Source organism: Diceros bicornis, chromosome 6 (genome assembly GCF_020826845.1).
Source record: "Diceros bicornis minor isolate mBicDic1 chromosome 6, mDicBic1.mat.cur, whole genome shotgun sequence".
NCBI lineage: Eukaryota > Metazoa > Chordata > Mammalia > Perissodactyla > Rhinocerotidae > Diceros > Diceros bicornis.
Genome location: NC_080745.1, coordinates 27,708,838 through 28,277,308, shown reverse-complemented (window position 1 = coordinate 28,277,308; position 568,471 = coordinate 27,708,838). Strand labels below are relative to the sequence as shown.

Here is a 568,471-nt window from a genome sequence, read left to right as displayed (position 1 = left end):
CTATTGAGACTTCTCCTTCCACCAAGCCTGCAGATATGCTTAGGGCTCTCCCACCGACAGAAACTTCCCCTGACCCTCGCTGCCCCGGGGGCCTTTTCCACCCTTTCTCTTGCCAAAGGTGCTGCTGCAGCCAACAGTTACCCACACTCTCAATCTTGCAGCCAGTCCCCACTGGGCCTGCAGGATATCACTCTCTCTGCGCAGCCTCCCACCTCTCTGTCATCCTTAATCTCCTGTGGGGCTCTGCCTTCCTCCGCCCGCCCCCTAAAAGTCAAGGTCCACCGGGAGGGACCGCTCCTCCCTCTCCACCGCCTTGCTGCCACCTCACCGCCCCTCTGGTTGCCACCACTGCCATAGGCTCATCATTTCCACATCTGCATTTCCAGCTCAGGCTTCTCTCCTAACCTCCAGACCCTGGGCCTCCGGCTGCCTCCTGGGCTTCTGTCACCCCCTTCACACCTCATGGGCACCTAAGACTCCCCATGTCTCAACCTGAGATCAGCCTTGTCTTTAGGACCACCTCCCTGCCCCCTGGATTCCTTGTGGTGGGGCTGCGACGCTGCTCAGCCCCTGACCAGGCCAACCTTGACCCCGCCCTCTCCCTCATCTCCCACATCCCATCAGTCACTCTGGCCTGACAACTGGCAGTCCTGGATGTTTCTCAGCTCGTTCCAGTCCCCTCCCTCCCCATTACCGCAGCCCAAGGTCAAGCCCTTATCCTCTCTTCCTGGCTCATTGCAACAGCCTCCCCACCTCCTGCCTCTGCTCCCTGAGTCAGCCACCTCACTGCTGCCAGGGCCAGCGTGGAAAACGCAAATCCAAACAAGCCACCCTCCAGCTTAACAAACCTGCAGGATGAACGCAGACTGCTAAGGGTGACGAGTCAGGCCGCGGACCTGGTCGCCCCCCTGCCCCCAGCCCTCCCCTGTCCTCTCCCTCCACGCTTGAGCTGGGGCGTGTGTTACCACAGCATAAAGCAGGAATCACTTTACACAGCTTCGTGCCTCCCTGGTTTTGTTCACGCTGTTTCATCTGCTGATGGCACCCTGCCCCTTTTTCACTTTGCTTAATTCTCCCTTGTCTTTTGTGACTTATCTCAGGCGCCTCCTCTTCCAGGAAGGCTTCAATGACTACCCCTCCTCCCATCCAAGGTCAGATGCTCTGCTCTGGGTGTAGAATTATTCTGTTAAAAGTGCTTGTTTAGCCGGCCCTCTCCTCCATAAGTTATAAGAGTCTTTCTTGATACCTGCATCCTCAGCACCCAGAGCCTAAAAGGGGCTCACAGAGGTTAGATGGAGGTGAGAAGCGTGCTGGGCACACAGCACGTGCCCAGCTAATGCCCAGCTCTCCTCCTCAGGCCCTGCCCCGAGCAGAGGCTAAGGGGAGCTCCTCCCTCTACCCTTTGAAAGTATTGAAGGTGCTATATAGTCTTTCTTAGTTTGGCCACCCTTTCCAGTGGGTAGTGGGGGGTGAGTTGGGGGACGCCACCGCAGCTTTTGAAACACGAGTAATTACAATTTTTGGCCACATCTAAGCCAGATCCTCCACCTGACGCTCAGTCCCAGCTTTCCACTGGTATCTTGCTGCCTCTCCCCTTCTTCCTCCTCCATCCTCAGCTCCGGCAACTCCCCCGAGCTCTCCCTAACTCGGTTTAGTCTCCTTGCATAGAAGCAGCCTGGGACCAGGAAAAATGCCCCACCAGGGAGCAGGAAGCCGTGTTCTACCCCTGGTTCTGCCACAGCCCCCTGGTATGATCCTAGCTGGTGCCTCTCCTCTCTGGGCCTCAGTTTCCCCCTCATAGAGTGAAGGATAGGACCAGAGGACCCCTCAGGCCTTCAAGCTCTGCATATAGAATTCCTGGAGGCTGTGAATGAAGGTGGGACCTGGATGTCACCAAGGGACTCATGCAAAGTCTGTGTCCCCGTCCACGGGGCCCCCAAAGACACACCACCTCTCTGCCCTCCTCTTTATGCGTCTTGCGCTTCACCTCTGGCCACAAGACATCTCTAGCTGTTAAAAATATAAACAAGCCAGAGCTGCCAGGTCCAGCTACGACGGCTCTTCTGATGCGAGGGAGGAGGGGGGCTATTTTTGTTGCAGTCACTAAGCTTGAGTCTAATCCAGGAAAATCAAATAGAGACATGACTTGGCCCATCTGAGCGGGTCTGACCCCAGAGATGCGGGTCAATGCTTGTTGTGGTGGCATTTGAGGGTTTCATGCCAGCATCACAGAGCGAGAGCCGGCACACGGGTTGTGTGTGCTCAGCCGGTCGGCCGGATTTGGTGGAGGACGAGAGGTGCAGCCTGCACAGAGCTGCGGGGCGGCCCCAGGGAGAATAGGACAGCCACCGCGCTGGGGAGGCAGCCGCACCTGTGCCCTGCCGCCATTGCCTTCCTGAGGGCGGGGACTGGGGGCACTTGGGAAAAGCTCCATAGAGGAGGCAGGATTTGAAGATGTGGTGAGGAGCAGACAGGGTCAAGAAGAGCCAAGGCACGCTTTTGATCAAGTCACTCCCCTGCTGAAAGCCTTCCTTGGCTCCTGCTGTCGAGGGGATAAAGTCCAGACTCCTCGGCTGGCGTACATAGGCCTTCTCATGCTGACCCCAGGGTGACCCCTCCACACCGGCATCCCTGGGCTGCCCGCCCTGTCCCACCCTCCCTCACACATCCTAGGTGTCAGCCTCCTGGACTGCTCGCAGCTCCACAAATGTGCCAGGTTCTCTCACTCCTCAGTGGCTTTGCAAATGCCATTCCAGGTACCTGAGACACCCTTCCCACCCCTCCCCAACCCACCTTTATCTCTTCTCTGTGGAAAACGCCTTCTTGATCTTTCAGGCCTGCCTCCAAGTTCCCTTTCTCATGCGCCTGCCCCAAGCCCCCGGCTGGGGTGGAACCATTTGTCCTCCAATTCTGAAGAGCAGCGCTTTAGATTCGAAACAAATAAACAAAGCTGTGCTCCAACAGAGACAAAAATAATCCCTGTCAGCTAGGAAATGTGTTGCCACCTGCGTCACAAGTGCTCTCTCACCTGATTCTCACGGTCCGTAGAGGAGAAAGGGACAAGTAACATAGTCAACGAGCAGGCACCCGAGGCGCAGAAACCTCAAGGAGCTTGCCCACGGCCACTAGGTCATTCTCCAGGCACGTCCCGCACAATGTTGGCTGTAGATTCCAGACCCGAGAGGGTAGACTCAGGTCTGACTCAGTTTGCCCATCTTTCTTTTCTCCTCAGGTGATCCACTCGCTCTTTGAGGGCAGGGGCCTCGCCCAGGTCACATGGTGTCCCCTAGAGTGTCCAGCTCGGTCTGATGATTTCTGACAGAGGGGTGGAGTCTGAGCAGTGCATGGGCAGAGAGAAGGGGTCCCCGCTGTGCTGACCAGAGCAGTGTGTCTGGGGCAAGTGGGAGAAAGGGCAGTGGGCCGGCTGGGGTGGGCAGGGCGAGGCCAGCAGGCTGAGCATGCAGATGCATGGGCAATGGGGAGCCGCTAGAGGATGTGGCTGCTTTGGAGGGACTCCTAGCCAGAGCCCCAGTGGAGGAGCTGTCACTGTAAGAGGGACTTCCCGGCTCAGGCCAGAACCAGCCCCCCGCTGCCCCCAGCTCGGCTGCAGCCCTATGTGCAGACTCAGGAGAGGCTGCTCCCTCCCCAGATGAGAGACCTTTGAGGTGGTTGTTGTGAGAATCCAGGATCCACAGGGGGACCCAGGCGTCCACTCTCCTGAGGAGAGGCTGGGCAAGAGTAGCAGACCCCAGAGTGGCAACCTGAGTGTGCCACCTCAGGGGCTTCCTGCAGCCCAGGGTTGGAAAGGCTCGGCTCCCTGGGAGACTAGGAATATAAGGTCCTCACAGAGCAGAGGGAGAAAGAGTGGGGAGCTGGTCCTCCCCTTCCCTGGCCCTGCAAGTCCCCCATCCCACCAGCCCCCGCGGGAGGGAGGAGTAGCTCTCTCTGCTGCCTTGGCCCAGCCCTGCTCAGGAGAGCTCTCCACGCCCAGGCAGACAGCTCCCCAGACTGAGCCGGCGCACCAGCACTTCTGAAGACGTGGAGGAGAGGTCTGGATTTACCGAGATAACAGTCTGCGAGGAGAGCCAGTGGGACGGGGAAGGAGATGCCTCTGAGGGGCCTGCTGGGGCCGCAGACTGGGCGCCCAGCCACGCAGGGAGCTCTGAGCAGGCTGCATTCCTCCCATGCCTCAGGGAGATGCCCTGTCGGGGGCAGCTGGACCCTGCACTTGCCCCTCCCCGGTCACCAGCACCACAGATAGACTGGGGCCCCAGCAGGGGGCCCCGGTCCAGCTGATGCCAAGACACCTGCCAAGAGCACATACACCAGTTCCATCGTGGGTCCAGCACAGGCTCTCCACAGCCAGCATCACAGCCAGCTCCCTGGCCGGGCTCCCAGAGGCCCCGCACTTCTGACCCCACGGCCACTCTCCCCATTCTCTCTCAGGCTGTCGTCTTCCTGGATCCCCACCTCCAGGTGCTTGCACCGGCCTTTCCCCTGCGCTTGGATGAGGGTGGCCAGGTAAAACACAGGATGCCTAGTTACATTCAAATTTCAGATTAACAATGAATGAGCGTTTAGTATAATATGATCCGTGCAATGCTTGAATTCAACTGGGCATCCTGTATTTTTATTGCTAAATTTGGCAACCCTAACTCAATCCCACCTGTAGTGACAGGTGCTCTTCCTCACATCTAGTGACTGGGCCCTCCTTGCTTTGCCTCCTAAGGGCCTCTGTCTTCCATCCTGTTCCAGTTTATCAGTTACTATGTAATTAACTACTCCAAAACTTAGGGTCTTAAAACAAAAACTATTTTACTGCACTTCACGATTGTGTAGGTCAGGAATTCAGGGCTCCGCTGGGCAGGTCTTCTAGCCCACGTGGTGTGGGTGGAGGGCTCTCAAGTGGTATTCAGCTGGTGGACGGCCCAGCCGAAGGTTCATGTTGGCCTCATTCACACGTCTGGTGCCCTGGTAGGGATGCCTGGAAGGCAGAACTCAGCCGGGATTGTCCCCCAGAGCCACTGCTTGTGGCCTCTGTAGCATGGAGGCCTTGGGCTAGTTAGACTTCTTCCATGGCAGCTCAAGGTTCCCCCATGGAGTGTCCTAAGGGGCCCAGACCAGCCTCAAGGTTTCTTATGACCCAGCCTCAAAAGTTGCAAACATCACTTCTGCCACATTCTATTGGTCAAGCAAGTCACTAAGACCAGCTCAGATTCAAGGGTCAAAACTTAGACTGCACGAAACTGGTGCAGTCTCTATGGAAAACAGTATGGAGATACCTCAAAAAATTAAAAATAGAAATACCTATGATCCAGCTATCCCACTTCTGGGTATTTATCAAAAGAACTTGAAATTAACAATCCAAAGAGGCTTATGCACCCCTATGTTCATTGCAGCATTATTCACTATAGACGTGGAAGCAACCTAAGTGTCCATCAACAGATGATTGGATAAAGATGTGGTGTGTATTTTTATACATATATATAATATGTATATATATATATATATATATACACACACATACACACAAAGGAGTACTACTCAGCCATAAAAAATGACAAAATCATCCCATTTGCAACAACATGGATGGACCTGGAGGGTATTATGTTAAGTGAAATAAGCCAGACAGAGGAAGACAAACACTGTATGACCTCTCTCATATGTGGAATATAAACTAACACACGGACAGAGAGAACAGTTTGGTGGTTATCAGGGGGAAGGGAGTTGGGGGGTGGGCACAAGGGGTGAAGGGGCGCATTTCTATGGTGACTGACAAATAAGAATGTACAACTGGAATCTCACAATGTTATAAACTATTACGACACCAATAAAAAAAATTAGACTGCACGTCTTGATGGGAGGACTAGCAAAGAATGCACAGCCGTCTTTAGTCTGTCACACATCGCCCCCTCTCCATCCCCTCCACGTGGCCCTGGCTCAGACCCTCATCACTGGCCTGTACTCTTTCTGGTCTCCTTCTGCCCAGTCTCTCTGCTTTTGCCTTCTGATCCATCCTCCCATTTCAGCGACCACAATACTTCATTTGTCTAAGATCCCAGGCTGACCATGTCACTTATTGCTTAAGCATTTTTAGTGGGTTCCTTGTAGACTCTAAGCTCCACAAAAGTAAGGACCAGCCCTTTTTTTTCCACTGGGGTATGCCCAGCACCTAGCACAGAGCCTGATACGGAGTAAGTGCTCAGTAAATGTTAGTGCAGTAAATGCCTGAATGGATGAGCCCCAGGATAATGTCCAGATTCCATAGCCTGATAGTCACAAGTGTTTGTAATGTGCCCCCACCCGTCTTTGCACCCCGCATACTTCTTGCCTGGTGACTTCTTATTGGCTGTTCCCTCGGCACAGGCTGTCTTGCTTGTAAACTCCTATGCGTCCTTTATACCCCTGCACAAGTGTCACCTCCTATCTGAAGCCCTTCCCAAGCTTCCTGCCCCAGTTCCCATAGCTTTTCCCATGTCAAGCAATAATTTATTGATTAATTTATAACTTATTTGTCTCAAACATAAATTCCCTCTGGGGTTTAGGGGGCTCCCTAAATACACAGCATGGATGAAGGGCTTCCTGAGATGGACAGCCTACCACTAAGTCAAGCACGTTAATAAACATTTTTGGAAAGCAATTAAAATGCCTCTCCCTTCTCTCTGCCTGTGCAGCATCCTCCAAGGCCGTGACTAAGCCTCACCTCTTGTGGCAGACATTTCCTGATCACCACTCCCCACAAATGTGCACAGTGGGGTACCTGGCCCTGACTCTCCATTGCAGTAAACCTTGTTTGACGTTTACTGTATACCAACAGGCAGCACCATTCAGTCACTCAACTAATATTCCCGGGAAACCACTAGCAAGCAGGGCCTGCAGTGGGTGCCGGGGACTGTCCCCTCTGCACGGAAGCCATAGTCTGGTGGGGAAGACAGCCACGTGAACAGCAATGGCAATGCAGAGCCTGATGGTGTTTGTCAGGGGCACCCCCAGGAGGGACCTCTGATCCTGTCTTGGGTAGGAGAAGGTTGCCAGAGAAATGAGGTCTAAATTGAGACTCGAAGGAAAATAGACATTGGCAAGAGTGCTTCAGCATAGGCAAAGGTCTGGAAATAAGAATCCAGTTCAGGAAACAGTTTAAAGATATATTTTGGCTGGAACATCAAGCAGAAAGAGGGAGAGAGTTAAGGCAAGAGAGGAAACCAAGGGCCAGATAATGAAGCACCTTCCACGTCCAATAGGACGTTGGGGCTCTTTCACAGAAGACAATGATACTAATAATTAGTTACAGCTGACCTACATTGACCAAGCGCTGTGACCAGAGAGCTTGCCTACAGTCACTCCTCCCGACTGTGCTCTTAGGTGGCAGCTATGATGATCACTCCCTATTTCCACAGAGGCAGCCAAGACCCAAAGCTACTCAACCTTCATCTGAGGTCCATGCCTGGTGAGAGATGAGCCAGGGCTTCATCCCAGGCTGCCTGACCCCAGAGCCTACACCCACAAGTGCCCTGTTACTGATGGGGTAAGCTCAGTGGATGGATAGGGAATGGTCTCATTAGCACATTCATGGCCCTTCATCTGGGCAGGATGCAGCACCACCGTCATTAGAGCCAAAGAAGCCCTGAGACTCCCCGAGTTCTTCCTGTGCTGCCTCAGTCTCCTCATCTGTAAGATGAGGGGTACGGGCAACTTGAGCTGATGCAGGGAGGGGCCCTCTCCAAACCTCCCTCCACTTCAGCCTGCCAGCCCCTCGGGGGCCGTGTCCAGACTTGCCTTTCACTGGGCTCCCCCAGGGCCCCCAGAATAGGGCCAGGCCTCTGCCTCAAGAATACTAGGCCTGTTTCTGCTTCATCAGAGCAAGCTCAAAGAACCCATCCTCCGTTTCTTATTGGGTACCCCTTAGCAAGCAGATGCTCCTCACCCCACAGCTCCCTGCAGGGGTTCAGACAGAGAGGAGGGATGAGGTTACCCAGCAAACACCACCATGCTAGGCCCAGAATGGCCCACCAGCTGGGCATTGTGATGGTGCACATGGCACACTCTGCTGCCTTGGGACCAGGCCCAGGTCACATTACCTGGCCTCCCCAAGGAGGAGGCAGAGGTCCCAAGGAAGGGAGGGGCTGGCCCAGCTCACGGCAGGTCCGTGGCAGGTCGGGTCTGGATGTAGGCCGGCCCCTGCCCCGACAGCTAGCAGTCTCCTCTGTTCTCACGTCATGATGTGCTGACTGGGAGGCTGACTATGGTCATCTGTTCACCTGGTCATCCTCCAAGGCGCTGCAGTTGCCTCTCCAGTCATTCAGGGAGAGGGAGCCAGCACCCCGTGAGTCTGGTGTCTACAAAGCTCCCTGCCAAGGGCTCCAGGCTACCCTTGATGAAGGCAGGAAACGGCCATAGCCAAAAGCCCCTCAGCATAGTGAGGGTGGAGGGAAGAAAGGCATGCAGCCAGAGGGGTCTGGGTTCAAATCCTGCTCTGCACTCCTAGCTGGCACCTGGGCCAAGGGACAGAACCTCTCTGGGTCTGTTTCCTCATTTCAGAATGGGAATTCCTGCTTATTTCACTAGCTGTGATAATGGCCTTGTGGTTATGGAAGACAGTGTCCCCAGATCAGAGATGCACACTGCCAGTAACGTGCCTCGCGCGAAGTCTGGGGTTTGCTCTGTCCCAGAGCTGCTCAGACGCTACTGTGCACTCGACTCCCTTGAGGCTCTAGTTAAAAGGCAGATTCTGATTTGGTAGGTCTGGGATGGGGCCTGAGATTCTGCGTTTCTAACTACCAGGTGACACCCAGGCTGCTGGTCCACGGACCACCCTTGGAGTAGCATAGGTTTAAGATTCTTCAGCAACCGCGCCAACAAAAGAGATAAAAGCAGGATGGAACTTGATAACGATGGAAGTTGGGGAGCAGGATAAAAGGAGTTCATTATGCCCTCATTACTTTTTTGACATGTCAGTTGCAGGGCATGGGGAGGGAATGAGGAGTGACTGCTAATGGGCACAAGGTTTCTGTGGGGGATGATAAAACGTCCTAAAATTAGATTATGGTGATGCTTGCACAACTCTGCAAATATACTAAAAACCACTGAACTGTACACTTTAAATGGGTGAACTTTAAACAATAAAGCTGTTAAAAAAAATAAAAGAACAGTAGCTTCTTCATGGGTTCTTGTGAGGAAGAAATGAGTGTATGTCAAATGCCTATTTCCCTGGGGGGATTCAATAAATGAAATTCCCTTCCTCTGGAAGTTTGGATTTTCATAGACTGGAGTCTTTGAAGGAGGACCCACATGTATCTAAAGCGAAGACAGCAAGTCCCTAGAGTTCATGGCCAAGGCATGATGGGTTTCAGATACAGACGAGTGTTGGGAGGCTCCAGGAAAATGTTAGGGAAGGACTAGAGGAATGACTCTCCTCATGTTCTGGGCCTCCTACAGGGATGGCTAGACCCCCACCCCACCCCCAGGGTCTGAGCCCTTCCTCCATCCTAGTGATGGAATCCAGCTGAATCCAGGGTTCTGATGACTCTGTTAGGTATCTTATCCCTCAGCCCAAGAAGAGCTTCTCCCCTCAACCTTCCAGGCCCAGTGCCAAGGCCACCTCCTTCAAGAAGCCTTCCCTGACCTTCCATATCCCCAGATTTGCCTCTCCCTTAGAGAAGGGTCCATTCTCCCCAGCCTGAGCTATTAGGTTACACAGACTGGCTCTGGAGGACTCAGCAGGCAGCTGGCACTTACAGAGCCCCTGCAGGTGCCTGCTCTGGTACTAGGCCCCCACTGTTGGGCATACATCGGGGAATCATTCATTCACTCATGCATTCATTTGTCTTTGGCTAGGCCTGAATCTCAAAGATCGCCTGCCAGGCAGTTTGGTCTCATACTGCTCACCTATAGTGTGCCAGCCTCCTTGACTTCTCACCCTGACTCGGGCAGGGGAGACTGTAGAAGCTGCCTGGTGTCATGGGTACCCTGGATGGAGATCAGGGCCGGAAGCCAGGAAGTCTGGGTCTTCTTCGACAGGATGACCACAGGCAACAGGCTTCACCTCCCTGGGCCTCAGTTTTTTCATCAGTGGAATGGGGATAAAAGCCACACTTGCTGCTCTCCTCCTAGGACTGCTGGGAAATAAGAAATAATAGCTTCATCTGGGAGCCCACCCAGCCTTTAGAAATGCTCTCCCGCCTATGAGGTCAAGCAGCTGAAGGGCAGAGAAAAGGGCCTGGACTGGAACAAGCCAGCCCCACTTCCTTCCCCTGCAGAGCCTCAGTTTCCCCTTTGTCATAAGAAGATGACAAGTCCTCCTCACAGGACTTCTGGGAGGGGCGAGGCCTGCCAGGACCTGCCAAGTCCAGTGGAGCCAGAGCTCTCAGCCAGGAGAGGAGGAGAACAAGGAGGAAGCGGGGAGGAAGCTCCACGCATGTTTTCTGGAGAGAGCAATGGGCCCCGATGGGGCAGATCAGGGCCAGGAGGCAGGTGGGCATCACTCCTTCAGAGGACTGAGAGCTATGCCTCTGGTACCCGACTCCCTGGGTTCAAGTCCCGGCCTCACCACTTACAGGCTGTAGGACACAGGTGTTTTGTCGTTGGTTCTTCATCTGTAAAGTGAAGATCATAATAGCAACACTTCATAGGTTGTTAAGAGGATTTGTTCAGTTAATATAGGTAGTTTAGAACAGGGCCTAGTGCCTATAAATACTAGGCCAGTATTAGCTCCTCCTGTTCATTCATTTATCGGGCTCCTACCACACCAGGAGCTGGGAGCACGGCCCAGAACAAGGCCAAAGTGGCCCCACCCACACAGAGCCAACAGTCCAGCAGGACAGACAGCCCAGACCGAGGACTCCTGAACCAACAGACAGTGAGAGACTGTGGTAGTGCCAAGGAGGAAACAAGCAGGAGGGTGAGCTGTCAAGGAAGAGAGAGGGAATGTATCTTGTGGCAGGGCCTCTCTGAGGAGGTGTCCTTTTGGCTGAGAACTGAAGGACATAGAAGAGCCAGGCATGAAAACAGCAAAAAGAAAGGGAGTCCAAGCTATTGGGACGGCTTGCAAAGATCAGCACACCAAGAAGAGAGCAGCAGCAGAGGGGCCAAGCCACCCCGCAGCACATGCCAGCCAGGCCCAGCTGCCACCTGTCAGTCCTGCCTGCCTCCACCTTGCCCCCTCTCACTCGGGGCTTTGCTCTCCAGACAACTCCAAACAAACAGGTCTGACCTTGGACCATGTGACCACTGATTGGTCTCTGGAGGACAGGGCAGCACAGGAGCCCTGGGCTCTGGACAGGCCAGGAAAGAGAAAGACTATGCCAAGAGGGGAGGCTGGGGGCAGGGAGCACCCAGAGAAGCCCACCAAGCCGGCTGCATCCCTCAGGGCAGAGCCCGGAGAATTCCGATCTGGCGTCACCGTCCCCACAGCAGCCTCTTGGGGCTGGGAGGGAGTTCCAAGAATCATCTAGTCCAACCTTCACAGGGCACCCACACTCCATCACGGTGGGCCCGGCAGGGGGCTCTTCAGCTCCCTCACGCACCTCCAGCGATGAGCGCTCATGGGGCCTCATCTTGAGCCTGGAATCAGCCTCCTCTGGCCGAAGAGGCCCCATCTCCCACCTCTGTCCCGGGACAGCCCCTCCCACTCCCCGCCAGAGCCCTCTCTCCCAGACCAACAGCTAGGCTCAGCCAGTGGCTCCCTCCTGGTGGAATGCAGCATGGCCTCTGCTCTGCCTCGCCTCCTCCTCAACAGGGCCAGTCCCTAGCCAGGGGGAAGCACAGGGGGCCATTCTTCCTCAGCTGTGCCCTGTGCTGCCCCGTGCCCTGGGCCCATCTTCCTACTCAAGTGAAAGTCTAGTCTCAAGAAAGCCGCACACCTGGGGTGATGGAAACGGACTGTATCACGACAGCGTCAATGTCAATGTCCGGTTGTGAGATTGTGCTGTGGTTTTACAAGGTGTTACCACTGGGGCAAATTGTAAAGGGACATGGGACACCCATCTGTATGATTTCTTAAAACTGCATGTAAATTTATAATTACTTCAAAATAAAAGGTTTAATTAGAAATAATGTGTAAAAGAAAGAAGCGTAACAATATGCAGTATTTTTATAATTATTATGACTCTTCCTGGTTTTCTTCCTTGTCTTCCCTCTCTTCCTCCTCCTCCCTCAGGCACATGGATTTGCAAAGATGCCCTCAGACTCCTAAAGTAACTGAGAGTCCATGGCCACAGATGCCCCTCAAGGGCAGCCCCAAGCACTGGGCAGTTCCAGACACAACACCCCCTTCAGCTTCAGCCCAGGCGCCCTCGCGTGGCTCAGCCTTTCTCCTGTATCACAGCAGAGAGAATCAAGTGCCCCCATTGTACAGATGGGGAAACTGAGGCCCCGAGGGGAGGAACAGACTTCCTGCAGTCAGGCACACACAGTGTCTTTGTGGCAGGGCCACTGTGTTTGTGAGCTGGTCTAACTCTAATGATCAAGGCACATGTCTAGCACAGAGCAGGCCCTCAGCTCATCGCTCATCTTCATCTCATCCTTCCTTTCTTCTTCCTGCCTGCCTTCTTTCGTTCAACCTTCCTTCCCTCTGCCTTTCCCCTTTATTTTTTTGCTTCTCATCTGAGTACTTAATCAGACGCAGAAGGCAATGTTCCAGTTATCCAGTTCTGTGAAACAAACCACCCCAAAAACCTAGCGGCTCGAAGCTACATGGCCATTTACTTTGCTCACGAATCTGCGTTTAAGGCAAAGCCAGGCAGGGAAGGCTCATCTCTGCTCCACGCAGCACCAGCTAAAGCAGTTCACCTGGAGGCTGGAGGATGCACTTCCCAGATGGCTCCCTCCCATGGCTGGCAAGTCGGCGCTGCTGGGGGCTGGAGGCCTCGGTTCTTCCCTACACAGACCTCCACATGGGCCCTTCACGGGCTGCCCGGGCTTCTTCACAGAGACAGGAGCGCAAGCTGCTGGTTTCAAAAGACCTGGAAACTGGCACAGCATCACTTCTGCCTTATTTTATTGGCCAAGAACTTCCAGAGCCAGACTCAAAGGTAGGAGCATGGGTCCCATCTCTCAATGCGAGGAGTATCAAGACATTTTGGTTTTAAAACCTCCACAGCATGTAAGATGGATATAGAAAAATCAGTTGTACTTTTATCTACTACCAATGAACAATCTGAAAATAAAATTTAAAAAAACAGTTCATTCACAATAGCATCAAAACGAAAAAAGTATTTTGGAATAAATTTAAGAAAAGAAATAAAAGAATTGTACACAAAACTATAAAATACTGTTAAAAGAAACGAAAGAAGACCTGAATAAATGGAGATCTAAGTAAATGTTCATGAACTGGAAGATTCAAAATTGTTAAGATGGCAAGTTTCCCCAAATTGCCATCAGAATCCCCATCAAATCTCTATCAAAATCTCAGCAGGCTTTGTTTTGTAGAAATTGACAAGCTGATCCTAAAATTTATATGGAAATGAAAATAACCTAGAATAGCCAAAACAATTTTGAAAAACAGAACAAAGTTGGAGGACTTATACTACTAGATTTCAAATTTCACTGTGAAGCTATAGTAATCAAGAAAGCATTGTATGTGTTAGAATAAAGATAGACGTATAGATCAATGCTACAGTATAGAAAATCGAGAAATAAACCCACATATGTATGGTCGATTGATTTTTGACAAAGTGCCAAGACAATTCAATGAGGAAAGGAGAGTCTTTTCAACAAATGATGCTGGGACAATTGAATACTCATAGGCAAAAAAAAATCTTAGATTCTTACCTTACACCATACACAAAATTAACTCAAAATAGATCATAGATCTAAATATAAGAGCTAAAACTATACAACTTATAGGAGAAAATCTTTGTGACTTCAGGTTAAGCAAAAATTTCTTAGATATGACACCAAAACATGATCCATAACAGAAAAAATTGATAAATTGGACTTCATCTAAATTTAAAACTTTCACACTTAAAAAGGCTGTTAAGAATATGAAAAGGCAAGCCACAGACTGGCAGAAAGTGCTTGCAAATTATATATCTGATCAAGGACTTACATTGAGAATATAAATGAAGAAATTTTACAAATCAATAATAAAACAAACAGCCCAATTAAAAGAAAAAGATTTGAATAAACGCTTCACCAAAGATATAGGAATGACTAATAGGCTCATGAAAAGGAATTCAGTATCATTAGTCATTAAAGAAGTGCAAACTGGAGACACTCCTACATACCCGCTTGAATGGCTCTAATAAAAAAGACGGACACTAACAAGTGTCAGAGAGGAAGTGGAGAAACTGAAACCTCTATATGTTGCTGGTGAGACTATCAAATGGTACAGCCACTTTGGCAAACAGTTTGGCAGTTTCTTAAAAAGTGACGCATACCCTCAGCATATGACTCCTAGGTATCTACCCAAGAGAAATGAAAACTTATATCCACGTAAAGACTTATCCGCAAATGTTCATAGCAGCATTATTTGAAACTACCCAAACTAGGAACCGACGCTAATGTCCACGGTCTGGTGAATGGATAAATGAAATGTGGGATAGCCATACATTAGGCTACTACTTGGCAATAAAAAGGAATGAAGTCCTGACACCTGAAATAAAATGGATGAACCTAAAAAACATTATGTTAAGTTACAGAAGCCAGGCACAACAGATTATTTATTGCATGATTGCATTTGCATGAAATTTCTGGAAAAGGCAAAACTATAGAGAAAGAATGTGGATCAGTAGTTTCCTGGGGCTGAGGGCAGGAGCAGGGATGGACTGCAAGCAGGCCTGAGGGAACTTTGTGGAGTGATGAAAATGTTCTAGAACTGGATGGGTGACACCTGCACGCTATAAATTTACTAAAACTCATCCTACTACACTTCCAATGGATGACTTTTATGGTATGCAAATTATACTTCAATACAGCTGGTTTTTCTGGGAAAAAAAAAAAAAAAAGCCCCAGCAAAGAGCAAGCCTATGGAAGGGACTCTAGGAGACCCTGGGGTCGGACTGGCTATTGAGAGGCAGAGTGCTGGACGCAGACTCCAGAACACAGACAGACTCCAGAACACAGCCCCACGAAGTCCCTTAATCAAGCCTGCCCCCTAGATCCTCTAGAGCCCCAGGGCCGTGGACAATTCAGAGACCTCTTTACCAGGCTCCCTACAAGTTCATCATTCACAGATGTCTTGGTGAGGAAGGAAAATCTTTGGAGACCCCCTGTCCAACCTCCATCTCATTCAGGGTCCCCTCTAGCACAAATGGGGCTTGGGCCCCTCCAGCACCAGGAGGCTCAACTACTTTTCTAGGCAGCCCTTGCCTCTCGGAACAACTCCAAATGTTCAAAAAGCACTGCCCACCCTTGGACAGGACATCTCCTGTGACCTCCTCCAGCAACGTGGGGCCGGGAGCACTGGGGTATATCTGACTCCCCAGCCCGTAGCACTGGTCTGACAATTCGGATTCTAGGTTTGGGCTGAGGCCCTAGCACATGTATTTTGAAAAAGTCCCCCAGATATATACAAGGCAGGCACACAGAGACTGAGGAGCACTTTCTAGGACAATAAGTCTCATAGTATGATCCCCGGACCAGCAGCATCAGGAAGTTGTGAGAGATGCAGATAATGGCCCCACCCCAGACCCACTAAATGGAAACTTTGACCCCAGGGACCTCCCAAGCCCTGGCTTAACCAGCCCTCCAGGTGATTCTATGTATGCTGAAGTATGAGAATCAACGTTGTCCTAGAAAGCCTGATTTGAAAAACAGACTGGACTGAGCCTGGGATGGGAGGTCCCGAATGTCTCACTGAGCCTCGCAGTTCCACTCAGCAGCTCTTGGTTTGAAAGACACCAATCATGATGCTTTGGGGACCATTTCAGTTTCCCCATAAAGAAAAAGCATATGATTAAACAAAAACCCGACCTGAAGCTTTCCCTCCGTGAGAGAGGTGATGGCGGGTGATGGCAGCCCATCAGTCCCTGGGTGACAAGCACAGTGACAAAACATCAAGGCAGGCCAGGCAGGCCGAGTGTTTGCCCCTACACCTGTCAGGCCCTGCCCAGCACGCCAGCAGTGCCCAGGGCCAGGCCGCCAAGGCAGTGGGGGTGGTGAGTGGCCGTTGTTCCCGTCCAGGCTCCAGCAGGCACAGCAGTCCCGACTAATGACACCGAGGTCTGACAGCCTTCGAGGAACCTCTTTGTCTTGCAGCCCCGGCCAATGTCCATAATTGATATGGATGGCAAGACTGCCACCCTCCCCCTGGCTGGCAATTAGCGCCCGCGTTACCGGCTGTCAAGAATTCCTGTTGCTTGGGGGGAGTGAAGGCTTGTTAGGTTGCCGGGCCCATGTGGCTCATTATGCCAGGGGCACGGGATCCCCCGCCCCCAGGCTCCTTTGATCACTGTGGGGTGGGGAGGGCAGGTGAGCCGTCTTGTCACTTCCACTCACTTTTCAAGAAGGTGGACGGAGGCTGCTGCTGATAGCTTCCTCGTCCCCTTCTCCTCTGGGTTCCTGAGTCCTGCACAGAGTGACCAACGGGGAGGGCTCTGGAGGGGCTCAGACTGAGCCAGAGAGAGGAGCAGCCGTGAAGGCCAGATGGCCTGGGAGGTTGTGGGCTTGGATGCCCCCAGCCTGGTCAGTCCTGTGTAGCCTTTGGCAAGTGTCCTGTCAGAAAACAAGAGATGGACCAGATCAGAATTATCCAAACTACTGGTCACACTCATTAGTGGACCATAGAACTAATTTCATGGATCAAGACAGCATTTTTAAAGCCGAGAAAAGAATGGAACAGAATAGAGTAGAATAGAATGTCAAACAGTCATTAAGAGTAAATATTGTTTCCTAAAAATTTTGTTACGATTATGTAGGTATAACAGGTATGTGTATACCACTGGGGTGCAATGTAAAAAGTTTTCTTATTGTGGGTAAATAAAGTTTGAAAGCTGCCACATTGGATCAGCCCCTAGTTTCTAGAATGCAGCTGAACACTCCTGTGTTCCAGAGTGCGTGGACCCTCAGTCTATAGGAGAAAAGCCAGGAGGAGACCAGGAATGGAGGAGGCCCAGACCGTGACTTCCGGGACCTTCCACTCTCATTGGAGTAAAAGGTAAATGGACCAGAGAGAAGGCCTTGTGAGACCCAAAGGGCCAGGCAGGGTCTCATTCATTTCCTGGCTCCCACCTGCCCCTCCTTGCCCAGGTCCTGGCACAGCGGGCCCCCTGAACACTCCTAAAAGTGTTTTCCAAACTGGACCAATGTAGGGGGAGGAACAGCCTTCACTGGCTGTTTTGTGTGTGTTGGCCTCCCAGCTGGCTCCCCCTGGAACCCATCCGGCTGGAGTAAGTGATGTGGGGCCTCTTTCCTGGATCTACGCACTTGAGGAGGAACATGCACAAATGGAGTGCACCGCTGTGACCTCTATGCTGCAGTTTGTGTGCACAGAACTTTACAGTGCACTTTATCAGCATCGTGCTGTTTGACCCACAGGCAACACACCAAAAAATCCGACCCTGTGCGGTAAAAACTGTAGGAACCCTTACCAGCTGGGGCCACGTTCAAGAATGATCATCAACTGACCACTCCCTTGCCCTCTGTGGTTTACAAAGCTCTTTCTCATGCATTCCTCCCTGTGACATCAGGGTCCCCATCCCCAGTTTACAGCTGAGGAAATGGAAGCTCAGAGAAGTGCAGCAGCCTGCCCAAGGTCACACAGCCAAAAAAGCAGTCAAGCTGGGAGGCTGCCCAGCCCTGCCCGGTCTGTCCACTGGCCTCTCCCCTCTCCCTCCCCCCATCTGCCAAACTTCCCACTCCCGGGTCAGTGTGATCTGACAGCCTGTGCCATCCCTCCCCTTACAGACAAGCATAGCTATTTTGGAAAATCCCTGTTGAGCTAAGTCAGGTTCAACAGGCTCCAATAAAGGCTCTATATTTTTCTCTCTGCTATTAAACTATATTTTATTTACAAGGCTAAAGCCCCACAAATCACCACTCAAGCAGCCCGCCCCACACTGGCGAGGCCTGTATCCACCAGCATTCCTCCACTGGAATATGAGATGCCCACCCCCTCCCCCTGCTAGATATAGTGAGGATATGTCGGAGCTTATGACTATTATATTGTATCTGTCTTAAAAGCCAGCCCCTCTTTGCAGACACAGACACTCCCCAGCTCACATTTATCAGTTTTATTCCTTTAATGATTCAAACTTGTGCTGTGATGTGCTACTCGGAACGGAGGATTTTATGGATTTAACAGTTTTATTAATTTAAGAGGTTTCCACTGAGCGCCAGAATGGCTCAGTGTGACAAAGAAGGTATCATAAATGAATTGATTTGTCACGTATCAGAATGCGATCCAGCAGTGATTTCATTATTGGAGTTATTTTCCTCCAATTATCTGCAAACTTAAAATGCTAAAGAGCAGCCCCCTCGCCCCCCACCCCCAGCAGCAGCCATCCTGGATCATTTGAGCAGGAAATAAACGCAAGGCGATGGCCCAAATTTGCCACCGTATGTGGAGGCCACCCAGGCATCCTTCCTCGCTCAGCCCCGCCCGCTGTGGGATGTAGGGCTTCTGCGTGAGGCTGCGGGCACAGGCCGTCTGCAACCCCACTGTGCTGCGTCCAGGGGACCAGATCACATCCTCAGTGGGTGCCAGGGCCTGGAGGAGCCTTGGTATCCCGTTCCCTCACGTGGTCCATAGACAGGCCAGGAGAATGGCATCTGGCCACAGCCTCTCCTGGCTGTCCAGGCTGTTACACTTGGGTAGGGTACACAGTGGAGTAAGCACTGGACAAGGAGCCTGGCTGGACGGGGTCTAGTCCTGGCTCTAGTCCTGGCTCTGTCCTCGCCTCACCCTGTGGCCCAGGCAGTTCCAGACCCTAATAAACTTTCCACAGTATCCCACTGTGGCTGCACACTCTCACATCGGGGCTGCCCCATGCTCCTTCTTCTCGGTCTAGAAGACGCTTCTCCCATCCCCACCCCTCCCTTGGCCTCCCACCCCTCAGCCCAGCTACCTGCTGCTCTTCTCCTCCATGCTAAAGCCCGGGCCGCGCTCACCCAGACCTTGAGCTCCTGGCTCTGAGCCCTTTTCTGCCAGCCTGGCCCGGAGTCCTCTGCCTGCCTGGAGACTTCTCCTCCCAAGCCTCAGTTTCCTCGTAAGAGAACTCTAAGTTCCCAGCCAGGACTAACTCCCCTGGCTCTGCAAGGTCCCCGAGACCCTCATCCACTGCTGAATTTATTTGTTTGTCTATACCACAAACAGTAACCATGTGTCAGGCACCCATCAGGGGTCAGGGAGAGAAAGTGATATATCAGGTGGCTCCTTGTCCAGACAGGGGGATACGACATGGGGCCCAAAGCCAAGAGTGACGAGTGCCCTCACTGGGCCACTCAAGTCCTGGAGAAATTCTGACAGGGCGGGACTGGGGAGCTCTGATCCTCCATGCTCGTCCACCCTGGCTCTGTGCTCTCCCGCCTCGGTCTCTCTCTGATCAATATGGGGCCATTCAGGCTTGCCACGGGGCCCAGGCAGGGAGGGAACAATAGGGCTCAAGATGACAGAGTGAGGGGCAAGCAAGGTGCCACACCAGAATTCTCACAGGCACGGTGACTCCTGCCTACTGCCCTGGCACAGAAGACCCAAGCATATTCCACTCCACTCAGTTTTAAAGAGAAGGGAAGGAGCAAGAACCACTTTACGTGACACACCTACTAAGCTCCAGGAACGTGCCCGGGCCCTTCTCATTTCCTCCTGATTTTACAGGTGAAGAGAGGAAGGCCCAGAAAGATGGACTGACCTGCCCAAGGTCACACAGCTGAACCCAGCCCAGGCCTGGAGGGGCGACTCCAAAGCCCTCCAGAGAGACGTCTCCCTGCCCCTCCATGCTGCCCACTTAGCTCACACCCCCTTCAGCATCTGCCCAGAGAAGCATCCAGAGGTTGCAGGAGAAGCAGAAGGAGAGGAACAGTGCGGTAGAGGTAACACTGTGGGCGCACAGGGGCCCTAGAGCAGACCCAGCTCTGTCCCTCGCTCATCACGTGCCCCTAAGGGGGTCACCACTCTCTCCTCATGTGTCCAATGGGCTGAGGCTGCTGCCAGGACTCTGCGAGTTCTGGAACATGTGGAGGAGAAAGTCCTTGGTAGACTGTAAAGAGCTGTGCCCATGAAGCCAGGGTGACTATGGGGGCCAGCAACCCCAGGGGCCAGAAGGAGCTCTTCTTCCAGGTCACCAGAGTGCACCCCGGGAGTACACTCGCCTCCGCTCCTGGCCTCCGGTGAGTCAGGGAGCCCAGGCCTCTCCGAGTCGCTCCACGCCCTGAGGAGGTTGGAGAAGAATCCCCACATCTGCTTGTTTATCAGGGAAGCTGTGATCCTCACAGCCTCAGCCTCTTTCCCAAGAGCCAAGAGGAAATCAGAGAGTGGCAAAGCAGGGGGCAGGTGGGGCCTCAAAAGGCACAACACAGGCTTTCCTGAAGCGTCTAGCTAAGCTGACAGCCCCAGCTCCGGGAGATGAGCAGAGACCCGAGAGCAGGGCTGAGCGTCCCAGCCTGGGGGAACCAGGGCCCCCAGAGCTGGCCTGCGGGACTCCAGAGCTATCCCAGGACCTGCTAGTCCTCCACAGCCCTACAAAGACGGCCCAAATGGAACCTCCATGGTTTCTTGGGACGCAGCTTGTGGTCTCCGGTCTAAAGCCCCCTGGCAGTGAGAGCCAGGGCCACTAGGCAATGCTTGAGTTGTGAGTAGGAGCCAGGTCTCCTGGATCCCAGTCCAGAGATCCAGAATCCTGGGATCTCAAGGCTGAATCCATCACTGCCTTCTGCAGTGTCCCTCTTCCCTTACAAGAGCCCCTCCGAAGAGGCCTGCTGCCCAGGGTCTCAATGAGCACCTCAAATGACAGGGAGCCCGCTACTCCACAGATAGCCCATTCCGTCTTCCTCCAGCTCAGTTAGAAAGTTCTTTGCACATGCGCATATGCATGGAAACCCACTCACTCTTCACATACACACATGCGTACATTCACTCCTAGACACACAAACACATGCAGGCACACTGGTGTGAACATACAGATGAGATTGCACCATACACATAAACACACACTTTAACACCACACTCCTACACAATTAGCCCCAATGTGCACCCAACTCAGATCAGCCATGCAGACCCTCCTTCTGCCTGCCCACCCCTGTTCTGGAGTGCCTGAGACTCCATCAGGCTGTGGGCAGCGCCTGACAGATGAGCTGACACTGTTGAGATACGGAGAAATGACTAGACTCAAGGTGAAGTGCGATTTCTGCCTTACACCTCAAGTACTTCATTACCCCCCTGACCTCTGATGGCTAATAAAGGGTCTAATTCCTGTGGCACTAAAATAGCCTCCTAATGTGCACCAGGACTATCTCCTAAAATTAATGCCATGACAAGTAATGAGGGTCTCCATTAGCTGATATCTGCATGTGGACATTCTCATTTTCCCAGAGTGGGCTAGAGTCTCAGAAAGCCCCCCTTCAGGGATCCTCCCTTCCCAGGTTCCAGACGTGGAGCAGATTAGAAGGCACTAGAACTTGTCACCAGACCACCACAGACAAACAACTGCTAGCCAGTCACTCAGGATAACAACTTTGACCAAAGACCACCAGTGACTCCGCCCCAGAGATGGCAGGACAGGCCGGAGGGCCCACGGTGTCCCTGAGCTAACTCGGGTGAGAGCATACAAATGTGTCCGCATTGGGACTCCTGATGTGAGTCCTGGGTGTCCCCAGGAGGTCGTAACTCACTCAGCCCAGGGGAAGTCCATGAAGGCTTCTCAGAGGCAGCGGTAGTTCAGCATCATCCTTGGTCCCTTTGGTGTTTGCATGAATCAGATTGGTAAATTGAGTGCAGAGATGATGAGGGCCTCCATCTTTGCATTCTTTGACAGTGGTACTAATTTCTAGTTCCTCCTAAGATTCATTATTTCATCTGATTTACTATTTGGGACACAGACAAGCCCTCCAGGCCAGAGCCATTTACTCTCCACCATGCAGACACACATTACTTGTCAAGTTCTGACTCTCACCAGCTCCTACCAGACTGCCAACAGGCAATGCCTGAAAGATGCTGAACTAGCAAGAGCCATCCAGGTGACCTCCTTCCACTTTCTCCGTGACCTCCACCCTGAAAATTCTCCCTTCCCACCTTCTTACTTCCTTCAGGTGTCAGATCAGAAGTCTTCTCCTCTGGGAAGACTTTCCTGATTGAGGTACTCCTGCTGTATGCTCTCACAGCCCCTGAACAGCCCCGTTAGTGTACCTTCCACGTGGGATTTTCTAGTCAAACTACTTATTTCCCTCCCTACCAGACCGTGAGCTGCATGAGGCGGGACTCAAGTCTTCCTCTCGTCTCCCACACTCACAACAAAGGCTGTGCATAGCTCACCTGAGTAGCTCTGTCTCCGTTATTCTATTTGATCTTCCAACTGTCTTAGGAGGCAGAAAGGTTATTCCTAAGATTCTCATTTCACAGATGGGAAGACTGAGGTTCTCAAAAGGGTAAGCAGCTGCCCAGCCTCACATGTCAGTAGCAACTAGTACCTGGAGGGCTGTGACAGAGGCATCTTCATCAATGCCAAGTCTGGTTCTCTCCTGGGTCCCTGGCACCCCTCGAGTCAACGGCTGAGTTTGAGACAAATTGCTGTGTAAGAGGGATTGGTTCATCTCAACCGTTACGCTGCATCAGTCCTGTTTTCTGAACAAATGCTGAGCTGAGGTGGCCCAGCTACCCAGGCCTGGCACGTCCCCTGCCCAGCCCTGCGTTTGCAGCCGGAGGGTGAGCCCCCGCAAGCTCAAACACAGATGGCTTTTAAAACAGAGAGCAGACCCCTCCTCTCTCGGAGGACCCATCCAGGGATCTCCTTGTGCCCCCTGAGGAGAGAATCCTGGTCCCTTCTCAGCCCTGCAGGATGCTCTCTTGCTCCCCAAGAGCCAGCCCACCACTGCCATTTTATCTGCTGTCTGTGTGCGACAGTTTCCTTCAGGACCTGCCCGGTCCCAAACGCACGCTATCACCGGTGCACACGAGGACCTGAGCACGGGGGCTTCCTCTCTGGGGCATTCCGGGGCCGCTTATCTGGGCTCAGCAAATCCAACCCTGCGTCCCCCTTCCTGTGTGGACGCCAGCCCACCGACCAGCGGTATTTCCCAGAATGCCCACACTGCACGACCAGCGGCACAGCCCCACAGTTCTGCTTCCTTTCGGAAATCCTAAGGCACAGGGAGATTGAGGGGGTGGGGGGCACCTCGAGGAAACTCCTCCGCTGCTGATGTCCCAGAGCACCTTTCCTGTGTGATCGATGGCGTGGGCTCTCAATCATCCTTTAGCCCCCAACCTAGTTGTCACTTCCTGATGTCCACAGGAAGCCTTCTCTGATTACCAGCACGGCCCCCAGTCAGAGGAGTGTTCTAGTTCAGTGACACGGCTCAGGATTTGTGTCCAGGGTGGCCAGGCACAAAAGGCTCCATTAGACATGCTCAGGGATTCGGACGTGATCTGGAGCTCCACAGAAGCCACTGAGGAATTGTAAGCAAGGAAGGAGGATTCGCTCAATTGTGCCTGCAGAAGATCCCTCTGTCTGAAAGGTGGGGAAGTGGTCAGAGGGAAGGGCAAGTGGGTGGAGGACAGGCAGCCGGGAGATGATGACAGTGACCAGGCAGGTCGGAGGTGGTGGCAAGCTGTGGGAAGGGGCAGTGGAGTGGGAAGGAAGCAGGCAGAAGCAAGGGGCCGTAGGACGCAGGACCTCCCGGTCGCTGATGAGATGAGGGAGCTTGGGGGACAGAAAGAGTTCAGTGGGCCCTCCAGGATCTTGTCTGGGGGACTGTGTGGGTGGTGGGGCATCACTAAACTGGCACGCCCAGGGTGAGGTGAGAATTCCCTGAGATGGCTGTGAAAACTACATGTAAACCATACCGTCCTTCTCAAACAGCATTTTCTTGGCATTTTAATAAAAATTTCCACTGTGTGCAAAGTTTAGCCAGGAATTCCCAAGTCAGCTTCCAGAGGCCCTGTGCACAGGGTCCCTCTGATGACCTCCCTCATCCTGCCTGGCTCTGAGTCCCGGCTTCTCTGCTCCTCCTCCAGGAAGGAGGTTGACCTCCCACCTCTCGGGGCCTCTTCCTTCTGCCTCCCACCAGACCCCCTGTGGGTTCAGAGCTACAGAGGTCACCAAGTCCTTTCTGATCCAGGGGTCCTCTCAGCTGCACAGTCGCCCTGCAGGGAACACCACACCCATTTCACCCCCCCGGAGAGGAGAGGGCTTGGCCCAGGGCATGGCCTGGACTGACACCTAGCTCTGCAGACAGCTGCTTCAGAGCTCTCCCTGTGGCCAGGTGGCACAGGGCTAAAAAGGAGGCTCGAGTCTGGGCCATGGAGGCTCGAACCTGGCTTTGTGACTCACTGGCTGATGCCGTGAATGATTTGCTTAACTCTCTGTGCCTCAGTTTCCTCATCTTTGAGAAGGGGATGTTGACACTGGGGAGTCTGAGGATCAAATGAGTGGCTACAGGTAAGTGCTTAGCCCAGTACCTGGCCTAGGGTAGATGTTCAGGGAATTGCAACAGTGGTTGCTGCTGTAATTTCTGTGCCCAGGGTCCTTCCCTGGCCTGGGTGAGGGGAAATAGCCTTCACTAAGTCTGGCCCACATTCAAGGGGAGGGGGATGAGGCTGCACCTTTGAAGGGAGGGGTGTTGAAGAATATGTGGGTACGTTTTAAAAGGCTCACATTTGGCACCTACATGTGATGAAATGTGACCTAATCGTTATTAGCCGTGGTCGCAGCTGAGCTGAGCATGCAAGCTGGCCTCACCCCAAAATCTTTGCTCATAAGCACCATCTCAAGGCCCATGCGAGGCCACACCTTCTGTCTTGCAGAGCAGCAGCGGGAACCTCTGTTATTCCAGCACCCCTGTGCCCTGACCTCGAGGGAACCAAATCTGCCTCCTCCAGCGCCTGCTAAGGGCTGCCCCCACTGTCTGCTTGCAGAGTACCCCCACTCAGTCTGAGAGGCGACCTTGCCCACTGGCTGCCCAGTGACGCTGAAGAATGACACGCTCCCTGTTCAAGGGTGCGCGCGGGCCCTCATCACAGAAGAGTAGTGTCTGCAGCACCCCGTCACAGATCCTGCATGCAGGGTCAGCACTCTGCAGAGCGCAGGGAGGCCACAAGAGACAGAAACTGCACTTGACAAACTCTCCAGGCAGCCAGGCAGGAGCAGAATGAAATCAGAAGGGAGGGAGATGGGCCCGGCTTCCTCACCAGGTGCTGAGTGGATGCACCAGGCTTCAGGAGAGGGAATCTAAGCGGGAGAAAATTGGTGGCCTTGGTCATAAAGGGGATTGATTGGCCGGGGACCCGTTACGCCCGCCACGGTCGGTGGAGTGGCCTTGGCTGGCCTTGCTTCCTGGAGGAAGGGCGCCTTTGGAGACTTCAATTCACCAGGGTTCAATTAGCTAATAAGTTGTGGTGGGGCTGGAGGGGGCCTGTGGAGGTTTTCCAATTATGAGCACAAGAGAGAAGGCTTCGGGGACACAAAAAAGCCTGAACCTGACCCTTGTCCATGGGAGGGAGAGAGAGCTGGAGAAGAATATGCCTTGGCTTTGGACTCAGATGGAGCTGAGTTTCACTGACCTTCTTAGGGGATCTGCTTCCCCCCGAGACTGCTTCCCCATCTGTCAAACAGGAGTGACAATCCCGTTTGTTGAGAACCTATGTCCCGGGCACTGTGCTACCTACCTCACTCAATCAGAGCCGTCACCTTAGGAGGCAGCAACTGTTGTTATCATCAGCATTTACAGGTGAGGAAACTCAGGCCCAGGGAATTAAGTAAATTTCCCTGGGTCCCACTGTGAGTTGCATACCAGGAATCAAATGCAGGTGGCCAGCTCGTACCTAAACCCTCGGCCACGCCATTCTCTGCCTCTTGCCCTGCCACACATGTCCATTACTCAGGGTTTGTAAGGATTCAAGGAAATGTACTAATAACAGCAAACTAGCAGCACTGTCTATGTGCTGAAAACATAGCAAGAATGTTCCACATGGTAACTCATTTAATCCTCACAAGAAACCTGGGAGATAAGTACTAGTGTGACCTCCATTTACAGATGGGAAACCGAGGAACAGAGGTGGAGTTACTCGTCAAGTCGCCAAGCTTAGAAGCAGCAGAGACAGGAGTTGGGTCCAGGCAGTCTGGCTCCAGAGGCCTGACCTTGACCCTGTGCAAAGGCGAGACAGGGCCTCGCTCGGTGCCTGGCACGTGGCACATAGCCGGGCACAGTGAGGGGCAGCCCTTCTCCCTAAGAGAAAGCCGAATGCAGGGAACGCTGAGGAAGTTTCCCCCACGTGCCCGCTGCAAGCCAGGCTCCAGGAGGGTTCAGAGATGTGCCCTGCAGCCCCAGGCCTCCAGGGGCTCCCAGCCCGAGCCTGGACTCAGACTCAGAAATGCCTCTGGTTCTGGGAAGACAGAGGGAGAGCTGAGAGAGGAGACCATGCAGCGTGTGGGGGCTTCTTCGCAGAGGTGGGCTAACGGGCAGGTGGGAGGAAGGCAGGTGGAGATATATCCCGAGAAAGGGAGATCGTGCTCCTGGTGACCTGCCAGGCTTGGATAGGAGCGAAGAGGTGAGAGACTCTCAGACAAGCAAGGCTAAGGCGGCAGACAGAAGGGAAGTTCTGTCCAGATCTCCCACTCCAGAAAGTCCCGCAGTGCCTGGCCAGGGACGTGGGTCACAGGGAGCAGCCAGCAGGTGGACAGCTTCGGAGAGCAAGGGGAAGGAGCAGCCAGCTCCACCCCAGCCCGACGCTCAGGCTCAGGCCAGCCCCTACCGCTGCCCAGGCAGGGGCCCTGGGCCTTACTCCTGAGGGGTGCCAGCTCCTCCCAGTCGTTTTTGCTCTCATCCTGCAGCCGCCTGGGACCCTACCCCTTAAATCATTACCCCAGATCATTAAACTGGAAGTCCGTAATGCTGACACTCCCTCGGAGAGCATTTATCTGCTAAGTCATAAAATCACCCCAGACAGGAATTAACGATTGGAGATGCCTATCCCTCAGCCTGCTCTGGCCTGTGGGCATCCATCGTGGGGACAGAGGCCAGCTTCTCTCCCCAGAGTGGAAGTGGCTGGCTGCCGCTGCCAGGTGCTTGCCATCAGAGCTGTGACAACTGTGGAGGTAAAGGTCAACCCCTGCAGCGCCTCCCTGGGGTCCCAAGTGGCTCAGCAGGCCACCATCCCAACAAAGCCGTCCAGGACTATCTCCTCACACCTGACCATGCCGACCTCCATTCCTTTGTATGAGCTGTGCCCCTCACCAGGATACCATCCTGTCTACCCGTCAAGGCTCGGCCATCTCCAGGGAGCCCTCCCTGACCATTCTGGGTACAGAGCTACTCCCTCTCTGACCCTCGGGACTCCCCCTTCCTCTGACATTCACGTGGACATCTCAGTGCATCCCGTGGCTGCATCGTGATCACTCAGCCAGACTGGATGCTCCCAGTGGGTGCAAATGCACTTGCTTCCCGTCCCCTGCCCCTTCACGCTCCCACACCTAGCACAGGTCTATGTACCCAGTAGGTCCTCAAAAAGGGACCATGGCACTAGATTGTTCGAGCTGCATGAGGGCAGCCCTCAGTCCCTACAACACCCTGCATGCATGAACGGTTGTACGCAGCCCTGAGGAGCCGGCCCAGGCTCCTTCTCAAAGGGGCTCTTGACCCAGACAAGGCTAAGGACCAGTGCAAGCCAACGCGGACAATGGAGACCTGGGCCAGAAGTTAGAGGCTTTCTTAGGAGCTAACAGTACCTTGGGTGGCAAAGTCTTCAGGCACACACCTCTGGCTCCCTAGAAAGAATGGTGATCCACCTGAAGTCACCTGGAGAAGGCTGGACAGGACCGTGGATCCCAGAATGTGGTCTGGGTCTACCACCAACTCTCTGTGTCACCCCAGGCATGTCCCTGACCCCCTTGGTCCCAGGGTGAAGATGATGAGCAGTGTATAAATCCGCCGGTGCACAGGCAAGCTCTGAGTAGAGTACCCAGGCCAAAGTGTCCATCTAACCTAAAACCAGAAGTATCTGGGTTGGGAGAGGGCTCTGAGGGCCCAGGGGGCCTCTCAATCCTCCTCGGACACAGGAGCTAACACATGTGTTGCCCCTCGTCGTCCAGCCTGCCCGGCTCCCTGCAGGCTGTGGCTGCCCACGCACTCTCAGGGAGGAGGCAAAGGCCAGGCCAGCTTGCCAGACCCCTAACGCCCTGGTTCTGGCGTTCACCCCCCCGGGCCCAGTGCTTCCGTAGACCGAGCCAACTCCCAGGGCAGCAGCCAGTTTGGCTCACAAGCGCTCTTATCTGTTCCGAGCAGCCGGCACCCACCCACCCACCACCACGTAGAGCTTCCCCTCGACCTGTGAGTCACTGAGGTCTGCGTGCTAGGTCATCTGGTCCAGCCTTGCCCGGAACTTTGCCCCAAGATGCTCTGTGGGGATGAAAAGAGCCCAGTACTCGGCAAAGCTACACAGCGCAGCTGGCCTTGGAGATCCAGAGCCCATCGCAGGTTACAGGCTCAGACAAGGATTCCAGGAGAAAACAGGACAAGACTCTTAAACACCCTATGTGTGTGCATGTGTGCGTGCGTGCGTGTGTGTTTTATGAGCACGGAGAGAGATGTGTGAAGACACAGCCCAGGCCATTAGCCTCGCTTGCTCTGCAAATTACAGAGGTGGCGGCTACTGGCATTTGCTTTATACGACTCTCCACTCCTCACTGGTTACAGTGAGCATGCACTTCCTTTGAAATTAAATCAATTATTTAAACAAGGAAGAGTTAGGAAAAGAAAACTGTTTAACTTTGTTTAACCAGCATTTCCCAAACTTATTTAATGATGAATGGTTGTTTTCTGTAACGCCTAGAAGCATCCACTGGCACTGGGGATGTGCATGGAATATACTTCGGAGAAAGATAAACTTGTCTAGTTTTTAATAGGGAAAACCATGGTCTCTTTCGCCTCTGAGAGCCAGAAAGAGGAAGGGGCTTGCAGAGTCCAGACGCCTGTCAATATCAGAGCAAGCCTGGAGCCTGCAGCTCCCTAAACCCCAGTCCAGGCCCCACTGCCCTACACTGTTTCCTCTTTGAGTTGGGGTGAGCTGTGGGCAGGGGCATTGATGAGGATGCAGCATGACAGGAGAAACACCTGTAGAGAGACAGTGACGTGGCCACAGAGGAGTGAGACAGAGCCAGTGCTGAGGGGCGGGGGCCACAAGCCCTCCTGGGAAGGAGAACTGAAACTCAGGTGGTAGTGTAAAGCCATGACATCCCGTGGTCGAGGACTAAATCCCCACTCCAGCCCCTTCCAGCTCTGTGACCTGGCAGATTGTTTAATCCCTCAAGGCATGAAATAGGGGCTGGGTGGGAGGATCTCTAAAAGTCCCTCCAGCCCAAAATTCTAGGATTCTGAGCTTCACAATGATCACTGTAGGGACAGTCCTGTGAATTACTACCTCCACTTTACAAATCATGTAACTGAGACTTGGAAAGAGTAATTGACTTCTTCCAGGCCAAGAGAGACAAAGCAGAGTCCAGGGCTGCTGTCCTGCCACTGGCCTCGCCACGGGGACTTCTCTGCTTCGTGGCCTCAGGAACTGCTGCTTGTGTCAGGCCACCTGGGTTTCAAGTACTGGCTCCACCTCTTAGTAGCTGTAGGTTTGGACCAGTCAATTAACCACTCGGAGCTTCAGTTTTCTCCTCTGCAACTGGGAATACTCCTTACTGGTTATGTGGCATAGTCCATCATGTCAAATTTACCACAAGGCCCAGCACACTTAGGTCTTTGGAAAATGAGAACTATTATTGTTACTAAAACTGTATAAAGTATCCCACGGTTGAGAGGAAAAGGAGAGGCAGGGATTGAACTCAGGGTACACTGGCCTGGGGGTCCGGAAACCTAGGGCCCCAGACAGATCCCAGGACTGTCTTCCACAGACTGAGCCAACCCCCAGGGCAACAGCCAGTCTGCTGCCCATGTGAGGCTCCTGTTTGAAGCCTCAGTTTCCCTTTCTGTAACAGGAGGGGCTGGACTGGACAACCTCCAAGAGGCCCCAGATCTATCATCTGGATGGAATAAGGTCCCCATGAGACGCCCTTTCCCACCCTGGGCTGGAGATGTTTGCCTCCAGCGGCCTATGATCTTTTTCTGGGAGGTGGGTGTGTGGATGGTGCATCAGGAGAGGAGGACAGGGCAGGGAGAGGAGTAAAGAGAACATGAATGGGGCACTTCTTGGATGCCAGGCACTGTTCCAGGAGCTTTCCACAGATGAACTCATTCCGTCCTCAGTACGAGCCTATGAGGTCCAAACTAGCTGACCCATTTTACAGACAAGAACACTGACGTCCAAAGAGATTCAGTAACATGCCCACGGTCACAGAGCTGGTGAAGCAGGATTTGAACCCAGACCTCCCAGATCTTCGTAGCTCCCAAGACCATGCTCTGGGCCACTGAGTGGTGGTGACACTGGGTCTCCATGCAAAACAGGGACACACAGGGAGATGGGAGGAGGAAAAGACGGAGCGAGTGGAGCAGTGCACAGGAGAGCAGGTGCAGCGTCCCAGGGCATGTTTTCAGGGAGAGGAGTGGGAATCCCATCTGGGTGCCTATCACTGGCCTCCACTCGGGGCCTGCTGAGTTGCAGGGTCATTGTACCGGGGCAGGAAATGCAGAGCCCTCTCCCTGTGGGGCTGCTGCCCCGTGTCACCAGGAAGGAGGAGACACTTGCTGGCCTGAGAGAACAGCTGGGCCTAAACTGCACTGTCTAGTGGCCATTGGGTGGGGAGATGCTCTGCCCGCCACTGCCCCAATCACTCCAGTCCAGCAGCCCTGCTACAGCCACGCATTCTGTGTGGTTTGCTCCCAGTTGCCATGTGCGGAATGTTTGTCAGCTCTCGACACTAATATTATTTCAGGCCCAAAGTCTAATGTAAGGCTTCCTTTTAGCAAGATTGTCTCATTTAGTAAAACTCCCTGTCTCTGTTCTCTCAAGGTAATCACGTTGATGATAACACATTCCCCGTGCTGTGATTTGATCTGGGAATAGAATTAGCACACAGCCTTGCTTCATCGTCAGATTTATATTTTTATTTTTTCCCCCTAGAATAAACAGACAGGAAGCCAACCAGGTGAAAGGCAGTCCTCTACTCCCCTGGGGCTTTCAGTCCCTGGCATCCTTACTGAGTCACTCCCTGTCCTCAGGAGTCATTCATTCACTCATTCATTCATTTACTCTTTCATTGATTCAATCAACAAACATTTCCCCAGTGTCACACCCTAGGCTGTACCCAGGCTCTAAACTGGGGAGTTGGGGACTAGGACAGAAAAGCTCTGTCCTCGAGGAACACACAACTTAGTGGGATGGCCCTGCACCCCTCATCTTCCTGCGAGTGCTCCCCACCCTGAGTTGGCACCAGTACGCCAGCTGGGAGGAAATGTGAACACTTACTCACATGGAGGTGATGCTGAGAAAGGAGACCTGGGCTCAACGGAGGTCCCTGCCCCTGGACCACTGTGGTCTCAGGCAAGTCACCTAATCCTTTGAGTCTGTTTATCATGGGCGGGAAGGACACAGTGAGCACGTGGCTTAGAGTCAAACAGAGCCCGGTTCAAATCCCAGCTCTGCCTCCCACTAATCGTGAGACCTGGAGAAGTCACTTCACCCCACGGCGTGGTGCCATCGTCTGAGACGTGACCTGCTTCACAGAGGTGTTAGAGGCAGGGCCGGGAGGAGAGGCACGGACGTCAGAGAGGAGCTCACCCCCGGAGCCCCCTGCACCGGCACGGCCCAAGAGGGCAGGCCTCCCGACACCCCGTGCACTCTGAGGAAGGAGGAGGATGAAACGAGATGACGCAGGTCAAGCGCCCGGCTCACGGTAAGCAGGGGGTGTGCTGTCGCTGTCATCGTCCTCTCTGCTGTCACCCACCAAGCGAGAAAGGAGAGCAGTTTAAAAACTCGAGGGGCCGAGACTGGTGGGTGTGCAGACTGATGCTTGGCTGGGGATTCTCGTCTCACGGGCTGTGTGACCCAGGCGAGTCTCTTCACCTCTCTGGCCCAGGTGTCCAGCTGTGGAGCAATATCATTCCTAAACCTGACGACCCAGTGCGTGTGAGCAGGTGGGAGGGCACGTCACTCACGCCTCTGTGCCGTCTGTCACATAGCTAGTGGACTCAGGGATGGCTGGGGCCTCGTGGGCCTTGGGGAGCCTCCCAGCCTGGGGACGCCACAAACAAAGTCACACAAGACCAGGAGCTGAGCCCAAAGGCAAAGGGGGGTGCTCGAGGGCTCCAGGGGAACCGGGCTCCGGGCTCGGCTGGCCCTGCCGCACAGATGAGCTCCCGACCACACATCACTAGAGAGGCCCTGGAAAAGGTCGCAGGACATGGAGCCAGGAGTCCTGGGTTCAAATCCTGCCTCCTCCAGGCACTCGCTTTGGGACTTGGGGCACTCTGAGCCTCAGGTTCTTCCTGTGACGTATGGCATGTCAGTGACGGTCCCCGCAGGAAATGGTCATTCGGGAGGGTGACTGAAGATAGTTTAAGGAAGGGACTTCTAAGAAGCATGCAAGCTGCTACCACCTCTAGGGCCAAAAATGGCAGGGGAAGGAATGACCCCAGAAACCCCTGTGAGCTGACACCTGCCGTGGAGAAGACAACAACCCAACAGGAGCTGTGGCGTTGGGTAGAGGAACATGGTTATTACTGACCCACGGTCCAGCAGGGAGAAAGTGTGGAATGTTTGTTGATTGAACCAGTAAACGAGTAAGTGGATAAATGACTCTGATGTCCTGCTGATTCATCCCGTGGCAGGTCACATTTTCTAAATGGCTGTTTCGGTATCTCTCTTCAACATCCCATTCTTCTTACAACGGGTCTTGAACGCTCCTTGAATCTGAGCACAGTTGTGATTACAGCAGAAGTGACACTGATGTCTGTTAGGTCATAAAAAGCAACACAGCTTCCACCTGGCCCTCTTTAGGATGCTCACTCTTTGAAGCCAGCCACCATGCCGTGAGGAAGCTCAAGCAGCCACATGGAGAGGCCACATACAGGTGTTCCAGTGGACTACCACACCTGAGGTCCCAACCCACGGTCAGCATCAGTTGTCACAAATGTGAGTGAGTGAGCCTTCCGATGATTCCATCCCCCAGCCTTTGAGGCTTCCAGCCTGAGGTCCCAGACACCAAGGGGCAGAGACAAGCTGTCTCTGTCTTGTACTTTCCAAATTCCTGACCCATGGAATCGATAAACATAATCAAACGGTGGGCGTTTTAGGCAACAGTGTTTGGGGTAATTAGTTATACAAATTGTTTGCTTCAGTCCCTAGGGGCCATCCTCTCAGAGCACAGGGCAGGGTGGAGAAAGGTAGAGAATGAATATGAATGGAAAACAGAGAAAATTCTGCACACGGATGGAACATTCAGGGTGTTAGGATCCAGGACCTGATGGGTGCTCCACCCAGCCTGGCAGAATGTGAAAACCCATTCTTATGTGGAAGGTTAGTCCCGCTAAGCTGCACTATTGCCCCAGCTGTCTAAAATTTTATATCTCCCGCCTGTCTTCCCCATGCCCTGCCTGACCCAGCCCTGCCCACACTGCCAGAGAACCGGCACACCCGTCTTACCGGGTCACTCCCTGACTTCTTCTTTGATTTTTTTTTTTTTTTTTGGTGAGGAAGATCAGCCCTGAGCTAACATCCATGCCAATCCTCCTCTTTTTGCTGAGGAAGACTGGCCCTGGGCTAACATCAGTGCCCATCTTCCTCCACTTTATATGGGACGCCGCCACAGCGTGGCCTGACAAGCAGTGCCTCGGTGCGCACCCAGGATCCAAACCCGAGCCACCAGCAGCGGAGCACACGAACTTAACTGCTACGCCACAGGACCAGCCCCAAGTCACTCCCTGACTTCTGATCCGGGCTGCCCTGCATCGCCAGGGCACCCCAACACAAACTCCTGGACCAGTGGGAGCTCTGCACACTCTGGCCTGGCACGTGAAAGAACAAGGGGTGGGGGGCACTTGGAGGGACAGATCTTCTCACTCTGCCCTACACACACCAGGCACATGCACACCCTTTGTCATCCTCTCACCTGGAATTCCCTCCCTGCCACTCATCCATGCTACCCCTATCACAGGACCTTCAAAGAATTAGCCCACTGCTATGGACTGCGTGTTTGTGGCCCCCTAAAATGCTTATGTTGAAGCTCTAATCCTCAATGGGATGGTATTTGGAGGTGGGGTTTTGGGAAGGTAATTAGGTCATGAGGGTGGAGCCCTCATGAAAGGGACTAGTGCTGTTACAAGAGGAGACACAAGAGAGACGATAACTCTCTCCACCATGTGAGGAGGCAGCAACACGGCGGCCGTCTGGAGGCCAGGACGAGGGCCCTCACCAGACATTGACTCAGCCAGCACCCTGATCTTGCACCTCCAGACTCCAGAACTGTGAGAAATAAATGTTTGATTGTTTAAGCCACCCAGTCTGTGGTATTTGTTATAGCCACCCTGGCTGACTAAGACACCCACCACCTACTACCCTCCCTCTTCCAGGAACCCCATCCAAAGACACACATGGTTGTAATTTCCCTGAAAATGCCAGCGGGAGACTTTGAGGGCAGCATCTGAGTAAGAGAGCTAGCGAATACAAGACTTGTCTCCCCAGAAATCTAGAAGGGTCTTCTCTAAATCCACTGTGACTTCCATCGGCTTCCTGGGCAGGGCTCACAGCTGTGTGCTAGGAAGTCACCCGCAATGCCACCAAGCACCCCCCACACCATGCCTCCACAGCATCTTATATATGCTCCCCAGCCCAAAGCTCCCGGTATCATAACGAACAGCTTCCTGCACCACGACTGCCCCTGGAGCAGGGCCCATGGCTTCCTATCATTCGGAATAAAACAAAAACCACACGTGGTATTGCAGTCACTGTTAATAAAAACATTGCGTTTCCTCGTTTGATCCCCACAGCAAGGCCATGAGGAAGGTGCTAGTGTTACCATTTCACACATAGGACAAGCTCAGAGAGGGGAGGTGGCTTGCCCAAGGTCCCCGAGGCAGTGGGGACCAGAGCTGGGACTCAGAGCCAGGACTCAGAGCCAGGTCTGCTGACTCCAAGGCCAGTGCTCCCCCCAAGTGATGGCTCCTCAGCTCTTCATCTCCAGCACTGAGCACAGGGCTGAGCACAGCCCACAGTCACTCGATAAATATCTGTGGAACGGAACAAAACCTTAACAAATTCTCGTTCATGAATAAAGCTCTGATACGGAATAGAAACCAAACCACCTCCGTGATTTCCAATTCAAACACCACCGTCCGCTCCGCGCATTCTGATGCGCTGATGTCTTTTATGTTTTGGAGGGGTTTTGTTTCCTTCAGCAACATGAGTCGGCGGCAAGGAGGTGCACAGAGGCCCCTGGGGAACAGTTTCTGCAGTGTTTCAGATGTGAGGTGGGGAAACGTTCTAGAACAAATAGGTTCTGGTTATCACAACAGCACTGAAAGGGAGGTGGGCAGGGACTCGGGCCCCCAGAGTCAAGGGACATGTTTGAGGTCACTCAGAGAGAGGGGGCCCACACCAGCTGTCTGGCTACCCAGGCAGGGGGCTGCCATTCCCCGGCTCCCACCACTTCCAAAGTGACCAGCTCTGAACACTGCAGTCTCATAGGAAGGACAGAGGATGCGACTCTAGGGAAACCATGTGGCAGCCTCACTTGATCAGAGGGCCAACCTCTGAATTCTGGCAGAGACCAAAAAGAAGCTTCCTCGTGGCAGAGGCCTCGTCATCCCCGCTTACCCCCTCCCACCTCCCCTTCCCCATTTCTCCCTGCAGCAGGCAGATAATCAGAGCATGTGGATGGAATCTCCTAAAACCATGCAGCTTTGCAAAGGGAAGGGAGGGAACCTGGCAGGCCGTACATCCTCTTGGCAACTGATGACTCGACCTGGGCATGGGATTCTCAGAAGGCTGTGGCCCTCAGGTGGTCCTTCTGGCCAGAGAGTGAGTGACTGGAGACCCCCTCACCCCAGTCTCCATCGGAGAGTTAGGCCCCCACCTCTGGGATGGAAGGAAGTGTCGTAGAGTGGACCCAGCCCCAGGCTGGAAAGCAAAGGCTCTCTCATCGTTTGACTTCCTGTGTGGCTTTAGGTAAATTGCCTGTTTTTGAACCTCAGTTTCCCCATTCATCAAATGGAGCTCATGCTGCCCACCATCACCATCTCTTGGGGTAAATGTCCATTTCCAGAGATAAAATGATGACACTTAACATTATACCTACTTTACTATTAGCTCCTCAACCCCTGCTCCTGACTCCAGCTGTCCAGGCCTGTCCTCAGGGCCTGGAGCTCAGCCACCCCAGCCTGGGCCAGCAAAAGGCCCAGGATGGCCAACTGTGGTTACCCAGGGCGACTAGAATCAGACTGCATCCAAGGGACAAGTCTGTCTTAGCCGAGCCAGTTTCTCAGGACAGCATTAAGCATCGACGCAGAAGGGCGGTGAGGCGGGGGGTCAAGAACCACAGAGACAAGGCTGGTCAGGAAGCCCGCAGCAGGGCAGCAAGGCCAACAGCTCGGGAAGATGGCCATGAAGAAGACCAGTCTTGTCAGGGAATGGCCACCCAGTTCAAGGCCTGGCAGGCCACAGCCCACAGAACCAGGACCAGGCTGCCAGGGGTCTGTGTGGCCAAGAGCAGACCTGGCCTCAGCACCCTCCAGCCTCTTGGAGGAGAAAAAGAGAAGGAGTCCATATCTGAGACCTCGGGCACGGGCCACATCTCCCAGAGCTGCATTTCCTCATCTGTTCAATGGTGATAATACTGACCTGCCCCACAGGGTTGCTGGAGGACTACAGAGTGCCTTGTAAACTGTAAAGTCCTGAGCACGTGAAGATGACACAAGGGGCCAGAAAGAGGGTGTGAATAATGGGCCACACTGATCAGAGCGCTTACTGTGTGTGAGGCACTTTTTTGACCACAACCCTCTGACATGGGTGTTTATCATCCCCATCTTACAGACTAAAGAAACTGAGTTAAGTAACTTGCCCAACATCTCAGAGCTAAGAAGAGGTGGAGCGGGATCAGGACTCTTCATCATACATGAGAGGGCCTGAGGCAGACTCAGATTTGGGGAGCTCATCTCTGAGAAGAGAGTAGACAGAGGAAGCTAAGCAGATAGAACCCCCAGGGTGAGAGCCCCCCAATCTCTCATCTACCCCTTGGAGCAATGCTTTGCTCTGAGGGTGTGTGCCCAGCCAGCCACCCAGGGGCTGTGGGGGAAAGATGCTCTAGGTGGAACCCCTGAGATGACCGTATGGTGCGTCACAGCTGGCATAGTTGTCCTGATGATCTATTGCTGCATAACAAATGACCCAGAAACTTAATGGCACAAAACAATTTTACTCTGCCCCTTGTGAGTCAGGGGTCAGAGAGAGCAGAGCAGGGATGATTTGTCTCTGCCCCGCTATGTCTGGGGCCACAGCTGGGAAAACCCAAAAACTGTGGAGGCTAGATGGCAGGGCTCAGTTGGGACTGTTGACCAGAGTGCCTAGACACGGCCTCTCCATGCAGCTTGGGCTTCCTTACAACATGGTGGCCTCAGGCTAGTGCTTCTTACTTCTTACCTGGGGCCTCAGGGCTCCAAGAGCCAGTGTTCCAGCCAACTAAATGGAAGTTGCATGGTCTTCATTCTCTGTGGTGTGAAACGGTCACAAATCTGCCCAGATTAAAGGGGTGGGGATGTGAACCCCATCTCTCAACAGGAGGAGTGTTAAAGAATTTGTGGTCATGTTTTTAAACTACCACGATTGCCATGAGTGGCCCAACAGGCTGGTAGGGGAGCACAGCAGGGAGCCATCCCTCCAAGGCAAATTCACAGAGGCTGAAGGAAGTCATGGTCAGTCAGGCCAGACCCAGGACAAGCCAGGCCCATCTAGGCCTCCCCTACCTGTGCTATTGGCCTCTTGAACCCCACCTTTGACTCGGACACCCTCCCATAGAGTGATCAGGAGGTTAGACCAGGCACTCACAAAGGCAGGGCCTCAAATCTCACCTCCACCACAGTAGGATGACCTTGAGTGACCACGCAACATCTCGGGGCCTCAAGCTCTTCACCCTCCATAATGGTGGATGCTTCCTCCCTGTCAGGGCTCTGGGGAGGAACAGAAGAGAGAACATATGTCAAACCCAGACCCTCAGTAGGCTCCTAGTGAATGCTGGTTTCCTTCTAGGGGGAATGGGGTGGGGCAGGGGCGCCACATGCAGGGAGAGGATCTGAGGACCTGACTCACCGGGGACTTAACCAGAGCAGCGTGTCTGCACTTGAAGCTGTGGCAGGCACCTCTCAGGCCTGTGACTCCCGGCTCTAATTACAGCTCTCTGGACACGTTTCCTGTTTGGGAGCTGGCAGGGTCCCCTCAGAGGAGCGCAGATAATGAGCAGCTGGCTGTAGAGCCTCCATCCACCCGAGCACTGACCCCGAAGCAGGCCCGAGCAGGCCCACCTAGAAGGGCAGAGGGCCCTCGAAGTCTCAGTCCTGCCCAACACACACACACACACACAGGACCACCACCATGGCCACAGGATTTCCCAGTCTCTGCTTGCACAGCTCCGGTGACGGGGAGCTCACCACCTCACAGGCAGCCTGCTAACCTCCAGATAGTACAGGTGGTTACAAACACGTCCCAAATCAGCCTGCCGTTCCACTTCTAGTCATGGATCCCCAGGTCCACCAAGAACAAGGCAACATGGAACAGAAGAAAGGGCATGGCCTCTGGGGGCAGGAGGAGCTGGGTTCAAATTCTCACGCTACCATTTGCAGGTTCTGCAGTCTTGGTCAAGTCCCTCCACCTCTTTGAGCCTTAGTTTCCTCATCTATAAAGTGAGAATAATACTACCCAGTATGAGGAAGGCTGGCAAGGAGAAATGCCACAGCATGGGTGAAAAGGCCTGAAACACAGTAGATGCCAAATAAATGTTTCCCCCCCTTCCCTCTTGGACTCTTTGCATTAGAGTGGCTTCCTCAGGCTTAGAGACCAGAGGCATGCTCAGATTAAAGCAAGTGACTGTCCTGTAGGACCACTGGAATGCCTGGGGAATCAAGGAGACAGAAGGCCGTCTCGTCAGCTACACAGCAGAGCCTCAGGGCAAGCGGAGGGGCTGGGGGCATTAGTGGGGGCAAGCTTTCCCATTTTATCTTGTAGGTGCAAGTGAATGTCTACCGGATGAAGAATGGGAGGATGGATGGATGGATGGATGGGTGGATGGATGGATGGGTGGATGGATGGATGGGTGGGTGGATGGGTGGGTGGGTGGGTGGATGGACGGATGGGTGGATGGGTGAACAACCTGACAGTTTAAACCGGTTTCTTAGTCTAGCCAGGAAACATCCACCTTCTTTTAATTCCAGCCTTCCTGAATGTCATATTTTTGTTGAGAAATTGTGTAAAGCAGTAATCCTTAAACTTTTATAAGCATCAGAAGAGGGCTTGTGAAATACAGATTCCTGGGTCCCACCTCCAAAGGTTTGGCAGGGGGCGGGGGGAGCTAGAGTTTGCATTTCTAACCAGCTCCCAGTAGGTGCTGCTGACACTGCTCCACAGACCACCCTTCGAGAGGTTCTGGAGTAAAGCAGAACAGCTCACTTACCACACTCTTTGGAAAACAAGCTCATGGCAAAGATGGGGTCACCTGGCCTGGGGAACTTCAGCAGGAGGGAGAAGGAAGGTGCCTCTCCCACCCCTGGGACACAAAGGGTGATATGACACCATCCCCACCTCCCACCTCCTCAAATCTGCTGCTCCTCATCCCCCTCTCACACTTGGAACAGCCAGCCCAGGCTCTCTTAGAAGCTGTGATGGCTTCATTGCAGACGAGGCTTAGGTCCAGAAGAGTAAACCTCCCTACAGGGGGTTCAGGCTGCACAGAAATCCCAATAAATAGGTACAGGGACCAGACAGGCCAGCCACCCACAATAGGCATTCCAGCAGGAGGGAGGAGCCCTGGAAAGAAGAGAATCTAGTCTCTGGTTTCCCAGACACACGCACACATGTGCATGCATGCACACACATGCACGTATACACACGCAACAGAGAAAGGCCAGCCCCTCCCCCAGACACCCTTCCTCGCTGCGGGTCCTGTGCCCGAGGGTAGCAGAATGAGCCCATTCAGCTCAGGCACTGACTTGCTGCATGGCCTTAAACAAGTCCATTCCCCTCTCTGGGTCTCAGTTTCCCCTCCTGAGGTGGTTGGACTAGGCCTTCCTAGGGAAGGAACCAGCATTACCTGTGGCACTGATGTGTTCATTTATTAACTCTTTCATTCAACAGATATTTACCCAGCAATCCCTGTGAACCCAGATCTGATCTACAGCACGGGACAACAGTGAAGCGAAGCTCGTGCCTCACGGAGCTTGACCAGTTCTTTGTACCAGATGCTTCATCCCTTTATCTCACTTCTCCTTCACCTTCTCAGGTCACCTCCAGACAGCTGTGTGAGCCGGACATCCTCCTCTCTGCTTTACAGATGAGGAAACTGAGGCACAGAGTAGGTGGCAGAGCTGGGGTTCAGACAGTCAGTGGGTCCATGGACCATCTCACAGCCCTAAGACTTCTGCCCCTGACCAACCCCCACGTCCTCTAGCAGTCTGCTGGGGTGGGGGTTGTTCCCTCCAGAGTGCTCCTCCCACCACCCTCTGAGGCTCACTGCCCCACAAGGAAGTGGAAAGAGCAATGGCCGTTAGGGAGACTGTTCCATCCACCCCAGATCGGGGGACCACAGGCTGGGTCGGGGCTTCTACCCACTCCACCCAGGAGGGCAATTCCAGGCCATGCTGCTCAGACTCTCCCTCGGCAGGGAGACCCTGAATTGCCAGGTGTTCTAGGTGATTCAGGTCCTTCCCAGCCCCCAGCCCCACCCCCCCTGCTCATCACTTACCCTGAGTGCCCACGCATGACCAAAGAGGCAGAGCAAGCCCACGCCGCAGGCGCTAACTCAACATGGCACCAAAAATGAGACGCATTCTGCTTCTGTGCACTTATCCTCAGTTTTGCAGCCCAGAAACTAGCAGCAGGCTATTTTACCTTCAACATACAAGGAAGCTCAGTGTCACTACGGAAAATAAACTTTATCCTGAGTTACACAGGGTGGGAGCGAGCACCTGATCTTCTCAGTGCTCGGGGCCCTAAAGTTCTCGGCCAGCCTCGGCCCCATGCCTCCCCTCCCCAGTTGAAGATGTGCCCAATCATTTCCCACGGTCTGCAAGACTCTCCCTCTCCTCTCTGCCTCTCCAAATCCGCCTGTCTGTCTCGGCTTCTTTCACCTCACATGTCCTCCAGGAAGCTGCCCTCCCATTCCCCCCGCGCCGCTCCAAGGATGCTGCGCTCTCGGACCCGGTGTCCTGCCTTCGGCTGTTTGCTAGGTTCCCATGGCATTCGTCAGGTCGCAGCACAATGGGGAGTCCCCGTAGGGACCACATCAGGGACCATCTAAGACACCGATTCTGTCAGAGGCTCTGCCAGGATAGAAGGCGTTATTTGCCTCATATATGCTCTTTCCTTCGCAAGCACACAGCGGGGTTTTCCAGAAGCTGCAATGGATTGAATGCAGAAGCAGACGTGAGAACTCAACTGTCTTCTCTTAAGTGAATCATTCAAAAGACTTGCAAGAAATGTAAAGTGACGCCACTCGAGTTTTTTTCGTTTTAGAAAATAATTATTTTTCAGGAAAAATATGTTAATATGTAATGATTTATTCTTGTTCTTAGAGTATAAATATTTTAGGATTTCTCAGTTTTAATTTCTAATATGGTAAATATCAATAGATATAACCACATAAACAAAAGTTTTTCGGGTCCTCAACAATTTTTAAGAGTGTATCAGGGTCCTGAGAGCAAGTTTAAGAACAGCTGGGTGAAGAGAAAGTGCCCGGTCCACTGCAGCTGACTGCCCGAGGGGTGGGGCCTGACCAAGGGCAGCCAATCCAGAGGCAGACAGGGCAGGGGACCTGGCAGGGCCTGGAAAGATGACCTGGCTGTGGACCTTGAACTAGGAAATAAGAAGTGATCTGGGCAGGCAGCCAGGGGAGAGGACCTGAAAGGAGACCTGGACAAAGGCCGAGGGGAGAGTTGGGGTGGGCAGGGAGCCACATCTATGACGAGCAGGGGCTGGGGTCCAGAATACACATCCAGAGAGGAAGAAGGGATCACGTGAGTTGACACAGGACAGAAAAAAGCAGAGCGGCCGGGATGAGGAGGCCCCTGGGGATGACACCGGCACTGAAGCCCGAGGGCCTTTCTGCTGCTGCCCCGGGGTCCAGCCTGGATCCTCCCTCCCTTCCACACTGCAGTCCAGCCCCGTCTGTAGCCCAGGGTGTTGGCTCACCCCAGGTCCCCACGATGTTTCTCTTCTCACTCAGCCCTCCCTTACTTGAGGTCAGCTGAGTACCTCTGTTCCTTGCCATCCTCGGAGCCCAACCAAAATAGCCCAGAGCTCTGTCCTATCTCTGGGACCCTGGGCAAGTACAGAGCATCCGTCGGCACGTTGTCAACACGGAGACGATGAGTCCAGCTCACCGAGCAGGGGAGGACTCACGGGGACTGACATCACAACATATGTAGAGGGCCTGGCACGTGCCGGGCCCTCAACAGGTGCAGCTAATATTAGCATGCTTGCTCCTGCCTCGACGGCTGCTGTTATTATTAGTGGTGGTATTAATATCCCAGCAGGAAATGATCTTCAAGGTCACAGAGCTCCCGATGTTACTGAGGGACAAACAGGAAGGCCAGGAGCGGTCAGAAGCAGAGCTGGAGTCAGAACCCGCTCTTCTATCCCACCCAACATGTCCCAGTGAGACTGTAAGCTCCCTGGGGCTGCGGACATGCCAGCAACGTCCACACTCACAACACCCCCGTTCCTTCTCTCAGCAGGTGTTGTTCTGGACGCATCTCATGGGCAAGACACTAGGCCCAGTGCTGTCTGCTCACAGCAGGGCTTGGCCCAAAACTGATTCAATCAATGTTTGTAGATCAATCCTTGGCCTCTCCCCTCTGTCTGGCCCCTGGGAATCTAGGCCAGGGGTGGGGTTTGGAAAGGGTTCTATGAGCCATCCTCCTGACCACCAACAATAAAAACACAGCTGTTACTCCAAGCAGCAATCACATCTGCCACCCGATCTTGGTCCCTCCTGGGTGAGCAAGGCCTGAATCCTCATCCCCTTAGCAGGGGAGGAAAGAAGGCCCAGAGAGGTTTAGTGCCTATCTCAGGACACACAGCCAGGGCTGAGAACACAGGCCTCTCAATGCAGGTTCCAGATTCCACTGTGGCCAGGGATGGCCATGGAGAGCTCAGGCAAGTGGACACGGGTCAGGACGTGCCTGAGAGTGGAGAGCAGAGAGCAGTGTCTCGAGGGTCTTCATGGGCAGAAGGGATGGTCCAGGAGGGGGCATCTGTTAGTACAGGCATCAAAAAACCAATCCCCTGGAACAGCCACTTCTCCTACCCTCTGCTCAACAGAGCAGCTCCAGCCTCAACTACTTCACGCCCAAATGGCGGGGCGTCCCTGCTGGACAAAGCCGACTGTCCCGACGAGGAAGGAAGATGGAGCTGCAGAGCGTGCAGCGCGGGAGGTCAGGGTCAGGGCGGGGTCAGGGGGAGGCTGGGTTTGGTGTGGCGCCCAGTACACCTTCTCTTCCCACCCTGCACCTCTCAGTCCCAGCTGGAGTCGTGGCATGTCTTCCGCTGGACGCGAAGCTCCTGAAGGCGGGCCCAGGTCCTCTTGCTCACTGCTGCGTCCAGGGCCTGGCCCAGAACAAGTGCTCAGTAGCTCTGCTGAGCGGGTGCCTGCAAGGCTGACCACCAGGGCCAGGAACACTCGGGAAACAGAGCTGGGCGTCCAGAAGAGTCACCATTTCTGTGCAACGACAAGCTTTACCCTTGTTTCCTGATTTGTTTGGGGTGTTGTCACCCAACGGAAAAGGCGGTGGCGGAGAGAGGAGGACCTGGAGTGGGGGATGACCCCACAGCCAAGGGGTCATCAAGACCCTGGCAGAGGTCAGGCCCTACAGCAGCGGCTCTGAGGCAGGGCTCCCAGGCCCAGGACCCCGGACACCCCCACTATGGGGCCGAGGCCAAGAGGCTGATCTTTAGCCCCTACTTGAGTCTGAAGCTGATCTGGGCCAGCTTGGCAGAGAGCAGGGTGTGGGGCAGACACTCCTCACCAGGCTATAGGAAGGAGCGACGCTGTGGCCAGGCCTAATGTGCACACAGGGAGGCAGGATGCGGGACCAGCACTGCCCAGCAACAGCTCCTCTTGTACGTATCCCTGAACAGATTATGCAGGGAGGAAAGGGCGGCTTTGCTCAAAGAGCCTCTGGGGTCGGGGTGGGGGCAGGAGGGAGTGGGCATGGGAAATGTCCGCCTTGGTCAGCACCAGGGAGGCCTGAGTCTTGGTCCAGCCCCGCCTCAGCTCCCTGGGTGTCCTTCGCCATGTTGGTGACTCACAGCCTCTGAAGTCCCTAAGGGGGCTCTGCCATCAGGTGAGGCCCACAACTAGGTCTGTACCCCCAATCACACACGCGCATGTGCACGCACACACACACACACACACACACACACACACGTGCCCAGCATGGGCTCGTGAAGCCCCCCAGCCTGCAGGGGACGGGATGCAAGGCGGCCCAGGCAGCAGGCCCACAGCAGGGCCCCTAACAAAGGCGGTGGGAGGGGGAAGGTTGGCAGCAAAGAGGAGTGGGGGAGGGCTGCTCGGGCTGGGGAGGCATGTGGCTCGAAGCCTAACAGGCCACCAGCAGCCGCAGCATCTGCTTTTTCTCACCTCTAAAGGGAATCGATTTGTCTCTGACTGATTTCCCTGACGTCTAGTTTTCTTCTCCGCCCGGCTGTCAGCCCAGCCACTGTGCATGGGGAGGCGGAGGCTGCGCCCTGGCCGCCTACCTGCCGCGCCACTCTCCCCCCACCTCCTACCACCCCGCACACTCACACTCACACGCCCAACAAAGAAACCCACACCTGCACCACAGCCACCCTCCCAGACCCCACACTCCACCCAGACAGACACGCCCACACCTAGACTGACAGACACCACACACACACACACACACACACACTCGGACAACCAGACTGAGACACGTCACACAACACATACACACACACACTCAGACAACCAGACTGAGACACCCCACACAACACATACACACACACACACTCCCACCCAGACACAGCACACACATGCCTCCACACTCACATTCCCCGACACCACAGACACACTACCACAACCCACACACACCACATACTCACAAGGTCACACTCAACCATCACACATGCATACATACAACATCGCCACTCACAGACACCAAAATGAACATCCACACACACAGCACACTCACCCACACAGTCCCACTCTCCCAGACAGCACAGACATGCCCCACTCCATGTATTCACACTACACACAGGCTACATTCCTACGCACACAGACCCACACACCCCTTACACACTCACACTCCCTGACACCCGCCAACGCTCTCACGCCCACATGGACCCCCCACAGTCACGTTCACTGACACCCAAGGGCACACATATCTACATGCTCCCACACCACGTACGCAACCACACCACCGTCTCCCACTTTGGCCCACTGAGCTGCTGTGAACCACAGCTCCTCAGAGCTGCCCAGGCCCCCTGTGCAATGAGGGTGCCCTCCTGCTGCTGACACTGTGCTCAGCAGGAGAGTCTGGTGGGGAACACGTCCTGAATGGAGACTTGCACCCAAAGTCTTGGGCCTGGACCGAGGAGGTGGTGAGGAGGTGGCTGAGGGCGGCTGAGGGCACAACCGGGCTCTTTGGCCTGGACAGGCTAATGCAGAGCAGCCGAGGCAAGGAGCCAGATCCTGGCAGGCTGCCAGTGACTTGGGGTAGGGGATCGGGGGTGGAGGGTGTTGAACCCTCAAGGTTACAGGGATCGGGATGGATCTTCCTGGTCACAAGCACACCGGCAGGGCTTCCCAGGATTCCAAACGACCCTGGCTCATCAACAATGATGGCAGCAAACAGAACAATAATAATACCAACTGACCCTCTCTGTGCTCACCAAACATTTTCACTTCCACAATAGCATTTGATTGGATCCTGGAAAACCCCACTGGGCTTGGCATTATTGCCATCTCACAGATGAGGAAACTGAGGTCTGGATTGGAAAACAGACTCATCCAGGGGCCCACAAGGGTAGTGAATTTAGGAGCTCTGACTTGAATCCAGGTCTCCTATTCCACGACCAAAAATTCAGACGAAACCAACCGGCTCCAGATAAGGATCCATCGAGTCCTTTAATCAAGCCAGTCCATGCTGGCACCTCTCTCCACCTTCGGGAACACAGAGGAAGTCCTCAGGATGGGCGCTGGACAGGCGTGTGTGTGGAGGATGTGTGTACGGGCAGGTGTACGTGTTGGCGATATGCAGAGGTGTTTGTGATTGTCAAAGTGTGGGACAAGTGTGTGGAGGTGGCCAGGGCGTGTGGGGGCAGGCTCTGAGGGCAGAGGTTGGGAGAGGGTGTGTCTACACAGGGCGCATGTCACCATGTGGGTGTGGGAAGCTGTGTGTGTAGGGGACATGCCGCAGGGAGATGTGTGTAGGAGGGGCTGTGTGAGGGTGTAGGGCCATGTGTATGCATGAGAGAGGCAATGGGTATGCCCAAAGATGTACACATTGGGGTGTGAGTGTGGGCGTGCACGCCCATCACAGTGAGTGCCTACGAGGCGAGGGGGCGGGCTCCGCTCATGCACCCCGTCTGTTTCCTGGTCCCCTGCCCCTCCCTTGGGCTTTATCTGGCCAGGCAGCCCTGCTCCCAGCACAGGCAGCAGATAATTGATTAATAGAACTGGTTCTTGGCTCTTCCAGGTCTGGCCAGAGCTAAGAGGAGACGCAAGTACCAGCACAGAGTGGGTGCTGAGGATTCAAGGACCACAGACGTCCCCATCCTGAGCCTTTGCCCTCCTCCCTCTGCTGTCTGTGATCCACACACCCACCACAGTGGCACATGAAAGTCAAAGCCACCCAGTGAGCATGTGGAGGGCAGGGGCGGAGGCAGGAGCCCGCCTCCCACAGGGTCTGACACAGGAATGGTGCTGAGCGATGGTTGCTGAGTGAATTACTTCCCAGCTGAGCACCCACTCATGCATTCATTCCTTCACACATCCATTCATCCCAACACCTGACCTAGCACCTCCTAAGTACCCAGCTGGGGTCGCTCCTAGAGCCGGGGAGGCCAATCAGACACAGGCCCTGCCTCGGGAACGTCACAGTCTGTGTGGCCTCTGAGGGCCCACTCCAGGCCAGAAAGACAGACAGGGAGACAGTCACATAAACCCCAAAGGCCCCATCACATAAGGAGAAGCCACAGAGCTGAGAGCTGCTGTTATTTCAGGCCAGGGGTTCCTGGCAGATGTCACAAGGGAAGGGGTATTTGAGAATGAATGAACACGGCCTGCCCGGGGACAGCACTGACAGGAATGCCACCACCCACCACTTATGTTAGCGTGATCGTCACTCTACTTGTCCAAAGCCCTGTGAGGTAAGTCCTCTTGTTATCTGAGCTGAGGACCTTATCCGCAGGCTTGGAGAGAAATGAGGGAGATGGACAGAGGGCCCAGCCTTCAGCAAGAGAAAGAAGCCGTGATTGTCAGCCAGGAACACCAGCCTCTTGCACAGTTCCTTCTAGGACCCTCCACAAAACTCTCCCAGGACCAGATCCCCAGGATGGTCACAGCTCCTGGGGATGAAGGCAAGAAGGCCAAGCTGGTGGGGAGGATGGGACGCCTGCCCTTAACTCGGGTGGAGGAGGGCACACTCACAGGCTCTTGCCGGTGGAGCCTAGGCATGTGTCTGGAGCCTCCAGAGACCAGGGACCACTGGGCTCCATGGTCCTCCCTTCTCAGAGCAACAATGGCCATTTGCCAGCTGGGGGAGGGTGCTGCCTCCACCCTACCAGGCAGCCCTTCTGGAACAACCCCACCATCATGGCCTGGTGCCAACCTGGAGCCCCCGTGGCCTCTCTCAACGCTGCCCACTCCAGAGAGGTCATTTGGAGAACTATCAAAGGCCGGGACCAGAGGGACATCATTTTACCAATGGAGAAACCAAAGCCAGCGAGAGCAGGCAGCAGACTGGCTTCTGGTCTCATAGCAGGACTGGGATCTAAGTTCGTCTCCTAATGGTCGGCCCGACCTCGTACTGAGTGTAGGGGCTGAGGCCATCTGACATGGGAGGTGATACAATTTTCCATCCTCCTCCTTTTTCTTCTGCTACTTCTCCTTCTGACCCATTTTTCTCTCCTTCTGTCCTGCCCCCAAGCCATGCCTCCTCTTCTCTTTCTCCTTTTTCCTCTTCCTCATGCCTCATCCTGCTTAGATGAAGCAATAAAATGTCCTCCGGTTCCAGATTAGAAAATCTCTCTGTGTGAGGCAGGCAGAGAGGCCTTCCGCCCCATTCGTGGTAGGCAGAACAATAGCCACCCTCAGAGATGTCCACACTATCTTAGCTCGTGATCCTAGTCCCCAGGACCTAAGAACATGTTAGGTTACAAAGAAAGGGGAATTAAGGTTGCAGATGGAATTAAGGTTGCTGATAAGCTGACCTTAAGATGAGGAGATGTTCCTGGACTATCCAAGTGGGCCTGGTATAATCAAAAGGGTACATACAGTGGAAGAGGGAGGCAAAAGAGAGATGGCAACATGAGAGGAACACAGCCTGACAGTGCTGACTTTGAAGATGGAGGAACAGGCTATGAGTCAAGGAAAGCAGGCAGCCTCTAGAGGCTGGAAAAGGCAAAGAACTGGCTTGTCCCCTGGAGTCTCCAAAGAACGCAGACCTTCCAATGCCTTGATTTTAGCCCAGTAAGACCCCTTCTGGAGTTCTGACCTCCTTAACTGTAAGATGATACATTTGTGTTGTTCTAAGCCACGACTTTTGTGGCCATTTGTTACAGTAGCAATGGGAAACTAATACACCGTTCCATGGTTCTTCGTCCCCCCAAGCCCTGCGGTTGAGTTCCTCCAGTGACAGGGAACTCCCTCTAACCTCAGCCAGCTTTCACCGTTACCAAATCCCTCTTCATGGGCTCCAAATTGTCCGCCTGGGACTGTTTCCCAAGGTGCCAGCTCTGTCCCCCTGGGCCCCCAAAACAAGCCTCTCTCTGCCCTTCTGATGTTTAAAGACAGGGAACATGGGATTAATCCTCCACCATTCTTTCCTCCTCTTTGTCCAGCATCCCCAGAATTCTTTTCTGATTGCCCCACTAGAAACTCCTTTCAAAGAAATCTTATTCCGTTCTTAGCTTTCTTCTGAGTTCTGGGGGTCACTCACGACCAGGCCAAAGTTCTCAGGAGCATGGACTCAGCCTGCCTACCAAGGAGGCATTGGGGTGGGATGGAGGTCACGGTTTCTACTGGCTGTGTGGCCTTAGAAACCCATGCCCTCTCTGGACCTCTGATGTCCCATTTATACAGTGGAATGACACCCCAAGAGCTCCATGGAGGGCTGCGGGTCACATTGGGTCTTACCTGCCCTCATTCCTTTGCCAACATGACTCTTAAGAACCTTTCATCACTCGACGTTGCTTGTCATTAATAGCAGAGGGGAGGACAAAGGAGGGGAGGGGAAGGAGAGAAGAGAGAAAAGGAGAGAAGAAGGAGAAGGGAGACGTATGTCCCTATAGAAATTGTATTCAAATGTTTTATTATGTGCTCTGGCTCAGGCAGCACCTTAGTTAATGGTGTGTCAGATGATGGTACAAATTTATAGCTGAACGTTTACATCACAGACAGCTGGAATGAATGACAATAAATTAATTTAAAGTGCTACCAAAGTGTTCCCCAAAGTATATGTGCTTATGAGCTCTGGGCTAATAATTTATAAATGCATGCCTTTGATAATCCCAGTCTTAAGTCTTGAAAGCAGCTAGTTAAAAAGCAGTCACATGACATAAATTATTTTTATTAATATCATGAGTGCATGATTAGGGTGGCGGGAATGGTGGTCACCAGTCCATGGTTTCTGCAGCCAAGCATCTCTTCCTTCCTCCCCATCCTCTCATCCTGAGGGACTTGGACCCTTCCAGCCCAGGACCCCCTCAGGCTGCCAGGGCCTGAGCTGATGCCCCACTCCCTGACGCCCCTCTCCTGGGGTGAGAATTTCACTTAATGTCCATTATAGGTCCCCTTCTCTAAGAAGATATTATGACACCTAGATGCTCCCCAGATAGGAGATAGCAAACATCTTTTATGTGCAATCAACACAGACATTCACACAAACTCAGAGAGAGAGACTTGCTGAGCCTCAGTTGCTTCACCTGTAAAATGGGCATCACAAAATTGACCTCAATTGACCACAGAGGGCCATTGGGAGAACTGATTCAGGCCACACACTCATACTCAGTAATGCACACTGTTCTTGAGAGGCTCTGTACCACCCATCCTACCCAGGGAGGGGAAAGTTCAAAGTGGTTTACACAACTCGGAACTTTGTGGTTGGTTGATCTGCTGAGATCTTGATAAAATATAAGATGACCCTACCCTCCTGGACCCCCATTCCAAGCCCTTCTCTCTAAAGCCAGTCCCGTTACATGCGCCCTGGGCCCCAAACCCCGCCATTTTCTCGATGTATCCATCAATTATTCTCTTGTAGGTTCACCTTCTCCTATGTTACATTAAAGATGGCCCAAAATCTTCACTGTTCCTCCCATCAAGAGATGGAGTCTATTGCCCTACCCCTTGAATCAGGCTGACCTGTGACTTGCTTTGACCTATAGAAGCTGGTGGAAGTGACACTGTGTAACTTCCAAGACTGGGTCTTAAGGTATCTGCAGCTTCTCCTTCGGAGGGCTTGTAACACTCGTTCCTGGAATCCAGCTATTATGCTGTGAGAAGCCCAGTCAAGGTGGAAAGGCCGCATGGAGGAGAACCAAGACATCCTGGTCGACAGCCCCAGTCGAGCTCCCCGCCTTCGGCCAGCACCAGCTGCCGGTCATGTGATGGGCCATCTTGAAGTTCCAGTCAGACCTTCATGTGACGGCAGCCCCCTGTGAGCCAGCTGAGCCCAGTCAACCCAAGAATTGTGAGAGAGAATAAGTGGTTGTTGTTCTAAGGCATTGAGTTTTGGGTGGTTTGTTACACAGCAATAGATAACCAGAGCACCCCTCTCCTGGCTGTTTCGCATCCGCACTTAAACATGCCCAATCCTCTCTCATCTAGAATCCTCCCTTGAGTCCATGTCCCCAGCCAGCTGCAGCCTTAGCCCCCCACCTCTCCCGCTGTTCACAAACCAAACTTGGACGCACAAGAGAAGCGCATCCAAACCATCCCCCCGCCCCCACTCCTCACAGTCAGCGCTCTGGATTCACTCCTCCCCTCACTCCGTGGGGGTCATCTCAGGTCACCAGGGACTGGCCGTCCTGGGGTCCTGCAGGTTATCTGACTTGACTCTTGGTCCCCACTGTCTCTCCTTTCAGCACCCTCCCCCTCAGCTCCTCCACACCCTCCTTGGTCTACACCTCTGTTCTCCACGCCGTTTCCTTCCCTCTCGCTCGTACATCTCTTCTCCCCTCTTGACTCTTGGTGTTGCTCAGGCCTCCGTGTGGAGCCCTCAGCCCTCCACACTCTTTGCTCACTTCCAGGCAAGCTCATCCACTCCCTCCTCCATGCCAACACCTCCCAATCTGTATGTGCGGCCAGGATTCCCTCTTCAGGCCAAAATCTCCAACTGCCCCCAGGACTTTCCATGTGGACGTCTTGCAGACACTTGAACCTCAACAATTCCCATGTTTACTCATCGTCTCTTACCTCCTGCTCCCCCCTTACTTGCTCCTCTTCCAGGGATTGGCGCTACCATCTATTCGGTTGTCCAAGTCCCAAATCTGGACCTAGTCTTATTTCGCTCTGCCCTCTCCTCACATAAGATCCTGGGAAGGCTACCTCAAAGTTAGTCTAAAATCCGTTCTCCCCACTGCCCTTGCCCAGGTCACCACCACCCCTTGCCTGGGGTCCTTGCAACATCCCCCACTGGTCTTCCTACCTGCACTGAGACACTCAATCCTTTCTCCACTCTGAAGTAGACAGACCCTAATTACATCACTTTGCAACTTACAGTCCTTCAATGGATCCTCATTCTCTTTAGAATAAAAGCCAAACTCAGTGAGACTTGTGGCCCCTTCCCACTGGCCCTAGGACCACCTCTCCAGCCTCAAATCTGACCACTCTCCACATTTACACTGGCCTCACTGCTCCAACCTGCTCGCACAGGGGCCTTCACACTGCTGTTCCTTCTGCCAGGCACACCCTTCCCTCCTCCACAGTCCAGCAAACACCTCTTTCAGGCCTTGACTTCCTCAGGGAAGCCTTGTCTGTCTCACCGCACCCCATCCTGCTGTCTACTCCACTGCACCCTTGCCCTGCCCTCCCCATCTCCCACCCTCACCCTGCCCTGCCTCTCTCTCCCCTTGCCCTGCTTTTCCTTTCTCCCCACACCGATCTCCCATGATGTTAACTGCTTGGTGAGTTATTTGTCTTCTCAGCTCAGCCGTCAGCTCTGGAGGGGGCAGGAACCATTTATTATGACCTAGCACAACCATTGGCATGGAGTAGATACTCAATAAATATTTGTGAATTAATGAATGATAAATGGGTCTTGGGAAAATGTCATCACCTTGCCTCCTCCAACTCCCATCAAAGCCTGGCTTTAGCACATTTGCAGAGGAGTCCCACCTTCACCCTCCATTCACCCGTATGGCCACTCAACACCCACTTATCGAGCATCCGTCGTGTGCCCAGCCCTGGGATGGACAAATGAATATCAAATGTGTGGATTAACAAAATGCCTCAGAAATAAAAATGGCCAACCTGCAGATACACACAGCAACATGGTTGAATCTCAAAAGCAATACGCTAAGTAAAAAAAGTCAGACAACAGGCTATATACTGGATGATCTCATTTATATAACATTCTAGAAAAGGCAAAACTATAGGGACGGAAGACTCCCAAGACGTGTCAGAAGGGAACGAATCAGGTGGAAGCAGAATTGTCTTTTTAAAATCAGCTTCAAAAGTCACTCAGCATCATTTCTGCCACATTCTATTCATTGGAAGCAAGTCACTAAATCTGGTCCATAATGAAGGGGGGGGGATTATAGTCCACCTTTTGATGGGAAGAGTGTCAGTGAATTTGAGGACTTTTTTATTTCTTTTGGTGAGGAAGATCAGCCCTGAGCTAACATCCAATGCCAATCCTCCTCATTTTTTTTTTGCTGAGGAAGACTGGTCCTGGGCTAACATCTGTGCCCATCTTCCTCTACTTTATATGGGACGCCGCCACAGCATGGCTTGACAAGCGGTGCATCAGTGCACGCCCGGGATCCAAACCTGTGAACTCCGGGCCACCGAAGCAGAGCACAGGCACTTAACCACTGTACCACCCGGCCAGCCCCTTGAGGACGTTTTTAAACCATCATAGATACCACTTGGCTACTGGGCAACGCCATATCCACGGGGCCCGGCAGCCACATGCTGATAGGCAGCATCTGCAGGCAATGGAGTACAACGGACACCTGTTGGCCCAAAGGCAGCTCTTTCTCGTTGCAAGAACATTATTATAATAATGTTAAAAGAGTATTTTGGGAGAAAAGAAAATCACCCCTCATTGCTACTTATTCTCTGTGTGACCATTAGTCATTTATCCTCTCTGTGCCTCCGTTTCCTGATCTATAAAATAGGCGTAGTTATAGTCACCATCCATAGTGGATTAAATGAGATCATCGTGAGATCATCGTGCAACGTGTTTAGAAAAACACATGGCACATGGGAGTACCTAATAACATTGTAGTCTTTCATCAGCTGGCTGGAGGAGTAAACGAGATGATCCGTAGAAAGAGCTTTGAGCCGTACCTGCCTGGCACATGAAAACAAATCAGTTACACGTTGTTGTTATTATAGTTATAATAACAATTACTAGCTATAGCCTCCTCAAGACCTCCAGGATAATGTGCAGACTCCTAGGTTGCCATTCAAGGTCCTGTGCAAATACATTTCTGCCTCTCCCTCTGGCTCACCTCTAACCCTCCCGACACACACACCACACACACCATCCCTGAACGTGCCTCAAACCCATGACTTTCCCCTATGCAGCCCCTTCTCCTAAGATGCCCTCCTCCACACTTCTTGCTGGTGAACTTCTACTCATCGTGAACGTTGCACAGGGAGTCAATGAGTTCCACTTCCAGGCTTGACAGAGTCACTGGCAATCAGACCAGCCCTCTCACAATAAAAAACGGAAAACTGGAGCCAGCCCTGATGGCCTAATGGTTAGGGTTCAGCGTGCTACTCTTCGGCGGCCCGGGTTTGGTTCCCGGGCACAGAGCCACACCACTCGTCTGTCAGTGGCCATGCTGTGGCAGCAGCTCACATAGAACAACTAGAAGGACTTACAACTAGAATATACAACTATATACTAGGGCTTTGGGGAGGCAAAAAAAAGAGAGAGAGAGGAAGACTGGCAACAGAAGTTAGCTCAGGGTGAATCTTTATCAGGAAAAAAAAAAAAAAGGAAACTGAACCAACATAGAAACATCCATTTTCACATAGAAGCACAGGTCCGTGCTTCCTGAGAGAAGGGAAACAGACGAGGTAAGCTCTGTGATTGTCTCGGTTTTCTAATTGGAGACATGTTCCAGGCCACTGAACAAAGAGAGAGAATCCAAGTGGAGCACAGCAGTCTCACTGAGCTGATGAGATGGAGATTGTAGCACAGGGGGGCTCAGTCCACTAGAGGTTGTGGGCAGAGTACCAGGAAGGAGGGAGCAAGGCAGAGAAAGCTCCAGAATTCTGCATCAGGGTCCTCTTGAGTTTAGAATGAATCATAAGCTGCACATGTCTAGGGTGAGACTCAATTGAACCAGGCAAATACCAACTATCAGAGAAAACACTACTACTAGGGAGCCATGAGTTTAACAACTACCAAAGCTCACACAGAGATGGCAGACTGCGTTCCAACCCATCAGACCAGAGAGGCCTCACTGATCAACTTAACAAGGGATAAAAATAAGCCTCAAAAGGAGCAACTTGATCCAAAGCAAACTAACTACCTGCCAAAGCAATATCTTTCATACTCTTTAAAGAAGACAACAAAACCAAAACACTCAGCAATGGAACATCACAACATCCAGCATCTAAACAAAAACTCCTAGACATGCCAAAGCAGGAAAGTGCAACCCACAACTAGAAGAAACATAATTCAATAGAAGCATATCTAGATAACAGAAATCATGGGATTGGCAAAGATATTAAAATAATTATTATAAAAATATTCAAGATTTTAAAAGAAAATATAATGATGAGATAAATGGAAACCATAAAAAAAAGAAACAAATAGAACTTCTATAGCTGAAAAATACAATATATGAAATGAAAATTTCACAGGAAGGAATTAAAAACAGATACGACACTGCAGACAAAAAGATCCACGAAGTTGAAGAGAGGGCCACAGAAATCACAAGGGAAATTAGAAAATATGTTGAACTGAATGAAAAAATAAAAGCACAATATAGCAACATTTGCAGTGTGCAGCTAAAGGAGTGTCTAGAGGGAAATGTATAGCTTTAGATGTTTACATTAGACAAAATAAAAGTTTTTAAACATTTGTGCAGAAAAGATTTAACAGAGCAAGCCTGAGACTTCTATCCTTTGAAAGGTCTGCTTACAAGTTTGATCCTTGACTGGCATCTGGGGACTTACATTTCAGGAGGGCTCCCATCATTCCTTGATAAAAGTGGCGTACTGTACCTAAACTGTTTATGTAAACAATATGGTTTATACTGAACACTGCTTTCTTTCTGGTAGTCCAGAATGTTCATATGTGCCAGGCAGAAGATGCCTATGTGATGAGCCCCCAGTAAAAACCCTGAGTGCTGAGTCTCTAATGAACTTCTTTGGTAGACAACATCTCACATGTGCTGTCACAACTCCTTTCTGGAGAATCAAGTACATCCTGTGTAACTCCACTATGAGCAGACTCCAGGAAGCTTGTGCCTGGTTTCCTTTGATCTTCACATCATGTGCCTTTTCCCTTTGCAATTTTGCTTTATATCTTTTGTTGTAATAAATCTTAGCAATGAGTATGACTGTATGCTGAGTCCTGTAAGTCCCCTAGATCACTGAACCTGGTGGTGGTCTTGGGGACTCCCAACACACCGTGGATTCACCTAAGGAAGTTTGACAAAAGAAGACTAAATTAAAACCAAATAAGTAGAAGGAAGGAAATAATAAAGAGCAAAAATCAATGAACTAAAAAATGGACATATACTAAAGAAACTCAATGAAAATAATAGCTATGCTTTTGAAAATATCAATAAAAATCAATTAACTTCTAGCTAGATCGATGAAGAAAAAAGATATAAAACAAGTTATCAATATCAAGAATCAACATGGGTTCATCACTACAGATCTTACAGCTGTTAAAAAGATAATAAAAGATTGTGAACAACTTTAAGATAATAACTTTGGCAAATTAAATAAAAAGATGAAATTCCTTGAAAAACAAAAATTACCAAAATTGACACAAGAAGAAACAGAAAACATAAATAGCCCCATATTTATTACGGAAATTTAATTCATAAAACCTTCCCACAAAGGAAATTCCAGGCCCATATAGCTTCATAGAGAATTTAATCAAACATTTAAATAAGAAATAGTACCAATTAAATGCAAACTCTTCCAAAATCTAGAGGAGGATGGAACACTTCCCAACTTTTTCATAAGGTCAGCATTACTCTGATATCAACACCACAGAAAAATATTACAAGAAAACTACAAACCAATGAAAAATTAGAGCAGACTTTTTAAAAATAGAAATTGAAAAGCTGATTCTAAAATTTATATAGAAATGAAAAGGACTTACAACACCCAAAACAAATTTGAAAAAGAAGAGCAAATTTGGAGGACTTACACTGCTTGATTTCAAGACTTACTACACAGTTACAGTAATCGATAGAGTGTGGTATTGGTATAAGAAAACACATATGGATCAATGGAACAGAATAAAATCTCAAAATAGGCCTGCACACCTATGATCAATTCACTTTTTTTTTTTTACAACAGTGACAAGGTTATTCAGTGGACAGAGGATTATATCTGTAAAAAAAGGTGTTAAAACAAATGGATATCAGACCTCCAGCTTCCAGCCTGGTATGTAAGGAGCTTGGAAGTCATCACTCCCATCTTCATAACAGGAAAAAACTAAACAAACTGAAAATCAACAACTCTTCTTAGATCCGTCAGAGAATTGAGGTCATAGGGCAAACCACTGCCTCAAAAATTGAAGAGATAGACAGGCAGATAAGCCAGTTACAGAGAATCAGAACTTACCAGAGCAGAAACTCATGAGCAGAAACCTCTATGGGAACCAGAACCACATTCCTTTAACCTACTACATCAAGTCTGGCTTACCATGAAGAAAATTACAAGCTATAATAAAAGGGGGGAAAAACAGTTTAAAGAAACAGAGCAAGCATTAGAATTAGTCTCAGATATGGCAGTAATATTGGAATTATCAGACCAGGAGTTTAAAACAACTATGATTTATATGCTAAGGGCTCTAAAGGAAACAGTAGGCAACATGCAAGAACAGATGGGTCATATAAGTAGAGAGATGGAAATTCTAGAACAGATTCAAAAAGAAATGCTAGACACCAAAAGCACTGTAACAGAAACAAAGAACGTCTCTGATGGGCTCATCAGTAGACTGGACACAGCTGAGGAAAGAATCTCCAATCTTGAGGTGATCTCAATAGGCACCTCCCAAACTGAAAAGTAAAGAGAAAAAGACTGTAAAAAACAGAATATCCAAGAACCATAGGACAACTACAAAAAGTGTGTAATGGGAACACCAGAAGGAGAAGAAAGAAAGGAACAGAAGAAACATTTGAAGCAATAATGACTGAAAATTTCCAAAAATTAATGTCAGACACCAAACCACATATTCCAGGAAGCTCAGAGAACACCAAGTAGGAAAATGCCAAAAAGCTACACCCAGGCATATCATATTCACACTGCAAAATATCAGAGGTAAAACATCTTGAAAGAAGCAGTGGGGGGGTGGGGAACAACACTTATGTATAGAGGAGCAAGGGTAAGAATTACATCAGACTTCTCAGAAACTGTTCAAGTGAGAAGGGAGGGGAGTGAAATATTTAAAGTGTTGAGAGAAAAAACAAGTCACCAACCTAGAATTCTACATCCTGCCAAATTATCCTTCAAAAGCCAAAGAGAAAGACTTTCTCAGACAAAAAATAATTGAGGAAATTTGTTGCCAGTAGAGTTGCCTTGCAAGAAATGTTAAAAGAAGTTCTTCAGAGAGAAGGCAAATGATATAGATCACAAATTCAGATCTACATAAAGAAAGGCAGAGCATTAGAGAAGAAGTAAATGAAGGTAAAATAGAAATTTTCATTTTTTTATTCCTAATTGATTTAACAGATAACAGTTTGTTCAGAATAGTAGCAACCACTGTTATAACTTATGGACAGGTAGAACAAATGGCAGCACTGCTGGGAGATAAAAATGGTGCAGACACTTTGGAAAAGAGTTTGGTAGCTTCTTATAAAGTAACACATATACTTACCATACAACCCAACAATTCCACTTCTCAGCATCGATCCAAGAGGAATGAAAAAACATTCACCCAGATTTGCATGCGAGGGTTCATGGCAGCTTCATTCATAAAATCTTAAAATTGGAAAGAACTCAGATGTATATCAACTGATGAACAGATAAACCATATAAGTCCATTCACTGGAATACTACTCAGCAAGAAAAAGGGCCAAACTACCGAAACATGGTGCAACATGGATGGAGCTACACAAAAGAGCACATACTGTTTAATTCCATTTACAGAACGCTCTAGAAGATGCAAAACTCATCTATCGTGATAGAATCAAATCAGTGTTTTGTTTCATGGGAGCAGGAAGAGGGATGGACCGGCAAAGGGCATGAAGAAATTTTGCAGGATGATGGAAACGTGTTTTATCTTGAGGGTGGCAATGTTGATACCACTGTCTCCATCTGTCAAAACTCATTGACCTGTACAGTTAAAATGTGTGCAGTTTGTAAATTCTTCCGCAGTAAAATTGACTTTTTAAGAAAAGGAATGATTGGAAGGAGAAAAGGAATGTAGAGGTAGGAGGAGGAAAGAGTGGAGCCTGGAAGCTTCAGGAGACCCTCTGAAGGCTTGAGCACCATTCCAAGCTGCCCTTGTCCTCCTTCCTTGGCAGAGGCAACCCATGGAATCAGCAAAGCTGGGACAACAGCACCCAAAACCTGATCCCTTTGTGGTTTTTCCCTCCAGTTCAATTCAGCAAATATTTATTGAGCACCGACTGCATACTAGCACCTACTGCATACTATCTCCTATGTGATGGGAGATTTATTCACACTGATCTCTTACAGACTTTGAAGTCAGACACCGGATTCCAACCCAGGTTCATGACTAAATAGCTGGAGACTCTTTCCCCAGTTCTTCAACTTGCCTCAGTTTCCTTCTCTGCAAAGTAGAGATCATAATCGTTTCTCTCGCTGCTGTGCTGTAGGGATGAAATGAGGTTTTCTTGTGAAGTGCCTGGGCTGAGCAAACTACAAAGGCTAGCAATTGTTGTAGCGCCTGTGTTTGCAGCCTCAGAAGCCCCAGTCAGACCGCCAGGCTGCAAACCCTGTCTTCACCTCTCACTGGCTGTGGGGCCTGGAGAGGGTTACTCAGCCCCTCTGTACCTCTGCTTCCCACAAGGTGGGCATCACATCAAGCCTCCCTCACAAGGCAGTTGAGGGTTGAATGAGCTCAGAGAAGTAAAGCACTCGCCTCAGTGCCTGGCATGTTGTGAGTACTTAGGGAATGTTGATTATTCTTACTCTTTGTGTGACTATTGCAGTTTAGTAAAGAAAGCTTAAGCCCAGAAATGCCAGGACAGTTGGCCAAGGTCACACAGCAAGTCAGCCAGGACAAGAATCCTGTCTCCTGGCCCACGTGTGAGCACGTCTGGCCAGGAGGCTGACTGATGTCCCTATTTCTTCCCACCACACCATATGAGGCCTCCTCGGCCTCCCTCCCCAAACACCAAGGAGCCTGAGGGAGGCTCCCGGCACCAGGAGTGTTGGGGCTGACCGCTGTGGCCTGCCTAAGCAAAGCTCAAACTCCCACGCGTGGGGGCCCCAGGAAAACCAAAATGGAGCAGATGCTCCCAGAGGCCAGGACGCTGACCCCTCCTGCCTACAGACAAGGGATTTTACCCTATCTTTCCAGCTCAGCCCAGGTGCCACCTCCTCTGTGAAGCCATCTGTGAATGCACCCCTAGACTCATAGGCCAGGAGGGGCTGCAAAGAGACATCGTACGAAAGACTAAAAATAAAACCTTTCAATTCATTCCCAGCTCAGATTCAAGTCTCATAGCACAGTGCTGAGGAGTCCAGGGCAGAAAACACTTCAGAAGCATCTAGCACAGGGTCGAGCCCCGGGGGTATTCAGTAAATGTTCATTTCCTTAAGACTTGGAAGGAACAGGCTTACTTCTTCCTTTTTACTCAGAGGGAAACTGAGGGGCTCAGGCCTGAGGACATACGGCTCAGAAGCGGAAGAGGTTCTCGTTTCTCCATACCTGCCCACCACCTAGGACCATGACTGCAGGACGGGAAAACTGAGGTCCAGAGAGGGCGAGTGACCGTCCACAAGATGGGCAGAACCCACACTTGACCCTGCATCTCCTGATGCCAAACTTGACCCCACCCATCAAGTCTCAGACCGAGCCGGCGGGCCTCACTCCCCAGGCCCAGACCCCACGGGGAGGAGGAGCCCATGGCAACACTGGGCAGGGCCTGCAACACAGCCTCAGTGAGGCCAGGGCCGGCTCTGGGGCTGAGCAGGGGCTGGGGGAAGCTGGTGAGGTGGCCAGAACGTCTCCACGCTGAGCAGGGGGCCCGGGGGTGGCCCTAGGCTGAAGAGGGAGGGACGCTGGGTGGGCTCTGGACAGCCTGGACCAAGAGGAGGGCAGCTTGGTGTCTAAGCACAGACTGGGAGTCCTCCCTCACTTCCTGGCTGTGCCACTTGCCCAAGTGGGTCTTATTGTCCCATCTGGCCCCCGGTGGGGTGGTCTTGCTGGTCAAGGAGGCAGAAAAAAGACAAAAAGCTGCAGAGGCTTTGACCTCAACAAACCAAGGTCCTGGTCCCTGATCTACCGGTTTCAAGAAAAATGTCTTTGGGCTATCACAGACTCTCTCAGCCTCAGTTTCCTCATCTGTCCAATGAGGCCAATAGTACTATTATTAGGGCATGATGCTAGACCAAAATTTACAGCCGCAAGAAATATCACATTCTGGATTTTTCTTTCAAGAAACTAAATGCTGACCACCTCACCTCCGCCCTCATCAGGTTTCACTCTCAGCCTCGGGAAGCAGGAGGCTCCACTGTGCCCAGGAAGTGGGGCAGGGCCTTAGATCTCCACTCTGTCTTGGCCACTGCGGAGGCCCTCGTGCTCCGAGACCCTGGGGCCCCTGACGTTCTGTGGGGCCCTGCTCTGCCGGGCATGAGGCTGGGCCAGGTGCAGGAGAGGCCTCCCAGGCCTGCCGAGGCCCAGTCACACGCCCAGGTATGGGCTTGAAACCAAACAGAAGGTGCCTGCCTGGTACTGGCCCACAGAAAGGGCTTCCAATCCCATGCGCCCATAGCCTTTGATCGCTACAATCCCATGAAGCAGGCACTGCAGTTGATGTAGGAGAGGCCCGGAGAGGGTAAGAGCCTTGGGGAAAGTCACACAGCAAAGCAGGGTGCCCAGGGCACCCATTGAGCCCTTCCCTGCCCCGAGGCCTCCACCACCAGGAGAGAGGGTGAGGCGGGCCTGTTCCCAAGGTGTCTGGTTGCCAGCCTTGTAGGTGACGTGGATCCTAATGAGAGTTAAAATTAGAAATAATTGGAGAAGTATTTTTATTACAGGGATAAGCATGTGGGCAGCAGAAGAGTCCAGCATCACAGGAGCAGGCGCATAGCTGGCAAGGAGCAGTGTCGCTCCTCTTGTGCAAGAGACTCTGTGCTGCCCAGAAATTGAGGGCAGTGGGAGCGGCAGGGCAGGGCCACCAGCAGAGAGAGAATTTCCCACTTGACCAAAAGCCCAGAGAGTCAGGCAGTGAATATGATGAGCAAGGATGCCTGTGCGCTCACGCCAGGCCTTAGTTTGCTTGTCTGGGAAATGGGTACAGTGGCATCAGAGGGGCTCTGAGACTGAAACACTCTTTTCTCCTGCCATTAAAGAACCTTTGCCAATACAGGGTTGCTATGGTCTGAATGTTTGTTTACCCGGGAAACTCATGTTGAAATCCTAACCCCCAAGGTGATGGTATTAGGAGGTGGGACTTTGGGGAGGTCCTGAGGGTGGAGCTCTCATGAATGGGACTCATGCCCTTATTAAGACAGCTCCCTCGCCCTTCCACCACATGAGGACACAGAGAGAAGACCGCCGTCTATGAACCAGGACGCGGGTCTCACCAGACACTGGTCTGCCAGCGCCTTGATCTCGGACTTCCAGCCTCCAGAACTGAGAAATAATCGTCTGTTGTGTGTAAGCTGCCCAGTCTGTGTATTCTGCTCTAGCAGCCCCAACGGACTGAGACAAGGCAGTCCCCCTCTCCATGCTCTCCGTCTGACTAACCTCGGCAGAAGGGGGAACAGGGAAGTTTCCTCAAGTGTCCTGGCCTCCTCAGCAACTCCGGGTTGCGGCTTCTCCCCAGGGAAAGCAGCACAGGTGGGGAGGATGTTCACCTTTAAGAAGGCCTGGACACGCACGGGGAGACACGTGTCAGGGCAGCTATTCACTTTACAAAAAAAGGTGCTTCCTTCACAAAAAGAGGCGCCCCTCCGAGCTCCCCGGCATCGTGAGCCTCCCCATGGCGTTGCGGGCGTGGGAGAGGCTGCGGTGCAGTGGGGAGTGAGGGCAGCCGCTCCAACCGCGGCCCCGCTCTGAGGGAGCTCCTCCCGGAAAGCCGCGCGTGTGCGGGGAGTGGTCTCAGGGCTCGGGCGCATGGGGGGCGTGAAGCAGGAGCGTTAGAGGCTCTATGGACGGAGGTCAGTGGGAAACGGAAACCACGGTTCTCAGACGGGCCTGGGTTACCGACACTTCTCAGGGGAACCTGGGCTGCTGAGAGGAGGACACCCCCGTCTCACACCTGCCTGCTGGCGTGGGCTGGGTTCAGGACCCCTGAAGACCCCCAGTTCCTCCTCCCACAGAGCATGACAGCCGACGCCGGGAGGAGGCCAAGGGAAGGGAAGCTGTCCTGGGCGGGAGCCTGGTGCTCCATGATGGTCTGGCCTCCATGATTCTTGCTCCTGTGGGGTGGGGTCACCTTATTTTTCTGAAAAGGGACTCAAAGCCCCCTTCAACAGCCTTTGGGCCTCCACCTCGCCCCTCTAGTCCTCCTCCCCTCTGCTGCCTACATGATCCTTCTGGAACATGGTCTTGACCATGGTGCTCCTTTCCTCACTCACCTGCAGTAGTTCCCCATCACCTCAACCAATTTCCCCAACTGGCTGACAACTGAAACCTCCTGAGGCCCTTGTTGAGCAGACAGAGGCTCCTGCCCCCTGCCTGACAGACTTCAGATCCACCAGGCTCTCTCAGGGACTTCTCCAAGTTTCTCATTTGATAGCTAAGCCATCTAATGCTCAGAGAGGCTAAGTGACTTACCAGAGGTCACACAGCAGGACTTGAAATTCTAATCCAGCTTTGGTGCCGTGGATACAGCTCATGCCCTATTCACAGAAGGGCCACGAGCCCAGGACAGAAGCTTCAAGAAGCTGTGTCCTTCAGCTGGAGAGAGCCTGGCCCCTGTGTGGGTGGGGAAAATGGCAGGTAAGGAAGGAGGAGGTTGAATGGCGAGGTCTGGAGGCAGCACTGTGCCACGGGCAGAGCCCAGACCACGAATCCAGAGGCTTGGGCCCCAGCGACCTTCGCTGAACCCCAGTGGCCTCCTGTGGGAAATACACACTGAACTCCCGACCGCACAGGTTCCCCGGGGGGTGTGCATAGGCAGTGGGTGCCGCCCAGCCGCTGGAGCCAGGCGCACAGCAGCTGTTTACCCCCCATCCCTCGCCTTTGCACGGGATCCAGGGGCTCAGGGCTGTGGGTGCAGACTTCGCCGGCCCCAAATCCACCCCGGCCCCCCAGCTGCAGCCCACAGCGGGGCTTCGCGGGCCCAGTAAACAACCCCTCACCCCACCTCACGAAAAGGAGACTTTTTTAAAGCAACAGAAACCAACATCTCCGCCTCATGGCTTCAGAAAGGAAAGGGCTACTGGGAGTGGGGGAGGAGGCCAGGCAGAGGCAGTGAGAGGAGAAGAGAAACGGAGATCTGGTAAGGGAGCTCTGCTCCTCTGGGCCTGGGGAGCCTGCAAGGCCTGGGCACAGGGTGCGAGGGAGCTCAGCCCCTCCTCGGCCCCCTGCAACCGCTGAGCTGGGGGGCAGGGGTCTGAGGTGGCCCTGGGGTGGCACCCAGCCCTGCTGGAGCACTCAGGCCACAGGATTCCAATGCTCAGCGAGGCTCCCCCTCCCTTGGGGCAGGCTATTTCCCTGGACATGGGAATCAACCAGAGGGTCAAATGTTGGTGGTCCCTCTGTGCAGCTCTGCAGCCGACTCATCCACGGCCTTGGGCCACTCTCCACCCTAATGGGCCTCAGTGTCCCCCTCCCCCCAAAGAAGGCGCTGACTGTCTATAGTGACAGCATCAGGGCACAGTGCTGGCCTGGGAATCGGGAGGTTCAGGGTCACGGGCTCGCTGTGGGGCCCTGAGCAAGCGGCTTTAGCTAGGGTGACCGAGACTCCCAGTTTAGCGCTGAAAGTCTGCATCCCAGGAAAGCCCTGGGTCCTGAGGAAACTGTTGGTCACCCTTTACCCCTCTGGGCTGGGATTTCCTCTTCTGAGATTCTGGAGGTCTTTCCCAGCTCCGTGCAGGGCCCTTTCCATCACGGAGGACCCGGCCTGCCCTCTCGGACAGACTCAGCCTGACTGGAGAGACTGGACATGAAGCTGTCCCAGGGAGCCCAGGTGGCCCCTGAGACAGGCAGGCAGAGTGAGCAGAGATCAGGAACCAGAGGGGGAGCCCGGGAGGGGTGGTCTCATAAGCAGAGAAGAGCGGAGAAGGGCATCCCAGAGGGGGAACAGCTCAGGCAAAGGCTGAGAGGGCAGGCAGTGGAATACCGTCCTGAGCACTGGGCTGGATGGTGGGGCCTCAGCCGGCCCTCAAGGGCCCCACAGTGGAATTTCTACATCTCCTGCCTCCACTTGCTGAATTCCCCAGCTTCAGCCACTGCCCAATGATTTGCATGAAAACAAACACATAAAAAAGAAAAATGCAACAGACAACAAAGGTTTGTCTGTTTTTTTAAGGTGAAGATGGGCTTTTCACAGAAATTAAAAGCCCCCAAAGGGGCTTTCAAAGTGGATGCCCACGACCCCCTGTGCTTCCCTGACTCCCTGTGCAGCCCACCACGGTAGAGGCAGACCATCCTAGAGAGACCCACTGGAGGCTGAGTGGAGAGGGCCTGCCTCCAACATCCATGGCCTCACCCACCCCCCAGGGCACAGGGCAGCTCCACCTGGCACTGCCCACCTGCCAACATCCCCCCCCAAAGCAACTCACCAACAGCTTCAGCGGTGGCAGAGGGGTCACTAGTCCATCCCAGTTTCTTGTGCCCAAGAGGCCTCACTTCCTAGCTGGGCTGCCCTGAACAAGTCACTCACCCTCTCTGAGCCTCAGTTACTTCATCTGCTAATGGAGTGCAATAAGACATGCCTTGGAGGGTCTGGAGCATGTGCCAAGCCCAGTGGGGCGAAGGCTTCCAGGAAGTCTAGCAAAAAAACGTTTCTGACCCTCCTCTGGAAACCACGAATCCCCCAAAAGCAGCGAAAGACCGGTGAAATTGTAGGCCCCACTCTCACCTGCTGGGCTGAAAGCTCTGGAGCCCAAAGCCATCCAGAACCCTCCACTGGGAGGAGGAGAGGGGCCGCAGGGCATGTGGGCAGGAGTACTAGAAGTAAATGCTGTCACTGTCACTGTGGCCACCTCAGCTGGCCGGTGGCCTCAGTGGGGGCCAGGGCTGGATCTGCCTTTCCTCTCTCCCCAGGCATTTGCTAAGCACCTCCAGCCTCTCACTAGGCAAAGTCACATGATTCGCACACACACACACACACACACGCACGCACACGCACACACACCCCGTGTGAGTTACATACCCCTCCACTTGCCTGTTCACTCTATGTTCTCAATGACCCGATCTGGAAGGTCTTGGTGCTCCCATGTCCTTCATCAGTAAGCTGAGGCTCAGAGAGGCAGTGCCTTGCCCGGTGTCCCTCTGCACCAGGGGGAGCAAGGATTGGCACCGGGTCTAACAAGAGGTCTGTGTTCTTCCACTGCATGCAAAGCTCCCAAAGCAAAAGGCCTGGCAGGAAAGAGGTCTTTGGGAGCCACCAAGTTTTCTGAGCAGGGGACGGCAGGATTGGGTGGGTCACGGACGCTACACTGAGGGCCCTGAGCGTGGAGACAGCGGGACCAGCAAGGAGGCTACGGTGAAGGTGCAGGCAGCTGGGAGCAGAGGGCAGTGTGGTGCCTGGAGACAGATCCTGGAGGGCAGACCACCATGGCGCCGGGCCTCTGGGACTCACAGGTGGGAAGAGGAGGCACAGAGGAGGAGCGGGTTGGGGTGGGGAGCACTCCACACTCCACACTCTGCGCTGTCTTCCCTTGCTCCAGCGTGCCACGCAGTGGGCCTCGTGGAATCATTCCCCCAGCTCCCCAGACGGGAACAGCGGGGCTGCGGCTCTCCCGGCGCAACTCCATCAGTGCAGTGCGGGGCTGTGCCGGTTTCTGTCACACGACAGGCTCCTGCACCCACTGCTTTTTCCAGACTGATTCCCCATGCCAGATTGATGAACAATGTAATAAAGGGGGCAATCACATTATTCCTGAATGCATTTTAATAAAAATCAAATAAAAGCAATTATGTGCATTTTCAAGAGGATCACCTCTCCTTCTTTCCCCGAGGTAGGAAACGGAACGAATTCAGGAAATCATTAAAATCAGAAACCTGAGCTGTGTGCCACCGCCATGCTGGCGGTTGCCACACAAAGGCAGCAGGGAAACTCAGTCCCCGGCGGCAGCCCGAGCGCCTTTCTTTAGCTCTTTGAGTGGAAATTCCACCTATGGGTGAAGAAGGGTAATTAAGGGCCAGGAGAGATGCTTTGAATTCAGGCTGCCTTTGCCCCTCCAGTATGATCTTCTCAGCTTCAAAGGGGCCTCCGACGCCCAGAGGAAGAGGTCTCCAACCTGGCAGCTGGGGGGCATGCAGGGAGGGCAGTTGCAGGGCTCAGAGAGGGTCCCCAAACAAGCGTGGCTCGTGGGAGATGTGCACCTCTCAGCCCAGCTGGAGGCCAGAACACTGGGTCTGGGTGCAGAAGGAAGGGGTCCCACCAAAGGTCCATGGGTACCTGCTCCTCCCCTCCAGCATCCCCAAAGAGGGATGTGATTTGCAAGGCCCTTCCCATCTGATTGGTCATTCCAGTCCCACGTGACCCTCCGATTAGTGTGCTTATTTAGGGCTGAGTGTGCTGAGGGCAGAGGGGGCCAGTGACACACCCCAGGTCACCCAGCTGGTGGGGCAGTGTCAGGACTGGAGCTCAGTTCTCCTGTGCCTCAAGGCAGGCCCAAGTGCTGTGGTTCGGGTGGTCAGCACAGAACGCAGCCTGGCCGTGCACGGGCGCTTACAAGAACAAGCACTGACCACCTGAACTGCCATTTCCCAGCACTGGCCTGGGTCACCATCTCCAAACACCCGGAAATGAGTGTGTTCATCCTCTTGGTACAGATTCAGGACTGAGCTTCAGCGAGGCGAAGTGACCTGCCCACATCCCCACAGCTAGATGCGAGAAATCCTGGATTTGCCCAGTGCCATCGGAGTACAGAGCCAAAGATTCTGATTGCCAAGCCACAGTGCCATCCTTATCACAGGAAAGAGGCCTTCACTCAGAGCCTTGTGGGTGGCGTTTGGGTGCTGGGGAAGGAAAGACAGTGATCTTCCCTTCCCCTGGCCCCCATATTCATGCTGGATAGCCCCCGTCACCCTCCCACCCGAAGGGTAGGCTGATGGTGCTCCAGAAGGAGCACCTCATCACCACCAAGATCATCTCCCTTAGCCACCAGTGTTTCTGGTCCTTGGATGGAGGCAAGCAGGAAAACTGGCAGCCATAGGTCCCCTTTTAGGACAGCCTGAGTTAAAGGAGCAAAGCTGGCCGGGAGGCAGAGGGCCAGCATTGGCTGTGTGTGACCCTAGGCAACTCCATCACTCTCTGGGCTTGCATGCCTATGTGTGTGCATATGCATGCATCTGTGCACGTGTTTGTGTGAATGTAGGAGGAGGGGTTCCCAGTCCCCAATTCAGACATTTGGTGCTGTCCCACACTGTCCAGTCTGACTCAGCTCCGAGCTACCCCTAATCCCTGCTGCTGCTCACAGCTATGGCGCCCTCCTACAGGATGCTCAGGGAAATGTCATCCCAACAGTGTGGTTTCCACTAGAGGGAAAGGAGAGTGAGGGGGAGGATTCTAGGTGGCCCCTCCCAATGCCAGGTTTCCTTGGGTTTATGGCAGGCCCTATACCATCTGGCACCCAGGACTAAGAATTGAGCCCTGGGGACAGGGCCTCTGGTCTCATCATCCCATCTCCAATGGTGCCCCTCTCTGGCCTCTGGATCTGAAGGGCCTCACAAGGGAAGTGGAGGCAGTGGCACCTGGCTTTTAGGGCTAGTGCACAGGGGAGAGCAGGACAGGAAGACAGTGTGTGAACCCGCTGTCATTCCTGTCCCCTCAGGGACCAGCTGTCCCCCACACTGCTCTGCCCAACCCATCAGGTCTTGCACACAGCAAGCACTCCATAAATGCGTGCTGTGTGATGCTCAGAGAGAAGACAGGCTTGTCCACGAGGGGAAGTTGAAAGGAAAAGGAAGTGCCCTTGCATGCTCTGCAGGGTCTGTGAACTTGGGACCATGTGTTTGCACATGTGTGTGTAAGCACTGTGTGAAGGTGTGCACTCCTGTGACAACACCCATCCACTGGCACACCCACTGGCCTGCACACACACATCTACACAGCAGATAAGTAAACAGTAGCCCCAAGCCCCGCACAGTCTCCTCCCAGCCTTGCCTCCAAATTCCCCGTCTAGACAGGTCATGGAGCAAACTGGCTAGGACCTCAGAGGTCCCAGCCCACAGGGTTCCACAGGACATCCATCTGCTATAACCTTCATCCAGATTCTATCTTGGTCACCCTGGGAGCATCTGCCCAGCTCCGACACCTGGCTGTGCCTGGGATCCAGGCATAAAGACTGCTCTTGGTAGGGCCGGCACCGTGGCTTAGCGGTTAAGTGCGCGCGCTCCGCTGCTGGCGGCCCGGGTTCGGATCCCAGGTGCACACTGACGCACTGCTTCTCTGGCCATGCTGAGGCCGTGTCCCACATACAGCAACTAGAAGGATGTGCAGCTATGACATACAACTATCTACTGGGGCTTTGGGGGGAAAATAAATAAATAAGGTCTTTAAAAAAAAAAAAAAAAAAAGACTGCTCTTGGTAGCTACTAGAACACCTGCCCTGGGATATGGGCTGACAGAGGGATGTCCGAGGACACACATCCACCTCTGCTGAGGGTGAGGCAACGGGGGTTGCAGGGAAGGCCTCCTAACAAATGACACCTTGGAGCTGGACCTAGAAGAAGGACTGGGTTCCCCGAGCAGATGGGAAGGGCGTTCCAGGTGGAGGGACTAGCTCATGCAAAGGCATGGCGGTATGCCTTATTCAGGGAATGCCCAGCTGCCAGGGCACCCGCCCTGCCTCTGCTGGCTGCACCAGGAAGAAGTGTCCTTTTCAGAGCCCTCTCTGGGCTGAAAGGACAAAACAAGGCACCACACTGTCAATAACCCCCGAGTGTGGCAAGTGATGCAGCAGGCAGCCCTGAAGTGGAGGGGCTCGTGGGGGTGCGAGTGGCTCCTCAAAGCTCCCCGTCTGTCCCTTGAAACAAGGCCCTTCCCCTGGGAACGTGCACCGTGTAATTCAGTGTCTCAGAAGTGCAGTTAGCCCAGGGCTCCCACCCGGGTGCTAAAGCCATTTGTTAAAAGAGGAGGGCGTAATTCCCTCTGGGAAGCAAGGGGCAGGGAGGGGGAGAGCTTCACCCATGTCCACAATGCTCTAGTTCTGAAGTACAATGGTCACGAGCGTTCATTTTAATGTGTTTCATAGCTTACAGTCTCTTATGCGCATGAAATATAATAAAAGTTTTAACTGTGTTTATGCCCAAGTTTACAGGGCTGTTTCGAGGCCAGTTGGCTGAGATGCCTCTATGTGATTACTGGAGCTTGGCATCCTCACAGGTGCCTCATCCCCTGCTCTGGGGCAGTGTAGGGGCCTGGATTCTGGTCCCAGCTCCACTGGGGCCATAGAACATTCCAGTCATTTCCGGAACAAGGCCAGGTGTAGCTACAAAGGTAGGGGATGAATGCCTGGCTAACTTCCTGTATGGGCTTGTGCACGTCCCTTCCCATCTCTGGACCTCAATGTCCCCTCTGTACAGTGAGGGACTCTGGCCAGCCTGTGCCCTGGGTTTGAATCCAGACTTCACCACCACAACACAGCAACATGGAGCAGTGTCCCTACGCGTAAAGTAGGACCATAACAGAGCTGCTGCGAGGACTGGACGAGATGATTCCTGGCATGTAGTGAATACTCCATAAATATTGGTTTTTTAAAAAATCACCAGAACAAACAAAGACCCTTAGTGGAAACAGGGTAAGACCGGAGGTTGGAAGATCCGTGCTCCAGGCCTGGAGCCACCACTCACTGGCCCTGGAGCTCTGGAGTCGCTTCACCCCTGGCGTCGCTCTGCCGCTGTGTACAAGGACAAGCCCAGGGCCCTCTCGGAGACGGGAGAAAATGAGAAAGTTCTGGCAAAGGAGAGTGCATTGTAAATGCCAGGGCCAATAACAGAGCTCTAATCCCCAAGACCCCTCCCCGGGGGTAGAAACCCCAATCTGCCGCAGAGGGGTGTACCTGGGCCTCACCCAGGGCAGCCCTAATCTCAGGCCAGGCCCAGCGCCTGCTGCCGCTCAGAGTTAGGGGCCTGGGCTGGATCAAAGGCGGAGGGAATTAGCATCACAGAGCACCCGGGGGAGGGGAGGCCAGGATTAATTCACTCTCCTCTTCCTGCTGTTCCTTCCGCAGCACGGCCCGCGGGGTTGGGGGAAGGGTAACCGTCCCCCCTCAAGCCCCTTCCACACCCCTGAGGCCTGGTTCTACTGCAGGAGGCAGAGCAGGGGCAATGATTCGGGCGGGACCTGAAGTAAAGAGTGGATGCCATCAGCTTGAATGAACGAGAATGAAGATGCCTGGGCCAGAGGCACGTCCTCAGAGGCTGGAGCCTGGACAGGGGGCTGGAGGGATGCTATGAGAGTTCACAGATCCCACTGTGTCATTTCGGGGACACAGGAGCGTGTGTTTGTGTGTGTGTGTGTGCGCGCAGGGAGATCTACGAGTGTGTGTGGGACAGGGACGCTCACATGTGTATCTGTCAGTCCGTGTGGCCACGTGGGTGTGAGTGTGTGTATCTGCAAGGCCCACACTCATGCTGTGTGTGTATCTGTGGCAGGGTGGCACAGTGTCTGCACACGTGTCTGTGAATCTATGATGGTGAACCTCACGTGTGTGTCTGTGTGAGACTGGGTGAGCACAGTGTCAAGTGTGCAGACGTACTGCCACATGTGTGGACAGAGGAGCTGCCTGAGAACCTGGAAATGAGCAGAAGGGAAAAGCGGGCTCAGAATTGTAGTCTTTCTCACAGGAAAACAGCCAGAAGGGGTCCAGACAACCTCCACTGGCCGTCTCCATCCCTCAGGCTTCACCTTCCCTGCCGTGGAACTTTCTGTGCCTCAGTTTCCTCACTTGAGACAAGGGTAATCACAGTGCGGTTGTGAGGATTAAATTAGCTCATATAAGGGAAGCATTTAAAACAGCCCTTGGTACACAATGAATGCTCTCCAAGGACTGTTAGTACAATTGATGCTACCTGGAGGGGGCATGGCAGGGCTGGCCGGAGGAACGGGGGCAGCACAGAGCCTGCCAGGAGCTGTCCTTCCAGAAGCCTGGGGGGGAAGGTTGCTTTGAAGTCAGCAGAGCCGGGCAGCCTTTGGCAGTGCCAGAACACGGAGTGTGTGGCGTCAGGAGAATCACAAGGCACAACCGGAGCCAGCCTAGCAGGCCTGGTGCTCACTGGCTGGGCACGTGGAGCTCCTCCCGCCCCTCCCCTTCCACTTCCCATCCCCCCAAGTACCTCCCACCCACTTTCTGCCCCAGCAGTGTCTGGCACCTCCCCACCACGAGCCCTGTTTCACGCTTCAACTGGCTCGAAACGTCCATGCTTCATGCCCATTCTGCAGATGGGGAAACTGAGGCTTAGAGAAATAGAGGAATGTGACCAAGTTCCTAGAGGGCTGACCACGCGCTTATTTGTACACCTCCACCGCCACCCCACAGGTCAGGGCAAGAATGTCCACAGGCTGGGGTGTGCCTTGAGCACACACACACCCCCACACAGCTCCATAAGCCCCTCCAAGCCCTTGTACCATGGCCACATAACATAGTGTCTAACAGTAAAGGCTCTGGAGTAGATTTTCCTGGATTCAAATCTCAGCTTTCCAAATCACTAGCTGTGCGACCTTGGGCTTGTTATCTGACCTCTCTGTGCCTCAGATTATTCATCTATTAGTGGGACTAATAATAGTTCCAATGCTACAGGTTGTGTGAGAATGAAATGAGTTAAGTTCTTAGAACAATATTCTGTACATAGTAATTGCTACATGAGTGTTTGCCATTGTCGTTAATATTTATACTGTTATTGTTATAACAAGGAGAATACAAAGAGACACTGGACACAATCTCTGTCCCCAAGAGGGTGGAAGTCCAGACAGCAACAGGAAAGGGGGTTTACAGTTCTAATCTCATTTAATGGTCAAACCACCTTGGAAGTAATTATCACCAGCCCCACTTTACAGATAAGGAAACTGAGGCTCCAAAGAGGGGTGTGAGCTCCCCGAGGGCTCATAGCCCTGAGTGGCAGGGCCGGGATTCAGGGCCAGGTCGTGGGGCTCCAAAGTCCACGCTCTTTCAACAAGCCCTCGCTGCCTCTCAGTCTGGCAGCGAGAGAAGCCGTGTACACAAATAGCTGTAATCCGAGGTAGAAAGTGATAAGTGCCAAACAGGGAGCGATAAAGGCTCTGGCCGGCGGGGGGGGGGGGGGGGGGGGGGGTGGAGGGAGGGGGGGTGATGCCCGCCTCTGGAGGGGAAGGGGTGGAGGTCAGGGCAGGCTTCTGAGAGTGGGTGACATCTGAGTGCAGCCTCAGGGTGGTCAGGTCGAGCAGGGAGGCTTTCCAGTTGGAGGGGCCAGTGTGAGCAAAGACACAGGTCTGTGTGTCCAGGGCACCTAGCCGAGTGCCTGACGTGTCACAGAGGCCCAATAAATATTGGTGGAAGAGAGGGAGGGAGGACAGGCAGGGAGGGATGGGGGATGTACCCTGACCCCACTAGGCCCACGAACCTGCCCTCTCACAGGAGATGGGGCCATTCCTCCAGTCCTCTGAAGGGCTTCAGGGGGCCAAGGGTCCCCTGTCCTATCAGCCCAGAGAAGCAGCTCAGGACTTCCAGGCCAGAGTTCCCGACACTTGGATGTTTTGCTCAATAGCAGGAAGAACTTCCCAACAAGTAAAGCTGGAGAGGGCTTCCCCGTGGGGTGGGGCAGCGGTGTGTTGGAGCCGGCTCGGACTGGCTCACAAGAACCTATTGTTAAATTTGCAGGAACTGTGTGAGCTGGTTGATGTTAAGTCGGCAGCTTGAAATTGGCCATGGTGGGTATTTACACCACGGAAATCAGCAAATGCTACAAATCAGGTTTTCTCCACTTTGGAGAGCCAGATGTTAAACACTTACCAGCACACCACGGAGCAGTGTCTGCTATGTGAGGGAGCAAGCTCCCCATTCCTGAAAGGATACAAGCAGACAGTAACCTCCTGGGAAGAATGAGTCCAAGGGGTTCTTGCTTAGTGAGGGGCTCAAATTAGATGACCTCAGAAGTCCCTTTCTGGCCCTGAGAGCCTAGCAAAAGTCAGATTTAAGAAAAAAACTAATCAGGGTAATTATTCATGCCAGGAAATCATTAACCACTCAACTCAGAGGCTGGGAGTAGGGCAGGGACCTGAGGAAACGTGGGAGGAGCCACATGCTTGCAGATTTCACAGGTGGAAAACCTCGCCCATCCGTCACACAGGGAGCTAGAGGGGGTGACACTGGGACTAGAACTCATGCCTCCAGCCCCCCAGCCAGGGCTCCTTCCAGGGCATAGGGGCTGGTGGGGACCGGGAGGTCTTCCTGTTCATTTGTTGTCTATCTCCTCCACCAGAATATAAGATCAGTGACAGCATGGACCTCGTCGTTTTGCTCCCTGTTGGAGTCCCAGTGCCTAGTTTCGTGCCTGGCACATTGCAAGTATTCAATAAATATTTGTTGGATGAATCAATATGTCTGGGATCCCGTCTCCTGGCAGCATTTGGAGAGCTGGGAATGCCATCCTCTGAGAGCATTACCTCTCGGTTCCCACTCCTGCTTAGTGACATGGAATCAAGAGACCAGGGTCCAAATACCAACTCTGCCCCTTCCTGTATGACCTTGGCTAAGCCACTGGGCATCTTGAACCCTCAGTTTATTCCTCTGCAAAGTGGGATGTGCAATCTCTGCCTGCCTCTTGAGGCTGCTGTGGCACTCAGGTGAGACAAAGTGCTCTTTACAAACTCTAAAGTGCTGTCCCCATGGGAGGAAGGGGGGAGCTCAGAAAGCTGGCTTTGATGGCCAGGCCAACCCCAAGGGGTCTCAGTGGACACTGGATGGTGGCCAGGCTACTGCTCCCTTAGGGCTGATGCTTGGGGTCATCGGAGCCAGACCAGCTCATGGGGTGAGGGGGCTGTTGCAAAACAGAGCTCAAGATTCTAAAAGGGCAGGAGGGGAGGATGGAATGAAGATGGCAAGGGAGAGTCTGCGGAACCCTTTTCCTCCTAAGACCAAGTCTCTTGGAGCAGAGGGGACAGGTGAACCAGTGACTTAAAGAAACATTTTTGTGTCTCTGCAGAGCTGTTTGCTGCCACCCCACCCCACAGAGCCCCTCCCAACCCCCAGGCCTTCACTACTGCAAATTTGCCTTAATGGCAGTTTGAGCCTAGACTGGCACCTGCCAAGTCAGGGCGGGGTGGGACGAAAGGTCCTGGTGTGTTCTGAAATCAAACTGGTGTTCCAAGTGATTCCAGAGAGGAAGGACTTCTGCCATTCTCCCAGACAGGCACCTGAAGGCCCCTCCTGGGAGGGTGGAGGGACAGGCCAGCAGGGAGGGAGGCCCAGCTCACCCCAGGCTGTGGGGGGACGGCGGAGGAAAGCAGGGTGGCGGTGCTCCTGCAGCTCTCCCAGGTGGCATCTGATTTTTGCAAAGAGGGCAAGGGCAGCGGGAGGCTCAGAGCTGGGGCCAGGGAGGCAGGTGGAGAGGGTGCCCACAGAGGGGCCGCACCATCCCCAGTGGAAAGCAAAATAGAAAGGCCTTGTGTCAGCAGCCAGGCCCCTGGGCGGCTGGGCTCTCGGCTCCATTCTGTTCGGCGGGATTCTAGTTGGCACCAGCTGCAGTCAGGAACAATGCCTGGATTTCTTTCTTTCTTCCTTTTTTTAAAATTTTAATAGAGGGGAGAGAAGGACGGGAGCCACTCATTGAACAGCTCAGCATCGTGGAGGCGTCTGGAACCATGTGTCCTTGAAAAAGAGCATGGACGCAGGGGCCCCACAGCTGGCTGCAAGGTGCAAGAAGGCACATCACACTGGGAGCCCGGGGTCCCACCCCTGCTGCTGCATCACACTTGCTGTGTGACCGGGCAGGTCCATGCTTCACTTTGGTCTGTTTCCCCATAGCCCCCACCAGAGCTTGCCTTCCAGACGCCACTCGATGCCAACTCCTCTCCTTCCCCCAAACTCTTAGAGTGGATTTGGTGTGGGCAGTCCTTCCTGATAGCCTGTGAGCTCCTGGAGAGCTGGGTCGGGTCCATCCTTGTGTGCCCCCTGCATCTCTCACTGCACTTGACCGCCTCAGGGCTACGCTGGGTAATGGAATAGAGCAGAGAGCCACCCTACGGCCTACAGTCTCAGCAGGCAGTTGGGAAGTGGGGGAGATGGGTGCACACCAAAATAACCTCAGGAGCTGTCAGGATAGAGGTAGGAGGCCTGACCCACCTCTGGTTGCCTGTCCCAGACTTCCCCCAGGAGTGCTGGACACACTAGCTCCCAGATGGCTCTTCTGGCAGCACCAGTACAGGGGAGAGGGCTGGATTAGGAGACCTGGTTCTTGTTCCAGCTCTGACATTTCCCAGCTGTGTGGCCATGAGAAAGCCACCAACTCCCTTTGGGGCTCAGGTTAGTCGCCTGTAAAAAGGCCGTAGTGAGGCTCAGAGCGTGAGAGGTACCCCGTGAAGTCAGCTGTTAAGGTCGTTACCTATTCACAGTCCTGGACACTCATGGTCCTGGACAGCTCCCTCTGTGTACATAGGTTTTCCTGTCCCTACCAGGCCAAAGGGGGCCCTCTGAGAACACTCCCCAAAGCAGAGCCCCCCTCAAACCCTAAACAGCAACATAGCTCAGTCCGAGGGTCGAAGACTCAGACCTATAAAATCACAAAACAATCAGAGGCAAAAGTGCCCTTGGACAGCCCCTGTGTGTCCCATACTCTCTCACTTGGCAGATGGGAAAACAGAGGCAAAGGGAGAGTCAGTGATGTGCTCGAGCCACACAGCAAGTGGGCAGTGGTGGGCCGGGTGTGAAGGAGGCCCAGCTGCCGAGGCAGGCTCTCAGTCTACTCTCTGGGGCCTTCCACCAGAAGAAGGGGGCAGAGCTCCATGATGGAAACTGAGAAGACAGCATGCCTGGTGGAAAGGCCTGGGAGAGCCAAGGCCCGGAGGCTGGAAGGCCTCAGAGAATGGAGGGGCAAGCTGACTGGAACATGGGGAGGAGGCAGACCGGGGAGCCTGATGAGCTGAAGGACACATCTAGTCTCTGCTGGACCTGACCACACACTCCTAGAGCCGCAGGCCTCAGAGCTGGGCAGGGACCGAATGCCCCCCAGATCCACTGAGGTGTGAAGATAAATGTGCTCCATTACCCCACTGCCCCGGGGGGGCCGCGATCATTCCTCAGCAGGTGAGTGAGTCTTTATTCCACCCCAAAGTATGCAGAAGGCCACCCTGTCTGCACCATAGGCTGGTGATGACAAGAAGGCAGGTCCCCATTCTCAACCCTGAGGCCCAGCCCAGGCTGGAGCCCAGTCCCGGCCCTGCCCACCGAAGATCTGTGAGAGCCCCAGCAGGTCACTTCACCTCTCTGAGCCTCTTTCCTCAGAGGGGAGTTGTGGCTTATAGAGAGGATGGAATGAGAGAATATTTCCAAAGTGCTTGGCGTACAGTAAGCACTCAATAAACGTGACTTTCCTCCTGCCACTTTAGTCCCCTGGCTCCCTTTGGGGAGTGAGGGGTGGAGAGTGGAGACAGAGAAGGCAGTCCTGGAGAGGTATGAATCACCCCCACAGGTGCCAGCCCCTGCTCCCCCCACCGAGGGCCCCCTGGCCGAGGAGGCCATACTCACCTCACCCTGCACAGGTCCTCTACTTCACCCCAGGACCTCAGGCCTCCCACCACCGCCTTTCTCCTGGCTCCTGGCTCCCGGCTCCCAAGCCCAGGTCTTCTTTCCCGTTGATGGCTCCCAGAGGGAAAGGAAATTAATAGCACTTGAGTCTGCTCTGAAGGTGGATGTGGGCCGGGCCCAAGCAGCCCGCGCGCAGCCTCCTGATGGGCGCTGAGGCCTCTAGAGCCAGGTGATTTATGGGCCTGCACTGGCTGAGTGGGATCCATCTTCCAGCTCTTAGCAGCTGGGAAGTGAAAGCGCTTCCCTTTCTGCTTTACCCCCAGACCTCCAGGCCCACAGAGGCCAAGGTAAGAGGGCTCAGGACACACAATCCCCAAAGAAGCCTGACCACTGCCAGGAGACCTTGCCCTCGGTTTACAGAAGCCCAGAGAGGGCTAGCAACTCACCTAGGACCACACAGAGAGTCTATGGATGAGGATGCGGAGCTGGGGCTGAGAGGCCAGCAGGAAACTGTTAATGAGAGCCTGCGTTCAAATGCTGATTGACCTTGGGCAAGTCACTCCCAGGGCAGCTTTCTGTGAAGGGGGGATGGTAACAGCACTGAACACCAGGCCATATGAGAATTCAATAAGCCAATGCTAAGAGGCCCTCACCGCAGTACCCAGCACACAGTAGGTACTAAATAAATCATACCCTCTTCCAAGACCCCACAGGGATCCAACCTGTCTTGTTATTTCCCTGAAAGATGAACAGAGACAGCAAGGGCCTGAATCCCAAGGACTGGAGCCCAGGGTCCCCAGGAGGTCCAGGTGAGCTTTCTTGGACTTGCTGCCATCAAGTGCCATGCTTGCCCAGCTGGAAAGAGCTGACATTACCTCTGGCTCCATGCTACAGAGAGTTGGGTCTGCTTTGTGTGCTGGGATTGGCTCCTCTGACCTCTGCAGTAGCTTCCTAGATTTCAGGGAACTGTAAAGGGAACTGGGTGGGGGGGCGTGGGGGAGGCTTCTGGACAGGAGCTTTTGAACATGAGTGGTCACCCCCAAGGTCACCAGCATCCCCTACTTCCTGGAGGTGGCGAGCCCTTGTCACTCACTGAGGGATTCAGACAGAAATGTTGACAGGACTGAGCATCCTGACTTAGGTGGTCATCAAGGCAATAGGAACTGGTCTAGTTCTTGGCTGAGGCTGGATTCTTGCCCTCCAGGTCCTTAAACACCCAGAAACTCTGTCCTGAGGTTTTGGACCTGGGGTGGGGGTGGCTTTCTGGCTGCGGCAATGCTATGGATTGCTGAGGGAGGGGGCAGCTGTGGTTCTAGCTACCATTCAGCAAGCTGAATTCTCCCTTCCAGCCCTGGGTCAGGACTTCAAGGGTTTCTCAGGCAACCCCCATGTCCCTACTTATGAACCTCAGCCACCCAGAGGCTGAGGGGCTTCCTCCCACAGGAATGTGCTGGGAACACATCTCCCTGGTGTCCCTAAAGGTCTGGAAGTGCTTTCATGCCATCCACGCTCCCCAGGGATGCTGGGCTGCCACCTGTGCGGGAGGGAGCAGCAGCATGATAACAGTCCAAGTGACAGGTCAAAAGACTGAGGCCCAGAAAGCAGTGCCACTTAATGGCACAGGGAGGCAGAATTTCCCCTGGGAAAATCAAGGAGGCTGCCGGCATCCCCCTCATGCCCTGTGGACCTGAGCTGCAGCCCTCTGAGCCTTCAGGAATCCAGGCTGAGTTCGCTGCCTGTCAGACCAGCGCAGCCTTGAGAATGAATTCAGGGCTGGCAAACTCATTTTGCCTCCTCTCTCTCCGTGGTGGAAGGAGTGATCTCGCCAGCCCTGAAGGAGTTCAAGTCGAGGTCAGAGAAGCCCTCCGAAGGGTGTTCTAAAATGCAGGTGTGGGGGGGTACTCTGGCCTGCTTCCCGTCTTGGCCCAGGGTCCGCGCTGATCACAGCCCAGGCGGCCGGGGGCGATCCGCGAGTCCGCGTGGCACGTCTGCGCTCCCAAACGGGCCTCGTCAATCAGGCAGCGGCCCTGGCCGGGCCAGGACGTCTTCCGCTAGTCTCAGGCCCCGGGGGAGACCCCCGCCCCGGCTGCCTCCTGGTGCCCGCCCCCCCGGCGGTGTCATTGTTCTCTGACGTCACGCCGCGGCCCCGCCCCTCGACCCCCCCACTCCCTCCCTCCCCACCTCCGGCTCCCGGCGCCCGAGACCCTACCGCCTCCAAAGCCTCGGCCGAGCAGGGCTCCCCCCGCGGCCCGGCTGGGGCTGCGCCCCCTTGTGCTCTCCCCAACTTGCCTTTGTTATTCCAGCTCCCTTCCTCGCCTCGCCTCCGACACCGCGGCGGACTGCAAAACACGGAGCGCGGAGCCGCCGCCACACCTGGAATGCGAAGCGGGCGCCTGGCCGAAGCCTCCCCCGCCTGCGCGGGGAGGAGAGTGCGTGCGTGCCGGCGTGTGTGTGTCCAACCGGGGCTGCGCGGGCGCTGATTGTGATTTGAGACTGAGGGTGCCTCAAATCATGAGTCGGGGTGCTTGAGGAAGGAGTGTGGAAGAAGGGGGAGACGTGTTTGTGTACGTGAACGTGAGGATTTAGTGCACAGGGGAATGTTTCGTGTTTTGTTTTTTGAGTATATGTGGGGTTGTACACCGATGAGTGTGTGTGTGTGCAATTGCGTGTCTGAGTGTGCTTGCTATGGCCGTGCACATGGGCATATTTGTGAGGGAAAGTGCACGTGTGTGGGTGCGTGTGGAAGCGTGTTTGTAACTGTGGCGCGAATGTGTGTGCCGTTTGTGTAGGAGTTTCCGTGTAAGTGGCAGTGGACGTGAGCCAAGGTGGGCGAGCACTTTAGATGCTCTCGGGGGTGGGTCCGCGAGGGGAACCCCGGGAGTGGGCGCATCCAACTGCGCCTTGTGAATGACCTCGCTGGCCGCGGCCCCTGGGAAAGTGCTCAACTCCGGACTAGGGGCTGGGCCCGGGTCTCGCCGCCCCCACCCCAGCCGCGAGCATTGGGCCCGGGGCGCTCTCTGCTGGGCCTCGAGAAATCCACGCGCCTCCGGACCGCGGAGGGTGCCGGGGCCAGACGGTGCGCACCGCTCCTCTCCAGCCATCGGGGGACCGCGCTCCAGCCTTCCTCAGTATAGCCCTTGATTGGGGGCGGGGGGTGGTCCTCTTTTTGCCCCACTGGCCAGTTCCTGGGCTTTGGGAGCAACTCCAAAGCCGCCTCCAGAGGAAGGCTTTGGCGATCTTGTTAGCAACTCGCTCACCCCCAATTTGGGTACCTGACAGCGTTCGTGGCCCCGAGTGCACTCCAGTCGGCGCGTGCGAGTGAAGGGGGAACAGCGGCGAGCCGGGTAATTTTAGCCCCCTTCTCAATGTAGCCCCTTCCTAGGCTCAGCATTTCTCTCCTACTCCAAACTTGCTGGGCGGGGGTGGGGCGAGGGGTCAGGGAGTAAGTGGAGGGAGGGGGAGAGAAAAGAGAGAGATGAGTGGCGGCGGTGCGGGGGGGGAGGTGAGTTTGACGAGCGAAGCACATCAGAGCGTTGCAGAGGGCCAAGACCGAGGAGCGGAGAAGAAGGAGAGCAAAAGAAGGGAAAAGAAAGGTGAGGGAGGGAAAGAGGCGAAAAGGAAAGAAGGAGAGAGCGGCGAGAGCGCAGAGAGAGCGCGAGCCGAGCGGAGCCGAGCGCTGGCGGCGGCGGCGGCGGCGGCGCGGCGCTCCGCTCCGTCCGCGGCTCCGCGCCGGCTTTTGCGGGCGGCCGGCGGCGCGGGGCCCTTTGGAAATAGAATAGCCAATGTAATCTGACACTTCAACTTGCTCGGCTCCGGGCGAGTTGATTCACTTACTCACCCCCTAACGCCGAGTTCCTTTTCACTGTCTGTGGACATTAAAAAAGCGAGCGACGGCGGGCGCCCGGGAGAGCGAGCGGCCGGGCGGCGGGAGGGCGAGCGGCGACCGGGCGGCCGAGCGAGCGAGCAGCGCCGGCGCGGCGCAGTGACCCCAGCCCCGGTCGGCGCGGAGCAGCAGCCGGAGCGGAGCCGATCTCGGCGACCTCGCAGCGCTCCTCCCGGCCCGAGCCGGCCCTGCCCGGCGGCGGCGGCGGCGGCGGCGGCGGCAGCGGCGCGTCCTCCAGCGGCGGCAGCGGCGCTCGCAGCGCTCGCAGCGCTCGGTAAGTTTGGGGCCAGACCCAGGCGCCCACTGGCCCCGGGCCTTCCTCCCGCTCCCCGCGGACTCTTGGGGTGCGAGTGTGGGGCGCTGGGTGCTGGGGCTTTTCCCTTTAAGGGTCCGCCGGGGCCAGACGAGCCGGGCGAGCGGCCGGCGGCCGGGCTCCGCTGCGCTCCTCTTGGCGGCGGGGGACCGAGGCCCAGGCGACCGGCGAACGCCAGGCTGCGGGGAGCCGGCGTGGGCTGCGCGCGGGGACCGGGGCTCGCGGGGTGTGCGGGGCGTGAGTGCGGTTGTGCGCGCGCGGACCTGGTGCCCGCCTCCTGCCGGCGCGCCTCCAGCGCTGTTCAGTACACCCGGGGGCCGGGCAGGACCGAGATTCGGGGAGGGAGGAAGGGAAGGACCGGGGTAGGACCACCTCGGTCTCCCTCGCCTCCTTTGGGGAGACGCGAAGTTGTGCGCTTGTGTGTACGAGAACCGCCAGGGAAGGCGCCGGATTTCGGGGTGGCAAGGAGTGGTGGTGTTAAGTTGTGTATCTGAATTTCTAGGGAAAACACACACTTTTGTAAATGGGAGGTGGGGGCGCGGTTAAGTTGTTTGTGTGTGAATTGCCCGGGGAGACGCGGCGCACGGTACTAGCGGGGAACACCAAGGGGTGTGTGTAGGGGCTTCTTGTGGGTCTTTAAAAGCCAGAGGGGCGTTAAGGCCAACGACTGGACCGGGCTGCCCTGGCCAGGAGGGGAGCCCAGAGGGAAGATGTGCGTGTGTGTGCGCGCGCGTTGCAAATACGAAAGTAATTTCCCCGTGTTCTTTCTTCCTCCGTCTCCGGCGGCGGCGGCGGCCCCGGGGGAGTGGGAGGCCGGCCGGGGCGGAGGTTGGGGGGTCGGGCCAGGGATGGAACTGGGGTGGGGGGCGGGCTCTGGAAGCTTGTTTCACATTCCTGGCGTCTGGCTGGGGAGAAAACAGTGGGGAGCGCGGCCTCGGCGTCTGGGGCGCGGGCAGCGGGCGCGCGTCGCCCCCTCGCCGGGGACATCTGTCCAGGAAGGCAGCCGGGTGGGGAGAGGGCGCGGTGCGGAGGGCAGGCTCCCCGCCCCGGAGCAGCGGGGGCGCGGGCGAGGGGCGGCCGCCTTCCCGGCCATTGTGCGCCAGCAGATTTTCACGGGAGACTGCCCCAGAGCCGCCGGAGAAGGCCGGGAGCCGGCCTCAGCCCCGGGTTTAAAAGACACTCCAGGAATGTAAACAACCTGGGCGGGAGGGCGGGCAAGCAGGAGCGCGCCAAGGCAGCCGGCCCTGGCCCCCCACCCATCCCAGGGGACAGCCCGACGGCAGAGCCGCCCTGCCCTAGCCCTCTACCTGCCGCAAACTTTTTCCTCCTCTGCCTTCCCTTCCCACCTCGCCCCTCCAGCGGGGCACAGAGCGAGGGCCTTTCTCAGGGCGCGGGCAAGGGCGCCTGGCACCCGGTGCCTGACCCTGGAGGCCTGGCGGCTCAGCCCCTGCTTGGGTGTCAGGAGTCCCGTCTGCTCCTGCCTGGGAGCCGCAAGCTTCCTGAGCAGGCAGCGCCCGAGTAACTGGGGCTCTGAGAGCCTGCCCGCCTCCCTCCTTCCCCTATCCCTCCCTCCCGCGGCTCCTTCCCCCGCTCTCCCCCTTCTCCTCTCCCCTGACTGCTTTTCCAATGCCCTGACATGAGGGAGGAAGATTTAACTTGGCAGCCCAAACAAATGTTCTCTCAGAGGTCCTCCAAGAAGCTAGCGGCTGGGCTGGCAGGATGAGGGCACTGCTTGGCCAGCCTTTTCCTCCTCCCTGCCTTGCCTTGGCCATTCGGAGCCTCCTGGGTGGACAGCCCAGGGCATGCGAGAGAGTAGGGCCCAACCCCACAGACTGAAAAGGGCAGTGGGAAGCCGCCTATGGAAGCCTCTGGCTTGCTGCTGGACAGGAGCCACCGGGAGCTGCCTCCTGGTGCCAAGGGTTTTCTGGAGGATTTTCTTGAGCAACAGTTTGTCTCTTTGCTGCAACCTGGGAACAGGGCCTGGTAGACCAGAGGGTTAACCAGTGCTGTCTCCTCCTCTCTCGTGGGTGTGAGGACCGGCTGGTTGCACAGGGCAGGGCAGGAGGCCAGAGGCTGTTCCCAGAGGTGCCTGGGTTTGCTTATTATTGTCTTTTGAAGGTAAAGATAAAGAGGCAGGCGCTGTGGCTGGGAATGGGCAGCTTGGCTGGTGATGAATTCCAACTTGCCTGCACTGGAGTTTGTATGGTCCCGGGAGTTTAAACGTTGGTCGTAAGCTATCAGGGAAGTTTAGATGAGGGAGCAAGCCCCTAACTTTCTCTGGCCTGGCTGCCTTTTGAGGGGTCCAGAGTGGGGGGGAATTCCTGGCCCCTGGCTTGCCTGCTGACTTGTCCTGGTGGTATGGTTTGTGAATGCCCTGGGCCCTGTGCTGACCTTTCTCTCTTCAAGTTGAGGATGTTGAAACACCAGCATCAAACAAAAGACACATTGAAAGCCGTATCTGCCACAGAGCACGTGTGACTTTGGGACCAAGGGAATCCATTTGGAGGGAGATGGTGTTTTCTTCTGAGTTTTATGGTTTCAGTTGGGTTTTGTTTTTCCCCAAAGGACAGAAGCATCTCCTTGTCCCAAGTCACGAGGTTATGAAATGCTGTTTTCACATGTAAATCTGAAAACTTAAGACTTCTGAGAGTTGGTGGCAGTGACTTGGCTGGGAGGGGGGCCAGGCAGAGGCAGTAGGGAGTTTTCAAGAGTTTTAAATGGTTTAGGATTGGGGTTTGGAGGCATTCAGGGTATGGCTCACAGAGAAAAAGAGTCGGGGAAAAGAAAGTGCTGGACTTATGGGAAACTTTGATAACTAGCCCTGTGTATGCTGCTTTGTGGGGACAAAATGTCCCTTTTTCCTCCTAAGGAAAAAGGGGAGGAAGATCCTCGTTCCTTATACAGCCAGGAGTAAAGTGAAGCAAGGTCCAGAGAGTGTGCGGTTTGGCCACAGAACCGTGGTTTCTCTCACACACACCCTCCCCAGCGACAGTAACACAACATTATCTCCATCCCTGGCCGCAAGAGATGTGTCCTGACATAGGAGAGTTGTCCGTGTTCCACTCATCCTGGAAAATTGCAGAGGAAAGGACCCAGCTGAGAAGAGCTGCAGACTCCACTTTTTTCCTGACTGACAGAGATAGGGGGCGGATAAGGAAGGAAGACACTTGGAGGCCTGCTGTGTTCTGAAAGTTTTGTCACAGGAGGACCCATGTGTAAAGCCTCAGATACTGAGTTCTCTGGCCTTGGCCAGGGTCCAACAGCGGCTGTGACCCCAGCCTCAGGGTGAGATGTTGCTGTTAGAAATTTGGGCACCAACAGGTTAATTTCCGGAAGCTTCTCTGGGCACTCTGTCACGGAACCGGGAAGCAGGGCCTGCCAGGTCTTGACTGGGTCCCCTGCGTTTTCATTCATAACTTTGTTCCCGAGGGCCCTTGCCGGCTCCTATCGCCGCCTCATCTTTATGAGGTTCCTTAGGTTTTGTGTGGACAACAAAGGCCGGGCTGCTGTAATTACCCTGAACCCCGCTACAGCCTTGCCTGGTGACTGCTCTGACCTCTCAGCAGGACACAGTGGCCTCTGTCCACGCCCTCCGAGGGGGAGCCTTTTTTCCCTAGAGCCTCTGAGGACGGGGGAAGACAGAGCCTGCCTGGGCTGTAAGCTCCAGGGGTGATTGTGAGGTTGGACCCTGCCCTCGGGGAAGACAAAGAGAGGCTGAGAAAAACCAGTCCCAGGCACAGGCTCCGGGGAAAGAATCCAGAAACCCAATGTGATTATGCGGGTCTTCCCATTACCTGAGGAGGTGGGGGAGAAGTGGCAGGAGGCTGCAGCTGGCTGGCTGCTTTGGGCCAGTAGCTTCATTCTGCTGGGCCTCAGTCTCCTCATCTGTAAAATGGGTCCAAGGGCAGAACCCTTCCTATCCCACTTGGTTGCTGTGAGGATGAGGCAGATGTTGTCACAGGAGCCCTGGGCATGTGTCCCCTGAAGGCCTGGTAGACTCTGGGTGCAGAATGGATTGGAGCACAAAAGAGTTGGATTGGAGGTGCTAGAAGCATTTTCCAGAAGCTGCTCTCCCATCCAGGCCTACCTCCCTGGCAGCTTATTGTCTAGCCTTGGCTTGCATGGCCCCATGATGGGGCGCTCACCACCTATGGGAAGCCTCTGCCTTCAATGGGTAGCACTGGCTGTTAGCATGCTCTGCTGCATGGCATACCTTCTGGAAATTAACCCCTCCTGACCCTCACTCTGGGCTTGAGGTGCTGGGGTTCCTCTAGACCACAGACTTGTTCTTTCCTGAATGATCACAGATTCAAGACCACTGCCCAGGCAGGCCAACTGACGTGGGGTGGGGGGGCACCCTTCAAGTGGCTGCTTCTAGCCCTTATTGGGAGTGACCTGTGGGGAGTGGGAGGGTCTGCCTGAGGGGCTCAGTGTTGTCTGTCTTTCTGTGCCAGTTTTGCCTCTTGGCACCTTCTCTCGTAGATCGGGTATGAGGAGAAGAAAGGAGATTCATGATAGGGGGTGGGGTCAGGTCAGGGGCCCAGCATTGGTGCCACAGAGATTTCCTGAGAGTCCGCAGAGTGAGGACCGTGGCCTGTGAGAGACGCCAAAGTGTGTAAGACAGGTCCTGTTCTGTAGGAGCTTCCAGACCAGTAAGGTCAGGAGGATCAGTCCAAATAAATAATTAACCACCACTAGCTGGCTGCCTGCCACGGGTGCATGACGACAGTGATAGCCACAGCCCCTCGCCTTTGTATGGCACTTGGTGGATTTAGAAGCACTCTTCCGACTTTGTTTAACCCCCTTAACAACAGTGGAACCTAGCTACTGTTTGGAATTACCCCCATTTAACAGAGAGGAAAACCGAGGTTCAGAGAGGTAGAATGATGTGTGGCTAAGCCAGGACTCAACTCCAGGCCTTACAGATGCCAACACTCTGTGCTGCCGCCTTCCCAGTCCACCAACCAGGCAGGGACACGGGTGCAGAAGTTGGAGTGGACCCGGAGAATGGGGGGTGGGGACTGAGATTAAGGACAAAGAGCTGTGCCCAGGAAGGGTCACAGATGCGCCTCCCCTGTTCCCCCACCCCCTGTCTGGCAGTACACGCCCACACCCCCAGCAGCTGTGCCCCTTTCTTTTGGCACAGTGTCTTACAGCCGGAGCATGCTCTGAGCCCCCAATCCTGCCGCGACTGCCTGGGGCACATGTGTCTGTGCATGGGGCTGCAGCCCCATCTCTGGCCCTGGAGCAGGAAGCAGAGATGTTTCCAGCCCCCAGGTCCCTGTGCGGCCCAAGGCTCTTCCCTGGGCTGTGATGGTTTCTATAGATACAGACGTTGACTCAGCCTGCCCCTCCTCTAGCTGAGTCAGTCCCCAGGCCCTGTGGGGTGGCCGCCCTGTGAGGGCCCTTGGGTTCCTTCTGCTCCCTGACACAGCCTGCCTGCTGTCCACACCCCTGTGCCTGGCTTTCTGGAGCCCATCTGAGTGCCACCCCAGGACAACGTTGCAGCTGGTGGGGTCCAGAGCAGGCAGGCTGAACTGGCACCTTCCCAGGAAGCCTGGCCCAGCCTGGCACACCTGCGCAGGTAATGACTGTAGCCCAGGAGGGCCCTGGGCCCCTCCTGTCAGGCCCAGCTGCCGGGGTTACTGCAGGATCGTGCTGGGGGAGGCCGGGGTGTCTGAGCTAATTAGATTTCTTAGATTTCAATGCTCCCCTAATCCTGTTAGCCCAGCTGTAATTGTAACTACTTGAAGGTTTCAGCCGTGGCAGGCTGTTGAGGACAGACGGTGTGGGGACTCCACTCTGCCCCAGCCCCAGCTTAGACAGCCGGCTGGGGACTGGGGACTCCCTTCCCAGTTCTCTGGGGTGGGAACCTGAGTGATAAGTCTTAGCATTGCGGACTGTCAGAGCAGGCAGAACCCTTAGAGATCATCTGGCTCAAACTCTTCAATGTACAGACGGGGAAACCGAGGCCTGCAGAGAGGCAGGGATTTGGGTCTGACTTGGTGATCTTTGTCCCTGGAGACTTCAGGGAAGGTCTGGAATTGCCTGGGGGCTAGTGAATCCTCCAGAGAGGTCTTCCTCTCGAGATAGGGGCTGGAGGGGATTCATTTGTCCTGAAGCCCCTCCCCAGTTGGCATTCCCTATCCTCTCTCTCACACACACACACACACACACACACACACACACACACACACGCACACGCACGCGCGCGCACGTGCCTGTGTTCCTCACAGATATGCTGTTACCTCTGCTGGCCAGGGTTTCTGCTGAGGACTCCGGCCTACCTCTCCTAGGGCTCCCAGACATGGGGGCTTTCTCCCTCCTACCCTACCAGTCTTTCCCAGATTCTTGATCTATTGGAGGGTCCAATTCAATGCAGATTATTGCTTTGCCAGAAAATGGCAAAGCTATTCTGATGGGGGGGTGGGGTGTGTTAAAATACAACCTTTTCGTACTTTCAATGGCTCTTCCAAAATTATTTTTTGATGTCTGGCTTAAACGGAAACGACACCTACTCCCTATCCTTTCTCCTGCCCTACCCCTCTTCTCATTTCCCAACATGCCAGTCATCCACCCACAGAGGTTGGCGCTTGTCGGGGGTGGGGATGTGACGCCTTCAGAACCCCTGCCCAGGAGGTTCCCACCCAGCAGTCACATGCTGTCCTTCTCTGTTCTGGAGCAGCAGGAGAGATGTTGGAAACCTCCTTCTACTGATAAGCATGTAGTATAGAATTGGGGTCCCATAGGCGTTACCTGGTCTGACCGTTCCTTTTCTAGCCCAGGAAACCCAACTGCAGAAAGAAATGATTGGCCGTATCCAAGGGCAGCAGCGAATTAGTGACAGAGCCAGGCCTGGAACCCCATCTCTCTAGCCCATTAGTTCATTAAACATTTATTGAGCACGTACTGTTGGCGAGGCGCAGCCCCGTTAGCCACCTTTCAGAGGTCATAAATAAATACTGTTCCATCTTTGACTTTGAAGGGCCAGCTGAACCTGGGGAGGCCAAGGTTCATTTCTGAGCTCTCAGGATAACGAATAAGGATGGGGTGTTTTCAGCAGTATCCCAGATCCTGCGCAGCTGGGGGAGGATCGGCATTAGAGCCCCAACCTAGCAGCGTATTTCTTGAAAGGTACATAGTAGGTCAGTTGCACTGCAAATTTGAGGGAAGTAAAACAGAAACCATCCAAGGAGGGTGCAGGGTTTCCCATCTGCCCAGACCTGTTTAGCCCAAGAAGATGGGTGGCTTCCTCTGCCAGTCCGCCACCCCCGCCCAGGCCTCCTTGAGCTGACTTTTATTCTTTGCAGGGCTGAGGGCCTGCTGTCTTGTTCCTGCTCTCACTTCCTCTGTGGATGGAGAAGCTGGGAGGGAGCTCTGGCTCCACCCTGGGAGTCACCTGTGTCAGGCCCAGGTGAGAGCACATGAGGAAGAGCATACAGGCTCAGGACGGGCCGAGAGAGAAGATGCCAGGTGCCGGGACCTTGCCCAGTCGACTCCCACCCTGCCCCCTGGTAGACCTTGGCCAAAACCGGGAAACCTAGCGCACAGCTCCAACCAGCCCGCACTCTGGCTGAGGGACAAATGAGGCATGGAGACCTCTGGGGAAGGGTCTTGAAACCGTTACTTGGCATTTGCGAGTGCGAAGGGCCCTTCAAGGGTCTCCCCCCAACCTTCTTGTTTTGCAAATGGAGAAACCCAGAGCCCAGAGTGGTGAAGGGCCTGGCCACAGGTCGCAGAGAGAAGGCTCTTCTGCACCAGAGGTGTCATCGAGGGGCCCTGAATGGTCTGGGTGGGGAGGGGTGGAATTTTCTATCCATGTCATACTTTGTTGCTCCCGCTGTTGCTTACATCTTTAAGGCAACTCACCGAAGTCTACTATAAATATCACAATAGCCAGCATTTCTTGGGCAGTGAATTTGTTTTAGGCTCTTCTTAGATTGCCTAGTGTCGACTCCCAGCTCCATCCTTGAGGGTCTCCATGACTTGGGACGAGTTATGTTTAACTTCTCCAACTTTGCTGTCCACATCTGCAAAACAGGCTTATTAAGAGTATAAAAATAGGGCCGGCCCCGTGGCTTAGCGGTTAAGTGCGTGCGCTCCGCTCCTGGCGGCCCGGGTTCGGATCCCGGGCGTGCACCGACGCACTGCTTCTCCGGCCATGCTGAGGCCGCGTCCCACATGCAACAACTAGAAGGATGTGCAGCTATGACATACAACTATCTACTGGGGCTTTGGGGGGAAAAAATAAATAAATAAAATCTTTAAAAAAAATAAAAAATAAAAAAAGAGTATAAAAATAACCTATGGCCGTCCCTATAGGTTAAGAAGGTGGAGTAGATACAGTGCCTGGCAGACCGTAGGCGGTCTGGAAATGGTAGCCTCAGTCATTGTCGTGAGCAATGCTCCCACGACGCCTGGGGCAGCTGTCACGCCTGGGGCAGCTGTCAGCATTGCGTGACTTACAGATGAGGAGATTCAGATCAGTGGGTTGCCCAAGGTCACGGGGTACCTCTGGACCAACCAAAGCTGGGCCTGGGATGCAGGCTTCCTGACCCTCAGTCCCCTGTGGGTGTCCACAGCCTCCCCTTTGTAGCAGGAAGGGCGGCGGGTCATCTATGAGAGACCCCCCATGATAAATTAAAAGCACATTTTGATTCAGCCCACCAGCCAAGCCTGTTCCACTTGGAGAGGTGTTCAAGGCTGAGATTTGCGTCTGGGTTCCCATCTGAGAGCCTCCTTCTTCTCCCCTGTAAACTGAGGCTAGTGATAACAATTCCTCCTTCTCAGGCTCTTTCCATGTGGAGAGAAGGAGAGCACAGAGGGACTGGGCCTTGTCAACCATCAACTATTGTGCAGAGTCGCTGTGAACGGCCGCTGACTGTGGGCCTTCAGGCCAGTCACAGACCCCTCTGAGCCTCAGTTTCATCATCTGAAAATCATGAGCTGAGACCACATCAAGGTTTCCCAAAGTGGGTTCTCGAGAACACCAGTCCACAAAAGGAAAGAGAACAGAGCATACCTTCTCTCTCCGGGGAGACTGCCAACCCTTTGCCTCACCCAGATTCCCAAACTACAGGACACTCCTCCCACCTCCCTTTTTTATGCAAAATAACTATTGCAGATAGCAGTGGAACTTCTGGGGAAATGCCAGGCTAGAGGGTCCCTACCAGCTCTGGCATCTACGGCTCGGTCCAGGGGATGGTCTCCTGCTAAGAACCATCTCCCAGGGAGACTGCTCAAAGTGGGGAGGACGGGGACAACTTCCCTGTGGACAGAAATCCCTCCCACCTTGCGTTCTTGGCAGTTCTACCTGACTTCTACCCCTCTCAAGCCTGTAGGTCTCTGTCACTTTCCCTCGCCTCCTTTTCTGTTTTTGTTACCAGACCACAAATCTGTTTGTGGTTGGACAGTCCCCAGAGCAAGGCCAGCTTGGCAGAGGGGTGGGACCTCTGCCATGTCCCTGGAGATGGGCCTCAAAGGCTTGCCGGCTGTCAGAGCAGGAAGGGCCTTGGACCGGCCGGCTGGGGCTGTGAGCCCCCGAACCTGCATTCACACCTTTGCAGGCATGTATGTTTCTGGAGAGATGGTCCACGGCTTTATTCAGAGCCGTAAATCAATTTGGACGCCTGAAAGCAGTGTAGGAGCCATGGCCTTCACCCAAGGGTCTGAAATTTCCCTGGCCCTTGAGTGGAACAGAACTGTTGTGCTGTCTTTCCCCACCTCCTGCCCACAAACACTTCCATTCCTACTCATTTGTGTCACCTCCCTAGCCCTGGGGGCATCTGTGTTTACAACCGCTGCTTCCAATCCAGCTTGAGGTTGTGCTGATGAGGAAGCCCAGGCCAAGGGAGGGGAAGGGACCTGACCGAGGTCACTAACAGTGGTAGGCCTCTGGGACATAAGACCTGGCGCAGGACTGGGTGCCCCAGGGGATGGCCTCTGTGCCACTGGCCTCACTTCTGAAACCATTCAGTCTCATTCTCTATGAGGTGTACCAGAGTGCCGGATTCAATGTCCCAAGAAAGAGCTAGGGATTAGGGGGAAGGGAGGAAGTTTCCACCCATTCCCTCTTCTAGGAAGGCTGGGCAGGACTGGTTTAGGGCTTTCCTCCTCTAGGTCAGGAGGCCAGTTTCAACCCTGCTGGCTGCACTGCCTGTTTATCCCGCCCGCTCCCTCCCTCGCTGGCTCGGGTTAGTGTTTCCTGTTCACTGTCGTTTACATACAGAAAAGCACTGGTATCTTCAGAAGGCCTTGCTGGTGTGAATTAGTTGTGAGCCCTTAGCTGAGGGGGTCACACTGCCATCAGGCAGCCCAGGGCCCTAGGGAGAGCTCTGGCAGGCCCACTCTGTGACTGGAGGAGTCACTTTGCCTCCCTGGCTCACAGTCCTCATGTCCCTCACCTTCTGGGATTCAGAGGCTGGCAGGGAGTGGGTCAGGGGACTCCTGGGCTGTCAGCCTCCCTGCCTGGTTTGCTTGGCCCCCCTGGGCTCCAGGACCCCCGTGTGCTTCCGATCCTGGGAAAGGAGAGGAAATCTCAGGTGTGATTTCTTGCCTGGTGTGTGGTGACGGGGCTGTGGCCGTGAAAGGAGCTTCCGTGAAGCTGTGGGTTCAGTATTGATTAATTTCCTGCAAAAGGACAGCTTTCTGATTCCTCCGCCCCAGTCCGGGTTGACACCTTCATTCTCGTTTGTGCTTCATCTGCAGGGCTGATCCCTTTAGCAGAAGGAGGGGAGTTGGTTTAGGGGTTGGAATCCTTGTGGGCCCCAGAATTCCCAGAGCCTTCTGCCTTGTGAATGGCCTCCTTCCTAGCCAGCTCCCTAGAGGTGCCTGGGCCAGCGTGATTGCCCTCCCAAGGGCTCCGGATGCTACTCTTCCTGGTGTTCACGGGACCTTTGATTCTCAAGGGAGACTAGCGGCCACCTCATCTGATGCCTATTACACAGATGACTTCTGCCTTTTCTGTAGCATCCCCACAGAGCACCTTCCGTGGGGGCTTACATGCCCCCAGGGACAGGCTGCTCCCCGCCTCCCAGCAGCTCCCTCCACCTAGGAAGTTCCACCTTATATGGAGCCTGGAAGTATACCTCCCCCTAGTTCTCATCTCAGGACCATACAGAATATGGTGAATTTAGTTCCCAGGAGCTCCATTCCATACTTGACATGAGGGCTATATCCTCAGAGACTTCTCTCTAGGCTGAGTCTAAGGCTGTAGTGGGCAGAGTGGGCTTCCTGGAGGAGGTGGCCTTCTTCTATCCCCTCATTATCTCTGCCTCTGGTAAGAGCTTGGGCAGCTTGGAGACCTCAGGCCTGACCTGGAAACAGTCTAACCTAGGTCCCAAGCCATGGAAGTAGGCTGAGGAGGCCCCAGCAGGGGTCTGAGGGGAAGAAAGTGGCCTGGCATCTGCTTTTAAGGGAGGGTCAGACATGCCAGATGGTTCGAGAAGGCTGTCTATCTTCCTAGCCTCTCCCAGCATGCTCGCCTTCCACTGGAACTGGGGCCCCTTGCTAGAGGCTAGCCAGGGGGCTGTGAGTAGCACTCCCTCCCTGTCTGCCTCCACGGGCCTCCTTGCTGAGCCCCTCCCTGCCTGGCTCTGCTCCCTGCTGCTCTGTCTGGGAACATCCTGCCTAAGTGTCCTGAGGCCCCAGAGACCTGAGGTGTCTGCGAAGAGCACTGGATTTGGATTCAGAACTTCCAGAACTGCCTCCTGTGGACAGCATCCCCGGGGCTGTTGTAGGAGTCAGAGGGGAAGGCCAGCACTTTGCATGCTGTACACTGTCACGGCGTCAGGGAGTGTAATGCTTTATTACCATGTACAGTGATGATAATATCAGCACAGAAAGGCCTTGGAGATCATCCAGGCCAACCCCCTCATTTAGCTGCTGAGTCTGACCCCAGAGGGGACAGAGGCCTCCCCAAGGTCATAGGGCAAGTCCATGGAAGCTGGAGCTAAAATCTAGGTGTCTGGACTATCAGCCAGTGCCCAGCCTCGTCCCTTGACAGAAACCCTTTGCTGGAGTGAGACACAGGGAGAGGTCCCGCTTTGGCTGTGGCGAAATGGCGCCTGGCTCTCCTGGGACTTATCCTCTTCATCTCACAGAGCTCCTGGGCCTTATGCCTCCAGCTGTGCTCACCAGAACCCTGGGGCCTGGGGGCCGGCAGGTGTTCCCCGGGGTCTCCATGAGACAGCTGGCTCCCCCAGCCTGGGCCCCCGTCTGGGGCTGCTGCCCTCCAGCAGGGCCCTCCCCTTCACTTCCTGCTCTGACAGGGCTGCCCTGCACCCTGCCAGCTGTCGCCTTGGGTGGAAACAGGGTCTCCAGGACCCCGCCGGAGACCCCTTGCCCCGGTGTCTGGCCTAGCTGATTGCAAGATGTTAACCTGGCCCGGGACCATGGGGTGAGTTTGTGGCCCTCGTTTCAACCTGGTTTGACACCTCCCAGAGCTCTGAAGACCCGAAGATGCCCAGGCTGCTGGTGCAGGAGGGACCTGGGCAGCCAGCGTATCTTATCCCCTTGTTTTGTCATTTCGAGTTGATTCCGACTCCTAGCGACCCTGTGTACAGCAGAGAGGAACCCTGCCCAGGCTTTTTGCGCCATCCTTTCACCTTCCGGCGCTACATCAGACAACGCTTTGCTGCTATTCATAGGGTTTTTATGGCCAGTTTTTTTGGAAGTGGGTGGCCAGGCCCTTCTTCCTAGTCTGTCTTAGTCTAGAAGCTCCGCTGAAACCTGTCCACCATGGGTGACACTGCTGGTATTTGAAATACCAGTGGCAGAGCTTTCAGCGTCACAGCAACACGCAGTTGCCACAGCGTGACAGTCAACAGCAAGGCGGTGTGGTTCCCTGACCCGGAGATGAACCCGAACAGTGGCGGTGAGAGTGCCAAATCTTAACCGCTAGGCCCCAGGGCTGGCATCTCATCCCCTTCTCATCCCCATTTCCTGGATTAGGGAACTGAGGCCCAGAGAGGGAAAGGAGCTGGTTGGGTGCAGAACCAGCAACATGCTAACTCCTCCTGCCCTAGCCAGCCTGGCCTCCTTCCATCCTCTGCTCCCGTGGCTGGTTCCTTGGGCTCCCCAGGCTTAGTGGGTATGGAATAGGGACATTGGTAATGAATAGCACCTGCCGCCTTTCCTTTAGGGCCCTTTCAGGCTGTCAGGCCAGGCCCTGCTACCCTTCCAGGTCTGGGGAAGGGAGATACACTGGGAGGGCAGCACGCTTCCTGCTGAAGGGTCCTCGTGCCAATCTGAGAACCAGGTCTCCTGGCTGGTCTGGAGCCCCCAGGGTTCTGCCCCTGGGAGAGCAGGGCCTGAGATTCTTCTGTGCCTCTCTTGCCCAGCTCCGCAGTAAAGATGGATGACTTAGTCATTCATCAAGTTTGTTGAGCAACTACTGTGCTCCAGGCACTGTTCCAGGCCCCGAGGATACAGTGATGAACTTGACAGAGGCCCTGCTGCCATTCTCATAGGTGAGGCGGTCAACAAGTCAACAACTTCATGGATGATGTCTTGCTGAGTTATGATAAGTGTTTTGAAGAAAATTCAATCAGGATAAGGTGATATAGGGAGATGGGTGGGGGACTGGGCTTCTTTAGATGGGATGATCAAGGAAAGCTTCTCTGAAGAGGCTGCATTTGAGCAGATACCTCAGGGAGGTCGAAGAGTGAACCCCGTGAGCATTTGGGGAGAAGAGCACTTTAGGCAGAGGGCACAGCATGTGCAAAGGCCTTGTGGCTGAAGTGTGCTTGGCATGTTCTAAGAAAGGCAGGAAGGCCAGTGTGGCTGGATGGAGTGGGAGAGGGAGGGATGTAGGCGAGGAGGTTAGCAAGAGGGTCAGGGACCAGGTCACAGAGGGCCTTGTGGAGCACAGGAAGGGCTTCTGACTTCATGCTCAGCGATTTGGAAGCCTCTGGAGGATTTTAATTATAAGGCCAAGACTACCTGATGTGCCCTTTAAGAAGATCCCTCTGGCTAGTGAGCTGAGAATAGACTAGAGGGGATAAGCATGGAAACAAGGAACCTGCTGGGTGGCTTTTACAGCAACCCAGGTGAGGATGCTGGTGGCATAGACCAGAGTGGGCAGTGGAGGTGGGGAGACAAGGTCAGATCCTGGTTATATTCTGAAGGTTGACAAAGGTTATGCCCAGAAGCCCATTGGGAGTGCCAGCCCACCTCCACAAAGCAGGCTGAGGGATTGGGGCTGGAGAGCTGGTTCAGGTCTCCGAGGCCTGGGGGTCCAAGCACTTTTCCTTTTAGCCTGCCACCCCCTGTGTAGCCATAAGCTATTCTGTCGTAAGGTACCCATCTAACAGTTGGACAAATAGAGGCATGCTGAGGTGTTCCTCGTACCCTAGTCTCCATTTGTAATTGCCATTCTGCATTTGGTCTGCATTGGGATTGTCTCCCACTCATCTCATACACTTTCATATCCTCTGCACTATCATTTTCCAACATGCTATCACCCTCAAGCCCCGGGGCCTTTGCCTATGTCGGCTCCTCCACCCCCACAATTCTATCTGAACTCCTATGCATTCCTCAGAGCCCAGCCCAAAAGCTGCCACCTCTGAACTCCCTTCCCTGACACTCTCAGCCACTGGGGATTTCTTCCTCCACTGAAAATTTTCCCGTTCCTCTCCCTCCTGCACTCCACTGCCTGGAATCAACCGGAACTGAGTCTTGGTCTGTGCCTCCCTGCACACCCACTCTTTCCGCTCTGTGTCCTCACAGCCTGGCCCAGGGCCGGCAGAGAGGAGGGAACAAAAACATTTCAGTGTATTCCTGGAGCAGTAGCTAGTTACTATGGAAACAAGGAAGTGTTGCAACTTCCCTAACTTTTGAGGTTGGGGTCACAGAGGGCAGCTCTGTCTGGGCCCCAGGGGATCAACCCAGCATGACCATCCTAGGGTTCTTATTGATTCAGTCACCTTAGGCAGATCCTTTCCCATCCCTGGGCCTCAGTTTACCTGTCAGTGATATGGGGGCATTGGGATTGTTTGGCCGGCTAAGGTGATTTCCAGCTCTAACATTTCGTATCCCTGGGCCTCCAGTCCTGCCGTGGAACCACAGGCAGGCCTTTTGCCCTCTTTGGGCCTCAGCTTCTCCATTTTGTTCATGTCTTTCCTCCAGGAAGATGCCTACCTGAGTCAGGCAACTCCGGAATCCCGGAGATTCAGCAGCTGGGTGGCCCTTGATAACTAAACGAGGATTCTCGTGACTTGCAGAGGCGTGGAGAGGGAAGTCTTGCTTCCCAGGGTGGAGGCAAGAGGATTGGGAAGGTGGGCTGGGGGAAGAAGCCAGGCCAGCTCACTCTGGCCTGAACCTGCACCAGCCCCTGGGTCTCCTTGCCTCACCTTGAGGGGAGCCGAGCCAGTGTTTGTCGGGTAGGCCTTGCCTCCGCTGGGTGCTACCCGCTCCGCATGCTGGTGCTGAGCAGAGGAGTGGGGCGGCAGTCCAGGGCGGCCCGAGGCTGCCCACGGCGGCGGGGCTGAGTGCGTGGGCAGTGCCTTCTCCCTGTGTCTCTTCTCTCTCCCCTTCAGTGCTCAGAAGCCGGCCGTTAGCGGAGCAGAAAACCGCAGCCTGGCTGCCGGCACCCTCAGCAGTCCTGCAGCACATGGGCAGGGCCGTTCCGGAGGCTCCGCACCAGCCGCGCAGGGCTCAGACCGGTGAGGCCAAGGGTCCGAGATGCCCAGCGGGGGCCGGACCCAGAGCCGAGTCCCTGCCTGCCGTCGGGCTCAGTGGGCAGAGGCCTCAGCCTGGTCACACCCCAGCCCGACTCCTGCCTGGCACTCAGGAGCGGGTTGGCCTTCCCCATCAGGCCCAGCAAGAGAGAGCCCTGGGGTGACAGCGCTCTGGGGCTCTCTGGGCTGCTTGCTCATCTGTGAAATGGGTGGGAGTGCTCCCTGGGCTGCCAGGAGGGGAGGCTGAGGAAGGCGGTTTGTATCCAATAAAAACTCTTGTTAGGGTTGCCAGCTGAAGGCAAGCGTGACCCTCAGCCAGAGGGATGCCCTTGTCAACATCTTTTTTGGGAAACAAAGCTTGAAAGAGCGTTTTAAGAATGGGAGTCTGGTGCTGTGTGTGAGAAGTACCCTCCTCTGTTTCTAAGCAGTTCCCAGCGGCCAGGGACCCATGTGGCCATCTGATGTGCCTTCTCCTGCTGTCCCCGCTCCTGGAGGGTCTAGTGTTGGGCTGAGTAACACTCCCAGGGCAGCACTGGGCACTGGAAGGGGCCCCGGCCAGGACCAGGGGACCCATGTCCCAACTCGACCATGGATCAGCTTTCTGACCTCAGTTGAGGCCCTGGCTCTCTGCCCTGGGTTTCCCCACGTGTGCACTGGGGCCTCTTCTAGCTGGGACTCTCCTGCGCAAGGCTATCTGAGCACTTTTACAGCCGGGCTGGGCGAGGCTCCTTACCCCAGCCCCCGAGATGGACTGTTGTCCATCGCCTCTCCTTGCCTCTCCTCACAGAGTCCTCCCTTCTGTTAACCAGGGCCTTGCTCTCCATCGACAAGGCTTTGGACTTCATCGTGTGGACAGTGACGTCATGAGTCTCCCAGTCCTCCTTACCTGAGGCCTCAGTTTTGTCATTACCTCCTCCCACCGGGCCCCTACCACCTCTGCAGGTGTCCCCCTCTGCGATCTCCCCCCTGGACTGGCCCCTCCGTGAGGGTCCCGGCTGGGTCATGTTCCTGTATGCCCAGACTGCCTGGAGCAGAAAGGTTCAGTAAAGCTCGGACAGCTGAAAGATGAAATGGAAACCCTCAGCCATCCAGAGACTTCCGTTGGCCAGAAAGCCCCATTTTCTCAGCACGTGGGTTTCGCTACGTTCACTTGTTGGAGTTTTGCTCAGTTCATAGGATTTAAAAAAAAAAAATCAACTTTTTTTAGTAAGCTCTAGGACCAGAACTGGTTTTCTATGCTTTTGGCCAATCCTCATCTTTCAAAACTGGTGCTTTCTGACTTGAGTTTTTGCCGTTTCTTTATTTTCCTTGTTTGACGAGCTACTTTTTCTCTTTCGGATTCCATATAGAAAATAATTCCACCTCTCATTTTATTCAGATTTCTCAAGCCAAAAATGCAGGGTGGTTGGTGAACACTCTGCTTTGGTTGTTCTTTGCTTTGTTGTGTTTTTACCTTTGTGTGTTAGATTTTATCTGCCTTTTCTTCCTGCCTGAACCCCGGCCTCCGACCCCCCGTCTTCCCAGTGCTCACTCAGTGGCATTGTGTCCACTAGGACCACCGTGTGTGATAGTGCACATTGCACACTGCACAACTTGGGGGTACTCACACTGTAGTCCCCATAGACTATACATTTATTAAATAAGCTTCTGGTGGATGGTGGTGAAGTGTTTTGAGGAAGGGGAGCCTTGTTCTAATTCTTGTGAAGCCACCATAAGGACTAGGAGTGGGACTGCCACTGGCCCACTGCCCCTGCTGAAACTTGGGAGTCCACCTTGACTCCTCCCCAGGACTGCAGCCTGTGACATTGGGTTTCCGTGTCCCCACTGCCCTCCCCAGAGCCTAGCCTGTGGGATTACTAGTCAGGGCACTGGCGCCTCCAGACTCCACCTTCTGAATGTTTCCGAAGCCATCCCTCTCTCCTCCCCCATGCAGCAGCTTCTCCCTCAGGTGGCTACCTCCAGCTTCCCTTCTCCTATTCTCCCTCCATTGGACCACCAGCATGACCTTAATATAAGGCACCTCTGCCCTCTTACCTCCTCCACTCCATACTCTTGGCTCCCTACCACCTACAGCCTGGCACTCAGGGCCCTTCGTTCTCTGGCCCCATCTGAACTTTCACTTGTGTATGCTTTGCACATTCTCTTCTCCACTCTGTCTGCCTGGTGAACTCCTGGGCATCCTGCAAAGTCCTGTTCAAGCCTTGGCTTGTCCTTGTGCACCAGCCAGATCAAGTAGGTTGATCCCCCACCTTTGCCCCAGTTCCCCAGTGCTGTTTTTTGACAACATTGCAGCCCTCATCTGGCAGGGTCACAGCTACCTTCAGGGTACCCAGCCGCAGGCACGCTCTGACTCCCTGACACCCAGCACCATGCTTGGCTTCTAGCAAACATTCCAAAATGCTTGCTGAATATGTGAATGAATAAATGATGGCTGCACTTTACACAGAGCTGGTAGGCATTGTGGTTTGGAAATACATATATATATTTTCATTCTAGGTGGGTACCTTGGAAGTGACTTGCACACTTTGCTTGAGAAAGCTTGAATAACTTTGGTCCTGGTTAGAGTCACAGCTGCCCCTTGGCCCCTTCTTTTGCCCTCCCCCTCTCCAGTTAGAGCCAGGGAAGTGGCTGGGCCAGGCTGGGCTCCCAGGAGCACCTCCCGGCCCGGGTTGCTTGCCAAAGCTGCCAGGGTCTGAGGCCACCTGGGAGTCAGCTGTGCCTGCGTTGCCGCCCTCCTCGCTCGGCTTCCTGGGAGAATTGGCTCAGTAGCAGCCTGGCCAGGCCACAGGGCCTCTTGGGCAAGACTCCCAGGGCAGGCAAGGGGCTGGAGGCTGGTGCACGGCCTATGCACCAGGCGAGTCTGCGGGCAAATGGGCTGCAGCTTGCCACAGTGCTGGGGAAGGCGGGGGAGGGCCGCCCTTCTGTTGGGTAAACACGGCGTTCAGGCCTGCCTAGGCACATCCCTGCGCTATATCGGTTAGAGGCGCGGGACGGCATTTCGCCGAGCAGGGAGTTGCCAGGTGTCAGCCAGAGGGTGACAGGGCAGGACACTTGAGAGTCTCCACAGACCTTGCCTGGAACTCGGCCCCTCCAGTCTTTGCCAGAAGCAGAGCAGAGGCTGCAGGAGTTGGGGGGGGGGGCGGGGCCCAGGCCAGCCTGACTGCTAGCCCTCTCATCCCTGACAACCTTTTCTCTACCTCAATGTGGGTAGCTCCCCGCGACATGAGAAGGGTGGGCTGGCCATGAGCAGGTGAATTTGCTAAGCCAGGACTGAGATCAGAGCTTCTGTTTAGCTGTCCCCACTGCAAATGCCTTTCAGTCCTCACTCACCGGGGGCAAAGCTCATATCCTTAGGAACGCCCACTGTGCACCAGGCCTGGTTCTTTGGAGTCTCGAGATCGCCACAACAGCCCTCAGAAGTGGATGTGCTGTGCCCGTTGTACCCAGGACAAAGCTGGAGCTCAGAGGGGTGAATTGCCTCAGGTCCCACAGCTACTAAGGGGAATCTGGTGTCTTTCCCCCTACATACGGCCCTCTCTCGATTTTTCTTTTTAAATCCATGCCTGTTGGTGCAAGTGAGTAACCGTATGGGCATGGTTGCCAGCCTCTGCCTCTGACTGGAGAGCCCGGGCAGTGCCTGGGCAGGTGCCTCACTGGGGGAGGGGGACGAGAGGCCGCGGAGCCCAGAGCAGCTGGCGGAGTTCATTGCCACGGAGGAGGGCATCTCTGTGGTCTGTGGCTGGAACGTCGGCATGTTGGGTCATTCTCCCCTCACACAACTGGAGCCGAATGGGCCCACTTCAGTGGAGGAAAATGTCCACCATGGCACTTGTGTAAGCACAGATTGAGGGCCACAGCATTGACAGAGAAATTGAGATGTCACCCGTGAACCCAGCACCGCAGGTGGGAGCGTCCACTCACTTGCTTTGTCTGAGATGAACTTGGCTGAGGGTGTTTCTTGTCTTCTCTGATTTCCTTTCAGCTGTTTTTGGCCCAGTGCTATTGGAGCCCCTGCCTTATTGCCGAGGAGGCAGTGGACCCCTCTCCCTGGGCCCTGAAAACCTAGGGCTTAGGAAACCTAGGACTTGCGATGTTGGATCAGGGTCAGGTAGAAATAGAGGGTGCTGGGCCCGTGGGCACTTGGAGTGCCTGCTGTGTGATCCCCAAAGGTGGAGTCCCATGCAGGGCATATCGGCCGGATGTGTCTCCATCTGTAAATGAGGATAGCCCCCTGGCTTTGGAGGGCTGCTGTGTGTCATGCCCATAGGCTGCACCTGGAATGGGGTACCAACTGGCCCTTCCCAGGACAGGGGCCAGACCTACCTGCTCCTTTGTACCCCGGCCCCACCCTGCCACCTGCTCCCATGCGCATGTGTCCGTCTATGTGTGTGTGCATGAGTTCCTGGCTTTTGGAAGGGAGGGGACAGGTTGCAGAGAGACGGGATGAGCCCGAGTATAATTTTATTTCTGTGGCTCTCCTTTCAAGCTGTCACGGTAAATCTATTTTACTTGTCACTTTGTAAATCATTATGCAGGATTAAGCCTTTTACCAGCTTTTAAGGCTTCTGCAGCCATCGACAACCCCACCTCTTCCCCATCCTGCCTTCTGAACGTCCCTCGCTGCTCTGGGCACTGGCCCTACCACTCTTTCCTCGGGTGTGGGTGGTTAGAATGAAAGTGGGGACCTGGGAGACTGCTTGCCCATCATTGAGTTTAGCCAACCCATTTTACCAAGGGGAAAACAAGCTTAGGAGGGGCAGGGAGGCCCAGGCCCAGTGCCCGGGATGTTCGTTTTTTTCTGACGCCCCTGAAGCAGTGGGGAGGGAAGCTGCTGACAGTACTATGGGGCACTGGAGTTGGAGGGTTTTTCCTCATCCCCCTTGGGGGCCTGGAGTGTCCCCTAACCCTGCAACAATGGCTGTGGCCAGATTGCTCTAGACCCACAGAGGGCTCCAGCTTGGAAGAGGTTTTGAAGGGAGGCGGGGTCAGGGTGGGCTGCTCACATGTGCTTGGAGCCAGAGAAGGACCTTCTGCCCCCTCCCCGGGGTGCAGGGCCAGGGACACAAGCTGGCGTGACAGGGAGCTAGAGGTGGGGGTGTGGTCAGAGGCCCCCACACTGGGATGTGGGATCCCGTTTATTTCTCTCTCTAGAAACCCATGCCCTTCTCCAGAGAAGGCTTCAGGATGCAGGAACAATGAAACCATTCGCTGAGATGTTCCGAATTCCAGGCAGTGGCCAGGGTCTGCTAGGCCAAGAGCCAGCAGTGTGCAGTGGTGCATTTCCCATCGCCAGCCCATCTGGAGAGGCCTGCTCAGAAAAATAGGAAACAAAAAGGCGCCCACCCATGAGGCTGACACACATTTCGGGAGCTGAGGCTTGTGGGGCGCCTGATTTGAGAGGACCAGGGTTGTATGTGCCTGGGGCCACACTGCCCTACCAAGCCCTGCCAGGTGGGGCTCAGCCCTGTTTCTCACTGCCTTTTTCCCAGGGTAGATTGGCCTTCCCCCCAGGCCAGGGGATCCCTTCTTGTCGCTCAGGTTCCAGTACTTTCTCCTGCCTGTCTGCTGGTAGAGGCTCCAGCCTCGGAGGCCAACATTCACCCAACCCGCTTCCACCACTGCCCCACCCACACCTCCTTTGTCTTGAAACCTGACAGATTAAACACTGCTGCAATTTCAGTCCAGCAGCGGCCCCGCTGGAGCGTCTCTTCAGGGCAGGACCCTGTGCTTGGCACGGCGAGGGCTCCCGATGGAGAACTAGCACCTGCAGCCTCCTGCTTCCTCCTTCGAAGCCCCCACCATGCTGGGTGGCAACTGCCTATTTCCCATTTCTAAACTTAAGCTCCTTCTAGAAGGCCAGATCCTTGTCTCCTGTATCCCCTGGCCCTGGGCAGGGGAGTGGGCAAGGTGGGGTATAGGGACACAAGCTAAGGCAGTATTTCTTGAGTAGAAGGATGGCCAAACAAAAATCCTGAGTACCTGACTTCAACACAGGTCACAGTCTAAATTGGAAACTAAGCCTCGGCTACTTGGCAGAATAGGAAGGAAACATACTGAAAGTGCCCGAGACATCGGCTGAGAGGTTCCCAGGGGAACTCGAAACAAGTGAGAGAGGAGAATGTGCTAGAGTGGTCAGGCAGAGCCTCCTGGAGGAGGGGGCATTTAAGGGCGCTGTTGAAGCTGGAGGGGCTTTAGCTAGAAGCAGGCAAGCAGGAGGGGGAGGAAGGGCGGATAAAGGAAGGGAGTGTGCATGCCCGGGGAGCGGGGAGCTGAGCCAGGGCCCACATCTTCAGGGGAGTCACCAACGTGGCTAAGTCTCCACGGAGGCCTGGGACCCCAGAAAGCAGGCAGGGTTAGGAGGGGACACGTATCCTAGAGGTGAGGGAGGAAGGGCAGGGACAGAGCAGTGTTTTAGGAGATTATCAGGCGGCAGGGAGCTGCATGGATTGGAGGGAGAGCGTGGAGCCCTGCTGGTTACACAGGTGAGGGGCGTCCCTCAGGTGCACGTCAGGACTAACTGGCCTGTGCTCAGTGGGAGGAGCTGTGGGGCGGGGCCTGGGGCCGGCCCCTCCTCCAACCCGGGCTGCATGCTGAGGGAGGTGGAAGCAGCCTGGGGTTCTGAAGGTCTGGGTGCAGGCTTGGCCCGGCTACTCCCTTACCGGGTGAGGTGGCCCTGAGCCTCTGTCCTCAACCTGCAAGATGGGGAGATCTAACAACCCCACCCAGTCTGTCTGCCAGGCTGCCGTGAGGAGTAAATGAGGCTCAGGGAGGGGAAGGACTTTGTGAGCTGACATTGTCTGTCAGGTTTCATCCCATTCCAGAAAATCAGTGGCTGAGGGGAGTGGCCATTTCATGACTGCTGGCCTCCCTTGCTTCTCCAGCTTGGAGGCAGCCTGGCATCTAGGTTTCATTACCAACAAGCCATGTGACCTTGGACCAGTCACTTCCTCCCGGCAGGCCTCAGCTTTCTCCTCCGTAAAGGGGTCCATCATGATAATCGCTGCCTCTTTGGGTGCTCAGTGTTGCAGCAAATGTGTGCCACAGCCACCGTCGCTGTGTTCCCTGCTAGGAGACCGAGGCTTGAGCGTCCCTCTGTGGGCAGGACTCCACATTGCCTGGCTAGCTCGGTTGTCACGGCAGCATCGTGATGCCTCCTTGTAAGCCTTGCAACCTCCACCAAGATGTTCTGGTGCGTGTCTCTTGGTCTCTGTTGCTTTCTAGGTCCATTTTGCATTTATTTGCACTTCCTCCCCACTCCCTGGAGACCCCTTGTTAGCCAGTGGGTAAGAAGCCTTTATTAGACCCCGGTTATCCCCCCACAAGCCTTGCACCGGGCCTGTGCCTTTAAGTGATTGATGCTCGTGGCTGTGTAGAAATCCCAATACCAGCTGGCAGAGGGGTGGTCAGGTAGCTGGCTTTTCTGTAAGATGTGTTTTTTTAGAACAGATTTGGTTTCTGATAAGAGAGCCCTTGAGAGAGTGAAGAGACCGGGTACCGGAAACAGCACCCCCAAAACCGTTTGACTATGATGCAGGCAGTCGAAGGGCTGTGCGACCAGCCAATAGGAGAAAGGGGCTCACTTTACGATGGGGGAAACTGAGGCTCAGAGGGCAAAAGGGATCATCCTGAAGCCACCCAGCAAGAGTGACTGGGTGGCGGGTCCAAGCTTCAGGTAATAATAATAGTGACGATTATTTTATTATTCTTTACCACCACCCACACCATCATCAGGAGCCGTGTTAGGGTCTCAGTGGTGTGCCAGGTAGTTTATGTGCGTTGTCTCCTTTAATTCTCCAAAGAACCCTAGGAGGAAGGGACTGTTTTTATCCTTGTTGAACACACATGCACGAATGGAGTGGTGTCCAGAGACATGAAGGCCACAAAGCCAGAACGTGTCGGCGGCATGATTTTAACACGACTCTCGAAGTCTACAACCTTCTCTCCCGCTGCCCTCGTTGACCCCCTCACATGCCCCTGGACACTTCTTCAGGGCCTCTCCCTGGGCCAGCCCCCATGAAGCGGTGTGAAGACATCTTCCTCTTTCTAGGAGGTGTGGGTGCAGAGGACTTTCTGTTTGGGGAGATAAAAGAGCCCGTTTGGGATGATTTTTATCAGCTTGAGCAAGCCGGTTTGACTTACAGGAAGAAGCCAATTTGCATTTTGGGAAAGAGCTGAGTGTCAAGGCCGCGGTGAGCACTGGGTGGATTTATAAATAAACAGTCGACCGAGGGCATTGTGTGTCCCCAGCTGTACAATGCTGGGCTCATACTGACACCACGGACCCGTTCCGCACGTCACAACTGCCCTTTGGACAGAAAGGCCCTAATTGAGTAAGAGCATGCTGCTAGAAGCGCCGAGGAGCCCGTCCTCCGACCTGGCTTCCCGGGCGCAGGCGAGCTGGGTGAGTCCGGCTGCGGCCGGGCCTGTTTACTGTGGCTGCTGGCATTGCGTGCCAGGTGCACGGCCCGCCGGTGATGACACGTGGGCGACTCAGACGGCTGTGAGTGCCGGGGCCAGGTAGCCTCTGCTCTCCCACCAGCCAGGAGGGAGGTGCTAGAACCAGGTTCCAGGCGTGTGGGCTGGTTGTACAGTGGTTAGCTGACCACCTCCAGAGCTGGGTCCAAACCCCTGCTCAGCCACTAGCCGTCAGTCCTCTGGCTGTCTGGAGACGGAAATCCCTTGCCCAGGAAATGGGCGGTATTTCCTTCCAGGTTATGTTGAGACTTAAGTGAGGTGCAGTCCACAGTAGATTTGTCAGTCGTCCCTGCCCTGCCGTGGGATAACTGGGTGATTTGGGGCAAGTCCAAGGCCTTTCTGGACCTCGCTTTCCTCTATCAGAAAGCGATGGCACTGGATGCTGGTCAGGGGCCTAGGACCCTCGGGCCAGAGGGGGCTGCTCCGGCCCCACAAGGTCCAGGAGCCCCGATTCTCGGATCAGCCAGGATTCATATCCACACTTTCCACCTGTAGGACCCCAGGCATTCTGACTTCCCCTCTCAGCACCTCAGTTTTCATCGGGATAATGGGGGTTGTTAGGAGGAAATGTGAAATAGTATGGTTAGTGGTTAGCATAGAGCCGGGCACATGGTAAATGCTTGTAAATAAATTATATCTGAAATATTTATTTCAGAAAAAATCTATTTTCAAATCAGAACATTATCTATGAAGTCAAATATTCTGATTTAATTCCAGATAATACTAAACAACAATAATAACTATAATACCAATAGTAAGAAGACCACCCTTACAAGGCCCATCTGTTGCCCCCAGAGCTTCCAGAAGTTCTGCAGTAAACCTTGTTCATGGCCACCCCGCTTAGCTGCACTTAACCAGTTCTCGCCTGGCCCTTCAGCCTTTCCAGCATCCAGCTCACCTCTCTGCTCAGATAAGGATCATCGGTCTTTCTTATCTGACTGCTCTGAGGGCAGACGTGCTGCTTCCCCTGTCCCCTCATCGTGTCTGTTGCCTCGGGCCTAGAATGCACCTCACACATCCTGCTGCATGTCCACCCAGAGAGACCACCCGGACCCCTGCCCCCCGCGAGGTGCCCAGTTATTCTACAGGGTCTGGTGGGTCTGTTTTCCTCAGAGTCCAGTCTCCGTTGTTCCAAGCCTTTTGAGGATCCACCTCTCATGGCCACTGGGGTCCCTGCACCTCAATCCTTGTGGTCAGTTTGAACCCCAGCAGACAGCAGCTCTAAAGGTGCCTTGGGTTTGTACTGTGCGTGGTCACTTAGCGAGACGTCTACTTTGGTTGCTGAAACTGTCGTCCTCTGAGGTCCCTGTGAGACAGGTGGGGCCACAGGCTTTTCACCCCAATTTTGTAGGGAGGTAATTGGGCAGAACTTGGTGCAGTTAGTTACATGCTCTGCTTAAGTGGCAAGACTGGGGTTTGAACCCAGCTCCTGGCCTGACCTCAAGCCCTCAACTTCCTGCTGGCCCTGCTGCCTCTGAGGGTTCCTGGAGAAAGCTGAAGGTGGAGGATGGGTTGGGAGAAGAGGGGCAGGAGAAGAGTCCTGATGGACAAATGTTTGCCCAAGGAGCTAGAAGGGAGAGGGCTTCACAGAACCTCTAGCGTGGTGGTCAGGGGTAGGAAGAGGAGAATCAGCCCTCTTTCCTTGAGAACCTTCTTGAGAACTTCTTGACTCGAAACACTGCCTTCAGGGATTGATGGAAACGGGCTCGGTCAGTCCCTGCTCTCAGACTCATGCAGTCGTTCCACACCTGGTGTGGATGCCTGCAGGGGAGCATGGGGGGGGGTGGGGCAGGAGAGAACCTGAGGGCAGAGGGAACAGCCTGTGCAAAAGAGGCCCTGAGACTGGAAAGAGCTTGGCATGTTCTAGAAACTGAAAGGAGTCTCGTGTGGCTGGGGCCAAGTGGCCTGAGATGAGTTGGGCACCACCCACATCTTCCTTCTCATCTTGAGTCTTCCACTTGCCCCCAGAGAGCCAGCAGAGCTGCCAGGCCCGGTGTGAGCACGGGCCCAAATCTGCTTGTGGGTTCCAGAAGGGGTCAGCTCCCTGCCCTAGCCGAGGGGAGATGACAGATGACATCAATGGCTTTTTCTGCCTCCCTCCAACGCCTCCATCTTTGCAGCATGAATGGGCGGCCTGGCCTGAGTGCTTGCTCTGTCCTCCGGCTCATCTCTCCATGAAGCCACGATTGCCACTCTTCTCCGCCTGCTATTTCAGCCACCTTCCTGCTGTCCTGAAGGGAGGAGAAGACAGAGGGGTGGAAGGGCTGTCACCAAGGGTCAAGACAAGCCCAGGTTCTCCCACCTGAGGTCAGCCCTGGCCCCAAAACCTTTCTCTCTTTACTTTGGTCCTTGCTGAAAAACTCTGGGAGCAAGCTGCCTGGAATGAAATGTGAAGAACTCGAGATAATAATAAAATCAATTGGACTGTTTCCCCAGTAATTCTAGAGACTGATGCATCATTAATGTTGGTAATACAGTGCCTGTCAGATCACAAACTTCTCAATAAATGTGCAGCTGGCAAGCTCTGATAGAAACTGGAGGCAAGCAGAGAATGAGATTTGGGTCCTTTGATATATGGGGTGTCAGCGGTGTGGGGAAGTTTTTATCAATTCCTGTCACTTTGGGCTTTTGTGCTCACTACATATGTGGTCTTCATGGTACCTCTCTGCGGGCTGCCTGGATGCTAACTGCCCCCCAGTAGTGTGAGAAGGCAGAGGAACTGAGAGGCCTCGACATGTGGCCTGGAGCCCTCCGTGGGGCCTCATTACCAAGAGCTTGCAGGTGACACGGGCCAGGGGGATGGGCAAAGCCAGAGCCCTTTGGACCTGACCCCACGGTCACTCAGCCACTCCACGGCATTTACTGCGTCCCTGCTGCGTCCAGGACACCACTGGGCCCTGCCCTTGGGGGCTCCAGGGGCTTTGATGGAAGCCTAGGGCTTAGGGACAGGCAGTGGTCAAGTGGTCATTTCTCCCTGAGGGTCAAGGGTCAGAAGGAAAGTGGAAGCAGTGCCTGAGCTGATTGGCAGCGTCTACCAGGTGGACAAGGGAGGAAGCCTATTAGACAGGGGCACTCACAGGCCCAGGAGCGTAATGCACCCGGAGTTTATGGGGGAGCGAGGAGTTTGACAAGGCTAGGACTCCAGCAGCATTGGAGAGAAGGTGGAAGCTCCCTGGAGGCGGCGTAGTGTGGTGATTAGTGCGTGCGCTCTGAGTCACGCTGTTGGAGCTCCCGTGCTTACCAGCTGGGCCACCTCGGAGAAGTCACTCAACTACTCTGTGCCTCATTTTCTTCATCCATGAAATGGGCATATAGTAGCAGAACTCCCTTCCTTGGAGGGATCTTGTGCGCGTAATGAATTAATGCATTGCAAGCACCTGACCAATACTGGCATTACTTTTGCACAGTTATCTCAGTTAACCCTCCAGTAACCTGAGAGCCATGCAAATGAGATTCAGAGAGGTGAAGTCGGGCATCCACATTACACAGCCAGTAGGAAGCAGAGCAGGGATTTGAGCCCCGCTGCTGCTGAAGCTGGGGCCGGGTACAGTGGGCCTCCGGTGCCTGGAGGGAGGAGGTGGCGTGGAGACAGGGCCAGCGCCTGTCAGAGGCCTGGGCCTGTGAGGTCACCGGCGTTAGCGGGAGGTCGGTTAGCAGAGTGGGCAGTGGGTGGCTCAGGCTTCATTCGTTGGCAGCCTCTGGGGTGGAGAAACTCTGAGCCTCGGGAGTTGAGTGTGGGGCGTTGGAGTTGGCTCTGGGGTTTGGCTGGAGGAGGTCGGCTCCACCTGGCAGAGGAGCCCAATGGGAACCATTTCTTAGCAAATCCCAGCAGCAGGTTGGGGTTCAAATGCTCCTGGCTGCCCCCTGCCGGGGAGCAGGCCCTGAGAGCCAGGAAGGCCTATAGCCTCCTTGACACCACCCCAGAGCCACAGCCCCGCTGCTGGGAACCCGCCCTGAGGCCCTGGGAGTTGGGTGTGCCAGTGCTGGGAGGCCAGTGCTCCTGCGGTTCCCCTGGGCACAGGGGTCCCCCCCAGTCTGCCTTTAATGTGTTCCTCCTTCCCATGGCTTCACAGGAACCCCAGGATTTACTCACTGGGTCTGCATCTGTGTTTGCTTTGAAAGGAAGACCTGGCTGTGAGGTCCCCAGGGCCTCAGGAAAGAGGAAGCAATCTTGTTAGCCTGGGTGTGGAAAAGACAGCAGGGCCTGCGTGCAATTCCATCAAGGAGCCGTGGCGTCGGGGCCCAGGTCTGCCCCAGGCTCCCCCTTTGCCTCTTGGAGCCTCATGACCCCTGTGGGCCCTCCTGGTGCTGAGCCTGGGACGCTGGCACTTGTTCTATGTTGAGGAGGATGGCTGGTCCTGCATTTTGCAGGTGACTTGCCTGGGAAGAGTCTCTCTCCATACCCTGCTCCCCCCACTCCCGCCGTGTGGCTTGGGCTTGGAGGAAGGGTCCCGTCCCACCTGCAGAAAGCTCAGGCCCTGGGGAGTGGGGGGTGAGTGAGGTGCTGAGAGAAGCTGCTAGGTGAGTAGCTGCAGGTGCCCTAGAAGGAGGAGCATGTGGCCCTCTTTTCACTCCCTGGATGGCCTGGTCCCTGAGGCAGGCAGGAGCATGGGTGCTGGCTGGTCCTACCCTATGTGGGTCCCACCACCATTGCTTATATGACCTGAACAAATTCTCAGCCCCTCTGAACATCACTTTCCTTATCACCAAAATGGGGGTCCTCATGCCTACCTGGTTGGAGGTATGGTGGGCCATGCTCCGTGTTGCTCAGAATACATCTGCTGTTGAGGGCCAACTCTGTACCAGGCTCTGGGTGACTGGTCCTGGCCTGACCCCAGGAGCTCAGAGCCACACTAGGGAACAAGACAGGCCAGCATTCCTACAGCGGGAGTGCCTAGGGGCCCCTGATGAGAGCCCTGCCGAGTGGAGCAGCTCTGGTCAGCCTGCTGGGGAAGGGCATTCAGGGAGGGCCTCCCACAGGAGGTGACCTTCGAGCTGCACTCCAAAGGATGAGTCAGGGAAGGCTCAGCAGAAAAGGGGCAGTGGAGGGCTTCAGGCCTGGGTGGGTGGGAGGCATGGCCAAGGAGCTCAGTGGGGCCTGATCCCATCCCAGAGGGCCTTAAATGCCATCCATGCCTTAGAGTTTATCCTTGACGCAAGGTCAACGGGAAGAGATTTTGGGTGAGGAGTGGCATAGCCAGATATGATGTATAGCATGATTCTTGTGCTGGCTGTTTGGAGGGTGCTTTCACAGGGGCCCTGAGGAGTCCTGCCACTGTCCAGGGGTAGGGCACGAAGCCCAGCGCTGGCCGGGGGCTGGGCATGGGAGCAGGGGGCGTGGCAGTGCTGCATAGTGGGTGGCTGGTGGCTGGTGGGGGCATTGGGTGCTGTGGGACCCAAGGGAAGTGAGTTCCGAGTACGGGGGGTCATGCTCTTCAGCTCTCGGGGCTTCTGCACACAGAACCCAGGCGCTTGTTTAACCGTGCGATCCAGGCCTCACCTCAGCGTATCTGGGCAGGTGCATCTAGAAAGCTGGTTGAGAACCACAGGTCTGATGAGGAGCACAGAGTCTGGGACTCCGAGGGGTCCCAAGAGGACAGGAGCCTCTGGAGGAAAAGGGTGGAGCTGACTGCAGACTGCAGAATCTTGAAGGGAGACGTGGAGGTGCTGGGGGGGTGGACGTGGCCAGAGAAAGGAGAGAAGAGGACCAAACTCTTACCTTGAGAGTTAATTCAGCAAGTGGTTGCAGAGCGCCCTTCTTGTGCCGGCCCGGCGGGGGACCAGGGCAAGGTCCTGGCCCTGGGGAGCTACTGACTGCCTAATGGAGGGGGGCACAGAGCCCTGGCAAAGCGCTGAGTTCACTCTGCTGAAGAAGGAGGCAACTGAGTCAGTCCTCTGGGATGAGTGGGAAATTCCCAGGCCAAGAAGTACGGGAAGGGCATCTGAGGCAGTGGGAAGAGCACCTGCAAAGGCTCAGAGTACCAGAGGGATATTGTCAGAGGGGCACAGCCCTTAAAGTCAGGCCAGCAGGCATGGACTTTGTTCCTGTCTAGGGGCAGCAGGTCAGCCAGGCCTCCCCAGTCAGAGAAGAAAGACCAGGGGCTGCTGGATCCTGTGAGGCCTGAGATCTTCATCTCCATGGACGTTTGGGATTAATGGGGAGGTCACTGCTTACCAGGTGCTGCCGAGGAGAGTGACCGAGCAAAGTACCGGCCCTCTGACAGCCTGCATGTTTCTTCTTGGCATGGCCGCATTCCCGGGAGCTGTGGGATCAGAGAAATGCCTGTTTGTCCAGAGGGAGGAGCCGCGTCCCGGCAGGCGACTGGCACCTGCCTCTCCGGTGTTAAAGTCCATCTGGGTAAACCAGGGCAGGGAGGCAAGGAGGAAGGGAGGGGCGTGGCCAAGTGACGGACATCCTGGCAGGTGTGCCCTATCATCCCACATGAAGACAGGCCATGGGGCCCCAGGGGTCAGGGCTGTTGCTCACACTGTCTCCCCCCAAGACACACTCACACACTGAGGCACTGTCAGCCCTCCACGTTCTGGGGACATGCGAAACACAAGGTGTCAATTACTGACTGCCCGTTACAACGAAGAGAGGTAACTGAGGACCAGAGAGGGGAAGTGGCCTGCTCCAGGTCACACAGCAGGTTGGACCGCTGACCGGCTCTCAGGCTCCCCCATGGCACTGCGGCTCCCAAATCTGTGGGATGACCTGGCTGGGCCCCTACGTGTCCCAGGATCTGGCCGCCTTCTCTGTAACTCCTGCCTTAGCTGTGTCTGACCCAGGGAAGAGGAGCGGTCTGCCAGCGGTCAACTCTCTCCTACTGGAATCACAGCTTTCTTCCCCTCCTTCCACCTCAAACAACCCAAGGAAGCAAACCCAGCAAGCCGTGGGCCTCGCCTGTGTTGGACCCGGCACTACCCAGCCCGGGTGGAAGATGTGCGGCGGGGAACGTGGACAGAGTGAAGTCCTGACCCCTCCTGACAGGGAGGCAGAAGGCCCGGCTCTAGACGTGTGTACACACAGCTATTTTTAGCCCTTGGAGGGCTGTGGGCGAAGCAGCGTGACCCGCATTTGGCTCAGCCCCCTCCTTTTGCCCCCTCCAGGACAGGAGGCCTCCTTTGGCCCCCTGCCCTCCCCTTTATCAGCCTCCAGGCGAGGCTGGTGAATTCCAGGACCCCCCAAGAGAAGGAGCCAGGCAGGGACGCTCATCAAGACTGCCCACGGCTGGGAGCTGAGGCCAAGACCAAGCTCACGAGGGGCAGGATGTGGTTTTCAGAGAGGCGACATTTCAAGTTGCGAGAGAAATATTGGAGCCACACAATTTCATGCTTTTTCCGTGGGCTCTTCTTCCCTAATCCTTGTACCTTCCTGGTCTGGGCGTCAGGAGGCCTGGTCCCAAACAAATATGCTGCCATGTTTACCATTGTGTGCCCCCCGGGCACATAGGGCACCTGTTAGCATCTCATCCATGCCCTCATCCGTAAAGTGGGATAATTCCCACCTAGCTGGCGGGGGTAGGGGCTGAGCTAACGAGAGGATGGATGTTCACTCACTTGTTCATTTAGCAAACACTTACTAAGCATCAATTTTGTGCCAGACACTATTCTAGCCACTGGATATAAAGCAGGGAGCCAGCCTGACAAGGTGCTGACCCTCCTGAGGATAATATGATCGGGGTAGGGGTGAGAGACAGATAATACATAGTACATGCATAAACAATAATCAGCTTATAGCATGTGCAATACAGGAATAATGTGGAGTGATGTGTTATGGAGTGACCAGAGTGGCAGAGGGGGCATGTATTTTGGATAAGGGCAATCAGGAAGGACCCCCTGAGAAACTGAGATGAAACAGAGCCAGCCACAGTGAGGAGAGGAGGTGGTGAGAGGGAACAGCAGGTGCAGAGACCCTGGGGCAGGGAAACCAGCAGGGCTGGAAGGCGGTGACGGTGGGGGAGCAAGCACTATACTTCGCGAGTGGGCAGGGGCCATATGCACAGGGTGTGTGGGCCATGGGGACGCCATGGGGAGGGCTATAAACAGGAAAAGATTTACTTTACGGCTACAAGGAAGAGCAGGAGGGAAGTGAGAGAGGGAGGCCAGAGAGGGCTGTTACCCTCACCGAGACAAAGGAGCTGATGAGAGGCGGGCAGGTTGGAACATAGGGCGGGTAAGCCGTGGAAGTGGCAGATGGCTTGGCTGAGAGGGAGCATCAGAATCAAGGATGGCTCCTTGACTTTTGAATTCGATGCCTGGGTTGTGGTGGGGACAGGGCAGTTGAGCCAGAAGGGGCCAGACCAGGCTGGAGGGAGAACAGGATCTGGGGGATGGAAGCTTTTCTGGAAACACACATTTGCAATATCTACCGACATTCAAGTGGAGAGGGTTGCTCAGGGGAGCAGCCGCATGGGGAGCACCAGGCCCCAGGCTGGCACGGCTCTCCTCCCGGGGGCTCTCTGCCAGGCTGCGTGGGCAGGTGCTCCCTCGGGGCCTGGCCTGAGGTTTTGTCCCAGTGCATCATGGATGAGGGCCTTCCGCTCCCCTTGGAGCGGGGCGTGGGTGAGGGTGGGCAGTGCCTGCAGCCTCAATGCAGAGCGCGTTGAAGGCTCTGCCCAAAGGCTGGGCTGGACGGACCTAAAGGCTCCTCCTGGGGGACGTTGGCGCACCATTTGCCTTTGGCTGGACCCGAGCCCTGGGTGTCGCTACCAAGCCCCGTTCTCAGCTGGACTGACCATGTGTCTGGACCGGGACGCCGAGGGCAGAGGGAGTGGGAACACATTTGGGATTTTTAACAGCAAACCTAGTTCCCCTTCATTTTGTCATCAGCCAGCTGTGTGACCCCGAACATGCACCACCGCCTTTCCCCCCAGGCCTCAGAATTCCCACCTGAGACACCAGGGTGGAGCAGAAGGTCCTCCAGGCCTTTCTACAGCAATTCCACCTCCATAGTGAGACGCTGCGTTCTGACTGCAGGGTTGGGTAATGCGGCTCCGGTGTGAGTCAAGGCCTCGAGCCTGGGGCGTGGAGATGCCGGCAGGGCCCCTGGGGGGGCAGATGAGTATGGCGCAGAGGCCACTGGAAGGATGGTCGGGGGAAATGAGGCGGGAATGCCAGACTGCCTGCGGAGGGTCAGAGGGACCAGCCTACTATACAACCAACTGTGCCCTTGGGAAAATCTCTAGGCTTTCTAAAGCCTCAGATTTGCCATCTGCAAAATGGGATAGTAAGTGTCACTGATCTCGGAGGGGTGAATAACTGCTGAGGTGACGTGAGGAGAGCCTCCAGCTCAGCTCTGCTCGTAGCATCTCTTCCGTTTCTGGAGGTTGCCTTCTCCCTATCCCTCTCCAGTTTGCAGCCAGAATCCAAATTTCGAGGGAGGGCTTTCTTGCTGTTGGGGCTTCCTGTGAGAGCCACAATCCCAAGCCTGGGAATCCTGCCAACCTCACCCTGGAGGCAGCGAACCCCACCGTGGCCTTGGGGCCTAGCCCCCTGGCGTGGCTTTCTGAGCGTCAGCCTTAGGTATTGCTGGTTAGGTCTTGAACCAGCGGCGGTAACGAGCTCTGAAATCACGCCAGTTTTGTGCTTTATTTCTCAAAGAAGAGATGGGCTTTGATTCCCTATCAGCATTGATGTGGTTGCTGTTGTTGTGTTGTTGTGTGTGTTGTGTGTGTGTGTGTGTTTTAACTGCTCTGGGTTTTAGAGCTGTGGGGGAAAGTGAGGAAAATAGCAGATGCTGCATCCATTTGCCACCAAACTGTCTTGAAATGCTATAAATATTTTCTAAAAAGACTAGCTTCCCAAACCCGATGTGTTTGTTATCTCCTCCCTGAGAAACCGATTCCCCCAAATTAAGACAAATAACCTCTTAAATCAGAGTTGTTAACCTCAGGTGTAAAAACCGTTACTGCGCCAGCCGCGGGTCAGACCGCCTCTGCTCGCCTGCGGGACTCCGGGTGGCGTTGAGACGGTGGCGGCGGCAGAGAGGAAAGAACCTGGTGCTCTATCCGGAGGCCCCAGTCAGAAGCCTTGCTCAGCCACTCATTGCTGTGTGACCTCAAGCCAGTGGGTTCACCTCTCTGAGCCTCTTGTTTCCTCATCTGTGTAACAGAGACATGTTACCTGCCACCCCTCAGAGCTGGCAAGTGTCACTGAGCTGTACTCATGCTCCTCAGAGGTAACAGAGGTGACTGTGGGGTTCACGCGCTGCATTAATTGGGACTGAGGAAGCCCCTCTGCCTCCGTCCCCTCCAGCCCTGGGGCTGTGTCGAGGACAGCCTCTGATGCCCGCGACACTGCTGGTCCCTTTTCAACAGGGAGAGCCAGTGGAGCGCTTGCAGCCTCCAGCAGGCAGGCAGCAAAGTGACGCCATTGTTTCTTCTCCTTGCATTTGTTGTTATGTTTTACTTCTGTTCCTGGTGAGTGAGGCTAATTTTGTATTTAAGGTAATACTATAAAGTGTTTTTTAATAAATGTATTTTAGCAAAAACTGTGAATTGACTTCAAGAAAAATATTAAAGAGACAGCAGGAGGAAACGACAAACACCAGGAAGCTGGTTGGGCAACACGAGGGGCTCTGTGCACTGTGCGGGTTGCCCTTTCTGTACTGTTCACCTCTGTGAACTTGCTGTCTCCTTCACCTTTTCATCTCCTCGGAGAGAGCTGGACACGGAGGAGCTACTGGAAGGACATTTTGGTGCCTGTGTTCCAGCTGCAGGATACTTAGAGGGGACCACTACAGCCCATAACACGGAGGGGCCGCAGGAAGCCCCTGTGGCCGACCCTGCGGACTGTAGTAGCTGTTCCACTAACAGGGACGTCAAATACGATAGGTTTGGTTTTGCTTCGTCCGGGAGCGACGGCCTGGAGTGCTGTTTGGAGAAGTGACTCTGAGGTCACCTTTGAGCTCTAAGATAGCGTAGGGGGAGCTTGGCCACGGCTGCCCTGGGTGTGGAGGAAGCTTGTGACACACCTGCTTGGCTGTCACCCGGGAGCTCCCCCAGGCGGGGGGCTGCATCCTGTCACTGTTGCACCGCGCCAGGTGTGGTGGTCAGCCAGTGGATGGAGCCAGACGCTCCTGGTGGAAGGGAGCAGGTATTCCTGGGCGGCCCTTGCCCGTTATGAGGGGCCGTCCCCCAACCAAGTCACAGGCCCCGGAGGGTCAGTGCCCAGCCCTGTGCTCCTGAAGTCCGTGTGCCCCCTCCCCACCATGGCTAGCCCAGGGCTGCACACAGAGTAGGTGCCCAGGAAGTGCATTGACCAGACCAGAGAATGACGGATGTCCCGCCAAGGGTCAGATCCCTCGTCCATTGTTCCTGGGGTCCTCGTCAGAGCAGGCATGCAGGCTTCTGATTTGGAAATCCTGGCTGCCACGTGTAGAGACATCACGATCGTGATCTGCCATCATCCTCACAGTGTTCACTCTACCATAGCCTTCATATCTGGCCAGCAGACGAAGTAGCCTCGTTTGCCCCCATTTTACAGGTGAGGGAATTGAGGCCCAGAGTTGGCAAGTGACTTGCTTGAGGTCACACAGCCAGTTAATGCAGCGACCTGGCCTGAACCCGTGACACTCACCTCCTGGCCATTTTGCCTTCCAGACACAAAGATAGCTCAAAGGACTTTTTGTACCCTGGTGTTTAAACTTCACTCATTCATTCGTTCGTTTGTCTGAAATCCTCGTAGCCTAGTGGGTAAGAGCTCTGGAGCCAAATGGCCTGCTTTGCGTTTCAACCGCTTCCCGACCACGTGACCTTGGGCAAGTTTTTCTCTCTCTCTCTGCCTCAACTTCCTCATCTATAAAATGGGCATAATTACTGCATGGAGCTGTTGTGACGATTAGCAGGTTAGACAGTGCCTGGCTTGGGTAAGAGTTCTCGAGGGTGGTGTTCACTCCTTCACCGGGCGGTGTAGGGGCTCCCCCTCTGCTGGGCACTGAGGAATCATAGAGGTGGGCCGGCAAAAGCAGTCACCTCACTGGTGAAGGTGAGGCAAGAAGTGGACATGTCCGCTAAGAGAAAGCATCTTGGGTGGTCAGGTAAGGTCAGCGGTGTGCTGGGCCCCAGGGGGTGGTGGGAGGAGGGACAGTTTGCTCAGTCATACTGCTTGAGGGGGCATTGAGAAAGGCTTATCCCTCTGAGGGAGGCTCCTGGATCAGAGCTGCAGAGGGCCCTGGGTGGACAAGGGCCCAGAAGCATGAAATGGGGTGGCCCCGGGGTCCAGGCGTAGAGCTCTGGCACCAGGGGGCTGGCCTGGCCCTTGCAGATGACACCATCCAGGACTTCTCTAGACAGAGGATAGCCCCCACCCCCAACCCCTTGTCACGCCTTGCAGCTGAGGCCCCTGGGCTCCACTGTGGTCTGGGGTGAGGCTTGAGGAGAAGTAGAAAGGCCGAGTTGGTCTGTCCCAGTGGCGGCAGAGAGAATCCTGCGCGAGAGACTTGGCAGAGGGTAATGTCTATTGTTCATGGGCTGGTGAGCCAGCGCCCCGCCGTCTGTCTGTCTGCCCGCCTGTCTCTCCCCTCTGCATCTGTCCATGCAGTGCAGTATAAACAGCCCCTCCCAACACGCAGCCACCACGGATTCGCTTGCAGTCCTGGTGTTGACACCCCAGCCCACCCGGAGACCCATCTATTCTGCCGCTGGGGCACGGGGCCCGGTTTTAATCATCCTTGCTCCACCACGAGATACAGATGGTTGTATTATTAATAGTCGTAATTAATCAGCATCCGTGAGGATCTCTTCCCTGAGCATCAGATACTCAGAATGGGCAGCCCCAGGAGGGCCCGTTCCAGTCTTCACCTGACCGATGGGGAACTGAGCCCCATCGAGCCCTGGAGAAGGGAGGTGACTCACGGGAGGTGCACCTGGGAGCAGGTCCCAGGCCCAAATCCCAAGTCTAGTGATAGCACGCTAGTGTTCCTGCCCAGAAGTAGACTGTCCACTGCCCGCGCCCCGCCCCGCACACCTAGGTTCTAGGGTGCTGGTGGCTGGGAGAAGCCTTCAGTGCTGGGGGCGGGAGGGCAACACTTGGCCTGGGGTGAACTCAGGGCTCTCAGGCGAGAGCAGAGGAAGAAAGGTCGAATGGGAGGGAGGAAAGGCCAGAGGGAGGCAGGGCCTAGTGGGCGAGCGGGAGAGGCTGAGGGTGGCCAGGCGGCCTTGGGTGGAGGGGGTGCCAAATACCAGCTACCCCCACCGCCCACCAGACGGTAGGCCTGGGCCTGATGGCGGCTGCTTCTCCGCTCTAAGCGCCACGTCCCAGGGATGGTGATTTACTGCTTGCGGCAGGCGGCTCCTGATTTATGGGCCTGTTGTGGAGGGGCCTGACTCCACCAGCACAGCGGCAACAAGGGGCTTCTCGCACAGCTCTGCAGATGGCCGCCGGCCCACCTGCTCCCCTAGCCCGTGCTCCCGGGCCCCCGTACATGCGTGTGCATCAGAGCGGTCCACACCCCTGCTCGGCGGCCCCCAAGCTGCGTTAGCCCCAGTGCAGCTGTGTGCCATTCTGGGTGTGAGCGTGTGTGCAGATAAGCACAAGTGTGTCAGAGTGCTCACGTGGGTGTGCCTGCGTGCCCTGGTGAGGGGAGGGCACGCGTCTTTGTGATGCACATGCGTCTGTGTTGGGGTGCAATGGGCTACATGCCTGTGGGCATGCAGCCACCACCTCATCCTGCCTTCCTCGGACGGACGCCACCCACATTCACACACCCCCACACGTGTACACACTGACCAGCATGCTGGGGGGCTGTCCAGGTCTGATCACAAGGCTCAGCAGGAGGACTCGGTCATGGTGAATGAGTGCAGAGGCCCTGGCCCGGGAGTCTTGCCGGACAGTGGGGAGGTGGGCTCGTCCTCAGAGCAACTCCAGCCCGTCCCCCATCCTGTAGGGGAGGCTGGGAGGGAGAGATGCGGCACCTGTCCCCAGGCCCCCCTGCTGTGCTCCTGAGCCACCCCTCCCCGCCCTGCTCACAAGCCTGAACTTATTCTGTGCCAGGCCTTGCAGGGAGAGGCCCAGTCCGGAGGCAGGCAGATCAGGGCACAAGCCCAGGCTTTGTCGCTGGCATGTGGCAGCTCCCTCTGCATCTCCCATCCTCAGCATTTTCCCATCTGCAAAATGGTTTTCACAATAGACACCTCGTGGAGCCACCTCACATTGTGAGCATTAACGGGGTGTAAAAGCTGCTGGATAAGTCAAGGCTGAAGCCTCAGTTTCCCCATCTATAAAATGGTAATATGACCCTCACTGGCCATCTCATGGGGCTGTTTTGAGGATCAGATGAGAAAAGGGCTCTACAAAGAGTATGGGTGATGCCCACAGTGCTTGTCCCAGCTCTGAGCACACGAGTCGAGGGGCTCTGGGCACCGGGGTGGGTAGGGGGTGACATGTGGGTCTGGGTCGGACGCGTTCATCTGACTCCCCGGCTACTGCGCTCCAGCCTTGAGGTTTGGGCAGGTGACTCCTCTTCATCTTTCTCTGAATCTCTAGGGACCGTGGATTCCTCCTCTTTCAAGAGGGCATGTGAGTAGTATGGACCCCGTGGTGTGGGGAAGGATTAATGAGAAACGTGTGTTGAGCGTAGCTCAGAGCTTGACACAAAGCAGCCACTCAGGGCCGGCCCGGTGGCTTAGCGGTTAAGTGTGTGCGCTCCGCTGCTGGCGGCCTGGGTTCGGATCCCGGGCGCGCACCGACGCACCGCTTCTCCGGCCATGCTGAGGCCGCGTCCCACATACAGCAACTAGAAGGATGTGCAGCTATGACATACAACTATCTGCTGGGGCTTTGGGGGAAAAAATAAATAAATAAAATCTTTAAAAAAAAAAAAAAAAGCAGCCGCTCAGGGCAGCAATATTTGTTATTATTTTTGCCAGCCTATTGCCGTATAGTGGACACTAAGTTTGGAAACACAGGTGAATGCACAGTGGATGATGTATTGACATCAAACTATGGTATTATCTATGTTTCCAGACTTTATGGCCATCAGTCCCCATCCAAGAAGAGTCCAGGCCCTTCTTCAGGGCAGTTAGGGCCTGGGGTGGACTCGCACCCCAGCCTGCAGGATGGGCCCCTAGGGATGGAGGTGCTGACCTCTGCTGGCTCCTGGGAACCAGGGTGCTGGGCCCCCACAGCCACCTGGCTCCCCAGTGGGAGGCTGGTGGTCACCTCTATCCCCACCTCAACTTTACCTCTGCTGGCCTGAGGCCTTGAGAGGAGGCCCAGAGGTGAACATGATGCCTCACCTGAGCCAGGTGAAGACTGCAGACCCGCTGCCAGCCCAGGGGCTTTCTCCTGCTGGCTGTAGACTGAGCCTGTGAACGATGCCCGTCATGGCTGGCTCCCTGGTCTGTGTGCTCCAGGCCAGCCGCTGGGGTCCAGAAGAGGTACAAAGTCCCCACTCCAGCCCCTGGCCTGGTGCCCAGGCCAGGACTAGCAGACACAGCCAGGGATGCAGGGGCTCAGAGATTGTGGGGACCAAGGCGGGGCCAGATGGTCAGGGAAGAGAGGAGGCAAGCCAGGCTGGAGCCAGACCTTGAAGGACAAGGGGATTTAGCTCGCTGGAAGGGACAGCATTCCAGAGGACAGAAGTGTGTGGGCAAAGGTTTGGAGTCGTTCCTGGGGAAAGGCGTGCCCTCTCCCATTAGACATCTGGGCTGCTCTGGCCCAGACGGCCTCGGCTCTCGGTGACCAGTGGCTGTGGGGTGAAGCAGATGGCCAGTGGTGGGTGGGGCCACCCTCAGGCCTGAGCCAAGCGAGGCCAAGTGGCCCACACGGGCCAGAGCCTGAGACCTTGGCACCAGCCACTGGGAGCTCTTAACTCGAGAGTTAATGATTCATTTGTGGCCAACTTCTGCTGGCCTTTGCCTGGAAATTCCCAAGCCTGCCCCTTCCCTGCGCTCCGGGAGCTCCAAGAGTACAGTCTCGTTTACACTTGGCTGAGAACATCTCACCCACTATCCAGGGAATGGCTTTTAAAATGACAGCAGGAGCAATGCAGGTTAGCCATTAGGAAGAACTGATTCTGGGCTGCAGGCCAGGGGCTAGAGTGGTTGGTTAGAGTCTGGTAGAGTAAGAGGCCCCTCTCTGACCCTGTGTACCAAGTACTGGTGGAAGGAACCCTGTTTGTGTTCGTGGTTCCCCCTCCCCCATTTAATTCAGAGCAATTGTGAACAGAATCCAGTAGTGCCGTGTGAAAAGTGTTGCAACAGTTACAAAGGGGGAAATAGAGTTTGACCCAGAGCAGAACTCGGCTGAGTAGAAAAAGCAGTAACATATGCAAAGGCCCTGGGGCAAGCAAGTCCAGGGGAGGTTGTTCAGGGAGGTTGAGTAGTTGTGGTATGGCTGGAGGGTGGAGGGTGTGAAAGGCCTCTGGAAGTATGGACACAACTCACAGGTGAAGGGCTTAGAGGACGTGGGAATGTGGCAGTGCGAGGTGCTGGCAGTGGGGAGTCAGGGCTGGTACCTGAGCAGGGACAGGTGTGTTTGATTTGGGTTTTTGGGTCGTTGGCCCATTTGTGTCTTGATTCTGCTGATCGGCAAACCTTCCCTGACAGCCTGCTCTGTGCCAGCTCAGGCCCAAGCCCCGCATGGGTCCCTGCACCTCTGTGGGCGTGGACTAGAGGGAAGGGGTCCTGTGCAGCAATTCAGGTGAGGGGCGACAGGGACCCAGCAGAGCCGCATGCCATTAGCGTGAGTACAGGTCTGTGCTGATGACTTCTTCAGACTCACCCGGACCTGTCACCCCAATCTTTGGGTGAGCACGGTGGGGGTGTTGAGGTAGCCTTGAGGAAATGCGTGTTCCTGGTGGACTGTGGACACACAGCCTGGTTACCCCTGTCCTATAGGGTCACGTGGTCTTAGCACTTCCTAATGCGTCTCTGTCGCTCTGCAGATGAGTAGACTGAGAGGGCAGGGTCAATGACAGAGCTTGGGCACAGCTCAGGGCCCCATCTCCCCGTCCTGGCTGGTTGCACACATATCCCCTCCCCTTCCCTGCTACAGATTTAAGAATACGTCCCCAAACCAGGCAAAACAGAGCAGCCTGATCCTACAGGTCAAAATGTCCTGGGCTTGGGGAAGGGGCTTCCTTTATACCTTTTCAACTTTGTGAATTTCATTTGTGATTATTTCTTGCCAGTCCCAGGCGTTGGTGGTAAACAACCGCTCTCCCCAGAATGTTTCCCTGTGACAGCAGCTTTCTCTGGCGAGGGTGCTATCAACACTTGGCAGGGCCTCCTCCCAGCTCCCGGCTCCCAGCTTGGGCTCCTGAGAAGCGAGAGCTTCTGAAAGCCGTTCAAGAATGTGGCGCTCTCCCGGTGTGCCGTGGGGGCGTGAGCCTAGCCTCTTTGTTCCCTGCAGCAGCCAGCGGCCCGGCCTGGCCTCGGAGCCTCAAATGGCCCTGGTTGTGGATGGTCCCCAAGCACAGAAGCGAGGCGGTATCAGGTATCCGCTGGCTCCCACAGCCCTAGTGCCCAGGTCCTGGCACGGCTCAGCGGCAGGAGGGAGCCCATCTCCCGAGGGCAGCTCTGCCAGTTCTGTCTGTGGCCCGGAGACTAGCCGTGTCCCAGCTCTGCAGCCTCCGTGGTCTGTGTCACGCTGGCTTAGGCGTCCAGCGTCAGAGCCAGGAAACGGATCTGCCGTGCGGGGGTGGAGGTGCTGCTGCCCTGGGCAGCCTGGGTGAATCCCAACCTCCTACCCGTCCACACTGGTGGCAGCGGGGGGTGGCAGGGCGGCTGGACTCATGTATCCCTTGCCTGGCATGGCCTGAATTTGACCTGTACCTGGAGGAGGGACTGAGGTGACAGCCCGCTCCCTGCTCCACTTACTGTGCCCAAGCCCCCAACTCCGCATGGCCTGTAACAGCCATTGAAGACGTGCAGGGCTGTTGACCAGACAGAGCACCCAGACACAGGCATAGCTAGGCTGCTGTGCATTTACCAGGGCTGTACTGCTTTCCTGGAATGCCCTTCTTGCACTGGTCTCTGGGCGAGAATTTACCCAAGAATCACTTCTTTGGGGAAGCCTTCCCCAGCAGCCCCTCCTCCAGCTGAAGGTGTCCTCTTGTCACCTGACCACCCTCTATCGACCTCCCTTTCACTTGTGTCACAACGTGTGTAATCACGTTCTCCTGCAAAGGGCTCCCACGTTTGCCTGCCTGAGTGCTTTGAGGCCTATTTATCTGTGCATCCTGCATGCCTCATATACAGTAGATGCTCAATAAAAGCAGGCTGGATTTAATTAAGGGGGTTCCTGAAGGTGGTCTTGGAGTGTCCCTTTGTTAATGATGTGGTGAAGAGGGGAGGCGGGAGTTTGCCATTAGAGAGGCCGACCTCCCTGCACCAGACCCACTTCGCAGGCTGGCAGGCAGGCCGGGTAGTTGGCCAGGGCTGCAGCGGGCCCTCCCCCTCCCCATCCGGCCAATGCCTTCCCTGCAGGCAGGAACCGGCTCCCTGGCTGCTCGTGCGATCACTCTCCAGAAAACACCCCAGTGGAAACTGCATGAATGATTGATAAGAGCTGAGAGCTGTTTAATTTTTTCCCCCTGTTTAATGGCTATCAATAATTTAATACGCTCTCTGTATGTTTTTAAGAAATAGCACCCATTTTGCCGTCTCCGGTTTAGCGGGCTAAATGATTTAAGTGTTGGAAATGTGCTCTGAGGATGGAGGTTGAGCAAGTCAAAGGAATCTGGAGGCTGGGAGCGGGGGAGGTGGGTTCAGAGCCAGCAGCATCTTGGCCTGTGTGTGTGTGTGTGTGTGTGTGTGTATGTGTGTGTGTGTGTGAAGGTGGGAGGGAGGGAGGAGGGAGGGGGCGGGTAAAAGCCAGCGCCTCTCTGCTAAGAGCAAGATAATTGCTTTTCCGGGTCTCGCTGAGCAGCAGCTGAACAGCTGTCAGCTCACCCCCACCCCACAATGCTGAGCTTTTCTGGATGACTCTGGGGGGCCCCGGGGAGGGCGAGGAAGGAGCTGCTGCTGGTACCACCATGGGCTGAGAACCTCCCTCCCCCTGACATCTTTGCCCCTTTCTAAATCTTTTAAATCATTTTTATTTTAATGATGCAGTTAGTCTGCTGCCGGCCGTGTCTTCCAGATGGGGTGGGAGTGGTGTGGAGTGGGGGGCTCAGAATTACTAATCTCAGGGCCCAAAGGGACCTGGAAGGTCATCTGCCAGTACTCCCCCAAACTTTCCAGATGCAAAGGATCACCTGGGAGGACTTGTTAAAAATTTAAATTTCTGGGCTGCGTTCCAGACCCACAGACTTCCATTCTCAGGGGAGAGGCCTGGGAAGCCGTGGGTTTAACAGTCAGCCCAGGCGATTCTTATCATCAGAGGAGTTTGAGAAATATGGAGTCCAGCTCCAGTTCTGATACTGACAGCACCCACAGCACCACATGCCACTCCCTCTGCTTGCATGCCTCTGGGGATGGGGCGCTCAGCACTGTGCGAGAGCACACCCACCTGTGGAAGGTGTGCTCCAGTCCAGAACTCCTTCTGACGTTCTGCTAGATCCACCTGGCTGCCCCCGTGTGCTCCTCATGTGGAGTTACCTCTGCTACAGGACAGACGGTCTCTCCTGGGACCTAGTGGTCCCCATCCTGGCCATCCTCCAGCTTATCTGTTGGGCCTCTCTGTTGGGCAAGGAGCCTCCTTTCTTAGCAAAAGGCTTTGGATACCAGAGAAAATGTCCCTGGGATAGCCCAGGCGTGGGGAGGGACTCTCCCCTCCAGGCCTGGGCGCCCCTTCCTAGGGGCAGGCAGGTGACATGGTGCTGTGGCCTGCCTGTGGTGGCCTGCGGTGGTGCATCACCAGCACCAGCACAGTGGGGCCCCTGAGGAAGGCAGAAAGAGCCCTGGGCCTCAGAGCCACCTCGGCCTGTCAGGGCCCAGTCCTCCCCGAGGAGAGAAAAATGTGACTCATCAGAGATTGTGACAGATTGTGAGCCAGATCTCTGGGGTGACAGTGGGGGAACTGAGGCCAGACAGAGTCCCCCAAGGTCACACATCCATTGAGGACAGAGTTGGACTGCAAAGATAGGGCAGGGGGCCCAGAAAGGGGCATCCAGAACTGAGGCTCTTGCACTGGGGGTCAGCTGAGACCCCACCCCAGTCACCTGAGGGCTGGTGGGGAGGGCTTCCTCCTCCTCACTTGGCACTGAAGGAGACAAGTCAACACATTGAAGGGTTTTTAGCAGAGCCGATGCCCTGTCTGTCTGGCATGATGACTTCCTTTGCTTTGCCTGGCAGTTTGCGTTGTCTCGGCAGAGACGCAGTGCTGACTGCCAGTGTGGGTTGCTATTTTATTTTAATAGATAATTAAGAGAGAAGGAGTGGTACATATTTCAAGGTGTCATCGTCTACTGCAAAACAGGGGACCCCTAAGTCCTCCCCCGTTCTATAGACCCTTGGTACCCCCAAATTCAGCCCTGCCCTTGGTCTATGTGGGAGAAGCCTGGGTTCCAGGAGGCACTGGCATATGACCCATCTTGTGATCGCCAGTCCCTCCATGTCCCTTCATGCCCCAAAGCCTACCCTGATCATCGTAGCATCACAGTGGGGGTCTTGACCCTTGGGCAAGAGGAAGAGTGGTACCACCTAACCCTTCCAGGGGCCTCTGCTTGGAGAGCTCTGAGAGCTGGGGAGACAGAAGGGAAAGACTTAACCCCACGCTCAAGAAGACCCAGCCCCAGAGAGAGAGCTACATGATTATGAACGCCTGGGCAAGACCTGGGGCAGTCAGGGAAGGCTTCCAGGAAGAGGTGCCACCTACCCTCAGGCTTGAAGCACAGTAAGAAGGAGATGGGCATCCCAGGTGCAGAGGTGTGAGGCGGCACTGTGAGTGTACAGAGGAGAGTGAGGTGGAGCCGGCAGGGGCGGGCCAGAGCTAGACAGGAGGGCAGGCCAGGGCGGGGCTGGATCTGGCACACCTGGGCAGAGAACCACAGAGGGTTGGTTTGTTTTTAACTTCAATTGAAGTGTTACATCCATGCAGAAAAGTGTGGATATCCTAAGTGTGTAGCTTGACAAATTATCACAAAATGAACATACTCATGTAACCACCGCGCAGCTCAAGAAACAGAACATTCCAGAGCCCCTAGAACACACCACGTGCCCCCTTCCAGTCAGCGTTCCCTTGAGGAAAATGACCATCCTGATTTCTAGCAGCATGCTATCAGTTATCTGTTGCTGCCCAAGAAACACCCCAAAACTTAGTGGCTTCAGACAGCCACCATTTATCATGTCTCATCACTCTGTGGTTTGCCTGGGCAGTCCTTCTGCTGGTTTGCCCTGGGCTCACGTGACTCCAGTCCCCTGACGGGCCGGCTGGACCGGAAGGTCGAAGGTAGCCTCAGTCACATTTGGCAGTTGTTGCTGACTGTTGCCTGGGTGGCCTCAGTTCTCCTCCATCCTCCTAAGGGACATTCTTTCCACTGCCAGGCAGTGTTCCAGGAGGGCCGGGGCCAGACACGGTGGGACTCTTAAGACCTAGCCTCTGTAAGCCGCAAAATGCCACTTTCACCCAATCCTATTGGTCAAAACAAGTCTCCAGGCCAGCCTGGGTTCCGGGGGTGGAGAGCAGACTCCACCTCTTGGTAGGAGTTGCTGCAGAGAATCTGTGGTCATTTTTAGACAACCACAAGCATTGAGTAGTTTTGCCAGTTCTTCACCTTTATATAAATGGACCCCTTAAGAATGTTCTCTGTTGCGTCTGGCTTTTTTGGGCAACATTATATTTGTAAGATTTATCTATATTGTTGGCAAATCATTTTTCTCATTGCTGTGTGATATTCCATTGTGTGGCTGCACAATTTATGCATTCTATAGTTGATGGCCATTTGGGAAGCTTTCATGTTTTTGGCCATTATGAATAGCAGTGCTGTGAACATTCTCGTACACATCTTTGGGTGATCACATGCACACATTTCTGTGCAAGTGGAGTCGCTGGGTTGGTGATAGACCACAGGGTAGGAGAAACTTCTAAACTGTTCTCCAAGGTAGTGACCAGTACATGGCCCTCTAGCAGTGATTGGAAGGCCCAGAGGGCTTTGGGGAGGGGAGTGAGGTGGTCAGTGGGGTTTTAGAAAGGCCCGCCAGCCAAAGATGGGCTGGAGGGGTATCTCTGACCCTGGGGCTCCCTGGAATGTCCCCTCTCTGCCCACCCCAAGCCTCAGGCCTCCAAGCTGGGGGCAGTAGGGCTGGTGGCCTGATCCCTAACAGTCAGGGGAGCTGGGTGCCTGCATGAGCTGACACAAGAGGATGCAGGAGCTAGGGGACCTGCCGTGGTGGCCTCCATCTGAGACACCTCCAGACAGTGGCCAAGGCCAGGAGACTTGGTCCTATGTCCGGCCTGGCTGCTCTCATGCTGTGGGACCGTGAGGGGAAACCCTTCTCCTGTCAGGGCCTCAGTGTCCTCATTTGTCAAGTGACAGAGAAAAGTGTCAACCTTACCACGTCTCTTTCCTCTCACCTACCTGAACTCTGTGTTCTAGAATCCAATGGGGGAAGGGCACGAGGAGGCCCTGGGAGATCTCAGCAGACTTCCTGGTTTTGGGGCACATGTTAGTTGGCCAATTTTGCACAGCTTGTTCACTGAACACCTTCACTGCACCATTCATCAGTCATTCATTCATTCACTTATCTATCCAGCAGTCTCTGTGGCCTTCTAGCCTTGGAGGATAGAGAGATAAACTAGACCTCATTCCTGATGTCCAGGAGCTCTGCCCAGGGAGGAGACCAGCTTATAGAAAGCTGAAGGAGACGCGGTCAGCTAGGCCCAAAGCCGCTGGGGAGTGAACAAAGAAAGGAGGGGCAGGCCAGAGAGGGCTTCATGGAGGCATCTGAGCAGAGCCTCGAAGGCCAGTGGGGCTTTGAAAGACAGACAAGTGGGGGAAAAGGAAAGGGCTCTCAGTAGAGCGCTTGACATGTCCCAAGGCCGGGGTGCTGCTGTGGTATGGGGTGCAGAGGGGCTGCCCTCACTGTTGGGGCTGCTTCTGGGGCCTCGAACATGAAGTTCAGGAGATGGGCCTTTATTGGGGGTTGGGGGGCAGCATCCAGTTCTAGGATGGCTTCACTTTGGTGGGCCAGCTTGGCCTTCCAGAAGATGGCAAGAGGGACCTGGGCAGGTGGGACCTAGAGGTCAGCCAGCGGGTGGCGGGGGGGTGCCCACAGGGTCAGGCTTGGAGCTCACCGAGCCCTCTCGTCTCTCCTCCAGGACTGGCAGTGGCTGTGCTCGGCCAAGTCGGACCACTGGGGCCACTGCCTCCTTCCCACCACGGCCTCCTTTTCCTGACACTCCAGCCTCAAGTCCTGGTGTCAGCAGAGGCCTCAGCAGGTAAGCAGGAGGGGCCTCTGGTGCTGTGTGTCTGCTGGTGTGGGGCCCACCCTGAGGGCTGGTGCTGTTTCCAGTCTGGAGCGCTGGGAGCTGGGCTGTCATCACTGAGGAATGAGGGGAAGGGGTTTATTTCTCAGTTTCCACTTCTTCCTTGGCCTTCTCCTCTCAGGGAACCAGACAAAGGGACAGGGGGTGCCCTGGCCTGGGACTCAGCATTTGGTATTATTCTATTGCCAACTCCCAGCGTAGCCTTGGGCAGCTCTGTTCCTCCGCTGCTGAGGGCCTCAGTTCTCTCATCCAGGACGTGAAAATAAGAATATAATATCCTCGCATATTCTGAGCACTTAATCATATGCCAGGCAGGGTCCAGGTGCTATGTAGTTATTAACTCTCTTCATCTTCACAACAACCCTGTGAGGTAGGCGCTATCATTTCCATTGTACAGGTGAGGAGACTGAGCCTTGTGTCAGGAAGTAACTTGCCCAAGGCCACATACCTGGCTGAGCCCCCGTGGGGCTCAATTCTGGGTCTGTATGGCTCCAGTGTGCCAGCCCCTAACCCCTGGACTGTTCTGTCCCTGGCCTCGCCCCCTTCTGCTGGCCTCTTATTGGGGGTGGGGATCAAGGTGATCTGTGGCGTCCTCAGAAGTGCTGGGTCCTGTCCCAACTCAAGGCAGAGGGAAGAGGCTTTTACAAGGTGGCAGTGGTGGCCAGTAGCCTGGAGTCATGACTTATGTGTGGATGTGATGTGACATGAACTAGGCCTGGCCTTTTGGGTCAGGTGCCTAGGACCACATAGGGCCCCTTCTAGAGGAAGGGTGTGTTGGCTAGATAAAAGCTCTCTCCCCTTCTGCCTTCCAAGTTCAGTTTCCCAAGCTTGTATTAAGCACTTACTGTATGCCAGGCCCGACACCAGGCCCTGGGATGCAGGGGAAAGGGGCTTGCCCCATTCCATGTTCCGGGGAAGAAGCAGAGATCATAACAGATGCAGCATGCCCCATAACAGTGGGGTGGACAGGGTTCAGAGGTTAGGGGAGCATTCTGGGGGAGGTGACCCAAAAGTGAGTAGCACTGTGGGGAGACAGGAGCAGTGAATGGGTGGAAGAACCTGGCAGGATGGGGGATGAGATCGGCAAGGGGCTGGGAAGATTGGGTGGCACTATAGTTACACATGGGCGTGATGTTCTCATCTAGAAGTACAGATATGCATACAAGTCCCAGGGGATTTTCCCAACCCTCAGTCATAATTTGCAGGGCCTGGTGTAAAACAGAAATGCAGGGCCCGTTGTTCACAAATTATTAAGGATTTCAAGATGGTGGCAGCGGAGCATTAAACCAAGAGTGGGGTCCTTCTAAGCTTGGGGTCCTGTGCAGCTGTCCATGAAGCCAGCCCTGCCTAGAATAAGTGAAGTGTTTGTGGGATTAAGTGTAAAGAACTGAGTTCTGGTGCAGGCTTCGCCAGTTACCACCAGTCCAGCGACCTTGGGCAAGTCCCCCATCACCTCTGTGAGTTTGGTCTGTGAAGGGGAGAGATTTGCCCTCCCCCCAGCAGCAGGCGGCTCAGCGGTGCCAGCATCCAGCTTGTCCCCAGTGGCCCGGGACAGTGGCTTCAGTTAGGGTGTGATTACGGCACCTTCTGTCAGGCGGTGGTGTCCGAGGATTCCTTGGCCTTTGGTGGCCTGTTTTTTTGTGTGTTTTTCCAAATCCAGCGGGGCAGGGGAGGGGGTGCAGTCTGATCTGTGTTTTATTTGCAGAGTCTCCTTCCTGATTGCCCCTTGCCTACCCATCTCTGCTTGGCAAACTCGCTCCTGCAGGTTGGATGCCATGGAGCTTTCTCTGACCCCAGCCCCTCCCTCCCGACCTTTGCCTTGTGACCCCTCCAGCAGCTACAATGACCTCTCACACTGTGGAGTTCTCCAGAGTGTGCAAAACTCTTTCACACACCATCAGACTACTGAGCAAGCCCTTGAAAGGTCCTATTCTCATTTGCCAGGTGGGAAAACAGAGGCTCAGAAGTGCGACGCCCACCCCAGCTCTTGAGCCGAGGTCAGGCCTACGTCAGGCTTGGGTGCAGGCGGCAGCAGCAGAGAGTGGCACCCAGGCTTTGTTCCGGGGCAGCTTTGTTCTAGCATTTTGGAAGACTGGCTTTTCCCTCCTGATAAAGAGCTCCGGCCCCTGGCCCAGGGGAGGCCCCAGAGGTGCCTGGGTGGCTGAAGAGGGCCAGGTGGAATGAGTGGTCCTGCCAGCTGGAGTAGACAAGGCCCCAGCCCGGCTCCACCCTGTGGGTGACTTGGCCCAGGTCCCCCAGCCGGGCAGACTGGAGCCCGGGCTCGGTGAGTCCCGCATCAGGCAAAGGTGAGAAAGCTGCTCTGGGCCTGTAATAGCCAGCAAAGCCGGGGCACAGTGAGAGGGCATCTCGTCGGTGCCACGACAGGTGTCCCCTGTGGCTGGCACTTTATCAAAGGCACTCAGTACACCTTTGGGGATGGTGCAGACGGCGCTGACGTGATGAAGGGTATAGACTCGGCCAGGCTTTGGCGTTTCCCAGCTCTGCCACTTCTCTCTTTGAGACTTCAGATTAGTGGCTTAACCTCTCTGTTCCTCATTTCCTCATCTGTAAAATAGGGATAATAATAGAACCTGCCTCATTAAGTCGTGAGGAATGCGATGAAGTTAGCCATAGAAATCCTTGCCTTGATGTCTGGGGCGAGGTCAGCGCTCTATCGCGTGTGGGTTGATGGTGGGCGAGCCGACGGAGGTGAGTGATGGAGCTGACCCCGAGGCCTATGGGCACACGGGAGGGACACGGCTGCATTGTCATTTAAGAAAGGATGTAGGGGGACGGCTGGGATTGGGTTTGGGCTGAATTTGGATTTCTTATGAGGTGATCCTAAACAGCTGTTGGTCAGAGGTCTGTGGGCAGGGGCCTGGGGTGACAGCCACGCTCCCTGGCCAGCCCCTGACTTGTGGCTTCATGCTGCCAGCATGTGTACACCATCAGCTGTCAGTCCGCAGACTTCGAGGGTTGCACAGTGCAAGGCTGCTAAGACCTTGAATGCCAAGCCCAGCTCACAACAGGCCCGGCCGTGGCCATGCAGAGCTGGGATTCCAGGATCCCCATGTGGCGTGCCTGTCAGTCTTCAGCAGCCAGCTGAGAATGCACAGCCCCTCTCCCTGCCTGGAATTTGTTGCCTGCGGCCCAGGCCCCTCCGCCCCCAGCCTCTGCAACCTGCCCTGACCCTGCAACCCCTCCCCTAGCCTGGAGCTGGAAATAGTCTACAGCCCGCTGGTCATTCCTGCCCGAGGTGGGACACCCCCTGGGTCAGCAGGGCGAGGCTGCTGTCCTGGAGGCCCTCAGAGCGGGACTTACATTCAAGCCTCAGTCCCGCTGCAGAACTGTTGTGTGACCTTGGACAAGTCACTGTCCCTCTCTGAGCAGTTGTTCATTGGTCTATAAAACCTGAGGTCTGGGACAGGTCAGGGATCACAAACTGCAATGTTCTTAAGGGCCTACACAACCCAGTGAAGCTGGAATTATCCCACTGTACGGATGAGGAAACTTAAAGCACAGAGAGGTTAAGAAATATACCCAGGGTCACAGAGCTATTGGTGGAGCTGGGATTCAGCCCAATTTTATCTGACACTATAATATGTGTTTTCCCCACTACATCAAGGTGTCCCTGGTAGGTTTGTGTATGTTTGCTGGGTGATCCACTCACTTCATCAGCCAGAGTGGGTTGAACACTTATGGGCTCCAGCACCAAGCTAGGCCCTGGCATCCAAAAATGAATCTGCCTTTGATAAGCTGAGTGAGCACAGCCCCGGGCTCAGGCGGCGGTCCACAGCGCAGAGTGTGCTAGATGGGTACCTTCGGCGGGTGAAAGGCAGTAGGAACTGGGAGGAGCAGTTCTTCCCTGATGCTGGAGGAGGCAGCCAGGGGAGGCTGCCTGGCGGAGGGGGCTGGATCCCTACACAGAGGAGTAGAGGAGTGGGGTCTTCCTGGGGTCTCTGCACAATGTGGTGGGGTGGGTAGGGAGTCCAGCTGGAGAGGAAGATTCTTTCAACTACAGCTGGAAGCAGGTGCTGAGGCAGCTCCTGAGGGCCTTGAAGGCTGGGCCGCAGAGTTGGACCTTGATCCTGCAGAGAGTGGGGAGCCAAAAGAGCTATGGAGCAGCTGCAGCTCCTCTGTGAAGGCCAGGAGGGGAGGGCTGGCCTCAGCCCACGAGCTAGGGCGAGCGTGAGGTGTGGTCCAGCCTGAGACTCACTACTCACCCAGAGACTGTGGCAGCAGGGAGCAGCCGGGCTGGAGACGTGTGTGCTCCAGCTGGCCGGACCTCTGGGCTCCACCCGGCCCTCTGCAGCACCCAGGCACTCTGGGGCCGCTCCTGGGCCAGGGGCTGGAGCTCTTCACTAGGGGGAAAGCCAGTCTTCCACAATGCTGCAACGTGAAGCTGCCCCGCCTGGAGCCACCATCTGTACCCCTTCCTGACGTGGGTCTGACCTCAGCCCAGGGGTGAGGCTGGAAGGGAGGGCTGGACGAACCTGTTCAGGGACGTGGTGGGGAAAGAGAGGCCCAGAGACCAGCCCAGGGTCACACAGCATCATCATGGCAGGTACAGGAGGCCAGTAGGCCAGGCAGGAGGCATCCTTCTTGAGGCAAGAGGTCTGGGTCCCTCTCTGGCTCTCCCAGAGTCCGGTGGGAGCCTGGCTGGTTGTGTGTGATCGCCTGTGTAGGTGTGTGGAGCTGCACTTGCACCCCAGGGACCCGACCTCAGCCACCAACAGAGCTGTCCAAGGACAGGCCGGGATCGGGTAAACTGTGCCGTGAGGGACTCCCTGGGTGTCACTCACTGTGGGTCTTCTCCCTCCTGCCGGTGTTTGCTCACCCGCCTCTCACCGGGCTCTGCAGTTTGTCTCCCTCTGGCCCATGATCCACACACTTACAGTGAGGACAGCCACACCCATGTCCTGTGTCCCAGGTCCAAACCCTTGGTGACCTTGCAGGGAGGGAGCAGACACTGCGTGGGCGTGTAAGGGTGGCATCATTATTCGAACCATAGCATCGCAGCCACCTGGGGGAGGAATGGTCTTTAGAAATCATTTGGTCCAATCCCTCATGGTTCAGATGGGGAAACTGAGGCTCAGAGATAGAATACACCCCATAGTAGCCCAGCCTGGCGCTCCAGGCTTTCAGCTGTGCTCACTGCCACCCTAAACTTTTTTGGATGCATGGCCAGTGTAGACACTGGCAGGGCCCCAGATCTGCAGCAGTGCTGGTGACCCAGCCAGGGGCATGGTGTTTGCAGAAAGGCAGAACAATTCCTGAGGGACTAGGGACGCAGAGAGTAGGGCTGGGGAAGTTCTGGGGGTCTGTGGCGATCCACCCAGAACTGGGCCTGAGAACTGCATAGGGTGCCCTCCAACCCGGCTCTGGGAAGCCTTGTTTGTATCCCACCTTCTGTAATCGCCACTCCTGCGGAGGCCTGCTACCACCGGGGCTTTTCCTCCCTTCTGTTTACCCAGAGAGCCTGGAGATTGCAGGCCCAGAGGCCATGGCAGAGAGAATGCTCTGGAATTAGGGCCTGATTTGAAAGCTGACAAGATGCAAGGGGGTGAGGAAGCAAAGTGGACTCAGGAAACCAGGAGCCACCCATGTCTCTCATCAGCCCCCTTTGCCAAGCCATAGCAGGGTGCCCAGTGGCCTGCTGGATGCGAGGCAGCGTCTCTGGGACCTAGGACAAGTGTCTGGGGGCTCCGAGGGACTGGAGGGTCAGGGAGGGCTTCCTGGAGGAGGTGGAGCTCCAGCTGGGCCCTGAAGAATGAACAGGACCGTGAACTGAAAGCATTCCAAGCAAAGAGACCGGCTAGGCCAAGACCCCGAGGCAGGCACACAGGGCAGATGAGTGGGGCTGAGAGGAGGGCTGTGACTGGGCAGTGAAAGAAATGAAGTTGGAGATGCCCCCTAGAGGCCCGATGGCAGAAGGAAGAGGAAGTTTGTACTTTGCTTCTAACTTGCTAAATGTCCCTGAGCAGATCACTGCCCCACTTCTGTGCCTCAGTTTCTCTCAGATCTCCCTGGAGCTTCAGGCACCTGGGAGCCACAGCAGGGCAGTGCCTCAGTGGAAGAGTCTGCCTTTGGGGAGGGTGTGAGGGGTGCCAGGATGCTAGGCTCCCCTGGGAGTCGGTGGGCAGTTGGCCAAGGATGCTGCTGCTGAGCCCAGGGCTGCTCTCTGGCTGGGGACAGTTGACCGCAGCCTCCTGGGGTTTGCTAGGAGTCTTCCCTAGCCTGAGGGGATGGGGGGTTAGGCCGCCTGGGGCAGACCCACCTGTGGGCTACGGGTCTGTCTCCCAGAGTGGACTCCAGGGCTGAGAGGTTGAGGGGTAGACTGAGAGATGGGCTTCCTTTCTCCTTCCTGTGACCAACTGCCTCCTTCCTTCTTTGGGGGGAGGAGGTGGCCCTCCCCAAGGCTTTAGGCCAGTTCAGAGCCTGACGGAGAGGAGGTGACTCTGAGCCATGTGTGCCAGTGCCAGGCCTGTGATCTGCTGCAGGCACTGTGGGTTCCCAGTGCCCTCCTGCAGTGCAGTCCCTCCCCAGAGCCCTGGGCTCAGCCCTGGTTGTGTTTGCTGCACCCCCACTGACCCGCAGCGGCCTCTCTCCCCCTCTCCTATCAGCAGAGTGGCCGCCACAGGCTCTTGGACTCCCAGGACCCAGGATTGCGCAAGTCCCCCCAGCAGTTTGCACAGCAGCCAGCTCAGGGCCCTTCAGCTCCAGGCTGGCCCAAGTTCCTGCTCAGGAAGCCCAGAATTCTTTTCTGGAATAAGACAGCAACCACCCCACAGCAGGAAGGGCAAGCCACCCTCATTCAAAGCCTCTCCATGCCCCCTGACTCCTGTCACCCTCAAAATATCAGAGGAGCTTAGCAGGGGCCCATTTTCTGGAGGGAGAGACTGGAGTCAAAGAAAAGAAGGCAAGAAACTTGGCCTGGGTCACGTGTCCCAGGCAGGACTCCCCCAGGATTCCAGGCCCCTGGTCAAGCTCCTTTGCAGACCGAGCCAGTGTTTCCTGTTCAACGCCGCGGGGCAGATGGGCCAGGGCTTGGGAAGCACAGGTGGAGGAAGAGAGCTCCCGGGGAGCGAGGAGCCGGAGGGCAGAGGCCTGAGTCTCTGTCTCTCTTCCTTGGCTCCAGCTGCTTTAATTGGCCAGGTCTGCCGGCGGCGCTGACATTTACCTGGTGGGGAGGAGGGCCTCCTCCCTCTTGAATCAAGATGCTAAAAATAACCGGGCCCAGCTCCCCGGGGCCCTTGCCCAGCCAGCGCCTGCCTGTCCACCTCCACGACCTTTTTCCTGGGTGCTGGAAGCTAATTGCTTTGTGAGCATGCAGCCCCTTGTGCTAAGGACTTCCTAGGGGTCGTAGCCGGGATGGTGGTACATGCTCAGCTCCTGAGACCGAAGAGGGGTCTCTGCCAGGCCTGCCTGTCCCTCAGGTATTGGGGTGATGGGCCTCTGCCTGAACCCCAGTACCTTCCCTCTTTTATCCCTGTGTGCAATTCCCTACCAGGCTGGCCACACCACCCTTGGGTGTTGAGCCCCTTCCCTGACCTGCCAGAGTTTCTCCTGGGCCACCTGTACTCTAAGGGGAGGGAGACTGCGCCCTCCTCCTCAGGGTTATTTAGGGCGCACCTTGAGTCCTGTCCGGCGCCCAACACAGACATACAAGCGGGGGCCTCCTGCCTTCATGCTGCGTGTTCATCCCGTCACACAAGCAGCCAAGAGGAGCCCAGACTTGGGAGCTGGACACGTTTAAATCCAGCTGTGCCACCTCAGCACATTTCGGAGCCTCTATAGTCTCATCTCTGAAATGGGCATCATAACTGACCTTGTAGTGTTGGTGTGAGAATGAAATGAGGTACCTGTGCAGAAAGTGCCCCGTCAGGAGAGCCGGGCCCCAGGCCGGGAGGAGGCCTGGGCCCTCTGTGCTTCCTTTCTCTTGCTGTGGAAATAGAGCCTGACACCTCATACATTTGGTTCGTGTGTTCGGACTGGAAGGGGAAGGTCTTGAAGACCCAGGCTGAGAACTGGGGACTCAGTCTTCCCAAAACAGGGGTCCCTTGGCCATTCCTGTGCACCTCCACCGTGGCCTGCCACACCTGCCTGCCTGTGTGTTTGTCCGGTTCTTGCCCTGGGTCAGTATGACCAGAATTGTGTTGACATTGGCCTCCACGCCCCTGGCTGTGGGGTCAGCCCCATGGAAATGGAACTGGTTTTCTGGGCTCTGTACTTGCCCACTGTGAGAACCCGGGCCAGTGGCTTAGCCCCTCCATGCCTCAGTTTCCTCGTCTGAAAATGGGGATAATAATGGTCCCTACCCAATAAGCATTGTGAGATGAAATTAGCACCATATGTACAGTGCTTAGAACAGAGTTGGGCACGAGGCGAGTGCTCGGTATGTTAGCTGGTCCTCGTAGTAGTAAGACTAGCAGTGGGTGGGAATACCAGCAGCCGCCTGCCGCTTGTGGACTGATTCGTGTCGGATGCTGTGTCAGATGCTAAGCAATTCACATACATTTTCTTCACATAATCTTCACGACAACCATACACAGGTGCTCTTGTAAGTTCTATGTTCCAGATGAGGAAACTAAAGCATGGAGAGGTCACACAGTCTGAAAGAGGTGGAACTGAAAACCAGAATTAAGATTCAGCCTTGCTAGGGTGACCAACTCTTTGGGTTTGCCTGACACTGTCCCGGTTTTAGCACTGAAATTTCCACATCCCAGAAGCCTCTCAGTTCCAGGCCCACAAGGACAGTCGGCCGTGCTGGCCCCCTCTAAATCCTCCACGCCACTCCTAAGCCCCCTGGACCCCCTGGACCCACTCCTTGGCTCTGGGGTTGGTGCAGTCTGGGCTCTTGCCTGTCCTGCCCCTGCTGGGCCCCCCTCCCACACCTCATAGATCCCTCTTCTAGCCAGATCATCCTTGCCTAACCCCCTGGCCTGGTTCCAGTCTCCCCACCCAGCTTCTTCTCTTCTCCCTCCCCTCTGCCAGCAGGAGGGGTATGGGTCATGCCTGGTGGGCTGCCCCTCGCCAGGCCTCAGTCTCTCCGTTTGCAGCGAGGGCTTTGGCCCCTCTGCTCCTGGTTTTCTAGAGACGCTCTGGAAACCTCTTCCTTAAAGGAGGGAAGGCAGAGCAAGCCCCTGTCCCCAGAGCCGGGAGAGAGTGCACTGGCCCTTCCGGGGCATTGATGGAGAGCACTACTGACAAAGGAGAAAGGTCAGCAGGAGGACAGAGCGGAGTTGGTGGCGGCCTGCCGGCCAGCAGTGCCCTCCCCCAAGTCAGGGCTTCCTGGGGGGAGGGGCCCAGTGCTCCCTGGGGTCCGGGTCAGTTAGTATTGACTCAGGCAACCGCTGCTTCAGCGGTCTGGGGGAGATGACTGGCTCGTCCTTGGCACCTCCCTCTCACTCACCCCACGTCCAACAGTTGATTCGACCCCCTTACCCTCTCCGGGTCTGTGTCCCCCTCAGCACCCCCACCCTCTGCTGCTGTTCAGGTCTCACTTGCCTCTAGAGGACTGAACCCTTCCCAGCCCTCGCTGCCCTCCCTTGCTTCCCACTGTCACCAGGAATAAAGTTCAAATTCCGAAGCTGACATTAAGGTTCTTCTTGAGCTCAGGGAGGCTGCCCAGAGCTGCCGGTGTTTCCGCGAGGGCTTCAGTCTGCCGTCCCCACCCTCAGACAAGGGCCAAGGCTTTCCGGCCTTCTCTCCCTGCCTGGGGGTTTCTGCCCTCTAGACACGCCTTTCCAGGACTTGGCCCGCCCTTTCCCCCCAGGACCCCCGCCCTCTGGGGGAGGTGGAAGAGGTCTTGTGTGGGGGATCAGGGCACCCTCTGCCCCCAGTGCTCCAGCCTTACCCAGGCAGCAGGGCCTGTGACCAGGACGCCAGCCCAATGCATTGTCCACTCCATGCCATTCCTCAGACTCCCCCCCTGAACTGCCCTGTGTGTCTCATGCCCCAGCTCCTGGAGGGGAGGAGGGCAAGAGCCGTGTGTCTCCGCAGCTCACATGGAGGCCAAGCCACAGTGAGGGCAAGAGAGGCAGTGGTTAGTACACAGGTTCTGGGGTCTGATCCCAGCTCCATCACTTACTGGCTGTGTGACGTCAGGCAGTCACTCAACCTCTCTGAGCCCCAGTGGTATCGTGGAATGTGAGTAATAACAGCCCCTCCTCACAGGATGGTGGGATTCAATGAAGTGATACATGTTGAGGGTTTGCAGGGTCCTGGAACGTTTTAAGGATCAATAAGGTGAGCCCCTGTCATCGTCATCATAGGGCAGGCAGGTACCACATCCATGAGATGTGGGTCCAGCTCTCCAGATGGGCTCTGCCTGGTGATTTGAATGGACCTTCCACTTCTTCCCCCTCACTGTCCCCTCTTTGTCCTTCGTTCTGCCCCAGCACTCCCCTCCCATGTCTCCCATGACCCTCGTGTTGTCTTATCTGCCTGGTCCTCCCGGCATGCCTTCAGAGCTGGGGCCAGGATTTATTGTGTTTCCCCCACAGCCCCTCACAGGTGCCTAGAGCACAGTAGGTGCCTAATAAGAGCTTGTCGGGTTGAACCGATGCTTGCTGAGCCAAAGTCACCTGCGGAAACAACACAGCAATGACTAGCCGGGCCTCTGGGCCCATCCGCAGGCCGCTGAGGGGCATTTCTGAGACCAGGCATGAGCCACCTCTCACTGGGTGACACCACGTGCCACTCTGGCCTCCTCGATGCCAGGGTTTGGGGGGGGTGGCACTGGGGCTGGGCTGCCCCCTTGGAAGGTTTTCCAAGGCTGGTGCCTCTCCCAGTTCTCTGAGCGGTCTCACTGTTTGCCTAGGTCCTTTCCCCACCCCCCACGGTTCTCTGTGAAATTGTGTTATTATATTTAAACAAATCAATTCCATTGCAGAGTTTTCCTGTCCTAATAATGAGTTTGCAGCACAAATGCCATTGATTTCTCACAGCCCTGAAAACCAGCTGATGAATTGCACCAGCTTGTCTTCGGAGAGGCATTTAGCAGCTCTGCGTGGCCCCCTCTGGCCCCCCCGGCCCTGCCCCCCATCACGACCCCATCCCCACCCCACCCCACATGTCGCTGCTGCCTGTAGTGGGCTGAGGTTGTGTGATGAAGGCAGATCCCCAGTGCCCGCCAGAGATGGAATGTCATCGCAAGGGGCCCGGCCCCTTGTGCTGGTGAAACAATCATAGTGGAGATTTTTATTGATTTTGGCCAAAGGCAGGTGCGCAACTTATAGAGCCGAGAAATGGTGCGGTGTGATCTTCGTCTTCCCTTACAAGTTCAGAGCCTGTCCTGAGAGTGACAGCAGGTAACAGCTCAGGCACGGTTTCCAGACCTCCATGGGGCTGCCTGGTTGCTGCCTTTTTGAGGGAAGGTTAGAGAGTTGTTCACGCTGGGTAGGGTGAAGCTTCCCTTTGTGAAATCCTTTGGAACTCTGGGGTTCAAAGTCACCGTTAAACCACTGTGCAGGACTTTGCCTTTCAGAGCACTGCCAGGAGCATGGTCTTGTTTGAGATTTTTAATGACCCCAGGGCTTGGGCGGGCAGGTATTATTGCTCCCAATTTAGAGGCAGGCAGACTGAGTCAAGGGCAGGCACCGGAGCGAGGGAGGGGCTGCTGGTCCTCCGTGACCAAAGGTGCTCCAGTCCCATCTCTCTCCTCTTACTGTCAGCCTTTTTGCCACCCCTTTACCCAGTCCTGAGCCTTCTGTCTGCAGAGCCCAGGTGGTCAGCTGGAAGGGCCGAGGCGGTCATCATACAGGGGTCTCAACTCAGCTGCCTGCAGCATGCCACTCAAGCCTGTGAACTGGGCTGTGGTAAGGCAGGAGGGAGCAGGAGGGACTGCGGCAAACTGGAGACTGCCCACCCCACCTAAATCCCTAAAAGTCCTGGAGGTATAATAACCCCCTGCCCATACGCTGTACAGGAGGGGACTGTGGGCCAGATCGTCACTGCCTCCCCCCATTCTAGTTCAGGCCTTTGTTTTGGAGACAAGGATGTGTAGCCTGGAGTTGGAAGTGGCTCTTCAAGGTCACAGCCCAAGGTAATGGGGTGGAGCTGGGCTGTTAGCCTCGGAGCGGGTGGAGGCCTCCCCGGCAGTGCTGTTTCCCCTCCCCCAGCAGTCAGGTTTGAGGACAGGGCAGGGGACTCTGTTCTAGGGAAGACAGGCCCTCACTCTGGAGACCCAAGAGCCGCCCAGCATGCCCCCCTTCCCTCCGCCGTCAGAGCAGTCACCCTCCCTTCCTCCCCCGCAGACAACCCTCCTGTCCCTGGTAATCAGGTTAGCCTCCTGCTCCATGCTCCCTCCGCTGAGCTGGACCAGCTGCCTCTAATGGCCTGTCAACCTGGCCCTCTCCCAGGCTCTGGGGATGGGGGAGGGAAGCTAAGGAAAGAACTGTGAGTGGGAAGGGGCTGCCGGACTCTCTCAATTCAGACCTTTCCACAGCTTCTAGGATTAAGTCCAAAGCCTTAGCCTGGCATCCAAGACCCATCGCAATGAAGCTCTACTCATTTCTCCAGCCTCCACACCCCTGATGCACTCTTTTCTGCAATCACAGGATGCTATTCCCACCTCCCTGCCTTTCACATGCAGGTCATTTTGTTACTTCCCACCTTCTCAGAAAACTCCTATGCATCCTTCAAAACCCAACTCTTGTCTATTCCTCTGGGTTGCCTCCTCTCAGGACTCCTGCCTCTGTATGCCCACTGGTGCTCCACTGGTCTGGAACTTAATCCCTGTGTTTGGGTACATTGTTCCTGGATCTGGTTCCCCTTGAGTTTGTGGAGGAAAGGAAGCATATTCTAGAAGAATATGCCTTAGGGTGTAGCACAGAGAAGTGCTCAGTGAAGGAATAGGGCCAGCAAAGAATGGACCAGGGGAGGGAAAGAGACAGACAGGAGTGCACAGAACAGCTGCTCCCAGCCCCTCCACACCACTCCAGCCTACTTCCTGCCAGGGAGGCCATTCCCAGCAACACATGCAGGGCCTGAAATAGACACGTGGGGGCCTTGGTGGTGCACTTTCACAGCCCAATGCTAAGCACCCCCCATTCCCTGGGCCCTGAGCTCCCTCTCCTCCCAGGGCCCTGCCCCAGCAGCCAAGACCCTTCCCCCAGGAGTGCCCAGGCCTCGCCCCTCTGTTTCTGCTAACTTTGTTTTATAAATAAACTATATAAATAGGCTCCTCTGATTCCTCGGAGCTCGCAGCGTTTAAGGACTGGGGCACTGCTGCAGGCATAATTGTACTACCGAATCCATCAGCTGCCTAATTACCATTTATTTTGCATTTATTTCTGCTAATTAAAAAGAGAGAAACTCCTAACAACTTTTACGTAAATACTATATTTGTTCTATGTAAAGATGGGATGCTAATTTGCTGGTGATTAGCTGATTATCTAATTTTATAGCTGTCACACAGGATGGCCGTGTCTCCCCTTCACATCCCAGATGCCACCCGAGGCCCCCAATCAGGTGTGGGAGGAGTGGGTCAACGGAGGCCCACATGGGTGATTAGAGGGTCTGTCTGAGCCCCAGGGGTCACTAGCAGTACCACACACGACTGTGGTCCAGGGAGACTGCAGGTGACCCATAGAGCTGGGAAGAACCTTCAGCTCATCCGCTGTTTCTGTACAGATGGAGAGACTGGGGTCCAGAGAGGTCCAGCACCCTGCAGTAAGACAGTGGTAGAGACGGACCCCTGACCCAGATGTTGAGGTCCCCCTCCAGTGCTCATCCTGCTGTATCATGTTATTGTCAGGAGGAATTTGCAGGAAGATGGCTTTATCTGCAGCTGGAGAAATATCTGGACCAAACTCCAGCCCGAGTGGAGGAACGAGGCAGCCTGGTCTGAGCCCACGGCCAAACCAAACCTTCCGTGTGCCCTTCTGGAAACCTCCACCTCCTCCCACTTCCCCATCCTGCACGGCACTCACGGCTCCCATGGCCCCCAGCCCACACTTACCGAGGCTCTCGCTCTGGCAGCTGAGGCCGGCTTCCCCAGGACTGGCCTGCCCCCAGCCCCAGGCCTTGCACATGTGGACTACCGAGACATGTGTGAGGGTCTGAATTTCAAATCTTTAACATTATTCGAAAAAAATATAATTATAATTAATATATCACACTCATGATTTCACAGACGATATTGCTTTAGGTGAGGCTAAGTAAAAAGTGATTGGTTCCAGGTGATTTGAATAACAATACGTAAATAATTTAGATGGAGTGTAGATATGGCTTAAAGTATCTAGTAACTGAAGTTAAGGACACACTCAGGGAGGGTCTGAGAACACCAGGTCAGGAGGCTAGGCGGCTGAGGCCAGGGTCAGCAGCAGGGACCTGAGGACGGGGTTGGCCCATCCTGGCCTGCAGGCCACCACTGCCCCAGCCCACGCCGGCCAACATTGCCCCTGGATGGTGCCCTTCTCCCCAGCCCTGCAGTCAGTGGGCATTAGCCCACCACAGAGGGATCACTGGCCCTGTGGCAGTTTAAATGGGACTTTGTGTCAGAGAGGCCAGGAGGTCCAACTCTGCTCCATTTCCCACCAAGTGACCAGATCTGAGACTTCCCGGAGAGTCCCTGGCTGACTGGCTCGGTAGGCAATGGTGGGCAAGACCGTAGCTAGGCCTCTGCACTCCTTCTTCATGGACAGTCTGAAAACAGCCAGTTCTGGACATAAAAGGAGAATGGCTTTGACTAGGCCAGGGGTCATCTGGGCAGCCAGAGAGGTCAGCAACAGGGTTCCAGTCCTGCTGCTTTCTAGAGCCTCAGTATCCCCCTCTGTAAGGTGAGAGATGGTTGTGCTTTCCTCCCAGGCTTGCTGAAAGGATGCTGAGAGCCGTGTGCGAAGCACCCCTCAGGGAAGCACTCGGTGCAGCTGGTGGTGAGCCCGATCCCGGCTCAGGGCCCCCCTCCGCCACCCACCCGCCGCCACAGTGTCTGTGCGAGGTGACCCCACCGCCGCCAGAGATCTCCTGCTCATCTGCCCTTTTATCGCTCTGCACACAATCAGGGGAAGCCTGGAAGGCCACAGGGGGGCGGGCAGATGGAAAACAAAGACAGAGAACAAAGGCCCTGCTCCTAGGAGGCCAAAAGGCAGGGGCCTCCTCCCTCCACCGCCTGGCCAGCCTGTCCCCCCAGCGCCAGGCCTTGGCCACCCTCAGGCTGCAGGCGCCCCACCCCACCCCACAGACACCAGCCTCAGACCTCGCCTGGGGTCACCACTCGCTGGGTGACTCTTGGGAAGCCACTTCTCTCCAAGCCACCTTTTTCTTACCTGTAAGATGAGGGGGTTGGACAGCACGCCCTGTGACTTTCAGAAACCCTGACCGCCCCCTCACCCAGGGTCTCTTTGGGGCGGGCCCAACCTATCTCTAGGACACCCCCTAGCCCCAGAAAGTCGAGATGGTGTCCACTTCTGCCCACAGAGAGGACTCCAGCATGCCCCGGGCAGAGTGAGGGAAGCAGGAGGCCCCTGTTGACTGCCGAGATCTTGGGGCTGGGTGCGTGGGCATCTGTGTGGAATGAATGAATGGTTTAATCAGAGGGGCTTAACTCAGTGTCGGCCCTTGGTCGCTGCTGCTATTGGAGCCTCTGAGGGAAGGAAAACTCGCCTGGTCCCTCCAAAGGGCAGTAGTTGAGGGCTCATCACAGCACCAATGCCAGGCTATCTGAATTCACATCCCAGCTGTGTGACCTTGGGCTGGCTTCTTAACTTTTCTGTGTCCTCACCTGTTAAAATGGGTATAGTACCTACCTCATAGGTTGTGGTGAGGTTAAATGAGTTAATTCACATAAAGTACTTAGAACGGTACCAGATAAAGGTCTGGTAATGTTAGGTAGTATTATTATCATCAGTTTCATCACTGTTATTGATTAGAGGTGGACTTACTGGGAAACTCATGAAGCTGCGGCCTCCAGGCCCCTCCCCTGCACCGCCGGGTGAAGGGGGGAGTTTTCCTGGCAGCTGTGTTCCAGGTAGGGAAGGGCAGCAGGTTGCCATCAGGAGCATTTCTGTGTAAGCATTTCTGGTAAATTTTCGAAGGGGCCTGGATTCCTAAGGCTCTAGGAATTTGTTGTCATTTCTTTTCTTATTCTAAATACGTATTTATAATTTTATACATATATCTAAAGAGGATCTCCAAAATAGTATAAACCTGGGGCCCTCCACACCTGGACCACCCCCTGCTTATTTCTGTTAGCATATTGTTTCTGGGGCCCGCCCCATGCTCCCCACCTCGTGGGCCCAGCAGGAGGATGGCCCGGGCCTCGGGACTGGGGGGACCCAACTTCTCATCCTGTAGAAAGCCATGTATGTGCAGGCTCCCTCTGAGCACCCCAGACTGTGGTCCACACCTCACAGCCCAGGCTGAGGAGCCCTGAGGAGGGCAGTCAGGGAGAATGGGAGCCTCAGGGAAGGTCTCCTGAAGGAAAGCCCGGATGTGCAGTGCAGAGGCCGGTGCCCCTGGGCCGAGTGCCCCTGCACTACAGGCTGGAGCCCCCACCTCATGTGTGTGCCCTGGTGGGCAGGCACAAGGGGCGGTTGGGGCTGTGGGCAGCAGGTTGCTGAGTTGGAACAGTTGCCCCTGAGGCTGTTACCAGGGTGGCTGGCTGTGTGCCAAGCACCAGTTTACTGCCAAGTGGAGGCTCAGGATGGCCCCTGCCCTCTGAGAGTTCTCAAGGTAGGTGGAACCACAAAATTTGCACCTGGAAGTGCGAGGAGTAGGCAGAGGGAGGCAGTATTAGACCCTTTCTCAGCAGGCATCTCAGAGAGAGGAGCTGAGAGAGCCTAGAGGTCCTGAGGGCTGGACCCTCGGGAGGGCCTCCTGGAAGATGAGCCCTTGCCTGGGGAGGCCCCCAGGGAGTGGGCGCCGTGGGCCCTGGCGCCTCCACCAGCAGCAGGGCCTCTCAGCCCGGTCCCTGACAGGGACATTTATAACTCACAGCTGTGCGGTCCTGGGCCCAACTGACAGTGGTAAACCGATCTGGCTTCAGGAAGTCGCGTCCCGGGGCCACTCCCCACCCCGACCCCACACTCTCCTTCACCTCCTGACACCCACATCCTGTTCTCAGTGGGAGGGGCGGGCAGCCAGGGCACAGGGCCAGGGGCCCAGCCTGGGTCTCCAACCTGTGGGCAGAGCGGGAGAGGACAGAGAGGCTCAGGGAGGCCCAAGAGCTGTGAGGTGGGGCCTTCCAGATCATCAAGGTCTACCTCTCGAGACCCACCCAGGGAGACCCAGGCCCCGAGAGCGCCCAGGGCCACCCTAAGAGCCCACAGGAGCCGAGGACCAAGAGCTCAGGTTGTGGGGCTCAGGGGTGCATTCTGTGCTTCCAAATCTAACCAGAGCGGGGATTACACTTCTCGCCCCTGCTGACCAGCTCCAGCCTGGGGGAGCCCCGTGGAAAGGGGCAGAGGTGGACCAGTGGCCTCAGAGAATCCTGGGAAAAGATGCCATCTTGGACCCTGGGCCTCCGCATGGCCTGCAGCCCTCCACTGGGACACCCCATCCTGCAACCAAGTTCCTCACAAGGCCTTGTGCCCATCCACCTAGATTCTCACAGTAAAGTTCACATTTGGGGAAAGACATGGTCTCACCCAGTGCTTGGAGGAAAGGACGGTACTGAGAGCTTGCAGCACACCGTGACTTTGACTCCTTACCTCCCTCGGCCTTATTTGCTACCGGATTCTTGGGCCCTGTCAGCCAGCCACCTCTCCCTGTGGCTCTGTTTCTCCTGCCGTACAAGGAAAGGGTTGAAAAACAATAGTGAGTTTGCCAAAGCTTGGCCCACGTAACTCCGGTAACCTGTGACAAGATTCTAGAATCAGATCGTACTCCAAAGAACATACATTTTGGTTTCATTAGCTATAGACTTATTAAGGTGTATTAGGAGTATATAACTAGCATATCAAATCAGTTATTTCCCAGATATGATCACTTTGGACAAGGCCGGATTTATTGAAGCTGAAAACAGTGAGATGAAGTAAGTGTAAATATTAATTAAGCATCATCCAGATAGGACTCAGCTGGGACCAAGAATCGTGACGGGCATAGGAGAAGCCCTGAAGTTTGGGGAACACAAAATGAATAATCACCAGGGCTCTTCTCTGCTTTAAATTCTGTTTCTGGGCCGCCTGTGTCAGTTTTAAGCAAAACATCCAGCCTTACACGCAGAAGGGGACACGGGGGTGGGGGAGTGAGGAGGTGCTCGCTCATAAAATGGCTCCAAGGGTTGCTCACAGATCTGGTGAGCAATTCATAATGAGGAAAGAATTCAGGCAGGGGTCAAAGAGTGTCTTTGGAAGTGGCTGCCGGCCGGCCGTGTGAGATAATTCCCCGCAGCCAGGCACGGCTCGGAGAGGAGGACGCTGCGAGGGCCAGTAGGCCCAGCTAAAAATACCCCCGACAGCTTCTCTCTGTCGCCCTGCCTGGGGGCTGCACAGGAAGGCCATGGCTTTCTGCTTTTCTCACCAGGAGGAAAAAGATGACAACACAAAGCCCCCAAGCCCCAGAAGAAACAGAACTTACATAGAGTTTTAAATTTTTTAAAAATCCCACTAGGAGGAGTTGGCTGGCTTGCTGGAGTGTTGCAGGGTACGGAAGACAGCCGGCTCTGATAAATCAGGCATCCCGGGCGTGCTTAAGTGGCCCAAGAGGGCGCCAAGATTAGCCCGGCATGGGGGACAGAGATGGGAGGGAGTGGACTGCTGTCTGAGTCCCTGGCTGCTCACACACGTGTCCTGTCTCTCTCCCTGTGTACCCAGGACGAGGAGGAGGAGGAGGAGGCCTGTTGGGGTCAAACCAATGCTTCGAGGGCTGTGAGGAGAAGAGCCGCTGTCCGTCACTCTGCTGCCAGACCTAGAAAGGTAACCCCAGACCCCCGACTCCCTGATGCCCAGGCCACACTGCTGCCTTCACCTGAAACCTGGCTGGGGCGAGGTCAGGCAGCCGGGTGGTGACAGGGGGGCTAGAGCCAAGGATTGTCAGCCTTTTCTTGACTGGGTGTCCCTCTAACTCCGTGTGTGTGTCCAGCACAAAATGCTTCTGGCCTTCAGTTTGTCCATCTCTGAAATGGGTGCCCCACTTAACTCCAGTCCTCAAGGATTCAGGGACTCAGTGGGGCCTGATTGTATTTGCAGTTAAGCCATGTTAGCAGCCCAGCTCAGTTTGAACTCCGGGGGCACAGCCAGGGGTCCTAGCCCCTGTGGATGTAGCGTTAGGGTCACAAGGTCAGCAGAGTCAGACGGGGCTTGAGAGGAGAGGGTTTTCTGAGGCGGACCTGGCCCGAGATGTGTCTCACTGGAGATGTGGCAGTGGTCTCCTTGGTGGCAGTATTTGAAACTCCGCAGTGATCTCCCTGGCAGCTCTGGGCAAGAATTATTATCTTCATTTTTAGACCATGATACCAAGGCACACGGAAGGTAGTGGGCCTGCCAGGGGTCCCACAGCAAGCTCCAGCCAACGAGAGCAGCTCGGCTTTATCCTATTTGCCACATCAGTTTCTACACTTTTACTACACTGCACTGGTCCAGCCCATCCTCCCCAGGGAAGTCCCGCTGTTGAGCCCAAGCAGACACCTGTCTTTATTGTGTGCCCGTGGTGGGACCTCTCCATCCATCCATCCACCCATCATCCATCCACTCACCTATCCATCTGTCCATCTGTCCGTCCTCCCACCCAACCATCCTTCTTCCTTTTTTTTTTTTTTTTGTGAGGAAGATCAGCCCTGAGCTAACATCCATGCTAATCCTCCTCTTTTTTGCTGAGGAACACCGGCTCTGAGCTAACATCTATTGCTAATCCTCCTCCTTTTTTTTTTTTTCCCTTTTTCTCCCCAAAGCCCCAGTAGATAGTTGTATGTCATAGTTGCACATCCTTCTAGTTGCTGTATGTGGGACACGGCCTCAGCATGTCTGGAGAAGCGGTGCGTCGGTGCGCACCCGGGATCCGAACCCGGGCCACCAGTAGCGGAGCGTGCGCACTTAACTGCTAAGCCATGGGGCTGGCCCCCACCCATCCTTCTAATCACTCATCCATCCGTCTACTCGTCTCTCCATCCACCCATTCATCCAACCATCCATTTACCCGTTATTTCACATATCAAACACTCACTAACTCTTGCACCAGGCCAGGCCTGCATGAAGGGCTGGGAAAATGGAGCAGATCCAGCCCTGCCCTGAGATGGTGCGATCTGCGACGGAGGCAGACACATCATCCCAGAATGAGGCCCAGTTCTATAAGTTCAGTGCTCAAGACTTGTGTAGTGTCTGTCACTGCATGGGGAGGGGAGAAAGGACCACGTGCTAGTTCTGCAGGTAGGCATTCAGGGAAGGCTTCCCAGAGGAAGCAGCATTATTCATTTCTTCATGCCCTAAATGTTTATTGAGAAAGTCTCCGTGCCAGGAACTGCTTGATGTTTGGAGATACAGCAGAAAATTAAACAGACAAAACTCCCTTTCCTCGTGGTGCTTACATTCTCCTGAGGAGACGTGGACAATAAATTTCTAAAATGTGAATATATAATATGTCAAGTGATGCTAAGTTTAAGAAGGGAAATTAATCTGGGTAAAGGAACAGAGTCTGCAGGGTGGAGTAAAGTGTTGTCTGACAAAGGATGGCCAAGGAAGGCCTCTGACGAGAAAGCATTTGAACAGAGACCTGAATGCAAGGAGGGGTGAGCTGGGGTGCACTTGGCGTGTTAAGGAAGTGGCGGGGAAGCCGCGCGGCTGGAGTGAAGTGAGGGGCAGGAGGGAAATCAGAGCAATCTGGGAGGGCTCACGTGTGTAGGCGGGAAGAGTGGAGCAGGGAGGTGGCTGGGAAGCTGGTGCTCACCTCTAGCTGGGGGTGGTGGTGGCCTGGACGAGAGGCTGCAGGGGAAGCCATCAAAGTCTGCACGTATTTCAAAGACCTTGCAGACAGGCTTGTCGGTGGCTTGGAGGTGGAGAGTGCGAGAAGGGGAGGACAGTCCAGGAAGGCTTGGGTTTGGGACAGGAGGCACTGGTAGTACAGAGGTGGTCATTTACTCAGCCAGGGATGACGCCGGGGGAGGGCTGGAGGAAGCCGAGGTATTGGACGTAAGTTTGAGATGCCTTGAGACATCCAGGTGGAAAGGTTGAGCAGACAGCTGGATCCGTGAGTCTGGGAGACAGCGAGAGGTCTCGACTGGAGGTGCAAATGTGGGGGCTGTCGTGTATGACGGTGTTGTAAGCCATGAGGCTGACGAGGTCACCTCGGGAGCCAGTGGAGATAGAGCAGATCGGAGCCTGAGTCTGAGTGATGGGGCATCCACCCCGAGAGGGAGGGAAGACAGGGTGAGGGCAGTAAAGGGGAAGGTGTAGCCAAGGGGGAGGAGGAGGACTGAGGGCAGGCTCTCAATGGACGAGGAAGATTTTTCTGGGCACAGCAGGGAAAGGGCACTCCGGGCAGAGGGAACAGCATAACAAAAGCTCGGAGGCCTCAGTCAATAAGCCTTATGTGGATGGGGTGCTGGAGAGGGAAGAGGGACCAGAGCAGCTTCCCCTCCACTCCTGGCCACACAGAGGCCAGGGCCCACGGGTGTCTGTCTGGGCAGTGGAGGGGCCATGTCTGGGGGCCCTCCCTGTCACCCTGGCCGGCACTCGCTGGCCTCAGCCGAGCCTCCTGCCCCGATGCCTACTCACTTTGTACTTTCATTTGAGAAGCCTCGCCTACTCCTGCCCTCCCACCTCCCCTTTGGGGCTCCTGGGCCCATGAGACCTCCCCCTTGCCTGGGGTACTTGTGTGAAAACAGGGCTCGAGGCGCTGCCCACAGAGAGAAGGGCACCCAACAGCTTCCTACTGAATCCCTAAGCACTGCCTGCATCCCCTATCTTAAAAGAAACATAGGAACTTCTGGACTACGAGTGCGTGTCACAGCTGCCACTCAGGCTCAACAGTTAGAGCAGAGGAGCACTCTGCCTCTGGTGGGTGCGTGTGTGCTGTTGGGGGTTGGGCCTCCACCCATGTGCGTCTGTGATGTTTCACACTGAGCACTCAGCAGAGAGAATGGTCAGGGGCGGCTGCAGAGAGGAGCCACGGCCCCGAAGGAGCACTGAGGCTGGGCAGGTTCTCAGCGTGGTACTGGATGGGAGGTGGGGGGAGAGCGTGTGGCCGGCCAGGGGGCTGTCGGGGCACCATGCAGCCCGTCTGCCCAAGGACATGCAGCCTGATGTGACTGGGATGTGGCCAAGGCTCGGGAGACTGCCCCCAGCTGAGAATAAGATGGAGTTGGGTAGGGACTTGGTGATCCCCGTGTTTCTCGGGGAGATGCCCTCTGACTCTGCTTCGGGGACTGGGGGAGCCATGGGAAGCCACTCTGATGATGCACAGCCCTGTGGCAGGTCGGTGGCAGGAGGCTGCGGGTAATCGAACGAGTGTGCCAAGCCTATGGGATGAGTAATCCTGTGCCTTTAGACTCACTTTTCTCTAAGCCTGTCCCTACCCAATCTCTCCTTAAATCCTTCCACTGGCTGGATGACGTCGGGTGGGAGTGGACTGACCTCCATGAATAGATGGATAAACCAGGGTGGGGGAGGAAGAAGCTTGCGTGATGCCACAGCTAATAAGTGGTAGAGCAGAGCTTGGAACCCAGTCCGTCTGAACTGCAAACCCACGCTCTTACCGCTGCCCTCTACCACCTCCTGGGCACTCCTAGAATATCCAAACTCGCAGGCACCTTCATGTAAACCACCTCTCCAACTTCCTCATTTTGCAGATGAGGAGGAAACAGGCCCAGAGAAGGTAAGACACTTGCCCAGGGCCACACAGCAAGTCAAGGGCAAAACCTGCAGCAGAATTAGATCTGGCCCACTGTGTCCACCACCCTCACCCCCAATTGGCAGGTGCACAGATCCCGTCCTGGACCCTGCCCACTTCCTCTTGGAGCGCCCGCGCCTCCTGTCCTCCAGCAGCCTTTGGCACTGGCTCCCGTTGAAGGCACCCAGTTCCCCATCAGAAGGCTCCATTGTGCCTATTGTTGAAATATAGATTACTAATGAAATGCCTTTTCATTGCCTTCCCAGTGAATAGTTTCCGTGTAAAGTTAATTTGCAGTGTTATGTAAATTCTGTTTAACTTCAATCAAGTTTCTAATTATGTTTTTACCGCAGTAATTCCCATTTGGTTTGTCATCTCCTGTTAGGTATTTAATGTTCGGTGAGCGGGTTTGCTTTCCCTCATCGCTCGGTTTTCTGAGGCCTTCTCCCTCCCAGGCCCCCTGTCTGCCTTTCTGTCTTTCTCCTCCTCCTGCTCCCTCCACCCCTGCCCCCTCCCTGTGGTCATGGCCCACGGCCCCCCCCCCCCCCCCCCCCCGCTCCCCTCCTTTCTTCTTCCTTCGGCAGGGCAGCGGCCCCCCCCCCCCCTCCTTTCTTCTTCCTTCAGCAGGGCAGCGGGGCCGGCAGGGCCGGCCTCCTCTTCTCACCTTTCTCACCTGCTCCCCCTTCCCCTTCTATTTTCCTCTGCTCTGTCTGGCTTTGTGTGTCCCACCCCCACCCCTGGCTTGCTGCTTCTTCTCCCCCCCCCCCCCCCCCCCCCCCCCCCCCCCCGCCTTGGTTGCCGTCTCTCCCATCTTTCTGCTCTCTGTTTCCCCATCACTCCCTCTCTCTCTTGCTCTCACTCTATTTCTGTTCCTTCTGGGTCGTTCTGTGCCCTCTCTACCTGCACTCTGGGTCTCTCTGGGCTCTCTGTCTCCTTCTGTCCCTGTTTGTACCCCATGTTCTCCCCTTCCCCATGTCCCCCCCCATTCATCTCCCCCTCGCTTCTACCCTAGAGACCTTCACAGAAGCTGTGTGGAGGGGCTGCTTCTGCGGGCACCTGGGACAGACGGAGGATGAGGTGGGGTGGCGGGTATGCATCCCTGGAGAGCCCAGGGCCTGGCTCTCAGAAACCTTGTCATGAGCTTTGTAGAGGACGGGCCTAGCCCAGCACTGGGGACTCAGCCCCCGGAATGGTGGCTACTGGTTAAGAACATGGACGCTGGAGGTGGACTCTCTGGGTGCAGACCCCAATTCACCCCCTACTAACTGTGTGACTTCGGGCTGCTAATCCCGCATCTGTGAAGTGGGGTGACAACATTACCTACCTCATGGTGTGGTTGTGAGGATTCAGTGAGATAACATATGGAGAAGGGCTTAGCAAGGGGGCCTGGCTGGAACTGGCTTTTATTTGAGAACTCTCGGCCACACCGCTCGTTTCTCTGAGGTGCCTCTGCAGTGGGTTTCTGTGCTGCTAGGGTCGTGGAGGTCAGGCTTGAGGCCAGGGCAGGGTGGAAGCCAGCCGCAGACCCCCATAGAGCTAGTGGTGGTCCCCCTCGCCCAGAGCCAGGTCTCAGCCCTGCCTGTCAACAGATGTGGCCTCTTTCTCCCTTAGTGGGCTGGTCTCAGGGCTGTGAGGACAGGCCTGTGAGGACAGGCTGCCATTCTTGGGGACCCTCTGAGGCAGCGATCCCCCCCCAAAGCTGGAAGAGCCCTCAAGACCCTGGTCCACAGACCTTTCCCAAACAACAGACCAAAGGCAGGGCCGCTCCTGCCGAGTCAGACTAGACACCCCTTTCTCCCTCCCTTTCTCATCCTCTGGATGCCACTGCCGGATACGAGGCCTTGACAGGTCTGTCACTCCGAGACTCCTCCCGGAGCCTGGGCTCCCCTCCTGCCCCACAGCGGAGCGCTGGGCTTGGGGATTCTCCGGCCATGGTTTCCCAGCAGGCATCTGCCCTCTGGGTGGGAAGGGAGGAAGGAAAACACCAGACAGAGGCCTGGCCGGGCGCGTGCTCCTCCCCCTCCTCCTCCCCGCTTCCTCCCCCGACTCTGCTCTTCCCATCCAACGTGTTCCTGGCACGTCCAGGAAGCAGAAAACAAGTGTTTGGAGAAGGCATTCTTCTGGGTGAAGAAAGGCAGGCCAGGTCACTCGTCCTTCAGAGACACGGAAACCTGAGCCGGCCCTGTCCCTGCCCTGCTGGGCCGCATGACCACCTGAGCCACCGTGAGGGGCCGTGTGTGTGTGTGTGTGTGTTGTGTGTGTGTGTGTGTGTGTCCCTCATCCAGGAAACCTTAGCCAGTCACGTGGCCGCTTTCCCTGTTTGTCTAAGTAAGCAGTTCAGGCCGGCTACAGCCAGGAGGCCGAGACATGGATGGGGGAGGGGGACACACTGGCATGAGCGGTGGATAGAAGACTCACTGGGGGCAGAGGGCAGCCCTGAGCCAAGTCCTGGAGTTCTTGGATTGTTGGGCCTCTGGATTTGGCGTGGGGAGGCCTGGCCTCAGGAATGGCCCTGCTTCTGCTCCCTTGTCCTCCCTGGACCTCCCCCACCTCCATCTGTCAAGAAAAGGTATTGGGCTTGCTGACTACAGACACCACTCCCTAGCCCTGAAACGGAGAGGGCAGGCCTCCTGTGTCCCAGGAGGAGCTCGAAAGGCAGAGCCCCAGCCAGAGAGAGGGCACATGTGGACGTAGCCATTGTCTGTGGTGCCCCCTGAAACGTGCCACTAAGTCCTGGCCCCTCGACAAGAGAGCCCAAGTCAAGCCTTCCCACATGCATCCAGCAGGCCACTGATTAATTCAATAAATAGGTGTTAAGCACCTACTGTGTGCCAGGACCTGGGGTGGGCGGGGAGTAGGATTGTCAGAACACAGGTCTTCTGGCACCTCTGTGGAACCCCAACAGCTGTAACATATTCTCCTCCTGTTGGATGGGCAGAATCACTTTTCGTTACAAAGACTGTGCTCTTGTCACAAGGCAGCCATGTCACCCCCCACTGCCATTCCAGGAGGATGAAACCCCAGTGCTGGGCAGGGGACAATGGGCAAGGTGAGAGATGTTGCTGAGTCCTTCATGGAGTAAGCAGCTGGGGCGAGGGTCCCCTTCCTGCAGAGAGGTGGGAGCTGGAGCAGGGCTTCCAGAGCAGATGTGGGAAGAGTGCAAAGGCCCTGAGCCCTGGACATCTGGGGGCCTTCTCTGAGCCCACTGGGCAGCAGAACCCCGGAGGAAATGGCAGCCACGGAATGTGCCTGAGCGGGGCCCCCATCGGCCTTCCTCCAGGTTTACCTGGCTTACACGGTGTGCCTTAGCGATAGAGGGTGCAGGGCCCCCCTTGGCCTTCCTCCAGGTTTACCTGGCTTACACGGTGTGCCTTAGTGATAGAGGGTGCAGGGCCCCCCTCGGCCTTCCTCCAGGATTACCTGGCCTGCGCGGTGTGCCTTAGCAATAGAGGGCACAGTCCCCTGGGCCCTGGAGGAGAAGGAGGGCCTTTGGGGCCCTTTGGAGGTGGTGGCCTCTGGGCGCTGTGCTTTTAAGAACCCACCTGCGTCCATGTGTCTGTTTGTCCCCCTTCCTTCCCTCTCTCCTTTCCTCTCTCCTTCCCTTGACAAACATTTCCTGGCAGCCAAGTCTGTGTCCGGCCTGTGCTCAGTAAAAGACACATTCCCAGTTCTGGAAATGCTCACTGCCAAGCCAGCATCAGGCAGTGGCTCAGGGTGGGCTGAGGGTCCAGGAGAGAGGCAGCCACTGGGTGGGGATCAGGGTGCAGCTGGCCCCCAGGGTGCCCTGGGTTCTGGGGAAGCTTAGGCATGCTTTCCCTGGATAGGCTGTTAGCCAAGCCCAGCCGATGCCGGGGATGAGGGCCCGAGAGCTGACATCAGGGCTACACACAGCATTGTCCGACCTCGTCTCTGTTGTGGTAGAATTTGGGGGTGTGCAACCTAGCAGGGTCGCATGGGATCATGAGCTCAAGGCCATTCTGTTACAGCTGGAAAGCTCCTATCCAAAAAAGAAGTGGAAGTGGGGTGGCCAGTGGCCGAGCTGGTGACACAGGTCAGCCATCCTGCCACCCAGGACTGAATGTGGATTCTGGGCAGGGGTGGTTATGAAGCTGCTAGGCTAGAGTCCCAGAATGCCGCCTAGGCCTGTATGTCCCCGGCCTCGGCTTGCATGCCCCCAGGGTCAGGAGACTCATTACTGCCCCATGGCCGTCTCAGTAACTCTTCCTGGTAACTTGTGCCCTGGCTGCCCACCAGGCTGAAGTCTGGCTTCTTTCTTCCACCCTGCTCACCCCAGGCCGACAGACCTTAACGCCTTTCACCTCCCTGACCGAGTCCCACCCGAGCTTCGCTCCCTCCAGGCAGAGCATCAAGCTGGACCCGCAGGCAGCCCTATCAGGGCCTGTTTGATTGGAGTAGTGTGGACAAGTCATCAGTGTCCTGTGCTGGGCAGCTGGAGTGTGACCAAAGTCAACTCCTGCCCCAGCGAGCAGACCAACCTGCCCCACACAGACCTGGTGAGCTCCTGGGGCTGCCCACGGTGAAGGCGGGAGACCTGGATCCCAGCTCTGTCCGTCCCAGGGGCGATCCCAGGGCCCCAGTCTGGCCCACGCCACCTCCCATCCATGACCGCCCCCCAACACTCTGTCCGAGGCAGGCCCCTGGCTGGCTGGCGGAGCCCTCGCCTCTCTGGCCTCTTTGCTATCTGAGTGGCCCATTTGCCGAGCAGCCTTGAGAGAGACCTGCGACGCTGCGGCCTTCCACAGCCTGTGCCCTGGGAAACCAGGAGGGGTGGGGACGGGGTCTGAGGGCCTCTGTTCAAACCTCTTCCCCCTCACTGGGCCAGGCCACCAACCTCTCCACTCCTGCCACCTCCCTTCCTGTGGTCCGGTGAGTCTCCTGCCCCGGAGGCACAGGGAATGAGTTGGGTTCACCTGGAGGCCATGTGGCCCTGCAGCCTCTAGGCTGAGCTCCTATCCCACCCAGACTTCTGACACTTCTAAGGGCCCAGGCAGGTCAAGCTGGGAGTGGGGTGAAGGGTCTTACTCTGGGTGCTGCGCCTATGTTTTGACATCACGTTGTCCCCAGTGTGGGGGCTGCACTGCCCAGCTGGGAAGCCACGCCTTCTGTGGAAGGTGCCATACTGCCCCTCATCCTTGACCACTAGGAAGTTCTGCCCTTGAGGCCTGAAATCCGTCCCTCTTCAGCTTCTCCCGTTGTCCTGGTCTCTTCGACATGGCTCCTTGGAAGTGACTCTGCCCTCCTGGCCAGAGTCGGGGAAGACAGTGATCCCGTCCCCAGGGAGGGGCTGATTCTTACAGCCCCTGCTCAGCTGTGCTTGAAGTTGTGAGCTCCTAGGAAGAAAACCCAGTGGTGCTTTTGTCAAGGCCTCTTGCTGGAAAACAAATAGCTGAGGGTCTAGAGGTCAGAGGCCAAAGGTCACTGAGCAGGCCAGGGCAGCCAGCCACTCCTGCCCCAGAAAACTTTGGCGCTTTTGAGGAGGCCTGCACGGGGCCCAGCCTTTCTCCTGGGCTGGGTGGGGCCAGTGGGACAGGAAGCCAGGGCAGGCCTGGAGGATGGGACTCAGGGTGGCCTGGGCCTGAGCCAGGGATGAGGTGAAACTCAGCCCTGGCCTGGCCCCAGGGCCACAGCCACACAGGTCACCCACCCAACAGGAAACCCTGCCCATCACCCCTTCGCCCCCCAACCCTGTGTTTCCCGCGGGTGGTGCTTCTACTATTTCCCGTGGGAGCTGCTGCCAGGAATCGTACCCTCTTGAGAAAGGAAGCTGGACCTCAGGCTCTTGGGCTGCCCTGCCTCTGACCTGTTCTGACCCCTCCCAGAGCCTCCCGTCGGTGGAAGCTCTGGACCCACGCCCATCCCTCACCCCACACATGCTGATGACTTATCTTCTCCCAGACAGTCAGTCACCTTTAGGGGCCTGGCAAGAGAAGCCTCGTAGCAGGGCTAGGAGACATAGTGGGAGCCCAGAGACTGGATTTTTTGGTCTAGGATCTACACCAGCTTGCCGGTACACTTGGGCGAGTCACTCAACCACTCTGGGCCTTATCTGTAGGAAGAAAGGGGAGAGGAAGAAGCTCTGCCCCGCTCTGAGCATCCCATGGGATAAAGGGTTTGGGGGTAGGATGAATTTATATTCTATAAGGACAGCCAGGTTTGGGATTAACTGCCCCAGATCCCTCCTCATGCATCCCAGACATCTTTGTCTCCAGCCGAACCCAGGCACTTTGCCTATGATGAGCCCCAAGCAGGGAGAGAGACATGGGTGGCTGCAGTGTCTCTGTGGGGGATAGGGGTAGTGACACTGGCATGGCCCCTCTCTGGGTCATCCCATCTCTGACAACACAGGGGCAAAGCTGGGTATCTCTGCCGGGAAGGAGCCCTCCCTCCTCTCTCCTCGGAGCTGGGAGACGGAGCAGGCAGGTCTGTGCACTGCTCAGGCAGGTGGGCCAGGTTGGCGGCTGTGGGCCGGAAGCCGGGGAGGGGCAGTGCTGAGGAGCAGGTTCTCCCACCACCGCCGCATCATCCTCCTCCCTCCTGGGAGGTGCCGTGGGGCCTCTGGGTCTCCTTGGCTGTGATGTTGAGCCTCAGGTGCAGGGAGGAACAGGGTGATGGGCCTAAGAGCCGCAGATGCTGCAGTAGTGCTCTGTGGAGGTGCTGCTCTGATACTTCAGCTCCGGAAAGTCATGTTTGCCGTCACAGCAACTCCGTGAGGTCACTGCTCCTACAGTCCCTGTTTCCCGAGGAGGAAACTGAGGCACAGAGAGGGGAATCGACCTGTCCACAGTGGCTACAATGGGCTTGAACCCGGCAGCGGGCCCCAGAGTCAGTGCTCTTGGCGACTGCGCTGGTTCTGACCCCTGACCCGCCTCCCCAAGCCGGGTGGCCCCCAGCCCAAGCCCAGCTCAGAATTAGCAGGGGTCGCAGCCTGGAGTAGCAGCAGTTTCCCAAAGGGGCCACAGGGAGGGTCAGGACGCCAAGGCGTGCAGACCCAAGTCGTCCTAACAGCAGGTGGGTTAAGACAGGCTCAGGGCTACCCTGAGCTCATGGACCAGCTGAAAGCTTGTCAGCGACATGAAGACCGTAGGTCCAGCCCGAGCCCCTTGGGAGTGGTGACATCTCAGCCTCCAGTGGCCTTGGGCACATAGCCCCTCTGAGCCTCAAGCATCTGTGTCTATCATAGGGGCCTCTCAGAGCCAGTGTGACAGGGAGCTGTGAACAGTCCTTGAGATTCTGGGAACGGTATCTGACCCCCTGCAGCCCCTCAGTGGGTGTTAATTTCCTTCCTAGAGGCATTCCTGGCAGCAGGATTAATGTGGACAGGAGTGCAGAGGCAGGGAGGCCCGGACATGTGGAGGGAAAGGTTATAGGTCAAAGTCAGCCTTGAATATGAGGCTGAAGAGTTAGAACTAGACCTTGTAGACAATGGGGAGCCATTGAATGTTCCTGGACAGAGGAATGATGCATTCTCAGGGAGAGGAACTGGCAGCAGGGAAGCCTGGCAGGGTCAACCAGCTGTGGGGCTCTGATTGAAGAGGGGTCACATGGCTAAGGAAGTTGGCCCAAGTGAGTGTCAGCACCAGCTGGGCTGGGCAGGCCTCAGTTTTCCTCCTGTAGACTGGGTACATGGTTAGCACAGGCTGGGAGGGTGTGGGGCACTGCTGGGAGGGGCAGGGGTCAGCACTTAATGCCTCTTCCTCTGCGTGTCCTGGAGTCCCCTGGATCAGGGTGGTCTCGGTTTCCCACCCAGCCCTGGGTGGGGCCCCACTGCTCCTTCCTCCCTCTGTGGCTCTCTGGTCCTGAAGGGAGGGGACTCTGGAGGCTGCAGTGGGTTGTGGGGTGTGAGCCAGGGTGGGGACATTGGCGGTGGGTGGAGTCACAGGATGGGTGGCCATGAATCAGGAATTGCTGGGCCTGTGTGTCATCTGGCTGCATGCTGTTGTGGCCTCCCCGTGCCTGTCTGCCTGTCTCCCGCCTGTGTCTGCGCCTATGGGCTGCTCTGCGGGGGTGGCAGTGCTCTGTATCCAAGAGCTTAACGCCCATGGCGGCGAAGTCAGGGGACCTCGACTCCAAGTCCCAGGCTCCCCCAACTCACAGGGAGACCTTGGGCATGTCCCCTTCCCCACCCCAAGCCACAGTTTCCCCAATTGAAGAGTGAGGGTTGGCCTGGCCAGGGATTCTCAGCCCCTGCTGCACGTGGTCTCCAGGGCAGCTTAGAAAGGTAGTCCACCCCAGGCCAGTTAAAGCAGACCCCTGGGCAGGGCCTGTAGCCCTGGTGGGAACCTCTGGTCTGGATGGCCTCTGATGGGCTGCTCTCTCCACCCTCCCCGGGAGGCAGCACTGTGGCCCAGTGCGAGGATTCTGGAGCTCAGGCCCTGCACTGAATGCAGCTCTGCCACTTTCTAACATTGTGGGCAAGTGACTGCATGTCTCTGAGCCTCGGTTTCCTCATCTGTGAAGTGGGGATAACATTACCACTTTATAGACTCGCTGTGGGGCCTAAGTGGGTTAACCTCTGTAGGCAGTGTCTGTGAGAACCGGGCCTGGCGTGGATGTGGTAAGCACTGTGCGAGTGTCGGCTGCTGTGTTCTCTGATCTAAATCTGTTTTCGCACCACCCTCCCATCGTGGCTCATTCATTCATCCAGCAAACATTCCGGGGGCACTCCTTATACCTGCAAGCTCTGTGCTGGGTGCTGTGGGCAAAGGAAGAAGGCACCCATCATGGGGGCTGTCCTTCGCCCCTCCTTTTAGCCTGCCCAGGGGTCCAGTCCCAGAGGGCAGGTCCTGTCAGTCCCAAAGATTGATGGGCAGGTGGGAGGTGGCTCCCCCAAGAATCCCACCGAGTTGCTGGGCTGAGGGAGCCCCTCTTTCTGAAGGAAGACAGGGTGACCCCAGAGTCAAGGGAGAAGGAGGGGCATCCCAGGCAGGTCCTGATGGCCTCAGCTGGGACGCACCTGGGGAGATCCTCCATGCCTCCTGGGGGTGCCCAGCATGCGCTCTGGGTGTGTGATGGCTCAGACAAGCCTGGGCCCTGGGGCTGCCTGGGAGGGCAGGATCAGCCTAGGCTGGCATCATATGGAACAGAACAGGGAACCTCCTCACAGCCCATTACCAGGCCTGGCCACACCCTGCATCTCCTAGAGTCCTTCCAGCAACCCCAGGCACCAGGCAAGCATCACTCCTCCTACTTTACAGATGGAGGATGGAGACTTTGGGGCAGAGGGAGGCGCTTGTCCGGGTCAGGGAGGGCAAGTGGTGAAGGCAGGACTGGAACCCGCCGCTGTGTTAGCAAGGTCCCATGGGGACGGTCACGCTTCCCTGGGTGGCTCCATTAGTGGAGCATCTTGGGACAGGCTGCAGAGTGCAGTGTAATGATTAACACAGCCTCAGTCCCCTTCTTCCCAGCAGCAACCCTGCAGACCACCCTGGGGCTGCCCTTGAGGAGGAGCTGGCTTCCTACAAACAGCAAGAGCTCCCGTGGCCTGGCTTCTCCCAGGGCCGGGAGTTGGGCCATACACTTAGCCCAGTTCACCCTTCTCCCTCTGCATTGCACCACTGAGTAAACTAAGGCAGGGGGTGGTGCAGGGATTTGGCTAAGGCCACGTGGCTTGTGAGCAGCAGAACCAGGATTGCATCCAGGCCTGGGTGACGTTAGTGCGCCTGCTGGACCCCCGCCTCCCCCACTAGCAAGAACAGCACTTTCCTCTGTCTGGCACTGTAAATCTGGGCCTCGGCCATCCCTTCAGACTGGCCTGGCCCACCTGTGGCCAGAATCCCATAGCGATGCCTGTTTGGGGAGTGTGACTGCCAGGGAGCTGGCCCCTGGCCCAGGAAGGGGGTCATCAGGAACACTTGGTGCCGGGCGGTTTGCCTGCCACTGGGAGTACCCGTGCCCTTCAGCTCTCCACCTTCCCCCTGCCTTCTCCAGTGGAGGGAGCGCAGGGCCTGGAGTCCAGGCTGCCCCCTGGAGCTGACAGCTGATGGTGCTGTCCAGCCCTGCACCAGTCATGGGTGTGACATCTGCTCAGCTAATCCTCCAGCCAGTGTAGCCCCAGATGGGGAAACTGAGACCTAGAGGGACAGGTGACTTGCTCAGGAGTCCTTAGCTCCTCAGTCCAACCTCCAGCACCAGAGCTCACCTGGGTTCTTGTCCCAGCCTTGGGCCCACCTGGCTTGTCCCTCTCTGGACTTATGTTCCCTCCTCTGGTCGGTGGCAGGCTTGGACTCAGGACATCCAAGGACCCTTCTGAGAGCATCTGCCAGGCCCCGTTGATGCTGCAGGGAATTTGGGATTGGGGGTGTCTCAGGGGTGGGGATAAGGGGTGTTCCTCCAGGGAAGCCCTCAGATGGGCAGTGCAGGACCAGGTGACAGATGTCAGGCCACCCCAAGCAGAGTGGGCAGAGACGAGAGACAAAGCCCCAAAGAGGGGACCATCGGCAGAAACTTCAGTTTAGATCCTCGGCATTGGGAGTGGCAAGTGCCCAGGTGGGTGCCACGGGCCCTGGTTTGGTCAACTCCAGCCAGGTACCCCTCTGGGCAAGACCCTGGCCCTGGTGAGTGGGAGGTGAGGCCCACCCCATGGTGCCTGATGAAACTGTGGGTGCAAAAGGGAGTACCTGGCACAGAGCTTGCACCTGGACGGTGCTCAGCACCTTGGCCATTCAGTGGACAGGGATTGGGGCTCCTCTCCCGGGAGCAGGCGGGCCCTGTGAAGCCCATCTCTGAGGAGCAGATCCATTGGGCATGCTCCTGAGTCGGCTCCAGAAGGGGCCTGACGCCAGGATTCATCTTCCCAGAGTCCTGGGTCTTTCTCCATCTCGGTGATAAGGGGTCCAGTGCCTTCACCTCTGGGCAGACCCCAAGTTTGCACTTGGCACAATCCTGAGCCAGTGATAATAATGACAGTCCCTATTTACTGAGCATTTCCCGTGCAAGTGCGGTATGAGCATAATCTTGTTAAGTCCTTTCAGCTCTGTAAGAGTAGGGACTCTTAGTATCCCCATTTTGCAGATGAGGAAACTGAGGCCCAGAGAGGCTAAGTTTCTTGCCCAACGTCACACAGCTCAGTAAGTGGCAGAGCCGAGGCCCCAGATCTGGTATGTCAGAACCTGGAGCCACACTGTGCGCCATCAATCCACGTTGTGCCCTCGCCCCTTGATTAGAAGAGAAGTTGTTCATTTGATGACTTGGGGAGAGGGGAGACCCATCCCTCTTCCTCCAGTGTGAGTGGACCATAAGCCAGAACAAAGGCTCTGGTTGTTAGGAGGTGTTCACTGGGGCAGTCAGGGGAGGCTTCCAGGAGGAGGTGAGCCTCCTGCTCCCTCCTCCTTTCTCGGGTGGGAATCCCATGCAGACTCACAGGAAAGGGGAGCCAGTCCCAGACCAGGGCCTGAGTTTGAATCCTGATGCCACTCTTTATTGCTGTGTGAGCTTGGGTAGGGCCATTTCTCCCTCTGGTCTCATTTGGCCCTATGCACAAGCCCAACACCAAGGGGTAAGGATGAGCACCATGAGCCGGAGCACCCCTGAGAGGCAGGATGGGCTGGTGTCATCCCTTGGGGCCTGGGCGATTGAGTGAGTGAGGACTTCCAGCTCTGAGAGGCTCTCTGGAGGAGATGCCACTCCAGTGTGTCCTTAAGACACAGCAGCTCAGGACTGGGCGTGGGGTGAAGCCTTGGAGGGGCTGTAAGCTGTGCCATGCCTGTGCCCCCGCCCCGTGAAGGCAGCTGTCTCCTGCTCACTGTGCCACCTGTATTCTCTCTTTAGCCCAGAGCTTTTCTCCTGCCAAGCCTCTGGGCCTTTGCCCAGGAGGGGCCCTCTGCCTGGGAGACTGCCCAAGAGGATGATGCCCCTGACCCGCATTTTGCTGCCAGGCTGAGCTGGGCATGCCCTCCAGCACTCTGTCCTAGAATTATCCACCTCCTTCTGTGTCTCGCTCACCTTGCATTAGACAGTGCGCGAACCCTGTGGGAAGCTGGGCACTGTTGGCCTTCGGCCCTGCCTTCTCTCTCCCCATCCACTCACCCCCAACTCTTTTCTTCTTCTCCTTCTCTTCCTCCTCTGGCAGATTGTAGGCGCTGTCATTAGTTGTTGAAAGAAGGAAATGGATGGATGAATGAATAGATGGATGGATGGATGGATGGATGGATGGATGGACGGGTGGGTGGGTGGGTGGATGGATGGATGGGTGGATGGAATGAATAAACAAATGAAGGACCAACCCCCTGTAAGTCAGTTTATAGCCCCCATGTTCAAAATGAAGAAACCAAGTCTTAGAGATGTTAGGTGGGTGGAGAGGGCAGTGCTGGGAGCCCCTCCCCTTCCCCAGCACCTGCCCTCTGGGTCCCCCACGGTGCCAGGGTGTGGCCCTGAGTTTCCGCTGGGCATCTCCTGACCGCTGGAGCTTTCCCCACCTGGAGACACCCCTGAGGGCCTGGCAGCGAACTTGCCAGGACTACATTTCCCTGGCCTGGCATTCCTGCGTCCCCAGCAGGTCAGCCGAACCCTGCCAGTCTGCTCTTCCCCAGCCGATGGTGAAGATTCCAGGCAGGAGAGAGGGAGGCGGGAAGCCGAGGGTCGTGCAGTGCGGAGCTGCGGGGCTGGGCCGGGACACGCGGGGCTTCCCTGGGCCTGGGCGTGGACAGGCTGTCACAATAGCTTGAAATATTCTCAGAGGAAGTGAAGACAGAAAGGATTATTGAACCAAGGGTTCCTCGTCATTCTCAGGCAGCTCTGCCTAGGAGTTTCCTAGGACCCCAGACAACCAACTTGCTAGGTCTGCCTTCTTATCTGTTTCTTATGGCCCATTGCAGTCACTGCTTTCCGGTGAAAGGACTCAGGATTTCAGTCCTCCCCTGAGCACTCAGGGCCGCCTGAGCCCTGAGGCTCAACTCCGCTGTGCCTGGAGTGAGTGCAACAGGGTCTCATAGCCGAAGATATGAACGGGCCCCCAGTTTCAATTATACAAGGAGAAGGCCATCAAAATGGACCTTCAGGGAAGGGCAAGATCACTTGGGGTGGGAGGTGCTATCAGGGAAGACAGCATGGAGGAGGTGGTCCTTTGGGCATCGAAGGACGGTCAGGGTTCTGATGGGCCGAGTCGGTACTGCAGAGCTGTGGAAAGTGCGGTTTCTACCACTTTCGCACGTTCTACCACTTTCGGCTATGTGACTTCTGGTGTCTGCTGGACAGTTTCTTCATCTGTAAAGTGGACCTGGCGACAAGACTGTGCTGAGGATGGAGTGAGGCAGTGAGGCTCAATGCTGGGGCTGTTGAGGAAGGACCCTAGCAGGCGGGAGAATCTGCCATGGGTGTGGCAGGCTGAGTCTCACTCCGCGGCACAAGGGGCACACGCTAGTGCACGCGTGCGTGTGTGTGTGTGTGTGTGTGTGTGTGTGTGTGTGTGTGAGATTAGCAGAGGAGCTGAGGCCTGGTGCCGGGGAGCTCCATGTAGCCCCTGCCCCAGCACAGCAGGCTGGGCGGTCCACCCCCTCCCCCAGCGGCCTGAGGGTGAGTCAGGGCTCGTCCTGCTCTGTAAGATCAGCCTGGAGCCTCCCCTAGTGGTTGGGTAGCTAGAGGGACAGTCGAAGCTGCCTTTTCTCCTTCTAGCCAGTGGGCCTGGGCTTCCACCTTGGCCCAGGACCCTTGGTCTGGCTCTTGCCGGTGTCTGGATTCCTCCCCCAACCCCCCAGCTCAGTGAGGTCAGGAAACATGTATTCCAGGAATGTGGGAGGCAGGGTGGCCAGCCCGGTTTGGATAACCATCGGGGTAAATATTTGCCTTGCTCCTGGAGCCAGCACTGGTCGCCAGAGGAGGACGAGGGGCCTGTTCCCAGGGTCATGTAAGGGAAGGCTTCCCTTCTCCGAGGTGGGGCAACCCGTGTCACCCCAGAGAGCCTGAGAGCAAGGTCTGAGGCCATCAGCCCTGTGCAGGGCCGGGGACGGGGCCCTCGGGCTCTGGCCTGCAGGACCAGCAGCTGTCCGGCCCCTCTGTAAGATGGGGGTAGGAACGGCGCCCGTGCAGCTCAGGTGAGGGGTCAGCGTGGCGGGAGCCGGTTCAGGTCAGTTTAGCCAGCGGCGGGCTAGACCCGGTTTGGGTGGGCACCCGCGTGACCATGGTTCTGGCCCCACTTGGCCCCTTGTGACCTTGAGCAATTGCCCCCTCCCCCAGACTTTAACAGTCACCATTCGCTGACCTCTTCCTGCCTCGGTGGCAGCTGTATCTACACACCCCGTGTCTTGTTAAGCCCCCACAGCCACAGGGGCACAAGGGGCAGCTGTGTGTGATTCGCAGCGGGTGACAGGAGCCCTAAACTTCAGCTCAGGGATGCCATCGATGTAGCCCCCTGCTGTACAGACCACACGGGAGCAGTTCCACTCCCTCCTCCTGTGGCCTGTGGGTAGGTCAATGCTCTGGCCAACATCAGGCTCTACGGGGTCAGCCTGGAGCCTCTCCTGGTGGGTGAGTAGCTGGAGGAGCACTTAGTCCCTGATTAGAGAGGAGATAGGGGCTCAGAGATGCCGAGTGACTTGCTCAGGGTCAACCAGCATTGAAGGGCAAAGCAGCGTTCAAAGCTAGCTTCACCCACTCTTGCCCTTGACCTCACCACTGAGGACAGGGCCATGGCTCCAGCCCAGAATGTGGGCTCCCAGCCCTTGGCAGCTGTAGAGAACTACCAGTCACTCAGCCACAGGCCTAGAGCCTTCCCGGGTGCCCCACATCCTGGATGCCCTCTGGCACGGGCACCTCTATCCTCCCGGAGTCCCGGATCAGCCGTGCATCTCCAGGCTGGACGCAGCCCCCATCAGCTCGGCCGGGTGCCTCCACTCAAGCCCACACCCGGCTCCTCCCAGGGAACCCTGGAGGAGGCGGAGAGGGGAAGGTGGGACAGTCCCCACCCCTGAGTGACCTCTGCCATGTCCCAGGCCCAGCCTTGCCGCTCTCCAGCTGCGACACCTCTGGCAATCCCATCCTCTCTTGGAGCTCAGGGTCCTGCTCTGCAAAGTGGGCGCCTGTCACTGCCCTGCCCCCGGGAGCTGCAGACACGCAGCCGGAATAAAAACACAGTTCAGCCTGCGGTCCGCACACCGCCCCTTCCTGCCCTCCCAGTCAGAAGCTGCCCTGCGGTCAGGGCCTCACCCCTCCCCCCCGAGCCCCAGAGTGAGAGTCCTGAGCTGAGGACACTCACGAGAGCCCTCTGGGCAGTGGGGTACCATCCCGTGGGGAGACTGGGCGGGCCCCACCACCCCACTCGGCCCTGAGGCTCAGGCTGCTCCCCATCCCGTGGTGCTGAGTCCTTTTTAGGCAGAGAACAGTTCCCTGCCGTGGATCTGTGTTGTTTATGGTTGGGGTCTGGTCAGGCTGGGCACAGCCACCGTGACACCTCGCCCGTCTCCCACCTTTTCCTCTGCCTGGTCTCACCAGGTGGCCAAGCCCACGCAGGCTGTGAGCTTCACCTAAGGGCACCCAGGGGGCCCAGGGCAGGGGTGCACGATATCACTTCTGTGTCCGCAGCCCTGCCCGGGCTCCTGCTTCTTGAGCGCCCCCGAGCCTGCCTGGGTGCCCAGTGCTGCCTGGCTCTGAGCGGGGCTGCTGAGGGGCTCCGTGGCTGGGCAGGGTGTGGGCTCCCTGGCTGGCTGCCTGGTAGTAGACAGAGTGTGAGCGGGGGCAGGCTGTCTGCTCATGTCCCAGCTCTGTTCTCATTACTTATTAGCTGCTGATTACCTGTGTGACCTTAGGAAGTTACAGAACCTCTCTAGGCCTCATATGTAAATTGGGGATGCTAGTTTAGTCTCTACCTCACAGCACTGCACTGAGAGTTAAAAGAAGCATCCCAGGCACAACCACACTATAGGACTCCCTAACGGCCAGCCTCCTCTTCCTCTGTCTTTCCCGGGTGGGAGCCAATGCAGTCTCGTAGGGAAGGGGGTAAGCCCCTGACCAGGGCCCGAGGTCACATCCTGGTGCCTCTGCTTATTGCCATGTGACCTTGGACAAGTCTCTTCCTCTTTCTGGTCTGTTTGCCCCTTTGCACAAGCCCAGCACCGAGGAACTGGGGTGGCTGGGGGCGGTGAGGCACGCACGTGTGCACGGGGAGCCGGAGCGTCCCTGAGAGGCGGGATGGGCGGACGTCGTGCCTTGGGGCCTGGACTGTGCTCACGAATGAGCAAGGACTTTCCGGCTCTGGCTTCTGTCTCAGCTGCCAAAATAATGGTTTTCTCTTTGTCAGCGCGTCTGCGGGCCAGCTTGCCTTTAGGAAAGGCCTGAGCTGTGGGCAGTGGAGAAGCAGGAGGCCAATTCCAGTTCTGCCCCAGCCACTAACTTGCTGCGTGGCCCCGGGCTGGGGGCAGGCGCTGCCCCTCTCCAGGCCTCAGTTCCCTCCTCTGTGAAAAGGGAGAGTGGGAGTCAGTGAGCCCAAGGCTGTTTGTGTTCTTATGGCGAGCAGAGTCTGGGGCTGCCAGAGCCAAAGGGTCAGGATGCGGGGACATTCTCTCTCCCTGTGCGGGAGTGAGGACGCTGGGCGGGCTTTGGGAGCTTGGAGCTCCAGGGCCCAGCGCTCCCCAGGGCCCAGCACCAACCCCTGCAAGGGAATTTATGTCTCAGCTGACATGCCTAGAAAGCTCCCTGCGTGTCCAGCACCCGTGTGTTACCTTATCCAGTCTGTACAGCTCTGAGGGAGGTCCCCTCCTTGTCCCTATCTCTCCTCCCACAGATGAGGAAACTGAGGCACAGAGAGGTTTAAGAAACTTGCCCAAAGCCATACACTTGGTAGCAGGACTTGAACCAGGTTGTTTTGATTACTGAGCCCACATCTCAGAAATAAACGCCAGACCTTGCTGCCTCTTCTCGCCCTGGGAGCCCCTGCCTGCTGCACAGTGGGGTGGGGACAGATCTGAGGCTCCACCAGTCCCCTGGCCTGTGCCGGAGCCCTTGTTTAACGTGGCCCACGCGTTCCGTCTCCCACTGTTAGCCATGGGCCTCGTTCCCACGGCGCTCTGCCCCGCAGGCAGGTTTCCCGTTTCTTAGAGGAGGGCGCATAGGCGCAGGGACGTGGTGTTTGCCCGAGCCACCCCACAGGGCACCGTCACAGCCGGGACTCAAACTTGGGGCTCAGTGGCTCCCACTGTGCAGCCCAGACCCCGGAGAAGCCCCTCTGCTGGGCCTCTGGGTCTGGTCCTCCTGGATTTCCAGGGGGCCCCGTGGGCAGTGGGGGGGCCGGGGGAGCACTGGTGGCCCATTGAGGAGATGGATGGGCCAGCTGGACCCCACCCAACAAGGATGATCGTGCCCCTCCTGCCCCACCGCTTCCCCAAAGCCCAAGCCATGGGGGGCGAGGGCGGTATCCATGCCTCCTCCCTCCCCTTCTCATACCCACATACCCAGGACACTAGCAGGTCCTGCCACTCCCACCCTCTGCTCCCTCTGCTCCGAGCACGACTGTCTCTGGCCTGGACCCCTGGATCAGCCTCCCCAGTGGTCTCCCTGCCTCCTCCTGTCCTTCCAAGCCCTCTCCCCCAGTAGCCATGGAGATCTTCTCAAACTAGAACTAGGGTCATGACCCTCAGCTGCTCAGACCCTCCTGTGGCTCCTGTCTACCCTCTCAATGACTGGCCCTGCCTCCTGGCCCCCACTCACCCCACTACCTCCCTCCCTCACTGCACCCTCAACACCACCCATTCTCAAGTCCTCCACTGGGCCAGGCTTTTTCCCCTGTCTTGGAGTCTTCACATACACTGTTCCCTCTGCCTGGCGTGCTGTTCCATGCATCTTGGCCTGCCTCTCTCTGGCTCATCCTTCAACTTCACTTCCCCAAAGGGGCCTCCCTGAACCTTGAGTCCACACTGCGTAGCCCCTGTACTTGTTCTTTCTGGCAGACACCACTTTTAATTATGTATTGTTTGATTCTTTGCTCATTATCTGAGTCCTCGTGAAGGCAGGACCACTATCCTGTTCACGGCTCGAGGTGTTCATTAAATGTTTCTTGAATGAATGAATGCCAAGTGCCTCTGTCCCCATATGTCCTAGACCCTCCCAGAAACTCTGAGAGAGGCATTGTGATCCCATCTGACAGATGAGAAAACTGAAACCCTGAAAAGCCAGGAGCATCCCCACAGTCACACAGCCGGTCACTGGCCGAGGCGGGTGTCTGCTCGGGGCATCCCATCATTATACCCCTTTTCCTCTCGGTACTTCAGAGTCTCCATCTGTCAAATGGGGATGATTTGGTTTTGCTGGCCGTGAACTTTCCAGCAGGTGGGCGGGTGGGCTGTGGCAGCATGGTCAGTTCCAGGCCCCTGCTGGAGTAACCCCGCTGACCCCCCTTCTCGTTGCCACAGGATGGAGATGGAGTGAGGCGGAGGGGCCGTGAGCTGCTGACCAGCACGTGGGACGCTGGTGATTTGTGGGTCTCTGAGGTAGGTGTGCAGTTGGGCTGGTGGGGGCGGCTTGGCCCGGATGCTGGGGAAGAGGCAGGAGTGCCCTGAGTGGGGGACAGGGTGCCGGCCCCAGCACACCGCGCCTGTGACGGGCCCCTCAGCCCTCGTGGGCGGGATTGGGTGCAGCCACCCCTACTGAGACTTCATCAGCCCCCAAATGGGTCATCCCTGTACCCCACCCCCTGGGGCCTCTTAGGCCTGACCTTTCTCTGGAGTGGCTGCCAAGGCAGGGGATAGGGGGATGCGCCAGGAAGAGGGGCAGGTTTGGGGTCCCCAGCCTTGGCACAGCAGCCCCATCCTGGGGTGCAGGCCTCGTGAGCTGAGCAACATGGCAGCCACACAGGAAGAGGCCTGGGTGAGCAGAGAGGCCTGTTCCCTGAAATGGGTGCTGGGGCTGCCCCACCTGCTTCTCTCCCATGAACACATTAAGGTGCGCGCATGAGCACTCATGTGTCTCTGGGCTCGGGTCAGAGTGCGTGTGTTCACATCCTGGCTCCGCCACTTGTCCGTCATGACTTCGTGCAGTTTCTCTGTGCCTCGGTTTACCTGTCTGTAAGAGAGGGGTTGGGATCATAGTACCTGCCCCCACAGGTGCACTGAGTCCACCTGGCATACAGTACGCACTCAGGACATGTCAGCATTTTCCTCAAGGATGCTGGGACCCTTCCTTCTTCCCACACGCCTCCATTCCCACCGTCACCTCCTCCCTGAGGACCACCAATGCCAGGACGGACACGAACTGGTCTTCCAGCCTGATGAGGGGACGTGGGGCCCTCAGGGAGCTCCTGAGAGCACCTGGAACAAGAAGGTCCTGAGGCCGAGCCTCTCGGGCCTGCCTCTGGCCTGGACACCAGCGTGTCTCATCACGGAGTGGCATTTCAGGGTCGGTCACACTTGGCCTGTGCCAGAGGGTGACCTGTGTAGTCCCCCTCTGTGGCTCCCAACCCAGAGATGAGAGGCCTTCATGAAAATGCTGACCTGGGCCAGGGCGCTTTGTCCCACGGCTCTGGGGCCCAGCGGGGGAGCCAGAGTCTTCTCCCTGGCGTGCGGCCTCACCTGGCGGTCTCCCTGCTGCCCTCAGCTTCTCTCCTCAGGCCCCAGTGCTCCCAAGTGCCCAGACACAAGGCCAGGTGAGTCCCGGGGATGCTCCAAGCTTCAGTCAGGCTCTGGAACCAGGGAGGAGGATTGCTTGATCTTCCTTCCTGCGGCAGGACATCCTGGCTCCCTGCTATCAGCTGCGTGACCTCGGGCTAGTCCTTTTGCTTCTGTGCGAGTCAGTGTTCTCATCTGAAAATGAGGATAATTATACCAACATTGCTGAGAGGGCTGTTATGAGGATGCTTGGAAGCCTGGAATATTTTTAAATGTCACGGCTTGGTGAGAGTCTACCATGTACCCAGCACTATGCTCCTTAAATGCGCATTTCTCCCGACAGTAATCCCATGAGGAGGTGTGTTTAATGCCTCGTTCTCCAGAGGCCCAACATGGTTGAGAAACACATGGAGCTATAAGAGATGGAGTGGGGATTTGAACCAAGGCCCTTGGAATTAGGCAGCATAGGATGCCTTAGGGACGGTGTGGAGCCACAGGGCAGCACACAGTAGGTGCTCAGGAAGCGGCCTCCATTCCTGCCTCGCAGCCTTCGCCCAGCCCTCCAAGCCCGACTGCCCTCAGGAGCCTGAGGGTGGCCCCCCAAGGTCAGCGGTCTGCCCCTCCCCAGAGGGCCTGCCAGCGCCTCAATAAGGCTGGGGGAACCCACTGCTAATTGTGAGGTAACCTTTGAAATTCTCCTTCACGGTGGGTTCTCTTTTCAGATGTTTTTCAAGGTAATTCACTCCCTTTCCAGAAACTGCCAGTGGCAGAGCATTAGGCAGCTGGTAATTAATCATAGGAGCAGCTTGGAGTTTATTCTTTAAAAAAAAAAAAGAGGAACAGAAAGCCTTGGCGGAAAAAGAAAACCACTGCAAAGCGAGGGTGGTAATCAATACCTCAGTGTCCTGGAAACGGCTGGGGTGGGTGGCGGACCCGGCCTTTCCCTGTCCTCCCAGCTGGCAGGCGCTCAGCGCCAGCAGCAGCCGCTGTGAGGCTCCGCCCTACCCATCAGCTCCCTATGTGACTTTGAGCACCTTGCTGCCTCTCCTTGGACTCAGCTTTGCCACCTGTGAAGTGGGTGAAGGGCAGCTGTCAGACTAGGAAAGAATATTAAGTGATTTTCCTTGTTCCCTACCACATCCCAGTGCCTGGCACATGGTAGTTGCCCAGCTGGTATTTTATTAATTGAGTGAATGAGTGAGTGAATGAATGAATGAATTATCATCTTGGTCCTAGTTAGCTATCCTCAATCAAGGAGGTGGTACTGGCTACAGCACACTGTTTCTCTAGTTCTGTTATAATTTGGAGTGGCAACCAGAGTGATGGGCCAGATCTATCACTTTCCAGACTAAGACGAAAGGACAGTCTTGCCCAGCGGACTCTGGCTAACAGAGCTTGGGCCCCTCAGTGGCAACCACGCTGTCTCCCTGGCATCCTCAAGTTCAACTTTCCAAGAGTCTGAGCTGTCAGGAGATTTTTTTAAAAGATGCCTTCTGGAAAGATAGTGAGTTCCTCCTCAGTAAAAATTACGCAAGCTGGGGTTGGGGCTGCACAGGGCACTCAGGCAGCAGATGGGGGTAGGGTGGGGCTCAGCGTATTCCCGAGTCTGAGGGGGAGCATGAGGCTCTCCAGCGTGGACGCTAGGGAGGCTGGGCTGGCAAAGATACTCCAGAGCCCATTCCCGGGGGAGCTGGAGGAGGCTGCTGAGAAGGGAGGTTGCCCGTGCAAGACACCAATGCTTTGGTGCTTGTTCCCCCTGGAGGGAAGGAGGGTGTGCAGACGTGTGTGTGTGTGTTGGTGTGTACTGGTGAACAGGCGTGAGGATGTGTGTGATTGTCTAGGCCAGTGTATGAGGCTGTGAGGGGTGTGAATGTGTGTGAGCATGTGAGAGAAGGAGAGGACCCACCCATGTGAGTGCCCCGGTGTGCAGCTCCTGTCAAGACCCTGGCACCTCAGGCCGTCTCCACACACAAGACTTGGCTCTGGCCTCACATTCCCACTGGCCAGATGGGCCCTGCCGCCCCACTGACCACAGCGGAGCTGACTAAGGGGCAGTGTAGGGGTCAGGGTGGGCTCCTGAGGGGCCCTGGAGGGGAAGCATGCCCGGGCGGAGAGCACTGAACTCCCGTCCTCCAGCTGGCCATCCCGGCAGCTGCCCGCTCCAGACTCACAACCTGAGTGTCTGAGTGGGTCCAGCCAGTCCCCCTGGCAGGAGGGCCAAGTCTGCTCAGGGTGGGGGCTGTCCTATGAGTAGCCTGGCCCACATGGCCCTAGATGTTTCTTTAGTTCTTTTCTCCTTGGCCTCCAAACCCCAGCTCAGGAGTTAGTGTGTGCGTATGTGTGTGTCTGGGCTCCCTCTTGGCAGGAGCAGGGAGATGGTTCTGTCTCCGCGTGTGAGTGTGTATGTGTGTCCGTCTGTTTGCCCCTCCTGACTGTCTTTGTCTCTTTCTGTGTGGTTCTCTCTGTGAGTGCCTCTCTCCTGCCCAGCTCCCCTCCGTGCTCACACCAGCCAGCCGCCCTCTGCCGCCTTCTCAGCTTCCATTCTCTCTGTGCTGTCGTGTCCACTGCTCCTCTTCAAGCCCCTGTCTGGAGTTTCTCCCTGAGCCCAGGACCTTCTCGCCTCCGCTCTCCTTTCTTTTGGTGACACTCCCAGCCAGGCGTCCCAGTAGCACGTCTGCTCTGTGTCATCGCCTCTATCGTCGCCAAGACTCAGCAGACCTGAGACCTCCCGGGCTCCTAGTCTGCCACCCTTCACCTTGTTTACCCAGCTCTGGCCAGCACACAGCTCCCTCCTGCCCTGCTGTTTGGAGTGTCCGAGGCAGTGCCCCACACTCCCCGCTGCTTGGAGACTGTGAACTGTGTGTGGCCAAGGCTGGGGGTAGGCACTGTCCCTTCCCCGTGGACCTGCCATGCCAACCGCTCGGGATGGAGCCTGGTCTCCTGGCTCAGAGAGATCTGCCCCTCTGGCCGCCCTGCACTGGCCGGGGCATGTGGGCCGCTGGCCACGGACTAGAGCAGGGGAACAAGAGGGGCCTGCATCCACTAACAGAGGTGGTTGGAAACCCTGCCTTTCCCTCCAGCACTAATGAAATTCCAGCTATAATTAGAAGTGGGGTGTCCAGGACCTGGCTGTCTGGCGGGAGCCGGTATATGCTCATGAATAAATTGTCCTCTCTCGAGGAGAGAAGGAGCCAGAGGGTGGGCTCCCAGACAACTGCGTGCCTGGAAGCTCAGTGGTCTGTGAGGTGGGCTGGTGGGCCCAGGTGGTCAGATGCCCCTCCACTCACCTGGATACCCTTGGAGGAGCTCCCTCGGTCCCCATCTCGGGCCAGCCCGTGTTCCTAGAAGTGCCTGCTCTGTGCCCAGCCGACTCAGTCTGGTATTCGAAGCCGCCACCATCTGGCCCCAGCCTCCTTTCGTGGCCACATCACACACTAGCCTTCTGCCAGGGCGCAGGCCACAGCTCCCCTGCACCCTCCCTCCCGTCTTTATTACACGTCCCCGCTGCTGCCCCTTTCCTCCTGCGCTTCTTCCTGCCTCGAAAGCCCTCCGCCTTGTTGCCATATGGCTTGAACCTGTGGAGCCTTCCTCGAGCCATGCTTCCTCCACAAGGTTGGACATGGCCTCGTCCCCCCTGGGCCCCTCTGATCGTTTCCTCCCTGAACTTTCCTCAACTCGAGTCCCTACCCTTTATGCTCTTTTGCCCCTCAAAATGCTCATCTGACTGCCCGCCGCATCATCTTTTATTTTGTATTGATTACGTATTGGAATGATAATATTTGGGGTATTTTACGTTCTTTTTTCCTGCTAAGTCTTCAAAAGCTGGTGTGTTTAACGTGTTCACCACACTGTGGACTCTGGTATTCAGTCACCATGTGTGGTTCCTGGCTGCCATGTTGGACAGTGTGATGGCAGGCCCAGTCTCCTCGCGTGCAGGTGGGGAAACTGAGGCTGGGGAAGGAAATCTTGCAGATGAGAGTTTGCAGAGCAAGTGCATTCTCTGTAGGGAACGCTGCCGCCATCCTGCTGTTCAGAATAAGGAACTGGGACATACCACACCCGTCATAAAGATAAATCGAGGCAGGCAGGACTGTAGCTGGTACCCACGTGACTGCACCTCGACAGGGATAGAGGGAAGGCGATATGAAACATTCCATTCCCCATCGTGGGTCCCAGGGCTCCGGGGCTTCCCCACCTACTCCCAACAGCCCCATCCAAGGCAGCTGTCACAGGCCGTGCCACATGGGGGTCAGCTCCCCCGCGGTCGCTCCCAGCTTCCTGACAGCGAGCACACAGCCTAGAACACAGGGTCAGGGGGTTAGAGTGCCGGCCCCTCCCAGGAAGGGAGCACCCCTGTCCTCCACCCCCTCGCACATCATCCAGGACACACTCTGAAGTGCAGAGGTGCCCAAAGGGTGTGTCCCTGTGAACCCAGAGGTTTCCATGGGGTGGGGGGTGCCTGGGGTAGGGATAGTTCCAGGAGCAGGAGGGGGAAAGGAAATTGTCTCCCTGTAGCCTGGCCCTGCCACTGCCCGCCTCTAGGGGTCTTCAAAGACCAGGGGTTCTCAGGAGCCAGGCTGGCAACGGAGAAGCCCCTCCAGAGCCCTCTGCCCTCTGGAGTCAATTTTGCCCTTGTTACCTGCAGCCCCTTTGGCCACACCGTGCTGCCTGCTCTGTCGACAGTCAGACTCATTTGCCTCAGCTCAGGCCACGTGACAGGCAGTCGCAGAAGGTGCAGACCCTGGGCTCCTCCTCCCTCCATGGGTGCATGCCACAGCAGGGCTGGGCCCACTGCCCGACGGGAAGCCCTCTGTGAGGGGCTGCCTCCTCCCATCAGCAGGGGGCTGCGGAGCTTGTGTGCGCTGAGATGGCCCCGTGAGACGCCCCCATCCCCTCCTTCAGTCTCCCCTGCTGGACTGGAAGCCCCTTGAAGGCTCAGGGCAGGCTCCACACCATGTCCCCGGCACAGTTCCTGGCGCTCCAATGCTGAATGGCAGCAGGAAGCCAGCAGGCCCCCAGCCTGTGTGCCCTCAGCTTCCTCTGGGGATGGCAAGGAGCTTTCTCCAGTATGCCAGTTCTTAATGTGCTGGGCGGGCTGTGTGAAGAAGGGTTCTGAGGCTGTTCACTGGCTCTGTGAGAACAGTGTCGTGCACTGCGTGGCGCTCCTTTGCCCTCTCAGCCCAGCTCCGGTTCTCGTCAGATGTCTCAGTTCTGGGCTGTGGCCGGTGCAGGCATAGGGAGGAGGCAGTAACCTCAGTGTGGTCCCACAGGGGTCAGTCCACCCTGGCTACTGGGCGAACTGTGCCCCAGAGAACCTTCCAGAGCCCCCCGGGTTATGGGGACTACGTATGCCCCCCCAGAGCTGACCAGGGAGCACCAGCCCCATGCCCCCTATTGTGGTTAATGGGAATCTGTGGAGCTTTTCCCCCACATCTGTCTTTCCTGGTAAGTGCTTCTCGCCCTTCTTCAGTTCCAGTGCAGGAAGCAGCACATCTTGCCTCACAGCTGTCTGGGACCCTCCACTGCTTCCCTGAGGCATCTTTGGGGGCCACTTTTGGAGCCTGTGGGAGCATCTCTGCTTCATGACCTCCATGGAATGCTGCCGTCTGGCCCACACTCTGGTCGATGGGACAGTCTAACGGGTGACAGTTGTCACTGAGTGGCCCCTGATGGGCTCTCTCAGCCCCGCCCCCACCCAGACTCCCCACCACAGCCACCCCCCAGCCCTGTCACCACCTGGGGAGCCAGCCCCCTCCGCCCCCGCTGTCTCCGCCCGGAATGAATGCCCTCTCAGCCAAGGCTCCTAGCATCCTCTGCCCCGCAGCTCCAGGGTGGCCGAGGATTGAGCCAGGAAGACTTTGATTAACTAGAAGTGTAAATAATCTGGAACACTGTTCTCTGTGTGTGGAAGAAACACAAAGAACACCCTTGCATCCTTTAGCCAGCTCAGCCTGTCCCCACTCACAGCTCTAGAAGGGCTGGTCAAGGTCACCCCATGCCTGCCAGGGCTCATCTAGCTGCTGCTTGCATACCTCCAGTGCTGGAGAGCTCACCACCCACGGGCTCACTCGTGTAGCTTTCAGTGTGGTAAAGGATGCAGTGTGACATGTGGTTAAAGCGTGGGTTTTAGGGACAGACGGTTCTGGGTTCAAATCCCTGCCCTGCCACCCTATCAACTGGACCAGTCGGTGAGTCTGGACAAGTTACCTCGTCTCTGATACCCTCTGTTTCCTCATCTGTAAAGTGAGCAGAAGCCCGCACACCTGCAAGGGGTAATGTGGGGATGGGACGCAGCAGTAGCTGTGGGCCGCCTGCCTTCTCTCTCACATCGGCCAGTGCCCTCAGGGAGCCGCCGCCCACCCCTCAGCACTGGAGCATCTGCTTGAGGTTGGCATCCGTTAGCTCTGGTACCCAGACACTTCCCTCCCCAGGGATGCTGGCCTCCCAGGTCTTCTCTAGAGCTCTTGAGTGGGAACTTTCAGGATGACACTTCAAGATGGAGACACAGCACTTCCCCAAAATACCCACACCTACAGGCCACTGGGCACCTATTTAAAGGCAGATTCTCAGGCCCCTCTCCTGGAATCTGATTCTGTGGGTCTGGAGCTGGGCCCGGGGCTCTGAATTTTTAACCAATGCCCCATATAATACCTGTGACCCAGGCCAGCATGGGACACACTGATGCCTGCAGTGTGGCACGGGCCTAGAGGTAGGGCCTGGACAGTGTCACAGCCTTGCTGGATGACCTTGGGCAAAGCCTGTCCCTGGCTGTGGCTCAGTTTTCTCATGAATAAACCAGAGGTTTAGGTGATCTGTAAGGGCTCGTCCTGCTCGTAGAATCCCGGGATAATCAGAAGGACATTCCCTGGTGTCCCCTCTGCCAGGATCCCTGAGGCCGATCTGTGGGTTTCAGTCCCATCACCCCTGGCCACGGAGTGTTCAGGTCAGCAGCTGCCTGCCAGCCCCAGAGCCCCAGGGACAGAAAAGCTGTTCCTTGGGCATGGCGTACCATTTAGTGGTGGTTCCCTTGTGCCTTCCAGGCAGCCTTAGATCAGCACACATCTGCCAAGTCCTCTCAGAACTGAGACCTCTTCTGGAAGCTGACCTGGACCACTAACCCGGAGCTGGCCGAGGAAGGCAGGGGGGAGGGGGGTCATCTGGCTCCTCTGGGGGCCTTGGAGCCTTATTTGTTAACACGCTTGGAAGCCTGGAGCATCCAGACTGGAGGATGGCCCTGGGGAGCCCCTTCTTTTTCTAAGATGAGGAAACTGAGGCCCAGGGGGGAACACGCCTTGCCAGGTCATCCAGGGAGACGGTGAGGAGCAGGCCTGGAACCCAGGCCTCTTGGCTTACAGTTTGGTCTCTGGGCGGTGCCGTCCACCACATCTCTTCTTGGGCAGTCCATCTGGGACGGGCAGCCCCACCAGGCCTGAGCCCTCAACCAGCCTCTGCAGCCCCTGGGAAGAGACAGGGCCGTCTCAGGACAGGGCCCAAGGGGCTGCCTGCTCCTGAACACTGGGCCCTTCTTTGACCCTCACTGTCAGCCTAAATCAACAGCCCCTGCTCGGCTCCCAGGTCCTCCTGCCCCGGCCAGAGCAGCCCCCGTGGAAGGTTTCCAGGACTGTCCACGCAGAGGGCAATGTGCTCCAGAAATGAAAAAGCTCTCAATCCCTAGCTCCCTCCCATTTTCCACTTACTGACATGCAGGGGAGTTAATAAGCAGAGGTAAAAAACCAGCCCTGTCCTAATGAGACCTCGTTTGAGGTAGCCAGGGCCTTCACCACCGCCCTCACCTGGGATGATATCCGGGCCTGGGGCTCGCGGGCTGGCTTGCACTGTCACTCAGACGAGGGTCCAGAGCTCCTCTGACCACTAGCATCCTGCTTGCATAGCCAGGTTTGGGTGGAGCCAGGGTGGGCCGCTCTATCTCCTTCCAGGGCCGGGAGCCCAGCCAGGTCCTCAGTTTACACCCAGCACCTGGTATAGGACCCACCTCCAGGCCTTTGCACAAGTCAGTCCCTCCTCCCCACATTCTCCATCTGCAGTCAGTAAGGCAGCAGTATTTAGTAAGCACCTACTGTTTGCATGGGTCTTGGAGAGACAAAGAAGCAGAAGACCCTCTGGCAGCCCTCAGGTAGTACACAAGTCTAGGCCAAGAATCACATTCAGGGAACAGAATTAGTGATACCCAAGGAGGAGTTGAGATCAAGGAGGAGGAGTCCTTAGGGAGTGGGGGTTCTGGAAGGCATCCTAGAGGAAGCTGATTGGAGCAGATTGACAACTTAAAGGATTTCAAGGATTTGGGGTTGGGCTAGGGGTGAGACAGGAAAAGCCACAGCCTTACAGCAGGATGTGGCCCAAACCAGGACCCTGGGTAGATCCCTGTGCATGTGTCTCCTATGCATGCATGGGCGGGGGGAGGACTGGGGTGATGGCCTTTGTACCAGAGCATGAGCAGGCGCACACCTGGCCCTCTCCTGTGGCAGGGAGCAGCAAAGAGGCCCATGGGATGGAGTGAGGCTGGGGCCGTGCCCTTGAGGCAGCCACTGGCTCAGGCCTGGTGCGTTGTAAGCCATGCGCCTATTAAGTGGGTGAACAGCACAGAGTAGCTGTGTGGGAATGAACAGCACGTAACGGGCACTCAATAAATGCTGATTGAATGAAGGGTACATGACATACACTCAGGTACCTGCCGAGTGACTGAGAACCCAGGTCCAGAAGCAGTAGGGATAAGGAGATGAGGCAAGGCCTGGGGACGGGGAGCAGAGCCAAGAGCAGCCCAGCATAATTCCTCGGAACCCGGGGTAGCTGGTGTCCAGCAGAGCTCTGTGTGGCACCTGACCGGGCAGGGACACGGTGGGCACAGATGCTCGGGGCCCAGCTGCAGAGTGGCGGGAGCCTCCCCGGGCACGTTTGTACACAGCCTTCAGTGCACACATAATAATGAGAACAATAATAATGACGATGTCTATGGGCAGTGCGTCATCTCCCTCCATCCTGACCACGCCCCATGAGCTGGGGCCAGTACCATCTCCATGTTATGGAGGAGGAAACTGAGGCAGGGGCAGGTTAGGAAAACAGCGGAGTCTCCAGGTGGCAGAGCCAGGATAGGAACTCACGTCATCTGACCCTGAACTCCGGGCTGTCCTGCCTCCCCGAGTGCTCGACACCCCCAGCCCTCACTGCCAACACAGGGAACTCGAGGCCCCTGCAGCATCTTTTTTGACACAAGAAAGAGGAAGACACAAACTCTGAAAAATCATTTGAAGTCTTCCATTATCAATCTTTACACAGGTCTTTCCGGTACCTTCCCAGGTCTGTGGGAAGATGAACAGCCAGTGGTTAGAGGATGGGCCCTTCCCCTGAATAGGTCTTTTGTAACGGACGTAAATTATCTGCCAGCCTTTGGTGCACGGCAGTTTGATAATTCAGGTGTTTAAATGGTGATGACTGTGGGGCCAGCCCGAGAGGCGGCGGTGAGTCAGATGGGAGATTCAACAGGAATTAAAGGCACTTAATCTCGGTGCAATATGATTTTTCTAAATCTGCCGCCTCTGCACCAAGACCGAGCTACCAGAGACGCCAGGCCCCTCCTCCTGGGGCTCCACCAGAGAGGGCTCGGGCTGCGGAACTTCTGGGAGGTGTAGAGCTTAGTGACTTTGAGTGCAGAAGAGGACGCAGAGGGTCAGAAGGCCGCCTGCGGCTCCCAGTGGCCAGCAAATCCCTCAGGCCCCAAGGACAACCTGCTGCTTTTTTAGGGGTTGAGGAGGGGTCTCCTGGAGAGTAATGAGGAAGAACCGTAAGAATAGACCTCGATCAGCAAACAGAGAGAACAAGGAACTTACCCAGGGTCGCCCAGCCAGTATTTAAGACCCAGTCCTTGCTGGTAATCACGATGGTATGCTGCCGTGTGTGTGTGTGTGTGTGTGTGTGTGTGTGTGTGTGTGTGTGTATGTGTGTGTGTGTGTGTGTTGGGGTAGTTGTGTTAGTTAGCACTCGCCCCATGTACTTTATATGCATTATCTAATTTAATCTTCCTAGAGCCGGTTTTGCAAACGAGTGAACTCTGGAACAGAAAAGTTAAGTAGTACACCCATGCTCACACAGCTGGTGGGAGGTGGGGTCGGAGTTTGAACCCGGCTCCATCGGACTTTCAAGCCTGAGCCCTCGGCCAGACCCAAGACACAGAGCACCGGCTCTGGGTGCTGCCAAGGGACAGCCCCCTGCCAGGTATGCCAGAGGGGGCCTCCTGGAGGTATCGGTTTTGTCTCTGACAGCCTGGGTATCTTTAATCTTCAGGTCAGTGTAAGGCCAGGTCACCTGACATCCCAGAGGCTCCCAGAGAGTAGGGCCTTCTTGGTGGGGCCCGGGAGGCTTAGGCCTGTAGTAGGTGCATCCCCAGATTCGGCTGAGATTGCTAACGGCCAGTGCAACCGTGGCTCAGGCCTGCCCATGTCAGGGCCCAGAGCCCTTTCCAGCATCGACTCTGATGGTTCTTGCCACCAGGGTAGGCTCAGCTGCAGGACCACCTGAGACAGGCGGCTCCCACTGGGAGGGGCAGGGAAAGGTGGAGACAAAGTGGATGGAACAGCCTGAGCGAAGACAAGGAGCACAGCCAAGCCCCGGCCACCCAGGATTGGCTCCAGGGAGGCGAGTAGAGGAGTGGCCTGTGATCGGCCTCTGTGGGCAGGTGGGGAGCCAGTGAGGGGTCTACCTGCAGAGGGGCATGGCTGCATCATTTCTCACTGAGCTTTCGCTAAAGTCCAGCATGTCAGACCAGAGACCGAACGTGGTCAGATGGTGGCTCTGCTCCCCTGGGTGCCGGCAGGGAAGGGATGCTCGTCTTGGGGAGCCCCTTTGTGGCTGAGATATTTTTCTGCACCTCCAAGCTTTAAAATGCAAGCTGAGGGGGCATAGGGATTGGAAAGAGTTCAGAGTTCATTCAGAAATGATGGCGGGGTGGGGAGGAGTACACAGAAAACATGGGGCACCCCAAGACACGGCTGGATGTGAAAATCTGAGACACAGAACGTTAAGGGCTAGGGGAGCTGGGGAGCTGACAGATGCCCCCCTTCTCAGGATTGGGGGAAACTGAGGCCCAGAGACCGGAAGGGGCTTGTCCAAAGGGGCGTGGGTCAGCGCAGAGGTGGGTGCAGCAGCTTCCGCACCTGCCTGCCCTCCCTGGGGGGTGTCCCCCCTCCCGCTCTGCCTGACCTTCCTCCACAGGCCTCTCCCTGAGCCTGAGCTGGAGGCGAGGGAAGGAGCCCGATGGGAAGGAGAATGGTCACTGTGTTTTACCTGGGGTCTCACTAGGCCTTGGAGGCACAGAGCAAGAGGGTCCTCGCAGGACACGCTGGGGCTCTTGGGGCTCAGCAGCCATCTGTCTCAGTTCCTAGACTCCAACCTCGTAGCAGGGAAGGTGACTGCTGGTGGCTGCAAGTCTTCCCAGGAAAGTCTGCCAGGGCATGGAGCTGCCTGTCTGCAGTACACTGTCTGTCTGTCTGCCTGCCTCGCCACCACCTTCGCCCCTCTTGGCTGCTCCGTCTCCCTGTCCGTGTGGCCCTCCCTCTCGTGCTCATCCTTTCTCTCCCTGTGCCTCTTTCACACATTGTCTTTTATCTGTTTCCTCCTACAGCTTGTGTGTGTCCTTCCCAGGGCAGCTGCCCTGCACAACTCCAGGGGGCACCCTTTTCACAGATGCTCTGTCTCTGGGCCATTTCCTGACTCCATCTCAGTGCTGGTCTGTCTCTTAGTGCCTCCCTCACTTGTACCCTCTTTCTTCCTGGGGGCCCTTGCTGGTTTTTTTCTTCGTCTCTCATTCTCCATCTCTGGGTGTGTGCAAGCATGTGTGCGTGCCTGCATGTGTATGTCCTTCCCCCTCCCTGTACGCACACACGCACACACAGTCTCTGCCCCTCTGTGGACTGGGCGCAGGTTCTTCCCCACTCCTGAGGGCACAGCTTGGCTCCCCGTGGGCCGGCCAGCAGGAGGGGAGCCTGGAGCTGGAGCCCCGGGTGCCCGCCTGCTTGGCAGCCCTGGTGTTCTCTGTGCTCAGTACGCTCTGTGTCTGTGTCTATGATGGGCCTACCTGGCCCAGCTTACAGGACTCCTGAGAGCCGGTGCGAGCCTGGCCATCACTCGCCTGGAAAGTGGCTCCCATTTGGGAACAGGAATGCCCTGGATGGGGAGAAGCCGGGAGGGGACAGTTAGTGAAAAAAACAAACAAGCAAGGGATTATAATCCCTGAAAATGTGTCCTTTGTCTAGTGCTGGAGCTCAGTGAGTCCCAGAAAGTGAGAGCCGGGGCACGGGGCAGGCGCTGTGCAGAGTGGGCAAGGACTGGCAGCTGCCATGGAGCGATGGGACGGGTGCTGTACTGGCCTTGGGGGCAGGGACGTGTCTCCTCTTCCCCTAGATACATGACTAATGGGAAGAGCTTCCAGGTCTCTCCTGAGCCACTGTGTGAGCAGAGCTTCCCTCAGTCAGGCACTCACCAAATGTTTACTTAGCTCCTACTTGGTACCAGCACTCTCCTGTGTGTTTGGGAAACCTCAGTGAACAAGAGCCCAGGTCCCTGTCCTCGGAGCTGACGTTCTAGCAGGGGAAGAAAGAAGCGTAGGCCATTAGAGCTCCAAGGCCTTCCTGACAGCCCTCTCCCCATTGTGCAACAGGGAGGTGGGGTGTCAGCCCCAAGGTCCTCCTGTGTGCCAGGGCACAGTCTTCTGCCCGCCAGTGCAGCCTGAGGCGTTCGGTGTACACTGGCTGAATGACCCTCTGCTGCAGGCATTGCTCAGTTTACCAAGAATTTCCAGAAGCACCTGGAAATGGGAGGGGCTGGCAGGACCTGCGTGGTAGTGAGGCTTTCAGCCAGCCTGGGCAAGGGCAGCTCCAAGCACCAAGCAACAGACCCGGGGCAGCATTGGGAAGTGGTGGAGAAGGGAGCATTGCCATGTGGTCTGTGCCTCCCAGCTCCGTGGTCACCAGCCCCATGACCCTAGAGAGGTTTCTAAACCCTCTGGGCCTCAGTTTCCTCATCTGTAAGATCTGAAGATCAGACAGCTCCCGAGCTTGTTCTGTGACTTAAATGTGATCACAGTACCTGGCTCCTGGGTCTGTGGTAGAGGTCAGCTGGCATCACCATCATGGGGGGACAAGGGAGAGGCAGGACAGTCCCACTTTGCCAGAGGACTCAGCTGGGAACCTGCCAATCTGGCTTGAGGTCATTCTTTCTTCACTGATCTGGTGGCACTGGGAAGCCTCTTTTCTTGGTGGGCCTCAGTTTCGCCATCTGTCCAGCATGAGAGGAGGACTTGCTAATGTGGGAGCCAGGAGGCCAGGGATTGGAGCTTGTGGAGTGGAGTCACCGGTGCATCAGCTGCTAACAAGACCACATAAACTGCCAGGCACCCGCTGCCGGAGCTGCCCCAGAGCAAGGCCGGTCGGGGAACCCGTGGGGTCTCTCTGGGGTCCTGGAGCTCCGCCACACTTGCTGAGGTGAGGCCTGGAGTTGCTCTCCCCGCACAGTCTGGCTGGTAGAGCATGGGCCTGCTCTCAGCGCCTGGCAGGGACCCGTAAATTGAAAACATGATGTTTCCTGTCGGAGGCCAGTGCGAGGCAGGACTCGGTGTGGCCTTGGAAAGCTGGCCTCGCTCTCAGGAAGCCCTGATCCCCACAGCACTGCTGCAAAATCAGTGGAAAAGCGAAACCTTTTCAAGTCTGTGTTTCCACTGTAAACAGGGGATGAAAGCCGGCCCCTCGCCTCCCGGCACTTCTCGACCTGGCTCCTCCACCCTGGGCTGGCCTGCCTGGTCTCTGGAAGCACCTCAGCTGCCCCCGTGCCCCAGACAGTGCCCCTCCAATCAGAGAATCCCTGTGCTCCTAATTCATGAAGGCTTCATGAGTTTAGTTCAAGCACGCCCAGGCTCATTAGTCCTCAGCACTCATCCTGCGAGGTGAGAAGGGCAAAGGGAGAGCACCAGTGCACAGAGAGGTACAGGACTTGCCCAAAGCCACACAGCAAAGTGAGGGCAGCCCTGGTTCCCTCCTGCCTGCCTGGAGTGACTTCGCAGGCCGTGGACGGTGGCTCTCATGGGTGAGCACCTGTGCCTAAGCGAAGCTGCTGCCTAACCCACAAGAGTTCCTGTGACTCAGTCCTGTAAATGGAGAATCTGGCACAAGTAGCCTTTAGTGGAAGTGACTTATTTATTTTAAAGTCTAATAATGGCCCTTTTTCTGATTGTAAAAGTAATGCATGCTTGTTGCAGAAAGTCTGGAAGTCACAGAAAAGTTGAAAGAAGAAAAATAAAAACTGCCCACAATCCCCCCAACCTCCAGTGCACCTTCTGGTCAACATTCTGGTGTACTTCTTTCTGGTCACTTTGTAGTTTTCTTTCCTTCTCTTTTGGACTTACATCGTGAGCAGGTTTCGGGGTCATTCCATGTTCCTAGACAACGGGATTCTTAATGGCCCCGTGGAGGGGCCCAGAGGAGGGCCAGGGCCGGATCCTCCTTCACAGGTCTGCTTGGCCCTGGCCTGGGCTGGGTGTGATGTGGCATTGTCAGGGACATGGTAGGGAGGGGCCCCCAACCCTGTAGGTCACGATGAAGGCAGCCTGGCCTGGACCCCAGGCTGGAGAACCCAAGCAGCTCTGATTTGCCATGTGACCTCGGGCCTGTCTGGCCAGTCTCCCCGGCTGTGAAATGGGCGAATGGGCTCCATGGGAGTCCTCATGGCCAGTCAGCCTGCTCCAGAGGCCCTGCTTGCCAGCTGCCTGCAGACACAGCAATGCGTTCCTTCAGTTGGTCAGTCCAACACTGAGCGTCTACTGTGTGCGAGTATCAGTGAGTCAACTTGACAAGAGTCCCTGTGCCTGGCCCTTTCTCCCCACATTTGTGCCTCCCACACTTCTGTCCCTTTTAACCCAAGAGCCCCCCGCCGGCTCTCCTCCTCCCCCACTCCTCACCAGGCAGAGGCTGGAGCCCAGAGGGGTGGGAGTGGCAGGGGTCCCAGGAGGAGCCATCTCCGGCCCCCTCTACCCGCCAACATCCTTGGTGGCCCTAAGACAGCTTTATGGAGGACAGATCGAGGCTGTCTCCTTCCTGGCAGGTTTATTTCTTCATTTTTCAAGCCCTGCTCTGATTTTTCCATGTCGGCTTCCCTGGTCTCCCCCGCCCCCTCCCTCTGCATGCTTCCCTTCCCTCCCCCTCTAATCTGTCAGCCCAGCCAGGAACGAGGGCCACTGGCCTCCAAGGTGATTGAATTATTGGGGTGGGGAGACAGGCCAGGGTTTTCTGCGTGAGTACTTTTGGCTTCCTGCCCTTGGAGAGGGGCTGGGGGAGGGGGTGTGATAGCCGTGACTGTGGGCCTCGGATTTCCCAGACAGCCCTGTTTTCCCCGTCTGGGCCACAGATGAGCCCTGCCACCAACAGTGTGGGCTGGTCGAGGGCCACCATGCCACCAACCTGCCCTCCACCCAGCCCAACCCTGCTCAGGCCTGGGTTTCCCCTCCCACCTCCAGCCGAGTGGGCAGGTCTGTCCAGACACAGGGAAGAAGGAGAGGCGTTAGGGCAGCTGTGGCTGCTGACTCACACAGGAGAATTTCTTAAACATTTGCTATCTCTGTGCTGCAGGCCAGGGACCCAGGATGAAGAAAAGAAGGCAGGTTAGTGCTTATAAAACACCTACTGTGTGCGCCAGGCACGTTCCCATGCATAACTTTCTGTAAACCCCCCGACAGTAACTCAAAGATAGGCAGCAACAAGGAAAATTACTGGCCTCATTTTCAGAGCTTAGTAATGGGCCCTGTACGAGCTCCTTCTCCCGCTAACCTGTGGGCCACTGGAGGACAGAGGCTCTGTCTGGGGCCTCCCTGGATCTCCGGGGACAGCAGTAAATGCTTGGTGAACTTAGTTCTACTGAAATGAGACCAGACAGGTGAAGTGTCACTAGCCCAAGGTCACAGAGCTAGAAATGGAGCCCTGCTTTGCCAGGCTCCAAGCCACCTCTCCTGGCCCGGGTGTGGGCAGGGAGGCCTCCCATTCTAGCTGGTGTTGTCCAGGCACTTGTGGCTCTAGGTCTCACCGCCTACCCACTGGTGTCCGTGCCTCCACTGGTCAGGCCCCACACGGTCTCCTTCCAGCCTGCCTCTTCCCCCAGAGGAGGGGCAGAGAGGGAGCTGCACTCCAGCTCATGGAAATGAAAAACACATTGGCTTCATTATCCCGGACTGAATGAGCAAGGTTGCCATGACGACAGCCATCTCAGGCCCGTGAGGGGGCAGGGAAGGGGCTGATGAGGCCGTGGCAAGTGGGGACCAGGCAGCGAGTGAGCAGGCGCACGGGGCGGGCAGGCCGCAGGAACAATTGCCACTTGTGCCTCTCACCCTCTCACTGGGCCCCTGGCTTCAGGTCACCATCCTCGGGCAGAGAGAAGCAGGCAGGCCCCATCCTCCACTGACTGGTCCCTCATCCGCTTGTCCTACCGCCTGTGTGTCTGTCCCCTTCCTGGAGGGGTGCCGAGGGTGAGTGTGAGCCCTTGCCTCACACCATCCTGGAGGTTAAGAGTGACGGGAAAAGGAGGTGCGGGGCCAGGAGAGGGCAGTGGGCCTGCTCCCCAGCAGAGACCAGCCCTGGGGCTCCACTGGCCTCTCAAGTGGAATGGACTGGGAAACTGCCTGAAGGTACCAGGCTGTGCAATCCCCAGGGCTCCTGTGTGACCAGGGTCATCCTGGTGACCCTGTCCTCAAGCACGACCCTCTTAAAAGAGGTTGGGTCCCCAAATTCCAATACGACAATAGGCGTGATGGTGGCTGTGGGGTGCCAGCAGGGAGTCCTGGCCCAGCACAGCCTATGCCCGTTGAGGTCCCAGGCGGTGTCCTTGGCTCCAGGCCTGAGCTGGGCCGTCCCTATAGCCCTGACCCTGGCCAGAGCCCAGATGAGTCCTTCTCTCCCCAGGGCTTGGATACGTCCTGTCCCACAGCCTGTCACCCCGGGGCTAGAGTCTGAGGGTAGTACCACTGCGTAGGCCCAGGCCCTGCCAACCCTATGCTCGGGCTGGTCCAAGGGAGGCAGGCTGTACCTCCTCTCTCCTCTGGATCCCTGGTGGTGTGGGAGCCCAAGCTTGCCCCCTGGAGTGACCCCAAGCAAACACTGCCACCTCCCTCTGAGAGGCATCCTAGGCCGGTTCCTCATGTGATCCAGAGGCATTGGGACAGCTGCCAAGGGCCCCTGCTTGGGGCATTGAGTGCCCACAGAGGCACTTTCCTTTCAGACAGTGCCGGTCAGAGAAACCCAGGCTGACTCCAACCCGGATTTCAATCTTGACCCTAACCCTCACCCCAACCCTGTCTCAGCCCCAACCTCCTGGCCCAGCCCACCTGGGCATGTTTCCAGCTGCTCTCACCCCAGCTTCTGTTCAAGCCGCTGTGTCCACCCTAAATGCCCTTCCCTCACTGCCTGCACATCGCCAGCTCCAGCTCCTCCCGCTTCCTGTTTGAGATGAGGAAACTCAGGCCAGGAGAGGGCATGTGACCTGTCCAAGGCCAGAGTCAGGGCAGCATGGCTTGGGGGGACGTCCCTTTCCCAGGAGGCCGAGCCCTCGGTTCCCCACCGAGATGGGCTTAGAATCCATCTGGGCTCGATGGGACTGAGAGCCGAGCAACTCCAGGGTCTGGTGACAGGCTCCCTGCCAGAGCAAGCTTGGAGGGGAGGGGGCCAGGGAGGAGTGCTCAGGGGCTGACTCCAGCCTTGCTGACCCGGCCTTAGTACACGGGGACAGTCCTGCGGCCCCGCCCACCAATGGTCATGTGCCTCTGAGGAGACAGGTGGTGAGCAGCCGGGCTCGGCAGCCGTGTTTGGGGTGTCAGTGGTGCTCTTGTGGCTTGTCCGCCTGCCAAATGGAGGTACCGAGGGGAAGGCAGCGCAGGCAGGAGAAACTCCAGCACCTCCCTGGGACAGAGGAAATTCCAGGGTTCCCAAGCAGCTACCTGCCACCCAGCTGCCACCAGATCCCAGGAGCTCATTCTAAAATGCAGATTCCCTGGCCCTCCTGAGGAGGCTGAGGCAGAGCCCAGGAATCAGTGTGTTTGCAGCTTCCCAAACCCCAAACCATGGGCAGAACCTCCCTTGCTGCCTCCAGGGGCCCGGCCAGCCTGCCTCAGGGTCTCAAGCCGCGTGCCTTCAGGCTCCCTGGCAGAGTTCCCCTCCCTGTGCTCCTGGTTCCAGGGTCACGACCCCTTGCTGACCCTCTCTGGGCCTTGTCCTGCCGCTTCCCCCTCTTCCCCTCATCCATTGTCTGCCTTCCCCAAAGCCCACGGCCCCCGTGGCATTTGTCTCCCACCGTTGACTTCCCCTGACTTGGCGGCTGTCTGTCCCAGGCCCGCCTCCCAGCCACCACGATGGCCACCGCCCAGCTCCCCGCCCGTCCGCTGAGGCTGGCCGCTGGGCGAGGCTGTCATTTTCCCTGCCAGGGATTATAGGTTTGGGGCTGCGGGAGTCTGAACCGGAGGAGGAGGAGCCGGAACTCTCACCCTGGTGCCAGGCCTGAGAGACACCTCATGGGAAGGGCGGCCTGCTGCAGAGGGCTCTTTGCACCGGGATGGGGAGTCCTGTAACCCGACGTCACCCCAGCTCTGTGCTCGCACGAGCATGCGTGCATGTGTATATGTGTGTGCACGTGTTACGTGTGTGCATGTGTCCGTGTGTGCATGTGTGTCTGCCTGCATGCACATGCATGCCTCTCAAGAGGGTCAGGGGCTCGCTCCTGCTTATTTAATTTCATCCTCCCAACAATCCTGCAGGCAAGCCCAACCCATTTCCCAGATAGAAAAGACAAAACTCAGAAAGGGCAGCAGACTGGCCTGGGTCACACAGCAGGTTAGAGCAGAGCAAAGACTGGGGCCTACCCCTGCCCTCGACTGCCGCCTGGTGTGGCAGCATCCTTCCTTCCCTGCCCGTGGGCGGGGCAGCAGGGGAATTGGCTGGGCTATCACAGACCTCAGAGAGGGCCTGGGTGCTGGGTGCCACGGGCCAAGGTATGTGCTGCAGCTGCTGGGGAGGGCTGCAGAGTGAGGGTCAGGGGAGAGAGCGTGCGTTCCTTTCCTGCTCTGCCGGGGCTGGGTTTGGGGGAGACGGTGTGAGCCAGAGTGTGGCAGTGCTGGTTCTGGGTGTGCAGAAGCCAGAAACATCTCCCAGATTCACAGCTATGGGACTTGTGATGGGGTTAAACACTGATGGGGGGACCCCAACCAGACCCAAGCCTGGGTCCTCCTATTATCCCCTTTGGTGGGAAGAAGTGAGTGTCTGTGTGCCAGGGACAGGGCCTGAGGACCGCTAGGGGTTCAAGAATTTGAGGAAACACAGTGGAGTGGCTCCCAGCACAGGTTCCGGAATCAGGCTACCTGCAATGTTCGGATCCGAGTCCCAAGTCACATAACCTCTCTGAGCCTTCCCTCTAAGGGTCGACGTGCGGATCAAACAAGACAAACCTAGAACATTAGGATAGTACGAGGTGCACAATACATGTCCAATAGATGTTCACTAGTGTTCTCCTTCTTAGCTCTGTTTGTGCTGACGGACGCTGCTCCCCACCCTCTGAGCAGTGAGGACAGAGTGAGGGTTGGAGTGTGGTGGGACCTACAGGGGAGAGACAGGTCACCTGTGCCTCATGTGGCTTCCTCAGGGCCGGGTCGCTCAGGACCCAGCATTCTGATAAGCAGGACCAGGCCCCTCTAGGTTGGTGACCACTCCTAGGGCTGCGCTGGCCAGATGGCTGGCCACCGGAGGGACCTCAGCAGAGCCAACCCGTGGCTGGCTGGATTACTTACCTGGGCCCGTTTCGGGAGCAGGGAGCCAGGGGAGGCCTGCCTGTTCTCGGGAATTCACAGCATGTCTGCCTGTCACAAATACCTCAAAAGGGAAGATTTGTGGGTGAGATTTGCAATTCTGTTTTCTCTGAGGGTTATAAATCATTGCGTGCACACCCTGGGTGCAGCAAGGGCCTGAGGCGCACGCACACGCGCACAAACATGGAAATGCACTCCTGGTCCTGCCTGACATTCCCTAGGGCAGGAAAGGGTGCTTTCCAGGGAGCTGAGCTCTAGTAAGGTAAAAACCTGGGCCCCCAGCTGCTGCCTGGCCTTACAGGATCCCAGAACTGTCCAGAATCAGGACACAAGACTGGGAGGCATGATGTCCTAGTGGTTGGAGAAACAGTGTGTCATACAGGTTAAGAGTGTGAGCTCAGGGTGCCTGCCTGGCTGGGTTCAAACCTTGGCCCTGCAGCTTACAAGCTGTGTGCCGTTGGCCTTGTTGCTCACAGAGCTCTGTGCCTCGGTTTTCCCATCTGTGAAACAGAGCTCATTATAGCATATACTTCAGAGGATGGTTGAAAGAATAAAATAAGTTACTGTGTGTCAAGTGCTCAGGAAGTTTTGGCCACCATCATTAGTTAAGAGTATACTTGGATTTTGGCATCAGTCCAGGGCTTGAATCCCAGCTCTGCCTTTTGCTAGCCATGTGAACTTGGACATTCTACTGAGCCCCTAGTCCCTCGTCTATAAAATGGGCTCTTACTCCCTACTTCCCAGGGCTGCTCTGGGCCTAAAGGAGATAGAGCTTATAAAGGAGGAACTGTCAGGGCCTCGGAGAACATCAGCCACTGCTACATCTGCCTCGAGGTCACATGTGGGGACTGGGGCCTCTGGTTCGGAGCCTCCAGGTGGCTCTGCTCTGAGGCCTGTCTTCCTGGGGAATGTTTAGATGTGGGGGAGAGGCTCTGGGGAGGGGAGCAAAGTGGAGGGGAGAATTCTGGGAGCCTCTGTCTCCCTTTCACTACCAAGGAGTAAACTACTAGCCAGACCAGCTATCCTCTCCTGCCCCGTCCCTCCTTCCACCTCTCTTCTGAGAAGTGGCTCAGAGACTGGCAGGTGTGACTCACGGCTCTGCATTGGGCAGGTCAGTTGACCCCTCACTTCCCTCCAGCAAGGAATAGTTGCGCCCACTTCACCGGGCAGCTGGAGAACCAGTTAAATGAGATAATGTACGTAGTTAAATGAGATAATGTACGTGGCGCACTTAGCACCGTGCCTGGCGGGATAAGTGCTCTGCAAATGGGCTCGCCGGCCCCCTCTGCCTCCTCTCCTCTCTGTCTCCTCTTCACCTCCTTCTCCCTCCCGCACCTGATGCATGGATGGCCTCTCCCAAGGCCAGACGTTTAAATATTTCTCTCTGTGAAGATGGGCTCTAAAATCCACAAGGCGCCTCTGCAGCTGCCTGAGCGAGCCTGGACGGAGGGAGGTGACTTCAGAAATTCAGACCTGCTTTCTTCTGAGACAGTTCCCCTGTGCCAGCCACACAAGGCTGAAGCGTGCTGGACATGAGGCCAGGCTGAAGCGTGCTGGACATGAGGCCCGGCCTTGCTGGTCCATCGGCCGCCCACCCCAGAGCCTTTACTGCTCCCTCGGGGTCCTGGGTGCTGTCAAACACAGGCTTGTTTCCAAGCTGTTTCTGGCGTTTTTACCTGCTCAGCCATAAAGCCCTGCAAAGCAGTGGGGATGAGTAGCTGCTTGCACAAGTGCAGGGGGGAGAGATGGGGACCGGTGCCCACATTTTTGCAGAGTTGACACTTTTGCATCTCTCCCACCCAGCTCACTGCCCAGGCGAGCAGGATGGTGAGGCCTTGGCCGTGGATAATTGTTGGGAGCATCCCAGGCCAAGCCGTGGTCTCCTGGCAGAACTTTGGAGGCTGGACTTCACTGTTGCCAGGGAAACCAATGTGTTCCCGGAAAGGAAAGCACAGTGCTTTGGCTGTTAAGACACCCCCTCCCTCCCCCGTCGAAAATGAGTTCCCTCCAAAACTGAGTCCCCTGAAAGTGTCGAGTCGGCAGCATCCTGCCTCCTCCCCGAGCCTGCTGAAATTATAGAAAACGAAATCTGCCCCTGAGCTTGTGCTTTTCACCTCTTTTTTAAACATTCCACTGTAGCACAAGGACATGTTTTGTGTTTTCTTATTTATCTTCCTCCCTTGCCAGCTGGGGCTCCGAGTCTTTCTCTCCTCTTGTTGACTGGAGCCAGAAGGGGAAGGACTTCCACATTTTTTTTTTCTCGCTCAGCTGTCAGCAAAAATAAAACAAGCAGGTTTATATTTGGAAAGCAGAGGGTCTCAGCTACCAGATCACTATGTCCGGTCCGGTCACAGCCTTTGCGTCTCCTCACGCGACAATGGCTTGAAATCTGATCCACAGATTTACGGAGAGAGAAAGGGGGTTTTGCAGCAGACCTGTGTTTACTCACATTGACTTACATGCCATTGGAGGATCATGGGTGATTCTTCAGTGGCTGACAACACTGGGCCTGGAAGAGGTGGTTCTAGAAAAGAATCCCCTGGCCTGACCCTAGAGCAGTCAGGTGTGGGCGGGGCCTGGAGCTCCCACATTTCCTTCCCATCCCTGTGCAGGGAGGCAGGGAGCTTACTTTGGGATTGTCTAAGGAGTGGAGTCAGGATCCACAGCTAGGTCACAATGACCCCAAGGGCCCTTTCGTTAGCAGACAGAACAAAACAGGAAAGATGGGCGAGAGAAACGTGGTCAGTGTTCACCTCCAGATCCCTGGACACTTCGGGGGATACAGAGGAGCAGGCAAAAGAGGCAGAGACCTTGATCCAAATCCTAGCCACGCCCCTCCCTGCTCCAGGGCCTGGGTCTCCCCCTCTAAACTGCCTCGGCCCTGAATCGTCTCGAGGCCCCTCCCAGGTCTGCCCCGTGGTCGGTGTTCCCAGGGCCACTTTGTTCTGGTGATCCGAGCAGTTAATTCTTCACCTAGAAGTGACTCTCTGTTCCGTAAGTAATTTTAAACAAATTCTGTTCCCGTCCCTGCACTTCCGTTGGGGAAAAAACAAGACCTTGCTGGGTTTTCCACTGTCCTCAGCAGACCGGGCTTTGCAGGCCTTGTGCGCTCCAGGCCGTGAGAGCCTCAGGCAGCGCGGGTCCAGCGCTCTGTCCACGCAGACAGCCACAAGGGGCACCAAGACCCGGCCTCAGGTCAAGCAGATGGGTCCCGAGGAGCCATCTTGATGGGGCCTCAAGTCCTTTTCAGCCTCATTCTGTTTTTCCACAAACCTTCCTTGGTGATTCCTGAAAGCCTCTGTCAGATCTTGCCATTAGCATGAGGCTCTCAGAGTGTAGAGTAAACTAATGAATTACAGCATGATTACACAGCACATAATTAACTTTGTAATTAATATGCAACCGCCACTTAAGCTAAAACACTGCTTATAGAGACGTACGGCAATAGTAAATCACAGGTCAGAAATAGCACTTTGGAATTTTCAAAAGAATGAGCGTAAGCAGGGAATCACTTAAGGCGGCAGGGCGAGTTAATTAAAAAGCAGATGGATTGTGAGCATCCTGCTTCATTTCAGTACCTTCTCCCTTAAGAAAGACCCCGATGCCACCCTGCCAGGCCTGCTCAAAAGAGCACTGGACATGTGGTTTTATTTGCAAACTAAGACTGGCCTTCCCTGCCCCATCCAGCCTACCCCACATCTTGACCCTCTGCCCAGCCACATTGTCCCTGCTGGGGGCCAAACCTCTACCCCTCCTCCTCCAGGAAGCTTGTGGCATGCCCCCAGCCCGGTCCTGGGCCTTCTCTGATATAGCTCTGTGGTGGGCACTGCCAGCAGGTGGGTTGGTACAGCTTGTCTGCCTTCATCTGGATCTCAGGCTTCTGGAAGTCAGAGATGCCATCTTACTTTTTTTTTTGTTTAATCCTCTCTTCCCCCATCCTCCTGCCAGAGCGTTAATGCTAGAAGATGCCTTAGGAATCATCTCACCCAGCCCCAGTTTCATCAAGGCCAGAGAGTCGAGGGACTGAGTGCCACGGTCACACATTGATGTGGGCCTAGGCCTGGCAGGCATCCCTCCTCTGAACCCTGTTCTAGCCCTGCCTCAGGCCGGGTGGACACTGCCAGAGGAGCTGCGTGATGAGGCCAGGGCCTTCGCAGTGAGTCAAACCTGAGTTCCGATCCCAGCAACCCCAGTGCCCCGCGGTGTGACCTTGGACAAGTTACATAACCTCTCTGGGCCTCAGTTTCCTCATCTGTCAAGTCTGAGCAATGGTACCCACCTTGCTGGGTCCGTGTGAGAATTAGGTGAGATAACGTGTGTGTGAGAAGGCCTGGTGCAGAGCGAGTACTCACTAAACGCTGAGTGTCCTCTGCATCCTCAGAGGTTTGGGGGATGTGGGGAGAAGTGGGTGACATCTCAATCAGCCCCATCCTTCAGGGGCTGAGGAAACAGGCCCAGAGAGGTCAACTCTGTCCACAGCACTGCACGTGTGCTGGCATGCTTGGGACTCCCCAGCCTGGAAGCCCCCTGAGGACGCCTGCCTCTTGTCCGCATGTCCAGCTCGGCTGGGAAGAGCTGGTGCAGAGCTGGCACGAGCATGCCAGCAGAGGACTGCACTGAGGGCCTCCTCCAGGACAGCCTGGAGCCCGGCCACCCATGGCCCGGTTTCCTGCAGCCCCAGCCCTAGGATGGTGTGGAGATGGTAGGTTTAGGGGATGGAGGCTGGGCGTTGACATCTGACAGATGTGGGTTCCAGGCCCAGCTTTGTCATTTTCTGATCTTGGGCAAGTTCCTTAATCATTTTCAGTCCGAGTTTTCCCATCTGTAGATGGTGCTGATCACAGTACCTTTGGCTATATTGTTACAAAAAGATAATTCACCTAAAATGCCAAATGTGCTGCCTGACACGCAGTAGGCACTTAATGATACCCGTGTTGTTCTCATTAGTATTCATAACTAGGAGCGGAGATTTCCGAGTGTCTGCTGAGGGCCACCCACCCCCACGGCCTCAGGGAGAGAACTCCGGCTGTCTGGGCCACCTCAGCCTGTGCCCGTGGGTCCTGTGGCCACGGCAGCCTTCCCTTACGAGTCCCTGCCTCAGGCAGCTCATGCGACCTTCCAACTCTGGCCTTTGCCTTTCAGGGAAGTAGCTTGGGCCGCTCACCTGGCCTGAGCCAGCCTTGCTGGGGGCAGGGAGCCAGGGGACCCTCAGCCAGGCTCCTAGCTGGTTAGGTGGCAGTGGCTTCATGAAGCTGGCCGTGATATTGGATTCAGAATCCAGGCTCCCAGTCGTCTGGGGTGGTGGGTTTCAGATCTTGGCACGGGCGCCCGGTGGCTTCTCCTCCCGCACACACTACAGTTTCTGGCCCCCCTCCCCTCCAGGTCCCCCTCCCCCAGCCGGCCAGCCTGCCTCTCCTTTCTCCGCATTCTCTCTCCCTGCTGAGGTGGAGAGGTCCAGCCTCTCCACCCTACAGCCCTTCCCCTTAGGTGGGCATTTCCTAAAGCCAGTTCTGGGGAAAACTAGTTCTATGGAGTTGTAAAATGTGTTTAGTGAAAAAAGTGTTTTGCGATCCAATAACTTTATGAAAAGCCAGATTTTTTAAAGCCCTTCACATGTGAATATGCTCTAGTAATCCCCTGGAGGAGGGTAGAATATGCAGCTTTCTCCCAACCCATCTGACCAGGCAATCCTTTGTTCGGGGAGGATCTCAGGGGACCCGGTGTCCAAGGAACAGACCTGGGGTCTGGAGTGTCCCGGCCACCACCCTCCTTTTGCCCAGAGTAGGCAGTGGTTCCTCGCTGGTCTCCCTGCCTCCATCAGGGACACTGCCCACCTGGACAGACTTCACATGGGCGTCCAGGCGGCTGCCCTGGAGGAGCAGTGCTCAGCTCACATGTCCCGAAGCTTCGACCCTATCCCTTCTTCCTTCTGGAACTTTTCACAACTGGCCTTTGCCAGTAGGATAAATCCCTCCAGCTCCTCAGCCCGGCATTCTGGCTGGTGGGCACGGGACCCCTGCCCCAGCCACCCATGTCCTCCGAGGCCCGGCCTCGGGCCCACGGGGTGGTTCCCAGAGGCGCCCGTGTGAGGGTGAGTGGAGCTGGCAGCCTCACCCCCACCCGTCCATCCAGAGCACGGCCCCTTTCATTGGTGCATAAATTCAGCTTCTGCCTAAGATGTTGCAAGGTTAAAAATAAACTTTAAAAATGGTTTTAAAAAAAGAAGTTGAAGATCTTGAGTGTCTAGTCCAGGGCGGTGGCATTTAGCTCCACCACCCCTCACCCCCCACCCCAGCAGGCACCGGCTCCTCTCAGCCCCCGTTTCCTCCTGCCTGTGATGGAGATGATAAGGCCCACCTGGGCCCCGTGTAGAACCAGTGCTCACATGCAGGCTGTGCTGAGTGCGTCCTATTCACTGACTCACTTAATGAGCACAGCAGCCCGTAAAGTAGGTACAATTATTATTGCTTCCGCTTTACAGATGGGGAGCCTGAGGCACGCAGAGGTGGCATTTTGCCCCTGGTCACAGAAGCTATCAAGTGGCAAAGCTAGGATTTGAACCCAGGCAGCCTGGTATCCTTAACCACTAACATACTGCCAAATGAGGTTATGACACCAGTGCTTTGTAAACTGTAGAGCGCCTTGCACATCAAGGGCATCAAGTCAGCATATGGCTTTGGAGCTCCTGGCGTGAATTTTTGTCTCTCAACAGACGTTCAGGAAGCATGTTTTCAGGTTGCTTGTGGGGTACCCAGCTTGCCCCTGGAGGGTTTGAGGCCCCCACTCCCGGCGTAGCCTCAAACCCAGAGACTTCCTGAGTGCAGACGAGATGACAGGCGGGGTGATGGGCACCAGACCCAGCTGACTCACCCCCTGCGCCACAGGCCTTCTCTAGGTGGGGGAGGGGTTTTTGGGGTCAGTGTGCCAGGCTCAGCTCAGCTGGGATGTTGACAATCTCCATGTGGAACCATGGGGACCTCACAGGGCTTCTGCAGGGGAAACCCCAGATGCTTCCCAGTGGGAGCTGAGCGCCTGCTCCTGTCAGGGTTGCCTGGCCTGCCACAGTCACCCTGTTCTACCCCACCCCCACCCCCAGGCTGCAGGGAGCTCCCCGGAGCAGGCCTCTCTCTGAGCTGTCTGTGGCTGCAGGCCTGGCCCAGACAGGCATCTGCAGGGAGAGCCTGGACGTGGTTAGAGGCGCAGAGAGCAGAGAAGTTCAGGGCAGCTCCCCGAGGCCTGGGTGTAAGCTCGGCTCCACTTCTTACCCACAATGGGGCCTTCAAGGCTCTGCTCTACCTCTGCCCCCATTGCTGCCCCGGGCCTCAGTTTCCTCATCTGTAAATGGTAGGATAGGCCTGAGCAGATCCCCAGATCCCTTCCTGATCTAAGCCATGAGGCCTATTCTTTGTGTCTTTTTTTTCATCTGCCACTTTTAGCTCAAATGAATATCTACTTTCCGATTCCTTTGCTTTCCTAATTTTTTTCTTTTGAGAAATTAAGAAAATTCTGACAGTTCATAGCAATTAACTAAAGGAGAAGGCATACTCATTTAGTAAAAATAACAGCCCAGGCTCGGGAGGGACAGCCGCTGTCCTGGGTCAGCCACACTTCCCTCTGTGACTGGGTAGAAATCACTCACCAACTCTGAGCCTCGATTTTCTTGTCTGCAAAATGGGATAATACTTGCCCACGAGCTGCTGTGAGGCTGTGGTCTAAGGTTGCTTGAAGCGTGGCTGGCTCGCCTGTGTGGTCCATACCTGGCTCTCAGCTCGAGAAGAGCCTGGCTCTGACTCTCAGTTGAGCAGAAAGAGCACCAAGTCAGGAGTCGAGAAATCTGCCTGCAGATGTCTGCTCATGCCTTGACTGGCTGGTGACCTCAAGCTAAGCCCTCCTCTCTCTGGGCCTCTGTTCACTCTTCTTTCAAAGATGGTGCTGCCCAGAAGTCTTCTTCTCGTGTGTTGGTACAAGGTAGTTAAGAGTGGCTGGACAGAAGAGTGTGTCTAAGATTGGCTGAGCATGTCTGGATGCAGTGAGAGGAGCGTGGTGACTGATGAGCCATGCCTGCCATGGGTGCAAGAGGTGGGGTGGCATCCCACACACCACAGCCCTGCCTCCCAGGTGGTCCTTACGGGCTCATCTAGCTCTGTCTGGCTCTCTTTGGGGCATGCCATTGGCCCTGCCCCTGTCTGAGCCTCCTGCATAATGCCGGGGGGGTTGGATTAGGAGCCTCGAGGAGCTGGGGTAGGGAGAAGGCAGTGGAGAACACCTCTTTACTTCTAGAGCCAGAGTTGGAGAACATCTGCAGGGCATTTACAGCCTTCAAGAGGATACCAGCTGGTGGTCAGCAGGCCTCGGCTCCATCTCCAGCCTCGTTCCACCCCGTGTCCGCTGAGGACCCTTGGGGAACTGTTCCCACCCTCCCTCTTCCCCACTTCATAACATCTGAGTCTTTAGAATCACAGGCAAGAGACTTGAGACACAGCCAGGTCAGGACCACTGCATGAGCACTGCTGTCCTGGGGGAGGCTTGTGGCCAGGGCCCAGCACCCAACAGCTTCAGGCAGGATTGTGACTTCCCGTCTCTGCACCATCCTCAGCACTCCACAGCAATGACCGTCACCATCTTCAGATGCAGGGCAGTTGGGGCCAGGGAAGGAAGTGTCTAGTTGAAGAAGGCCTGCCACATCCCCGTGGAGAGCATGATGTAGTAAAACATCACGGGCTTTATGGTCAGACCAGGAAGTCCTGGCACTGCCACTTCTCAGCAGTGTGACCTTGAGCAAGTTGTGGGCCTCTCTGAGCCTCAGTTTCTTCATCTGTAGTAAGGTGATAATAGTTGGAACATCACAGTAGAATTTCAAGGCTTAAGTGAGGTGCTATAAGTAGAGAATCTAGTGTCTGGCACATATAGCTTCAAGAGTTGTTTAGTTTCTCTTTCCACTCTGAGAAAATAAAAAGCAGGGGCATAGCCTTGGGGGTGAGAGAAAACCCAATGACCTTGTCCAGGGCTGAATCTGGCCCTCCTTCGCCTTTTGGGGAGAGAAGCTATCAGAGGAAGTTCACTGTGAGGCCAGGGATTTGGAATGCAGCCAAGAGTGGCAGAAGGGTTTGGCCTCAAGGGCATGGCCTGGGCCTGCCAATGCATCACATGCCCCAGAGGGATGAGGCACACCCAAATGCAGCTGGGATTCCCAGCCCAGTGTGGGTCGGGAGCGTGGGCTGGTACCTTTGTCAGGGCAACATCAACACATATTCTCCCAAGTAAGTCATCCCTCCCTCTGGATTAACTTTTGTGTCCCAGAACAGGCTGTCAGACATAGGCCCTCAGGAACCCCCCTCTGAAACACATTGTATTGTCCCATTAACCACCATTGACAATGGGTGTTCCTGTAGACTAGGCTGAGTGCTGGTAGATTGGGTCATGGAGAGAAGTGGGTCCACCCTTCCAGGGGCCTCGAGTGCCAAGCAAAAGCATCTGAACTCTGTGGCCAGGAGATGTGGATTCCTTATCAAGCCCTGGCACAGGGACACTGCCCAGGTTGAGGAGAGAGGAAGTGGATTTGGAAGAGCTGTTGTCCAGATCAGAATTTCCCTTTTCAGAACACTGTTCCCGAAGTGACTTCACGTACTCAGCTCCTCAGCCCAGTGGGGCAGGGAGAGGATGCACCTTCCTGTTTGACAGACGAGGACACAGGCTCCGGGAAATAAAGTGGCCTCCCACAACTTCACCACCAGGAAGGTCTGGCTCTCAGGGCCCATCCCCTACCCAGGGGCCTCACCCTGTCCAAGGCCTCAAGCTGGCCCAAGGGCCTGCTCCAGCTGCCCAGCCAAGAGTGGGAAGCAGCTGGTCCCGGGCAGATGCCTGGAGCAGCCCCTGCCCTCCCTCTCCCCTTCTCGTCTCCTGTCCCTCTGCCCTTCTCCCCTGACTTCCCTGGGGGAGGGCACAAACTCCCTCTCCGGCTGTCTTTGCTTCACCACCACCTCTTCCCCTGCCTCTAGGCAGCGCGCCTGGTGCGGCTACTGAGGACTGGGAGTGGAGGAGTCAACTGCCTCCTGGCCACAGGCAGCTCTCTGAGCTTCCGCTCCTCACCTTTCAGATGAAGAGGGCATCGCACGGTATCAGCGCTTCCCTAACCTCAGTCACTTGCCTCCCATTTATACTGTGTTCAACATGTTTCTTTAATCAGTATACTTGGGTCTGTCATCACTCCCTAATTTAACCTGATCCTAAATAATAATATCCATGACCTCACCAGTGATAATTGTTCTAGTCCAAGTACTTCACTAGGAAAGTGTAAAATGTTTGCCCATGAACTATCTAAAATCATCCTTGTTCCACTGGTGGTCCATGCATCACTCTTTGGGAATGCCCAGCTGGGTTATTGGAGTCCCTCCAGCCCCAAGATCCTCTGATTAGGGCTGGGTCGCTGGGTTTTCAGCTCTTATCATTCTGGGTCATGTGTACACCCAGTGATGGCTGTCCATCCATCTGGTGAGCCTTGCCGAGCGCCTGCTGTATGCCAGGCCCTGGGCTAGGCTCTGGGAAACCGTAACCAGAAGACATCCCAGCTGACTGGGGAGATAATGCAAAGACACACCACTGGTCCAGCACTGCCGAGATGAGGGTGCGTGACAGAGACACTGCAGGCATGGGAGTAGCAGTAAGCGGCTCTGCTGGGGGAAACCAACAAAGAGGGTGACAGTTGAACCAGACCTCGGTGGATGAGAGGGGGCCAGGCATTCTAGACTGAGGGAAAGAGGCAAAGACACGGACAGAGGTGTGATCTTCGGAGCATAGTTCAGGAGGCGGGGAGCAGCCCCATGTGAGGGACATGGGATGTGGCTGGCAGCAGTGGGAGGTGGGGGCCAGGCCTAGAAGACCTGAACTGATGCTGGCACATGCAGGGTTGGCAGGTCACTGCTGAACCCAGGGCCCATGACATCTGCCCCTTTCGGAGTCTGAGAGCTAGTAAAGGGGCTGGTGGGGATGGGGCCCCTGGACCCCAGGCTCTCCCACCAGGCTGAGCAGTGGGCATGTGCCAAGCTCACTGGCTCTGGCCATGTCTTAGAATGCAGCCTCTGCTCTGCAGGCTGTAGGTACAGCCCCCCCTCACCACCACTGCCGGCACTGCTCGCCCTGGGGGACCTGAGCTGCAGATGTGCGTGGTGATTGAATCATTTCTGCACACCACTGCTGGCACAGCTCCCCTGGGGACCCGCCACTTGCCTGTGCAAGCTGTCAGAAGATGTGTGTGCTCAAGTGCGTCAGTGCCAGCACTCAAGCGTGTGCATGTACCTACTCCTAAGTGTGCAAAGGGGACACATGTATGTAAGTGTGCACACGTGTATGCAAATACCTCTCCCCTGGGTCCATGTGTGTTAAGTGTACTGGTTAACTTGTTTCGTCTCAAAAATGAACAATAAAACACACTGGTGTTAGTACAGCCAGTGTTGGCCCGCCACCCTAGGGAGCGGTCTCCAGGGCTCCAGGACTCCACACAGGGCAGCTAAGAGCACCCCGTTCTGCGTTTCCAGGGAGGAGCCCACCGAGGGCCGTGTGCCTCCCCCAACCTTTCAGACCAGGAGACATGCTTCCAGGGCGCCCGGAGACAACCCAGGGCCCTACTCAGAACAGCCAGATGGGTTCCAACCTCACCGGCCGTGGCCTCCCTCTGTGTCTGTCCCCCTCTCAGTCCCTGCCTCCCATCCTGCCGCATGAGGACATAGGACCAGGCAGTCCCCAGATGCCCTTTCAGCTCTCAGCAGTCTTCTCTTTGAGCAGCCATATGTGCATAACAGCAGCTAACTTTCCTTGAGCATGTCTTCTATGCTAGACACCACTCAGGGTAAACTCGGCCGGCGTTATCCTAGGTGGTGAGATGAGTAAAATGGAAACTTGGCCCTTCAAGAGCTCACCTGGGAGTCGAAGAGTCCCAGCCAACCCAGATGTCCCTATCAATCAAAAACGTACAGATGTGCAGTTAAGCCGAGCTGAGCACAAGGTGCAAGGAAAGGCGTGTCACTGAGAAAGGGGCAGCACCTGTGGACTTGGGCTGCCCTAGAACAGCAGCTCTCCGGGAGCTTCCTGGGCCTGCAGGATCCCCGCAGGCCTGCCTTGGGACAGGCTTTGCACTTTTAATGCCAAGCATTCTGCACTTGTCGAGATGGAGTTTTTCAAACAGCTGGAGCTCTGACACAGAAATTCTAAGATGTTGGGGTTTGAAGGGCTGTCAAAGGCTGAACAGACTTTGTTTTCCATATAGGGAAACTGAGGCCTAGAAGAAGGTGGCAGAGCAGGGTCCCCTCCAGGTCCCCCAAGCTGATTAGCTTTGCGTCTCCTACAGGCTTGCAGCTGCTCAGACCAAGAGAGAAGGCCAGGGGCCAGAGGGGCTGGTGGCTTGACTGCTTGAGCCCGCTCCCCATTCGGAGGCAGACAGGGCATAGGCAGGGCTGTGGCCATGGGCACCCAGGGCCAGGCCCACAGCGATCTCCAGGGAGGGAGCCTGGCCACTGTGGGCACTGGAGCTGCAGCCACGGAGGATTTGTAGCAACTGGTACAGGCTTAAAGGAGTCCTGGCTCGGAGGAGGGAGGCTCCCGCGGTGGAGGGCGACCTCTGCTGGCCGCCGAGCGCTCACTGCTTCCCCGCGCCGGCCGGCATGCAGGGTGCCCAGTGGTGCTGCGATGGCCTTGGAAGCAAGTGGGTTGGACAGGTTGGGTGGAACCAGGGGGACATCTCTTTGGGCCAGTCACAACCTGAAGTGGGGACTTGCAGGAGGCTCTGACCTCCAGTCTTTGAGGAGTGGAAAGAGCAACACATTAACAGTTAGAAAGGCAGAGAGTTTGAATCTCAGGCCAACACCTTCCCAGCTGTGTGACCCTGGGCAGGTCGCATCACCTCTCTGGGCCTGTTAGGGCTAAGTAAATGAGCAGTGCACAGGGCCTGGCCCAATGCCTGCACGTAGCAGGTGCACAAATGGAAGATTCCAGCCCGCCCTCAGTGAGCTCCCCCTCCCGTGCCTCCTTCAGCCCACCCCTCCCCTCTCCATGCCTTCCAGGCCCTGACCTTCTCCTGCGGGGACGGGAGCCGCCAGCCCCATCCATTCCTGATGTTAATAACCCTGATTCTCCATTGATCCCAGCAGTTTAAAAATGTCGCCTCACCTGTGAGGGCCTCCTTAATCAGCCAGACATTTTGTTCTTCTGTAGATTGTCACACACGATGCACACTTGTCTCTGTGATCCTGCTAGCTCCACCCCCCCTCTGGATCTCACAGGTGTCCCAAGCCCAGCCATCCATTTCTTGGTTCCTGCAACGTGGAGCCCTGGCCTGGGAGAAAAGCCCTCTGGGGTTGGGACCCAGTCCCGAGGTGCCATGTGGCCTTGAACAAATCACCTGTGGGCCTCAGGCTCCCCAAAATAAGGCCAGCAGAACCGTTAGGGTGGTGGGAGACCTCAAAGCACCTTTTGCTGTTGTTCTGAGAATCTTTGCATCTAGAAGCTGAATCAGTCCAGCCACTGGCCTCCAGACAGGCTGGCCCGTGAGCCGCCTGGGGACTGACACAAACCTGGACACTTCTGCTTCCTGCTTTACTGTGTGCTTCCTAAAGTAAGACTTGGGGCCCCCTGCCGTGGATCAACAGGGAAGAACAGCCTCTGGTGGCTGCCTGAGTGGGCTGAGGGCCTCAAGGCTCCCGAAACGCTCTGTCAGTCATTCAACAAGCATTTTATCAAGGCCCCGCTATCTAGGTCTCTGACCCTAGACAAAATGTCATGCCCATCTGAGAGAAGTTCCTACGTAGAGCCTGTGAGACCACCTAATCCCCCATCCTCACCATCCTGCTCTACAAATGGGGAAACCAAGGCCTAGAAAGCCAGGGAAGCCTGCTCAGAGCCGCTTACTCGGGCTCTCTGCAGTGAATGAGGGCCCTGAGCAGGAGCAGAGAGCCCCAGACCTCCACAGTGCAGCTTTCTAGCCCTCTGGGCACTTAGGTTTGCCAACATCGCCCCCTGCTGGCCTCTTGGGCCACCTCAGGCCCTTTGTCCTGGTTGGCTGCCGCCTGAGGACAGGGGGATGGAGGCCTGCATAGGTCTGGGTCTCTTTGTGCTTCCCGTCAGCCTCCTCCTGAGCTGACCAGGCCTTCTTTCAATGGTCCCTTCAGCTAGCTGTGAAAACTGCTCTCTAATTGGGACCCTGGCGGCCAGTGTTCGCCCACACCCAGGGTGAGGCTGGGCCTCCCCAGCCCCGTGTCCCATGTGGTGCCTAGGAGACCACCAGGGACCCTTCAGCTCAGAAGGGGTCTGCCACCAGGAACCCAGGTGGCCTCACTGAAGGTGGCACTGGCTCGCTCCCCCTCTCGGCCCTCTCGTGTCCCTGCTTCCCACACCATGATTGTCTCTGCCCCCAGGAGCCCTCGTCATGTGAGCGCTGGCAGAGGCTGGGTGCAGGTAAACTCAGAGGGAGACATTCAGCCCTTGGTTGGGGGACCTACAAGTGTAGCAAGGGGAGCGACACCCTCACCACTTCCTTCTCCCCTGACACACATGCCTACAGCAGCACAGCAGCCTCCAGCGGGCACCCCGGCCCTCCCCAGTATCTGTATAAAAGTTTAGGCTGTAATGGGGAATCCAGGATTCTGGAGCCAGCTGCTACTATAACCTCTGGGCCTAGTTTGCTCATCTGTAAAGTGGGGATATAGTAACTGTCTATATGTGCCCAGTGCCTGGACCAGCACCTGACTTATAGGGGCTGTGTGACATAGTCACCTGCTGGGTGACCTGGAGTGAATACGGGCTTGGACCAAGAGTTCCTTGAAGACAAGAGAATTATTTCATTTTAGTCTCTGCATGCCCCAGAGATCTAGCATAGGACCCGGCCCAGTATAGATATTGAAAAGTATGTATTGGGTGAGTAGGAGGCATGCATGGATGGACATGGGGACTAAAGATGTTTGGATGGATGGGTGGATACGTGGATGGATGGACGGACAGGCATTTAGATGGATAAATGATGAATGTAGAAGTTGGATATCTGGGTATATAAATGTGTGATAGGTGGGATGAAAGGAGGGATGGTTGGCAGGGTAAGGGTGGAGGAAATAAATATGGGCACTACCCCCATTTTTACCTTTCTGCTGGAGAGCTCCAAGATATAGCAAACCCAGAAAGCACTTCTCAAAAGTACCAATGCCCAAACGGGCCAGCAACTCCACTCCTACGATCATGTTCTTTAGCCCCCACGGAGAACACCCAGGAGCACATCCTGCCCTCAGCCCAGATGGGGCTTCCTCAGGGCCACAGGTGGGGAAGGGCTGCCTGGGCAGCTGGGGCCATGGTCCCTCCCTCCGGTGCAGGGCTGCCTGAGGCAGAGGCCGCCACGGTGTGGAAAGGGCCCTGGAACCTGCCAGGAGCCACTGGGGCCAGCATGTCGGTGTTGGGGCCAGAGGGTGGCTGTAAGACTGGCAGGCCTGATGAGACCCCAGTGACACCCTCTCTCCTCTGTCTTCACAGGCTGGACAACGTTCATGGCTCTCGGGTAGAACCCAGTGAAACGGCCAGAATGAATTCTATGGACAGGCACATCCAGCAGACCAATGACCGACTGCAGTGCATCAAGCAGGTGAGTGTGTGGCCTGGGCTCCCCTGCCTGGCAGCTGTGAAGGCAGGGCAGCCAGGCGGGCGGAGCAGTAGGGGTGCCAGCGTGCGCTGTGCTGGGAATCCTGGGCACGGTGTGGAGGTGACACTAGGCAGGAGGTGACTGCCTCGACTCCATGACCACCCAGCCTGTGAGAACGATGCTAGTATGGACCAGCGTGACACTGGAATCACACACACCTGGGTTCAAATGCCGGCTCTGCCCTGTCCCTCCCCCTCCCTTCTGTGTGACTTTGGGCCAGCCTCATGCCCTCTCTGGGCTCTGCTGTGTGCTCTGGGCTGTTGTGAGGATGCCTGAAGTGCCTAACCTCCGCCCCAGACCTAAGCTCCCCACCCTCTGCTCCGGTGGTTCTCTATAAAGAGACAGAAAAGGAAAGGTCCTTGGAAATTAGACCCTCTTACAGAAGAGGAACAGAGAGGGGAGGGGAGGTGCCTGAAGTTACACAGCCCAACCCCACTGGTGCTGGGGGACTTCGTCCCTGAGGGCAACGAGGTCCCCCTCCTGCCGATGCTCCCACCAAACTCAAGAGGTGATTCGACCACCAGTACCCTGGATTGCTGGGCGCTGGGGAGCCCTTCACAGTGGGCTCCGCGGCCCCCGCTTTGGGAAGACGGGTTGAGGCCTGGTGGGCAGGCGGGCGGCCCCCAGTGGCGGCCAGGAGTGATGCGCCCCCTCTGGGCTCAGCCTCCCTGCCTCCCAGCGTGGCAGCACCTGTTCAGACTCCAGACTGTTATTGTACTCCAGGAAGGAGCAGATATGCTGGAAGGGGCCTGCGCCTTGGCACCAGACAGACCTGAACCTGAATCCTCGCTCGGCCATGTCCCCACAGTGCCATCTTGGGCCTGTCGCTTCATTTCTCTGAGCATGTTTCCCCTTCTGTCAAATGGGGCCAATAAGACCGACCTTGTAGGATGCTGCGAGGATGTTGTGGGTGAAGCACACAGCCCAGCCCTGGCATGTGGCGAGTGATCAGCTAATAGCAGCAGGGGCTGTTGTCCTCTGTGCCTCAGCGACAGGGAGGGGAGTGCTGGGGTGAGGCCCCTGGCTTAGGTGGGTTCAGCAAGAAGCTCAGGTCACCAGCATAGGCTGCTGGCCTCAGGACCCTGCAGAGCAGAGCTCATAGCCCCAGCCCCACCCAGCCTGCCCTCCCTGAGCGCCAGGGCCCAGTGGAGCTGAGGCTAGTCTGTGGGAATAAGGGATGTGTGTCCTCTCATGAGCATCAAGCAGAGCAGTCTCAGAAGCCCATGCAGGGTCTGAGGAGAGGAAATTGAAGAAGACTTGTTACAGATTGAACTCAGCCCGAACAGCTCTCCCGAATGCCAATTACGCTTCTGCTCACGGTCACAGAATAGAAACCAGACCACACACTGCCTCCTCCCCTGCCCTTCCCTCCTCCTCTTCGGGGCTCTGCAGGGCTCTCTCCCAGCTCTGCCTTTGACCCAGTTTCTCCTGCCCATAAGGGATCAGCTGTCAGTGGCCTCCACCCCCAACAGTACAGTCGTGCCCCACCGTGCCTGCGCCCCTCTGTGTGCCAGGTACACTGCTCTTCCTGAGACCTGCTCACAACTTGATCTTCTCCCCACTCCTGTCTCTGCATCACCAGGAATCAGGATGCCCTGATGGAGCTCAGATTTACCTGTCGGCGAACCTGAGTCCCCATTCTACCGCTTACTAGCTGCCTGACCTTGATTAAATGGCCACTTCACCTGACTTTGTCTGTAGAATGGGCATCGTAGTGCATGTCCAGCCAGTGAGTGCCGGAGCAGCTGAAGGCCCCGGATGGGCTCAATGCCCGATCCCAGGCTGCCCCGCATGCACGCGCACACACACGCGCACAGCCCTGCACTTGGCCAGATAGTGGCACATTTGTGAGCATGAGCAGGCTGTCCAGATGCCCCCGGGTCTTCCAGAGCTCCCTGCATCCTCACACCCGCCTCCTGCACCTCCCGTCAGACACAGCTCAGCACTGATGTCTGTCTGCTCCACAGCTGCCCCAGAGGGCGGCCGGGCTGGCTGGAGACTGTTGATTCTCAGGCATCCTGTATCCTAATCAGAAGAGAAAGGCGAGCAGGTCTGCATGCTCTGAGGGTGACCGATGTGCTGGCTGTGCCTGCCTCTGGCTGGTGGGGCTGTGGCTCCCATCAGGGGCCTCCCAGCCTCGGACTCTCGGCCCTGCCTCACCTCTATGGTGCAGCCTTCCCTCCCTCACCCACCCTGGTTCTAGCCATTGCTGGCATTTGCCATCCCCCAAGCACCTTGCCACCCATCTTCCCTCTAGGCTCTGGCTCTGCTGCCTTTCCCCCTTCTCAGCCTCGAGGTCCTGGGATAACTAGTGCTCTCTCTATAACACGCCCCACTTAGAGGTCACAGGCACATCTGGGCTCCATGTGCAAAGCTGTGCAAATCAGCTAATTCCAGCCCAGAAGCCTCCCCAAGCCCCAGGTGCCCTTCTGAGCATCTGCAACCCGCTCATCTCTGAGCCCCAGTGCCTCCTGGGCACCCAACTACCCCACCTATCCTGCTCTTTTTCTCCTGAGCTATAGGCCCTGGGGGGCATATATCAGGTCTCCCACCAGGCTAAGTTCCTTGGGGACAGAGGATGTGCCATATTCATCTCTAAGTCAGCAGAGTCTAGCATGGTGCCCAGCCCAGAGGGGGCCCAAGTATGTTTGGGGGGAGCAGAGGAGGGGTGGACTGATAAATGGATAGCTAAGGGAATGGATGGATGGGTGGATGGATGGACATATAGATGGGTAGATATGTGGGTGGATGGGTGGGTGGATATAAATGATAGATAGATAAATGGATGAATGAATGGATGAGTGGGTGGCTGGATAAATTCTGGGTGGATAGGTAGGTAGATGAATGGATGGAAGAGTGATGGATAAAGTAGTGAATGGATGAATGCGTGGTTGGGCAAGTGGATGGATGGATGGATGGATTGATTCATTTTTGGGTGAATGGATGGACTGATGGATGGATGAATGGATGGATGGATCGTTTGAGTCACAGATGGATTGATAAGAAGATGCATTCATCACTTGGTCTGGGTAACCAATCCCTGGTCTGAGCATTGGTATCCCCTACTCCTGCCCCAACAGACTCAGTGGCCAGTGGATATAGCCCAGATCTTCTAAGGAATTATGGAGACAGGCAGGCTTTCTGGTGGGGGACAGGGTATTAGTATCCAGTAACAACCACAGCCAAAGAAGCCTCTGCCTATGATTCAAATCTATGCTCCCATCCCCAGACCATCAAAGGTTGGCCTAGCTCACCCTGCCCAGCCCTGGCCCCTCCACGTGCTGCTGGGAAGCTGTTCTGAAGTAGTCAGGTTGTTGGCCTGCAAAGCAGATGGACAGTTAACTGCTCACCAACCATTTCTGCGTGAGCCTGGCCTTATGCCTGTCTTTAGGGTTCCAGAGGTGAACAGGGAGCTGTTTCTACCCTCAAGCAGCTCATAAGAGAAACAAGAAACTACTGAGAGGTCCTGGCATGCAGAGCAATAGCAGTCTTTACCTGGCACCTGCTCTGTCGTGGGGATGGTGTTACGTATATTGTTTCTACACTTTGCAGCAGCCCTGCAAGCTGTCAGCACCCCATTTTACAGATGACAGATCCAAAGCTCAGGAATGTCCCCAGGGTCGCATGGCTCAGTGGCTGAGATGGGGTTTGTCCAGGTCTGTCCTGCACGTTTCACTGTATCACCCAGTCTCTCTGCACACTCCAGCCACCTCACACTCCAAAAAGGTGACAAAAGCATAGAGAGGTGGGGGCTTTGCCAAGGCCACAGATCCACTGAGCAACAGCCACCGAATGGGATGCCTGGCATTCCTTCTGCTAATGAGCTGCCCCCACCAGTGGTCACCCAGAGCCCAAGCTGAAGGCCACGTGAGCTGGCGTGAGCAAGTGGAGAAGCTCAGAGGTGGGCTGACAAGATATGGAAGGCTGGGTGCTCGGGGGCCCCTGGGGCTGGCCTCAGAGGCCACTTGGGAGCCCAGAGCTCCAAGGTTGGGGGCACCAAGGGTGGGAGTACTGTGGGTGGGTATCTCCAAGAGCAGCGTGCGGTGGCTGCCGACCCTGCTAATTGTGTGTGACATCATGTAAATAAACGGAATAACTCGGTTAGCAGAGGGAGGCTGCCAGGCAGGCAATTCGCTGATTTGCATGGCTTTCCGCGTGGAACCCAGATGCCGCCCGTGGCCTTGGAGGGGGCACGTTTTAGAGAGAGGGCACAGGAGGCAGAGGTGAGGACCCACTGCTGCCCTCTCAAAGGGCGCGTTTCTAGATGTGGCGGTTCCTCCTGTCTTCCGCAAATCAAGCACAGGGTCTCTGCCTCTGCGGGAAGACCTCGATGTGGAGCTGGGGCTGAGCGCTGCCGAGCGCAGCTGTGCTTCCAGGGGAGCCTTTGGGAGACAGCGTCGGGGCCAAGGGCAGCCCCACGTGGGAGCACCCCACGCACCAGGCGCATTGCCAGGAGCCGTATAAGCCTGCTCTTGTTTAATCCTCACCGCGGCCCGTGGTGGAGGGCTCTGTGGCTGCACGCTTGCCCTCTTTCCTTCATGTCTCCCTCTCCCTTTCCTCCCACAGAGGGAGGATATTCTAACTCATTTCACTTTCTTCCGTACATTTTTAAATCTTGCCTTGCATGAACCACGCTGTAATAACAGTCATGAAACCCTAAGCAAAAGAAACAAAGCTTCCCGTCCCCAAGCCGTGGTCTGCCATCCCCATTTCACAGATGGGGCGACTGAGGCTCGGAGAGGTGAGGGACCGCCCTAGGTCAGCAGCTAGTAGGAGGTGAAGGCAGTATGACCCCAGGGCCCCACAGCACACTCTGCTTCCCTCCCAGGTCTAGGACCTGGCAACTCCTAACACCCCTCCCTGCCTGGGCTCTGAGGCTGACTCACGCAGCAAGTGGGGACAGGAGCAACTGCCCCAGTAGCTGCTGTTCCCTGTCTCTCCCAGCACCAAGGCCACAGGGACCTCAGAAGTTGCCACCATGTCTTTTGCAGCTGGCTTACACTCTGACTCGAGGGGACACCCTTTAGGTGTCCCACTGGAGGACCCACAGGCTCACACCTAACACTGCAGTCCCAGCTCCGCCCCAGCCTGCTCTGGGACCCTAGGCTCAGTGCCTGACTGGCGCAGCCCGAGAAGACACGGATCCGAGTTAAAGAAGGAGGAGTGGCCGTGGAAGCCACCCCCCACCCCTCAGCCCTGTGGCCTAGGTCTGAAGCAGTATCTAGAGGCCTTGGCGCCAGATTTCGGTCTCTGTTGATGCAGATCCCCTGACAGGGAGGTGCCTGAGCTCTGGGCTGGGACCCCTCCCACCAATGCCAGCAGCCCCTGAACCAAGCCAGCCTGGGCCCAGGAAATCTGGGTTTGGGGAGCTGGGGTCACTAAGCCACGGTGTGACACTAACTTGGGCACAGCGTGCTTGGTTCCCCTTCCCAGCTGGGTTTGGCCTGGTGGCCTCTTTCTGTCCCCCCAGGCCCCCCCACCCTATTTGGCTATGGCAGAGCCAGCCCTGAAGCCAGAGCTGGTGGGCGTCCAGACCTGGGCTGTGGTGGTGGGCTTAGCAGGGGGCCTCACCCAGAAGGAATCTCCAGGCCCAGCCTGTCCTGGCTCAGGGAGAGCCAGCTCCCAAGTGCGGGAGCCATATGCCGCCTCCTGAACCCTGCAGGGTCCACCTCCCCCCACTGCCAGCATCCAGAAAACACTAATATCTAATATCGTTGCCCTTTTCTAGACCTTGGTTTTCCTCTGCAATGGGGCTGATAATCCCCATCCTGCCAGGGAGTGGGGTGGGGTGGAGATGCAGAGGGAAGGGAGATAGAGGGAGTTGGGGAAAGCTTGTTAATCCTGGCCTGTCCCTTTCTGCGAGTCTCCCCCATTGCAATGAGGCCTGGGGTCTTTGCCACCCCAGATGCCCAATGCTACCTGTGCTGGCTCATTCCTGGAGCCTCATACTGCCTTCTTTCCCTGTCCCGCAGCACTTACAGAACCCTGCCAACTTCCACAATGCTGCCACGGAGCTGCTGGACTGGTGTGGAGACCCGCGAGCCTTCCAGAGGCCCTTCGAGCAGAGCCTCATGGGCTGTTTAACGGTGAGTCCGCATCGTCCCCGCCTGCGCTCACGCCCAGGGAGGACAGCTGGGGACTAGCGTGCCTGTCCAGGTCCGGGAGGCCACAGATATGGGGGAATGAGAGATAGGGTGACACCGGTGCTGGAAGGGTGGCCCTTCTTTGTGCACCCCTGACATGCCCACACACTCCGGGAACATGGTCTGTTGGGGAGACGTGGTCCCCAGGGATGATGTGGGTTCCCCACACTTGACGAGAAAGACAGGGCCTACTTTGGGGAGTTCCAAGTCTGATGGAGGTAAATGTTCCATCAAAAGCAAAGCAGAGAGACTCTTGAAGGGTTTTCAGCCATCTGTTTCTCCAGCCCTTCATTTGTTCACTGAGGTAAACATCTGTTGAGCTCTGTTTACAGTCATCCATCCATTCATATGAGCATTTATTGAGCTCCTATTACATTCATCCATCTATCCAAATACACACTGATTGATCCCTCATTTATCATGTACAATCCCTCTGTCAGTCCTGGGAAACCAAAGATGAGTCAGACTTTGCCAAGCCTGGTTCCCTCTTTAGTGGGGGAGACAGATGTGGAAGGAGATGGCTGAGAGCATTGTGTGCAAGATGAAGCAGCACAGAGAATAGAAGCCTGTGAGGTGGAGTGGGTCGCAGAAAACTAAGAAAAGCCACTTCCACATCGGCAGGGGTTACCAAGCAGCTGAGGAGAGTGAGAACATTCTAGGCACATGGAACAGCACGTGCAAAGGCCCAGAGGTACCACAGAACCCAGAGGGCTGAAGTTAACTCCGCGTGGTTGGAGTCTAGGACACAGGCTGGGCAGAGGCGAGGCCCAGCGCTTGCGGCATGATTTGCCAAGCTTGGGAACTTGCCTTCTGATGGCCAAATGGAAGGAGCTCACAGGCTGTGAATGTCCCCAGCCACACAACCTGTATGCGTTAAGTGTGAGGGCGCCTTGGCGGCCAGTGAGGGCAGCTGCTCAGAGGGCCCTGAATCAGCTTTGAAGGGAATGTGAGTAAACAGATTGCTGGGGAGCCCGGCTACCCCAAGGCGCGGAGAGGAGGGGCCAAGATGGATGCCTGGCCAGGCAGGGATGGTAGGTAAAGTGCAAGGGTGCCATGTTTCCTGAAAAGCCTGAGACAGCAGGGAGGCGAAAGGCCCGTCACAGCCCTGGCCTGGAGCGAAGGGAATGGTGACGTTAACATGGGCCATCGTTACAGAGCACCCCTCTGTGCCTCACGCAGAGTGTGCCCCACTGTGTGTGCCTTCTCCCTGACTCCTCACGCCCGCTCTCGGAGGCTGGTCTGCCAGCTTCCCCGTTGTACAGAGGAGGAAACTGAGACTTGTCGTGGCTGACTTTGCAAGGGCGCACGGCGAGTTAGAAGTAGACCTGGGACTCAAGCCCAGACCCATCTGCCTCAAGGGAGGATGCTCCTGGTCATTAGGGATGCCAGGCAGGGGTGCAGCCAAGACCCTCCCAGGGCTGCTCCGTTTGTCCAAAGCCAGCACCATCTGGTTCCCTTGGGGCTACCAGGCCAAATCAGGCAGCCACCTGCCCTGCCCACCTCCTCATCCTCCAGCCCACTGGGCTCCCCCACCCTCCACCAGCTCCCTTAATCCTCTTTGTGGGGATCCTGGTTCGGGCTAAGCCCTACAGGCAGGGACAGATGTTACCAGAGGCCCCCTCACGCCCCTCACAGCTGCCGGCAGCCATAGTGAAGGAGGAGGTGGGGGCCACACACAACACGTGGCCAGACTGGCTGCCACGATCCCCCAGCACCCTGCCCCGAGCCTGGCCTGCCTGGGACATGGGGACTTGAGGCTGAATCAGACAATGGCCCTGGCCAGGCTGGACGGGCTGGATTTGCAGGGCATGAGATGACCCGTAACTGGCCCTGCCCTGGCCCCATCATTCATCTATTCATTCAACAAACATTCATGGAGCCCCTGCCGTGACCAAAGGAAGCTCAGTGAACACAATGGACCTCTCTCCCTCCAGCAGCTTACCTCCCAGTGGGGGAAGCTGACGCCAAACACATAAAGGAGGAAATAAGGACATACACCAGCCTGGCAGTGGTTGGGAAAAGTGTCCCGAGGAGGTGACCTCCAGCTGAGACCTGAATGGCAAGAAGGAGTCAGCCTTAGGAAGGTGAGAGGGAAGGGTGCTCCAGGCAGAGGGAACTGCTAGTGCAAAGGCCCTGAGGCTTGATTTGTTCAAGGAACAGAAAGAAGTCTCGGACGGCCAGAGCGCAAGAGGGAGAGAGATGCAAGATGGGGCTGCAGAGGGAAGGAGAAGCCAGCTGACCCCAGGCCTGCAGTCTAAGTGAGAAGAGTTGGGATGTTATCTGAAGGGCGTGGGGAACCGTTGAAGGGTCTTAGCGGGTGAGTGATGGGATATGGTTTGTGTGAGGACAAGAGGTCTGAAGGGGAGCAGCCTTGGAGGGTAGGATGGAGGATTGCAGAGGTCTTCCTGGAGGAGGGAACCAGGGAGGGCCTTGTAGGATCTGACTGGACAGCAAAGAGGCCGTGGCTTCCCAGGCAGGGAGGCTGTGTGGATGAAGGCCCAGAGCAGCTCTCCTGGGCCCCTCCTCACTGCGCTCCAGCTTCAGGCATACGCTTGGTTGAATGGCTGGCTGTGACTGCATCCCTGCCTGGCATGCCTAATGACCCGGCTGGCTTTGAGCCTGCTGCTTGTCCGGAAGGGGGCCCTTGGCCCACTGGCCACGGTTGCAGAGACCCGAGTCTCACTGTCCCTTGGAGCTCCGTAGAACCAGCAGCAGGAAAGGGTGGGGTGGGCAAGTCATAGAAGACACCTCGGTGCCCAGGGCATTTTCCTGGGCACTGCCTCCTGGCATCCTTGAGGACCCTGCAAGGTCAGCAGGAAAGGGAGCGGCGCCCCTGTTTTACAAACAAGGCAACTGAGGGGGGAGCAGCTTGCTGCGGTCCCAGGCTGGTACCCCTGACCCCCCGGAGCCCCAAGGCCCTGCCGCCGGTCCTCCCGTCCCCCTGGGCACCCTCAACCCCAGCCGTGCCACGTGGGGAGGGCTGGGGTGGGGGAGGTCAGAGATCCCACGGGCCCTAGGCAGGGCGAGGCTGCCAAGCCCCCCACACACGTACACACGTACCCCCGATCCAGGTGACAGCCTGAGCGCTCCAGCTTGCCGCAGTCCCCTGGGTGGTGACCTCTGGGAACAAATTCCTCTGGATCCGGCTTACTTGGAGGATATAAATTAAAAACGACTTAGCGTCAGGCAGTGAATGGACACATTTTGCCATACTGGCTTCTAAGCAGCTCAGGCACCATTCAAGTGAGAGGCTCTGGCCCCCGGGCCAGGTCCTGGGTGAAGAGCCCTTCGAGCCACTGGCAGCCCCCTGCCTCCCCTCCCCTTCATACACTCTGACCCCAGGCTGCCACAGTGCAGGAGCCCCAGGGCCTCAACCAAGGGTGTCAGCCCGGGCAGCACTTCCTCTTCAGAACCAGATTCTTCCCGACCGCGCTGGCAGCGCACTCCCGGCCCCTCCCATAGCGGCAGGGCTGAGCCCGCTCTCTGGGTGTCCCCCTCAAAATCAGGCCTCTCTGGACTCTTCCTTCCTCACTGAGGTGGGATATGCTTGATGTGCTCAAGGAACAGAAGGAAGGCTCAGGTGGCCAGAGTACAGGAGAGGGGAGACAGGCCCAAGGCGGTGGAGAGGGCAACAGAAGAGCTCGCGCATCAGCAGTGCCCTCCGTCGCCCAGCGAGGGCGCCCACAGCCTGAGGCAGTCACTGCCGAAGCCGGGGGTGCATGTGCACGAGCAGCATTCACTGAGCTGTGGGCCTGCTCCTGGCTGGCATTCTTGCAAGAAGGGCATTTGGTACCCATTTCACAGATGGGGAACCTGAGGCCCAGAGAGGTTAGGTCACTTAGGTGAGGTAAAGCAACTAGTAAGTGGCAGAACCAGAACCCCATCTCATGCCTGACTCCAAAGCAGCAGCAGCAGCAACCACCCCAAATACCTGCCCACCCCTGCACTGAGAATGTAGCAAAGAGGGAAATGTGGGCTCTGCCATGAGGGGCTTAGGGTACAGTCTTGAGACAGAACTGGGGTACACAGAACTGTCAGAGCCCATCACACACAACCCTGGAAATGGGGGACGCCCTTGCACCTTTACTGAAGAGGAACCTGAGGCTCAGAGAGGTCAAGTAACTTGCCTTAGGTTGCACAGTGTAGGGTGGAACAGGATTGGAGCACAGGCCCAGAGTGCCTTCAGTTCCCCTCACTGCCTCAGAGGATATCAGGGTCCAACCCCCCGCGGAGAGCAAAAACCCCTTCTCTAATGTCTCCCACACAACCAGTCCTGCTCCGTGGCCACGAGGCTCACCACTTTTCAAGGCAACACACTCCCTTTATGAGACTAAGGTAACTGGCCACAGGACCTTGAGCACGCACCCTCTCTCGTCTCTGGGCTGCAGTTTCCCTCTCTGTGGCATGAGGGACTGGACTCCCTGAGTGTATGTTCTCCTGGGACCCGGAGTCCAGGTGTCAGACAGCCAGGCCCTGCAGGGCAGCCCCAGGAGCACCTTGCAGGCTCGGCCAAGCTGGCTGGGCCTGGGTAGCCAGCAGAGGGCAGCAGCCCCCCAGCTGCTCACCCCAGCCTTTGTGGAGGAGGGATCTGCCCGCCCCGCGGGACCTTCACTTGAGGGCGCCATGCCCAGTGGAGTGGGAGCGGCCCCCTCAGAAACACAACAGAGTCCTCAGTGAGCCCGTCCTCCCCACCTATGAGGTCAGACCTACCTCACAGGACTTCCTGGAGGTCCTCAGGCTGGGCTGGAGGAAGCCAGGGGGTGCATATGAGACAACCAAGGGTCACAGGGTCCAGCTGAGCCCGCTTTGCCACATCTGTGCTGTGTGGCCTTCAGCAAGGCCCTACCCCCTCTGGGCCTTGGTGAAAGGAGGCTGTTGGAGCCAATGACCCTTCTGAACACTGGGGCTCAGGGGACTTGGTGACAAGCAGCCACTCCCAGGCCTGCAGGACAGACCTTGTACCCGCACCAGGCCTCTGTTGCTCAATTTAGCTAGGTTTTTTTTTTTAAACCAGAGCAACTGGATCAGCCAGTATCGGCCAAACAGAGGGACCTTTGCCTTCCTGCCCTCAACCCAGGGCCTGAGGGTTCCTGCAGGTTGGGAGTTATGGCCTTAACCCTTTGTGGGCTGAAAAAGAACTGCTCTCATGGAAAGAGCCGAGACTTTGCAGCCTGCTGGCCCGGGATCACCTCCTGACTCTCTCACAGACAAGCTTCATAACCTGGGGCTGTTATTCATCCTCCTTCCTCATCTGTAAAACAGAGATAACAATGCTGCCTAGCTCAGAGCTTTTGTGAGAATTTGGTGCTTCACTGCTTACAAAGCATTCACTTAGCTCTCATACCTGGGAGCCAGCGTTCTTGTTATACTACTTGCCCATGTCGCAGTTTCCCACAAACAGCAGCCTCACTGATACACCAGTCCAAACAAACTCTGTGCTCACTCACATCCACCCCAAGGCTCTGCTGCCAAAGAGGAAGGGCACCATAGTCAAGATCTGAGCTGAAGTGACGCTTTCAGAATCCTTCTCCTTGCTCTGCAGAGTGTCTGTCTCCAGACCTGAAATATTCAACAGGCCATAAAGAATTAGGGGCCTTGCTTCTCCTGCTTGGACAGTGAGACTAACAGTGGGGAGGCCCCTGCCCTGGGGTGGGCCAGAGACTCTGGGCCGCGGTGTGTGTATGGGGGGAAGGTGCCATGAGAAGCACGGTACAGGGGTGAATAGAGCCCGCCGGGAGGAGGCCTGGGGGAAGCGAAGACTTCTGCAACCAGGGGCTTCCGTTTACAGAGGAGCTGAGCACACCTTCTAACCTGAGACAGTCCTTCCCCTCCCTGCACAGGGGGTTCCCAGGAGATGGGGACGGGGAGGCAGGGCCTGTTCCAAGAGGCTCTGGTGGTCCTAGGAAGGGAGGATCCACTGGCTGCTCCCTGATTCATCATGGACACTCTCTTCAGGCCTCAAGTGTCTGTATTTCTTAAATGAGAGGGTTGGCCTAGATTAGTGAGTTTCCCTTTTTTAGCCCTAAAGCCCTTATAATGAACCCCTGCAATAGAAAGCAGATAATGGGGAACAATTCCAATAGCTGCAGGGGCTGGGCCCTCCGAGGCCCTCCGCGCGCCTTGGGAGCAGGCTGTCTCTGGGGCTTGACGACAGTCTTCCCCTTCTCAGAAGAACGAGCCCCCTCATCTAGGAGCACTCCTTTCCCAGCCAGCCGTGGCCGCCCAGCTGCTTCCTACAATGACTCCATTTCCAATGCCTTTCCTCCTTAATAAGGAAACCTAATTTTGCTGCTGTTAATGAGGAAGGCGGGCAGGAGGGAGCAGATCTGGCGGTGGCGGGACACCTGGGAACGGGCAGCGAAGGCGTGAAGCCTGATGGCTTGAGCCTGCAGAACCGTCCGTGGGGCCCGGGAGCACCCCGTCCCACACTGCCCCCCAGGGACTGACGGCCCTCCGGGTCCCTCGCCTCTCGCCCTCAGGCCCACACGTCTGAGGTTCACAAGGAGATGGGTGGGACCTCCGGGCTCCAAATACACAGCTGTTGGCAGACTCCCACCGACGCTTTTGCGGAAGCCTCCTGTGCGTGGAGCTGGTGCTTGGTGCTGGAGACGGGCCCCAGGCTGGGCATGGAGCTCTGCCGTTTCTGGGCGAGGGGCTGAGACCGCAGGGCGCTTGGCACGGAGCTGAGCGCTGAGGAGCGTCAGGCGTGTCCGTCTGGGGAGGCCTGGGGAGGCGGCTCCAAGCTGAAGTGGCAGGAGCAACGTGTCCTAAATCAGCGCTCTCCTTGACTCAGGAGGAGCCCATGCCGCTGGGTGGGGACCGTGCCAGGAGTAGTAAGGGTAGCGAGCACCCCGCCGTGGTGGGTGCAGGAGCTCAGTGGGCGTGGGAGGCTTTCCGGGGTCCAGCGACTGGGAAGGGAGCTTGAAGAGCTGCACTGGTGGAGCGGAGATCCTGGCCTGGGGCTGTCCAAAACATGATGGTATAGCATCCCCAGCCAACTTCTAGAATGTGGCCAAATTTGAGCCCTTGAAAGCGGAGGGCCTGGACTTTGGGGTCAGGCCCACCACCAGACTGGAAACCCTGAGGACAGTGGCCGGGATCCCAGGGCCTGGCACGGAGGAGGTGCTTATCAGTGTTTGCTGAGTGACTGAACGAGGCACAGTGTGAGTCCAGCTCTGCCTGATCTTGGGGACCTGCCTTAGCCTGCCTGCCTCACTCGTCTCACCTGTAAAATGGGCGCATCCGTCGCTCTGGGCTCAGAGGCTGGTTCGGGCAGTGACTCACCCTGCTCTTCCTCCCCTCTTGCTGGCAGGTGGTTAGTCGAGTGGCAGCGCAGCAAGGGTTCGACCTGGACCTCGGCTACAGACTACTGGCCGTGTGCGCCGCGAACCGAGACAAGTTCACTCCGAAGTCTGCCGGTAGGTGCCGCGGGGCTCACGGATGTCACCGGGAGGCGGGAGGGGACCGAACTCGAACCCAGGGCCGTCCGCCACCCTGTCGGCCGGCGCCTTGGTTCGTCCAGGTGTGGCGTGAGCTCTGGGCTCTGGAGCCCCCGGGTGGGCTTGTCCCTCGGCTCAGGAAGTGTTCTTACCTGCAGGGGCACCTCAGGGCCAGCGAGGGGCCCAAGGCACACCACACCCAACAACAGGCTAAGGGGAGGCGGGCATCGTCTCATGTCTTCACCACAGTGACCTGTTGGCATAAGCACTGTGGTCATCCCCATTTTACAGACGAGGAAACTGAGGCTCAGAGAAACTGAAGAGATTTCCCCAGGTCACACAGCTGCAAAGTGGCAGAGCTAGGATTTAAGCCCAGGCCTGTCCTCCAGGGTCAGCATCCTTAACCCTGACATTCCACTGTTTCCATTCAAAGAAATGTTTATCTAAAATAAAACACAAATTAAAACAAAAATGACTCAGTACATTCAGAGTTCTAAAAGCCTGCTCTGAGTAGTATTCTCGATGGCAACTTTGTCACCACTGGGGACCTCCTGACCCATATTAAACAGAGGCCATGGAAGGTGCCAGGCAGCTTTCTGTCTGTGAGAGCTTTAAGCACAGCAAAGATACAGTTGTACTTTTCCCATCATCCTGATTACCTTGCTGAAGTGGGGGGTGCAGTGTAAGCTTGAACTCCCACAGCCCTGTGACAACCCAGCCCTGTCACTTGCTGAGTGTGGTCTCTGAGCCTCAGTTTATCTCCCCGGGAAGGCAGGAATGACAATGAGACCTAACCTTGCAGGGGTTGTTGTAAGTTCTGGAAATATACAGCTCCAAGCACAGTGTCTAGATGTTGTTAACATTCTTTATCAAGTCAGAACAATTCATCGAAAAAGAAAAAAATCAATTATTGTCTCTGTATAACAATAAAAAGGACGTTTTCTCTGAATTCATCCATCAGTTCTTTCGAGTATATATAGAAACAGCCTTAATGAAAATGTTTAAAGGATGATGTGTTTTCCTAAATCTGCTCAGCCCATAATCTCTTAAAGGGGGGGTTTGCGTTCCCTTCTGCGTATGTTCACAGTCTGTGTGCACGGATTACAGGTCATCCATAAAAGGTGTGTGATGGTCTCATTAGCCAATAGCTCCTCTGAGATCTTTGACGCGCCAGACCGTGTTGGGATATCGCTATTGCATTGAACTGCTTGCCAGAAAATGGTCTTGGAATCTCATAAGTGACGTCTATTCCTGATGGAATCTGCGGTTTTAATAATAACTTATGTCAGTACAGTTTTGACAGGGTAAAAATGGCTCCTCATCCAAGAAACCTATCCGTCCACATCTCTACCGCGCGCCCACTCTGTGCAGGCACCGGCCAGGGCGGGGTTGTGATAAGGAGTAAAACAGACGTGGTCCCGCCTCGGGAAAATTACAACCTAGAGCAGGGTCGGCAACCTTTTCTGTAAAGGGCCAGATAGTAGATAGTTTCGGCCTTGCAGGCCATGCGAAAGCAAACGGAGCTAATACGTAAACAAATGAGCAGGCTCGTTCCAACAAAACCTTCTTTATGAAAGCAGGTGATAGGCGGTAGTTTCCTTACCCCTGGTCTAGAGGGAGAGAAAAACTTCGATCAAGTAATCACAAGTGTAAGTGTGTACACTCAAGCTGTGATATGTGCATGTGTGTAAATTCAAGCTGTGATGAGCACAGTGAAGGAAAAGTCAGGGCTGCCCTGAGACCACTCAGGGATGGGGGAAGGGTCCCCCAAAACCTGAAGGTTGAGTAAGAGTTGAGTAGGTGAAGAAAAGGAGAAAGAGCTTCTTCCCAGGTAAAGGGAACAGCCTGTGCAAAGGCCCTGAGGTAGAAAGAAGCATGGCTTTTTAGCAGAACTAGAAGAAGGGCAGTGGTTCCAGAGCCCAGAGGCAGAAGTCAGCAGCAGTTAGATACACAGAGTCTGTCTTGAGGGTTGTGGTCTTTGTCCTAAGAATAACCATAACATGGCTAAATTCTCATTTTGCAAAGATTGCTCCAGCTACAAAAGAAGAGCAGATTGCATGGGAAGGGGGGTGGGGGTGCGCATGGATGCAGAGAGTCGGTTGGCAGATTGCTGAGGATGTCAGGATGATGGTGGCTGGACCAGGAAGGTTCCACTTCCTGTGGAATGGAGTGGAGAGAAAGGGATGAATCCAGGGGATATATAAGAAGCAAAACCAAGACAGGGAAGGCATGTTGAGACGGAGAGGAGGAAAACAGGAGGATGGGCTGTCCCAGAAACCCCAGCTGCTCCGCAGTGGGAGAGGAGAGGCTCAGGTCCCTGTGCAGCCCTCCCTTGGGGGTCTTATGCCCCTGCTGGTATGTGCTGGGTGCCTTCCCATATTTGCTGCAATGCCCAGCTTTGTGAGACACAGGGTATTATCTACATTTATGAACGAGGAAGTTGAAGCTCAGAGAGGTCTTGTGACTTGCCTGTTGTCACACAGCTCATGCATGACAGAGCTGGGACTTGAATTCATGGCCCGCTGACTCCAGGCCTAAGGCTCTGTCCACTCCATCACAGCTGACTCTGGGGCTGGTTGGAGACTTAGATTTAGGAGGCCTCTGTTCTTCTGGAGCAGGATCTGGGAAGCTACTCTATTTGAGAGAGCGCTTCACTTTGCTCAAGTCCCTCTAGCACGGCCCTGCTCTCCTCTAAGTGGTATTTCCAGCATCACTTCTTCTCCTGAAACAAGGGATTTGTTCTTTCTTCCATCTGCACCCCAAGTTGTGCACAGCTCTTTACAGTTTATAGAGCCCTTTCCCATGCGTTGTGTCTATGACGCCACATGATATGCCCTAGGCCCCTGAGGTGAGTTCTCAGTACCCATTCTGCAGCTGAGAACACTGAGGCCCAGCAATGCCTGTGGCTTAGCTATCACTTGAATTCCCTTATTAGGAGTCAAACCCTCGTCAGCACCAACAGCCATGACTAACCACCTTTCACAGGCCGCCCCCACCCTGTCAAGAAGTGTGGGCCCCACGGCTCTCAGGATCCCAGCCATCCCCCTGCTTGGGCCGCCGTCTTCTGGGAAGGCAGGGCGCCAGTCTGAGGGGGAAGACTTCAGCTGCTGTTTCACTGGTGAGATAAAGTGCCTGCTGGGGGCAGGCTGGACCATGAGAGGGGTGGAGACCACGGGAGCAGAGTGGTGACCCCAAGGTCCAGAGGCAGCTCCAGCACTGGCCCCCATCTTCACCACTTTGCCCGCCTCCTGGAGCCGTGGCCTCAGCTGTAAAGAAGGATTATGTGCCTGTCTCACAGGCTGCCCGTGAGGATTAGAGGAGATTCCCTAATCGTGGAGGTGAGGGGCCCGGCTCACACCTGACGCACAGTGGGTGCTGAGTAAATATTACTTTCCAGCCTGCCTTCTCTTCTTCTGTCTGTCTTTTCCCACAGGGTTCCTGACCTCTCTAAGGCCCTTTCTGCCCCAGCAAGGCTGTTTCCCACTGCTCTCTCTCCCCGAGGCTCTGTGAGTGAGTGCATGACCTGCCGTAACCCCACCTCTGGGGGCAGCAGTGAGGGTCCCCGTGGCCTCAGATGTGTGTGGGTAGTGGCCACACTGGCCACAGCTGGGCCCAGCCAGGCCTCTGCAGTTCTAGAACATGCTCTGTCCTCAGAGCTCCTGCAGCCAGCCCGTGCTGCCTCTCTCCCCTCCTGTCCTTCAGTCTCTCTGGGCTCCCACTCTGTCTGACTGCTTGTGATTACCCTCCCAGTGTCTCCCTCTCCTCTCTCTCTGAGGGTCTCTGATGTTGTATGTCTGTCTGTCTTTCTCTTCCCTGCTGCCTCTCAGACTTTCTCCCTGTGTGTCTGTGTGTGTGTGTGTGTGTGTGTGTTTGTGTGTGTGTGGTGTGTGTGTCAAGGGGCTGTGTGCATGTCTCTGTGTCTGTGTGTGGTGGTGAGCATGTCTGTGTGTATGTGTATCTGGGGGGGGTATGTGTCTGTGTGTGTGTGTGTGCATGTGTGTGTGTCAAGGGGCTATATGCATGTCTCTGTGTGTCTGTGTGTGTGGGGTGACCATGTCTGTGTGTGTGTGTATCTGTGGGGGTACGTATCTGTGTGGGTGTCTGTGTGTGTGTGTCAAGGGGCTGTGTGCATGTCTTTGTGTGTCTGTGTGTGTGGTGGTGACCATGTCTGTGTGTTTGTGTACCTGTGGGGGGTACGTGTCTGTGTATATGTCTGTGTGTATGTCAAGGGGCTGTGTGCATGTCTCTATGTGTCTCTGTGTATGTATGTGCGCCTGTGGGTGTCTCTCCCCTTCTCTCCCCCTCTGTCTCCCCCACCCCTTCTCCGGCTCCATCTCCCTGTCTGTCTCTCTTGTCAGGAGGCCAAGCTGGGGCCAGACGAGGGCCGGTGGGATGAGATCATGCAGGGAGGAGCGGTGCTTTGTCAAGAGAGATGGCGGTGAGCTGGGCTGGGCTGTGTGCACCAGCACTGGTGGGCTCTGGAGCAGGAGCTCAGGCCTGGGGGCAGTGTTGTGCTGCGTGTGTGTGTGTGTGTGTGTGTGTGTGTGTATGAGAGAGAGACAGAGACAGAGCATGAGCACAGAGCAGACACTGCAGCAAACCGCCCAGTCAGGCGTCTCCACGTGGGCCCCTCAGATACCCAGCCCCCAGCTCTTTGTTCTGGCGCAGCCTTTAGCCTGTGTGCTCGCACACGGGAGCACGTGCACACGCGCACACACGTTCGGGAGCCTCCTTGTCAGGAAGGTCCTGGGGGGCCAGCTCTCCCTCCCCTGCCTCCGTACAGAAGGTCACCTGCCTTGTACCTCCCCTCGTCCCCAGAGCCACAGCATGCCCACCCCACCCCCACCTGCCACTGCGTGCCAGCCCTCAGCAACTTGGCAGGCAGCGCTGAAATGTCAGCCTCCTCGGCACCGAGCAGGCCCACGCCTGCTGGCTACGTGGGCGCCAAGCACCAGGCAGTCGCCATGTCCAGAGTCCCCAAGAGCCCTCTACGTGCCTCAGCTACTATCCACACTCGGATAATTCTCTGTCCCCTCAGCTGACCCCTGTGAGCAGCCCAGCGGTGTGTTAAAATAGTAGAATAGGGAATGTCAGAACCCAAGGGATGGGGAGCCTAGGGCCCGGGGAAGCGGGGACCTGCCCCAGGTCACAGCGAGACAGGGAACAGCCCAGATGAGAGCCTGGGTGCCCGCTGCCCTCCTCGCGCCCCTCCTGCCTGCTTGAGGCAGGTCAGTGATGGCTGTGGGCTCTCATCTGGGAGATGAGATGCGTGGGGCTGTTGGCAGAGTGGAAACTGTGGAAAGAGCAGCAGGTGTGGGAGGTGCCAGGGCATCCCAGGGGCCTCCTGGGAGAGGCGGCCAGCAGGCATTTGCAGAAGGAACCAGTGGACTCAGAAGAGAGGTCAGGGCTGGAAGAGGCAGCCTTTGAAACCTCCGAGGAGGGAAGGCCAGCCTTCCTTAGGGATGAGCAGTGGAGGGTGGTTGTCCATCGCCGGCCTGTGGGCTGGATATGGCCCGCAGACATCTGAGGTCCGACTATTCAGTGGTTTTTAAAAATGTACATTAGGTGCCAACATTTGCTCTTTGGGAGATTGCACTGTCAAATGTCTGGCTTCCGTCGAATGGGAACCTCGGACTCACAACCCTCGACTTACTGGGTGGTGGCTGACCCCTCCGACAAGTGCTGTGCTTCCCCCATTGTCTTACACCTCAAGTGTTTCCCGCATTTGGAAACCCGCAGGGCCCTGTGGACACGTGTGTTTCTGACCTCCGTTCTAAGCACACCCTCACATCCTGACACAGCAGCCCAAGCCCTGAGACCAGGAGTGGAAACCCAAGCAGAATGGATCGCTTGCTGTGTGTCAACAAACATCTGCTTGGTCTGGTTTCTCTGATGTGCTGACAGCCCCCAGAGGAGCCGACAGCAGACCACGGGAAGGGAACTGAGACGTGCCCTGGGCCCCCGGCCAGCCTGAGAGTGAAGAATCAGGAATGCGATGGGGCCCCTGCCTCACCCCTCTTGGTCTGTGGCCTGTGTCCACGCAGGAGGGGCTCAGGAGAGGCTGGATACCTCTTTGGAGCCCTCAATCCCAGGGGGCTTCTGCAGCAACTTATGCAGCAGCCCCAGGGCTCAGAGACAGACCCTGACTTCTGTCAACCACTTCTGTCAGAGGGTTGGGATGGGACACAGGCATGAGAGCCTAGCCAGATCATTTCACCACTTCTACCCAGACTCCTTAAGCAGGAGAAGGCAAGTCATTAACCATTTTGCTCTCTCTTTGAAAACAATCCTTCTTGCTCCCACCTGGTGGAATGAGGGGCTCTCAGACCCCCACGGTGGTGGGGACATTCCTGGTTTCTTTTGGAGGCCTGGCTCTTACCTCCACACTCATGCCTCCCCCCCGTGGCCTCTCTCCATCCCCCTCTGCCTCTACCCACCCCAGAGCACACAGCTGCCTTCCCATCACCGTCACCGGGAGGACAAATGGCCTCATTCAGGGACACCCTGCCAGATCCATCTCTCTTAAGACAAAGCTCTGTGCAGCTCTGCGTGAAAAACGGCTCCGGGCCGCCCAGCGAGCAGGCGGGATTGAGGGGTGCAAATTGCAGGGGATTTGTTAACGCTGGCTGGTTCCCCCAGAGAGGGCGGGCAGGCGAGCCCTCGCCCTTGAAATGCCAGGCCACACGGCTGGGCGCCTTGTCAAGGCCGGGGACAGACTTCCTCCTGGACACCAGCCCCCATCCCCACATCTGAGCTCAGCAGAGCTGGGCTGTGGGGGAGGGATTTGGCTTCCTTCCTCCTGCTCGCCGCCTCTGCACTCCAGGTCAGGTCCTGCTCAGAAGAGGGCTCTGGATATCATCATCAGGCCCCTGGGAACCGGCTGGCGGTCAGCTCTGTTTGATGGACAAAACCTGTTCACGCACCCACCTCCCGCTGAGGTGGAGGAGGCCACTGGGGCTCTTACCAACACACCCATTTTATAGAGGAGGAAACTGAGGCTCCAACAGGGAAGAGACAGACCCAGGTTACATGGCTTCCAGTGCTGGAAGCAGGACTTGGACCTCCAGGCAGTCAGGTCTGAAGCACAGGGAGCCGTCCCCCTTCTGAGTGACCCTGAGTGAGCAGGTGGGGTAGGTTGTCTTGGGCCAGTGGCTCCTGGTTCCCCTCTCCTCCCCCAGCTCCCTGAGGGCTGAGGCCTGGGATCCAGTGGCCTCACTCTGCTCTTGGAGAAAAAGAACAGTAGGGAGGAGCCCACGTGACAGAAGGTTTGTGGACACAGCGTTCCCAGGCTAAGGAATTGGGGGGAGGCGTGGCTGCGATGGTCCCTGGGGTGTCCAGAGTGAACAGTGAGGAGGGGGGCAGATTTGGAAACAGCTTCAGGGCCCTGGAAAAGGGAGCTGAGTATGTCAGTGGCCACTCCCCAGCCATGAAACGCGCGTTCTCCCAAGAATTATTACTATGTGAAAATGCTTATGACATAATAATTTTTTTAGAAGAGTAACAAAATGGTATGTTCGGTATGGCCTCAACCAGTGTCAAAAACAAAACGTACATTTTTTTAGGCACAGGAGACAGAAAACAGAAGGGAATATACCAAAATGTCAGTTTATAACTAATGGACCTGTCTGGTTGGGGGAGTGACCCTTTCTTTATTTCCCGCCTTTTCTGCGGGGAGCACGGACTCTGTTTTTAAGCAGAAGCAGCGATGGTCGTTGTGGGTTCCTTTGGAGTTTGGCTGGAGTTGGCAGGGGTGGGGTGAGACGAGAGTGCTGTTGTCTCCAGGCTGGCTCAGCCTGGAGCTTCCCCAGCACAGCCCTCTCTGTTCCCTGAGAGCTCCAGGGGACAGGCCTCTTGCTCGTCTCCTCAGGAGGCTGCTCTCCTTCTCCCTCTCTTCTGTGGGATTAGCTCATCGTTGGCTGCCCCACAGAGCCGAGATGTGCAAGGACACGGCTGCCTGAGGCCCAGCTGGTGGATATCCGCTTTCCAGGCCTGTCCAAATGAGAGGGGGCTAGAGGATGAGGGCATCAGCCCATGGCAGGGGGCTCTGAGGTTGGGACCCTGACAGGCAAGGCAGAACCCTCTCAAGATGGGGCTGCTTCTCTTGCCTGGCCCCTCACAACCCCAGTCTGGAGCCCCATGATTAACTCCACATGATTGGGACAGGGGTCTGCGAGGGGAGGGAAGGGATTAATGAGGCTCCTGGTTGGGAAAGGTGAGGCCGCTGGAGGCGCCTCCATCAAATGATGTGTGTCTGAGTTTGGGTCTCCCAGATGCAGACTCTGCAACAGAGATTCCAGTGCAAGCGATTTATTTCGTAGGATCCCTGAAAACACGGGTAGAGAAGTGGGAAAACGAGACAGCGGGCAGGAGGTCGATGAAAAGCGTGTTGTCAAGCAAGGTGCCTGCTGTGGGGACCTGCCGGGAGCTCCGGGAGACAGAGTAGAACGCGCCCCTCCGTCAGCCTGAGCAGCAGGGATGAGGAGGCATTTATTTAGCACCTGGCATCCATTAGTGGCTGAGGGCTGCTTAGGGTCGGGGCGTGGGTGCTCCCTCCAGCACCCCCGCACCTCAGAGAGGATGCTGGGCAGAGATGCGGTGCAGGCGGGAAGCAGAGGGAGTGACGAGGCCCCCGCAGGGCCGACAAGGCGCTTTCCCAGTTACCATCATTTGCATCCCGTCCTCCTCGTCCCTGCCATATGCCAGTCCCGCTCCTATTAGGATTGTATTGTTCCTCACTTATTTTGACTTCAAGATGGGAATTTTAAAAGGAAACTTTATATCTTATATCGCTACTGTAACTGGCAGACCAGGCTCCCTTGCCACGTTTAGAAACTAACTGTCAAAATAAAAACAATAGTGACCAAGCCCTTTGTCTGGGTTTAGCTTCAGGTGCCTGCTCACCGGTTGGAGCCCGGGCCAACTCTCAGCCAGTTGAAGGGGAGAGGGGGTTAAGGAAGCTGAGACTCTCCCTCTTGAAATAGCAACGTCTCAAACATGGGAAGAGAGCTGACATGGCAGTGGTTTTCTCGCTGGGTCCGTGAGCACCTAAGACATCTCAGGACCACATCCCCTAGCCCACACTTGAGGGTGTCTGAGTCAAAGAGGACTGCCCAGAGAAGGCCATGGGGGCCTGGGCGCCACCCTTCACCTCTGTCTCCCCTGGGCAGGCCGTGTCCTGTCCAGCATCAATGTCTTCCACAGTCCAGTGCATCTACTCCATTTCTCTACCTTCATGGCTACAGGAAGAATGATGAGGTCGTGGGCATGGGAATGCCTCTCAAAATAAAAAATACTAAACAGGAATTTTCAGGGCAAGGGAAGATTAGCGTCTTGTGCCAAGCCCTCTCCGTGCTCAGGCCGGGGCTCCATAAATGCACCATGCACGGTCCCTGCTCTCGGGGTTTGAAGTAAATGAATGCCCCCATGCTGTGGCGAGAAATGACAGTAATTCTACATACAAACACAGCCCTCTGCACAGCCATCCTTGTCCAGCCCCGTGAGATCCCCAAGGCGGGCTTATTCCCATCGAAAGAGGAGAGACTGAGGCTCCGAGGGGTGGGGAGGTGGCCTCAGTAGTGCAGAAGTGGACAGAGCTCTGGCTAGCCCCGCTTCTTTGCAGGTGTCCCCCGGGGAGCTGCACAGCCTCTGGGGAGATGCAGGGCTGCAGGGTTATCGCCCGATGGGCACCAGGGTTGTCACAGTGCTGCCTTCCAGCACCCGGGGTAAAGGTCCTGCCAAAACAGCCCCCACCGCCCCATGCTGCCCTGAAGATGCCATGGCTGCCCAAGAAGTTAATAAAGCCATCGGCAGCAATTAATTCTGGAGAGGAAAGCCAGGTAAGAGGATTAAGGAAGCCAGAGCTTTGGTTTTAAGATGAAGCTTAGCATTCTCACCCCCAGAGGAGGGATTTCAGGGGACTCAAGGGGGTGAGAGTGAGATAGAGCAGGCACTTGGTGGGAAGTGGGCGAGAGGGTTATGGAACTTGGTAAGCAAGCCTTGCAAGCCGCAGCCTTGTACATACCTTCTGGGTTAGACAGACAGGCAGGAATTAACGATGGCACAGGTATCATCAGTCTGCGTATTTAGATTTACAGGGTCAGGGCAGGGCAGGGCGTCTGGATTAGGAAAACATTTGATTTAGGGCTCCTTTCAGTCACGATGACAGCAAATATTTGGGTCAGTGTTTTCTCTGTACCAGGCACTGCGTGGAGCGTCCGTGAACTCACTTATCCCACGAGGGTCCCAGCCTCCTGTCTACCCCGTTTCACAGATAAGGAAACTGGGGTTTAGGAAGATTGAGTAATTTGACCAAAGCCACTTGGCTAAAAAGAGCCAGAATTGTGATCCAAACAAGAATATCTGACCCGGAAGCCATAGGCTGCCCCCTGCTCTCCATGAGCAGGTTGAAATGAAGTCCTGGGAAAGACGTGTTAATGATGCCGGAGAGCTTGTCAAGATCCGCTGAATGGCTTGCCGGTGCAGGTGTTAAGTGTCTGACAATGATTGTCCTTGCTGGTAGGCTAGACGCCCCCGTCTGTGAGCTCACTCAGTGCCGCCTGTCCGTGGACGGGGAGTAGCAGGGAGCCTGGCACATAGTCAGCATTCGGCGCGCGTCAGCCGTCAGCATCACAATTTCCTGGTCGGCCCGAACTTCAAATGTTTTTCCCAAAAACCATTCAGCTATTTCCCAGAGAGGAGTAGTGGTTAAAAGCATGGATTCTGGAGCAGCATGCCTGGGTGTGAATCCCACCTAGCCCTCCACTTGCCAGCTGTGTGACCTTAGAAAAGTCACTTAACCTCTCTGTACCATGGTTGCCTCATTTGATAAGAGGGGATAATAACAATGCCTACGTCATAGGCATTAAGTGAGTTAACGTACATACAGTGCTTAGAATGAGGCCTGGCAGATAGTAAGGGCTATATACATGTTAGCAATCTTACTCCAGCATGTTGGCATTCAGACTTTTTTAGGATGCCTCTCATACATGGAGGTAGCCCCAAACCCTGTACCTGACCCTGTGTCGTGTTGGGGGGTCTGGAAAATATGGAACCTATATGCATAGGTAGGCCCAAGGTAATTGCCTACCACACCCACCTCCAAGTAGGTAGGGGATGAGTGGGAGCCTGTTAACTCAGGCAGGGAACAACCCCTTCCTAAGGCCCCAGGGCCAGAAGCCCACAGCTGTCTCCACAACACCAGAGGTTCCCTTCGGGTTAAGAGAGCATCTCCCTTCCCCCAGGAAGAGGAGGCTGGGCCCCAGTGAGGCAGGCAGGCAGCCTGCAGGAGTGGAGAGTAGAGAGCTGGCTGAGAAAGGCTGGACAGGGCCAGCAGCACCCTGTCTGTGCCTTGGGCTGGGGACGTTTGAGGGCCTCTGTCTCACCAAGTCTCTCAGCACCCTCTCCCAAAATTCTTTCAAGAGAGAAAGCAACATTTAAAGGATGATTTTATTGAGTTCTTGCTTCATGCCAGGCACTGTGTTAGGCAATGTATAAACATCAGCACTGATCCGAACAATCACCAACCCATTTTATAGATTGTAAAACTGATGCACAAAGAGATTTATTCACTTGCCCGAAGTAACTCAACTCCTTTGTGTAACAAAGCGAGGGATGAGGGGATAGATGGCTCTGAATGGATGGATATTTGGATGGTTGAGACTGAAGAGGAGAAAGGAGGAAGGAAGAGAATGGGGGAGGAAGGGTGTGGACCAGCACCTGCCCAACTCCAGGTGCATGCTCCTTCTACCCCTCCCTGGTTGTGCCTTCTCTCTCTGGGATCAAGTTCATTAGGAGTGTCGTCCCCCCCCCCGCCTGTCCCCAGGGCCCATCTGGCAAGCAGGGGCAGGGAGGAAGCTCCTGGCCAACAGACTCCTGCCCTCTTGCCCCTCATAAGCTGCCCAGGTCAGCATGCACAGCAGAGCGAGGGCTGAGGAGGGGCCAGGTCCTGGAAACGATGGGTCTCAGCCTACAGGCTCCCAGCCCTCCTCACCTGCATGCTTTGAGATGCCCTTGAGTCAGATGCAGCTAGCTTCTGGGATAGAGCTGATCTCAGGACATACAGAGCCGAGATCTGGGAACCAGAGTGGGGGCAGCATGGGACAGAGGGGACAGCATGGGCCAAGCTCAGGCTTCAGGATCAGATCGGCTGACCTGGCCTTGGCTCAGCTCTGTCGCTTCCATGCCACCTGTGACCCTAGCCACATGTCCCAGCCTTTCACGAAATGATGCGTACAAAGTACTTAGCACAAGCTGGCATCTCAGAAGGGCTTTGTACATAACCATTCTGATTATTAAGTCCTGCATTGCAGCGCAGGCTCTGAAACCTACTTGCTGTGTGACTTTATGTAAATCACTTCACTTTTCTAAGCTTGGGGTCCAGTGGATCTAGAATCCAGGTCTCTTGGCTAGAACGTCAGCAATCCCGTTTCCGTGGCAACCCAGCTGCCTCTCAAGGGACCATCTGGATCATGTCACCCTGGCGAGGTGCTGCCCAGGCAACCAGGTGTTTGTGTTTTGCAGTAGAAGCTCTACATGGTGGTAATTCCCCTCACTGGGGAGGGTGGTGGCCAGGCAGGTGGCTGGAAGGAGGAATCGCCACCTTGGCCATGCCTGCCCTTGCTCTTCCTGGGCCTGGAGAGAAATAGACCCCAGAGCTTGGCAATCCTGGCCAATGACTCTCCTTGAAGAGCTATTAACAGATGCTTCATTATGTTCCCAGGCACATTTCCTGGCTTGTTGAGGCTGGCCTCGTGTAGGGAATTCCAAAGGACCCAGTCCCACCTGGTTGGGATGAAGAGCCCCTATTGTCTTGGGCAGGAAACAGGAATTACTGGGGGAAAAAATTAGGAGTCTGCCTTTCAAACAAGCACATAATTATAATGACAGCAGAAACTCAGTGCAAAGGATAAGCTAAATTCACCCCTTCCACAAACGTGCATGGACACCTATTATATGCAGACATTGTGATTGGCACTTGGGTAACCCTAGAGATTGTCTGTACCTTCAAGGAGCTCATAGACTGGGACACGCTTAGGAAAAACATAATGTCAACAGACCCACATCAGCAATAGGGGAAGCTGAGAGGAGGGGATGTGGAACCTCCTGGGGCCAGCCACTCCCAGCAGGAAGCTCACAACCCACACGGGGTTGGAAAAATGACAGGCAGTCAGGGATAGCCCATGCTCTGCCATCACTTCACGTAGGTGAGCTCCTCTTTCCCAGATGGAAAAACTGAGGCTCAGAGAAGTGAAGTCCATGGCCAGGGTCACACAGCTGGGGAGTGACTGGGCTGAGACCAGAACTGGGTCATATGCTTCCACAGTGCACCCTGTTGGGGGACGCTGCTCTCCTGGGGGGCTGCCAGAGAGGTCTGTCTCCTGGAAGCCTGAGGCCTCTCTAAGCTGAGTCAAATAGTCCTCTCTCTTCCCCTCTCTCCCTCCCCCCTTCCTCTCTCCTTTCTTCTCCCTCTCCCTCTCCCCTCTCCCTTTTCTCCTTCTCTCCCCTCTCTCCCTCGCTCTCCTTCTCCTCTCTCTTTTCCTCTTTCCTTCATTTCCTTTGTCTCCCCTTTCCCCTCGGGACAGCAGCTCCGTGCATCACTGATCTGCTGGCTGCAGCTCAGCTCTGTCTGGGAGTCACCTGCAGCCTCCTGCTCTCGGCCCCAGGCTCCCTGTCCACGGTGCGCCCGTCCTGGTCCTGCCCAGGTCCAGCCCTGGGCTACACCCAGAAATGCTGCTGCTGTTGAGCGCTGCGCCCTCCTGAGCACCCTCAGCCGAGGCAGTGACATAATTGCATGTACTGCCATTTCCTCCAGGCCCCGTGTGGTCTTGAGCCCACTCTCAGATGTGTGTCCCAGATGTTTAGAATCACTTCCTCCCAATTAAGCGTCTGCTGGGAGGCCGGGAGGCAAGGGGCCCGCATGTGTGAAGGGCCCACGTCTGTGCAAATGGGGCTTGGAAGAGAGAAAATGGGAACTCGCCCTCCCCATGCATAGACAGCGGGAAATTGGTGTGCTGTTGAGCTCCGTGGGGAGGCTGAGCGGCTGGGAAGCACGGCAGAGACCCCATTCGCTGGCTGTGAGCCACTATGGAAGCAGCTCCTCCTCGGTGGTCTCCAGGAAGAGATTGGCGCGCCCACCCCCTGGGGACAGGGCTTTTTGCATATGGTTCTCCTCCCACCCCAAATGGAGAGAGAACTGTGGGAGGGGAAAAACAAGAGAGGAGAAGAAAGGTGCTGCCCCCCTGGAGAGAGAGGCCAGGGGTGCAGAGGTGGCCCCATGGGCCAGATCTGTTTCCTGCGAGGCGCTGGTGCCCTGGTCCAGCCAAGTCTAGGCTTTGCGCTCTGGGTCCCAGGCCCCCTCCATGTGTGGAAGGGGCTGCCTCAGCTTGGTATCACCACACATCCACGCAGCCAGGAGGTGATACAAAGAGCAGTGGCTTCGGGTGGAAAATACAGAGGGTGTCTCGGGGATCGGAGAGCCCAGCACCCCCAACCGGCAGCCACCGTGTGGGGGCCACCTGAGGCCGTGAGAGAGCTTCCAGTACTGCGAGAAGTCTCTGAGCTTCTTAATGTTGTCGACCACCTCTTATTTAAGACCCAGTGCTGGCCAGTCCAGCCGTGACTGAGGGCTGGCTCGCAGGTGGCCAGCAGAGGCATGGGACTTAGATCATTGAGGACCAAGATGGGGACAGATGGACCCATGACTGATGGGAGGAGGAAGGGTCCATCTGTGCAGTAAAAGCACGTGTCGTCTTCACTGAATACAGAAAGAGGCCTGTGCCATGTCAGCAGGGGAGGGTTGGTACTGAGGAGCCTGGGGTGGCCGGGTTGGGGGAGGACACAGGACCCTTAGAGCTGTAGAAATCACCTACATCGCATGGCGAGTGTCCAGCTGTGGAGGTGGGCCACCCTAGGCTTGCATCCTGCTCCTCTGCTTTCGAGCTGTGTGACTTTAGGTAACTGACATAACCTATCTGAGCCTTAGCTGTGGCTTTGGGAAATGGGGCTAGCCATACCTGCCTCCTGGGGTCGTTTGTGTTGAGGTATTGAGGATTAGATGAGATGATGTGGGGGAATCTGTGCCCTGCGTGTAAACTCAGTATCCATTGCCACATCCCAGTAAATGAGGCAAAACAGGTGGGTAGATAGTACCCTCCCCCACCCCAAATCTGCGAGGGGAAGAAGGCTGGTCAGGGAGGAGGATACTGTGTGTGTGGAGAGGAAACGGGAGGCAGGAGGACAGTGCCCTTTTGAAGAACACTAGGTATATAATAAATTCCAAGTATAAAGAGGAAGTAGTATTGTTTTTATTGCTACTGTTACTCTCTGCTGTGAATGCCAGAGTGTGGAGGCCTTTTGGGATCACCTGGCCCATGCCCCTATTTTATCTGAGGGCAACTGGCCCAGAGAGAGGGAGCAATCTTCCCAGCATCCCTCAGCGTACCAGGGGTGAGACTGTCATGTACAATACTCACCACTAGTATTCTTCCCATTACTAGTCTTAGTACTGTTACTCCCATGACAGCCACCATTACTGCTATGGCTATTGCTCCCACTGTCCTATTGCTTCTTATACTACCACTACTCTACTACTAATCAATTCAGGAGTTAACTTGTACTGAGACCTTACTATGTTCCACACGCTGGGCAAAATGCTGCGTGTGTTTCCTCTCCTTTCATCCTTACAAAAATACTGAGATGAAACTGAGGCTCAGAGAGGTTAATTGCTTTCTCAAAGCCACACAGCTAGCAAGTGGCAGGGCTAGAATTAGACCCAGGCAGTCCCACTCCAGATCTGCACATGTGGGTACCAAGTAGGACGGCTTCCCAGAAGGAGGAAGGAGGCTCGACAAGCCCCGAGTCCTGGGTGAACGGAGGCCTGGATGCATCCCAGGAGTGGGCTGCCTTGTGGATTAGCCCAATGGCAGCTGCCCTTGTGGAGGGATCTAATCATCTCTCTCCTGCCTTGTTTCATGAGACCTGAAATTCCACTACTCACATGATTCTCTTTGGATGAAAGGACTTGTCCCTCTGTAAGTTAGCCTGGTTCATTTGCTCTGTCGTTTGATGACAGCATAGTGAGGAGCAGTGGGGCCAGCTCCCAGTCTCGAGCAGTCATGGCTTCCAGTTCTGGTTATTTGCAAGCTGGGTGACCCTGGGCCTGCCCCTTCACCTCCCAATGGTGGGACCTCGTATCTGAAGCCACCGGCTCAGGGCCTCACAGAGTGGACCCCGTCCTTCTGTCCTGGAAGCCAGTGTGTCTGGAGGATGTGTCTGCCCTGCAGCATCCCCGTAGCCTCCCTGCAGCTCTGAGGGACTCTGGACATAGCCCTGGGTGCAATGCTCCCTACAGATGAGACCCCCCAAGGCCCAGGCCAGTGATGGCAGGAAACCAACAGACTGTGTCTGGAAAAAACCCAGAATTTAGAGGTTATTCATCCATTCATTAAGCAAACATTTATTGAGCACCACAGTGTCCCAAGCCTATGCTGGATGCCTGGACACAGCGTGAGTGAGGCACACGTGGTCCTTACCCTCCAGGAGCTTGAGGCTTGAGGGAGAGGTCAGACTTGGAATAAACACCCTCCGACGATGATGTCATCATTGTGATAGGTTCTACAAAGGGCAAGTGAGGGAGGGCATGAGCCTGGGAGCCTAGAGAAGGTTTTCTCAAGGAAATGACCCTTGCAGGAAGGCTCCAAGGAGAAAATCTGCCAGAGAAGAGGGTGGAAGGAGGCAATCCAGGAAGAGGGAACAGCATGTGTGAAGGCCCCAGATGCAGAAGGAATGTGGGTTCAAATTTCCTCTCTACTTCTGACTTGCTGTCCCTGTGCAGGATGCTTCTCTCTGAGCCTCAGTTTCCTCACCTGTAGAATGGGAACAGTGGCACCTGCCTCCCAGGGTTCAAGCAACTGACAGGTTAAGGGATATGAAGGTGCTGGTGCCCAGCACAGCTTCCCTGAATGCCTAGGGAATCTGGAGGCTGCCTCTCGGCTCCTGGCTTCCACCCACCCCCCGACCCTCGAGACCTCTGTCAGTACTGGTTGTTCCTTAGTGCAATTAGGTAATTAGGCCAAATTCAATTACACACCACACTCCCAGGTCTGTCTGGGGCCCGAGGGGGCGTGGGCTCCCCTTGCTGAGGGGGAGCAGCAGGAGTGCTGGCTTGCTTCCCAGGGCTGTGCCTTCCCACCATGCATCGCAGATGGGGAAACTGAGGCATGGAAGAAGCAGCACTACTTGGCCCCAAATCATAGCAGCCTCAGGGCTGAGATCCCCAGGGCTGATTTTTTTTTTTCCCTCCTTGAGAGCACCAACCCAGGCTGGCTGCTGGTCCATGGCTTGCCCTGCCTTTCAGGGGGTCCTGGCTCCTCATCCCCCTGGAAAGGCCCCCAGATTGGTGGGAGGGTGGGGTTTAGCTTTCCTGCCACCCTTGGATTTGTGGTAGTTTCTCCTCCCAGCTGCCGGCTGATACCCAGATACTGTTCCACATTTTAATTGGCATGTGGGTTTGGGGGGAAAACATACCTGCAGTACAACTGAGCAAACCAGGGTTTAGAAATGCGTTTAAGGGACTTGCTAGAGACATCCAGACAGGAGCAACCCAAGTCAAGGGGAGCAGAAGGGCCCTCCTGGAGACCATGTGTGAGACTTCCAGGGCCTTGAATGTCAGTCTAAGGAGCTCGAACTTGAACTTGATCCTGACAGCACTGGGGAACCAGGGAACGTTTTAGACAAGGGAGTAACATGGTCAGATTTGCCTTTTAGAAAGACTCAGCAGGCAATGGAGGGACCTAGGGGCCAGAGGCAGGGAAAACAGTTTGGAGGCTGTGCCAGGTGTCCAGACAAGAGACGGCTGGAGTGGAATTGTGCCATGTGTACAGGGAAAGGGATAGACGGTGACTCTCCAGTGATGCCTCTTGCCCACGCCCTGCCCCAGGCCGCCCACAGGCTGGACCTCGGAAGCTCAGTTGGTGACGTGGGGTTGCTTTATGCTTGACTCTTGAGGTATTGGTTCTGAAGATGGTGCATAGCACCGTTGGGTGGGGGAGAGTCTTAACGTTGGATTCATTTAATTCTAAAATGAACGTGGTTTTATGGGGTGTTTATTTTTAATCACAAAAATAAAACATACTCCTTGTAGAACAATGAAAGCATACAGAAAATTATAAAGAAGTTAAAGAATAGCTGAAATCCCACTACCATGGGATAAGAACTTGGTGAATAACCATTATTCAATAAATATTTGTTGAGAACCTACTTAGTGCCAGGGACAGAGCCACCAGGCGCACGGCAGTGACCAAAACAAAAATCCCTGCCCTTCCCGAGCTCATAGGCTACCAAAAATGATATGCTTACAGATAAGCTGCCAATAAATTTACAAGAATGGGATCGAAGTGGGCCCGCTCCTTTGGATCTGGCTTCTTTGTCTCAACCAGATTATGTGTATTGTAGGTATCTTACCTGGCCTGCTGTGGCCTTTACAGGACATCAGTGGGGGTCAGCTCAATAGTAACACTTCTTCTTGGAGGGTTCCCAGCCAGACTTGAGAGACCAGTGCCCCCAGCAGCAAAGAGAGGTCCAGCATCTGCACTAGATATCTCTACCGGGTGGGGAAGCTGTGGCCAGAGTCGGACGGTGACCTGCTCTTGGTCATACAGCAAGGCCCTAGCTTCACTCCCAGGCAGCCTCTATCTCACTTGGGGCCTTGGCCTCGGGGCGGAGGAGTGTGCTGTTCCCACCTCCTGAGCTCAGCTCTGCAGATCCTGATTTCAACATCAGGCCTCCCACTCCCTGCCCTGCCCTGGCGGCCACTTTGGATTTTCCCCAGATAGACATTCCTACGTGGCCTGTCTGCTCATGTCCAGAGCCCCCGGCAGTGAGGGACACCTGGGACCACACTGTGGAGGGAAGGAAGCCACCAGATCCCCTGGGCTGCCATGGGCTGGGAGCAAGGGGCTGGAAGGGAGCTGGTGCTCTCACAGGGGACTGTCAGGAGGGGAGGGAGGGAAGGGCACCGGGTGATGAAGGATTCCCGGTGACCTTGAATGGGCTTGGGGAGTTCGTACAGCTGCTTTACTGCTGCCCAGAACGCACGGAGATGCTTGGGCTTCTCAACCACCCTTCCTCTCCCCTTACATGGCATAGCCTCCCAAGGCAGACAGGGCTTCAGAAGCCATAAGCCTACCAGTGTGGGATCCCCTCTGCAGCTCTCCATCCTCAGCTTACACACCTCAGGTGACAAGGTGCTCGCTACCACCCCTGGGCAGCCCTGACTGTCAGAAGCTCCTTCCTACTTTTGAGCCCAAATCAGATGCCTCCACCCATCTTCCTGATATGCGTGACCCCCACTGTGGATGAAGAAAGGAGCTGAAAGGTCCAGGGTCTGGCCCCCAACCTCCCTATGAGAAGTAGGAAGAACAGTGGGGCAGACCCTCCCCATCCAGATCCCACCAGCTCATGGAGTGAGACAGTTGATGAACAAGATCCCTCTAGAATAGTAAGCCCTCATATCTGTCTAGCACTTTACAGTTTGGAGAGCATGCCCTTGACACCACAGTTTGGTGGGAACACAGCACTGGGAGAGACGGCTTGGGGCTCTGGAACCAGCCAGGAGTCCTGGGTCTGGACCTCACTCTCCCACTAATTTGCTGACTGGAGGAAGCCCTGGCCCCTCTCTGAGCCTCAGTTTTCTCATGTGAAAAATAAGACTTCTGGCTCTTTTCTCCAATGCTAATGAGTTGGTGTTCCAAATGGGCAATCGTGACTCTGGAGGGACAAGGGCTGGCTGGAACAGGCCGCGCAGGTTTGGGGGCACACTGGGGTTGACTGGTTGCTGGCAGCCTGCAGTCAGCTCTCCCAGCCCCCCAGCCTTGGGCCAGAGTGTGTGTGGCCTTAAATCCTTCTCATCTGAGCCTCATTTCTTTCTCTGCTAAGTGGACAGCATCCTCCTGGGGCCAGCCTGAGCCTTTGGGGAGCGTCAGGAGTAGAATTCGGCTGTCCCAGCAGACAGGCAGACACCTGCAACAGGAAGGGAAATTGCCTTTCCAACTGCAGGGAGCTTATGTCAGTCCAGCCTGGGGGCTGTCCGGAAGCCCCCTGTCAAAGCTGTGTCCTGGGAGAAGCAATCAAACCCTAGGACTGCTGAGGCATGGATATTCAAGCTGCCGTGGCCATCCCTTCCCTTCAGAGGCGACTCCAGAAATCAATGGGAAGAGATTCATTAGAGGCCGGGTGTGGAACCCCCACCACCTCCGGCAGCCCCTTTGTTAGCCGGCCTGAGCTTCCCGTCTGAACAGGCTGCCTCCACCAGGAAACAACCCAGGTTCTTCCAGACGGCAGGTTGGGGACCTCGTCTCTGGCCGGGCAGGCAGGGGCAACGGGGCACTACTATCCACCCTTCTCGCCTAGACTCACTTACTCGTTCAGGCAGCTCGTCCTTGTTTCATTCATACAGCAAATATCACGCATCTGCCCAGCGTATTCGAGATACTCTCGATATAACACATACAAAACAGACAAAAGCCGCCATTGACACGGAGCTTGCCTTCTAGTAAGGGAGGCAGGGTAACAAGAGAAATAATTGAAATACACCAGTCGTAAATGCGGAGGAGAAAGCGAAGTCTGGAAAGAGTAGTGGGAACTGTGAGCCGGGGCTGCAGGTGAGGGCAGTGTGGTGAGGAAGGCTTCCTGGAGAAGGCAGCCACCACGTCACCAGAGGGAAAGCCTGCAGGGGGTGGGAAGCGAGCTGGCTCCCTGGAGAAGAACGTGCCTGGTAAACCCTGAGGGGGCACCTGGGGCATCTCCAGCCAGAAGGGCAGCGAGGCTGCAGCAGAGTAAACCAAGGGGAGGCTGGAAGGAGATGAGGTCAGGGAGTCACGCGGGCCTTGTGGGTGGGTTTATGCACGGACTGAGCCAGAGCCCCTGGAGGACGGGAGGGAAGCGAGGAGGAGGTGCTGCAACTCGGGTTTTCACAGCATCTCCGTGTGACAGAAGCCCAGAGACAAGGCGGCTTCAATAGGAACGTACTGTCTCACAGTCCTGCAGGCCAGAAGTCTGAGATGGAGAGGTCCTGTCAGCAGGCCCATGCTCCCTCTGAAGGCACCAGGGTAGGACCTGTCTCAGGCCTCTCTCCTGGCTTCTGGTAGTTCCCTGGCTTGTGGCAGCATAACTCCAGTCTTCACACAGTGTCTCCCTCTGTGCGTGTCTGTCTCTGTGTCCGCTTTCTCATATGGCATTAGATGAGGCCCACCCTAATGACCTCATCTTAATTTCATCATCTGCAAAGGCCTACTTCCAAATAAGGTCACGTTCGCAGGTACTGGGGTTAGGACTTCCACATCTTTTGGGGGGGACGCAGTTCAACACACACCACCACAGCCTCTCAGCCTCTCGAGAAGGATCACTGTTACTTCCTTTGGTCCTGCCTGGTGTGAGGTGGCCTCACTCCTATTTTCCGAAGGAGGCAGCAGTCTGGGAAGCCCAAGTGACTTGCCCAGGGCCACCAGCCAGTCAGTATTGTTTCCTGAGCCTCAGTCTCCAAATCCAGGCATGTCCCCTCCCTCCACAGCTCCTCGGCTAGTGGAGATGTGGCCAGTTCCTGCCTGCCAGCCTCTCTGCGCACAGGACACCCCGCAGACAGCTGGGGGGTATGGCCCCCTTTCCAGCTGAGCAGGTAGAGGGGCAGGCAGCTGTTGAAGACTGAAGCCACCTGAGTGACCATTTTGTGCCTGGTTCCTGGGTTCCCTCTCCCGTTCTCTGTCCTCCTTCAGCCTGGCAGGAGGCTTTCCTGGATTCTCGCTAACCTTGCAATTAATAACCTTCTCAGAGGTGCCGAGTGGAAGTGTGCAGCAGGGGTTGGTTTTGTGTTCCTAATGAAATGATTATAAGATTTGGGCAGAGACCAAATACAGACTTCTGGGAATGCAATCTGAGTCTGGGATGAGGTCCCTTCTGGGGGGTAAATCCAGGAAGGGAGGTGGGGTGCAGTGGCAGGAGGAGGAGCCAGGGAGGTCTCATTCTCCACCACGTCCCCGATCCCCGCTCAGGTGGAGCCCCGACCAACCCAAAATGTCAGGTGGATGCTTACAATTGCACAGATACAAAACATGAAGAAGAAACACAAAGAAAGAAAATATTTCAGTCTATGTAATGTGGTATGCTGGAAAGAGTATAAAACAAGAATGCGAGGGGGACACCACTCTCATCACAGCTCTAAGTTGCTGTGTGACTTTGATGGTCACTCTTCTCTGGACCTTGGAGTCCCATCTGGGGAATATAGTGTGACAGTTACCGGTGCAGACTTTGGAGCCAGATTGCCAAGTAGTTTAAATCCTCCAGCAAGTTGTCTAAACCTCTCTGTGGCTCAGTGTTATCCTCTGTAGAGTGGGAATAATAATCACACTTTATCAGAGAGGGCTGTGGGTGAGGATGGCATGTGGCTGCTTGGAAAGTGCCTGGAACCGTGCCTGGCAACCAGGAAGCACCCTGTCACCCTGAGCACTGCATTATTAAGGAGAGAGGAGAGGCCTGGATCCAGCTTGGGGCTCCCAGCTCTGTGTCCCAAGTGGGAGTGTGCCCTCCTGCTGTCTCCTGCGTTGGCTAGGAGCTGAACCTCAATGGTGCCTTCCTTCTTCTAGACTGTACACGGAGAATTGAGGAGGCTGACCAGGGTGAAAGAGGAAAGGGAAAGGAGCAGAGAGAACAGTGTTATCAAAAGGGATTTTGTGCCCTGACCCCTCAGAGGTGGGCAGAAGCTCCAGAAGAAGGTCCCTGAAGGCAGAGCCCATGCACAGGGCTCACGCCTGGTGTAGCTGCCTGAGCCTTCTTGGGGCGGCTGAGCCGGCAGTGAGACAGTTACCCCAGGATGTGTGCGTTTCTTTGTTGAACGCACTCTGTGCCCTGAACTCCCTTCCATGTGTCCAGAGAAGGACCAGTCCTGAGAAGGCGGAGGCCCAGGCAGCTCCCCGGGCCTGAGCACATGCCTGTCACATTTGCGTGGACACCCACCAGGGGCCTCCCTCTCTACTTCACTCTCCCTCTGAGCCCGCATGGATGACATCTCAGAGTCACTGGGATCTTTGTGAGACCTGCTGAATCAGCAAGCTCTGCTGGAGGAAGACCTAGCTGTGACTCAGACCTGAGTGCCACCTCTTGGGTTCATTGTTCTGCCTCTCCTCAGTCTCAATGGAGGGAGCTGGGCTTTTATATGCCCCAGGCCTCCCACCACACCAAGGCTTGCACTGGAGACGACCCAGCCCTGAGCCTGGAGGCCCAGAGGTGGAGCCACTTTCCACCCCTGGGGGACCTATATCCTAGGTGGCTTTGCTCTTTCTCCCCTTGCTGGCCTGGGCTGGGACTGGGTACAGGAGGCCCATCCCTCTGCAGGTGAGCTGAGGAGCCGTGGAAGAGGGATCTGCACCCTTTAGATCCTGCACCCCAGACTCGACTGTAGCTGTCTCCTCCCCCATGGCCCGGCTGGTCCTACAGAGGTGGGCTCCGCATGACAGGCTCCGGAGCTGGGTGAAGCATCCTCCCTCCTGGGCGCCCTCCGGAGCGAGCTGCTGCTGCCTTCCCGGCTGCAGTGCTGTGATTTATCGGCGGCTCTTCCTCGCCAGGGCCCAAGGCAGGAGGAGTTCAAACACCGGCAAGAAAAGCCACCCGCTATTGATCCCCCCATCAGACTTCCTGAGCGCTCGCGGGCATTCATCAAGGAGTCGGGGCGCCGGGCCGCAGCTCTCCCTTTCTTCTGCCTCCCAAGTCATTCTCCCGGGCTGTGCCCCGCTCGCTGAGGTCACTGGGAGAGCTCGCAGAGTGACTGCGTGCAGAGGTGGAGAGCGGCTTTGTGTGAGGCCCCTTTCCTGTAGATCCTTATCAAGGCAGGCGCCCAGGGGGTGGAGCGGGCCACTTTGGGCCCCAGGCTTTTGAGCTAATCTTTGGGAGTTGGAGAAGTGGTGTTGGAGGGTGGAGTAGGTGGGGAGAAGCCCTTCCGAAGCCGGAACTGGTTGGAGTACCCGTACTTCTGTGGACTCAGGGCGTGTAGTATTAATAAGAGCTTGCCAGCCAAGTGGGCCAGAGAGCGGCTTGAATGGGGCTGAGCAGGCCTTGAAATTAGCATGTGAAAATGCCTGGCTTTGGCCAGGGGGCCTTCTGTGTTGGCTGGTGAATGGATGCTTGAAAACAATTTGTTTTCCTAATTACGTAAATCTGCTAGTGGAGAGTATTTATTTATTTATTTATTTATTTTGGCTTACCTGGGGAAAGTCAAAAACTGTTGGTCCCAGGCCCAAAAACCTTAAATAAGCATATTAATGCTCTTCTGCCACCCAGTCGTGGGGCTTCTCCAGGAGTGAGCCCCTGGGAGAGCTGCCAGGTGGGGGAGGGGGCTGGTGAGGCTGTCTTATTGGTTTCAAAGGCAGTGCGACCAGGTCTGGTGTAAATCTCTGCTCAATTCCAGTCCAAATTCTGGTTCAACCTACAGGAATGGTTTTTCTGAACTCAGTGCCTGGGGCTGGCCACATAGTACCAACATGTACAGGTTATTTCAGGAATGGACCTGGAAGTTCCAAACATTTGGGTCTTTTGGTAGCTCAGAAGGCACTAAGGATCAGATTGATACTGTGAACTATCATTGCACAGAACTTCTGGGAGGGGAGGAGCCAGGAGACCACTATTCTGGTTATTTGAGGTCTTGGCTGTTTGGATTCTGTATAATCGAGATTTGAGCCCTGACATTGTTTTAAAACCAGATTAATGTTAGAAGCCGCGGCTCAGTGACATCCGTCTCAGCGTTTTCTTCTGAAAAGTGGGCCAACTTGTCATGCCCCATCTGTTTCTGGGTGTCACTGGCTGAGCACTGGGCTTTAGGGTGTGTTGTCTAGGGGATCTGCAATGGAGACTGGGCCAACCAAAGAGTGGAAGATGGGAGAGTCTTCACTGGCTCCCAGGGCTCTTCCCTCCTGGGATCCCAAACCCCCATGGGGCTGCTTGGGAGGCAGGGCGCCCAATGAATGCCTCTGTAAATAAATGACTGTCTCCAAAGAAGCCATTATAACCTAAGATGAAGGAAGGCTCCTTGGAGGAGGTGAGACTGAGCAGAGCCTGGAATTTGTGCAGATCAGAGAAGTCCTTCCCCTGGCTGCCCCGGGGTTGGGCCCACAGGAAGGGGATGCCAGTTAATCTCTCTTGCAGGAAGCTAGTTCTTGTCCAAAAGGCAGCAAGTTATGAAGTATGAATTAATCCATTTAACTGGCTCCTCGAGGGAAGGCCTGTGACAACTGCATTTCCAAATGCCATACCTGAAAGTGAGATTTCAAGTGGCAATGGGTGGGATTAGAGCCTGCTAATGATTTATGTCAAACAAGGAGCAAGAACATAATTTCTAGATAAGTGATTTGTCTCCGCCACTTCCAGGGCGGGCAGTAGGACAGACAGGAAGGTTTCGCTGCCAGCCAGAGGCTCAGACTGAAAGGCCAGGGGTAGGTAATCCGGGAATGAAGTCCAGAGAAGCAACGTCAAAGGCTAGTGGACCTGGTCAATTCCCTGTGAGGGTAAAGAGAGCAGTGCACAGCCGTCCAATATAGAGATTTAATGACAGTTCTGGCTCCCTTTCTTTAGGATGAATGATGGGGCCCCACTTACCTTACTAATTGTTTGGGGCAGTTAGGTCACCATTCAAGAAACTTTCACTGGCAGGTGGGCGGGGCTGGGGGAGAGAGCTATAAGATATAGTTTCTCCCCAGAGGGGGATGGTGATGGGAAGTGCCCACGAAAGAGGGAGGAGCGCAGAGCTCTTTGGGGTAGGGCAGCGGGTGGGCTTCCAGAGGTGTCTGCGGGGCGGAGGGGTGGAGAGGGGGCAAGCTCAGTTCAGCACCAGGAGCACTTGCGACACACAGGCTGGAAGGAAGAGGCCGCGGCCACCACAGGATGCAGTGTCAGGAAGGCAGCAGCTCCCGGGGCGGGGCAGGGCCGCGCGAAGCAGCCGCCCCCGGCTTCCCTAGCGCTGCTGGCTCCAAGGCACAGGAACTCCCAGAAGTCGGGGAGCTCGAGCTTACGTGCGCCCGCTCACCCTGCCCTGGGCCCCGCGCTCTGGGAATCCCAGGGGCGGCAGGGGCCCCTGTGCCAGGGAAGATGCCAGACCGCCTGCCTTCTCTGCCCTCTAACCTGTTCCGAAAATCCTTTAAACCTAGGTCGCAATCCGGATGCCCCAGTCCTGCCCCGCCCGCTCCCCTCCCCCCGGCCGAGGCCGCCTCCAGGCCAGCTCTCTCCTCCGCCCCCACCCTGCCGTGGACCCTCATTAGCATGACCCCTTTGGAGGATTCGCTGGGGGGGGGGCGGGAGACACCCGAAGTCATCTCCCGCTTCGCCTTCCCGGCGGCCCCCTCGGGCGACAGCGCTCCGGGAGACCCACTCGCACAAGTGTTGCTTCCAATTAATTGCCTAGGCGGGGGAGGGAAGGGGGCCTGGTCGCCGCCCCCGCCCGGAGGCTGGAGCGCCGCTGGTCTGGTCGTGCGTTCGCTCGGCGGCGGCGTGCATCAGCACCACCCCTGCGTGCAAGTTTGAAATGTGAGCTGCCTCCGATTCATACTCGCTCGCGCTCCCTCGCAGCAAAGTGGCTGGGCCGACGGTCTGCGCGCGCTAGTGAGTGCGGGCGGCTGGCTGGGGGGCGGGGGTGCGGACGGCTAGGCTTGCGGGGCGGGGAGGGCGCGCGCGAGCCGGGGCTCCCTGGAGACGCCGAGGCAGGTCTGCTAGCCTTTCATCTTCCTCTCGCGCTCCTCCTCTTCCTTCCCCTCCCCCCGCCGCGGCGCGCCCGGCCTCCCCCGAGCCCCCAGCCCCACGCGGGCGCACGCCGGGTGGGTGGTCGCGGCGCCCGGGTCCTGGCGCGCGGTGCGGGGCACGGGCCGTGTAAGTTTCGCTGGCGCGCCCCGTGAGCCCCCGCCCCCCGCGCGCCCCCGGCCCATCCCCGTCCCCGGAGGACTGTCGCTTGCGCCCGGGCGCGCGGCTGGCTGCCTCCTCGGCGGTGGCGGCGGCGGCCCCATTAGCGGAGCCTCCGCCTGTGATTGGCTTCGCCCGGGAAGCTGGAGACGGGCGATGAATAATTGATGTGTGCGGTGCGGTAGCCGGACGGCGGCGGCGGTGGCGGGCAGCAGCGAGCGGGAGAGCGGGAGCCGGAGCGCCCTCGGAGCGGGCAGCGCGGAGCGAGCGGGCACCGGAGCCGCCCGGGCCCCCGCGCCGCCGCCGCCGCCGCCCGGGCGCGGAGCAGGGATGCAGGCGGCGCCCGCTGCCTGCGCGCAGCCTTTGTTCGGTGCCGGCTGATCCCTGCCCGGAGGCGCTCTCCGCGGCTGCCCCTGGCCGGCCCCCAGCCCCCTGCGGGTGCCAGGGCGGGACCGCAGCCGGTGTAACTTCTAGGTAAGTGCGGGGCTGGAGGGGTCGGCCCCGGGGCGCCCGCGGGCCGGGCCCGGGCTCCCTCCGGGCGCGGGGGTGAGTGTGTGTGCCTGTGTGTGACAGAAGAGGGCCAGTGCATTGTGGGTAGCGCCGTGTGTTGCATGGTGTCAGCCCGAGGGTTGGCCGCGAGAGTGGCACCGGCGTGCACCGGGCCCTTTTTGTGCGCCCACAGAGGGGGCCCTCATTTCTCCTCGGGGCCCGGGGTCAGGGTGCTCCCCCACAGCCCCTCCCCGAAGGTGAAGTGTTGGCTCTCCAGCAGACATTTTACAAGGCTCTGTCCTCGATCGGCTGCTATTGCAAAAATAAGAATCGGCCAGGAAGCCTTGGGCGGAGGCAGCGGCCGAGGGTCCTTAACTTCAAGCTGCTTCTTTGTCAGGATACAGCCCTAATGCTGAAAGCGCCCAGAGACCCCCACGGGCGCTGGTGATGCCACCATTGCGGCAGGGTGCCCTTCGGAGAGGTGGTGGGTGTAGAATAGACTTCAGACAAATGTTTGCAGGGAAACTGGCTGAAGGAGGAGAAAAGAGATGGTTTTGCACTGGAGGGCAGTAAGGCGCCTTTCTGGGGGTGCCTGACACCAGGCTGACGATCTTGTTTAAGACCTTGGAGAGTGGGTTTCTCAGAGCACTGTCAGGGCTAAAGGGAGGTTCTGGTGGTCCCGAGCACGTGGTTTTGGTGTTGGAGTCTTACAAGCCTTGATGCCTAGGGCACTAGATAGGTCCCAATTCTTGGGTCCAACTGGAAGCCAGCTTGGGAGAGATTGGGAGAGGTCAGCGCTGTGACTTTCCCAACCGTAACCTTTTGCACCAGTGGAGGGAGGTGGCACCTCCTTAGATGGGCTTCAGGAGACCTTCATTCTCAGGGTGGCGGCCTGGGTCCCCTGCTCTTGACCATCAGGCTGGACTGCCAGATGGGCACTGGGCATGGCTGGTGGCTTCTCCAGCAAGAAGGTTTGTGAGGCATCTGGCAAGGAGTTGGTGCCAGAGTGCTTCTTAATGCCCCTCCTTGAGAGTGGGCCAGAAATCTGGCTGGAGAGTGAGTTGGAGTGGGCAAACTGGTGCCACCCTGAAATCAGGGTGACCCCAGAGGGTGGGTAGAGACTCAGGCCCCTGCAGTTCTGGGTCTCTAGGCATGAAGCTCATCTCCCATCCACTACAGAGCAAAAGATCCTGTCCCACGGTGGGGGGCAGGGAGGAATGGTGAGTCTTAGAGTCCACGTGGCTACTGAAAAGCCTGTTCCCCTTTTCTGTGTATTAGCCAGGCAATGACTACCCCCCAACTAGCTGTATTCAAGTCCCCTGAGCTATTTTTACCCTGAACTTCCTTAGTGAGAAACCACCAAACAGCAATGCTTTGGTGAGAATCTGGGACTTTACCGGAAGCAGCAGCCTGCATAGAGTTTGAGACTTGCTTCATAATGCTGTCTCTGCTCCCCTGCACAGCCTCCCTGTTGACCAGAGCCCATCACCTCTCTCTCTCGCCTCTTAGTTCTCACCACAGCCTGTGCACTCAGGGACTTGGAAGCCCCAGTTTCAGATGGGAAAACTGATGTGCCTGAGACCACCCAGTAGGTGACGGAGAAAGCCAGTCATAGCTCCGCCTGGAGCAAGGCCTTGACTGAGCTGCTTAAAGGCAGGGTCCATATGTTCCTCATCACCGTATACTCCGGTGCCAACCAGAGTGCCCGGCAGGTGGTAGGTGCTCCAACTGCTGAGTGACTTCGTGAGCAGCAAGCTGGTCGGATGCTGCTTTCCCTGCTGGAGTAGTGCGGTGATGGAGGGACTGAGAGAGTTCTTCTGGATATATGTCAGTGTTGGCTGAGCACGAAGCAGTGAGGCCATGCTCAGCCTCTAGGAACTCTAAGATGAGTCCCTAGTCTGGTGTCAGCCGGTCAGACTGAGATTGGCACTCCCACAGATGTTCAACCAGAGTCCTCCCTGGGAGCTTCCTGATGGCTCTTTCTGGATCACGCCTCAGGGAGTAAGGATGGCAGAGCTGCGTCTAGAACTGCGCCATCCGGTATCGTGGCCACTAGCCATGTGCGGCTGTTTATAAATTTAAATTAATTAAAAGTAAAAGTTCAGTTTCTCATTTGCACCATCCACATTTCAAATGCTCAACAGCCCCATGAGGCTAGTGTCTACCAGATTGGGCAGCCCAGATTATAGAACATTTCCACTGTGGCAGAAGGTTCCATTGGACAGCTCTGGCCAGAAGGTTGGAGATTTAGGACAGAAGTGAGATGAGGACGCTAGTCCAGAGCCCAATGGTGTGACAGTGCGGGATGTGACAGCCTCCCAGTGAGGGAGTATAGACAAGCCAGGCGCTCCCATTGAGCGTAGGAAAAAGCTGAGGTTCCGTTTTGCTCAAGGTCACCCAGCGAGTGGCATGAGCCCCAGGTCTCTGACTCCTCGGCCGGTGCTCTGCCCTCCAGCAGAAGTCAGCCAGGGGGCAAGGGTGGGCAGCGGTCCCAGGAGCAGCCTCAGACCTCCCTGAGGACCATCTTGGTGCCCGGTAGGCGTCAGTCTTTGTGGAGTCATCCATCGATTGGGCGGGGGAGCCAGCTCAGCCTTGGGTCCCCAGGAACAGAGAGTTCTGTGCTGGCAGAGCTAGAAGGAGAGGGAGAGAGGCTCTCTGAGCGAGGGAGGTGTTTACCTTGATCAGTGCGGCTTTGGTCCCGAGGGAGTTGCTGGCTCCCCTCTTCTCCACAGGGAAGGACCCCAGCAGTGGGCCCGTGGCCAGGTTCGTTAGCACCACCCCAGGGAGAGGTGTGCAGGCCCCAGCCCAAGGTGGAGAAAAATTCTGGGACGTTTGGCTGGCACAAGATGCCCCTTGCTCCCTCCCTACCAGGACCGGCTTCCCCTCATGTCACAGGGCATTCACCATGCCACACTTGCCCCGGCTTCCCCCAGAAGCCTCAGCTGCAGGAGGAAACTCTCCCAGGGCCTGGCAGAGAAGCAGCAGCCTCATGAGGGAGCCTGCTCAGGGAAAAACAAGGCCCCTACCCTCCAAGCACTTCCAGCTTCTCAGGGAGCTCCCAGGCCACTAACCACAGGCAGGAAAGGCTAGTCAGTCCATGGCCCAGAGGGGTGAAGGGACTTCCTGCCCCAAGGTCACACAGCAGGGCGGGCCTGGGATGGAGCTAATGCCCTCTCACGGTCCCTTGCAAGTCCCAGTCTGCCATTTTGAGCTTGAGGTTTATGTAAGATTTAATTGTGCCTTGCTTCAGTTTCCTGCTCCAGCCCTGAGGTGAGGTCACTTTGTCTCTGGCCATGTCCCTTTGTCCTGAGGTGCCCCCCTCCTCCCAGCATTAGGCCTTGCTGCAGCCTCCAGCTCCCTGTGGCTCTGAGCTGACTGAAGGAAGAGGTCTGGAAAGGGGTGGCTCTCTGCCAGGGAGCCCAGCATACCTGGAAGGGGGTCTTCAAGGCCCATCCAGGGGAGCCTAAAGGATGAGAGGAGCTTTGGCAACACTCCCAGGTTCCCAGTGCCCTGGAATGAGGTAGGGGCCGTGCTCACTTTCCCTCCAGCCAGGTGGGCTGCCCACAGCACTCTTGTTCCCCAGGGTCTGATGTGCTGTGTGTCCTTCAAAACTGACTGGCAGAGCCAGGCCCTGACCTTGCTGCCCAGACCATTAGGCTGGCCTGCCAGGCAGTCTGCCGCCCTCCTGCCCAAGCAGGCTCAGGAAGTGGGCCCCGTTCCTCCCTCTGTAGCCCCAGCCATGGCACGGACTTCCTCTTGGAGCCAGCTGCAGGGGCTTCTCCGGGCCTCCGCGACCCTGCTGGGTTCTCCTACCAGCCCTCCCGCCTACCTGTGGGCTGAGGCCAGGCCTTACTAGTGCCCCTGCCCGGGCCAGTAGTGGGTGCTTCATGCATGTTTGGTGAATGAAGAAGAGGGTCTTTAGCTGGGACACCCACATTCCCGGAGGCTGACACTCCCCAATCACCTTGCAGATTCGGTAGTTCTGGGGTAGGGCCCAGCCTCTGATTTAGCGTTGGTTTTGTTAAACTCCCTCAGATAATTCTGATACTGTTCGTGGAAACATGGCTCCCAGGGCCTAGCCCTCGAGTGATCTTATCTATGATCTGGTGCCAAATTAGTGTGTGACCTTTGGCGAGTCGCTTCCCCTCTGGGGGCCTCTGTTCTCATCTCTGTACTAAGAATGTTCCTCTGTGTCTCATCTCTAAAAGGTAGACTCCACTTCAGGAGTTCTACTACTAGTCTTATGCTCGAGGGGAGTGTGTGTGTGGGAGGCAGACAAAAGACAGAAAGAGGCTTGGCGCTGCCCTTGGGGGCTACCACCGGCATCTGAGGATGCAGTGAGAAATACTAAGGTGCCCCAGGGCGACGAGAATTGAATGAATAGAGGCCTATGCTCACACCCTAAGAGCTGTAGAAGGAAGAGGTGGAGATGGTGACTTCGGAGCCAGAGTAGCCTGAAACTCTTCCCAGGTCGAACTTGATTTTGGACATGCGCAGGATTTGGGTCTTGGGCGAGAAGGGGAATGAATGTCAGGTGGGAGAACTAATAGTACAAAGGCATGTTAGAAGAAGGGAGTATGTCCTTCCAGATGAAGCAGCGGAGGTGAGCGGGGGAAGTGGAGCCATTGCTGAAACTGTGGTGGGTAGCACAGATTTTATCCGTGGGACAGTAGGGAGCCATTGAAGGCTTTGGAGCCACAGAGGCCACTGGGACTCCCAGGGCTTCCAGGAGCAGGGATGCTGCTGAGTTGCAGGCAGGAATCCAGGCAGGGGTGTAGGGGAGCTGTTCGAGGTCGGAGTTCTGCTGAGAGAATGTCCCTGCCTCTGCTGACGCAATGGAAAGCCTCGTCTTGATGCAGGGTTCCTGTTTGTGGTTGCCCGTGGTGGGGGGCAAGGGCAGCCAGCTCTTCTTCTGAGGAGCTCCGGGAACTTGGTGGAACTTGTCCAGACCTCCCCTCGGCTCCCTCTGCCCTCTCCTGGAAAAAAGAGAGCCGTGTTTGTGGAGTCTGTCCCCAGTCCCTCGGAGGGGTTAGAGCCAGGCCTGGGAGGTTTTAAATCAATGTGGGCAATTCCCTGGGGCTGGGACTGGAGGGGCCAAGTGACAGGGCACAGCCTCTGGGCTTGCGGAGTTTGGTCTCACACCCTCCCAGAGCCTCCTGGTCAGAGCCTGAGGTGGCTGGAGATTTACAGGCACCCTTTCCACGTCCCGAGAGTGTAATCCCAAGGTTGGCGGATTCCCAGTGTGCACAGAAGATTTAACAGGGTCTGTTTCAGCTCCTACGTGTGGGAGGGAGGGCTGTGAAAAATGGAGGGGCATGTTTCAGAGGGGAGGGAAAAAAGAGCCCTTCTTTCTATCTCCTCTCCGTTGCTGCTTCCAGGCCCAGCTCAATTGTCAGCACCCAGGAGGCCTCCCCTGGTCCCCTGCCCCCAGCACTCATGCAGACATGGACCCTGTCCCCTAGCAGTCCTTTTCAGTCCTTTGCACGTCCAGGACCTGCAACCTTAGGTCAGTCTGTTTTACGTGGTCACTGGCCTACCCAGGCGTTGGCACCGCCAGGTTGTGAGGTACAGGATGGGACACCCATCCCTTGTATCAGTGTTGATAAGTATCTCTTAAATGATCAGCCCAGGTCACAGGTGGGTCACAGCAAAGGCAGTTACCCCGGAAGAAATGGAGACACCCGAGGTCTTGGCCCAGCTCTGGCTTTTCAAGGTGAATGTGTGACGTGTGGCCGCCCTCGTCCTTCATGGGGACCCCGCCTGTAGGAAGAAGCACTGGATTTACTGTGCTGTCCTATAAACGGCTGCTAGCCACATGTGTCTATTTAAATGTGTATTAGTGAAAATTAAATGAAATTAAATTTTCAGTTCCTCAGTCACACTAGCCACATTTCAAGTTCTCACTAGCCCCATGGGGCTAGTGGCTCCTGTATTGGACAGTGTAGTGACTGAACATTTCCATTATCGCAGAAAGTTCTCTAAGGGCCCTTGTAGCTCTGTCGTCGTGGTTCTGTAGGGAGGCAGGGTCCCTGGGCCTGAAAGATGCAGGATTCTGCCTGCCTTCCTGTTAGCAGCTCCAGAGGCTGCTCCTGCCCCCCACCCCGTGCCCTGGCCCCTGGACTTCCCCCCTGTCCTTTCTGTGAAACACAGGGCCCCCGAAGGACCGCCCTGCCCCACCCCTCCCGGGGCTCTTAAAATGGGGCCACCCAGTGTCCTTCCCAAGACAGTGTTGGGGAGTAATTATGAAACCCACATCTGTCGTTGACTGGGTGGCTTTGGGCGAGTCACCTACCTTCTCTAAGCCTCTGTTTCCTCATTAATCAAATAGAGCTGCTGGTACCTGCCTCTGGCTGGCAGGGCTGCAGGGGGGAGTCAAGGAGATGGGCTGGAAGCGCTCAGCTCAGATCTGACACGTAGTAATTGCTCAGTAAGTGGCAGCTCTCATCACTATCCAGTTGACTTAATTCCCTCACAGCATACGTTTAGCTCCCAAACCAGCAGGGCTTTTGGTTTCTCTTGAGTTCCCAAGCCCAAGAGACTGGGTCCTTTCTTGTCCCAGTGCCACCTTGGGGCTCAGTTTCCTTGTCTGTAACATGCTCCTCGTACTGTGTGTTGTGACTGGAGAGACTTTGCCATGCAGTGTAGAGAGCGGGGCCATCCCAGAGTTCATCCCGCCTCCTGAGTGACCGCTGTGACAGGAGACTGGAGAAGGCCAGGGTGGGGGAGTGTGCCTGTCGCTTGTTCTGTCCTGAGGAGAAACTGTAGGCTGTCCCCCACTGGCAGCCGTCTGGGAGGGCCCAGTGTGTGTCCTAGCTTTGGAGGAAGTGTGCCTGGGCCAGCACACGCACCCACTTTCATTTCCCTCTTGGGGAAGGAGCTGTAAGTCTACACCTTGGGCTCCTGAAGCCCTCGAGTGACTTGCACAAGAATCTCCCCGCTCTGAGGTCCACCGATAGTGCGTTGGGGTCCGTGAGCATTTCTGGGCAGAGGTCTGTGACCCATGCCACGTTGCAGCAGCTCTTGAGGCCCCAGCAGCCCTGAAGAAGGTAGGCTCGTGGGGTAAGTTTGTGGGTCCAGGCCTGGCTTCCAGCTGTCCAAGGGCTCCAAGAAAAGGCGTTCAGCAAAAGGAAATGCTAAGAGTTGGCGGGGGGGTCCCAGGAGCCAGCGCGCTGCTTCATCTCACACCCTAGGCCTTGACACCCACTTGCTTGGTGCTGGGCTCCAGGAGGCTGAGCAGCACTCAGGCCTGGTGTTGAGGAGCGGGCAACAGTCTCAGAAAACAGACTTCGTGCAGGGAGAGTGCAGGGGCAGCTGGGGCTGGGAGGCTGGGCCAAGGGGCATCCCAGAGATTTTTGGAGGTGAGGGCTAGGCATTCCCAGGGAGGGTTCCCCTCACGTGGGTATGGGGGGGTTCTAGGTGGGGAGGGCATGGCTCTCCCGTGGCTCCCCCCTGTTAGGGGCTGGAGGCCCTTACCCCTTGGAGGTCCCCAGTGCTCATCAGCATCTCTCCCCCTCCTCTCCTGTCCTCACCACACCATGGACTCTAACCTCTCCAAGCCTCAGTTTTTTCACCTGTAAAATGGGGGAATAGTACTCATCTCCTAGGGCTGTGGGAGGATTAAAGAGTATATTGCAGCTATAGCTTTGAACACATTGCAAGGACCTAGTCAGCCATGAATAAATATTAGGTGTCCTTGCTGCTCTGTCATTGTCTCCTTGTCCTTATGCAAGGCCTGTTCCTGTTCCTCTGGGGACACCTCCTCCTGCTTCCCTGCCTCATCATCCTCCATGGCAGCCCAAGCCTATCTGAACGCTCCCCACCTGCACCTGCCCATGCGCAGGTGCCTTTCCTCTAGCACAAGCCCTGAGCTGGAGGAACGTGCAGAATGCCCGAGAAATCCTGGAGCCAACAGCCCCCGCCTCCCTGCTAGGACCCCAAGAACCCTTGGTGGGGAGCTCAGGGCTCCCTCAGTGTCTGCTGAGAGAAGCTGTGGCTTCCCTGCAGGGCGTTGGCACAGCGTGTGTAACCCTCAGGTATGTCTGTTCTTCATTTGCCAGTGACAGGCCCCGAAAGCTCCTGGGCAGTCCTGGGGATGCCCTGGAGGGAGCACAAACACCACTGTCCTGGGGGCTCAGGGCAGCGCCTCCCAAAGCAGAGAAGCTCCCTACACCTCACTGGACCCAGGTCAGCCTTAACCACTGGATCTCTAGTGACTTGAGTGCCTCCTCCCTGTCCCTGGGTGGCAGCCCAGCCCAGGGAGGGGGCACCCAGAGGTCCACATCAGGCCAGGGAAAGGGGCAAGGGCCAAGCATTGCTTCCCTTTGTGAGCGCAGGCTCCTTCTGTGCAGGCCACTTGGACCCTTGAAACAGGGAGGGGTCCTCCACCCTCTTGGTGCCACTGCCCAAAGGCACCAGTGAGCAGCGGTGTTCCTGGTGGGCAGGATCCTGCTGGGGAAGAGGGAGTGTCACCACTTGGCTCCCCTCCTGCACCCCCTCCCACCCCCATGGTGAGCCAGGCCCCGCAGCCTGCCCACCCTGCCCGGAATGAAGCCTCCCCAACATTGGGCCTGTCAGGGGCTGATAATCCTCTCAGAGCTTTGGGTGGTGGTGTACCTTCTTTAAGAAATATGTTCCATGACCTGGATGAGATCTTTGTCCTCAGGATACAGCCTCTGCAATGGAGATTTCTTCCTGGGTTGTGGCTTCCTGATTGCCCCCTCTTCTCTCCCAGGGGCACGGGCTGCCCCCATGGTGCCCTGTGGGCTCTTGCCCAGACAGAACCCAGCCTCTGGCCGGGCCTGGTCTGAGCCGGCTTCCCTGGGCACCTCCCTAGTCTTACCTGCAGCTTTGCTGGCACCCCCCACCCAGGTGATCTGGAGCTTGAGGTTTCCCTCTGCCACCTGAGTTGCCTCTTCTATAAAATGGGGGCACCCTCACCTCACAGGCCTGATGTAACAGCAGGAGCTACTGAGTGAGTGAGGCATGGATGTGCGCCCTCCATGCTTGTGCGCTTGCTGGTGGTCACGCCTGTGACCCTGCCGGCTCACCATACTGTAATTACAGTGCTCCGGCCAGTGCTGGGTCTGTGCGGGAATACTGTATTTCTTCAAGTTCGTGGCTACAGCTCATTTGAGTTTGTCTCTTTTGTCCAAATGGGCAAAAAGTACACACTAATATATTTTGAATGAGTGAATGAACAAATGAAGAGCTGGCTCTGGGTGGGACAGTGTGGGGAATGTGAAGAAAGACAGGGTCCCTGCCCTCTGGGAGCTTAGAGTCCCCAAGTGGAGCTGTCAGAGCTGGAAGGCACTGGATGTGCAGGGCCATGCCTGTGCCTGGGAGTAAAGTGGGGGTGAGCCTGTTGTGGGGGGGGTGTTGGAGATAGAAGTATAAGATGGAACCTTTGAAAATGTTACGTGGGCTTTGCATCTGTGCACGTACATCACGTGTCCGTGCAGCTGAGCATGCGTGTGTCCATGTGGACGTGTAGGGGACATTTACAAGTTGAATGATAGTTGGATGAGTGTATATGGTGGTGTTCTTGTGGGTGTGTGCAGATTTGTGAACGCGGGGTGTTGGGAGTGTCTGTGATGTGGGAGGGGCACATTGGGAGCCAGGTGGTGTATGTGTGTAAGTGTTAACACGTCCTGATCCCTTTGGGGCATGCAGGCACCCACACCATCCCTGCCCTGCCCCCTGCCTGTGCTGGGCAGCCCCTGCACTTACCAGTTGTGTGACCCTAGAAAGGTTACTGAAGCTCTGCAAGGCCTCAACCTCTGCATCCGTAAATAGGGATGATAACAGCAGAGACCTCGAAATTGCTGTGAGGACCCACTGAGTCCGTGGGCCTGGCACAAGGGATACACTTCATAAATGTTAGTGTCATCGTGCTAGGGTAGGAGGGATGGTCCCCTGACTGGCCTGAAGGCCCAGGACTCCAGAAAGGGGTCCCAGGACAAAGGCAGTCTCTGTGCCTGGCCTTGCCCTTAGCCCACTCAAACCAGACGGCAGACCTGGAGTTCTGAGAGGGGGCTCACCATGAGGCTGGACATTTCTAGGGACATTCTTCACCCCGAGAGATGGCCAAGGGCATCTGGCCCAGTGGCCCGCCTCACTGCACCACTCCAGTGACTCGGGGAGGGGCCGGAAGGCTTGCTGGATCTGACCCCGGAAGGCCTGTCCCACCCTCGGGAAGATGACTTTGGACCCTCCCAGACCTTCAGGAAAGGGTGTTCCATGGCTTCCTGGGGAAATCAGCCCTGGCTCTCCAGAGCTTCCCCTCTGTCTGTCTCAGGGGTGGCAGAAGAATTCTGTGGATAGTCTCAGAGCTACCTGCGGAGAGGGACTTTTCAGATGGTTGGCATATCAGAGCACTGTAGAGCCGGGAGGCCGCCTGCATTCTACTCACGAGAAGTCACTTGCCTCCCAGGGCCCCTGCTTTCCCCATCTGAAAAATGGGCTTGTTGATTCCTGTTCTACTTAGCACTGGGATTCAAGGCCCCAGGGCAGCCTGGGTCTCTGAGCTCTCAGCCCTGTCTCAGCCCCAGCCGCCTGGGCAGGGACCAGTGGGATCCCTCAGTGGCCTGGCTCCCTCTCCAGCCGGCCCTGCTTCTTCCCACTGAGGCTCGGCATCCTGCCCCTGCTCTCTGAGCTCACCTGGGCCACTCTTCCCCTTGGGGAGGGGGGGAGTGTAGGCAGGGAGAACACCTGGCCAGGTGGCCCTACCGTAAACTCCCCACCCAGGGACCTGACTTCAGGGTGCAAAGTAAACAGAGGTTGGGGTAGTTGGCTGCTTCCAAACCTGAGGTCACAAGTTGGAGCAGGGTGTGAAAATATCTGACTTTTCTAGAGCTCTTTAGAGTCCAGAAAGGTACTTCCACCTAAGTGGGATCTTCTCTCCCCTGGGAGGGGAGATGCTGTCATCACCAACATTGGGCAGCTCCAGGAACTGAGGGCAGGGGGTGGGGGCGTCAGAGCAGAGTTGAGGCTGGAACTCTGGCCTTCCACCTTCAGAGTGAGTCTTCAAGGCCTCCCCGGAGACCCTCCCTCTCCACTTCCCTGACAGTGCCTGAGGAGACGTGGGGTCCAGACCAGAGGATCCTCGCTTGGGTTTGGGGCTTGGTTAGGGGCCCCTGAGCGGAGGAAGGATGGGACTGTGACCCCAAAAGATATCCACCTGCTGAGCACCCAGCATGCCCTGTGTGGACGGCTGCACACACATGCACACGGCCACACACAGAAACACACGCACACATATCATCTTCACCCTTAAGGTATCCCTCTCCATTTAGACAACCTCACTGTAGCTTAAATTCTCATTTTAGCCAACTTTGTTTTTAATGTTGAACAACTATCACTTGTTTGTATATACTTCAGAAGCAAAGTCCCCAGGGGAGAAGTAGTCTGTTTTCTTAAGCCGAATCCTGGAAGTCCAATTAGGAGTGATTGTTCCACTTCTAAGGTTTTCCAGCGGCTGCCTGGCATGCCCTGCTGAGCCCCTAATTAGGCAGCCCGGGCGTCCCAGTTCAGAGCCCAGCCGGCGGGGGGTGGCCTGTTTGAGGGCCAGGGCAGGGCAAGTTCAGGGCCCAAACCCAGGGGACAAGGGACGGTCCTCTCCTCTGTTCAAGGAGGGCCAAGCTTACTGCCCACCATCCCAGGGCCTTGGCTTTGAGGAGGACGATGTGCAGGGCATGACAGCTGAGTTGGGTGCTCTGAGTTTGCAGGAAGCCACATCATCAGGTCAGGGTGGCCTTCATGCCCACGCTGAACCTGGTGGGAAAGCTGCTGAAGGCTGTTCTTGCTCTAGGAACTGGAAGGTCACCCATGACAGCACAGCCTGCCCATCTCCATTCACTGTTGAAGAAACTGAGGCTCAAAAAGCTGAAGCAAGCTGCCAAATTAGAGCCAGGACTGCGGGCCACCAAAGTCCTGCATCGCAGTCAGCGTGATGTTTGGTACCTTGGGGCCCAGGAGGGGAAGGTCCAGTTGGGTGGGAAAAGGCTGCCCTGGAGAGCTGAAGCAGACCCGTGACATGGAGGGCGGTTTAGACGGGTAGACAGAGGGAGGCAATGCAAGGAGAGCTGGCAGAGGTGAAGGGCATCGGGCTTGGAGGCTTTAGAAACCCAGCACCGAATGTTTTTCACCATAGTTGTGATTTTCAGTACCTTCCCCAATGGTCTCCATGCACTTTTGCTGGGGAAGAAGGGCATGTAGTTGAAAAAACATAAGCCTTGTAGCCACGCTCAGCCTGCAACCTAGAGTTTTGTCTGAGCTGCACACAACAGCTGGTGCCAGTTCGCTCCCTGCAGGGCCTTGGCCTCCAGCCTGGGCTGGCTCAGTCCTGTGGTGCCATCGAGTGCCCGTAGCCGCCCTGGGAGGCCTTGCCCCTCACCCAGCCCAGACCTGTTCCCTGCAGCCTCTGGGAGGTTCGAGTTTCTGCCCGCCAGGTGGGCAGCTCCCCCCATTCCCTGCAGCAGCAGCTCAGCTCACAACACTGCCCTGCTCCTGCCACCTGAGCCCCCCAGGTGCCATCTGCCACCCTGTTTCCAGGCGGCAGGTAGGCGGCCTTGGGGCAGGCGTGAGGAGAAGGCAGGCACATCCCAGATGGGGCAGGTAGGGGGCCCCAGCTCTGAGGGGCAGGTAGTGCCCGGCCTGCCACCTGGCTCTCGGGTTGTCCCCACCTCTCCAGGAATGGGTGAGAGCAGGTCTGGTGAAGTGTGGGTGTGTAAGGGGGATTCCTCTAGTATCTCTCTCAGCGGCTCTCCATGTATGAGCAGTGGGGTCTGTGTGGGCATCTCTGTGTGTATCCGCAGATCTGACCATCTCCGTCCCAAGCCTGGCCATTCCCTAGGCATCCCTGCCTACCTCCCTGTGTCTCTCTACCCTCTTGTGTCTCTGTGCCTCTCCGCCTGCCCCTTCCATGTTTCTCTCACTGTCTCTGCGTCTCTGCCTGTCTCTGTCTCTCAGTTCTGAGCTGATGAGGGTGCCTTTGCCATCAGAGCCACCTTCCCCCACATTGGGTTGCTTTGCTTAATTTCATTTTCCCGGGGCTCCAACTTACAGAAATAAACCCTGCCTCCCCACCCCTGCACTTTTTTGATTTAACAAGCCTGCTGGAAAACAATAGTGATTTCCGCATCGATCATAAACAGAAGTGATTACCATACAATTACAGCCTGAACCATCAGCCTCGATGCAATCACTGAGCCACATTGTAAATCGGAAGACAATTGCCTGCAGAATTACCCCCAAATTGGTTTAAGTGGCAACAAAAGAGTGTTGGCATTTTGGGGAGGGGTGGGGGGAATGCTGGTGGTCCTGGCAGCAGAGAGTTCCCATTGTGGAGCTCTCGGGGTGTCTTACTTGCCTTTGAGGAGGTGGCTTGCCAGGGAGAGCTGCCTGCCACCTTCCCCCACTGCATTCATTTTCCTTCAATTACCGCTCCTTGTCTGTCTTGGCACAGTTTGTTATAAACTCATTTATACTAATGTGTGAGTGGCTGACACTGTGTGTGCCTTCGACTGGGACAGCAGAGAGGGGTGAATCTGCAGGGAGGGGGTGTTCCAGGGAGGCCTCCTCAGCTCCCCTAGTATACCCCTCTCCCCACTCCCGTCTCATCTCTGGCTCTTCCAGGTCGCTCCATCCCTCTAGGCTCTTCTCCTGGCCTGGCTCCCACTGCAGCCTTCCCTCATCTCCCAGCCTGGTAGTGGTCTCTCGCCAGGAATCTCCTGCATTCCATCTAGGGTAGCCTACTCCTTCCCACAGCTGCAGTATGTCCCCCGCCTCCTCCCCAGCTGCCCTGGCCAGCTAGAAGCCACAGTGCCTGGCCCAGTGAGCCAGGTCAGCCCACTCCTGGGTGCCTGCCAGCCACCCCTGCAGCAAGTTCCAAGAGGGGCTCACAAAGCAGGCCTCTCCTGACCTGGGCCTGCCTCTTTCTGGGCTCTGGTTTTATGAGAAGTCTTCTACCAGCAGGACGTCTCTTGAGTGTCTGAAGACTGGACTCCTAAGATCTGGCTGTTTCTGTTGGGGGCTTCTTCTCTTGGGGAGACGATTTCCCTCCAGGGTCAGGCTTCTCCAAACTTACCGGGAAAACCTGCCCACTGGCACACTTAGATTCTATCAGATTTGTCCAGATCCAGGTTTTAAGTGCTTTTGCAGGTTCCATCTGATCCTCACAGAAGGATTTGCACATGCTTGTGATTTTATTCTTGTTTTTGATAGAGGGTTGATGCAGCTTGCACCAGGTCACACAGCTGATCAGGGAGGAGTGCTCATTCCTAGATGTCATCTCTCCAGCCTTCCCAGACTCGCAGGACACAGGCTGGGGGTCTCACTTGGTCTCTGACCTGTCCTGAGACCTCAGACAATGCCAGTGATGTGAATAGTTTCCAGCGAAGGAACACTTGTGGGTGCTGAGTTCTGCTCGCAGACTTGCATCCCGACTGCAGCCCTGTAAGAGGACCATCAGGTCCTCACTGAGGGGACTCTCCTCACTCTGAGCCCTCAGCTTCCTGGTACCAGAAGCTGGTTTGAACCTGCAGCTATGAGCCTTCCAAGCCTGTGCTAAGTGACGTCCTGTAGAGCAGGAGGAAGCCTGATGTCCCTGAGCTCTCTCACTGGTCCTAGTGTCACCGAGGTTCCTTGTCTGCTTGCCCTGGTCACTCTGCAAAAGCCTGCAGATGGGGCCCCATCTAGTTGGTATATTTAGAACTCAAAATTCAGTCAGCTGACCCAGCTCTGCCCTGCGCTGAGAGAGGCCTCTGTGCCGCCATGGGCTTGGCCTGAGGGACTGGGGCAAGCTGGGCAGGGCCTGGCTTCCGGGTGACTCTGGGGTGCCCCTATGCCTGGCATCGACCTCCTCGGCGCTGGCGTTGAGAGGAGACCCATCCAGAGGAGAGGCCAGCTGACGTGGCATCCGCAGACCGTGGTGGTCAGGGAGAGGCTGCTGCCCCCTGCCTGCCCCACAGACCTGCCTCACGTGCCCCACCCTGAGCCTTTGCTCCTGCTGTGCGTTCCTGGGCAGCCAGGTGTCCGGAGCCACAAAGTCCTGGACTCGAGTTCTGTCTCTGCCGCTTTATGGCTTGTGCCATCTTCACTTCTGAGCCTCACAGCTTTTTCTTTAAGACAAGAGTCTTCTTCTTTAAAACGGGAGCCCTGCTGGACTACAGGGTGGCAAAGGTGACGGTGTTATCGGTTCAGGATGTGCTGTTATCCTTGGCCTCAGAATCCTGCCGTCCCTTCGAGAAGGAAGGGGCCTAGCCTTCGCGGAGCATGTGTCACGTGCAAAACTCTGAGGCTGCCTGGGTCACCCTTCACTACAACCTGAAAAGGCAGCAACCCCTGGATCTGCCGTGTTCTGCCCCGGAGCCGGATCCCTGTGTGGCCGTGTACACTTGTATTTAATGAAGTAAAGTTAAATAAAACTTAACACTCAGCTCCTCGGTCACAGTAGCCACATTTCACGTGCTCAATAGCCACACATGGCCCACGGCTCCCGTTTTGGACAGTGCAGATACAGAACATTCTCATCATTGCAGAAGTTCTGCTGGACAGGCTGCACTGCATTATCATCCCATTCGCAGGAGTGAAGTTGAGGACTAGATGGGTGACACAGCACGCTCAGGGTCCCAGCTGGAGGAGAGGGAGCTGGACACAGACCCAGGCCCATCAGCTGTACAACACAGTGAGCTTTCCTCCATTGCCAGCCCAGATGCCTCCCCCTTCATATACCGTCCACGGGCTCCTCAAGGGCAAGGGCTGTGTGTGTACCCCAGTGCCCAGCCCAAGGCCTGCCCCAGGTGGCCATTTGGGGCATTGTTTGCTGCGTGGATGATGGAATGAATGACCGAGTGAGCACTGCCTGCTAAAACTTAGGGGCACACTTAACTCCGCTCCTGTAGGAGGAGGCACAGAGCCAGCTGCTGAGGGGTGATGGATGGCCCCTTTCCCGAGATAAATGTGGCAGTCAAGGTAATCGGATTGTGTGTGTGACGGTCTAATTTGTAGGCGAGGGTGGGAAGCGCCCAGCCATGCCTCGCCCCAGCCGCCCATATTAGTTTAATCAAACGCCCAGTATCTAAATGACTGGTCCCCAGTGATGGATGAGGCGAGCTTTGTTAAATGCTGTTGCCCTGTCGAGCCAAACTTCCCAAGGCCCTGCCAGGCTCCTGGGCTCTCTAATTTGTTGTTTCTTGCTTGATTATCTCTGCGTGGGGCAGGGAAGGGGGGCTGGGGCTCTTCTATCTGTCTTAAGTCTCTGGTTTTTCAGGAAGGAGGAGGAAGAGGCCAGAGTTGGGGGAGGAGTGAGGTGGAGCTACCTTCCGTCTCTTCTGAGAAGCCTTCCTGGGTCACTGCGGACAGTCTTGGGGAGCCCGACTCCCCGGAGCCCTTGAACCTGGGCCTCATCACCCTGCACTGTGTCTTCCTTCTCTTTCAGACTCTCCCGCCACCCTGGGCTAGCTTTGTCATTCTTTTAATGGGGTATTTTAGTATGCCAGAAGTTCTTGGCTTTAATGTTGGAAAATTTATCAACTTTCCCTTATGGTTATTTCTCGTTGTGTCCTATTTGAGAATCTTCCCCAATCCCATGGTCATGGAGATATTCTTCTATGTGATCTTCCAGACAATGTATTGTTTTGCTCTTTTTCTTTTGGTCTGTGGTGTGAGGTAGGGGTCAAGTTTACAGTCTGGTCCTTCTGAGCTCCGAGCATCTGCTATATGCCCCAGACCAGGCTGGGTCCTTGGAGAGACAAGAGATAGAAGAGGCACAGTCCTGTCCTCCAGGAGTGACAAACTTTTTGAGCTGAAACTTGTGTTCTGAAAAAAGAGGTTGAGAACAGTTTGTACACTGTGCCACCCTCTGGGTCAGGGTGGGATCTGCCCGTACACACCGTGCCTGTGCCCAGTGCTTCTGTTAAGGTTGGTTGTCACCATGTGTCAGGCACGGTGCTAGGCTCTGAGGATGTGGCAGTTACTGCAGCACATGGAACCCCTGCTCTGGAAGAGCTTGTGCTCCAGTGCAGGGAGTGGGGTGTCAGATGATAAATAAGATAAAAAGTAGAGCGCTCTGGAGAACAGTTAAGCAGGGGAGGGAAATAGAGGGAGTTGGGTGGCGGGGAGGTGTTGGAATCTACAAATTGGAAAGGTCAGGGAAGCCTTGGTTCAGTAAGGAGTAAGGACGAGTGGGGCAGGGGGTGAACCGTGTGGATATCCAGAGCCAGAACCTTCTGGGCAGATGTTGCAAAGGCTGTGATATATGTAAATGACAGAATAACTCTGGAAGGAAAACCAAAACCACTAGTGTGATTCCCATGGTGAGAGGAACTGGGCAACAAGCGTGGGGTCAGGGGAGACTGTTTTTCAGTACATACCTTTTTTCTACTTTATATTTTTAATCATGTGCACATGTTACTTCTTTAAAATAACATTTAAACGTTAAGAAGGGAGAGTGGTAAAATGTAACAGAGGTGGAACTATCAGATGAAATGGAAAAATGATGGGTTTGGAGGCCAACGAATGTGGGCCCTAATCCCTCTTCTGGTCTCTATCTGAAATGTTAGCTCTCTAAGGAGAGCTAATACACAAATCTATGGATTTGTGTATTACTTATAAATAAAAAGTAATTTTATTAATTAAAAATAAATAGATCCCACTCTGCCAGTTGTTTTGGCTGATTGTCCTTGGGCAGGTTCCTTAATCTCTCTGAGTACCAGTTTCCTCGTAGAAAATAGGGGTTGTGATCCTGGCATCACAGGCTTGTCAGGAAAATGAACAATGAAAAGGGATGTGTCGAGTTTCTGCCTGGCCTGCAGTTGACCTTCCCGAGGGCATGTCCCTGTGTGGCCTGGCTCTCTTCAAGGCAGAAGCAGAGAATATATCCCCGTCCTCAGATTCTCCAAGGGCTGGAGGTCCCAGGAAGGCCCAGGCTCTGCGTTCCAGCTCCCTCAGAGGCGGTTGAATTTGCTCTGGACCCCCAGGCTGACAGCCATCCAAGATGCTGTGGCCCTGCTGGGTGGTCAGTTGTGAGCGCTCAAGCCTTCAGTGGCCCCTCAGGACCCAGCTTGCCCAACTGGTGCCTGCTCGGCTGGGGCCAGCTGGTCATCTGGCTGCAGCGCCCCTCCCTGCCCAGTGTTTCCTTCTCTCTGGGTGCTGTGTGAATTTTTTATGGCCTCCATCAGAGGCAGAAGGCAGAGAGCTGTTTCCTGCAGGGAGAGAGCAGGCGCTGGAGGGGGGGGAGGCGGGAGGGAGAGCCACGTGGTGATTGAACACTGCAGAGGCCTAAACAAATGACGGCTCTCTCCCCCAGCTGCTCTGGAAGAGACACAGGGAGCCAGGCCTGAGCTGCAGATGGCCCAGGCTGCCGTCTGTCCCCCGCCTGCCTGCGTGGAGCTGCCTTGGCACAACTGCCCTGGGGCTGCTTCCTGAGAGCCACAGGGATGCTGAGCCTTGCAGGACCTAACTGAGTCCTTACAGCCACTCTGTGCAGAAGGCCCCGAGGCAGAGAGGGCTCAGGGCCACACAGCTAACACGCTAGCAAGTGGTGGAGCCGAAAACTGTGTTATGGGGAGACAGTAGTAGTTACCTCACAGAGTGGAGGCTTGAATGAGATAATGCATGCATTGTGCTCAGAACAGCACCTGGCTTGAATCAGGTTCTGCATCTGCAGTAGCCACTGTCAAGGTTGCCCCATTACTCCTTAGAGCAGCTAGTGAGAGACATTTACATGCAAGTGAAGAAACTGAGGTGCACACACGTGCCAGGGTCTTGCCCAAGACCACACAGTTCATACTAGTAGATAAAACCCAGGCTCACCCACTCCTGACTCTTTGCCCAGTGCTCTTTCTCCTGTACCAAGGCCAGGAAGAGAATCCAGGGCCTTGAACACAAAGAAAGGGTAAGTCAGCAGCAGTGTTGGAGACCGACAGCCAAGCACACAGTTCTCCTGGCCTGAGAGCTTGCACAAACATTCTGAACCCAGAAGGGGAAAGGGAGGGATGGTTCCTTCCCCATCCGTTCATGCAGCAAATGGCAACTGAGCTCACCCCTCAGTCTAGAGCAGTGGTTCTCAAAGGGGGGTCCCCAGACCATTGACATCAGCATCACCTGGGAACTTGTTAGAAATGCAAATTCTCAGGCTCCACCCCAGACCCACTGAAGCAGACACCCCACTAGAGGTGAGGCCCAGCACTCTGTATTTTAACAAGCCTTGCAGATGATTCTGATGCACAGGCAAAATTGGGAACCTCTGGCCTGGAGACCCAGGTGGGTCTGTCTTGCCCTGGGACCTCACCCTCCAGGGCTCAGATTCACCCAGACGTCACCCAGGTGTGTTACACTCTAAGTAACAGGTGCAGCCAGGAAGCACTAGATGTAAATGGAATTCTCATAACGAGTCTTATTTTCATTGCAACAAGGCAGCTGGATATTTAAAGAAATCTCACAGAGAATCATTTCATCACGTAAAGGAGCTTCTGCAAAGAGAAAACTCCCCTCTTGTTTCCTGCCTCCCCCCGCCCCACCCGTGTTCTGTAAATTCGGTTACTGTGTCAGGTTTTCTTCGAATGGTGTCTACCTGTACGTAACTAAAACTAGTAGATAGTATGCTGCAAGAATGTCAAACGGTCTCCAAAATGCATCAGAGACCCCTGCAGTTTAGAAGGAGAGCCCAGTGGGACAAATGGAGGCCAGTCTGACGTTTCAGGCAGCTGGGTCAGCCACTGCCAACCCCTGCTGGGCATCTGGAGAGGCTGTAACAGCCGGGCATGGGTGGTTTCCAGAACTCCATCAAACCTCCACGCTCAGGGTTTCTCGGAAAAGGAGTGGAGTGACCAGTTAGGAAGCCAAGACGTGGAGATGTGAAATGTACGGGCAATCGGCTGCTCTTGCTGGGTAAATAGATAAGAGAGAAAACCCTGTAACACGGTTTTGGGTAGAGAACCCAATGGAAGGTTGTCATCTCCTACCGTGTGGGGTCAGGAAGGATCTCCGTCTGCCCCTGAAGGCCGCTCATGAGGCCAGGTCATGTGCCCCTGAGCCAACACAGCTGCCTGATTCCAGAGTGACTGCAGCTGGAGCAGGAGCCCTGCCTCCACCTCTGAGGCACCTGCCCTGTGGCTCAGGCCTCTTCCTCACAAGCCTGGGGTGGAAAGGAAGGAGTCGCTGTCTGCGTTTCTTGCGCCAGGAAGCTGAGGTTCTTGGAGGTTAACCAGGTCACCCAGCCAGGCGAAGCAGGGAAGGAGGGAGTGGGTTGGGGGCGCCGGGGTGGGGGTGGGGGGCGCGGTTAACAGGTTTTTCCTGAATCTGCCCTTTCTCAAAGAGCAGCCAGTGTCCTGAACCCAACTCTCAGTAGTCAAGGGTGTGGTTCACCTGGAAAAGCACTGCCCGCTCCAGATCCCTCTCCGCCCCTGTCACCACAGCACACACCTCCTCAGTCGTTCTTTAGTGCTGGGAGACTTTCCAGGTGATTCCCTTTTGGAAACAAAGGGGTCCGGGGATTGGCACCTCCCCAAAGTTTATTCTCAGGACCAGGACCCTGGAACAGTCTACCCTGGCTTCATGAGCCCAGGCTGGGTGTAAGGGAACTGCCATTTGAGGGGCCCCTGGGTTTGTCGCTGGCTCCTGGCTCACGGGAGGAACCAAGGGCCTGGGGTTGGATGTGTGGGCCAGAGCCAATGGAAGGAGTGCACGGCAAGGCCTCTCAGCGCTCAGACTCTTGGCTTTCTTGTGGTCCGTGAAGGTGGGCGGCTTTGGTGTTCAGACTCAGGGGTCTGGTTGACCCTGGGAAGGGCTGGCCTCACACTGACCTCTCCTTCTTATGCTGGGAGTGGGAGGACACAGCCAAACTGAGTACCCAGCTGGGAAGCCTCTGAAAAGTAAATTACCCAGGGAAGAAATTGATTCCCGTAACCCCTCCTTAACCCTCAGGCTTCCTGCGAGGGAGCATCGGGCTATGGTGTTTAGCCCCCAGGAGAAAGTGTTCGTGCAGCATAGAAAACAGGCTCTCAGGTGGCGTCTGCTGGAATGAGGGGCGTGCAGGCTCTGTGGGTCCCAGGGGCATGGCTCCTGGGCCTGTGGAGGCAGGGCGAGTGCGGCTCAGGTCTTGTCTTGCAGACACAACGGGAGTGGTGTCCCAGGGCCTGCAGTGTGGGGGTAGCATCCTTGAGCTCTGAGCTCTCCTCCATCCTGCTTGCTGCTGCCTTGAAGCTAGGTGGAGGTAGGGAGACTCTTGGCTCTAGGCACACCCCGCCATGGATATTCTGGTCAGTCCTTGGGTAGCCAAAGGGATCTGTCCTGTCTCCTTCTGGACTATGAGGGCAGGTGCACAAGAGGCCTCCTGGCCTCAGTCTGTTGTGAGGGTGGCTCAGACCACCTCCCATGTCTAGCACACTTGCTTTGCTATTAATGCTCTATAACTTTAGGCTGGGGTGGTCTAGATCCCCCCCTTGCCCTGCTGCCAGCAGATATCCTGGGTAAGATGAGAAGGTGCTGCCTTAGTGCTGGCCTGCTGTGAGCTCAGGGGTGCCCTGAGCCAGTTACCTAGCTTCTGTGTGCTCGCCCCTCATCTCTAAGTGGGGACTGTGACTCCCCCACTGGGTGGCTTGTGAGAGCCCAGGGGGCAAGGGGTGTGTAAGCCAGCCCCTCGAGGGGGCAGACTACATGGTTGTGGCTCCCTGCCAGCTGGTCCCTGGACAGCAACACTTTGGCTGGCTGCTGAGGGGCACCGCCAAGAAGAAGGGGACATTCTCTTTCTAACAAAAACGCTTCCTTGAGCTTGTTTTGGGTGTCTTTTCAGTTGAACCTGAGTTGTCCAGGAAGGCCCAGATGGTGTGAGGTGGGCAGGGAATTTTCCAGGCTGGGATTTTCCTAAAGCCCACGGACAGGCTCAACCCGTCTGACATCTCCTCTTGGGTCCGAGCATCCTGCCCCAAGGCCTCCACAGGGTGAGGGGTGGCCAAACCGGTTTGAGAATCAGCCCTGCTGGCCCCGAGGTCCCTGGAGTTCAGTTCCCAGGGTGAGTTCACACGCCTTGAGACTCCCAGCTCCTGCCAACTGGGCAGCCCTTTGGGAGAGGGGGTGGGAGCGTGTGAGGAGCCTTCCAGAGGAAGGGAACCTCCTAGAGTTCCTCTCCGGCTGGGCTGGACACAGGACCTGAGATGACAGGACCTCCAAGCACGAGGAAGCAGGTAGGGCTGGACAGGGCAGGCCGTGAGCCTCCATGCACGTCCCGGGCTGACCGAACCCCCACCCTGGTTGGTCCTCCCTGCACATGGGGCCCGAGCGTGTGCGTGGACGGGGGGAGCAGGCAGAGATGGAGAGGGACAGGGTCACTCGCTGCTGAAGGGTCAGCCGACGATTTCTCCTTGTTTTGACTTTCTTACGGTGATGGGAGATAACAGAGCAGGGAGCAGAGGGTGGGAATGATCTAGAAAAACCAGAAGCAGTTGAAACTCAGGACAGCATATTGCTGCTGCTAGTGGTAGTGCAGTGATGCAGCTGTTTTGCAGGAGAGCAGATTTTCCCCCAAGGAAACATCTCTGTTCCAGGGATCAGCTGTCAGGGCCACCGAAGTCCACCCTACAACCCCTCAGGAATGGCAGTTCCTGTAACCAAGGGGACGTCCTAACCCCTCAGTGGCCCCATCAGCGGAGGCTGCAGGGTCCTCCCCTCCCACTTACCCTCTGGGCCCCATCACCCCTGGGTCCTACACACACCAGCTGTCGGATCCACTCTCCGCTCTGGGCTCGAGGCCTTAGTAAACCAGGTACCTGGGCAAGGTGAGACCTCTGGAGCCCTTTCCATCTATAGCCCATACCTGAGGAGGGGGATGTCCAGGCCAGGTGTCAGGACGGGCAGCTCATCCCATAGCACCTGCAGATTAAGAAGAGGTCAAGGCTGGCCTCAGCCCCAAGAGGCATGACCCCACTGTGAGACCAGGGCTGATTCATGGGGCCGTAGGCTTCAGAGAGGACAGCGCCCATCCCGTCTTTCATATATGGCCCAGAGACAGGAGGAAGTTGCCCGAGGTCACACAGAAAGTTGGTGACAGACCGGGGACAAGAAGCTGGGATGGCTATGAATCACAGGAGTGGGAGGTGGGTGGGAGGTGCAGAGCCGTCTCCTGGGGATTTGCCTGCTCTCAGATATGAGGCATCACAAACTTGGGGGGATAAAAGGGAAACCATCCTGGATCAGCAGCAGGGCCCCTGCCCTGTGGTTGAAGCATCCCCTCGGGCCTCAATTTCTGCTTCGTAAAACACGGACAGCCTCATCCTTGGCCAGCCCCTCGCTGGGGGATTGTGTGGCTCAGATGAGGGAGAGGGTGCAGGCAGTCAGGAAAGATGAAGGGCTGTCCGTGCGCCCTCGTGATCCCCTTAGGTCCTGAGGAGGAGATGAGCAGGCCCATAATTGTCACCGTGTTTTACAGACACACACACGTGGCCAGGCTGCCCTGCTGGGTCAATGGCCACATTAGAGCCGACTCTGGTCTCCTGAGGCCAAGCAGCCACTGCCCCTGGCCCGAGGGTTCCGAGTGACTGCCCCTGGCTCCCGCCCCTCTGTGGTCATGTGCATCCTGTGCTGTTTCCTCCTGGGAGGAGATGACCCGAGAGAACCGGCAGGGAGGGGGCCGTCTTTCTATTTCTGGGGGCACCCAGCAGTGGTGGGCCTCCAGGGGAGGGCAGAGTAACAGTTCTGCAGATAGCTCTATTTTCAGGGGTCATGGACTGGAGCAGGAATCCTGACCTTGGCTCCTGTCCCCTGTCCCATCCTGCTGGATCCACAGGGGGCTGGGCACTGAGGAGACGCCAAGGGTCTGGCCCCTGCCCAGGCCTGCCAGCGACCCCCTCCTTGTTTGGAGCCCTTTGTCAGCCACTCCGTTGGCCTAGTATGGAGAGCACGGCTGCACAGTCTGCCCCAGCCCCCCGCACAGGCGCTTCTGAGCAAGGAGTCTGCCCTGACTGGCCGCCTGCACTGCGTGGCCTGAGAGCTGAGTCAGAAGCGAGCAGTTGTCGGGGCTCAGTTCTGTGGAGGCTTGGGGTCTGCCCAGTACAGAGTGTCTGGCAGGGAACACATTGGGTGTAGGCATAACTGGGTGCTAGGGAGCACCACTGCCCACCCAGAGAACTCCCGGTGTGAAGAAGGTGGTGCAAGGCTGGGCCCGAGGCATATAAGCGTTTTGGTGATCCTCTTGGAGATGGGTGAAAGAAAGGGTATTTTATTTGAGGAACAGCACATAGATGGGGAGAGAGAGAAGCCTCTTATCATAAAGGGACATGTGCTCAATAACAACAACAAAAGCAGTAAGAGTTTATTTTTATATAGTCCTTCCTATATGCCAGGCCTTGTACCAGCATTTTAGGTATATTAGCTTGTTTAATCCTCATGGCTTTACGAGGTAGGGTAATATTTATCATTCCTATTTTACAAAAGGGAAAACCAAAGCAGGTGGAGGTTAAATAACTCACCAAGGTCACACAGCTGCTAAGTGGCCGAGCTGGGATTTGAACCCTGGGCGGGCTGACTCCAGAGTCTGTCCTCTTGGCCACTCTGCCGTCTGGAGGCAGGAGGGAGTCAGCATTTTACAGCTTCCGAGTTTCCAGTTGAGACTCTTTGGCACAACAGTTGTCATCTCTCACATGTCGTTTAAAGCTGAGGCCCTTCCTCCATCTTGGGACATCTCACGGCAGGCCTGTGAGCAGAGGTGCCTCTGCTGTCTCCCCACTTTACAGCTGAGGCAGAAAGAATAGCCCAGGCCTGTGGGCTGTTCATCCCCAACCCCCGTGTCCTCCTCCCCTTCCCCTGCCCTCCTAGATCCTCCCCACTCCCTCTCTTCTCTGTACGGGTCTGCAGTCTGCAACCCTGGTCCCCAGGTGCAGGCAGAAGTCTCCACTATCTGACCCTCTGGGCAGTCGTCCCAGGACCCCATGTTCCGGAGATGAAAGAGGAAGGTCAGGGGTAGGAGGGTGTGTCCTGGGTCTGGAAGGCAGGAGGAGGAGGAGCAGGGAACCCTAGGTGAGGTGGTCTGGGGAGGCCCTCGGTCTTCCCCTGTGGGACAGACAGTGTTAACGTGAACACTGATGCCAACCCATGAGCAGAGGAAAACCAGGGCTGCAGCGCCTCCTAAGTTTACGTGCTGATGTTTCTGTAAACTCTTACCTTTCGTTCCCCATTTTGGTGTGGCCCACTGGTGGCTGTGCATGTCGCTAAATGAATGTCACTTGACTCAGTTGTAGATTTTACTCAATGGCAGCGCCAATCTCTAGATGCATCCATGATAGGATTCCATTCAGGGCTGAAGCTCCTGAGGCCAGTCCGGGACCCAAGGGGTAGGGAGCTGCTGGCAGGTTTAAAAGCCGCAGGGTGGCGGGTCACAGGCACTTCCCTCATCATCCGAGTCTCGGGCAGTGTGCCCAGTGTCTGTCCATCTCTCCCGCCTCGTTGCATATTGGGTTATCTAGCTGTGATTCATTTCAGTCCATTAGTCATATGTTGGCTGCGTGGCCTGTGCCCAATGCCGTGCTGGGTACCGGGGTTGCAGAGGTGAACCCCACGAATCCCATCGGGGCCCTCGGAGCTCATGCTGTCGTTATAGAGCACCACATCTTTCTCCTGGGTAGCCTGGCTCTCTCACTCATTTCTGCGTCCATTCAGCATCTCCCGTCCACCAGGCCCCCTGCAGCCTCTGGGGACACAGATTGGAAAGAGATGATCAGAATACACTTGTGGAAAAATTCCTCGGGCCGCCTTGTGGAGTGTGGATTGGCGGGAGGCGGTTTGGAGACTGAGATAAATGATAGGACGCGCTTGTCATAATTCAGCAAGAACAGACAAGGCTGCGGAAGGTGATTGGAACAGGCAAGAAGCAAAGGGGACAGACTGCAAAGATAATCAGGCCGAGATGACCGTGGTGGGGCAGGGCGGGGGCGGGGGCGTCTTCCTGAGGTGGCTTGAGGTGCTCCCAGGCATCCTAAGGGTATGGGAACAGGGACTTTGGGGGGAAGGGAGGAGCCCAGCATGAGGCCTGGTTCTTCTTCCTGACTCACCAGGCACGGCCCTCCAGATGCCTGTGACAGGCTTCCCGCTGGGAAGTGGGGCCACGACATTTCTGCTGCCACTTCAGAGGGTCTTATATGGATTTAGTAAGCTGATGGTATGGAAGCATTTGAAGACATATCGTTAATGTTTTTAACTGAACAGTGAACCCCACTTGCATGGTCCCAGGAGCTCTTTCTGCTTGGCTCTGCCTGACCTTTCTCACCCCCTCCCCCAGGGCATGGTTGGAGTGGCTGCTGCCTGGAGGGCCTCCTCCTGCGCCCCCCTGAGTCCTTCCCCATCCCTGGGTCTCAGAAGCCCCTCCTCTCTCACTCTGTCACTCTCTGTCACACACACACACACACACACACACACTGCTCCTCTTCTACAGCTGCCTTTTAGCCGCTAAGATGCTCTTTGATACTTAATACGCCTTTGTTTCATTTTGCGTGTAGCTTCCCCAGGCTGCAGCACATTTGATAATTCTCCTGCTTGGCCCTTACATCCAGGTCTCTGTGCCCTCCTCCCCTCCTCCCCAGAAGGCCTTTCATTGTCCCCATGCCCCCACTGCTGCTTCCATCCCTTCCCAATTCCCAGACCTTACTGGGAATGAGCATCCCAGGCCTCTCACTGAACGTCCCCCTGTGCACCTCTATAGGGAACGAAAGCCTTTTTGCCTGTGGCCACGTGGCTGCCTCTGGTTTCTGGCTCCTTTTCAAGCCCGAGTCCAGTCTAGGGAGGGACAGCCTTTCGCATGTACCAGAGGGAGCCTGTCTGCCCCTTTGATGCTTGACTCCCAGACCCCAGCTTCTGCCTCCCCTCTACCCCCCACCAGCTCATTGTCTGCTGGTGACTCAGCTGATCTGGAGAATGCAGCTCGACCCTCCCTACCTGGAGCCCAGGGTGTGTAGCCTCTTCCTTCCCCTTCCTCTCAGGTACCTACCACTGCCAAGACCAGTGGCCCCATGCTAGTCTGATCAGCCTGTCCTCTCTGCCAGGAGCTGCAGGTACAAGAGGTAAATGCAAGGCTCATCACTGTCCCCAGGGAGGGCACAAGCCAGGACTAAGATGCACCAGGACTCCACTCCAGACCTGCCCTCACTCTTACATCTGGTTTCCTTTTTCTTGTCCCTTGAGGACACTGTAGTGGCCGCTGGCTGCAAGGAGGGTGGCCAGGAGGATCTCAAGGAGGAAATGTCAGGAACGTGGCTCTTCCTCGGTGCCCTCCCTCAGACCTGCATCCTCCTCCCCTCCTGATTCATTTCCAGTTCTCTTCCAGAGGAGTTCATGCTGCCGTAGCATTCTTCAGTGCAGGGCCCCCTAGACATGTCTGCTGCATCCCATTAATAGAGGATGCCCCCCATTGTCACACACACCACTATTTTATGTATTGCTAAGAAGGAAAATCAGGCCACCAGTCACACCATGACATGGCATGGACTGTAAGATATGTGCTGCTGGCAGATGACCTTGGTTAAGTCCATGGCAAGTCTGGAATGGAAACCCCAGTGCCCCTCGAGACTTCCTGGATAAGCTGCAAGGAAAAGTGCAGGCGATGGGAGCATGAGAGGTCAACCGTCGTGTCTTCTCCCCGTCCCTTCCACTGCCCCCTCAGGGCTGCTGCTCCCCCTGTGGACGTGGCCATCTGGAGCTTGGCTGCTGAAGGCCAGGGCCCTAGACGGCGCCAAGTGAGATGCCCAGGCCTGGGTCTTGAGCTCTTCTAGATCCCAAGGAGCCCCCCATTCAAGATGCCTGCCATCGGGCTGGGGAGCTACATTCTGCCCACCCTGCTGGAGAGTCCCTCAGGGAACCCTAGGGAAGCCAGAATACCTCCCTTCCGGGACCATGGCGTCTTTCTATGGACTACAGTGGAGGCGGAGGGGCCTCTGAGGGGGAATTGATTTTTGCTTCCTGTGGCTGAGTGGGCAGATGGGCCTAGTCATCTCAGTGGCCTGGGGCTGTAGACACCCTGCACCCACCCTGTGAGCCTCCAGAGCTGCATGCCTACCCTTTGCCCTCTGATCAGAAGCAGAGAGAGATGCCAAGGCCTCGTAACCACCCTGTTGGCCTCTCATCTACCAACCAAGGTCACTAACACTAATTGTCGTTGCAAACACGCGTGTGTGCCTGGCACTGTTCCTGTGCTTCATGGTGGTGACTCAGCTTGTCCTTACAACTGCCCTAGTGAGTTGGGGAGTAGAACTGCTACCACCCCATTTTAGAGATGAGGAAACTGGCATAGGAAGGTTAGGTGACTTGCTCAGGATTTCACGTGGATGGTAGAGACAGAGCCAGGATCAGGTCTTGCAGGCTGGTTCTGGAGTCGGTGCTCCAGAACCAGCCTGCAACAGGATTGAGGGGCTGCTTGTCGGGATGGTGTGAGTTAGAGTCCCTTGGTCCTCCACCCACCCTTCCTCCCTCCCTTTCTGGCTTCTGCTTGGATACTCCTGTGGCTGATTGACAATGCTAATTTATAGTTCACATCCACCCTGTGAGGCGAGCAGCTCCTGTTAAGCCCATTTCACAGATGGGAGCTCCAAGTGGGGAAGCAGCCTATGTGAGATCCATGGCTAGAGAGTGGCAGCACACGACTCAAGCCCCGTCTGTGGACCCCAGAGCCAATGCACTTAGCCCCTGCTCCCCGCGGCCTGCCCGCCAGCCTCACCCTGCCCCTCTCCTGATGTGGTGTAGGCACTGGTGCCCATCAGGGCTGCTTTGACACCTTCAGGAGGGGCCTGGGCAGGCTTCCCCCCATTCGTGAGGGGCTTTACTGCCTGCGGAGAATAGAGGGCATTTGCAGATGTCCCGGCTGCTCTCCAGAGACCACACACAATGCTTTCAGGGACTCCATGCTTACTGCATGCTAGATACTGCTTTAAGCACTGTATAGGTGTTAGTGTCGTTTAAATGTCACAGTAATCCTAAGGAGCGAGCATTAGTGTTATGCCCATTTGATAGATAAACTAAAGCCCAGAGAGCTTGTGTAATTTGCACGAGGTCACATAGCTGGCTGTAAGTGGTGGAACCCAGAATGTCGGGGTCCCTCACCGTGAACCCCAGGGCAGCAGCTGCCCCCTAAGGTCAGGAGAAAGTGAGAGTCGGGGCTGCCTCCCAGTCTTGCCTGGCTCTGCCTGTTGTCCTGAAGGGTTTGGACTTGCTGTGGGAGCCGTGAAGAGTTTCAGCAGGGGCGCTGACTTAGTGCACTTCACCGCAGGAACTCCAGCACACAGTAGGTGCTCAGCAGCTGTTTGCTGAGCGAATATCGGGTGGATGATCAAACACCTTGGTACCTAAGATGAAAATGGATTGGAGTAGGGGGGCCTGGCAACAAGGATGCCAGTTAGGAGGAGTGCCGGAGGGCCTGGTGAATTCCTTTCACACGTGTTGGGCTACGCGTGCTTGCGCATTTCGTGCTGAGAAGTCCGGAAAGTGCTTGGAAGTCTGGGCCGAGGCTCAGAGTTGGTAATTGGGGTAAAAGGCGATCCCCTACTGCTGGCACAGCCCCTAGATGGGTGTGAGGATAAGAAGATGGGGTTAGTGAGGAGCCCGGCTCCCTGCCAGGCCGAGAGCCCAGATTCCTGGGTGCTCTTGCCCAGCTCAGCACCTGCTTGTCACAGAGACCCTGGCTCGGGTGAGGGGGCCACCTGAGAGGCGCAGCCCCAAAGAGATGAATGGGGGCAGCTAGATGTGCCCCTATTCTTCCTCCCTTGTTGAAGGTCCTGCTGGAGCAGAGAGGGCGGTTGGTACGACCGTAGTCCTGCTGACAGCCCCAAGAGGAGGTGGTCCCATCCAGCCCCCACTGCCCCTGCCTCCCTGGCTGTGCACTGAGCCTCTGCTCCCAACAGCCCGTGCTGCCTGGCTTCTGATGGGCAGAAGGCCCTCCCTGCATCAACACCCCAAATTAGAAGGGGTCGAAAAAGAATGCAAGGGGGAGCCAAAGTTCCTCTCCACGCCCCTCTCCGATAAGCTTCGGAACCTCTCACCACCGAAACACAGATGGTGTTTGTTGACAGCTGTGCAGGTGGGGTGTACACGGGGCTCGGCCACAGGAGCACCAGGCAGGAGGCCGGGCTCTGCCATGACGGACCAATTGAAGGTCCTCTGTCGAAGAGGGGAGGCCGTCATACACTGCCCAAGATTGTCATGAGGCCAAGAGAGCTGTGCTTTGTAAAGGGGGAGAGGGACATGAGATCATAGCTGCTATTTCAGTCTGGAGCCCTCTGTACAATAAGGGGGACTTTGGGGCCAGCCCTGTTACTACTGGTGAGTGGCACTCACAGGACAAGGCGGAGGGCTGCCCGCGATGGCTGCCCAGGCATAGGAGAGGCTCTCCTGACCCTGCCTGCAGCAGGTTAGGATGGCTGGTGTCTCTTCCTGAAATTGTCCCCCCCGTTGCTGGGTGTGCTCTGTGAATAGCACACCAGGCCTTCCCATCCCTTGTCTCTCCCTGCCTGATGCCCCACCAAGTGCACAGAGCAAATACATGCAGGACCAAAGAGGCGGGCAGGCGAGACCTGCCTTATCAGAGCAGGCACACTCAGCTCAGCTGCATACAACAGCCCACAGCCAGTCGCACATACACACACACACACACGCCCCTGCTGGGCTGTCTTTCCATCCTTGTGTAATCCCCTACCTGCCTCTGTCTGTCCTCCTGGGTCTCTGACAGTATCCAGACTCCCTTTTTGGCTGTAAATCCCGCGTGTTGTCGATAGCTGGCGTCTGCCTCAGGACAGCTTGCGTTGGTTTGCGCCGTGATGAGAGCATGCACTCTGTCCGCCCGCCATGCGTCTGCCTGCCGTGCATCTGCCAGCGGGGCCTCTGTGCTAGCTGGCCACTCAGGCTAGGGGCTGAGGGTGGTGCCTCCCTCGCTCCCGGCCTTTCCCTCCTGGGTGTAGGAACGTGGCTGTCCTGGCATCTGTGTTGTGTCGTGGCTGCCTAATACACACATCACATCTGTTCACAGCATCCCAGGCGCTCCACAGCCAGGCTCTACCATGCCACCCGCCTCTTTATTCCCTTTACAGAACACCACTCCACTAGTGATAGGAAGACGAGGGCTGTCCTTGACCAAGCAGGGGTCTCTGACATTGGAGAAAAACTCTGAATGTCCTCTGGTGCCCCTTTTCCCCAGCCGTGTGGCGTGTTGGTCCCCAGGGAGGATCAAGGGCTGGGCGGGGCAGCCGCGGACTGGGTGGGCAGCAGGCGGCACCATCTGTGGCTGTCCTTTGTGCTGGCAGCCGAGCAATCCCTCCGTCGCTGCGATCCAGCAGGCCTCGTGCTTAGAGTGCAAATGAGTTTCTGATGCCCATTGCCCCCTGCACGAGAAGCAGTAACTAGGGGCCTGGCAGAAGAATAGAGCAATCTAGACATTCATTCTGTTTGTTCCAGCCTCTCTGAATAGGCTGCCGCCCCATCCAGCTGTGGCAGATGTGTTCTGGGCTCCCACTTTAGGGGCGTTTGTGCCACAGTTTCTGAGCAGACACATGCCGGGTTAGGGTCTCCCCTCGATGGCACCCCCTCCCTGTGGTGCCCTCCCAGGTGGTAGCAAGGCGAGCCCCACAGAGAGGGGCAGGACGCATCTTTCAAGACATAGCTTGCCCATTGACACCTCCTGGAGAGAGAAACAGGTGCCCTCTTGGGAGGGGACACAGGCTTGCCTTTGAGCACTGCACAAGCCAAGCAACATACCCAACGGCCCTGGCGGGATCCCTCGCCACCCCATCCCATTCCCTTCAAGAACCACTACCCTTCCCTTGCCTTCAGCCCTTGGGAACATGGGCACCTCCCTCTCAGCCAGCTTGTGGCAGGACTGGATGGACGGGGTTCTCCTCTTTGTCCTAAAAGCTGTCTCCTGATCCCTCCCCACCCACTCCCCTCTCCTGATAGAGCTTGCCCGGACCGTGGGCAGGGGCAGAGCTTGGCAGGGTCTCAAAGGGTCCCAGCCCTGCCTCTTGGGGCCTCAGGCCGATGGGGGACCCCAACTGGGATCTGGGCAGTTTGAAGTGGCAGCCTTATGCAGCCACTCCTGGAAGGTGTATCTGGGCATCTTCCCCCAGTGCTGGGTGGATGTGCTGAAGGGTGTGACTCAGGCGAGGCCTGAGGGGTCCTCATTGAATGAAGGGGCTGGAGACCATGGCCACTGGGGGTTTTGCCTTCTGGAGGGTTTCATCTCCTCACCCACCTTCTGGTCCAACCTCAGGCTCCACACTGGTGCCTGGGGCAGCGGCACCATCTCTGTCTCTGCCCCTCTCTGGTGGTGGTTACTGTAAGCAAGTGACTGTGTCTGCCTGATCCTCAGTCTGCTCACCTGTAGAATGGGATAATAGCAGCCGCCCTGGATTGTGTGGGGCGGATTTGAGAAAAGTACGCAGAAGCATGTTATACAGCATCCAGATGGAAGACCCTGGAGGTGAGGGGGTGGGCTCTGCGTCTGGCCAAGTGGCTGAGCAGTCCTGGTTCAAAAGGCTCCTGGCCACCTGACCAGGTTGACTACTCCAGAACTATCTGGCTGAAGCACTCATGGGAGGAGTAGGGCATTGGCTGGGGTGTGGTCACTCCTTTTTGCTTCCCTACAGTCTCAGCAGTTCCCCCATCTGCCCCTCACCAAGGCCCTGGGAGGAAGACAGAACAAGAGTCATTACTTGTCCTCCCCAGCAAGCAAAGTGAGGCCCAGAGAGGGTCTGTGAGCTCCTTAGGGTCACACAGCGAGGTGGTGACAGCCCAGCCTCCCCAACTCCCTCCCTAAAACTCAGCTCCCTCATGTACTTTGGAAGGACTGGCTAGACACGCTGACTCTGAGGGTGCTTTTGGCCCCTGGTGGCCACATCGGGACAGTGAAGGATGAAAGAAAATCACACTCCCTCCCTACACCCCCTGCCACCTCCCCGCCCTTGATTAATTCCAGCTGCTTTTCTCTTGGTTTTTAAGGCCCCTCTCTCTAAGCCTGGATGCAGAGGGTTCTCGTGTGCCTTTGGTGCCCCTGGCCAACTCTAGCTTAGCCCCTCTACCCCAGGCTGCCCTCTGCCCTGGAAGTCCTTTGTCTTCCAACTGTTTGTGCCCAGCAGTGCAGGGACCAGTCGTAGGTCTGACGGGAAGGCGTGTGTGCACGTGCTCAGTTCTCATCGAGTGGGCACTTTGTGGGGAGGAGCTGCAGGGAGAATCCTGCAGGCACTCCTGGGATGTCAACAGGCCTCAGGAAGGCTCTGGATTTTCTTTAAACCTTGTGATTTGGGGTCCCAGCCATGAGGAGAAGCCATGTTGAACTGATTGTCCAGAGTCTGAGGGGGTGGGCTTCACTGAGAAGTCTGGGGGCGGCTGGTTCAAACCTCACCCCATGTAAGGTCTGTGTTTGGGCCCCTCTCTCCCCATCCCGTCTCCCCTTGGCACCATCTCTGCCGTCCCCTCCATCGTTCTGACTCTCTCCTCTTTGCCATTAAAATCTGCCCTTCTCTTTTCCACTCTTGCTTTTCGGGCCTCCTTTGGGAGTGTTAGTCCCACTTCACAGGTGAGAACACTGAGGCCTCCTGAGCAGGCTTAGTGACTCTCCTGGTGTCACACAAAGGTGGGAGCAAAGCCAGTGTTGATAACACCCAGTCTGCGAGGGTGAGGTGGGAGTCAGCGTGGCGGGGCGTGGGGGCCGAGGTGCCCACTGACCATCCTGTCCTTCCTTGCAGCCCTGCTGTCCTCCTGGTGCGAGGAGCTCGGCCGCCTGCTGCTGCTCCGACATCAGAAGAGCCGCCAGAGCGACCCCCCCGGGAAACTCCCCATGCAGCCCCCCCTCAACTCCATGAGCTCCATGAAACCCACTCTGTCGCACAGGTGAGCGGGCGTGTGCCATCAGGACCAGGGCTGCTGGGGTGGGCACTGGGCAGACACCCCTAGGGCTCCTAGATCTCCTTGGAAATGCCTATGAGGTGGAAGAACTGGGGTGGGGGCGTCTGAACAGCCGTGAGGATGACCTTTGTAAAATACAGTTGTTTAAATCCTTGTGAGTGAGCACTGTTTCCCCATCAAGACAGAGGTTGAAAGTGCTGGCTGCCCCAGCCTGACTGCTCTGTACCTTTGTGGAGGCTGTTTCTTCGGGTTCTAGACTTTGGGCGGAAAGTTGGCATTCCTGAACCCAGGGCCTTCCCTCTTTCATGAGCAGGGTCTTGGGCAAACCCAGAGGAATCTGGGGCTGGAAGGGGCTCAGAAAGGTTGCAGGGCTGGTGGTCCCACCCCAGACAGGGACAGAGCCAGCCCAGGCTGACCAGGCTGCAGCAGGTGAGGCTGGGCCACCAGAAACCCAGGGTCACGGGCGGGAACGGGCTTGCCAGAGGCTGCCAGGCACTGAGGAGTTGGCCAGTCTGCCCTGCACCGGCCTCAGAAGGAGCACATGGTCAGGACCGGCAGTTCCCCTGGTCCCCGGTTAATTATCTCACAGGTCCCTTGCTGAGCTGGGGACGCTCTCTCTGAGCACTCTGTGTGCTGACCCTGGAACAACAGGGCCTGTCATGCTGTCTGCTCTCCCTGTGCGGGTCCCTGCTGATGACCAGTGGTGGCATTTGCCGTCAGAGCTCAGCTCTCGTTACCCAGCCTGACCGAGGCACCCGCAGCCCAGAGCACCATCAAGGCACTGCCAGGAAGCCGGGTGTTGGCCATGCTTTATAAATCGAATTAGAGGGTGTTGCAGCCAGAAGGGACCTCAGAGCTCCTAGAGCCCAGCGCCCTGCTTGAGCAGGACAGCCCTGACGTGGGGTTCCCTGGCTCTGTCAGAAGCGCTTTGCACAACAGCAAGCCCACCACCACCACCCAGCGTCATTGCCTTGCCGCACCCTCAGTCGGGCCCATGACAGCTCCAACTCTTAGAACAGCCCCCACTGTGGGTGTTGCTCAGGGGGTCCGTTGGCGTTTGGGCAGGGTAGTTTCTCATGGTGCAGGACTTTGAAGGGCATTTGTGCCTTGGTCCCTGCCCACTCGATTCTTCTCGTGCCCCTCACGCATTGCAAAAGCACCCTCGCACATTTTAGGGGGTGGGGGTATCACCGTGGTTAAGAACCACTGTTCTAGAGAGGCAAAACCTGCCTCTGTTCACTTCCCACCCCTTGCCCCTGGCTCAGCTAAAAGCTGCAGGTCTTCTCCCTCTGAACTGCTGCCCGGCCACTGAGCACAGGCTGCCGCTGGGTGCAACCTAACCTACCTGCTTTGTGTTGACCCTTGTTACCTTTTAGCTCGTTAACTCTCCCTCCCGCCAGAATCATCCTGCCTCTCGACATCACATGTCTCGTGTCCTTCCCAGCCTTCTCTCCTCCAAGTCATTCCAGTAAAGCTGATGGCGGGCGGGGCCCCTATAGCCCCCACTAGAGACCTGCCTCACACCTGCTTGGCCGTGACCGTTGGGACCGCAGAGTGCCACGGATCTGGACCACGGCTAGCCCTTTGCCAGGTCTTTGCTGAGTTGAGTTAAAGGCATGAGACTGCTGGGTCCTGAGGTTAACAGATGAAGGTTGGCTGTGTTCCAGAAGTTGAATCACCCTAGTTGGGGAAATAAGACTCAGGCAGGCAAGATTGGGAGCTAACAGATGGAGGCAGGGTTAGGGTGGGGTAACAGGCGGCTTGGCCTCGGGTGCAGAAGGAGGAAGATGGCCGGCTGACTTTCAGGAGGCTGCCCAGAGGACAGCCTTGACCTTGAAGGACTCGGGCTGGGAGCTGGGCAGGTGCATTCTATGAGTTCGAACTGGCTTTCCCAAGAAATGCTCTGGGCTGAAGAGCCGCTGGCTGGTACCCAGTGCCCTGCCACCACCACTGATTCAGCTCCTTGTCACATACCCATGGAAGGATAGAGAATGCAGAACAGGTGGCCGTCGGAGAAGGGAGAGCTGTGTGCTCTGGGGACTCATTAAGTATTGATGGATGACCGGTTGGTTCCATAGAATACAGCCTCCTCATGGAGTACAGTGAGGTGGTGAGCATCTGGACAATATCTCCCACCCTGAATGGCAGAACTAGAAAGGAAAGTGGGCCCAGAGCAGGACAGTGACTTGCCCAAGAACACACAGCCAGTAAGGGGCAGGGCAGGGCATTGAATCACACACGGTGCTCTGTGCTTCCCCCTACTGCTGGGCATTCAGGATCGGACCTTGCCCTATTTCCCATTTGATAGTGGGGCAGTTGAGACCAGAAAGAAGTGTCATCAGTTGAACAGGGACCAACCCACATCCCTTCAGGCCCAGGCATGTTCCAAGGGCGCATTGTGGCCAGTGACTCCAGGTTGGCTGTTCCCAATGGGGAGATCCCTCATTTCCAGGAAAACTCCAATGGGGTGCATCACCTTTTAAGTCCGTTGTGTAATTTCCCAAACGAGAAGGAAAGAAAGGGGAAGAGAGAGTCAAATACTTTCACAGATAGGAAACTATTCCCTGTCATCCGCCACAATGGCACTGAATGTCTTGCCTTTTCATTAAGGAGGCTTAGGGCCATGCTGAGCGTGGGGACCCTGGGGTGTTCAGGATTTGGTGCTCGGAGGTGTGTGACTGTTCAAGACTCAGGGGTCCTTGTCTGAAGGCTCTGAGGACAAGCAGACAGGAGAGGGCGAGGAGCCCCTGAAGCGTGAAGCCCCCGCTGTCTCTGGGGCGTCGTGACTGTCGTGTTTCTGTAGCTCCTACAGACTGTGGAGGTCGGGGCCATGGCACCAGGCTGTAAGTGGGGGCCTGCGCCTCAAGCAAGGCCAGTCGGGAAAGGGTCAGGCTGCTGCGGCCCGAGGCAGTTGCTGAGGGTGCCGGTGGCTAGGAGGGATCTTGAGCACTCTCACGCTTGGATAGAACCTTACGGTTTGTGGAGCTGTCCATGGACTCACTCCCTGTCTGGTTCTGACGACTGAGCTGTAGGTGGGTGCCGTGCTCTCCACTTCACAGAGGTACGCAGAGCACTACACAGGAGAAGGGAGGCCGGGGAGGCCAGCCCAGGGCAGCAAGGGGCCTCGGGCCGGTGGCCAGGCAGCAGGACCCCTTCACACTCCCTGTAGTGACCTGGACTAATGCCAACAACTATTTCCGCCTTCCTTTCCCAGATTTTAAATGAGTGGTTAAAAAAGCCATTTGTGATTAGCACGTTGTCCGTATGCAAATCAGTCCTGCAAAGGTAATTAAAAGCCTAACAAATCTTGTTTACACTCTTAATTTGATTACAATCAAAGCCCACTAGAGCTGGGGAAGACTCCAAGACTAAGGGGTGCCACCCTTCCTCCTCAAGGTGAGGGATTTGTGGCCCCCGGAAGAGAGGTTCCTGGGGGGACCCTGGTGCTCCCCTCAGATCCTGGCAGGGCCCTGGTGCTCCCCTGGATCCTGGGCGGGGCCCTGGTGCTCCCCTGGATCCTGAGCAGGACGCTGGTGCTCCCCCAGATCCTGAGCGGGGCCCTGATGCTCCCCCGGATCCTGGGCGGGGCCCTGGTGCTCCCCCGGATCCTGGGCGGGGCCCTGGTGCTCTCCTCTGTGCAGCAGGTTGGGGCACAGGCCCTGGAGCCAGGCTGATGGGCATCAAGCTTCGGCTCTGCCGTCTTCTAGCTGGGTAACTTCGGGCAGTTTCGTAACCTCTCTGCGCCTCGCTTCCTCATCTGTGGAAGTGGAAGAACAGCAGTGCAGGACGTACAACATGCTCGTCACCAGGCCTGGCGCACACGGAGCCCCACAGACCAGTTGTTATTCCCCTGACGCTCAGCCTAGTGCCGTCAGACTGATGTGCTCATTCGTGGTCAGCTAGCAAAGCAGGGGTCCATGAAAACCAGCCCCCAGTCTGCTCCTTTCCTTGGTCACATCGCACCAGCTTTGCCGCTTTCGTTTTTAGCTTTATTTTGCATAGCTGTACCTAAACCTCAGTTTGTAATAGATCCTTCTTCTTGCCCCCAGAAATTGAAAAAAAAAAAAAAAGCAGCAGCAATGAGAGGGGGATTGAAGGACCCCTAAATCCTGCTCCATCATTTCTAGATTGCCAAGATGTAGGATCTTTTCCTTTCCTCCTTCCTATTGAAAAAACTTAAAACCCTCTAATATGCAGTTAACTGCATGAGTTCCTCTGAGTTTCACCGCAGGCAGGGGAGGACGCAGGCCCCGGGCGCTGTGATGGTGGAGAGCACTGTTCATGGCTCCCCTGAACTGAAGAGGGTGGAGCTTCGGCTCGTCACCAGCTTGGTGTGTCACTAACGGTTACACTGCAGCCTTGCGCAGAGACGGGACCAATATAGCCAGATCAGGGAAATTAATCAGGGTTTGACAATACCCTGAATAGGAATTTGTTATTTCTCCCAAATAAAGTGGCTGTTAGAAGTGCAAGGGAAGAAATAACTCAGCCCTCCGCTGTTCTTCCCTCTGTGAATGTCTGTGCAGACACTGCCACAGGAGGTGCCCAGGAACCAGGAATCTTCACTCCCTCTTTCTGGGCTTTACTCATTTTCCCACATTCAACAAACATCAGTCAGTGCCCATGGAACTGGCAAACAGACATGTAAACCATCTCCTCTAACTGCAGTGGGAAGAGCTCTTTATAAAAGATGTGAAAAAAGTGCTCAGGGAACAGAGGAAAATGCCCTTGGTTCTGCTTAGGAGAGTCACGAAAGGGAGTGTCCCGGCTGGGCTTTGAAGTATAGGTAGGAGTTCACTAGATAGAGATGGGAAGGCAGAGGAACACTGAGGAAAGCCTCAAGGCTTGGAAAATATGTTCAACAGGCAGGAATGATAATCCCACTCCCTCCCATTGATAGCATATTTGCAAAACTTCTAAGCACCATCATTGTATCATCAAGTAAATATGGGTACCTACACCACAGTCAGGCTAGAGAAATGGAGAGAAAGTGTAAGTACAGTTGAGCAAGGACTCTGCCAGGCACTGTGCTCAATTTTACCTGTGTTTGTATTTTTCATCCTAGAAGAGCATTGGTCCCACTTTACAGATGAGAAAGTTGAGGCTGACTTAAGTAATGTGTCCTAGGTCATAGAAATCGCCAGTGGCAGAGCCAAGGTTTGACCCCAGAGAGTTTAAGTTCAGAGCCCAGATAGTTAACCACCATCCTTCAAGGCCTCCCTCTGCCATTTGAATGTTAGCCTCAAAAATGTGTAGTTGGAATCCCTAGATATTTGCCAATAGACTCAGTCTAGGCTAAAGCTAGTGATTTGATGTATAAAGTGTTTTTTTCTCGACACTATTTGCATTTTCTCTTTGAGAGCAAACCTTACATATTCTCTGTCCCTTCATGCCGCGTGGCTTCCCAAAGGCGACTTTGCCGAGAACCCCTGGGAAGCTGTGCCCCTTCTCGGAATCCTTGGGGACTTCTAGATTGCCTTCATCGTGTGTGCTCCCTTATATTATTGCCATCTTTGTGTGGGGAAGCACTACCTTGCCTGATCCTTAGCTCCCTGGGACAGTGGGATGTGGTCAGGCCCACCTGGAGACCTTGCCCTTGATGAGCTCCAGGACCCTGGGAGCCTGAGCTCCTAAGACATGCATCTGTTGAGCCCATTTAAAGGGATTAAATGAGTTCTTAGGTGAAAGTCACTTCACATAGTTCCTTGTATCTAGGAGCCACTCAATAAATCGTAACAACAACAACAGCAGCAGCAGCCAGCAGTTTAGGGTACCCAAGACATGCTGGACAGAGTCATTTTGCCTTATACACGTGACCTCACTTAGTTTTCATGCCAGCCTTCTGAGAGAGGGCCTATCATCCCCCCATTTTACAGATGAGGACACTGAGGCATCGAGAGAGGGAGTAGCCGCTTCAGTAGCTTCCTTGTGCCCCCTCCCTAGAGGCGGGACCTCCCCTTTGCTGGGTCCCAGTGCCCGTGTGGTCACAGGCACGCTGGAGGTGCTTAGGAGTGAGGCTGAGGCATCCCTCTGAGGGTGAGCACAAGAGGGGGTGTTTCTCCCCAGCACTCTGGTTAGGAAAGGCTTCCTGAGCCCTGTAGGTATGTGAAGATACCCTGCCAGGCACAGGTAGCCTGAGAACTCAGAGCACCTGGGGCAGAAGGCAAAAGGCGGGAGGGGTCTCAATGGGGCCCCAGGAACGTGAGGAACAAGTGGAGCTCAGGCCAGTGGACATGGCAAGGCCTTCTTGGAGGAGGTGGCCTTTGGAGGGGGAGCCTGGAAAGGATGAGTGGCGATTTTCAGAGTAGGGACGAAGCATCTCAGGCTAAGAGGAGGCACGGAGATGGGAAAGCAGCTGCCCCCATGTTAGGAGGCACTTGGCAGGCAGAACCCTGCTGAGATTCCAGGTGGCTTCTGGCACTGGTGCCTCTGGAGGTGGCACAGGATTCCTGCGGCCGTTCTGGCTGGACAGGACTGTGGCTGGGGGCAGCTTGTGGCATGAGACCAGGCCGTGCTGGATTGGGGGTGTGCAGAGCTGGGCAAGATTACTGAGTGGGTTGTCAGATCTTAGGGGCTCCGGCCTCCCTCTGAACTGTGACCAGGTACGGACATGAGCAGGGAAGTGGTTCCCAGTGGGCAGCCCTGAGATGCAGGGGACCTCTGACCTGGGCTGAGCATTTCTGCTGGTTAAACAGTACTTGCAGAGGAGGGAAGGGACCTCAGAACGCCCCCCACAGGCCCTCTAGGCCTTCTCTTCATCACACCAGGCGCCCCCCTACTCTGGGAGGGCCCAGGAGCCTGGCTTGTCCTTGATCCTCGGGCACAGGGAGCCGGGCAGCTCCCCAGTGGCCGTGTCTGAGTCTGCTCGGAGGCGTTGGCAGGGCTGACTGCCCCTGTGGGCCTGTGGGGGTGAGAGCCTTCGCTGCAACAGCAGGAGCCGTCTCCCCAGGAGATGAGTCACAGGCGCGTCGGTGCGGCTACCACTTCTGCTTCTGCAGCAGGTGTGAGTGGGGGCGAGCAAGTCCCCGAGACCTCCCCTACACGCGTGTGCCTGTCTCTTCCCCCGCGCGTGCACAGCAACATGCCGACAAGACCCATGTGCATGCACACATACATGTCCCCATACACGTACATGCACACCAGGTGTACGCCTGGGCTCTAGGGTCAACCTTCCACCCAGATGGCGGGATGCCCAGTTTGGGAACGTTGATTAAGTTTGCTTCTCACCAAGTTTGGGGTGGAGGGGACGAAACAGGAAGGAGCCGGTTTCCGCCCACAAGGCCCACCCACGGAGCTGCAGGGCAGTTGGGAGCTTGTTTGTGGGCCTGTGCAGTATCCCGGCTCACCGGGGCCTCCCCCCCTGGGGTGGTGAGGCAGCTGCCGGGCCCCTGGGCTCCCAGGGGGGCTTTACTTCCTGAGCCTGCCAGGTGTGTTCTGAAAGGACGTGAATCTCAGGCAGAACCAGATGCCAGCCTGGAGGGGTGATGGGAGCTTGTGGAACAGGAGTTCTGGGGAGAAAAGACAGACTCAGGCTTGTACTGCTAAGTTGCTGGGGGGCCTGTGTTCAATCCAGCCACACCTAGGACGAGGGCCCCATAGGAGAGCGTGTGTCCAGGGGTCTCCTCTTTGTTGTTTAAAACTGTAGCCTGCAGGCCTCCCTGCGAGACTCTGGTGTGCCAGCCCTGGACCAGGCGGTGCTCCAGGTCTCCAGTGACCTCCACAGGAGAGCAGAGGTTCTTCGAGCTGAGCTGCACTGAGGAGCAGACTCGTTGCTTACTTTCCTGTGCTTCTCTGCCCTGCCCAAGCTCTCTGAGCTCCCAGGTCCCCACTCAGCCTCCCAGATGCAGAGAGTGTAAGCTGTCTGTCACCTTTGACCTGTGCATCTGGGCCTCACCCGTTTCCGCTGACCCGCATCATGTCCGTCATGTCCGGCCTGCAGTGAAGGGCTGGGTTCCCTGAGGACAGCTCGTCTCCCCCCAGAAACCATGAGTAACGCTGAAGTCTGGGTCACGTTCCAGTTGAGAAAGTCTTTTTGTCTGCATTCTCTTCTTTGAGCCGTATCAGACTTACGCTGCCAAGGCCTGTGTTGTTCAGACTTATTTGACAGAGACCCACAGTAAATGTGCATTTTACACCGAGACCCAGGGCGCACATATGCTTGTATATAAAATCAAGACATGAGTTCAAGGAATGATATTCTTCCTTACTGTGTGCTCACGCTTGATCACGTTCTGTTTTATTCCCTCTTTCTCCCCTCATGCTAGTTTGATGTCATGACCCGCTCATGTTTCATGACCTGCAGATTGAAAACGTTGAGAGAGTAGAGCAGAGGGTGCCATTCTTCTGCCCATTTTTACAGATGAGGAGACTGAGTGCAGACAGGCTTGGGGACTTGCATCAGGGCCCTGAGCCAGGGAGGGGTGGGTCCAGGACTTGTATCCAGGTGCCAAAAAACGCCAGGGTGAGAGAGAGTCGGGGTGGAGTGGCTGTTCTCCAAGGGAGTCAGGGCAGGTCCTCTAGTGAGGTGACTTCTGAGCAGAGACAGGAAGGAAACCAGAGGGTGTCCAGGCAGGGGGAGAGCAAGCACGGGCAGGCAGTGACACGGTCCTGCCCTGCAGTCTGCCTGCCTCTGCAGGGGCACCCATCCGACTTGACCAGCACTGCCGAGGGCTTCGCCCAGCAAGGCGCAGGGCAGGCACCAGACTCAGACCCCCGGCTCCCCTCTGTCTGCCTCCCTCCTGGGAGTCCTGGCCTCTGGGCTGGCTCCCAGCACCTCCGCTCCCAGTCACCCCAGCCTCCAGGGCCTGGACTGGCTGCTCGGCCAGGCTACGAGTTCACCAGGCCTGAGTGGGCGCTTTTGCCTTCTGCTAACTCCTGTGATGAAGGCACAAGCCAGACAGGCATGAGGTGTTCTCTTACCACACCACCCTCCTCCAGAGCCCCCTGCCCCCCCACCTCCCCTCCCCATGCCCTGGTACCCAACTGTGCTGCCTTGCAGACCTCACCCCTGTCAGGATGCCCTGGGCAGAGGTGGTACCACAGGTGTGGGCACTCTGCTTTTCTACTCTTCCTGGGGCCGGGTCTGGGATTTTCTCTGGGTGAGAGGTCAAGAGGTCAAGCTGAGAGTCAAGCAGGGCTGGCTCCAGGGGCGAGGCTGCCTCAGCCTGGCACTCTGGGGGCCGGGACCCCTGGCAGGTTCTTCCTGTGGTGACCCCACCGGCCCCTTCTCGAGCTTGTGGCCCTGCTCCTCTCCCCGGGGTCTGCCGGACCTCACTCTCCACCTGCACCACAGCCTCTAACAGGAAGCCATTACTGAGCACTTACTGTGTGCAGGGCAGAACATTGGGCCTAAGGCTGAGTCTTTACTTCTGATGTTTGGGGGGCGCTCCTCAGGAGATGTTCCCAAACAAGGTGGATACTGCTGGGCCTGGCAAGGAGGCTGGGGATGTGGGGATGGTTGGGGGTGCTCTAGGAGAGGTGGGAGCCAAGGGGGGAAGCAGGGTCGGGTGGGATTAGCCAACAGGGTAAATCATTCTGAAGTGAGTTCGGACTTCGGCTTGTAAACGCTAGACGCCACTGAAGGTCTTGACTGTGCGGAGTGTCTTAGGTATTTGAGGGAGAGCGGCTTGGCAGAACGAGAGGTTGGGGTGGGAGCAGAGGAGGAAGCGTGGCAGGTAGGCCTGTACCTGCGATCCAGAGTCAGGAAGGAAGAGTGACGTAAGGAACCTCCTTCCAAAGGCTGGATCAGCTGGGCTGGGCAGCCAGTCTGCTATGAGGGTCGGGAGGAAGGGGGAAGAGCCGGGACTCAGCCTGGGGCCCTTCCGGCCTTTTCTGAGAAGGGCCTGGGGAGGTGTGAGGGGAAGCTAGGGCAGGGGAACCAGAGCTCTTTCTGGAGAGCGGCCTGGAGTCAGCATGGTGGGAGAAGGAGCTTAGGTTGAGCCTGCAGATCTCTCTTGTCCTCTGCAGGGAGGCCTGTGGACTTTGGGCTAGGGTGAGACAGACAGCCATGGGGTTGGCTCGCCCGCAGTGTTGTGGGGAGAGGTGGTCACTTAAGCACAGTCTGTCACCACGTGAAGCATACCTGTTCTGCATTGGACACCATGCCAGACCCAGGGGACTCACAACTGACTGAGACGGGGGTCCCCTAGGCTTGGCTGGGAGCCGTGGAGCATGGTGGGGTGATGGGGCTCGCCTCCATCTCAGCCTATCTGCGGCCCCTGAGGATCCCCCCTCTGTCTCCCTCTGCAGTGATGGGTCATTCCCCTATGACTCTGTCCCTTGGCAGCAGAACACCAACCAGCCTCCCGGCTCCCTCTCCGTGGTCACTACAGTTTGGGGAGTGACCAACACGTCCCAGAGCCAGGTAAGAGCCTGTCCTGCCCCTAGCCACAGCCGCTCTCAGGCATTACCATCCCTTGAGCTCTGGGGCCCTTGGGTCACCGTGCCATGCCAGCCCTCCTTGCTCTCCCAGTCCTGCCCAGCTGGAAAGACCAGCTTTCAGGGCACACCCAGCTGTGGACACACCTCCACCCAGGACGGGTCTACATCTGCCTCAGGAGGGCAGCGGCTGGCCCCTGTGCACTGCTCCCATGCTAAGGCCTTTCTGGGAGAAACAGCTTTCATCTGACAGACAGCAGGGGGTTCTTGCCCAGCCCACATTTACTTTGGTTGGATAAACAAGAGAACTTCCTGGGTATTATTGGCCTCAGAGCTCCAGCGTCTGATGTCTTTGACCCTGGATGGCTTGGGTTATATTTCAATAAAATGTTGAGCCTTCAACTTGTGACAAACCCTTCTCTATACCCCTGGCCAACCCTGCCTCCAGTTCTCATTCCTTCCTCTCCCCCTGCCCGGCCTCTGCTATGGCCACATGGAAGGCTCGGGGCTAGTTGCCACCCTGGAGAGAACCACTGGGCTTACCTGTGGTACCGGGCACAGATGCCCCTTGGCCAGGATCCTGCTGCTCTCCAGAGCTGGCAAGTTGGGCTTCTCTTTGCCCTCACAGAGCAGGGCCTCTGTGTATCTCGACGCTCTGGGTATCCAGGCCCCTTTGTGGGGCGGGAGGGCTGAGAATTCCAGTCCTTTCCCACCTGCCACCTGGTACAGGACCAGCCTCACCTCATTCCATCACAGGCTGAGGTCTGATCTACACTGCCTGCTTCCAGGCTGAGTAACCCCCTTCTAATCATTTGTACACTCTGAGAACCCTTAATGCTCCCCCATTTTTCTCCTTTTCCTCTGTTATCCTCCATCTGTTTCACTCTCCCCACCCCCCATTTCTCCTTTTTCCTCTCCACATGGGTGACAACCACTCTCTGTGCCCACAGGTCCTTGGGAACCCTATGGCCAATGCCAACAACCCCATGAATCCAGGCGGCAACCCCATGGCGTCGGGCATGACCACCAGCAACCCCGGCCTCAACTCCCCACAGTTTGCTGGGCAGCAGCAGCAGTTCTCGGCCAAGGCTGGCCCTGCTCAGCCCTACATCCAGCAGAGCATGTACGGCCGGCCCAACTACCCCGGCAGCGGGGGCTTCGGGGCCAGGTGAGCGGGGCTGGCCAGGGGCAGCAGCCTTCAGAAGTGGCGCCTGAGCCCTGCCCTTCCCCTCCAGCCAGGAGAAGACTAAAATTTAAGTCCCAGCGCCGTGCTTCTTGGCCTGGGACATGGGTGAGCCCTGCTGGCCCCTCTCTCATCCTCAGTTGTCCCATTGGTTGAAGGGACGCAGTCATCCCCCATTCTCGGGGCCGGTCTGCGGGTCAGATGCTGCAGCGGCTGGGTGGTGTGGTGACAGCCGTCAGGCCATGGGGGTGGAGGGACTACGTTCGCATTTCTCAGAATGGGCCTCCTCCGCCTCATGTCTCTGTAAGTTGGCAGACACTGAGAGAGCTGGATCGGGGGAGTTACAGAGCAGCTCTCCATGGAGTGCAGGAGGATCAGCCCTGCCCTGAGTTACGGAGGCAGAGCTGTGCGGAGGCAGGGAATCCCTTGGTTTGAGAGGAAGGGAGGAATGGGCAGGGAAGCCCAAGAAGGCACCCCAGGGATGTGGGGCAGGGCAGAGGCGCCCCATTCCTCCTCTTGCCACCCCACCTTGCTCTAAGACCGCCTCCTTGGCCTCACCCCTCCCCAGCTCCCAGGGCTGACCACAGCCCTGCCCGGTATAAGCACAGTAAGGCATTATGGTTAAACACAGGTTCCAGACACACCTGAAGCTGCATCCACCGCAGGAAGGCTGTGGGCAAGTTGCTCGAGTTCTCTGAGGCTCAGTGTCCTCCTCCAGAAGATGAGCTGAGGGCAGCCGGGGGGCAGTGATCTTGTGCATGTGAGAGTGAGCGCCAGCCGGCACCCAGCCAGGGCTCCAAAAACACAGCAGCTTAGTGGTCACCGAGCGGCACAAATGGCTACCAACCCACAGGAGGCCCCTGTCCCCTCTGGACTCTGAGTCTGGAGACCTGCCCATCCATGAGCTAACGGCAGGAGGGCCTGGAACGGCCCTGTCCTCTCCCTCCCAGTGCAGGGCTTGAAATGGGTTTGTCTTTAGATTCAGGCAATATCTAACTCTGCCTTCTCTCCCTCACAGTTACCCTGGGGGTCCTAATGCCCCTGCAGGCATGGGCATCCCTCCGCATACCAGGCCACCTGCTGACTTCACTCAGCCAGCGGCTGCGGCCGCAGCAGCTGCAGTGGCAGCAGCGGCAGCCACGGCCACGGCCACAGCCACGGCCACTGTGGCAGCCTTGCAGGAGACGCAGAACAAGGATATAAACCAGTATGGACCGGTAAGGGCCCGTTATCCTGGTCCAGCCTCGCCCAGGCGGACAGCCCCAGGGAATCAGAGTTGGGGTGTCGGTGCCTGTGGGGCTATGTGTGCTGGGGGCGGGGGGGCTGATGGTGTCAGGGTGCGTTTGGGTTTTCTGGAAGCACGCAGAGGGATGTGTGTTGGGACGTGGGTGTGTCAGTGTGGTTGGGTGTTGGGGGGCCAGTGTTTGGGTGCTTGTGTTTGTTTTGAGTGGGTTGATGGCTTGTGTGTGTCTCCATTTGGGGAAGGAAGTTCCATATTGCTCTCTGGGCCCCTACTCACCAAAGAACTGGCTCGGTGCCTAAAATAGCCTTGTCACCAGTCTGTCCCAAGGGTGGCCTCTGAAGGCCAGTGCTCTCCTAGTCAGCCCGTCGGTGGATTCTGCTCCCCTGACCTTCAGAAGGACAGGGTGGGGATGAGGAGGGGGGGACCCCCACAGGAATGCAGAACAGGTGTGGAGGTCGGGATTGCAGGATGGGGACAGCAGGGCAAGTGGGCAGAGGTGGGCGCTGGGGCTGCATCAGACTTTGTGGGTGGAGGGTGTGTCTCCATTGGCAGAGGACCAAGGGCAGGGCCAGGTCTTCCAGGAAAGGGGCTCCTGCCTCCATCCTCATCCGCCTTCATCCTCCCATGCTCCTCCCACCCCTGCACTCACTTCCCCTTCCCTGCCTGCCTCCCTGGAAATGCTGCCTGTGCTTTGGAGTGACCACGCCCCACCCTGTTAACACCCCTTGGGCTGCATCTTTCCTATTTGGCCTGCAGAGGGCAGCAGTGAGCCCAGGAGGCCGGCCGTCCCTCTGGGCCTGGTCACCAGCTGCAGCCAAATAGGAAAGTGCCCCCAACCCTGAGCCCCTCACCTGCCCCACACTTCCCTCCCTGCACTTTCAATGCATGTGGCATTTTATTCTTTTTTTTTTTCTTCTTCTCCCGTTGAAGGTCTGTTCCTCTTTCCAGATGGGTCCCACCCAGGCGTATAACAGCCAATTCATGAACCAGCCCGGGCCGCGGGGGCCTGCCTCCATGGGGGGCAGCATGAACCCTGCAAGCATGGCGGCTGGCATGACACCCTCGGGGATGAGCGGCCCTCCCATGGGCATGAACCAGCCCCGGCCACCCGGCATCAGCCCCTTTGGCACACACGGGCAGCGGATGCCCCAGCAGACCTACCCGGGCCCCCGGCCCCAGTCCCTTCCCATTCAAAGCATAAAGAGGCCATACCCAGGAGAGGTGAGTGTGACAGCAGGCAGGTGGTGGGCAGGGTGGGAGGTGGAGGGACCACGGCTTGAAGACAGAGGGGCTGTGGGCAATACCTTGGAAAGAGCGTGGATTGACTTTCAGAAACCCTGGACCAAAAGGCAGAGCCTCAGGAGTCAGGTGCTCATGGGTTCAAGACCAGCTCTGCCATTTCCCAACTGGAAGACCTTGAGCAAGTCAGGTCACTTCCTTGAGTCTCAGTTTTTTCATTTGTGAAAGGCAGTGACAGTCCAGCCCACCTCCCAAGGTCTGCTTGGGAGACTTGAAGGAGAGGATGCACAGGTAGCAGTTCGCCCTGGGCCAGTGGGGTGGGCACTTAGCAGGCAGCAGCTGTGAGTGTTATCTCTGGTCTGGGTGCAGACACTAGCTGGGGGACTTAGAGTAAGGAACTAAACCTCACTCCCACCTGAGGGCTTCTTACTGCCAAGAGTGAGAGATGAGACAAAACCCTGTAAATATCTAAAGGCTGTGTGTGTTGGAGAAGTGACTGGAAGGCAGACCGAGTATTTCTTAGGGCTGGTCTCCATTAACAGTCAGCGGCTCTGCTGGGAGGAATGCTGCCATTGGGCTGCCCAGCCATCTCAGCCAAGGGATCGGTGAAGATTTAGGGAAGTACAACCCACAGCTCCTGTCCTCTAGGAACTGAGACCAGCAGGAAAGATAAGGTCTAAGCAGAAACCCACAAGGGAACGATGCACGATGGGGTGTACAGAAATCAACATGAGGTCAAAGAAGGAGGACTTCCTGGAGGGAGTGTCACAAGGCTTTCAGTGAGCACTTAGAAAACGAGTTGGCAGCAAGTGGCCTACCTGGGTAACTGGGTAAGGATTTAGTTCACCTGCAGAAGACACAGGGACCCCAAAATGCTGCCTTGGCACACGCTCCTTGGGAAGCCTGCCTTGATTCCTCGACTAAAGTCCTAGGCATTTCCCCCCAGTGCTCTGCTTGCACACCTGTTCTCAGATCGACTTCCCCACCCTTGTCTCAGATCTGTGGCCTTCAGCTTGGGTTTACAGTGGGTTTAGAGCCCAAAGACCTTAAGTTCCTTGAAGGTCTGTGTGACTCCCCTTAGCATCCACCCTAGCTCAGGCTGGAAGGTGGCTTGGCCATTGATGGAGGTGCCCTGAGTCCACACAGGGAGAGGTCAGGGACCTCCTCAAACACCCAGGAGCCTGGATCCAGGCCTGACTCTCCTCCGGTGTGTCAGCACCAGTTCAGGGAGGGGCCGGAGCAGGACACTGGCTTCCAAGGTCCTGGCTGTTCTTGGGGAGGCCTCCAGCTGCTGGCCTCACTCCTGTACACAGCCCCCACGCGTGTTCTGGGTCCTCTCTCAGCCCCCTCTGTGCTCAGACTCCCGCATCCCCTCTGACTGGGCTACAGATGCATCTGCAGGCCCAGCCCCGGGGCTGCCGGCACCCAAGGAGGCGATCACAGAAAAAGCGGGGGAATTCCCAGGCATTAGCTGGATGTCAGCCCTGCACCTGCCCTGGTGTTCTGCTCCCCGGCTCTTGCCTGCCATGGCAGGGCACACCAAAGGCTCTCAGTTATTTTTACTAAATCATCCTCTTCATTAGAACGCTGACGCTACCCAGCTACAGAATGCCTGACACTGGACTGTGATGCTGGGTGGTCACAGCTTCTGCCACCTGACCCTGTCTGGGAGGACTGGCGTCACCTTGCAACAGCACGCTCATAGAATCTTTGAATGGTTGGAACCTTGGAGCAGGGTGTGGAGTCAGGTCACGTGGTCCTGCACAGGACTCTGTTCTCTAGCCTGGTGGACAGGCCACAGCCTTCACTTCCGCTCCTCCAGTGATGAGATGGGAACCTCACTGTCACACAGAGCAGCAACTGTACCGCACCAGTGCAAGTGGGCAGAGTTCTTCAGCACTGACACAGACATCGCCTGTCCTCTGCCATTTACCCCCGGATCCGTCTTTCATTTGTTGAGCAAGTATTTATTAAGAGCCTTTCTTTGCCAGACGCTGGGGGCATAGCTACCTCCTGGACCTCTGAGCCTAGAGGGCAGGAGAGACAGTTAATAGACAAGGAGTTTCAACAGACAAGGAAGAAGAAACCACTGACTCCGCAGGATGTAGTGGCCTGGAGTGTCTGGGCGGCAGGTGGCCCTGAGGGTCACCTGATCTTACAGATGGGGAGGCGGCTGGCAGGTGCAGATGCGCGTAAGCAGAAGTAACGTGTATGACCTCATAGATCTCCAAAGATGCTGACCCTCCCCTCCCTGGAGCCGTCTCGTCTTCTCTCTCAGTTGTCTCTCCCCAGAGTGGTTGTCTTGTCGCTTCACCAGCCTGGTTCTTCCAACCTCTGCACAGATGACCCAAACTGAACATCAGTGTGTTCCACTCAGTGTGGGGTACAGGGACTGCACCTCCGAATCAGCCTCAGAATGCAGGGGTGAAGGAAGGGGGTCACCTTTCTGGAAGTGCACCCTGTTGTCTGCGTTCCTCTGTCATGTACCAAGCACTAGGAGAGACACAAAGGGGGCTTTAGAGACAGCCACCTCATAACGACGTGAACAAGAGGTTCTGAAAGTGCTCTCGGAGTTCAGGGGACGTGGTGCTTCGAGAAAGACAGCTTCATGGGAAGGTGGCCCATGAGCGGGACAGGCAGAATGCAGTGTCCCTGGATGTCAGGACAAGAAGGGGCCCCAGGCATTATCTGGTTGAGCCTCTCCCCTTTCCAGGTGGGGAGGGCGTTTGGTGGGGGGAAAACAGCAGGGGCAAAGGAGGGGAGGTGGGTGGGACAATCCTGGTGTTCTGGTGAGCAGCTTAACTCCACAACACTGATGACCTTTCCCCTCTCCTTTCTCTGCCGCCTCAGCCCAACTATGGAAACCAGCAATATGGACCAAACAGCCAGTTCCCCACCCAGCCAGGCCAGTACCCCACCCCTACCCCCCCACGGCCACTCACTTCTCCCAACTACCCTGGGCAAAGGATGCCCAGCCAGCCAAGTACCGGGCAGTACCCGCCCCCCACGGTCAACATGGGGCAGTATTACAAGGTGAGTCCCACCACCCCACAGGCCCCTTCCCTCCTTACCACCTCACATCCCTACCCCCAACCTGTGTCATCCAGGCCCTGTGTGTCCCCTGCAGTCACCAGAGAGCAGGCGGAGATTTCTGGATGTGTTCTTCTGTGCTCAGAGCTATGCATGTGGTGGCCAGAATGTCAGACTGGTTTTTCTTGGTTCCTGTCCTCACGGGGCTCAGATGATGGTTTTCTTTCTCCTTTGACTATTTATGGCACACACAAGCAGATAAGAATAAAGGAAATACATCCTTTAAAGAAAAAGCACCCACCTGAACATGTTACCATTGCGTTTTAAGCCTTGTCTCTCTACATGCGTGAGGGCATCCACACGCTATACAGCTGTTATTCGGCTGTGACTTTGGATCTGTTCCTTTCACTTGACATGACATCATAAGCATGTTACTTGTTGCTACGGAGTCTCCATGACTTTCACTTTTAACGGCCACCAGACATTCCACTGATATGCCCGCTCCTTATTTTATTGTCCCTTTCTGTTGGACATTTTGGTGGTTTCTGATTTTTCACTTTTCAAATAAGAGTCTGATGAAATCTTCAGGCACATAGCTTTTTCCTTCTTTGGGCTTATGATAAAGTACATTCTCAGGAGTGAAGACTCTGGAAATATTTGACATTTATTTGCCAAGGCATCATGCCAACTTACGTGACCACCTGCCATGTGGGTTTACTATGTTTGCTCCAACTTCACACTAGTTGTTTCTATTTTTGTAAGCTCTTTTGCTAAATTACTGGCTGTGGAGAGGGAGAGGCAAAACGCTGTCCCCAGGGGGTGACCTGCTGTGCCCCTGCTCCGCTCCCACCCCAGCGCTGGGCAGGCCTCTTCAGCATCCCCTGTCCTCCTGGCAGACTTTCATTTCAGGAGAGAGTGCAGGCTTCTGGTGGCTTTTCTGCCTTCCATTCACCACATCGTTTATCTTGTTTTAACAGCCAGAGCAGTTTAATGGACAAAATAACACCTTCTCGGGAAGCAGCTACAGTAACTACAGCCAAGGGAACGTCAGTAGGGTATGTTCCCAATTTCATCTTAGGAATTACAACCTATGTGCGGTTGTGTGTCTAAGGGGCCTCGCCGTTCCCGCCCCAGCCTCCCTGAACATTAGTAGCACCCGTGGATGGGGGTGCATTCCCAGGTCCTCTGCTCTGGGGCAGAGATGCCTGGATAGAGAATCCACAGCTCCAGGTGCGTGGGCCAGGGACGAGTGTGGACCTGGCCAGTCCTGGAAAAAAGCAAAGCAGGGACTAAGAGAGGAAGGGACAGGGGCTCCTGGGAGCCCACAGCCCCCTGATGCTGCAGGCCCAACTCCGTCTGGGGGCCCCACTGGGGTGGGGTGGAGTGTGGCCTAGAGTCATGATGTAAGTAGCAGGAGCCCTAGGCTCAGTCCCAGCTCTCTCCCCATCTCCTCCCAGGATTATATTAGACCATCACCCTGAGTCTGTGGCCCCATTTGTCAAATGGGCGGGGGACCTTGCAGCCCCCCATGGCACCATGACCCAAGTGGGTAGGGAGACCCTTTACAGGCCCAGCTGTCTTCAGATAGGGGCAGAGGCCTGAGTGCCAGCCGGCGGGGTGGGGGGGGCGTCTCCCTGGGAGGCTCTCTTCCTTTAGGGGAGGGAGGGCCATAGCCCTAAACCCTGGCATGCGTGGGGTGTATGCCTGTGCACCCATAACCCATGTGTGGTTCCTCTTTCCCTCCAGCCTCCCAGGCCAGTTCCGGTGGCAAATTACCCCCACTCACCTGTTCCAGGAAATCCCACGCCCCCCATGACCCCTGGGAGCAGCATCCCCCCGTACCTGTCCCCCAGTCAAGATGTTAAACCACCCTTCCCGCCGGACATCAAGCCAAATATGAGCGCTCTGCCGCCACCCCCAGGTGAGGGCCCCACTGCCTCCCTCTCTCTGTCTGGCCAGCTCCGGGCAGCTCCACCCAGGGCCCTACAGCAGGAGCCAGGGGCCTTGGAAGTCGGACTGCCTGTGGGGGCTGGGCACATGGAAAGGGCAGGAGGGCTTGAAAGCAGGTAAGCCCCACCCAAAAGGGAACTTCGTGGTGGGGCTTGGCTGCCAACAGGCCTCCTCACCACCTGCCTGAGCAGCTGGAGGCCGGGAGGAAAAGCAGCTGCCAGCTGTGGAAAGGGGCTAGGAGGAGGAGCCTGGGGCTTCCAGAGCAGGGAGCAGGTGGGGGCAAGAGGGGACGCAGAGCTGGGATGAGTGGGACATGGGACTTAGGGGTGGTCGTGATGGGCTCCCTGGTGTGCGCTTGGGCACACAGCCCAGCTTCTGTCGCCCTGTTAACACCCATGCCTGTGTGTTCCTCTGAGTGTGCAGCCAAGCGTGTTGTGCTGTGTGAGTGAGTGAGCCCCATCCGTGGCCCTGGCACCCGTGCTTCCGTGTGCCCCTGGTGGCCACGGGCATGCGACTCACCGGCTCCTCTCCCACCCAGCCAACCACAATGACGAGCTGCGGCTCACGTTCCCTGTGCGGGATGGTGTGGTGCTGGAGCCCTTCCGCCTCGAGCACAACCTGGCCGTCAGCAACCACGTCTTTCACCTGAGGCCCACGGTCCACCAGACGCTGATGTGGAGGTGAGTGTCAGGCAGGGCACAGGCCCACGCCAGGGGAAGGAGGCCCTGGTGGGGACATCCCCAGGCCCGGGCATTGCCCTCGTCAGGTGATAGCAGTCTCTACCTGCCACCTTCACCTGTGCAGTGTCATTGACTGGGCCCTGCCCTGTGCCAGGCCCTGGGGAACCTGCAGGTGCAAGGGAGACAGGCGAGCAGCCTCGGCGTAGTGGCCCAAGGTCAGGGAGCAGCTGTCACTCACCCTAGTCCTGAAAGAGTGGTCAGGGACAACTTCCCGGGGAAAAAGGTGGCTAGCTCAGACATAAAGCTGAGAAGGAGGTGTTCGAATTCAACTTACTACATTGGCAAGGGGGAGCTTGAACGTGGCTCATCATGGCCAGAGGCGGGAGTGTTGAGAGATGAGGCTGGAGTGGGAGCAGGCTGGGTCAGACGGGACCGGCAAGCCCGACAGATTGCAAGGGGCTGGCCCCCAGCAGGGCTGCTGCTCAAACATCTGAACGCGCTGGGTGCAGGGTCTGCAGGACGCCTGCTGGGCGAGGCCCTGTGTTCCACCCCTCCCACACCTGATCTCCTTTGCTCTTGTGAGTGGGCAATGCTTGCCCCACTGACAGTGAGGAAACTGAGGCCAGAGCAGTTGATTCGCTTGGGGGAGTCCTCACAGCTGGCGAGGGCCAGAGCTGGGACTTGGCCCAGGCCTCTGGATGCCAGAATCCGTTGGTGTCTCCACCCTCAGTCCCTCCTCCTCAGGCAGGACTCACACCACGATGCCTGTGAGTAGAGCCCCTCAGCTGCCCAGTGAGCACCTTGATGGCATGAGATGGGTCTGAGCTGGGCACGTGCGCGCGCACGCTTGCACACACAGCTGGCCTGTTGCCTCGACCTCACTGAGCCAGCTGCAGAGAGGACTGGAGATAGAGCTGGGGTGGGCTCGAGAGGTCAGACGCTCAGGCAGGAGGGTGGAGAGACCCTGTGCAGGGTCCTGCTCATCCGCGAGTGCCCTCGCCTGGAGGCCTCCCGTGACCCTGGTTGCTGGCCCCGCTTGGTTCTCACACGTACGTGGTCACTGCTGGGTTCATGGGGACTCCTTCAGTGCTGTGTCCTCAGGGCCCGCCTCGGGGGCAGCTGAACCGGACATGGTTTTGGCCTGGGGTGCTTCTTCTAACAGTTGTCTCCCAGCTGGTCTTGTCAAATTAGTGTCTATCCTTTTTGTCCCTCTTTCTCTGTCCTGGGAGAACAGGAGTCGCCTTACGGGGAGGGGGTGGGGGGGGGGATTGTAGCCAGAGCTGTGGGGTGTGGCTGGAGTGAACGATATGTGGGAGGTGGGGGGGATTGGGTTGTTGGGATGGGTTTTGATTGGAGCTGTGGGCAGCTGGAGTGAACGATATGTGGGAGGTGGGGGGGATTGGGTTGTTGGGATGGCTTTTGATTGGAGCTGTGGGCAGGGTAAGAGGAGAGTTCTGGGAGGCTGGTAGAGCAGTCGCAGCTGAGGATGGGGTCCTGAGGTACTCATGGGGCTGTGGCGAGTTAGGGGTGTGTGGCCTGGCCAGGCATCATCAAGGCCACAGGCAGCCCCCTGGCAGAGCCCACCTGAGCCTCACGCCCACCCCCAGGTCTGACCTGGAGCTGCAGTTCAAGTGCTACCACCACGAGGACCGCCAGATGAACACCAACTGGCCGGCCTCGGTGCAGGTCAGCGTGAACGCCACGCCGCTCACCATCGAGCGCGGCGACAACAAGACCTCCCACAAGCCCTTGCACCTCAAGCACGTGTGCCAGCCGGGCCGCAACACCATCCAGATCACCGTCACGGCCTGCTGCTGCGTGAGTGTGCCTGGCGGGGCTGAGGGTCTCTCCCCCTCTAGTTCTCAGCATCGTCCTTGGGTCTCCATCCCCCTCTCCACGGCCGCCAAAGTGGTCTTTCAGAAACTCTCCAGAAACATTCAGCAGTCCCCCAGGGCTGTGGAATAAAACAAACTGAGGAGGGCCCCCAAAGCCATCATGCTCTGGCCTTAGACGTGCCCTCGTCCCTTCTTACACCACAGCCTCTGTGCTGTCTGCACGCTCGCCTCTGCTTACTCCTGTAGCCCCTCCTGGACGCTCCCTACCGTGCTCACCCCCACCTTCTGTCGGTGAAGTTCTGTGTGTCCCTCAAAGCTCGGCTCTCTTCTGGCGTTGTTTACAAGAAATTTTTTTTTTTTTTGTGAGGAAGATTGTCCTTGAGCTAACATCCATGCCAATCCTGTTTTTGCTGAGGAAGACCGGCCCTGAGCTAACATCTATTGCCAATCCTCCTCCTTTTTTCCTTCCCCAAAGCCCCAGTTGTATGTCATACTTGCACATCCTTCTAGTTGCTGTATGTGTGACGTGGCCTCAGCGTGGCCGGACAAGCGGTGCGTCGGTGCACGCCTGGGATCCGAACCCGGGCCGCCAGTAGCGGAGCGTGTGCACTTAACTGCTAAGCCACGGGGCCAGCCCTACAAGAAATTTTTATGTTCTCATCACCTTTTCCCCTAGACCCAACTCCACCGAGTCTGGTGTTAGCTCTCTCCCTTCCTTACCCACCCACTGCCCTAGAATCATGTGTGTGCGCATGTGTGTCCTTCCACTGTGACTGTGATATGAGACCATGACTGAGCCACACTCCTTTCCCCAGAGATCAGGGCCTGGCACACAGGGCTTGCTAGGAGACCTACATAGAAGGAGATTGCCTATCCCACTCTGCTGGCCCCTCTCGGAGACACAGATCCTGCCCTTGTGCGCTGAGTCCACCAGGAGATAGGAGTCACAAGACGGGAGGATGCTGTCAGAGTGAGGAGTCTGGGGTGGCTTATGAGGGTGTGCAGTCCTGGAAGGCTTCCTGGAGGAGTGAAGACAGAGATGCTGCCTTCTGGCAGGAAGGGTGGAAGACACATGATGGGGAGCAGTGGTGGGTGAGGTTAGGAAGTGAGGCAGGCTCCAGTCCTGATGCTCGGTGTCTCATAACATTGTCCCAGGGGTATTTCAGTGTCATAGTCAGTCTTGTCAGCCTAGAGCAGAGGCAGCTATCCCTGGGTAGTGACCCCAGCCTGGGTCCCCAGGCTCACAGGTCTCTGGGCACATCGTGGGCCTTGAGGGCTCTCTCCCAGGTCCAGGGAGACCCGCTCCTAGAGTGGCATCACTGTGAACATGGGCCCTCTCCTGCGCTTGGCCTCCAGGGGCCTTCGGGCACTGGTGCAGGTGGCTGCAGGTGGGGCAGGGTGATGAGGACCATGGGGCAGGGACCGAGCATCCACTCTTTCTCGGCAGTCCCACCTCTTCGTGCTGCAGCTGGTCCACCGGCCCTCCGTGCGCTCCGTGCTGCAAGGTCTCCTCAAGAAGCGCCTCCTGCCCGCAGAGCACTGCATCACCAAAAGTGAGTGGGGGCACGGGGAGCGAGAGCCAGCCCCCAGCCCCGCTGTATCTGGGGCCAGGAAGTGGTCGCCATCCACCCGGGACCAACCTTTGGCTCCATGCACGACACACTGGGCCCTGAGTCTTCCTTGGCACCAGCCCCCACCCCCAACTCCTGCCCCTCCTGCTGGGGCTGTGGGGATGATGAGATGAGTGCGGTACTGTAAGACCTGGTGGGAATTCTGACCTGCCTGGCTCACAGCATAGGACGTGAGGCAGATTAAAACAAAATGCCGTGGTATAGACAGGCCAGGCAGGCTTCCTGGAGGAGGTGATCACCTGGAAGGATGGGAGGAACTGACAAGTGGTATGTTCACTGAGAGGGAGGCACGGGGTGGATTCCAGACTGGCACCCCCACCCCACAGCTCATACCTAAACTCTAGAGGGAGGGACTTGGCTCGGTCCACTGCTTTGGAGAAAACATCTAGGTGACCACTCTGAGGGGGCGCCATGCTGGGAGGGGTACCTCTGCTTCACCTATGATTGTGCTTCTTCACATTACCTCCTGAACCCTAGAATCCCGCCAGGCAGTTGTCTATTCCCATTTCCACACTTGCAGAATTAAGTGCAGAAGTGCCTGAGGGGCCTCTCCACTGACCCAGAAAATCAGTGAGGAAGGGCCAGACTGGATTTCTGCAAGTTTTGTGGAAAGTGCCCATCCTAGTGAGGGCGGGGCCCGTTCTGCAGAGATTGGGGAACTGCGCGGTGGGCCACCTCCAGGGGCGCGGTACTCTACACACGCTGCACCTGGGAGCTGCTGTTCCAGAGTGCTGGATGTCCCGAGCTCCCCTTTGATCGGGCCGGGGTTCACTGAAGTTATTCACGGGACCGCCCAGGGTTTAGGGGGCTGGAGGACCAGGGTGTTTCAGCTGCATGAGGCCGTGGGGAGTGTGTGCAGGATGGCCCTGCCTCCTCATCCACCTGTGCCCCCCACCCCACAGTCAAGCGGAATTTCAGCAGCGTGGCTGCCTCGTCGGGCAACACGACCCTCAACGGGGAGGATGGCGTGGAGCAGACGGCCATCAAGGTGTCTCTGAAGTGCCCCATCACATTCCGGCGCATCCAGCTGCCTGCTCGAGGCCATGACTGCAAGCACGTCCAGGTGACTGGTCCCGACAGGCACAGCTGCAGAGGAACAGCCTGGAGTCTGGTTGGGGTGGCGAGGGGTTAGGCAGAGGGAGCAGTGGGGCCTCTTTCTGACCCCTGAAGGACATCGTGGCCATCAGCAGCAGATTTCACTCACTCCAGCTATCATTTGTCCTTTGAGCATCTTTGCATGCTCAGGGCTGGGTTCTCACGGGGGCTACAGAACCAGATTTAGACAGTCCCTACCCTGGCAGATGTCAGGTGCCTGCTGGAAGTCCCACACATCTGGCCATGGCTGGGTCAGGACCTGAGAGTGGGAACGCCTCTGCCTGGTCTCTGCTGTGTCCCAGGGCCTTGCCCAAGCAGGTGCTCAGGAAATGGGTAGAATGAGTGTCACAGTCTGGGTGGCTACAACAGAGCAAATTTGGGCAACCCAGGGTGGGCGAGATTCATTGAGCAGGGGCTGCTTGAGAAGGAATCTCAGAAGAGGGGTGTGAGAAGCAATCCCTGGGGAGCCTGGGTATGAGCGTGCAGGGTGGGCTGGGAGGCAGAGGAGGCTGCGGGGCCAGGCTGGGCAAACCCTTGGCCCTAGCAGCACACACAGCTGGTCCCGAGGGCCTGTAGTGGGGCAGGAGACTTCCTCCTTCCTCCCTCTTCCCTCCTGCCTCCCTCCTTCTGGGAGAACGTCGCAGGGAAGGTGGACATCTGGTTGCTTTATTTCTCTGACACACAGTGATGAACCAGATTGGGTGTGTTCTCGGTGCCTGGGCTGGGCTGATGGGAAGGCCGGAGTCCACGCTGCCCCCAGCCTCAGTGGAGGGGCTCTCACGGGGCAGGATCAGTGAAGGGCAGCTGCGGGGGCATCAGGAAGGCTTCCTGAAGGACATAGGCACGGGTCACCTGGGGCACGGGGGGTGGTGTGAGGAGGACCAGGCAGAGGCATGCAGGGACTCAGCAGAAAGTCAGCATGATCATCACCCCACCCAACAACCAGCCCACCACCTGTGTCCCGCCCTGGTGGGGGGTCTTCATTAGGGTCCCAGAGGCAGTAGCCTTGCATCTAGGCGGTTCCTGCGAGTTCTGATCTCATCTGTCTGTCTGTCTGTCTCTCGGTCTCCACAGTGCTTTGACCTAGAGTCGTACCTGCAGCTGAACTGCGAGAGAGGGACCTGGAGGTGTCCTGTGTGCAAGTGAGTAACACCCCCCAGCAGAAGCTTCCTCACCTCCGCTGGGCCCCTCTGGCCCTGCTCTTCAGGGTCCAGCCGCTCTACCTTCCCTAAAGCAAAAGAGAACCCAGACACAGCAGAGGGCTCAGACTGTGGGGCCTGTGTGCAGTCCCTCTGTATCAAGCTGTCACAAGGTTGCCCTCTCCTGTCAGTGCCTCCAGTAGTAACCAGTGGCAGGGACAGGGTCTCATAGACACAGTGTGGAGGGGTGGGCTGTGCCCACACCCCCTAGGGTCCAGGAGCAAAGGTCAAGCCCTCCTCTCTCCTTTTGCAGTAAAACTGCTCTGCTCGAGGGCCTGGAGGTGGACCAGTACATGTGGGGCATCCTGAACGCCATCCAACAGTAAGTGGGCCCAGCTAGGGGCCTGTGGGGTGGGGCGGGCATGCTGGCCTACATGGGACAAGGTGACACATGGACATCCCCAAGACCCTCTCCCCTCCCCAGGCTGGCAGACCGCTTGCCCACATCTCTCACCTCTCGGTGACTGTACCTGGGAGCAAATGAACTTTCCAGAAAGGACCAAACTCAGCCAAAGCAGGAAGCTGATAGTGCCCCCAACAGCCACTCCCTGGGTGGGAGGCCTTGGGGCCAGTTGCCCCGTGCCCAGCCACTTGCTTTTCCTAGCCACAGTCTCCCCGTCTCTCAAAAGATGTGAAAAGTCCCCACACTTCTATCATATGCAGAGCATGGTGAGAAGGGGGCGGGGGGCCTGGGCAAGGACGCCTCAGTGTCTGTCCAAGCTGGAGGCTCTGGTGTCCAAAGCCCCACACCCCAGAGCCTAGTTCTGCCCCCTTGCTCCCCCCAGCTCCGAGTTTGAAGAGGTCACCATCGACCCCACGTGCAGCTGGCGGCCAGTGCCCATCAAGTCAGACCTACACATTAAGGATGACCCTGATGGTATCCCCTCCAAGCGGTTCAAGACCATGAGTCCCAGCCAGATGATCATGCCCAATGTCATGGAGATGATCGCAGCTCTGGGCCCTGGCCCGTCCCCCTACCCTCTCCCACCTCCACCCGGGGGCACCAACTCCAACGACTACAGCAGCCAAGGTGAGTGATGCCGGACCAGGAGGGAGGGAGGATGGCAGCCCCAAGTCCCAGCAGGGGCACAGGATTTCTGGGCTGATGGTGGCAGGTGCAGGGCGGGTGTGGTGTGAAGAGGCAGAGGTAACTCTCCCAAAAATCAATCCCACGTCACTGGACTTGGGGGTACAGTGTCCCAAGCAGCGCCTTCCTCCCCTCTTGGTCCACCCACCTGGTTTCATCCAGCCCTGAGGTTTGGCACCCAGCTGGGAAGGCAGGAGTGAGGAGCTGCCCCAGCAGCCAACCTCCTGCCTCTCCCACCCCACCCTGCCCAGCCTTCTCTCCTGAAAGCTCCTGGACTCTGGGCAGGTGCCAAGCCCAGTGGCTTCAGAGCCTGCTTTGCTAGGAACACAACTGCCACCTCTTCCCAGCCCAAGTGTTCCCTGGGGCCACTAGCAGAGAACACTCCCACCTGGAGGTCTTGGCCCTTCCCCTGGCCCTCCCGTGTTTCTCTCTGACGTCTGTATTTTCCTTGTCCCTGCAGCTGTCTCACCGTCCCAGGGACAGAGTCTAGGGGCCTGGAGCTCCACCCTTTGGCCACCAAGGTCACTGTTACTACCCTCTTACTCTCCTTGCTGCCAAGACCAAGCTTCACCCCTACTGCCCTCGGTTCCTAGAAAGTACCCACCCTGAAACTCAGGATGCAGCTCCCCCACAGGATCCCTGCTTTTAGTGCCCCAGGGCTCCTGGAGGATAGAGGCCCAGAGAGGTTAGCCCATCTAGCCCGAGTCCACAGCATGCCGATGGCCCCAGTTTGCAGCGTACTGATCCTCCGACCTTTCGCTACGGCCACGTGCTGGAGGGAGCAGTGGCCTCCACGGAGGCCTCCACGAGGCCAGACAGCTGGCTTCTATGATGTCATGTTGAGTCTGTACAGCTTTCTTCATGGACCTGGCAGATCCCGGCCTCCGCCTCGAGGCCTGGTCATCCCAGTGATGAAGTGCAGCCACCCAGGGGCCTAGCTCAGCAGATCCTGTGGAAGGCTGAGACTTGGGCCTCATTCCACGTCCTCTGCCACCACAGGAACCTGGCCCGTCCCTTTCTCCCACTCTGCCCTTCCTCGCAGCTGTAGAACAGCACATGATCTGGGGTGCTGAGCCCCATGGAGAAGGCTGCATCGCTGCCCCCTTGTACAGCTTGGAGGTCTGAGTCTGCAGGAGCCAGTTCAGCCTCCCAGGAGGACACGACCTGGTTCTTAATTTACACACTGCCTGATCCCCGGAGGCGACATCTTCCCTCTGGGTGATGACACCCCACCCCCTGCCATTTGTTCCCTCCCAGGCAACAACTACCAGGGCCATGGCAACTTTGACTTCCCCCATGGGAATCCCGGCGGGACGTCCATGAACGACTTCATGCACGGGCCCCCTCAGCTCTCCCACCCTCCGGACATGCCCAACAACATGGCCGCCCTTGAGAAGCCCCTCAGTCACCCCATGCAGGAAACTGTGAGTACCTCCTCCTCGCCTTTGTGTGGGGCTGACAGGGGCGGAGGGCTCCCTCTGGGACCTTTCTGATGTTTGCCTAGTTCCCTCCCAGGCAAAGGGGAGGACTGAGGATTGGGTCTGGGAGCTCAGAAGGCAGGGAGAGGCCTGACCGAGGCTGGGTCATGGCCCAGCAGGGTCCTTGGACTTGGCTGTTTCACCCAGGACATGGAATTCTCAGGAGATGGGGGAAGCTTCAGTCTCCTCCCTGCACACACTCTCTGTGCATACACATGCACGTGTGCACACCCACTACATATGCCCCCATATATCCCTGCACACCCACCATACACATACACACACACCACACCCCCGCCCACCCTCTCCCCCACTTTCACACACTCTTACAGCCATTTAGATAGCTCCAGCCATCTAGAATTTTGTCCCAAACTAGGCGCTTACTCCCCAGGGGTCTGAATCTTCAAGGTATCACCACTCCTGCAAAAAGAAATGTTGGGAAGGCTACATATACTGAGAGTGTTCCCTTCTCGTCCTGTTTCACATTTATTAACACATACCCTGTGTTGCTGAGAAAGCTTCTCGCGGGTAAGGTGTCCGGTGCCGTCCAGAGGCTTCCCCTTCCTGTGGCCCCGACGGCAGCGGTAGGAGGCCTGGCTGCCTTCCGAGTCCTCGTCTAGTGAGCAGTGGAGGGTTCTACTCCATTTAGCAGACGTTTCCTGAGCCTGCGCTCCTGGCCGGGCCTTGTACCTGGTGTGAGCCAGACAGGCCCTGGCCATGTGTGAGTGGAGCACACGTCCTGGCAACGCCTGCATGGAGGAGGAACAGTTGGAGGCTGAAGTCTGAGGCCTCCGTTATTCTGTCTGTCCCTGGTCTCTCACCTTAGGAGGAGGAGGCCCAGGAGGGGAGGGGCAGTCACTAAGGTCCTGGCCACACCAGCCAGAGAGAAGGTTCCAGGGCTCTCGCCAGTGTCTAGCAGTGGGGTTGGGTGGGCCTACACCAGAAGGTACCACTCCAGGCCCTCTCATCCTCCATCACGTGGCCTGGAAGAAAGGGGCCTCTGGATTGTAGTGTGTTCCAACTGGAGTTGGCTCTGCCACTGGATCAGGGGCTGCCTGTGGGCCTGAGCCGCCCAGTTCTCTGCAAGAGTGACTATTCACCAAAAGGACTCACTCTAGGTGAGGGGCACGGTATCATCTTGGCCGTGGGACCCCAGGATGCCAAGTCAGAAATAGCTGCTTTCCTGGGGCTTCAGCCACATTTTTGCAAGTTATTTTCTGCCCCGTAGGGCTTCCAACTTCTGGGGGCCTCACTCCTGGCCCCCCTTTCCCAGCCCTGCTCCTCAGGATCTCAGCATTCCACACCCAGGAGTCACCCAGATCACACCCCACACACATTCACATTGCACATGCTAAGCCCTCACAGTTCCCACCGCTGGAAAATGGCAGCAGAATGCTGTATGCTTCCTGTGTCCAACAAGGCTTTCTCCTGCTTCGTTAGCCCTGCCCCTGGGATTCTTTGCAGAGGGACCTAAGCCCAGGAGTTGACTTCACAGTCCCCCAGGATGCTCCCCAGTTATGCACTGTCCTTCCCCATTTCTGGGCTCTCTCTAGACAGCAACTGGACCCAGAAGTACAGCTGTGCAAGGTGGGGTCGTGCAGTCACAGATAAACTTCCCCCACAGCTGCCCAGCCAGAGCAGCCTGGCCCCCAGCGGAGCATGCGGCTGGGAAGGAGTCCCATGTACATGGGGACTGGAGGAGGGCTCCATCCAGACACTGATTCGCCCAAGGACACCTCCCAACCAGGTGTCAAGTTGACTGGTATATCAGCAGGTCCCTGAGAGCACCTGCTCCTCCAGGCTTTGGGACATTCCAGCAAGATGTCAGGGCCAAGAGTGTCAGAGATCCAGGGACTGTCTGTCCTGGGTGGGCTGCCCCAGGAGTATAGAGCCCCTCCCTGCTTCCTGCTCCCCCCACTCCCCCCCCGGAATAGACACTGTGAGGCATCCACAGGCATGAGTGGGAGTCAGAAGCTGGCCTCATACTGACAGCTGTGGTAGCTGTTCCTCCAGCCTCTCCTGGTCCTTCTCACCTCATGTGCATCCCACACACGGTCCCCCAGGTCACCAACCCCATGGTCATGTGGTCATCGCCCATTCTTAGGGCCCGGGCTGGAGGGGCACTGTGCTGTGTGGGTCCACCTGGACCATGAGCAGAGGCCAGCCCAGAGCAAGGCCTGAGGAATAGCATTTAAGAGAAAGGGGAAGGGGAACTAGAGTCTGGAGAGGATCAGAGATGATGTGGCTGCCATTTCCAAACTCACGAAGGAAGAAAGTGTAAATGTCTGTGTGGCCCAGAAGACGAGGTGAGGAGGAGGGCACTGAAAGACCAAGGAGACATTTGGTCACTGGGCTGCGCATTCCGACTGAGCGGCCTGGCCAGTCAGTGAGCTCCCCTTCATTAGCAGAGTGCAGGTGGGGCCGGGGGTCTGTCAGGGGTGCTGGGAGTGGGGTGAGGGCTTGGGCTCGGCCTTTCTCTCTGAGATCTGAGCTCTGAAGAAGGGGCTGCTTGGAGCAGCCAACAGACGAGCAGGGGCAGTTGCAATCTCACCCGCCCACAGCCCCCGTGTGTCAGTGCATCTGCACATGGAGGGCGTGGGTCCTCTGGTTCACCTGTTAGAGAAGCACGACCTGCCCCAACCTCAGCGAGGCACGCCCTCGATGAACCCTTGGGCTCTGGGAGGCACGGAGGTGCCTGCCTTCCTCAGCACCCTGTGGGTGTGGCCTGTAGCTGCCTAGGTGGATGGCCAGGAGGAAGGGTCTGGCAGTACTGAAAAGCCCCTGCTCTGTTCCTTTAACTTCTGGTCAATTCCACCCTACCCCAGGCAGCAGGCAGGGTTTGCACCAAGGCCCCGGCTGCCACCACCTCGGGCTCTCGGCAGGAACCTTCGTGCCCAGCATCGCCCCCCACCCAGGGCACACTTGGAGGGCTCAGACCCCCTCCTGAGCTGCACGCCTGCCCCATGCTGTCTGTCCGTGTCTGCTCTCCACCGCCCCGGCCCTCGGGGATCTGCACCACGCTGCCAGCGGCACCCTCCCGCCTCCCCACTCCCTGGAAACATGCCCATTTTCCTTCTCCATCCTGCCCTCGCTGTTGTTCATTGTGATGGTGTCCGGGCTGGAGAGGCAGAGGGCCAGTCAGTGTCTGTGCTTGTCTCAGAGCCCAGAGCCGCCTCCCTCCCGGCCCACGCAGCCTCAGAGGCCGGCTCCCCCGCCTTCCTCTCCACAGCCTCCCTGACCGGCGGTTTTGAGGAGGACTTTTTATGTTTCTTTGCAAAAAAAAAAAAAAAAAAAAAGCATTCAGCTTTGTAAAGGGGAGGCTTTGTTTTGGGGGTTCGTTATTTTCCTGGTTTTGTTTGGTTTTCATTTCTCCGGGCATCTCGTCGCTGTGCCTCGTCACCTCACCTTTCTTTTCTCCTGCTCTCTCCTCCTCCACAGATGCCACACGCTGGCAGTTCTGACCAGCCCCATCCCTCCATACAACAAGGTTTGCACGTCCCACACCCCAGCAGCCAGGCAGGGCCTCCATTACATCACAGTGGGGCTCCTCCTCCTCCTTCCCAGCCTCCCCGGCAACCGCCACAGGCCGCTCCCAGCAACCATCCACACAGCGACCTGACCTTTAACCCCTCCTCAGCCTTAGAGGGTCAGGCCGGAGCGCAGGGAGCGTCTGACATGCCGGAGCCTTCACTGGATGTAAGTTGGGGTTGCCACTCGCCTTGGCCTGGGGCTAGGCCTGGCGCTGGGGCCTGCCCAAGAGCAAGGGTGGGTGTTGAGGGCTTGAGGCCGGGGGTGGAGGAGGTGCAGCTGTGAGGGGGTGGGTGGTGGGTGGGCCCATCCAGTCTCCCCTGGCTCCAGAACCAAGGAACCCCACAATGGGGAAGCCTCACCAAGGGTACGAGCGTCCCCTCCCTCACCCTGCCAGCCCCTGCCCCCTCACCCCCTTGGCCACAGTCCTGCAGCCCAGCCCGGCCCCGCCTTCACCCCAAGTGCTCAGAGTCCTTCTGGGCCCAGGTCCTGGAGGCAGCACAGGAGGGTCCTTCCCCTTCTCTCCCCCTCACCCCACCCCTGCCCTCTCCCCCCACATTGAGCTTGCCATCTCCGTGTCTGCCACACTCTCTAGCCCAAGGCAGGGGAGGGGCTGGAGTGACAGGGTCCCTCTGTCTGTCTCACTGGTGTACGTCTGTCTTCAGTTTCTTGTCCGTGTGTCGCCCATTCCCTGTGCTTCTGCTTGCTCCATCGCTCACTCTGAGAAAGGCCCCTGTGTGGGTGAAGTAAGATCACGCCAGAGGGTCACTGAGGTGGACGTGGGCGGCTGAGATTCATGGGACTCCCACCTTGAGACCTGAATGGTCTGGAAGGTGGAGTGAGGGGGACGCTCTGAATGATGGGTGCTGGGCAGCTGGCCAGGGCTAGCCAGGAAGGGCACAGCACTTGCCTCTCCCATCCCACACCCCTGGGCTCTAGATTCCCAGAGAGGAAGGCTGCCCTGTCTTCAGCCACTGCTGGCCTTCACGTCCCAGCCCTGCTGTCACCCTCAGCCCCGCAGTGCTAGAGTCTCTGGGGAATGGGGTTTACTTAGCTGTGCGGCCATCTTGGATTCTTGCCCAGCTCTCCTCCCCAGACAAGGCCAGTGGGGGTGCTTTTAGGTTCATGAGGATCCCTCATGTGACAGAAAGACTCCAAAGACCTCACAGTAGAGGGTAGGGACAGTCTGCAGTCTCTGCTCAGGGGCCACAGGGAAGGGCGGAGCTGCTAGTCAGGCACAGTCTCACCAAGGAGCAGTGAGCTCTGGGGAGAGGTCCAGGGTGGTGGGAGCTATGGGGACCACCGGGCCTTATGTGCAAAGCCACATGGTTTCTGCTGGGAGGCCCGAGTGACCCACAGCTTCTCACGGCAGGGTCTCAGGGAGCCAGAGGAACACTGTGACCAAGAGGAAGCCCCTTGACCCGCTATGAGCTTTCCCAGCTGGTGGGCTGAGGACGCCTCTCTCCCAGGCTTGAAATAAGCATGAGTGTGCCCCAGACTGGCACAGTGGCCTGGGTGCATTGGGACAGCCAGCACTGTTAGTTTCCTCTGTTTGGGCCAGGACCCTGGGAGGCAGGTAGAGGGAAAATGAACAAGCCTGGGGGTGCCCCTGCATTCCTCACCCTGGGCCAGCCTGGCCCCTCAGCTGACACCTCATCTGGGCTTCTGTACTTCTTTTCCAGCTCCTTCCAGAACTCACAAATCCCGACGAGCTCCTCTCGTACCTGGACCCCCCCGACCTGCCGAGCAATAGTAACGATGACCTCCTCTCTCTCTTTGAGAACAACTGAAGCCCACCCCTCCGTCGGGGCCATCCCTCCCACTCTGCCTCCTTCCCAGTCTGTCCCACACACACTTTCCCGCTGGGAGCCCGTGCCCTCAGACCGCCCCTTCTGCGGCCTTCTCAGAGCGAGGGGGCGGGAGGGTGCACTGTGAAGGCTGTGTGGGTCTGGAGCCCACTCCCAGAGCAGGCCCCAGAGAAGACCCTCGCCATGGGGAGCCAGCCCCCTGAGAGGCACACGCTGACAACGGCTCCCTGGTCCCTCTGTGTGTGCTGATTCCAAAAGACCCTCCAGTGCCCCCAGGTTCTTCCAGTTTCTAAACTGTAACCCTGCCTCCCTGCTTCCTGGCCCAGAGCCTCCTTCAAGTGACTGTGAGCCTGAGAGAAGGCCCCCCCGAGACCCAGGCAGGCCCCGAGCCTTGGAGGAGCAGTGACGGTTAGCAGCAGTGAGAATGGCCCGCCCACCACCACCACCCACCACAGAAAAGCACAAACCTCTGGGAAAGAGAACTCTCTCAGGGGCCAAGGTTGTCACTTTGACCCCTGACCTCTAAGCCCAGATACCCTGTAAACACTCTCTCTCAGAGAGCAGAGAAAAAGGACAGGATTCTGGGTTTGAGAGAGGGTGTGCCATTCCTGCTTGGGCACGGGTGGGAAAGGGGGTCAGGGCCTCCTCAGAGCCAGGACAATGCAGCGGATGGCTCCGGGACCTTTGGACTGAGGCCAGGGCCCGGGATTGAGGGCCAGAGAGAGAGCCCAGCTGAAATTGTTGTGCCCTTAGTTGGGGGACAGGGGCTGCCGCCAGCCGGAGTCAAATGGGAACGGCAACTTAGAACTTTGCTCCAAGCCACCCCGTTTTTAAACACAACTTAAAGCTACGAAGTCATCTGGAGAAAAGGAATGTTGGACTTGGACAGCAAGCAAACCATTTCTCTCCATTTGTTCTGTTTCCTTCCTCCTGCTCCCTCACCTCCCCAAGACTGTTACGAGGGACACCCACTTCCCTCTGTCCCACCTCCCCTTTGTCCACCCAGATGGCAAGGTGGGATGGTGGGAAGGCAGGGGAGATGTGGGCTCAGGCGCGTGCGTGGGCTCAGCAGCAGGATCCCCGGGCATCGGTATCTCCTCCCCAGCAGGATCTCCCGCCCCCCTGTCCATCCGTCTCTATGCTCAAGGCTACTCCCTGCTCCAGCCCAGTCGGGCACCACATGTGCGGGGATGTACCGGAGAGCATCGTGTGGTCTTTGTGGCTGCCTCAGATGCTGCGCTTGGCTGGCAGCCTGTCCTTCCCTCTGTGTTTCTCTGCCCTCGAAAGCTCACCCCACACTCCTGCTCAGTCGAGCAGAAGCAGCCTCTGGTTTTCCCTCCACTGCTTGGCTCCATCCGGCCTGCTGTTCTCGGAGTCTCCTGGGTAGCTTGTGTGTCCCTTTTGTTTCAGGCTCGTCTGTGCTCCCCTAAGCCGCATGGCCTGTGATGCTGCTGGGCTGTCGGGTCACTTGGGTCACGTCTGTAAACTCGTTGCGCCCTTCCTGCTGCTGCCTGGGGCCTCTCCCGCTCTCCCGTCCACTGTCTGTGTTCTCAGTCTCCGTCTCCCTCTCTGTGGCGGGTGGTCCCCAGCACTCCTCTGGATTTGACCAGAACGGTGGCCCCAGCTGGTGACCTCAGCTGTTGACCTCCAGTCACCGTACCAGACGGCGGCACAAGGTTTTCCGTAGGACAGCTGCCATGGCCTCCCCCGCGCCCTGCTTTTTTCCTTTGTCCTGTTGTTGAGGTTTTTTGAAACAGCGTGGTGTTCAGTATGCAAATCAATTATTTTAAGAATTGCTTTTGTAAATATCTTTGTGAATATTTTAGTATTGTCTTTGATAATATTCAACATTTTCATGACCTGGTTATAGCCTTTGCTGGTGTTTTTAAAATACCTTGACTCAATGACAAAAACGGAGTCCTTTTTTTTAAAAAACAACAAACAAAAACAAAAAAACCAGGGCTATTTGTACAGATGAAGGGACGAAGAACATGGTGGCTGTACCGTGACTTAGAAGACCAGGCCGCCCACTGTTTAGAGCCATCCCCAGTCGGCTGGTAGGGACACAACAAAGCCAGGTAGCACGTGGCTGTCCTTGCCCAGTGGCCGATAGCCCCAGCAGGTGGCCACACTGTCGGGCCATCTGGGAATGTTCCGCCCAGACTGACTGACAGATGCCTTCCTTAGAAGTTCCTGCTTCCTGTCGTGCTATTTGTCCCAGAAAGGCCTGGGGTCCGTCTGGTTCTTACTGGGAGTTCCCACTCTGCTCGCTGACCTACCCCCAGCTTTCTGGTGCAGAGGGTCGACGTGCTCCCCGCAGCCTGGGCTCCAGGAGCCGTGGGCTCGGCACCGGAGGCAGGTTTCCTGGGTCCCCTCCCAAGCGAGCCTCCACCAGCAAGTTCGGCAAAGAGCTTTCCTGAACCGTGGTGCCTGAAGCCCGCGCTCTGGGGATGTACTCTTCCAGAGTGATTTTGGAGCCAGGCCAGGGGGTAAGGGAGGCATGAAGGCATCCAGGGCTGGGGCAAGCCCCAGCTGGTGACAGTTTCAGGTGACGACAGCCTCCCCGAGCAGGGGCGGTTCTGAACTCTGGGGAGATGCTTCCCTGATCCTTTCGGATGACTACTTGGAGCCATAAGTAACCTCAGCAAAAACGAGGCCTCAGCAAGCCACTTCTCCACGACAAGCATCCACCCAGGCCATAGACGTGTGTCTGCTGCCACTCCACCAGATGGATAGGGCGCCGCCGACAGGCGGGAAGGCCCAAGTACAGGCAATCTCCCCATCTTCTTGGTTTGAAGCTTTACCCAGGTATCATATTCCCTGTAGCCATTTTATTTTTTAAGAAACTTCTAACCCTTTGTTCCTAACGTAAGCCCTAACCCCCCCAGAGAGCTACACGTCTGCTCCCTCCGCCTGACCCATCCAGATAGGGCGACATCAGCAGCAGCGACTCAAGGGACGTGTGTACATATGTAAATGAGAAATAGAGACATGTTAACAGATGCATTCATTTTCCTTGGAATGTGTATTGTTTTTATTTTAAGGAACAAAACAAACAAAAAAAAGGCTTGAACTCCATCTTAACGTGGAAAAACTAGATCCTGTTTGTTAGCGTCTGTGAGGTTCCTCCACATTTGTCTCACTCATGTAAGATACTCTGACCCTGTGTGCAAAGGAGGTTTTGTTCTGTTTTGTTTTTATTTTACCTACATGTACTATTTAGCTTCAGTGTACTAGTCCTGCCACCTGTGTATTTTTAGGGTGCTATGGAAATAATGAAAAGAAACGGGGATTTCAGAGGAAAATTGTAACCAAATTCATACTTTGTATAATTTTTGATATCATGATCGCAGGTGATTCACACGTACCCATAAACACACCCACAGTGCAGCCTGAAGTAACTCCCACAGAAACTCATTGTCTTTGTACATGTATGTACAATGCAACCATTTCATACTTTAAACTGGTCAAAAAACTAATTGTGATTTCTAGTCTTGCAAAGCTGTATGTAGTTAGATGATGTGACAACCTCTAATATTTATCTAATAAATATGTATTCAGATGAAACCTGTATATTAGGTGTTCATGTGGTTATTTTGTATTTAAAGATCAAATTATTTGACTATTGCTAGACATTTCTATACTCTGTTGTAACACTGAGGTATCTCATTTGCCCATGTTAATTTTTTTCTAAATAAATTGACAAAAATGAAGGTTTGGCGAATTAGCTATTTTGTGAATGTCAAGGAGTGGTTTGGGTGTCTTTGTTTTTGTTTTTAAACCACCACCCCTGCCCAATCACCCTGCAAAAAAAAGAAACAACCAAGCAGTCAGGTGGTTCCAGTCCCCTGGAAGGGGACCTGGGACCTGGGGCAGGTGAGAGTGTTCAGAGCCCAGCGCCCCAGCCTCCTTCTGGAGGGACCCTGGTCTCCAGCAGGCCCTGCTCCTGGCGGTGGGACAGACAGGTGGGGAGAGGGGGCCTAAACAAGGTATGGGGTGCTGGGGCCTCGGGCCACGTGTGACTCAGGGAGGGTGGGCGATGCTGGCGGTGTCTAATAGCAAGCCCCTCGTGGATTTTCTCCATTTAAGGAATAGGAACCTATTCGTGTTAAGCCCCAGAAGGTGCCGTCCCAGGCATTCTGGAATGAAGAACTGGACACAGCTAGTTCTTCACAGAGCCTGGAGCATTGACTCAGCCTCTCTTCCTGGTGCCTGTCTCTCTCACTGTCTCTGGCCACCCCCCTGCTCAGCACCCCTGCCCTGCCCCCCTCTAAGGGAACCTTGGGTTTTCTCTTCTCCATGACTGCACTTTACATGGGGTTCTATTGCTACGACCCCTACCCAGGCCACAGTTCTAACTGTCCTTCCAGCCTCAGCACTGGCACAAACTGCCCTTCCTGTGTCTCCTACGGGAGTTTAGGGAAGCCAATCTGATTCTCAGAGCCCAGCAGCCAATCGCTGCCCCTCCTCCACAAGCTCTGGCTTCCGGGCAACAGGAAGAAGGCTGCCCCGCCTTCCCTCCACAGGGACTGGGGGTGAGAGCAAAGTCCAAAGAAAGAAGTGGGGACTGGCAGGCACCACAAACTATACCCCTGGAGTGTGTGCGTGGGAGTGTGTGTCGGGAGGCATGCGGTCTCTGAGTGTGAGCACCGGTGTGTATGCAGGAGTGAGTCAGGATGATGGAGCGTGGTTGCAACAGAAATGCCTATGGGGAACTGGGTGCCTGGAAGTCCCCCGCCTCTGGGGCTTCTCCAGGGAGGCCAGTTTCTCTTTTTGGTGGGAGGTGGAAGGTGAGGGGGAGAAGGAAAATTCACGTTAAAAATGGAATTCTGGTCACTGCTAAACTGCGGGCACTGCCTTCTGCCAGCGTCCCCAGGGCAGGGGCGTTTTCTCTGAGAACAGACACTCCTCCGAGAGGAGGGGGAGATGGCACCAGCGAGAGCTTCAAAAAGGGGCCACCCCAGCCCCCCGCTGCCTTAGAGCAGCGCTTCTCCGTGACCCATCGACACATGGAATGACCCGGAAAATCAGTTTGGTGGGGTGTGACCAGCACTTTTTAATGAAATAAAATAGCAATGAGAATAAAGTAGCAAACACCAAGAGCACCCTGCAAAGTAGGGTGAGGATTGTACTGTGAAACTTTCATTGCAGTTGTGTGTATGCTTGTGTGTGTGTGTGTGTGCGCGCACCCATGTCTGCTGAATCATGATGTAAAATTAATTCTTATTTGCGGGTTGCGGTTAAAAACAAAGAGTTTGAAGGCTATTGCCTTAAGGACAGGAAGCGGGCAGGGGTGGGGAGGGAGAGGCAGAGCAGCATGCTCCCCTAACTTCACGATAAATAGCAAACCTCCCCGGCACTCTTGCTTGAGAGCCTGAAACCAGTGATGCAGCTAAATACTGCGGCTGCCTTGCAAGGCTGCGTGAAGACCCACCCGCCCCACCCCACTAACTCTTCCTGAGACCGATTACTTCCTTCTTGGGCCTAGAATGAGAAAAGTCCCTAAAATGAGAAAAAAGTCCGCCGGAAAAGCCCAGGGGAGGGCCTGGTTCAGGGCAGCTTGGAGCTCAGCCTGCCCACCATTCCCCTCTGCTCTCCCTACTGCCCTCCCTCCACACACCTAGAGCCACACATCACATCCTCTAGCCTATGGATCATCTTGGGTTTCTGTTCTTCCCAAACTACTTCGCAAAGCCCCCATCCTGAATTCAATGACTGTCGCACATAACGCCATAGGGTGCTCTTGGGGAAAGTCATTCGGCCCTGCAGGTCAATGCCAGAACAGATCAGGGTCTCCAGACTCACTGAGACCTGAGGGTATGGTCTCCCCACCCATCTACCCATTTCCCTGGTCTTCTGCTGCAGGCTTCTGCTTAACCACGCACACCTCACTCTAAGCAAGCTACTCAGTCATCACATAGATCCCCTACTAACTGCCCCCTACCTCAATCCCCCCCAGCCTTATCTTCTTCCGCCCAGGCCCAGAGGATGTGGTGTCCCTGCCCCAGTCAGCCAGCCCCTGACACCATCACCTCCTTCTCTTCTGGAAGTGACTTCAGCCCTTTTCTTGTACCCTCCCCTTCTCCACCTCCCCAGGTCTGGAGCTTTGGGCTCTGGTTGTGAGGTCTAACAGGCTGTATCCCTACCCTTTGCTGTCCAGCCTCGCTCTGCTCCTTCTCATGCAGACTTCTCAGTCGAGGAAACTACTCATGCTCACTGTCTTTCCTTGATCACCCATCACCCTCAACGCCCTGTGGCCTATGTCTCCGAAGTTCTCTGAAACTTCTCTTGCAAGCTCACCTATGACTTCTTGGTTGCTAAAGTCCATGCTGCTTTTGGAGACTGGACCTCACAGCTGCATTTGACAGTTGCCATTTCTTCCTTGAAACTCTTCTCTTGGATTCCATGACAACCCCCGCTTTTGGGTCTGCGGTTCTCCTGGAGTCCCACTGACCATGCCTCCTTTGTCATCTTCACAGGTTCCTGTAGTAACTAGGTACTATGGAGCTCTGTCAAGCTCTCCTTTACCAGCTGGCACCTATCATTCCACTGCTAAGGGTATTGGCTGCCAGCAGCTCACAATTTCTCTTCACCAGAGAACTGCCCTCAGGAGACAGGGACCTCCTTGCGTGGAAGGGTACCCACTCCCACTCCACACACACACCCCTGCCAGGAGGCGCACAGCCAAAGACTGCGTGCTAAAAGCAATCAAAGGACAAGCTCTTTGCCGCAGTGTGGCTAGTGTTCCAGAATCTTCCCTGTGGATCAGGTTAGGTCTAGACTTTATCTGAGGCCACATGCTTGCTCTACTCTTTCCCCTTCCCTCTTCTGCCTCATTCCCTCCCTTATAAGTTTCTCCTGAGAGCACTCCCTCAATAAATCACAGGAATCTGAAGGCCTGTCTCAGGCTCTGCTCCTAGGGAACCAGACCTAAGACAGCAGGTGGCAGGAGTGGGCCTGGGAGGCAGCCTTTGAGGATAGGATGCTGGAGGCCAATCACGGACCCGATGGGAATGAGGACCCATCACTAGTGATAGTCATGGGCTATCTGCGATGACTTTCACCTGTGGTGAACTGGGATGGCACACAGGTGAGGGGGCTGCGCCAGCTGGTGCAATGTCTCTGGCATTTGAGAGGTAGGAGGAAAGAATAGCTATTAAGACTATGGAATTGAGTGGCTATTGCTAAGTGTCACTGATTCTTTGAGAAAAAGAAATTACAGTCTCAGATCTCTTAATTGATGATTTAAAGCAAAATGTGAGTCAAGGAAACCTCTTGGCAGGAAGCATTGAAACACTTAACTTCTGTAGCTGGAGGGCAGACAGAGTGAAGATCAGGTGAAGACTTCATTGTAAGAGCAGCAGAACTGCAGAAAGGGCAGATCTTCTATACCAAAAGCAGGCTGCTAGCAGGGAAGGAGTGAGATCCCAAGACTTGAGATGGGGATGGTGGCGCAAACACCTCCCCCTTGGCAAATATCTATTGCAACATGGAGCGTTTTTTATAACCAGCTGACAGAGAAGAAAATTCCAGAGCTTGCTTCACAGATGAGGCAACTTGGTAGGTGGGTGCAAGCCACAAGGAGACTGAGCCTGCACTAGCCCCCCTCAAGGGGCTGAAAGACTGTGGTGAGAGGGAAACCTGCCAATAGGCAGAGATTTGGGTAATGCCTGGTCATCTACTTTTCACGGAGAGAGAAGTAACCTGAGGAAAGGTTATACACATACTTGTGGATAGTGGCAAATGGCTTAGTTAGTTGGTCAGAGGCCTAAAAGAGCAAGATTGGACTATTCGAGCAGGGAGGACTAGGAGAGGCATGTGGATAGACCTATGGGAGTGGGCAGAGTGTGGGGATCCACGCAGCACATTGTAACGTACACCAGAGAACGTCCACTGCAGAAGAGGCCCTAAACAACCTAGTCGGCAGGGTGACTCAGCCAGTGGATGTCAGCCAGTCTCTGTCCTCACCCCTCGCCCTCTATCTAGTGTTTGTACAATATGCGCTCATGAACAGAGTATCATGGAGACAGTGATAAATTTACGCATGAGCCCAACAGCCGGGGCTCCCTCTCACCAAGGCTGATCAAGCTACTGTCACTGCTGAACGTCCAGTGTCATCAACAGAGACCAAAACTGAGCCCCTGACACAATAACATCCCAGGAGGAGACCAACCAGCCACTTGACGGCAAGTTTATTATGTAAGAACTCTTCTATCATGAGAAGGATGGTGATTTCACCCTGACCAGGATTGATACATACTCTAGGTATGGGTTTGCCTCTCCTTCCTATGGAGCCTTAGGCCGCCACCACTATCTGAGAGCTCACAGAGTGTCTGATTCACTGACATCCGGATCTCATACAACATCACTGCAGACCAAGAGATCCCAGTTACAGAAAAGGCAGTGTGGCAGTGCGTACCCGATTACAGGTTCCACCGTCCTACTACATGTTGCACCATGCAAAAGCTGCAGACCTGATACATGGTGGAATGGCTTCTTAAAGACACAGCTGAGGTACCAGCTTGAAGATGACACCCTCTGAGGATGGGATGCTATCCTTCAAGTTGCATTATACATCCCAAACCAACGACCACTCTATGTCTATCAACAGGCAAATGGAATAAACTTAATGTGAGAAACAAGTGGACCTGAGCAGTGCAAGGGGTGAACTGTAGCAGACAATGTGGTACTCTGTCAAAATCCATTCTGCTGGGCTGAAGCATCCATCCCTCAGCTGTTTTTAGTGTTGGCTCTTAACAGTTCACAGCCCCCTTTCTCTAGAGCATGGCCTGAGGTGACAAGAGCTTCCTCATCTGGGAAGTTAGCCCATAAACAATGACTGGCACAGAGTATAAAATGCTGGCCCTCTTCCCCAAGGGAAGACTACTGTGTGGTGTGGTTTACACTCCAAAGCCCTTGCTCTGTGAAAAAGCCAAGGGTAGCCCCACCCTGCTTCCCTCTCCATCTTCCAAGTTGTTTCTGAATAGCAATCCCTCAATAAGTCAACTTCACAAGAATCCTCATCTCAGGCTCTGCTTCTGGAGACCCCCACCTAAGACAGCAGCTCTTTGTTCTTGTGGTCTCTAAATGTTAGTCTTGCACCCTTTTCTCAGTCTGCAGTTTCTCCCTGTGCAGCTCAATCCCTCCTATGACCTTAAGAACCAAGTTTCAATGACTTGACTCTGTAAATATCTCTTTAAACTGATGTCTTCTCTCCATCTCTAATGCTGTTACCATAATTCAAGAGCACCATCAGTTCTCCGCTGGACAACTTCACAGCTTCCTAACTTGTCTCTTTGCCTCCGTCTTGTTCTCTTCAGATCCATTGTGATAGAGACTTCTGTCATCCAGTCATATTTGATTCTCCTAATCTTCCAGGCACTTGGGAGTATTATACCTCCCCACCCCTTACAGGTGGACCCATGTGAAGAGTTCTGGAAAATTGGTTGTGAGCCCAGACAAAGCATGTCACTTCTAGGCCAAAGCCTTTAATTGCCATTGTGAGGATCTCCAGCATGCCCTCCCCCTGCTGTGTCACAGGAGGCTATATATTACAAATGGGGCAACTGCAGGATGGTGGACCCCTGTCAGTCTGGGTCCTTGAGTGACTTGTGGAGCTGAGCCTCCCACTGATCTATGTTGGAAACGTAGCTTGAATAAAAAATGAAAATATTATATTAAACCAGTGACACTGAGGGTTAATTTGTTACTGCAGCAAAACCTAGCCTATTCTGAGTAGTACATCCATCCTCACATGACTAGCTACAGGGGATCGTAACTGCCATTTACTGAACATTTACTACATGTCTATACTATACTAACTGCTTTACTTGCTTAATTTTATTTATTCATTACAACAAAACCACAAGGCAGATGCCATTTTATAGAGGAGAGAAGTAAGGAACAGACAGGTTAACTCATTTACTGAAAGAAGAGGTTCCAAACCCGAATGCCTACAGTACCAGACAGGGAAAGATAATCAGTGAAAAGAGCCAACTGTAAGATATAATTTGCAGGCAAATTAAATACACAGAAATAGTCTTCATTCTCGTTAAGACATATGCTTTCTCCCATTTTTCCCAAAAGACATCACCCTCTTGCTTTATTGTTTGTTTTGATAAGAGACATGGTCTATTAGTTTTCTATTGCTGCTGGAAACAATTACCACAAACTTAGCAGTGTAAAACAACACAGACTTATTCTCTTACATTTCTGAAGGCCAGAAGTCCAAAATGGGTCTCACTAGGCTGGAAATCAAGGCGTCAGCAGTGCTGTGTTCCTTTCTGGAGACACTTTCTGGAGCAGTGGTATGGTCCTCTCTGTGTTCATTTCAGGAGAATCCATTTTCTTGCCTTTTCCAGCTTCCAGAGGCTGCCCACACTCCTTGGCTCATGGCCCCTTCTTCCATCTTCAAAGCCAGCAATGGCCAATCAAGTCTTTCTCACATCCCATCCCTCGGACACTGACTCATCTGTCTCCCTCTTCCACATTTAAGGACTCTTATGACTACATTGGACCCACCAGGATAATCCAGGATCATCTCCCCATCTCAAGGTCAGCTGATTAGCAAACTTAATTCCATCTGCAACTTTAATTTCCCTTGCCATGCCATAACATGTTCACAGGTTCCAGGGATTAGGACGTGGACATCTTTGGGAGACCATCATTCTGCCTAGTACACATGGATACAGAGATGATTTTTCTACTGGAAGAAAACAATAGTGAAAGCGATGCTGACAGGCATTGATGCCAGGGCATCAGTTTGGGGTAGGTAGTTGGGAGAGGTAGAGATTGTGGACAACTAGAGAGCACTGGCTGTCACCACAGGACATCTGCTTCTCTAGGTGTTTGTTGCCAGGTGAGAATGCTGACCTAGTTGTTGCTGCATCTTCTAATTTTATAGGAGAACCTGGAAATGTAGGATTTTTTTAAAAAACTCTTTTTAAAAAGTAAACCAACATTTTCACTGACACCATGTGGCCCAACTAAAGCCCCAATGTGGGCTGCATATGGCTTAAGGGCCCCCAGTCCCTGACCTCTGACCCAGGGCCACATGCTGTTTTAAGCAGGAGGACTGAGATGCAAGCTCAGACCTGCGGGACTCCAGAGGGCAAAGCTTGGCCACCATATTTCACACCTCTAGATCAGCTGGAGAGAGCCATCCCTGCTTAAAGCTCTTCAGAGGGACCTATGGTCTGCACATCCCAAGACTGGTCCCATCTCCCACCCTGCCAGCCCTGAACTTTACTCTCTCTTTAACCACCATTACACACCACCCTGTTTCTCCCTTCCATGTCTTTGCCCATGACTGCCCCCCATCCCGGAATGCCACACTAGACTGTGCGGAGTGCCTGCCCACTCTTACCCTCCTTCCCTGGAAACTGCCACTTGCCTCTGCTGAAGGACGGCCATGTTTGGCCCATACGACCAAACCCCCCTTGCCCTCACCCAGCTAGACCAGGATGGACACATGACCCAAAAGATTAGCTGGCCAGCTGACCAATCATATTACCTCCCTCACTCAAGAATTTGGCCTGAGACACAAAGACTGCAGGATGGCTGCCTGTGGCCCTGGTTGGGCTGGAAGCCTGACCTCCTGTCTGAACTGTTCCTGCTCCTAGAGGCTTTCTGTTGTTAGGCTCCATCTTTGCCTGGGATTTATTCCTTCTCCTCCATACTGCCTGACTTTCTTGTTCCTTCTTATGAATTTTCTGATATCAAAAGTTAAGTCTTCTGACCCTCATCACTAGAGAAAAAGGAGATGTCTAGCATTTAACTAGAAGGATGCCTGTTACAATGGGAATACATGTCAAACCAAGATAAGATCCCAACTTCAGTGGGCTTGAGAGACTCTGAGGTCCCATGGTGGCCCTCTCTCCCTATTACTATTGCCCACTGTCCAGGACCGAGTGTCATCCCTGAGAGGCAAGAAAGATCACCCCAGCCAGAGTGCTGCTGGTGAGGTGACACATAGACCCACACAGCCCTGCCCTTGGCAGCTCCCCAGACTCTATCTTTGGGTCAGTGTTGTAGTCTGACCCCTCAAGTGGCTCCTGGCTCCTGGAGTGGACATTTAATGTCCTGCCTGCCCAGCACCCCTTGCTTCTTCTGGGCAAAATACTAGCTTCTTTCTGGGAATCACTCTGCTCCTCTCTGATATGTGAGCTGGGCTACGCTGCTGAAATAGATAAACACTGAACTATCAGTGGCTTAATCCAATGTTCATGTCACAGCTCAATGTGGGTGTTCCTCCTTGGGCACCATCTGTGTGGTCACTCATGAACTCAGGTTCTTCTCATCTTGTAGCTCTGCCCTCCTCTAGATCCTGGAGTTCTCTGCATTTGGCTGGCAGATAAGGAAAGACAAAGGGTGCCATAGAGAGAGGGAGTTTGTGGGCCAGGCCCACATTCTGTTGACTGGAGCTCAACAACATGGCTACACCTAACTGCAAAGGTAGGAGGGAAGGAGTTTAGAGAGAAGGCAAAGATCTAGGGAAATGTAGTCTAACTATGTTAGATCTGAAGAGCGAATCCTAGGGAAGGATTCTGATTGGTTTAGTTGGGTTCTGGGTTCTCTCCCTGGACCAGTCATTGTGGACTGAGAGGCAGGGTTGTGTCAGTTCTCACGGATTTGATGAATACTTAGCCAGTATATCAGTTAACTTTTGATGCATAACAAACAGCTATTTGTTATTAATGGCTTAAAACAGCTATTTACTTTTGCCCATGAGTCTGTGGGTTGAGTGAGCAGGTCTGCTGATCTGGGCCAGGCTCATCCAGTCTCAGTTGGCTCACTCGTGTGTCTGCAGTCAGTGGACGGGTTGGTTTAGGACGGCCTCACTCATGTGTTTGGTAGTTGGCTTGCAGTCAACTGGGGTGATGGGGTAACTAGGCCATATGTCTCTCATCACCCACCAGGCTAGCCTAGGCTTGTTCAAACGGTGGTGGCAGGTTCTGAGAGATAAAAAGGAAGTGCACAAGGCTTCTTAAAGCTCAGAATTGATACAATATCACTTCTACCTCTGTTTGTCAAAACAAGTCCCAAGGCCAGTCCAGATTCAACGCATAGGGAAATAGACTCCACTTCTTGATGAGGAAAGCTTCAATGTCACATGGCAAAGAGGTGCACGTAGAGGAAGGAAATTGCAGGGTAGACAGTTGCAATCCACCACAGCCAGTTTCTGCTACATGGTTCCATGGGAGCTGACACAATCCTACTTTCCAGTCGACAACGACTGGTCTGGGGGTGGGCCCAGAACCCAGCTGGACGAATCAGAATCCTCCCCTACGATTTTCCAGTCTGGCGCAAGGAGGGAGAAACCCTTTCCTCTGGCCGTGAAGCTGAGAGGATGTGAGCTTGGAAGTAGCTGGTTATCATGTCGCAAGGAGGCCTGCAGCACAAGACCATGAGGCTGCCAGGCAGAGAACAGCAGAGAAGAGTGGCAGAGAGAAAGAGGCAGGTAGCACAGAGACCCTGGTTCTGGTATTTCCCAGGCACACTCATGTTTCCCTCAGCTATATGAGCCAGTGAGTCTCCTTTTCTCTAAGCTAATTTGAATTGTGTCTTTGCCAGGCACTGCTTTAGCCACTGAAGAAACAATCTGACAAATGCAGCCCCTTATTTTTGTTGGCCTAAGCCTAAGTAAGGTACAATTGCTGTACTGATGGGGGCAGGATAATTCATGAAAGGGCCATGAGAGAGACATGGACTTGGGCAGGGCTGCTGCCAGCCATCCCCTCTCCCAGCTCTGCTATCCTACCCCAAGAAGGAGGGTGAGTTTCCTGGGTCCACAGAAGGAAGGACTTGGGGACCTGGAAACTCCAGGGTCCAACTGGATGGAGTCTCAGAGCCTGGGATCACAGCAACCATCCCAGGGCTGATGATCACAGTGTCCAGCATCCAAGGCTTTTTTGAGTTCATGCACCCAGAGTGCATGCTCAGAAAATTCCATCTTCCTGCACAAAGCGAGACTATTAGTGTATGTGTCTGTCCAGGAGATTTGGGTGTCGGTAACAGAAACTCACTCTGATTACCATAAGGGAAGAAAAAAGGCATTTGTTGGTAGGATATGGGTGAGTTGAGAGGCTGGGAGGGAAGAATAGAAAATGAGCTGATAACAGACAGGAGCACAGCTCAACACAGGCTTGGGAGCAGAATCTAATAGCCTTATCAGGCATAGCTATAGAAAAAAATGAATGAATTCCCATTTTTTTCCTGTCCTGGTATCACATTCTCCTAGAGAGCATCTAATTGGTTAAGCTGAGGTCACAGGCAAAACTGTCCCCCACTCCCACCCCGACAGACCTCTGAGGAAGAGTCTGGTGGAGGGGCCTCAGGGATGCCTTTGATTTACAATAGGGGCCAGTAAACCACAAGTCTGGGGACCAAATCCACCCAGGCTCATTTTTAGGGCCTATAAGCTAAGAATGGTTTTCGTATTTTTAAAGATTTTATTTATTTATTTTTCCCCCCAAATCCCCAGTAGATAGTTGCATGTCATAGCTGCACATCCCTCCAGTTGCTGCATGTGGGACACAGCCCCAGCATGGCCGGAGAAGCGGCGCGTCAGTGCGGGCCCGGGATCCGAACCCGGGCCGCCAGCAGGGGAGCGCGCGCACACAACAGCTAAGCCACGGGGCCGGCCCAAGTTTTCGTATTTTTAAGTGATTACATTTTAAATGTTTATATAACTACTGTACCTACATCATAGCCTCAATTTTGCCTCTTGGCCCACAAAACATAAAATATTTATTATGTGGCCCTTTAAGAAAAAGTGTGCAGACTTACAGCTTACACAGTAGGGCTCAGGCACTTGGATTCATTGCTCCACAAAGACAGAAGATGTAGGGGGAGGAAGATTTCCTCCAAAGCAAGTTGGAGTGTTGTTAGGAAGGAGAACTGTGGGAGGCCAGACATGACAAAGGTCTGAGGTGGGGTATATCTGTCTGTCTTAAAACTGAGATGTCTCACCCTAGTTTGCGGTCTAGGAATAAACCTAGGAATTAAAGTGAAGTGGTTTGGACAGGATGCCCGTGATTGTCAAGTTAACAGAACAGATGTGATGCAGTGCAATTCAGAGTGGGGGGCAGTGAGAGCTCTCTAAACATCAAGAAATATCAAGGTTACTGTAGGGAAAAAGGTCAAGTCTATGTAAGATGCAGAAATATGGGTGCTTCCTGTGGATCTGGGAGCCTTCCACCACCATGTAAGGAGTTCAGCTATCTGAAGCCACAGTGTGGAAAGACCACATGGAGAGAGAGATGCCCACAGAGCCGCAGCTGCTCCAGCCCCGCCTGTCTGAGTCTTTTCAGCCGGAGCACCAGACATAGGAGTGAGGAAGCCTTCAAGACGACCCCAGCCCAGCCACCATCTGGCTGAGGTCGCAGGACACCCTGAAGGAGAACTGCATAGCTGGGTCCAGTTAGCCCTCAGATCCGTGAGCAGAATCAGCGATTGATACTGACCGAAGCTGCTGTTCTGGGCTAGCTCGTCATGCAGCCACAGGCCACCAAACCATCTGCGTGAAGGGAATTCATCTCTGCCATGTAGGAGGTGCTGGATTTGTAGTTATTTTAGGAGAGCACAGCTCAGAGAATGTGGGATGGGGGTAAACCCTCACCATCCTCCCCACACATCACCCCTGGGACCAGTCCAAACAGGACCCCTGGGCTCCGTAGGAGCGCAAGGACTCCTGAGTTTCGTCACGGCTTTGGGGAAAGATGGGATGTCCCAGGAGAAGGGGGAAAAGAGAGAGAATATGGGGAAAGTGGCAGAAGGTGCCATGGAAAGCTTTCTAGAGGCCTGGAGAGGGACCGTGCTCCTGTCTGTGGGGACACCACTCTGTGCCAGGCTGGACACAGTGCCTGATTCCTCTTCCTACCCCTGAAGTCTCTGAGACTTCCGAAGGCTCACCCTACCCCTTCAGCACCTTCACGCGGCTTGCACACTGAGGGCAGAGTCCGGTAAGGGACTGCAGTGATAGGCAGAGGAGAGGTATCTCCTGGGTCCAAAGAGGTGGCAGCTTCTCCTTCACTGTGGCCTCTGAGCTGAGCAGGGCACCTGCCTCCCAGTGGTGTGCAGATGGAGAAACAGGAGTATATCCCGCCAGCCTCTGTTCTCCAGGTGCAGGACAGGGCTGGAAGGAGACACCTTGTCCTGGGGTTCAACCCGGAGGGCCCAGGGCTTGGGGCCCAATGGAGGGAAGAGCCCCAGGAACCAGTGGGTCTGTGGGTGTAATGGGAGTTCCCTCCCCTCCTGCCACAGCAGGAAAAACAGGGACAGGGACAGAACCCCAGGCAGGCGATCCCACTAGCCCTCGGGGACCTGACCCCAGGCAACCAAAGAGAATGACGGGCTGAGAGGCTGAGAGGCCCAAGGATACAGGTTACAGCGAGGTCTCAAATACCCCACACTGCCTACCAAAGACCCAGCCCCGCCCCTGCTGCTGCCAGAACAGACCAGAAGGAACAAGTACAAAGAGGAGCCAAGTGTCTGTGGGGCTTTGAAGGAGATGTCACCATGAAGGGTGATTTGAGCCACCATCACCACGTGAGCATTAATCACACCATTAAGGAGGCGTGCCTGCAGGTACCTCTGCTGAGGCTTCCCTTGTAAACTGCATACCTCCTGGGAGAGGAAGCCCGGAGGACCACTTCATGCTCAGGCGTTTGTGACTCACCTGAGCCAGGCTGAGGGTGGGGAAGGAGGCTCAGGAGACACACTGCTGCTCCTTGACAATCCCGCCATGTGCTGCCCCAGTCTGAGTGATGGAAATGCCCACAGATAGTGACACACAGCACCAGCCCCTGGGCCATGGTCCTGGCTGGGCCTGGAATCACTTCCTGAAATGGAGACACCAATCCTCAGCCTTCAGAGCTGGCCAGGCCACAAGGAGCCGGCCCAGGGCAGAAAGGAAGAAGCCAGCTTCCTGTCGAAGTTCTACAGCTGTGTGACCTCATGCAACCTGGCCATTCTCCTCTCGGGGCTTCAGTTACCCTATCTAAGCAGTGGGCATCCTGCCTTCTCATCTCCTTTTCAGAACTCCCCACCTGCTGAACAGGGGAGGTGAGCAGGCAGAGGAGACCAGGGCTGTGCAAACATTCTATAAGCAAGCTGTGGAGGGAGGTGAACATCAAGGAGGCATCGTCCTTGATCTAGTCCTGGATCCCTACCCCATAGAGTCCCTGGCCTTGTGGGAGAGGCAGACCCACCATCAACTTATGAAAGTCCAGAGGGGTTAGTGTTGAAACAGAACTAGAGGAGGCCAGCAGGGCAGGGGCTGGGGCACAAGGCTTCATGTTTACTAAGTGCTCAGTATGTGACTTCCTGCAGACAGTCACATAAGCGCCATGAGGGATGCCATCTGCTTTGTTTGCTGCTGTACCTCCAGTGCCTAGAATAGAGCCTAGCATGTAGCAGACGCCTAATAATTACCTGTTGAATGAATGAATGAATGAACAAACGAGGGGTAAGAGAAGGCTGTCAGGGAAGTTGGACCATAAAGAATGAGTCAGAATGATGTCAAACGACAATTAGGAAGAAGAAACAGTATGTGCAAACACTCAAAGGCATGCCGGCATATAGCCCTTCTGGAAATGGCAGAATTTCCGCTGTGCCTGCAAAAGAGGGAGATGCTGTCGATGAAGCTGGGTCTGAGAATCTGGGTCTTCACCTTGAGGACACTGGGGAGCTACAGGGGGTCGCTGGCTAATTAAACGTGATGGGATTTTTAAAACAGCTTTATGGAGATGCAATTCATAGACCATACAATCCACCCACTTAAAGTGTACAATCCCATGGTTTTTAGTATATTCACAGAGTTGTGAATCACCACAATCAATTTTTAGAACATTTTCATTACTCCAAAAAAAATCCCATGCCCATTAGCTATCATCCTTCAACCCTCCCATCCCCTCAGCCCTAGGTAAGCATTAATCTACTTTCTGTCTTTATAGATCTGCCAATTCTGGACATTTCACATAAATGGAATCATACAACATGTGGTCATTTGTGACTGACCTCTTCCATTTAGCATAATGTTTTTAAAGTTCATCTGTGTTGGAGCATATATTGGTACTTGGTTTCTTTTTCTTGCTGAACAATATTCCATTGTATGGATTTACCACATTTTGTTTATCCTTTCATCAGTTGATGGACATTTGGGTTGTTTAGATGTGGTTTCTAAAAAGATCCTCTGATGGCTAAAATTAACAAGACTGACCATATCAAATGTTGGTGTGGATGTGGAGCAACTGGAATTCTCAAACATTACTGATAAACAGTTTGCAATGGCACAACACTTTGGAAAAGTTTGGCAATTTCTGATAAAGATAAACACGTATCTATTATATACTCCAGCAATTCAATTTGTAGGTATTTCCTCAATAGATATGACAATATATGTCCACACAAAAACTTACAGCATTTTTCGTAATAGTAAAAAAACTGGAAACAGCCTGGCTGTCCATTAACAGGAGAATGGATAAACAAAGTGAGTTATGTTCGTAAAACGAACTATTATCCAAGTCACAAAAGATGAATGAGGGTGAAAAACATTATGTTGGGTGAAAGAAGCCAGACATAAAGGAATATGTATATAATTACTATGAAATTCCATTTTATGTGAATTCATCTGTGGGGGTAGAAGTCAGAACAGAAGTTGTTCTGGGTGTGGGGTGGGTGATGTGAAGAGGGTACAAGGGAACATTCCAGGGTGACGGAAATGTTCTACACCTTGATTGGCGTGTTGTTTGCACAGGGATATACATTTGTCAAAACTCTTCAAACTCTACTCTTAAGATCTGTGCATTTTATTGAGTGTAAATTATACTTGAATAAAGTCGGGGTAAGGGGAGCACCTCTTGGAAGCACTGAGGAAGTCTGACTGAGGGGATGGGGCTGGAGCACATGGAGGGGTCTCTTGAAGCCTCTAAGGTGAGGGGCTGTGGCCTGGACCTAGGGCAGGGGCTGCAGAATGGGAAGGAAAGATGGACCAGAGAGACGCTAAGGAGGTGGAGAGGGCAGGATGGAGAGGGCAGTCCTGATTGACAGGAGTGGGGGCAGTGGGGAAATAGAGGAGGCAAGTATGACTCATGGGGTCCTCTCTCAGCACCTGTGATGGGTCAGCACTCAGCCCATTCCTGCTCCATCCCAGAAGCTTCCTGCCCGGGCTGCTCCACTTCTGGTTGTGTAGAGCATCCTGCCCTGACTGGAGCCTTGACAGCTGTCACCTGTATCATGATCTTGTGATGCTCCCTGACTCATGGGAGAAGCAGCCTAGATGACTTCAGCTCCATGAGGTCAACAGAGAGGAGCCCTCGGGCTTTCCAGATGTGCCTGCTGTGCTGTGAGGAGGAGGGTGTGGGCCTGGCAATCCACCTTGGCTCACGGGTGGTTTGGAGCACCAAGGGAATCGTGAGAACCTCCAGCAAAAACCACCTGGGAGGTATAGCCCAACCTCCCATGTAACAGAGGAGAGGACCAAGCCCCAAGAGGGCAGGGGAGTAGCTCAAGGCCTGCCTTTCTCCCACCTCCTCCCACACAATTCTGATTTCACCAGGGTGGACAGCTGCTGGTATAGCGGCCAAACAGACCTTTCCATTACCCTACCCCTCAGAATCCAGCCCAGGGGGCGGGGAGGCGGGGAAGCCCCAGGCTCCCGGCTCCCTCTGTGTGCCTCAGCAGGTGAGGTGTGTGGTGGTCTGGGGCAAAGCTGGCGGGAAAGTCCCAGTTGCATGTTACCCTGTCATCATCTACCCCCTCCTCCTTGGACTCCCCTCAGGAGCATCCTCTCCCAGTCATCTGATCCAGCCCCTTGCCTCAGGCAAGGACTCAGCCTCTTCTCAGAAAATTCCTCTGAGATGTTTTATACTGAATCCTGAGAACTGTGCATCTTTGAAGGGCCACGAGTGTGCTCCCTCTGGGGTTCCTCCCTTTACCCAACTTCTAGGCCGGTGCATTTAATTCTTCCAGAACAAAGGAAACTTGGATGTATTTTCAAAAATGTTTTATTGAGGCATACCATAAAAATATAATGACTGCACACATCATCAGTGTAGAATTTGATGAATTTTGCACACATATCCACCACCTGGATCAAGACGTAGAGCATTTCCAGAACTCTAGAAGGCTCTGCATATCCCCTTTCTGCCAACCCCACCCCCAAAAGTAACCACTATTCTGACTTTTCTAACCATAGATTGGTTTTACCTACTCTTGTACTTCCTATAGATGGAATCATACAGTGTACACTCGGGCTTTTTTTTTGCTCAATATAATATCAGTGAGATTCGCCCATATTATTGTATGTATCAGTAGTTGGTTCTCTTTTATGGCTGAGTGGTATTCCACAGTATGGATGTACCACAATGTCTGTATCTATTTTACTGTTAACGGGCATTTCAGTGGTTTCCAGTTTGAGGCTGTTATGAACATTCACATAAAGTATTTGTGCAGATGTGCATACTCATTTCTCTTGCATATATGTCTAGGAGTGGAATTTCTGGGTCACAGGCAAGCATATTTATTAGCTTTAGTAGATAACTGCCAAACAGTTTTCTAAAGTGATTGTATTAATTTGCACTCCCACTGACAACGGATGAAAGTGCCAGCCCCACCACATCCTTCCAACCCTTTTTAATTCTAGCCATTCTCATGGCTGCATAATGGTATCCCACTGGGACGTTCATTGGCTTTCCCCTGATGACTGATGACGCTGTGTGTCTTTTCACACGCTATGGCTCATCTGGATACCCCTTTTGTTGTGAAATGCCTGTTCAAGTCTTTTTACCATTGCTTATTGGGCTGCTTGCCTTTTTGTGTTGATTTCTAGGCATTCTTTATATGTACTGGATATGAACTTTTGTCATATATATGTAATGAATATCTTCGCCCTATTTCATTTTCTTAATGTCTTTTGATGAACAGAAGTTACTAATGTTAATGAAGTCTAAGTTATCCATCTTTTCTCTTATGCTGTGTGCCTTTTGCATCCTCTGTAAGAAATCTTTGACAAGCCTAGGTTTTGTGCTGGTAAGCGTCATGCCAGCTTCCATTCTGGCCTCCTTCCAGTGCAGGATTCAGTCAGTTGCTACTCACCAAGCCCCGTCTGTGAAGTCAGCTGTTTATCAGTTTGCCCACCCACCTATCCATCCACCCACAAACTCACCCCCATCCATCCTTTGCCACCATCCACACATCCATCCATTCATCTACCCATTGATCTGTCTAGTATTTACCACCATCACCACGGCTGAGTGACGACAGGTAGCAAGAAACTAAAATGGTGGCAGAGTTACAGAGATGAACAAGACCCCCAAGGAATGTATGATCTGGTGGGAAAAATACAACATACACAAAATCCTTGACAGATTTCTATCTATCCTCATGTTGTCCTGAAATCTGTAGCTTTCATTCATTACTCTCTGAAACTTCTATTCATTTGTCCTTGTTCTATGACATGCCTTCCAATATTTACAGATAGTCCGGTTCCCACAGACCTGAGCTGCAAATAGCAAAGGTGATTCTCACCTCCTTAATTTTAGATACTTGGCCTTTATTGATGTGGCCTGAGATGGTCTGCAACCCTGGCCCTCCATTAGCTTAAATCCTGCTTGCGACCAGCCTGTACTGAAAAATGTCCCCAGTAGGGAGGAAACCTCTCCCAGGGCGGACTGGCCAGCAGCAGAGGTTTGAAGGCTGTCTCTATGGGACCAGCCAGCTGGCAGCCCAATCTGGCAGCAGAGGTGGGCAGTGGGTTGGAGCAGGAGTTTCAGTAGTCTGGTGGAGCTGGCCAAGAAGGAAATGGGGGCTGGGGGGAGGGGGGCACAAGCTGCCATGCAGAAGGGTGGTCTCCTTCCTGGCTGAAGGAGGTGGATTCTAGTGCTCTACTGCTGAGTCTCAGATCAAGCTGGGGCCTGGGGCTTGTGGTGAGGCCTGGCGCCAGCAGTGGGGAAGGGAAAGACCCTGTACCCCTTCTGGGGGGCCCTCACCTGGTCTCCAGCAAGCAACTTGGCGAATGCACCTCAGGTCTCCAGCCACAGCCTCTGCCTGCCTTCCTCCCCTGACCTCTTCCTAGGGACAGTGGCTCAAAACCAAGAAAAACAATGAAGAGCCTCTGGCCTTGGCCCTGACTAGCCAGACCCTGGTCACTCCTCTGTGATCTGACCGCCCAGAATCCCTGACAGGCCTGGCTGCCGTCCTGCCTGTACGCACCCGCCCTCTCGAGGACACTGGCCCTTTGTTGGAGGAGATGGCTTGTGGGGACAGCCCTGAGGAGGGGCTCAGCTAAGCAGGCTAGGCTGGCGCCAGGCGGGACCAGGGGGCCTCAGCAAACAAGGCCTCCTACACCATAGCCTGTGGGGCAGAGGCAGGACGGGGCGCTGAGCAGCAGTCCAACGGCAGTGCCTGATGGGCCTGGCGCAAGGATGAAGGACAGGAGGGTGAGCAGGCCCCCAGGCCCCAGCCACATGGACCCTCACCAGACACACACACTCAGCCACTCAGATTCCCGCCTCTCCCTCCCCACCTCTCTGTCTGAGCCCTGCCCCTCACCGTGACCCTGCCAGGTCTGGCTCAGGGGACCACATCCACTCCTGCCAGGGGTGACTGTACCCGCCCCTCTGGGTCCCTCAACAGGTGCAGAGAGCCTGAGAGCGGCCCCTCTGCTCACTCTTCTCTCAGAGCTTAGGGGTGACAGACACCCCCTGACCCGAAGTCACCCCTCGTGGGCTCTGTAGCTGCACTGACTGAGAGGCAGGTCTGGGCTGAAAAGAGGATCCTTTCCACCCTTTCCCTCTGCCAGACACTACGCTAAGTGCCTTACCTGCAGCATCTCACTGGACTCCCACAGCACACTTCAGAGGACGTACAGATATGAGCAACGTAAAGCAACTTCCCCAAGGCTGCCCAGGTGATGGGGGAGCCCAGGTGTGAGCCCAGGCTGTCTGATTCCTGAGCCCGTGTCCCTAAATGGTTGGTGAGCAGCAGACAGTGTCAGGTGGGGGAGTGGAGGCAGTCATCTCAGAAATCTGCTCCTTATCCCATAGGAGATGAGAATTATCAGAGGATCTCACAGGGGAGAGATGTGTGTTTTAGAACCATCGCTCCCGACACAGTTGGGGCAGGAGGACCAGGGAGGAGGCTGTCTCGATAATCCAGGTTGCAGCCATGGAGGGCGCCCTGGGCTCACCTCACCCTGCAGCAGGGAGTGGAGGGAGCCGATATGGCCTTCAGGAGCCGAGGCCCAGCTCCTCCAGGCAGCCCCAGGCACAACCGTGCACAGTGGGGATACGCAGACCTGGCCTTCTGAGCCCCGTGGGACTCCTCTAACCACCACCTGTGCTCAGGAGCTCTCATGGGGTAGGCCCAGGCTTGGGCAGATCTGGGTGGAAGCCCGGGCGGTCTCTGCCCAGTCTTCTCCTCCCTCCTGTCTCTCACAGACATGACTGCCCCAGAAAACCTCTGTCTCAGCCTCTGCCTCTGGAGGGGTCAAGGGACCTTGGCCACAGCAGCGGTAGCAGGGAGGGTGAGGAGGGGCGGATTGGAAAGAAGCTGCATCTCAGTGCTACCGCACGAGCAGCGTAATCTCAGGGACCCCACTCAGCCTCCCGGTGCCCCAGGTTCCTCATCTGAAAGACGGAGCTAATAATCTTTTCCTTGTGGGGTTATTACGAGGACTCAAAGATTGAATGAATGTGAAGCCCTCAGCACCGGGCTTAGATTAATTAATGCACACAGGTACGAAGATATTAATGTTTGCTTCACTTGGAATGAATAATTTGATTTACTGTAAGCTTCCTGAGGGCAGGGACCAAGTCAGTCTTGCTCTCTAGCAAATGCACGAATCTAACACAAAGCTTGACACGTAGTGAGTGCTCCATCAAGGTTTATTAAGAGAATGGATGGATGGGAGTAAATTAGATGGGACAGGTCAGGGAGAGGGAGGAATCAAAGGTGACACACAGTGTGCAGCTGAGGTGCCTGGGTGGAGGGTGGTGCTGTTATCTGACATCTGGGAGGAGGCGGGTGGGGGGCGGGAGGGATAATGGGTCCCCGCTGGGCCATGGCCTCTGAAGATCCTGTAGATCCACAAGGGAGCTGCCCGACTAGGGCTCCTGTCAGCCCCGTCAGGTGTCCACCACACTCCCCACCAGGCATTCTGGTTAACTCTAGCTGCATAATAAACCATCCCAAAGCTAGTGGTGTGAAACTACAGCAATCGTTGATTATTATCATCCCTCATGGTTCTTAAGGCTGACTGGGCTTAGCGGGGCAGTTCTCACTCAGGGCTCTCAAGTGGTTGCATCAGATGGCAGCTGGGGCTGGAGTCCTCTCAAAGGCTCTCTCACGTACATGTCTGGCACTGGGGACCTCAGCAGGGCCTGTCAGCTGCAGTGCCTTCAAGTGGCCTCTGTGTGACCTGGCTTCCTTACAGCATGGCAACTGGGTATCAAGGGCAAGAGTCAAGGGCAGCTGTGTTGCTTTCACGGCCTAGCAGGAAGACACGCAGCCTTACTTCTGCCACGTTCTATTGGCTGGAAGTGAGACACTGAGGCCAGCCCATATTTAAGCGGAGAGGAATAAAACTCCACCTCCTGATGCCAGGAGTGGCAATGAAATTGTGGACATGTCTTAAAACCACCCCGGCAGGGAATCACTGGCAGCTCAGCGCCCCCAGACTCTAGGATGAGTCCTGTTTCTAATGGGGGCATTTTAGAAGCTCAAGGGACAACTGGCCTGGCCGAAGAGCTAAGCATCTGTGGCATGTAGTTGCGTCTTAATAGTAGCTGCTCTATGAGGAAGTGAGTGAATGCATAAGGGAGAAAAGGATGGAGAGTGGAACCCAGCCCTGCCCAACCTTGCACCCAGCTCTCACATTTGGACCATGCCTGGTATCCCAGCTGTCTGTGTCCTGTGTCCCAGCTCTGCTGGGCCATTTGGGCTACTAGGATGGAGAACTGCCTCTCTCTCCCTGGAATTTGGCCCTGTTCCCAGGCTCAGGCTTGGGGTTCTGCTGTCAGAAGCCCTGTTATGGATGACCATCACCTGCCAGTGGAGGCTCCAATTGAGTCTTCTCCAAGACCCTACCACAGGTCCATCAGGACCTCCACCCTGCAGGACTTCTCAGATCCAGCTGATGGTTTAGACTCTCACATCTCTGCCCATCCAGAGATGCTCAGCCTCGCTGGATTCCCTCCATCCCTGCCCCATGCTGAGGCCCCTCCCCTGTTATGCCTGGAAGAGTTGGAAGTCCTAAGCCCGGAGAAGTCTGGGATTGGGTGAGAGTGCAGACAGAGAAGAGACAGGGCAAAAGATACAGCCCTGGGAAATCCACACAAAAGGGATGGGCGAGTGAAGGGAGCACTGAGAAGGCAATGAGGAGAGGTGGTCGAGAGGTCAGTGGAAACTAGGATAGCCTAGTGTCTGGGAGAGCAATCTCTGATGAGGCTGTGTTGAAGGGCGCCAGTGGTTGCATGGTGGCCTGAGGAGCAGCCACAGCAAGGAGCCAGAGAAGCCTGTCTGGGGGGATACTATAGGTGGGTGGGGAGGGTAGACGCTGGAGGGCGGTGAGATGAGAGGTGAGGACGTGGAGAAGTTGTGCGCAGATAATTCAATTGCCTCTTAGAATCTGCCCACAAACCTTGCAGCCTGGAAACCTTGAACCCTCAAAAGGAGAGCCCCCAGGAAGCTTCTCCAGTTTGTAAAACATGGCCCAGAACATTCCAGGCTGGCGGGTGTTTCTCCAGAACAGGCACCAACAGAGGTCAAATTCCCTCTGTGCTCCTCTAATAACAGCCCGGGTCCTCAAGTCAGAGAAGCGTGCAAGGTTTCCAAGTCTTGAGAGGCCCCCTCACTGTGCCCCCTCATCATTGGATGGGGCCCCGGATGCTCTGAGAGGTTCCAGATTAGAAGTCTTTGATTTGTCCAAGTGAGCATCCACACGTGCCACGCACGATAGGGCTAGAGCAGCAAAGGAGACTGGGTGCCTCTCACCGACGAAATCACCAACTAATAACAGTACTGGAAATAAGGATAGCAGTAGCTACTACTCACTGAGTGCCTAGCGCGCCAGGCGAAGCACCTTCAGACATCATCTCCTAACAGCCCCCGAGGTTGAAAGCAGAGGTCTGTATGCATGCTTCATCTAGGTCTACGTGTGTCAAACTGAATCTAGGCATTGGGTTCCCAGCTGGAGTCGAGATGGGATTTGGCCATGTCGGGGGCTGTCTGGTGAACTGGTAGGCCTGGCCGATTGAAGGCCTCCTTGTAGGAGGCCGAGGAGCCTCCTGGGTGAGGACCGGGGGCCAGCTTGGTCCAGGAACAAATCTCCGTCATCAGAGGGAAGGACAATTCTGAACTCATTCTGGCATCTGTAAACGAGACTGGTTCCCCAGTGCTGCCTCCACCAGACTCATGACTGAGTCTTATAGGGGTCTGGGAGGCTGCAAGTACAAACGGTTTTAGCTGTTTGGCTAAAACCTTTGTAGCATGTTGAGGCCCAAGTAGCCCTGCCGTGGGGCTCTGTCATGGGTTGAATTGTGTCCCCCCCCAAATTCATATGTTGAAGTCTTACCTAGTACCTCAGAAGGTGACCTTATTTGGAAATAAGGTTGTTGCTGTTATAATTAGCTAAGCTAAAATGAGGTCATTAGGGTGGACCCTAATCCAACATGACTAGTGTCCTTATAAAAAAGGGAAATTTGGATGTAGAGACAGATAGGCATTCAGGGAAGACGATGTGAAGAGACACAGGGAGAAGACAGCCGTCTACAAGCGGAACAGATCCTTCCCTCATAACCCTCAGAAGGAACCAACCTGCTGACAGCTTGATTCTTCTGACCTCCAGAACTGTGGGACAAATTTCTGTTGTTGAAGCCCCTTAGTTTGTGGTACTTGGTTATGGTATTTACAGCAGCTCTAGCAAACTAATATAAGACCCCAAAGGAGTGAGAGGAAGGTCTGCCCAGACCCTTGTATGGGGCTCTGGTGCACTGATGCGGGCACCCGGCAGAGCAGGGACAGCCCTCAGCGGAGCAGACCCGCTTGTGGGTACACGTGATACCTCCCTGGGGTGGGGGCAGGAGAGTTTCAGGGAAGGCGGTTGCAGAGGGTCTCAGGACCCAGTCAGCAGGTAGAGTAGAATCTGAGGTAGCATTAATATTGTAATCCTCTTTGTACGGCCACCCTGGTGAGGTCTGGTAGACAGTCTACCAGAAGAGCACAGCAAGGCCATGGCTGTTCAGGGAGGGAGGAAGCTGCATCTGTGGCAGTGGACCCACGATGTAAGAGCCAGTGGGTGTGGAGGAGCCATGGTTGGGTGTTAGTCGGGCGCCTCTAGGAAGCAGACGCCAAGACAGGATTAGATGTGAAAGAAATGTATTCAGGGAAATATCTGTGAAAGGAAACGGGGTGGGAGAAGGAGAGGATGGCAGAGCTGTCAGACTGTCAGTCAAGTCTGACCTTGACTGAAGGAGGGGGGAAGGAAGACGCAGAGGGGTAGGGAGGAAGGAAGGAGGGTTGGTCGGATGGAATCCTCTTACATCACCCTTTGGGGAGTCCTCTAGCCAAAATCAGCCATCAGAGGGGTCTGCATCTCCTAGGAGGGGGGCTGACTTAGCACCCCTGCCACACTCAGTTATTGGCTGGGAGTGTGGCTCGGGGGCAAACGTGACCATGGATTTCACAGTGCAGCAGCCTGGGCCAACTCCACACCTTGCAGGCAGAGACCTGAGCAGTGCCTTCTCATGGCTGCCACACACGCAAAATATATATATTTTTTGTGGTGAGGAAGATTAGCTCTGAGCTAATATCTGTTGCCAATCCTCCTCTTTTTGCTGAGGAAGATTGGCCCTGGGCTAACATCTATGCCCATCTTCCTCTATTTTATATGTGAGACGCCTGCCACAGCATGGCTTGAGTGGTGTGTAGGTCCGCACCCGGGATCCATAACTGAAAACCCCTGGCCGCTGAAGCAGAGCGTGCAAACTTAACCACTCCACTGGGCTAGCCCCTTAGCCATTTATATTTTGCATTTTGTGACCTGCCTAATCATTGCCTCTATGTGTTTTCTGTTGAGGTGTTAACAGTGTTTTGGGTGGTTTTCATGAACAATTTTTGTATTAAAGTTACACATATATCACAGATATTTTCCCTGGTTGTTTGAAAGCTCTTTAATCATGTAAAGGTTCCGAATTCTCACCCACAAAGCCAAGTATGCAAGAAACATAACTAAATTCACTTTTCTATAACTGAACTTAATTTCCTGTCAAGCCCCATTTTGGCCAAATGGTGGAAACAATCAGAGTAGTCTGAGGGAAGACCCTTCCCCTTCCTTTCTCCCAGCTTCGCCTTTGAGTTCCTGGGGGTTACAGAGTGCCAAGACGGCAGGGGTGGTTGGGGCATCTGTCAGAGTTGTCCTTGCTGATCCCTGGTGTCTACTGAGGTCCTTGTTTCCATCTGGCTTTTGTCCATGCCCTACCATGATCTCCTTGTCCAACCACAAGGCCTCTAGGTCTTCAGGCTTACTGGGTCATTCTGTGCCCTCTTGGGCCTTCCAGGAAATCTGTTCGTTGCTCCCTATGCCACACCATGGCTGGAGGAGAGCTGGGAGGCCCACTTGCTTAGACACACCCATTCTTGGACCCACCAGGGAAAAGGGACTCTCTGGGTTCTTGCTCCTTTCCTGGGCTCTACTCAGAAACCCGGCTCAGGGTGCCCCAGCTTCCAGAACCCTCAAGATCATCTGCAGGTTCTCATGTCCCCCCACGGGTCTAACTTACTTGCTTCCCCTCCACAACCTTCTTCCTCCAAACCTGAGAGTCCCATGTTGCTTGGGGGTGGATGAAGATAGTGTCCGGCGGGGGTGGGGGGGGTGCCGGCCCCGTGGCTTGGCGGTTAAGTGCGCGCGCTCTGCTACTGGCCGCCTGGGTTCGGATCCGGGGCGCGCACTGACGCACCGCTTCTCCGGCTATGCTGAGGCGGCGTCCCACATACAGCAACCAGAAGGATGTGCAACTATGACATGCAACTGTCTGCTGGGGCTTTGGGGAGAAAAGGGGAAAAAAGGGAAGAGGATTGGCAATAGATGTTAGCTTAGGGTCGGTCTTCCTCAGCAAAAAGAGGAGGATTGGCATGAATGTTAGCTCAGGGCTGATCTTCCTCACACACACACAAAAAAGTTAAAAAAAAGATAGCGCGGGGTGGGGGGGAGCGGGGGGGAGACTGGCTGAGCCATCAAGCACATTTTCCAAACCAATTGGCTGTGTCCTGAGGGTTTTTGGAAACCTCAAAGTCAAGTATTGACTTCTTTGTCATTATTTCTGAAGCCTGCCTGCCCCAAAGCACGGAGGGAAAGGGTAGCAAGAAATACCTGGGAAAGAAGTACAGGTTACTCTGCTCCAATTGTGCCCACGCTGCCTTTGGATGTGCAGATGTTCAAAATATGCATGCCGCCAAATAGTTCCATATTTTTCTTTACAGTTCCTTCCATTTGCTTCTATCTATGCTTCAAACACTTCTGACCATTTTGAAACCAGTAACCATACACCAGTATTCTCTTCTGGCTGTTAACGGTTTCATGTTGCATTTCACTCACCAGTACGCCAATAAATGAATTTCATGTTGTGACCTGCTCTTTCTTCTCTCCCGAGCTGCCTTGACCTAAGAGGACTAAGTCACAGAGTCTCAGAACTGGAAGGAACCTCAATGGTCACCTGGTCCCATCACCCACCAAAGTAGGAATCCTCTCTGTGGCATCTCTCCAGCCATGGGGAGCTTCTTACTTCAAAGTATCATTATGTGACATCACTGATTGAGAGAAAGCGTTCTCATCTAAATAAGCCACAATCTGGCTCCCGCTGGTCCTGCTCAGGCCTAGGGAGGCCCACTGTGTCCTCTGCCTGTGACAGTCCTCACCCCCTGGAGATGGCATCGTGTCTACTCCCCTCTCTTCCCTAGCTTTGCTAGAGCTGTTCTGCACACCCTTGATTCGCAGGACCCCCTGCTCCCCTTTCCGGCTGCGTCTTCTGCTGAATTTGCTGGGCCTGTCCACATGAGCTGGGGCCTAAGTTGTGATCGCCTGACGCGCTCAGACTAGCCCAGCACCAGGGCCTGTGATACGGACATGCTGTCTCAAGAATACAGCCTGCGAGTTGACCAATTTTCTGAGCCTCTGCTCATCTAATATCTGAGATCTCCGTTACATCAATTGAGGCCTCTCTCAGCCTTGCCTGCACCTGCCGACCTTTTGTACTAAAATTCAGCGACAGTGGAGATAGAGATGGCAAGTTCTGGGATTAGGCAGAGCTGGGCCAAATGCCGGCTGCTCAGTCACGTACTTACAAGAGGGAAGGCCCGGGTAACCTTGGACAGCTTACATAACCTCTGTCAGCTTTGGAGACCTCATTTATAAAGAGCAGTTAACACTAGTACCTGTTCTGTTAAGGGCCATGTGAGGATTAAGAAATACTGTAATTCTTACCATGTGTAGTTTATTAAGTGTGCAATAAATAATAGCTATTCTTCTTATTGTTATTAAGCATCTAAGACTGTAGCTCGTGTTTTCATCAGAAGAAAAGACAAATACTTGCCCTCAATGGTGGACAATATCAATTAGGAGGTAGGCAATGTTGATTAGAAGTGAATTTATTCCAACGGAGGAGGGAGAGGTATCAATGTTAGTAAGCAGAGATTAAGAGGGTCAAGCCAATAGATTCAAGAAAATTACAGAGGGCAACAGGAGAGACAGACCAAAAAAGGGAAAGGAAACGGCAGAATTGCAGGCTGTTTGCTCCCTTGCAACCAGAGGGTAGAGAGCCCAGAGGTCAGATGAGGCCTGGCCAAGCAGCGTTTTAGTCTTGGCTCCTGGGCCTTGATGGAAACCTCTCCTGCCCACTGCTCCCTGCCTCCTTGCCTCCCACTATGCTCTGGTTCAGAGCAGGCTCTGGCCCAGGCTCTGTTCCTGGAAGCCAACAGACAGAGGCTAATGCATTTATACTGACTTCGTCAAGGCTGGGGATGCCATGGGGGAATACTCCCATCTGTCAGCTGCCAGATGCTGTCCTAGACTCCAGCCTCTTCCAATGGAACCAAGAGAGACGAAGTCCAAGGCTTCCTTCTACCTAAGGCACATTGTTGCAGTGACTGACACTGGCAATGATCATTCATGAAAACCCCACCCCATGCCCACAGCAGGGCCGCCTTCCTCCCAGCCCCTCCTGGAAGGCTCTCCAGGACACCCCAACTTCAGACCCCATAACCAGCACAACGTTCACCCCTGCTGAGCCCATGGGCCTCCTGGGAGAGGCTTGCTCGGCAGCACTTATAATTACGCTGCATTGTAACTGTCTGTCCCTATCTCCGTCCTTCTGTATCCTTGGGGTGAAGCTCAGGCCTGGCACATAGTGGGTGCTCTGAAAACATGTCTGCTGAGTGAATCTTGCAGAAAGGGCCCTGGCGAGAGTAAAGAGCGGGGTCTGACCACAGTCCCCGTACTTCCCGGATGTGCAACTGTAGGCAAGTCCCTATCCCTCTCTGAGCTTCAGATCTTTCATCTGTACAGTGGAGATCAGAGCTTGTGAACTATTGGCCCAGAGGGCCCATCTAGGTTGTGGATACATGGTTTATGACTTATTCAGAGTTTAATTTTATTTTAAAATTAGTTCCAACACTTAAAAATTAGGAGATTTCCATAAAACCTAAAGTTTTCAGCTTTTATTAAAAAATGAAAAGACCTGGCTACACTGGACCCATAGTCCCACATACAACAGTTGGCTGACCTGGGCAGCAGCTGCCCCTTTAATTGGGCATTTGGACACACTGCCACCTCCCCTCACTCCCTAGAGCCTTACCCAGCATGCTTCACTCACGTATGTCACCTGCCTGCCCTCCATAGGCATCTGAGTTTGCAACCCCTGAATGTCATCTCTGAGCTCAGCACGACCTGACTGTTCTTCGGTCTGTGAGGCCTAAAGACAGTGTTACAGGATCCCTAGGTGAGGAAAACACTAACACCCTGGATAGGAAGTCACTTGGGCTGAGTGGAGAGAAACTGCTGCTTCTGAGGATGACGCAGAGTCTATAAATAACCTCAGTGCCAGGTAAGTGCTGACATCCGCCCCATCTCACCTGAGCTGGAGTCCTCGAGGGCTGGGCGTGTTTCAGTTCATGGCTCAGGCCCAGGGACTCTCCTTCCTCCTGATGCCACTGAGGACAGTACAGGTAGGACAACTCCACAGCTGAGCCTGGGGGGAAGGTGGAACTTTACTCTGGCTCAGACGGGAGGTAGTGATGATGTCTGATTTTCCAAAGAGGGTGGAAGGAGTAACACGAGTGAAGGAGGCTGGTTCTCAATCCAGGGTCCTGGGGATGGGGGCATTGTACCATTGATGGCTCCCCAGTGCTGTCCAACAATGTCAGACCTCAGCCTGGCCTCAGGACCCTCTGTGACTGTCCCCTCCACCCCAGCCTTTTAGCTCACAGTCAATATAACAGCCTTTCCTTGAAGGTGACCTCTCCCAGCTCTGCGCTGGCTTTGGCTCATTCCCCCTTCTAGAATCTCCTTTCCATATCTTTGTGTCTTTGCCCCTCCAGTGTGGTTGTCTCCAGGCTTATCCCCCAGGTAGAAACCATCTCCCCTATCCCCTGAGTTTCACAGCCCCCGGCTAACTCCTCAGTTTCTATCTTGCTGCGTTGTCTGTTCAAGGCTTGTCTCTCTTGCCCTTCCCACCCTGTCCCAATGACAGCAAGAAGGGTTTGACCGATGCAGTAAACCCTGGTCTTGGAGTCAGACAGACTCCTCCAAGCTCCAACACTCCACTCTTGGGCAATTCACTCACCCAACTCTTGGGGCCTTGCTTCCCCATCTGTAAAATGGAACTGCCTCTCAGGCTGTGGTGGAGAGCAGACGAGCTACAGGCTAGGGAAGGGCTTTGAGAACTAAAGTGGTTAAGTGAATGAAGGCAGCTCTTCCCTAGGGTAGGGCTGCTCTTGTGTCATGAGGGTGGGGGATAAACTGAGGCCCTCTAGCAGCAGACTTCAGGGGCAATAGGGTATCACTAATCTGCTTGGGGCTGTGTGAGCTGAGGGCCTAGAACTGACATGTGTTGGGGATTCCTCTCTTCCTCTTTCAAATCTACAATATGCACTGATACAGGGGGGAGCTGGGAGATGTGCTGAGGGCCTAGATGGGGCAGGCAGCAAGCAGCCTCCACACACAGGCCTGTTCTACTTCAGGGCACAATCACCAGAAAGGAGGAGCCATTCTCCAGGACAGAGCGAGGCCCCATCCTGGGCTGGGATCTGGGAGCAACGGGGCTCCAGGAGGCAGCTGGGGTGTCATTGAGTGACCAGACCTTTCCTGGGTCAGGAATAGAGAAGGGGACTGTGAACTTCCAGAAGAGGGCCAAGCTAGTACTCTCGTGAGCCTAGGACACTCTGCTCTGACCTCATGAATTTGCGCGGGCCTGCATTTTGCTGCCCGACCCCTTCCCAGGAGCTGATTCAGGGTCTGGGGCAGATCAGTCCAGAGCTGGCCCCAGCTCAAGCCCACCTGACTCCAAGGCCCAGCCTCTATCCTCTTCTCTGGTCCTCAGAACTCTGGGCCCTGCAGCTGAGACCCACTGCTGCCTGAGCCCCAAATCCTGAACAAAGTCTAGACTCTGTCCCTCACTGGTGCTCACGGCACAGTACTAATGGGTTGACAAATTCCTCTCTCTCTCTGTCATTGGAACAGACCTGGAAAACAAGCAGGGTAAGGATTATCATCACATCCTTCTTCTCCAGAGGCGAAACTGAGGCCAAGAGCGGCCTGGGAGGACTGGCACAGATGGCGGGGACTCCAGGGTTCTCCAACCCCCCAGGCAGTGCCTTCCTCGCTCTGAGCCTCAGTTTCCCCTCTGGAGAGTGCCAGTGTTGGCCCAGATGCCCCCTCAGGGCCCCTGCCTGTTATTCACTCACTGTGGGCCTCCACGCCTCCCAGGCTTCTGTGAAGCCCACCTCAGCACACAGGGTAAATCCCCCTCCCGGTGTTCCTCCCACTCAGGTCCCTCTCTCTTCCTGTCTTGCTCTGTCACTTTTCCTTGCTCTGTATGGAATGGCCCCTGTGCTGTGTTACCTGCAGGTGTGGTTTCCAGGTGAGTAGGGGCGAGAGGGGAGCCAGCAGCTGCTGCCCTGGTTGCTGGGGACCAGGGCTGTCAGTCGTTGGGGTTGGAGAGAGGGGTCAGACCCAGTCCTGGTGGAGGGCTGGGGGCCAGACGGGAGCATGACGGTCCCAGGCTGAGTTTCCAGTCTTGCTGCAAAAGGGTCTGCTCTCCCTGGAGACAGGCCCAGGCTAGGATGAGGAGGTCTGTGATCACCATGGGAGGTGTCTGCCCATCGGCTCCTGCCACCTCTCACTCTAACCCCGCCTCTCATCTCCACCTTTCTTAGACTGATTCTCAGTGCCACCTTCTCGCTTGGTCTTCCGGGCCTATGGCGGGAGGGGCGGCCTATACAAAGAGCTCAAATGTAGACTTTTGTTATATTTAAATAAAAACATATGGACGCTCATATTTTGCAGTTAACCGCGTTTTAGCATTTTCTCTCTTTTTTTTTTCCGTCTATTGGGACCCTCACAAAACGGAAGCCGCCTCCTTTTCCGAGGTCGTGTCCGTCCCTCTGGCCATGGTGGGGGCGTGTTCAAAGGACTTCTCGCTCCGCAGCCCCGCAGCCGGGCTGCACTGCCCGTTGGGGCCTGCAGGGGTCACCCGCGGACCAGCCCGGAGGGGGCGGGGCGGGGGCGGGCCCGCGAGGCCGACCGGACCAATAAAGCCAGCGGCGCGCGGCCACCGCCGACTCGGCCCTCTGGGCGCGTGTGACCTTCGCTGCCGTCGCCTGTGCTCGCGCCGCCGGCCTCCCACCCCGACCCGCGCCCGCGATGCTGGCGCTGCGCTGCGGCCCCCGCCTGCTCGGCCTGCTCCCGGCCCCGCGCTCCGCGCCGCTGCGCCTCCCCGCGGCCCGCGCCTGCAGCGGCGGGGGCGCCGGCGACCCGTCCTCTACCTCCCGGAACCCGCTCGTGTACCTGGACGTGGGCGCCGACGGGCAGCCGCTGGGCCGCGTGGTGTTGGAGGTGAGACCGCTGGACCCGACCGCGCTGGACTGGGCGTGGGGGACGGTCCTGGCCCGGCGCTGTGCCTGTCTCGCTAGGTGACCTTGGGCCTCCCACTAGCAGGCTCTGGGCCTCAGTTTCCCCATCTCTGAGAAGGGCATCAGATTGGTCTCTTCCGCGCTCTCCTCGGAACTTGGGAGTAGTGGAGGCGGGCGGGAGGGCACGTGTGGAGGAGAACGCTCAAGGTCAGGTCGTAGACGGTGAGGGCCCGCCCCCGGGGTGGGGGAGGGTTCCGAGACCCCTCCGGGGCGGAGGCTAGAGCTCCGAGGTGGGTGTCCGGGGCCCCGGGGTGCGGGCGGCGGGCCGGCGGGGCGCTCACGCGGCGGCCCTTGCGTAACGCGGAGCCCGGGCCCCGCCCCCGCCGTCGGGCTCGCACGCGGGGCGGCGGGGACGAGCGACGGTGGTGTCGGCCCGCCTCCTCGCGGGCAGTGCGGGCGCCGGGCCGCGGGCTCCAGCCGCCCGACCGAGCCCGGGCAGTGTGCCCGGAGTCCTTCACCCCGGCGCCAACCCCAGCCACCCTCCCGGGGGCGACACTCAGCTCCTGCCCCTGACACTGGGCCTTTTTAAAAAACAAAGCAAGAAACAAATAGGAAGGGAAGCTCTGGTGTAGCCTGCAAGCCCCGCCCCATTTTGAACAAAGGGGCCTCAGTTAAGCCTCAGTTTCCTCTTCTGGAAAATGGAGAGCACCACCCTCCCTGCTCCCACTTATTTTAATGATTTGGTGCCAGGGTGGCTCTTGAAGCTGGAAGGCAAGAGGCCATCTTGGATGGGGTTCCAACCTCCCTTCAGCCCCCACCCCTCCTGCCTTTCTCCGAGCCTCAGTTTCCCATCTGCACATTGAGAAGCTTGGACTGGTTCCTCCCCAGGGCCCTCTCTGCAGGTCCCGAGTCTCTGATGCTTTGGGCCCAGCTGTAGTAGCTCTGCCAGTTCTGCCCCTGGAAGTAGGCCAGGATGGCATTGTCATCTCATCTGACGGGTCAGGAAACCGAGGCTGCCTCCTCCCAGCCTTGGGTTCAGGAAGCAGCTGGCAAAAATGATAGCTGCTTAGGCTGCCTCCTGCGGAGGGCTGGGAGTAACAGGAATGGACCGGCACTGCTTTCTGTTTCCTTGGCCACTGTGGGGGCCGGCTGATGAGGAGGTTCTTTCCTTCACCTGCCTCTGGACTGACCATCTTCTCTTGTCCCTCTTCTTGCCCTACAGCTGAAGGCAGATGTCGTCCCAAAGACAGCAGGTAAGACGGCCTGGGGCCTTCTGAGTCTGCTCTAGATGGAAGAGAGGGGGGCAAGGTGAGGGCATGGAGACCTGTGACCAGATGGGATCCACACGGGGCTCAGCCACTCAGTGCCCTGGGGCAGCCTTCTGTCCCTCTCTCAGCCTCAGTGCTCAGTGTTGGCCCTGCCCACCTATCCCGCGGTAGCCTCAGAATCAGTAGAAGGCACATGTAAATTTCCCCTGGGACAACTTCCTCCTGATGCCCGATAGGGCAGTGTGGTGGCTCTGTAGCCTTTGGAGTCCCTACCCCACTGACCTGGTGCTGGAACAGCCAGGAGTGTATGCTCTTGCCACAGTGCTCAGACGCTGAGGTCAGAGAACGCGATGCCTTGTTCCAGGTCACACAGCCAGAGCAGAGCCAGGGGGCCGCCATAGGGTCTTTCCATGGCTGGCTTACCTGGGGAGTTGGAGGGGGTGCTGGCTGGAACGAGTTGTGACCCCTGGAGTGGAGGCCTGGCCCTGTTGATTTGCCTCTTCCTTCCCCTCAGAGAACTTCAGAGCCCTGTGCACTGGGGAGAAGGGCTTCGGCTACAAAGGCTCCACCTTTCACAGAGTGATTCCGGCCTTCATGTGCCAGGTATTGCAGCCCTCTCTGTGCCTCAGGTTCTGCTGTAAGCGGGGGTACTAGCAGGGCCGCCTCATGGGGTTGTCACGAGGGTTAACGTGTGAGCACGTGCCTGGTGCCTGGAAAGTGCTGAACGAGGGGCAGCTATGAGGACTCTGTTGGCTGTCCTCTCACCCCGAGAGGCGAGAGTTCATCTGGGCTGCCAGAGCCCTTCCCTGCCCAGAAATTAAGCAACAGGGTAGGTGGTAGGACAGCCCTGTCCAGCTGGGTTGGGAAGTGAGCCTGTGGAGGGAGAATTGGCATTGGGGTGTGGATGTGCACAGGGCGGTGGGTGGGGAGAGATCTTAAGACTTTGGAGGACCAGCATATTCAGACAGTCTCTGACCATGTCCCACTGAGCGCTTGGCATGGGAGATAAGGGGGGAGAAGTGAGGGAGGAGGAGTGGGAAGAGAGAGAGGGCACGGACAAAAACACACAGATCTGGGCTTGGAGCTTCTCTTTCCAGAGAAGAACATCTTTCTCGGTTGAATGAACATATTCTTGCATCACTTGTGCTGCCTGGTTTTCAGAGGTGTTAGCATTGCTGTGTCAGGTTTTGAGGTAGGTGTTGACAGAAAAAAATTCCCTAGGGTTCAGGACCCCAGCTGTGTTGGGGTTGTCCTCTGTTGGGTCAGACCTTGCTAGGTCAGGGGTTAGTGTCCTGAGGCCAGCAGACCTGGAGGCAGGGGCGTGGATGTCATGACCTCTTTGAAGTCCTTTCAGCCTGGAATTCTCTCCCCCATTCCCTCCACCCTGACCTGGTGGCTCTCATCATATTGTGGTGAGTGGCAGTGTGTTGGGCCTGGGCCTGCTGATGTGTCAAATGTGGCGACTACAGGGAAGGGCAGGGAGGCTGTGGCTCTGGGACAGGCCTGGCCCAGCCAGTGGCTTTCTGCTGCAGAGGCTACCTGCTCCCCTGAAGCTGGGGATGGGGCAAGAGCTGAGGCGGGTGTCCTGAGCCAGGCTAGGCAAGGGCAGGGACTTCCAAAGCTGGAGGGCTCTCTGAGGCATGAGGTGGCAGCACCGGGAGGCCCAGGCCAGGGTCTTGGATCATCGCTCTCTGGGGACACCTTATTGGCATTTGTGGATGATTCAGCTAGGCTGATCAAGTCACCCCTCTGACCTGAGGATCCCATCTCAGGAAAACAGCAACATGCCCATGGCAGACTGGGGCTGGAGCTGGCAGCCATTCGGCTCTTCTGGCCACAGCTCCCCATGGAAGCCTCAAGCAAGCCTGAAGAAGTCCAGCTCCTGAGTGCACTCTGTCCTGGGTCTGCAAAGCATAGGGAAGCCACTGGGCCTGGTGAGGAGGAGATGCTGCGACAGGGAGGGGGACTCAGCATAGGGAACTGGCTCCGCCAGCTGCTGCTGCTCGCCACAGACCAGACTTGGGAACGGGGGCCCCTGGCCACCACCCTGTTTACCCTCTACGAGTTGTGGGTAGAAAATTCTGGGTCACTAAGAATCATCTCCGAATGGCTGTTAGGGCCTTTGAGGATCATTTAAAAACTTGCTCAGGGCCGGCCCTGTGGCTTAGCGGTTAAGTGCGCGCGCTCCGCTGCTGGCGGCCTGGGTTCGGACGCGCCGCTTCTCCGGCCGTGCTGAGGCCGCGTCCCGCATGCAGCAACTAGAAGGATGTGCAGCTATGACATACAACTATCTACTGGGGTTTTAAGGGGAAAAAAATAAATAAATAAAATCTTTAAAAAAAATAAAAATAAAAACTTGCTCAGACAAAAAGTGAATCATTCGGAAACCAGGGTAGTTATTTTGGTGGAAGATATTTAAGCTTTATTTTATTTTTGTTAATTTTTCTTATTATTTTATTAGTCTTTATATCACTGGATGTTTTTTGACCCCTTTGCTGAGGGGCTTCGGGCTGGGCGGGACTTGGGTGGGTTGGGGGCTGCCCCCTAGCACTGCAGAAGTCCCCCCTGCCAACTCAGGGTGGCGGCCACTTAGAAGGTGCTCTCTGCTCACAGGCGGGCGACTTCACCAATCACAACGGCACAGGGGGGAAGTCCATCTACGGAAGCCGCTTTCCTGACGAGAACTTCACACTGAAGCATGTAGGACCAGGTGAGTGGGGTCGCCATTCCCTAGTCTGAGTGCCCCGAGCGTGGACCCAGCCTCTGCCACGCGCACTGGGAGGCCTGGGAGGCTGCAGTCTGATCATCGATTGCTCAGTGTCCAATGATGTACTTCCTTCCTTCAGCGCTCTGGGTTGGCTTGTCAGATTTTCCTAGAGCTGTTTCATTCTGAGCATTCCATTTAAAAAACAAACTTTCCTTTGAGAACCTGGGGGAGAGAGCCTTTAAGCAACCCCCCTCCCCCAGTGTTGTGTCACCTTTAAGACCTAAGGTGCAATGTGGAAAAGTCTAGAGGTCGAGGCTGGGGGTTCTGCTCCGGCTCCACACTGAGAGCTTCCACAAGGCCCTTCCTCCTTGTGGTCTTCCCTTCTGAGCTCCAGGATCTTCAGACTCAAACGTCCTTGTGTGGTTTGAGCCGTCTGCTCTTTAGAATGACTTCCCAGGTGAGACGCCTCCTGGGGCAGCGTGGCTCACTCCTGCTTCTTTCTGCAGGCGTCCTGTCCATGGCAAATGCAGGCCCTAACACCAATGGCTCCCAGTTCTTCATTTGCACCATCAAGACAGACTGGTGAGTTCCTTGCTTCTGGCTCCAGGCCCTCTGGGAATGAAGGGAGGCCTCACAGCTGGAGGAGGGTTCGTGTGCTTGCAGGGGAAGGTAGTTTGAGGCTGGACTGTCTGCTCTGGGACGGTAGCCCTCACCCAGGCTGTGTCTTATGAGAGAAGGAGAAAGTTCATGGAAGGACTGAGGGAGAATTTGGGTTGCTCTTACAGCTCTTGCTTTATTAGGCCTCTCCTGGTTGCTGTCAGCTAGAATTTTCTCAGTGCATTCTGCACACACGCACAGAAGGATTCTTTTACCAAATACTTTTGGGAAATGCTGCAGAACGTATTAGGTCTCAAGATGGCTTGTAGTAGAGGCCTGTTTGCTCGGTTTAACCTGTCCTTTCCCTGACTTACCTCGACCTTGGAATGCACCTTGGAAAATGCTGGGTAGACATTTGCATATCACAGCAGGTTTTTCCTCAGGCATTAGCACAGGCCTGCAGATAGCTACTAGCCCCTTAGAGCCTTCTTTCCCACATGCCCATGGGTTTTAGGGATGTCTTTCCTGGTAAATTTTCCCCTACCTAATAATTTTCTCTGCCTAGAGTCCTCTGTGTCCTAGCCTGAGGCATCTGGGGTCGAGGGGACAAAAGCTGGCTGGGAGCTAAGACTTAATAAAGCCCAGTTCTGAGGACTTGAGGGAGACCTGAGTGGTAGGTGGATACGAGCCATCTCTAGCCTCCAAGCCAGAAGGGACACGGATGTCGGGGCTGGGCAGGTCGTTGTTGGCTCTGCCTGCTCTTTGCTCCTTCCACGGAACCCCTAATGGACCCTGCAGTTCTGCCCTTCGCCGTAACCCATATTGGCCTTGCTGGCACTGGACTAAGCTGCCTTTTAGATTCTTGGAACTGTCTCAGCTTGAGAGCTCCTCAGAACCTACTTAGTTTTACCACACTTGCTATTTTCGCTCTCACCTCATAATTTATAACTGCTAAGATAGTTCCATTTACACAGACCTCTTATTTCTTCAGAGTAGTTCAGTTTTCTGTTAATCTCTTTGTGCAGAACAAGAATAATTCAGTTTTCATAAATGAGGTTACTAGCATTCAGATTAAGTGGCCTGGGGCAAGGTCCCACAGCATGTGAGGCAAAGCATGCCCTGGAAGGCAGGCATCCTCCAGTGTGTTTTGGGGGGCTCAGCAAGGCTTGAGGCTGGAGCTTTGAGGGGTGGCTCCAGCTTTTCAGTGGGAGTTCCTTTCAGAATTGCTATTTTCGGTAAATAGTTCATGACCAAGTGACCATGACGTTGGGTGACATTGCGCTACTCTAGTTTTTGCTTACCTGGCTCACCTTGCCTCACAGGTTGGATGGCAAACATGTTGTGTTTGGCCATGTCAAAGAGGGCATGGATGTCGTGAAGAAAATAGAATCATTTGGCTCCAAGAGTGGGAAGACGTCCAAGAAGATTGTCATCACAGACTGCGGCCAGTTGAGCTAACCCGTCAGGGCCAGGGCACTTGGCCGGTGGCAGCTGCACGTTTGTCGACTCACCCAGGTGGCCGCCTTGGGCTCCCAGTGAAGGTGCCCATAGAGTTGGCCGTGCTCGCTCTGCCATCACTGTGTGCTCGAGGAAGCCTTCTCAGGGATATGGGAGCTCCACAGGACCCACCAGACAGTCTCCCCAGTGCCCACCCTTCCTCGCGACCCCGTTTCTGGACATTCGTCATGGACATCTTGTCGCCACTCCTCACCAGGCATCGCCTGTGATGGCCCAGCCCAAGTTCATCTGTGCCTTGCAAATTGAGGTGGTGATGAGTTAGCTTCCAGTGCAGTTTCTGCCTTTTCCTTGACCACCGGGGAAAGCCAGTCGCTGCAAGAGGGCTGGTGTCTCTGTTTAATGTCGTCTTCCTAATTGGGGTAATCTATTGAACAAGATTGCCTGGAGATGAAGCTGTGACACTAACTACTCCATGCTGTGGTGTGACCTGAGTTGGTGGCCCAAGTCACAGAACCCCAACCCCAGAGTTTGGCCTCTGGACCACAATCAGGGCTTTTGTGAAGAGTCCCACGGCTAAGGCCTTTTACCCAGTCACTGTGAATCCCGTGGTTTGCTGCTGCGTTTTTGAGGCGAGTTCGCTGGGGTGGAAGCTGATGAACCTGGGAACAAACCCACTGCGAGCGAGCTGTGCCTAGCCAATGTGAATCCCTGGGTGGGAAACGGAAATGCCTGTAAGTGCCGTGTGCTCTGCAAGAAAGTAAACGTGTATTTTCTGGTAAGCTTAGATTTTTCTGTGTTTAATGAATTAAATCTGCTAATTATATATATAATACACTTCTGGAACATTTATTTGTGTTCACCTTAAATGTGAAAATAAATCCTATTTTCTGTAAAAGACTGTCTGGTGTCTGGCGGTTTTAGGAAGCAGTGTCTGTAGCTCAAGTATTTGGAGCCAACCCTTACTGAGTTACCGCGTGTCCGGTGCTATGCTGGAGAGCTTTTATATGGACTGTCTCATTTAATCACCCCAGGAACCCATGAGGGTATCTATTGTCATCTTGTGTAGGATGAGGAAACAGCTTCAGACAAACTGTCTTTGCATCCACAGCCTATCTATGAGCACTGGCTGCGCCCTGGATCCCAGCTCTGCCTCTTAGTGACCCTGAGTCTGTTTTCCTCAGCTGCATAATGGGGTAACAAGAATGCTCACCTCACAGCATGCTTAGGGGTGGATGTGTGGTGCCTGGCACATCGTCTTAATAAGCACTCTGAAGTGACAAGGATGATGACATTTCCTGTTTGTCCAGGTCTTAGAGGAGAAGAATCTGGTCATCTAAGGTTAGGTGTGGACTTAGTATCCTAGATGTGCCATTTAAATTAGGAATTAACTTAGGTGTTTCTGAATTCACAAAGAAGGCAAATTCGGGGGTGGGAGGAGGATTAAGATCTTCCTTAAAAAGCTACGGATGACACAGTCTGAATAGTAGAATAATCGCATTCTGTTCACAATGTAAATAGAATTATTTCACATTGGGGTTCCCTGAGTCAGACTATGTGTGGTCACAGGTCCCTGTAGTCATTCTGAGGTCACAGTGGCTGGAGTTGGTTCATTTGGAGTATGGAGTTCCCTGAGTCAGCTATGTGAGGTCACAGGTTGATGCAGTCACTGAAGTCGTGGCTGGAGTTGGGTCATTGGAGTTGCGAAGAGTTTCCATGAAGAGTTCAGCTTCCTGGATTGGGAGCTCAGCCAGCCTAGCAGTTTTTAAACAATTCTCAAGAGCCTTAGGGGTCCTCAGAGTAGAAAAAAGGGGATACAAGGGGTATGGGCCCCTGAACCCCATTTTCAATCATAGATACCCTCTGTTTTTTCTTATTGGGGGTCTGCAAGGGATTTTATTTGAAGAGTGGGATCTTGAGCCAAAAAATAGTAATTGGTAATTGCTCAACCGATCCAACATTTTATGGACAGATAAACTGAGGCCCCAAGAGGGGTCATAATTGCCCAAGGTGACCCTCTGAGTCAACTGGCCGAGCAGGGGCTGGAACCTCGGATTTGCCGATCCAGAGGGGTTTCTGCTGGAGGGTCTTCAGGAGGCACAGGCCCTTTTTGTCCTCAGATCACACGTTCCGAGTTCCTCTGATTTCTGAGGTCAAAGCTGCAACTTCACTCTCTGTTTTCTCCTGACCTCTGGAGACTGTAGGGAGGCAGTGGTGCTGTTGACAAGTTTGAGGGACCCCTTGAGGTGTCACCTGCTGGCCCCGTGGTGATTTCTGAGGGGTGTCAGGGTCACAGAGCCCATGGGGCTTGTGTTTAGTTCACAGAGCGTTTCCTTTTCGATGAAGAGGGAGCGTGTGTGTGTGTGTCCCTCCATCCTGAGGTGTCTGGTGTGGGGTCTGGGGATGGAGCCAGTATGCAGGAATTTCCTAAAAACCGAGTTTCCTGAAGATGGGGCCATTCACTGCATTTCTCTTCCCAGCCCTCTGTACAAGAGCCTGCGTCTGATCTTATTTCTTATATAAAGCAGGAGCCTGAGTAATATACAATAAGATATTGCCTTGTTGCCGGCATGTGGTACCTAATGCATGAATAAAGCAGTGAGTCATACACATGCTCTCAAAGATGTAATCATATGTGATGCAATGTCAACATGATGTGTTTAAATATCTGAAATATTTTTCTCAGACAATGCATGATAGCTTTTCAAAATGACTTCATTGAGCTATAATCTACATACAATAAAATTCACACATTTTAAGTGTACAAGTCGATGACTTTTGACAAATTCATACACTTGAGTAACCACCACCAACTTAAGTTATAGAATGTTCCGGTCTCTCCAGAAAGTTACCTCCATGCTCCTTCCCAGGCAGCCACTGAATTCTATCACTATAGATTAATGTTGCCTGTTCTAGGACTTTATATAAATGGAATCATAAGAGATTTACTTTTTGTGTCTGACATCTTTAGTGTAGTGTGTGTGAGAACATGGGAGAATTTAACACCCTTCTGGGTTCTCTGGAATTTTGCTCCACGACAAGGAATGTCTGTAAACGGTTCCCGGGTCTGGTGAGGCCCAAAGCAATGCTTCTCCTAGGAATCCTGGGGTGCTGGTGAAGCATGCAGATTCCTGGGCCACACCCGAGACCTACTGAACACAGATCTCTGAGGGTGGGATGTAGGAATCTGAATTTTAAAATAATAATTCCACTAAAGTTTGAGAATTTGAGTGTAGACCAGAGTGGGCAAGATTGAAAAGGGAGGGCATGGCCCGCCACTAGAATCGTTGTTTACAGCTAGAAACATCTTTTGCTGGGCACTCTGGGAATCTGGAATAAGACCCTCCACTTATAAAAGATGCTGCACTGGAGGAATCTGACTGATAACTCTCGGACGGTGGGTGTGGGCAGCCGGTTTGGCCCCAGCTTTGTGGGGGCTGCTGGGCAGCTGCACTCTGCTGGTAAAGGCAGCTTCCCACTGCCTCAGCCTGTGGAGGTGCCTTCGAGGGGAGGAGCTCCCATGGTGGTGGCCTCAGCCCTTCCTTCATCGTCCAGGAGGAGGGTCTGGCTTGGGTGGCCCATGCTGGAGAGCATTTTTCAGTGGGTGGCTTCTGGGGGTCAAAAGTCATATCTGTGTTCAAGGTTCACTGGAATAGGGTAGGTAGAGAAAGTCTGGTTCCACTCTGCCTTCCAGATCAGTCTCAGCCTTGAAAGGCTGTCCAGAATTATGATGGTATTTTTTTATTATTATTTGATATTGTAGTGGTTAATTTTATGTGTCAACTTGACTGGGCCGTGGGGTGTCCAGACATTTAGTCAAACATTATTCTGGTTGTGTCTATGGGGTCTTTCTGGAGGAAATGAACATTCGAATCAGTAGACTGAGTAAAGCAGATTGCCCTCCCTAATTCGAGTGGGCCTCATCCAATCAATTGAAGAGCTGAAGAGGACAAAAAGGCTAAGAGGGCACCCCTCCTGCCTGACTGTTTGAGCTGGGACATCGGCCTTTTCCCACCTCTGGACTCGAACTGAAACATCAGCTCTTCTTGAGTCTCGAGCCTGCTGGCTTCGGGCTGGAACTTACACCATTGACTCTCCTGGTTCTCTGGCCTTCAGACTGGAACTAGAAATACACCATGGGCTCTGCTAGGTCTCCAGCTTGCCAACTGCAGCTCTTGGAGCTTCTCAGCCCCCATAATTGTGTGAGCCAATCCCTTATAAAAAATCGTTCTGTGTTTATATATATACACACACATCCCATTGGTTCTGTTTCTCTGAAGAACCCTGGCTAATCTTTTTTTTTTCCCTACTTATGAAACCAAAATGCACTTGTAGCTACAAAAAACATCATTCCTACCCCAACGATAATAAAAAGCTGAATAAACTATAAAATCATAACTTTTTTTGAGTTCATCCGAAAGGCAACCAGGTAACCTGAGGTCCAAAGAGGGACAAAGCCCTGCAAGGAAAGATAGGACACTCGAACCATCTCGCCTGTAGCTGCAGGAAGAGATGGCCACGAACTGAACCAAGTGGGTAAAATGAAATCAGGTGACATTTTAATGAATTGTTAAACGCAAAGGGGGGCTAATGCGTTTGGAATAGCTGGGGGCCCCTCGCACAAAGCCAGTTGACACTCACTTGCAAGGTCTCTCCCCCAGGACTCCACTGGGTGCTCGGGAGAAAGACTGGGGCCAGGCAGAGAACCCAAGAGAGACTGCCTTGGTGGTGCAGGCCTGCGGTGGTCTTCAGCTCCTGGAGAAAGCCAAGAAGTCTTGCTCACTTCCTCAGTCATCTCTCCTATGAAGCAATATTCTCAATCTACTAGGGGAGGGGCAATATACCCTTCACCTCCAGGAAAAAGTAAAAGCTCACTATGGCTAGGGGGAAGGTAGAAGAGAAAATCCTATAACCCTCAGGAGGAGCAAGAAACCATCGAGGGCCCAATATCCTGTACTGATACCAACTGGAAATCAGCTACCACCGGGGGAGGGGCAAACGCATACCCAAGACATGCCTAAGACTGAGGCCTGACCAGGACAACAGAGAACCCTTCTGCTCCCACTCCAAGCCTAATCTACTGCTGGAGGAGAAGGAAAGGCATGGAGAGAGACAGCTTCTGTGTTGCAGAAAGCCGGGAGTGCCGTGCAAACACTGAGAAACACACTTCAGCACCTCAGCTCCACACCAAGCACAAGGCAACCGTTGCCCACTGCTACGGGAATTTGCGCCTGTGGGGCTCTGATGATAAGGACAGCGGCAACAGAACCCAGACCCAGCTCAACTCCAGACTAGGTGGACTCAGTGCCCTACCATACAGACCTGGAACAAGAAGCAGCACACCCATTTCCCGGGGGACATCCCACAACCCTGTCTCTTCTATTGTATAAACCATGCTCAGCATTCAATAAAAAATTAAAAGACACACAAAGGAAAAAGGAAAAAAAACACTGTTAATAAATAAAACAATCAGCAGAATCAGACTCAGATATAACCTTGTCAGGTAGGGATATTAAAATCACTGTGATTAATATGTTAAAAGATCTGGTGGGAAAGGTGGATAACATGCATGGACAGATGGGGAATACTTTTAGCAGAGAGAAATTATAACAGTCTAATGGAGAGGCTACAAGAAAAAATTATGGTATTAAAAATGAAGAATTTCTTTAATGATCTCAACAGTAAACTCAGCACAGCTGAGGAATATATCCGTGATTTGCCAAAGGATTATGGGCATGACACCAAAGTACAATCGACAAAAGAAAAAAGTAGATAAATTGGACTTCACCAAAATTAAAATAGAAAATGTCTGTGCTTCAGAGGGTACCAACAAGAAAGTGAAAAAACAATCCACACAATGGGAGAAAGTAATTGCTGCTGGTGGGATGTGAAATGATCCAACTGCTTTGGAAAACAGTCTGGCAGTTCCTCAGATGATTAAACATAGAGTTAACATACGACCCAGCAATTCCACTCCTTGGTATATACCCAAGAGAAATGAAAACATACATCCATGCAAAAACTTGTATGCAAATGTTTATAGTAGCACAATTGATAATAGTCAAAAGGTAGAAACAACCCAAATATTTATCAATGGGCAAATGGATAAACAAAATGTGGTGTATGCATACAGTGGAATATTATCTGGCTATAAAAAGGAATGAAGTTCTGATATATGCTACAACCTGAGTGAACCTTGAACATTACATTAAGTGAAAGAAGCCAGTCACAAAAGACCACAAACTATATGATTCCATTCATATGAAATGTCCAGAACAGGGAAATCTATACAGACAGAAGGTAGATTAGTGGTTGCCTAGGGCTGAAGGGGTAGGTGGCAGGGGCAGGTGGTAAATGGGTGATTGCTAAAGTGTACAAGGTTTCTTTATAGGGTGATGAAATGCTCTAAAATCGACTGCTCTGATGGTTGCATATATGTGAATATACTAAAAACCATTGAATTGTACACTTTAAATGGATGAATTATATGACGTGAAATATTTCTCAATAAATATTTTAAAATATGTATTAGCAAGGTATTACTATTAGTATTAATAAAGTATTAGTAAAGTCTCACCGAAATTCTTTGGGTGCGTAACTTTAAAAATATGTATTAGTAAAGTAGTGTTATTGGTATTGGTATTAGTAAGTCTCACCCAAATTCTTTGGGTGTGTTAGAGGTTTCCACTGGAGTCCTGTTCCTCTGGAAAATGCTGGAACTTGACCTGGTTATGGGAGTGGCTGTGGTGGATCTTTCACATCATCTTTTAAAGCATCTGTCCCAGATGAAGGTATCACAGTGTTTTTTAGCAAAGAAGTCTATTCTTCTTAGACACAGAAGGGCAAGCTACTTCCACTGGCAAGGGAGGAATGGAGAGACTTGAGGGTTCAAGCTGTTAATTTCATTTGGATCCAACTAGATGTCCCCATCACAAATTTCAGGATCCCCTTCTTTCCCATCGGTGCCCTTTCACATTAAAAACTCAGTGAGACTGTGAATTCAAATGATGTTGTAATTCGGCAACCTACACAATTAAATTTTTGTTTGATTTTAAGTGATATCTGTCCAGTGTCTACAACAGATGGGGAACAATTTTAGCAGAAAGAAATTATAAGAAACAGTCTAATGGAGATGCTACCAGAAAAAATTACAGTATTAAAAATGAATAATTCCTTTAACGAGCTCAACAGTGAACTCAGCACAGCTGAGGAATATATCAGTGATTTGCCAAAGGATTATAGACATGACACCAAAGTACAATCAACAAAAGAAAAAAAATAGATAAATTGGACTTCATCAAAATTAAAATAGAAAAGGTCTGTGCTTCAGAGGGTACCAATACTCATACCTCTCAGACCATAACTTCAGCTGAGAATTAAAGGCCATGCGTCTGTCATTTTCTTTTGGTAAACAATCAAGCATGCTCAAAATAATTCATCCCTCACCACCGTCCTTATGGTCATCATTACTGCCATAACCGTCAAGAGCTGCAGGCACCTGACCTCCCAAGGCACATGCTTCTCTTGCTACTTAACTATGGGCGATAGCATGATTAATTGTGATGTCATTGCATGCCATGGATTGCCAGCATCCCATTTCCCATTGGCGGGTAGTTCAGCCCTGCCTTCAAGAACAGGGGCACAGCCAAACAATCTCTAAATTCCATCTGCGGGGTTATCTCCTAGGACCACTACCAGTGTCAATTTTATATTGGCCAGGGACCAAACAGGATACAGAAGAACACAGTAATTCCAACAGGGAAAATTTAATATAAAAAATTATTAACCATAACATGGGTTTACCTACTAAGGGGAAAAGAGAACTCTGAAGAATAAAGTGTCTCTCCAGTGCCCTCTACTGATAAACTGAATATAATTCCAGGTGGCAAGGAGAACTGTTACAGCATCACAAGCAGGGGAATGAAGGGAGGATTTAGAATTAAGAGACAATGGACTCATAAGTGGTGCATTGAGCATTGCTTTCTTATTCAATCTGACCATCTCTGCCATTCAATTAAATGTTTAGCCTGTTTGTATTTAACTTAATTATCAGTATATTTAGATTTAAATTGACCATCTTGCTATTTATTTTCTCTTTGTTCCATCTGCTTTTTGTTCCCTTCTTGCCTTCTTTTGGATTGATTTTTTTTCTCCCAAATGATTCCATTTTATCTCCACTATTGACTTATTAGATTTAATTCTTCATTTTATATTTTCAGTGGTTTCTCTAGAGTTTATGATATCTAATTTAACTTATCACAGATTATTACCTGCAAATAATATTGTACCACTTTACCTATAGTATAAGAATTGCTGAGTCAAATGGCAGCTCTATGTTTAATGTTTTGAGGAACTGCCAAACTGTTTTCCAAAGTGGCTACAAAATTTTACATTCTTACCTGCAATGTATGAGCATTTCAGTTTCTCCACAGCCTCACCAACACTTGTTATTATCTATCTTTTTGATTCTTACCTTCCTAGTAGGTGTGAAGTGGTATCTCATTTCAGTTTTGATTTGCATACCCCCAATGACTAATGATGTTGAGCATCTTCTCACATGTTTATTGGCCATTTGCATGTCTTCTTTGGAGAAATATGTGTTCAGACCTTTTGTCTGTTTTTAGATTGGGTTGTCTTTTTATTGTTGGGTTGTAAGAGCTCTTTATATATTGTAGATATAAGTCCCTTATCAGATATATGATTTTCAAATATTTTCTCTCATTGTGTGACTTGTCTTTTCACTTTCTTAGTGGTGTCCTTTGAAGCACAAACGTTTTAAATTTTAAGTCCAATTTATCTATTGTTTTCAAGATGATCATAGGTTTGAACTTCCCGACACTCTATTTCAAAAAACAAAACATAAACGAAAATAAATTCCTCTGTGGAGAGCTGTGGAGCTCTCTTATTTTATGGATTGCTTCACTTCCTGCCCCAAATCTCTGAGCCACTACTCTGGGAGCTGGGCAGAGTGGTAGCCTCTGATGCTCCTGGCTTGCCTTTCCTGGTGTGGAACCTGTGCCCTATGAGTGAGCCGGAGCAAGCGCAATTGGGGATCCAGTATTCTTGGCCTGATGCACATAGGGTAGAGCCTCCATCCTATGGGAGATGGCTGGGTATAAGAAGGAGCCCCAATCTCTCAGCCACACTCACCTAGAATTTAGCCTCTTCAACTTGGAGTTGGAGAGGATGAGAAGTCCTATTGGCCTGCCTCTCCCACTAAGATATGGAAATCCTTGGTTGAGACTGAGGGGAGAGGGAGCCTCATCCTTTTCACCACCACCACCTAGAGAGAAGCATCCACCAAGCTGAGCTGGAAATGGGGCAGAATGGAGTAGTTGTATGTCAAATGCCACAGACTCTTGCTGTTCTTACTGAGTTAGTTTTAGTGGATTTTCCTGAATAAATGTTTCTTCAGTTGCTCTATGTCCTTAGGCCAATTTCCAGAGACTTTAAATGGTTGGGTTTAAAAAAAATAGTTTTCACCAACTTTGCTTATTTCACAGGGAAGTAGGTACATGGAACTCTTTACACTGCCTTCTGTAAGTGGAACTCCACCATTTTTACTTTTAAATTACTTGTGTTTTTATATTTAAAGTTAGTGTCTTGTAGACAGCATAAGACTGGGTCTTGGTTTTTTATTCTGATAGTCTTTGCCTTTTAATTGGGATGTTTAGACCACTTATATTTAATGTGATTATTAATGTGGCTGTGTTTGTGTTTACCATCATGATATTTGTTTTCTATTCATCCCATAGTTCTTTGTTTCCTTTTTCCTCTTCTTTTGCCTCCTTTTGGATTGAGTATTTTTTATTATTCCATTTTATCTCCTCTGTTGGATTATTAGCTATAAATCTTTGTTGTGTTGCTTTAGGTATATGTAGTATACATCTTAAACTTAACACAGTCTGCCTTCAAGTGACACTGTACCACTTTGCATGTAGTATAAGGACCTTACCATAACATACTTCCATTTCTCCCTTTCATGGCCTTTGTGATACTGTCGTCATATATTTTATTTTGACATATGTTATAAACTCACAATATATTGCGATGATTTGTTCCTTTAAACAGTCATTTATCTTTTGAATTAATTTAAATAATGATTTTTAAATATCTTTTATACTTAGTCATATTGTAACCATTTTCCAATGTCTTCATTCTTGTGTGTATCTTGCGGATTTCTATCTGGTATCATTTTTATTTCTGACCAGGAGACTTCCTTTAATATTTCTTGTAATACATGTCTTCTGGTGATGAATTATTTTGTCTTTTGAATGTCTGAAAAGTCTTTATTTTGCCTTCATTTTTGAAAGATATTTTTGCTGAGTTAGAATTCTAGGTTGACAGTTTCTCTTTTTAGTAATTTAAAGATGTTGCTCCACTGTCTTCTGGCTTGACTGTTTTTTTCCTCAAGAGAAATGTGCTAACCATTTTAATCTTTGTTCCTCTGTATGTAATGTATCCTTTTCCCTCCTATCTTCTTTTAAGATTTTCTCTTTGTCACTGATTTTAAGCAATTTAATTATGATGTGACATGATGTGGTTTTCTTTTTATATTTATTGTATTTGGGTTCATTGAGCTTCTTGGGTTTATAGTTTTTATCAACTTTGGAAATTTTTCATCAATTATTTCTTTGAATATCTTTCTCTGTCTTTCCCTCTCTTTCCTCTCCTTTGGGGATTCCTAATTTGTATATTAAGCTGATAAGAGTTGTCTCTCAGCTCACTGATGATCTGTTTATTATTATTTATTTTTATTATTATAATTTTTTTTGGTGAGGAAGATTTGCCCTGACTAACATCTGTTGCCAATATTCCTCTTTTTACTTGAGGAAGACTGTCCCTGAGCTAACATCTGTGCCAATCTTCCTCTATTTTGTATGTGGGACGCCATCACAGCATGGCTTGATGAGTGGTGCATAGGTCCACACCCAGGATCCGAACCTGTGAACCCCAGGCCACCAAAGCGGAGTGCACGAACTTAACCACTACGCCGCCAGGCTGGCCCCTTGTTTATTTTTTTTAAGCCTTTTTATATTAGTGTGTTTCATTTTGGATAGTTTGTATGACTATGTCTTCAAGTTCACTAATCTCTTCATTTGCTGTCAATCCAATCCAGTGTACTTTTCACATCAGAAAAAATATTTTCATCACTAGAAGTTTGATTTAGGTATTTAAAAAAATAGTTTCCATGTTTCTTTTTAACATGTGGAATACAGTTATAACAACTGTCATAACGTCCTTATCTACTAATTCTGTCATCTGTGTCATTCCTGTGTCTGTTTTTACTGATTTTTTCCCCTCATTATGGATCATGTATTTCTACTTCTCTATATACCTTTTATTGGATGCCAGACACTTTACTTTGTTAAGTATTGGATATTTTGGTATTCCTGTAAATATTCTTAAGCGTTGGTCTGGAATGCAGTTAAGTTATTTGGAAACAGTTTTATTTTTTGGGGGCTTGCTTTTGAACTTTGTTAAAGAAACCAGACCACCCTTTAGTGAAGGATGAATTTTGTCCCACTACTGAGGTCCTATCATCCTAAGTACTCTGCCCCATTTATTGTGAGGTTTTCCAGTCTGGCTGGTGGGAACTTAAACTATTTCTGGCCTCCAGTGAGCTCTAGGGATTTAGCTCTGCCTGTTCCTTTTTGGGGATCCTTTCACCAGCTTAGGTAATTTCCTCACACGCGTGTGCTGATCAGTTTTCAGCTGGAGTTGAGGGGAACCATCTGCGCAAGTCTGGAGCCTTCTCTCTGGGATCTTCTTCCTCTCTGTGCCCTTCTCCAGTCTCTGTGCGGCTCTCTTCTTTCCAGGATTCTGATGTGAAAATTCTAACCTTTGCCTCCCTAGATTCCCAGCTCTGTCTCCACATCTATGAGAGCTCGCTGGGCTCCGTGTGGCTTCCCCTTCCCTGCCCAGGACACGGAAACTCTGTCCAGGCAGCAGACTCGGCAGCTGCAGGCTCACCGCCTTTGCTTTCCCTTCTCAGGAATCCCTGTTCTGTGCCGCCTTTGTCCAATGCCTGAGAAACACTGTATCGTATATTTTGTCTGTCGATTTACTTGTTTAAAGCGAGAGGGCAACTCCAGTCTCTCGCTCCACCTTGGCTAGAAGCAGAAATCTTCTGTACTGTTTGAATCGATTACAAGGAGAGTACGTTCCCTTACTGCTTGGGTAATATACAATGTCAGTATGGGGAGGGAGGAGCAGATATAGATGCCCACATTCACCTCCAAGAGAAAGCAGCCAGCGCAGGTGGCCTCAGAGGGCACCAGAAGAGGAAAGGGGGGCAGACCTCAACTTCCCCCTCAGAGTCAGCCTCGCCCATACGGTTCTCTCAGATCTGAGCAGGCAGCCTCTCAGAAAGTTGCTCCCCACAATTGTCAGTGCTTACTGGGCCCCAGGCCTTAGAGAGGTTTCTGTGCTCTCAGACCACCCCATCCCCACCTGAGCCCCGCACCTAACCAAAAACTATGGATGACCCTGTATGCTCTGCCAACCCAACGTGGAATCACAGATCAGAGGGATTGTCAGAGCGAAGGATTCTAGATGGAGCCCAATGCCCTCATGTGTAGACGGGGAAACTGAGGCCTGGAGGGGCACAGGGATGTGATCAAAGACAGTGGCCTGAGACCTGTCAGGTCAGACCCTGGCTTCCTGACCCCAGATCTTCCTAATGTACCAAACAGAAAGGTGATTAAGAAAAAAGGATTGACTTGTAAAAACAATAATGCTGCAAAACCTTCAATAGAGAATTGAAAAATACATTACCCAACGAAGGAATATAATCAATCAGCTGTTAGAAAAATGAGACGTCTCTGTGCTGACAGGGAAAGATGATGAACACAAAGCAGGTTATGGAACAGGGCGTCAAGTCTACTCCTGTTAACATATATGTGTGTGTGTACATAGCACACACATATATTTACACAAGCAAAAAGACTATGGAAGGACATGGCCAAACTCTGGACGGTAGTGATCTCCAGGGGAAGTTGGGCTACTGGGAATTTTCACATCCTACTTCCTATTTTTCTGTGTTGTTTCTACTTCTCATTGTGCATGCATTATTTTTATAATCAAGGGGGAAAACCCAGATATCACCACTTGACAGTTTTACTTCAGCACAGGCGCATGAGGCCCGGATAGCACGGGGTCAAGACTTACCTGGAAATTGGGAGAAAAAATTTCTCTTTCGTCCCTTACAGAGGTTTGTGGCCAGCAGGAAGTTGCAGTTCTCACCTTCAGCCACCAGGGGACAGCAGGGATCACCCGATTCCTGCAAGAGGAAAGCTGGGGGATTCTGAGCTGGCAAGGATGTGGGGGGGAGAGCTGGGCTACACTGTTTGAAACAGAGCCTCCCCTGTGGTCCGGGCCTGGGGTCAGGCTCGCAGGGAAAGGAGGACCAGTTATGCGCAAGCAAAGGTCCCTTGCCTCAGCACAAGAGACAAACTGATGCAGAAGCCCAGTCAGAACTGAACTAATGGTGTGGGTGCCTGGGGAGGGGAGGGGAATGGCCTACAGACCAAGGTTGGAGCTGACAGGTCCAAGTCCCATCCCTGGGGCAAGACACGGGCTCCTCCTCTGCCACTTGGTCACAATGAAGGTTTCAGAACGCGTAGCTCAAGGGGCTGACAGGGAGGAGGCAGAGGGGGAATCATGGGTGGCCCATTTCAGCTGCAGGACAGGCCCAGGGGACTGTCACCACCTCCGTGACCAGTGCAGTGGCTGACAGTTCTTGAGCACGTGCCGGGTGCCAAGTGCTTTGCCTCTTTATCTTGTTTAATCGTGACGAAGCTGGGGTAGATAGGCAGGCATCATCATTCCCATTGTACAAGGGAGGAAACTGAAGCTTGGGGGGAGGTGACTTGCTTAGGATGACAGCTGATAAGTAGTGAAGCTGCAGGTCATTTTCCAAGCCATCTGACCCCAGAGTCCTTGCCAGGATGAGGGTGGGGAGGCAGAGATGGAGGTCATGGCAGGTGCCATGATCACGGACATATGAGGCAGGACGTAGACCCCAAATTGCCCCCTAGGATGCAGGAGCTGGGTGTGGAGGGGCTGTAGGGTTGGCCCCAACCTCAAGGAGTGAGCAGGGGTGGGGGTTGGGGGATGTTGAGAAGGTGATAGAGGAGAATGCTGCCCAGCCCCCAGCTTGGAGTGCGGAGAAGACCCCCTTCACCTCCTGGACCAAGATGGAGGATGCGGGAGGGTAACTGGCCTGAGGACAGGGCTCCAGGAGGCTGTGGGCTGAGCAGGAAGGGGAAGGACGAGTGAGTGTCCAGGGAGAGAAGCGCAGGTGCCTGGCCTGGCTTGCCCTGGAGGCAGTGGAGGCAGGAGCAGGCTCCCGCAACACCCGGGAAGGGAGCTCCTGGAAGCTTGAAGGACAGAGCTGGAGGGAGGGTTGGGGCTCTATGGGGGGCTGGGCCTGGGTTCTGGCTTCCACACAGGCCTGCAATAACCACCACGGGCCTGCACTGGGTGGTTATTGGCTCTGAGCTACTGCGAGAAGGTTGTCAGGCCGGACTGGGCAAGTGTGAGGGGCCCAGGGCAGTGGAAGGGGCTGAGGGCAGGCTGGCCAGCTGTCTGGGAGGGCAGCACAGCTGCAGGAGGCAGGGGTTAGGTCCTGGGCCCGAGATACCCCTGGAGGTGAGGGGTGGGAAGTGGCTCCAGGAGGGGGCCCAGGGAGGGGCTCTGCTTTTGCTAGCTGTATGATCTTGGACAAGTCACTCAACATCTCTGAACCTCGGCTGCTCCATCTGTGAAATGGTACTCCTCCTAGCACCCATCCCCCAGGGCTGTTGCAAGGATCAAAAATGATGGTGCAGGTAAACCATGTGGCCCAAGGGCAGGCACACCAGAGGGCTCGATGGACGTTGGCGGGATCTTATTTACTCACTTATTCCACACTTAACACTGCCGTGTGCCGGGCCACACCGGCACTGGAGACGCATAGATAAAGCCCCCCTAGAGGACTGTGGAGGGAGCTGGGTGTGTGTGAGCACATGTCTGGGGACCCCCGCAACTTTGCTGGGGTGCACCTCCTTGGCTTGGCTCTCCTCCTGCCCGGGAGTGGAACACACACAGCAGCAGAGTCGAGTACGTGGACCCCCAGGGTCCCGTCTCCCCAATTCAGCCGTCGTCATCATTTTGCCAGTCTTGTTTCAATCCTCCACCCTATATTCTGGATTTTTTGCAAATAGAGCCCAGGCATCCTCTCACATCACCCACTTATGCTCCAGTGTCTGATAGACGAGGATGTTTTTCACACGACCCCAGTGCTATCATTACACCTGACGAAACATGAATTTTCTCAGCTGTTTGAGATATGAGCACAGGTTTTGCTCACTGTGTTAAGCCAAGGGTTGGGGCTTGGCTTCTCTCATCTACCTGAGGCTTCCGGGGTCCCCAGCTCCTGGTGAGGGACTCATGGCCTGTGGGGAAGAGATGGGCAGATTCACATGGAGTCCATTTCCCTTCTGGGCCGGAGTTTCTTCCTCCTTGAAAGTGATCCTTGGCTAAGAGGGCTTAGGGAGAGGGGCTGGCCTAGAGGCTCGGGCTTACAGACACAGGGTGCCGCAGGGCTCCCCACCCTCACGGGACTCCCAATGGGCTGCAGTCATGAGTGTTTCTGGGTATGTGTGTGTGAATGTGTGTGTGTGTGTGTGAATGTAAGTTAGTATATGCAAATAGGTATGCGGATGTGAGTGTGTGTGTGTGCGCGTGTGGCAGGGGCAGGGTGACCACAGGGCCTCTCACATCTCTGGATAAATGTTGGGGGGAGTGTTTAGAGAGGCCTTTGTGCCTGAGGACAGGCTGTTCCTGGCTCCGGCCAGAGCTCCAGGGAACAACCAGAAGCCTGCCTCTGGAGGCAGGGAGCCCTCCCCCAGCCCGTGGCGCCCCTTCGTCTCAGCTCCTCCTGCCTCTTCCCCCCTCCCAAACACCAGGAGGGGGCCGGGCCGGGAGAAGCTCCGGTGGTATTTGGAGGCCTGACCCCGGGTTTCCCAGGCTGTGGGGAGCTGGGGTCAGGATGTCTGAGGGCAGGCGGGGGCCCGTCGCCCCAGCTCGCCCAGCTCAGGGCACCGGAGCTGGCCCCGAGGAAACGCACAAGGTTTGCTGAAGGCCTGAATGGTCTCATGGAAATTCACTCCAAGCCTCTCATCAGGGTCAGAAACAGCATAGAGCGTCCAGGTCTGAGGGTGCGGTGGAGGACCCTGATGCGAATCCTGGGCATCAGGGCCCTCCCCAGACCTCAGTTTCTCCACCTGCCATATTGGCATATTATTCCTTACCTTCGCTCCTGACAGGACTGTTAGGAGCACGCATGAGGCCAGAGAGTCAGGAGAGATGTGGGCCTGTGGCCAGGACCCAGTGCAGAGGCCCAGTGGCTGCCTGGGCCTAGACTCCTGGTGTGAGGAACTGCGACCTCGCAGTGGGGGCTGGCGGGAAGAGAAGCAGCCATCACGGAGCATCTGTGCCTGCAGAACTGCCCGGGGTCCACTGCAGCCTGCAAGTGCGTCCTGATTGCCCCCAGCTCACAGATAAGCCTCAGAGGCTCTACGTCACACACTCTGAGAGGGGGCGGTGCCAGCAGCCTTGTCACACGAGGGCTCCTTGGGCACCAGCGCTTCTGGTGCTGAGATGGGAGAGGAAGGGGTGGTTGAACACCTGTGCCCTCTCTCTCCCACTAGGCCTGGGGCACTGGCCTGGCCTCCCTTCCCCGTGTCTGCAGCAGGCACTGAGTGGGTTGGGGTTACCTGCCCCTCGAGACTACCTCAGCCCAGGGGCCCTCACTCCTTGCCCCACTTTTGCAACTCTGGGCGCGGCTTGCTGCCTGGGGCTTAGCCCCAACTCTGCCTCTGAAACACTGCAATGGGAAGTGAGAACTCGGGGTTCAGATCCTGGCTCTGCCACCTGCCCGCTGGATGACCTCAAGTAAGCTCTTTCCCTCTGGGGGCCTCCCTTCAGCCCAGACAGAAACAAGAGGGGTTAGGGAGGGTGTCAGCTTCTGAAGGAGGCAGGGGCGGGCCCAGAGCTGGGCTGTCCTCTCTGGGTCCCCTGACGCCCCTTTCTGTGGTGGACTCCAGTCGCTCCCGGGCTCTCAGCAGCCAGCTGCCTCTGGACATGGACATTAAGTCCAACCGGAAGTCCTTCCTGTCCAGGGGAATTACTGGTTTCCACGGCTCAGGAGATGTCGAAATGCAGGCTGTGTTTGCCTTGGGTTTGTTTTCTTTGCACGGAAAACTAAACAAAACAAACACACGGGCCATGCACACTGACACACAAGGGCAGATAACCGAGTGTTAACCTTGAAGCCTCAGCCCAGCACACAGTGGTGCTCAGTGAGCGCCTGTGGGTGAACAGATGAACCCGGGGCTCCTGGGGGGAGGCCTGGCTCCCCCTCTGACTTCCTGTGTGATCTCTGGTGAGGCGTTTCTGCCTGAGCCATACAATGGGAGCAAGGAATCCACATCCCCTGGGCCTTCCTGGGTGCCACGCTGTGCACCGGGCCTGTGTTCACCGGGCTGTCTCACTCACACAGCACCCCTGCGGATACTGGCTGGACTGACACCCGCTTGCGCTCAGCCTGACTCTGGCCCTGCCTGCCGTTTCACACACTCTGAGGGTGGGCACCCCACGGCGAGTTCTCACTTGGTGCCAACAAGCAGGAAAGGGCTTGGTGGCTTCCGGGGTTCACTGTGCACCCCAAATAAGACATGGGGTCCCACTTCTGGAGTTGCGGGTCTCTGTTCTTGCCTGTCCTCTACAGCCCCCATCCATAGTCCCTGGTCCCAAGGACTCACTTTGTTTTCTCTGCTCCATCTCAGAGGCTGCACTCTGGAGGCGAGAGCTGGCCCACAGACACATGGTGTGACCTGTACACTATTTAAACATTGAGTAGACTAGTTGCCAAAATTTAAAAATTGGAAATTTTCACAAAACAAACTGAATTTCTAGTTTTCCTGCCCCCGTCCCCATGCAGTATATTCTTGGAGAGCAACGATTGGCTGGAGCTGAGGATGGGGTGCCCTCCAGTGGGGATGGAGCTCCCGGCCCACTGGCCTCCTCGCTGACATCACCATCAGCCCCACAGGACCACGAGGGACCATTTCAAAGCCTGCCGCTTTGCCTTGCACACTGGCCTGGTCTGGGGGCTTTAAGAACTTGAGGACACACCCAGGCCAATTTCTTAAGGGTCTCTGGGGTGGGATCAAGGCTTTGGGGTTTTTAAAACTCCCGTAGGCGATTCTGGTGAGCAGCAAGATTGAGGATGACCAGCACACTGATCCTGGCCGAAGGACTCCATCTCCAGGTGGCTTCTTAAGGCTGGCTTCGCCGTGGCTCCCCATCCATGGCCCTCAGCAAGAGCCTCACCCGCGACAGCCCAGCCCTGTCCTGGCCTTGCTCAGAAGAAAGACCCTCTGTTCTCCCTCCCAGGGACTTCCCAGGAGGCCCTGGATATTTCACTTTGCTCATTGTGTGATACCCAGCGTCTGAGCCCCAAATCCCAGTCTTGGCGAGAGGGCCAAGTGTGAGCAGTGGCGGCGAGGCCTGGGCTGCTGTCTCCGAGGAAGATTCTCTCCTATATATGGTCACCCGGGAGTCCTATCGCTGAGCTAACGTGTGACCTAATGTGCTGACAATCTCGCCCAGTCTGGGGCCCAACTTGGGGAGGGCCCTCTCCCTGGAGAAAGCGTCCGCTTGGGGGCAGAGGGGCTGGGAGGAGGGAAATGAGTGGCGTGGAGGCAGGGCAGGGACAAGATGACACAGTAGCAGGAGAGCGAAAGGGCAGCCTGAAGTCCTTCCCGTCCCACTTGGCCTCACACATTCGCGAGACCGTCCGACTCCCCACTGACGCTCTAGGTGAACAAGGAAATCCACGAGCCTCTCTTGCTTTTAAAAGTTTTTTTAATACAGCATGAAAAGGCTATATTTCTATAGGCAAGCCGTATACAGATTCTCCAGGAATAAGGCACACAACGGAATGCCATCCCGAGGACGGCCCTTCGGGGAGCTCGGGAGCCTTCTCCACGCGCCCACCGAGCGGGGCCCACGGGTTCTGTTTGTCTTTTTAGCTGGACACACATGTATTAACAGAGATAGACCCGGACGGGGTCACCACACGGGAGTGGAGGATGTCGAATGGAGGGGTTGGCAACAGAAAGCAGTGAGCCTGCTGCCACCAGCCCCCGGGGGACGGCTCAGCCACCTCCCTGAAGGCCGGAATGCCTCCCCGACTTCAGAGTTAGTTGTTGCGCTGGGCTACAATGTAGTGATGTTGGATTAAATACTTGTTTAGAGTGGATTCAAGTCTATTAGATGTCAGAGGGCAGGTGTAAGGTCTCTGGCTGACATATCCAAGTTCAAAGAGGATGGGGCCCAGAGGCATGGCTCAGATGGCAGAGCTCCAAAGAGGGGCGTGGAGAAGTCTGCCTCCTGCTTCCTCTTCCCTCCTTGGGCCCTGTTGATCGGGGGCCCTCCACCAGGCCAAGGAGGCCGTCTTTGGAGCTGGCCGAGCATGGAGGGGCTGGTTAGTCACGTGCCCCTTGTTCCCCTGGCCCACTCCACTCCCCAGCCCCCTACAAAATTAATAACCATAATAACAAGATAATAATAAGAAGGTGCGAGAGAATGGATTACAATGCTGTGCTGGTTATCCTCAGCTGAAGAGGCTCGAAGGGGTCACCATTCCCTTCTTCACTAATCTAATAATAGTTTCCCTTAAAAAAGGCAATACTTCCCAAAATACACACATGTATAAATACAGGACAGGAACATATTAATAAGTCTAAACACTTGAATAATATGCTGGCTACTTAATACTGATATTTTCATCCAAGGAAAACAACACAGAATAACAATATGGCTTAAAGAATTGCAAAGATTTTTTTTCCTCATCAGAATTATGTACCAACTTCATATAATATTCTATGTAGACAATATTTCCTTCTTATTGTAGTTCAGTTGCATACTTTTTACAGACCAAAGCATAGTAAAAAATCAAAAAAAAAAAAAAAAAAACCAACAACAGGAAAAAGAGAAAAGTTCTCACCATAAATATTTTCTTGCAGCTCAACCAAAAGGTTTGCAAAATACTTCCAGAAATCTTCGTTTGATATTCTATTGCCCTCCTCAAAGTTCTGACGTTTTGAAAATGCCTCTCTGTTTGTTTTTTGAATCTCAAAAATTGGGCAATTATATTTTTCTTTTCTTTTTCTTTTTTTAAAAAAAGGCCTTCAAATATATACAGACAAAAATCAATGTGAAGATTTTTCGGGAGAAGATAACAAATTCAGTGTTGTGAGAAAAATTGGTAACCATGCAGAAATTTTAACATCTATGATTTTTTTTCAAAATACACACATAGTATTTTTCTTTTTTAAAAAAAGGAATTCTGTGTCAAGTATAACTCAAAATAAATACAAATTCACAAGTAGAACTATTGAATACTTCATATGGGGTAAACATCATTATCTCCCAACTAGATCCCTAGATCCACTAACTGCAAGCGATTGTCCCTTTTGAACATACGAAAACCACACACTTTCTTGTCCCTGGGGCTCCCAGGCCCTCTGAGCACTCAATTCTCACAGCACCCAGCCTGGACAGCAGTGGCTTTTGCTGACCACAGAGAGCTCCCAAATTGAGCTGGAACAGTGCAGGAGGGGGCAGTGCAGAGGGCCCAGCCCCTGCAGTGGCCAGCTCTGCACAGATGGCAGGGGCAATGGCTGCCAGCTGGACAAGCCCACTGGAAAGGTCATTTTGGGGTGATATCCTATCTCCTGTTGGCCTGCAGAAGGCCCTGGCCTCCAGCAGTCTGGAGCCTGGGTTCTTTTTAGGGTGTGGGCTTCCCCCACCATTGCAGCACAGTTGGCAGGCCGCAGGCGTCCTGGGACCAGGGTCTCCCTGTGGGGCCAGGACCCTGCAAGGGTTGGGGCCTGGTCCTTGCAGCAGAGACAAGCGCACTGCCCACCACTGCGAACCTTATCTTTAGCAGTGCGCTAGGATGACTGACAGTAACAGATTCTCCTAGGGGACAGAGAGCCTCAGGCCAGGGCGACTCCAGCTCACCTTGACACCGTGGAGAAAGCAGGGAGCAGCTGGGAGGGAGTCCTCAGTGGCATTCCCAGTGGGTGGTGAGGGTGTTCACAGTAGGTTGCCAGGCATTCTGCCCCCTGTGGGCAGGAGGGAGGCAGGTATAGGGCCCAGGCTGGAGCAAATACACTTTTTTTAAGTGCTCAGAGGGCATGGCCCCCTGAAATCTACCCTGCAGCCCCCTGGCTGCAAATCCACTCACTCCATCTCTTCGTCTCGCTCCCTGGACCCCTAGCTAACACTTCACCATAACTCCTCAGTTGTACAAAGCATTTTCATTTGAAAATAAAAGGCAACTGGGCACCAGTTGGGTGTCCTTGAGACGTGGTAAACACTGAATTTCAGGCCCATTTTGTGGTCTGATTTTTTTTTTTCTCCACAGAGGCATGTTGGGGCAAAATTAAGTGACCCGGTCCTGACAGCCGGCTCTCTCTCTCTCCCTGGGAGAAAGGAAAGATCTGACAATAAAAATGGGGCTTCTCATAGGGGAGAGAGGGGAGAGGGGAGTGCGATCCCTCCTGCTAGCCAGGACGGTGTCTCCCTGACCAATGTGACATGCCAGGAGGCCTCCTTGCTCCCTCGGGAGGTAGGAAATCATTATCCTCGTTTTACAAATGAGGGCTTCTGTAGCTTGTCTTGGGTTTGCCCTGTGTGAGCAAGAGGGGCGATCCTTCTCCTTCATTTTTGCAGAGGTGGGGGACAACAGGTAGGGCTGGGACCACAGGGGACCTCAGGGGAGGACTGGCATCCTCAGCTTGAACTCTTAAGTGACCGACTGATGCGCAACGGTGCGAAGCAGGGGACCTGGTGAAACTCTCCAAATGAGGCTTTCTGCTCCAGGAGCTGGCACCCGGCCAGGCTGAATCCCAGCACGTCAGAACTGGAACGGATCTCTCTGCTCCCTAGTGGCACTCTCTCACTTAACTAGTGGGGAAACTGAGGCCTGGAGATGAGAAGTCCTTCCCGAGGTTCCGGAGCGCGTCAGCGGCAGGGCCAGCATCTGAACCTAGGTCTCCAGACCGGCAAGCCTGTGTTCTTCCTGACACATTGGCTTCCCTGCTGGGCCCCACAACTTTAATCAGGGGGTCAGCTCCCAGCGTGGGAGGGAAGGGAAGGGGACAGAAGGGAATGGGGCTGACAAAATCCAAGCAACTGGGAAACGCGTGTGGTGGCGAGTTGGGGAGGCATTGCCTAATGTGCCCCAGGTCACACCTTGGGACACTGTCCAGCATTCAGTGCCTCCCTGTCCCTCATCTCTGGGTCTACAGGGGCAGGGGACGTGCAACTCCCAGGTGCAATGCCAGTGACATCAGAGATGCTCAGGTGTGGGGCTCAAGGTGGGCAGGGGACAGAGATGCCCACTTCCCCGCAGCTGCTAGAACAGGCATCAGCTCGCCATGACTGCTGACTTAGGACAGACAAATGGGGCTTTCTGAGAGAGGCTTTGCACACAGGGCAAACTGGAAGGTTCTGGTAGGAGAAGGCGGCCTGGCTGGTCCTGGGGAGACAGTCCCCTGCAGGCTTTGGGATTCACAGTAAATTTAGTGCACTTGTGGCCAATACAAGGCTGCTCACCCCAAAGGAAGTCTCAGAGGAGGAGAGCCTGCGGGGGACACGAGGGCTTTGTGGGGTCCTGTGCACCGACCTCTGCTCGCCCCTGTCCCCTCCACACAGACCCAGGCCCACCCGTAGAGAGTCCCAGAGACCTGGCCCTCTGCGGGGACAGCTACATCAGTAACACTGTTTGTCAACACACATGAGACAAGAACCTAAGACCCCCCTGCCCAGACCCGTAGGCTTGCGAGGACACCCCCACGCATGTGGGGACACGCAGCAACATGGAGAAACACAGGGGAGGTGGCGTCTTCTCCGGCTGGCAGGAGGGTGGCCGTGGCGTGGCGGCTGGTGCCGGGTCATTGCACTCGGCGGCAGTAGTAGCCGAGCACCTTGCACTTCTCACAGAGGTGCTGTGGGTGCTCCTTGCTCTGGTCGGACACGTCCAGGCCATCGGGCTTCTCCAGGGGTCTCTGCAGAGAGCAAGGAGGAAGAGGGCCCCGGGCAGGGCGGGAGGAAGGAGGGGTGGAGAGAAAGACAGAAACGGAGAGAGTGAGACAGATGCAGAGACAGCAGACAGAGAGAGAGTGTCAGATAGACAGACAGACAGACAGGCGGAGCAAGACAGACACACAGAGAGAGGCCCAGAGAGAGTGCTGTAGTCACTGAGGTTGTTTCCCAAGGTGCCCGGGGCCCTTCCTGCCTCTTTCCTGTTGCAGGATCATGTCCTGGAGGCACAGGCTGAGCCCCAGGCCAGGACCAGGGCTGTGGGAGGGGGTCCTCTACCCAGCTACTCGGGTCTAGATGCCAATTTCCCCTCCCCCTGTACTCCCTGAGCAGCCACCACCTGAAGCTCACAAAAGCCCAGGATGGAGGGAGGGCAGGGGTGCACAGATATTATCTAAACGAGGAAACCAAGGCAGATAGCAACGGAGACCCAGGCCCACCTCTCCTGATCCCCCACACTCAGCACTTCTTCCCAGGCCACTTGTCATCCTTGTGCCTGCCCCTGCGGCCTCAGGACTCAGGGAGAGTTCAACCTGGACACAGTGCCAGCCCTTCAGGCTTGGCAAGCAAGCCCGCTGCTCCCTGAGGTCAGCAGCCCGTGTTCTGATTTGCCCCTCTTCCGAGGGCCTGGCACAGCACTTGCCATGTCTGGTGAGGGGCTGGATGAGCAGAACTTCACTGTTTCCTATCAGGGAAACTGAGGCCCAGAGAAAGCGGGTGACTTGCCAGACCCATGATGCTACTCACTCACTGTGTGACCTCAGGGAGCCTCGGTTTCCACAACTGTAAAGTGGGCCCTCGTCACACCTCGTCTGCAGGGCACTGGAGGGATTCAGCTGTCTGGATGTTTGTAAACTGCGCAGCCTTAGGCATGGATGAGCACACTGCTGTCACACAGGGAGCTTCCCCGCTCCCTCCTTCCCTCTCAGCTCTCAAAAGCCAGCAAGGAGTTATTCCCCTGGAAAATTTATGGAGGCTGTGAGGCACACCTCCTGAGGCAGACAGTTGCTTGGCTGGCAGCCGTAGCCCCAGCCCAGACCCCCTGCATGCAGAAGGGTGCCCTGCACAGACTCGGGGGGACTCAAAGGGAGCTGGTCAGGGCCAGCTTAGAGCCACATGCCGAGGAGAGGGGGCAGGAACTGCAGGCTGGTGTGGGGCAGGGGAACCTCGTGACCAAGTGACCATGACCAGGATGGCCCAGGAGAGAAGCTGGGAGTGAGCACTGCCCTGCCCCGGGCAGTGAACTGATCAAAAGTGGAGCACTGGCTTTTCTGCCCAACTACGCAGTGCCTGGCCCCAAGGCGACACGCAGAGCCCATGGGGAATGGAAGAGTCAGGGGGCTCTAGGGATGAGCGTAGGGACTGTGGGTGGGCAGGGTTCTGATCCAGGGGTCATAAAGCCCACCCCTGCGCTTCCAGGCCTAAAGCCACGCAGGGAAGGCCCGGGAAAAGGACAGGAGGCTTGGTCTCATCTCAAGGGGCTTTCAGATGACCGGCTTTCCTGGCCAGAGGAGCGGAGACAGAGTTTGGCCTCATGTCAGACCTGGGCCTGAACACCAGCTCTGCCACCTACGAGCTGTGTGACCTTCGGCAAGCCACCTGACCTCCAATCTTCCATTTCCCCAACGGTAAAAGGGGACGTTGATAACACTTCTCACGAGATTATTGTTACAACCCAATGAAGATCATGAATGGAAACAGCATAGCATATAGAAGCTATTCATGTTGCTGATATTATTACTATTACTAATGGAAGGGAGATGCCAGCTGGTAGAGGGTCACTAAAAGTTGAAGCCAGGATTCCTTCATAGCCAGGAAGGCCTAGGAAGGTCGCATGCCCGGTTCTCCCAGACCGGGATGGACACCTACAGCAAGCCGAGAGCATCACTCGCATGCCCAGGGCTGGGGAGCCCCCTGCCCACGGAGCTCACTGGTTCAGTTCATTGCCTGCACTGTAAGAAAGGCTGCCCGATCTTGAGCTGAAATCCAGGGCCTTGTACCCTCATCCCAGTGATCCCAGCCACGCATGTGCCACACAGACTCTGCTCGGCTGCATAGGACTGTGGATGTGAGTAGTTCTGAAGCCTCGCCTCTCCCAGACCAAACCCAGCTTGGTTTCCACCTCCCATCCCCCACTCTTCATGCTGGCCAGGGCCCCCTCCCCGAACCGGTCTTCCAGGCGGGGCTGGAGAGGTCCGAGTCAGCAGGCCTGACACCACCTTGCTCCCCATGGTTTACACTTTACAAAGCGCTGCCACGTAAATCGTACCACCTAACTCACACTTTCTTTGAGGGGTATATCTCTATCCACCTTACAGATGAGGAAACTGAGGCTCTAAGACATTAAGGGTCTTGCCCAGGGCTCTGCAGCTTCACCTACCTGCCGAGGGCTGTTGGGAAAGACCTTTCTCCTCCAGAACCTCAACTCGCCCTTCTGCAACCTGGGCAGGAGGTTAATAACACTCGTTGGGTGTGTGATAGCAAGAGAAGCAAATGAGATGACTGTCTTAAATAGTGTATAACCATAAAGAGCTCTGCAAGGCTTACAATTGCTGTGTGACCTTTAGCAAGTCACTTAACCTTTCTGTGCCTCAATTTTCTCCTCTGTAAAATGGGGCTAATAAGTACCTACTTGATAGGGTTGTTGTGAAGAGTAAATAAGTTAATAATTGTAAAGTTATTAGAACAGTGCCTGGCACATAAAGAACAAAGGGACCAGCAGTAATATGTGTTATTACTATTATTATTATGTAGGGCTGGGGGCAGGCGGGGAACAGGGGAACCAGCTGAGTCCCTGTGGAAACGCCCCTGCAACATCCTCACCGCCCCCCTCCTCTGCTGTGACCCTATCAGAGCCCCTTCCCTCCACGAGTCCTGGCTCAGCCCTGCCCAGCCTCTGGGTGGAGGAGCCGGGGAAGCGGGGAGACAACTCCCCTCTGCGGAGGGAAAACACTGGGCAGCTGGGATTGATCACCGCAGGGCTGTCCCCACCCCCCGTAGTGAGGCAAAGCCCATTAGTGTTTTCTTCTCGTGGGGGGCAGGGCCAGCAGCGGGGAGCCACAGCTGGAGCCTGACGGGAAACAGATGTGGCAGAGGAGGGAGGAGAGGGGAAGCGCAGGGTTCTCCGGAGATGGATGCTGCACAGGTCAGAGCTCAGGGGGCAGGAGAAAGAAAGCAGCCCACCTCCACTCTGGGGGTCAGGGGGCGGGGACGCCAAGCCCCTCCTCTCAGCTCTTCAAAGGCTCCTGACTACTGGGGAATCAGGTGGGGCCACCCACCTCACCCCTCCTGCCCAGCGTGCAACCTCCTTAGGGGAGAAGAGCCGTGTGAGAGAAGCACACGAGCCCGTGAGAGGAGACTAGGGGCTGGGTGGTGGGAGAATGGGCGTGGCGTCGTGCAAGGGGCACAGCGAGGAGTTCTGCCCTGCCAAGAGGCAGGGAATGAGGAGGCTGCAGCCACTGCGGGGAGTGCATGGGCTTCGGGTCCCACTGGCTTCGGGTGCATGGGCCAGGCCCTGCCTCTTTGCGTAGGTCGCAGAGGGTGTGAGAGTCGTAAGGACTGAGCCTCCCAGACCCCCAGCACAGACCCAGGCACCCATATGTCTGGGCCATTTACCATCTCACTTCCCCAGCCAGCCACTGTGACCTGCCCTCCCTGCTCCCGTCCTCACTCCTAGGTCTCTCATCCGCCCCTTCCAGGTTCCACATTTCCTCCGGTCCCAAACTTGATCCTCTTCATGAATCCCAGCTTCTCTACCGAACTTGGGTGAGTCACTTACGCTCCTTGCCTCAGTTTCCTCCTCTGTAAAATGGGGAGACAAGAGAGCTGACCTCCGGGGGTGGCTGAGAGGACAAGTATAAAGTGCTGAAAGGAGTGCCGGCCACTGCAAGCTGCTGTTGTAATTTTTCCAATTCCTGCCCTCTCCCGTCCCCGAGATCCTCCTGTGGCCCCACTCCGGTTCCGGCTTGCTTCGGCACACCGGGTTCGTGCAGGGCTGAGCCGCCTGGCCTCAGAGCGGGCTTCCAACAGCTCAATAAACCGTCTCCAGACACAGGTGCAAGTGCAACTCTGAGGCACCACTCCTCACCTGGGACCTTGGGAAGGCCACCTGGCCTCCCAGGACCACGCTTTCCCTCCCTGTGAAATGGGGATGAACAGAACACCCAGTTCGAGGGCAGAGCACACGTGAAGGGGGCGCAGGGGCTCAGCAAACAGCACCCGGAGGGCGATTCGGGCCAGGGTTCCTCTGAATGCCAGTGGCTCACCCTGTCTGACTGAATCCTGTCTCTCTGGTTCGAGAAGAAGCTCCTGGAGGGCCTGGTAGCCCCGGACCTTCGTCTTCCTTCAGTGCCTGCACAGATCTGGCTCACGAGGAGCCCTCAACAAAGTGGGTTCAGTAAGAGGAAGAACGAGCCTCTGAACGGCACCTGCCACGCCCAAGGGCCTCTGGGAGAGCAGAGTTCAACCCCGAGGGCAGTGTGCTGCCAGTGAGACACAGGGGGAAAGGTACTTTTGCACTGCGGTCCCAGACTTTCTCAGGAATTGCCTGGCAGACTTCAGGAACCAGGATGCTGTCTCCTTTAGACTGCCCGTCCCTGGCCCCACTGGCCGGACAGGCTCCTAACACACTATGTGAGTGTCACGTGCCTATGCCCACTCTGGGTCCTCAGGCCTGTCTTGGCACTACTGGGTCTCGGTCTCTCCCTCAGTGCCATTAGGGTGTGGGCCAGGACCCTCCACTAAGGAGACCCTCGTCCGCTGGGCCGCCATGGCCAGCTTCAAGTCTATTTGCCTGTGTGTGTCAGTGTGGGTGATGGGAACCCTTGGGAGCAGGGGGAGGAGAGTCTGCAAACAGAGGGAACAGAGGCCAGCATGAGGGTCATAAAATCACAAAATGTTTCAACCACCAGAGTCCTCTGGGACTGCTCCCAGTCACTCCTAGTAGGCTAGAGACCAAATTCCTGGCCGTGGCCTCTGAGCCAGCCCGATGCAGCCCGGCCCCTCCCTCCGCACTCTGCTTCTCCCCTGAGCTCCTCCAATGCTCTGCGCTGGGTCTGTCCTCCCCACTGCGCACATGCTGATCCCTCATCAGAACTGTACCCTCCCCTCTCTGCCACTCCCACCCAGCCTCCTAGTAGAGACCCTCCACTCCCCATTCAGAGCTCAGCCTGACCTCACTGCCTCAGCAGAGCCTTCCTCAAGAGCTCCCAAAGCCTACCTCGCCCACCCCCTCACCTCCCTTTCAGTCCTGCCTCCTCCGCCCCTGCTCCTGCCAGCCTTCTTGGTGACTCAGCTCACGCAGGGAAGACTCATCTCACCCCTGGCTCCTCGGGGCCTTGACTACGTCATCAACAGTGACCTTCTCTCCCAACACCACCCCCTTGGCCACACCCTAGACTTGGTCCTCTTCAGAAACCTGCTCTGTCCAGCTCACTGGCTCCCACACTGCACCCAGTCCTGGCCCCACCTCTCCATCAGAGCCCCCCTGGCTTCCCTTCCCGGCCACCTGGCTGACACCCCAGGATCATGCATTATCATCACACTTTTCCAAACAGGCCCAACTCTTCGACCTCCTTCCCTCTGAAACACTCTCCAGCAAACCTCTGCCCCTGTACCCCTGTGCTCCATCTCTGGCCTGCGCCTGCCCCGTGAACCCTGCTGGGAAAAGTCACAGAACTAGGCAGACAGCTCTGCTCACAGCTATGACCTCAAACACCCCGCAGGCCGGGGATGCTGCCTGGTAGTCCGGCTAGGTTTCTCTGGTAGGCCCGCTTCCTCGCTCGTCCTTCCTCAAGCCTGCCATACCCCTCCTCACTCTCACTTTAGCTGAAAACCTCATGTCCCACTTCACTGAAAAACAGAGCCCTTGGAAGTGAAGCTCCTCTTCTCTGCACCATCAAACCCACCACCTCCCTAATTACCCCCATCTCCCTCCCTCCTGTGCTGACCATAAGGCATTGCCCTCTTCTCCCTGGATCATCAGCCTTTTGCTTTCTTCTGGATCATTCTCATTTGCCTGTAGTATGCTCTAGGCTCTCCCATCTCCTTAACACCCATCTCTACGCCACCTTCACTACTCCAGCTACATTTCTCTGCTTCTCTCCATGATCAAACCCCCTCGAGGGAGTGGACGACGAAGGTATTCCCTCTGCAGCCCGGCCCAACAAACCTCCCCCCGTCATGGCTCCACGGACACTGACCCAGCTGACAGGTCCACCGTGAATCGCCATCTCCACTCTGTCCTACCCTGACCCGCAGGGCATCGGCTTTAGTGGTTCTCAAACCTTGGCTAAAGTTCAACAAGTTCTCCATGTAAAAGCAAGGCCCCAGGAAGTTGAGGACCACTTCCTTATTGCCAAATCTCAGGGGCACTTCTCCATGGTCATTATACCTGACATCTTAGCACCAGCCACCACCTGTTCCCTCGAACGGCACTCCCCCTGACCCCTGACCTCCACGCTGCCGGTTCTCCTTCTCCTTGCTGGATCCTTCTCCTCCATCTGAGTACCCAGTGCTGGGATTCTCCAACATGTGCTCTGGGGTGTCCCTTCTCTACCTGGTCCCCATTCTGCAGGAAATCTCATCCAGTCCCTAAATACCTTGAGGCCACTGATACCAGTTATGAAGGAGCCACCTTCACTTCTCACCTGAGCTTCAGAATAACAAATCCAACTGCCTTTTTGACATCTCGACTTGGATTTTCAGGAACATCTCAAATGTAACATGTGTATCAGGGAACTCTTGCCTTTTCTTGGGCACCTGTGTCCCACCACGCCCGGCCCCAGCGCAGGCTGCCCACCTCAGGAACGACCACCTGCATCCACTCAGGTGCTCAAGCCCAAAGTGTGACTGGTCTCCCGGATTCCTGCCCCTCCCTCACCTTCCACATCCAATCTGGGGACATTTTGTGTCGGCCCCGGGGCCAGAGCCACTTCCTTAGTTCAGACCTCTTCCAGCTCACATGGGACCATGGCCATGGCTTCCCTACTGGTCTCCCCACTTTCAATCTCCCAGCACCCCCAGACTAATGTCCACACAGGGCCAGAGTAATTGTCTCAAAATGAAGCTTAAAGTCCTGTTGCTTGGGGGTTTCCTCATGTGGCCCCCAAGGCTCTGATGGGGGCCCCGTTTAGCTCCCACCCCATTCCTCTTCCTCTGCTCTCCTGCTCCTTCACTGAGCTTTGGGCCTTGAGCACCCCAAGTCCTTACAGCCTCCATGCATTTGCACCTGCTGTACCCTCTTCTTAGGATGGCTGTCCCCCCACTTGCGACAGGTCTAGCCTCCTCCCTCCTTCAGGTCCCAGAGTCAATGTGGCTTCCTCTTTGCGGCCTGCAGTGAGTGCTCCTCGCTGGGATGAGCTGCCTCAACCCCTCACCCCCGGGCAGGCCCACGCATGCCTCGGCCACCAGCCCCGTGCCCAGGCCTGGCACACATAGCTGCCCCCTATTCAGGAGTCAACTAGACGAATAAATGCGTGAAATGCATGTCTTCTACAGCATCCTGCTGCCCTTGCACCCCTGTTTGTCTCACAACAGCATCCCCAGTTCATTAGTTTCAAAATTCACCTGCGGTCTCAGGGTCTTGGTACAGCTGCTACTCTAGCCTCCTTCCCTCCCCAGCTTCAGATGAGCCAAAGAAAGAAAGGGCCGACTTAGATCTGGTCTCATCCTCGCCATGTGGCCCAATAAGGGAAAAGCCACCCTCCCTCAGCCCCTCGAGAACTCCCCCCACACACTGCCAGCCCGCGCGGCCCGCCCGCTCACCTGCTTGTGCGGGTACACGTTGATGTGGCACTTGATGCACTCCTGCCCCATGTTGGCCCAGGAGTTCCCGCTCATCCATTTCCTCTTGCACTTGGGACACTTGTACTCGCCGAAGCAGCGCTTTTTGCCCTGGTACGGGGTCAGACCCTCGCCTTTGGGGCGTGCCTAGAGGGCAGGAAGCAAACACAAGGGATTGGGGTCCCCCAGGCCAAAAGGATGCCTCTGCGGGATCCCCACAGCCTCCTCCTTCAGTCTTCATACCCTGTGTCCCCGTGCACAGGCACCTTTTGTCCCCAACCCAGAGAACACACAGGAACCCCAAGGCTGGGAGACCCGCACAGGGGACAGAGAACAGGTGGTGGGTGGTGCGCATCTTTTTTAGATTTAAAGGAGCAAAGTACTGGATGGTGGCTAGGAATCACTTCTTGAACTCTGACGTCATAAGGAGGTGCTGGGGGCCACGTGGACCTGCTCACAGGTGTTCTTTGGCCTGCACGGTGGCGCAGTTGTTAAATGGGTATAGAAGAGACAACCTCTGCAACCTGGTCTGCAGGGAATGTGTGCCTCCCGCAGCCCTGCGTCCAGCCACGCTTCCCTACCTGGAGGCGATCCATTTCCTTACACCACCCCCAAGACAGCTCGGCATTTACAAACATAGGCAACGTATTCACACGTACACACATTCTTTCTTCTCCAGCACTCACAGAGAAACAGATTATACATTCAGTTCTTCATCTTCCCTTTTTTGCTTAATAATATATCTTGGACATTTTATTATTATTATTAAGATATATGTAATATCTTTTCCTCACATCACACGAACAGAGGTACTGTACTCTGTGTAACAGTTGCAGCGGCCACGCAAGTTCCCTTGTGTTTGCCAGTCACTCTTACAGAACATCTGGGCTGTTTCCACTCTTCCACTGTTACAAACAATGCTACAATGAATAACTTTTGTATACATTATAACATTTTACACATATGAGAGTACATTTGTGAGATAAGTTCCTGGAAATGAAACTGCTGAGTCAATGGTACGTGCACTTTTGATTTTTAAAGATAATGACAAATCGCCACTGCCCCCCCACGCCCGCCACTGCAGGTGTGCCAACTTAATGTCCATATCCTCACCAACAGAGTTTTCATTGTTGCCAATCTAAGCGGCAGAAAATCTTCTCAGAGTAGCCTTGACTTGTATGTCTTGTATTATGAGCAAGAGAGAATTCTCCCATGCATTTAAGAAGCATCTGTGTTTGCTTTGTGAACTGTTGGTTTATATCCCTTGTGATTTTTTTTTTCTGCTGGTGTTTGGTATTTTTCTTGTTGACTTGTGATTGTACTTCATATATGAAAGAAACTAGCTCTCTCCTACATGGTGTTTTTCTTTAAACAGTTTTATTGAGATATGATTCACAGTCTACATTTCACCCATTTAAGGTGTACAATTCAATGTTTTTAGTCTATTTACAGAGTTATACAATCATCACTGCACTCTAATCTTAGAAGATTTTTGTCACTTCCCAAATGTTACCCATTAACAGTCACTCTCCATCCTACCCCCACTCACCCCACTCAGCCCTAGGCAACTACTAATCTACTTTCTGTCTCTATCGATGTCCCGATTCTAGATATATCATATTCTACGTATTTCATAACAGCTGTCCTCCTGTGTCTGGCTTCTTTCACTTACTGTAATGTTTTTAAGGTTCATCCCTATTGTAGCAGGTCTCAGTACTTCATGCCTTTTTGTGCTGAATAATATTCCACTGTATGGACATGCCACGTTTTATTTACTCATTCATCAGACAATGGACATTTGAGTTGTTTCTAATTTTTGGCTATTATGAATAATGCTGCTATGAACATTCATGCTGCATAATGTTTTGTAAATTTGAATTAGTTGCCCCAATATTTGAAAACGGGCGATTTTGCATAGAAATATGACCACATTGGTCCAGAATTCTTGCTGACGACTGTCAGCTGAGGTTGAGGAGTGGCTGCCCCATCAGACCAACTGCATACGTATCCTCCACGTCACCTCTGTTCCCATCAGCTCTCCCTGCATTTATGTCACCTACTTGGCACTGGCAGGCTTTGAGTTTGAGACAGGCTTAAACATAGGTTCTACGCTGTGACTATTCAAAGTGTGGTTCCTAGACTAGCATCAGCAGCGTTACCTGGGAGCTTATTAGAAATGCAGAATCTCAGGCCCCACCTTAGATCTACTGAATCAGAACGTGCATTTTAACAAGAGCCCCAGGGAATTCATATGCCATTAAGCTTAAGAAGCACTGGGCTATGAGGAGATCTGTTTCCATAGTAATGTTTCCCTGGGTAATTGCCCATTCATGAAGTACATAATGGTTAACAGCACAGACTCTGGATCCAAATTCTAGCTCTGTGATCTTGGGCAAGTTACTTCATAAGGATAATGAAAATAACTACCATCTAAGACTATTCTGAGGATTAAATGAGATAATACATGTAAAACACTTAGAACAGTGCCTGGTACACAAAAGTAAAATAGGAGTATTTGTTATTATTATTATTTACTAATATAGAACAATAGTAGGATATGAGATAAAAATTTCCTCCTTCAGTAATCACGTCTCTTTTTCCTAGGAGCCATTACCACCACTTGGTGACAGCCTACTAGAATTTCAGGCAAAACACTAAAAAGGGGCATACATGCTGAGTGTATAAACTTAAACTTACAAAGTGACAGCAACACTGCCCCAATCTTTTGGGCTTGCTGCTTAATGTCTTTTGGATCCTTATTGGCCCTCCCGGCAGCTGAGATGTCCTGGGGAAGGTTCAGTCTGAGGCAGGGCTGTCTCTCAGCACTGGTCAGGTCTGAGAAGGACGCTAGTTATGCCAAGGGGAGCACTCAGCGTGCAGTAAGGGCCCGGGGTTCAGTCAGTTTGCAGTAAAGGGGCCAATTTATGCCTCTGAAGGCACTGTGAGCTCTGTCGGTGTCAAGTTAGTGGGTGTGCAGCAAGCCCTCTAACCTCTTCTGGTGCCACTTTTTCTACCTGGTGCCTGGTACCCACACTTCTAAGCAACCTCAGCTTCTACGGCTTCCTTCTTCAGTAATCCTGAAATAAAGTACTCATTCCCCTGTGTCCCTGCTCTTAAGGGCATCTACACTTTACAGGAGGACGAGAGATAGGCACGGGGTGCCTCACCAATGGTAGGATTTGAGATTCCTTGACCAAAGGGGAAAATGTGGGGGTCATCACTAGCCAGGCCCACTCTGGGGTCTGGTTCTGCAGCCCTCTTGATTTAAAGACTGACAGACTAACAGGACCTGGCACCTGGCCTCCTGCAGCTGGGGCCAAGGGCAAGGGTGAAGGCATTAGAGGGAGGGGTCGAGGCATCCCAGGGGCACTCAGCAGAGCAAAGGGTGAGGACTGGGGCAGGACTGACAGTTTGGTTCCCAAAGACCCTCTGTTTCAGAAATGCACAGGAAGGAACCTGTACAAATAAAGAAGATACAGAGTGTGCACGAAAGAGAGAAGCAGGAAGATGAGAGAGGAGAGCAAGGGGGTGAGTTGGGGAGCATCGCTACACGCTGTAAGCGGAAAACCAGCCGTTCTGGAGCCGTCCATCAAGGAGTGTGAGCTGCGGGGCCAGGCCCAGAGATGGGGGCTCAGGCCTCCTAAGGACCAGCTGTCCTCAGCACACCATTCCCACACTGCTGTCAGGCCAGGCACTGGGAGGGCCCAGCTCTGACACCCCACTGCACGGGACGTGGTTGAGACCGTGGAATTCAGGGCCAGACGCCCGTGATTGCATTCTGCCTCTGCCTGTGACTATCTGGGGGATCCTCAACAAGTTACTCAACCTCTCTGTGCTTCAGTTTCCTCATCTGGAAGCTGGGCATGATGATAAAGGGACTGCCTCCCGGGCCCTTGGAAGGATTTGATGCATCTGTGCACATGATGGTCTTAGCTCAGTGGCTGGACATGGCAAATGCTCAGTAACCATTAGCGATTTCAGCATGATTCTCTCCTAAGGCTCATACAGGGAGATGGAGTAGATGTGTTCTGGGTGATGCAGAGGCTAGGGCTGAAACCAATGGGCATAAATCGTAAGAAGAAAGTTCCAAAGATGGGAGGGAGTCCTGGGTAGAGGATGGGCTCGCTCTCCCTGGGTTGTGTGGGAGGTGGCAAACGAAAAAGGAATAGCATACGGTGTCTTCACCTTCTGGAATTCTCATGGAGGAACCAAGAAAGACAGAGGAAGGCTGTGGAATCTCTGGAGATGCTGCTGGCAGAGGACAAAGGGAAGAGCGAAGAGAACAGACATTTACCAAGCACCGCCTGTGTGCTCCGCTTTGCGCTGAGGGCTCCACAGCCTGTCAGGCCCCATTCAACTCTTCCCATAACCCTGTGGGGCAAGGAAAATCATCAACCCATTTAACAGATGGTGAAACTGAGGCACAGAGAAGGGACAGGACTTGCCAAAGAGTTTCCAGTGGGTGAGGAGAAGGAGGCTAAGTCCAGCAGGCGTTTCCACAAGGTGACACTTGGCTCATCTTTTCTGTCTGTCACCCCCCAGTGTGTCCCCATCAAGAGGCTGAGGCCTGTACTCAGGAGGAGAAGGCCCCCAGCCCCCAGGGCCTCCAGCTCAGCCCAGCCCAGTGTTAGGCCTTGGCATTGCCCTCCTGTGGGTCAGAGGGGAGAAATGGCCTGCAGGGCAGGGGTGAAGAGGCAGTGGACGGAGGGGAAGACAGGCCAGCCAGCAGCTCTCGGCAGCGGGGAGCCACTTCCTGGAAGGGCTCAGTCCCAACATTGTTTATGCTTACAGACGAGAGGGCAGGGCCAAAGGGAGTAGGAATTTTTGAGGAACAAAGGCTTCTCTACCCCCCACGCTTACCCCCTGCCTCCTCTCAGAAAGGCACGGCCTCTCCTCATAAACTTCAGCACGAAACGGACGGTGACTGCCAACAGCTCTGCAGGGGCAGCCACCCGCCCCAGCTGGGAAAGATGCCAGGTCTGACCAGGCTTTCTGACCCGGGCCCCTGCCACATACCCCTCTGGGGAATCACATCTGCCAGGAGCCCAGGCAAAGCTCACTGGGGCTCAGACACCAACCCTTGTAGCACAGACAGGCCCTCTGGGAACCACAGAGGCAAGGGAACTTGCTCAAGGCCACATAGCACATCAGAGATGGATCTGGTGGAGGGGTTGGGTCCTCTGATCTCCAGACCAGGGTTAGAATTGCTGTGGAGGGCAGCCTGGGAGGTGGGAGGTGGCAGGGGTGTGGGAAGGAGGACCTGTGCTGGGAGCAGGGAGGGCAAAGCTGGGTGGGCGGGGAGTGGGAGGAGCCACCCAGGCAAGCCAGCAGCTTGATGAGCTGACACTATCTGGACACTTCTTTGGAATGGCTCAGGTTTTCTTCCCATCGGCTCATGAGATTTCTTGTGGTTGGCCAGTATGTAGGGAGCTCGCCGCCATGATGGTATGTAAGCAGAGGCTGGGTAAACAACTATCAGGGTGGATGCCAACGGGACTTTTGCCCTGGTCAGGCAGTTGCACCAGGCAACTCTGAGGGCACTTCCAACTCTGTAGTCCTCCCAACTCTCGCTGCTGGTGAAGGCCACTGGGCAGGTGTGGAGAGGGGGCACTCACAGACACTGCTGGGGGTGGGGGATGAACAGGGATATTTTCTACTGTATTTCTGTAGCATAACTTGCCAATAAGCCTTCAAACTTTAAAAAACGCCCATTCCTTACACCCAGCAAATCCATTTCTGGGCGACTGTCCTAAGGAAATGATCAGAAATGTGGACCCAAGGGGTGTTGAAGGATGTTCATCTCAGCATTGTTTATGAGAGTGAAAAACCGGAACAAGCTAACCACTCAACACCAAGCCCTGATTCCCTAAATGATGTTACGCCCATTGGATGAATGACAACGAAGCCATTCAACATTTATGAGGACTTTTTTCAAGGGTTTGGGAAAATGCTTACAAAGAAAGCAGCATAAGCGATCACGTATAGACTGCTCCCAGAGTAAAAGCGTGAAAAGGAAAAATGTGCAGGAAAAGGGCCGGCGGGAAATCAATCAGAAGGGTTCAGAGGTTGCCTTCAGGAGACAGGACTGTTAATGATTTTATTTCTGCATCTTACTCTCTGTTCTAATTAATGAATTGTCTTTAATGAGTAGGTGTGACTTTGATGGAGGTGATGATGGGTCACCAGCGGTCTCCCTGGTCTGCAGGCCCCTCTTGCCCACGAGGGGGCGCCCTGTGCTTTCCCAAGGGGGTGGGAACCCAACGGAGATTGCGGCTTTGTCCATACTTGTCCCCCCTTTGCCACTGCAGGTGTAGACATGGGGGCCTGGGTGCTGGGCACTGGCTGACCTCTGGCTGCTGCTTCTGTTCCTGTCCATGGAGGTGGCCTGCCCCCAGCCATGGTGCAGACTTCCCACTTCCTGGATCCCATCTGCTCCCTCAATTTTAGGGAAAATTAGAAGTATCCACACCTGTCACATGACACAAGAGCCTGGCTGGCCACTCGGTCCATCAATTTCCCTGCCCCTGCTTCCTAAAGTCCCACAAGGAGTGAGCCAGCCTTTAGGGTGAAGCTTGCTCTCCTCTTGGCCCATTTTAGACTGTGAGTCCCTTTTGTAAGGAGATGACACTGTAGCCTCTGGTAGCTTGAGGCGAGCATCCCAGGGACCCGGGGCCCGGGAGGGGGCAGTAGGGTCGGGGTGCTGAAAGCCTGTGGCTGTGCCCTGCACGTCATGATCCCTGCCAGTTCCGCCCCAGGATGCATAGCCTCTGTTCTCTGGATACTGCGAACTGGCTGTGGGCCCAGCAGGCCTCAGCCCCAGCCCTGGCCGCGCCACCTCTGCCTGCCCAGGAGAGCAGCCTGTGCCCAGCCAAGCTCTGGGACAGGGTAATAGCCACACTCATTAGGTGTCTAGCCAGGGCCAGGCCCTTTTCGTAGCCTTACAACAACCACCACCTTATGAGCTATGAATGATTATTCCCAGGTTTCAGATGAGAACCCTGAGGCAGCAAGAGGTTAAGTAACTTACCCAAGGCTACACCACCAGCAAGTGATGGAGTTCGGATTTGAGCCCAGGCCTCCTGACTTAAGCCCATTCTCTCAGTTGCCCTGCAGTGTGCCAGGATCACAGAAAGAAGAAGAACCCGCCGAGCCAGGACGGCGACAAACTGGAACGGGGTGTTACTGTCATGGGTCCTGGCATGCTGGGCGGCCCTGGAGGCGTCCCTTCCCCTCTTGGGCCTCAGTTTCCCCATCTCCAGAATGAGGGTGGGACCAACTGCTGGGCAGGGTCACTTTCCTCCCCGAGGCCCATAACTCAGTGTGTGCCCAGCAGCCCCACTCACACTGCCCTCTCCCTCAGGGAGCACTGGGCCAGCCCCATGGTGCGTCCAGCTGAGAGGCAGCGGCTGGAGCCAGGAGGAGCAGGGGAGGGAATCAGGAACAGACAGGCTCCTTGCCAGCTGCCTGTCCTACCCGGTCTGCGTGCTCTCCTCTAGCTGGGCCACTGAGGTGGTCCTGGCCTCAAGTCGAGAGAGGAAGAGCCCTGGGTCTCAGGAGTGTGAGATGCCCTTTCCACAGATGAAGGCAGAGAGGCCGAGGGGCAGAGATGACTGGTCCATGGGCCCAGGACTCTTTGTGCAGCCTTGCTGGTCCTTCCTGGACAGTCCAAGAGGGTTTTGGGGACACTTTCTGGAGGCTAAGGGCCCTCCCTGGGGGAGGCAGTGCCCCTCTCCCAGAAGCCTCCTCTCTTAGCCCCTTTCCTTGGGCCCACGGGTGCCTCTCTGCCCTCCCTGCTGTCTCTCCTCGAGCCTGGAGCCTGGGTCAGTGGGGAGTGAACAGCAGTCAGAGCTGTCAGAGCAGTCAGAGCAGTCAGAGGGCTGGATTTGGGCCCTGGTTCTCCCAGCCCCGTCTTGGAGCCTCAGTTTTGTCATCTGCCATGGGGGAGGGCTGCTCTGGAGGAGCTGGGACATTGACATTTAATGAGCACCTACCATGCGGCAGCCACTTTCCAGCCAGTCACTCCACAGCCCTTCCATTTGACGGAAGAGCAAACTGAGGCCCAAAGAGGCCAAGCAACCTGTGCAGGGCCCCACAGCTGTGGAGCCAAGACTCGAACCTGATCTGCTGGCTCCAAAGTGACACTTCCCACCTCATACACAGCCTCTCCATGAAATGGTTGTGAGAAAATTAAAGAATAAGCCTGCTCCTAAGAACACGACCCTACCTCTGACTTCCAACCTCTGTCCACCACCTCAATTATTCAATCATTCAACTAACATTTATTGAACACCCACTCTGCACCAGGCTCTGTGGAACATTCCAGGTATATGGAAATAAACAAGACAGACGAGGAACGCTCTCATAGTCTGGGGCCTTCCAAATGGGTCAGCCCTGTGACCCTTGCACCAACTGTGCCCACGCCAGTGACAGATACCCTCGGCCACACACTTCTAGGCTCAAGCCCAAGTCAGACTCACACCTGTAGAAACACTCTTGGACCCACGTTCTCAGGCAGAGGCCACTCTTCACCCAGTCCTCGTAGGTGACAGGCATGGGACGAAGGCATGACACATGAAATTATCTCTGATACAACAGCTCCACAAAATCAACACTCTTAACCCTAATGACAGATGAGGAAACTGAGCCTTGGGACAGGCACAGTGCCTTGTCTGAAGTCACATAACTAGTAAGCAGTGGGGCCAATTTCTGAGAATAAGTCCAGTGCCGAGACCCAAGCTTTTCCCTCCTCTGTGCTCTGTGACACTGCTTTAGGGACCCTCCAAAGACCCCTCATACTCACGTGTCCACACGCACGGCCCAGGGAGGCAGGCAGGAGGGCCGCCCCAGCCTCTGTAGCCTGGTCCAGGCAGCTGCAGCTCCACAGAGGCCCAGAGGAAGCAGGCGTTCAGAGGGACAGGTGGGCTGGGCCCTGCGGCCTGCAGGCTGCTGGGAGGAGGAAGGAGGCTGCAGGAGGCCACCCTGGGTTTCCTCTGGAGCTTCAAGGGCCTCCTTGTCTGAGCACAGGCGTCCTGGCCGCCTCTCCCAGACCCCCTCCCCTTTTCTGGGTTCCTGCCGCAGCCCAGCATGGGTCCAGAAGGCCCGGCCTCCTCTTTACCCCTCCCACTCGCTCCCAGCCCAAAGCCATTGCAAAAATGCCATCCTGATTCCACAACACTAGGGTTTGTCAACGTGCAGGGGAACAATGGAAGCTTTCACAGTGCCAGGAAAAGGTCTCAGGAAAACTCTGGGGAGGGGCACGGAGTGGGAGTGTGGAGAGGAGGGGAAGGGCCGAGATAGAGAGGAGAAAACAAGGGGGAGAGAGAGAGGCAGGGGAGGAGCGGCAGAGGACGTCAGGGATACGGGACAGGAGGGGGTGGAGTGAGAGCCAGAGGGGAGTGGGGGAGAGAGGACAGCAGAGTGACAGGCGAGGTGAGAGAGAAGGTGGGAGAGGCACCACAAGGGAAAGAGGAAACAGACACACAGAGGGGGGCCAACAGAGGCCAAGAAGCCCCTCTGCGACCTGGTGGGGGTGGGGGTGGTGTTCGAGGCCCAATGCCCCCACATGCCTCTGGGCCCTGGGCCCCTGAGCCCCTGAGGAGAAGCCCAGCCCATAAGGCAAGAGAAGCCCCTCTCTCCAAATCCCACCCCAAGGCTAGGCAATGTGAAGTTCTCCGGCAAAACTTTTTGGAAAGCAAAGACTTTTTAATCACATGCACAGCCACTCCCTAAGTTATCTGTTTCCTGCTTCTGGCTTTCCTCCATTAGCAAACCGCACGATCAGAGCTGAGGGTGGGGAGGGGAAGAGAGGCCGGTCCGAAGGGGTGGAAAACATCCGAATCATAGGGATTGCAAAAGGCCTGGGTTTTCCTCCCCTCCTGTGACTGCAGACTGAGAATGCCCACCGCTGCCGCTGTAGGGGGTGGAGGAAAGATTCGCAATCACCCTGCGGTTTGCCCACAGCTGGACACTACTAGGGGTCTGAGGAGCATGTCCTCCAGAGTGGGTTTCCAGGCCCCTGCGCATCCCTGTGTGGGGGCCCTTTCTTCTGACTGTGCCCCTTCTCCTGCTACAGCCATGACCCCCCGGGACTTTAATGACCAGGCTGGGCCCCCCCATCTGCAGGGCTGAAGCAGAACAATCAATGATTTTGGACCCTTCCCCATCGGCCCAGCCGATCTTCTAACCTTAGTTGCTGCTACTCTCTCCTACAAAGCTTACAATCAAACAACAAATCATTGTCTGCAAATGACATGTTCCTGTCCCCGCCAGGCTGTTGCTCCTGCTGTTCCCATGGCCCCAAACATTTCTCCACATGACGAATGCCCCTGCATCCTTCAAGTGGAAGCTCAAAGGGCACCCTTCTGGCTTCCCCCATCTCAGACAGGGTTAACTGCCGTCCTCGGGGTGCTCACTCCACTGCCTGAGTCCCAGGCTCGAGTGCAAGCTGAGAACCCTCCTGCCACCTCCCTCAGAGAAGGCCCCGGCTCCCCAACTCCCAGGGGACTTTGTGGTCTGCACCACTCGCTTGGCTGCGGGTCATGTCCTGCCCTGACCCGGCCTCCAGCATGCCAGAGATTTCATCCCGAATTTAAAGAACTCTCACAAACTGCCCTTTCTGACGTCTTCTTTCCTAGTGGTCTCTAAGAGGGCTGCAGCCTCGTGGGGCCCTCCACATCTCCCACCTCCCTGGGAGCATCCTGGCTGGGGCTCAGAACACATTGGGAGCTGGAGAGGACACTGGCATGGAGAGCGCCCGTGAAGCGTGAGGTGTGTGGGCCGAGGTCACGCACACAGGAGGTGGCGATGCTGGGGCTGGTCCTGGCATGGGTTCTGTCCACTCCCAGGACGCCTCTCCTGGGCTGTGCTGCCCACTCTGGAGGGCTGCCTCAGGCTGGCAGCGCCATTTCCACAGGCAGGCTGGTCCCTGGCTCTGCATCTGAGGCTGTCCCTAGTGAGGCCTGGCCAGACGTGACCTGGCTAGACGTGGCTGTGACCTGGCTAGACGTTGCTGTGACCAGCCCAGCCCTACCTAGCTGGAGGGAGGCTCTGCACAAAATCTGGGGGTGGGGTTGGGGGCAGAAAGGTGGTGGGTTAAGGCTTCAGCCCGGAGTGAGGCTTTGGGTGTGAGGGCCACAGCCCCGGGAGGAGGGGACAGGGGGACTCAGCTCGAAATAGCGATGGGGGAAGGGTATGGAGGGTGGCCAAGCGCCAGAAAAGAAATCCGATCTGCCCTGGCCAGCGAAATGCTGAAGTCAGCAGAGTGGGGCCACTCTCTGGCAGGAGCTGGGGGCTGGGGCTCCCACGGCTGCCTGCCTGGCGGAGAGGCTGCAGGCCTGACTTCCAGCCTCGGCTCTGTCCTCACATCAGTCCTTCCTCTCTCTGGGCCTCGATCTCCTCTGGCCACTGAGGGGTAGAAAGAGAAGGAAGCTTCCTACCTCTGAGAACTCTCATCAGGTGAGTGCTGGAGTTCGTGGCTTAGGAAACGGTGACAACCAGACAGGAGCTGACTGTGCTGAGGGTCCACTGCCTGCTGCTGCTGCCCATGCGCCTGACTTGCAGGTAGCTTCATGGTGACCCGTCCTCTCCAGGAGGAAACAGAAGCCCAGAGAGGTTAAGCCTCCTGTCCAAGGTCACAAAGTGAGTGAAGTGGCAGGCCTCGAACCTCAGTCTTTCTGGCTGTTGTCCAATTCCTTCACTGTCAAGTGAGCCCCAGAAGGCCATAGACTGGTTTCAAGGTCACCTGTGGCAACTGTACTCAGGCAGAGCAGGGATGAAGAGGCTCCTGGGAGCCAGCCCAGGCATCTGCCAGCTTTTGCTGTGGTTCCACGGTGTCGGCTGGTGTTGGAAATCAGAGAACGGGCCCTGAGGAGGAGGGTGTGTATGCACGTGGATACGTGTGTGTTTGTGGGCATGCATGCATATGTGTGCCTCGCATGGTCACCACAGGGTGTCAGACTGCAGCAGAAACCTACCCATGTTCTTCCCCTTCAGGGGTGCCCAGCAGAGAAAGAGCTGCTCTTCTGTGACTTTTCCAGGGGGTCACGGGGAGGAAGCAAGCCTGACGTTTCCCATTCCCACCGCCCAGGCTGCAGCCAGCCCTACTTCTTCACCCCCGGACTGGAGAAGTCTGCAAAACTGTCCCTTCACACTGCCCCAAAGGCAACGGTGCTCAGCACAGCGTGGCTCTGCAGCAGGCAGGAGGATGGGGCCATGTGCGTGCTCCCAGAGGCTCCATTCCCCTCCCTGGGCCCCGAGTTCCCCAGCGGTAAAACACTCACAGCTCCTGCTATGTGCAGCGTTACCTCCACCAGCTGTTCCATCCTCACTATAACCCCTCCAGATGAGGGATCCAAGGCATAGAGAGGTTGGGCGATTTGCCTGAGGTCACACAGCCAGGAAGTAGCAGAGCTGGGACCCAAACCCAGGCCTGGCTGACTCCCACAGCACCACATGCCTCCCTTGTGGTCTCCAGCTCTGACCTTCTGGGGAATCCTTGCCCTTGTCTGTGGGCAGCCCCACATGACAGTAACCCTGCTGGTGTCCTGAGAAGGGAGGAGAAGGAGTGTGTACCCATTACAGGAGAGGGGGCTGGCCGGTGGTTCTCGTTCTCACGCCCCCCTCTGCGCACGCAGTCCCACAATCTGGCATCCCTCATCTCCCACGCAAATCCAGTGGATGCTGCATTTCCCCCTGGAAGCCTTCCTTGACTGCTCCCATCTGCAGGGACCCCTCTGGTCTCTGCCCCGCGGGGGACTCATCTTGTCTCTCTCTGTGCCACAGGCCTCCTTCAGGCGGCACCAGGCTCACCACACACCCGCTGAGGGAAAGCAGCGCACACGCGCCCTCAACCTGTGCACACGGCCCCTTTGCCCAGGTTCTGAGCCAGCTCCTTCAAAGTGCTGATGCAATGGCATGGGCCAGACAAACATGGAACCTGCCCTCACGGAGCGTCTGTCCCAGCGGAGCTGATGCAGGAGCTGGGCTGACCAGGCTGTGTGCTAACTGCCTCATTTAATCAGCACGGTGACCCTAACACACACAGTGGTAGGAGTATTGATCCATTTTCCTGACCAGGAAACTAAGGCTCATTTCCAAAGCCACACAGCTGCAAGTCTGCATGCTGCCTTTCCGAATCCAGATGCCCAAGCTCTTAATTCCAGAGCACAGATTGTTTGTCTCACACTTGAGCGTGCATCAGAACCATCTGGGGGGCTCATTATAACACACGCTGCTGGTCCCATCCCCAGATTTTCTGAATCAGCAGGTCTGGGGTGGGCCTGAGAACCTGCATCTCTAACAAGTTCCCAGCTGATGCTGATGCTACTGGTCCAGGGACCCACTCTGGGAACCACTGCTCCAAATGCTACTGATAACAGTCTGTTAAAGTATGAGTGTTAATCAGATATTGTCTGCTTCACATCGCCCCCTCCCCACATGCCCATCCTACAGCCCAGGATACAGAGGCACAGAGAAGGCAAGTGATGAGCCCAAGCCACAGAGGAGGTTAGGTGAGAGCTGGGAATGCAGCCCAGGGCTCCTCACTCCAGGAGCTGAGCTGTATGCGGGACAGTGAGGCTGCTGGGCTCAAGCAGGGCAACAGTCTGCAGTGGAGGAAGGGCCATCTCTTTAAAAGCAGCACTGGAGATGGTGGAGGTGGCGGCGGGGTGCTGGGGGAGGGCTGGCCTGGCTGAGCCCCAAACCTGTGACTCCTCAGCATCTGGAAACCATCACGGGGAACAATGGAGGGAGCAGGGGGCATGGCTGCTCGGGGCCCCGTCTGCTCAGGAGAGCAGAGGAACTCAGGGCCTGCAGGCATCTCCCGCCCCCACCTCCACCGCCGCTGTTTGCCTTGGCACCGGCACGCACAGCTCCCAAGGGGCCCAGCTGTCAGGAAAAGTCAGCCCCTGAGCTACAGATGTGGGGGCTGGTGGGCAGGTTGGGTGCCCAGAAGTCAGGAGGTCCTGCTCAGACTGCAAGACTCCTGGCTCATTACTGTGGCTCCCTGGGCCTCAGTTTCCCCCACAGGAAGCTGAGGTACCACCCCGACTGGGCTGGCTGCTTACCATGTACTGGCGTGTATCTGACCAGCTTGGTGCCTGGGCCCACGTTGCCCCCAGGGATCCCACTCGTCTTCTGCAGGCTAGTGGGGGCCAAACACCCAGCCAGGGAGCAGAGAAGGGACTGAGGGACAGTGACTGTGTGCATTTACCCCGCCTGCCACCAGGTCCTCCACTCATGCCCTCAACACTCACGCATCGAGTGCCCACTGGAGCAGGGGAGTTGAGAAGACAGATGGAACCCTGGCCCCATGAACTTACTGTCAGGTGGGAAAGAAAAAAACAAGTGTCTCATTCAAATAATTACAGTTGTGATGAGTGCCGTGAAGGAACGGAGTGCTGCAACAGAGACTAATGGAGAGCCCTTCTGCAGAGAGGGACATCAGCCTCCGAAGTTTCAACACTTAATCTGCTTTAAGGGGGTGTTTCTTACCCACCCCCTTCCCAACCCCAACATGCTGCCACCAACATGCCCTGTGACCTGGGACAAGTCCCTTCCCTGCCTGGGTCTCAGGTTCCCCGTGTGTCAACGAGGGGATGGAATAGAACCAGGAAAGGCAAAGACTTCATCTAATGTGTCCATTCCAGTTACTTGCTATCAGAGCATTGTGTTGAGAAGGATTCTGCAGCTGCGTCCTAACTCGATAGGCAAGAATGGTGTGACTCTGGTGACGTCTGCCTCATCATGGCCATGGGTGGGGGGTGACAGGTACACATGACTTGTGCTGGCATTCTGGCCTAGAGAGGATCCCTAAAGATCCTTCTTTGATTTGATCCTGTGCAAATGTTGCACAAGTAGACGGCACACAGGCTGGAGAAGCAGAGAGAATTCAAGGCTTGCTGGGAGGCAGAGGCCATTGCTCCCTTCCACTTCTGAGCCTATAACATATGTTAGACCTGCCCTGCCTGTGCCACATGGCCCTCATGCCTTCAAAACATGACCCTGGATGCGGAAGCACTTTAGAACCACGACCCTTCCTCCAGGGAGCCTTCCCTACCAGCTCTCCTGGCAGACATCCCGCCACCCCCTGCACTGTGTATATCTCTGTAGGAAGCACTTAGGATGCCCCACTCAGTTTGTGTGTCTGTCGCCTCCTCCCCAGCCCCCTCCCCGTGGACAGAGACCATGTAGATTCCTCTCTGATCCCCAGGCTGGACACGGATCTGGCACAGAGCAGGGAGCCTCTGGGGAGGAGGGGAAGGACAAAGCGACCATGCTGGACATCACTAACAGCCTGAAATAAGTAGCTAGAGGAGAAAGTCCAGAAGGGCTGGGGAGGCATTGGGAGGGGGGCGGGCAGCAGCCTGGCGACTTCCTGGACAAGCATGCGGGCCACTGTTCCTGGTCCTCATTGTGGCTATTGTCCCTGCTGGTCCGGACAGTGGGCTCAATAGGGCCTCTGTCCCTCTTGGGCAGGCTGGCCCAGCTCGGTGGCGTCCCCCACCCCGGGCAGCTGGGAGGCGAGGGCCGACACTTCCTGTCCCCTCTGTGAGTGTTCGGAGGGGCAGGGGGAAGAGAGGGGGGCTCTCAAGACAAGCGCCCATCTATGTCCCCAAGAGGAGGGCTGCCCAGCTGGGGGAGGAGGTGGGAGTAGGGAGAGCAGTGCTGGGGACATGTTCACCCCTATGCCTCAGCCCCTTTCCTCCCAACCAGTCCTCTCTCTGAGCTGGAGCTGTCAGGAGGGCCACTCTGGCCCTCTTGCTCTTCCTTGAACAGGCCAACCACATCCTTGCCTCACCTCAGGGCCTTTGCTCTTATTGTTCCCTCAGCAAAGAGTGCCCTTCCTGCAGATCTCCTCATTATTTGTTCCCTGCTTCACTTGTGTCTATTCCAGTTGTCACTTCCTCAGAGATGCTGTCCCCAACAACCCTATCTGAACCTGACCTAACAGCACGGCACATCCGTTTGTATCTATTTCTTTACTGTCTGTCGTCCCACAGAACATGAGCTGCACTCTTCCTTAGTCTTTCTTGTTGTTCATTATGGTATGTCCCAGTGCCTGGCACAGTGCCTGGGACATAGTGGGTGCTCAGTAAATCCACGCTGAATTCACAGGTAAAAGCGACACACTGGAACATTGACCACACACTGAGAGATGTGCTCGGAAAGAGCAGAGCCCTGTGTTTGGGAGCATATGACCAGGGTGGCTGGGAGGAGGCCGCGGCAGTGCAGGAAGTCAGGCGAAGATAAAGTGGAGAGGGATCCGTGCAGACGGCGCAGCCTGCTCAGAGGGCTGGGATGGCAGGAAGCATGGAGGGCTTCCTTAGAGGCCAGACCACGCCGGGCCCTGGGACTACACTGCAGACTTGGATTTCAGCCCAGGAGTCAAGGGGAGCCAAGGAAGGGTTTAAAATCGAGGGTGGCAAGGTTAGCCTGGCATTTCAAGAAGGTCTCGGGCTACATATGGAGAATGGATTGCATGGGGGAGAGGGATGGGACATGAGGACACCAGTTAGGGGCTGCTGTCACATAGCTGGCCAGAGGTGATGGTGACATGGTCTGGGGAGGCGTGGCAGAGAGGAGAAAGGTGGAGAGACTCCAGGGACAGACAGGAGGTATAGTCCACAGGACTTGGGTTAGCCCCGGGGGAGGGAGAGCCAGGGGTCAAGGATGACTCCGAGCTGTCTGGCCTCAACCATCCTGCACAGCTGTGGGGGTCGGGCCAGGGGCTCCCTCTTGGCTGGTGACAGCCTGGCTCTGATTGGGGGAGGGCCAGGGTGGGGCAAGGGGAAGGTGATGGCAGTGCCCTGGTGGCTGGCAGTGATGGATGGAAGGAGGACTGGCCATCACTGGGGAGCAGGCGACAGTGATGGATGGGACAGCCTCGTGATAACTATCTGCCCTGGCTCCTTCCCAGAGGCCTGCCCTGGGGAGTTGCCTATAAACCTGTCACCTGAGCCACCCCTGGGGGCAGGGTCCACCCCAGAGCTGGTGTGGAGATGGGGCCAGCTACCCTGGCGTGGTGCTATAGTCTCACACACACACACACACACACACACACAGACTCCCCCGCAGGGGAGCAAATCAGCTCAGGGCAGGAAGCGCCAAGCTAGAAAGGGCCAGGCCACATGATCTCAGGACCCTGCGGCAGGCTTTCCCACTGTTCCAAGTTGTCTGCTGGGCCCCAGAACGATTCTTCAGAGCCAAGAAGGAGGAATCGATGGAGGCAGCGTTGAGTCTAAAGAGGAGGACAACCCAGGAGAAAGAGGAAGAAACTGGAGTCCCGAAGGAATGGTGGCCCGGGCCCTCCCATCGCTCAGCCCGCACAGTATGCATGGCAGTGATTTCCAGGGGCTCCCGGGGAGGCGAGGCAACCTCCAGCACCACACAGCCCGGGAGGGGCAGGATGGAGCTCAGACCTCTCAGATCCAAGTCCAGTGCTGGGAGAGGGGAGGAGCGGGCCCCCTCCAGACAGCTCTCCCAGCACCTCCAGGAGCCGCCTTCTCAGCACCGGACCCCACCATGCTCCATGAGAGGGTCTCTCAACCCCAGAGGCCTGCCGTGCCTCAGGAGAGGCAACCTGACCCCGGCCACGACACCAGGAGGGCACGTCTTCCTCCCCTGGGGTGAGGCCAGGACAGTACTTGGTACAGGGACCCCAGGCAAGCCCCCCAGAAGCCCACCATCCTCAGTCCCTGGAGCCCCCCACATGGGCTCCTTACCGGTCCTGGACTGTCTCTCCCACCCTAGCCTCCCTCCCAGCAGCCCAGAAGGCCAGAATGGCAAGAGTAGAAGGAAATACCTGGGATATCTCGGAGTGTGGAGGCCTTGGAGCAAAGCCTCCTCGCTCTGCCCACAAAGGGGCACTGAGCCCGTGCACTGAACTGGGCCCTGGGCGGGCACATGTCTGCAGACACACACGCACACAACGCCCACGAGAGGCAACATGCATGTGTATTTCCCACAGATATACGCCTTAAGATGACCTGCCACTCCGTTTTAAGTCAACCAACAGGGAAGCAAGTGGTTGGGAGGGTAGCATTCGCTCCCTAAACCTGCTCTGGGACCCAAGGTAGACGGGCTCACTCAGCTTCCCGTCAACCTCATGGTTCCCTGGGGCTTGGCAGCAGCAGGAGTCTCTGTGTGAGTATGTGCACCAGCATACTGGTGAGGGGTGTACGTGCCAGTGTGCACACTCAAAGCTCTGCGTCTGTGTGCCGTGTGCACGGCTGCGCAGAGCCCTGCTCTACACGCATCTCCACAAGCTTCAGTGGGTTGGGGGTAGGCCCAGGGCTGGTCAGCCACAGGCAGCTCTGGATTTCTAAAAATGATAAAAATAACTGCCTAGAAAATTGGGAGAATCATGCTGAAGGAAGAAAAAAATGCAACCACCCTTATCTCTGATGGAAAATGTCTTTCTATTCCCTGGCTGCGTGAGGAGGGGGCCGCAGTCTGTCTCATGACCTGCGTCTTCTCAGCCAGCCGAGCGCAAAGCGAAAGAGCTCTGGCCGGGCAGCTCCAAGGCCTGGGTTCGAATCTGGCTCTGCCATTCCTGGCAGCAAGAGCTTGGGGAAGTTTTGGAACCTCTCTGAGCCTCAGTTTCCCACTGCTCAAGTGAGAATAATAATATCTACTGAGTGAGGAGTTGGGAAGATTTAATAAGCTCACAAATGCAAAGGGCTTGGCACAGAGTTGGAGCTCAGTAAAGAGCCGACCCCCACCTTCATCGTCACTGTATGGACGCTCGCCTAGAATCTCAGACGTCCAAGGCTTTTATACCTTTTCTTTCCCATCTTGCCCACTTTCTGAAAATGCAGGAGAGTGTCTGAAATCCAAAATTTCGCCCTCTGAGTGAATATAAGTAAGCCCACTCAGTTTCCTTCAGCAAACACAAGGCGCCAGTCGGAGCCGGGCTCTGTGTGAGCGTGAAGAGCCAGCAGTGGACGAGGCCGGCCTCCGCCCCCTCCCAGCAAGTCAGGTTTCCCCACAGAGAATCTGGTTTAATCCTCACGCTAACTGTGAGTTAAGATGCAGTGGCCCCCAGCATGGAAAGGCCCAGAGAGGAGGAGAGACTTTCTCAAGCTCACACAGTGAGTGCTGGGGCCCCACCCCATGCCTGATTGTTCCCAGCCCACCCTCTGCCTCCTGGCCTCCGAGCCTGATGTGCACTGGCGCATGTGGGCACTAGTCCGAGGGGAGTGAAATGGAAGATTGTGTGGTCTGGCAGGCTAGGAAATGGGCAGGGGAGGTCACGTGGGGCAGGAAGAGCTGCTCCTGCGCCTGGTGAAATCCGCCAGGCTATAGGCTGTAAACGTACAACCCTGAGTGGCAGGGCTGGTTCCTGTCACCTCAGGGGGACGCAAAAGTGACTGGATCCCATAGAAGGTCGATGGTTCTGTGCAAAAGCGAGGCCTGAGGAGGACTGGCTGGGAGTCACCGTGCAGTAGCTGGATGCTTAGGAGTCCTGGGTTCAGGCACCAGCTCTAGCAGGCAAGTCACCTCTGCCTGCTGGGCCTCAGTTTTCCCATCTGGAATCGGGGGGTGTGTGTGTTTAGGGGAGGTGCTTTGGGTGTGAGCGACTCTAATGTCTAATACTCTGCGAACCGACAGCCCCGCTATGACACAGCTCCAGCGCACTGAGCAAATATGAGACACTGCTCCACGTCTAACCCGCTGCCCCTCCTGCTGCGTGGCAAACACATCCCTCCGACTCACTCCACCTCCTGCTCCTCTATCGACAGTGACGGAGCAGAGAGGGCTCTGTGGGGTCTCTGCTCTCCCCGCCCCCGTTCTTTCCCCCAGGAGAGGCTGTCCAGGCCGAGCAGGGCGGGGGCACGCGTCCAAGCTTACACAATCACCACCTTGTCTGGGGGAGACAAAGGCCAGGCTGCGGACCTTGGTGGCCAACTGCCCAGATGGAGTGACAGATCAGAGTTGCTGAATTTAGAATTTTTAAAAATGTTTGTACCATAATAGCTTAGATTCTTAGAATCTCTAAAATTCACAATAATAATGTGTTAGAATCACAGACGTGGAGAATCTTCATTTCAACGAACAATAACAACAGCGTGCTGAAACACAGGAAAATGTGGAAGAGTTCAGAATCACAAAATTTAGACATAGAATGATTACGGAACCTCAGACTCTAAAAAAATTCAGAACAACCTAGGATCAAAATTATCCATTGAGGGAAGCCTGGTTTCCAGAATAATAAAACTTTGTAATCTCGTGATCTAAGAAATCCGGGATTGAATATCATACCGTGTTAGCAGCGGGAACCCCTGGGATGTTCATTTCCGAGTCTCATGGAACCTTGTAATCTTGCATTCCCAGGACCTTAGAAGGACAAGGATGGTTTTGCTCACCAGCAGAGGCCCTCCCCCACACCTGCCTGAGCTCCACACCACTTCCGACTTGGGCAAAGGTGTATCAGAATCACCTGGAGAGTTGAAAAAGGCCCACGGCCAGGCGTACCCTGGATCTACTGAATCAGAATTTCTAGCACCAAACTAAAAAAAATATTCCTCAGGTGACTGTAAATTGAAGCCCCAGTTGAGAATCACTGATCTGGTAAACCTCTCTTCCACAGTACAGATAAACAGAGAATGCAAGTAACTAACCCACTGACACACAGTGGTGGTTCCCAGCCTCTACCCCAAGGTCAGGCCCCTCACTTACTTCCTCCATCTGGACCCCTTTGGCTCCAGGGAACCTGTCCCCAACTTGCTGCGTTTGCCTCAGAGCCCCCTACTCCAGGGGTGTTCCCAGTGGTCTTGGGGACCAAGCGGGCCAGGACAGAGTGAGACACCTGGAAGCTGCTAGGCTCACAAAGCTGGCCCCCCTCTTCCCCCCACTCACATGCTCAAAGCCCTCTAAGTTGTTTCAAAGTGGGGCTGGAGGGCCACTGAGAAGGTCATTAAGGTCAATCCCCAGCCTCCAGGAAAGCCTGTCATGAAGAAAGGCCCCAGGCATGGGGAGTCAGAAGCCAGGGTCCTCACTGTCACTAGCTTGCTGTGTGGCCTTAGACAAGTCACTTGTCCTCTCTAGGTCAAAATGGTCTCAAGGCAGAGGATGGCCAGAGAACCCCTGGGAATCCCTTCCACTCTGCCTCTTGACCCCACGCAACATGGCCACACATTTAAGACGACGGGAGTCCTCGGCGTCCTTTGCTGGCTTGTTCTTGGTCAATCAGGAAGTCTCTTCCTATGTCTAACCCAAAACATTCCAGCTGCAGCTTCAGCCCTCTGCCCTTCTGCATGAAGATGGAGCCTCTTTGGGCACCAATGCCCACTCGCTGCTCAAACAAGATGGCCAGCCCTCCTGTACCCCAGCTGCTGCAGGCCGGCCTTGCTGACTCCCGTAGGTGCCGCGCTCCCAAACAAATGAGGGCTGATCCCAGTTTTAATCTGATGTGCTCACAGCTCCTAGCGGGGCAGGGGTCTTGCTGGGCCAGAGTGTTTCCTCCAATGAGATGGGAATTTCCAGCCAAGAAATATCAGACTATGGAAAGAAGGCCCAAGAGACAGTCTCCAGGAATGGGGAAGTGGGAGCCCAGATGTTCCTTAGACCGGTGATTCTCAAATTTTAACATGCCCACGAGTCACCTGGGAGCTTGTAAAATGCTGATCCTGATTCAGAAGGTCCGGGGTGGGGCCCAAGGTTCTGCATTTCTGATAAGCTCCCGGTGAGGCTGCTGCTGCTGCTGGTCCTTGGACCAAACTTTGAGAAGCAAGTCGTTAGATGTTCATAAATAAAAATCTTTTTATTCCTAAACACCTATTACTTTTATTCAGCTTGGCTTGTAATTCATTTCCAGCTTTGTTAGCTCATGAGATCCACATAGCAGCCCTGAGGGACAGACGGGATCATATGGCTGGGTCCCCTGCACAGAAGGGGAAACTGAGGAGTAGCAAGGGCAAGGGGCTTGTCAAGGTCCCCCACCAGGATACAGTTCCTCTTCTAACCTCCTCTTCTGTGGTTGGTTAGAAGCACACACCTTGGCAATGAGTAGTCCACCCAGCGACTCCCTGTCCTGCCTCCCACTTAACTGTGCGGGCCTGGAGGTAGGAGCCAGCTCCTCTGCCCTGAGGCCTCCCAGGGGTCTCCAGGGAGCCCTTGCTGAACTGTGCTGGCTACTTATCTGGATCGCAGTGGCCTGAGTTGGTGGAACAGAGGATTAGGAATCAGCCAGGCTGTAGAACCAGGCTCATTGAGCTCAAATCCCAGCTGTGCCTTTAGCTCCTGTGTGACCCTGGGGGAATTCCTTGATGTCTCTGAGAACATCCATAATGTGCAAGGATCCAGCACAGTCCCTGGTACATGGAGGGTGCTCAGCCAATGTTAGCTCCCTGCCTTCCTTTCCTTCCCCACATCCCAGTTGAGTTTTGTTCATTGCTTCCTTCCTCCCTCACATATTTATGACAGCACGGCCTCTGAAGCAAGACTGCCTGGAAATGCATCTGAGCTGTGTGACCCTGGGCAAGCCACTTACCCTCTCTGTGCCTTAGCTTCCTCCTCTGTGTAATGGGGATAATAAGAGAACACAAAGGGCAGTTGTGAGGGTTAGATGAGTCTATGTGTATAAAGTGCTCAGAGCAGCATCTGGGACACAGCAAACGCTCCCTGCGAGTGTCGCTGCTGTACTCTTCACATCACGTCCACGTGACAGCCCAGCTCTGTGGCAAGTGCCATGGCACACACTGGGGTACAGTGCTGAAGCAGCAGCAAGAGCTCATGCTTGCTGAGCACGCACCATGTGCCAGGCACCCTGCTAGTGATTTCGTGGACTTCCTGGCCCCACCCTACCCCCCGCCCTAGATCAAAGCCAAGAGAGAACACGAAAGTACCCAGGTGGTTGTGAGAGCATCCTTTGGGAACACAGAGCAGGGAGTGACTGATGGATGGGGAAGCTCAGACGGACTGTGGCAGGAGGGGACGCCCGGCCCTGTTTGAGCTTCACTCTCCCCAGCAAGGAGCGGAGGAGTGTGGGCTTCTGTCCGCTTTTACCCCTGGTCATCAGGCTCCCCGCCTTAGGGACCCGCCTCCTCACCAACACCTCAACCCATGGGATGCGAGACACAGCTCCTGCATAAAACCTCCCTCGCTAGCCAAAGCCAGGGCAGCCCGAGGATGCAGGCAGGGAGGAAAGCCGGGGCACCCTCTCTCCCGCAGCCTCATTTCTGTCTGGGCCAGAGCACTGCAGGTGCACAGCATGTCCTAGTGGATGGTCCATTCTCCTGGGCAGAGAGGGGCAGTGGGAAAGGCTGGGTCCTGGGGTCAGATGGACTTGGCCTCATCCTAACCAGCTATGGGACCACGGGCAAGTTGCTTAACCTCTCTGTGCTACTTTGTACAAAATAGAAGGAAAAAAGGGAGGGAGGGAGAGGCGAAGAGAGAGAAGGCAGGCAGATGGCCTGCAGACGCGGCCCAGGCTAGAGTAAGAATGCAATGAGATACTGATATGGAGGCGCTTCACAGGCATGAGGGAGGTCTCGCTCCCCCGGGGCCCCACCCCACTCCATGGCATTCCTCCCCTGCATCTGCTGCCCCACTTCTCTGCAGCCGTAGCCTGAGAATGGGGGGGCCTGAGGTGAAGGGCGTCCAGCTCTTAAAGGCAGGCCAGATGGGTAGTGCCGGCTCCTGGAGCCCAGAGGCTGGGCCACCTCCCTCCCCAGACAAAGCCATAGGATGCAGGAGGGACCCAACGCAGGCCCCGCCCTGACATGGCGGAATGGAAACTGCTGCCGTCAAAACGTGCCCCCAAGACCCCCTGGCAGGCGAGGGCAGAGGCCACGGCAGCCCCCAGGCTCACACCCGCCCTGGAGGCCCATACACTCTCACTCGCTCACCTCAATCATTTCAGTCAACATTTTGTGAGCACCCGCTGTACGCAGGGCCTGTGCCTGGCTGCTCACCGCGTGGTGGGGCAAACAGCACAACTTAATAGTTTTCAAGGCATGTTTCCCTGCCCCATCACCTCTGATCTCACAGAAGCCCTGACAGATGGGCTTCATGGCTGACCCCGTTTCATGCACTCAGGGGGCATGGGGACTCCAGGGCAGGGTCGACTGGGCCAAAGTCGAACAGCGACTGAGCAGCACCCCTGGGACAGGAGCTCGGGTCTTCTGACCCCAGAGCCTCTGCCCTCTTGCCAGCCAAGCAGACACAGACCCTGCCTGGGATGAGCTCCCTGGAAGTGGGAAGAGGGTTGTGCCAGGATCGGCCCCAGGCTAGGCAGGGCTCAGCAAGACAGGGTGGGAGTGAGGTAGGGGCCGTCGAGGGGCACAGGGGGATGCTCCACGGGAGAGGGCACATTTGGGCTGGGCTTGGAGGAGAAGATGGAGAAGGTGAGAGCGAATTACCAGCTGAGGGCACAGCATGGGCAAAGTCCTGGGGTGTGAGAAGGCTCAGCAGAATTCAAATGGCAAACAGCTGGGGACACACTCCAGGACAGCGGCAGAGCGGAGACTGCATGATGAGGGGCCGTCCCCTGTCCTCCAGGGACTAGATGGGGCGGCAGGACAGGTGCAAAGCCATTGCAGGCCTTAGAACCAGGTCCTGGGGTGGGGATGCTGGTAATGAACCTCAGTATTCAGAGAGGAGAGGCTGGGGGCCTGGGATGGCTGCGGAAGGTGCCCTGAGGGAGGAGGGTTCAAGCTGGGCTCTGAAAGGGCAGTCGGAGGAAGAGATTAGGGAAAGGCATGCAAGCTGGGGGAACAGCACGAGCAAAGGCAGAGGCTGGAGGGCCCCAGGTGTGGGGGTGTGCAGGCAGGTGGGTGCGTGCCCCTGTGTGGGTGGTTAAGCCTGGTTGGGGTGGGGCAGGGAAAAGGAAAGACGAGGCTTCAGGGCCTGTGGTGTCCCAGACTGCTTCTCATCTACCTCTCACCAACCCTGCAAAGCGAAGCACATGAGCCTCCCTTTACAGATAAGGGCAGATAAGGCTCAGGGAGGCCCAGCAACCTGACAAGTAATACTAACAAGAGAGCTGCCATTCACTGAACGCTTGTGGGATGCCAAGCACTGCATCAGCTACTTTGCCCACACATTTCCCACAACACCCTACAAGGTGGGCGAGCCCATTTTACAGATGCCTGGGTAAAGTTGTGCAATGTGCACAAGAACACAGCTGAGAAAGAGCACAAGTGAGGTTTGAGCCCAGATCAGTGAGACTCAGCTGCCCTGTGCTCTCCCGTCCTCATTGAGGTTGAGAAGGCCAAGGGATGACCCAGCCAGAACCTTCCACGGGGCCTTGAGAACTACCCTGAGCTACTCCAAGAGGAAAACAAGCTGTGTGAGAGGCCAAGGCCAAGAGCCTGGCACACAGGAGGCCATGGGCAGGTGAGGAATTAATAAGTGAGTGAAGGAGATCTTTCTGGAGTTCAGAGGAGAGCAGTCCCTTTGAGCTTGAAGGACAGCGGAAATCAGAGAAGGCTGCCTGGAGGAGGCAACATCGGGAAGTTACTCAGCCCAAGGATGCAATTGCTCCACTCCAGCCCTCCATCCACTGGCCCTTGCAGGTGGTTAAAGGACCAGAAACAAGTCCTGGCTCCCAGGCTCTGCCAACATCCCCATGCCTCAGAGCCCAGGTACAGAGGATTGAGAAGGTGAGGCCAACTGACATGGCAAAATTCCTGGGGGCCTCTGACTATCTGTTGTCCATTTAAAAGGAGAACTGGCAGCCGAGGATGTGAAACTGGCCCTCTCGGACTCTTTCCTGCCAGGCTCGGGGCAGCAGGAAGGATGTACAAGTGGCTGCCCCGTGAGCCCCTACGCCCTGTGCCCCGCCCTTCCATCTCCCCTGCAGCTGTTCCCACTTGTCCGCCAGAGTGAGCACTTGGTGGGTCCATCCTTCCGCCTGGGCCAGAGGGGAGCTGCCAGCCCACAGGTGGCACTGGGCACCTTTCAGCCATGCCCCATTGCCCCTTCTCCCAGAGCACCCACCAGCCTCCAGGGCCCTGCCTTAGCCCTCTTCAAGCCAACTTGCATGACCAAAGTCATCAGAGCCTGCCCCTGCCTCCTCCGAAGGCTCCTGGGGAGCACAGCCTCTTCACACGTCACCTCTGCAGCCCATCCCAGAGGCAGCCCCCCTCTGTGGGAAGAGGGTGGGATGGGAGGTGGAGAGCCCCCTCTGATGACCCCCACAGCCCTGAAGCACTTCCTCAGACCTCTGGAACTTCTCAAACCGGTTTGAAACAGCTGAGCTGAGGCATAATAATAATGACAGTCATTAACACAGTCACAACAGCTAACAGAGTGCACAGAGGTGCCAGGCTCTCTGTTAAGCACTTCAGATAAAACAACTCATTTATCTTCACAACATCCCATGGGGTAAGTTTTTATTATCTTCATCTTACAGAAGAGGAAACTGAGGCCTAGAGACATTTAATTAATTTTCCCAAGGCACACAGCTAGTACGAGGCAGTGCGGGGGGTTGACCCCAGGTGGGCCGGCTTCATGCTGCAAGGAGAGGGCCTTGGAAGAGGAGGGAGAGACGAGAGACCACAACACTGGGTTTGGGGGACTACCCCAACATCAGCACTTAGGCCAAGCAGCAGTCAACTACACCATCCCACCAACACCCCTCCAGCTAACATTCTCTGAGCACTCACCACATTCCAGGTTCTGGGCCAAGCACTGGAACATCACAGCCCAGGCCCCTAGGTCAGTCAGCTGGCCCCAGGTTCCAGAGGAAGCCCCGGCAATGACCGGCTCTGTCCACATGCAGGCCACCCGCCCGGGGTGCAGGCCTTCCTCAATGGAATCATATAATGACACTGTGTCCTCCCTCCCTTCCTTCTTCTCTCCCCACTCCGTCCCCTCCTTTCTTCCTTCCTTTTCCCTCCCTCTATTGATCTTTCATAACACGTAGTCCAGGCCCAACGCTGTGAAAACCTGTTTCCCCACCAGGACATTGACGGCTCTGAACTAATCCCTGGTCACGGGCCCAAGGTTCTGCAGAGGAAATCCTGCATACCCTCAGTCCCTCTCTGCCTGTCCCCTCCACAGGCTCCAGCCACTCTGGCCCCAGAGGAAACCCAGGCCTGTAGTGAGGTCAGGACCGGAATAGGAGGTTGGAAACTCCACGCTGGGGTCAGACGTGGGCTGGTGGCCACGGCCCTCCCTGCCTCCTTCAGACATGCACAGGGACCAGCCTGCTCTGGCCTGGGGAGAGGTGCAAGGGTTGGGGTCCAGGGCTGCAGAGACCTGGGTGGGGGAGAAGCGGGCCAGGCTAGCCTCTGCCTTCTCCTGCCTCCTGCCCCTCCCCCCAGCAAGACCCTGAACCTATTTACATCCCGCCTCTAAGGTTTCAGCTGTTCTAGGATTCTCTCCCTGCTCTATTTTTCTTCTTCTTTTGCAATCTCCAAGAAACCCGAGCTGCCAGATGGGTGGGGGCGATGATTGTTTTCTGTCTGACATCTGGATTTCATTAGCAGCCCTGGGCATGCTGACTCAGGAATGGCAGCTCCCCTGGGCTCAGGCCTCCCCAGACCCCTCGCAGTGCCTGGTCCTTAGCTGGAATCGGGAGGCACAGGTGACGACACCTCTCAGACCTCCCTCAAAGGAGTAACCAGCCCCACAAGAACATCCTGGGAGTGGTGGAGGCTGGGGGCTTAGAGAATTTCTGCTCCCAGCTCAGCCCCCGATGGGTGGCTGCCAGGCTGGGTGTGGCTGGGCTTGACCACCATGAAGGGTGGATAGAAGGCTTAGGGAAAGGACACCGGGTCCTGGATGTACTGCCCCCATCCACACCCCAGCCTCCATTCCTACAGAGGTGCTGAGTGGGCCATCAAGGCAGGGAGCCCTGTACTGACTCCAAATCGCAGACACATTTTGGAGAGGAGGAAAGGTGGCCCAGAGAGGTTAAGTGATTTGTCCAAGGTTGCACAGCTGGTAAATAGAAGTGGAACTTGAACTGTGGTCTTTGGGTTATAAATTTGAAGCTGTTTCCTTTGAACTCAACAAGATGTCCCTTCACTAACATCACAGTTCTTACTGTTGGCATATGGACCCTCAACCCTGTCTAAGCTTGAGAGAAAATGTAATATCTGGAGTTTTCATGTCCTATCATCAGAGAGGCCCGTGGTGACCACCCAACCTAAAGCAGCCCCCAGACACTCTTCAGGGCCACATTATAACTCTGGTGGGTTCCTTCCTCCATAAAAATTTATTAAAAATGATATTTTATGACTGCATTGGTATAAAGACAAGTACTATCAGGATAGATTCATTATTATTACATTCACTTTTTTCTTCTGGTTTTAAAATAAGTAAAAATTAAAACATTTTTGTGGGCCCCTAAAAGAATCCTGGGCCCTAGGCACCGTGCCTGCTGTTTCTCCTGGAGAAGTCAGCCTGGCATTATCTACCAAAGCACTCTTATTCTGCAGAACACTGCTTGCTGGCTGTTATCTCCTTATTTTCTCGTTGATTTGTGCTTATTGTCTGATTTCACCAACTAGAACACAAGCTCTAAGAGAGCGGGAACCTTTCCTGGTCTGTTCACTGTGGCATCCTCAAATGCCTACTACATGCTTGGCACACAGTAGGTGTTCAGTAAGTATTTGCTTACTGAATAAATGAAGGAGAGCCTATCATTTCTGGCAGGTGTATTTGTATCCCAGGTAGTGGTACCCCATTTGCCCAGGTGGCAATCTCAGAAATCTGGTAGCCCACCTCGACACTTTATCCCTCTTCCCCTTACCCGCCTGGTCACCACGCTCCGTAGACGGTACTTTCTCAAGTGTCCAGAATTTGTCCCCTCTTCTCCAACCTTTGCTCGCCCTTGTCTTTTGTCTGGTCTTATCATCTATCCACTTTCCTGGACTGGTTTCGTCTGCAGTCTTGCCTCCTCCAGCCCGGCCTCTAACCTGCCACCAGTGTGATCTTTCAAAATGCCAATCTGAGCATGTCACCTAAAACCCTTGGATGGCTTCTCCCTGCCCTCCAGATAAAGTCCAAGTTTGTGCAGCCTGGCACACAGGCCCTTTGCCACCTGCTGTGGCCACACCTCCTGCTCCTCCCCTTAGGCACCCGGAGTGCCAGCTGTCACCAAGGGCTCGCGGTTCCCGGAAAGCATACTCCCGTTATTTACACGCTTGCTTGGAAGCCTTCCCCACCCCAGATCCAGACTCCTCCTTTCTGAGGCCTCCCATGAAGCCCCAGGCAGAGCCAGTTCCTCACTGCAAGCCTCAACCACAGTCCTAGTTACACTGAACTGCCAACAGTGTTTCTGTCTGTCCCACTGAGGACAGGAGGAAGGCCTTGTCTAGCACAGGCCCGGCACACAGTAGGAACTCAGGAAGGGTTGGTGATTGTAGCATGTCTGGGCCAGGCTCTGTCCTGGATAGACTGTGCCCCTGGGCACAGATGTGGCACCAGGCCAAGCCCCCACCACAAACACACACATCCGTGCAGGCAAAAGTGCAGCTGGCTCAGAGCAAGCTGCTGCCACTCAGGTCTTCACAGGCCTGCCACATCGGTGTGCAGAAGTGAACATGAGAAGCCCAGAGGACCTACAGGCAGGCCCTGCAGATAGCAACCATGCCTCCCCTACAGCCCAACAGGATTTCTGCAGCCACCAGAGCTGGCGGCCCCAACCCACCCCTGGCCTCCTTGACTGCACTGGGGCAACAGACACCCTTGGGCTGGACCAGTGTTGGAATCTACCAGACACATAGACTTGGTCTGGCCTCTGCCCACATTGTCCTTGTCCCTCTTCATTTCTAGCAATGTATCTTTTTAAAGAAACCTGACTTTCTGAGAATGATAGTGGAGATCAAGGTCTGGCTGCTAAGGCAGATAGTAGAACCTAATTTAAAAGGAATGGGCTCCGGGGACGGCCCCCTGGCTTAGCAGTTAAGTGAGCGCGCTCTGCTACTGGTGGCCCGGGTTCGGATCCCGGGCGTGCACCAACGCACCGCTTCTCCGGTCACGGTGAGGTGGCGTCCCACATACAGCAACTAGAAGGATGTGCAAATATGACATGCAACTATCTACTGGGGCTTTGGGGAAAAAAGGAGGAGGATTGGCAATAGATGTTAGCTCAGAGCCGGTCTTCCTCAGCAAAAAGAGGAGGATTGGCATGGATGTTAGCTCAGGGCTGATCTTCCTCAGCAAAAAGAGGAGGATTGGCATGGATGTTAGCTCAGGGCTGATCTTCCTCACACACACAAAAAATAATAACAATAAAAAAATAATAAAAATAATAAAAGGATTGGGCTCTGAAATCAGGAAGGCCTGAGTTCCAATTCCAGCTTCGCTGTTCACTGGCTGTGTGACCTTAGGCAAGTCACCTAACTTCTCTGGGTGTCAGTTTTATCATCTGGCAATTGACCTGATAGAGTTTTTGAGAAAAATAAATGAGCTAATGAATATCATACACTAAGCTCAGTGGTAAACTCAATGCTTAGAGACTATTATTATTGTTGTTAATATTATTATTACTCTTGAACTGGAGGCCTGACACACTGAGTGGGGACAGCAGCAGAGGCAGGTTTTTTCAAGCACTGAATGGTAGACATTCTTAGCTCCCAAGCCTTCTTGGACCAGGGCTGACATTGGCTGGAGATGGACCCTGGCCCAGGCACAGCCTCACCCCACAGAGGGGCTGCCCTTTGGCGAGATTGGCATTTGCTCTCTAGCAACTTCTGCCTCTGCTTCAGGAGCTCCCAGTTTTCTTGCAGTGCGCAAATCCCCCTGCCCTGCCCCTGGGGCCCATGAGTAGCCCCTTCAGTTTGTGAGCTAAGCTCTGGACACCTCTATTCCACCCTTAGGTTGGAAAAGAATCAATTAACAGGTTCCCACCCCCTGGTTCCTGTGTCCCCCACCCAGGCCACTGGCAGGAATGCTTTCCCTGCACTTTCACTGCCACCCTCCTCAGAGCCCCAGAGATCCAGGGGCAACTTCAGGTCCTAGGCAGCACTGGCCTAGGGGTCTACACATTCCACCCCCTGTTGGACCATTTAAGATTCTAGAAGTATTTAGACCATTTAAAGATCATTCCACAGAAGGAGAGGAGAGAAAGGAGCAGAAAAACTACTTGAAGAAATAATGGCTGAAAACCTCCTAAATTTGATGAAAAACTTTAATTAATACATCCAAGCAGCTCAACAGACTCCAAGTAGGATAAACAGGAAGAGATCCACAAATGGATACATCATAGTAAAACTGCTGAAAGCCAAAACAAGGAGAAAATCTTGAAAGCAGGAAGAGAAAAATGACACGTCGTTTACACAGAGATTCCAATAACATTAACAACTGACTTCTCGTCAGAAATGATGGAGACCAGACGGTAGTGGGATAACATATTCAATGTGCTCAAATGAAGAAAAACTGTCAGCCACGAATTCTATACCCAGCAAAGCTATCTTGAAAAAACGAAAGTGAGATAAAGACATTCCCAGATAAACAAAAGCAGAGAATTCAATGCTAGCACACCCACCTTTCAAGAAATACTACAAGAAGTTCTTCAGGCTGAAGGCAAGTGACCCCCAGATGGTAATGCAACTACACACACAAAATGGAGCACCAGTTAGGTAACTACGTAATTGTCAAAGACAGTATAAGTGCATATTTCTTTTCCTTTCTTCTCTTAGTTGATTTAAAAAGCAATTATATAAAACAATATGTATATAATTGTATTATTTGTCCTATAGCATATAGAAATGTAATATATTTTCCAATAACAGCACAAAGGAGGCAGGTGGGAGCAAATCTGTCTTGGACTAAGGAAATGACTCCAGGTGGTAACTTGAATCCACAGGAACAAATGAAAAGAACTGGAGATGGAAAATAAGAAGGCTAATGTGACAAAGCTATGGGTATATACATATATAGTTGCCCTCCTTTCTCCTTTCAGCTTCTCTAAAACACATAAAATTATATAAAGTAATAATTATAACAAGTATTGTTGAATTGTAGTACATATAGACGTAATATGTATAACAACAATGCCATAAAACTGGGAAAGGAGAAGAGAGCTATATTGGACTAACATTTCTATATCTCATTGGAATTAAGTTAGTATAAATCTGAAGCAGATCCTGATAAGCTAAGCTGTAATAAGATAAGCCCTAGAGCAACCACTAAGGAAATAGCTAAAAAAAAATGGTGAAAAAATCATTAAAGAAATTAAAATGTTACATTAGAAAATTATCACTTAATGCAAAATAAAAAGGAGTAAAGGAGGCATGGAGTAACAAAAGAGACGTGAGTAATTTAGAAAACAAAAAGCAGAACAGCAGGAGCTGGTCCCGTGGTGTAGTGGTTAAGTTTGGTGCGCTCCACTTTGGCAGCCTGGGTTTGTGGATTTGGATCCTGGGCGCGGACCTACACCACACATCAGCCGTGTTGTTGTGGCAACCCACATACAAAGTAGAGTAAGACTGGCATAGATGTTAGCTCAGGGCTAATCTTCCTCAAGGAAAAAAAAAAAAGAGGAAGATTGGCAGCAGATGTTAGCTCAGGGCGAATCTTCCTCAGCAAAAATAAAAGGTAAAATGGCAGACCTAAATCCAACTATATCAATAATAGCATATATCAAAACAGCATTAATAATAGCATTATCAATAATGTGAAAGGATTAACCAATCCAAAAAAAAGGTAGGGATTGTCAGATTGGATAAAAAATAAACCAAGATTCAACTATATGCTGTCTACAGGAGACACACTTTAGATTCAAAGATATAAACAAATTGAAAGTAAAAGGATGGAAAAAGATCTATTATGTAAACAGCAACCATAAGAAAGACAAACTCAACTTTAAAACAAAAAAATGTTACTAGAGATAAAGAGAGACATTTTACAGTGACAAAAGGATCAATCCATCAGGAAGATACAAAAAATTTAAAAAAAAATTTTTTTTTGTGTGTGAGGAAGATCAGCCCTGAGCTAACATCTGATGCCAATCCTCCTCTTTTTGCCGAGGAAGCCTGGCCCTGGGCCAACATCCATGCCCATCTTCCTCTTCTTTATATGGGACGCCGCCACAGCATGGCTTGACAAGTGGCGCGTCAGTGCATGCCTGGGATCCGAACTTGCGAACCCTCGGGCCGCCGAAGCAGAGCGCGCACACTTAACTGCTGCGCCACTGGGCTGGCCCAAGATACAACAATTGTAAACATAGATGTACCTAATAACAGAGCACCGAAACACGTTCAGCAAAAACTGACAGAATTGAAGAAAAAATAGAAAATTCAACAATAATAATTGGAGATTTCAATACCCCTGTTTACAATAAAGGATAGAAGAACTAGGCATAACACCAACAAGGAGATGAAAGACATGAACAACACTATAAACCAACTAGACCTAACAGACGTCTATAGAACATTCCACCCAACAACTGCAGAACACATTCTTCTCAAGCGTGTATGGAACATTCTCCAGGATAGCTCAAATGCTAGGCTATGAAACAAACCAAAATAAGTTTGGAAGCATTGAAATAATACAAAGTATGTTGTCTGACCACAATAGAATAAAATTAGAAATCATTAAAAAAAGATAATTGGGAAACTTGCAAATATGTGGATATTAAACAACATACTTCTAAATAACCAGTGGGTCAAAGAAGAAATCACAAGAGAAATCAGAAAATATCCTGTGGTAAATGAAAATGAAGACACAACATACCAAAACTTATGGGATGTAGCTCAGAGGGAAATTTATAGGTGTAAAGCTCTCCATTAAAAGAGGAAGAAAGATGTAAAATCAGTAACCTAAACTTCCACCTCAAGAAACTAGAAAAAGAAGAGCAAACTAAACCTAAAGTAAGCTGAAGGAAGGAAATAATAAAGATTAGGGCGAAGAATTGAAGGCAAGGACTCAAAAGAAATATCTGTACACTCATGTTCATAGCAGCATTATTCACAGTAACCAAAAGGTGGAAGCAATCCAGCTGTCCATTGATGAATAAATGGATAAACAAAATGAAGTACATGCACACACACACACACTGCCTCAAAAAAGGACGGAAATTTTGACACATGCTACCACATGAATGAATCTTGAGGCCATTATGCTAAGTGAAATAAGCCAGTCACAAAAGAACAAATACTATGATTCCACTTATATGAGGTATCTAGAGTAGTGAAATTCACAGAGACAGAAAGTAGAATGGTGGTTACCAGGAGCTGAAGGGAGGGAAGGAGAGAGAGTTATTGCTTAAAGGATACAGAGTTTCAGTTTTGTAAGATAAAAAGAGCTCTGTGGATGGATAGTGGTGACGGTTGCACAACAATGTGAATGGACTTAATGCCACTGAACTGTACACTTAAAAATGGCCAAGATGGTAAATTTTATGTTATAATTATTTTACTGCAATTTTAAAAAAGATTGGAGTGAAAAGTAGTAAAATAGAGACTAGAAAAACAACAGAGGAAATCAACTAAACCAAAAGTTGGTTCTTTGAAAAGTTCAACAAACTGATGAATCTTCAGCTAGATTGACCAAGAAAAAAAGAGAGAAGACTCAAATTCAAGAATCAGAAATGAAAGAGGGGGACATTATTACCAACCTTATAGAAATAAAAATGGTTATGAGAGAATATTATGAGTCACTGTACGCCAATAAATTAGATAACTTAGATGAAATGGACAAATTACTAGAAAGACACAAACTACAGAAACTGACTCAAGAAGAATTAGAAAATCTGAATAGACATATAACAAGTAAAAAGATTGAATTAGTATTAAAAAAACTACCCACAAGAGAAAGTCCAAGCTCAGACGGCTTCACGGGTGAATTCTACCACACATTTAAAGAAGAATTAATATTGATTCTTCACAAACTCTTCCAGACAATAGAACAGGATGGAACACTTCCCACATCATGGAACGATAAATGCTACAACATGGAGGAATCTTGAAAACAATATGCTAAGTGAAAGAATCTAGTGACAGGAGACCACACACTATATGAAATGCCCAGAATAGGTAAACCTATCGAGACAGAAAGCAGATTAGTGATTGCTAGGGGATGGGGGATCGGGGGGTGGGATGGAGTGGTGATAGCCATAGCATATACGAGGTTTCTTTCTGGAGCGATGAAAATGTTCTAGAACGGATTGTGGTGATGGTTGCAGAGCTCTGTGAATATACTAAAAATCATTGACTTGTACACTTGAAATGGGTAAATTATATGGTATGTGAATTCCATCTCATTAAAGCTGTTACCAAAACAAGCATTCCACTTTTACATATTATATATGCTGAGCTCTTACATAATATTTCATTTGAAACCAAGGCTTCCATGGTTTATGAAAGCCTTGTCCACCCGTTCCCTCACTCAGGAAGACCTGTACTAAGCACCTGCTGTGTACAGCATCTTGTGCTGGCATGAAGGTCAGACATCGAGGGGTACAGAGATGAATCTGGCCCAGCACCTGCCCCTAGAGCTTGTGGTCAGATGAGGGGTGGGGAGTATCCAATTAAATTCCAGCCACCAAAATATCTAGGACCTTGCCAGGTTGGTGCACTCTCCATTGTGACACAAGGGAGAAAAAAATAATGCTACAACATTTACTGAGTGCTTACTGTGTGTCAGGCACTGTGCCAAGCACCTTCCACCATTCCTTCATTACAACAATCCTATATGTTAGTGCTCTCATCAGCCTCCTTTTACAGATGATGAAACCGACGTTTTGAGCCTCTGCCCTCCCATCTCTCTTGGAGCGTGGAGGGAGATCTTTGGACCTGCAGGAGTCCCGGATAGAATCAGGTTTGAGATGGGGCCGGAGGAGGGCCTCTACCAGCTCAGGGGAGAAAGTGAGGCTCTACCGGCCATGGGGGTCTCAGCTTGGAATGGCATGGATGCTCAAGGAGGCAAAGAGCACTGAGGTCTCAAGACTGGCATTCTCACACATGTTCTGCCCTCTCCTCAGCACTTCACCTCTCTGAGACTCTGTTTCTTCAACTGTAAAATGGAGCTATGGCTCCTACTTCTGCCATAGAGTTAAGAGCCCTGCACAAGATAAGCGAACATGCTGTGTAAACCATCTAAAGGAAGAACCAGGGTTGGCACTGTGCTGGAAAGCGTTAAGGCACCAAGATCAGGGACCCTCTGTCCCCACATTTAGGAGAGCTCTGGCCCTGTCTGCAGAGAGGGCAGTGCGTGCACACACACTCACACACACACACACACACACACACCTTCGCCATCCCTCACCTCTGGCTCACCATCCGTGGCCTTTGGATACTGCTCACCTTGTGGGAGGCACTGCCACCCTTCTCCCACCAACGTGTCAGCCCCATTCCAGCCCTCCGTCTCCTGGAAGATTTCCCAGGCTGCCAGCCCAGTGTGAACACAGTTCCTCAGAGCCCCAAAAACCCATGTTGGTGTGTGAATGCTACCTGCTTGCCAGGGTTAATATCCCAGCTCCCCCACCAACCAGCTAGATGATCCTGTGAGAGTTCTTGACTCTCTCAAAGCATCACATAACATGAGGCTAATAAGAGCACTTAACACAAGGAGTAGTTGTGAGCACTGAATGAAATAATGCTTGGAGATTCCTCAGCACCGTGCTTGTCTCTTCCTTAAATGAGGCTAAGTCCTGCCTTGCCCACTACACAGGCTGTAGGCAGGAGATGACGGAGCGAAAAGTTTTTGAGGTGGTGTTGTTAATGACTGAGAGGTAACAACCCCTGTGCTGGGGGCTCAGCTGGGGAGGCACAAGGGGCTGCTGACTGGGTGGGCCATGGGCACATCCTTCAGGACCAACCAGATCCTTAGCTGCCTGTTTGCCCCTCGTCCTGTCCAGAGAACCCCTGGTGGGTAGGGGTCTCACCCTCTGCAGAGATCTCCTCGTGCCAAGGGCCTCTTGCTTACTGCACGTATTGAGGGGTAGACGGGGCCCACTGCGGTATGGATCTGGAGGACAGCCACCAGCGGGTCAGCTCCCACTATTCAAGGTCCGGGGTGGGCCTCTCTTGTCCAGGAGCTGGGGGAGGCCAAGACCCCTGGCGTACACGAATCCCCGGGGATCTTACTAAAATGCAGTTCTGGGGCGGGCCTGAGATTCTGCATTTCCAATAAACCCCCAGGTGACACAGGCGGCTGTGCCTGGCTGTACTTTAAGTAGCAAGGACCAAAGGAGGCATGGCTATTTCTGAGAACAGCAGTGAGTGACAAGCACATCTCGGCCTCCCGCTGGTCCTGAGGGGATCCAGCCCCACCCAACCACGCCCTCGGCTTCCAACATCTGGAGGGTAATACTACATGGATTTTCTGAGTTTCCAGGATTCCGTTTCCATCACACATATAAAATACAAGTAGTACCACATTATAAAAACGTTGGAAAATATGAAAATAGGAAAAAAAATTACTGATAATCTCATACCATATTTAAAACAACTCTTAACCTCTCTCCTCAGGGTTCCAAAGCCACGTCTGTCAGAGATCCAAGGGTCATCTCATGAGTGGGAGCTGCCCCAGGAGCCCCACCCTGCCCTGGCGAAGCACTGGGTGAGAGACGGGGGCCGCGCCCGACACCCCCCATCTCCTGGCCCCCTTCTCACCCGAGGGAGAGATGCCCAGCCCCTTGATGCCTGAGGCCTTCACCCAGACCTAGGCTTGGGTCACAAAGTCGGGCAGGACCCCCCTCCTCCCTCACAGGCAGCAGGCCGCGGAGGAAGCGCTGCTGCAGAGGAGGCAGAGGTGGGGTCTGGGGCAGGGGAGCACATCTGGATTCCTGGCCCAGAGCCCGCATTCCTTCTCTGTGAGTGTGAGGAGATGGGGTCTCGGGAGAGCTGTGAGGAGGCTGCTGGCCCCCAGCCTCCCCCACCATAACACCACCCACCCTGGCAGGAAGACTGGTGGGGACTTGAAGGCCCACAACCTCGTTTTGGGGTCCCCCACCCAGATTGCTGACTAGCCAGTACAGGCCCAAGCTGGGCCTCTGTCCCATCCACAGCAGCCAGCCTTGCCTCAGAAACACCAGAGAGGACAAAAGGTGGAGGCCAGAGGGCCACAGGGCCACTTGCTCGTAGAAGGGACCCTGGGGGGCCGCTCCACCTGCCCTACCCATAGTAGCCAGTCCACAGGTCAGTACGGGGCCACAAACCCTGCCCGGGCGGAGCTGCCTTACCTGGGGGCAGTCCTTGATGTAGTGTCCTTTGTTGAAGCATAGGTGGCACAGGTAGTTGGGCGGGGGCCGCTTGCTGGGCTTGCGGGTCTCAGAGCTGAGGGTCAGGTCTGAGAAGTGCTCGGTGAGGGAGCTGAGGCCGTCGGCGATGTTGTTGAGGGAGCCGTAGGGTGAGGCGCTCTTGTACACGCTGCTGCTCAGCGCCTGTGGGGACAGAGGCTGTGAGCGCTCTGGGAGGCCTGCGCACACACATTAGCAGCCTCGGCCTTGGGGGCATTTCCGCAGGCCCGTACACACACACACACACACACACACACACACACACACACACACACACGAATTCACATAGACTCTTCAGCTGCCCATGTGCCCCGGCCTCCTGGAGCCTGAGCTCAAATCCTAACTCTAGTTGTGTGTCCATGGGCAAGGCAGTTAACCACTCTGGGCCTCACTGGCCCTGTCCGGAAAACGGGAATAATGATAACTACCTCCTTGGGTTTCTACAAGGCTAACATGAGGTCACAAATGTAAAGCACTTTAAGTCCTGCCTGACACTTAGGAACCACTCAGTAAATGGTGATGATGATGATCATCATTAGTTCCTCTTTACACACTGCCAGGAGACAAGAAGGTAAAGCAGAAAGCAACCTGTTAGATTTGGGGCTCTGCCACATACTCCTGGAGTGACTTAAAGCAAGCCACTTATCTTTGAGCTAAACTCAATTTCTCCATTCTGTAAAGAAGAGGAACATCAGCTTGCAGCATTGTTTCCACTGTACAGATGAAAAGACTGAAGTTCAGCACTTTTCCTGGTCTCCTGCAGCACGAGGCCTGGGCAGACTGCATCCGGGGAGCCCTCAGCCCGGCCTAGGCCAGCTCTCAGGGAGCCTGGGGAGGAAGTGGCCCACCTCTCTCACCTCTCCCACCTCTCTCACCTCTCCTACCTCCAGTTGACAGGAACCAGATGTCTTGCCTGGCTTCAAAGCAGATGCAGCCCAGGCCCCCTCCTGGTGTATACAGCCTCTATTTATAGGAGTCACGGGCTCCGGGCAGCCAGGCACACTGGAATTTAGCGAAGGTGGGGCCTGCTGTGAGGCTGGCAGGGAGCAGCCATGGGCCCCCTTTCCTGGGGCAAGGCCAAGGCTAGAAAGAGGCCGCTTCCCCGGAAAGGTAAATCGCAAACCTGGGCATGGTGCTTGGGCATCCCCTGGCCCCAGCTCACGTGCCCAAGGACTCCAGGAGTGAACTACCGACCTTGGGGAGACTTGGGTCTAATGGAGAGACACGGTCTTGTTCTTGCAAATCCCCAGGCTAATAGGGGAAGACAACCCCTGAGAGGAAGTTGCCTCCGTTCCCTTACAAAGATGGGGCAGACAGGGGTCCAGGATGGGGACGGTCCTTTCTATGTCCCCTCAGTGTGAGAAGGGGGTGTCAGCTGAGAGCTGGCCCTAGGCAATCAGGCAACCCACCCAGCAACCAGGACAGATCCCACCTCTCACACATGTATACCTCAGCCTCCCTACTTGTTCCATTTCTGGGGGTCTGGCATCCCCTCCTAGAGGACACAGCCCTCACCATCTGGGTGCCACCACTCTTCGTGGCTTCCTGGACACCCTGCTACGTGACCCTGGGCTAGCCCTTTCCCTCCCTGGGCCTCTGTTTCTTCTTGTGTAGGTTTGGACTGGAGGCTGGGATCTGGAAGGAAAGACACAGACACCAACATCCAGGGCAGCCCAGGCTCCACACACAGTCGGCCTACAGTGACTGGACACAGAACTCAAAGGCTCCTAGTGACCAACTCTGCTCTACCACTGCCTAGTGCTACCCTGAAAGGGACCAGTGAAAGATACCACACAAACCTGCATTCCACCTCAGGGTGACTCTAGCTCTCAGATGGCCCAGGCAGAGTGGGCCCTCCTGGGAGGCCGAGGGTCCCCATGCCTGGAGGTGTGTGAACCAATACTGGACAGCCTTAAGGAGCGTGGGGAGGGTTGCGATGGAAACAGGATTAGATGATAATAGTTAACATACACTGAGCACTTACTACACCCCAGGCCTTGGAAACTTGACTCGCACTAAGATAGCTGACACTTGCCACAACCCTGTGAGTCACTGTTCCCATTTTACAGATTAGATGAGTATGCCCAAACTTGTATTGAATGACCTGGGAAACGTTTAACCAATATAGTTTTCTGGGCCCCACCTCAGACCTATCAAAGCAGCTCCCTGGGACTGAGGGCCTGGAATTTGCATTTTTTTATTGTGGCAAAATACACATTACATAAAATCTACCATTTTAATGATTTTTAAGTGTACAGTTCAGTGGCATTAAAAACATTCACATTGTTGTGCAACCGTCACCACCATCCTCCTCCAGAACCTTTTCATCATTCCAAATTGAAACTCTGTTCCCATTAAACACTAACTCCCCACACCGCCCTCCCCCCAGCCTCAATCTGCATATTTTTAAAGCTCCCCCAGGTAGTTCAGGTACAACCAGCCCAGCCCCACTCAGCCTTGGGAGCACCTGGACTTCCCAAGCATCAGGGTCTCTCTCTAGCTTGACTCGAGGCCTCTTCCCACCCAGCTGGCCTGAGGGAGGGCAGCATCGCCCCAGCTTCCCAGAGGAAAGTTCATCCAAACAAGAAACTTGAAGCTCCAAGTGGTGTGACTCACCCTCATGGCTGGGAAATGCAATTTCACAAATAACAACCCCCTTATTTTTTTCCCCTCTTCTGTCTTTTCTTTTCTTTTCTTTTTCTGCATAAGATTTAAGCAAGTCCACAGGAATCAGGACTGTTTTGGCTGCAAATTGTTAAGAGGAAGGGGAAGTCTGGTGGGTGCCAGAAAGTGCACTAATTACAACCTTTCCCCCATCTTGTGGCCACACTCCCCTGCCCACGGGCGGCCCCGCGGGTCTCCCTGGGCAGCCAGAGGCCTCTGAGCAGGCTGTTCTATTCCTGGCAGCTCAACACCCTGACCCACCACCTCACAGGGGTCACAGCTTTGTTCCTGTCGCACAGGTAGCTCCAGGTCAGACAGGCGAGGCCAGAGGTCCCCTCTCACCACCTCTCCCACATCCAGTGGACTGTGGCCTGTCCCTCATGGCTGCCCCAGCCCCAATCCAAGATGACATCACCTTACAGCTGAAAGGACAGAGTGGGTCAGCTGACCCGACCTTATTGTCATGTTACAGATGGAGAAACTGAGGCCCAGAGAGGCCCAAGGGCACAGAGCAGGGCACACAGCCAGGCCTAAGGACCAGGAGTCCTGCTTGCCAGCTGGTGAAAGGGTGGGTGCGGCAGCAAGCTGTTTCCTCTCTGAAGCTCCGAGGAGCTCGAGCCATGGAGGTGAAAGGCGTCAGCCTCTCAGCTGTCTCCACGGCCTGGCCTGTGGGGACTGGAAAGAGTGGAGGCCAGGACACACAGAGCTCCCTCCCCTTCAGCTGCGGAGCTGGGGCCTGGCCTCTTGGGTTTCCCACGTGTAAGCCGAAAAATGGAGCGGGGAAGGAGGGGGCAAACTTGATGACCCCTGCAGTCCTACTTTCTCAAGGTCCAGACACCCAGGTACTGAAAGACACCCCCAGAGCCCGGCATGCAGAGGGCACTAATCAACATGGTGCCATCTGTCCCAAGTCCTGCCTGCCATCTGTAGCTGGAGGGCAAGTCCAGGTGGGAGCTTCCCTTCATCAGCCAGCCCCTAACTCTGCAACACCAATCTGCTCCTCTCGGCATCCCACGGAGGAGCTGCTTTTCTCCCTCCAGCTCTGCCCTCGCTGTCCACCCCCGGATGCCCTCTGTGTCCATCCAAACTTCCTCCAGGACCCGGCTCCTGGTCTGGTTCTAACTCTAGTGGTGTGGCCCTGAACCCACCCCGTCCTCTTACTCGTGCCTCGGGCTACATGGGACAGTGTGAAAAGCACAGATTCAGGTGCTCCTGAGGCCCCATTGGCATCGAGGCTCCGCAGAGCCGCCATGGGAGCTCCTGGACCTCCTGGCCGTAGCGCTGTCCCCAGAGCTGCACGCTGGGGACCACTCCATGACTCCCCTGCCCTTGTCTGAAGGAGCTCTGAAGTCTCTCTCTAATTTCTTTGCACAGTGCTGCCTTCTTATTTCTCCACAAGGCTGGACAACCCCAAAGGCAAAGATTCTGCAACCTTCTGTGGCCACAGAGCCCAGACTGTTTCTGCTGCTCCTTACACCTGTGACTGTCCTGGGTGCAGATGATCACAGGCAGGGAAGGGCCTGGGAGCCCCACTTGACAGGTGAGGTAACGGATGCCCTAACACCTTAAAGGATTTAGTTCCTAAGTCAGAGGGGGCTCTCGCTCCAGATTAAGCTGCTCTGGGCACTGGTTGAGGGCAGCCCCACTAGTGTGGTAGGTGGAAGCTTCTGGGCCATCTAGGCCCAAATCACCAGCCTGGGGAAAGAGACCACCTCCCTCTCCTCCCTGGGCCAGTGACCCCAGCAGCCAGCAGGCAGTGTGGGATCCTCACGCCACACCTGGAGGCAGAATGTCAGACTCATGCCCATCGCTGGGACTTCTCCAAAATTCTGGCTTGGCTACTGGGGAAAGTTAGACGAGAAGACACTGAAGTTTATTCTGATCCTACTTGTGTCGTATACTTGCCTGGATCTTTCCCCTTTCGTAGTTCTCTTAAACCCGGCAAGAACACTATTTGGATGGGCTTTATTAGCCCTATTTTATAGAACTGGAAACTGAGGCTCAGAGAGGCTGAGTAACTTGCCCAAGGTAACATAGTCAGCGTGTGGCTAAGAGGAGAAAGACACCCAGATCTCCTGGCCTGTTATACTTCAGCCCCCACACAGCCTCCAAAGCTTGGCTTCCCCTACAGGAAGGGGAGCCAGAGGAAAACGCCAGGTGTGGACCACTCTCCTTGGCTCAGAGGCCCTGTGACATCATATTGCCAAGCCCCTTGGCCCTGGCAAGATGAGGCACCAGCTTCTCTGGGCTGCATGAGGGGTTTGGGCCCTGGGGTTGGTAGTTCTACTAAGGGATTTGGAGTAGGGAGGCAGAGATTTCCAGGGCTGACTCTACCTGCCAAGCTGTGCTCCCCCACGTCCGCCCCAGGACTGTGAGAGGGCACAGTGGGAGGGGGCAGGCAGGAGTTAGGGCAGGTGGGCAGAAGCTTCCGAGGGCAGCCCAGAAGGAGAAGAGACTGGTGCAGAAGAGAGAAGCAGGAGAGCAGGCAGACGTGGAGCAGCACCTGCGGGGAACGACATGGCCATGGGCGAGGCAACGAGAAGAGCATCATCTGAGCAGGCCTGGCTGGAGCAAATGCTGAGCCCTGTCTCCCTGCCTGAGACGGACCCAGAGGAAGAACTTTGACCCTAGTCCCCAGCTCTGTGGGAGTTCTTTCATCAGCTGAACAACTGCTTTCTTATCCCAAAAAGCCACCCGTAAACGCACTCCCCCGCACACACACAGACACGCGCGCGCACACCACCCCCTCCCCTACTCCTGTCTTTGGGACAAGAAACCATTCACCTCACAAATGACTCCACCCCTTCTCCAGGGGACCTGCACTTCTACCCCTAGGGTCCACCTGGGCTCCAGCCCCCAGAGTGAAACACACACACACCCCCTACGCACACAGGCAGAGGCGGATGTGGGCTGGGCTCAGGGAGAGGAGACAACTGGTTGTCAAGGCAAGGAGTTGGGCAATGCGAAAGTGAAGCCCCACCTTGTCTGAGGGTTTCCCCAGCCATGGGCAGACCCCAGCTCTGCTCCTGTTTCCAAGGTCCAAAGCTGACCCGCTGTAGGTCAGGAAAGTGGCAGGGTGAACCTTCACCCAGGCAGCCCTTCACCCAGGACCCCCAAGGGCACCATTGTATCCTGGAGGCTCATCCACCCAGGACATGCAAAACACAATTCCCTGTGCTCAAGGAAAGATTCCAATTTAAATAAGTAGTCCGTGTTCTTTTTGGTAGGGGAGCGGGGAGAGGAATGAGGAATGCAGCAGGGGATGGAGCACAGTGGCAGCAGGACAAAGCAGAGGAGACTCAGGGGAGACTCCCCCTCCCCATTCAGTTCCTCTTGCCTCCACCCAGGTCACCACTCACCTGATAGGCGCTCCCGTTTCACAGCCATTGCCCTCTGCCCAGCTAGAACATAAGCACTGGGGACCAGGCTGCCTTCCACTTCTAGAACGTATTTGTTGAATGAAAGCAGAAATCATGAATCAGAATCTGAGGACTAGAAGGGAACCTAATATCTAGCCAGTCTGGGGTACCACTGAGGCTTGCAGTCTCTATAGCAGGGGGCCTTGATTTGGGATCTGCTATTGACATGAGGGTGCCATGATCCCCTTGATACCATGTGCAAACATGCGTGTGCAAGTATGCTGCACTCTGGGCATTGCACTCAGGAGAGGAACTCCAGATGTCTTCAGTTCTCAAAGAGGTCCATAACCAAAGATGGTGAAGAACAACTAGCACACCTAAGCTTCTGCTGGGATACCTCTAGGGACAAGGTTTCACTATCACCCAAGTCACCTCTTTCCAATTAATCAAACAATCCATAAACATTCCTTCTGTGAGATCAAACAAGAGGATAAGAGACTGAGGAGAACATTCACATAGTCACAAGTCTGGGGAAGGAAGAGAGGAGGAGAGAGTTCAATTCAAGTCATCCATCCACCCATCTACCCAGTGAATGTCAACTGAGCACCTAGTATGTCCCAGGTACTGACTAAGCATTGGACGCTAAGACTGCAACGTGGAAAAAGACAGGATTCTTACTCAGAGCGCTGACAACATGCTATAGGGACAGACACATACAGTGCGTATTTCACAGCAAGAACATTGTTAAGACACGCTTTACCAGAAGCAGGTACAACTCATCTGTCACGTTCAGAAGCTGGAGGCACACAGAAGCTGGAGGGAGGTGTGCTCCCCATGGCAACCAGGTAAAGCCTCTCAGAGAAGGGGCATCTACTTGTGCCACAAAGAAGTTGGAATCTGTCAGTTATACAAGGGTAGGGACCAGCATTTTAGGTAGAAGCAATAGCAAGTGCAAAAGCTTCGAGGAGTGGGACTGCATGGTGTTTTCAGAAACCTCAAGTAGACCAGTAGAGTCAGACGAAGACAGAATAAAAGGTTATACACCACCACCATGCACGCCTGTGCACGTGGGCACGCGCGCACACACAGACACACACACACACACACACAGGAGAGATCAAGTATCCTGAGACTTTGGCTGGAGCCCTGGTTCTGCCACTGATTCCCTGACTGTTTCATCCTCCTCTTGAAGAGGCTTAGTTTCCCCATCTGGACAGTGGGGATGTTGCACGCAGCCTAGGACATGAGACAACAGTACTCAGAAGTGCTCAGTGTCCATCTCCTCCACCTCTCCCAAGCCAGGCCACCCGTGGACTCATATCCCATGGAACCCTGGGTTTCTGGGGAGCAGCTGGAGCAGGGGTATAGGAGGAAACTGGGTCCCTGTGACCAATGCCTACCACTCCTCAAAAGGTTTGGGATCAGGAACAAAACGTCAGAGGCATTGAGGCTTGACAGAATGCCCCTGGTTACTGCTGCCCTGCACTGGGGCCCAGAGAAAGATCCAGGTGACAGCCAACCTGGAGACCAGCAGGACGAGCCACAGAGACAACTGCGGTTGGACTATAGAAGAGGTCTAGATCTAGCTCTGCCACTGACTTGCTGGGTGATTTCCCAGGCCTCTGTTTTCTCTTCCGTAAAATGGGAGCTATGAAGACAGAAATGCCAAGAATAAAGCACCGCCCCAGAGTAAGGGATTGCTACTCAAGGGCCATCTTCTCTGCAGGGCCCTCCTCTTGGTGCTGACAGGACCTGGCTCTCTGCCTCTGCTAATTATTAATTACTAATGCTGCTTGCTCTCCTCCCTCCCACCTGACTCAGAAGGTCCATGAGGTGTGGTCTCCCCTGTGAGCCCAGGCCTGCCCAGTCAACTTAATTTGACACAGGGAGGGTCAGGCCACCTCAGCTAACAGGCCCTCGAATGACGGTCCTCCTTGCTTGAGTCAAAGCTCAGCTTTGCAGGGGTGGCCAAGGGAGCTGGGTATCCTCCCAAGTGACCAGGACCTGGGGCTGCCCCCACCACCCCACACAGACCACAAAGACTGCTGGGAACAAACTTCAGCTCCTGAAGCCTACTCTCAGCCCCAGTGAGAGAAACTCCCACCCTCACGGAACAGAAATGTGGCTTTGTTCTACACATCTCCACTGCTCAGGCAGCCCCTTGGCTCATCGACACCTGTGGTGGGCACAGCGACACACCAAAACCTTCCAAAGACTGTCAAGACCTGGGGACCTTTTAAAGCGGGACCCCACAGTTGCTCCTCTAAGGGTTCTAATAGCCCTGTCTGTGCAGAAGGGCCGAAGTCACGTCTGCTAAACCTCGTGATACTTTTGTTGCTGTTGTCAGATCTCCAACGGGTGGACCAGAGTGGTGAAAAGGAGGAGTCTTCAGTGTGGCAGAAGATAGTATTAGGACCCGGGAGGGCACCTGGGTTAACAGCTCCAGGAAGAGCCTCCTCAGGGTTGGAACTATCCAACAAGGAGAAGTCTGCCTTGACAGAGCATTCCCTGGGCCTGGGGATGTTTAGAAGAACACTGGCAGGTGTTCTGTGCCAAAACTGTACTCTGCTCAAATAGGTATGGAAAATGCTGGGTTGAAGAAAGGTTAACAGGTCTTGTACTGCAGGACTTCTCAGAGCCTTTACTGTGCTAGTGGGCATTGTGTGTCTCCAAAGTAAGGACAGTATGCTATGCTTTCCAAATGTATTTGACCCCAAAGCCCCTCCCCCGACCCCCACAAAGCATCACTTGACTGTAGGGCCACATCTTCAAGCCACATCTGTCCCTGGAGGAAGGGGGAAAGAAAGCGGCCTCCCTAAGCATCTGACCTGGAGTAGGACAGCCACATCTCCCCTTGAGGGGGTACAGGGACTACCCAGGAGGGGCTCTGGGCATCTCGGTGAGTGGCCCAAAAGCTAATGCTCAACAAGGTGATAACTCTAATTTTCTGGAAGTGGAGTTGCACAGCCCCCACACTGCTGTGAATTTAACTTCCAAACAAAACTTGGCAGGGAAGACTCCCATGCCGCCCACCCCCCACTCCCTCTAAGAATCTTCCTTGGGTATCTGGAGAGAGAAAGGAGGGGCTTAGCCAAGAGGCTCAGGAGTCTCTCTCCAAAGACATATAGCTGTTGCCACAGACCAGGGGTTGACACAGGGGTTCACAGGCCGTTGTAGACTCAGAGGCCTTCTAAAAACTGCACACAGTGCCTGAGCCTGCTTGGGCCTGGCACCCTTCCCACAAGCTGAGAAGCCCCCACAAGCATCCAAGTCACCTCCTGGTGCTGACTCTTCCACTTGCACATGAACTCTGCCATCTCTCTCTCTCTCTGCTCTCAGGGCCAGTGTTCCACTCAGAACCCTTGGCTTATCTTCAGCTTCCAGAGCTGAGGTTCCAGGGGCACAATGGGCTTCTGTGCCCCCATGTCCTCATCCCCTCCCCCCCCGCCCAAATCCCAGCTGCATTCATGGTGTTTTGCTATTGTGGCGAGAGCAGCCTGGCTAGGGGGTGTAGGAGGGGGTGGGCTCTTGGCACAGGGACTGGCACAGACAGGCCGTGGTCAGCGGTCAGCATGCAAGTCACATCCACAGGCACTGCCACTGGGCCTGCCAGGCCTTGCACAGAATGGCGACACTCCTGGGCCCCTAGGTCCCTTCACAGAGTCCCCTCTAGCCGACACATGACTTGCTTCCTCTCCAACAAGCCCCTTGGTGGTATTCAGGTGGAGGGTATCTTTTCTTGCCTTCTCAACCAGTTGCTATTTTGGAGCCACATTAGGTCACCAGCTAAGCCCTGGGCGCAGGAAAGGCCTGTCCCCAGGAGCACAGCTGGGGCTCCAAGAGGGTTTAGGAGGCAAAGTGGGTGGAGAGTGAGAGTGAGTGAGCCTGAAGCCAAGAAAGCCTTCCAGAAGTCAGCACGCACAGCCCTCTAGGCCCTCCAAGGAAGCCATTGGCCTGTGAGCATAGGAGAAGCCCCTCTTACCTCCCTTAACCCAGCCTCAAGGCACATTCTCTCCTGTTTGCACAGCTCTCAAATCCCATACACACCACCCTGGGGGATAGCAGAAACTACATTTAACAGATGGGCAAACTGAGGCCCAGACAGAAACAGGGGTTCCCCCAAAGTCAGGTCATGAAAGACTTTTTCCACCATTGCTCTAGAAAACCTTTACCAGCTCCTTCCACCCTGGCCTCAGTGAAGGAATGTGCCTCTTCATAGGGAAACTGAGGTAAGCAGCCATGAAGTGATAGGAGGCAGGTCCCACTGAGACCCAACTGGGATCCTGGATGCCAGAAATTTCCAAGTGGAGGCACAACATCCTACTCCCACAGGGGACTCTTAATGGCCAAAAACTCCTGGACCCACATTCAGGGAACAAGGCCACCAGAGGGTGGGAGCAGAGGGAGGCTAGTAGAGGCTGACTAGGGACCCCCCACTTGACCAGTGGGGCATTGTCACCCTCCTCCCTTAGGGCTCCCATAGGACCCCCAGGACATCACCCACCATTCATACTGTATCATCTTGTCTGTCTTCTAATCTGGGGCCCCAATTAGCCTGTAACTGAATCCCCAGGGGCCCACACGGAGCTCAATAAATCTTTGGTAAGAGAACAAACAATTGAAAAGATGCAGGCACTGAAGAAACATCCCACAAACTGTCCTCCAAGTCACTGGTCACCGAAGCCAGCTCCCTGAAGAGGCGGCAAATCTCTTACAAGAAAGAAAGATTCCCAGCCAAGAACAATTCCTCATGCGGAGAGAGTGCTTTACAGTTTACAAAGAGCTTTGGCATACAAATGCTTTCATCTGGCACCAAAGGGTGCCTCTCCAGACTCATCTCCCTCAACTATGTCCAATTGGCCCAACACAGGTCAACCAGTCCTCTCAGCTCTCCTGGTGTTGGCCCACCTCTAGGCCTTTAGGCCAGCATTTTAGAAGTCCACGTCTCCTCTGGCGAATAATGGCAGAGTTGAACGCATTATGTGGCCAGAAAGGGCGACCCTCTGCCTCCCCCTCTCATCCCCAGCACACTAGTGCAACTCTCAAACCATTCAGGACTCTGACTCTCCAAACACTAATTGGTGCACCCAGGTCTAGAAGGCAAGTGACTCTCATGTGTGTCCTCTCCCCCACCCCTTTCCCCTGCACTTCTGCAGAGAGAGGTGCCAGAAGGAGAGTGAGAGAAGGCCACAAAAGGCTGTCTGCAATTCCCCCATGAGACAGGAGTAAGTGGGAGTGGGGGAAGAGGAGGAGTCCAGCTGAAGGGAGAGACGAGTGGTATCCAGCCAGACTCTGGAGACCCTTCAAGAGGGGCTGGGAGGTCCTGGCAATCTGTGTATTTATCTAGCTGGGGAAGATGCACTGCCCCCTCCACTCTGTAACAGAATCCACCCAACAGGCCGACTTTGCAACGCAGCCCGCCCAGGTTTCTGGAGACGGCACTGGGCAGCTGGAACCTCTCCCCCTATCTAGGCCCCCTCCCAAGAGCTCAAGAGGATTTCCCTTTCATTTCCTTCCAGGCTGGGAGGGCGGAGGACAGCGCAGTCTGTGGGGTCAAGCCCTCAAAAACCACTTCCTATGTGGCTGGGGAGGGCAGGCAGCTGGAGGATGTATCTCGGGGTCCCTGTGTGAGAACAGCAGGAAAAGTCCTCTGGGCGAGTTACTGCTCTCCAGGGTACCCTTCGGGTCGGGAACCACCGAAGTGTCGGAGGAGAAAAGATTTTAGGCCCCTCTAGAGGAGCTCACAGCAGAATCCGCACTCTAGGTCCCAGCCAGCGGTGGCCAAGAGGGGGATGGGGTTGGGCGTGGGAAGGACACTTGGAAGGGGCTCCCCGCCCTGGCCGCGCCCCTGCTGTCTGGAGAAAATCCGGAGCCCCCAGCCCGGCCGGGGCCCACCCAGTCCCCTTCGAGCAGGGCACCCGGGCTGGAAGAGGGGACAAGAGGGCCCCACCCGCGCCTGAGCTGCTCCGGGCTGGGCTCAGCCGGGAGGTGACGCGCTCCCGGCGCCCCGGGGACTTCGGGCGGCGAGTTTGGCACAGCTGAGCGAAGCCAAGCCAAGCAGGGCCGGGCAATACGGAGCCGGGCCGGGCCAGGCCAGGAAGAGCGGGGCAGATAGAAAAGGGCCCGGCGCGGTCGACGGAGGGCGGGGGCACGCGGGGGCACCCACCTCTCCGCGCTGCAGCTGGAAAAAGCTGTTGAGATAGCTGGAGTGCAGGGGCGAGCCCAGCTGCTCCGGGCGGCCCTTGCCGAAGGCCAGCTCCGGGGGCGCGGCGCCGGCGGGCGGCTCGGGCCGGAAGGCATCGAAGGCGCTCGCCTGGTGCGTGTCCTGCAGCGACAGGTAGACCCAGTTGAGCAGCTGGGCCGGCTGGTACACCGAGGCGGCGCTCGTGTCGATGGCCGACAGCAGGCTCATTTTGCGGTGGCGGTGCCGGCCCCTCCCCGGCCGCCCGCTCGCGCCCCCCACCCCAGGCGGAGGGGCGGGCACCGGGGAGCCTGCGCCCCCTGCCCGCCACCCAAACCCCGACGCGATCGCCCCGCGCCCTGCGCCCCACGCGCTGCCCGCAGCCGCCGCCGCCGCCGCCGCCGCCTCCCCCCGACTGCAGCCGCAGCGCGCGCGGGCGGAGGAAGGAGGCAGCGAAAGTTGGGCAGGAAACTTTTGGGCCCGCCCCCTCCGCGCCGCCCGCCCCGCCCCGGGATCCGCTATCTGCCTCAGTGCTGACCCCTTCGGCGGCCGCTCCCGGGGTGGGGTCCGCCGAGGCCCCGCCCCTCCTGGCACCGTCCTCGCCCTCCATTGGCCGTCTCATTGAATATGGAGTGACGGGGGCGGGGTGAGCGGGGAAACCGGGCTGGTCCACACGCGCAGCTCTTGGCTGGCCCGCCCATGGGCGGACCCTCCCAGGCCCCGCCTCGGTCCCCGCCCGCCAACCCAGCTCCCGGAGCCGGCGGGAGCTCGGCTCAGCCCCGGCCGGATCAATCTCGTCTCGCTCAGCTGTGGGCTCTCTTCTCTCGTGCTTCCCAGATCGTCTCCGGTTATTTCATTTTCTTCCTTTCTCCCTTTGCTATTTTCCTTCCTTTCTGTTACCCTTTCCTCTCTCTTAGACGAATATCTCCTGTGTCTCTTGTCTCTCTGTCCGTCTCGTTGTCTTTCTCTGCGGATCGGTCTGTCTCTGACTCTGTCTCTGTCTCTCGCTCATCTTTTCTCTTTCTGTCTAGTCTGATGTGTCTCTCTCTCTGTCCCTCTCCCGACTCAGACACACAGACAGACAGACACACACACACACTTCTCCCTCCCTCCTCTCGATATCACCGTGGGACCCTCCCCCTCCCACTTAATTCCTTCCATCTGCAGAATCGCTTGCTGGCCGGCTCCGCCAAGGGGGGCCCGGGTTCCTGCCCCAGGAAGGACTCCCCGCCCCCTTCCCTCGCCTTTCCGCCTCCCCCTCTCGCTTCTCCAGTTTCTGCTCTGGGCCCGCCTCGCTTCTCGCCCCTTTCCTCCGCCTGGATTCCCGGCTCCAGCTCACCCCGGTGCCTCTGCCGGTCGCCAGGACCCCAGATAGGTCCGGGGGAGCTCGGAAAGACGACTGTCACCCACCCCCCAGGACGACCCAACTGGTCCAAGAGTGCCTGGGGGGAGCCAGAGTCCCCGCCCCCGCCTCCGCCTGACGCACCCCGAAACCCCAGGGCCTCACCCTCTCAGTTTGGGGTACTCATGAGGTGCCTGCTCAAGGCGCCTGGAGGGGACCCGAGTCACCTCTCCCACCTCAAACCTGGCTCTGAAGCCGTTCCACCAGGGTTCAAGTGCCAGCTCGGCCACCTTCCAGCAGAGTGACCTCGGAATAGCGCCTAACCTTTGAGAGAGAACCTGTTTTCTCTTTCGTAAAATGGGGACGGTCACCGTCCTACCTCTGGGATGTGTGGGAGCTTATCAGTTTGAGCTTGGTAATCAGAAGATATTCCATGAAGGTCAGCTCTCCAGCCACCCGGCTCCACTCCACGAGGATTTCTCCCTCTACCTGCACGAGGCACATCTATGGGTTTTAATGAAAGGACTTCAATGATGACCAAGTGCTGCCCTTTCCCATCATGTCACCAACCAAGAACCCCTTCGATTTTTTCTGTCTCAGATTATTTGATCATGTTTTCAAAGATTTTGTTTATCAAACGATTTGTGATTATTAATACAAACAATAGTACATATACCAATCATATCTTAATATTTTTATTCTTTGGAGACATATCCAGATAGTACCCTTTATATTTTAAAAAAGTGTTAAACCTATTTGTTTAAAGAGAAGGTACACAGTTGTTGGAAATGAATATGATAACCATTTTACTCTTGGCGATATTTGGGGTCATCTCTGGAACTCTACTACTATCTTTGACATTCCAAGGTAGGGGGAGGGGAAATAGGCTTTGGAACCACTGATCTAGACTTTCCCTAGATTTTTTAGAGAAAACTGCTGTTCAGAGAGGAGACATCTTCCAGTTGTACAAGCAGGCAGTTGGGGAGCCCAGAGGAGACCTTGAGGCACCCAGCTCCAGCCCAGAGCTCTCTGTATCTGCCCCCACTAGCCTTCTGGGTGAGGGTAGTAGCCCTGTTATGTTGAAACTCTGGCATTTTTCCCTAGTATGGGTTGCAAGTTCAAATTGCTTTAGGGGTCAGGCAGTAACCACTAGGTATAAGGCAATAAACAGGTAGCGATGGGGCCTGGGAGAACTAATGTGCTAGTCACACAAAACCCTTCTGTCATGTGCAGCCTGAGACAATGGGACTCTGACACCTGCTTAGAGAGACAGCTGGTCTAGGGTTCCCTGTCCTTCAGAGTGATTTGATGCTGTGAGGGTGCTTGTCCTACTGGTGATCACACTGATGTCCTCTGCCCCTTTCATCCCACCCCCATCCCCGCCCCAAAGTTCCTCCACAGGGCCTGGTGCAGAGATAGTAGATGATCCAAAAATGTTTGCTAGGTTGATGGCTGGATGGAGGGATGGCCAGGTTATGCTGCCCTTTGAAGCTTGAACGGTTTCTTTGGTTTTGTATTTTTCTCCCTCCCCTTGCCCACAGCACACCTGCTCAACATGTGAGCTCTGTACCCAGTAGGTGATCAATAAATTTGGGCAACTGACTGGCAGTGTGCCTGGATAGCAGCTGATTGACCTGAGGTCAGCCACTCAGGATTCCCTGAGACAGCACCTCCTGTGGGATGGGGGATGATGGGTGAGAGTGACCGGATGGGTATCAGAGGCCTGGGTACCACACTCAGAAGACTGGGTCAGGCCCAAACTCTGTGCTTCCCCGCTCCTTATCATGTACACATTAAGAAGCCTTGCATTTAAAAGGTCAGAGGTCCAAGCCCAAGCCTTCGCTTTATGGAGGAGGAGGCACCATGGCCCAGAGAAAGAAAGGGACTTGCCCAGAGTTACCCAGGAAGCCTGATGGCTAAGCCACCTGCTCCTAATCTGCTCCACATCCTGGCTCTCTCTTCTTTGGTCCTGGTCTGGCAGTATCCTGGTGTGGCAGGTCTGGCCCCATACACAGTCTTCAGAACTACAAGTAGGAGGGAACTCCCAGAGGAGGCTTGGGACCCTGTTCCCTTTCCTTTCTGGTGACTCCGTCCACCCTGTGGCCTCCAGAATTGGACAATGGAGAGAAGACATGATTTGGAGAAAAGAAACCTGGTTGAGTAGCCTTGGGCAAGTCTCTGCCTTCTCTGTAGACCTCAGTTTTCTCAAACAGTGACTGACAGGGCCAAACGAGAGTGCAACAGGAAGGTGCTTTGCTAGCTGTGAATAAGCCATCATGCGGGAGGGAAGTGTGGTACTAATAATTTCAATAACAATAATTCAATTTATGTGGAGTGGTGGTTGGGAGGAGGAGGGCACATGTAGGAAGTTGCCCAGGCAACGGGTCTGATAGGTGTTTGGTGGTTTCAAACCAAGAGCTTTGAGCTCAGAGAAGCAGAAGAAACTTTGGAAAGAAGAGCAGGGAGGGATCTTCGTAGGGGAAATTTGGGCTTGAATTAAGGCAGGCAGAGATGAGCAGAGGAAGAAGAGGGGACTTCACAGTCTTGTGCAAATTGATGCTGCTTATTTCACTAAAAAATATCTCGTGGTGATTTACAATGCAAAAGAATCCCTAACCCACTTATACCCACCCGCACTCCATGCCTCAGGAATGAACAGCAAAGTACACACTGAGGTTTGCCTCTGCTCTGGGCCAGGACTGGGCATTGGGTTCCTTTGGGATGTGTGTTGACACAGAAGGTGTCGGTTTACAGCAGTGATAGCAAAAGGCAAATAATCTCCTGTATGCACCACTGCCCCATCCTCCACTCGGGATAGAAATCACTGAGTGCAGAACTCCTTCCCAGACGTGACTGCAGAGTCCTTCTCATCATAGCACTCTGCATCGCCACTAAGGGTGGCGTTGACCCAGAGGATGAAAACTATTTGCCATCCTAGACTTATGACCACCCTCCAATAGCACACTCTAATCTATACAGTGACTTTGTGCAGAATTAGAAGAGAGGCTACCCTCAACTCCAGTGGGCTCAAATCTTGTGTAGAAGATACCTTTGCGTACGCATGCGTGCACACACACACACGCACACACACACGCAGACAAGTGCTTCCTCTTTCCATGGATGCAGCCCTCTTTTGCCAGGGCATATGACTTGGTGAATTAGCTAGATTTCAGCACCCACTAACCCCAGACATCTTTGTGAATGCTCTGATGGTAAAACTACAGGGGCAGCCTGACTACTACAGGGGCAGCCTGACTGCTCCAGGCCTCACCCACAGACTCTTGACCATAAGAGAACCACAAAAGGTGGGGAGATCCGTGAACCTTAAGCTCAGCCAGCCACTCCACGCAGGTTCTGAGTTGTGGAAAGTGCCTGGGCCTTTGGAGACTGCCCTAGCTGTGTGACATTGGCAAGTTGGCAACTGCCAGACAGTTTCCTCATGTGTAAAATCTTTCCACTGTTGCTTGAATCCCAGGATGCAGGAAGGCATTGGCCTCTGAAAGGCCCTCAGGGGATGCTTGCTTGGTTTCAAGGCTGGACGCTGTGAGGCGGGCAGGAGGGGCGCAGGCCCTGACGTCACAAGCCTAGGGTTCTCAGCCCAGCCCTTTGTGTGTGGCTGGGGACAAGCTGGCAGATGCCCCTGGACCTCTGATCCCTAGAAGTCACAGAAGCAGGCCTAGCAAGCCCCCTGCTCCCTGAGGAACGACCCTCAGAAAAGTGGTGGGGCAGAGATGGGCCCCTCCTCACACAGGAGCTATGGGCAATGGTGACTTTCTTCCACTCTTTCCAATTTCATATCCACTTTTCTTAAAAAAAAAAGAGCCATATACATTTTATCAATAGCCTATTAGCAAAACTCAACCTGTGGAGAGACCCCAGGCCTTCCTTCAGGGCTGGAAAAAAGATGCCTGGTTACTCAGGACTAGCAATCAAAATGTGAGTGTGTCCTCTTGTGCGGGACAATGAGGACTGGCTCTGGAATCTGCATGTATTTAGGCTCACGGGGCATCTGTTTGGAAGATGGGGATTAAGACACTCACCCAAAGGCTGAGTGTGCGGAGCTCTCTACATCGTATTGGGAAGTCTCGTCCACATCCAAGAATGGGAGCTGGCTAATGGAGACTTTGGGATGGGCTGAAACTGCCCCTCCAGTCACCCTTTGGCCTTCCTTGCCTACTTAGAATCTTTCCATTGCTGCCTACTGGATAAAGTCCAAACACCTGGGCATGACATGCAAGGCCTTTTTGACCTCTGACTCCTGACCACCTTTCTACCCTAATTGCAGGTACAACCTACCCTCCAACCCCTACACCACATGTGTACCCTACCCTCCAACAAAATGAAACAACTGGCCTTTCCCCAGTTGTGCAAGGCCTTCCTTGCCTCCATGCCTTTGCCCATGCTGTTCCCCTGTCAGGAAGAGCCTCCTCTTTCAGTCTTCCTGAGAGTCCCCTCTTACCTTTCAGGACCCACCAGAAAAAGTGACTTTCTCAAAGAAGCTTTTTCTAATCACAGCCCCCTCCCCACCCCCACACATGCTCATTAGATATTTTCTCTTTTATTTTTGACCATGGAGTGGTCACATGGTACTATGACATATGTAAATCACTCAGTCCTTCCTTCTCACCCCCTTCCCACCCAGCACCACCACTGGACTATGAGCTCCTTTGCTTGACCCAGTGCTGGATCAGAGCAGGCCCTCTGTTTACTTAAGGAATGAACGAATAAACTCAGAGAGCCTTTGTGGTTTGTAGTCTCAGACAGAAGACTGTCAGATCTGGTCTGGAACAACTCAGACTCAGAGGATTGCAGAAATGCAGGGGGCTCTGGCAGGCAGAGTCACTGTTTGCTGAGCATCCACATCCTCCCTCTGTTTCCAGCCTCCCTTACAGTTGGACTGGGCCGTGCATCTCAGGTGAGGCAGCAAGAGTAGGTGAGGGTTCTCCACATTTCTCTCTCCCATTCTGATGGTGGGAAGTGAGAGACTCCAAGACAGAAGAGGCCAGATCCCTAAATCAGCACTGCAGGAGAGCTGACGAGGAGGACCTCCCAGACAGCAATGTGAGCTAAAACAAACCTTCTGGGGCTCAGCCCCTGAGACTGGGGGCTTATTTGTTGCAGCAGCAGGGCCTGCTCTATCTCAGCTAATAGAGGGGCCCAAAGATGGTCTAGTCCAAAAACCTCATCTTACTGATATGAAAACTGATGCCCAGAAGAGGAAAATCACATGGCTTCTGGCTCTGTGATTTTGAGTTGTCCTCCTGGAGACTAGTTGGTGGCAGCAGCCGAGTCTTCTGATTTCCAATGCCAACCTTCTCCCTTTCCCTCAGCCCAGGCGCACAAAAGGGCATTAACCATAATCCTCATTTCATCATTTTATTATTTATTTATTTATTAATATATTAAGTCCCTGTGAACAAACCAGCCGACATAAAAACTCAGACCTTAACAATAACTTATATCTACCTATGAGGTCTCTCCCTCGCCAATCCCCCAGCATCCCCCTAACCTGAGATAATCACCATCTGAATCATTCCCTTGCTTTCCTATTTATATAGTTTTGTCTCATATATATGTATTCTACACATATATATCTTTGGGGCCGATCCGGTGGTGCAGCAGTTAAGTTCGCGTGTTCGCCTTCGGCTGCCTGGGGTTTGCCGGTTCAGATCCTTGATGCGGTACCTACTCACCGCTCATCAAGCCATGCTGAGGTGACATCCCACATAGAAGAACTAGAAGGACCTACAACTAGGAGATAGAGCTATATACTGGGGCTTTGGGGAGAAAAAAGAAAAAGAGGAATATTGGCAACAGATGTTAGCTCAGGGCCAATTTTCCTCAAAAAAAAAAAAGATCTGAGATAAATATAAAATAAGATAAAAATATATATCTTTAATTTGTTGTTTAACTCTATTAAAAGAGTATCATGCTGTTTGAAATCTCTGTGACTTGCTTATTCACTTAATATAGTACTGGTACAGCTTAATCCTATTGACGTATGCCACTGTAACTCATCATTTAGATTGCTGTTTTCTAATCCATTGTGTGACTATAGCACAGTTTATTCAACAACTCTCCTATTGATGGTTTTGGCAACAGTGCAGCCAGGACTCTTCCTGACGTACCTTTGCAAGAGTATCTCTTGAGTATTGTTATATGCATTTGCTTCACTGTAGGATAAGTAAGTGTTCACCTTTATAAGATACTTCTAAATGTTTTCTAGCATAAGAGGTCCTATGAATTCACACCATCCGCAACACTTGATTTCACACTTTTTATTTTGCCAAATGTGTGTGCAGTTACTTCTCTTGATGCTATGGCAGGCTCCCTGACCTCCCTGGACCTCAGTTTCCCAATCTGCTGAGGGGAGGTGATATTCTTAGTGCCTAGACAGCTCCCCAAATGAAGACGACATAGAGTGTGGATGGCGTCCCTGCAGGACACATGAAGCCAAGGAGCGGGAAAGGCTGGTTTTACTTCTGCCGTGGTCTTCACAGGGAGGGACAGGCAGCTAGCTCCTCCCTCCCAAGTCTCCAGGACCTGGCAGGTTAGGCCATTTCGGAGGAGAAGGGGAGACTCAGTTTGTAATCAACATGCTTTAAGATGGAAAGCAGAAGCAGGCAGAACATGAGAGCTCAGGGCTGGGAAAGAATTCTAGGCCCACCCAGATTGGCCAGCTCATCACAGACCCATGCTTGGGGGTTTTCCTATTGGCTCATGAAATGATATTAAGTGGAGGGTATTGTTTTCCTGGTCTCTGCCATTGATAACAGAGAAAAACAGCTCCCATGATAACATTGATGCCGCCAGCCCTTCCTGCCACTTGCCTTCCTGGCTGGAGATCTTCTCTCTTGTGCTCCTTCCTCTCCTTCTGGAGACTGTGATACGGGCCAAGATGCCTTGTGGGGCTGAGGAGCAGGGAGTGGGATCAGTTCCCACCTTCAGCGGCCTAAGTGGGTTCGTATCTCCTTCTAACCTTGGACCTTCAGCCTGTCAGAGCCCAAAAGGCTCCTAGGCTGTGGTGTACTGGAACCGGCTCATACCGACTCACTAGAGCCAATTGCTAAATTTTCAGGGATTTTGTAGGCCAGTTGTTAAACACAGTCTTTATTAAAAATTAAATTATATAAGATTACATTTAAATAAATTGTATTAAAAATAAAGGTAATAAATACTCAAAACTCATCATGTCCTGATTATTTGATTACATTTTGCTATTATTTATGCTCTTAAGGTGATTTATGTATTGTATTTTCATGGTGGAAATGCTGTATAATGATGTCCTCCTGTGCCTCTCTTCCCAGTCTGCGTTTGTCACGTAGGTACAAACTTGAAACTGGGGAGCGTATTTATAGCATGGAAATCAGTGAACGCTACAAATCAAGGACTTTTTTTTTTTTTTTTGGAGAGCTGGTTGTTAAACCAGTACACCACCGCTCCTAGGCACTTTCCCTAAGATGCGCCTCTGAGGACTCTGTGGTCCAGAGAGGGCTTAAAATTTGCCCAAGGCCACGCAGTGAGTCACAGATGGTCCTGAGATGAGAGCCCAGGTCTTCTGAGGCCTCCACACGACACACACTTCTCTTGTCCCATGTGTCTGTATCACATATGCTCTAGATGCGCAGAACACTGTCTCAATTTTTTTCCTATTTTTAAAAGAAATTCTTTTACAACGGCTGTATATTACCATTGTCAAAAGTTTAAACCACCTGAAATCTCACCAGCCAGTGATAACCAGTGTTAACTTTGTAATATACACCATTCTAATCTTTTACATACGCATATACACATACATTAATTTTTATCATAAAAGCATATCAAAAACTGCATGTATAGTTTATGATCTGAATCTTGCTTTTATTTTTCAACTCTGCAACGTAATGTGGACATCTTTCCAAGTCTATTCATCGTTCTCCAAAAGATTGAGTACCTCGTGACAGAGCTATATTTTGCCATCAGGCTGACCTGGTTTAACTCTCAACTCCGGCAGGTGTTTGCTTGTGTGACTAAGGACAAGGAAAGTAACTTCTCTGTGCATCTTCTGTAAAATGAAGATAATGGTAGCACCTATTTCATAGCATTATCCTGTAATTAAATGAGTATGTGTGATGCTTTTAACACTGCCTGGCACAGAGTCAGCCCTGAGTAGATATTCACTGAGCTTTTTGCTTTGCTTTAACATTTCACTATAGGGTTGCTTTCTGCCTGTTGTGTACTGTCTCTGGAGCTGACTCAAAGCCTTGAGGAGGAACAATTAAAAGGAGTGAAATTGCACTGAAATTGACATGGCCCAAACAGAACTTGTGATTACCTGCAAATCTGCTGCTTCCTCAGGGTAACCCATGTGAGTAACCAGCACCGCTGTGCCCCGGCAACCCACGCCCCAAACTAAGTCATTACTAATTCCTCCCTCTCTCTCCTTTTACATCTAATTCATTAATACAAGTACTGTCCATGCTGCTTCTAAAGTATATCCTGTGTCTGCCCACCTGTCTCTGTTCTCACCGCCAATATCCCAGTCCAATCCTCTATCCTCTTGTGCCTGGATTTGTGCAACTCCCTCCTCACAGGTCCTCCTGCTGCTTCTCTTGCCTCGCTCCACACCCCTGACAATATAGTTTGCACTCAAGGTCCAGGGTGATAGTCTAAAATCAGTGCAACCTATAGGTTACAACCAATTAGTGGGTTGTGAAATTAATTTAATGGGTCATGACCTGGTTTTTATTTTAATGAAACAGAAGAATTGAGACTATCAGAATACATTACACAAAATATCTATTATTTTGTGATACTTTTGTTTCATTTATTAAAAACATATACTTGTGTACATACTTGTAACTGATCATGACACAACATGTATTTCTTTCTTTTTCTTTTTTTTTGTGACAAGAACACTTAACATAAGATCTACTCTCTTAGCAAATTTTTAAGTTTACAATACTGATAACTATAGGCACTATGCTGTACAGTAGATCTCTGGGGCTCAGTCATCTTATATACCTGAAACATTGTACCCTTTAACTAATGCCTCCCCATTTCTGCCTCCTCCCAGCCCCTGGCAACCATTGTTCAACTCTCTGCTTCTATGAGTTTAACTATGTTAGGTTCCTCATATGGTCATGCGTCACTTAATGAAGGGGGTATGTTCTGAGAAATGCATCATTTGGCAATTTTTTTGTTGTGTGAACATCGTAGAGTATACTTACACAAACCTAGATGGTACAGCCTACTACAAACCTAAGCTACTTGGTACTAACCTTATAGGCCTGCCGTCGTATACTCGGTCCGTTGTTGATGGAAACGTTATGCGGTGCATGACTATATAAGTGATATCATGTAGTATTTGTCCTTCTGAGCCTGGCCTGTTTCACTTAGCACAGTGGCCTCAACATGTATCTCTTAAGCCACTGTTTGGAAACATCTACTACACTCTGCTCAAAATCCTCCAATAGCTTCCACCACACTTGAGAAAGCCCAGAGTCCTTACCCTGTCCACAGGCCCTGCAGAATCTGCCCCTCCTTCTCATTTCACTGCTCTCTTTCTGGTCACTGCCCTTTTTATTCTTCTAACACCCTCAGCTTGTACTGGCCATCTCCACTGCCTGGATCACTCAGCCCCAAATATTTGCCTGGCTGCACAGATCATTCAGGCTTCCACTCAAATATTGCCTCCCTGCTCATTTATTTGCTCACCTATTTATTGTCTGTCTCCCCCCACTCCACCCACACACACACGAGGAGGTAAGCCCCATGAAGACAGGGACCTTGCCCAGCACACGGCATGCTGCCTGGCACACAGTAGGGCATCAATTTATATTGGTGAATAAATGCACTGATCCCAGCACCTGGGAGCGGCACTCGGTGTCTCCTTACAATTGGAAACAAGCTTGCTGGTGTCCCTGAGCCTCTCTGCTGTAAACTGCTATCTGCCTCACCCCCAAGCTTTATGGCGAGGAAAGTGAGGCCCAAAGAGATAAGAGATGCCATAAGGTCACTGAGGGAGTGAGCAAAGTGAGGAGTGCAGCCCTGGCTGCCTGACGCCACTGTCTCCTGTGCCCTTGGGCTCCCAGTCTGTAGCCAAAGGATTAGTCCTTGAGGCCCCGGCTCTGCAGGATTTCTGGCTCTCCTGACCCTTCACCAGATGGCTTGGCACCTGTAGTCCTTTTAGTTTTGCTATTTTATTTTGCTTTATTGTATTTTATTGTTGCTTCATGTATTTTACTTCATTTCATTATTTTATAATAACAGTCCACAGCTTCTGTGTTCTGGCGATAGCTAATGATTTACTAGTAGATCCTGAGCTTCGGTCATTCTTCTTCTCCCTGCCTCTCCTTCGCTCCCCAGTGATGGCCCTCTCAGGCTGATTCCCCTCCCTCTGTGCCCCACCTGCCCCCTTACTGAGAGGAAGGCACCATGATCTCCAGGATCTGCTGGGTGGGTTTTGGGGTTTGCCACCGCTCCCTCACCCACCCTGCATGAGCTGGTGCCCTTCCCTAAGACCCCTTCCTTTGTGGGTCCTGACTCTAGAACCTCAACCAAACTTCCATGAACCTCAGTTTCCATGTCAGCACTTTGGGCTAGGGATCTGTGCTGTGCCTACTTCCTGGGGCTGAGAAGATCCAATTAAAATACCAATGTGAGCACCCTTTGTGGGCTCTGAGGCACTATCCCATCTAGCGAGTATGCATAGTCGTGAGCAGAAAGTCATTCTTACTTACCCCGTTGGCCCTCCTCCACAGGCTGACTGCCGGTTTTGAGTCATGCTGGCCACCCTCCTCCAGCTGACATTCTTCTCCCAGCCATGCTCAGACCTGGCCGGACCCTCCCAGCCTCCTGGGCTGCTAACGAGGCTGTCTGATTCATACAGCCACTCTGGCCCACTCCTCTTCCTTCTGGATTGCCAGATTTAGCAAAAACAAACAAAAAAACAAGAATGTCCAGATAAGTTAGAATTTCAGATAAACAATGAATTTTTTTTTTTTTTTAGTATAAATATGGCCCAATTTGGGACATACTTATACCAAAAAACTATTCGTTGTTTACCTGAACTTCAAATTTAACTGGGCATCCTGTATCTTATCTGGCAACTCTGCTTCAGGGGTTTCCTCAATTTGCCTTGAGTCAGTCACCTAAATCACACTCTGCCTTGGTTTCACTTTCTAAAAACAGGAAGCACAATAGATAACTCTCAAGAAAGTTATGAGGCTGAAAAAAAATGCTTGGGAAAATCCAAAAAAGCGTACCTTGTGTGTGAGGTTGAGCAAATCTCATTGTCCAGCTTAACAACCCCTTTCAGGTCCGGAGGTGGGGCCTGTGTCCTCCACCCTCTCCAGCAAAGCTCCCACCTTGGCTCCTCTACCTCTTGTAGAGCCCCCAGTTGGTGAGCCTCTTGGCATTGGCCACACTGACTTCCCCCACTCTGTGCTCAACTGCCTGGCAGTCCCTAATGACTTCACACCAGAGCACTGTCTTTTTTTCCATCCTAAGGCCTGCCATAGGTCTGAGTGGCTAAGCATTAGGATGACCATGTGTCTCAGTTTGCTCAGGACAGTATAGGCTCATGTCTGTTATTCCTGTAATAATGACTCTTTTCACTTTCAAAAGCGGACAATAAATTATATGATGCCCATCACCATCCTGCCCTCTCAGTTCCTTGACTGCCTTATCCCCAGGGACCATCACTTCCACTGCACTCCAGTCCTCACACTTCCTCTGGCCAGACTCTGGGCCATGTCACTCAGAACCACCTAACTCTGACTCTGAAAATACAAACATCTCTCTTTGGCCATAACTCCTCTCCTTCCAACTCTATCACTCAGCTTCTTTTATTCCCATTTTTGTTCCTTCCCTCATCCACCTTACATGCCTTGGGACATCTTGCCAATCACTCTTGTCAGCATTCCACTACTCCCATTGGCCTGGCGTCTCACTTGCTTGGGGAATTTCCAGAGTAGATTCGTCCATCATCAGCCTTCTCTGGACTGGCCTGGGCTGTCAAGGGATGCTGGAGAACCTCACACAATCACACAGTCTGAGGCCACTAAATCTTGCTTGAGGAAATGCCGTGATCAAATATGTGCTTCTGAAATGATACCTTGGCTACAGCATGGAGCATAGACTGGGAGGATGGCAGGAGGCCTAGCAATGAGGAGGCCAGAGAGGGGCTATTCATTCACCAAAAATTTACCAAGTACCTGCTTTATGTAGGCACTGTTCTAAGTACTGGAGATAAAACAATCAGCAAAACATAAAAAATCTTTGCTCTCAGCAAGCTTACATTTTAGTGGAAGAGAGATTTAGACAATAGACAAGTGTATTAGTGTGAGTTCTCCAGAGAAACAGAACCAATAGGAGAAAGAGAGAGAGGTTTATTATAAGGAATTGGCTCACACGGTTACGGAGACTAAGAAGTCCCAAGATCTGCAGTTGGTAGGCTGAAGATCCAGCAGAGTCGATGGTCTAATTCCCATCCAGATCCAAAGGCCCGATAACCAGGGGAGCCTACAGTATAAATTCTAGTCCCAGCCCAAGTCTGAAGGCAAGAGAAGATCAATGTCACAGCGAATTCTTTCTCACTCAGCCTTTAATTCTATTCAGGACTTCAGCAGATTGGACGAGGCCCACCCACGTAGCGGAGGGCAATCTGCTTTACTCAGTCTGCTGATTCAGATGTTAATCTCATCCAGAAATACTCTCATAGACACACGCAGAATAATGTTTAACCAAGTATCTGGGCACCCGGTCAAACTGACACATAAAATTTTAACTGTTACAACAAGTAAATTAGTAAAATAAATAACATGTTAGAAAGTGATAAGAGCTAAGGAGAAAAAAATAAAGCAGGATGGGAGGATAAGAAAAGTCAGTAGTTGATGTTTTAGATGGGGCAGTTAGGGTAGGCCTCTCTGAGGCGGTGACAAGCGAGGACCTGAACGACATGAGCAAGTCAAGCCTTGGAGATATGAGGAGGAAGAGCATTCCAGGGAGAGGAAACAGAAAGTTGAAAGGCTTTGAGGTGGGACTAGGCTGGGCATGTTTGAGGAACATAGAGCAGGACCCCGGAGAGCAGGAGGGAGATAGAAGGAGATAGGGTTTAGAGAGGAAACAGGATCCCATGCAGAGCCTTGTGGGTCATTGTAAGGATCGTGGCTTTTATTGGGTTTGAGATGGAGAGGCACTGGAGGGTTCCGAGTGGAGTGACATGATCCAGCTTACACCAGAAGACAGTGAGGGTGGAAGCACGGATACTGGTTGGAAGCGACCGTGGTAATCAGGCAAGAGATGGTGGTGGCTGGGAAGAGCTTATTTGCTGGCTAGGTGGTGAGGAATGGTTGGATTCTGGATAGATTCCAAAAGTAGAGCTGACGGAACTTCCTGACAGATTTCTTGTGGAGTGTGAGAGATAACACCAAGTTTTTTTTACCTAAACAGTTGCAAAAATAGAGTTCCCACTGACTGAGATGGGGATGATGGACTGCAGGAAAGCAGGTTTGCAGGAAAGATTAGGAGCTCCGTTTTGGACATGGTTCAGTTGAGATGTCTGGTCACGTAGCAGTTAAGTTTGCGTGTTCCGGTTCAGTGGCCCAGGGTTCACTGGTTAGGATCCTGGGCGTGGACCTACTCACCGCTCGTCAAGCCGTACTGAGGCGGCATTCCACATAGAGGAACCAGTAGGACCTACAACTAGGATATACAACTATGTACTGGGGCTTTGCAGAGGAAAAAAAAAAAGAAAAAGAGGAAGATTGGCAACAGATGTTAGCTCAGGGCCAATCTTCCTCAAAAAAAAAAAAAAGAAAGAAAAAGAAATGAGCTCTAGGGAGCACCACCATTTAGACGTTACAGAGATGAGGGTGAGCCAGCAAAAGAGACTGAGAAGAAAAGCCTGAGAGTTAGGAGAGAAATCAGGCAAAGAAAGTGTCCTGGAGACTAAGTGAAGAAGGTGTCTCAGGGCGGGGAGAGGTCCATTGTGTCAAATGCAGCTGGTGGGCAAGGGCAGATGGGGACTAGGAATTGGATTTAGCATCGTGAAGGACCCTGGAGATCTTGATGAGAACAGTTTGGGGGAAGTGAGGGAGGCAAGAGCCTGCTGGAGCTGGTGTAAGAGAGAGACTAGAAAGACACGGGAGAGGGCGTGTGAGGTTACAGTGCCACGGGAAACTCTGATGCCCCCCCCCCACCACCACTGCACGTGGGCCATGGGACAGAGAGGGAAGGAAGCAATCAGAAGATGTCAAAGAGGGTTTGGTGACTGAGTGGGTATGGGGAATTGGAAGACCAGAGCTCTTGGATGCCACCCAGCCCTCTGGCCTGGGGTCCCTGGATGCCTGGTTAGGCCTTTCTGAGGCTACACACATGGGAAGAGAGAGGCAAGCTTTCAGGGGCAGATGAGGTGTTCAGTATGGGCATGCTGAGTTTGGGGTGCCCTGTGGCTCCAGGTGGACTGGCCTGGGACTGACTGGATAGTCAGGCCTTCAGGAGAGAGATCTGGGCTGAGGTGCTGATTTCAAAGATTCAAGAAGAGTTTCAAGAAAGACTAGGACTGAATGTTGGCTCTGCAGTAAATGATTACAATATTTATTCATCTATTCATATCTATCCATTCTATCAGACATTAGACACTTATATACCTCACCTCATTTGCTGTCACAGCCACCCTGTGACATCAGTAACATCATTTTCCCAGATGTGGGAGAGACATTCGGAGGTGTTAAGTGGCCTACCCCAAATCACACTTGGATTAAGTGGTAATCCAACATGCAAACTGTTCTGACACCAAAACCCAAGCTCTTACCAGGGCCTCAGACTTTAGCAGGCACATTGTACTCTTGACTCAAACAGCAACCCAGACACCCACAGTGTGCCAGGACTGGTGCTGAGGTCCAGGACAGAAGGGCCTGTGGAGTCTGGCACAGGCACAGAGTAGGAGCTCTCTAAATGATGCCGGATTGGACGGAATGTGCTAGTGAGTTCTGCCAAAGCCCGTGGGTGTGGGCAGCTTGGAATCTGAGACTGGTTAGTTGTGGTCCCTGTCCACCGGCAGATGTGCCTGGTTCAGGGCTGACTTGCCCTGGCATGGCCTAGGAAGATCCCCAGAGACAAGCTTCCCACAGGGATGAGCTCCAAGTCGGCTGACCAGAAAGAGCTGCAGCCCGCAGAGAGTGTCTCTGGAGACCAGCAGCTGAGCAGCCACCCTCCTCAGTTCCCTGCATCTGCTGCCTTGCCCGTGTTACTGCTCTTAGCCAGAGCTGACAGTGGTAGTGACTTGATCTTGCCCAGGCAGCACAGTTTTCTCTCTTGGAGTGGGAGACGTGGTGCCAACTCCCAGCCCCCACCATCGTCCCAGCACACACCGCTGCCCCTGGCTTGGTGGAAAGCCAGACTTAGTGGAAATTCTTGCTACTGGTGGGTATGCTCCAAGTGGGTCAGCCACTCTGAACCCCTCCATAGTGTCCAAGGTTCTCCTCTTTCTCTGGGGCCTTCACATCAGAGTCCTCCTCAGAACCTGTGATGGGGAAATGGATTTATTCTGCAATATGAGGTTAGACCCTGAGGAGGACTTACTGACCCCTGGGTCATTATAGCAATCATCATTAAGGCTTTAATTAATTGCAAAATGTGGACTTGTTTTTCAGAGTTGGTCACTGCCCCCTGGCAATTTGTAATCTGAGACAGATAGACTTGTTCAAGATGCGAGTAATAGAAAAGACATTTGCAAACCTCAGGCAGAATTGAGAACTCCACAGATGGAAAGACTCTGAACTTAAGGTAAAACACTCTTAAGTATATCTTAGATACCAAAAGCACAAGCAACCAAATGAAAAAAATAGATAAATTGGACTTCATCAAAACTAAAAGTTTTTGTGCTTTAAAGGGCGCTACCCGGCCGGTCCTGTGGCTTAGCGGTTAAGTGCGCGCGCTCCACTACTGGCGGCCCGTGTTCGGATCCTGGGCGCGCACAGACGCACCACTTCTCCGGCCATGCTGAGGCCGTGTCCCACATACAGCAACTAGAAGGATGTGCAACTATGACATACAACTATCTACTGGGGCTTTGGGGGAAAAAAAGGAGGAGGATTGGCAATAGATGTTAGCTCAGAGCTGGTCTTCCTCAGCAAAAAGAGGAGGATTAGCATGGATGTTAGCTCAGGGCTGATCTTCCTCACACACACACAAAAAAACAAAGGACGCTATCAATAAAGTGAAAGGAAAACCCACAGAATGGGAGAAAATATTTGCAAATCATGTATCTGATTAAGAATTTGTATTCAGAATATGTAAGAAACTGTTACAACTTATTAATAAAAAGACAAATAACTCATTTTTAAAAATGGACAAAGGATCTGAATAGATACTCCTCCAAAGAAGATACGCAAATGGCCAATAAGCACATGAGAAGATGCTCAACATCATTAGTCGTCAGAGAAACACAATCAAAACCACAATGAGATACCACTTCATACCCACCGTGATGGCTATCTTTTTTAAAAAGGAAAATAACAAGTGTTGCTGAAGATGTAGAGAAATTGGAATCTTCAAACATAGTTGATGGAAATATAAAATGGTACAGCTATCATAGAAAACAGTTTGGCGGTTCCTCAAAGAGTTAAACATAGAGTAACTATATGACCCAGCGATTCCACTCCTAGGTATATACGCAAATTGAAAACAGGAATTCAAACAAACACTTGTACACCAATGTTCATAACGGCACTATTCACAATAGCCAAAAGGTGGAAACAGCCCAAACGTCCATCAACTGATGAATGGATAAACAAAATACGAATATTATTCAGCCATAAGAGAGAATGAAGCAATGATACATGCTACAACAGAAACCTTGAAAACATTCTACTAAGTGAAAAGAGGCATCCACAAGAGATCTCATTTTAACTGATTCCATTTATATGAAATGTCCAGAGCAGGCAAATCTGTATACAGAGAGAAAGCAGTTTAGGGGTTGCCAGGAGCTGGGGAGAGCAGGGGCGAGAATGGGGAATGATTGCTGATGAGTGTGGGGTTTCTTTTTGTGGTGATAAACATGTTCTGGAATTAGATAGTGGTGATGGCCGCACAACTCTGTGAATACACTAAAAAACACTAAATTGTACACTTGAAAAGGATGAATATATGTATGTGAATTATATCTCAATTTAAAAAAGAGTCTGAGTATAAACTCTCAGGTCACATGGGGACCTGTTCTCCAGCACCCGCTATGAGTGAATGCAGACTCTTGTTTGTTGCCTCCAGCTTGGTCTATGTTGAAGGAACAGGACAGCTGGGGGCACAGAACAGGAGTCATCTCAAAGTAGCTTGAGCAAAAGGGAAGATTCACCAGATGGATACAGGAAGAGCTCATGGTGCCTGAGGGCAGGCAGAGCAGGACTGGCAAGGAGAGAAAACAGGAAGGGGAAAGCTCTCAGGAGCCAAGACAGCCCCTCTCCTAGGCTTCCTCCTGTCTCTGCTCCCAGCTCCTTGGGCCATGGGGGCTGCTCTTGGTCTCTGTTTATGTAAGAATCCTCATGACTGCCCCTGAAGGCTCTATTTACCTCAAGAGCTCAGTGCTGGCTAATATCTGACCCTGACACTGTGCTCCAGTTCTAGGAGACACCATCTGATTGGACCAGCCTGGCTCCTGGATTGATTCCCCCTGGGTCAAATGTTTCACCCACAGTCCAATCAGCTGGACCTCAGAAGAGGCTGGGAAAAATGGGCCATTCCTCTTGTATCCTAAGGCTAGTTTGCTCCAGACAGGGTGAAGAACGCCTGATCCAGGGACTCAAACATGCTGTGTCTTTTGTTCTGCTTCTCTCTGTGTCAGCTTTGTTCCCTCACTGCGAACTGGCATCTTCCGCATGGCTGCTAGGAGCTCCAGATCTGCACACCTTGGAGGAGGAAGGATTCTTCCAGTTCCAACCTGAAGATCCCAGAAGAGAACTCTGTTTAACCCAGTTTAGATCGTGAGGAAGGTCGTGAGGTCAACGGAGACCCAGGGATGGGTAAGAACCCAGCAAGATGCTCCTTCTATAGACATGTGAATGGGGTAGGGACGGTTCCAGAGAAGAGGGAGGGAAGACAGAACTACAGACGTCTTCTACAGGGTCTATAAAAGTTGGAGGCTGGGGAGAGGATAGGACCACTAGCCTATCTGATGAATATATGAGGGCATCTTGGAGGAAGGCAGGAGTTCAGGAGTGTTTCTATGAAAGAAGAATTACCATTTGGTGCCTTCAAAGTTGCAGCGTTTCTAGAACAATGGGGTAGGAACTGTCTCAACAGATTCTGATAGTCAGGGGAGTGTCAAAGGAAGCCTTCACCAATAAAGCACCGTAATACACACACTTGTTAAGAACCTAGTATATGCTGGGTACTTTCACCTTCCCAGAGCACCTCTGCAAATGAGTTCCCTTCCCTGTTTTTCAGATAAAAGAAACTGAGGCTCCGAGAGGCAAAGTCACTCACTCCTGTGGAGCAGGATTCATTGGAGGACTTGAGACTCCAGCTCGGACTCCTTCCATTTTCCTGTCCTGCCTCACCCTTTGCAGACCTCTGAGGTGGTGGGGGTCAGGGCTGGGGCTGGGTGTGGGGCTTGGATGTGTGTGGCCAGACCTAGACCTCAGGAACTACAGCCACAGGGCACGTGGCCATCGCCAAGCACTTCAGAGCTCCTGTGGGAGCTGCTGGGGTGGGAGGCAGGCAGAGTGTTTGTACGTCTGGGAGGTCACATCCTCCAAATAAACAAGTCCATGAGGGAACCAGGACTCCTCCCTATGACTGAGCCATTTGTTTCTGAGCAGTAAACTGTGGTTGACCTGGAGACTGGCCGATGCTTCTGGGGAAGAAACTCAACTGATGCTCCACCAGCTCCAAGAGGCCTGCCCCGAGGGCGTCCCCTAACCCCCACTCTGGCTGTTGGGGCCCTTCGGTGGCTACCATCTCTGAGGGGACGGGCCTGGGGAGGGTCAGTTTGTTCCAGAGATGTCTGGGGGGAAATGTTTACACATCTCTGTAGGACTCAGATTTAGGGCAGATGAAGCAGATGGGGTGTCCTGGAAACCCCAGAGAAGACATAGAAAGCAAGATTCCAACCCAATATGATGAGAGGTTTCCAGTGGTTAGAGATGTCTCTAGAACAAAGGTGGGCTACTCTGTGAGTTAATGGGCTCCCTATCGTTGGCGACGTATGAACTGAGACTGAATGCCACCTTGGAGGACAGATGAGGAGGGAATTGTAGCAGCACTGATAGATTAGGCTATGTGACCTTCAAAGTCTTCTCCTCGCCCTGAGCTTCTGGGTTTCTGTATTCCTCCTCTTCTAAGCTTTCTTTCCATTCCATTCTTCTTCTTGTAGGGAATAGTTAAGGGATGAACGTTGCCATTTGCTTCCCAGCATCCTTCCCACTCTCTTAGCATTCTGGAACACCTGCCAGACAGTTCTGGTGGGCCTGACCCCTCCCCAGCACTGGGAGGAGGCCTGGTTTGCCTCAGCCCATCAGCATGACCCTGTCTCTTGCCACAGTGATGGGTTTCTGGGTGGACGGTAACTGAAGACTAAGGCAATCAGGGCAGAGCATTCGCCTGGACACAGGTTTTGGTTCAGGTGTGGGCATGGGGCCTCAGAGGACAAACCCGAGAGCAGCCCAGGACTATTATGTGGTGGCTGCGGGGTAGGGATTGCTCCCTGTCCCAGGGGGCATGACTGAGGAAGCACACACCTGGTGTACCAAATGTGCTCGGTGCCCTTGCCCATATCCCCTGTCCCATTTCCAATTGCCAGCTCTTGTTTCTTTTTTTTCTGTCCTGAGGCTTCTTCTGTGGCTGGACACACTCTGCCTGCTCCTGGGGCAGGCCACAAGTACCAGGGCTGCTTGGTGGGATAACTCTGATACATGGTTCTACACCATTTCCCAGAATTCCTCAGCGGGATTGCACTCTAGTTTTCTAAAGGTAATTTTCTAGATAACCCTTTATGGGCTGTTTCCCTTCTCTATCTCAGTTTCCCATTTTCCTACTAGTGTTTCCTGGGATCACTTCCCAAATAAACTATTTATTCTCACATCCTTGACTCAGGATCTGGGGAGAATCTAAGCTAAGGCACCTGGGTTGCTGCTGACAGCCATCCTGAGGCCACATGGGAGCCAGTGTTAGGATGAGACCAGGACCGTGGAAGAAGGCAGGCAGGAGAACACTGAAAAGTAGGTCCTCGGGGACATGCTGGGCCATTGGATCCACCCTTGCTTGAAGTCTGCCTTTCCTCTAGACAGTTCACTTCTGTGAACAACAAATTCCCTTTCTAGTTTAAGCCAGCTTGAGTTGGGTTTTCTATTACTTGCAACTAAAAGCATTGTGAGTGATATAATTCACAACCTGGAGAATCCCACGCGTGGCCTTGCACGTTGGGGTGGTGGACAGTGAATATTTGATAATAAGACGCGGAGAGGCAGCCTGCATGGAAGGCAGAGTCAGATGGATGGAGTTAAAGCCTCAGCTCTGCCACTTAGCAGTTAACTGGCTTGAGCCACTTACTTTTCTTTTCTAAGGCTTCACTTCCTTACCTATAAAATAGGAGCGATGTTACCAGCCTTTCAGGGTTATCACGAGTTTTGAAAAAAAACCACTTGAGAAGTAGCTAGCCTGTAGCAAATGTTCTGTAAATGGGTTTTATCATTGTTAATAGAAGGAGGAAGAGGGGAGGAGGGAGAGGAAGGAGAAGGAAGAGGATTTAATCTGTGCCCTTGAAGACTCTAGAGAATGAAAGCTCAGATTTGGGCAGGGAGAACAGGAGACCCAATCTGATTGGAGAGAAGGATCTATCTTGGGATGCGGGGAGGTAATGATAGTAGCTGACCTACAGAGGACCTTCTGAGCACCAGACACTGTTCTGAGCCTGTTTCATTTACTAATTCATTTAATCTTTACAAAACTCTATGAGGCACATACTGTTATTACCATCACTTACCAGTTTTCAGAGAAGGAAACTGAAGCACAGAGAGGTTAAGTAACTGCCCAAAGTCTCACAGCAAGTACTTGGCAGAGTTAGATTGGAACCCAGGTGTTCTGGCTGCAGAGCCCACCCTCCTAATCTCTATGCTCTATTGACTCTTTATAGCCCTGAGATAAGGGTGATGTTGCAGATGCTGAGTGGCTTTAATTATGAGACAAGGCATTTGGGCTCTATCCTGTGAGCAGTAAAGGTTTACTGGCACAGGCCTGGGCACAGTGAGAACATTTCATAAACCCCCGGTAATTGGTTAAATAGCTATGGAGTCATCCTAGGAACCAGATTTTCATCCCATCCTTCCTATGGGAAGAAAACCTCTGGTGTGTTTTCCAAAGGGGAAACCAGAGAGCTGGGAAGCTCTTCTTAACCCCACTGAAAGATGAGCTAATGATGTAGGAGAAAGAATGAAGGTTAAAATAAACTCTAAGAAAAACTTCTGAGTGGTTGTGAGACCCTAAACTGTGCTCTCATAAGAGGTTGGGAAACATCCTTCTCCAAAAAAGGCAGACTTCCACTCATTGTGAGATGGTTTAGAGGCTGAATGAATACCATGAGGCCCTTCAAAAACGAACCCCAGGAAAAGAGATACGTGTTCTTCCAAGTTTCAAGTCACACAGCTGTCTTGCCCCCCACCCAACGACCTAAAACAATTATAACAAAGATACTTAAAAGCTACCAAATAAATACCTAACAGTTCCCAGAAGCAAGAAGAAGATATATAAGTGAACCAGAAACTTGGACTTATCCTTAAAAAAACCAAAACAGATGACGGGCTCTGATCTGAAGAGGGGAAGCATGGTACCGAGCACTCGTGGCTATGACATTTGCAGTACATCCAGGGCAAAGCATCTCTACTCAGCTGGAGTTCATGGAGGAGACTGTGGCTGGAGCTATAACTTGAGAGTGGTTAGGCTACAGGCTGTAAATGAGGGCACTGAGTGGACAGAATCATCCAGGGAGAAGGTAGAGTGAGGAGACAAGGGTAAAGGATATTAGAGGTGGTCAGAGGGAGGTGATTCCATTCAATGAGCAAGCATTTAATTTCTTGCCCCCAACCGTGAACTTCACTACCTCTATCACTTCCCAAGAAGGTTTGCTGCAAGTCACTGTTAGGGAGATGAGGGTGGATGTGCCAAACAGACACTAGAAAATGTTTAGTCTCAAGTTTATTCATGGGATTCTTGCCGTCTTTGCCCCTTCCCCCTGCTTACCATGTCTATCATTTCCCCAGGCTGAGCTATATCCGGACATGACCTTGCTCTGAGCCTCCAGCTCAGAATGTTAAGTCAATCCCCCTCCCTTCTCAATAGGTTTGGGCCTTTAAATCCCTAAGGAAGAGATCATCAAGGGTTGGGACTGAGGCCCTGACTGCAACAGGCACTGGGAGAGAGATTTGGAGAAGAGTGTCTTCTCACATGACTGGAGTCACAGCAGCCATGACTTTACAAATGCTGACTCTCTCTACTCCATCCCCAGGAGACCAAATCTCAGCCTCTGAGGAAGGAAAGGGTGACACTTCTGGTTGAAGTTGGCAGGTTGAACAGGGACATTAGCTTTCACTCCACTCCCCTAAAATGACAGTAAATGGTCAAGAAAACATATAAACCCACAAAAATAATGAGACTAGGAGAGGGAATTTTGCAACATAATTTTCCAGGCTGGAAAGCTAATGGAAGAGTGTAACTGACTTAGCAGACCAGAGAAAGCTGAACCATAAACATGCAAGTAGAAAGCCAAGAAGAAAGTCGATTTACATCGCAGAACCCCCAAAGGCTTGGGAACAGGCAGTATCCCTTTCCTCTGGAAGTGGTTGGGAAGGTGGAGCCAAAACCAGGAATGATTGGTCAAAACTCTGTTTAATTACCCAACTGATTTGAAGACTTATGCCGACACAAAAACCTGTGTGTAAATATTTATAGCAGCTTTTTCATAATTGCCCCAAACTGGAAACAACCAAGGTGTCCTTCAATAACTGAACGGATAAACAAACAAAATTGTATATCCGTACAATTGAATATTATTCAATGATAAAAAGAAATGAGCTATGAAGCTGTGAAAAGACATGGATGAATTTTAAATGCATATTGATAAGTGAAACAAGCCAATTTGGAGAGGCTACATAATGTATGATTCCAAATATACAACATTCTGGAAAAGGAAAAACTACAGAAAAAGTAAAAAGATCAGTGATTGCCAGGGAGTGGAGGAGGGTGAATAGATAAAGCATGCGGGATATTTTTGGGCTGTAAAACTATTTTGTATGTAATGGTGCATTTGTCAAAACCCATAGAACTTTACAGCATAAAGAATGAACCTCAACATGTGTGAAAATTTTTAAAAAATCATTTAGGATGTCGTCAGATCCCAGGATAGAATGCAGAATGTGACAAAACAAACTAACTGTATTACAAATATATGAATGAGCCTGACTGAAGGAAATGGGGGGAAAAGGCGCTCATCTAAGTAACTTTGGAAATGAAATAAGACCAAATGCAAAAGAAACTGTACATAATCACTGTGCTCTAGTTGTACTCTAATTTCTTCCCATGGGAGTGTAGGTTAACAATTCTGAGACTGCTATACATGGATAGTGGAATTGAACAGCTAGGTAAATGGGTAGAGTCTGGTTTCTCAAATGGTTGGAGTGGGAGGTTACAAATAAGTAAGGAGAAGAGGCTAGAATGATTCATTTGTTAATGGATTAGAGTGGGAGGCAACAGTATGAATTCATATTTAGCTTAATATAGATACCACATAGATGCTTACACATAGACATATTTAGAGATATGTGTATATACATGGCCTAGTATACAGATGTATATTTTTTGCTCTATCAGCTGAGCAAGCCTGGAAGCAATGACATCCCAATATCAATGAGCACACTTAGCACTCAGATCTTGGTTTCTAATACCACTCCCCAATAAAAGGAACCAGGGCTCCTTGGAGAAATGGCTGATTTTAGCAGTGGGGTAGGAAATATATGAGTCTGGAGCATCTTATAGTGTCAGAAAGTAAGGCAGCACACACACACACACACACACACACAATGCACACACGATGATGAGGGCATGTCAAAGGACACAGGAGGGGCCGGCTTCATGGCTTAGCGGTTAAGTGCGTGTGCTCCACTACTGGCGGCCTGGGTCCAGATCCTGGGTGCACACCGATGCACTGCTTGTCTGGCCATGCTGAGGCGGCATCCTACATACAGCAACTAGAAGGATGTGCAACTATGACATACAACTATCTACTGGGGCTTTGGGGAGAAAAAGGGAAAAAAAGGAGGAGGATTGGCAATAGATGCTAGCTCAGGGCCAGTCTTTCTCAGCAAAAAGAGGAGGATTGGCATGGATGTTAGCTCAGGGCTGATCTTCCTCACACACACACACACACACACACACACACACACAAAAGGACACAGGAGCCAATTGAAAGAGGTCCTAATAGCCAAAGTTGGAACAATTTGAGCAATTAAATAAAGTAGTATTGGATTATCACTCAAAGCATAAAATAAATATCCATGAGTTCATACTGATATAAATAATGATTGTATAAATAAATGAACAGAAGAGAATAGTCAAATCTCCTGTACAGAAGAATTCCTAACAATTTATGTAGATACTCTGCCCTCAAGGAGGTGGAACATAACTCCCCAGTCCTTAAATATGGGTTGCACATAGTGACTTCCTTCCAGAGATTACAGTATGGAGGGGGGTGGGTGGAAAGAGTTACTTTACAATAGAGAAACCTGACAAACAGTACCTCAGCCAAGCGATCAAAGTTAATGTCACCAGTGATAAGCCATGTTGATATTATGAACTCTTGATATAATGTGACGACAATGGCCTGTACCTCTGCGGGTTTTCTCTCAAGAACATCTAACTCCAGTCTGATCACTAGAGAAACATCAGATAAATCCCAATTGAAGCACATTCTACAAAATACCTGATCAGTACTCCTCAAAATTGTCAACATAAGCAAAAACAAGGAAAGTCTGAAAAACTGACATAGACAAGAGGAGTCTAAGGCGATATTGACTACTAACTAAAAAATGTATTTAAAAAAATCCACAGAAATAGTAAATGGTAGATATTGATAACTAAAACCCAGAATGTCCTGAAGAATCTATTCAACTAAAATATATAGAAATATTTTCTGATAGGAGGATTTTCTTCAAGTTCATTCATCATAAATACAGATTGAGGTTAATAAAGCTGGATCTTTGGATAAACAAATGATAGAAAAGTATAAAGTTTAGTGAAATCTTATCTTAGGATGACAGGAAAATAATTCCATCTTATTTTTATTAAAAGAAAGTATTAGAAATTAGTGTAGAATACATATACATATAGTATCACCACTTCAGATTTTAAAATTTAGGTCCACAAATGACATAAAAAGATGTTAGATGTTATTCTTGTAGGATATTAAAACACGGGGTGGAGGGGGAATGAAATTTTCCCTTTGGAATGAACTCAATATATTATGCAAAAAAAGGTCTAAGAAGAAGTTTAACCCCCAGATTCATTCCTTCTGTCACTGCACTGGTAGGGGGCTGTCTATTCTCCACCTCAGCAGAAGCCTGAAGCTTCACTATCTGGAGAAGGCAAAACAAGGATGTCCAGATGAGGAGACAGCAGGGCCAGATGAGTGTGGAATATTAAAAATAGGGATTAAATGGAAGTTTACTTACTAGATGTTGAAACCTCCAGTCTTTTTCCCCGCTCAAATCTCAAACTACTAGAAGCCAGGCTTATAAGGTCCAGGCAAGGACTGTGTTGGCAGGCTTGGCCTGATTACCCTAGAGATAAGTCACCAAGAATCACCACCCCACCGAACACACACACACACACACACACACACACACACACACACGCGCACACACACACACATACAGAGCATCCAGTCAGATTTTGGTGTCTTCTTCAGACAAGAAGACAGCCAAGAATCACCTGTTGTTTGAGGAAAACTTCTACTAAGAAATATAAGCAACATGGAAGAAACAGTGGCTGTGCAGAGAGAAGAAAACTTCAGGAAAAATTATCATGAACACTCTCAGAGAGATGAGAAGAATTATTGTATACATGAAACAAACAGAAGGAACTATAAGAAAGAACAATAAGAGAACAAAAATGAGCTCTTGGAAATTAAACATATAATAAGAACAAAAGTTCAGGGAGTGATGTCAACATCATGGTGGAGAGAGCTGTTTTCCTTAGTCTCTTCCTCGTAAGACACAACCAAATGGACATTCATTAACCAATAGAGGATTCCCTGCGAAGCACAATAGGACATCTGAGAGGTCCACGTAGCCATAATCTGAAGGTGGGGGTACCAGGAAAGCAGTGGAAGCAGGTAAGCGGATCCCTCCCCTCCACGATGGCAGCAATCTAGGTTGTGGGTCCTCAGGGAGCAGCTGGTGTGTGACTGTAAGAGGAGACAGGGGAGCAGGCAGGCCCGTACATGAACACTTTCTCTTTCAGAGTTACAGCCCAGCCTGCGGGAATGCTCCACACCAAGTGGTGTGGCTCAGCCACTGCGTGGGCACCCTCACCAAGTGCAGCAGCCCAGGTGAATGGCCCCTGAGGGCAGAGCAGGCCCCTGAGCATGAAAGAAAGCACCCCTCCTGCCCCCATCCCCCTGCCTAGTGTACCAGCTCAGCTGGTCCACAGCCAAGGCAGTGGATCTGCACCAGAGTGCCCACGCGAGCGTGTGTGACCTGCCAAGCAGCTGCAGCCAGCAGGCAAATGCAGATGAGCCCTATCAGCACAACTTCCAGCAGACACAGTGGGTTCAGAAAACACAGCTGCTGCCCTCCCCAGTGGTGGCAGGTGGAATCTGTGACCTGATACTACCACTGTGTGCCAGCAAAAGATCACTTCAGCAAACACTATGAAGAACTACATTAACACTCCAGAGGAGAAGGAAAATGATAAATCTCCAGAAACCAATCCAGAAGTCACAGAAATTTACAATCTAAATGAGAGAATTCAAAATAGTTATCATAAAGAAACTCAACAAGTTACAAGAGAACTCAGAAAAACAGTTCAATGAACTCAGCAATAAAATTAATGAGCAGAAGGAATTCTTCACCAAAGAGATTGAAACTCTAAAAAAAAAAAAAAAAAAAAAAAAAAAAAAAAACAAAACCAAAATTCTGGAGATGAAAAACACAATGAATGAATGAGATAAAAAACAATCTAGACACCGTAAAAAACAGAGCTGACATTATGGAGGACAGAATTAGTAATTTAGAGGAGAGAAATACAGAAATGCTTCAGGTGGAGCAGGAGAGAGAGCTAAGATTTTTTAAAAATGAAGAAACTCTTCAAGAAATATCCAACTCAATTAGGAAATGCAACATAAGCATTATAGGTATTCCAGAGGAAGAAGAGAGGGAGAAAGGAGCAGAAGGCTTGTTCAAAGAAATCATAGCTGAGAACTTCCCAAACCTGGCGAGGGAACTGGACTTACAAGTACATGAAGCCAATAGAACTCCTAATTACATCAATGCAAACAGACCTTCTCCAAGGCATAGTATAGTAAAACTGGCAAAAGTCAATGACAAAGGAAAAATATTAAGGGCAGCAAGGCAGAAGAGAAGAATCCACAAAGAACCCCTGTCAAGCTTTCAGCAGATTTCTCAGCAGAAACCTTTAGGCTAGGAGAGATTGGAATGATATACCCAAAATACTGAAGGATAAGAACTTCTGGCCAAGAATAGTCTATCCAGCAAAACTATCCTTCAGATATGATGGAGACATAAAAACTTTCCAAGATAAATAAAAGCTGAGGGAGTTCATCACCACTAGACCTTCCTTATAAGAAATGATCAAGGAAGCCCTCACATGAAAAACAAAAAGGCAAAGGTCTGCAGAGCCTTGAGCAAGGAGATAAATAGACAGACAAAATCAAATAATTGCAGCTCTCTATTAGAACAGGTTAGCAAACACTTAATTATAACATACAAGATAAAGGGAAAGAAAGCATCAAAAATAACTATAAACACTTCATTTTAATCACAAACTCAAAACACAAAACAGAATAATTTGGGACAACAATAACTTAGATGAAAGAGAAAAGGGATAGAACTTGCTTAGGCTAATGGAGATAAGAGGCTATCAGAAAACAGACTATCTCATCTATGAGATCTTTTATACAAACCTCATGGTAACCACTAAACAAAAAAATCAGAGCAGACACACAAATCATAAATAAAGAGAAAACTGAAAAACCATCGCAGAAAACCACCAAAATGAAATGGCAATCAGAAATACAAGGGAAGAGAAAAAAGGGAAATATAGAACAACCGGAAAACAAGAGGTAAAATGGCAGCATTAAGCCCTCAGATATCCGTATTCACTCAAAATGTAAATGGATTGAATTCTCCATCAAAAGACACAGAGTGGCTGGATGGATTAAAAAACAAGATCCAACAATATGCTGCCTCCAGGAAACACATCTCAGCTCTAAAGACAAACACAGGCTCAGAGTGAAGGGATGGAAGATGATACTCCAAGCAAATGGCAAGCAAAAAAAAGCAGGTGTTGCCATATTTATATCAGACAAAGCAGACTTCAAGATAAAAAAGGCAGAGAGAGACATATAATGCTAAAAGGGACCTTGCACCAAGAGGACATAACACTTATGAATACATGTGCACCTAACACAGGAGCACCAAAGTATATAAAGCAACTATTAACAGACCTAAAGGGAGCAATTAACAGCAACGCAATAAAAGTAGGGGACCTCAACAGCCCACTTACATCAACAGATAGATCATCTAGACAGAAAGTCAACAAGGAAATAGTGAACTTCAATGAAAAACTAGACCAGATGGACTTAATAGATATGTATAGAACATTCTATCCCAAAACAGCAGAATATACATTCTTCTCAAATGCACATGGAACATTCTCAAAGATAAACCATATAATGGAAATCAAGGCAAGACTCAATACATTTAAGAAGATTGAAATCAGATCAAGCATCTTTTCCAACCACAAAGCTATGAAACTAGAACTCGACTACAAGAAAAAAGCTGGGAAAGTCACAAATATGTGGAGACTAAACAATATGCTACTGAACAAGAATTGGATCAATGAAGAAATCAAAGGAGAAATAAAAAATTAGCTGGAGACAAATGAAAGTGAAAATACATCATACCAACTCTTATGGGATGTGGCAAAAGCAATTCTAAGGGAAATTCATAGCAATACAGGCCCACCTCAACAAACAAGAAAAAATCTCAAGTAAGTAATCTTAAACTACACCTAACAGAACCAGAAAAGGAAGAATAAACAAAGCTCAAAGTCAGCAGAAGGAGAGAAATAATAAAAATTAGAGCAGAAATAAATGAAATAGAGGCCCCCCCCTCCAAAAAAAAAAAACAGTGGAAAGGATCAATGAAACTAAGAGCTAGTTCTTTGAGAAGATAAACAAAATTGACAAACCCCTAGCAAGGGTTTTTCACTAAGAAAAAAAGAGATAAGGCTCAAATAAATAAACTTAGAGATGAAAGAGGAAGAATTACAACAGATACCACAGAAATACAAAGGATTATAAGAGAATGAAAAACTATACGCCAACAAATTGGACAACCTAGAAGAAATGGATAAATTCTTAGACTCATACACTCTCCCAAAACTGAATCAAGAAGAAATAGAGAATCTGAATAGACCAATTACAAGTAAAGAGATTGAAACAGTAATCCAAAAACCTCCCAGAAAACAAAAGTCCAGGACCAGATGGCTTCTCTGAAGAATTTTACCAAAGATTCAAAGAAGACTTAATACCTATCCTTCTCAAACTATTCCGAAAAATTGAAGAAGATGGAACGCTTCCTAATTCATTCTATGAGGCCAACACCACCCTGATACCAAAACCAGACAAAGACGACACAAAGAGGGAAAATTCCAGGCCAATATCGCTGATGAACATAGATGCAAAAATCCTCAACAAAATATTGGCAAACCAAACACAGCAATTCATTAAAAGGATCATATACCATGATCAAGTGGGATTATACTAGGCAGGCAGGGATGGTTCAAAATCCACAAATCAATCAATGTGATATACCACATTAACAAAATGAGGAATAAAAATCGCATGATCATCTCAACAGTTGCAGAGAAAGCGTTTGACAAGATCCAACATCCATTTATGATAAAAATTCAATGAAATGGATATAGAAGGAAAGTACCTCAACATAATAAAGGCCATATATGAGAAACCCACAGCCAACATCATACTCAGTGGGGAAAAACTGAAAGTCATCCCTCTGAGAACAGGAACAAAACAAGGGTTCCCACTCTTGCCTCTCCTATTCAACATAGTACTGAAGGTTTTTGCCAGAGCAATTAGGCAAGAAAAAGAAATAAAAGGAATCCAAGTTGGAAAGGAAGAAGCAAAACTCTCGCTGTTTGTGGATGACATGATCCTATAAATAGAAACCCTAAAGAATGCACCAGAAAACTATTAGAAATAATCAACAATTACAGCAAAGTTGCAGGGTACAAAATCAATCTACAAAAATCATTTGCATTTCCATACACTAATAACGAACTAGCAGAAAGAGAATTCAAGAATACGATCCCATCTACAATTGCAACAAAAAGAATAAAATATCTAGGAATGAGTTTAACCAAGGAGGTGAAAGACCTATATGCTGAAATCTATAAGACATTATTGAAAGAAATTGATGATGACATAAAAAAACGGAAAGATATTCCATGCACATAGATTGGAAGAATAAACATAGTTAAAATGTCCACATTACCTAAAGCAATCTACAGATTCAATGCAATCCCTATCAGATTCAATGCAATCCCAATGAAATTCTTCATGGAAATAGAACAAAGAATCCTAAAACTCATATGGAACAACAGAAGACCCTGAATAGGTAAAGCAATCCTGAGAAAAAAGAACAAAGCTGGAGGCATCACAATCCCTGACTTCAAAATATACTACAAAACTATAATAATCTAAACAGCATGGTACTGGCACAAAAACAGACACACAGATCAATGGAACAGAATTGAAAGCCCAGAAATAAAACTACACATCTATGGACAGCTAATCTTCAACAATAGAGCCAAGAACATACAATAGAGAAAGGAAAGTCTCTTCAACAAATGGTGTTGGGAAAATTGGACAGCCACATGTAAAAGAATGAAAGTAGACCATTATCTTACACCATACACAAAAATTAACTCAATGGATTAAAGACTTGAATGTAAGAAATGAAACCATAAAACTCCTAGAAGAAAATATAGGCAGTACACTCTTTGACATTGGTCTTAGCAGCATCTTTTCAAATACCATGTCTACTCAGGCATGGGAAACAAAAGAAAAAATAAACAATTGGGACTACATCAGACTAAGGAGCTTCTACACGGCAAAGGAAACCATGAAGAAAATGAAAAGACAACCCACTAACCAGTAGAAAATCTTTGCAAATCATACATCTGAGAAGGGGTTAATCTCCAAAATATATAAAGAACTCATACAACTCAACAACAAAAAACAAACAACCTGATCAAAAAATAGGTAGAGGATATGAACAGACATTTTTTCCAAGAAGATATACAGAAAGCCAACAGGCACATGAAAAGGTATTCAACATCACTAATTATTAGGGAAATGCAAATCAAAACTACAATGAGATATCACCTTATACCTGTCAGAATGGCTATAATCACCAAGACAAAAAATAACAAATGTTGGAGAGGATGTGGAGAAAATGGAACCCTCACACACTGCTGGTAGGAGTGCAAACTGGTGCAGCCACTATGGAAAACAGTATGGAGATTCCTCAAGAAATTAAAGATAGAACTACCATACGACCCAGCTATCCTACTACTGGGTATTTATCCAGAGAACTTGAAATCAACAATTCAAGGAGACTTACGCACCCCTATGTTAATTGCAGCATTATTCACAATAGCCAAGATGTAGAAGCAACCCAAGTGCCCACCAACTGATGAATGGATAAAGAAGACGTGGTATATATATACAATGGAATACTACTCAGCCATAAAAAGACAAAATTGTCCCATTTGCAACAACATGATGGACCTTAAGCAAAATAAGCCAGACAGAGAAAGACAAACACTGCATGATTTCACTCATATGTGGAAGATAAACAAACACATGGATAAAGAGAACAGATTAGTGGTTAGCAGAGGTGAAGGGAGTGGGTGGTGGGCAAAAGGGGTAAAGGGGCACATATATATGGTGATGAACAAAAATTAGACTATTGGTGGTGAGCATGACAGAAACTGACAAATAATAATGTACACCTGAAATTACACAATGTTTTAAACCCATTATGACCTCGATAAAATAATTAAAAAAAATAAAAGTTCAGTACATTAGGAAAATGAAAAGACATGCCAAATATTGAGAGAAAATATTTGCAAAACACACATCTAATAAAGGCTTGTATTTAAAATATACAAAGAACCCTTGAAACTGAATGATAAGAAAACAAACAACCCAATTAAAAAATAGGCAAAAGATCTGAACAGATACTTCCTCAAAGAAGATATACAGATGGCAAACAAACATATGAAAAGATGCTCAACACCATATGTTGTTAGGAATTATAAATTAAAATAATGAGATACCACTACACAGCTATTAGAATGGCTAAAATCCGAAACATTGACAACACCAAATACTGATGAAGACGTGGAAGAACAGGGCTCTCATTCATTGCTGGTAGGAATGCCAAATGGTATAGCAACTTTGAAAGATAGTCTGGAAGTTTCTTATGAAGCTAAACACAGGCTTACCACACAATCGTGCTCATTGGTATTCACCCCAATGAGTTGAAAACATGGCCACACAAAAACCTGCACATGAATGTTTATAGCAACTTTATTCATATAATTGCCCAAACTTGAAGCAACCAAGATGTCCTTCAATAGGTGAATTCAAAAAGTATCAATATGAGCAAGTTATTTTGAAATGTGGAAGTAAACACCAAAAGAATTGCTAAAAAGAGTTGAATGTGGTTGCCTCTGGGGAAAAATAGTGAGGACAGGATGCGAAACTAGCTTTTGTTGTAACAAAAGAACAATTTGCCTCTTTAACTATGGCCGTGGATAGCTGTGATAAAAATAAAAACAAAAATAGAGAAAAACAAAAAAAGAAGTACAGAGGATGGAAGGCTCACCTGTAGACTGAGCACCGACTCTGAGCCAGCACTGTTCCAGACACCTCCTCAAATGTTGTCTCATTTAATCCTTGCCACCATGAAGCATGCATCACCTCTCCTATTATCTAGGTGAGCAAACAGAGGCCCAGGGACTCTGAGAGCCTGCCTGTGGATACACGTCTAGTGAGAGCTGTTCAATCCATCCATCTCCCTGCTCCCACCCCTTTAGGCAGAACATTATTTTTCTTTTGAGTTAGTTCCTCTAAGGAGAAAAGGTCTGATCCCTTCCCCAGAGCCTTCCTCCAGCCGCCGCCGACTCAGGGACATAACTCTGTCAGTGATCTAATTCAATCCAGATGGAAGGTTCCACTTGGCTCTTAAAGCATGCCTTTTGGAAGTGCCGAGATTTGCAGATAAGCCTTGGGATGTGAGAGAACAAGAAAACAGGAGGTTGACAGAATATGAAGGCTAGGGAGTTGGGGAGTCATTTAGGGATGAGTTTGAACCTGATAGGGCAGCCTCCTCCACAGCTGTCAGGCCTGCGGCCAGTGTGTGGGGTCTTGGGCCACCAGCCCAGAATCTTAGAGTCAGAGACACATATGCTCCACCCATTCACAAATTCCCCAAACACTTTTGAACGCCCAGTGGTAGGCATTGGCGTGGGAGCTTGGGTACAGTGTTGAATCAGGCACAAACCTCTGCCTTGAGGAGTTCACAGTCTAGCAAATGAGACAGTAAGATGGACAGTGGGATCATAAATAAACATTACAGTAGCGATAGGGACAAAGTAAGGGAGGGGGACAAAAGAGAGAGTCATAGTTATAGGGCTGGATAGTAAAAAATGAACAGGCACATGCCAGGGAAAGTTGGAAGGGACATCACAGCCAGAGAATAGAGCAGATGCAAAGGCATAACGGTTTGAATGGACAGTGAAGCATCGAAGCAGGGTGAGAAGGAACTCGCAGGGTTATTCGGAGCAGCCCCATATAGCTCAGGGGAGCTGGTATCAGGAGGTATGGCATCCATTCCCAGTCCCTCCTCTTCCTAGCATTGTGACCTAAGGAAAGTCACTTCACATCTCTGGGCCTCAGTTTCCTCATCTAGTTAATGGAGAAGATAGATTTTAATTTAAAAACCAACATGGAAATAATGTATTACACTGCATTTTTTAAAAACCAAGAAATGTTATATACACATGTGATGAAAAACAAGTTTCTTGGTCCAACTCTCCCCATCCTTGACTCACTTCCCCAAGGTAACCTTTTTTAACCATTTACATTTTTGTTTATTTAGGTGGTTAGCCTCTGAAACTCTAAATAAAATGCTTATAGATCCATTTCTTGATTTACAGACCTTAGGTAATCCATTGACTCCGCGGTATAAAATACGAGAATTTAGTTCACATAAACTCCCTCCTTTTGCTATTCCTCTTTGTTCTATCTATCATCTATCTATCTATCTATCTATCTATCTATCTATCTATCTATCTATCTATCTATCTATCTATCATCTGTCAATCTATCTACCTATCTATCTACCTATTATCTATCATCTATCTATCTATCATCTATCTATCTACCTACCTATCTATCTATCATCTATCTATCTATCTATCTATCTATCTATCTATCTATCTATCTATCTATCATCTACCTACCTATCTATCTATCTATCTACCTATTATCTGTCTATCTATCTATCATCTATCTATCTATCTATCTATCTATCTATCTATCTATCTATCATCTATCTACTATCTATCTATCTATCTATCTATCATCTATCCGTCTGTCTATCCATCTATCATCTATCTATCTATCTATCTATCTATCGTCTATCCATCTATCATCTATCTATCTATCTATCCATCTATCATCTATCTATCTATCTATCTGTCTATCTGTCTATCTGTCTATCTATCATCTATCCATCTATCATCTATCTATCTATCTATCTATCCATCTATCATCTATCTATCTATCTATCTATCTATCTATCTATCTATCATCTATCTATCATCTAATCATCTGTCTATCTATCTATCTGTCTATCATCTATCATCTATCTGTCTATCATCTATCTATCTATCTATCTATCTATCATCTATCTATCTATCTACTTATCTATCTACCTATCATCTATCATCTATCTATCTGTCTATCTATCATCTATCTACCTACCTATCTATCTATCTATCTATCTATCTATCTATCTATCTATCTATCTACCTATCTATCTATCTACCTATCTATCTATCATCTATCTATCTATCTATATCTATCTATCTATCTATCTATCTATCATCTATCTATCTATCTATCTATCTATCTATCTATCTATCTATCATCTGTCAATCTATCTACCTATCTATCTACCTATTATCTATCATCTATCTATCTATCATCTATCTATCTATCTATATATCTATCTATCTATATCTATCTATCATCTATCTATCTATCTACCTATCTATCATCTATCTACCTATCTATCTACCTATTATCTATCATCTATCTATCTATCATCTATCTATCTATCTATCTATCTATCTATCTATCTATCATCTATCTACCTATCTATCTATCTATCTACCTATTATCTATCTATCTATCTATCATCTATCTATCTATCTATCTATCTATCTATCTATCTATCTATCTATCATCTGTCTATCATCTATCTATCATCTATCTATCTATCTATCTATCTATCTATCAATCATCTATCTATGTCTTCTCCTGGTTACATTTCAACATTTAAACAATGTACTTATGCTTCTATTCCTTGTTTTACCAACTCTGTTCAATATCTCAACAACTCTGTATGAGAATTAGGCTATTAACTGCTCCATCTTGGATTTCATTAGCCCCCCTCCTCTAACTCAAGTATTCCATCGACTATACATTTATTTTGATATTGTCAAGGTTGTTAACATTGATATTCTGTCTTTAATCATCACTAAGTTTCTATGCTTTGTTTGCAAGTTGTTTCTAAAAATCAAAAACAGTGTTTATATTCTTATGACTATACAAATATTGTCTACTATGTAATTAATAGTGTGCTATAATTACATTGCCTTTATTGTTTTTCTTGCCTTTTTTTTTACTTGGAGTTTATAATTGCCTTCCTTTTTTCCTTGCATTGTCTTATTTTGCCTTATCCCTAAGTTGTTCCAGTGTCTCAAGGATAATATAAAATCTATAGAATTTCTAGATTATAAGCTCTACAAGGACGACATTTTTATCTGTTTTGTTCACTGCTGTGTGTCCTCAATCTGCCGTATTGAACCTGAAGACAGAATTATTTTTATCTACCTCTCAAGACTATTTAAAAACTCAATTATACCAAAACGACTTATTAAATGTCAGGTACTACAAACACAAAATTATCATTTTCATTATTTCTATTTAATTTAATTATTTTTATTTAAATGCAGTAATCCTCTCCATCATTTCCCAGATTAATGACTGTCTAACCTCTGTATCCAGTAATGCCATATTTAGGCATCTCTGATTCCTAGAACTTATTTCCTCTATTAAGCTTAATTTGTCTCTCTGTAATTTCTCACCATTGGGCCTACCTTTTCTTTCTAGGGTCTTAGACTGTCGGGCAGCTCTCTGCTTCCTGGGTCAGTCCTTCAGAGATAGGACAGTCACATCACGACCTTCTTGGGGTTTTTCTTCTGTGGAGTGTACTTCCAGCTTCTCCCTTCATTCCTCTACCATGCTGGTTCCTACCCTTCACCATTCTGAACATTTTGCCCCAAGGGCAAGGCCTACAACTGCCCACAAACTCCAGGCCTATCTCAACCCTCACAGTAGACACTAGGTGTGTAAATGGTATTCTTTTCTTAAATTTTGTTAAACTCTCAATCTTTGGAATAACATGGAGACCAAATATAGAAAACAATGGCAATAATGTCTCCTTTTCATTTTAAATATCAGGTCTTGATATTACACGAAATATGTACCGAAAACCCAGTACTGACACTGCCTTAGTATTGCAGTCACAACACAGCCCTTTGTATGGAGCTGTGCTCAAACCAGGTACTCACATCGGCTTGCTCTGTAAACCCTGGCCCAAGGACACAAGCTGGCTTGTGGTCAATTTTTCACTTGTTTACGCAAAATAGAAAAATTGACAATATAGTCAGCATTCCATAAAGTTAAATTTATTAACGTAGGAGACTTTTCTTTATTTGATGATCTGTTCCTCTTCCTTTTGGTATTAAAATAAAAATATTGACATTAAAATTTGTATTAAAATTATTTCATAAAATGATGAGTGATTCCTATTCAAAGGCTCCAGGAACCACATTTTGGGAAAACTGAAGTGGAGATCAGATAATATTTTAATGGGCTTCTTGGCAAAATTAAAATTTGGGAACTTTATTTGGCTCTCCAAACTGGGGAGAGGGGGTGAGTTTGCTTGGAGGCACTTGAAATCCAACAGTAGGGGAACCACTGGGCTAAATGGCTGGAGGATGGACATCCAGATAGTCTCTGACTTTAGCTGCAGTGGCCTTTGGTTCTCTCTGAGCACAGGCAGTTACCTCCGCTGCTCTGGAGACCAGCCCAGGGTAGTGACCAGGGAGCCAGCGGCCTGCATTAGGCAGCGTTGATTGATGAAATGGAGAACTGGGAAGGCACCAGAGCCCACTTTCTGGGGCTCAGGCTATGGAATGGGCTGGATCTGTGGGGAATTGGAATGAGTTTTGTTGTCTTTTCCTCTCTTAGAGACTGTCCAGGAGGGCCTGTGTCTGTACTTCTCCTCAAGAATGAAGGGAGGGAAGAGGTTTTGGGCTACTAAGATGGTTAGAGCTGAGCATCCAGTAAGTGACAAAAAATGAGATATAAAGGAGGGTTATTTGAGGCTGGAGCCCTGAGAAGCCCCAGGCTGGGTGTGCTACAGAGATCTGGGAAGCCTTCCTGGGGGAGGAGGGGTTAGTTTAGGCCTGTGTGTCTAGACGAGAGTTAGGGGGTGATATAGAAGTGGCCAAGTACATGATGCTTGCAGGGACAGTGGAAAAACAGTCAAGTCAGGCCTGACAGTAGTTAGGGAGACCTTTCTCAAGGTGTGCTATGTGTGACGTAAGTAGGTATTAAACATGGGGAAAGGGGGTTCCCTGTAAAATAATTTGGGGAATGTTACATTTAACAAAGTCATACCTTGTTATGGCTTCTTTACTACAGGGCTTTTAACATGTGTTAACTGTGTGTGAACTGCTAATCTCCAGGAATCAAAAATGCCATATTTCCCCAAATTATGGACCCTTTACCTGGGAACTGCTATGTAAATAGGAGAGAAAAGGATGAAGATGTTTGATGGGCTAAGACCATGGAAAGCCTTGAACCCGAGGTTCTTAGTCTTTCCTGTGTATGAGAGGAATGTGGGCTGAGTATCCAACATGCAGATTCCTGGGCCCCATCTCCTGACAAGAGGTCTGGAGCAGGGCTCAGGAACCTACGTGTCTAACAAGCTGAGCCCCACGCAAGGCCTCTAGGGACCACACTTTGAGAACCTGGAGTGCAGATGAGGCAGTACCAATGAACAGAAGGCCTGGACGCTACAGTTTAGACAGCGTTCACGGATTCTAGCCTCTGTGGCAGTAGAGAGCTGAGAGCTGAGATTCTAGCGTCAGATCCTCCTCCCCCTGCTCCAAGGAATGAGGGTGGGGAGAGCTGAGCCGCCTTCTATCTGAGCAGAGACGGTCCCACACAGCCACTCGTCCTCCCCCTGGTGTCTGAAATGAGGTACTGCAGGTCAGGGCTTACAGACCTAGAGAGCCGGTTGACTAGCAGCTGCCCTGGAAGAAGTACGTGGACAAGGCTCAGCTCAAACCTTGCCTCTTCCGGAAAGCCTCTCTTAACTTCCTCCTCCTTTCTATGCTCCTGCAGCACTCACTCCTGAAACACACCACCTCACTTTACCACACCTCCTCCTGATGTCTCTAAAACAGTCATTTTAGAGTTTATGGGAACACCAATAGCTTTATTTCAGAAAGCGCGGAGCCTTAGGGATACCGTCAACAGCTGAAGGTATACGTATATTAGTTAGACTTACAAAGATAGCAACCCAGGAACAAATGCGGATGCTATAGCTGGATGGGGAGAAAGGGAGAGGGGAGACAGAGTAATCTCCCATCTAACATGGCCCAACCTCAATAAAGTACATCAGTCAAGAGACAGCAGAAAAACCACATACTATACGGCTCCATTTATATGACATTGTGGAAAAGGAAGAATCATGGAGACAGCAATTATGTCAATGGTTGTCAGGGAAGATTCGGGGATGAGCTGAAGAAAGGAATTGCTTTGCAGTCAGGCTTGGAGGCAGGAGGAGGGGGAAATCTAGGGGAGTGAGAGGTGGGTTAGAGAAAGTCCCAGAAAGTGCTCTACCTTCACAGACCATGCCACAGTGGTTGGGAAAGCAGCCTGGTCAGTGCATGGAACTCTCCTGACTCTGCCCTGGCCACTGACTAATGTCTTAGGGATGTGAGAGGCCCAGGAAGGGGTGCTGCCAAGGATTCCAAGAGGGGCAGGTCACAGGATCTTGGGTAGGAGTGAGAACAACAAGACCAACTGTCTTGATTAGAGCTTCCTGTGGGCCAGCACAGTGTGCTATAGGCTTTACATATATTATCTCGTTAATCCTCACAACAATCCCCCATGGAACAGAGGAGGAGACTGGAGCCCAGAGACGTTAGGTAATGTGCACGAAGTCACACAGCTAATAAGAGAGAACGGGATATGAACACAGGCACCTCTGGCTCCAGAGCCCTTGCTCTTAATCGCCAGTGCCCTTTGCTGCCACACAGGCCATCTCCCATCATCCCGGTGATGACAGAGTCTCTTCTACCACATTGCCGCACTGTACCCATCCTATCCTGGCTTGCACACTTCTATGGCAGGTTCTCACTATTTCCCTTGGAAAGTCATGCTTAAATGGACTTAAAGTTGACTTCGTAACACATTCACTCATAGCCCAGTTATCCCCTTGGGCCCTCAGATAGTGGTGAGTGCTGCCCATCAAACACTTCCATCTGCTCCTGGGCACTGGGTGGGATTGTACTTCTTGGCCCCCTGAAGTTAGGTGTTTCCATGGGACTTCCTTCAGCCAAGGAAATGTGAAGCTTTAGAAGCCAGTGTGCAATTCACCTCTTTCCTATGCTGTAGTGTTTGGGGGGCTCACATCTGAAGGAAACCCCACTTGGCTTGGCTCCCTGAGTGACTAGAACAAGCAGAGCCCCCTCCTGACCTGTGCTGCACATGTGATGTGAGTAAGACATAAGCCTTGGTTGTGTAGGCCACTGAGACTTGGGGATTAGTCATTATCCCAGCAAAACCTAGGCGATCCTGGCTGAATCGGTCCCACAGAGCAAGTGAGTCTGTGCAGGGCCAGCAACAACGCAGCGTCCTCTAGGTGTTCTCTAAGCTAGAGCCCCAGTTTCTTCAGCTGAGCCTCTTATGACTTGGTTTGCTGACTTCTCACCTGATCTTTTCTTCTGGACACACTGTGGTGTGAGACCTGGACATGATCGTCCAGGAGCAATTGGCAAAGCCTGTTGCCTCTTCCCTCCTCCTCAGCAATGCAGCCAATGATTGCAGAGAGCCTTAGGCAGGCAAACAAGGCTAGACCCACCCCTGAGTTCAATCCTGACCTGTCTGGTCCTAATTCTTTGGGCCCCAGATAAATAGAGAGATCAGGATTTAGAATTAGATGGACCTGGGTTTCTTATCTTGGCTCTACTACTAGCTTACTTGGTCACTGTGGGCAAGTTACTTAACCTCTCTGAGCCTGTTTTCTCAAATGAAGGACGGAAATAATAAGACCAACCTTGAGCTAGTTACAGGTATCAGGCAAAGTACCCAGCACCTCCTTGCCATCTAGTGGGCCTGTCCAGATGTTATTTCCCTTCCTTTCGTCCACACTCCCAACTCCTTCAGGCTCACAAAATAGGGGAAGGAGAAGCCATTTCTGGAATGAGGCCCCAGGCGGCTCCTGCACCATTGCTGTGTCCTAATCCCTGAGTCTTAGGCCAGGCAGGGGCCCCTCCTACCCCCACTTCCAGGTCGCAGCTGTCTGTTCCCCCTTCCCCCATCACAGGGAGCTGCCCCTGGGGCTGGGAGAGAGGGAAGTGGACTCCAGGCTGCAGATGTTCAGAGCTCAGAGAAGGCTGCTGAGCTAATCCCAGGGCTGCTGGCGAGGCTGGGTCAGAGCCTCAGAAGTAGGCTTCCAAGAGGCCCTCTCCTGCCTGCCAGCAGTCTGCGGCTGGGCTCGAATTTCCGAGGCCCCCGGGCTCAGGAGCAGCTGCGTGGCCTCCCCTCCCCTGCCTCCGTTTTCTCTCCTCTCTTCCCCTGACAGGAGTCAAGTAGACAGTCGAGCAGTGCTAGCCAGGGGTCTGGACGGAATCCAGAAGACTCCCAGCCTCTCAGCCCAGGTCTCTGAAGCCTCAGGGAGCTCAGACACACGGGGTTTCTTTGGCCTTTCAACTTGGAGACACGTTTCCTGCTGTTCTTCATTTGGGCGAAAACCTCGGGCCCAGCTTTGATGCCCGGAGTTTTGTCCTCTCCTTTGCTCCCTGGCTGGCTGTGCTTCCTAAGACACCTTCTACCCAACGTGGTGGGGCGCAACCAGACTTGGGGGGCCTCTTTGTTCAGCGGCACCCACACCTACAAGCCTTCTCAACCTCCTCCTCCCCCCAGGTCCCTAAAGGCCATCCAACTGCCTCCCAGGGCGCTGGACCCCCACCTCCTTTTCCGTGTCCCCATCAACACCCCCCAGCAGAGGTGTGTGTGTATGTGTGTGTGTGTGAGTGTGTGTGTGTGTGTGTGTGTGTGCATGTGCATGTCCTCCCTACCAGTTTCTGAATGCTTGTTACAAGAAAAGCTTGCTTCATTTTATCCTCAACTGTCTTGCTTTTTCTCTTTGACAAATAAGGAAATGGAGAACCAGAGAGGGCTAGAAACTTAACTTGTCCACAAAAATATGAAACAGCTAAGCCGGGATTTGAACCCAGTTCTCATGTTCTGATGACTTTTGAGCCCAGGCTTTCTCCACCCACCCACACGGCCTGGTAAAGACCAGACCAGCCACCTGCTCAGGAGCGCACAGGGCGGTTGTGCGATTTACCCACAGCTGGATACCGAGCACCACGGAGCCATGGACGTGTGCCATTTCAGCTGAACACGTGGGGCCAAGAGTGAGACTAAGAAGGAGAGGAGGATTGAGCCAGTGTGAGGACCTGACTACCCCATGTGCTTGGGATGAAGCGAGCAACAGGAAGGCTGAATCTGTTGCCCTGGGCCGGGTCCCCAGTCTCTGGCACAGTACATGTTCCTCTTCATGCTGGGAGTAATTCCAAGTGAACAGAGCCTTGAAACACAAGCCAGCTCCTTCTGGTGTCCACTGAAGAAAGAGGGATCTGAGGGCGGGAGGGAAACCCGCCCTCGTGGGTGTGATGAGGGACCACGTGGAGGGGTTCACCAGGTGTCTCCTAAGGTGTTTTCAAGGGTAATTTTGAATCTACACAGTCTCTGCCTATGATTACAAACCAACTCCAAACATGAATAGTTGTTCCTTACTCCCAGGGAACTCGCTTCTCTTGGTGGGATTCCAGGACTGGGGGAAAGTCCTGGGGGAAAGACTGGGGACATGAGGCCTGTGGGACCTCAGTCTCACACCACGAGGTCCCAGGAGCTCCCTGTTGTCCCTCCCCACATAGGTTTTCAGCATGGTGCAATGAAGGAGTGTCGGACAGGGAATGAGATCTGGGTCCCAACACGGCTCTGCGATGGGATCCTGGGCAAATCACTTACACCCTCTTCGGGCCCCGGTTTCCTCATCTGTCAGATGAGGCTGTTGGACAAGCGATCCTGAGGAGATGCTAAAGATCCCTGGGGACTCCTTCTGGGCTGGAGAAGGCTTAGGACCCTGGCCCAGGAGGCAGCGTTGCCTCCAGTACCACCTATATCTTGCTTAGGGCCCCTCGAAGCCTCTGCCCACCACTGGCATTTGCTTTTGGTTCATGGCTGGCTACTAGACCTGCTTCTAGGGACGGTGACATCATCTCGTTTTCTAGGTGAGAAAAACACCTTTGTTGCCTGTGGGGCCCATGCAGCCTTCCCTTGGCCCATCCACTTCCTGACACCTCCATCTTCCCTCTCTCCCCCAGTTTTGAAACCACCTTGTTCTGGCATTGTCCTACCCAGGCCTGCTGAGCCTCAGGCTCAGGTCACCACAAGTCTCCCCCCAAACCAACCAGGTGTCCCCATCCCCCGAAGGTCTGCCCCCCGCCGGTTCCTCTGCTTCAAAAGTCCATGTTTGAGCTTGAAAGAGTCATGGGCCCAATTGCCCCTTAGCACCAGATGGGTGACCTTGGATAGTCGCTTCAGCTCTCTGAGCCTTAGCTTTGACGTTTGTGAAATAGCGACTGCAATAACAACAGTAACTCGAGAAGCAACTTTGTTTTGAGTGCTTCTCATGAAACAGGCTGAAAACCAAGTCGTCACAACAAGCTTGTGAAATGAGAGCAGTTGTCTCTCAGATAAGGAACTTGAGGTTCAGAGAGATTAAGTAACTTGTCTAAGGTCACAGAGCAAGTAAGTGGTGGAACTGGACTGAAGCTGAAGATTCTGGTTGGACTTTTGTGAGGCTGGAAGTGAGATGACAGTGCCAAGGGACTCAGCAAAGGAATGGCAGATTTCTCTCCGTAGTCTCATTGTATCAAAGTTAATCATATCCAGTGGGATCTTCTGGGCGAAACTGGATGTGCCTGGTCATCTCTAAAGCCCTGGAGATCATATCCTAGAGGGAAGAGTCAGGCCCTGATCTTAGGCCAGTATCCCAGAAGGGCCAGGACTTGCCCCAAGGTTGGGACATTCTCTAGCCACTGCCCAGGCTAAAGATCGACGGGTGCAGACTGGAGGCTACAGTTGCGAGGCCCCTGTGCCCTCAGGGCCTTGTGTGTGTCAGCAAGCTGGGAACAGGTCTGAGGGAGTGGGACAGAAGGGAAGCTTGTACCGGGGTAGCTGGGGTGGTTTTGGGGGTGGCAGCCCTTGTGTGGCAGCGCAAGGGGCCTGGGCTGAGGTCTAGCTACCCACAGGAGAGCTGCAACATATCAGCACGGGGCACCTCACATCTCATCTGCCAAATGAGGAGGAAGTTCCCGCCTCGCAGGGGTGCTGTGAATGCTCAGCAGGGGCTGGTATACAGCGGGTGCTAGCTAAACGGGGACTGCTTCTTCAAGCTTAGGGGAGCCCCGGGGAGCTCAGCAGTGGTGGCTTAGGAACCCTCTGCTGGCAGTCAGGGCTGGCCTGGAACTGAAGAAGTGTTGATGCTCTGATGATAGCAGAGAAGGGGTGTTGGGGGCCTGGTGGTGGGGTCTGGAGGCAGCAGAGGTTGGACGGGGAGGTGAGGAACAGACACCATGGGATTAGTGTATTAGCCCCATCTTTTTCTAATTGAAGTAAAGTTCATGTAACATAAAATTAACCATTTTAGAGTTACAATTTAGTACATTTACAATGTTGTGCAACCACCTCCTTTACCTAATTCCAAAACATTTTCCTCACCCCAAAAGGAGACCCTGTACTTATTAAGCAGTCGCTCCCCATTCTCCCCTCTCCCCAGCCCCTGGCCACCACTAAATCTGTTTTCTGTCTCTTGGATTGACCTATTCTGGATGTTTCAGATACATGGATTCATACATGTGACTTTTTGCTACTGGCTTCCTCCACTTAGCCTAATGTTTTCAAGGTTCATACATATTGTAGTATGAAGCAGTATTCCATTCTTTTTTATGGCTAACATGTCATTGGATGGATAAACCACATCTCCTTTATCCATTCATCCCTTATTGGACACTTGGGCTCTTTCCACCACCGGCCCCATTTTGGAGTGAAAGTCACTGAAAGCCTGAGGTCTCACCATTGTCATTCAAACCTTGGGATGAGCAGAGCTCCAGACAGAGTGCCCTCATAAAGTGTCAGTCCTCTCACCGGGCCTGCGCAAGTGCGAATGAGCACATCAGGCCCTTCCCTGCCCGGGGCAGCTGCTATGGCGGCCAGGGGGGCTTGCTGGAGCAGCTGCTGGGCGGGGGGCCTGAAGAGCAGCTCCGAGGTGCTTTGGCCTTTGTTCAGATCCCATGGCCCAGGGCAGAGGGACAAGAGGATGGGGGGAGAAAGGGAAAGTGAGAGGAAAGAGAAAGGGTGAGAACGAGCTCCCTTGGAAGCATCTGGAAGCTCCTGGCCAGTGAGTGGAGTCCATAGTGTACAAAGCCTAGTTGTGCCCTGGTCTCACTGAAGCCCACCTAAGCACCATTAACTCGACAGGGCACGGGCTGTCCAGGTGCTGAAACAGAGTCCCAGGGAGCAGCTGCACTTGCCCGACCTGCAGCCGAACCAGGGATCAATCCCGGATATTCCAATTCCCAGGCTGGGCGTGCTCTGCCCTCCTGACACCAGCACGAGGCCTGGGGGCAGGCTTAGAGGGGCTGTCCTGCCTCTCCGGTGGGCCCATTCCACAGCCGGGGAAGCAGATGGCTGTGTCAGTCTTCTTTCATCACATGGGCGGGGGACGGAAGAGCAGGGGCTGGATCTGGAGCCCTGGATTCCAGTTGCCACCACGGCTCCTGCCAAATTCTTGCGCCCTCAGCTTCCCTCTCCCCACCTGTGAAATGGACACTTTAGTTCCCTGGTGGGTGGTTGTGGGGCCCAAATGGGACATACCTGTGAAAGGGGCATGCAGGTTGTAAAGCCCTAACTGAGAGAGGATGAGCACACTGACTCTTCTGGCTCACCGTGGGCTGGGCGGGCGAGGTCCGGACATCCTGTCCTCCTGGAGGAAGGGTTGTCCCAAGGGCATGTTTACCTCACTCCCCTTCAGGCCTGGCTTCAGGCCCTTTTGGCCAAAAACACACGTAAACCAAACCCTGGCTTCCAGCCACAGCCCCCAGCCCCAGGGAAAGAACTACACCCGATCTGTATTAATCTGCCTACCTCGCCAGACTGGGGCTAAATTAAGTCCATCCCCTGCCAGTAGTTCCATCCCCAGAAACTGAACACATTCTTCCTCCCTGCTCCCCTCCCACCCACAGCTGTGCCTTCCCATCAGGCCGGGTGCCTGGAAAGTTGACAGGCCTCCCATCTGCAGCCCAGAGGCTGCCCTCTGGCCTCTGGCCTCTGGCTGTCCCCCCGTAGTAAGAGGGAGGGAGGCAGTGGGGAGGGGACACTCCCCTACACCCCTTCCCGTAGGCCTAAGCCCAGGTGGCAGGTTGGGGTTAAGTCCCTCTCTCCCTCCCTCTTTTCCTTCCACGCGTATTTTTGAGCACCTTGTAAAGGCCGTGCACTCACTCCTCCAGGCACGGGAAAAACAGAACGCAGACCCCCGCCTCCTGGAGCTTACATCCTAGTGCGGGAGAAAGTAGTAAACATACTAAGTAAATGATATCGAATATTAGAAGATGAGAAGAGCTATTTAAAAAAAGAGAGACAAAAGGGAGCACCGTGAGGGGTCAGGAGTAGGGTGGGGTGGAGGGGGAAGGGGTGGCATTGCAGTCTGAAAGAGGGAGGTCCTAGCAGGCCTCCCTGAGAGGATGACAGCTGAGGAGGCCACCAGACCTCCCCCACCAAAGGATTTGAGTTTTTAGAATACTGGCATCAGACACTAGTTTTGACTTTTTCCAGGGCTGGGAAGGACAGAGTTGTTGACGCAGCCATTCTGGGTCAGGCTAGGGGTGGCTTCTCCTTGTCCTGGGCTGGGAGGAGGCTTTTCTGTGAGTAGAAGTCCACCTGGAGTTCTGGGCAGCAGGCATGGCCCAGAGGCGACCTGCAGTTGGGGATTGGGCCAGTGTGAAATCCAGGTCTCTGCCAAGCATTTGGGCCTTGTTTAAAACAAAAGAAACCTCCGTTGACGTATTGAAACAGGCCTCCACTGGGTATGCTGACCTAGCTAGGCAGTGACACCAGCGCCAGCTCCTGGGGTACCGTGAACCGTGACACATGTGCTGCTAGAGGCATGGGTGTCCTCTCCTGGCTCCCTCAGTTCCAGACCCGCCCTCCCCACAAACACACATTCATACATACTCATGCACACTATACCACACAGACTCACACATCCAGCCACATGCACGAAAACATACCAACCACGCACATATCCACACCCACGACATCACCAGACTCAGAAAGACCCACCATGTACACTCACACATAGGAATCATTACACAGAGCAGACAGACAATACACATATACACCCACCGCATATACACACACACATTATACCACACAGCCCCATCACACATACACACAACAACCACCGTACGTCATGCACGTTACACACCCACCCCCACGCCCTCAAGTGAACACACCCAACACACACACACACTACTCCATGCAGACACACACATACTACACATCACAGACACACATCATATATCCAACCACCACCACCTACACAACACACATGCCATACACACCCCCACACTTTGTCATAAGGCACAGGCCTGAAGCATCTAGACAAGCCCTCTGAAACTGTCTCTGTCACTTATAAAGTTGGGTGAGTTCTGACTTCCTGACCTGGTCCCTACAAGGTGTCCACCTGACAACCACTTTGTCTCTGTTCCAGGGCCGGGAGGAAGGAGAAGTTTAGAATTTTCTAAGTGTCACTTCATAAAATGCCCACTAAAGAAGGGGAGTTTTCCTATAACCACGTGGAGCTCTCCGGGACAAGGGGTAGACTCTCTGGCATAAATATCAGAAACTGGGTCCTACTCTTAGCCTGACTGGCTACCAGTTACATGTCACTGGGTAAGTTACTTTACCCCCCTAAAACTCAGTTTCTTCATCTGTAAGATGGGAATGAAAACTGCTTCTTCCCACCTTCTCGGATGGAGCAAAACTCTGTGTGAATTTGCTTTGTAACCTGAAGAAATACCAATACAAAATAGGATTATCAATAATTCATACAAATTGTACATACCTCGTGCTCCTCCCTTGTCTCCCCTCCCTACTTCTTGTCAGGTCCAGGGCATCCTAGACTCCATGGGGTATGAGTAGGGACCACTGCTGCTTCCAGGGCGAAGCTTAATGGAGCCACACAGGAAGCGAGATGGCGCTGCATGATGGGCCATCTCTTCTCACCTCAGGACCCAGAAGGAAGTTACTGTTACCAGCAACTGCCCTCCCATGGCTGTCCAGGGCAGAGAAATGGCAGTCATGATGAGGAGAACACCAGAGCGGGACAGAGAGCACAGCTAGGGAGGAGAGACAGAGAGCTGCAGCATCCTCCCACCCCAGCCTGCCTTCCCTGCTCAGGGCTGACACCAGCATTTTGCAAAGAGCACTGGAAGGACCCCTGTCCTGGAAGAGAGCTTCTCTGAGCAAGGTTATAGCTGCTCTGAGCAATTACAGGGGTTGGAGCCCTAGGCAGGAAGGGGACTAGACCCTTGTGGGCCACTGTAAGAACATGCAGTAAGCTCTTAAAGCTTCCTTTAGGATGGGAACATGGTCCTTCTCAAAATCCACAAATGGCTGTAATAGCTTGGGTGGGGCCAAGTTGGCAGCTCTAAGCCATTGCTACTTTGGGTCTCTCTCATGTAACAATCCTAAGGGCAGCTGTCTGGGGCTGGGGCAGCAGCCCTGTGGCTTTGGGGATCAGGCTCACTGTAGTTTCTCCACCCTGTTGGGGTTCTAGCCTCATCTTCCTGGTCCTAAATGGTCCACTGATGTGTCTGCATTCCAGGCAGCAGGATATTGTGGAGTAGCCTGCAGTCTCTGTCAAAAAGCACAAGGAAAGGAGGCCTTACACTGGTCATTCTCTGTTGTCACCCCTTCCCTCACTTCCTTCTTCATCTGTCTCTCTGCTCTGTGCTCAGGGAGGCTCACCCCACAGACTGAGTCCTCCTGGCTCCTTTGCCTCTGTTTTCCAGTTGGGGTAACCAATGGGAGGTGCAGGGGGATTCTGGAGGGCTGGAGGAGAGAGCACTGAGGTATTATTTCTCTCTGCTCCCCACTCTCTTCACCAGCATGTCTCTGTCTGCTGGTGTGACCTCCAGGAACACAATTCCCTCAGGAGACCCCCTCCTTCATGGCTCCAGCTCTCTAGGGGTCCAGAACACAATTTCCTCTCGGACACCCTTCAGCCCAGGGGTGATAAAGGCTTCCCACTGTTGCTAGTCTCTGGGAGCCTCTCCATTCTCTGTCTGTTCCCTTAACCTGACCACACCTCTGTCAGTGGTCTCTTTATTACAATGTCTTCATGGGAGCCATGGAAGGTGATTCTGTTTCTTATAGAGACCTTAAGGGATACAGGCTTCAAGGGAAAAGGATGTATAAACACCTGGCCCAGATGGAATATTCTTGACTCTTGGAGTCCGAGCTTTGGATCATCATGAACCCTCTCCCTCCTCTCTCCTTATAGATTCTGCCTTCTCTTACATTTCTTTACAGATGTGCCATGTGTCACCCAAGCCTTGGTCTAAGTGTGTAGGTGGAGTTTAACATCCTTCATTAAACGAAAAATGACTATCTTGGTGCCTGAATGAATTGGCTGAGAATGAAGGACCCAAGGGGATGAGACTGCCTTTCTTAGCCTCAATCAAAAGCTTAGGGAGAGTGATGTCAGCATCATGGTGGAGTGAGCTGTTCCCTTAGTCTATCTCCCCTAAGTTACAACCAAATGGACATTCATTAACCAACAGAGGATTCCCTACAAAGCACAATAGGATGTCTGAGAGATCCATGGAGCCATATGTCTGAAGGTGGGTGTACTGGATGCCCGGGAAGCATTGGAAGCAGGTGAGCGGATCCCTCCCCCCTCCCCAGTGGCAGCATTCTAGGTTGTGGGTCCTCAGGCAGCAGCCAGCACTTGACTGTACGAGGAGGCAGGGGAGCAGGCAGGCCTGTGTGCGGACACTTTCTCTTTTGGAGTTACAGCCCAGCCCACGGGAACGCTCCACACTGAGTGGCACACACAGCTCAGCCACCACATGGGTGCCCTCACCAAGCGCAGCAGCCCAGGCAAACCACACGTGAGTGCAGAGTGGGCCCCTGAGTGTGAAAAAAAGCACCCCTCCACCCAGCCTAGAGCACCAGCGTGGCCGATCCATGGCCAAGGCAGCAGATCTGCACCAGAGCACCTGGACGTGTGTGTGTGACCCGAAGGGCAGCTGCAGCTGGCAGGCAAATGCAGATGAGCCTTATCAGCACAAATTCTAGCAGATGTGGTAGGTTTAGAAAACACAGCTTCTGCCCCCTTGCCAGTGGTGGCCAGTGGAATCTGGGATCTGATACTACCACTATGCACTGGCAAAGGATCACTTCATCAAACACCGTGAAGAACTACATTAACACTCCAGAGCAGAAGGAAAATGACAAGTCTCCAGAAACCAATCCTGAAGTCACAGAAATTTACAATCTAAATGACAGAGAATTCAAAATAGTTTTCGTAAAGAAACTCATGAGTTACAAGAAAACTCAGAAAGACAGTTCAATGAACTCAGGAATAAAATTAATGAGCAGGGCCGGCCCCGTGCTTAGCAGTTAAGTGCACACGCTCTGCTGCTGGCAGCCCGGGTTCGGATCCCGGGCACGCACCAATGCACCACTTCTCCGGCCATGCTGAAGCCGCATCCCACATACAGCAACTAGAAGGATGTGCAGCTATGACATACAACTATCTACTGGGGCTTTGGGGGAAAATAAATAAATAAATAAAATTATAAAAAAAAATTAATGAGCAGAAGGAATTCCTCACCAAAGAGATTGAAACTCTAAAAAAAAAAAAAAAAAAAAAAACCAAACAGAAATTCTAGAGATGAAGAACACAATGAATGAGATAAAAAACAATCTAGAAACTGTAAAAAACAGAGCTGACATTATGGAGGACAGAATTAGTAATTTAGAGGACAGAAATATAGAAAGCCTTCAGTTGGAGGAGGAGAGAGAATTAAGATTTTTAAAAAATGAAGAAATTCTTTGAGAAATATCTGACTCAATTAGGAAATGCAACATAGAGATTATAGGTATTCCAGAGGGAGAAGACGGGGAGAAAGGAGCAGAGAGCTTGTTAAAAGAAATCATAGCTGAGAACTTCCCAAACCTGGGGAAGGAACTGGACTTATAAGTATATGAAGCCAATAGAACTCCTAATTACATCAATGCAAAAAGACCTTCTCCAAGGCATAGTATAGTAAAACTGGCAAAAGTCAATGACCAAGAAAAAATATTAAGGGTAGCAAAGCAGAAGAGAATAATCTACAAAGGAACCCCATCAGGCTTTCAACAGACTTCTCAGCAGAAACTTTACAGGCTAGGAGAGATTGGAATGATATATCCAAAATACTGAAAGACAAAAATTTCCAGCCAAGAATACTCTATCCAGTGAAACTATCCTTCAGATAGGATGGAGAAATAAAAACTTTCCCAGGTAAACAAAAGCTCAGGGAGTTCATGACCACTAGACCTCCCTTATTAGAAATGATCAAGAAAGCCCTCACACGAAAAACAAAAAGGCAAAGGTCTACAGAGCCTTGATCAAGGAGATAAATAGACAGACAAAATTGGATAATTGCAGCTCTCCATTAGAACAGGTTAGCAAACACTTAATTATAACATACAAGATAAAGGGAAAGAAAGCATCAAAAATAACGATAAACACTTCATTTTAATCACAAACTCAAAACACAAAACAGAATATTTTGGGACAACAATAACTTAGATGGGGAAGAGAAAAGGGATGGAACCTGCTTAGGCTAATGGAGATAAGAGGCTATCAGAAAATGAACTATCTCATTTATGAGATCTTTTATACAAACCTCATAGTAAAAACTAAACAAAAAATCAGAGCAGACACACAAATCATAGATAAAGAGAAAACTGAAAAAACCATCACAGAAAGCTACCAAAATGAAATGGCAGTCAGAAGTACAAGGGAAGAGAAACAAGGGACATATAGAACAACTGGAAAACAAGAGATAAAATGGCAGCATTAAGCCCTCACATATCCATAATCACTCTAAATGTAAATGGATTGAATTCTCCAATCAAAAGACACAGAGCAGCTGGATGGATTAAAAAACAAGACTCAACAATATGCTGCCTCCAGGAAACACATCTCAGCTCTATAGACAAGCACACGCTCAGAGTGAAGGGATGGAAGATGATACTCCAAGCAAATGGCAAGCAAAAGAAAGCAGGTGTTTCCATATTTATATCAGACAAAGCAGACTTCAAGATAAAAAAGGCAGTGAGAGACAAAGAGGGGCAGTATATAATGCTAAAAGGGACATTCCACCAAGAAGACATAACACTTATGAATACATATGCACCTAGCATAGGAGCATCAAAGTATATAAAGCAACTATTAACAGACCTAAAGGGAGCAATTAACGGCAACACAGTAAGAGTAGGGGACCTCACACCTCACTTACATCAATGGATAGATTGTCTAGACAGAGAGTCAACAAGGAAATAGTTAGCTTCAATGAAAAACAAGTCCAGATGGACTTAATAGATATATATAGAACATTCCATCCAAAAACAGCAGAATACACATTCTTCTCAAGCACATGGAACATTCTCAAAGATAAACCATATGTTGGGAAACAAGGCAAGCCTCAATAAATTTAAGAAGATTGAAATCATATCAAGCATCTTTTCTGACTACAATGCTATGAAACTAGAAGTCGGCTATAAGAAAAAAGTTGAGACAGTCAGAAATATGTGAAGACTAAACAACATGCTACTGAACAACCATTGGATCAATGAAGAAATCAAAGGAGAAATAAAAAAAATAGCTGGAGACAAATGAAAATGAAAATAAATCATATCAACTTTTCTGGGATGTGGCAAAAGCAATTCTAAGAGGGAAATTCATAGCAATACAGGCCCACCTCAACAAACAAGAAAAAAATCTCAAATAAGTGATCTTAAACTACACCTGACAGAGCTAGAAAAGGAAGAACAAAGCCCAAAATCAGCAGAAGGAGGAAATAATAAAAATTAGAGCAGAAATAAATGAAATAGAGACCAAAAAAAAAAACAGTAGAAATGATCAATGAAACTAAGAGCAAGTTCTTTGAGAAGATAAACAAAATTGACAAACCCTTAGCGAGACTCACTAAGAAAAGGCTTAAATAAATAAAATTAGAAAAGAAAGAGGAGAAATTACAATGGATACGACAAAAATGCAAACGATTATAAGAGCATAATAAGAATTAAAAAAAAAAGAGCATAATAAGAAAAACTCTATGCCAACAAATTGGACAACCTAGAAGAAATGGATAAATTCTTAGACTCATACAACCTCCCAAAACTGAATCAAGAAGAAATAGAGAATCTGAATAGACCAATCACAAGTGAAGAGATTGAAACAGTAATCAAAAACCTCCCAAAACCAGAAAACAAAAGTCCAGGACCAGATGGCTTCTCTGGAGAATTTTACGAAAGATTCAAAGAAGATTTAATACCTATCCTTCTCAAACTATTCCAAAAAATTGAAGAAGATGGAATGCTTCCTAACTCATTCTATGAGGCCAACATCACCCTGATAACAAAACCAGACAAGGAAAACACAAAGAAGGAAAATTCCAGGCCAATATCACTGATGAACATAGATGCAAAAATTCTCAACAAAATGTTGGCAAAACGAATACAGCTATTCATTAAAAGGATCATACACCATGATCAAGTGGGATTATACCAGGGATGCAGGGATGGTTCGAAATCCACAAATCAACCAATGTGATACATCACATTAACAAAATGAGGAGTAAAAACCACATGATCATCTCAATAGATGCAGAGAAAGTATCTGACAAGATACAAAATCCATTTATTATAAAATTCAATAAAATGGGTATAGAAGGAAAGTACCCCAACAAAAAAAAGGCTATCTATGACAAACCCACAGCCAACATCATACTCAATGGTGAAAAACTGAAAGCCATCCCTCTGAGAACAGGAACAAGACAAGGGTGCCCACTCTTGCCACTCCTATTCAACACAGTACTGAAGATTTTGGCCCCAGCAACTAGGCAAGAAAAAGAAATAAAATGTATCTAAATCAGAAAGGAAGAAGTGAAATTCTCACTGTTTGCGGATGACATTCTCTTACATATAGAAAACCCTAAAGAATGTAGCAGAAAACTATTAGAAATAATCAGCAACTATAGCAAATTTGCAGGGTACAAAATCAACTTACAAAAATCAGTTGCATTTCTATATACTAATAATGAACTAGCAGAAAGAGAACTCAAGAATACGATCCCATTTACAATTGCAACAAAAAGAATAAAGTATCTAGGAATAAATTTAACCAAGGAGGTGAAAGACTTATGCACTGAAAACTATAAGACATTATTGAAAGAAATCGGAAATGACATAAACAAATGGAAAGATATTCCATGCACATGGATTGGAAGAATAAACATAGTTAAAATGCCCATATCACCTAAAGCAATCTACAGATTCAATGCAATCCCAATCAGAATCCCAATCACATTCTTCCTGGAAATAGAACAAAGGATCCTAAAATTTACATGGCACAACAAAAGACCCCGAATAGCCAAAGGAATCCTGAGAAAAAAGAACAAAGCTGGAGGCATCACAATCCCTGACTTCAAAATATACTACAAAGCTATAATAATCAAAACAGCACGGTACTGGCACAAAAACAGACACACAGATCAATGGAACATAATTGAAAGCCCAGAAATAAAACCACACATCTATGACAGCTAATCTTCAACAAAGGAGCCAGGAACATACAGTGGAGAAAGGAAAGTGTCTTCAATAAATGGTGTTGGGAAAACTAAACAGCCACATGCAAAAGAAAGAAAGTAGACCATTATGTTACACCATACACAAAAATTAACTCAATGGATTAAAGACTTGAATGTAAGATGTGAAACCATAAAACTCCTAGAAGAAAATATAGGCAGTACACTTTTTGACATCTGTCTTAGAAGGATCTTTTCAAATACCATGTCTACTCAGGCAAGGGAAACAAAAGAAAAAATAAACAAATGGGACTACGTCAGACTAAAGAGCTTCTGCAAGGCAAAGGAAACCAGGAACGAAAGGAAAAGACAACCCACCAACTGGGAGAAAGTATTTGCAAATCATATATCCAACAACAGTTTAATCTCCAAATTATATAAAGAACTCACACAACTCAACTACAAAAAAACAAACAACCCGATCAGAAAACGGGCAGAGGATGTGAACAGACATTTTTCCCAAGAAGATATGCAGATGGCCAACAGGCACATGAGAAAATGTTCAACATCACTAATCATTAGGGAAATGCAAATCAAAACTACAATGAGATGTCACCTTACACCCGTTAGAATGGCTATAATCACCAAGACAAAAAATCACAAATGTTGGAGCGGATGTGGAGAAAATGGAACACTCACACACTGCAGGTGGGAGTGCAAACTGGTGCAGCCTCTATAGAAAACAGTATGAAGATTCCTCAAAAAAAATTAAAAATAGAAATACCACACAATCCAGCTATCCCACTACTGGGTATTTATCAGAGAACTTGAAATCAACAATTCAAGGAGACTTGTGCACCCCTATGTTCATTGCAGCATTATTCACAATAGCCAAGACATGGAAGCAACCCAAGTGCCCATCAACTGAAGAATGGATAAAGAAGACGTGGTATATATGTATGTGTGTATATATATATATATATATATATATATATATATATATATACATACATATATACACACAATGGAATACTACTCAGCCATAAAAAGACAAAATCGCCCCATTTGCAACAACATGGATGGACCTTGAGAGTATTATGTTAAGCGAAATAAGCCAGACATAGAAAGACACACACTGCATGATTTCACTCATATGCAAAAGATAAACAAACACATGGACAAAGAGAACAGATTAGTGGTCACCAGAGAGGAAAGGGGTGGGGGGAGGGCGAAAGGGGTAAAGGGGCACATATATATGGTGACTAGACTATTGGTGAGCACGATGCAGTCTATACAGAAACTGATAAATAATAATGTGCACCTGAAATTGCACAATGTTATAAACCATTATAATCCCAATAAAATAATTGAAAAAAAAAAAGGCTTAGGGACCTCAGAGTCATCTGTCAACATCCCACTTCACACAGGAATCATGTGTGCAGCCTCCCTGATATATGGCCAGCCAATTTCTGCTTGCGTACTTCCAGTGGTGGGGAGGTCAGTACTTATTGAAGCAGTCTATTCTATTTCTAAATGGCTGGCTCTAAGAGTTAGTTAGAATCAAAACCTGTCTCCCCCTACTTTCTACCCACAGGACACAGTTGTGACCTTCACACAACAAGTCTGCTTCTTCTTCCACACAACAGCCCTTCAAAGACTTCAGTCATCCTGTCCTCCTGAGTCTTCTTTCCTCCAGGCATTTCATGCTAACCCAGCCTCCAGGTGGCTTCCAGGTGACCTCCCTCTGTCCCTCCCTCCTTCCTTATCTTGATGTGAATACTTTGCAGAATATTTCCCGGGGGTAGGGGGGTGGAAGGAGAATCACATCTCACTTCACACAGCAGAAACTTAATAACATTTCCCTTTACACATTTGTAATTTTTCCTCCAAAGTTCTTTTATCCTGTTGCTGTCATCTTTCTCCTTCCCCTCCTCCAGAGTGATCCTGTCACCCTCCTACTCAGAATCTCTCAGTAGCCTCCAGGCCAACAGCATAGTGCTCAAGACCATGCATTCTTCTCTGGTCACCATCTGAGGTCTCGCACTCGAATATGGTTTGCTCCCACCCCAAGCTGTTGTGCTCCTCTGACTCTATGGTTTTGCACAAGCTATTCCCTCTCAGGACTGCCCTTGTACCGGTGTCCATTTTGGGGCAACTGGATTAAAATGTCCATCTATAGAGCTCCTAATTATCTTTCAGATATCAACTGACGTCGGGTCTCTGGGGTGCTTTCCTGACTACCCTCCCTGACCATTCTAGCCCTGCACAGTTAGATAACCCTGTCTCAGCACTATCTGTACCCCCACTAGAGTACTCATTACATGGTATCCTCAGTATAATTGCTTTTCTATCCTTGAATATAAGCTTTGTACATTTTATATCCTCAACACCAAATTCAGGCCTTGTGTAATGCACTGACCAATGTAGAGTGGACTATCACCTCCCTTGTTCTTGTTTTTATGTCTTTGTTAATGTTGCTAAAGATGACAATAAGCTTTTTGTTTTGTTTTAGTCTTGGAGCCAACCCAAACCCCTAGACTTTTTCCCAAGGACTCTTCTCAAGTCAGATCTTCCCTGATCCTGAATTTATGAAATTAATTACTTGAACCCCAGGAGAGAATGTTAACATGAACCTGTAGCAAATTTCTCCCTGTTCATTTTGGCCTCTCATCCATCTTCACAAGGTCTTTTGGATCTCGACTGTGTGTACCAGCACAATTCCAAAGGCTGTGTTCATTAAGCACCACAGCAGACAAATGAAGGCTGAATTTTCCCCCATTACTCCCAGGTGGAACACACCTCCAGCAAAATATAGCAGCTTCCCCTCCTTTGGAGGCCAACTCTGATCATTTCTGTCACCTGTCTTTATCCTCAAAGTCAACCAAATTCTAAGACACTCTCCCATAATCTTGGACACATAGTAGGTGCTCAAGAAATGTTAATTCCCTTTTATCCTACACAATGATCCCAATACCTTCATTACTCATTAGTTCAATACAGATATAATATGCTTCCAACACATTTTAGTTCTAGAAGATACAAAGATTTAAAAAATATATTGACTTCACCAAAAGAAAATAATTAAAAATACATGCTCCCAGTCAACAAGGAGCTTAAAATAAACAAGCCAATTAACAATGATAAGACACTGTAATAAGTGTTATGTAGTCCTTCCTTCCAAATTTTTGAAAATTCTACATCATTAGACTCCCACAATATTTTAGAGTGAGGTAGTATCTCAGGCCTTCTGAGCACCTCTGTGTCTGCCAAGCTCTGTTAGTCTGGAAAAAGTAAATGGTAAAATAACTCAGACACACAACTCTGTGTCCTAGGGAGGAGTCCAGCTATCCTGGGACACAGCCTTGCTCTCCTGCCCAGGGAATGTCTTACAGATACCTAGTTGAGGAAGAACTCATCTCATTCACAGATAAGTAATAGTCAAAGAGGAACACAGCATCTATAAAAAGATACTCCAGAAAAATAGGAAAATGATAGACTATTTTTCAGATGAATGCCAGAATGGTAGAAAAATATCATACATAGCAGTTGAAAATTGTGTTCAAATACATCACCATGAATTTTTTGTGGATGTGTGAGGAAGATTAGCCCTGAGCTAACCTCCGTTGCTAATCCTCTCTTTTTCCTGAGAAAGATTGGCCCTGACCTAACATCCATGCTCATCTTCCTCTACTTGATATGTGGGACGCCTGCCACAGCTGGCTTGATAAGCAGCGCGTAGGTCTGCAGCCGGGATCCGAACCTGCGAACCCCGGGGCGCCAAAGTGGAGCGTGCGAACTTAACCACTACACCACCGGGAGGGCCCCTACATCACCATGAATTTTATAAATGTAATAAAGCAAATTTTATTATGCAAAAATTCTAAGCAGATACTTAAGAGCTCAGGGAAGACCAGACAAGACAGCAGAGGAGATAAGACAGAAGCTGGCAGAGATCTTGAAAAGAGTGGAAGAGAAAAGAAACATTCCAGAAATGAACAATACACCTGGAACAGCAAAAGAACAGACACTGGAAAACAGAGAAAGAGATGGAGAATTTCTTTATCTGATCCCAAATCAAGAGACATGCATTTGCAATGAACAAACAATTTAAAAGATTAGAGAGAAAATTATAGATATGGAAGACAGATGAAGAACATCCAATATAGGGAAAATATACCCCAAGACATAATAGGAATTAAAAGAACCTAAAAAACTATTTAAAGAAATAACTTAAAGCTTCCGGAACATGGCAGATTGAACCTATGATTTCTTTCCACTCCTTCCCTAAATACCATTAATATGATAATAAAGACATAAAAAGCCTAGAGAACCACAGGAATAAGAAAATAGGGGAAAAGACAAGAACAGAGAGGAGATGTCAATAAAATTTTGTAACTGGAAAAGAAACGGACGTGTGCTAACTAATCTAACAGGCGGGAGAAGGAACATTAAGTGCTCAGGTCAGTGGGGAAGTGACCAAGAATCTAACATTCATATAGCAGAGTCCTGGGGAGTGTCAGAAATTGGAGGCACCAGGCAGGATGTGGCAGATTTGGCTAGTGGAGTCACCAAATCTGTTCTATTCTTTCAGAGTAGCGGAACGATAGTTGGGCACTTGGTGGCTCAGCTGGATCCTACGTTTTCCATCCTCCCTTGCGTCTAGCTGTGGCTTTGTGACTAAGTGATCAGTGATCAAACGTGTGTGAGCTAATATGTGCCATTTCTGGATCTGGGCATTAACATATGGTGTGTCTGGGCTTCCTTGATCTTCATGCTTTCCAGAACTGGAACACAGAGGTGACTTTGGCCCTACTTTTACCATGCAGAGGAGGACCATGTCCTGGGGGATAGCAGAGCAACAAGATGGAAGAAACTTGTGTTCCTGAGTGACTGTGTGGAGCAGACTCTTGCCAACCTGGACTGCTCGCCATGGGCACATAAGAAACACGAAGATGAAAGAAGCTTCTATTTTCTTTAAGCTGCTACATGTTTAGGTGTTTTTGTTTGTTTGTTTGTTACACTGGCCTAGCCAGCTACCCAAACTAATACAACCAGGGTATGGGGTGGGGCTAAAAACACGAGTACTGGTTGAGAGTCTGAATAAAAATCAGTAACACTCCTAGGTTTCCTTCCCCACCCCACTGAGTCGGTGACTATGCCTCCTACACCTTGGCAAAACACTGGAGGTCTACTCAGAGGAAATGCTTTACCCTCGGGCATCACGGATACCAGGCGCAGCTGTGGCTGGGCATCAGGTGCTGGAATGAACACAGGATATTAAGTACAGACTACATCGTGAACATTGAAGCTCCTGTCCCCTCAGCCCACAGAGCCCACATGTCTTCCTCTGCTCTAGAATGCCAGTAGCAAACTTATTATTCCAACACCACATGCCAAGTAGGAGAATGGTGGATTCGTCTCTGGGGAAATGGCAGCCATTTCCCCAAAAAATATTTATAGGCATTCACATTGGGGGTCCCTGCCCAGTCACCCTACAGTGAAGCCCACCAATTGACAAGCCCCGCTCATGCACAAAGACCTCCCAATAAATGTTTTAGTGCCTCACTAAAGGATTTCCAAAAACTATCAGAAAGCATTTAACACAAAAGACAGAGGCCAACAACAACAACACACTTAGAAAACAACAAGGAAAAGACAAAAACAACGCAGGTAGAAAAAACTTAAACTGTGTCACTAATACACTCAGGAAGGTGAAAAAAGATTTGTAAACATGAAACAAGAGCAGCCTGTTAAAAACAAAAAGAGAAAACAAAAAGAAACAGTTGCAGGACAAAAAAAAATCCCGATGAATTTTATTTAAGAAAAAGTAGAAATGAAAATTCCATAGAAAGAATATAAAACTGTAAAAGTCTTCCAAAAACTAGTATGAGAAGAAAAAAGGTAGAAAATAGAAAAAATGAGAAAATTAGATCAATCCAGAGATCCACAATTTGATGAGTAGGAATTCCAGAAAGAAGGAATAGAAAAACAGATTGGGGAAAAAAAATTTAGGTAAATAATTAAAAAAAACCCAACCTTCTCAGAACTGAGAGGCATGAGTTTCCAGATTGAAAGGACATTCCAAAGGGATGTGGAATGAATGAAATGAAATGGATGAATGAATGAATGGAATGAATGAAAAAGAATTCATACATAGCACATCGTTGTGATGTTATAGAGTCCAGAATAAAAAGAAACTTCCAGAAGAGTTTTAAAATAAGAAATGTACAAAAACAAAAATCAAGAATCAGAAAGACATGAGACTTCTTAGTAAAATCACTGGAACCTAGCAAGCAATGTAGATACGCCTTCAAAATTCATAGGGGAAACATTTTCCAACATGGAACTGGATATGGAGCCAAAATGTTACTCAAGTATGAGGGTAGAGATATTTACACACATGCAAGACTTCCAAAAATTTACCTTCCAAGCATTCTGTCTCAGGAAACTATTAGAGGATGCAGTGCAGAAAAATAAGGGAGTAAACCAAGAAAGAGGAAGATGTGGGATCCAGGAAGAAACAACAAACTAGCAATGAGAATGCCCAGAACAATGGTAAATAGAAATTCCAGGATAGCAGTGGTGCAGGGAGCCTGCAGAGCACCCAACCCAGCATGGAGCAGGTCAGAAAGCTTCTGGCCAGGAAAGATGCCTCCAAGGCAATTGAGTTTACAGAATACTTTGTGTGGTGATAGAAACTCATAACAGAAAGTTGGAGACGAAAAGTTCTAAGTACAGATAAAATATGGTAAGTCAATAAAGAAAAAATTATTTACTCCAAGGAAATTTTTTCTTTGTGTGTGTGTGTGAGGAAGATCGGCCCTGAGCTAACATCTACCAATCCTCCTCTTTTCGCTGAGGAAGACTGGCCCTGGGCTAACATCCACGGCCATCGTCCTCCACTTTATATGGGATGCCGCCACAGCATGGCTTGACAAGCGGTGCGACGATGCGCGCCCCGGGATCCAAACCGGCGAACCCCGGGCCGCCGCAGCGGAGCGCGTGCACTTAACCACTTGCGCCACCGGGCCGGTCCCCCAAGGAAATTTTTTAAATGTACAAATTAGGAAAAGTAATTATGGTGTACTTCAAGACTCAGCTGTGAATAATGTTAACATAGTCACCATTGAATGTTGACCTGAAAAAACATTACGATATCAACACATTGGGAGAATAGGAAGAAGGAAAATGTGCTTCTGGAAGCACATTAGTCCAGCAGCAGCAAAAGCAGGTTATTTAAAGATATCGAGGGAAATACAAAAAGAAACAAATAGAGTTGAAGGTGGTTGCCTCTGGAGAGGAGAAAACAAAGATGTTCCTTTTCATAAATGTTGTAGATCTAATTGGCTTTTTAAAGACACGAGCATGTTGAACTTTGATAAAAATAAAACTAAACAAAAACTAAATTCAAATAAATGAATTGGGAGAATTCAGCTTCCAGCATGATGGAGTAACAGGGATCAGACTTACTGTCCCGATGTAAACAATTAGAAAACTGAGCAAAATATATGACAGATGCTGGATGAGAGGCTGCACAGGACTGTGTCCCCTGAAAGAAAACAAACAGATGAGGTGGCTCTGCAATTACCCTGGTTTTCAGAGGCACTTTCTGGACCACAGCGCAAGGAGGGGGATCTCAAGGAGAGCATGGTGGTCTTGCCCAGTGAAGGACAAGGGAATTGGAGTTCAGAAAGAACAAAAATCACTGAGATGACCCTAGAATTTTCTGCTACATCTTCTCCTTGGAACATTTGCCAAATCACAGCACTGAGGCATAGAAGCCAAGCAGAAAATATTGGACTAGGCCTTGAAGAAGTCCCACTGGGGTGGGGAAATTAAATTTGGAGTTCATTGTTACCAAGGCAGTGGGTACTGGAGAAAAGAGAAGCATGAAGCAGAGATTCTGAGATTCTGCATGAATTTTTCCTCTGAAGCACTGGCCAGTCTCTAAGCTGTGTTCACGTGGGATGAGAGGACAGAAAACTAAGTAGAAAATGGCTGCTAAGAGGCTAAATAGATGAGCAGATATTTTGGCAGTCTCACAGCCCTGGAGAGACAAAAATTGGAGTTCAGAGCCCACCTAGGAGGACAGGCTCTGAAAACTACCTCGGGCTTTCAGCTGCGACTCTGAAAGGGATGTATTCTGTAAGAACATAATGAACATAGACCTCTCTCACAAAGTCTGAAATCCAGCCTTGAATCATTTCAATCACTGATTGGAGCAAAGTGATCCGTCCATACTCGCACTACATGACAGAAGAAAATTATATCCTCCTTTATAGAAGATAACAGCATCCATAGTCTCTACAATTCGTCATATACCAGGTCTGCCATTCCACTAGAAATAGCCAGGCATGCCAGGAGGCAGGGCCAAATAATGGAAACCCAGACCCAGCAACAGATGATCCAGATTTTGAAGTTATCTGATACAAATTTTAAAATAACCATGATTAATAGTCATAAGGAGCAGATGAAAATATGGAAAATTTCACCAAATACCTAGAATTAATTTTTTTAAGAATTAAATAGAAATTATACGATTGAGAAGAATAACTGAGATTAAGAATCCAATAGATGGGGCCGGCCCCGTGGCTAAGCAGTTAAGTGCGCGTGCTCCGCTGCTGGCAGCCGGGGTTCGGATCTCGGGACACACACCAACGCACCGCTTCTCTGGCCATGCTGGGGCCACGTCCCACATACAGCAACTAGAAGGATGTGCAGCTATGACATACAGCTATCTACTGGGGCTTTGGGGGAAAAATAAATAAAATTAAAAAAATTATAAAAAAAAAGAATCCAATAGATGGGTTTAACAGCAAGTTAGACAAAACAGAAGAGATTAGGGAAATGGAAGTTATGTCAGTAAAAAACACTGAAATTGAAGCTCAGAGAGGGGGAAAAAAGGATGGAAAATATAGGAAGGTGAATGAGAGAAATGGGACATGTTGGAAAGGCCTAACATGTGAGTAATTAGAGTTCCAAAAGGAGATGAAAGGAAGTACGGGACAGGACCTAGATTTAGAGAGATACTGACCCCCCCAAAAAATTGCAAAATAAATGAAAGACATTTACAGACGCGAGAAGCTCTACAAACCCCAAGCAGGATAAATACAAGGAAAAACACATGTAGCGATATCATTAAATTGCTGAAAAACAAAGAGAAAAAGAAAAATTTTAAAGCAGCTAGAGGAAAAAGAAATGTTACCTTCAAAGAAGCAACGATAAGTGGATGAATGACATTCCATCCAGAAACTATGGAAGCCAGAAGCCCATGGCATGACATTTTAAAGTGTTGAAAGTGAAATATCTGCCAAAATAGAATTATACCCACTGAAGTATACTTCAAAAACAAAAGTGTAGGATTCTGGGAAGGTGGCCATGACAATGACATTATTTTAAAATCTCCCCTAATCATCACATATAAACAGAACAATTGGGCCGGCCCTGTGGCTTGGTGGTTAAGTGCGCGCGCTGCGATGTTGGTGGCCCGGGTTCGGATCCCGGGTGCGTATCGAGGCACCACTTCTCCGTCCATCCTGAGGCTGAGTCCCACATACAGCAACTAGAAGGATGTGCAGCTATGACATACAACTATCTACTGGGGCTTTGGGGGGAAAAAATAAAATAAATAAAATCTTTAAAAAAAAATAAAAATAAACAGAACAATTAGATAGCAAAACCAAAAATTCATGGACAACACAGCAAAAATACATGATAAAATTTTGCCAAAAACTAAACAAAAGTTCTAGCAAGATTGATCAAGAAAAGAGATAAAAATTACCATGGTTGGGAATAAAACAAAGATATCAGTTAAATCCTATAGATATTAAAAAGATAATAGAGGAATATTATAAACAACTTTATGCCAGTAACCTTGACAACATAGATGAAATAGATAAATTTCCTTGAAAGACACAAATTACCAAATCCAAATTGTCCTGTATTTATTGAAGAAATTAGACCAAAGAGAACCTACAGGGAAGATATTAGAATGAACAGGAACATTCAGCAAGGTGGTGGGATGCAAAATCAAAATATAAAAACCATTTGCATTTCAATTCACCAGCCACAAACGGAGAAGATACATTTTTTTTTTAATTTATATTTTTTGTGAGGAAGATCAGCCCTGAGCTAACATCCATGCTAATCCTCGTCTTTTTGCTGAGGAAGACCGGCTCTGAGCTAACATCTATTGCCAATCCTCCTCCCTTTTTATCCCCAAAGCCCCAGTAGATAGTTGTATGTCATAGCTGCACATCCCTCTAGTTGCTGTATGTGGGACGCCGCCTCAGCATGGCCGGAGAAGCGGTGCGTCAGTGTGTGCGCCCGGGATCCGAACCCGGGCCACCAGTAGCGGAGCATGCGCACTTAACCGCTAAGCTACTGGGCAGGCCCAGAGAAGATACCCTTTAAAAGACGCCATTTATAGTTCCAATAAAAGATACAAAGTGCTTAAAAATAAATTTAACAAAAGATGAATAAATGGAAAAAATTGTAAATCTTTCAGAAATATATTAAAGAATTAAAGGAGACATAGACTCTCTTCATAGATTGGAACATTCAGTATCTTAAAGATGCCAGTCTCTCCCCAACTGATTTATAGATATAATACTATGATTCAAATCAAAATCCTAACTAGTTTTCCTATGAAATTTTTTTGATAAACTATTTTAAATCTTATCTGGAAGAGCCGAAAGCCAAGATACTCTTGAAGGAGAAGATGTGTAAGTTATTTTACCAGATGTCTAGAATTACTGGAAAGCTATAATAATTAAGACAGTGTGGTTTTGATACAAAGATAAACAAATTAACAATGACACAAAATAAAGAGGCCAGACACAGACCCTCCTTTGTACGGATACTGGATTCAAGAGCAAACTGTAGTTGCTGATCCTTGAGGAAACAGTACCAGGACAAATTGTTATCCATACAGGAAAAAAAATGAAATCAGATCTCTACCTCACACCATAGAAAAAAATCAATTTCAGGAAGTTTAAATACTTAAATGTGAAAAAGCAAAACTGTAAAATTTTTAGAGGAGAATATCTTCATGACCTCAGTATAGACACTGATTTTGGGGCTGGCCCCATGGCTTAGCGGTTAAGTACGTGCACTCCGCTGCTGGTGGCCCGGGTTCGGATCCCGGGCGCGCACCAACGCACCCCTTGTCCAGCCATGCTGAGGCCGCGTCCCACATACAGCAACTAGAAGGATGTGCAGCTATGACATACAGCTATCTGCTGAGGCTTTGGGGGAAAAATAAATAAATTAAAAAAAAAAAAAAGACTGATTTTTTTAAACTCAGAAAGTGAAATAAATAAAGGAAAATTTGATAAATATAACCACTGTGTTTGTTTTCTATTGCTGCACAGCAAACTACCACAATTTAGCAACTTAAAACAGCACCTGCTTGTTAGCTCACAGATGAGCAGGCCGGAAGCAGGGCATGGCTGGGTTCTCCGCTCAGGATCTCACGGGCTGAAATCGAGGAGTTGGCCCGACTGTGGTTTCATCTGGAGCTCTGGTCCTCTTCCAAGCTCATGGGATTGTAGCAGATTTAGCTCCCTTAGGTTGTGGGACTGAGGTCCCGGGTCCTTGTTGGGTGTCAGTCAGGATATGTTTTCAGTTCCTAGAGACCACCTGCATTGCCGTGGAGACCCCTGCATCTTCAAAGCCAGCAATGGCATGTTGAATCTTTCTCATGCTTTGTATCTCTCTGACTTTTTCTGTCTTTGATCTCTAGACCCAGGTTTGAAGGGAACATGTGACTTGGTCAGGCCCATCTGGATAATCTCCCTTTTGATTCACTCATACTCAACTGATTAGTAACCCTAGTTCTCCGCAAAATTCCTTTTGCCATATAATATATCATGATCACGAATGATACCTGTCATAGTCACAGGTTTTGTCCACACTCTGGAGTGTCGGGGGGAGGACATTATACCAGGAGGAGGGTCAGGGGATCATCTTAGAATTCCGTCTACCACAACTACATTATAATTAATAACCTCTGTTCTTCAAAAGACACTTATAAGAAGGTGGAAAGGCAAGCTACAGAATGGGATAAAAATTTTACAATATACAGAAATGATAAAAGAGTTGTATCTAGAATATATTTTAAAACTCAGATGTTAATAAGAAAAAAGAAAAAACAATAGAAAAACACAAAAGAAATAAAAAGGTATTTAGAGAAGGAACTCAAAATATCAACAAACGTATGAAAACATGCTCATTATTAATTAGAGAAAAGTAAATGGAAACCTATTTCACCCCCACCAAATTAGCAAAACTTTAAAAAAATTGGACAACAAGCGCTTGCACTGAATTAGGAGTCATAGGAACCCCCCCACACACACACTTCTTTTTTTTTTTTTTCCTTTGTGAGGAAGATCAGCCCTGAGCTAACATCCATGCCCATCTTCCTCTACTTTATATGGGACACTGCCACATCATGGCTTGACAAGTGATGTGTCAGTGAGCGCCCGGGATCTGAACCTGCGAACACTCAGGCCGCCAAAGCAGAGCCCGCGCACTTACCCGCTATGCCACCAGGCCAGCCCCACACATGTGCTTCTGATTTGAGCTTAAATTGGTGCTACCTCTTGGGATAATAAATTGTAATTATCTATAAAGTTGAAGATACACATGGTCTACAACCCAATAATTCCACCCCCTGGATATATACTTGACAGAAATGGATGTCCAAGGCAGCAAAAAACTGGAAACAGTGGGAAACAATTCAATTGTCTATCCACAGTAGAATGTGTAAATAAATGATACATGATATAATAGAATACTTCAAAGGTAACAATATGGTTCTATCTCAAAGTTGGTGGAGACTACACAGGTGTTTGTTTCAGTCTTCCTTCAAGAAGTCTTTCCAATGCTTCTGTTCCTCCCCCTGAGCAGATATCGGAGGTGGACAGGTACTTAGGAATCTGGGCCCCAACCCTCAGTTTCACAAATGAGGGGACGGGGGAAGGGGACACGTGTCAGGCTTTCCAAGTGTGTCTCTTGAAACCCTTCTCTTAGTCTGCCTAGGGCAGCCTCCTCCCTCTCTTCTCATTACCCATCTGTAACATCCTCTTCATCTTTTAAGGCCCTCCCTCTGGATCCTTGGAGATCATCCTAGTCCATCCACCTGATGAGAAAACTGAAGTTCGGAGAGGTTGAAGGATGTGCTTGAGGTACACAGCCATTGAGAGGCAGCCCTGGCTTTCTGGAATCCGTGCCCTCTTTATCGGCAGCCTCCAAGGCTAATTCATGTCTGCGTTCATACCACCCTTGAAGATGGTTCCTTGTAAACAGTAGATGCTCAGCAAATGCCACCTCCTCCCTCCAGGTGCTTAGCTAAGTGTAAACAAGAGCTTTGGAAAACTATTTTGATGCTGCTACACAGAAAATGGCCAGCAGATGGCAGCGTTTAGCTTCCCAGCTCCTAACTCTTCCCAATCGTAGGTGTAAGGGGAGAAAAGTGGCTTGTTCTTTTCCATTCTCCAAACTCTGCTGTCAGTGCCCCCTGAATGCCCTTTGCTCCCATTCAACACACTCATCCTCCTACTCCTTTGCTGAAAAAATGTACTGAGCATCTGCAGAAGCTCTGGTTTTAGACATGCTGGCAGAAGGAGAACATAGGGATATACAACAGCATAAATGCTTGTGCTCTCTACAGGGCCTTATGAAAGCTGATCTCCATGGCAGCCCTGTGGTACAGTGGGCAGGGGAGCCATCTTAGGGTTCCCATTTTCAGTTGGGAAAACTGAGGCTCAGAGAGGCAAGGTGATGTGCTCAAGGTGACACAGCAAGGTCAGATTTCCTGACTCCTAACCCAGTGCACTTTCTGCTTTACTATGTTGGTTCTCAAAGGCAAAATCTACTCTAAAGGCATTTTTAGCCTATTGTGCAGACAGGAGGCCTGAAAGTTAAATAAAAATAGTCCCAAATGTTATATTGTGAATAATAAAGAAACAGCATGGAAAAGAGTGTGGGGGCTCAGAGGAACAGACCACATCATTTTCAGGGCAGGGGTGTGTGAAGACCTGTGAAGTCAGGGAAGAGTTCCTGAAAAGAGAGAAGCTCTTGCCCTTGAAAACAGTCAAGACGTGCAAAAGAAAAGGAGCAGTGGTGGAAATCCTAGATCAGGTGACAAATGGGTAGACTGGGTCTGCTAGTTTCTTTCACCTCCCACCCCCTTCAGCTCCCATGCTCATGAAGACATCATTCATCAGTTGTGGGACGCTTTCCCCCTGAGCTCAGGGTCTGCCTGGAGTCTGATTCAGCGCACTGCTCCAGGCGTCCCCTACCAGCCGATAGGAGGTGGCACGCCAGAGGAAGCCAATTTCTCTTCCTCACCCTGCTCTATCGCCTCCCCAATGGCTATGATTTATTGCACACTTACTGTGGGCCAGGAGTTGTGCTGATCCCTTTATACATACTTGACAACAAATTCCCAATTTTACAAATAAGGGAAACTGAGGCACAGAGGTGTTAAAAGCCTCAGAGTGGCAAAGCCAGGATGAAACCCACGCTTGTCTCTAACGCCCACGCTCTGAATCTGCTCAACAGTGGGAGAAGCCAGTATGGGAGAAGCCTGTGCTTTGGGCCCTTGATGGGAAGGTAGTCACAAGAGCAACTGGGCTTCAGTGAAGACTGAGTCCCAGAGAACAGAGCGCATTAAAGATGCTTGCTTTGCTCATTCATTCCTTCTACATATATTTATTAAATACCTAATACATGCCAGACACCTTCTAGATGCTGGGAGTACAGTGGTTAACAAAAGAGACAAAACACTCCACCCTCAATAGGGGGAGACTAACAAATAAGTAAGTCAACTGTATTATATGTCAGGTGATGTTATGTGCTATGGGGACAAATAAAGGCCAGAGGAGGGGTGGAGAGAGCCATATAAAGCTACATGGGTATTCTAGTCTGGGAGATAAGGGATCACCTGGGGGCCTGAGCTTCTCGGAGAGACTGAGGCAAATGGAGATAAAGGTCCAATGAGATGGGTTCTGATGCTCTCAGGGCAAATGGTGGTGAGGATTAAGTGTTAGGGGAGGAGAGACAGGGGCCTTGACCAGAATCTATGGAGTACCAGAAGCCTTTTCACTCTGCCAAAGGGGAAGGGCAGTCTTATCCAGAATACACCCTGCTCCTGGGCCCCCTTCTGACTCAGGCAGATGTAGGATGGAGGCAGAGAGTCCCATTTATACATCATACGTTTTTTGAGCACCTAATGAAATCAGTTTCATTCTTCAGTGGTCTCTGACCACTGCCAACATCCAGCCCCATTGATGGGGTTGGTGTGGGGTCGGGTAGGAGGTGAATTTTCAACCTCTGGGCCCTTACTCCCAGCAGGCTCATGAGTAGGCACTTACTGTGCCAGGAACTGTAGAAAATATGGAGACTGGTGTTTGTTACTACCAACAAGTAGCTTGGTGTTTAGTTATGGGAACAAAATGATGGTCCATGAGTCTGTGCAATAATCCAGGAAGCCTGTTTTTCATAGCACAGTGCCTGCTGTGTGCCCAGACTGATAGACAGATTGGCTAGACTTTGGGGGAAATGAATATGCAAAAGAAAACGGCCTTGCCCTGCTAGAGTCTTTGGGTCTCCCCTTGGGTGCATGAGCAATATGCAAGGGAAGGGAGGAGGAGGAAGAAATGTCACTGTCCATAAGTGGGACAGGGTTTTGGAACCTGGTGGCCAGTTCTTTCATGCCACCTTGCCCCTCCTCCCCCAGAGAGTTCAATGCTTTGTGGAGGCTTTCTTTTGGCTGCCCTGGAACCGTGAAGAGGGCTGCCTTTGAACAACTTCCCCGCCAGGCGCTCTTCCTTTCGGGTCTGTGAACACCCTAGGAATAGCATCCCCTGTGAGCAGGGTGGATTGTTATACACATGTGCACATGCATGAATGTATGGATGCACACCTATGTGTTCCCTGCTTTCTCCAAATGCCCCGAAGGTGTCTGTGCTAATTATCAATTTATTATTCCCCAGCTCCAAATTCACCCACCAACACTTGCTCTGTGATAATGGGCAGAATTCCCACAAGCATCTCTCATTTACAGTGAGCATAATGTTGAGCTTTCTCAGTAGAGGGTGCTGGGAGAATGCTATAGGAGGAAGGGACCTTCTATTGCTAGTTTTGGCAGGTGTAGGACATCCTGTGGTGCTCTGCCCCAGCCACATGCCTGTCACCCCGCAAGGAGGGTCGTCTGCTCACTGCAAAACATGCCAATAGGGGCCGGCCCCATGGCTTAGTGGTTAAGTGCTCGCGCTCCACTGCTGGCGGCCCGGGTTCAGATCCCGGGCGCGCACCGAGGCACTGCTTCTCTGGCCATGCTGAGGCCGAGTCCCACATGCAGCAACTAGAAGGATGTGCAGCTATGACATACAACTATCTACTTGGGCTTTGGGGGGAAAATAAATAAATAAATAAAATATTAAAAAAACATGCCAATAGTCAAGAGGCAAGATGATAGGAGAGAAGGGGTTTATTACAGCCTGCTAACAAGGAGGAAGATGGCTGACTAATGTCCAAAAGAACCATCTTACAGAACAAAGACTATGGGCCAGTTATATAGCGGGCTGGTCTCCGAGTAGGGGAGGCATCTGGTCTCTGGGTGGGGCAGACATCTGGTCTTAGTTCCTGATAATCTTCTGTTTTACTGCATGTGCATCAGAGACCGGAGCAATGCCCTATACTATGATTTAGTTTGAAGATAAGAACAAAATGTTTAAGATGTATAGTAAAGATTACTGTTTACGTGTGTGGTGCCAACATGCCCAGAAGGTCCCCCAGAGACCTTGCAGTCCTGCCCAGCCTGGTTATCACCTTCCCATGACCCTCCCAACACAGACACTGTGCGCTGCATGCCACCTGCCTACACTGTTGCCTGACTCCCTCTTCATGCCCACACACTCACCCATGGGGTTATGGCTCACCTGTGCCCCAGAGGTTTGCTTTGTGCAGACCAGCTCTGACCCAGGGACCAGCAAACTTCTCTGTCATCCAGGGGGCTGCCATGACTCCTCTTTAATGAGTTCTGATCCCTAGCCTGGGGAGGGGTCCCCTTGCAAGGTTGTCCTTCCTTGGGTACTCTGCCTCAGCTGTAGGGAGAGAAGCCCTAGAGGGTTCTCTTTATATCCTATAGTCAACCTTTTATCATAGCATAATATTCTTTACAGTAAACGTCCATTGCTTAAACCCCTATGTGGTTTCTGTCTCTTGATTGGACCCAGTCAAGAGATTGGACTCTTGATTGATACAGTACTTGTGGCCCCCAAAGTATTAAGCTCCACCAAACCTAGTCCCAGGTGGAACAAAAATATAAAACTCTCATTCCATTGCTTAGCACACAGAAAACCATAAATCTAAACAGCTGTGTTTAGATGGATGTTGGAGATGGAGATCAGTTTCCTTGTTACCACAAAGGGTTGGCAGCTCTGGAGACTCTGCCTTAGGTGGCCCCTCTTGCCTGTTTAGCTTGAGTTGCATTCTCTCCTCGTGTAGCAGTACAATAACAAGCCATTAGGGCTATCAACTTATATCAAGTGGTGTGCCAAGAGTTTTATATGTATTATTAGCCCCATTTTGCAGATGAAAAAAAGCTAAGGATCAAAAAAATTGGGAACTTGCCCAAGGTTTCACAGCTGGCCCAGGAAGAGTTGGAATTTGGGCCCTGGTAGATCCAGTTCCAAAGCCCAAACTTAACCACCATAATGTGTTTCTTCACAGCAAACATCTATTGCTGTGTCAAGCTCTGTGCTAGATGATTCACAGTAATTATATAATGGGTCTCCTGTAACAACTGTGTTTGGCAAGCAGTGTTTTGTTCCTTTTTTACAGATGAAGAGACTAAATTTCTTACCCAAGTCCGCTCAGCTAGTGAGTATGGAGGCAGGATTTGAAACTGGTCCTCTGATTCCAGAGCCCATACTTTTTTTTTAATGATTTTTTTATTGCAGTAATATTGGTTTATAACATTGTATAAACTTCAGGTGTACATCATTATACTTCTATTTCTGCATATATTACGTCATATTCACCACCCAAAGACTAATTACAGTTCATCACCATACACATGTGCCTAATCATCGCTTTCACCCTCCTCCCTCCCCCCTTCCCCTCTGGTAACCACCAATCCAATCTCTGTCTCTATGTGTTTGTTTGTTGTTGTTTTTATATTCTACTTATGAATGAGATCATATGGTATTTGACCTTCTCCCTCTGACTTATTTCACTTAGTATAATACCCTCAAAGTCCATCCATGGTGTCACAAATGGCTGGATTTCATTGTTTCTTATGGCTGAGTAGTATTCCATTGTGTATATATACCACATCTTCTTTATCCATTCATCCCTTGATGGGCACTTAGATTGCTTCTGAGTCTTGGCTATTGTGAATAACGCTGCAATGAACACAGGGGTGCATGTATCATTATGCATTTGTGTTTTCATGTTCTTTGGATAAATACCCAGCAGTGGAATAGCTGGATCGTATGGTAGTTCTATCCTTAATTTTCTGAGGAACTTCCATACTGTTTTCCATAGTGGCTGCACCACTTTGTACTCCCACCAGCAGTGTATGAGAGTTCTCTTCTCTCCACATCCTCTCCAACACTTGTTGTCTCCTGTGTTGTTAACTATAGCCATTCTGACAGGCATGAGGTGATATCTCATTGTAGTTTTGATTTTAGAGCCCTCACTTTTAACATCTACAGTGTCCTGCTTCTCTGGCTCACATGATAGAAGTGAACTTTGGAGTGAGGATGTCCCTACACCTGGGGACTGTGATGGGTGAAACAATGAAAAGCACATAGGGGCCGGCCCCGTGGCTTAGCGGTTAAGTGAGCACGCTCCGCTGCTGGCGGCCCGGGTTCGGATCCCGGGTGCGCACCGGCGCACCACTTCTCTGGCCAGGCTGAGGCCGTGTCCCACATACAGCAACTAGAAGGATGTGCAGCTATGACATGCAACTATCTACTTTGGGGGAAAAAAGAAAGAAAGAAAGAAAGGAAGGAAGGAAGGAAGAAAGAAAGAAAAAGAAAGAAAGAAAGAAAGAAAAGCACATGGCACGGCACTTGACTTCACATACGGTAACCATTGGTTCCCAATCATGCTGTGTGTGTTAAGAGATAGAAAGCTGGTGAGGGGGAAGGATGTAGGACCAGATCTGCCTCTCTTACCAAGTCATCGCCTTACTATACCTGACTCTGACCCTAACTCTAAGGGAGAGGGATGATCTGCAGTCATCTCTATAAGACTGGCTTGGAGGGACCTATGTTTATCTCCAATCCTCCTCCAGGGAGGAGAGTCTCTAACACTTAACTGTGGCAGGCACAGCCCCTAGAGTGTCTTGCCAACACCCCATGCTCTGATTCCATATTCACCCACTATGCCAACCTGAGTGATTAGTCTCCTTTGTATGGTCTCATGGTTCTTCACCAATTTAGCTCTAAGACCCTAGCAGCTGAGAGGTAGAGAGAAATATGATCCATTATAAGATCCAGAGTATTTGTAAATTGCTAAGAAAAAGCAACCATTCCAGAGAGTGAGACCAAAGAGCATATTTACTTCTATGAGTGGTCCTCTTGGAGAGGCCACTGTGGACATAATAAGCAACCTCAACAACATCCCTACAACAGATAGGGCATCAATGTTCAGAACCATATTTTGCATAATGTCCGTCAGTGTAGATTGAGAGCCGCCAACCAAAGCACAAAGCATTAAAAGTATTTCTTCAAGAAGCCATGGGAGGCAGTCAAGCACATAACTCTGCTGCTCTGGCTAAATAGGTAACATATTTAAGAATATGTGTCTAGAGATTGCATAGAACACATACTTTGTAGGCACTCATCCACAAACAGCACTTCTTTTAGCCAAGCTTTTGAAAAGTACATTGCGGCCATGAGGTTGAGATTCTACTTGGAGCGTTGGTAATTTCCATTGCCAGTTAAGAAATGAGCCACATGCCTTAATAATAAACTGAGCTAGGACTTCAACGTGATCCTCTTATGAAAACTCAGGCCCCAGCAAGAACATGTTCCTAAAGAGAAGGCCAACCCACATCCCCTGTAAAGCGCGTCAAGGGAGTTCCTGCTGGCAGAACCAAGATTTGCTTTGGGAGGAAATTGGAGAGCTCTCTAACAACACAACAAATGGGTAATTGAAGACCCACAGTTCCCATCATAACGTGCAGTGCAATAAAAATTAGCCTGGAAAAGTTGCAAAGCAGGGGTGTAACCATATACCCTATTTGGCCACACAGGCAAAAATCTGCAGCACATCTCATTTCGAGCAACAGGCCCTGCTAGTTAAACTGGTTGTGAAATGTACTCCCAAAGTAACTAAATAAGGTAACTTACAGTTTATAATTATTTTCTATAAATCTCTCTAAAGTTGGAGGCTATCTACTAAAATGATTATTTTAGATCCAGAATTGGTAGGCCTTGTTTCTGGAGGTAATTAGATAGCAGTATCAATTGTCTATTAAGAAAGACCATTCCTAGTCCATGATATCAGAATCAGGTAATTTGCATACAAGAGAATGCTTAGCTTTCTGTTCTCTGGTGCAGGGCAGGATGGCACAGTGATACCGTATTTAACAACCTGCATGGCATAGACACCGACCCTCGAGAACCAACACTGGCTGGTGGGCCGCACCGAGTTCAGCAGGAAAGCATACCTGCAGCCCATCCCAAAGTGGTTTCAAGTTATAAAGATCAAATTAAAAATAAAAGGAGCCAGACACATCCTTGTTTTACCCAACTGGAAATTATGAACAGTATAGTCCATATTTTTCCCTACATATGGTGTCAAAGGCTGGAAGAGGATCAGCAAAAGTCACAAGCCATTTCATACAATTTTTGGCAGATTTTGCCACAAGACCCTATAAATTATAGCAGATGACTGTGCTCACAGCCTGCAAGCTGTGCATGTAGAAGGTCAGGCTTGCAAATCATTAAGTGAAAGCCAAGCTTATGGATCTCGCTCATGGATGTTGGAGTAGGATAACAACTCATCCTGGCTTGCCAGAGACTTTTCCAGTTTTAGTACTGAATGTCCCATGTCCTGGGAAACCCCTTGGTCCCTGGCCAACCAGGATGGTTGGCCACCCTACCTGGAGGCCTTCTTCACAGGCTGGTGATCCCAGGCTGGACATTCGCCTTGAGGATGAGGCACGTAACTGGATTTTGTGTGGGAGTGGGGCTGGTTGATTCACAGAGTTCACTGCAGGGTGTTTAAGCATCAATCAGCTTTCGCACTGAGGGAACCAGCAAGTATCAGTCATTGGACATTTGTCTAGGACGCTCATTTTCTCCACAGATGACTCCTCCAGTTCCCTGCTTCTGGATTGGAAATGAGGTTGCTCACTTCCTGGGGACTGGGGTCCCATTATTCAATATGTAGATTTTTGCTTAATTCTCGTTTACCCTGGTACCTTATCTCCTCCTCCCAAATTCATTGTGCCTCACATCTCCCATTCTGCAGTCCTCACACTTCAATTTATATGACAAAGTCTCCTCCCTCCCATAGGTCCCCTCTGCTGAAGGGGATAGGGAAAGTGACCCAGGGTTCCCATCTATGCCCTTGTTCCCATTTGCAACCTCACATTGTACCTTACATCTTTCAGGACTAAATCTTTCAGAGACTCTGGGTGTGGGGTGGGGAGAATCAATTGGTTTCTCCTTGTTTTCTCCCTCCGAGAGCACCCAAGTTAAAGCACTCTCTATTTTGCCAAGTCAGCCACCACTCCTCTATACTATTTCTATCTTTAAAAAATGTCTTCAAAATTCTTGCCCATTACTTTCTTCTCTCTTGTTGCTTTTGCCCTTGCAGGATTTTAACTATGCTATTCCTCTATTTTACTGGGATTTCAGGAGGGAGAGGAAATAAACTTGTGTTGCCAATTAACCACTTTTAACTAGACGTCCATTATTCTAGTCCTGCTTTTTGCAACACCTGATGGATGGATTTTGGCAATTCTGGAACTATCTTCCATGCCTATTATCTTTTCTTTCCTACTTTCTATTTATTTATTCCTTTCTGTTGTCTTCAGGGAAACCTGCTTGGCCCAATCTTTTGGCTCATCAGCTTTTCAGCTGCACATATTCTACTACTTAGCACATCCACTGAGGCAGGGTTTTTCTTTAATTATATGTATATTTTTCTTTTCCATCCTCTCAAATTGATTCTTTTTCATCTTCTCTTATTTGAGAACATGTTCTCTTATTTGAGAACATTAATTATGCTTCCTTCAAAGCTCATTACCGCTTATCTTAGTTATTCCGTTTAATCTTGGAATCCGGAGGCAGACAGCCTGGGGTGGCAGAACTGTGGCTGCGCACACTATGATGCCTGATATTGAAGGAAGTCATTTAATCACTTACACCTTAGTTTCCGCGTTTGTAAAATGGGGATAAAAATAGTCCCACCTTAAAAGATCGCTGGTAGGGTTAAGTTTTCTAATATGTGCAATATATTTAGAACTGTGCCTGACATATAACATAAATGCTCAGTAAATAATAGCCAGGATTATTATGCTTCCTCAGTTATAAGTCTCCCTTTCACAGTGTTGGTGCTTCTCAAATGATATTTAATTTTTTGAGAGTGAACTCATGTGTGCCCATGAGATTTCCTGCAAGAAATCTGCTTGCATAACTCATTCTGATGGAGGGGTGAAAACCATTCATGAATGTGTGTTCCACATTGCTTTCAGAGAGAGCACGGAAAGGGCAGGATGCACTATCGGGTAGATGCTCTTGTAGCTGGTCTTTGGGGCTTAGCTGCTACCCGTTCCTCCCTGGTTTTGCCATCCATCTGGGCCCTGCCTTGTCTCTTACTCCCTAACACTGCTGGTACCTGGAGACAGACATTCTTGTCTTGGCCATCTTGTCTGCAAGAGTGGGGTTTAGGGAGTTGTTCAGGAGTCAACTCATCTAGCTGCTCCCATGGGAGAACTCGTCTAACCCTCCCATCAGTAGCCCATTGGCCCCCTCTTACTCCAGGCCTCCCCTACCTCTGGGCATGGAGTGCCCTGGTTGCTGCTCCCACTATCGTATATATTGTAGTATATACACTGAAGAATATATGTAGTGTATGCTCATGAGGACACTCATGTTTTCCTTTCCTGTCATTTCTAGAGTTTGGGGCTGAGGACAGAGACTACAGCATGTGCTCAGTCCACTGTTGTGAAAAGGGGAGTCAGAGAGTTTCAAGAAAAGATGACAATTAAGCAGAATCTTGGAGAATTAGTAGGAGCAGCCAAAGTGAAAAGAGGAGAGAAGGGCATTGCAGGCTGAGGAGACAGCATGAGCAAAGGTATGGGGACATGACACAGTATGGTAGAGGAGGAGGGATTATAGGACACTTCCAGAGAGGCAGGAGTTGTATGGGCTGCAAAGGGAGAGGCAGGGCATGGTCTTAAGTGGCAGGTGAAGAGGCTTAACCTATCCTGGAGAGCCCCTGATGGTTCTAGCGGAGTGACATGGTCAGAGGTGCATCACGAACCACTCTGGAGAACAGATTTGAGGGGAATGAGACTGGAGCCAGGAAGACCAGTTGGAAAGTTCCTGCAGAAGTCCAGGCTGCAAATCACAAGAGCCTGGAAACTAGGACAATGGTACTTAAGGGATGAAGAGTAGGAGTCAGATGCGAGTCGTATTTAGGAAGAAAAATCTAGACAGGCAGAATTTTCTAATAGTGTTAGTTTTTTTTAGACAAACTAGAAAGAGACATCAGTCTTCTTCCAGGATGGTCATATGTTTCTGTAAAATTTGAAAAAGTAAGCTATTTTAGCTGCAAACAGTTAATACTGTTGGTAACATCACGTAAATTTTTATAACTATTGTCAAAGTTGCAAATATTTCTATCAAGTTTCATGTATGAGCTACGAGATTTCAGGGCATTTTAAGTTTTGCTGTGCAGTGTCTAATTATAAGTACTTCTTGAATTGATGTAAATATTTTCCAGTTTGTCACGGATGTTATTGCGGTGGTGAATTGAGTTTTGTGTTATCCTTGTAGATGTAACTATTTCATATAAAGTTGTGAAATTTAATCTTTTCTTAGTGTGTGCATCTAGAACCTACAGGATAAAATATGTCAGATAAGCTAAGGTGAAGTCTGATACGGTGAGATGCATAAAACATCTAATGTCACGCAGGCATTCTTCTATTGGCAGTACTCCTATAGTTTGTGCCTTATTACACAAGAGTTCTAATAGAATATATTTTCTGGCATTGTTCAAAAAAGACGTATTTATATATGTGTGTATGTTATAATTGCGTATGTCGCCTTATTGAGTATATTCCCTACAGGAGAGAACTCCCATTTTAAATAGACATGAATGAGAATAGACTTACATGCTTAAAACTTTATATATATGATGGTTGAAAGAGTTTTCCATAGACTAGTTTCTGGCTCCATACATGTCAAATCTTGTCTCTCCTTCACTGCCTACATAATTCCGAAAACAGGTGCTGTAGGACATATTTACTACAGAGATACCATCTCTGGCTCTGCTGGCAGAATCAGATCAGTGTTCCCAGGAGCTATTCCTACACTGGGAAGAACAGCAGGAATGTAACTACACATAGACGTGACCACAAACGGCATAAACATATCAAATTACAAATTATAGGGTTATACCAACATGTTCTAGGTGAATATCAGCCCTGAGGATATATATATATGTATGTATATGTATATATATATGTGTGTGTGTGTGTGTGTCTCTCACAAAAAAAGGGCAGAAATAAGTCCAAATATTTCTGTAATCATTATCAATATAAACTGGTTAAACTCATCAATTAAAAGCAGATAGTCAAATGAATTTTTTAAATCTTGTAAAAAATTGTGTCATTTCCAAGAGACAAACCTAAGAATATAGAAAAATGAAAAAAAGAGAGAGAAAACATATACTAGACAAATATTATCTAGATACAATAATAATCTTTTAATGAGTAAAGTAATAAAAGGAGATAAGTCACCAAAAGATAAAACAATTAATGAATTTCCATGAACCTAATAATTTGCTCTCAAAATTTTAAGGCAAAATCAGACCAAATTATAGGGAGAAATTAACAAACTATAATAAAAGTTGAAAATATTAAACCACTCTCAGAAATCAATGGATTGAACAGAAAAGAAAAAAAAAACTTGTGATATAAATAATCAGATTAGCAAACTAGATGGAGAGAAATACAGAAAGAACTTTGTGCATGTAAAGAGTGAATATACATTCACAAAAACTGGGACATTCAAAAAAAGTCTGTATATTAGGCCACAAAGAAGTCTCAACAAATTCTAGAAAGAGCACATTTTCTCATCTTCAAGCATTAAAGTTACAAATCTATGACAAAATTATTGTTTTTTTTTTTGAGGATGATTGGCCCTGTGCTAACATCTGTTGCCAATCTTCCTCCTTTTTTTTTTTCTCCCCAAAACCCCAGTACATGGTTGTGTATCATAGTTGTACAGTTGTAGCTCTTCTATGTGAGATGGCTTCTATGTGGGATGCCTCAGCATGGCTTGATGAGCAGTGAGTAGGTCTGTGCCCAGGATCTGAACAGCGAACCCCAGGCCACCAAAGCAGAACACGCAAACCTAATCGCCACACCACAGGGCCAGCCCCTGAAATTATTGTTTTTTGAAAAGCCATAACTTTCCAAAAATGGAAAACACACTTCTAAATAATCCATGAATTAAGGATCAAATCCTAATGGAAAACAAAAGAAGTATTCATAACTGAGAGATAGCAAAACATGGCATATTAAACAAAAGCATGGCTTATTAAAACTTGTGATATGTAGCTAAAGCAGGTTTTAGGGGAAGATATATAGTCTTCAATACATTTATTAGAAAACAACAAAAAATTCTGAAAATAAATGACCCTAATGTTCAACTCCAGAAACCAGAAAAAGGACACCAGAGCTAACCCAAAGAAAGAAGGAACAGAACTCAAAGATAAAAGCAGAAATTAAAACAATAGATAATTTTTTAAAAATTAACATGATTTAAACAATTAAAGGTTGGTTCTTTGCCAAGTTTGGCAAGCCTTTCTGGATCCCATCCTCTCACCTACCCCAGGGATCCTTTTTGCAACCCTCTGTTATGTGGGGTATTTACGATTTATTTGTTTCTCCATCAGATGAAGACCCGTATTAGAGCAAAGGAGTTTTCTTTTGTCCCTCTTTCCTTGGCACCAAGTGCAGGGCCGGTCATATTGGCTGTACTCAACCATTGTCTGTTGAATGACTCAAAGTAAGAAAGATTATAATAATACTATACTACTTGAACTGCAGGCCCTCCAGAATCAGTTCAACTGACCCCATCTCTTATCAACAGAGTGATTAAGAATTGTCTTTCAGAAAAACTGCAAAGTCATGCAGTCAGGGCGTGCGCAAAAGAAGAAATCGTGAACTGAAGCGACCTCAGAACCAAAGATTCTCCTCCCCAGGAATCCAAGGACCAGGACATGAGCAGAACTTGAAATTTGGACTTTTATTGGAAGTGAGGGGTCCCTCATTCAGGAAGATCCGGTGTTAAAGTTCCTTCCCCACCTCATCAAAATGTTTAGAACCCCATCATAAATGTTTAGAACCGTGTCATAAATGTTTAAAACCTTACCATAAATGCTTAAAGCCCACCAATCAAAACCTGTCCCACCAGCATTTCCACGTGCTAGCCTGTTCTCTCTAACCTGTTCAAGTTCACCCAAATCCTGAATAGGGAGACAGACCTGAGGGCACAGGCCCCGTGTCTCAGTGCAGATGAGTCTTGCAGAATAAAAGCTGATTCAGCCCCCCCACCCCCCGCCAGCCAAAGGCTGATGCCGTAACGAATTGGCTTGTTTATGCGCATGGGCAGAGAGAACCCCAATTTTGTGCGGTAACACTACTCAGAGCTCTACGGCACCTCACCAAGTTACAAAGCACTTAACTTTCCCTTCCTTCATTTGATGTTTGTATCAGCTCTGAGAAGAATGAAGCAGGAGTTATTTTACATATTTTTATAGATCATTTTGAAGATTTTATAGGCGAGAAAACCGAGGCTGGGAGAACGCATCACTTCCAAATGGCAGAATGGGAACGGAACCCAGGTGTTTGAACACCAAATCTAGCGTCTTTTCCCCCACATGGTGTTTCCACCGAGTTGGGGATCAACACGGGTTTGTTGAAAACAAATGGTTGAAAATCACGAAAAGGTGAGCACAGTGGTAGCTATTTATCGTTTGGGCCTTGAAGAGCTCAGTTCTGAAGCAGGAAAGTGTGTGCTACATACAGAAGGAATTCCACCCTAAATGATTTATTATTTTTTAACGTGATATTTAAAGAAGCATTCGCTCAGTCAGGAGGAAAGTGCGCCATTCAAAGAAGCTCGCCTTCGCGGCGGCGGAGGGCGAGGGCGCAGAGTGACCAGGAAGGGGGGGACTGGGTGCGTGCCAGGTGACCTTCCAGGACGAGTGCCCCCGCCCAGAGAGCGCGACGGGAAAGAGAAGCTCCCTCGGAACGCCGCCGGTTCGCTGGGGGCTTCACGCCCGCGCCCCGAGTCCCGCCCGCTCCTGCGCCGCCCCGGGCGCCCCCCCCCCCAGAGTAATAACCAACCCTGGGAGAGTCTCCCGGGGCCTCAGACCCTCCGCTCCTCTTCTGCTCCGGGGAGCGTTTCCTCCGAGTCGCTCTGGAGCCTCCGGCCTGAGTCTCCCCTCACTCGTCCACTCATCTCCAAAAAATGCGGTCCAGGCCCGAAAACGAGCCGCGCCTTGAGGGAGGGGGCATGTTGGAGAGGCCGCGGACGATGACTGGGTCCCCAGCGTTGTAGTGAGACTGCGGCCGGGCTGCCCCAGGGCACGGCTTCTGTCAGGCACCCGCCCCCCTGCCGGGGCAGAGCCGAGGCAAGAGCCTCCTTTTCGGCCTACCGCGTCCAGTCCTTCCCGCTTCGTGCCCTGTTAAAATGCCAATAAGACCAGCAGCGTTGTTTTTAACAGCCCCAAACAGGCCACGATCCAAATGTCCTTCAGTAAGGACTAGGTAATAAAGAATGGCGACGCGCACGACGGCGCATACTGTGCATTAGTTAGTGATGTGGGGCCGCTGAGTCTCGAGTCGAAAAAGAATTTTCAGACACCAGCCGCTCGGTGGTTCGTGCACCTCTATTTTGTGTTCAGCGTGGGGACAGGACCCATGGGCAGTAGAGAGCTGCTGCATGGAAGTACCTGTATGGGGCCATTATATACCAGTTTAGCTATTTTTAGTATTCTATAGAAATGTCAAAAGAGAAAGTATTAGGTGGTCTGGTTAGCCTCAAAGATTAGGGTATGGGGGCGGATGAAGGAGATGTGTCCTTGCATTCCAAGGTACAATATGCCTCAAGGAACACATAGGCAGGAGAGTAAAGTCATTGATTGCCTCCCTGAAGGTAAATTTCTTCGCTCCTAGCCAGAGGCGATTGAGTAATGCGACGAGACTGAAAGAAGTCTCATGGAAAGAATTGGAAATTGTAAAACAAGTCATAAACAAGGTTTCGACCACGTCATTAGGAAGAACAAAAGTTGATCCAGGTGCGCTTGCATGTAAAGGCTCTCCAAGATACAGTGAGTAAAAAAATCACACTGCAGGAAAATAACTGCAACACTGTTTTGTAAACAATACATCTACATGGATATACTATACACAACAAACAGAGTGTGTTGTAGAGAGAAAGATCTGGAAGGGCACACCTAAAAGTGGGTTAGGGAAGTGAAGTCAGTCTCAGTTTTAAAAAAATCTTTTATAACTACCATATATTCATATATTTTTATAACTACCATATATTCATATATTACGTGAATGACCTTTTTTTAAAAAATAAACTTTATTTTTTAGAATAGTTTTAGATTTACAGAACAATTGCGAATCAGAGTTCTCATAAACCCTGGTTTCTGCTGTTATTAACATCTTATATCAGCATGGTGCTTTTGCTACAATGAATGAGCCAATACTGATGCATTATTATTAACTAATATCCATACTTTATTCAGATTTCCTTAGTTTTTACCTAATGTCCTTTCACCAGGATACCGCGTTACATTTAATTTTTATATCTCCTTCGGCTTCTCTTGGCTGTGACAGTATGTGTCTCAGATTTTCCTCGTTTTTGATGACCTTGACAGTTTTGAGGAGTACTGGTCAGGAATTTTGCAGAATACCCCTCAACTGGGATTTCTCTCATGTTTTTCTCACGATCAGACGGGAATTATGTATTCTTGGGAGGACGACCACAACGGGGGACACACTATCACTGTGGATTTATCATTCCACGTTGACCTTGATCACCTGGCTGAGGTGGTTTGTCCGGTTTCTCTACTGTAAAGCTACTCTTCCCACCCCCACCCCCATTTCCACACTGTGTGACTTTTTTTAATGCAGCAAGTTTTCTTTACCTTAAAGAGTCACTAACAATGGTACAGGGGACGGAAAGGGCTTGGGGAATTCCTCCCCCTAGCGCGGTGCAGGGCGGGACCGGTCGCGAGAGGCGGGTGGCGTATGGGCTCCGCGGCGTCCTCCTCCGTCCGGCCGCGGGAGCCGGAAGACGGGCAGCTTCCTTGCCCCGCCTCGCGGAGGCTGGTCCCCGCCCACTGGCCCGGGCCGGCTCTCACCTGGGGGCGGGGCCACGGCCAGCCCCGCCCCGCCCCGCCCCGGGGAGCCTAGAGCGGGCGCGCCCGCCGAGTTTTCCGGCCAGCGGGCTCCTCCACCCGCCCCGCTCTGACGGCTGCGGCGCCCGCGGGTCCGGAGCGTCCCGAGTGCCCCGAGCGCCCCGAGGACGGGAGTGGGACAGAGCGCGAGGCCGACCCAAGGCGCCGCACCCCGAACGCCCGCAGAGAGAGCCGCTGCCGCCCGCGTCCTCGTCCGTCCCTCGCGGCCCCCAGCCCCCGTGTCCAGTGGCCAGGTGAGTGAGGGTCCCCAGCCGGCCGGGGGCACGGGACGGGACGGCGGCAGGGCGCCGCGACCCCCGCAGATGAGGCCCGGACGGCCCCGCGCCCCCTCCCGGCGGCTTCCTGGTTGCACGGCATGGGGGCGGGGACGGGTGTCGCGCTGGTCCCGGACGGGCGTCGGCCTGGCTGCCTAGCTAGACCAGCGGCGGGGGCTGCCCTCCCTGTGGGGTGGGCGGTGCGCAGGCCGGGCCCCGGGGTCCACGGCCACGTGATTGTCCAGCGCGGCCCGGGCCGGCTTGGGACCAGGTGAACAAGCGAGCAGAAGGCGACTGGCTGGTGTGGGGGGTGGCCGGTGGCCCCTGGCCCTCCGACCCAGCTGAGTTCTCGAGAGTGTGCGCGCCCTTCTGGGAAAGGCTTGTGCTGAGGAGAGATAATAGAGGAGGCTGCCTTCAGGAACCTTCCTCTGGAACTGGGAGGACGCAAATTCCTGGGAGCTGCTAGTGTTGGAGTTGATTTGTAAGGCACCTTATTTGAGAGAATGCAGGATCCATCCCTGGTGCTGTGTTCACCTGTGTGTTTACCGTCTCTGCCTTTCCCCCTTCTTCAGCCTTGAACTACAATTTCAGGGAAGGATTCTTGGACTTTTGTCTCCCCCTGGGCTCTCAGCCCAACCCTCTGAAGGCTTAAAAAGGCAGAAATCCATATTGGCTTAAAGGAGAGTTGTGAAGTTTGTCATCTAGACACTTTGGAGAGGAGTTAAGCTAGCTAGAGCTAGCCCAAGCTAGGAACAGTCTGCCCTGGACGTTTCTGTCCCTGCCCCTCTAATCAGTGACCTTTCTATGGAGATGGCGTATTTTAGGACAGACTCTAGGTATCCATGGTAGCCAGCCACTCTGCCCTCCCTCCCAGCCTTTGCTTTGCTCTCTGCTGCCCTTGGGCATGGAGTGGTGCTGTGAGGGGTGAACCTCTGCCCTGCCCACGTAACAGGAACCAAAGCTTGCAGGCCAGGGCCAGGCTGAGCCCACGAGCTGGACAGGCAGGGTGTGTTACCTTGCTCACGGGTACCTGGCTTTCCTTATGTTCCTTCATTGCTTCCTTGCTTCAGTCCATTGTTGGGGATTCCAGGAGGATTAACATGGGCTCTTGCCTCAGGGCACTCGCTGTGCTACAAGGAGTTCCCTGACAAGAGAGGCCAGCTGAGGTGCCAGGGCAGTTTGTTGCCCTGGGCATCGGGTGCTCACTACGTCGGGCTCCTGCATCCCTCCCTACTCTCGTCTCTTACCAGTCTCTGTGCCTTGGTTTCCTCATCTTGACAATGGGGGTACTAACAATATCTGCCTCCCAGCGTTATTGTGAGGATTCAGTGCGTTACTATATTTAACAGCTTTACAGCTCAGACACTAAAGAGCAGTCAGAACAGGTGGTGACTGGTACACCATACCTGTGTGTCCCAGGTAGATGTCACTCACATTAGACATAAAGCTTACAGCAGGGCCTGGTGCATAAGTAATCATCTGTGAGTATCAACAATAATAATATAGTAATAATAGCTACCACTCCCTTCATGCAGCTGAAGATCTGGCTGAGTTGAACTGCTCCCCTTCTGACCTGTCCCTCTGTCTTAGCTCATGCTGAAATGCCCTCCTTCCCCCATTTCTGCCTATTAATCACCGCCCTCATGGGAGCCACCGAGGTGCCTGCTCCCAGCAGGAAGGGACAAGACATGCTCTGAGCCCACGCAGCCCTCCTCCTCCATTCCTTTGGCACTGACGCTCTCTCCTTGTGTAGTATTTGTATGGCCACATTTCTTATCTCTGCCCTGTTCTTTGTCTCTGGAGAGTGGGGGCTGTTTCTTACTCATCTCTAGGTCTCACAGCACCCAGGATGGGCCTTGCCTCATGTAGGTGCTCAGAAGATGTTAGTTGAGTGAAAGAGCCAGGCCAGGGAAGTAAGATTTCCCTGTTGTTAAAATATTAGACCTTGAAGGCTGGGTTTGGATAGGCAAAAAAAAAAAAAGTGGGGAGAGTGAGATAAAAATTATTCCAGACTGATAAGTGGGAGAAGGCACTGGCTGAGAGGCCAAGGTGGAGTTCCCTTTGATTCCTTTATGTAGCCAGGGCAAGGATGATCCGTGGGCCCCATCTTGATTGCTGTACCTAGAAGGCCAAGATGGATTGGAGATGCCTTGGTCACATGATTTGGGGAAGGATGGGTAGTTTGGGATGATAGGAGTGAGAATTGAGCCAGAATAGGTTAGTGGGGGTTCTTCTCGGGAATTCACTGCAGAACAGAGAAAAAAAAGCTGGTGCATGCAGGAGGTGAATGTAGAAATGAAATCCACGCCCAGTGCTGGAGGATGTTTGGAGGGCCCAGGACCTTTGTGGAGCTCCCTCTTCTCCTGGAATCACCTCCTTCTTCCTCCCTCTTAGCTGCCATCTTCCCCCCATAAGCCTGAAACAGTTCCTGGGACTTGGTCCTTTGGGGGTACTCAGGGGAGAGCCTGTGTGTGTTTCACAATTACAGCCAAGCAAACAGACTCAGGTCTCTCTGCATTTTTCTCTTCAACACCCTCTGATGCCATTGCCCCTAGAACACCAGGAATTTGAGTGATACCTAGATAGGAAAGCTCTCAGGGAAGATGAAGGAACTGAAGTTTCCTTGCTGGGAATTTGTGGTTTTTTTTTCTTTGGTGAGAAAGATTGGCCCTGAGCTAACATCTGTTGCCAATCCTTCTCTTTTTGCTGAGGAAGATTGGCCCTGGGCTAACATTCGTGCCCATCTTCCTCTACTTTATATGTGGGACACCTGCCACAGCATGGCTTGATAAGCAGTGTGTAGGTCTGTGCGTGGGATCTGAACCTGTGAACTCTGGTCTGCTGAAGCGGAGCGCACGAACTTAACCACTATGCCACCAGGCTGGCCCCAGAAATTTGCGTTTTTAAAAGGAGTTGTTGAAGTTCAATGGAGCTTTCTAATAACCACTGAAACCATGTCACAGTAGGCCTACTGATCCTGACCCTATCTATACCCCATGACATAAAAGTCTGGTGTCACATGGTGGTGGGCTTGTGCTTCTGAAGGTCCCACTGCCTTAGCAGAAAAGAAGGGAGGAATCCCTCCTGAAATTGAGAGGGAAGTCAGGCGCCGCCAGCCTCTTACACCTGGGACGTGGAGAGAGGCCGGCTTGGAGGACAGTGAGATAAGAGCAATCTGAGTGAGGGTAGAGAGGAGGAACTCCAGGGCTGTTAACAGCGAGGTGGAGGGAGCATATGGCAGGTTAAGCCTGGGGAGTGGCATCTCTGGGGGAAAAGGGTGTGTATGTGGGGGGGCTCATGATAGCAGATGTGAGCTTGCTGTGTCCACCTAAAAGGTCATGGCTATTTTTAGGAAGTGGGTGACAAGGCATGTTTCTATTGAACTCAGCACTCCTGAGTCCTCACTGTTTGCGTACCCCTGTGCTGTGTGCACACCTTCATCCACCCTAGGTTGTCCTCCTGGATTCCCCTGAGACATGGGACACTGGATGAGAACCTGGTCTGCAGGCTGGGGAAGACCATGAATTCAGTTCTGGACGTGTTGTGTTTGAGACACCTTTGAGATACCAAGTAGGCAGGTGGGCCTGGGGCTCTGGAGGGATCTAGGCTAGAGAGACGTTTTTGTCTAGGTTGTGTTTGATGTCAAGGGCACAGTGAGATTGAGGAACTCACCTCGAACAGCTGAGAAAAGGAAGATGAGCCTACAAAGGAGCCAGAAGGGTGAAGGAAAACCAGGACAGTGTCATATCACAGAAGCCAGAGCGAGTCTGCTTCAGTAGGAGGGGTTGGTCAGCGGTGGCCATGGCTGCTGTGGGAAGTGATGTGAAGGAGATTCAGCACCTTAACCTGTGGCTGTTTGGTGGGATGATGGGAGCAGAAGCCAGGTGGGAATGAATTGGTGGAGGAGTAGCAGGAGGTGAGGATCTGGGGATACTGAGTGTAGACAAGCTTTGAAAATGTTGGTTTTGAAGGGGAGGAGAACAATTGGGTGATGCTGGTGGAGGACCGCATTGAGGGGGTATTTGCTTCTGTTCCCTTAACCATCCATCCTCCTACTCCCATTGCACCCCGAGAAGTTAGCAGTGTGGATGGCCTGCAGCCGAGGATCCTTCCCTACCTCTCCCTGTGACACAGACACAGGCACCTGTAAAAGTTTGCTTGTTTCACAAAATGGATTCATGCTGTACACCTTCCTCTGCAGCTTATGTTTTTGATTAGTTTATCACGGATGGTAACTGTGGGTTCCTTATGCCAGGTCCGTAGCAGCTGTGGAGCGTTCTGTAGTACAGATGTACCATAATTTATTGAACCTTTCCCTTATTGATGGGTATTGAGACCATTGACAACTTTTATAACTTGAAACAGTGTTGGAGTAAACAACTTGTAGGATCCTGATTGGAGTGTCATTGAATGTATTTATTTATAAGGAAGAGTTGACATTCTATGATATTAAGTTTTCCAAATCAGAGACAGCTTACAGGCCTTGTAATATGTCTTTACTAGATACTGTGAATGAGATTCTAACTGGATATGCTGGAGTTTTTTATATATATAAAATATATGTTTTAATATATAGATTTATATTTATATAAAATATATGTATATAAGCATATTTTTATATATATAAAATAATTTTTGTATCCTTTCTACCTTTTTTCTGTTTTTTGCTTGTTAATTTCAACCATTATCATTATTCGTTCCTTCTTATTCTGGATCCTGGGCGCGGACCTGCTCACCGAACCCCAGGCCACCGAGGCAGAAAATGCGAACTTAATCACTACGCCACCGGGCCGGCCCCTGTTGCTCTACTTTTAATATCTAAATTGGTTCATTTATTTTTAGTCTTTTATTTTAATTTAAAAAGCATATAAAGTTCAACATTCTCCTTTGAGTACAGCCCTAGCTGATGGGCCTTTGTATGAAATGCTCACCTTTCCATTGCTTTCTAGTTACTACGTAAATCAAGTTTTGATCCAAGGATTTTTCAGAAGACAGCGTCCTGAATTTCTGAGTAGTTTTGTTGGGGGTATGATCATATTTTAATGTCGACTGCTAGTTTTACTGGGTTATGATAGTGAATGTGATGGGTGAGATCTCTTCTTATTGGGCTGTATTAAGATTTTCTTTGTGGCCAGCTACGTGATCAATATTATAAGGTTGCATGGACATGAACGAAGATTGTTCTCTGTGGGACACAGACTTTAGATAGATCTGCTAACTTGAGCTTGCCCTCTATCTCCTTGCCTATCGATCTGTCAGATACTGAGTGATGTATCAAAAACCCTCACTTTTTTAAGTCAAGCTCCACCTATGTTTGTTCTAGATTTATGAATTTGGCTTTCGCATTTGGTGTATACAGGTTTATCAAGCTTATCTTTGTGGATTGTACCTTGTGTCATTTGTTGCTTATTTAATGCTTTTGGCCTTTGGCCTTAAATTCCATATTATCTGTGTTTTAGGAGAATATATCGCCAAGGATCTGGGAGAATCTCTTCTTCTTTATAGTCCTAAAATTAATAAATAAGTGCGTTTTATTGTGACTTTTATGGTTTTATAGGGAGTGAAAGGCTCAGAAATTTAGAGGCAGGCGTCAGTCAGAGGGCATTTAAGCCACGTCCCTTTAGTTTCCATTCAGGGTCATGTGGCATAGGTAGTAGTCAGGTCTCCTCAGCCTGCTCTCGGATTATTGTGAGCGCCCCCTCCTTAACAGTCCCGGTGGTCCCCATGATAGCCAGATTGTTAGGAAGGATGGATAAAATGAGATTCACCTGCAAACCCCAGGGACAGGCCTGGGTACCACTTCCCCCCCTTGCAGTTCTAGCCCTCTTCCTGTAGGTCCGATATGGACAGTCTGACTCATAATTACGCATTTCCTTCCTTATTTGGGGGCCACAGGATGGACTTTCTCTGTTCCCCAAAGGATATGACAAAAATAGTACACAAAAATGTGTCAGGGCCACATGTCAGATATGAAGCTGGGCCCCAGTCTTTTTTTTCTTTTTTCTCCACAAAGCCCCAGTACCTAGTTGTGTATCATAGTTGTAGAGCTGTAGCTCTTCTATGTGAGACGCCGCCTCAGCATGGCTTGATGAGCGGTGAGTAGGTTCGTGCCCAGGATCCGAACCAGTGAACCCTAGGCCTCTGAAGCGGAGCGTGTGAACTTAACCACTATGCCACCAGGCTGGCCTCAAGGGTCCCAGTCTTAGGCTCTTTTCTATGCTTGTGTTTTCAGTCTTTAAACTATTTCAAGGGACTGGAATGACTAAGCCTTGTTGAACCATGAAATCCTAGTGAGTAGCTTTCCAAGTTCTATTTCCAGATAAAGGCAAATGGCTGGAAAAAACTCTCAGCCTGCTGAAGCAGGGTTATTGAAAAGTCCTCAATATATTTTTAATATTAATATTTATTTCCACTTCTTGTTTTTCTTTGTGTTTAACTAAGATGTCTTTACCCGACCCTTACTTTTTAACCTTTCTTTCTCACTTAAAAAAAAATGTTTACCTTGTTATCAGCACATGACTTGGGATTGCGGGGGAAGATGACAGAAGGCGATGATGATAACAAACCAAATTTGGTAGTTTCTGTCTTTGCTAGAGAATTCAGACTGTTCACATACCAGATAGTCTTGATTTTATTCCTTGCATCTTATTTTCTGTTTATTATTTATTATACTTGGATGTTATTCCTTTCCTGGTTTCTGCTATCTTGGTTAAGTTTTTCATCATCCCTCTTCTCCACCCCACGTATATTAAGATTTAGGTTTGGTCATGAATTGGAGAGGAGCTTCTCTCTCTCTCTTTAGAACTTGGAGTCCTCGGTTGGTAAGTGTCTGTTCCATGAGGTTGTCTAGGTACCAGGCTCCTTATGTAAAGTTGCTTTCAGCATTCTCTAGGGCTGTAGTTTTCAAACTTGAGCATGCATAAGAATAACCTGGAAGGTTTGTTACAACACAGATTCCTGGGCCCTACCCTTGAAGGTTCTGACCAGGAGATCTGTGGTGAGGCCTGAGGATTCTCATTTCTGATGAGTGCCCACACTGCGAGGCTGTCAGTCAGGGGACCACACTTTGGGTAGTGCTGCTCTAGTTGCGTCCCTTACCTGCATGGCCCAGGACAGCTGACTTTCATGGCATAGCCCTGCCTAGCTGCTAGGGAGGCTCGGAAACATAACCCTTAATTTGGGGCTGCCACGTGCCAGGCTGCAGTTAGTGTTCTGTTACGGAAGCAAGAGGGGGCAGATGGTTGAGCGGGGACAACTAGAAGTTTCTGGAACACCACCCACTGCAGTCCTTAATTTGAAACTTCTGCTGAGCTTATCAGTCTTGCCATTAGTTAAGCCAGTATTCCTCAGGTTAGGAAGCAGGAATGTACGTCACAGCAGTGGCAAGCCAGCAGGCAGTGCAAGCATGGCAGTGTTGATCCTGTGGGCTAGTGAATAAACAGGCAAGCTGATGCTCTGAGAGTCAACAGCTTCCAGGCTTTTCCCAGTAGTCAGGTCTGGCAGCTGTGCACTCTGCCACTTAGAGCCACCTCCTGATCTTACAGGCCCCATGGGATTAGGGTGGCCCCTCCGAGACTCAACTTCAGGATGGAGAGTATCTTGCTGTGCTTCCTCCTCCCGACTTGCCTTCCTCAACTCCAAGTATTACACACAGGTGACTATTTCCAGGAGAGTTTGGGGGCAGAGGGCATTTGAACGCTGAACTGAGCTGGGGCTGGTGGTCAGGGCGCCTCCTGATACCCGGGAGAGATCAGAACAAGTGGCTGCCAACCCCTGCTCTCTGCCGTTGTTAACTCACAGGGAGGTGAAACTGGAGAGAAGCAATGTCACAGAGGCTTCCCTGGAGCAGACAATGCTTTCTGTGTGGCTTCATTATATGGGACTTTATTTGGGAGGCAGCAGAGTCACTCGTCACTCTGTCTTTCCCGGGGTAGCCTTTGCGTTTCCCAAGTAGATTCTCCAGCCAAGGAAAGTGGATTGGAGCCCCGACCTATGCTGGGTGGAGGGGAGGCAGCCTAGGCCGTAGTGCATCAGCCTGGAAATCAAGAAACATGGTTCTAGTCTTTGTCCTGCCCCCAGCCGACCCTGAGACCTCAGGCAGGCCCCTTCTGCTCTCTGGGCCGGGGCACCCGCCTCAGTAAAATAAGCCAGTTGAACCAAATGATCTCATGAAGGCCCCTTCCGTTTATGACGTTCTAGGATTCCTGTGTGATCCAAATGCCAGTGCACTGGGAATTGACTTTTTATTTCTAAGAGGTGTCTTTCAGAACCAACTTGCTCAACTTCCCTTGTTGAGACCTAGACACTGCCACCTTGCTGCTCTCCCAGCCTGCTTTGCCCAGAACTTCTCCAGCCTGGGCGTTACCAGGTGCCAGCCCTCGGAGGGCGGGGTCTGAGGCGCTGCCTGGCTAATGATTGATGTAGGCTCTAGCTTTTCTTGATTCATGGCGCATAGATGGGGAGTTGAATGACTAAGAGCACCTTCCGGAGGCTTTGTGTTCAGTCTGGGAAAATACGGTCAGGGTTGGTGGAGTGCTGCCCTAGGCTCCGTGGCTTGCTTCTGTGGCTTGCGGGCCCCTGTGACCCACACCTCGGAGGCGATGCAGCGCCCCATGAGGGCGGGGCACTGGGGCTCTGCAGTCCCTGCGCACCACCTGTCCAGCAGAGTCAGGGATATGCATACACCCTCCCAAACCACTTGAGGTCCTGCCTTGCCATGGGAGGGAGAAAGGGGAATGTCCTCCATGTGTTCTCTCTGCTCCTAGAATTCCTAGAGCCGTGTCCCAGAAGCTCTGACCAAAGAGGCCATTGGAACAGGTGCTACCCAGGGTGTGGAAGAGATGAATCAGGGTCCACTGTGTCCTGTTGGTGTGTGTCAAGGACCTCGCTGTGCCCAGCCCTGTGCTAGCAGTGGCAGGAGGTGGAGAGGGCTGTCCTATGGCCTAGGCACTGACTCTGTCACTGAGAGGCCTAGGAAAAAGTCATCCTGGCTGTAGCACTGGCTGGGTGTGTGACCCTTGCTTGTCAAGAATAATCTCTGAGCCTAATTCCCTTAAGGTAATAATATCTGCCTTGGAGGAATATCATGAAGGTTAATGAGGTGAAGTATAATGAGGTAAAATATGTACCTATCATAGGTACTAGGAAAAGGGGAGTATTATTAGAACACTAGAGGACACAGAAAACGTTTTAGGCAAAGTGTTGATAAGTTCCAGGAAGAGCGATCACTGTGGGTGGAGAGGTCAGGGTGAGCTTCCTGAAGGAGATGGGGCTCCGTTTGGCCTAAAGGCAGGCCAGGAGTGACATAGGCTTAAGGAAGGCATAAAGGAGACAAGGAGGACAGACCAGGTAGAGGGACTGTCTGAGCAGAATTCCTGAAGATGGGAAGTGCTGAGAGAACGGCTTGGCTGAGCTTCAGACATGCATTTCCTGCGATTCTTTCCATCACACCTGTATCTCTGGGAACCTTCCATTTTCTTGCCATGGCACAGTGTAACTCTTGGACCAAGGCCCCTGTGGCAGACCTTAGGCTCCCACCTGCACAGGGTCAGCCCATACCTGAGATCTGAAAGAGAATCTTCTCCTCTAATGCGATCTGTAGGCTCTGGTAGGGATTTCTTTTCAGCTTCCATCTGTACAAGGCTGGCTGGGGACTTCGTCACCATTAGAAGAGCAGCCGTTGGTAAGTTATTTGAAGGAGAGGTGTCCAGGGGCTTCTAGGTAAGGCAGGGGTTCCTCAGCCGTATGGAGGTGCAATGGGTACTCTCTCAGGTCTTCTAGGTCTGAAGGGCCTGAGCCTTTCCAAGGACTGGGCGACGGTGTATCAGGGCCCCCCTGGTAGAGACCAGGCCACTCCCTGCTGCCTTTAGATCTTTAGTCTCATCCACCACCCCTCTTCCCCCAGTTTACTGTGAGAGAGGATCTGTGATGTACTTTCACATGGAGGAGAGATAGCTCATCGCATCTTAACCAGCAGGGCCCTGGGTGACATCTGTTTCTCTGATTACAAATACAGTTGCCTGCAGGACAGCCCCGGTGGGGACAGTGGGCAGCTGACGCAGGCACACCTGGCTGAAGGGGGCAGCTGCTGCAGCCCTAGCTGTGTGCTACTATGTGGAAATGGAGGTGTTGCCAGATCTCTCATTTTTCTATCAAGAAAAAGATTTAAGTCACGTGAGAGTCTCTTTTTTAGACCCTCCCCACCCCACAAAGAAATGAATGTTTGTGAACTACAAGACCTTCCTGGAGCCCCAGGTTCTGGGCAGCACAAGTTAACAACCAGGGATCCCTCACAGGTTCACTCGTTTTGTGGGTGAGGGAGGGAGATGCCCAGGAGAGCCTTAGGTTTGCCAAGGCCCATCAGAGAGAAGCCAGCTTTCAAGACACCCCTCCTACCCCTCCTCTCAGTTCCCAAAGAGCGTATGTCTTGATTCTCAGCCTTCATCTCCATTATTCCTGGAAATGGCTCTTCAGCGTGGCGTGGGTATTTTCCTGTGACTGCTCTTTGTGTTTATCTCCCCATCTAGAGGGAAAGCCTGGTGCAGGCCAGGACTTTGTTTTTCCCTCCTCTGTCCCTGGGGAATCTAGCCCAGCCCCGGGTGCCTCTGAGCCCAGAGGTGGAATTACTGTGAACCTAACGAAATTTCAGCTTCAGCTTCAGCCTGCTCCCTCATGCCCCAGTGGCCCTTCCAAGGCTCTGGGAGGGGCCCTAGCAGTGAATCTACAAAGTCGTAGGGTATTGTAAAAAAAAGTGATATTGTGTATTCGTTTTCTTAAAGAAGCCCCCTAAAATTGTATAAACTCCACAACACCTGGGCCTCCTCCTGTATAGATGCTGGTAAAAACCCAGCGATTGGCTGGCGTCCTGTCTGCTGGACAGTGTGCTCTTGGCTTAGGGGCAGAAGATGTGGGTCCTGGGCCAGTCCTGTTAGGATCTTGCTGTGACACCTTGGCGTGTCACTTCTCCCTCTCTGGTTGTCAGTTTCCCCATTTGTGAAATGAGAGTGGAGGTGGGTGGGTGGGAATGAACTGAGTCATCCCTGGGGCTGAGTGACCTCTGGCATCCCAGTTGTGTGATCCTGGCTGACTGGGTATGATTGCTCTGCCCGTGCAGATCACTGCTGCCGAACTTTTCCCTCCCTAGAGCATTTGCATTGCTGGCTGGGTGTGTCTGGCCTGGCCACATAGAACCCACTGAAAAGCCACGAGTCTCACCATGGTGACTCCTGTTGACTGATAATACAGGTGAACAAAGGTCCCTCCTTTCTCAGTGTAATGGTTTTTTTTGTGATCTTGATGGTTTATTGCTTCCCTTGTCAAAAAAGCTTGATGAGTTAGGTAGACTTGTGCACAGATCTCTCATATAAAAAGAGCAGAGGCCTTTTCAAAGAGAATATCATGGAAGGATCTGGAGAGAAAGAGAGAAGCAATGGTCACTGTATGTATTAGTTATCTATTGTTGCTATAAATTACCATAATCTTATTGACTTAAAACAACACAACTTTTTTTGGTGGTAAAATATACATAATATAAAATTTACCATTTGAATCATTTTTTAAAATTAATTTTTTTTTTTTGTGAGGAAGATTGGCCCTTAGCTAACATCTGTTGCCAATCTTCCTCTTTTTGCTTGAGGAAGATTGTCCCTGAGCTAACATCCATGCCAGTCTTCCTCTATTTTGTATGTGGGACACTGCCACAGCATGACTTAATGAGCAGTGTAGGTCCACACTTGGGATCCGAACCCATGAACCCTGGGCTGCCAAAGCAGAGTGTGCAAACTTAACCGCTACACCACTAGGCCAGCCCCCATTTTAATCATTTTTAAAAGGTGTACAGTTCACTAGCATTAAGTACAGTCACATTATTGTGCAACCATCACCACCATCCATCTCTAGAACTTTTTCATCTTCCCAAACTGAAATGCTGCCCCGTTAAACAATAACTCTCCAGTCCCCCATTTTCCTAGCCCCTGGCAACCACAGTTCTACTTCTGTCTCTGAATTTGACTACTCTGAGGACTTCATATAAGTGGAATCATACAGTGTTTGTCTTTTTGTGACCGGCTTATTTCACTTAGCATAATGTCCTCAAGGGTCATCCATGTTGTAGCATGTGGCAGGATTTCTTTCCATTTTCAGGCCAAATAATATTCTATTATGTATGTACCACACTTGTTTATCTGTTTATCTGTTGATGGACATTTGAGTTGTTTCCACCTGTTGGCTATTGTGAATAATCCTGTTGTGAACATTGGTGTACAAGTATGTTTGAGTTCTTGCTTTCAGTTATTTTGGGTATATACCCAGAAGTGGAATTGCTGGATCATATGTTAAATTTTTTGAGGAACCCCCCCCTCTACTATTTGCCACAGTGGCTGTGCCATTTTACCACACGACTTTTCTGTCTTACGGTTTTGTCTGATGGGTCTCATGGTGTTTGTTGGCAGGGTTGTATCTTTTCTGGAGGCTCTAGAGGAGAATCTGTTTGCTTGTCTTTTCCAGCTTCTCGGGGCCATCTGCATTCCTTGGCTCATGGCCTCCTTCTTCCGTGGATGGAATCCCTCTCATGCTTCTTATCTCTTTCTTTTCATCTTCATTTCTCCTTGTTCTTTCTTTTCATCCTTAACCCAGGCAGGAAAGGCTCTCTGCTCAAGAAAGGACTCATGTAATTAGATTGGGCCCACCTGGATAATCGAGAACAATCTCCCCAGCTCAAGGTTGGTAACCTTAATCATATCTGTGAAGTCCTTTTTGCCATGGGAGGTAACATATTCACAGGTTCTGGGGGGTCAGGGTGTGGACTGTCTGGGATAGTTTTGAAGGACCTCACCAAGGACCTGATGGTGCCTTATCTCAGGCCTTGTTAAGCCCTCCCCTGTGCCCCTTTCTCTCCCCCTTCCCCACCTTGTCCTGAGGCGCCCCGTGACCATAATGATTGGTTCGGTATGGCCCTCAGTGTGTGGGCTGACACCTGGTAGACACTGAGCAAGTTAGGGTGTATGTCCAGAATCTTTGATGACCCTTTCTCCCCTCTAAACATCAGAGCTTGTCCTTTTTGGCCACTTGGGAGAGAATGACATTGGGTGAGTTGGTCACAGAGTGAAGAGAACTGCCCTTACTTTACAGAAGTCTTTCCTGATCTTACTTCATTTAGTCCTCACAGTAACTCCAAGGTAGGTGGGCAAATCGTATCTTTGCAGACAGCTTGGAAGTTCAGAGAGGTTCAATTGTCTAGTGAAGGTCATACAGCAAGTGTTAGAGTTAGGACCCAGACCCTAGCTCCTGGGCTAATGCTTCTCAGGGAGTGAGTTAAAATTAACCTAGGACCTCCTATATGCTAATAAACTACATGGTGGATAGCTTTATATGTGTGTATCAGCACATCAGATCCTCACAGCCACGTACTAAGATGGATGTATATTTCCCAATTTTACAGATAAGGAGAAATGCTCGAGGGGGTCAAGCAACATGCCCAAGGTCACACAGCCCAAAAGTGGTAGAGCTAGAATTGGAATCATTGTCATTGGACTCCAAACCCTGTGTATCACCCCAGTCCCCTAGCAGCCGTGTTGGAAGATATCAGAGCTGTGTGGGCTGTGGGTAAAATTCATACAGCAGAGTGGAGAAGTCTCCTGTGACCACACTGTGATGTTTGTAGCTCTTAGTGGGGGGAGTGTGGGTTGTGTGAAGATGGGGGAACTGGCTTTGAGTGTGGGAGAGAGTAATTGGGGGTGGTAGAGGACCTGTAGAGAGTCTGGGGTTGGACGTTAGCAGACCCAGTGTCGGTGATGCTTAGGCTGCGTGACCCCGGATGAGCCACTCAGCTTCCCCTTTTCCCACCCAGACGCAAGAGGAGTTCAGAGAAGGAGCTCCCCGAGTTCCTTTCCAGCTGAGCACTGAAGGGTCGCTGCACAGTCAGTAACTGCTGCACCCCTGTGGGCCAAGGTGATCCTGGGGAATCGGTGCTTGGGTTGGATTTTGCAGGAAGTGGAGGGCCTTGAGAGCTAAGAGGGGGCAGCAAGGAGGGCTCAGACACCTCTGCGACTTGTGCTTGATTGACGTCTGCTGGTCCCTCCTACTTTGTTTCTCAGGCTGGTCCTGGGAGGAGCCCCTTGTGATCAGGTGGTGTAATTGGCAGTGGCAGCTGCTTCCCCCATGAGGAAGTGGTGAAACAAAGACACAGACCTGTCTCTCTCCAGCCCGAACTGCACTAGAAACACAACCCACAATTTCCCTATTTTTTTGAGGAGAGTGTATTTCCTTAGGTCCTGACCACACCTTGGACTTAAGACTTGGGTGGGGGCCTTTTTCTGTCGCTGCCACCGTGTCTGTCGCAAAACTTTGGCATCTGCAAGGACCATGGCCTGAGCCCCTTCACGTTCTGGGCCTGGGTGTCGACAGATAGTGACACCGTATCTGGGTTCACCTTTCTCTTCTGTGGCTCTCTTTCCACTCCTCAGAAATCCTGAGTTGGGGTTGGCATTTGACTAAGTGTTGGCTCACCTGGAAGCCCATTTGGTGTGGGCAGGTCTTAAAGGGGCCTCTCCCCATGAACAAGAAGGACCCAGGTTTGCCCGAGAGCTGTGCTGTGGAGGAGTTGGTAGAGAGGCCTCATGTGCGATTCTTTGTGTGTGCTTGCAGGTCCCTTTAAATGGTCCCTCCTGCCTCCCTTCCTCCCCTTCTCAGTTCCGAGGACCTGGTCTGGAAAGGCAGCTGAGGAGAGAAATGGTTTCTCTCAGGGCGGGGGCCCAGAGTAGAAGTAGTGACAGTAGACTGCTGGGTGGCCACAGCATGGAGCTTTGTGCAGACCAAGGCCCTGCTCCGCAGGTCCCTCCTCCCAGGCAGGTTTCCTCTCCAAGAGGCCTTTTCAAAGTTGCTCCCCCCCAGTTGTCTCCACACTGTCAGCTTCTTACCTTTGCCTCCTGCCCCCCTGCCATTCCTGGTGATTGAACCAAGCCCCTGGGCACCTGGCTTACAGAGGGAATGGAAAGAAAACATTGCCAGTTTCCTGTTGGTGGTTTCTCCTGGGGGAGATTGGAAAATCCAACACAGCCATTCCCACGACCTGCTGCTACAGGGCTGGGCTTGGTGTTGGAGAAGGAACCAGCACACTTCACTCCACTCCTCCCGCCCTCTGCCCTTCACACTATCCTGACTCTTCCCCGCCTCCTGTTACTTGCCCCCATCCCCTTTCTGCCCCAACATTTCTCATCCTGAGTGTTATCAAATGACCCAGAGTCCTCTGGGACCCTCTAATTCTCTTTGCTATTTTATATTGGTAAAACTGATATAATGAGAAGTTAAATGATGTAATGAGAACATATTTGGTACTAAACTATTAGTATCCGCATCTTATAGATGTGGCAAACTGAGGCCCAGAAGGGTTAAGTAACCTGCCCAAGATCACACACCTAGTAGAGAGCAGAACTGGATTTGAACTGGGCAGCTTGGTTTCAGAGTTTATGTTCTTTCCACCACCCTATGCTTCATTTAATGACGCACTTGGGATCACGGTGAAATCGGTGTTTCTAGTTTCAGTCTTTGAAATCCTCGTTTCTGGGGCCGGTGGGCTCTGTGAGGAAGTACAGCAAAGGGGTGAAAGTCCTGGGCTTTGGAGCCTGGCTGTCTGGGTTTGAATCCTGGCTCAGTCATCTACTAGCTGTAACCTTGGGCAGGTTATATAACCTCTCCATACCTCGGTTTCCTTATCTCTAATATGGGGATCATAATCTTAGTATTTGTCTTAGTGAGTTGTAAAGTTAATTTTCATGTAAAGCACTTAACTGTGCCTAATACATAATAAGTCTTCAGAAAGTGTTAACTTATTATTATTGCCTGATGGGTTTGGGATATTTGGGGATAAAGTTAAGCAGGCTCTTTTGTTACAGGACTTCTCAGAGCCTTTATTATGCTGTTATGAATTGGCACTTTCCTGGAAGGGGATGTAGTAGGCAGCATTTTCCAAAGTTTTTGGACAACTAATCTCGCTCTCTCTTTTTTTTTTTACTGGGTACCTGATAAATTCGCAACTTGCAAGATGTTAAGTTGGTGTCTGAGAATGCAATTTGGGAAGTGCTGTACATCATGCATCCTGTTAGTGCTTGGGAAGGCTGAGCTGGACATGGGGGTTAAGGTTAGACCTGAGCAAGACTTTGAATGACTGTATGTGGCAGAGCTGGGGCTGTGTCCCGCTTCTCTCCTCCCCTCCGCATAGGATGGGGAGAGAGAATTGGTGTGAGCCAAGGCACCTGAGTGTTTCTGGAACCTCCTTGCCATGAGGAATGGCCTTGGCTGACCCTGGTTCAAAGCACAATTACTGCACTATCTTCCATCTGTCCTTGGAGGAAGGGTCTTAAAGTAAGTCACCGGTGGCAGGACCAGCTGGGACCACCAGACAAGCCAGCCCAGCCTTGGTTTGAAATGGTCACAGGTTTTGCAACATGGCCCTGTTAGGGGAAGGCAGGCCGGCTCTGCTCTCAGCAAACCAAGTTCTCCCATGGACTCTCTCCCTAGTGCATTTGTGACTTGAGTAAGCCATGTCCCTGATGTATTTTGGCTACAAAACCAAGGCGGTTGGAAGCTAGATAATCTTCAAGATCCCTTCCAGTGTGGACATTTTCAGGAGTCAGTAAATCTAGGTTTGGGGTGAAAACCTAAAGAGGTGTCCCCTTCAGGAGTCCTAAAATCCAAGAGGAAGGAAGAGCCCTGAGAGGTGAAGCCCCTGTCATACCCGTGGGATAGTAAGGCTGGGGAGGTGAGGGCCTGGCTCCAGGTCGCTGGTTGGGATCCTTTTCCATATGAGATTCTTGGAACTGGACTACCTTAAGTAGATGTTTCTGTCTTGCTTTGGGCTCCATTTGTACCCTGCTCCGGGTCGCTGCCTCCCGTTGTCCAGCACAGTGACCCGGGGAAGAATGCCCAGGGCTCCCAGGGCAGTGTATGGAGACCAGGAGCTGCTCGGACTGGCTGAGGGCTGGCTAACTCATCATCTTCCCAAGAGTGCCAGGAGGTACGCCAGGTAGGAATGTGGATAATTCATTACACCTGAGCCCACCCAAACCTAGCTTTGTACTGGAACTAGGAGAGTTTGCAGATAAGCAAATAAATCTTTCTTTAAAAAAAATTATACATGTATATATATATGAACATACATAAACTATATATACATATATGCACATACATTCATGTGTGTGTGTTTTTTTTTTTTTTTTTTGGTGTTGAATTATACATTAGAAACTGCTCAGTGGTGACCTTTCGGTAGGGATTAAAGGGGAAAGTGACTTTTGCATTTTACTTTGTGCCTTTCTGTTCTATTTAAATTTCCCTACAATGTGCTTGTATTCCTTTTATTTTTCATTTTTATTTTTAAATGTAATTTATTTTTAGAGCAGTTTTAGGTTCACAGCAAAACTGAGTAGAAAGTGCAGATTTCCATATACTCCCTGCCCCTACACATGCAGAGCCTCCCACACTATCAACATCCCCCACCAGTGGTACATTTGTTTCAATTGATAAACCTACACTGACACATCATTATCGCTCAAAGTCCATAGGTTACATTAGGGTTCACTCTTGGTGTGTTCATTCTATGGGTTTTGACTAATGTGTCCACCATTTTAGTACCGTACAGAATAGCTTCACTGCCTTAAAATTCCTCTGTGCTCTGCCTATTCATCCCTCCCACCTCGCTAACTCCTGGTAACCACTGATGTTATTACTGTCTCCACAGTTTTGCCTTTTTCCAGAATGTCATATAGTTGGAATCATACAGTATGTAGCCTTTCCAGACTGGCTTCTTTCACTTAGCAATATGCATTTAAGTTTCCTTCAGGTCTTTTCATGGCTTGATTGCTCATTTCTTTTACTACTGAGTAATATTCCATTGTCTGGATGTACCACACTTTATCCATTCAACTACTGAAAGGACATCTTGGTTGCTGTTAAGTTTTGGCAATTATGAATAAAGCTTCTGTAAACATCTGTGTGCAGGTTTTTGTGTGGACGTAAGTTTTGAACTAATTTGGGTAAATACCAAGGAGTACTGTTGTTGGATCATATGATAAGAGTATGTTTAATTTTGTAAGAAACTTCCAGACTGTCTTCCAAAGTGACAAAATGTACCATTTTGCATTTCCACCAGCAGTGGATGAGAGTTGCTTTTGCTCCATGTTGGGTGTTGTCAGTGTTTTGGATTTTGGCCATTTTAATAGGTGTGTAGTAGTATCTCATTGTTATTTTAACTTGCAATTCCCTAATGTTGTATGGTGTTAAGCATCTTTTCATATGCCTATTTGCCATCTGTATATCTTTGATGAGATGTCTGTTCAGGTCTTTTGCCCATTTTTTAATTGGGTTGTTTGTTTTCTTATTGTTGAGTTTTTAAGAGTTCTTTCTATATTTTGGATAACAGTTCATCAGATGTGTGTTTTGTAAACATTTTCTCCCAGTCTGTGGCTTGTCTTCTCTTCCTTTTATTTAAAAAATATATCAGCGGCGATCATCTGAGTTGCGTGATTTAAACTCTAAATTTTTGTATTAAAACAGATTGAGAATTTAATATTAAAAAACTAACACACAAGTGAATAGTCCAGCCTCCAGGCTGGGGAAGGCCACTGGAGGGGTCACCGCTTTAGTCCAGGCCTGCATGGTTTGCCGCTGGGCACTAAGGGGTGGAAGGTCTCACTGCCATGAGCTTCTGGCCCAGGGATGATGCTTCCAGGCCTCTGCCTCCTCTCAGCGTTAGCCTGCTGCAAGCTCCGTCCACACCTGAGCCCCATGATGGCCTTCTGGGAAGGACACTTCTGTGTCCTTGTGCCAGGCATGGCACTGCCACCACCCATTGTTACCGAACCGGGTTTGTTTTTCCACCTTGCCCGGAAAGCCAAATACTGAGATGATGAGACTGCAGCAGAGAGCGAGTTTAATCACAAGGCAGCCAAATGAGGAAACGGGAGAACAAGTCTCAAATCCGCCTCCCTGAAAATGGGGACTCAGGGATATTTGTGGGGTAGGGGGGCAAGGTGGTCTGAAATGTGGAGATAGATGATTGGAGGTGAGGAGAGGTGAGGTCACTGATGATCTGCGCAAGCGTAGTCAGACTTCATGCCTCTTTGTAGGACGCATGTTCACAAAATGGTGGCGTTGGCATGACCCGAGGGTGGAGTTTTTAGCCTGTTGACGTCAAAAGGTCACTTATCGGACATCTGCGTGGGCCCAGCTGATGGGTTGGTGGTCTCAACTGGCCTGAAGTGGACAAGGAGTTCTAATTATTGAAAAACAGCTCAAACATCCATTACCATGGTGCCCCAGGCACCAGGGGGATGTTATCTATAGGAACCTAGTGGGAGTCAGATAGCATATTGCCTAAATAGCGTGGTTAACAGTGGGTGGGTAAACAACTAAAAACTATAATCAGTAACTGCAAAAAGGAAAAAAAAACTTTAGTTACCAGCTACTTAATCGTCAGTGGCTAACTGTTTGCTGGTTTCACCATCCCTCCTTTTTCTTCCACCCCCCTGGAAGTCAGGCGGGACACCAGAAGGTGCGTAGCCCAGCCTGTATCTCCATCTCCCATTGTTGGGGTGGGGAAACAAGGCTCTCCATTATGTTACAGGGGTGGCTGGCTGCGGGGAGTGAGGTTCTTCTTGTTCTGGGTGATTTTGCCTCTTTTCCTAACACAGTATTTCTAGGTTTCTCTGTTTGGGGACTCCGGCCAGTGCCCTTGTGGAGCCCTTGAAGTGTAATGGTACTCTGGTGTATGTATACACAGCTTTCAGGAACAGGCCCTTTTACAGTCCCTGAGAAGCCCCCTGTGTACCTGCTATATTCTTTCAGCATTCCCCAAGCGCTCTGAGGCTTGGTTCTGATGGGATTCTGGGATGCCCAGGTCTTGGTGCTTGTCCTCAGAACTCTGCTGGGAAGAAGGGCTAGACAGTATAAGTAGAAAGTGTCCAAGTGCCATAAAGGAAAGGGTGTTCCCTAGAGTGCGGAGTGCAGAATCAATTCCATCAGAATCGCTGGGGGTGGAGATGGGGCGTTTGTTTTAATTTCAGATTCCCAGGCTCATCCCAGGTTGAAGGGCACAGAGTGATTGGAGCCCAGGCTCTGCATTCTCAGCAAGCTCTCCAGGTGATTCTCATGAGTGATGAAGCGGTGCTACCCAAAGTGTGATCCACACTCAGGCAGCAGCATCACCTGGAAGTGTGTTGGAAATGCAGGTTTGTGGCCTGTCCCAAATCTGCTGATTCAGAGACTGTGGGGGAGGGACCCTGTAGTCTGGGTTTTAAGGAGCCCAGCGGGTGATTGTTTTGCAGACTGAAATTTGAGAAGCACCAATTTAGCCAGAGAGCTAATTTAGGTATTTTATCTAGCTAATTTAGCTGGATGAAATTGGCTGCACAGCTGTGGGTAGATGGTTCCACTGAGGAAGGAAGGGTGGTATTGGTGCTGCAGCGTGCCCCAGGAGAGGCAGGACCAGAAGCCAGAAGTTCCCTGGAGGCTGGTTTCTAAGAATTGGCGTAATCCCCGAAGAGGCCAGCTGTGTGCGGGAGGCTCTCGCCAGTTAGTCCTCGTGTCAGAGTGCCGTGAGCAGAGCTGGCATGGAACAGGGATATGTCCCGGCCTGTCAGAATCTCTTCAGCAATGCAACGCATTCCCACCCAGGCACCCTTTTTCTTTGCTAAGGGACAGAAGTAGGAGAAACACATCGGTCAGTGCAGGTGTGATACCATGGACGCCAGAGAGAAAGCCGATCTGCTGGGTTGAAACTCACTGTGTCCCCTTCTGTCCTGGAGAGTGAGGGTTGGACAGGCGTTGGCAGGGGAAGGTGAGGGGCCCCTGGAAGCCCTGTTGGTGCTCCCCCCGAGCCAGGGTATGGCAGCCCTAAGGTGACAGGAACAACTTCGCCAGGGACAGCAGGCCCTGCTGGTGGCCTCTTTTGAGAAAAAGCAGAGGCCAAAGTTACCCAAAGACTGGATGATGAGCAGATTTTTTTCTTTTAATTTTTCTATTGAAGTAACATTGGTTTATAATACCTAAATTTCAAGTGTACATCATTATATTTCAACTTCTGTACAGACTACATCACCAAAAGGCTAGTTGCCAAGAGGCAGATTTCTTAGTTTTCGGAAAAGGGGGGAAGAATGTAGATGTTGGGAGTCAGAGAGTTGCTGGCAATCCCTGCATCCCGCTAGGACATGGGGTAGTTGGGAGGTAGTGGGAGCCAGGATGGTGCACCCCAAGGTGCAGGATATCTGCTGCATTTGCTTTTCTCCTGGGGATTATTAGGTAGATAAACTGCAGGGCTCTGGGCATGGGAGATGTGTTAGAATCCTCATTTGGTGGAGGCCCTCTTTACACTGTTGTGAACAAGATGGGGAAATGTGCGCCTGGTGGTGGTGGAGATAGGTGGCTGGATAGCTGGTTGAGTGCCTCTGCCCGCCGTTGTCCAGCTGGGGAGTGTCCGTCGTTGGCCTTTTCTGTATCAGTTACTTGGAAGAACATAAAGGTCATGCTTACCAAATTGGTGGATACAAAACTATGCTGAGAGAGCACCAAGATGTTTGATGTTGGGCAGTCTCAGGAGGCTGGACCAACGAGCACAACATAAGGGAGAAATTTAACAGGAATCCGCATCAAGTCTTCATTGTCCTGAACATCCGTGTTACCAATCCAGGGGGGCAGGGAGCTGCAGCCACGGGGAGAAGGGCAGTGGTGGTCCTGCCCTGCGCTCTTCAGACCTTGGGCCTTTGTTTCTGAAGGGAGCGCAGAGAAAGACAAAGGGAGTGGGCTGCAGACTCAAAACTGTTTCAGGCAGGAAATGGTGGGAAAAACGAGACTGTTTTTTCAGGAGAGGGGAAGACTGGAGGTGGTCTCTTGGGGAGAGGGGAAGTCCAGGGATGAAGGACTGCTCTTTGGACGCGGGATTAGTCCTGGCCTGTGGGGCACTCAGGGCAGAGCTCATAGTTGCCGGGGGACAGATTTTGACTCTTGCCAGGAACTCTGTAAAGCCCTCCTGGGAGTGAGCGCCATCACCCTGTGAGCCGCTGAGTTTGGCCTGCGGTCCTGCCTGGGGTGGGGAACACTCTTGGTCCCCCCAGGTCCGAGTCCATGGTATGTTTATATAGCAATGCTAACCCCAGACTCGGAGCCCGCTGCCTTGCACTGAATGGAGCCGGTGTGAGTTATTCAAACCTTGCAAGAACAGCTGCGTCCTCAAGTGAGCTCAGAAATCCCCACCTGAATTGGGCCTTTTTTAAAGTTGTTTTTTTAATAGGCAATACACGCATGTGGCAAAAAATGCAAATATAAACAGTAAGCTTCATTTCTATCCCCAGGTTTCTCCTCCCTAGGCAACCAGTGTCCCCAGTTTCTTGTTTATTGTTCCAGGATGGTTCTGTGGTTCTGTGTGCATACATATATATATACACACACTACTAAGTTTCTATGTTTGTTTTCTTTTTTTAAGTTAGCTTAGTATTGCACCTTGATTAATAATGGGGATCATTTCCTGTCCCCTGTATATAGAGCTGGCTAATTCTGAAAATAGCCTCAGAGTATTCATTGTATGGACCTGTTGTGGTTTGTTTAACCAGCCTCTTACAGGTGGATATGTGTGTGTGGGGGGGGTGGTTGTAACAGCTAATGCTGCAGTAAAATCCATGTGCGTATGTCATTTCACACAGGTGTGTGTCTGGGAAACATTTCCAGAAGTAGAGTTTCTGGGTCAAAGAGTGTCATCTTTAATTTTGACGTCTCTGTATTTTTGATTGGCAATTCACAGCATATTAGTGAGGGTGAACAGCTTCAGTTCCTTTTCTTTAATCACCTGTTCCCATCATTTAAGTTTCTCTAGTAGTTTTTGGTCTTTTTCTTATTGTAAAACATTTTTCCTAAATTTGTCATTTCTTTTGTCTGTGTTGTTTTCCGTATTGGTTTCTTATCATGCAGAACTTTAATTTTATGTTTTTGGGGTTTGTGGCCTCTTCTTATGTTTTAATCTTTGGTCTGGCTGAAATTTATTTTGATGTGTGGAAGAGATAGTACCCAGCTTTTGGTTTTTTCCCCACCTGGCTGTGGATAGGCCTTTTGGCCTCATTGCTCTGGGAGGAGACGAGGAGTGGATGGGTGGGGGGCTTTGGTGCCCAAAGCTTCTGTGTAGTGGTGGTCTCGAGAGAGAGGTGTGAGGAACACAACTGTAGCACACCCTGTTCCTTCGCAGGGGAGGGCCTCTTTTCTCCATCAGAAGGTTCCTGGCCCATCCATCCTTCAAATCCCCAGGCTCTCTCCTCGTCAGCAAGGACTGAGGGCTCTGGCAGAAGAGTCAGGCTGAGGGCAGGACCTGGGAGGACTTTGTGCTGACGGCTCACCCAACCACAGGGAGATGAGTCAGACAAGGGCACCACTGGGGATCTCAACCACCACACCACAGTGAGTAAGGGGAAGGGCTTTGGCCCACACCGCAGGTAGCCAGTTCCAGCTTTCTCCAAGGTCACTTGGCCATCATCTGGCCTCCTGTTGCTTTGCCTACAGTCACCTCAGGACCCACTGACCAAAACAAATTCCCATGCCCGTAGGGCTGAGAACCGGGCCTACCCTGTGCGGGCCAGCGGCACCTTAAGGAAATCCTTCAGCTTACTTGAAAACAACATACCCAGTTCTCCAATGTAGCTGTGAAGGGCCACTAGAATCTTATAGGTGGAGAGCAGCGGTTCTCAAAGTGGGGTCCCCAGACCAGCAGTGTCACCTGGGAACTTGTTAGAAATGCAAATTCTGCATCTACTGACTCAGACTCTGCAGTTAGAGTGCACCATGGTGTTTAACAAGCCCTCCAGGTGGTCTGGTGCACTGCAGTTTGAGAACCAGTGGTCTATTCTGGCTTGGGGCCCAGCATGCAAGGAGGAGCAGCTCACTTGGGGCCAGCAGGTTTCCTCACACACTCTCACCTATCATTGGGTGCCTCTGCAAACTGCTGCAGCCACTGATTAGCAAGAGTAGGCAGGTTGCATGACAGTCTCTGAGTGGCTTGTGTCATGGCAGATCTGTGTCTCTCCTGGGCAGTTTAATTGGCTTGGGGCACGGCTGAGGGATCTGTGTACAGAGGGAGTTTGTGAGAGCAGGTATCCCACCCAGCACCAGCAGGCAAGAGCCCTGGGGTCCAGGCCTTTCTTCTTCCTTTACTCCTGATCTGCAGGTCACTTACCCTTTCTGAGCTCCAGCTGCCTCATCTGTAGAAACAGGATGGTGCTGCCTCACTTGCCCTGATTCCAGATCCTGGATCACATGAATCCTCCTGAGGTCTCTTCTTGTTTCTAAGAATGATGATTCTCCATGCCTTACCAGGTTCCCTTGCCCGGTGAACCAGAGGTTGGAGAATGAAAAGTGTAGCTTGGGGCAGATCCAGTTTGGAGGCTGCTGTAGATAGCGTGGAGTCCATAGGTTGGGCACAGGGAGATGGGCTCTGGCTTCCCCTGTTGGATGGATGGTGATACGGACACTAGAAGATAAAACCAAACAGACCTGGACCCCTGAGGATGAGGCTCTCTCTCTTCTGAGGTCGGAGAAGAGCTCCACACACTTGCAGCATCCCTTGTCAGCAGAGATGGGAATGAAGCTTGGATAGCGGTTTTCAAGGAAACCCACCAGCTCGTGGCTGGTGAGTCGTATAGTGGGGTGTGGGCGTGAGCCTGGCCCTGAAGATGAGCCTGCCCTGGTTGCTATTTCTAGCTGGAGGCTCCAGCAGGTAGAGGATAAACTGGGTTGCCACAGGTCATGCCTGATGCAACTTCTCTTCCTGCCGGGGGGCCTCGGGTCGTGGGTGTTGCTGTTCACCCGAGAAGCTGCCAGTAAGGCTGGTGGGAGCTCCCGGCAGAGCCTGAGTGCACTTTCCTCTTCCCTTTCAGATCTAACCATGAGCTACCCAGGCTTTCCCCCGCCCGCAGGCGGCTACCCCCCACCTCCACCAGGTAAGAGGGTCTGGGCCGGGTGGGGGTGGGAATGCCCTCTGTGCTCAGTCTCCAGCAGTAGAGAGGGGAGGAGTAATAGTGCTTTCCAGTCATTTCCTCACTCCTGTCGTGCCCCCACAGTGCAGCCCAGTGGGGGAGGGACTGGAGAAGAGCATGGACCCTGAGGCCAGGAGAGGCCTGGGTTTGAAGCTGCTTCTGGAAGGCCAGGACCAGGTCTCTTGCCTTATTAGCTGATAGCAGTGGGCAAATGGCTTCTCTTCTCTGAGACTCAGTTTTCTCCTTTGCAAATGGCTTCAAGGATCTCTCCTTCCCCTGGCTGTCCCTGATACTAACGAGATAGCCAAGTAAAGCCTCTGGCACGGTGTTCTCTGAAGCACTGTTAGGTAATGATTGCCCCTTGTCACTTCTGCTACCCTTTGCTCAAGGTGCGTGGTTTTGCAGTGGCAGCGTCCCCTCTGCTGAGGGAGGAAGTAGAGGCAGTTGCTAAGTCAGATGTTCCTGCTATAGCAGTGAGGCTGCACCAGCCAGTCAGGTGATCAGAACCCGGCCCCAGTCACAAGGCTTCTCTTCACACTTAGAAAGCACATTCTCTGGCCTTGGCCCCTCCTGGGTTCCTGAAATGAGATTTGGTCCTCACGGTAGGAAAGGAAGCATGAGGGCTCCCAGGATGAGGGGGAAAAGAGGGACCATCCCAGGCTGGTCATCCTGAGGTTGCCTGAGCTGCACTGCCCCTCCCCCCACTAGACCGCTGGGCACATTCTTTTCCCTAGTGCTGAGGTCCTTGAATCTGAGCACTGATGGCCCCGCAGGCCATTTGGACCCACCCTCCCATTCAAGGGGTGAAGAACCGGCAGAGCAGGGAGGCGCGGCTCTGCCACTGTCACAGGGTGTATCAGGTTGAGCTGGACCGTTTCCCTCTGAAGAAGCCCCGGCCCAGATTTGCCAGCACTGGCCTCAGTCCCCTCTCTTAGGAGGAACCCCACCATCCATGTCCTACCACTGCCACCTCTGTCAGCACAGATGTTCAGCCTCTGAGCAGCAAGAGAGGGAGCAGGCGGGTGATTCTGAGGAGGCTCTGTCCTGAGTGTCCCGGAGACCTGGAGCTGAAAAGCCAAACTTGCGGTCCCCGGGGCCTTTTCACTTCCATGGACAGGAATGCATCTCACAGGCAAGGAGCCTGCATGATGATGCTCGCTGCCCTGCTGCTTGTCACAGTGACAGCTGTAACATATGAACACTCACCGGGCACCCAGCTATGCCCTGCACAAGTATTAGCTCTCTCAGTCCTCATCATAGCAATTTGAGGCAAATGCTAGTTATTATCCCCACTTGTCAGCTGAGGAAACTGAACTAGAGGGGTTGAGGGCCTCGTCCCAGGGCGCATACCCGTCCTTCTGGTTTCAGAGCTGGGGCCTTTCACTGCTGCCCCTCACAAGGACATGCGACTCAGCCCCATCTCCCTCCATCCTCTCATCCTGCTTCTCGCTGCCTCTTACAGACTTGTGATAGCAAACAGCCAAATCGGCAGGACCACCCCCCCGCCCCCCGCCATGCTTTTGCCTCACTCTGGATTCTCCATACTCCCTGAGCTCCCTGCTGTCATGGGCTTAGCAACAGTGTCCTAAACGACCTGTTCTGTGTCTGCATTCTCGCTCGTGCTGAGCCCAGGAGGGCAGAGCTTGTCCTCGGCCCTCCTACCTCCTTAATACCCCACAGAGGGTCTTGGGAGTGTTTGCTGAACCCCACCTTCCTCCCTGGAAGGAGGAGAAGGTTCCCTCTTCTCTTCCTCTGGCAGCCTGATTGGGTTAGACTTTCTTGCCTGAGTGTTTTCCCTATGGTCTGTAGCCCTGTCCCCAAGGCCCTGTGTGGCCTCTCCTCCTGACCCGCTGGGAGCTTGATGCTCTGCCTTTCCCTGTTGCGAGGCCAACAGGGAGCTAAAGGGCTTGGTGTTGCTTTCAGGTGGCGGTCCCTGGGGAGGTGCTGGCTACCCCCACCCCCCGCCCCCGCCCAACATGCCTCCCATCGGGTTGGATAACGTGGCCAACTACGCAGGGCAGTTCAACCAGGACTACCTCTCCGGACTGGTGAGTCCAGCCCTCCTGCTGGGGCTGCCCCTGGGGCCACACCTGCATGACCAGAGGGGTAAAGGCTGCTGGCTTCCGTGGTGTCAGAGGTGTCTGTGTGTGTGTGACCTGTGGGTGCCTAGTGTGCTGAGCTGCATAATCTTAGGACGTAAGGATTTCCACTGGGGGCTCTCACCTGCTTGCTGTCTCTCTCTGCATCTCGATTTTCCTACCTGTAAAATGAGGGGAAGGGGAATGCGTTGGCCGCATGGTCTCTCAGGTCCCTTTCAGCCCTGGGGGAGTGTCGGGGGTGCCTTCATGGAATATGTATTGAGCACCTTCTGTGTGGGCTCAGCATAGGGGCGGGGGGAGGTGAGAGTGTGTGCCTGTGTGCGTGCATGTGCTGTATGCGAGCATGTGTGTGTCTGTATGTGGATGGCTGTTCTGGTTGGGACTGGAAGCAGGTGCCTGGTAGCGTGGACAGGCGTGCTACTTTTATTCATTGATTTGCTTTTAAAATAGTGTATTTTGTAATCGGAAAACAAATGTGTGCTTTATGTAAACAGTGCAACCGATACACAGTCTGATTTGTGCCAGGCCTGTTCTAGGCACTGGGGATATGTGAATAAAACAAATGAAAGCCTCAGCCTTGAGTACTTATTCACTGGGAAGAGACAGACAGTAGCCCTAAGTAAGCGATGTGGAGTTAGAGGGAGTAAGGGGATCGGCAGTGTGGGTGGAGGGGAAGTGGGACAGTGTCAAGGTGGGCCTTGCCGAGAAGCCGCTGGTGCTCAGACTCTGCTCCAGCTCTGAGTGTAGCTCCTGAGAGCCCGCTGCAGGGCTCAGGGCAGAGAAGGGCAGATGGCGGAGTGTGGCTGTCCCTGCAGGGGCCGTTAATCTTAGACTCTGCTTTGTGGACTTTCAGGCAGCCAACATGTCGGGGACGTTCGGAGGAGCCAATGTGCCAAACCTGTACCCTGGGGCGCCTGGGGGTGGCTACCCTCCAGTGCCTCCTGGGGGTTTTGGGCAGCCCCCTTCTGCCCAGCAGCCTCCATATGGGATGTACCCGCCCCCTGGAGGAAACCCACCCTCCGGGATGCCTTCATATCCGCCATATCCAGGGGCCCCTGTGCCAGGCCAGCCCGTGCCGCCCCCTGGGCAGCCACCAGTGACCTACCCTGGACAGCCACCAGTGCCACCTCCTGGGCCGCAGCAGCCGGTGCCAAGTTATCCAGGATACTCGGGGTCCGGAACTGTCACCCCTGCCGTGCCCCCATCCCAGGTGAGTGCCAGCCCTGCCCTACCCTCAGCCAGCCCTGGCCGCAAAGGCCTGAGATGTGTGGCCCAGTGTCCTCTGCCAGCAAGGCCAGGGAGGGTATGGGGGAGGGCTCAGTCCTTCAGCTGCAACTTCTTGTTTTAACAGAGTGTCACTTTCTCACAGACGCCCCACCCCTGGTTTGTATTTCTGAAGATCCCAGGGAGCTGCCCTGTTTTTCCTAGTTTGGTTGGATGTTCTGTGTGCGAGTTGGGTCTGAATGTCCCAGGGTACCCTTCGTTGCTCTTGTGTTACTTACTGCCTGGGCTCTGTGTTTTGTAAGAACTGCTCAGGCCACTGGTCTCCAGGCTCTATGCTCAACAGCTCTTAGTCTTCAGTCCCCTGGATGTGCCTTTCCAGGCTGGTTTTAGAGGATTCTTAAAACCTCCTTTGAGTAGGGAAGATTGTTGGCAGTTCCTTCAGAGTTGCTCTTGGCTCATTTTGAAGAGCAATTCGTGTTTGCAGAGCCTAGAATTCATTGTCATGGTTACGTGACACACCAGCCAAGCACAGAGCTAGTGGTATGTGCTTGACTACTATTTTTAGACAGAGGGTCCCCTCTGCTCCCTGCCCCCATCCCTTACCCCTGCCCTGCTCTCCATCCTCTCTCCCTGCCTTCTGCCTTATCTTTCCTCTGAGCTTATCTCCTTACCTGTGTTATAACCAGTTTGTACTAGCCACAGAAGATAATCCACCAGGAGACAGTTGAGGCAGGAAAATTCAAGTTTGCTGGGGTGTGCAGCTGTTAGTGTCAGGAAAAAGTCTGGCAGGAAAGCAGGTCATAGAGTCTAGAAAACAGTACCAGGGAACCGGTGCTAGTCCAAGAGGTGGTTGGGCTGCATGTACCGTTGTGAAGGTTGACACCTTCATCCCCGCAGAGGGAGCACTTTTTTCTGAATTGTGCAAAGGTACTCCATGGACTAGCCAGGCCCCTTTAGGAGGACCCTGATGTGTGCTCTCGTGTGCTCTGGTGGTGAGGCATTGAGAGAAGCCGGTGGCCCCTGTTCCCAAGGCCTCCCCTTCATCAGGAACCCAGGTCCAGCCCTGGAGAACGTGGATGTAGGACATATTTTCAGCATCAGGACTTAGCTATAGGTGGGCTCCTAGCCATGGGAGCCAGGCAGAAGCTTCAGAACCAGGACATGAGGACAGATAACGGTCACATTAGTCCCACTCCATGTAGAGTCCTCTGTGCTGTTGATTGCGGCTTCCTTCAGGTACCCCAGCTTTTAGAGAAAAGGTCATTCCCAGAGTCTGAGGTGGGGCAGTCTCACATCTGGGGGATGCAGCATCTCACCTAGGTCTGTTTGTCCGAGCAGTTTGGAAACCGAGGCACCATCACAGATGCTCCTGGCTTTGACCCCTTGCGAGATGCCGAGGTCCTGCGGAAGGCTATGAAAGGCTTTGGTGAGAGACCCTGGGTGGCTCAAATGCTAACTGCCCCTTGATTCCCCAGGCAGTTACACAGTGGCTCTGTGGGCTGGGGCTGCTGCATGGAGGCAGCCTGCACATGGGGTGTAGTTGGGAGGCGCAGGAGAATTGGAGGACCCAGACCAGGGAAGTCTCCAGCTGCGGAGCATCCCCACGACCCCTGGCTCTGCCCACTCCCACCTCTTCCTCCAGGGACCGACGAGCAGGCCATCATCGACTGCCTGGGGAGTCGCTCCAACAAGCAGCGGCAGCAGATCATGCTGTCCTTCAAGACAGCTTACGGGAAGGTGAGTGTTGGGGTGGGGGCAGGGGGGAGTCTTGGTGGGGGGAGTGGTTTGGTCCCTCCTGAATCAAGGCATATCCTCCAGCACAGCCCTACTCACTCCTGCCTTTCTTTGGGGCCGAGGGAGCCTCGATCTCCTGAATGGGCAATAAGGCGTATTAAGGCATTTCCTGCTGCCCACCCGACCAATGGCCTCTTGGCTGATGGCATCTTCTAGAGGTGAAGGATGCTCTGAGGGAGAAATCTCACAGTCCACAGGGTACTGAGATTTGATGAGAGGCACCCAGAGATCTGAGTTGTAGCCCTGTGTCTGCCATGACTCACTGAGACCAGGGGCAAGTCATTTCCCCTCCACTCCCACCCGGCGTGTCCCCTCCTGGAACCCAGGCTGCTCTCCCTGACCGCTTCATGACCACCCACGGAAGTTTAGCTGATAGAAGAGCTTTGAAGGAAAAGGCTTTAAGTACTGAACACACGCAAGGGGGGCGTATTTCGAACTTTTGAATCTTCGAAAGGTGAAAATGGTAGACATTGAATAGGCAAGTGTTCTAGCTCAGCACATCTCCAACTTTAATGCACCCTGGATCGCCTGGGATCTGGTTCAAATGCAGGCTCCGATTCTGCAGGTCTGTGCTGGGGCCTCAGGTTTGGCTTTTCTGCTGATTCTACTGGTCCTCGGATCTGGGATATTGTCCCTATTAATCACTTTCTGTGGATTCTCAAAATAGGGTTTTTTGTTTGTTTGAATATCCAATCAGGATTTGATCAAAGATCTGAAATCTGAACTGTCAGGAAACTTTGAGAAGACAGTCTTGGCTCTGATGAAGACCCCAGTCCTCTTTGACGTTTATGAGATAAAGGAAGCCATCAAGGTGTGTACGTGTGCATGTTTGTGTTCATACGTGTGGACACAGCCTAGGGGAAAGCCTGGACCGCGTGCTGTGTCTTAGCCTGCTCATTAGCCACTGTTGTCACTGTGGCTCCTGGACCCTCTCGGGTTGGACTCCCAGTGCTGTAGAAAGGAGAACTTCTGTGACTTCCCCAAGAGGCAGATGAGGTATCCTTCAGCATCAGGGAGCATCTAAATCTCTCTCCATCTTAAAAACATGGTAGGGGCTAGAGTTGTAGAGGAAGCTAGTGGTGCAGTGATAAGAAAAGGCGTATGAGGCGTGAGTGGTGTCATCCTCATTCATTAGGACTCTGTTATTAGCAAATAGCAGAAACACTCTTGAGTGTAAGCATAACCCAGATGGAGACTCAGTCATGGGGATGAAGACTGGCAGCCTGGCATGGAAGGGAAGGGGCCCAGGCAGGATTTCTCTCTTGCCTCTGCTTCTTCTTGAGTGTCCTCTTCATTCTTCATCTGCTGCTGTGCTGCTTTTTTCATGTCTGTTTGGCAGAGGATCCCTGTTGACCCATCTCCATTTACCTCTCAGAGATCCAGCCGCAGAAGGGACCACTAGTCCCCTCATTCCAAATTCCAAATAGGGAGTAGATTCTGATTGGCTTAGTTTGGGTTCACTATCTCCCCCAGTCCAATAGGTTATGACCAACAGGCAGGTTATAACCATTCCAGAGAGTCCTGTGGCTCCCAAGACCCACAGCAGGTATCCAGTGGATGGGGAGGGGGCAGCTCCCACAGAAGAGGAAATCCTTGTGAATCGAACAGGTCCTCCAAAGGAATGCACCATTCCTCTGAGGCCTGATAGGTGGGCACAGTGACTTTTCCTTCCCCCAAGAGGAGAAGCAGAGAATTCAGTGTGACTCCACTAAAACACACCTACGTGCTTTCTTCTAGGGAGGGAGTCAGGAGGCAGTTGGGGAGGGCGATGGCTTGGGGCCCCCGGGAGTGGCCCCAGCGCCTGCCCCCACCAGCTTCCTGAGGTGATGGTGGTTGTGGAGTGCTGGAAACAACACAGGTTTAGAGTCTGCTGTCACCAACTAGCTGTGTATCCTTGAGCATCTGTAAAATGGGGTCGTGGATGCTCTGTCTCATGACCGTGTGGTGAGCTGAGCAAGGTGGCTAATGGAAGCTCTTTGTAAACCCTAAGTAATGTAACGGTAGCAGTAATCATAAAAATAGGTAGTCCTCTGTCGTGCTTCCTGCGTGACAGGCACTGTTCTGAGCACTTTACGTATGTAACTCCTTTAATCCTCGTGACTTCCCTATGAGCTAGGATCACTGCCATTTATTGACAGGGAATCTGAGGCGCAGAGAGGTTAAGTAACGTGCCCGAGGTCACACAATTAGTAAGCGGCAGAGTCAAGATTCAAACCGACATAGAAGCCTGGCTGCTGCCCTTGTCCTCCACCTTCTCACTATCCCTGACGTGCTTGTCTCTTTCATCCTCGTTGTTGCCACCTCTTCCTGGATGTCTCCGGATGTCTCCAGATGCTCCACAGTCCACTCTAGGACTCTAGTTTTTCCACATGTCCGCTCTCTTGCTTTAAACCCATTTTCTGTGTCAGTTGTTTCTCATCTCATTCATAGGCTGAACTTGGAATAAAACAGTTATGGGTCCACGTCTCAACCACCGTTTACTGTGTGGCCTTGGACAAGTCACTACACCTCTCTGATTCTCAGTTTCCTGGTGGGTGGAATGGGGATGATCCTTCGTGTGGTCTCTGCTCAGCACCATATTGCTGTCGTTGTCCGGTACTTGCCTGGGCCCGTGGAGGGGAGCTTGGCTGCCTCAGACCCAGGCAGCAGCAGTCCTTTGGGCGTGTCTCTGTGTTAGTGGCTCCTATTGCTGGAGTTTGTGCCCTGGGGGGTAGGGCAGCAGTGTGGCACCTGCTCTGTTTCCTGGGTACCAGTGAGGGAGCTATAACAAGCTTGTGGCTTGTTGTGTTCTCTGCCACCACAGGGGGCTGGCACCGATGAGGCCTGCCTGATTGAGATCCTCGCCTCCCGCAGCAACGAGCACATCCAGGAATTGAGCAGAGCCTACAAAACAGGTCAGGCTGGCCCCCAGGGCCTCTGCCCTCTGCTGACCCCTGTGCTTTCTGGGCCTTGGCCACAGCCTCTCCCAGGGTCTGTATTCTCCTAGCCTTCTTATCTACTCATCTCCTGCCACCCATCAAACACTGGGCTTTGATCCAAGACCCAACCTTGCCTGCTATTTACACACGGGCCAGGTGACTAAGGTAAGGGAAGGCTGGGGAAAACCTCTTGAGTGTGGTTTGGGCCATGACTGATCAGAGGCCAGGTAAGCCTGGAGGTCACAACCCCTCCTAGATCTCTACCTGTATGTCCCTGGATGCTGTGTGGGCTGCCTGTCTCCTCGTGCCCAGGACTCCCAGACCCTTCTCTTGCCATTGCCCACTGTTGACTGTGTGCCGTGGGCAGCTTCATCCACGTGGCTGCAAGGTGGACCTTCCTTGTGTCTTTCAGAATTCAAAAAGACCCTGGAGGAGGCCATTCGGAGTGACACATCAGGGCACTTTCAGCGGCTCCTTATCTCTCTCTCTCAGGTAACTTTCGCACGACAGAGCTCGGGGCTCAGAGAGAGGCAGATCTTTGAGCAGTGAGGAAAAGGAGCGGGGAGGGAGGGCTGTGCAACTCCAGGGAGTTGGCCTGACCGTACAGCTGCTTCCTTTCAGGGAAACCGGGACGAAAGCACAAATGTGGACATGTCGCTTGTCCAGAGAGACGCCCAGGTGAGTGTGGTGGCCAGGCCAGGCGCCCCATCTGGCTTCCTAAGCCAGGGGGTCCCCCACTTTCTTGCTTCACAAGGGAGGAGCTTGGGATGGAAAGAGCAACAGAGAAGGAGTATCCAGATACTGTGAGTTTCAGACAGTCCCTGCTGCTTATCAACTGTGTGGCCTTGAGTGGGTCACCCAACCTCTCTAGGCTCATTTCCCCACCAATAAGAGGGAACACGGGAGATAATAAATATTACAGCCCTTGGTGAATCATAGTTATAGGCATGGGATTTCACATGAGTTGATACTTTCCTTGGGTTTGCACGTGGACAGAATTCACACTTGTCCGTTAAGCTTTTGAAGATTTGAGCCTAGAAACCAGCTGTCACATTAGTTGTGCAGCCTTAAAATTCTGCCCTTGTCCCCAGCCTGGTGTGAACTGCAGACAAAAGATGAAAAGTCTCCCACCATTTCATCTCTTTGTCCAGGCACCTGAGTGCCTCACTAGAGGATTTGGGTTTTCCGCTGATGAATTCAGACCATAGCGGTTCTGGTGGGAGGGAGCTGGCCACACCTCTTTCTCCCCCTTCACTGCTCCTGCCACCCATGGCGGGGCATGCACCAGGCACCGCCAGTGGTCTCCTTATCTTTACTTTCTACCAGGGTGAAGAGGACCTCTGTGGAGTGCCCTCTTGTCAGGGCTGGAAGAGAGCCACTCTTCTGGTCTGATCCATTTGCTTTCCAGTTGGGGAAACTGAGGCTCGGAAAGGTTGAGCATTGTGCCCAGAGAAACCTGGAGGCAGAATCTGGACAAGGGCCCAACTCCTGGCCCTGTTCTCTGTGCCCAGGCAGTGCACAGAGCCCTAGTCCCAGACCCCTCCTCAGTTAACATCTCCCTGGCCTGAGACATCCGTTCTCATTTGTGGACTCAGGGCTGGACGTCCCCAAAGCTCCCAGGCTCTGGCTCTTGCTGCAGTCGTGGTTTTCCTATTTCCTTTATATGCTGTTTGCTAGCTGAGGCAGAAGTTGCCTCAGTTTCAAGGTCTCTTGCCTACTGCTCTGCCTTCTTAGTTTGGACCTGCTTGGCCTCACCTTGACCTGTGGGATCTCTGAGCCCCTGATGGCCATCTTCTGCCCTTGGGTATAAGTGCCTTTCCATCAAGAGCTGCTACCTGAGGCCTTGAAAGCACTTGAGAACCATCTGGTGCGGGGGTTGCAAATTGGCAAATATTTTGGGCTCAGACTTTTGAAAGCTTAATAGGCAAGTGCAGATTCTGCCCATTTGCCAACATAATGGTATATGCAATGAAACACAGGGAAAGTGCCTAGCACATGAAATCCCACATCCGTCACTGTGATCTCTCAATTGTTGTGCTAGTTATTGTCTCACGTATTCCTTTTAGATAGGGAAGCTGCTTTTAAAGATTGGGAAATTTGACATAGAAATCTGGATTTCTGGCTTCTCATGAGAAGTGGATCTGGCAACTGTGAGCCTGCGTTCCCTCCATCAACGTTCTCAGCTGGTTCTGAGAAGCAGTCGCCTGTCTGTGTGGGTAGCCTTGGTCCCCACCACTCCCTGGCCTTATAGCTGGCCTGTTTCCTTCATTTAAGTTACCCAGCTGGCCCCCTTGGGCTTTCAGGTTTGTGACCCCAAATCTAATCCAAGCTTCGCCTTTTAGAGACGAGAAACTGAGGCTCAGAGGGGCCAGTGGCCTGCCTAGAGTCCCCTGGCAAGTTGGTAGCAGAGCTAGGACTCAAGCCCAGGCCTCTCATTCGTGTTTTCCTCTGTGCTGCTGCTCCCTTGGTTGGGTTAAAGCTGTTCCTTGCCTATCCTGGGCCCCAGTCGGTCTTGCCTGGTCCTGAGTTCCCCCAGCCTCAGAACCTTCTGTGTTGCCCAGTGAGGGAGTGTGGCTGGTGTCTAGTTCGGCACAGTGAATGGAGCACAGCTGAGGCACTGCTCGCATTTCCTTCCCCTCTTGGCCTGCAGGGCCGGGAGACTCTGCCCAGGTCTCCCAAGTGACCTGGGCCTGGTGTCTGGGGCGAGGCCTGCATCGCATGTCTGTCTTCCCCTCTGTCTGTCCAGGAGCTGTTTGCAGCTGGGGAGAACCGCCTGGGAACAGATGAGTCCAAGTTCAATGCGGTTCTGTGCTCCCGGAGCCGGGCCCACCTGGTGGCAGGTAACGCAGTCCGGACCTCCCTGGGGCCAGGTAGATGAGGGCAGAGAAGGTATTGTGGGAAACAGAGCTTGCAGGAACGCTTGGCAGTTATACTTTGCATGAGGCTTTTGCTTCCTTAAAAGAGCCCCTGGTGGTGATTTAAAAGATGTTATCAGTGGGTTTCCTGAGTTTCTGCAAGCGTCGGGTTCTGGAGGAAAGAAAAGGAAGAGGCGAGGGAAATAGGAGCCTCCTTGGCTGGTATCTTTTTTTTTTTTTTGTTAGGAAGACTAGCCCTGATCTAACATCCAATGCCAGTCTTCCTCTTTTTGCTGAGGAAGATTGGCCCTGGGCTAACATCTGTGCCCATCTTCCTCTGTTTTATATGGGACGCCGCCACAGCATGGCTTGACAAGTGGTGCGTCGGCGCGCGCCCGGGATCTGAACCTGTGAACCCCGGGCCACCAAAGCGGAGCACACACACTTAACCGCTGCGCCACCGGGCCGGCTCCCCTTGGCTGGTATCTTTACATGCTGGAATGTGAAATGTTAGAGTTGAGAGTGTGCGCCAAGAACACCTAATCCAAAACGTGCCATAAAAAATAAGCATAACATGAGGCCGGCCCCGTGGCTTAGCAGTTAAGTGCGTGCGCTCCGCTACTGGCGGCCCAGGTTCGGATCCCGGGCGCGCACAGACACACCGCTTCTCCGGCCATGCTGAGGCCGCGTCCCACATACAGCAACTAGAAGGACGTGCAACTATGACATACAACTATCTACTGGGGCTTTGGTGGGGGGAAAGAAAAAGGAGGAGGATTGGCAATAGATATTAGCTCAGAGCTGGTCTTCCTCAGCAAAAAGAGGAGGATTGGCATGGATGTTAGCTCAGGGCTGATCTTCCTCGGGAAAAAAAAAAACATAACAGTAAGACTAGGTAAGGTTTATTAACTCATTCATTCAACAAATATGAATTGAGCTCCTGCCACGTGCCAGGTCACACAGTAGGTGTGGAGAAACTTAGGGAACGGTGCTACATCATCACTGTTCTCATGGGGATCACCTTCTTGTTTGGGGAGATGGGCAGTAAATGAAAAGAAAATTTGTACCAAGTGGTAAATCCTTTAGAGAAAATAATAAAGTTGGAAACAGGGATAGGGAGTGACGGAGGACGGTGGGGGGGGTCAGCGGTTGGGGCAGTCCACTGAGGTAATGATATTTCTGTTAAAAACATGAAGGAGCTGCAGGTGCAACGGCCCTTAGCAGGGGTCTCCCAGCACGACTGAGAACCAGTGAAGGGAGTCGGTGTGGCTGGAGCAGATGGAGTGAGAGTAGTAGGAGGTGAGGTCAGAGATGGAAGGAGGCCCTGCTGACAGTTGCATGGACTTAGTGTTTATCCTGAGTAAAACAGGAAACCATCGAGGGCTCTGAGTGGAGGAGGAACGTGATTGGACTTAGATTTTGCAAGTTCACTGGCTCCTGTGTTGAGAAGAGTGGAGGGGTCAATGGCAGAGCAGGAAACCAGTTAGGAGGCAGTTGCAGTAATCCAGAGGAGAGATGATGGCGGCTAGGACCAGGTGGCAAGGACAGAGGGTGAGAAGGGGTCAGATTCTGGCCCTGTTTACTGATGAATTGGACGTGGAGTGTGAGAGAAAGAAAGGAATCGAGGATGACACAGGGATTTTTTCCCGCTGAGCCAATGGAAGAATGGGGTGGCCCTCTGCTGAGCTTGGGAAGCTGTGGACGGAGCAGGCTTTAGGAGGGAAGGAAATCGGGAGTCTCAGGCTGGAGATAACAGGTAGGCAGCTGGGTTTATGAGTCTGGAGATCAGGAGAGGTTGGACTCAAGTTGGCGGTTTGGAAGCTGTGAACGGGTTGAAGGTGTTTGAGGCTCTGGGACTGCACGAGGTCCTCTCTGGAGGAGACCGGAGAGAGAGCAGCAGTCCAAAGACAGGGCCCTGGCTGTCGCAGGAGACTAGGAAGGAACACTCAGAGAAAGGGATGTCCTGGAGGCCAGCAGTGTCAGAACAGCTCTTGTGTGAGGCAGGCAAGGAGTGAGAATGATGGCCACACTAAGCAACACGGGTGGGTGGCTTGGGTGAAAACCTAGGCACCTCCTCTGTGCGTGCACGAGGTCTTTTAACATGTACGCGCAGATAGGTGCTGCTGTTCTCCCATGTTATGGATGAAGAAGCAGGCCTGGGGCGGTGGGGGAAGTTGGGTCACCCAGCTGGCAACGTAGCCAAGCTCGGATTTGACCTCAGGCTGTCTGGCTCTAGAGCACACTGTTTAACCTCTACGCTACACTATAATGGAGCGTGAGTGAACGTATTTTCATCTTAATCGTTATTTACTTTAATGAGTGTGGAATTATATAAGTAGTAATGGTTTCACAAACGTTATTAGTTAGGAGAAAAGAGGAGCTGATCTGAAGAAATATTAAGTAATGAAGACGGATGTAGAGATAGCGGAAATCATGACACTGATATACAAATGACGGAAGTTTGGAGAACACTGACAGAAACGGAGACTGAGGCTGGGGAAGAACGATTTATATCCAGGGTCAGAGCTAAAGTTAGGACCCAGGTCTCCATTGTGCCACTTGCCTTTCTAGGAACCTGCAGTCCACTTCCTGTGGTGCTCAGCTCGTTCTAGGGTGAGCTGGGGGCGCGGGGTGGGCGTTAGCCCAATCAGATTGAGAAAGACAAGACTGACGCCTGGATGATGGAGAAGGAGTGGCATGGACTAGAAGTGTAGGGGATTTGAGAAGAGAGGGAGCTGTTCGGTGTGTGGGGCTCCTGGACGGGGATTAAGGTGCGATCTGGTAAGCAGTCTGGTGAGGGGACCGCATGAGCGGGCTCAGGGGGAGTGCCCCCGACTTGAGGGTGAAGCACCTGGCTGACCGAGAGCTGGGCATGTATGGTCAGTGGGGCCGTCTAGGGTGCTGGGAGCAGAGTGGGAGAGTGGGCTCAGGAGGGGGCAGAGGCCTCCTCACTGTGTGTCCTGTATTAATTTGCTCCGGCTGTCATGATAAAGTACCACAGACCGGGTAACTTAAATGACAAATTCATTTTCTCCCAGTTCTGGAGGCTGGCAGTCCAAGGTCATGGTCTCAGCAGCTTTGGTTTCTTCTGAGGCCTCTCTCCTTGGCTTGCAGATGGCTGTCTCCTCACTGTGTCTTCACGTGGTCTTTCCTCCGTGTGTTTCTTTGTGTGTCCAAATCTCTTCTTAAAAGGGCACCAGTCTGATTGGCCCCCACTAAGGGCCTCATGTTAACTTAATTACTTCTTTAAAGACTTGATCTCCAAATACAGTTACATTCTGAGATACTAGGAGTTAGGATTTCAACATATGAACTGGGGGAAGGGACAGAATTCAGTCTATAACTTGTCCCTTCTGTCTTCCCACTAGTTTTCAACGAGTATCAGCGAATGACAGGTCGAGACATTGAGAAGAGCATCTGCCGGGAGATGTCCGGGGACCTGGAGCAGGGCATGCTGGCCGTGGGTAGGTGTCTTGGGCTTGCCTCGCCCGCCTGCCTGCCCACTGGGGACTGGCGTGTACTGTAATTGTCAGGGTGCTCACCCATCCTCTGGTTGAGGGTCATGCAGTGAAAGAACCACAGGATCCAGGATGGCTGCATCCAGCTGCCTAAATGGTGGGAAGTCACACTGCTGCCCGGATCCCTGCGCAGGTGTACGCAGCCATCCTGGAGCTGTCCTGTTTATATTTCAAGCGCAGCTCCAGGCAGGGGAGTTGCAGTGTGGGTGTTAGTGGGCGAGCAACCAACTGCTCTCCCGGAGGAAGATGACTCATATCCTGCCAAGTTTCCTCTAAAAATACATCCCTGCAGGCAGTTGTCAGATGTTTGTGATGGAAACAAGTGGAAAGATTTTTACTTGCAACAGCAAAACAGGCCCTTGCTAAGGAGAGCTGGCGTAGCTCCTGGGTTGATGTTGGGCTTCTTGCCGTGCCTGAGCCCTGACCTCTGAGGCGGGGCCTGACGGGCTCCAGGTCCTGCCGCCTAGAATGGTTGCCCCCTCTTTATACCCACTTGGGAAAATCCTCCTCATTTCTCTGCACATCCCCTGCTGTTTATATCATGGCTTGAAAACTCGAGGGAGACCTTCGTTCTTCCCGGCTGTCCCTTCTCCATGAGGATCGCGGCGTCTCCAGCCTGCCCCTCCCACCTGAGCAGCACACGGTCCTCATCGCTGTCCACGTTTCCCCCCCACAGCTCCTTTCACCGCGTGGGTTGCCAGGAAAGAGGCTGGGTTGGTCTGGGCTCTGCATGTTTCTATTCCAAAGAACTGGAGCCAAGACCATGGATAATTGAGCCTGGAGGAGAAGGGGGGAGAGGAAGAAGGATGCAGGGATGGGCTTGACATCTGGCCTCCTAAGGGGACACTCGTGCACACCATGCCCACTTGGACTGAGTTTTCTGCAGATCGAGTTATGCCATTTTTCTCTCTTCTAGTGAAATGCCTAAAGAATACCCCAGCCTTCTTTGCTGAAAGACTCAACAGAGCCATGAGGGTACGTAAATCTCTTGTGCAGGGTCTGGGTGGGGATGTCTCAGCCCCACCTGTGACTGGGACCAAAGGCTCAGGGTGGAAGGCATGGGGAGAGCCACCCCTCAACCAAGGGGACAGAGGGCCCACAGGCAGAGAGGGGGCCAGAGTGCCTGGGGAAGTTGGGACAGTGAGGTGGCCTGTTGCTCACGCCCTTGGGTGGACTCTCTTCAGGGAATAGGAACAAAGGACCGGACCCTGATTCGCATCATGGTGTCTCGCAGCGAGATCGACCTCCTGGACATCAGAATGGAGTATAAGCGGCTGTATGGCAAGTCGCTGTACCACGACATCTCGGTATGGGCCCCCTGGGTGCTGTGGGCTGCCTCTTGGTGTCCCACTTGCCTGTGGACCTCCTTGGCCACCCCCACTGTCCCCTTTACTTCTCCCTTCTCAGAACTCCATGGGCTTGGCAAGGGCTCTGGGGTCAACCGCTTGGAGCCCAGTTCTGGCTTTTCTGCGTGATCACTGTGGGATCTCGAACAACTTCCTTAAGCCTCCCTGAACCCCAGTTTCATCCTCCTTAAGATGAGGTTGATAATAGCTCCTCCAAGGAGTGTTGTGAGTCTTGCACAAGGCAGTCCATGTAAAGCATATTGTGTGGCAATAAGTGTCTCACAAACGCTATCTACTCTTTTATCACCATGTGCCAGAGTCAGTCTGACAAAACTTATTCCAGTCTGGGTGGTCCAACAGTTACATCCTGAACTCACATGCACCTTGAAACTGCAGGCACCGCGACCAGGTCCTGATTTCAGACTCACTAGCGTTTGATGTTGGGCATGTCGCTGAGAGAAGCTAAACTCCATTTTCCTGGCTATAAAATGATGCTGTGGATAGCAGAGAATTAGTAATTATTCACCAGGTATCTTCTGTGTGGGCATCTTGAAGAAGCCGTGGCCTTGCCGTCAAGGAAGGAAATGATTAGAAATTAGCTAAGCGTGGGCTGCACTTTTAAAGTAAGTGCGATGGGCTCAGGTGGAGGAGAGGTCAGGTGAGCTGGGATGCCCAAGTAATAACTGCACCCTCTTCTGGAAGGTCATATCACAGCAGATTACCTTTCCTGAGCGGGACATCATACTAAGTTACGGTATAGTCCCAATTTGGGGCAACAACAGTGCGCTGCAAAAAGACCACCATTAGTTAGCCTTGGGGCAGGGGGGAGGGTTTGGGCTGTTTTAAATACTCTTTTGGTTTTATTTTTCAAATTCTGACTTTAATTATTGGGGCGAGTACAGCTTTCTATGTTTTACAGAGGGCTGGGGAGGCTGAACTGCACTATCCAAGGTCTGCACCAGCTGTAATGTCGAGTGCATGCGCCCCTCACCCAGCGCGATGGGGAATCTCCTTGGGGTGGGCCTGCCTCTCTGTCAGAGCGCTTGGGGCAGAAGGAAATCGGAGCCAGGAGGCCAGAACTGGCCATGCCTCCCTTAACTGATGTCCTCCTTGTTCCTGTGACCAGGGAGACACTTCGGGAGATTACCGGAAGATTTTGCTGAAGATCTGTGGTGGCAACGACTGAGCAGTGACGGGTGGTTCACTTCTGTCCACCTGCTGGCAAGGGCGATGCCGGGAAAAGGCCAAAGAATGTCCACCTGTTTCTAACAAATCCTCAACATAGCCCCTCAGGTGTCCCATTGCGGGCCGTCCGCAGAGCCTTGGCCCTGTCCTCCCCTGCCCCTCCTGATCTGTCCAGCGTGCTCGTGCCGAAGGACCTGGGTCTGTCTCCAGCTCTCGCAGGATGCCTTTTCCTCCCCACTCCTCACAGCTTCTTATTGCTCAAGTAGATGTTTTATTTCCTGACTCATGCAATCATTCCCCTTTGCTTGTGGCTGAGACTCTTGGCTTTGTTTTCGTCATGTAGTTTTCTATGTTTATTTGGAGGCATTTTTTTTATAGTTGTTGCCAGACAGATGCATACAAGTCTATTTGCTGCATACACATTTCCAGTGAGAGAGGTTGGGTGGGGGAGCATTGTGTCTGTCCTCACTGAGGAGTAAAAGGGAAGACCTTTTAAGGGTCATCTTTGCATCTGGTAAGAATGTGTCATGAGCTTTGTTTTTGCCAAACTCACTCCTTTTTAGAAAAGAAAAAAAAAAGCCAGAAAGTCATCTGTTTCTTCTTCCATGCAAAACCACAAGAACAAAGCCAGCTCCCTGCCAGTGATAGGGCTTCTTATAATTTGGAATGTGCCTTAAACCTGAATGTCAATAGCCAAAATCTGTTTCTAAATTAAAGTCAGCCAGCTCTGGAACGTTCTGGAAATGTTTCCCTGGTGCCAGCTTGTTTTCTTCTGCTTCATGATTCTGCTCTGTAGCTCAAGGGTTCCAGCCTTATTAGCCAGTGAAAATTTATATGACTTTAAATAGAAACTTGTGCTCAGGAAACCCTGAGCATAAGTAATTCACCAGGACCTGGGTTGTTTGGACATGAGAAGAGAAGTTTCTGAAATCCATGCTGGGGGCCCAGACACTGAAAAGGTGTGGGGATTTGGTCAGATCTGAGCACACTGAAGCCCACTGAAGGCGAGGTAGGAAGGACGGTGGTTCTTCACCCAGGTCCTGAAGGAGGGGCATGGGCGGGAGGGTGTGTGCATGACTCCTAGGGTAGGCCTTATGGCCAGGGACCAGAGAGGAGAGTGTGGGGACAACCCAGAGAGGTATAAGACCAGCACCTTCCCTCAGGGGCCCTTCAGTCTCAAAGGGTGCTCCTGGCTGTGGTCCCCGGTGGGCCCTTTGTCCCTTGGTTGGTGGTGGTAGGAGAGGGCGAGTCCAGAAGGGGCAGAGTTTCTAGAAATCACTGTGTTGTGTCCAGAAGCCCAGAGCTTGCCTTGCTGGTTGAGAGTCCCCACTCATTCCCCTTGTGATCTCCAGTGTTGCAAGTTTAGAAAGGAGAGACTCCAGAGACTAGAGTTGAGATCAAGCCTGCTGGGCCCTGGCAGGGCCCCAGGGAGTGCCTTGTCCACAGAGTAGACATCTGCTTGAGGTTACTGCCTGACTTCTCACTGCCCCCTGGACATAGAGGAGGGGATGACCCAAGGGGCCTGGAGCAGCCATGAGCTGGACACCAGCCTGGTCTACCTAGACCTGCCTTCCCCACCAGAGAAGGCTGATGTGGGCACTGGAATTGATGACCGGCCCTGCTTATCACTTCAGCTCTGCCTCAGTTTCCATGCCTGGAGCCTCTTGACCAAGACCTAGCATGCTTGGCTGAGGAGCTCCTCCCCTGGGGCAGGGCACTTGCCCTTGGTCACTAGGTGGGACCTGCTCGGTGGGATGGACTGCTTGGCATTGCACAACTTGCCGTGAACTCAGGCTGCCCCTGGCAGCCTCCTGAGCTGTGCCAGGGCCTAGATTCAACCTGCTCTAAGGTGACTGTAAATGTTCGGTGACTACTTTGCCCGGTTGTCTACACCACAGGTTTCAAACTGGTGCCCAGCAGGCAGTATTTAACCTGAACACACATTGACTTTGGTCCCCAAAGAGTCTTTTTAGACATTGGGATTTGTTGCCAACATTTGAACACTGAGAGATTTCATATTTTAAAAAATCGGGAATTCTGGCTTCTCTTGAAAAACCGGAAGTTCTGGCAACACTGGCCCAGCATTCCTGCATAGCAGTTGCTGCTGGAGCCAAATTGCAGCTGCCCCCTTTAGGCAGGGACTCTCCATTTTGCCACAGGCTCCACCACTCCCTATCGTTTTACACCAAGCACATGTTACCTGCAGGCCTTTGAGTTTGAGACCCCTGGTCTACCCTCTCAAAGGTAGTGTGTAGACTACCTTTAGTAGTAGTCTAAAGGTAGTCGACTACCTTTA

The 568,471-nt window shown here is 53.2% G+C and overlaps 4 protein-coding genes across 12 annotated transcripts; 3 read left to right on the top strand and 1 right to left on the bottom strand.

Moving 5' to 3' along the window:
• Positions 1–82,005: 82,005 nt before the first annotated feature.
• ZMIZ1 (zinc finger MIZ-type containing 1) lies at positions 82,006–319,208 on the top strand. Of its 7 annotated transcripts, none has more exons than XM_058543100.1 (25): positions 82,006–82,018; positions 129,415–129,534; positions 148,341–148,442; positions 170,706–170,783; positions 207,244–207,352; positions 213,382–213,495; positions 220,865–220,970; positions 282,113–282,257; positions 292,521–292,635; positions 293,600–293,817; positions 294,851–295,049; positions 296,024–296,296; positions 299,165–299,347; positions 300,322–300,399; positions 301,091–301,265; positions 301,833–301,974; positions 303,582–303,792; positions 305,257–305,362; positions 306,343–306,503; positions 307,610–307,677; positions 307,988–308,056; positions 308,520–308,764; positions 310,079–310,245; positions 313,738–313,995; positions 315,510–319,208. In XM_058543100.1, the coding sequence occupies exons 5-25, from the start codon at positions 207,293–207,295 to the stop codon at positions 315,615–315,617; spliced, it is 3,201 nt and encodes a 1,066-aa protein (XP_058399083.1). In that variant the 5' UTR covers positions 82,006–82,018; positions 129,415–129,534; positions 148,341–148,442; positions 170,706–170,783; positions 207,244–207,292; the 3' UTR covers positions 315,618–319,208. The 7 variants fall into 7 exon arrangements, with proteins under 7 accessions (XP_058399083.1, XP_058399080.1, XP_058399081.1 ...); XM_058543097.1 differs by having other exon boundaries at positions 296,006–296,296; XM_058543098.1 differs by lacking the exon at positions 170,706–170,783 and having other exon boundaries at positions 296,006–296,296.
• A 31,304-nt stretch (positions 319,209–350,512) lies between these two features.
• PPIF (peptidylprolyl isomerase F) lies at positions 350,513–357,681 on the top strand. Its single transcript, XM_058543096.1, has 6 exons — positions 350,513–350,739; positions 351,979–352,009; positions 352,539–352,627; positions 354,638–354,734; positions 355,238–355,313; positions 356,651–357,681. The coding sequence occupies exons 1-6, from the start codon at positions 350,548–350,550 to the stop codon at positions 356,784–356,786; spliced, it is 621 nt and encodes a 206-aa protein (XP_058399079.1). The 5' UTR covers positions 350,513–350,547; the 3' UTR covers positions 356,787–357,681.
• Positions 357,682–375,683: 18,002 nt separating this feature from the next.
• Positions 375,684–438,334, bottom strand: ZCCHC24 (zinc finger CCHC-type containing 24). Of its 2 annotated transcripts, none has more exons than XM_058543094.1 (4): positions 438,049–438,334; positions 425,803–426,003; positions 387,708–387,872; positions 375,684–379,909 (listed from the first exon to the last, which is right to left on the bottom strand). In XM_058543094.1, the coding sequence occupies exons 1-4, from the start codon at positions 438,292–438,294 to the stop codon at positions 379,796–379,798; spliced, it is 726 nt and encodes a 241-aa protein (XP_058399077.1). In that variant the 5' UTR covers positions 438,295–438,334; the 3' UTR covers positions 375,684–379,795. The 2 variants fall into 2 exon arrangements, with proteins under 2 accessions (XP_058399077.1, XP_058399078.1); XM_058543095.1 differs by lacking the exon at positions 375,684–379,909 and adding an exon at positions 379,924–383,744.
• Positions 438,335–524,007: 85,673 nt separating this feature from the next.
• On the top strand, positions 524,008–566,923 carry ANXA11 (annexin A11). 2 transcript variants are annotated; one of them, XM_058543093.1, is made up of 15 exons: positions 524,008–524,214; positions 549,138–549,200; positions 551,160–551,284; positions 552,189–552,545; positions 553,898–553,985; positions 554,202–554,296; positions 555,051–555,164; positions 557,157–557,247; positions 557,684–557,763; positions 557,893–557,949; positions 560,018–560,111; positions 563,495–563,590; positions 564,561–564,619; positions 564,829–564,951; positions 566,117–566,923. In XM_058543093.1, the coding sequence occupies exons 2-15, from the start codon at positions 549,146–549,148 to the stop codon at positions 566,174–566,176; spliced, it is 1,494 nt and encodes a 497-aa protein (XP_058399076.1). In that variant the 5' UTR covers positions 524,008–524,214; positions 549,138–549,145; the 3' UTR covers positions 566,177–566,923. The 2 variants fall into 2 exon arrangements, with proteins under 2 accessions (XP_058399076.1, XP_058399075.1); XM_058543092.1 differs by lacking the exon at positions 524,008–524,214 and adding an exon at positions 541,161–541,255.
• Positions 566,924–568,471: the final 1,548 nt, after the last annotated feature.

What these genes read in the sequence shown, in the direction of transcription:
- ZMIZ1 (XM_058543098.1), top strand. Translation starts at nt 207,293, where the DNA reads ATGAATTCTATGGACAGGCACATCCAGCAGACCAATGACCGACTGCAG. An exon ending in CCGTCACGGCCTGCTGCTGC is followed by an intron (nt 303,793 to 305,256) that starts GTGAGTGTGCCT and finishes CTTTCTCGGCAG; the next exon opens with TCCCACCTCTTCGTGCTGCA. An exon ending in TGCCGGAGCCTTCACTGGAT is followed by an intron (nt 313,996 to 315,509) that starts GTAAGTTGGGGT and finishes CTTCTTTTCCAG; the next exon opens with CTCCTTCCAGAACTCACAAA.
- PPIF (XM_058543096.1), top strand. Translation starts at nt 350,548, where the DNA reads ATGCTGGCGCTGCGCTGCGGCCCCCGCCTGCTCGGCCTGCTCCCGGCC. An exon ending in TTCCGGCCTTCATGTGCCAG is followed by an intron (nt 352,628 to 354,637) that starts GTATTGCAGCCC and finishes CTCTGCTCACAG; the next exon opens with GCGGGCGACTTCACCAATCA. An exon ending in ACTGAAGCATGTAGGACCAG is followed by an intron (nt 354,735 to 355,237) that starts GTGAGTGGGGTC and finishes TTCTTTCTGCAG; the next exon opens with GCGTCCTGTCCATGGCAAAT.
- ZCCHC24 (XM_058543094.1), bottom strand. Translation starts at nt 438,294, where the DNA reads ATGAGCCTGCTGTCGGCCATCGACACGAGCGCCGCCTCGGTGTACCAG. An exon ending in TCCAGCTGCAGCGCGGAGAG is followed by an intron (nt 426,004 to 438,048) that starts GTGGGTGCCCCC and finishes CTGTCCCCACAG; the next exon opens with GCGCTGAGCAGCAGCGTGTA. An exon ending in ACATCAAGGACTGCCCCCAG is followed by an intron (nt 387,873 to 425,802) that starts GTAAGGCAGCTC and finishes CCTGCCCTCTAG; the next exon opens with GCACGCCCCAAAGGCGAGGG.
- ANXA11 (XM_058543093.1), top strand. Translation starts at nt 549,146, where the DNA reads ATGAGCTACCCAGGCTTTCCCCCGCCCGCAGGCGGCTACCCCCCACCT. An exon ending in CTGCCGTGCCCCCATCCCAG is followed by an intron (nt 552,546 to 553,897) that starts GTGAGTGCCAGC and finishes TTGTCCGAGCAG; the next exon opens with TTTGGAAACCGAGGCACCAT. An exon ending in TCAAGACAGCTTACGGGAAG is followed by an intron (nt 554,297 to 555,050) that starts GTGAGTGTTGGG and finishes ATATCCAATCAG; the next exon opens with GATTTGATCAAAGATCTGAA.